We start from the raw sequence: 576,716 nt of genomic DNA, 5'->3' as shown, positions 1-576,716 counted from the left end.
ACAGATCATTTCAGTTCAAGTCGTTACTATATTTGGTTTACCTTTGTAAACTACTGAAGAAACAACGAATAACACAAAAAGTGAAATACTGATCTCATCTTTGTGCATCATTAATGAATCATAATGCATTTCATCTCAAAAAGCTACTACGTTTATTCATGATTTGTAGTTGAGTAGTAACAGATTTACTAAGGAACTGTATTGAAAAGTGTTACAAAAAAAAGCATCTGTTAAATGATTGTAAATGTAGTCAAACCCACTATGGACAGTATATACTGTAGTTCTCCATATTCATCTGTTTTTCAGCCATTTTGTCAAAAACAGGGGCTCTCTGACTGGGCGGAGGGCGTCGGCTGATGAATTGGCGATGTGGCTGTCGGTGCCTTGTGCTGCCGCTGTCTGCATCGGAACGGACAGGTGCGCACCAGCTTATAAATGTAAAACAGCTCCCTGTGAAGTAATGCCGGTGTTTAACAGCAAAGCTGCATAGATTCCGACATATGAATATTTAAAGAACTTCTGCCTCCACCGAGATCTGTTGTTCTTCACAATGAACATGCTTGATTCCCATCTTCTCAAGGTGTTAGAGGCACCATGCTTAGTGAATCAGGTGCCTCAGAATCCCCACATCACCCCCACTTTGGGAAATCCAAGCTGGTTGGTCCTTCCGGGGGGATGCAGGACTAAGCAGCAAATCGTGGATGAGCAGTGCCGTGTGAGTGAGCCAGAGCCGGACGTGGCGTGCTGCATTAATGAAGCGGCGTGTCTCCGAAGGAAGCATTTACTCATCCTTTTCGGGAGCTCGAAGGCCGGGCCAGCATCAACCGTGCTGCTGTCAGCTTTAATTTGAGAATCACACACAGCTTCACGGTGACGTGCTGAGCGTGGGACCCCCGCCGGACCATCCCACCCTTTGTTCACACACCCGTTGTGGCTAGGCCACGCCATCTCAGCCACTGAGCATCCAGGCCACGCCCTCCCAGCCACTGAATGCCCTGGCCACGCCCTCCGAGCCACTGAGCATCCAGGCCATGCCCTCTCAGCCACTGAGCATCCAGGCCACGCCCTCCCAGCCACTGAATGCCCTGGCCACGCCCTCCGAGCCACTGAGCATCCAGGCCATGCCCTCTCAGCCACTGAGCGCCCAGGCCACTGCGATCAGCAGTTTTCTTTCAGATCCAGACGTCTCACCTGGTCGCCAGTTGCCCGGCAACATTGCTCAATAAGTTGCCGTATGTATCATCACTGTAAGAACGTGTGTACTGATAGACAAAAGGCAAATACTGAATCCTGAATCTTGACATTGCCCGGGAGCATCGTCAGGGCTTATGCTGTGCTTTTCTGTGCCTGGCTAATTGAGAGATATGGAATTTATCTCATCAGATAAATCCTTTTTGATAGGGATGACTCTCGTGGTCTTTTTGAAATTCTTCACACCTTGATACATTTCCCTGTGGAGCTCTGCTCATTATCCTGGTGGTTCCGGTAACTCCATTCCTCTGGGACAGCACAAAAGTAGCCCGATTTCTGCTCACCTGCTATCTGGAAAGGAGTCCAGCTCCAGGGATAGGACTGAGCAACATCCCCATGGCTCACTTCTTCAAGACCTTGGTGATGCTGTGTAGGGTGGAGATGTCATGAAGGGAGATGCTGTGTAAGGATGTGCTGTATGGAGTGGTGCCATGTAGCGTGGTACTCTGTAGTGTGCTGCTGTGTAGGGAGGTGCTGTGTAGGTAGTTGCCGTGTTGTTGTTGGCTTCCCTTGGCTGGACTCCCTCACCCTGCCATCACTGCTCAGATTGTGGAGTACACCTCTGCCTGTGCTTCTTTGCCTGTGTTTGTCTGCCTGTGCTCCTCTGCCTGTTCTCCTCTTCCTGTTCTCCTCTGCCTGTACTCTTCTTCCTGTTCTCCTCTGCCTGTACTCTTCTTCCTGTTCTCCTCTGCCTGTGCTCTTCTTCCTGTTCTCCTCTGCCTGTACTCTTCTTCCTGTTCTCCTCCGCCTGTGTTCTTCTTCCTGTTCTCCTCTGCCTGTGCTCTTCTTCCTGTTCTCCTCTTCCTGTACTCTTCTTCCTGTTCTCCTCTGCCTGTACTCTTCTTCCTGTGCACCTCTGACTGTGCTCTTCTTCCTGTTATCCTCTGCCTGTACTCTTCTTCCTGTTCTCCTCTGCCTGTACTCTTTTTCCTGTTCTCATCCGCCTGTGTTCTTCTTATTGTTCTCCTCCGCCTGTACTCTTCTTCCTGTGCACCTCTGCCTGTGCTCATCTTCCTGTTCTCCTCTGTCTGTTTTCTTCTTGCTGTGCTCCTCTAGCCATGCCTGTAGCCAGCTGTTATCCAGGGATGCCATCGCACACTGGTCCCTCACATTTCTTTGATTCCTGGGTGCATGTATGGGAGGGCAGGCAGTCAGCCAATCCACACTCTAAGGCTAAGCTTTTAGCTTCTCAGTAATTCAGTTGCTCCACAGCCAAGGTTGTGGTGTCATCACTGGTGTTCCAGCTTGGAACCTAAATCAAGCTCCTTTGAGATCAGCTTCAGCTGTGGGCTAAAAAAAAAGAAGCCTCTTTCGGTGAGAGAGTGACATGGATATTGACATCATGCTCTCCTGAAAATCCTGAGTAACGGCACAGTAATTGGGTCCCAGAAAAGCAGAGCGGTGTCCCTGCATGACAGGCCGTTTCCTGTCATTAGAGGAGCTGCAGGAATGGCGGAGCACAGGGAGCGCGTGTTTCCGTGCTCAGCACAGCACTCTGATGTTTGACTGGCCAGGCCAACATCCCGCCTTGCCTTACATGAAACACGGCTGGCCGGATTAACTGCCAAGGTCTTCTGAAGGCACCTAAGCTGAAACATAAAAAGGGAGGCGAGAGTTAGCCCTCAGAGGTATCTCACTGATAAGGACTCTCCCGCTTTCCCTCTGCTGTGTGGGCTAACAAAAGCAGGTTATTTCCTCTCCATCTCAACATACTTGCTGTAGGATGCACTCGGGGGGAGCTAAGCAGGGGAGGAACGAGGCATTAACCCATGAAAAGGCTCCATCCTCCCAAGGACAGCTGCCTTTGTGGCTGCCATGGCGACAGGGCCAGGAAGTGAAGGACCAGAGGGTTAGAGCCTGAACGCAAGTGACATGCGCTGCAAAATCTCTGCAACAACTAGCCTGACTAGGTTATGGTTTGTAGGCAACTTAAAAAGTAGCCTGAACTAGTTATCAGCCTCTAAATTTGAAGGTGTTTGGTTCCCCAGTGTTTGCTTGAAGGTTCAACCCTCAGAATTTTGCGATGTCAGGTTTCCTGATGTTATCCTGAAGGATGGCCTCATGGGCATTATGGATAACATCGATCATAAGACATCTGGGGAACATCTGGGAAACATCTAACCCTAACCAACCCTGTGTGTACACACACAGCCATGGAATAAAGTAAGACATGACAGTACGTGTATATATATACACATAAAACACACACACACACATACATATACTTATATATATCATACATATCATACACATCGAGATCCACATTAGCATGCACCTTGCGATCCATGCAGTGGTGATCATCGCAATCCATGCCATTATACACATCGCATTCCACGCCATCATTCACATTGTGATCCACACCGGCATGCACGTCGCGATACACGCTAGGCCCTCTATGTTAGCAGTATCTCACACCTTCTCCCATTTCTCCGTGACATTTCTCCAAGCTCACAATCCTAAACCCAACATTTGTCTTCTCAGAGCAAATGAACACAGTCCATAGCAGGCTCTCCTGATTAAATATCACCAGCTGATGTCACAGCATTGTGATGCCCAGCATTGCTAAGAGGAGCTTGATATTAATGTAAACCGTGAGTCTGAGCTTCTAGGGATGGTTAGACCAGGATCCACGTGGCATTTTGGTTCTTCAGGATTTGAAATTCCAGACCCTTTGTTAAACTGAACTGAATCGACAGCACAAACAAGCATAAGTGTGCAGGAGCATCTCAAACGGCTGCAAAGGTGGACGCAGGTCACCAGAGACCCAGGCAGCAGAGCTACTGAGCAGCAGCAGAAGACTTCCGACAGCATGGATCACAGGAGATGCACAGGGGCCCCTGCAGAAAAGGTAAGGGGTCTGCGTGGGTCGGAGGGCTAAGCAGGGATGGGGACCATCTGACCCTCTGTCGCCATGAGCCTAGTTTGGAGTTACGTCCCAGGGAGCAAGACCTTAAAAAGGAGGCCATTAATGGGAGAGCGGTGACAGGGGTTCATATGCGGCATGGAAGGTAACGTCCCTCACTTCCTGTGTCCCAGTGTGCAGCATCGCTGATCAGGCCTCCAGCTGGCCGAGCTCTGACGCCATGTACTTACATTGTTTGTGAGAAATGGCATCTCAAAATCCCATAATAAAGAGCCTCTGTTTTCATGGAGCTTCCCTATTTTTAACAAGTCAGAGATGCCTTCCAGCTCTTGTATTACTGTCACTTCTCACAATACGTTTCCCCCACAAGTATCACTGCTCCATATCTTGTTTTGCATGTCATACACACGATGACGCCTCATGCTTGCGGCGGAAATCTCACCTCACTCTCTGACATCACGGCTAATCAGGTAAACACCAGTAAGGATGCTCATGTTCCAATAATACAGCAAACATCCCTCCTGTCATTCTGCCTGCTGCTTACAGACTATAGGCGATGCCCTGCTACACTCCTCCATCTACACATGAGCTATACAGGAGCGCAGTGGGGCTCAGCAGGATGGGATGCCGTGCTTGTTGTCAGAAGATTGCTGGTTCAGATCCCTCGGTCGGCACAGTGATTTTTGCCATTGGGCCCCTGAGCAGGGGGCCCATTTGGCCCTGGCATGTACGCCGCTTTGGATAAAAATGTCTGATAAATAAATGTAATGTAAATGCAGAAATACTAGCTGTCTCCTGCTGTTTAAATAGGTTACATTTGATTGTACAGTATGATATAGGGTTTCTACGATATTTCTCATACTTTAGGGGGGGATCCTTGGTCATCGGCGCTTTTCACGCAAATCTCTGGATGGCAAATCTCTCCTCTAGAAAGCTCTGCTTTGCTGTGTCACTTCAAATTTTTCCAAAAGACAAGGAAAAGGCAAGATCCTTTACTGTAATTGCAATTACAAAGGGGTTACCACCCTTCAGAAACACAGATTCCCGTTTTAAAAATCATTCAAACCCTGAACGACTAATGTGTCTGTCAGTCACGCCTCAGAACAAAGCCCGGCTTGGGACACCCTCCCCAAACGCGTAATTCTCCGCACTATGATAGCAGGTAGACCGTTAATCCATCATGTCCTGCCTGGAAACAGGCCCGAGCTATTTCCAGATGTAATGACACATCTCTGCCTAACTTCCTTAACCACAGATATTGAAACTTTGTTTGACTAGCTTGTCATACCATTGAAAACTAGCTTGTCAATGCACTGAAATATAATTAAATTACACTGAAAATGTGCTCTAAAATGTAGCTCTGTCATGCTTCTAACAATGACAAAAATGTCATTCCTTAATGAATTTTTTCTTAATTTTTTAGATTTTTTTGAGTAGTTTTCGGTTCAGCTTCCCTCAGCGTACGGCTGCATCCGAACTCTAGCCACACACGTTACAAACAGACCCCCACATTTTAGCACACAGCATGTTATAGCTGAACATATTACCTGGACCAGAAGTGGCACTACTGATTCTGCATGGACATTAATGGTAATTTCACTCGAAAAGGCTCGTCTCGAGGATGGTGTGGTCAGCATTGTGGCCTCCAGCATCCCTCCGTGTCTGTAAAACATCCCGCCCACTGGCCTTTAGTCCTGGGCACAGCTGCAGGATGTAATGGATAAACAGCCCAAAGATGGATGGATGTATGGATGGATGGATGGACCTACACGATTAACAGGTGCTACAATACAAACTTGTTGAGGAAATGCATGTGAACAAAGCCAGTTTGCTTGCAGTGTGGCTGATACAAGGTTACATGCCAATTTGCCCAGAAGAAAGAATGCAATCTAACAGCCCTTTGAAAGAATACCCCCCCTCTTAGTTTCTTCATAACAATGTCATGTAAGTTTGAAGTTTCATAGAGTTACAGTAATGGCCAAAACCTCAGACGTATGTTTCCCTTTCAGAGAAAATGTAGATAATGATCTCATTAATACTAATTGCAATCAATTGCCGTCATGGATCAAACGCCAGTAGCAGGTCTGTGTCCTCCTACTGCATGTGTTACCGGCAGTTAGATCCTGTCTGTGCACACAGACCTAATGGCAGAAAATGAAAAGTATCTTCAATCATGCTGTAATTGGGGAATGGGCTGGTTTGGAGGCCTGGAAGATGGTGCAGCCTTGAGGCTCCCATTTTTAAGGGCGTGAGAGGTCGGCTCCCTAATTGAAATATTTTTGCTACACTATGTCTGACACTGAGGCCAAAGTAATGAACAGCACTTAGTCTAATTAAGGCTGGAAACACATAATATCAGAACACCACCCTACACTGCAGTGCTAAGAGTTATGCCTGCTCCATGTTAATAGCCACTATTGCTTAGATTTGTTTGATGTTCTGCTAAATAAAAGGTGTGGGTTCATTCTGGAGTGTGATGGCAGTGGGCTTTGATTAATGTGGGTTTGGTTTTCCTTCTACCACACACACTTCTTTCTCAGTGTCTGCATTGATTCCATTGATTACTTCCATATATGTTGATGTTTGTAAGGTTCCTGATTGGCTGGTTAGGCCTTGGGGACAGAATATGTGATGACCTGTGCACTCAGCAATCTCCAGGGCATTAAAAAAACACTTCTGTTGGATAATGGACACACTGACGGAGATCGAGATGAATGCGATGGGCCATTGTCTACAACAGCTGTCATCACTCGCCCACAGCCCCACTGACTTTTGGGTGGGGGTTCTGTGAGGATGGAGCCGCATCCATGTCCTGGTATCAGCTCAGTACCTCATTACAAAGAGCCGATTGTTCATTGACGTTTGCTGATCCTTAGTTCCTGACCACATCTGAAGGTCGCTGGTCAGATCACGTACTCAATGTTCTGACCTTCAGAGCTTTGGGTCATGCAGTAGCGCAGCATAATGATGGGTTTTTTCCAGGTCAAACAGTCGGGCCTTTTTGTGTCCAAACACTTTGAAACATTTATTTGCATAAATATTTGTATATATATTTATTTAGTTGAATTTATTTCTTGTTTGTTTTCTACTGGACAAAGTCTGTTTGGAGCTGCGTTTTTGCCAGGTCTTGATGATGGTTCACACATTGTTTGCTCTTTGTCATGGAGCCTTGGGACTCATCACCAGCTGTAGATCTCACACACGTGGCTGTGAATTAATCGCTCTTGTGTGTTCATGTTCCTGGCCAGGCTTCCCATTATTAAACAGGGCATTTAAGGGTTAAGATTGCAGGGTTTGGTGCTAAAATTTGGCTGCAGTTCAGAAAGAAATGTTCTCTTTTATGGTCTCTGCACCTGCCACATGGCTTTTGTACTAGTTATCATAACATATCATATATGAGTTTTAATGTTTTTTGTTGTCTGTGAAAACATTTATCGCTGCCTATTGTCACCAGGTCTCACTTGCAAAATCTCAGTGGGACAAACCTGATGAAGGAAACGTTTAATAATAAACCAGAAGAAAGTCAAGGCCTCCTTCTTCACAGCCATGATGTTGCCGATAAAAATATTTTCATTAGGGTGCGAAATCCATACTATAGTTACTGAATAACTGTGATTTATTAAATTCTGAGTGGCTGACAACAAGCTAAATGTCACCATTCACACAGCTTTATTTAGCTTAGTGAAAGTGCAACAGCACTTGCGATTCATCTGGAGAACATTTCCATACGCCATGGTTTAAGGATGGCACTGGCTCTAACGCTCGTTGTGGCTGACCGTGTGAAGCCTTAGCACTTGGTCTTCTCCTTCCTGACCAGACAGGTGACTGATACGGGCGGCAGTGACTATGCGTACTCGCGGTCTGCACAGGCTTGACCATATTCCCATGAAGCTTTAACAGAGCAGCAGTTACAGAGAAAGCCCCCCCTTCAGTGTCTGTCCGCATGGCAGGCAGCCTCTCTCCTTCAGTTTCCAAGTCTCCTCCCTCATTTCCTGAATTATGGTGCTTGTGAAACTTCAAACAGTATGACACAGACTGAGTAACCAACAGGGGGCCCCCAAGCCTCAGGGGCCACATGCAAATGCGTGGTTTGGCTGGCGGCTCACACCGCTGCTGGTCCCAGACACAGTGAGCTGTTTTCCATTCCCTGCAGTTGCTCAGCGACCCCAGCGGTTTGAAGATCTTTCTCTGCACAGACCATATGAGCAGCTTCATTGTCACATCCTCAAGCCTCTGCCATATGGCTCACATCTCTTGATCACAGACGTGCTGCTTCTCTTTGTCCTACTGGACCAGCCACAGTCTCAGCCACAGCTGGGGCAGGAGCAGCCGTAGGAGACACGCTAAGTGACAGTGATCCAGGCCCCTCTGCCCACTGCAACGTGGCACAGAGGAAGCCATCACAGCTGCTATTCGGCTAGTATGAGACCTGCGGCTCCAAGCAGGAGTTCATGTTCACAAGACCTTCTGGACTTTGTATTTGCCTAAGAAATGCTACTTTTTTGAGATTTTTTTTTTGGGATGTTGATTTTCACATATATCAGCAGCACACAGGCAAATGATACAGAGGGATCCTGTATGGATTGCATGGTGCTTGGAGAGTGGAACGTACCAAACGAGGCCTTACAGAGGAATCCTGTATGGATTGCATTTCGTATGGAGAGTGGATCGTACCAAATGGGGCATTACAGAGGAATCCTGTATGGATTGCATTTCGTATGGAGAGTGGGTCGTACCAAATGGGGCCTTACAGAGGGCTCCTGTACAGGTCATGCTGTGTCTTATGGCAATTGCTGGCTCTTTTTGCCTGGTTAATTTTAGCCTCTCCTGGGCATGTTTATGCCAACCCCCAGCCCCCCTCTCCAGCAGGGCAGAGAGCTCTGTAAGCCAAACGTACACAAACACAGCAGCAGGTTTGCTAATGCTCTTTGTTCCTACGCCAGTAGGCATGTTACACTTTCAGGTTTCTTTCTGAGATGCTAACCGGGTCTCTGTTGCACATTCATGATTTCATCTTACTGTAGCACATCATCCCTGGAACAATGCCTGTAAGAAAAGGGATGCACGGCTGAGTCTCTTGTCAGGAGTGTACTTTTCCCTGAATATCAGTGATAATGTCACCCTCGTATCACATAGAATTAGTCGCTTTATTTTTTTGCCTTATTTCATATCACATGTTGTCATCTCTCATACGGTCTCTGCGTCATCCTAAACTCCCTAAAGCATCCGGTCCTGCAGATTCTGTGTGAAGCACATGAGATGTCAGCAAGCCCTGCCTTGCAGTGCTGCTCGATGCCCATGTGGCATCCTAGGCCAGCCTCACTGCCGACGCCCCCGGTGGGAGGCAAAGCCAAATTTGCTGGGTAAGTCGGTGCTCCCCCCCGAAGACGGTGTCCTAGGCTGTCGCCACATGAGTGGATTGGCATTGCTGTCCATGTAGCACCTGGTGGTTGCCCTGGTAACTAATATGTCACACTGCACTCTGGGATTCATGGTCATCATCCATTTGGCAGTAAGCGGTCGCCCTGGTAACTAACATCTGGCTCTGTGGGTTAGGAGTCTGTCCCAGTGGGGACTAGTTCATATCCAACCACTGACATGTAACTGAAGGACCATAAAGCCCAAAAATCACTCTCCATACGCCTGCATTCAGACCCCAAGCTTCACCCTCCCCTCTATATGCATGTGTCCCATAAGAACAGGAGGGGATATTCCCATGAAGCTGCACTAATGCTCCTGCAAAACATTACATTTATCTAGGAGACAATTTAATCCAATGGAACATACTTTGTTTTCTTTTGTTTTGTTCTTCTGAGAGAGCAAGGTCAGACAGTCCCTGGAAGATGTGGGGGTTAAGGGCCTCGCTCAGGGGCCCAACAGTGACATCACTCTGCTGACCCTGCAGTTTGAACCACCAACCTTCCATTCACATGCACAGCCTCTTAACCCAGACACCACAATCACTGGCAAATAAAATTAGTATTATCATCATCATCACCATCATCATCATCACCAGGATCATTCATCATCACCATCATCATCACCAGGATCATCATCATAATCGCCATCATCATCACCATCATCATCATTGTCATCACCAGCATCATCATCACCATCAGGATCATCATCATCATCAGGATCACCACCGTCATCATCACCATCATCATCATCGCCATCATCATTGTCGTCATCATCATCAGGATCATCATCATCATCATCAGGATCATCATCATCACCATCATCATCGTCATCATCATCACTATCAGCAGCATCATCATCATCATCACCATCATTATCACCATTATCACCAGCATCATCATCATCTTCATCATCATCACCATCATCATCACTATCACCAGCATCATCATCATCATCACCATCATTATCACCATTATCACCAGCATCATCATCATCGTCATCATCATCACCATCATCCCCTGGAGGCAGCTTACCCTGAGAGCCAGTGAATATGAACTGAACAGAATCACGTACAGACACGTACAGGTCTGGGGTTCGAGTAAAGGGTGAAAAACAGAGGCAGTTAATTGCTGAAATACAGTGAGTGACAGTGAAGCCCCCGCCTGTGTTTTAATACTGTGACTTTGTGCCAAAGCTTGTCACCTCTAGGAGTCCAGCGTCCTCTGACTGCTGACAGCTAATCAGGTCGTCTTTGCCTGTTGACACCGTAGAACTTCATTTCTGTCTTTTTTTTCCCCTTATTTGCCGGTTTAAAAAATAACTGACATATCTGACTTGAGAAATGCAGGTAAGTCTATGACATGGCAGCGCGTAGAACATCAGCCTAACCTGCACTCACTGCTGCCAAATGTTTGCCAAATGTGTGAAAGTAAAAGTGGAACGGCGCATTCCGGAAAACGGCCATTAATACTTAAATCTCGAATATTAACTTAACTGGAAAGGTCGTGAAAAATAAATTTCAATGTGATTTTGTCATGTTTCCTTTTCCATGTGTTATGTAGCAGTGAATCAGTAAGATGAAGGGAATGAGAATTGATACATACCCTTTATGGACACACTTAGTACTAATCAAGGGAGTGGAAAATGCAGGGGTGGTGAAGTGGGTAGCACTGTCCCTCATACCTCTGGGTTCAAATTTCCGGCAGGGATCCACGCATGGAGTTCGCATGGAGTTCGCGTGTCCTCCCTGTCTCCTCCCCGTGTCCTCCTCGTGTCCTCCCCGTGTCCTCCTCGTCTCCTCCCCATGTCCTCCTCATGTCCTCCCTGTCTCCTCGCTGTGTCCTCCTCGTGTCCTCCCTGTCTCCTCGCTGTGTCCTCCCCGTGTCCTCCTCGTGTCCTCCCCGTGTCCTCCCTGTCTCCTCCCCGTGTCCTCCCCATGTCCTCCCCGTGTTTTCCCCGTGTCCTCCCCATGTCCTCCCCGTGTCGTTGTGAGATTTGCTCTGGTTTCCTCCTGTATTCCAAAAACATGCTGAGGTTAACTGGTTTTCCCATATGTCTGCATGTGTCTGTGTATGGTGTATGAGTGGTGATGGGTTGGCCCCCCATGCTGGGTTCTTCCCTACCTTGTGCCTTCGAGTGTGTTTGCCTACGAGTGTGTTTGCCTGCGAGTGTGTGCATGTGCATTTTTGCAGTTATTACGTTATTACATGGAGACCAGATTTCCCCACAATGTGATAAAAACCATATTTTGATGCTGTGGGGACAAATGTTTGGTTCCCAAAAAGAGTAAAGACAGCCTCAATTTTCTGAAAATCTGTGAACGCAATAAAAAAAGAAACAAAAATGTCATAAGATTTGTATTTTCTTTGGTTATTTGTGTTGAAGGTCACGGCTGGAGGTTTGCAAAGTGCCGACAAACAAATATACAGTGTTAAACAAAAGAGGGCAAAGACACAAAGTACACTGTGCACAATCCTGAAAAACAATATCAATACAGATATAAATGAACAAGAAGTTAATGAAAGGCAATAAGAAAAAAAAATCTGGATTTTCTGGAAGGAGGACTGGTCATTTCTGCAGTTACCAGTACAGCCTAATGGGATACGTGTGTCGACTATGATACCTAGTCACTGGTCGTGGTCAGACTCACTGGGTGTTGAATCATATGCTATTATCTCAGTCTGCCTCATGGCCAGCTGATCACAGGCCATGTCACCCGTGGAAAATGGCTGATGAGAAACAGGATGGTGAATGACCTGTCCCAATACAAGCTGCTACCGCTTTCACAGAGAGCCTGGCAAATGCAGGTGAATTCTTTGCTACACGGCATTTGAGGCCATTTTAACAAGGCCTTCATCTCTACCAGAAGTTAAAAAGGAAGAAGATTAAGCACCCAAATTAAGATAAGATTTGCCCTTGGGGTTCGCGTCCAAGGTCTGAAGAGGGATCTCACTTTACCTGGGCGAACATCTGAACATTTAACTGTTAAAACTATAACAATCACCATCAATAACACCTTGCAGAATTCAAAGAGCACATTCCATTAGCTCTGCATTTCAAGAATACAATGCCCACTGTTCAATGTTCCGATAAATGATGGAATTTAATAAAATTTCATGTCACATTTTGAAAGGGTGACATTAATCCATCAAAGCACAGACACCCACCTCGTTTACTGTGTTTGGCTTTGTTTTGGAAAAAGCCGTCATCCTGCACATCCACTGCTTAATGCTCATGTATGCTGATGTTTTACCGCCGGCACACTGAGTGAATAATGTTCTCACTCGGCACAGCTGTACATTCAGAGCCCAACTATTACTCTATGTGTCACATATCCTGTCTGGGCCTTTGGGGGGAAGCTGACCCCCAGGGAGGAACGGAGCAGGTTCCTCCTCCCAACCTGAGGGAACTTAACCCCTTCCCTCCCAAATAGCAGGAACCGTGATCATGCTGCAGCCACTTAATTATACATGGGAATTTAAGCAAAATCCCTGAATGATTGGGAAGGCAGAAGAAGCTTCGCTCAGTGCCGTGAGTCAGGTTAACGTGGACACGCTCAGCACATCAGCAGACCAGACGGACGGTCCTGTGCAGACCACAGACTTCCAGGTGCATGTCAGCGATCCGCAGTTCATTTACTGTGGATAATCACGGAGAATTTGTGACACCAAGGGTAGAGCCCAATTAACAGGTAATTATCACCCATTGAGTCCATATTTACCATGTTGTGGATTACAAGTCTTTGTCCCACATATGGCAGGTGACACTTTGATTTGAACGTTGGGAATACGTCAGAGAGAGTTTGCGTGCATGTGTGTGTCCACCGCTCACACATTGACTTAATTAAGAGACATTTAATTAGGCCTCATCACAGGCTTTATAGCAGGTCGTGGCAGGAGAGGATTCTTCTCCACCAAAGCAGACAGGCTGTCAGAAAACTTTAGGAAGCCCCGTCCACATAGCCAACAGGGGGCAGTGTTTGCTGTGATAATCACTGGCAGAGATGCTGCTAAACAGCATCAATTTTTATGAGACTGTTAAGCAGTGGGCATAGGGACCTCCCAGCTCCTCTGACTGACAGCCACCATCTGGCCGCATAGGATGCATGAAAATAAAAGCATTCCTGCCCAAACTGTGTACTGTCTCCAGTAATGTGACAGGCAAAATCAAAATGCATATAGAAAGGTGGCTTTGCATTTTGTTGCCTGGTAACGGCAGGTTTGTTCACACGCACATCCGTCTGGCATGTGATCACGTCACGGGAATCTGTATTCTCCGCAGAATCACGACGAAGGTTCCAGATGAGGAATCCAGATGAGATATTTTGGCCTCATTGTTGACTGTTTGCAGATAATAGATGCATAATTGTAGCTCACAAACACATTTACATATTGCATTGTTTATACCAAGCATACTTTTATCTTTGAAAATTTCAGCGCTTATTTACATCTTTTCCCTCACGCTCTACTGTCCCAAATTAACAAACGAGAGCTTTTCTCACATCTCATTACTATTTAAAAACAGATGAATCCAATTAACACATGTTGGTGCTTTTTAATATGTCATTTGCTCAGAATGGTATGTGGTTCAGGTCGCAGGTTCGAATCCTGGGGCAAATGGAATGATGCTGCCATTGGGTCACTGAGTGAGGCCCCCACCCCCACCTACAGAGGTGCCGCACGCTGGCTAAGCCCACGCTGTGATGCCAAACTTACTCTCTCCTGCATGTCTGTCTCATGGGCCATCAAAAGTAACATCTCCAGAAGCTCTAAGGTACTGCAAATTTTTCAAATTCATCACCCTGTTTATTTGAAAGTTTGTTCTCTCTTCATAGGTGGTATTCAGGCATTGTACATCTCATACATCAGCGTACATTAAGCTTTGATCTCTTTCCCAGGACATATTTATGGCCTGAGATGACTGACCCAGGCAGAGGATGCTAATCATCCCCATGACTCTTGAGATACAGCTTTGATGTGAAGACCAGCATCAATGCTGCATGTGATTGGACAATTGTGAGGACGTGCATCAACGCTGCATGTGACCTCCAGCAGGCCACTACTGGTCTCCCTGCCATTTCTACCATGAAGGCTCCTCTGTCATGCACTGGAGGCATTTTATGGAGAAGATTGTTCTTCTTGCCAGAGAAGCTCCTCTAGGCCCTTTATCTGTAGATTCTGTATGTGACACTGAAGTACTGTAAAGCTGATTTGGGTCATTATACAAAAACATTTGGGTGTTCAAGGGCCTCGATATTTAGAGGGGATTCTGGGGGATAAACATGAAGAGAATTGTTTGAGAAGCCCAGATACAGTGCTCATGTCAGTGAGCAGATAGATTGTGAGGTAGTTCTCCTAGTGGACTTCAAAAGCTTTGTGCAGGCAGTTTTGAAGGTTCATGTATGATGGATGAAATGAAGAACCTGCTATTGTGCTGGGCTATGCAGTTCATGGCAACGGACAGCCCCACATGACGGCCATGCAGAGTGACAGCCAGGGTATATCTGCGGGGGGATATCCATTACAGTCGCTGCGCTATCCGTGATGGATATCCATTACAGTAACTGCGCTATCCGTGATGGATATCCATTACAGTCACTGCTCTTTCCAAGAGGGATATCCATTACAGTCACTGCGCTATCCATGAGGGATATCCATTACAGTCACTGCGCTATCTGTGAGGGACATCCATCACAGTCACTGCGCTATCTGTGAGGGACATCCATCACAGTCACTGCGCTATCTGTGGGGGATATCCATCACAGTCACTGCGCTATCTGTGGGGGATATCCGTTACAGTCACTGCGCTATCTGTGGGGGATTTACATTACAGTCACTGCGCTATATGTGGGGGATATCCATTACAGTCACTGCGCTATCCGTGAGGGATATCCGTTACAGTCACTGCGCTATCCGTGAGGGATATCCGTTACAGTCACTGCGCTATATGTGGGGGATTTACATTACAGTCACTGCGCTATCTGTGGGGGATTTACATTACAGTCACTGCGCTATCTGTGGGGGATTTACATTACAGTCACTGCGCTATCTGTGGGGGATATCCATTACAGTCACTGCGCTATCTGTGGGGGATATCCGTTACAGTCACGGCACTATCTATGAGGCATATCGATTACAGTCACTGCGCTATCTGTGGGGGATACCCAAACACAAGAGTTGCATTAAATTACAGGAGTGGCTATAGAAATGCAGATCAAATGAACTTAAGGGTGGTTACGAGACATTTCTGAAAAGGCACAGACGAGCTTGAGGCCACACAGCTTCTGTGTCTGGAATTGACTCAGCTACTTTTCATCTATCTTTTACATATATACCAGATGCTCAAAAGTTAAGTAGAGAGCAGGGTCACCCAGTTCTGTGAATCATTGGGAGTTTAGGGCCTTGCTCATGTGCCCAACAGTGATATGACTCTGCTGTCTCTGAGTATTGAGAATCTTATCCCACTGAGCCATACACCGAAATCTCACTGTGTTTAGGACATCATCTACGGCACCTTGAGACTCCTTTATGAGCTTCTTTACTCAACACCATCTTCTAAAATGATAGCAGAGGAGTTAGCTGCCAGCTCAGTGTGCAACCCCTGGGTATTACACCACCCTTGAGAACAGCACTCAACCTTTGATACAGATAAAATTCACGCGAGCGGGCCTCCTATTGCAACAAATTCAGCCATCAGACAGTGGGACATCAAGGCACTTGTACCCATATCAAATGGAGGTAACAGGCCCTAATAGAGACTCCCATTGTTTTAAGATTCAAGAGATTCGAGAGAGATTATGTTCATATGCACAATAAAGAGTCACACTCCACGATCTGTACGATTGTACAGGGAGACAATGTACCAGCACCTCCATGGGCTAAACAGCAAGGAGAAGCAATGTTGCTTTTGCCGATGTCCTCTTGTGGATCCAATTGATAACTGGGATATTCTCCAGCACTGCCAGCCAGCCGAATGCTCTTACTTACACCGCCAATGTGTGTCTAATGAATCCATTTGTACACAGTCCATATGGTCATATCAGACATATACTGTTTAGATCCTTCCCGCTCTTTTCAGAAGTCCCACGTAGATTTTCCCGAGTCCTTCAAATAATGTTTTCAAAGGAATGTCATCATTGACATTGTTCCATGGTCTTCGGGCTGAAGCCAAGAGTCGTCTCCATGGTGATGCTACACAGCGAGTCCGGAACTCTTTTGTTGTGGTGGCGTACGGACCCTGTGAAAAGAAGCCTGGTATCTCCTGGCAGCTGAAGTAATACAAAGATACTGAATTGCTTAAGATCACTGTATTGAAATCATCTATGCTGTACTGTTTGAAGGTCAAATCATAACTGACATAACTGATCATCAACATCCTATTGAGTTAATATACATAATAATAATAATAGTAATATTATTATAATAGCTATTATTATTCTTGTTGCTATTGTTACTACCATTAAGAATTTTCAACTCTCACTGGCATTGCTAAATAAAAATGACGACGCTGATGAGGGTCTAGCTTTGAATCTTCAAGGTTCCAGCAAGGCGGCTAGATGACAGCAGCAGCACAGAGAGACACGAGGCCAGGCCAGATAAGGCAGAGCTTCTCCTTCGTACGTGGAGCTCGCACGCCAAGACCCACAGAGAAGAGGGACTTGCTGCTCAAGATGGGACAAGCTGAGATAAGGAAAGCTGTTTGGATCCGGCTGATGAAGTGTACGGGATTATACCCTGCAGCAAGTGACGGCTGAAGGCTGCACAGCAGCAGTTCTTATCAAGCGGGGTCTGCCAGGTGAAAGTGAAGCAACATCAGCTAAAGGATGCATCAGCACTCTTAGAATCCAACAGGACTAGATGGTCCAAGGAAGAGGTATCACGAGGCCACCACAGCTAAGACTGAGCACTGTCACAGATACATAAATACTCCTGTTTGTTACGGCTGGGTGTGACATGGAAATACAGGCTTAAAAAATCAGCCGTTTTAATAATGAAATTCTGATTGGGAGAGGTCAGGCTGTGTTTACTGCTCAGGCTGTCCAGCAGTGACACAACGGCACGTACAGAGAGCACCCTGAGAGTACACTATCCCACAGTGCGTACTGCTACACAGAATAAAGTCAGTGTCTTTTCACTTTCATTACGTGTGGTGGGGGGGAAACTTTTAAATAAGTGGTAATTAACTGGTGGCACCAATCAATGCAAGAACCCACATGAGTTATTTGCACAAAATTCCCTGAGCTCACTTACGAGAAGAAAAAAAATCACATTTACCTCTGACACTTCCTGTAGTTTGCTTATTCGGGAAATGCTGAATTATACAGGAAGTATATTTTGAAAATAATTAAATGGAAAGTTGTTCGTGTACTGCCTTGAGGGTTCACTGTGCAAGACTGAAAATGGTGTGCTATTTATGGGAGCAGTCACAACGGAAAACAATCCTTCTATGCAGATAATTTACAAATAATGCACAGTAATACCAGCTACTGTGGGTGAAGGACATCCTACACGCTGCTTAGTCACTGCAGTTAGGACTCACACTGCAGAGTAATACCAGCCGCTGTGGGTGAAGGACATCCTACATGTTGTTTAGTCACTGCAGTTAGGACTCACACTGCAGAGTAATACCAGCTGCTGTGGGTGAGGGACATCCTGTATCCTGCTGAGTCACAGCAGTTAGGACTCACACTGGAGAGTAATACCAGCCGCTGTGGGTGAAGGACATCCTACATGTTGTTTAGTCACTGCAGTTAGGACTCACACTGCAGAGTAATACCAGCTGCTGTGGGTGAGGGACATCCTGTATCCTGCTGAGTCACAGCAGTTAGGACTCACACTGGAGAGTAATACCAGCCGCTGTGGGTGAGGGACATTCTGTATCCTATTGAGTCACTGCAGTCAGGACTCATACTGCAGAATACACTTTTTTACAGAGAAGTCATATTAAATAAGATAAAGTAAGAATATTTCTGATAAAAATATTTCTTTGTGAAAATAAGCAGACATATTCCTACTATATAGCTGTTTGTGTAACTGTTAGGTTTTTATTGGTCTGTTTGATGTTTGCATCTTATTTGATATCACTTTTCCTGAAAAAAGAGTTAGGTTATATTTTAAAATTGTTTCTTACAATCCAGAAATACAGAAAGGCAACTTATTTGATAAAAAAAATATTCATTTCTGAAATGCAGTTCAGGGGAAAATATTTGCTCAAAAAATCCCCTGATTGCCAGAACTTATCTGTTTCACCCTGCTTGGCATTCTGTTGGTACTGGGTTAAGAATCATTACTCGGTGAACGCAAAAACCCTGCAAAGATAAAAATGCAAATTTGTGCATGGCTATGGGGTGATGCCGTTTTTCATTTTAAATATGGACTCTTTTTTTTACTCCAGCGAGCCTGACAGCTGCCTTCAACAATGTGCATAGTATATATTTCATACACACCATTAAAATGTTACACTAATTGTTTCAGTAAGGCTGTCTCCGCTCTCCCTATAGACAGGAGCGTGTAACGGACAGAGCAGTTAAGATCATTTCAGTAATTGCTGTGAATGATGTATTGATCTAAATCCCCCTTTGCACTTATCATTCATCTATGAAGCAGACCTTCTGCTTTAGTGAGTTTAAAATAGCTTTCCATTTCATATTGCCATTTGCACAATAGATATTTGCACTGTTACCAGAGGGGTACGTTTTTGCACATTTATTTATTTACAATTTTAGCCCCTTTTACCGTCTTACCTTTGGATTGTTATCTCAAGCATGCAGACCACCCTCAGCATCAAGAATGGACTCATCTACTGGTGTCCTGCCAATCATCCAAAATGTTGGATGCCCCCCCCCCCACCCCATGAATATAAGGAATGCAATTTGCTCTTGTATGTCATGTGTACTCAAGGTGAGCCCTGTATTTAATTTACTATGGTAAGGACCATGCAGCAAAGGCCCATTCAGATGTAGCTGCAGGCAGGGCAATGTCAAACCACACATTTGTGTGGGGTCTCCAAGGTTAGTGGACCCTGCTGGTCACAAACAGTCATTACACTAGGGGGAAAGGGGCACCCAAAGTGAACATTTTGAGTGGGGACTTGCAAGCCTGCCCCTGGTTCCAGGCCATCAAATGATGAACCATCAAGGCACACAATTAAAACACGAAGTGTCTGATTTATCAAAGTGATGAACATTGAAGTCTTGAAGGCCAAATGTCTGCCTCTATTGACAAGCCATCAGGAAAAGCAGAGGCCCTGTTCAATTCCTGTATCTGTAGCTGAGGAATTAAGGCCGGGAATGGAGAACTGACCCTTTGCTTCCCAAAGGGCCAGACGTGCTTGTCAGAAGGTGCTCTACGACACTTCATTAAATTGGTAGATGGACAAGGTTTAAATACATGTTAATTATGTTTCCATAAGATCAAATGTATGAATTTTAAACTGGTGCTGATTTGCATGTGTGGCTTATCTGCTATTCCCAACCAAATCCAATAGAGCAGTAGTGTGATACGGTCTCATCGACCACAGCTTGTGTTATTGTCCAAATACAAACATCACTCTGGGATCTCAGTATAGCATGAAATACATCAAAGGCTTGACAGGCATTCATTTACTGATGCTTCTTAACTCATTCAGTCTCACAAAGCAGAAGAATCCATGATGACAATGCAGAGTGACTTATCATCTAACCGCAGCGACGCTCCGCCGTGTCTAAAGGGAGTGTCACCACGACTCGCTCGATGCTAATCACACATGTGGCATATTCACCTCGCTGCCAGGGCGCTCATTAAGCATGTGCGATGTTTTATGCATATTATCAGCTGAAAGGAAAGCCAGCTCTTCACTCTGTTACAAAGGGGATTGGCACTGGTGGGATTTTCAGCCTTCTGGCTGCTCTGGAGATAAAGTCACTGGACAGCAAGCCTCAGCAGGTTAGGGGTCCATCCCATGTCCTCAAAGTATGAAGCAACCCGAAAACAAGGGCCCACAAAGCTGTGTCCATCAGCCTGCCAGGCAGCTACGGAGCCACTCTTGTAAGCACATGAGAACCCGGCAGCCCGTCATGTGTCCTCTGATCTGCTGAAACTCGGAGCATCACTGCAGACTGTGCGATGCTCACAGTCGGGAGCCTCAAAATGACGCGTCACTGCAGACTGTGCGATGCTCACAGTCAGGAGCCTGAAAATGGCCGTGCCACTGCAGGCTGTGCAACACTCACAGTCAGAAGCCTGAAAATGACGTGTCACTGCAGGCTGTGCGATGCTCACAGTCGGGAGCCTGAAAATGACATGTCACTGCAGGCTGTGTGACGCTCACAGTCGGGAGCCTAAAAATGACTGTGTCACTGCAGATTATGCGATGCTCACAGTTGGGAGCCTGAAAATGACTGTGTCACTGCAGGCTGTGCGATGCTCACAGTCAGAAGACTGAAAATACGTTTGAATATGGCGAAAATTCTCAGACCACAACTTCTGCCGAAAACTGTTACATAAAAAAGAAAATTACCCTATTCCATAACCCAATTTCAAGAAATGTAAAAGGACTTGTATCTTCAGTGCAAAAGCACACGCTCTACAACCATCGTGACATCAGCAGCAGAAGGCTGCCTCCTCAGCACTGGAGAGAACAGGACAATTTTACAGATAAACAGTCTGACCAAACAGCCCAAGATGCTTCATGACAGCATATATTTACATTCATCTCCAGAACACTGAGTGGGTGGGAGACTCCTGGGCAAAGGATTCTTCTTTCAGCAGAAGGATGCTTCTGCCATTTTCAGATATGAAGAACATTTTCTCGTGCAGTGGCACAGATGCCAGTGGATGAACTTCATGCACAGTGTCAGGGAGGCCGGGCACACACTGGACAGAGATGGGTGACACTGAGCCCGGTAGGATCTACTCACTACAAAGCCACCGCAAACAAAATAAAAACCAAGTCTGACCCATGAAGGACTCACAAATGTCAGCTAGCATCGTAGGACATCACTGCTAATTAGCCAACCATCTTCACAAACCCAAGAGAGAGCAGTGGGTGAGGAGATGCAGGAGATAACAGAGGGTGAGGAAAGGCAGAAGAGAGCAGTGGGTGAGGAAAGGCAGAAGATTGAAGAGGGTCAGGAGATGCAGGAGACAGCAGTAGAGTCTATGGTCAGCCATCTCCAAAGTGCTTCCAGCATAAGGTTTTGCTTGAGATTCAGCCACCCCTCCATTGACTGTGTGACCATGGCACATTTCTGCTTAGTACTCAAACACATTTCCCACCACGTGCAAGCCGGGTTTAAGCAGGCAGAGCAGGTGGCAAGGCGGTCCAGCTGCATGAAACACACTGCATGCATAACACGCTCTCTGCCAGTGAAGAACATAGAAATCCCAGGTGCACGGGAGATTGTTTAAAGCACCATACTTCTGCTCTGAGGAAGCAGCTGAATGCCTGAGGCCGTTTGGTGATTCATCAGCTCGGGCACATTGTGACTGTGGCGGCCTGATGAGCTATAAGGGAGCTACGTGCTAACACCAAAGGAAATGGAATTCTAGGTAATATTCCCTTTCTTTTCCTGTGGTTCATCTGGTTCATTTGGTTGCCACCAGTATCATTTTGTTTGGGGGCAGAGAGACTCCCTCCCACTGCCCCCAAAATCCACACAATGTGACAGGAAGCTCCGGCAGTCACCCCAACAACACTGACCATCACGCTCTTCATGTGCAGGCCATCTGTAGGACGGAGCAGGTCCAGAACCTGGTTCTAAAGTTGTCCATGTCTGTTCATCATCAGAGCCTCAAGGGATTCTTCATTCCTCATATAATCATCATAGTTTCTTCTCACTTTGGAGAAGAGGGGGGGCTGGACTTCAGCCTACATATGGAAAAGGTATCGGCTATAAGAATCATGCATTCACCATCAGATATCACCCAGCTGACCTATAAGAATCATGCATTCACCATCAGATATCACCTGCTTGGCCTATAAGAAATCATGCATTTACCATCAGATATCCCTTGCCTGGCCTATATGAATTACAAAGGTCCAATGAAGATCCACTCTGCATCTCAGCATTTCAGAACTACAGCCCGTGGTTCCTGACTCCAACAGACAGTAAAACGGCAAATGTACAGCAGAACTTGCAAGCACAGCTACTGAGCTTCGGGGGAACATGGGATACACATAAGTGTGACTGTTCCCTACCTGTAGGTGCACTGTTTACATGGGATTACAAGGAACCCTAGAGGAGCCTCGGGGTGACCTTCTCCCTGCCGCCATCATGTGGCCAGCTGCACACTTGGACACATCCTGAGCTAAACACTGCAATTCATTGCTTTCAATTGAATTCCTCCAAAGTGATGCTAATTAGGAACTAAGGGGAGAGCAACGCCTCGCACCTCTGAGTGGGTGTCACCAGCACACGTAATAGATACAGCCCCTGCAAATCCGAAGCCTCCGTGCTTTGTACTGTTGTCGTCTTGCTGACTCACTCTCCCCAAGGGCTCGCTGCTTGCTTCAGAAACAGTTTGGAGGGCCTGGCCCACAGCCGTGAGGTCCATGCAGGATTACAGCGCAATCAAAACAACAGCATGTACTTCAGCTGCAGTATTTTATGAAATACCACAGTAAAGCTGAACGTGCTTCACAAACTCCTAAGACCTGCAGAATATTATTCAAGGTGAGTCATGTGACAGGCTATTTATGGATTAGCAACCTTAGCACTCCAAGGAGAGGAAAGGAAATTCCAATGGATTTAAGAAAAGAATTAACAGTAAATGCCGTCATGTGATCATAGCAGAGCGCCGAGGATAGCCGTGCATGCTGGGAAGACATGTGCCTTGGTGGTCTTCATGGCTCGAACCCGGTCCCGTCACAGGCAGCTGTTCTGGTCACACGGCTGTTACACACGCACGTGCCTGATGTACAATAGCCTCTATTACCACAGTACTGGATTCTCAGAATTGGAATAAATAAAAACTGCTGGGAAAATCAGCAAACACCTCAGGTGTGGGCCTTCATACCGCAGTAATCACATTGAAAACAAGCAGTGTGTCTGGCACAGCAAACGGGTGGGACTCTGCTTGGATAACTAGCAACCGAGAATATTTCCTCCTCATTCTAGGCTCAGGTTGACCCCCCTGCCCCAGCTGTAATGCTGAATAAGGTGACCTGATTTCCTCATTTATTAAAGACTAAAGGTTCAATGTTCCAGACTGAGGGCAACAACTCAAAATGTCACTGAAATGCAGGTTTAAATCTTGGAATCGGCCCCAGGAGCTGTTTGTGGCGTGGGGGGGAGGGATCAGCAGTGGATCAGAGGGCCGTTGGGCTGCGTGTTGTCAGGCCCTCACACACAAGCAAAGACACATGCTTAATAATAGTGCTTCTTAGCATTTCGGTGGCTGACAGTCGTCAGCAGGTCACTTTGCTCATCGCCATAAACATGACCATGCCAAAGCAGTGGCACTGGGCCAGTGTCTGTGTCTCTTGGTGCATGTGATTCATCACACATCGGTGCCCTCTGTGGGAAAGATTGAACTGCGCAGGCACTGTACACCCCGGTGTCCTCTATGGGAAAGACTGAACTGTGCAGGCACTGAACATACCAGTGCCCTCTATGGGAAAGACTGAACTGTGCAGGCACTGTACACCCCGGTGTTCTCTCTGGGAAAGACTGAACTGCGCAGGCACTGTACACCCCGGTGTCCTCTCTGGGAAAGACTGAACTGTGCAGGCACTGGACATACCAGTGCCCTCTATGGGAAAGACTGAACTGCACAGGCACTGTATACAGCAGTGCCCTCTCTAGGCATAAATGAACTACAAAGACGCTGGACACACCTGCAAGGTAAACAAAGTAGTAAATAGCAGCGTCTGTGCTTGCGGGCAGAACGTGGGACACAGTGGAGAGGTGGTGAGAATATGACAGGAGAGCATGTTTGTGAAATCCGGACCAGGCCGCCAGGTGGGGCGAGGGCTCAAGGGCCTCCTCGCAGAGGATGAGGGAGACCTCTGCTCTCTCCCATGGACACATAGCAGCTGCTCTTGCAGTCCCAACATTAACGACATCAAGACTTCAAAGACGGGGGTGAACATGGACACCATGGACACCACCCCAGCACGCCACCTGCTACATCGCCCTTTGTGGAGCCTCGGTCACTCTGCTCTGCATTATGCCCCATTCATACAGCCACATGGAGGTGTGCGAGTCGTCATACACCCCAGCACACTCTCCATATTGAGGTACCCACATGTAGAGGTGAAGGTAAATCTTGGAGTCAGACCATAGCTTACACCACTCATTTCTTGGAGAATTCTTCTTGGGGGGGGGGAGACCTTCCTCAGGGGATCAACAGAGATGTGGTTACTCTGCCAAGTACAGGAGAAAGAGAAAGCGTGAGAGTGAGAGCAAATGCATTACATTCTTCCATTCATCTATCCATCCGTGTATTTTCTGTACCTGCACAGCAGATTCGGGGTCATGGGGTTTGGAGCCTATCCCAGAGGCTACAGGCGCAAGACAAGGAACAACCCAGGGGGCGCCAAGCCATAGCAGGGCACATGCATATACCACTGACACCTACAGACAATTTGGCTAAATCACATTTTTAAAAACTCAAATTTATTGCCACGAGTACCTTCAGATAGGGCTGGCACAGACTGCACATTAAATACACAGTATCCACATTGGACAGCCTCAGAGAGCTCCTGCCCGCGCCTCTTTAATGGACTGAGACGCTAACGTCGTTAGCTGAAAATGTGTTTGCACTTAATTTCTGCTAAGACATTCCATGGGTGTGGTTGCCAGGTGCTCGAGTGGCGGCAGAGTTAGACCCCGCCCTGGCAGACATGCCGGGGAATTAGGAATTAAAAGCAACGTCCAGGAGAATAGACTTATATACTGTAGCCACGGACAGGACCAGACAGCCTGCTCCTGATCTGGGTCTCTGGATAAAATCCTCATTTTTTAACAGCTAACGTAAGTTTCTGAGAAAATGTGCAATCAGCTGCCAAAACCCAAGGTGCAAATTAAAACTATGATTTTAAATCCCAACAAAACCTGAGTAACTCCAAATCGACCCGTGGAACCCAGAATCTGCCCTGTGGATCCCTGAATGGGATCCCCCGAGCCAGACTGCCACGGCAGCCAGGTTATGCACGCAGAGGCCCCTGTCTCCTGCTGTCCAGAAAGGTCAGGCCACCACCTGTACAGATATACAATTTAAAATGCACATAATTCAAGCAATGGTACTGTAGCAGTATGAGATATAGGGCTTGCACAGCGGATGAGAACCCTTCGCCAAAAGTGTCCAGGAAGATTTCAGCTGTTCTACCTTTGAGAGTGTCAAAATTCCATTGTCTATGCCACGATACACTCCAATTAGCTCAATGAAGTAGTTTATTCTCAGGAATGTTGTTTACGTGTATATTCATTAACTGAGACAGTAAACTATGAATGCAGTCGCCACACTGTGAGATGGATCAATTAATCCTGACTGCACGCATTATAATTCTCTTAGGAGGACCCCAAGTGCACTGGTTACAGGCCCTTTGATTTAATAGCCTCACTGCTGCACTCAGATGCAGCTTGTGTGCCACTACACATCCCCCATTTACCTGAGGCACGTGTCATGTAAGGGCCCCCTGTCATACTCTCCATCTCTCTTACAGCAGGCTGACGTTTCAGAGAATTTATTATGATTTAAACGACACATTTTTCCGGTCAGGTGCTGTGTAATCCTCCCATGGTAAGAAGAGCCATGTACAAGCTGGATTCAGAAGGCTGAGGCACAACAGGAAGTGACATCACAGTAAATGAAGGGTATAATCACAGGACCAGCAGCTAAATATGGAGAAAGCAAAGGTTATAATCAAAGGACCAGCAGCTAAATATGGAGAAAGCAAAGGGTATAATCACAGGACCAGCAGCTAAATATGGAGAGAGCAAAGGGTATAATTACAGCAGCAGTAGCTAAATATTGAGAAAGCAAAGGTTATAATCACAGGACCAGCAGCTAAATGTGGAGAAAGCAAAGGTTATAATCACAGGACCGGCAGCTAAATGTTGAGAAAGCAAAGGGTATAAACACAGGACCAGCAGTTAAATGTGGAGAAAGCAAAGGTTATAATCACAGGACCAGCAGCTAAATGTTGAGAAAGCAAAGGGTATAATTACAGCAGCAGTAGCTAAATATGGAGAAAGCAAAGGGTATAATCACAGGACCAGCAGCTAAATATGGAGAGAGCAAAGGGTATAATTACAGCAGTAGTAGCTAAATATGGAGAAAGCAAAGTTTATAATCACAGGACCAGCAGCTAAATATTGAGAAAGCAAAGGGTATAAACACAGGACCAGCAGCTAAATGTGGAGAAAGCAAAGGTTATAATCACAGGACCAGCAGCTAAATGTTGAGAAAGCAAAGGGTATAAACACAGGACCAGCAGCTAAATGTAGAGAAAGCAAAGGCTAAAAACACAGGACCAGCAGCTAAATATGGAGAAAGCAAATGGTATAAACACAGGACCAGCAGCTAAATATCGAGAAAGCAAAGGTTATAATCAGAGGACCAGCAGTTAAATATGGAGAGAGCAAAGCATGTAATCACAGGAGCAGCAGCTAAATATGGAGAGAGCAAAGGGTATAATCACAGGACCAGCAGCTAAATATGGAGAAAGCAAAGCGTATAATCACAGGACCAGTAGCTAAATATGGAGAAAGCAAAGCATGTAATCACAGGACCAGCAGCTAAATATGGAGAAAGCAAAGCGTATAATCACAGGACCAGCAGCTAAATATGGAGAAAGCAAAGCGTATAATCACAAGACCAGTAGCTAAATATGGAGAGAGCAAAGCATGTAATCACTGGAGCAGCAGCTAAATATGGAGAGAGCAAAGTGTATAATCACAGGACCAGTAGCTAAATATGGAGAAAGCAAAGGGTATAATCACAGGACCAGCAGCTAAATATGGAGACAGCAAAGGGTATAATCACAGTACCAGCAGCTAAATGTGGAGAAAGCAAGGGGTATAATCACAGGACCAGCAGCTAAATATGGAGAAAGCAAAGCGTATAATCACAAGACCAGTAGCTAAATATGGAGAGAGCAAAGCATGTAATCACTGGAGAAGCAGCTAAATATGGAGAGAGCAAAGCATGTAATCACTGGAGCAGCAGCTAAATATGGAGAAAGCAAAGGGTATAATCACAGGACCAGCAGCTAAATATGGAGACAGCAAAGGGTATAATCACAGTACCAGCAGCTAAATGTGGAGAAAGCAAGGGGTATAATCACAGGACCAGCAGCTAAATGTGGAGAAAGCAAAGGGTATAATCACAGGACCAGCAGGTAAATATGGAGAAATCAAAGGTTATAATCAGAGGAGCAGCAGCTAGATATGGAGAGAGCAAAGGGTATAATCAGAGGAGCAGCAGCTAAATTTGGAGAAAGCAAAGGTTATAATCACAGGAGCAGCAGCTAAATGTGGAGAGAGCAAAGGGTATAATCACAGGACCAGCAGCTGAATATGGAGAAAGCAAAGGTTATAATCAGAGGAGCAGCAGCTAAATGTGGAGAAAGCAAAGGGTATAATCACAGGATCTGCAGCTAAATTGCACGTCAGTGGCGAAGATATAGACAGCTTTGGCTTCCTTGAAACAAAAATCAACAACAGAGGATGCAAGAGTTAAGAAGGACTGAAAAGTATCTACAAATGTACTGACTTTGGTTTTCTAACAACAGAGGTTACTTGACACGTGAAAGACCAGAGTAAAGTTACCCTAATTTAGTAATATTATACACAGACCACCCTGTGATGGGCTGGCCCCCCATCCTGGGTTGTTCCCTGCCTCGTGTCCATTGCCTCCAGGATAGGCTCCGGAGCCCCCGCGACCCAGTAGGATAAGCGGTTTGGAAAATGGATGGATGGATGGATTGATACGCAGACCATAATGCTCAAAGGAGTTAAAAGAGGAAGAGGATGACCAGCAAAAAGATGGATGGGCTCAGTCATCACAATGTCTCAGGCATATGGTACAAGCTGTACTATATAATAAATAAAATTATGCATAATTTGTGTGAGCTTTCAGATGAAAGGCCTCCCATCTGGGATGCTCACCTACTTATCATATGTGGGATCCTGGCATGTGTGTCTGTGTGTGTATTTCTGAGGTCATGCTTATATTACACTGTGGGGACCCAACAATGCCCCAACAATTTGATATAAACCAGATATTTTGACATTGATGGGACATCGCTGACTGCAAGAAAAAAAAATTAAAACCTAAAAATACTAAATGTCTTGTATTTTGTTTGGCCACAATGTATTAGAAACTTGTACCTTTTTACCTTCTGGGGAAACTTTTTCATCACCACAAGGATAACCTCCATATTATAAAAATCTGAGACTGCAATCAAAAAAGTTTTGGTTGGTCACTTATAGTTAAGGTTGGGGCTGATTGTCATTGTTGGGAAATGAATGGAGAATTTCCATAAAAATATGAATACATGGACTGTGTATGTGTGTTTCTGTCTGTCTGTGAGACCCTGTACTGAAAGATGGATGTTCAGAGAAATAAAATCATACTGGTATGATCCATCTTCCAGCACTTAGGAGAATCCTGGCAGAATAACTGCATATTGGACTCCTTCAGACTATAGGAGGAAAGGTACGGAAGCACAGAGTGAGCACAGGAACACCCACAGTGAGATAAGAGCAGCTTCAAAACGTCACTGGATCAGAGGCATTAGTGCAGTAAGATAAAAGCAGCTTCAATATGTCACTGAATCAGAGGCAATAGTTCACTGCATCATCAGAAGACAGTGACTGGTAAATATTGACAGCATAAATGCCAACACGAAAGTGAAAGCAAATGGCTGGATCTGTAAGTGATACAAAATACCTCTATGAGCACTAATGGGTCCAACGGGGTCAGTGCTTCAGTTGTTAAGTGACCCATTCATAAGGCAGAGATGACTGTTGAAGTCATACTTGTTAACAATCCCCTCGTCTGTAATTTGAACATAAACAGTGTCTGACTCAGGCGAATTAAAGCAGATCACCTGGCCCGACTTGAAACACTTAAGACATCAGACATATCGATTTTATATGAATGGAATAGAATAGAATAGAATAGAATAGAATAGAATAGAAATACCTTTTTTGTTGTTCTGTAATACAGTTTCAACACAGCTCTCAGGAACAGACCTGAGGGTGCTGGTGTGTGGATCAGTGGGTTAGGAGGCTGTGCCTGTGATCAAAAGGTTAATCTCTTTAAACTCCAGGGTCGGCGCAGTGTTTCCACATGAGGTCCCTGTTAAGGCCCCAAATGCTGCAGCAGACGTTAGGATCCTGTTTTCATAACTGAACATTTGGTAAAAGCATCTGCTAAATGAAGGCAAGGCCTGTGTTTCCCCTTAAGCAAATATAACGACAGATTAGGTCCACTGGCGCTGTGGTGCTGGTCAAGGGTGCGACAGGGAAAAGGCGCCCAATGGGAATGTCTCCACTAAGGGATTTGCATGATGTCACCTGGTAAGTGATTGAGTGTGAGAGGCTGCGAGGGTCACAGTAAACATGGGAATAGGACAGTACGTAGTGGCGTTACCTTGGCAACGTTTCCATCGTTTAAATTAAAAATTGCACTTTCTTCATGGCCAAGGCACATAAGGGACTAACTGCCTTATTTAAATGTGTCCCAAGCTCTTGCATTACAGAGTGAGTGACAGGTATTTGGAAAATAATCAATTCACTCATTTTTGTCAAAACAGCATCATTAAGTGAAAACTAAAAGAAATGGTTTGATTGCCATTTACACTTCTGGGCTTCCCTTTGTAACACTGTGTTTCACGACCTGTGAACTGTGGGTAATTCCCCCAGGCAAAATGTCTGCAGAAATGCAGACTCATGGATAGCGTGCATAAGGAGCTCAAAATGCCTGCATGCACTTGCCGATTAGACCGTGGAACAGCACTAAGCCCTCAAGGCCACTTAATCTGGTGGACATGAGTATTGGGCCACTCTCCCACTGGTGCATTTGTGGGCAGGTTGGGCTCCCCCATTCAGCCCTGAGTAAAGCAGCCTCCAGCTGGCAGAACGTGTGCAGATAGTGGGAGAACAGGAAAGCCCAGAGGCAGAGCTGAGGGCACTTTGAATGGTACAGTGTTCCTGTGCAAGCGGGAGCCCATCACTCATCCAGAACACGAGCTTTCACCATAATCCTGTGCATTTCACTTCTCTGTAAGTGACATTAAGCGTCTCCCACTTAAATGGGAGTTTATTTTTAAACCAGGTTCATACTGCAGCATTGCTCAATGGGGAAAATGCCATATTAAAGGCAGAGAATCGAAATGTAATTTATTGCAAATACTTCTGAAGCGAAATAAAATATCCTTCATATCACTGCACCCAGTATATTGAGCTTTCTGAAATTCGTATTGCAGAGGTTAAAATAGCTGCAACATAAAAGCACATATAAGTATAGGGGAAAGACAAGTGTCTGACCAGCAACAAATCGGCCCACGACGATGCAGAATAACCATGCCATTGTTTGTCTGAGAAATCCGCATCTGGCAACCCAGACAGTTTAGAATAATTCCCCACTGGTTGTCTGAGGCTGAGGCACAAACACATCTGGCAACCTAGACAGCACCAAAATATGCTGCAGAGACAACAAACACCCATGTTTATAGAAAAGGTGCTGAGAGCAAGAAAAAGGAGATGACGTAAATATAAGACAGATGACACACACACAATGAGTTTACATACAGTAGCAAGTCTCAGCAAGAGAATGGCTGGAAAAGGACTCGCAGGCCCTTAGATATTATTCAGAAATACACTCTTGTCTCTCATCGATTTAGGAGATTTCTGCTCCTCAGTATGAGGCTTTCAATGTGACTGAAGATATTTCCATGGAATGTAACTGCAAGTGATCCCACCCGGCCCATAATCTGATTCTCAGATTACAGCACATCTACAGTCCGCTGGAGATTACAAGACAGCAAATATCGGCCTATAACAGGCCTGATTCTCTGGGATTACAGCACATCCACAGTCCGCTGGCGATTACAAGACAGCAAATATCGGCCCATAACAGGCCTGATTCTCTGGGATTACAGCACATCCACAGTCCGCTGGTGATTACAAGACAGCAAATATCGACCCATAACAGGCCTGATTCTCTGGGATTACAGCACATCCACAGTCCGCTGGAGATTACAAGACAGCAAATATCGGCCCATAACAGGCCTGATTCTCTGGGATTACAGCACATCCACAGCCCACTGGCGATTACAAGACAGCAAATATCGGCCCATAAGAGGCCTGATTCTCTGCCCCATATTAGGTCTTCCTTTCTGTTTGAATCGAAGCTCATACGTGATTCATACTCTGCCCTTTATTAATGAAGTGGGCCCTTCATTGGGTGGATCTGGATCGATCTGTCGTTTATAAGCTAAACATGGAAAGAGTGGGGGTGGTCATGCAGGGGGCAGCGACCAGCCTTCTGTCACTGCTTGATTTACGGCTGCTGAAGAGACTGGCATCCGAATTGATGGGACCAGCAGAGTTTCCTCAGACAAGACTGAGGGCTGGAACCACATGGTTCACTATTCAATTCGAGACTGACTTGCCTATTCATTCATTAAGTTATTTTAGTAAATTACAGACTTACAATGCTGATGCTGAACTGACATCTGATGTTTAGCTCTATGCTCAGCTAAATCTTAGGTAAGCAGCCTGTTCTAACAGAAATAAACCCAGAGCAGAGCAACTCTGAACAACAGGATTATCCCCCCGGGGAGGGGCTCGTCTGAGTGTCTCCCCCTCCACAGGGGGCATTCACACCGGTCCTAGGGTTCCAGCCCAACTCATAATTAACTGGCCTTGATTAAGCCACTGATTGACTGAATCACCTAATTAAACTCACATTTCATCACAGTTTAGTTCAGAACTTACTCTTTTAATTTTATTCCAGTGTGTTAATCTGCATTTTTAGGCCCTGTTTTAAGAAAAGCAGCCTCTTTATTATTGTGTGTCTGTGTGTGTGCGTGTGTGTGTGTGTGTGTGTGTGTGTGAGAGAGAGAAATTCATTCCTGTCCTGCATTTACCTCTGCATTCACACACCCACGTGCACACACACAGATACAAACACACACTAACACACACAGTCTCTTTAACAAACAAATGGAATTTAACCCAAATCTATTCAGATTAATTTATTCAAAGGCTAAGAACAATGAGTATATAATCTTAGTGCTGGTTGAGTAAGTCAATAAACAACTTTTCATATTAGCATCTGTACTTGGTAGCATGGTTATGAAACAATGAAGAATGATAAGAGGATTGCCCCCCCCCTGGCAGCACCCCCAGCTTCTGGTCTGCTGGTGGCTGCTTTGACAGAGAGCAGAGCAGAGCACGCTCCTCTTCCTATTTAATTATCCCGATTCTCCATCTGGCAGCAGACACCTTGGCAGAGGTAAACACAGACATCAGCACACAAGCTAAACAGCGGACCCACATTCCGCCAGCGTTTCCAGCACACTCTCCTGAAAAAACGTGTTATCATTTTGCGATGCGATTATGTGGGCCAACTCTTTCAGTGCTCCTGTCCTGAGGTCCAAATGAACAATATCAATCACACCCTGTGATTTCACACTGAGGATAATTTCTGTTGACTGGCAAACTTTTTTTCAATCGCTGCTGGATTCTGGTTAGCAGGTGGTGGGGGGACGTGGTGGGGGGACGGGGCAGTGGGGGGGGGGGGGGTTGCCTGAACACCTGCCTGTTTTGCCAAAACTATGTAATGTGAAGTTCTGCATGAGGATTCTAGGTGCCACTTTTTAACCTTTGAGCAACTGCCCCTCAAAACGTCTCGGCACAGACATATATCTGACGATTACAGATTACAAAAGCTACAATAGGTACAGTATGGTGCTTTTCAATTCCAAAGCCGCCATGATGCTGTCGAGGCCTCTGAGGACTGTATGTTCCTGGATTACCTAGAACATTATGCCCAGATATACACAACATACCAGGGAGAGCACCCACACCCACACACTCCCCAGGGTGGAGTGGGACCCACAGCACTCTTCTGGTCATTCATATAAATTGTGGGAGAGCATAACAGATGCAAAGGGGAACCGGCTTGGACGGGATATTGAGAGTGCCTAACACAGCTGAGCAGATTCACCTTTCTGCGATATCGCGGCACGTTTGAGACAGCAAAGTGCGGCTTTTAATGCGCGGCTGAGTGGTTGGACACTCCGGCTGCTGAAGGTTGTCGGCAAACCAAATTCTAAGCCAAGATTGAACAAAATAACCTTTGTAAGAATTACCAGCATTTGTGAGGCATGAAAGCCGCAAGGTGAAAAAGGGAAGAAGAGGATTCTGGGAGGGGAGTGACTGGCGGCCTGGGCACATCGTACATGCTGCAGTCAAGGCTGGGCGGCTGTATTAGCACTGATGACATGCGGTAGGACGGCAGGGCGGAAGCATATTATCATCCCAGAAAGGTATATTCTGTAGGGCGGATAAGAAGCCTGTGTGAGTGTAGCGCCGCAGGGGCACCTCAAAGCACACTGTGGTAGGAGGCCAGCACCTCCTATTAAAGTCCAACAAACATATTACCTCAGAAACAGCATCAGTAAAACACTAACTGCACAGGAAAGACAGAATGTTTGGCAGTTTTAGGAAACAGTCTTTCTTGGTTAGGCATAAAACTGATTAACATTTTTCCTGTAGTTTTGCATTAAAGGCTAGATGTGCCACCCACTTATAAATTTACTACAACAAAGAGTCCCCAATTGCTGTGGAATATTGCTAATGAGGGAGTCAGACCGCAGGACATCATGCTAAACCTCTCGGAAACTAATGAGTACCTGGAGGGCAGACAGACAGCGTGCGGTATGGACATTGTCCCCGGTCAGACATCCGGCCCGGTGCTCTTCTGTCCAGCCACAGGGAGACACACGTTTGGCAAGATGCCATGGCTCTAGGGTGCGTTTCCGGATATCACCAGGAGGACATGCACCAGGTTTTGTGACTTTTCCACTGCATTGTTGCCGTCTGCCTGCCTGAAGCTGCAGATAACCTGTGTCTTTGTGGAGGCTGGAGTTACGTGAGGAAAACGACTATGGAGCAGATCGATAAGCCTGCAGACTCAGTTTCCATACTCAGTCAGTCTGCAGTAGCAGCCAAAAGACAGGCTGCAGATTATTGTGATCAATTGCAAAAATCCATCACATGTCCATTGGGCGGGGGCGGCATGGTGGTGCAATGGTTAGCACTGTTGCCTCACACCTCTGGGACCCGGGTTCGAGTCTCCGCCTGGGTCGCATGTGTGTGGAGTTTGCATGTTCTCCCCATGTCGTCGTGGGGTTTCCTCCGGGTACTCCGGTTTCCCCCCACAGTCCAAAAACATGCTGAGGCTAATTGGAGTTACTAAATTGCCCATAGGAGTGCATGTGTGAGTGATTGGTGTGTGAGTGTGCCCAGCGATGGGCTGGCCCCCCATCCTGGGTTGTTCCCTGCCTCGTGCCCATTGCTTCTGGGATAGGCTCCGGACCCCACGCGACCCAGTAGGATAAGCGGTTTGGAAAATGGATGGATGGATGGATAGATGTCCATTGGGCGAAAGGTTTCAACCAATCACAGCGTGCCGTCGAGGTGGCACATGCGCTGCCATCATACCTACAGCGCCTGACCTTACAGGAGTGTGTCACTGGATTATTGTTATTTCTCAGTTTTTCAGCATATTCTATCGATGTGCTGTGTGCTTTGTGTTTATTTATATGTATACATGTACGCACATACATAGACATAAATTATATTAGCTCTTAATGAATGATCCTGAAAAAAGGGAAATAGGTTTGAAATAAGAATCTCATGCCCATCCCAGATCACCCACGGAAATGGTTACAGCACCTCCTGTCCAGCTGTACCTGGAAATCTCCGGCTCCCAGCCTCCTGGGCCGTGGTGCGGGAGAAGCGACCAGGGCATGTCCCGTGGAATGGGCACTTAGGCTGCGCCAACTAGCAGCAGTTACCCCATACGGTCAACAGGGGGCAGGATGCTCCATGCGGCATTCTTGTCCGGGTCTCCCCAGGGCGGCCTGAGGACGTCTGTCTGTCCTGAAGGCACCTTAATGCCATTTTATATTTATCCATTTTCATGTATCTATCATCACATTAAGAAAGGTCTGCAGAAAACACTTGAAAACACAGGAGAATGACTATCGGTAAATAATTAAATGTGAGTCACCCTTCAGTAAAGGCGTAAATCAGATTAGAGATGATGCTACCTCAAACAGAAAGAGGCTTCTCTGCATTCAGGTCATCCATCCTGAATCACAGTTTTGGGACATAACGCAGTATCTAAATTCAGTGTTTCACTCCAAAAACTTTCTATACATTCCTCAGCCTATGGCACACATACTTATGTATTGCCTTCGGCTCTGTAAGATGAACTCAGTGCAGCTTTTTCAATAATACATATTCATATGTTCAGCTTGTACACGGACATAATTAAAATACTACTTTCCAAACAAGCGTAGCCTGATTCAAAGCATCTTAACCAGCTTTGTGAAAAATGTAATCAGTGTGGATCCTGCATGAAATGAAGTTTCATGTACATTATGGTGAAAGAACAAGACAGTTAAGGAGAGGATTTTTTTATTTATAAATATATATAAAAAACTCATACATACCAACCTCTAATATGCTCATGTTAACACAGCTGAATCCGTAAAGTGGGAAACAGGGATTCTTAGTTCAACTGCCATCATCTTAAATGGTAAAATAAAACCTATGAGGTGTGATTTAAGAGTAAACACAAAAAAAGGTGATGTGATGTGATGTGACCACGGCGACCTGCAGAGTCAATCCTGAGCCAGCACAAAGTAAAAGGTTTAATTTGTGAAGCAGGCACTCACACATGAGAGAGATTTACATTTAAAAAGGCCTTTGAACTTCAGTTGCTTTAAATAAGAAATAAACATTAATATGTGTGAAAACAGAGCTTCTTACCCACAAGTAGAGCAGCGGGAAACAGCCGACCTCTGATATCTGCTTAAATGTTTCAGGGTAGGATTAAGCAGAGAACGGAGGAAGAGTGTTGTTGGGAAAGGTCAGGGTTAGGGTCGGGCAGGGGTCAAAGTTAGGGTGAAGTAGTGGGTCGGGGTCAGGGTCAGACAGAGGTCAGGGTTAGGGTCGGACAGAGGTTAGGGTTAGGGTCGGGCAGGGGTCAGGGTTAAGGTCAGAATGAGGTCAGGGTCAGACAGAGGTCAGGGTTAGGGTCGTGCAGGGGTCAGGGTTAAGGTTCTGCGCACTGATGTCTCCGGTCCATGATATACTTCGAAGCTTATTCACAGCCTCTTCCTGCCAGATTGCTCTTCAGGTACCATTTGTTTCACAGTCAGGACAGTTCGCACAATTGTGTGCAGCCAAAAGAATTCACTGTGAAACAGTGAGGACATTTTCACTGTTAGATGCACTGAGCGATTAGTGTGTGGGCAGGCTCAAGTCGGTGTATGGCTCGCGGATGCCCAGCCCATCACAGATATAGGAATGTTATCCGGTGAGGGGCAGCTTTACACTGCAGCATGTAGTGGCAGTGTGGGATATTCCGTTGGCAAAGCACGCCGCCTACAGTACATTAGATGAGAAGCTCACGCTTGTCAAATGACCGTAATACACACAGTGCAGTTTACAAGTTTTAGGAGGGGGGGGAGGCAGACGGACACCGACAGGATTCATGGTGTTCATGTGTCTCTCTTAATGAGAGCAGTCAAAAGAATGCCGATACTTTTGCCTGCTTTTCAGGTGCTTGACGCCACATATTTTCCAACAGGCGCCCTCTGTCCGCTGGTGGGTGTGTGCTCACCTGCGTGTATGCATGGGGGCCATGTGCGATACAGAGAGCAGAGGAGAACTGTAAACGCATGACCGTGCAGAGACAAAAATGACAAGCTGTTGCGTAAATAAGATAAATAACATTAGGCTATTTAGTTTGTTTAATAAAAAGACAATGTATAGACCTGTTCTATAGGAAAGGTAACCTTAAATGATGTCTGTTGTGATCTGGCTCTATATAGAAAATAAACTTAAATACCATTAACTTGACCTTCAAGGGGGGGCGAGAGGTGCCGTTGGTGGGGCGGGGTGACCCCCCCTAATGTAATGGTAGGGGAAACACTACAGTGTCGCATGCCATGCCAGTGCAGGACATCAGTCTTTACCATGGTTACACTGCCCAAAGTTTATTTACCAAATGTGCAGCAGTACAGCACACAGCAGCAGATGCAGCCAATAAAATGAGTTTAACTGAGAAAACGTAAGAAAAATAAACGGACTGTGCTCGGCACTGTACATGCTAAGCAGCTCCGAGCTGCCGGAGGTCTCTGCCGCAGGTCTCTGGAGTCACTCATACTCCTTTACTGCGGCTTAATTTAGACCCTCAACAAGCTTTCAGAAAGCTACACACACTCAGGAACATTCGGCCGTTGCCACGGCGACCGGATATATCTGTCTGAATGAGAACACTTCATTTCATTCCTTGTTTCCTATTAAATTGGTTTGTTATTGAAAAGAAATTCAGACTGTCCCTTTTTCACATCCGTAAGCCGGCACTCGGGAAATGAATCAATAAAAGATTATCCTTCAGATAGTGAAGTGGGAATATCCGCCATTTTAAACGCCTCCCTTATTAAAGATGGGCTGCCCAGCAGCAGGGTTACTGCAGCGATGCTGTGGACCTGAGAGTAACCGTGCGCTTCTCCTGGGGAATGAAAACAAACAAAGCTGGCTTCATTTAAACCATGAAATGACCTCAGATGTAGAATTAATATGCTGGTTTTCCCTGCCCTGCGTTTCTTGCATGGCTTTCAAACTGCATTGAATTTCAAAAGCACATAAATCCAGAGAAAGAAAATCAAACTGAGAATAAACTACTTAACCCACCCGAAAAATGCTCCGAGACAAAATGCAAACGAAACACTGAGTTTTTGCCCCGTTTTGGTTTCGCCTCCACTGCACATCAGCACTGCTGCAACGGTCAGCTTGCTTCACTGGCCACACTCGTGCCAGTACCGTGTTGCAGTGCAGTCCACTCCATGCTGACTCCATGCCAAAGTGCGCAGTGGCTCCAGTGTGGGGTAGGAGATGTGATGCGGTGGCTGTAACGCGGCTGATGTGATGCAGCTGAGCAACTGATGTGATGTGGTGAAGCAGTTGCTGTGATGCAGCTTACATGATGATGGCTGATATAACATGGATATGAAATGTGGTTGCTGTAATGCAGCTGCTGACGCAGCTGACGCAACGTGGCTGATGTGAGGCGGTTACTGTAGCGTGGCTGATTTGACATGGCTGATGTGATGCGGTTGCTGTGATGCAGGTGATGTAGCACAGCTGATGTGATGTGGCCGATGTGATGCGGTTGCTGTGATGCAGCTGATGTAGCATGGCTGAGCAGCTGTGAGACCCTAACTGTACATATTATTAAAATGACATAACACTGACACACACATTAAAAGAAACAATAATTGCCTCGGCGGACTTAATTCGTCCAAGCTTATAATAAAGAACTTATAATAATTATTAATTAATGAGCCTGTTTACCTTATAAATTGGATGGAATATAGTATGATTCTCTCATTTCTGCTGTGTGAAAGGTTGAAAGAGACCCACTCAGGGAAATATTCAGCACTGACATTATTATTGTCCTTTTCCCCTCAGTCTGCCACGAAACCAGCCAGCTGAGTGACTGGCTCCCAAATCGGCTTGTCAGTAAAGAATTCATCGACCTGCTGCAGCACCAGATTCAGCATCTCCACTGCCTCGGATCACCTCGTTATGAGGAGATGTTTCCTCTGTTTCTTCCGTTTCCAGTTCACTGGCCGCGCTGAGACAGCAGAGTCACTGCAAACACTTAAATAAGTTCGCTTGGCAGCCCCTTCAGAAACCATATTAAGCAGCTTCTGAATGCCCCCCCCCCCACACACACACACACGTTCCTGTCATTAATTCCACACAGCCGCTCTGTTTTGCTATAAGAGGTACTTTATCTTGAGCAGAGCTTAACACCTTAATCAAATTAAAGTAAAGATAACGCCCCAGGGTAAGGGAATTCCTGTAACCAAAACCAAAACACATTTGGGGGGGAAAGTGGGGGGCACCAAAACAGAATCACTGTGTCGAAGCTGCAGGCGAGGAGACCGACTCGCAGTGAAGCATCAGGGGAAGGTGTTGCTTTATCAAGGCTCACCCTAACAAGTGTTCATAATGAGGCTGACATTTCCCACGGCTTCCTGGGACTTTAAGGCCTGATTGCTGAGCTGTCGAAGCTGCAGCAATGGAGACTGACTGTATCTGTGCCTTTAGCACTAACTCAGGCTGCCACGCTGCTTGACCTCCAGCGTATCCGCATGGGAACGGAACACCATCATGCCACATGATTTTATCATCCAGCTCAAGGTCACGTTCAGTCAGCCGGGTTTCTAGGAAACGGATCTCCGCTAATCGGCACAGACCAGGGCCCCGTGGCCCACCACTAACTGGCACCTCGCTGAAACAGTGGAAACGCGGGCCCGGTTACCATTAGAATGTCACAGGATGGAAATGCGCTTGTATGGGAGGAGGTGGAGATGAATATTTGGGTAGGATGAAGCTGAAACGAAACTATTAACGAAAACAATTTCTCTTGTGTTTGTCACATTGCAGCAAAATGAAAGAAGTGTAGCCATGACCTTGTTTCAAAGTCTCACTCATGGTTCGCGTTAAAGCAGAAATGACCCGGGGAGGGTATCCTAACTTTAACGAGCAGCACCCTCGCCTGGTCGTCTCCCCAGTCACCCAGAGATACACAAACGGCACTGTTTGCATAGGGCAGAGGCCAAGTACTTCACTGATACTCAAAGCGAACAGAAGAAGTAAGAGTTGGGCAGTAAAGTGGTTCATTTTTGTGTAAACTTTGATCGTCGTTTGATCTTGGCGTGCTACGCCTTTTTGGAAAGCTTTATGTCTAAGTGACAACATATTAAAACTTCAGCACTAGGTAGATGTTAGGGTCTCAGCCAAAAACTGAACTGAGACAAAAGTCTGACTTATTCGGCTAACTTTAGCTACTTTCATGGGATACCCCCTACTGTCTCTATTAGCTAGTTATTTATTTAGGTTTTGAAAGATCTGGGGGTCTCTCTGCTGGCTGGTTTCATGGAAAAGTGACCTCAGAAACAGCAAACCCACCCCTGGATCGTAATCTCGCAGGTCCAGCGTGACCATATGAGTGTAGCAATTGCTTACCACTGCAGAACCACCAACCGCACGCTTCGTATTTTCATTTCCATTTTAATCGGCATTTCTACCCCAAGCAAAACATCTGCTCATCTTCCAAATTTACGTCAATGAATCCACAACATCCATGAAATGCATGAAAAGTATCTTTTTTTCCCCAGAAATGTCACCCACACATACTGTAGCATCAACCCCAATAGCGGTGGTGTTTATTTACAATGCAGTTATCGTGAGGTCTCCTTTGCTCTAGGGCAGATACACTGAGATATGTAAAATCCAACGACTCCATTTTTAACTCAAGTAAACTTCCGGGGATGCTCTCTGTTCCTCCAGCCCGTTTGCGTTCGGAGGCAGCAGATCCATCAGGCGGATCCCACACAGGTTCTGGGAGTGCCGGTAGAGCACTGATGACTCTCTGGCATGCAGCTTCAGTGCAGCTACTGGCTTCAGAAAAGCGTGCCTGTACCTTCAGGGACACCCTGCTAGGAGACCAAAAATAGCCCCTGACTCCACGCCATGGGTGCATGCCGCCTGTACATACAGGTTGCCTTATATTTAACATGCTCCGAAGCCGCTGAGGGAGGCTGGCTCTTCATGGGTTATGACCATAACATCATGTCCCGGAAAATGGCAGGGTTACTGAGGGACTTTGCCAGCAGCAGAAGAAGAAAATGGACCTTGCACTTCAAATGAATAAACTTTATTGACCTCATTTCATAGAGCAGACACCTCTAATGGGGCTGGGATCCAGGATGAAGCAGGATGGGCCAACAGTGAACTGGGAACACTAGTTAAAAGCGAGGGGGACAGAACGAGTGCCAGTCTCACTTCGGCTGGGCACTGCAGTCATGCTCCTTGCGAATAAGCCCTTAATTATGGGATGGATTGCACTATCCCTGCGAGGAATAGACAGTGGCATTTTTAAAATGGAATACAGGGCCTCAGACACAGTAATGGGTGATGGCTCAGGCTCAGGTCAGGCTGAGACGCTGCTCTCGCAGACATTCATCTGGATGAGGTTTGCTATTACGACTGCGGGAAGACATTAGGGTGAGTACACCGAGAGGGCGGGAGCTGGGAGTGGCACACACACACACACACACACACACACCTTTTCATTATTCCCTATAATCATATTTTCTACAGGAAAGTCTACAGCAATCACGGAGGATAAATATACAAGCTATGTTAGGCTATAGTCGGGGCCCCGGGCAGACATCAGGGGCCCCGGGCAGACTTGAGGACCCCTCTTATCCTCAGGAAAAACAGAGCAGTTAGTTCAATGGGCAGCATCTAAGTGTCCCTGCTGATGTCAGCCTGAGGCTTCCAGGTAAGTTAATCCGCTGTTGACAGCCATGATTTCTTGAGAGACGTAGGAATCATCCATCTGTTATATCCTCATCGGATACTTTATTAGCTACCCCTGCATAGGGCCCATTCCTCTCTCCATTATCACGTCAAGGCTGGACGTCTGGAGATGTCTTTCTGCTCTTTTCGGATTTGGGTCCTTCCTGTCAGTTTCCTGCTAACAAACCGGACCATTCTCCTCTGATCTCTCTTTTTAAATGATTCTGGCTACAGAATTGAGACTGATTGATGTTTTCAGTTCATAACACCATTCTCTATAAACTCTAACCTAAGAGGCTACAGCAATCATACCAAGTTCAAAACCACTGAAATCATGTCTTAGTTGTTCTAATGTGCAGTTAAACAGCAATTGAATCCCTTGACCTTGTCTGAGTCACAGTCACATGATTGGCTGTCTGGAGAAGGAGGCTGATATGTAAATAGGCAGATGTGGCCCATACCTTTGAGCTGATGGAGTTCAGGTGAAAACCAGGGAGCAACGTAAGGCAGCAAGACAGTCCGTGTTCTAAGAGGAGCCAGAAAATTTATAGCAGAGGATAAGGAAGAATTATAATGTTCCACTAATTTTGCTGGCGGAAGGGAGACTAGGGTAAGACTCATTTAAACTAACCAAGATTTCTGAATGGACCTGCTTAATATTACAAAATCACATAATGCATGTTGAAGCTTTGAATTCCTGAGTGGAAGCCATGAGTCAAATAGCACAATTTAATGATGAGAAATAGGTAAATCAACAGACGTTAGACTGCAGGGTGAGACGACAGAATTTGTTATGAGTTCGGAAGTTCACATGTTGAGTCATATCACAATCTAGCACTGCATAAATGTGTTTGATATACCTACTAAAAAGCCTTACTAAAGTGTAAGTTGAAGTCTCCCGTTAGGGTGGATGAGAGTCCTTAGATGTACAATATAATAAAGCAACAATCGCAGGTCCACAGAGTCTGACAACAAGCAGCTCAAAGGAGTACTGATCAGCAAAAGAGAAGGGAGATGTTGGCGTTTGATAAATCAGCACAAGGCCGCATCCACGCCCCTCCCCCACCCCCCAGCGGAACGGCATGGTTTCATTGTCTTGCTACCAAGTTTCGGTGAAGCATAATAAGTGCAGCTGATAGTCTGAAATGAAATCGCTACGCAGTGGAGCTTTGTTAGTGACAGACCAAAAACCCAACGAGCAGCTGAGGCACATATACCCCACAGATTTCACCAGAGGGGTGAGTGAACTATGGCTGACATTGCGGTCAACAGTTACTGGGAGACAGCGATTTATAGACCGAATGGAGTGAAGAATCTTACTGTAACTGTTATCCATGCTGAAGTGGAAATTTCAGCAAGATCCACGAAGGATACAACGTGGACGCTGGAAAATTTCGCCGTGGAACAAGAGATCAGCAGGTGGCTCACAGTTTCCCCAGAGTCGATACTGTCTGTCTGGTAAGCAGATAAAGTGTGTCTGCTGAGCGCTTCAGCAGAGTAGGAGTAACGATAGGAGCCTGCACGGTGGACAGTGTAATCTAGGACAGCAGTCTAAAACTGATCACAATACACTCGCGTCAGTCTGTTTTAAGAGCTCAGACAAGAAGTAAAGCAAGATAAACCCACAAACAATGCAAAGCAGCAGCCTCAACACGTCAGAGTTCCCTCATTGGGACAAAGCCTTCAGCGTCCTTCCCCTGCACTCCTCATTGGGACAAAGCTCTGACTGACAGCAGTGTGGTTTTACTGGGGGGGTGACACCACAACTGGGAATTAAAAGGAGGTGGGTGTGGCCCTTATCAGTCTTCTCCGGACTCTACCACCTTAATAGGATGGGATGAATATTTAAATATGAGAACTCCATAGCTTGTCAGTTTTGTCTGAGAATGGTGTCGGTGGTGTTATCTTCAGATTCTTTCAGAGGAGGAGAGCGTGAGAGGCTGCAAACCCATTTGTGCTCTAGAGTGAGGGTTAGGAGAGCAGCGAGGAAACGTCAGCTGGCAGGGAAACGTTGGTCAGACACAACTCCGCGGCGTGCAGGAGCCTCTAAGGTGAGGGCCTCACTCTCAACACAGCTGGCTCCTCCTCCTCTTCCTCCTCCTCGCTCCGCCGCAGAGAAAGGCGGCACCATCGTCATCAGCAGTTTCTTTTTCTAAACCTCTGGTTGCTATGTTTGCTCAGAAGAAGCCGCGGCTATAAGCAGCAGTAGAAGAGGCAGGCTGAGCTGCACCCTCGTTATCTGGAGGATCCGGAGAGAGACAGATGGGCCAGTGGGCAGCTGTAGCTCTGTGAAGCAGCCGTCCGCCTGCTTACGGATGTGGCCTGACAGCCCCGAGCCTCAGCCACCGCCCTCCGCTATCGTCCAGCCTGTCCGAGGCCAAGTAAGGCCCCACATGGAGCTTCAGACGCCGGGTGACTGCCGAGGCTGCCTCGCTTGTAAGTGTCTGTAGGTAGCAGAGTGACGCTGCATTTCAGGGACAGCTGGCGTCAGGTAGAGGTCCCTATCCATACCCACAGGCCGCACTGTGATGGGGAGGAGTATAAGGGATACTACTGCGAGTAAGGTAGGTGTAACTGGTCCAGAGAAAAAAAGCAGACGATCGGGGTGGCGTAGAAGTCTCAGAGGAAGGGCAGTGTTTTGTACCCTGTGGGACTGAGGCCTTGGCCAGCCAAGCTGAACGCCAGCCCCCCACATGGTGTTGAGGTGGAAATGTGAGGATCTGGCCATTCAGCGTAATGAAGATCACTGCATTCTGATCACTCAGGCGGTATGTGACCCATGGCTCTCGGTCAGGCAGCCCAACATGACACAGAGAGCTGTGCGACGTTATGATCTGTGCCGCTAACGCCTGGGTTTTTAACTGCGATGTGCCAGTCCATTCAGCTGTAAACATTTGGATCTGCTCCCAGGCAAAGCTGGTAGGACTTCAAACAGAGCCGAATCAGGTACTCGGCACTCTTCCTCAGGGCCAAGTTGCTGTCAAGGTGAAGACAGCAGCCTGGAAGGTTCAAGGTTCTTGAGAGTGCAGCAGTATATGCCTGGACTGATAGGCGAGGTTTAAAAAAATATGTTTCAAAATTCCTGAAAATAGAGCAGTCTGTCGGTCTGTTTGGTGAGCTTTTAAAAACATTTTTCAAAGTGCTCCAGACTATAGCAGTCTTTTTCCTGTCTGCTCTGTCTAAAACGTGCATTTTTGCATGTTGCATAAATGCGCTTTGTTTCAGGTCAAACTCTGGTTTTCTTCAGCACTCATCATTAGTTAACAAAACGATCTTCTGAGACAAGAAGCCCTGATCATGGATATATAGAATATCTACCAACGACAGTTTGAAAAGGAGAGTCATGGCAGAAAACAAGCTTCTTCAAAACAGGGAGGAATTAAATATTTTCACTGCTGTCCTTCTTCTGCTCAGTTACACTCTGATAGCACCCAAGAAATAAGGCATCTATAAAAGTGACAGTCTGCAACGTTGGTATAATTAACTAAAATGAAAACAACATGATGTTTTAGCCGCAGGCTAAGGCTGATATTTCTGCATTTGCATTACATTTATTTAGCAGGGCTTTGCTCAATCTTCTGACCATGGCATTTGAACCAGCGACCCCATGATCACAGGCACAGCATCCATGGGGCTGGATCTTCCTGATCATTAATGAGCATCAGCAGTGCAAGATGCATGAAGTTCGTTCTGCCCAAAAAGGAAATTGCACAGTAGAAAAATGTGAACCGGGGCACGGCAGCATAAATATACAAGACACTGGCTTAAATGTGTGTGAGGTGACAAAGGCTGCATGCAGATCGTGGGCATTATGGATACAACAAAGCATCTGCAAAAATCACTAGAGGGCCGAGCAGAGGCTTATGGTTGGCTGTCCATCAGCATTAGAAAGGCAGTGAGACACAATCAATAGCAGTAATAGCATAAGCAGTAAGAGCAGACAGTGTAATCGGTCTGCAAACCTTTATACGATATCCATCTGGATAGGGCAGCTGGCCCCTCCCCACCTAGCACTGCTGCACGGAGACACAGGCGTCACGGAAGTGTGACGTCTGCATGGTCCCCTGTGGTGCTGCGAGTGACCATTGGGCTCTGGCATTAATGCACCGCGTTCGGGTCCTTTGTCACGTTCGGCTGAAGTTGCCTCCGCCTGGACATGAGTGGGACGAGGCAGAAGGTCGAAGGTCACCCCATGGACTTAATGAGCTCCTGTCACCTCGTTTATTCACAGTCACATGCCCGGGAATCACCTCGCAAAGCTTTGTAAGGATGACTGACGCAAGAGTAATTACATCTCTGCATTATTAAAGTATGAAGAAGCAAACCAGCTTCAGGCAAAAACGCCGCAGCCTTTCTCTGAGGGGTTTCCCTGCTGCACGCTGCCCCCTGCATATCCACGCCTGCCTCAGCACCTTCTGGGTGAGATGTTTGCTCCTCTGAAACGCTGCCAAGCAGCATCGCGCTTCTCAAACATCACCACATGGGGGGCGCTTGTGCGGCCAGGCCGGCTTGTCGGAGCATGGATGGGGGCCAGGTGTGGAGGGACCCTCACTCAGGGTCCTGTTAGACATGGGCTGAGCATGACCCTGCAAGGTCGCCCCCTACTGTCAATCACAAAAAACAGCCTGCAGTAACAGCAATCACCAGCAAGCAGACAGCAACTCATCCGACCACAAGTGTCCTTGTTAAGGCAGCAAGGCTCAGAACCACACAGCATTGGAGGAGGAAGAGGAGGCGCTATAGGAGGAAGCATTAGAAGAGGAAGAGAAGGTGCTACAGAGGCACCCAGCAATCAGTGTCAGTTCACCCACATGGCATCTGATGGGCAGCCACTTGGCAAGCTCGTTTCACGTAGTCTCACACAGGGGGTACCAGTGGTGAAGCATTCGACCAGTACTGCTGGCATCCCATCAAGGGCCCATCAAGGGGGGGGGGGGGGGATCCGGGTTCCTACCCAGACACCCTGACACCCTCCATCGGTGAGTCTGAGACACAGTTCCGGCACATATTAGCTCGCGCCTGGCTGAGGTGACAGGACTCACAGTGGGGATGCGTCGGTATGCTGTGCAGACAGGGCACGAGTGGCGAGGTCCTGCATGGGCACGGTCACTGGAGCACGACGCCAGCAGCCTCCGGGCAGAGCCTTCATGGTGACAGGGACGTAATGAGGCGGCACTGCAGGGAGCGGGCGGCACTGCAGGGAGCGGGCGGCACGGTCCAGTGCGCCGAGGTGACACCAGCTGCTGCAGCATGACAGCCGGGCCGCCTGCGTGCCAGGCCCCGCCTTCTCCAGCGCAAGCACACTGCAGTAGAAAAGTCAAAGCGGGAGAGTCCTGAAACAGCTCACCTCACAAGACTTTTCCTAACTTGTCTTCAAGCTTCTCATGATTTGTAGGTGCAACACGAATGGGAGCAGGAGAGAGACAGTGAGAGTCTCTGCAGGAGAGCAGACCGGCACGCACGCCCTCCAACCACAGAACCTGCATGAATCCTACCTTCAAATGTAATTAGCAGGTTTTATTCAAAGTAATGTGCATTTTTCTGAGAAAGTGGGGTCAGCCAGTCCCCAGAGCGATTGCGGGTTAAGGGATTTGCTCAGGGGGGCTCACAGTGATATCACTCAGCCAACCCTGGGATCTGAACCGACGACCTTCTGATCACAGGCAAAGCCCCCCAGCACACTGAGCAGCACACACATGCAGGCAGCCCCCGTGCTGGTGATCTGCATCCTGGTCACAGCTTACGGCTCCCGCAGCAGGGGTCTCATGTAGCAGGATGAGGATGAACGCGACAGGCGCTGGCAGTGACAGCAGGAGATGGGGCATAGCGACAGCACTGCAGCCCAGATCCTGCCCTGGAGCCGGCAGCACTGTGGACCAGCAGGGGGCACACAAGGGCAAAGGCAAGGAGTAAATAGGGTCTGTCTGCATGGCTTTAAGTGGCACCGATACCAGTATCAAATGTAAAGAATGTTGAATGCAAAGGCTGCTCTGTACATAAGCTAACGCATTTCACCAACTGATCAGGCGATCTTTACCTAAATGTGTTAGCATGCTGTACCTGTTATCACATGGTTGCCAGTCTAAATCCCCGGGTGGGAGAGTGATGTCACCCTTAACCCCAATCAACCCAGGGACCATCTGAACCTGCTTATCAGTACTTTGATATCTGCTAAATAAGCAAACATGTATACAAATGGCAGAATTAAGTATGCAAGTCCTTCAGAACGCTCTGCTGCCCTATACCCTAGATATATTTTCCTTTAATAAAGAAGAGAATCAAAGCTCCTTAAAATGCTGCGAGAAATGAAAGCAGCTGAGGCACAATGCAAGTCTAGACATCATTACTGGCAACTTGATTGTTTGGAAAAACAATTGCCACGCAAACACAACCTACAGTGAGTGTGAAACTGTATGGCTATCTAATCACATTTGGTGAACTTCAAAAAAAGTGTTAATATATCCTGCCAAAGGATTCATGAAGAACACTCAGCATAAGATTGCAAATGAGAATTTCTCATAAACAACCAATCAACACTTCATTGAGGGTGTGAAGATGCCGACGGCTGCACTTGGCATTCTCTAAGCGCTAAGACCCGTACAGCACATTGGCTGCAGCCATCCAAGCTGACTGCAATAACCATCTCATGTGGTTTCCCAGCATGTCACCAAAAAACACCTTTTTTTCGGTAAAATCGCCTTTCTGCTTCCAACACCGACCGCTTTGTTCCCACCAGCAATGCTTCTCCAGAAACATTTTTCATGTTACCATTATCATGCCATCTGGATCTCAAAATGACCATATCTGCCTGCACATGGTACCTAAAGCTTTGCTTGAAACATTGTCGACACTGCGATGGGTTGGCGTCCCATCCTGGATCGATCCCTGCCTTGCATCCATAGCTTTCAGGATGGGCTCCAGACCCCCCGTGACCCTCAATAAGCGGTTCCAGAAAAGGAATGGATAGATGGATGGATGGATGGATGGATGGATGGATGGATGGATGGATGGATGGATGGATGGATGGACATAGTCAACATACAAGCTTTTGTCCCTAGAGGACCAGAGGAAAAGGTTACCCTCATGCCTGAAGCACAGCTAATGCTGAGCTCCCTTCTCCATCAGACATAGCAGCTTTTGACACTACACTGAGAATTGGAGTGAATTTCATTCTAAGAGACATTAAACTGCCAAGCTATCTCATTGTAAGCATTGCATCATGGGATGCGGGTGCCGGCTCTCTTGGCCAACTAGATCGTAAATAAAAATGATTAACCGCAAGAAAAGAGAAGCGTCAGACTGATGTGGCTGGGGGAGGGAGGGTTTAGGGTGTTTACAGCAATCTGCTGCAAAGAGGTAAAGAGTGAGAAAGTGAGGAAATGCAGACGAGGTGATACACACACTATCCAGTGCATCTGCTGCACTTGGCTCCATGAAAACATCCGAACACAGCCGGGATGAGCTGGCGACTCCACAGCAGAAAGTGCGACCGGAAACAGGTCGCTAACTTCTGCCATGTGCACATTGCCCACAAACGAATGCCTGGCTCTGCACACAGGAAGCCGGTGCCATCCTACGCACCGTCAATACCTGGGCTCTCATTTATCAATGTGTGCGTAAAATGTGCGTGTGTGTGCAGCGGCAGGATTTATCACGCGTGCGTACCTGCAATATCAGTGCCTGACCTCACAAATGTTCTTCTGGATGACTGGGCAAAAACTCTTCCAAACACAGTCACATTTTGGACATCCTCCAAAATCCTGCGGAGAACCTCCCCAGATGAGTGGCAGCTGTTATAGCTGCAAAGGAGGGGGGGACTTCATATTGATGCCTGTGGATTTAGAATGGGATGTGATAAAAGGTCCTGAGGGTGTAATGACCAAGTGTCCCAATACCTTTGTTCATATACTTATATCCTTATTCTTGCTTGTAATATATTTTGTGCTATATGCGTGAGTTGTTATTTTACTGCTCTGCATTTCTATTAAGAAATACATTTTAACAAGTAACCGATGGGGGACAAACTAAACTTCACGGAAAATAAGGTGGGAGTTATAGAAAGAATACAAACAAACAAATAGGTACTGTTTGGCAACCAGTGGCTGGTCAAAGACAGAAGAGCCAGTATGGCGACAGGAGGGAGAGGGCAGGGGGGTATGACCCGCTGCCTTACCTCTGGTTGCCTGGCAATTGGAAGAAGACTCGGCTTCGGCATTGGCTTATCATCTTCCTTGCTCTCCAGTTATTTGCCAAATCTTATTGGGGACAATGTGACTTGGCCCATTTCTGGCACTTAACCATCTCTCTATTTGACTATCCCTGCCGGCCCCTGGAGGATGGGCTCCCCCTTTGAGTCTGGTCCCTCTCAAGGTTTCTTCCTTCTAGGGAGTTTTTCCTTGCCACTGTCGCCTATGGCTTACTCACTGGGGGCTTTGGGTGAGGATGCTGTAAAGCGCTTTGAGACAATGTAATGTTGTGATAATGCGCTATATAAAAATAAATTTGTTGTTGTTGTTGAGAGGGCATGGGACAGGGGACAGGGGACAGAGGGCAGGGGACAGGGGACAGAGGGTAGGGGGGAGAGGGCAGAGGGCAGGGGGGAGAGGACAGATACAGGCAAGCTGAAGGAAAGTCATAAACACAGTTACTTAGAATACGATTTTTCACTTTGTGGCCAATTCTCTTAGTGACCTGGGGGACGCTTCCCAAAAGCATTGTTGCTAACAATGTTTAACATACAATTAACACATTTACTGGGAAGTAACAACCACATTTCCATTTAGACCTTTCAAAATCACCTCCAGAGCCGTCTTTCCAGCAGACCCACCCATCGCCTGATGCCCAGAGCGCCCAGGTGACCGAGTGCGTGGCCGCAGTGGTGTTTTCCTGGGGGAGGGGCTTAGAAAAACATGATCATTCTGTAAATTCCCCATTATCCCCATGAGCAATATCTGGCTGCATGGCTGCATCATGAACAGAATCGATACGCTTGAAGTATCGCTTAAGCATTACTGAAGTGTCTCTGGCTCTTGCCGTGATGCTTGAGAAAACCGCTGCGAGTGAGAACTGGCCTCGGTGCTCATGCAACGTTTACCTCCAAGTGCACAGAGAGCCTGGCAGACACCTGGGAAGCAGGAAATGGTGGCAGAGTGAGGGCAGGTCAGAGCTCCCATCCCAGGTGTGGCCTGTTCCCGCGAGGCATCCCGCACGATGTGTGCCACAGCCGATCGGGCCCTCTGAGCACGCAGGCTCCCCGACACACAAACCTCAAAGGCTGTCAAAACGAAGCAGGTTACCCAGATAAAAGGAGGGTTTTAAAAGCTCCTCTCCAAATCCCTCCTCCTGAGCGACAAGCTTCACTATAACATGTGCCTCTGCCGTCTGCGTTTCCTGTGCTCCGCATTCACAGAGGGTGAGTGTCCAGCAGCATCCAGCCGGCTCTGCTCACCCCTCTCTCGGGTTTTAGACAAGTCTTCCACAAGTTTTTGAGCACTCCCCTCCCCCCCCTAATTCACTGCATTTTCAGGCAGCTCCAGGGTTTAACTCACAGACAAGGCCGCCACTGTCCATTGATGCATGCAGGGGATTACTGGAGTTAATTCTGATGTCTTACAGCGTGAAGACAGAAAGGATTCAGGCGGAATTACACCATCCTCCACTCAAAATATTTTAAAGGAGATTTCAGTCAGTAAATAGGTGCCTTTCTGAAATGCAGGGGATGGACAGGGTGTTTGTGTATGAAACTACTCAGTCTGCCAAACACCATTTGTCATGAAGGGGCTTTCCTGACAGTGCTACTTAGAATGAAAATTGATTTAACACTGAGAGAACATGCGAACTGCGCACAGAGAGTGGGGATCACAATCGAATCTGCAGCCCTGCACTGGCGCCACCCCAGTGAGTAATAGCTGCTTTTACACTGAGAGAACATGCGCACTGTGCACAGAGAGTGGGGATCACAATCGAATCTGCAGCCCTGCACTGGCGCCACCCCAGTGGCCAGCACCATTTATTTGCAACGAGATCATAGTTTAAACAAACACATATGGAAGAAAATGTGAGAAGGTTGCAGTGGTTTCTGCTTGAGTAGTATGGGAAGGTGAACTCTTCACCATGCATGTACCATCAGCATAGCTGCCATCTGCGGTCCCAGAAAAATGGAAGCAACACCAGGGCCGACGTACTGCCAGTGAGACTCTGCCAAGCTTCACTGTAACTGCCACAGGATGAGAACCCCAGCTACTCGCAGAGCAGCATCATGTAATCACTGCAAGCAGATGTACAGCTAATCAGCACGAGTGTGCATTATGCATGCGCAGGCTCCCAGTGAGGGTGGTGCACCGGCTGTGCTCACTGTCTCTCTGCAGACCCCTCGGTCCCTAACGGCAGGCACCCCACCTTCAGAAGGGGAGCCCTTCTCTGGATCTTTAACTAGATAAGGAGGGTCTGGCATTTTAAATGGATCGGTTTGTTTATGTTGCTGATCCTACATAAATTTCCTTCAGGGGCAGAAATAAGCTTGAAAAGTGAGACGTCTTAACTGGCTCACCATCATTCTTGCAATACTTCTGTCCTGAAAAAATTGACAACGCAGCCCCTGGGCCCACAGTACAGCAAGTACTCAGTCATGGCTATAAAAAGTTATGGGACATAGGAATTGCAGGAAATATATACAGAGAGGATACTGTAGGTCTCCTTAATTCAAAACTACCAGAAGGAAAACACAGGCACTGTTTCAAAGCACATGTGCATTTCATGTACTGTGACAAACGCCAGTGGCTTGTTAAGAGAAGTTTGCTCACTATAACATAATTTTACATGGCAGAAGACAGAGATGCTTTTGAACTAGAAAATACTCCATTGCAGGCGATAACTGTTGGTCTTTTACAAAGTGGATCCGTGGAGTGAATTACTTAGCAGGATGCTTTTTGTCCTTTACGTTAAATACTGTTGTTCACTTTAAAAAAAATACTACTAGTTTAATTTATGCCCAACAGTATCCCCATTTCCAAAGACAAAAAGATTTTAGTAAAATATGATTTTAAAGAAACCAAATCAGGTTGTTCCAGATGAGAAGCTCATGGTAACAAGTCGACTGGTTTCCCAGTTTTGGCAAAAAGCGAAGTTCTCTGCTTTGCAGTGACCCTGGATGCCTTTGTTCTCCCTGCCAGCCATCATGTCAGCATTTGATTCCCAATCAGCCTCACAGGGCAAGAACAGAGCTGCTGGGTCTGGAAGGAATCGACAGAAATGAGACGATGGCGTGCCGCTTCTGTGTGCCGGCCGACAGCCAGAATCATTACCCTCATTAGGACATTATTTACCACTTTGTAGACGATGCACTTGGAGAGTTGGCTTATTGCCCGAGCGTTCCACACTGTCCAAAATACAAGAACAAAAGTAAACAAAGGGATAATGCGCAGGCCTCTAGGAACCTCTATGGTGTCTCTTATCAGACATATACTACATACTACAGTGATCAGTGCCAACTGGGAGCAGATTGCCTGCAGTGGATCGAAAGCACTGTACACACTGGCTTTGTGTTTGTTATGAAGTAAAAGCCCAAAAAACTGGTTGAAAGATAATTAGAAATAGAAACACAATAACCAGACATGCATGGTGACTAAATTAGGTTGTTGTGGAGATGCATACGTTGTAATGTCATTATTATTATCGACGAGGCGCAATTGTATGCTTTGCCACTGTCAGGAGGCATTCCCATCATCATCATCATCATCATCATTATCCCTACTCTTCACCTTCACCTTCACTCGATATACACTAAGCCAACCATAAAGCATCCAGCACCTGGGACCATTACATAAAGAAAATTAAAAGCATGGAACCAAGTACACCTCCATATATCACAGCAGGGGAGCCCGCCTGAACCTTCTGACCCTCGGCGGATGGGGACGTACCCCCCCGAACCATCTGTCCCTCGGCGGATGGGGACGTACCCGCCCGGGCCTTCTGTCCCTCGGCGGATGGGGACGTACCCGCCCGGGCCTTCTGTCCCTCAGCGGATGGGGATGTACCCGCCCAGGCCTTCTGACCCTCGACGGATGGGGACGTACCCGCCCGGGCCTTCTGACCCTCGATGGATGGGGACGTACCCGCCCGGGCCTTCTGACCCTCGATGGATGGGGACGTACCTGCCCGGGCCTTCTGTCCCTCGGCGGATGGGGACGTACCCGCCCGGGCCTTCTGTCCCTCGGCGGATGGGGACGTACCCGCCCGGGCCTTCTGACCCTCGGCGGATGGGGACGTACCCGCCCGGGCCTTCTGACCCTCGACGGATGGGGACGTACCCGCCCGGGCCTTCTGTCCCTCGGCGGATGGGGACGTACCCGCCCGGGCCTTCTGACCCTCGGCGGATGGGGACGTACCCGCCCGGGCCTTCTGACCCTCGACGGATGGGGACGTACCCGCCCGGGCCTTCTGTCCCTCGGTAGATGGGGACGTACCCGCCCGGGCCTTCTGTCCCTCAATAGATCAGGACCTACCTGCATCGCTGCACTTCTGGCTCAGAGCACAGAGGCAAAAAAATCAATGCTGTCTACAGCTGAGATGGGACTCATTCAATGGCTAAATACCTCCTTCAGGCCGGCAGGAGTCTTTAGTGTGAACATTATAATCATCATTTGCATCATACCAGGTTTATTTAAACCAGAGCTGGGTACTTTGATTTGATCTGTAAGGATATAGTCCACATGAAATCAGGTTGAAGCGTGAGGCAAACTCAAGCATAATAATTTATGTTCATTAGCGCACAAATGGGTTGCCAAACTGAACAACATGTACACCACAGGGAGAGGGACAGAGAAAATCTTAGTTTGCTGTGTCCTAAAAAGTGCTTAGAAAGGTTACCATCCATCACACAGCAGCAATGAAACAATGAATCATTTGTTTCAGGTCGTATTTAGGCTGATAAATACAATACCACTCCGAGTTTGGAGGGCTTTGCGTGCCGTAATGATCCATAGAGCTACGTTGTATGGGGCTTCTCTTGGTGAACATGGCGGGATGACCAACTATGGTCCAACAACGACTCCTGATAAGAGGTGCCAAATGGAACAAACGTATACTAGCCAGAACAAGGCTACTTGGACCAAGCCCTGCGCCAGGCCTCAGGGTAGTATTCAAAGGCGAGTGCCTGAGGGTCAGGCCCATGTGACCCAGGTAAGCTGACCAACCACAAGACAAAAGGTGGGGGTTCAACTGGGCAGCAGACATCAGATGGGAGAACCCAGTGGCATTAAACCTTAGCTGACTCCTCTCGGAGGCTGACGACAGACTTTGGGAATCTTCTAAGGATTCCAGCTGGACAGCTGCCAGGGGAGCTGTGAAATAGACATGGCCTACTGAGCAGAGACTCCAGGGGCGATCCTGGACACACTGGAGGTGCAGTATTCCATCTCTGCTTAGGAATGTCTCTGAATCCTCCTGAGAAAAAGACGTTTGGGCTGAGCCGCTCGGTTGGCTGTCATGGTGACCCTCAACAGGAAAGTGATGATAAATACTATACCCAAATCAGACATTATATGGGGGACTAAAACCCCTGGATTATTCCACTGAAGAAAGATAAAAGACACTGCAATAAATTATTATTTCAAAAGAAGGAGCTACGGCAATCAAATAATAAATATTTAGAGTCACCTTGTCACTTTCTACATATTATTTATATTTTCCACAGTGATTTCTGTTCACATCAAAGAGGACTAAAAATCAGCTGCCAGTCATCACGGGAAAATCAAATCTGGACCGATATGCGCTCATTCAAGCTTTGAACGGGTGGAAAAAACAGCAGGGGGGCGAAAATGGGAAGCTTATTTAAGTCAGAGTCACCTCATTCTGGGGCGTGGTGGTCGGGGGCCCGCAGCTGCGACACAGAAGCATCACTAATGACTGATGCTGATATTTCTTGCCAATCAAAGAGCCACAATGAACTTTATCAGCCTTAAAATGAGCTGCTTCATTAAAAGCAGGAATGGCTTGGAGATCTGCACAGATGGTGCCTCAAGCAACGGCAGCGAGGTTCTCGAGGAGGATCCTGAGCAAGGCGCCTCCTAGAGGCAAAGACAAGGAATGCAGAAAGCAGGCTAGAGCTGCCTTCAGGCAGCTGATAATCCCAGACCTGCCAGGTGCCTTCTGAGAAATTCCTGCCATGCAGACAGTCAGCTTTCATCCCCCAAACAGAGATTTGGGGCTCATCTCAATGCATAAGGAACTTCATATATCACACCAAACCCTGGCTTTTGAAAAATGCCCTTTTCTGTGCTGAGAATCGCAGCTAAGGCACGAGACGACACATACCACTACTGGGGCTGTCACCTACTCTCCTTCAGTCAGCACTTTGCACGTCTGGCTTGGTCTGGAAATTCACAAACAGATGTCACTGTATCACATGCAGGAATCCATATATGCCATGGAGGGGCTGTCATCTTCTTCAAGCTAGTCTTTTGTGCATATACTGTATGTGCCACACGCCATGCTGGTCAAAATCATGTAGTCACTTTTGAACAGGGAAACTGCCATTCTCCCGTTCTCTGTTGTCACTACACAAGGGTTTCAAGCAACACCCAGGTCAAGAGCCAAGCTCATCTTCAGATTTGGACCGTTTCATTTATCACTCTCACGAGAAGTGGCCCTTTAAGTCGTGTTAGACCACGGAGTTGCCCGTCCTCAAATCCATTAGTGGCTGTCTGCAGTGCAAATGCATCCTTTATCTCAGGAAGTTGTCAAATATGCAACAACCCTGAAGTACTCAGTTAGAAATGATATGTGTAGCTCCCAAAAAAATCTTTTAAAAGGACTTTTTTGGTGCAATGAGAAATGCCCGAAATCTCCACATGGAGTAGCAGAATGCTGTCCTGCCCATACTGTGTCCTTAGCACATGACAATAATTTTTTAGCTATCTTGCTGCATTATCTGGCATCTTCATGGCGAACCGAGGGATCATTATGATCACGCTGCCATTTTCAACGCAAATTACAATAAATTTGTTTCTATACCAATACAGTATTTTAAGCTGTCACAGCTAACTGCACGATATTATGTCATTAACCTCTTTGAAGCTTAGCAGGCAGATACGACATACATAGACTCAGATCGTGCTGCATATGTGTGGCACAGAGGATTTGGGCGCCGTGCTTGTAATCAGAAGGTCACCGATTCAAATCCCAGAGTCAACAGTGTGAGCACTGTCACCATCAGAACCCTGAGCACAGCCCCTAAGCCCCAACTGCTCAAGGGTCTGGATCTCCCTGCTTTCTCAGCAAAAAAAAATACTTCACTTTTGATAAATAATTGAAAAAATGTTATCCGAACTTGTCATGAGTGGCCCTTCTGACCTATTTGCTGTAGGCGATGCCTTTGATACCTGGTGCCACGTTTTGTTAAAGCAGAGGGCACGCTTTTCCCACGCAGACGCAGCCCACAGCGTCGCAGAGTATGAAGAGGCCGCCTGGAATCTGCAAGAACCTTAACAAGGTCTGAAACATGAAGGCCACGGGGTTCCGGTTCCTTGGATCCTGGATGATATGTGGTCTGATGGCGGAGGATTCCTGGGCATTGAGCTTAAAGTCCCCCAGTGAGGTTACAGATGGATTTAAAGAGGACATGGACTTCTGCTCTCCGGCTGGTTCAGCAAACAGAGCAGGATGATGGTGTGCATTCCGCTTAAATCACAGACAGGAAAACACAAAGAGAAATGAGCAAGAACCCATCATGAACCGCACACACCAGAGCTGCATCAGCCCAAAGTGGGCTTTCCATTGGTGACCAGAAAGTGGGAGGGGCATGTAAGAGGGGAGCTGAACGCTTCCTGGATGCTGCACCGCTCTCTGCATGAGCCCATTCTGCCAGGGTGTTGGATGGGACCAGGATGGAGGAATCAATCAAGCAAAGAGAGGCTACGGGAGACCTGAGTGACAGGCTTCTGCAGACATTTCAAGTCATCAGAGACAATAGACCAAGATGAAGAACCCACTCACAGCGCCTTTCACAGGACCGGTTCTGTAACTACAGAGTCTCTGTTTAAGAAGGCGGCCAAACAGATAAGGCCCTCAGCACTTGCACACCCTGACACTGACCCACTATATGCACAAAAATAGTAAAGAGTGAATAATCTTCTAGGAAATTTTGATTATTTCTTGGCAAACTCCCCATATTACTTCATCTTGCAGTCCTGTGCAGTTGAGCTGGAAAGTTTAACTCTGCAATGAATCATATCCTTTTATGGATTTTCCTGTCAAAGCCAGATAAAACTAAATACTAATAGTTGCCTTTGAAAAACAGAATGCTGTTTTCTGTTGGGGGAAAACCAGCCTGTTGTTGACTGTGAGCTTCAGCATTGAACAGTGTCACTGGTACAAGCATGAGGGGGAAATGGCCCAGCACGAGCCACCTAATGGGAGAGCCAGCCGACAGCCAGATGCATTTATAGACAGATAAAGGACCCCCCCCCCCCAGCTGAGCGGCAGGTTGGTATCTCAGGCCTGCTCTGTGTACAGTCTGTTTTCTCAACATGCCATGACTTTATTCCAGCAGTCCAAAGACACACAGTCAGGCTGATTGCCGTCTCTGCCCTAAGTGCACGTGCCCCGCATTTGTAACAGCAAAACAACATCCCAAGGACAATTCAGATGTGATCTGTAGTGTTTTAACAATGCAGGTTCAGTTCAGTGTTGCACTGAAGCTACTGATAAAAGACACAAGGCATGTGCTGCAAGGTGACCCTGGTCTGGAAAAGCGTTGGAAATGGGTGGATGGATGGATGGATGGATGGATAGACGGACGGATGGATGGCTGTCCAGGCCAATGGGTTAACAAAGAAAGTTGAGTCTGTCAGTTTCCTCCTTTGTACTCGTTTCTGCAGAAAAGGGGCCTTGATACCATCAGAGCCAATTAATTTCACTGTGCTTTTCAAGGTACCGGGCGACACAATAGACTAGACAAATAGGTCTTTATTGTAGTCCTCATCACAAGCCGCCCTCAAATCCATCCCAGCTCCTAAATTGCAGCTTTAAAACGTGAAATTTACATCAATATTGCAGCAAATTTGAAGCACATGTAGAATTTATTCAATGTTTTTAATCAGCCCATGTTTAAAGCACAGATGTCGACATTAATGCCATCGCTGATGATATCAGTGAGCCGTCGTTCAGTAAGATAATTATAATCATCAAGTCCTCAGGGCAGGAGCACATAAGTGACTATTTAAATCTGGAAAAAGACACCTGTACTTTACTCGAAATTTATTAGCTTTATTTTAATACCAGATTAGATTTCTCTACCTGGCACAGCGATTTTCTTAGTTTTACCTTGTTCAGAACAATGTTTCCCTTCTACATTAATATACTACTTGTCCAGGACGATGTCATGGTGAGTCCAGAGCCCAACCCAAGCAGCCCTGAGCACTGGCACTGCCTGGTCAGGATGCCAGTCCATCACAGGGCACAGGGCAGGGGACACCCTGGTCAGAATGCCAGTCCATCACAGGGTACTGGGCAGGGGACACCCTGGTCAAGATGCCAGTCCATCACAGGACACAGGGTAGGAGAGATTTGATCCTTAGAAGGGCAGGGGTTACACTACTACCTGTCATGCTCCATCTCTGTCTGGCCAGCAGATGGAACTGTTGTGCCCTTTCACTGGTGTCTACCCAAACTGTTTTCAATCCATCCGTTTTCAACCTGCCCCTCATGTATTTACACAGCAGTGATTATATGTGCCCCTCCGTCCTGTGTTCACCAGTCCCGGCATTGTCGCTACTCACTAGTCCGTGCTCCTTGCAGATCCTCGTGAGGACCTACTCCTGTCTGAAGCTTGACTAATAGACCCCTTCGGAGGTATCTCTCACAATACTGCTGTCTCTGGGGTTTTTACTTCTCCCTGCCACGACGGACATGACATTACCCACGGAGCCACAAAGAAAATATTAATATTTAATAAAACTCCTTCATTCATTTGACATCGAATGAATTAGAGCATGTAAAGCAGGTTTGGATGACTGTGTCACCAGCTGGATCGTGGTGTGTCATTCAGCCATACTGCTTTATATCCAGTAACCCTATCTGCATCCAAATGGCCGAACTTGATGGTGAGGCTCAGCATTTGTCCTGTTGCCCAGCGGCCGGACTTGATGGTGAGGCTCAGCATTTGTCCTGTTGCCCAGCGGCCGGACTTGATGGTGAGGCTCAGCATTTTTCCTGTTACCCAGGGGCCGGACTTGATGGTGAGGCTCAGCATTTGTCCTGTTGCCCAGTGGCCGCACTTGATGGTGAGGCTCAGCATTTGTCCTGTTGCCCAGTGGCCGGACTTGATGGTGAGGCTCAGCATTTGTCCTGTTGCCCAGTGGCCGGACTTGATGGTGAGGCTCAGCATTTGTCCTGTTGCCCAGTGGCCGTCTGCCCGTTCTGCACCCCCAGTCTCCACCAATTTGATAACTCAAAGGCAAAATGCCAGCTAATCTTTAAAATATGCCCATTGATCCCAGCATCTTCCCATTACGTCACTTCACAGATATGGACTATGCTTTTCGATACGTATTACTTTATAAATCACCATCACGCGAGTGCAAACAGAGAAGTGAATGGACAGCACATTTATAAGCAGGGCTGCGTAAGCCATACAGAGCAGGGCCCGGTGCCGTCTATGACCCGTCACTCCTGTCATCATCACCAAAATGATCTACCATCTGCACCACAGCAGCCCTTCTGTTGGATTGTACCACACAGTACTCATCACACGATGAGTCTCAGTCCAACACCCTACCGGCGAATCATGGTTTTTCCCTCCTCAGACTAGCAGTCTATTGGTACCCCACATGACTTAATGTTTCACATTTCCTTATGTTCTTATATTTCAAAAAGCATTTCTTTACACAGCGTGTAGTTATGAGTAGAGTATGGAATAGTCTTCCTGCTAGTGTAGCGCAAGCTAAAACCCTGGGTTCCTTTAAATCAGAGCTAAATAAGATTTTAACAACTCTGAGCTATTAGTTAAGTTCTCCCGAAACAAGCCTGATGGGCGGAATGGCCTCCTCTCGTTTGTAAATTTCTTATGTTCTTATATTTGGGATCTGCCCTAAATATGACCGTAATTATTTGGCCCTTGGCACTCAGATACTTACTCACTGAACATGTCAACTCTGAGTACTAAATGCTAGGTTACCGTCTAATATATCCATGACTTTGACATGGGCTGTTTTTATGAGATATGCAACATTATGCGTAGAGCATGAATGAGGTCACACACACACATACACACACAAAAACACTGTCGTTCACCATAAGACACAGGGTTCACTGCGCAATTGTTTCACGAGGCATCCGGTCATAATATAGGAAAAGAGAAAAAGTGAACCAGCACCATCATTTAAATCAAAACGAGAATAAAAACAGTGACTCTCTTTGGGAGACTTTTCTGCATCAGGCATCTGGAGTCAGTCGAAAGCAGCAGATAGAGAGACTTATGTCACGTAAATCTGATGTTAGATCTGTCCTGTTTGCCTTACCCTCCCCACTACAGACTGAGTCGCATGCATTCAAGACAACAACAAACTGAATTATAAATGCCCTGGTCTTTCATTCCCACACTGTAAAGGCACCCCCCCCCCTATCCCCCTCCCCGCCCCCCCCCCTCCCCAAGCAAGTCCTTTGTGACAAAACGAGCAGCATTCAGAAGCAAATTGCTCATGGACCAAAGCATTAATGATGAACATGTGCTTCAGTATCAATCTAAACACGAATGTCTTCTTCTTAATGGGCGAAATCAGCAGCGCTTCACTGTAAATAGCTGCCATTCCAAGCTTGCAAACTTGAAAATCAAGTCATAAAGCGAAAGCTGTGAGCACGCTGATCTGTTCACTTACTCTTTGACTGACGGAATGAATGAATTTAATCAGCTCTGTGAAAAACAACACTAAATAAATCGTTAATACGACTCAAATGTTATTGGTTCCATTTGAGCTGAAGTATGAATGAACTGGAGCTTGTTTGATGAATAGAACAGGATGTACAGAGATGTGTGAATCTTTAGAAAAAGCGGCACAGCAACACATTGCTGCTAATGGACGGTCAGGTTCATGCATGTAAATCGGAGGCAAGTTTGAAGACCGACAGCCAGCCAGCGACCACAGCTCCATAATGAAGAAACACCAACAACAAGACAGCAGAGAGCAGTTTAGAGCTCAGCAAGTCAAACCTCTGTGCCTGTGATGAGAAGGTCACTGGTTCTGTGATCTCTGAATCTCTGAATCCTGTGCTGAGTACAGTATGACGTTTCCTCTGGGCCCTTAAAAGCAAGACCATCTGCCCCTGAAAAATGCCCTGTGCTCAGACTCCAAGCTTCTGTGTGCTTTAAAAATGACAAAAAAGACAGGATATATGACCCATCACCACGAAATGAGTCTTATGGGTGAAATTCTACCAGTGCGGCTTAAGACTCATTTCGTGGCGACGGGTCACATATGTGAAAACGAACACATTTAAATGCACCTGTACTCATATTTGTGCAAATGATTGCTTGTAACCAGCAACCTTCATGCTTTTTCTAGACACCTTCTACCCCTATGAGAAGCAGTGCAGACTAACGCTGTGTGGAGGGGTATCACTGAGCCCAGAAGGTAAGATAACACAGATAAAATAAGATGAACTTTATTGATCCCAGAGGGGGAATTCTGGCACGTACAGCAGCAAGGTGTTTAAAGTGCAGAAAAGCAAACATATAGGGCACAAAAAAGGCAGAGGGCAAAGACACAAAGAAAATACAGTACAAGCAAGTAAACATGGTGCTAACAAATGAAAAGGTACACAGTACACAAACAGAACATCCGGAGAAAGTCTGCTGTTACCAGTTTGAAAACTGAGGGCGAAAACTTCCCACATTTGTCTGGTAACCACTGAAGGTCACACGTGGGTGATGTGAGTTCTCTCCATACTGGGTATCTGTTGTAACTTAATCATCGCCTAGGTCCAAAACAGCACTTTATCTCTGACTAACAATGTAGTAAAAGTCACCACACGTGGAGCCACTCCTACGCTGCAGATCTGCATGCTTTGCTTAAGTATCTGTAATAACGTGATATACACTGTGTGCATTTAACTGAGCGCAAGCTGACACATCAGTTACAGCCCTGATGCAGACATGCCAGGTGATGAACATCTAGCTGATGCAAGTAAAATGCTGCACAACTGGTAGTGCAACGTCACCTTGCAAAGCCACTAGCCTACGGGCAAAATGCTGCACAGTTGGTAATGCAACGTCACCTTGCAAAGCCACTAGGCTGCGGACAAAATGCGAGTCAGCGTCATACGGAAGTAGTCCTGCCAACCGAAAGAGAAGAGAACACGTGCCATGCATTTACGCAGTGTCTAATGTACAAAGAAAATTATCATTTCCATAGCTAACAACCAGTATCCAATGTGCATTAATGGTCCAATAACTATTAACTTCACATTTACTTCTAATTTACAGCAAAAAACTAAATCCAACTTAAGTATTCATTCACCACCAGTTATGTAGCACTATACACCTGATAACTGACAAATATCAAAGTGCTATCTGAAGAGTAAATGTTAAAGTTTATAACTCATCTACCAAAGTCTGTGTTTAGGTTAGACCACAACACCAAGGAGCATGAAGTCAAAGGGCCTGCAAGGGACACCGAACACCATGGAGGATTGGAGGATTAACACAACTCCATGTATAACTCAACATTTCACATTCATATCAATGCATTTAGCTTACAAAAACACATCATAAGCACATTTATGTTACTGCACTAACTCTGAAATAACACTAGAATCTTTTTATCATCAGTCAGCTTCATCTACCTTTTCATTAGCTTGCAAAGTTGGCAAATTAGAATTTATGAAAGAACGAAAAATAATCATTTTGCAAAACGTAATACTTCCATAAAACTCTTCGCAGTTTTAACAGCATTTTGGGTGACCAAGACTCCTCGTGTGAAATGTGAATAAAGGCTGTTCTGTGTGGTAGAATCCAACAGACGGGCTGCAGTGCTGCAGATGGTAGATAATTCCATTGTATATTTCATGAGATTTTAAGAGTTTTACCCACCTGAAAGAGTCGTGTTAGATGTTCTGGAGCTTTCTTTATTTGCTTTGCCTTTTGACCTTTGCCAGAAGCAATGGCTTCCCTATCAATGCTGGCACTGCGCCCTCTGCAGGATGGCAGAAAAATCACATGGAATTAGCTCAAATCTCATTCAAATGGGTATTACTTTGTTGTAGAAGCAGTTTGAAATTTATAATTAAAAAAGTAAATTAGGCACCTGTTTGTTTTTATCCCTTCATATCTTTATATATATATATATATATATATATATATATATATATATATATATATATATATATATATATATATATATATATATATATAACTGTTTTTAAGTACAATTAACTGCAGTCTGCTAAACAAGCACATTTCAATTGTAATTCATAATTCATTACTTGTTCTTTCAGTAGTTCCACAAAGGTTTACAAAGGATTATAAAATTCACAGATACAGTAACAAACATAGTAACAGCTTAGAATGAAAGACGCATCATGATTCAATAATTATTAACAAACATGAGATTATTATGTTATTCATGACTTGTTCCTTCAGTAGTTCACAAGGTTTACAGAATTAATAGGTAGAGCATCACACTTTACTTAAGGGGACGTTACTTAGTTAGTGGTTAATTAATGCACTAAATGTTAGTTATTTACTGATTCATCATTAATCAGTCATGATGGTTCATGTATTCCATTCAGGAAGTATTAGTGAATCGTTCACCGGACAAAGCAGAAGCATCCGGAAATCTGTGCTCAAGCAGGTCTGTGCAAGGGATCATTCTCTGAGGAAGACGAGAGCCACCCATTACAGCACGGCGCTCACATCATTCTCACTTATGGCGGCAGGGAAGAACAGAGCGACAATAATTATTGTAAAGCCTAATGATGATTCATGATGGTGGGAGGCTTCATTAGAGCAGGAATGGCTGGGCTGGCCAGCAGAGGGCGAGAGACGCGTGCCGCAATGACTCTCTCTCTCTCTGGTGATTTCACACTGATTCCTGGCATAACATACAGTAGGAGAAGCATGAACCACGTGGCCAATGAGGAGCCACATACATGCACATGCTCTTTTTCATAATCAAATTAGCCAGTCCAGTACCACGGAGGAGCTCAGCAAGTCGCTGAGGGCTCCGGGGCCCTGGGCTTAGCCTTCGAGGCGGACGTGTGATCAAACCGTTTTCACAGACGGCAGAGCGTCATGGCGGCGGCGGGCAGGGCCCAAGTGCTCATCCGCTGGGGGAGGTGATTCTCGAATGCTGACCAAATCTTGACATTCCAAAGGTCTGTTTTAGCCAGAAGCGATCTGGGTGCTCAGCGTATCAGCATAAGCTAACCAATCGAATAGGAATGATACGAGCCATTCAGCCTCGCTTTGGTGGGAAAGCTCACTCAGGGTGTCATGTGTGGATGTGCCTAAAGAGGATCCCGAGACAAACACCCCTGTTCCTGGTCTCATGACAGGGTGCTACATCATCTGGTGGCCAGTGCATTGTGGGAGAAGTAAGGCAGTAAAATATCAACAATGATACTCGCAGACAGGAGGAGGAGAACATCCTGAAATGACCAACAGATACTGAGGGCGGGGGATGGAGGCAGCGGGCTGTAGGACCATGGAGCGACAAGCAGACCTGAGAGCTGGAGTAACATATTAAACTGGGTCACTTTAATGACAGGAAATTATTTTGTTCTAAATTCTGAAACGTTCTACTAATTCATCAGAGTCCATTTACCAGCCTTGAAAGCCAGTTACCACAACAGTAAATTAATCTAATAATAATTTTCCAAGTAAATACATTTTAATATTTGAATTATTGTTTCCACTTATAATTTAATTGGATTTATTGATTGAGTATGAGTGATATAGTGTGAAGTGCAAAAGTATCCATTAAACGTTTATATAATTTGCAGTAATTGACTCTGAATATGTACGAGATTGGTGATTCCCTGCATCCATCTATCCATCCATTTCCTGCACCCACTTGTCCTGGTCCAGTCACAGGGATCCAGAGCCCCTCCCAAACTGAAAGCTACAGGCACAAAGCAGGGAATAACCCGGGATGGGGTGCCAACCCATCACAGGGCACACATAGCATTCACACAAATTCACACCAGAAGAACATGTGAACTCCCTGCACATGGAGCCATGGCAGAGGCCGGAACACAGGCTACGGATGGGACACCCAGCAGGGTACAGGATACCTAGCACACCACCATCCAATATGAGCAAACTGCACGTGTTCGTACAGGCGGAGGAAACCGGAGGACCCGCGGGACTTGGGGAGAACGCACAAACCCCACGCCTCCTGCCTGGCCACTGTGCTGCCCATGTTTGCTAACCAAGACAGGCATGCACCGTGATGCTGTACTTGGGAGGGCTGGGGGGGGCTGAGCTGCGGAGTCAGGCCGCCTACATAGACAGACAATCACGGTCTGCCTCAGCACTCTGATAAAAAGCCTCTTTAATTCCCTACCTTTTCAGATTTATTTTAATGAAAACTGCACCAAAAAAATCATTCAAGCATTTGTCAGTGTAATTTTACAACACAATGACATGAATAAAAATGAGCTTATGATTTCCGACTGCCGACAGCTTCAAAATTAAATACATTTATAAAATGCTACATTAAAGAAAATATTTCCCTTTGTGCCACACAATAATCTTTAATGCTATTGGAAATGAAATGCTCCGAGAGATCGCCATTTCTGGAAAAACAGAATGGGACTCTTTTTACAAACTGTCTAAAGAAAAGTCTTATATGATTACCAGTAAACTGAATAAGTAAAACTAAGCCAGTTACATCTAGACCAGGGAAGGCCGATCTTATCTAGAAAGGGCCGGTGTGTTTGCGGGTTTTCGCTGCAACCCCCTAATTAGAATAGTAATTGGGACTGCATACACATTGACCCTTTGAGGATAAGACTGGCCACCCCTGATCTAGGCATTGAGCTGTTTTCTCATTAGAGAGTGTACCAGAGTGCCACATCCTCACTGCACCTACTGTACAGGTGGCACTGTGCTACAGACAGCACAATCCCCAGGCCAGAAACACAGCTCCTTAATGTACCTCCACGTCATAACCTCTCCCATCAGCATCTGGAAGGTTTTCCATCTTCAAGGACAATATATGGGAACAGTTACATTGGAATGTGTTAATTTTCACATTTCCCACCAATGAAGAGGGGGTCTGGAGTCTGAGCACAGGCTCAGCTGTCCATCCAGCTCCCCAGAGCATTTTATTTGTGGGGAGGGTCTTAAAGGCCTTGCTTAAGAGCCCAACACAGATGCGACTATTCCGCTGGAGACAGGATTCAAACCAGCGACCTTCTGATTACAGGCACAGAGCCCCGACCCACTGAACCACAAAACCAGACATCCAGAGCGTGATGAGGCCCCTGGCTTCTCTGTGCTTCTTGGTCATGTGACTTTCAGTTCAGAGAGCCATGAAGAGGTGGGACAGAGTAAGTTCCTCATCGGAGAATTTCCAACCAAGAAGTGTCATTATCTAGCTCAGCCTGACTGTCTTAAATGGTTATTTTTTTACATAGTATAAAAAATGTCACCATAACATTTACTGCAGTTTTAACAGGCAGTTTCTCTGTATAATACATGAAAAAGAATGTCAAAGTAGACAGATCTGTTTCATTACAGTTTGATGACCCAACACTCACTAAAGTTTCAAACTTAAGGATGAAAGCGGCCTTCTCAGGTTTCAGAAGATCTCTGGGGTCCCATGCAGGCTATGGCCTGGAGGTTCCCTCTGCTACAGTGGGGCTCAAACAAGCAAGTAGCACTTCGGAAAAAAATCAAAGCACCCATGTGCCATCTGGGCGTAGAAATCATGGTGAGCATGAATGTGCATGTGTGTATTCACACACACACAGAAACACGAACAGATATACACACGCACACACACACACGAGTTGTGATGAGTGTACCTAGCCTGCTCAATACTCCACTCAGGCAATTCCTGAGCTTTACTCTGCGCTAAAAGCTTACTGCACTCATCCCTGATATCTCAAAGTCAAGCCAAGTAGGCTCACCCCCTCACAGACACGACAAACGCTGTTCTGTTTCTCTGCACGTGTGTGCCTGTCTGTGCACGTCTTTGCACGTGTGTGTGTTTGTGTGTGCCTCTCTGTGCACATGTTTGCATGTGTGCGTGTTTGTGTCGTGCCTGACCAAATGGCCCCCACAATTTCATAAAAACCAGTTTTTTTTTTACGTTGTGGGGACCATTTTTTAGGTACCCACAAAGATTTCTGAATGCAATGAAGTAAAAATCCCAAAGGTTTTCGTATCAAAATGTCCACAAAGTGCAGCAAAACCTGAAACTTCCTTACTTTTGGGGACACTTCTTCAGGTCCCCATTTGGATAACCTCGGTTTTCTAAAAATCTATGAATGCAATCAAAAAAGTAAAAGTGCCAAAAGTCTTGTATTTTGGTTGGTTACTTATGGTTAAGGTTAGGGCTGAGTAGGGGTTAAGGGTGTCGTTATTGGGATTAGGGTTCTTCCCATTGAAATGAATGAACGGTCCCCATTTACATAGGAAGATCAACTTGTATGTGTGAGTGTGTGTGTGTGTGTGTGTGTGTGTGTGAGAGAGAGAGAGAGAGAGAGAGAGAGAGAGAGAGAGAGAGAGAGAGAAAATGAACAAGTGCCTGTACTGATGGACGAGCATATATAGAAATACAGCATCATTCATCACAGACTTCTGAAAGTAGTGTAACCATTGCAAGTTTTCTGGTTTCTGGGACAGCTTTCCTGTTTATTTTCAAGTGCTCCAAATACACAACCCAGTGAGGCCACGTGACACTATAATGACACGCTGCCCCTAGGCACTGTCACCAGGGACCCATTACAGTCAGCCTTATCTCTCCTGACTTTTCTCAGCTGAGGGGGGCTCTGTGCCGCATTGCAGCCATGTGACCAGGGATCAAAAGCAGAGAGGATGCTCTTATTCATCTCATTCATCTCCCAGACATTAATGTGTGACTGGTATTTTCGGCAGAGTCTTCAGCCAGCCACTAAAATACTCATGGTAACACACTCACAGTGACACTCTCTGTAACACTCATAGAAGTATGATCATGGTAACACGCTCATGGAAACACACTCACAGTAACACTCTCTGTAACATTCAAAGGTGTATGATCATAGTAACACGCTCATGGAAACACACTCACAGTAACACTCTCTGTAACATTCAAAGGTGTATGATCATAGTAACACGCTCATGGTAAAACACTCATAGTGACACACTCTGTAACACTCATAGAAGTATGATCATGGTAACACGCTCATGATAACACACTCACAGTAACACTCTCGTAACACTCATAGAGGTATGATCATGGTAACACACTCATGGTAACACACTCACAGTGACACTCTGTAACACTCATAGATGTATGATCATGGTAACACACTCAGAGTGACACTCTCTGTAACAGTCATAGAAGTATGATCATGGTAACACGCTCATGATAAACCACTCACAGTAACACTCTCTGTAACACTCATAGAAGTATGATTATAGTAACACGCTCATGGTAACACACTCACAGTGACACTCTCTGTAACACTTATGGAGGTATGATCATGGTAACACGCTCATGGTAACACACTCACAGTGACACTCTCTGTAACACTCATAGAGGTATGATCATGGTAACACACTCATGGTAACACACTCACAGTGACACTCTCTGTAACACTCATAGAAGTATGACCATGGTAACACGCTCATGATAAACCACTCACAGTAACACTCTCTGTAACACTCATAGAAGTATGATTATAGTAACACGCTCATGGTAACACACTCACAGTGACACTCTCTGTAACACTTATGGAGGTATGATCATGGTAACACGCTCATGGTAACACACTCACAGTGACACTCTCTGTAACACTCATAGAGGTATGATCATGGTAACACACTCATGGTAACACACTCACAGTGACACTCTCTGTAACACTCATAGAAGTATGACCATGGTAACACGCTCATGGTAACACACCCGCAATAAAACTCTCTATATATCATTCTCAGTGTAACACACTTAAGGTAACATGCTAACAATCTCTTGGTAACCTGGTACTTTGAGGCAAAAGGCATCAGAGCTCACCGAAATACAGTTTATGGCACTGTAAGGGGCACCTGCCCTGGCACTTTGAGGCAAACGCAATCAGAGCTCATAGAGATACAGCTTATGGCACTGTAAGGGGCACCCATCCTGGCACTTTGAGGCAAACGCAATCAGAGCTCACGGAGGTACAGTTAATGGCACTGTAAGGGGCACCTATCCTGGCACTTTGAGGCAAACGCAATCAGAGCTCACGGAGATACAGTTAATGGCACTGTAAGGGGCACCTATCCTGGCACTTACAGGAAAATGCAATCAGAGCTCACGGAGATACAGTTTATGGCACTGTAAGGGGCACCAATCCTGGCACTTTGAGGCAAACGCAATCAGGGATCACAGAGATACAGCTTATGGCACTGTAAGGGTCACCTATCCAGGCACTTTGAGGCAAATGCAATCAGAGCTCACTGAGATACAGCTTATGGCACTGTAAGGCCCACCTATCCTGGCACTTTCATGCAAACGCAATCAGAGCTCACGGAGGTACAGTTTATGGCACTGTAAGGGGCACCAATCCTGGCACTTTGATGCAAACGCAATCAGAGGTCACAGAGATACAGCTTTTGGCATTGTAAGGGGCACCTATCCTGGCACTTTGAGGCAAACGCAATCAGAGCTCATGGAGATTCAGTTTATGACACTGTAAGGGGCACCTATCCTGGCACTTTCATGCAAACGCAATCAGAGCTCATGGAGATTCAGTTTATGACACTGTAAGGGGCACCTATCCTGGCACTTTCATGCAAACGCAATCAGAGCTCACAGAGATACAGTTTATGGCACTGTAAGGGGCACCAATCCTGGCACTTTGAGGCAAACGCAATCAGAGCTCACAGAGATACAGCTTATGGCACTGTAAGGGGCACCAATCTTGGAACTTTGAGGCAAACGCAATCAGAACTCACAGAGATACAGCTTATGGCACTGTAAGGGGCACCAATCCTGGCATTCTGAGGAAATCTCAATCAGAGCTCACAGAGATACAGCTTATGGCACTGTAAGGGGCACCTATCCTGGCACTTTCAGGCAAACGCAATCAGAGCTCACAGAGATACAGCTTTTGGCACTATAAGGGGCACCTATCCTGGCACTTTCAGGCAAACGCAATCAGAGCTCACTGAGATACAGCTTTTGGCACTGTAAGGGGCACCTATCCTGGCACTTTCAGAAAAATGCAACCAGAGCTCACCGAGATACATCTTTTGGCACTATAAGGGGCACCTATCCTGGCACTTTCAGGCAAACGCAATCAGAGCTCACTGAGATACAGCTTTTGGCACTGTAAGGGGCACCTATCCTGGCACTTTCAGGCAAACGCAATCAGAGCTCACGGAGATACAGTTTATGGCACTGTAAGGGGCTCCTGTCCTGGCACTTTCAGGCAAACGCAATCAGAGCTCGCAGAGATACAGTTTATGGCACTGTAAAGGGCACCAATCATGGCACTTTGAGTCAAATGCAATCAGAGCTCACTGAGATACAGCTTTTGGCACTTTAAGGGGCACCTATCCTGGAACTTTGAGGCAAACGCAATCAGAGCTCACCGAGATACAGCTTATGGCACTGTAAGGCCCACCTATCCTGGCACTTTCATGCAAACGCAATCAGAGCTCACGGAGGCACAGTTTATGGCACTGTAAGGGGCACCAATCCTGGCACTTTGATGCAAACGCAATCAGAGCTCATGGAGATTCAGTTTATGACACTGTAAGGGGCACCTATTCTGGCACTTTCATGCAAACGCAATCAGAGCTCACAGAGATACAGTTTATGGCACTGTAAGGGGCACCAATCCTGGCACTTTGAGGCAAACGCAATCAGAGCTCACAGAGATACAGCTTATGGCACTGTAAGGGGCACCAATCTTGGAACTTTGAGGCAAACGCAATCAGAACTCACAGAGATACAGCTAATGGCACTGTAAGGGGCACCAATCCTGGCATTCTGAGGAAATCTCAATCAGAGCTCACAGAGATACAGCTTATGGCACTGTAAGGGGCACCTATCCTGGCACTTTCAGGCAAACGCAATCAGAGCTCACAGAGATACAGCTTTTGGCACTATAAGGGGCACCTATCCTGGCACTTTCAGGCAAACGCAATCAGAGCTCACTGAGATACAGCTTTTGGCACTGTAAGGGGCACCTATCCTGGCACTTTCAGAAAAATGCAACCAGAGCTCACCGAGATACAGCTTTTGGCACTATAAGGGGCACCTATCCTGGCACTTTCAGGCAAACGCAATCAGAGCTCACTGAGATACAGCTTTTGGCACTGTAAGGGGCACCTATCCTGGCACTTTGAGGCAAACGCAATCAGAGCTCATGGAGATTCAGTTTATGACACTGTAAGGGGCAGCTATCCTGGCACTTTCATGCAAACGCAATCAGAGCTCATGGAGATTCAGTGTATGACACTGTAAGGGGCACCTATCCTGGCACTTTCATGCAAACGCAATCAGAGCTCACAGAGATACAGTTTATGGCACTGGAAGGGGCACCAATCCTGGCACTTTGAGGCAAACGCAATCAGAGCTCACAGAGATACAGCTTATGGCACTGTAAGGGGCACCAATCCTGGCACTTTGAGGCAAACGCAATCAGAGCTCACAGAGATACAGCTTATGGCACTGTAAGGGGCACCAATCCTGGCATTTTGAGGAAAACTCAATCAGAGCTCACAGAGATACAGCTTATGGCACTGTAAGGGGCACCTTTCCTGGCACTTTCAGGCAAACGCAATCAGAGCTCACAGAGATACAGCTTTTGGCAATGTAAGGGGCACCTATCCTGGCACTTTCAGGCAAATGCAATAAGAGCTCACCGAGATACAGCTTTTGGCACTATAAGGGGCACCTATACTGGCACTTTCAGGCAAACGCAATCAGAGCTCGCAGAGATACAGCTTATGGCACTGTTGGGGGCACCTATCCTGGCACTTTGAGGCAAACGCAATCAGAGCTCACTGAGATACAGCTTTTGGCACTGTAAGGGGCACCTATCCTGGTAGTTTCAGGCATAAGCAATCAGAGCTCATGGAGATACAGTTTATGGCACTGTAAGGGGCTCCTATCCTGGCACTTTGAGGCAAACGCAATCAGAGCTCATGGAGATACAGTTTATAGCACTGTTAGGGGCAGCTATCTTGGCACCTTGAGGCAAACGCAATCAGAGCTCACTGAGATACAGCTTATGGCACTGTAAGGGTCACCTATCATCGCACTTTGAGGCAAGCGCAATCAGAGCTCACTGAGATACCGCTTATGGCACTGTAAGGGGCAGCTCTCATGGCACTTTCAGGCAAACGCAATCAGAGCTCACAGAGATACAGCTTTTGGCACTATAAGGGGCACCTATCCTTGCACTTTCAGGCAAACGCAATCAGAGCTCACTGAGATACAGCTTTTGGCACTGTAAGGGGCACCTATCCTGGCACTTTCAGAAAAATGCAACCAGAGCTCACCGAGATACAGCTTTTGGCACTATAAGGGGCACCTATCCTGGCACTTTCAGGCAAACGCAATCAGTGCTCACTGAGATACAGCTTTTGGCACTGTAAGGGGCACCTATCCTGGCACTTTCAGGCAAACGCAATCAGAGCTCACGGAGATACAGTTTATGGCACTGTAAGGGGCTCCTGTCCTGGCACTTTCAGGCAAACGCAATCAGAGCTCGCAGAGATACAGTTTATGGCACTGTAAAGGGCAGCTATCCTGGCACTTTGAGGCAAATGCAATCAGAGCTCACTGAGATACAGCTTTTGGCACTTTAAGGGGCACCTATCCTGGAACTTTGAGGCAAACGCAATCAGAGCTCACTGAGATACAGCTTTTGGCACTTTAAGGGGCACCTATCCTGGAACTTTGAGGCAAACGCAATCAGAGCTCACTGAGATACAGCTTTTGGCACTTTAAGGGGCACCTATCCTGGCACATTGAGGCAAACGCACTCAGACCTCACAGAGATACAGGTTATGGCACTGTAAGGGTCACCTATCCTGGCACTTTCAGGCAAACGCAATCAGAGCTCACGGAGATACAGTTTATGGCACTGTAAGGGGCTCCTATCCTGGCACTTTGAGGCAAACGCAATCAGAGCTCATGGAGATACAGTTTATAGCACTGTTAGGGGCAGCTATCTTGGCACCTTGAGGCAAACGCAATCAGAGCTCACTGAGATACAACTTATGGCACTGTAAGGGTCACCTATCATCGCACTTTGAGTCAAATGCAATCAAAGCTAACTGAGATACAGCTTTTGGCACTATAAGGGCACCAATCCTGGCACTTTGAGGCAAACGCAATCAGAGCTCACAGAGATACAGTTTATGGCACTGTAAGGGGCACCAATCCTGGCACTTTGAGGCAAACGCAATCAGAGCTCACAGAGATACAGCTTATGGCACTGTAAGGGGCACCAATCCTTGCACTTTGAGGAAAACTCAATCAGAGCTCACTGAGATACAGCTTTTGGCACTGTAAGGGGCACCTATCCTGGCAGTTTCAGGCATAAGCAATCAGAGCTCATGGAGATACAGTTTATGGCACTGTAAGGGGCTCCTATCCTGGCACTTTGAGGCAAACGCAATCAGAGCTCATGGAGATACAGTTTATAGCACTGTTAGGGGCAGCTATCTTGGCACCTTGAGGCAAACGCAATCAGAGCTCACTGAGATACAGCTTATGGCACTGTAAGGGTCACCTATTATCGCACTTTGAGGCAAACGCAATCAGAGCTCACTGAGATACAGCTTATGGCACTGTAAGGGTCACCTATCATCGCACTTTGAGGCAAACGCAATCAGAGCTCACTGAGATACAGCTTATGGCACTGTAAGGGGCAGCTGTCATGGCACTTTCAGGCAAACGCAATCAGAGCTCACAGAGATACAGCTTTTGGCACTATAAGGGGCACCTATCCTGGCACTTTCAGGCAAACGCAATCAGAGCTCACTGAGATACAGCTTTTGGCATTGTAAGGGGCACCTATCCTGGCACTTTCAGGAAAATGCAACCAGAGCTCACCGAGATACAGCTTTTGGCACTATAAGGGGCACCTATCCTGGCACTTTCAGGCAAACGCAATCAGAGCTCACAGAGATACAGCTTATGTCACTGTAAGGGGCACCAATCCTTGCACTTTGAGGAAAACTCAATCAGAGCTCACTGAGATACAGCTTTTGGCACTGTAAGGGGCACCTATCCTGGCAGTTTCAGGCATAAGCAATCAGAGCTCATGGAGATACAGTTTATGGCACTGTAAGGGGCTCCTATCCTGGCACTTTGAGGCAAACGCAATCAGAGCTCATGGAGATACAGTTTATAGCACTGTTAGGGGCAGCTATCTTGGCACCTTGAGGCAAACGCAATCAGAGCTCACTGAGATACAGCTTATGGCACTGTAAGGGTCACCTATCATCGCACTTTGAGGCAAACGCAATCAGAGCTCACTGAGATACAGCTTATGGCACTGTAAGGGTCACCTATCATCGCACTTTGAGGCAAACGCAATCAGAGCTCACTGAGATACAGCTTATGGCACTGTTAGGGGCAGCTATCTTGGCACCTTGAGGCAAACGCAATCAGAACTCACAGAGATACAGCTTATGGCACTGTAAGGGGCACCAATCCTGGCACTTTGAGGCAAACGCAATCAGAGCTCACAGAGATACAGCTTTTGGCACTGTAAGGGGCAGCTATCCTGGCACTTTCAGGCAAACGCAATCAGAGCTCACAGAGATACAGCTTTTGGCACTGTAAGGGGCAGCTATCCTGGCACTTTCAGGCAAACGCAATCAGAGCTCAGGGAGATCCAATTTATGGCACTGTAAGGGGCACCTATCCTGGCACTTTCAGGCAAACGCAATCAGAGCTCACCGAGATACAGCTTTTGGCACTATAAGGGGCACCTATCCTGGCACTTTCAGGCAAACGCAATCAGAGCTCACGGAGATACAGCTTCTGGCAATGTAAGGGGCACCTATCCTGGCTCTTTGAGGCAAACGCAATCAGAGCTCACTGAGATACAGCTTTTGGCACTGTAAGGGGCACCTATCCTGGCACTTTCAGGCAAACGCAATCAGAGCTCACGGAGATACAGTTTATGGCACTGTAAGGGGCTCCTATCCTGGCACTTTGAGGCAAACGCAATCAGAGCTCATGGAGATACAGTTTATAGCACTGTTAGGGGCAGCTATCTTGGCACCTTGAGGCAAACGCAATCAGAGCTCACTGAGATACAGCTTATGGCACTGTAAGGGTCACCTATCATCGCACTTTGAGTCAAATGCAATCAAAGCTCACTGAGATACAGCTTTTGGCACTGTAAGGGCACCAATCCTGGCACTTTGAGCCAAACGCAATCAGAGCTCACAAAGATACAGTTTATGGCACTGTAAGGGGCACCAATCCTGGCACTTTGAGGCAAACGCAATCAGAGCTCACAGAGATACAGCTTATGGCACTGTAAGGGGCACCAATCCTGGCACTTTCAGGCAAACGCAATCAGAGCTCACTGAGATACAGCTTATGGCACTGTAAGGGGCAGCTGTCCTGGCACTTTCAGGCAAACGCAATCAGAGCTCACTGAGATACAGCTCATGGCACTGTAAGGGGCACCTATCCTGGCACTTTCAGGCAAACGCAATCAGAGCTCACTGAGATACAGCTTATGGCACTGTAAGGGGCAGCTGTCCTGGCACTTTCAGGCAAACGCAATCAGAGCTCACCGAGATACAGCTTTTGGCACTGTAAGGGGCTCCTATCCTGCCACTTTCAGGCAAACGCAATCAGAGCTCACGGAGATACAGTTTATGGCACTGTATGGGGCTCCTATCCTGGCACTTTGAGGCAAACGCAATCATAGTTCATGGAGATACAGTTTATGGCTTTGTTAGGGGCACCTATCCTGGCACCTTGAGGCAAATGCAATCAGAGCTCACTGAGATGCAGCTTATGGCACTGTAAGGGGCACCTATCCTGGCACTTTGAGGCAAACGCAATCAGAGGTCACTGAGATACAGCTTTTGGCACTGTAAGGGGCACCTATCCTGGCACTTTGAGGCAAATGCAATCAGAGCTCACTGAGATACAGCTTTTGGCACTGTAATGGGCACCTATCCTGGCACTTTCAGGCAAACGCAATCAGAGGTCACCGAGATACAGCTTTTGGCACTGTAAGGGGCAGCTATCCTGGCACTTTCAGGCAAACGCAATCAGAGCTCACCGAGATACAGCTTTTGTCACTGTAAGGGGCAGCTATCCTGGCACTTTCAGCCAAACGTAATCAGAGCTCACAGAGATACAGCTTATGGCACTGTTAGGGGCACTTATCCTGGCACTTTCTGGCAAACGTAATCAGAGCTCACAGAGATACAGCTTATGGCACTGTTAGGGGCACTTATCCTGGCACTTTCTGGCAAACGTAATCAGAGCTCACAGAGATACAGCTTATGGCACTGTTAGGGGCACCTATCCTGGCACTTCCAGGGAAACGTAATCAGAGCTCACAGAGATAAAGTTTATGCAACTATAAGGGCACCTATCCTGGCACTTTGAGGCAAATGCAATCAGAGCTCACAGAGATACAGCTTATGGCACTGTAAGGGGCACCTATCCTGGCACTTTGAGACAAATGCAATCAGAGCTCACAGACATACAGTTTATGGCACTGTAAGGGGCACCTATCCTGGCACTTTGAGGCAAATGCAATCAGAGGTCACAGAGATACAGCTTATGGCACTTAAGGGGCACCTATCCTGGCACTTTCAGGCAAACGTAATCAGAGCTCACAGAGGTACAGCTTATGGTACTTAAGGGGCACCTATCATGGCACTTTGAGGCAAACGCAGTTAGAGCTCACAGAGGTACAGCTTATGGCACTTAAGGGGCACCTATCCTGGCACCTTGCCCTAACAGGGAGTAGACATTGACTGATTTTTGTGTAAAACTACCATGACTGTTATCATAGCAGTGAGAAGACTGAGATGCTATGTTTGGATGGGCTGGGGTCAGTTAACTTCGTATTTGCGAGAGTTTGTCTTTGTTAATGTCGGGAGAAGCCCCACCCCTCTTAAGGGTCTGAATGTGTCACATTAGTATTGACGTGGCTGATCAGCCCCAACATTTCACCCCTCATGCAAAGAACAGCTCCTTTTTACCTGCCAATATCCACAATAAACATTTGTTATGTCATTGGCAGTGGGATAGTTTTCAGTAATTGTGTGAATTGCTACAATTTGATATTACTTTCAAATGCAGACACATAGCAACCAGGCTGGAGCAATATCAGCATGTCCTCTGGAATCCTGCACAGACACACATGCCAAAAGGCATTGCATAAGAAGGCAGCACTCTAGCGGAAATGAATTGCAAATGGGTTGTGATTTATACCAAACAGAATTGGCTATGCGACAATCTTGTCATTTGCAAAACAAACCAGTTGTCTTCAGTAAAACTGGTATAAGAGGCACACATCAGCTTGCATTAGCCACACAGATGGAAATAAGACTGCAGACAGTGGCACTACGTTTCTCAGATGCTAAATGCTACCAACATTAGCTGAGCCACCATCGGAGATCAGCGAGCCTATTGGGTGATAAAGACATCTGCAATCCTGAAGTGTGTGATTTCTCTGATTCAGACACTTTCCATTTATTTTGTGGCAATATGGCAAATCAGCCATTAACTGCTCTCATCTGTTCATCTCCCTCTGCTGTTAAACTGTTGAGTCATCTAGATGAATCCAAATGAAAGGGCAGTTAAATGGTATCGTGTCTTTAAGAGATCTGTGACACCTACACAGTGTGAGGATGAAGGGATGTTCAGCGCAGCATCCACACGACTAGCTTATATTGCCTGAACTCTACAACCTGCACAGATGTCCCTCTTTGGCTCTGCTCGCCCGTGGTCTGCCGGCAGGGGCTCCAGGCACTCCTATCTCTGCCAGCCGCGGCTCTTTGTAAATCAGCCCTTCAAACGGCTGGTAAATGGAGCAGAGTGCATGAGCATCTCGCTGTCGCGGCTCGTTCCTACGCAGCACTCAGAGGCCAGAAAAGCCCCAGACCTGCATGCGTCCACATTCACATTCAACTCCTCTACTATCAAAAAAAGGATAAGCAACTGTACAAATTTCTTCTTCATTTAACAAGGGTAGTCATTTCTCTGAGGAAAAATGATTATGTAACTGACCGGGAAAAAATAATGAATTTCCTGCCTCAGCCAGTAATAGGCAGGTACTGTATGTAGATGAGGGGCAGGGCTATGACGGGAATGCTATAATGAATGAAAACGATACAGCAACATCTGTCGACACGCCGTCCGAACCTGCACCTTAAGGTAACATACAGTAGTAAGGGATCGTCTGCTGTGTTCTCCACAGCTGCTGACAGAAGTGGAAATTGACATTATTTCATAAAGAGAACAAGAGACATTAGGGCATGATAATAGAGTCTTTCAGCCCCGGTGTTTATGGTCCAGTGTAGGCAGAGGGGGTGGAGAAGGCAAAGTTCAATCATAAGTTTTTACAGCCTCCATTTCAATACAAAAGTTAATTTTTATATAGTGTCTTTCCCAGCAGGGCTGCCTAAAGCACCTAAAGTTTTGAAACAACATAACAAGTGTATCTGAAACAGATTAACAGCAACAGCCGACAGAGAGGGCGCTATAAGCCATAAATCCCATTGTGATAACAGTCAGCATTGTGTGAGCATCTTTGTAGGCCAACCTGAGGGCTTCTTCCTGACTCCCAGCCCAGGCAGAGAAGCCTGTGACACAAATCGAGTCAGCTACGTCACCGCACAAAAGCAAGCCTGTGATATTGGAGCGAGCCAGCCACGTCAACGCCCCGGAGTGAGCCTGTGACATGGGAACGAGTCAGCTACGTCACCGCCTGGGAGTGAGCCTGTGACATGGGAGCGAGTCAGCTACGTCACCGCACAAAAGCAAGCCTGTGACATTGGAGCGAGCCAGCCACGTCAACGCCCCGGAGTGAGCCTGTGACATGGGAACGAGTCAGCTACGTCACCGCCTGGGAGTGAGCCTGTGACATGGGAGCGAGTCAGCTACGTCACCGCACAAAAGCAAGCCTGTGACATTGGAGCGAGCCAGCCATGTCAACGCCCCGGAGTGAGCCTGTGACATGGGAACGAGTCAGCTACGTCACCGCCTGGGAGTGAGCCTGTGACATGGGAGCGAGTCAGCTACGTCACCGCACAAAAGCAAGCCTGTGACACAAATCGAGTCAGCTACGTCACCGCACAAAAGCAAGCCTGTGATATTGGAGCGAGCCAGCCACGTCAACGCCCCGGAGTGAGCCTGTGACATGGGAACGAGTCAGCTACGTCACCGCCCAGGAGTGAGCCTCTGACATGGGAGCAAGTCAGCTACGTCAACTCCCGGGAGCGAGCCTGTGACATGGGATCAAGTCAGCCACGTCAATGCCCAGAAGCGAGCCTGTGACATGGGATCAAGTCAGCCACGTCAATGCCCAGAAGCGAGCCTGTGACATGGGATCAAGTCAGCCACGTCAATGCCCAGAAGCGAGCCTCTGACATGGGAGCGAGTCAGCTACGTCACCGCCCGGGACTGAGCCTCTGACATGGGAGTGAGTCAGCTACGTCACCGCCCGGGAGTGAGCCTCTGACATGGGAGCGAGTCAGCTACGTCACCGCCCGGGAGTGAGCCTCTGACATGGGAGCGAGTCAGCTACGTCACCGCCTGGGAGCGAGCCTGTGACATGGGAGTGAGTCAGCTACGTCACCGCCCGTGAGTGAGCCTCTGATATGGGAGACAGTCAGCTACGTCACCGCCTGGGAGCGAGTCAGCTACGTCACCGCCTGGGAGCAAGCCTGTGACATGGGAGCGAGTCAGCTACGTCACCGCCTGGGAGCGAGTCAGCTACGTCACCGCCTGGGAGCGAGCCTGTGACATGGGAGTGAGTCAGCTACGTCACCGCCCGTGAGTGAGCCTCTGACCTGGGAGCGAGTCAGCTACGTCACCGCCCGGGAGTGAGCCTCTGACATGGGAGCGAGTCAGCTACGTCACCGTCTGGGAACGAGCCTGTGACATGGGAGCGAGTCAGCTACGACACCTCCCGGGAGTGAGCCTCTGACATGGGAACGAGTCAGCTACGTCACCGCCTGGGAGCGAGTCAGCTACGTCACCGCCTGGGAGCGAGCCTGTGGCATGGGAGTGAGTCAGCTACGTCACCGCACAGAAGCAAAACTGTGACATTGGAGCAAGCCAGCCACGTCAACACCCAGGAGTGAGCCTGTGACATTGGAGCGAGCCAGCTACGTCACCCAACAGTGACATCACTTTTTCAAATCTGGGATTTGAAACAGCAGCCTTCTGATCACAGGCACTGTATCCTAAACTGCTGAGATACATACCACCCCCATGTGCACCCACATTCAAAAGCTTCACTGCTGGGCTGTGCAGGGTTCCTCTTGTAATGGCTTAGGAACTGCTTGATCGTCCCCCAACCCAAAAACTCCCACAGAAAAGGAGAATAAGAGAGACAAGACACAGCAGCTGTTTCACGGGGACCTGCCCCCTGCCACATTAGCCTCCGTCAGTGGAGGGGGGCTGCAGATTACAGCTCCCCTCGCATCCAGCATGCGATTATTTCTGATTCATCCGGAGGAATTCATCTGTGCCAGTCAGTGGCACCAAACCCACTCGCCAGCTGGTTGTACCCTCTGGCTTACCTATGATACATGCTGGCACTCATGCAACAGTGGCAACTTCTGTACTAACTATAGTCAGCGCTAATAACCGATCAAGATGAACAAGGGGACAGAGCTCCTCGGGACAGAGCTCCTCGGGACAGAGCTCCCTGGGACAGAGCTCCTCGGGACAGAGCTCCCTGGGACAGAGCTCCTCGGGACAGAGCTCCCTGGGACAGAGCTCCTCGGGACAGAGCTCCTCGGGACAGAGCTCCCCGGGACAGAGCTCCCCGGGACAGAGCTCCCCGGGACAGAGCTCCTCGGGACAGAGCTCCTCGGGACAGAGCTCCTCGGGACAGAGCTCCCCAGGACAGAGCTCCTCGGGACAGAATGCCTCAGAACTAAATGCCTTGGGAAGGATGGAATGCCTTTAGACTGAATCCCAGAGGCCAGATGGAGCACTTTGGAACTGAATGCCTCAAGATGGTGGCACCACCTTTGGACTGAACTCCTTTGGAAGGATGGAGCACCTTTGGATGGATGAAGGTTCTCGGGACTGAATGTTCCAGGCCAGTAATTGTGGCTCAAGACAGATGGACTGAACACCTTTGTATGGATGGAGCACCTCGGGACTGAACGCCTCAGGCTGGGTGAAGCCTCAGGACAGATAGAATGCCTCAGGATGGATGAAGCGCCTTGGGACTGAACACCTCGGGACAGATGCAACGCCTTGGGACTTAATGCCTCGAGATGGATGGAGCGCCATTGAACTGAAAGCCTTGGGAAAGATGGAGCGCCTTGGTTTTGAACACCATGAGATGGATGGAAGCCCTCGGGACTGAATGCCTTGGGCCTGATGGAGCATCTCAGGACTGAACCCTTAGGGATGGATGGAGTGCCTCAGGGCAGACATTGTGTAATGAAACGAAAGCCCATGTTCCGTGACATATGAAAAGGCATCACAATCGTGTCTGCTATGTGTCTGCACTGGAAACTGATATCAACCCATTTACCTCAGAAACTGAAGAGCCATATCGTCAAACCAAAGACATACTCAGTCACACTGAAGTGTCAACTGGGAACATTTAACCCTCTGTTCAATGGAAGAATAAAGGAGATTCAGCCCTGGGGATTGAAACAAGCCTGATAGCATTATTTCGGGAGAAGGGAGAACGAATCATATGCATATGGGAGGCACAGTGCAGCTTCCCTCCCACAGTGGTCAGGCTGAGACACATGGAGATGTAGCTTGCTGCTGGATGACAGGTGACCCAGGAGAGTAGGTAGATGCAGCACTAAGCGCCTTGGCGCTGCAACTCGGGAAGACGGCAGAGCGGCTGGCATCGGGCACAGCGGCAGCCGGCCATTAAACATCAGTCCTTTACAGATGGAGCTGGGCCAAGGAGTAAATGGATTCCCCTCCAGCAGCTGAAAGGTGCATCGTTCTTATGCCTCCAGTCTAAACCTAGAATCCTAATCCTCAGTCGCAGACTCGGTGAGGAGCAGGAAAGAGTCACAGACCGAAGAGCAAAGTTCAGCAGCACATTTGCATTCATTCAGCAGATGTGTTTATCCAAAGCAACACACATCTTTAAGAAATCAGGGTCAGCCGGTCCTGGAGCGACTGGGGAATAAGAGCTTTGGTCAGCAGGTAAACAACGAAATCACTCAGTCAATGCTGGGAGCGAAACCGGCAACCTTCCCAGGCACAGGGGCCCACTGAGCCACGCAGCGGATATCCAGAGCCAAACCTACACCCAGCTGCGCATAAACAGGCCTGTTTCAAAGAGTGGGAATAATGTCGGTGCTGTTTTTGCACTATGGACATAACAACCCACTTTGGGGGTTAAAATATCACTTAATTCTACCTTAGTAAATAGGAGAGGCTGACTGAGGAAACAACACTGGCCAGCAGCAGCTAGTCGAGATCCAAGGAAACAGGCCAGCTTTAAATCCCCCAGGACGTTTTATATGGCCGTCCTGAAAGTCAACACCAGGGTGAGCAGGTCAGCATTCCGGTAAAAGAATCCCAACGAGTGCGGTACCTGCAACATACTTCTTATTGTGCAGCAAGTAACTTCATAGCGATGGTTTACACATCTGGTTAAATGAAAGATATTTACAGCTTACAGGGACTCTAATCATTACCTCTCATGCCATTAGTGAGTAATGTGTGCAAAAAGGACACCTTCCCTCCCATGATATTACATCCATTCCTAATTATCAGTACAATACAATTATAAATGTATTAGGGCATTAATTAAGCAGCAGGCGCCTTTAGGAGTGCAGCACATCACGCACACAAATGGGCAGCAACACGAGTGCTGAGGTGATGCCATGAAAAAATAAAAGACTTCTGCCTTTATAAAGACTCACAGCGGGCGGCTTTGCGGACAATGAAACAGATTCACGGCCTGTGGAAGAATGTGCTGCCCTGATGGACTCATGCAGTGGAGCTGCGTTTGATTTGAGGGCACTGGGAGTTGTTAACCTTCACTGAGGCAGGATAGGGAAGGGCAGGAGCACTGCACCGGCACACAGTGAGAAACGGCCTAGAGATCCCAGGAGATGATCACACTCACTCACCCCAAACACACGAGCTGCCATTGACGCCCCCTGGTGTTCTGTCATCGATACGGTGACTCAGCACTCCCAGGGCCCCCCAGCCCTGCTGTCACCCAGTGAAATCGACACGTACCACACGGGTATTTATATCAGTGAGAAGCTTCCAGAACGTGACTCAGCTGGTGTCGCCGGGTGCACAGGAACGGCCTTTCCGGGCAAACAGATTCACGGCCGGCACCATGGACTCCGTCAGACCAATGGACCCGCAAGTGGGAGTCGGGAAGAGAAATACGGCTATTAATTACATCCATGGCTGGACAGCAAGTCAATGCAGGAGTGATATCAGGGGTCTGGCAAACATCGGGCTGTAGCACACCTCCAACTTCAAGATCAGGAAGGAACAAGATGCCCAGCTCTAAGTAGCTTTTAAAGAAATAAAGCACGCAGTTTTATGCAAGCCAAGATGTCACCTGAGGCATCGGCCAGGAACAAACCAGATTCCAGTAACCACTTACAGTCGACACTGTTATTGCAGTGAAGGAAAAAGTACCTTCTGTAACGGATAAATGTATGTATAAAAAAGCCCTGAAAATTGTATAAATGTTTCAAGGCTGGATAGAGACCCACTTCATACGCAGCTGTGGTGAAGCAGTAATTCAGTAATACACTGAATACACAGTAATACATGGGGTTCAGTGAAACTCCTTTAGAGGGAAACAATGTAGTTTTAGTCCCCCAGCATGGGGCCTCTGAAGGCCGCAGTCAACTTTGAAGTTGATCTACCTGCAGTCTAAAATCCATGCTCCACCTGGATAAGGGTCTGCATCTGAAAAATGAGGAGGCCTTCACCGAAATACCTCCAGTGCTGAAAGGCCCACCCTCCATTCCACACTGGAGCACCCAGCCTGGGGTGTCACTGTGTGAGCCTGAAAGTGCCACTTATAGAAAGGCCCACCCTCCATTCCACACTGGAGCACCCAGCCTGGGGTGTCACTGTGTGAGCCTGACAGTGCCGCTTATAGAAAGGCCCACCCTCCATTCCACACCGGAGCACCCAGCCTGGGGTGTCACTGTGTGAGCCTGACAGTGCCGCTTATAGAAAGGCCCACCCTCCATTCCACACTGGAGCACCCAGCCTTGGGTGTCACTGTGTGAGCCTGACAGTGCCGCTTATAGAAAGGCCCACCCTCCATTCCACACTGGAGCACCCACCTGGGGTGTCACTGTGTGAGCCTGACAGTGCCGCTTATAGAAAGGCCCACCCTCCATTCCACACTGGAGCACCCAGCCTGGGGTGTCACTGTGTGAGCCTGACAGTGCCGCTTATAGAAAGGCCCACCCTCCATTCCACACCGGAGCACCCAGCCTGGGGTGTCACTGTGTGAGCCTGAAAGTGCCGCTTATAGAAAGGCCCACCCTCCATTCCACACTGGAGCACCCAGCCTGGGGTGTCACTGTGTGAGCCTGACAGTGCCGCTTATAGAAAAGCCCACCCTCCATTCCACACCGGAGCACCCAGCCTGGGGTGTCACTGTGTGAGCCTGACAGTGCCGCTTATAGAAAGGCCCACCCTCCATTCCACACCGGAGCACCCAGCCTGGGGTGTCACTGTGTGAGCCTGACAGTGCCGCTTATAGAAAGGCCCACCCTCCATTCCACACTGGAGCACCCAGCCTGGGGTGTCACTGTGTGAGCCTGACAGTGCCGCTTATAGAAAGGCCCACCCTCCATTCCACACTGGAGCACCCAGCCTGGGGTGTCACTGTGTGAACCTGACAGTGCCGCTTATAGAAAGGCCCACCCTGAAGGGCCGCCTCCAGCACATCAGCTCAGGGCTGTGAGGGAGCTGCTGGCACTGTGGCCAAGACCCGGAAAACACCCCGGGGAGGGGGAGCACTGACCTGGGCCCTTTCGGGGCCCCATCCAGCTGCCCCGAACTCCTAAGCCCACCTCCGATGAGGGCCAGAGTGACCAGCAGATGACCGAGCGTCTCTCTGCGCTCCACGGTTATGCCACGGCAGATCCCTCAAAGCAGCCTAAGTATGGCAGGGCTCCCTGCTGGATGCTCTGGACCCCAGAGAACCGACAGAAACAGTCCACAGGAGTGTGGCAGCACCCCCTGCTGGACACGCCAGACCCCACAGTGGCGCCGTGCCAGCTCCCTCTCATTGGGTTTCCCAGCCATTCCTGGACCCCCGTAGTGCGGCTCCCTCCCTGCTCAGTTTTCCACTTTCCTAGCCATTCCTCGACCTCCCACGGAGTTTTTCACAGTGACGATTGCATAATGCGACACTCGGAAAACAAAGAGCTTCTGAGAGCTACAGGGCAGCGAGGCTGGCAGGTGGGGCCCATCTGCAGCACATTACTGGGCCCCTGGCTTCGCACACACCACGGGGGGCCCGTGTGTGAGGTGCATGACGCGTATAACAGGCCTTCTTGCACTGGTGGATGCGGGGTCAGTCTGACCGGTATTCACCAACACAGGCTCTGTACTTTCTGGTTATTTGTTATTTATTTTACTCTCTATTACAGGGATGGGAAATGTGACCTCAAAGCAATATCACCATTAACTGAACATTTTACCTCAATTACCATTAATGGATGATTATTTTGTTTTTTTTTGCCTTCATATTTCATTGACAAGGTTTGTACTGTAAATATCCTCAACTATCAAAGCTGGGATATTTTTTCTAACGAAAGACTGCATATCTTATGTGTATGATATTAAAATAGTTGAAAGAAACACACAGATGAACCATTTATGGATATTCATTGCATATTTAAAACTGCAAATAACAGAAAACACTTGAAACGAAAACTTACACACATTTTAGTTTCAATGTAAAAAGCAAGTTCCCTAAAAAAGCTGCTTCAAACGCCTTTCAAATTACTGTACAGCAGAAATTAAATCACTGAACTGTGTATAATTCAAACACGCTATAATACAGTGCAGTACTTTACATTAAATTAAGCTTATTGTGGTTTCGCTGCTGCATCTCATTGACTCGTTTCTGGCAGTTTATCATAATCTTTGATGAGTCTGTCTGTTTCCCGTTGTGTTTTCAGTGAGCGCAGCATTAGCCTCAGGTAGCTATAGCCAGAAGCAGATGGGTTACCGCCTGGCAAAGTAGGAAAGTAAAAAGAAGCATTTTACAGAAATGATTTTGTCCCAAGCTGATTGATCCATATAAACAGTTAATGACTACTGTATAACCGTGATCAGTATAAGCGGTTTCCACAGTATTTTAAACCGACTGACGGTGTTACCTTTGGTCGTGGAAACTGTTTTACATCGGGGTGGGTGGGTTTGGGGCGTGGGGTTTGTCCCGGACGGGTGGTCACCCCATGTGCTGGGGTGGGCTGGTTTGGGGCGTGGGGTTTGTCCCGGGCGGGTGATCACCCCATGTGCGGTGGTGGGTGGGTTTGGGGCGTGGGGTTTGTCCCGGACGGGTGGTCACCCCATCTGCTGGGGCCTGACTGGCCTGGGCCCGGTCGCCTACTGGGGGCATGTCAGTATCTGCCGTTGGCGTTCCCGGCCTCGTGCCACTGTGGGGTGGTTGGGGGGGAGGGGGGGTGTTTCCAGGCTGCCTGTGGTGCCCTTGAACACCCCAGTTGGCCACCCCTGCTGTGCCATGGTGGGGCAGTGGTGGGCACTCCGGGGATTCTTGGGACGCTCTGGGCCCTTCTAGGCGAATTAGGGTAGTTGGGTTAGGTTTGGGCCAGGGGGGGGGGAGTCTGCCACTGTCTGCCACCTTCCCTACCAGACCAGGACCTTCAGATCCCACACCGAGATCAGGGTGCTGCCAGACACCAGCAGTCAGTGCTACTGGGTCACAATCACAGCGCAGGGTGGTAATCAAGTAAGGACTGAAATGAGGTCATGATTCCCCACATTTCTGTTGCTAATTCAAGCCAATCACTTCCGATGAGTCCAGATGACTGTGTGCTAAATGTGTGACTTGCAGCAATCAGGCCAGGGAAGAGAGATGAATGAGATGCTTTTTACATGGCAGGAAATGGCGGGATGGCACAGCCTGGGATCTGCTAAGCCAACATTTACAGAGTAAATAAGATTCAGCACAGAAAATGCTGTGTCAAGGAAAACCACGCAGACCAAAGATTTCCTGTTTCCAAGAGAAGAGACAGTGATGGGGAAGGCAGCCAAAAAGCTGGAACTGAGCCAGTTAATGAGGCAAGCAAAGGGCACTGGGAAACTCAGCAGAAGGATACTGTTGATACGCGTTTGTACATGCAAATATAACACAGATGTGCATGCATGGCTGTAGCTATGCGCATAATATGTATATGTTATATGTACATGCCTAGAGACAGTGTGTGGCTCAGTGGGTTTGGAAGTTGCACCTGCGATTAGAAGGTTGTTGGTTCAAATCCCAGAGTCAGCAAAGTGATGTCATCATTGGGCTCCTGAGCAAGGCCCTTAACCCCCATCACTGCAGGGACTGACTGGCATGTTGCCTTAAATAAAAGCATCTGATGAATAAATGAATACTTAAAAATATATACTGCTGTGTGTGTACACATCACAGACAGGCATGTGTGCACATCACAGACAGGCGTGTGTGCACATCACAGACAGGCCTGTCACTTGTTGGTCACCTGTTGGCTCCGCCCTTAGGACATATAGGGGGGCCATCACTTGCTGCAGTGCCCATCAAGGCTGGAGCACGTTGTCCTCTAGGGACAGTATTCATCAGCTCAACAGCACCCCCACCTGTGGCTGCTTTAATAGGTCATGTTGCAGATGACTCTATCCACGGCTCCACACTAATCCAAGCTGTCAGGTCTGTAGAATGATGCTGCATGATGTTCGGCTGCTCAGCCAGCAGCCAAGATCAAAGATCAGGCCCTCATCAACAGGAACTGGCTGACCTGCTTTCTCAAAAATCTACATGGCTTTGGATAAAAGGCTAAAGGTTAAATGTTAAAAAATAAATATAAATGTAAAATGATTCCATCCAAACGGGCCCCGAAGAGCAGTTATGGGGAGAGGAGCCCCCTACTTTCAGCTCCTCACAGTCCAGGAACCTAGAGAAACTTCCACAAACCTCTAATCACGCACTACAGAAGAAACGCTGCACTGGAGGCCACTGGGCAAAGAGAAAAACCTCGAGAAAATCTTGAAGAAGACTAAACAGTAAAATGTGATCCAAGGCAGGGAGGGACATCCATGCCAGCCGATTTCCCAACATGAAGCAGAGATGCTGGCAATCTGTTCAGCCCGGACCGGCCAGGATGCACCTCTTTATCCGAGGGCTCCAGCTCTCTGAGGGAAGGCACCTGCCTTATCAGGGAATCCCAGGAAAGCTGCAGCTACACCCACGCCCTGTGCTGCTCCGCCGCGGTTTATCAAATCAAATAGCAGCTCGCGCTGAAAGGCTGATGGACCATCACTGTCACCCACTCACTGAACCCGCAGTGACCTCAGCCGGAGGAACATTAGCCAGTTCCTACATGCATTACTTCACCCAAAGGACCTGCAGGGAAGCTTCCAGAAACGTCCTGGGAAAGATCGGGGAGACAGATAGGGTTAATGCGCAGGCATGGCCACTGTGTAATTTGAACCCTGGACATGAGGGTGCAGCATCTCCCTCTGGCAGCATCTCGAAATGCCACTGCGGCCCAGATCACAGCCAGTACGTGTTAATGGCTAAACATCTACAGCAAGCAGGAAGTGACACAATCCGAGAATGTAAACAGTTTACTGAAAAAGAACACACTGGCTGCATCCCACCAGAAAGCTTTCACCCAGGAAGGCGTGAAACACACATGACTACACGCATAGTGGCTTCACGCTTTCCTTACCTGCGATCCATCTTAATTTCAGTGGCTGGCCGCCATTTATTCACAAAGTGCCCTGAGTCTGACCTCATTCCTGCTGCACTTAGCTTTGAAAATGAAGCTCGTATTTTGTGTGAAATGACACCATCCGGAAGAGAGAGGACGGGCAGCCTTTGGGGACACGTGTGCCTGCTGAGCCGCAAGCCAACACGAGCCTTCGCGTCCTAATACACACGATCCAGAACAGAAACGGCCTACCTCTACCCGCAGGCCTGCTCGGGTGGGGGGACGGACGGACTCCCGGTTCAGCTCCACCCCCACAAACACCACAGTCCTGACCTCACTGTAGCAGCACATTTACTAAGATATGACTGATACGGAGAACATCAGCACAGCCCCCACGTAGCAAGCCTGGAGTCATCAAGGGGGTTCCTCCCCTGGACCTCCTCAGGGTCTCAGTCGACATCCCTCCCCAACTAGTGACACAAAAAACCTGAAAGCTCCTAAAATGGTCCACTGTAACATCCACCAGGGGTTTAGCTTCCCCCCCCAGAGAAAAGCCAGACACCACAGAGACTCCATGCTACACACCCTTAAGTGAGAAGGGGGATTGAGCAGCAGCTGGGTCCTTGGGCCAGGGGGCCGGACCCTCGGGAGGCGAGAGGCGGAGCACCCAGAAGACCCATAGAGAACATCCTTACAGGAAAAGGCACTTTTATCTTGGCCTCCAGTTTCAGCAGGACACAGGTAGGAAGTAGCTGTTTACTTTACTTATATATCTACATGTTTATTTTCCATCCATCCATCCATTTTCCAATCCGCTTATCCTACTGGGTCGCGGGGGGTCCGGAGCCTATCCCGGAATCAATGGGCACGAGGCAGGGAACAACCCAGGATGGGGGGCCAGCCCATCGCTGGGCACATTCACACACCAGTCACTCACGCATGCACACCTACAGGAAATTTAGCAACTCCAATTAGCCTCAGCATGTTTTTGGACTGTGGGGGGAAACCGGAGTACCCGGAGGAAACCCCACGATGACATGGGGAGAACATGCAAACTCCACACACATGTGACCCAGGCGGAGACTCGAACCTGGGTCCCAGAGGTGTGAGGCAACAGTGCTAACCACTGCACCACCATGCCGCCCCCACATGTTTATTTTTATAAATATATTTCCACCTTTTTATTCTATTTGTTGTCTTTTGTACTTTTCTCAACATGTTTAATTCTACACCTCATGCCACCAAATGCACCAGAACAAATTCCTTGTACTTTTTGTTCAGATTCTGTGGTCATTTTATTTGCTGCCATCATCCCGTAAACCAAGCTATGTTAAATCCCAGCAGGTGGGAGCGACAGTGGGGCATGAATCTGCAGCACTTCCTCACGTGGAGTGCAGACCATGCAGGGCAATAGCTAACACAGCCCATCAGTGTCAAAGGAGAGAGCAGCAGAGAGCAGCAGAGAGCCAGCAGCACACAGGAAGCTTCCTGCCACCGAGACCCAGCTTACTGATAAAGCGACTTGTCTGGCTATTCATGCTCGACATGTACAACCATCACAAACAACAACTCAAGGTCTCTTCGATGTGTAACCTTTGCAAAGTCATTAAAAGTGATGAATTAACATTATTACAATATATCACTAGTTTCCTCGACCTAGATGAGGGAAAAACAGCAAAACTGAATTCAAATAAGCCTCTTATCTTCAAAGGCTCTCTGTCAAAGCATCAGGATTCTTATCTGGGGCCCGGTGTGACCAGGCCTGTAATCACACCAAACCGCACACCCGCACTTTTGGGCAACATGAGCGGGGCAGGCCAGTACCTTCATCTCTCATCTCACAGCAGAAACAGCAGGAGGACACAACAAATACAGCCATGAACAGGGATCCTGACTGAGCAGGAGCCCTGTGGGCTTTGAAACAGAGGCGGGATCACGCCTAATCTCCGCATTGGCAAGGTAACGGGGGGTACAGCCACCATCTGCAAGCCTTTGTGCAGAAGTGCGATAGCAGAAGCCGTACGTAAAAGACAGAGCCACCTAAGGGAAGTATGGGAGCGAGAGAGAAGGAGACAGGAACTGGGGAGGCGGGTAAGGAGAGACCAGTCAGGATGGGACAGAGATCTAGGGGACAAAGTAGAGGAGAGGAGAAGAGAGGGGAGGGGAGGAGAAGAGAAGAGAGGGAAAGATGGGAAAGAGGAGGAGTGGAGAGGGGAGGAGAGGAGAGAGGGGGAAGAAGACAAGTGAAGAGGAGAACAGAGGAGAGGAAAAGAGTGAAGAGGAGAAGAGAAAAGAAGAGAAGGGAAGAGAGGAGGAGTGGAGAGGAGAGGAGAAGAGTGAAGAAGAGGGGAGGAGTGAAGAGGAGAAGAGGGGAGAGTGGAGGAGAGGAGGGGAGGAGAAAGGGGAGGTTAGTGTACAATGGGAAGCAACAGAGAATCCATCAGCCACAGACTGATGAGCTGCCAAGACTACTGAGCTTCAAGAAGTAAGTGACTCAGACACACAGCTCCAGTATTCGTACCTTTACACAGACCCTCCTTCCATTTCCAACTGCATGAACCTCATCCTAAGCAGGACAACCCAACCCCCTATGCAGCTCTAACCTTAACCAGAAGTTACCAGAGAAAATACAAGACACTTGGCTGTTTTACATTTTGGATTGCATTCACACATTTTTTTTTTATTTTGTTTTTCCTTTTCTTTATAATTAATTAGCTCTTCGGGGCTGGGGGGGGAGGGGTAGAGGGGTGCTGTGTCTGTGATTCCCCCCTGGTCTTTAAAGTCTAGACAAAGAGCAGCCATAACATTTTCCGCCAAATGAACAGTTGTTTGCATTATGAGTACTGCCTTCGCATTTTGGATTTCATAGTTTTGCCGAGTTATTTTCCTTTTCATTTGGTTGTTTTCCTCACACTCACTTTCCTCGCAGCCTTTCACATGTGTGCTGAACATCAGAAATGAAACCAGTCTTATCGCCAAGTACATATGCATGCACAGGGAATGCAGTGTGGAATGTCAGTGCAGTCATTTAAATAAGGGAAACATCACTAAAGAAGTAAACGATAATGACAGTGGATACAACAGAATCATCTAGAAATCTGGGTGATAAAGATTAAAAGTTAAACTGTGCAAAGTGCAATAAAGACTAAACAGTAAAGAGTGGAAAAATTTTATAGCTAATAAATAATAACTGGGACGTACAGAACCTGATGTTCTTCAGGAATTTTTAAAAATGACTGACTTTCTGCCCCCAGTGTCCCTGTGCAGCTGCTGAGAGCAGCACAGCGGCTGTCTGCGCCTGGAGTTCTTTAGGTAGCGTTTCTCCACGAAGCAGTTTCAATGGCCCTTTACGCTCACAGAGAATACATCTGCATCTCAGAACAGCTCCTTCACGGCAGCCGTTGACTGATAAACACACTCATCTGTCTCCTGCTCTTTGGAGAACTGACCAAAGAAGCTCCTGAATGTCATAATCTCGTGGTGAAAAAGCTGAAGGCTCAAGTGACAGCAAACAGCATCCTCTCCGACTCTCAGCACTCCTGCGCAGGCACTGCAGGACCGGTGCTGTCGGGAAACACACTGGTAAGTGTGCATCTCAGTGCCGACGCCATCTGCTCCGCGTGTGAGGGGTGAAGAGGACGGTCCGCCGGAGACGGAGAGGCGGCAGCTGTCCGCACAGTACCTCCAGAGCTCCACTAGATGGAGGCAGCTGTTAAAGATCAGTGCTTTTTCCTTTCACGGCACATGCATGCAAGCTGGTTATATTCAGTACAACGAAGGAAAAGACCAGCCTCTCCTTCCTACAGCTGGGGACCATACAGCAAATCTGCACGCACAGCAGTGCTGGAATGTGGTCTCTGCATGTGCACAGGGCCACCCAGCCTTCTTCCAGTAGAGCATTTGAAGAAACGGTCCGACCATTTCCATGTGTGACATAAAGAGTGATCTGCTTGTGACCTGCAGAGAAATTAGGCCGACTTTGCATATAAGTGTACAATACATAAAAAGGGGTTAGAGACAAGACTGCGACATCACCCGGGACAGTGACTGCATTGGGGGTTAAATGTCACCAATAGGGTTACAACAACTAATCGATAATGGTAATAAAAACAGTGGACAATGCACTTTATCATCTATTGATTGTATTTTTGCAGTTTGCTATATAAATTGCATATAATGGCATCACCCTCTAGCTAGATTAATATTTGTGCATTAAGCCAGTTCATTTCCCTTTTCCACATGGTCCGTGATATGCCACTAGACCAGGAGAGGGCAGTGTTGTCAGATTTGGTGGGTTCCCACCCACTTTAATTTTGTGGATTAAAATTGCTTTGGTCGGGTTTGCATGTGGGAACATTGAATGCACAGTGAGTTTTTTGCTTCTTGTGCAAAGACGTGAACAGACCATATCGTCATTGGAATAGTGTTAACTTATAGACTGTTTTATGCTGCAGTGAAGACTCACCCCATGGGGCAGAGGAAACGCCCCCTTGTATCTGAGACGTGTGTGAAGTGTTGGTGATAAAGGAAGCTTCCTTCCCAAAGATCACGTGACAGTGTGGCTGTAGGTGAGACTGTGTAGCATCGCTTACATGCGGAGCCGCGATTGGGCCTGGCGCAGCGTATCCCTGCTTTTAGTGGCACAATAAGTAATCATGGCAATTCAAATGCTGAACTATTGATCAAATATTTTGGGCAGTTTCATGCGTTTTACTGGTTTTTGGGCTGGAATCCATCAGTTATATCTGGTAACACTGAGAGAAGGCAGATGTATTGCGACAAACACAAATACATGCAGTGTAATGAAATGCATAAACCTTTTTATGAACAGTTTTAAGGTTGTTACTTGGGTGGGTGGTGTTACAGTAATACGACATACCGCAGCATTTTCACATCTTGGTGACAAAATTAGCTGGGACCCCCCTCCCACCCAGACTCTGCGAATTTTATTGCCAAGATTTCAAATGCTGCGATAGTGTTGATTTTGAAAATAGCATCACAGTACAGTATACCACAAATACAGTTGATAGAGAGCTAAATATGGTGGAGACAGTGGATCTTTGTTTCTATGTCACTTTATCACTTTATACAATATGAAACTAGGTGATATGTAGTAAGTGACTGAATTTGTGCAGTGATAGTGCAGTGATAGTGCAGTGATAGTGTAGTAAGGTGCGTATGACCATCCAGGGATAAGGGGGTGTTTTAAATGCAGATGGATCCGGGAAAGAATGTTCAAACATGTATACCAGTGATTCTCAAACTTGATCCTCGGGACCCACTGCCCTGCCTGTTCTCCAGCTATCCCTGCCCTACACACTGCCGATTACCTGGATCAGGTGTGTTTAGTCAATCAGAAGCTGAAAGGCAGCTGGGACTTGTGTGTGAGGCAGGGATAGCAGGAAAACAGGCAGGGCAGTGGGTCCCAAGGACCGAGTTTGAGAACCACTGATGTAGACTAACATCAAACTGCTGATGAAGATACCGGAGCAGGAAGACAAAAGGTCTTTCCTACGAAAACCCTCAGCAGTCTAATGCTGGATAGAATTCTGTTTTCTGCTGTCTACAGAGCAAGACCTCATGAAGCAAATGGACATATCTTAACACAGCATCACCTACAAGTGTACACCAGTGTCAGGGAAGTCAGTCACAAAAATAATCCATTAATGACAGGTGAATGGAACGGGCCCAGAAAGTACAAATCCAGACCAAGCTTTTGTTTGAACCAGCTGCAGTAGTTGAGTATAAAGGGAGAGTCACAGACTACGCAGCTGGTTGCATCTGTTATGAAAGTGGACAGACAAATCCGGTTAACATAAAGCTGACTAGCTATATGAATGAAATGCCACAGCAGCACCAGCCTGTGGAGGCCCCCAAACCTCAGGAAAAATAATTAGAGAACCATATATCGCTTTCAAGGTGGAAATGGTGAAAATGAAGCTCATGTTTAGACTGGCTTATGTCTCCCCATGTCAGTTTTTTTATAATTTCATTTTTTTATTAGACAGCAAAGCCCACTTCCTGTCCCGACCCCCCCCATGCATCGGGGAGGTGAAACACCTGTCTATTTCTTTTATCGAACAGCAACTTTGCTCAACATGACTTAAAACTCCATCCGTGAGCCTCAATTCTTGCTTTTTACACACTGACCAATCACACACAGGACAAGACATCAGCCTATAAGAATGGCTTATGGTTAGGCATCAGCCTATAGAAATGGGTTTGGGTTAGGCATCAGCCCATAGGAAAGGACTGTGAGCACATGGTGTATTGTTGTGAACGGCATTCAATACATTACCCTGAATAAAGACCTGCATGCAAGTAGCATGACCTCCTAGCTGTGCCAGTAGCCCCAAGTTGATTCTAGTTTTGAAAGTTGATCGTGAGCCATGTCACTGCTGTGTCCTGAGCAGGCCCTCATCCCCCAACTGCTCCATAGACCCCACACTCTGCTTTAGATTTAAAAGTCTGCAAAAACATTGACATGCATAGAGACACTTAACAGTAAATGTTTTAGCTGGAAGAGCCTTTCTGCCCCGTCCGCTGGGTTTAGTCAGGCCTGCCAGTCACCCACAGGCTAAGATGGTACAGCCTGTAGGTACGTTTTCTGAAGAGTGTCTGTAACATTGACATGGGCACTGGCAATATCACCACTGCCACCCATCATCTCTGCAGACACATTCAGCAATATTTCAGCTAATGCTGAAAGTCGGCCCCTTTTGTACGGTGAGAACCCAGGCAGCACTAAACAGACACTGTATCCAAAGTGACGTGCAGCTGGGAAGCAGGATTGGTCAATCCCTGGAATAAATGAAGAGAACATTTCCAAACTCATTTTATTCTTGTTTTTCAGATGAGACTGCCAGTGTCCCCCTTGGCACATTTTGCATCTGGTGGGAGGGGAGGGGCTTGGTATATTTTCCAAATCACAATCCACCAATCAGTTAGCTACCCATGAAATGCAACACTATCTGTCAATCATCTCCTGAGACCAACATGCGAACGGACGGATCTCGAGCACCTGAATACAAGCGATGACTCCCTGCCCTGGAGATAAACTATGAAAGGACGCATTGCGTGGATGCTTCTGGAAAGGCTCTCTCTGACAGCCCAAGGCCGGTCAGGAATGTGAAGATTTTACGCAAAAGTTGGCATCTTAACTGAAACCTTTAGCACTTCTCTCAGGTGGTCTCCTGCAACACTGTGTCATCAACTTGCTTGCAATAACATGGGCTGCTCAAGGTGAAGGTGCGTGGAATGTGAGACTTACCACAGGAGTTTAACCCCATTTATCTGAGATTTGTGATATCAGTGTATCCCCCTATTTCCCAAAGCAGGTCATCCACCTTTCACTTCATGCTCTGCATTGTGGACATCCATCCATCCATCCATCCATTTTCCAAACCGCTTATCCTACTGGGTCGCGGGGGGTCCGGAGCCTATCCCGGAAGCAATGGGCACAAGGCAGGGAACAACCCAGGATGGGGGGGCCAGCCCATCGCAGGGCACACTAACACACCATCCACTCACGCATGCACTCCAACGGGCAATTTAGCAACTCCAATTAGCCTCAGCATGTTTTTGGACTGTGGGGGGAAACCGGAGTACCCGGAGGAAACCCCACGATGATATGGGGAGAACATGCAAACTCCACACACATGTGACCCAGGCGGAGACTCGAACCCGGGTCCCAGAGGTTTGAGGCAAGAGTGCTAACCACTTCACCACCATGCCACGCATTGTGGACAGGGTTACCCCATTTCTTACACCATATTACATACTGCTGAGTAATGAATTTTTAATAATTCAAACGTTTGAAGATGGGATTTATTTTACGTAATACTATGGACAGGGGATAAGCATTCAAATAATTGCAGCACTTCTGGGACGGCACCTGCTACATGATTAATGTAAGAAGGATACAGTATATGAATGAATAAATGCATAAATGCACTGAATATGCTACGACTGCAATTTTAAGTCCAAAAGTCTAAGAATGTAAAATGTTCTGTTTCTACGCAAAACAAAATATCTGCGGTTTTATTTCATGTATTTATGTATAAATGAAAATCATTCAGAATCACATTATGAAATTCGCTGCTGGTCTCTGCCAACTTAAAAACTGCACTGGAGGGTGAAGGCGATGGAGGAAGAGAACAGCGCAGCGGAACGAAGCGGCGGATCTGCGCGGGGATGCCGGCGCTCCGGCACCGTCGCAGGATCTCCTGACAGCTCAGTTAGACGCTCGCTATTTTTAGCCAAGTGGCGCTGTTTCTCATCCTACAATATTCGTCTTACATGCAGCGCGGAATAAAACAACCCGAGAGCTGCCTCTCCTAAAATAAGCGCTTGTCGGTGAACGGTGTGCCCCCACCCTGTGCATTACGAAAAGGCATGCTGGATAGTGGAGCAGTGATGCAAACAGTCAGGGGGTTGGAGGTGAATTAATGTGTTGCCATTTTTGGACCCCCAGTGTTTCCAGGGGAAACCTAATGACGCAATGACGTCAATGCAGGTCAATAGCAGACTGGAGGAATTGAGCGCTTCCATTAGATTTTGCGGTATTTTCGGAAACCAAAAGAGAATGGACATTTGGATGTTTTTAATGCAACCTAAAAAAATTAAAACAACGCAATATTATTAGTATTATGGGGGCAAAAAAATTAACGTTCTGAAGGTGCGTGTTTTCTTGGTTCCTGGCGGATATGGTAAAACATCACAGCAAAATACACGCTGCATGGATCCACGGTGAGATGAAGCTGAACCGGCATGTCTTGCCCGGGAAGAGAGTCACTTCTACAGCTGATTTTCGCAGGTATGCTCTGTAGGACAAGCGCCCAGGCATTTAGTGGCAAAGCGTCAGCAGGAGGATCAGTGATAAGGGTCATATCTACTGGCTAAAAGGTAACGTCTCTGGCCGATATACTTTCGTCCGGATGTGAGCTGATGCTTAACCGACTAAAAATCGGCAAGACGCGCCGATTTATTTATTCCATGCTTTTTATGCTAGTGTGGTTAATGGAATAGCAAGGGATTTAGTGAAATTATGAAATATACCGTTTCAATGACTAAATTAACATGTAAATTAATAGTAAATTAACCAATTAAGTTGTGTTATGATCCTCTTCTTCAACTTTACGACGCCTTCGATGTCCGATATGTGTTTGTGTATGTGTGTATGTATATATAATCACACACTGTGTGCGTGTCTGTGTGTGACGTGTACGTGGGTGATACATACTTAGGTCCTTCTCCGTTTGTTGATATCAATCACGCACAGTTTCCCTCCGGATGGAGGCGCTTGTACGGTAACGTGAGCCAGTAGATGACATTATTAAAGTATTGCATGGAACATAAGAGGTTTTAGCTGATGCGCCGGTCCGGGGTCTGCACTCCTGCATCTAATTTATGGATCTCTGTAAAGGTCAGACAGGCGGTGCCATACTTACATTTGTATGTAATCACATGAATGCAATTAAAGCGATAATGGCCGGACAATGATTGCGTGTAAGTGTAGGGCGTTAACCACGGCGCGCCTTCAGCACCGCGGACAGCGTCGCTCGCAGACGCCCGTCTCTCCGTCTCTAACCAAAAATCCTACTTGGAGCCATCGTGGCTCACCTTAATTACTTTGCTTCAGCCTAAGATTGAAAGGAAGGCTGCGCTTTTCCAATATTTATTTAACTATTCTCTGGTCCATTTGCATTATTTTCCCAATTACATGTATTTATAAGGTATTATTAATAGTTGCGAATTTTGTTGCGCTGTTTTCTGCTGCACTGCCGTTTGTCCTGCTCTCCCCCCATATATCTGTCCTTTCCCCTGCAGCTGTGGCACAAGCATTTCGCTGTGTTCCGCTAAACATACGTCACAGTTAATGCCTGAAATATGAAGGTGGATGTAAAACATAAATGTCAGTTACGTTGCAATCGTGGAGCATAAACAATATGTCTGATATAAAATTAAACTTAAATAAAAGTAAATCAAAGGGCTGGTTTCTTTAAAAAAAATAGTATCTAACCATATACTGTGGGGAAGAACAGCAGGTGGAAACGACCTACAGGCCAGTCATGAATAACGAAGCAAGTGATGCTGCATTCATTCGGAATTACTGAACATTTACAGAGGTTTTTCACAAACTGTTTTTCTTTGAAAACACACGCTGTGATGGAAACGCTTATTCTCCGCCTTTCCTTTGAACACATCATGAGTATTTACAGGAATGGAGCGGCATTGCACGGTGTACATTTAGCCATGTCACTCCTTCAGTGTGAGTAAGTTACACAGATGTACTTCTGTGCAAAGGCAGGGGGCTGCTGTCCCTTTGCTCAGGGTCATAAATAAGCCTGTCACTCACATCTGAACATTCAGTACCCAAATTTTTACCAATGTTCACATTTTGTTCAAAAATGAACCAAAAGCTAAAGAGAGCATTATAAGCCCTAGCGGGTCCTCCCTGACCTCTCCCCTCACCTCCTCTCCTTCATATGACTTACATCCATCGCTGGTCACCGCTCCTCCCTGACCTCTCCCCTCACCTCCTCTCCTTCATATGACTTACATCCATCGCTGGTCACCGCTCCTCCCTGACCTCTCCCCTCACCTCCTCTCCTTCAAATGACTTTCAGCCATTGCCGGTCACAACTTCTCCCTGACCTGCCTCTCACCTCCTCTCTTTCATATTTTTTTTACCTTTCGCTGGTCACCATTCCTCCGTGACCTCTCCTCTCACCTCCTCTCCCTCATATGACTTTCAGCCGTTGCTAGTCAACTCTCCTCTTTCACCTCTCTCCTCTATTCTTCTGTGTAAAAGTGATACACAGAATTAATAACCATGTTGACATGTGTAAAACAGTGATTCAAAGAATTAATCTGTATGTTGACATAAGTACAACAGTATTACACAAAATTAATCACCATCTTGACCTGTGTTAAACAGTGATTCAAATAATGAATCTGTATGTTGATGTATGTAAAACAGTGATACAAAGAATTAACCTGTATGTCAACGTGTGTAAAAAAAGTGCTACACAGAAATAATCTGCATACTGATATGTGTAAAATAGTCATGCACAGAATTAATCAGTATGTTAACATGTGAAAAAACGATACACAAAATTAAACCGCAGGTCGCAGTTGTGAAACTGCATTTTAAAAAGTATGTTACATACCTGTGGGATTTCGATTGTGTGATTTACTCTTTCATTTATTACTGTCTTGATTTTCCTGGTGACAGATACGTTAATAATAATGCTTAATAATACTAATGATAGAAATAATAAATTTCGGCAACAAGGTTCTACTGTGGGTCGCAGCACAGGCCTCCAGAATGGGGGCTTAAACCCCAGGCCTGCTCTCTCTCAGTGATGGTGTGCTTTCCCTCCGGGAATGGGGGCTTAAATCCCAGGCCTGCTCTCTCTCAGTGATGGTGTGCTTTCCCTCCGGGAATGGGGGCTTAAATCCCAGGCCTGCTCTCTCTCGGTGATGGTGTGCTTTCCCTTCGGGAATGGGGGTTTAAATCCCAGGCCTGCTCTCTCTCAGTGATGGTGTGCTTTCCCTCTGGGAATGGGGGCTTAAATCCCAGGCCTGCTCTCTCTCGGTGATGGTGTGCTTTCCCTTCGGGAATGGGGGTTTAAATCCAAGGCCTGCTCTCTCTCAGTGATGGTGTGCTTTCCCTCTGGGAATGGGGACTTAAATCCCAGGCCTGCTCTCTCTCAGTGATGGTGTGCTTTCCCTCCGGGAATGGGGGCTTAAATCCCAGGCCTGCTCTCTCTCGGTGATGGTGTGCTTTCCCTCCAGGAATGGGGGCTTAAATCCCAGGCCTGCTCTCTCTCAGTGATGGTGTGCTTTCCCTCTGGGAATGGGGGCTTAAATCCCAGGCCTGCTCTCTCTCGGTGATGGTGTGCTTTCCCTCTGGGAATGGGGGTTTAAATCCCAGGCCTGCTCTCTCTCGGTGATGGTGTGCTTTCCCTCCGGGAATGGGGGTTTTAATCCCAGGCCTGCTCTCTCTCAGTGATGGCGTGCTTTCCCTCCGGGAATGGGGGCTTAAATCCCAGGCTTGCTCTCTCTCGGTGATGGCGTGCTTTCCCTCCGCGAATGGGGGCTTAAATCCCAGGCCTGCTCTCTCTCGGTGATGGTGTGCTTTCCCTCCGGGAATGGGGGCTTAAATCCCAGGCCTGCTCTCTCTCAGTAATGGTGTGCTTTCCCTCTGGGAGCACCAGGTTCCGCCTGCAGTCCAAAAACATAATGTTACTGACAGCTGATTCTAAATTCCCCACAGTTTGCCCTGTGATGGACTATGATGCTGTGCAGGGTTCCCCATAATAACAACAGAAACAAAAATAACAATAAATAGCTCTCAGCGGACTGATCCACAGATGCTGTACTCAGAATCAGATGACTTTTATCATTCTGCAGGAAGCCGTTCACATTCTGGAAACCACAACTTTATCTCCTGCGGACAGGATACTGGACAACAGTGCTGTAAGAATTCAGAGAAGGATATCAGAGTGAAGCCTATAGGAAAAACATGTTAAATGTTGCACATAAGTTTAAATGTTACTTGACTGTTTCCTCACAGATGACAAAGACAATCTTCTTGATGCCCTGCTGATCTCCTAGCAGACTAACCAGGATCTACTAACCAGGATCTGTAGGCAAACCAGTCTACAAGCACCTACTCGACAAGCCTGGAGTTCAGCAGGAGATGAGATGGAGTGGGAACTGCTGACAGCCAAAGCTGAAGCCGTGGTCCAGGTAAGTGGGACAGAGGTGCAGAGTTGCCCTGAAACCCCACTGCCTACACTGAGAACATCTCACGGTATTAATGGACGGTCACACTGATATCTTCAGTCTCAAATGGCCCCATAGGCATAAATGTCAGGGTAGAGGGGGGGCCAGGACCCCTCCTTCAGGAAGGCTGCGCACCCCAATATATCACTGAACCTAATTTTAAATAATACAGACGTTCCTCATTTAATGACCTACCTGTTTAGCAGCCACCTTAAGACCAGCCTCCGCCCTCCCCTGTATGACAACGTTGGCTGCAGCAGCATCTCATCTTACGTCTCAGTCTCGGTCTCAGTCTCAGTCTCGTTCCTGCAGTATTCACTGCACTAGCATCCACAATCTCCAAGACTACATATTTTTAGGGTCACTACCAGTCGAAAGTTGTTGCACACCAGAGATTTTTACCACTTTTCCATTTATTTCATAACCTGCAGATATTTCATTCTTGTTAACTATTGTAAAGTTGATCGAACGACTATAAATAAAAATATAAGTAATATAAAACAAGTTTCCATTATAACATGGACAGAGTGTGTAATCAGTCTGACATCCTATTCACTGGTTGTGAGGTGATGGCAGAGTCACTCTAGGCGGCCCTTTAACTTCAAATGCACTAGTTACCAGTTTCATCCCAGGAAACAGAGCAGTATTTAATGTCCCTTGTAGAAAGAATGCCTTGACTGTTCTCTGCTGTTATAACTGCTAGAGGAGGCTACTTTGATGTATGAACGACATAACATTCTCATGCTAATAAAGGTACTCAAATGGTGAACATACTGAAAATGTACTTATTAGCAAAGAATTTTGAGTGCATTTTTCGTAACATTTTTAGTTAAATGAGTAACATGTAGAACATGCAAATGTAGAAAATCTCAGTGTATACAAAAATGCTGACTGGCAGTTTACGTATCTCTGTATTTCGTAATATGCAAGAATTTTGCAAATTAAAACAAAGTTATCAAGTTTGAGTTTCCTTTGTTTCTTTATTCAGAATAAATAAAACCGATTATCTGTATTTACAGTAGGCAAACCTTAGTAACATATACAGTATCAGAGCTGGTTTTCTCCCCTCTGTTTATTACAGTATATAGTACACTATTGTATAAACATCTGTAAATATGCTAAAAATGTTATAAATTGGGCAAATGTAACATTAAACACTACCTAAAGATGGCTGACACAGACCCACTAGCAGTACAGCATACTTGAAATATGGGTTAGGGTTGGCTCCTCGCTTATCGACCAATTTGCTTAACGACCAAGTCATAGGAATGGAACTCGCTCATTAAGGGAGGAGGGCCTGTATAATAAGTGTACTGAACAATGTATTTCTCATTTCTTCCCGCCTCTCTCTCACAGAGGTTTAGTCCACTGCCTGATACCCCCGACCCCAGTACTGCACGTATCAGCCCAGTATGAGTCTCCGGCGGCTCAGTGGTAGCCGACCACCAGTAAGTCGCTACTTTGCAAATATTCACAACAAAAGTGTCAAACGTGTTTCTTTACTTTTACCTCTCAGTAGAGTAACACGCATTTACATTTGTAAACAGACTGCGTCTTGTTCCTTCTGTTACCTCGGGGGTGAATCTTCAGCTTTATTAGCTAATTAATGGGTGCTGCTTCTCTCCTGCTGTAAATAACCTGCATGCTGGATGTGTCATGTCAGCCAACCAAAACGACACAAAGTAAAATGGACATACTGCTGTTTTTCAGCATCCCAAAGTGCCAAACCCCCACTAACATCAAAGCAATATGATTAAAGGAAAACAATGAAATGCTTATGGAGACCGAGAGAGCAGAGCTGCCCTATATGTCCATATCCTGTTTTGGGAAACACTACAGTAAGTAAATCATTTAGAAGAATATTTGGATTGGTTTAGCATGGTCATTCACTGACGTATGTCTCCTGTTTTTAGAGCTGTACTTATTTTCAGCTTTATTTTGTAAAGCTGCTGACTCAGAGATTAGTCCAGTGATACTTATGCAATGACTGTATACTGTATTTAAAACATTTCAACTTGCTAACCTTAAGTTATTCACAGAGAAATTACGGAGCATATCACAGTAATAAGGGCTTCCTCTACACACATTTAATATAAGTGCAGCACTTTTGCTGCCATATTTGTGTCCACCTCAAGAATTGCTCTTAAGACATTTTTCTGTTTATTTCCCCTCCAACAGTAACACATTTCTACCCATAACCGGCACAAAAACATCACCCTTTTTTGGCACGCAAGGACGGAGATGCACAGGCGGACTCTCAGCACCCTCAGTTCCTGTCCTCCTCAGATCTTTTTGCGGTCTGGGCTTGCTGTTCCTCAAACCCATAGCCAGGAAGCCCTTACCCCAAAAAGCATCTGCGTGGGACACATTTCATCTGCCTTTTCTTCTCTCCTCCTGTCAGTTCTGGTGTGAACGTCGGCAAACGTGAGGTAAGTAGCCATACAGAAAAGTCATGGCAAAACAAGCTACAGTAAGCAATCAAGGAACGGGAAGCAAGACACTAAAGCAGAGGACAAGGCGAAAGCCGGAACAGACTGAAACAAACAGAATGTTACGGCCACGTGGCACATAGCCATGCTGAAAAGTCACAGCAAGACGAGTGTGGGTGATCAACAAACAGAAAACGACGCTAAAGAAGCGGACAAGGCGAAAGCCGGGACAAAGCCAAGGCCAAACAAAACATTCTGACCACAAGGTACATAGCCATGCTGAAAAGTCACAGCAAGACGAGTGTGGGCGATCAACAAACAGAAAACGACGCTAAAGAAGCAGACAAGGCGAAAGCCGGGACAGACAGAAGGTGTGACAGTGGCGAATGGTGACTTTAAAAAAGAGGGAGGTACAGTGTCGGCAGTTTGCAGTATAACTAAAAGTTGTTTTTTAATACTTATTTTAGCCAATCAGCTGCTTGTATGTAAATCTGTTCTCCCTTCTTTTTGTAAGAAATGATCTATTGTCCTGTCATACTAACATGGCTCATTCTCAAGTGATTTGACCATTCAGAGACATCTTAGTTTTTGAGATAACTACCAAAGTAGTCTACTAAATATAACTGAAATTTCACAGAAAATTAAACAAATTATCAAACTCAAAAACTCAACGAGATTATAATGTTATATTTATAATTGCCATAGTGGCACATGACATGCAAAACGATAAAGTGTGACTCTGGGTTGCAACAAAATTTGCCAATTTCTCTGATGAAACTCGCCAGTTGTGAGCATTAATATTATTTTACTTTATTCTGTCTTGTTAGAATATCACCCAATTACCATGCAGAGAAGCCTGTCTTCCAGGCGGGTCTAAAATATCTGACTGCAAGTCTATCTGTCTAGTCAATGTCACAGAACCAGAAGCTGTGAATCACGCCCTCACCGGGTGTTTCTCCATACCAAGAACGCAAGGATCACACTTGCGGTCTTGGCAAGACTGGTCTTGAAAACTTGCCTCGCACAGTGATGGGGACACTGCGCTGTAAAAACGGTGCTGCCCTTCAGACGAGGAGCAGAACCAAGATCCTGGCTCTCTGACGTCATAAACAATCTGGGCACCTTTCGAAAGAGTACAGCTGATGAACTGACCCTATCGAATCTGGCCTCCTACTCATCCCTTATAGCTAATTGGTGAATTCTCTCCTGCCCCTTCACCGCCTTAGCTACTGTGTGGTGAGTGTACTGGTGCAGAATGGCTGCTGTCACAGTGCCGGCAGTGGTGGTGAGTGAAGCGGCTTCCCATTGGTTCTGTAAAGTGCTCTGAGTGTCTTACAAAGCACTATATAAATGTAACATTCATTTACTCAACCTCAAACATTCAAAGGAAAGGAAAGGCACACGCCCCCTACACAGCAGCGTGTGCAGCACTAGTGGAAGCTGTATCTGGTCCTGACCCCCCTGAGGCTGCAGCTGGGGCAGGAAAGAGGAGGAGATTCCAATTCTCACTGTGTATGAGAGTATATCACTCAAAACATTCTCTCTCTTGCTAAATAATTACTGTTTGCATCTATCCTGTAAAAAACCTCATGCTGTAATACAAAACCATTGGTGTCCACTGATTAAATGCAGTCTTTCTGCACTGTGAAGAGGGAAAACCCAGATATTCACAAAGTTTGTGATGGATGACAGCTTGTTTCGTCATGCAAAATAGATTTGTGGTTCAAAATTCAATTATGCTGCTTTCCTTTGGGGGTTTAATTAAGGCATGTCATTTTTGACCATTAAGGCAATTGTAATATACAGAACGTTAATCTTTGGAGAGGGCTAGAGCTGTAATCACAGCCTTGGTGCTGAGAAGGCTGCAATTTGTTAGATAAACAAATTGGTAGAGCAAGGAGTTTGGAAGTTCGTGCAACTGAATATTAAGCAGAGCAGCATTTTAATGTCACAGCGCCGCATGCTTCAGTGCAGCTCCCACGCAGCTGGACAGAAAGCAGAGCAGCAGTTGGCCTGGACCGGTTCTGAGTGTTATGCAGGACTATAAAGGGGACCCAGTGCTGATGTCCACTGGGGGAAGTTACTGGAATTTGCTCAGTAAGGGATCAGACCTGCCATATAAATTATGATACTGTAAATCACCTTAGGCGTTCTGACAGTTAGTCTCTCTATCCATCAGAACTGATAATGGATTTTAAAAGCAACCTTAAGACAGTCAGGCATTAAAGATTTTGGCCAGACAAGGCAGGCTTCCGTCAGCCCACTGACGGAATAGAGAGCGCGGCGTAATCCAGTCCCCTGTAATGTCATTCTGACCCAAACACCACAAACAGATTAGTACAAATATTTAGCATAAATTATTCATAAGTGGGACGTCTGGCTGGCCCTCACAGGATACTTTGGTCCTACACACAGCTGTGAGAAACAGAGCATTTTCTCCTATGCCGCATGTGGTGATTTCTTGCAGGCTTGTGCAAGTAAATATCTGCACAGCAAAAGGGGCTGCTGGATCCGGGACGCAGAAAACGAAGGCCTGCCATGCGGGGGAAGGCCTGCTACAGGAGCGTCACGCTGACGTACATCTGCAGCAGCACTTTTCCAGATGTTGGCGACCCTCTTGTGTCACGAGATGTGGGGGGGGGGGGGTTTCTTTCCTGTATGTTTGCACAAGGCATTTTACGATGGTATGCATTTTATAAATCCATTAAGACAGTTATATAAGCACCTCCTGGAGGCTGGTGAAGCTCTGCTCACTCGGCATTTTGGCCTCCTAAACCGAACCCAGTGCTGCTAAGAGCGCCATCTTCTGGGGGGGTCGCAGATTTAGCAAAACTACCAGTTTCACTTTATCTCAGACTGTGTCTCAGATGCTCCACGTGCTTCATGCACGAGGAGGCGCTGCTGGGGAAGCTTGTCGGGGGGAGACACTGAAATTGGAGGGGGACTGATTTACACAAGGTACATCCTGGAACCCTTCAAGATGAAGATCCAGCTGTATGCGTGTGTAAAATGAGCAAAAACACAGGCTACACCAGGTAATGTGCTTTTGTTATGTTAATGCTCCCATTTTCCCGGGTAACTTATAATATCTGTTTGATTCACTCCACGGGGCTGTTTGTCAATACAGGTTTGGGATTATATATGTCATATTTGTAAAAAGATCCATGTATTTTTGAGCTGAACCATTTTACAAGGATTGCTAACAATTCTTACTGTTACACGACAGGAAATTGAAACCAGGATGGGGCGAATTTTCAAGGCATGTGTTTCGCATTTGGAGGCCTTGGCCCCCTGTGGGCCCCGTCGATGCTGTCGCTCTGAAGCAGGCTGCAAATCCTGGCCAGTCATAGGGGAGTGCGCTGCACACATCTCCCTTAGTCATGTTTTATCGCGCTGCTCACTTAATAAAGGAAAAAGGAAACGGCACCTCAAATGTGGCCGATGCCCTGCGCCTTCGGAGTGACAGAGTGAGCAGGAGTGACTCAGGCCTGAACGACAACAACCCAAACACACGGTGTGACTCACACCCCGGTGGCTGGCAGGACTGGCTTGGCCGCGAGTGGAGGCTGCCTGACAGCAGGGGGTGCTGTTGTGTGACTGGAACAGACTCACACACACACACACAAAAAATATCAGACCACGCTGGTTTGGACCAACTTGCCCACAGTCCACATGCAGCATGCAGCATCATGTGGTATGTCACAACCTGACTGATCACATTTGTGATAAGAGCTGGGCTACTTTCATTAGCTCAATATAGATAATGACCCTGAGACTGCAGAGCACCCAGGCACGTTCAAGCCAGCGATGGGGGAAAAATTCTGCTCATCCAGCAGAATTGTATTGGGATAGTTTTAGTGTCATTTGTCAAAAGTTACAAAGCACTTCCAGATTTTATGTGAAGTTAAGTTACTCTAACATATTCTGCACTGCTCCTCTCTTTAGTTTTCCCCATTGGAACACTATTGGTGATTAATAAAATGAAACCCAGATTGTTTTCCCGTATTCCCTCACCCCCCCCCCCCCCCCCCTCCAAAAAAAAAAAAAAAAAGAGGTATGAATTGTTCCAGCCCAGGAGGACTACTCTTCAGAGGTTTGTATGTTTAATGCTCCCAAAACAGTGAAGTAGAATTTTTCACCCAAACTTCGTGGGTCAACCTGTTTGGCAAAAAACTCAGTTCTGATTCTGTCAATTTTAAACATCAGTAGGTCATTATCTTATGCAAACATCTCAGAAATGATTATGAGCCAGGAAGGCTGAGCCTGCGGTGGCTTTGGGCAGACAGGCCTCATGTACCACCATTTTCCACACGACACACCCTTTCCATCACTACAAACTCAGACTCACAGGAAGGAAACGTTTTAGGTGGGTGTTGGTTCAGGCCTTCATCAAAATCTCCCATATACACTCCCATCTTCTTTAATTTCATATTTATTACATAAATGTATACTTCTGCATAATCTATGTTTATGATTTGTGAGCATCTTGTTTTGTGCTTTTTAATTCTGCTTAAGGAGGCAGTGAGTGTGATCACTGCCGTTATTCTTAAGGAGGCAGTGAGTGTGATCGCCTCCATTATTCTTAAGGAGACAGTGAGTGTGATCACCACCGTTATTCTTAAGGAGGCAGTGAGTGTGATTACCACCGTTATTCTTAAGGAGGCAGTGAGTGTGATCACCACGATTATTCTTAAGGAGGCAGTGAGTGTGATCACCACGATTATGCTTAAGGAGGCAGTGAGTGTGATCGCCGCCATTATTCTTAAGGAGGCAGTGAGTGTAATCGCCACCGTTATTCTTAAGGAGGCAGTGAGTGTGATCGCCACGATTATGCTTAAGGAGGCAGTGAGTGTGATCGCCACGATTATGCTTAAGGAGGCAGTGAGTGTGATCGCCACGATTATGCTTAAGGAGGTAGTGAGTGTGATCGCCACGATTATGCTTAAGGAGGCAGTGAGTGTGGTCACCACGATTATGCTTAAGGAGGCAGTGAGTGTGGTCACCGCCGTTATTCTTCAGGAGGCAGTGAGTGTGATCACCACCATTATACTTAAGGAGGCAGTGAGTGTGATCACCACCATTTTGCTTAAGGAGGCAGTGAGAGTGATCACCGCCATTATGCTTAAGGAAGCAGTGAGTGTGATCGCGGCCGTTATTCTTAAGGAGGCAGTGAGTGTGATCGCCGCCATTATTCTTAAGGAGGCAGTGAGTGTGATCACCGCCATTATGCTTAAGGAGGCAGTGAGTGTGATCACCACCATTATGCTTAAGGAGGCAGTGAGTGTGATCGCCGCTGTTATTCTTAAGGAGCCAGTGAGTGTGATCGCCGCCATTATTCTTAAGGAGGCAGTGAGTGTGATCACCACGATTATGCTTAAGGAGGCAGTGAGTGTGATCGCGGCCGTTATTCTTTAGGAGCCAGTGAGTGTGATCACCACCATTATGCTTAAGGAGGCAGTGAGTGTGATCACCACCATTATGCTTAAGGAGGCAGTGAGTGTGATCGCCGCTGTTATTCTTAAAGAGCCAGTGAGTGTGATCGCCGCCATTATTCTTAAGGAGGCAGTGAGTGTGATCACCACCATTATGCTTAAGGAGGCAGTGAGTGTGATCGCGGCCGTTATTCTTTAGGAGCCAGTGAGTGTGATCACCACCATTATGCTTAAGGAGGCAGTGAGTGTGATCACCACCATTATGCTTAAGGAGCCAGTGAGTGTGATCGCCGCCATTATTCTTAAGGAGGCAGTGAGTGTGATCGCCGCCATTATTCTTAAGGAGGCAGTGAGTGTGATCACCACCATTATGCTTAAGGAGGCAGTGAGTGTGATCGGCGCTGTTATTCTTAAGGAGCCAGTGAGTGTGATCGCCACCATTATTCTTAAGGAGGCAGTGAGTGTGATCACCACGATTATGCTTAAGGAGGCAGTGAGTGTGATCGCGGCCGTTATTCTTTAGGAGCCAGTGAGTGTGATCACCACCATTATGCTTAAGGAGGCAGTGAGTGTGATCACCACCATTATGCTTAAGGAGCCAGTGAGTGTGATCGCCGCCATTATTCTTAAGGAGGCAGTGAGTGTGATCACCACGATTATGCTTAAGGAGGCAGTGAGTGTGATCGCGGCCGTTATTCTTTAGGAGCCAGTGAGTGTGATCACCACCATTATGCTTAAGGAGGCAGTGAGTGTGATCACCACCATTATGCTTAAGGAGCCAGTGAGTGTGATCGCTGCCATTATTCTTAAGGAGGCAGTGAGTGTGATCACCACGATTATGCTTAAGGAGGCAGTGAGTGTGATCGCCGCCGTTATTCTTAAGGAGCCAGTGAGTGTGATCACCACCATTATGCTTAAGGAGGCAGTGAGTGTGATCACGACCATTATGCTTAAGGAGGCAGTGAGTGTGATCGCGGCCGTTATTCTTAAGGAGCCAGTGAGTGTGATCGCCGCCATTATTCTTAAGGAGGCAGTGAGTGTGATCACCACTATTATGCTTAAGGAGGCGGCAAGTGTGATTAGCGTTATTATGCTTAAATCTCTTTTGTCACCCTCAAAACAATTTCCAGATGGAGACAAGAGAGAATACAACTGCCTTTCCAACTCATAAAAAGCAAGAATTGGGTATGAAAGCAGAAAATCTGCGTGCACTCTCTGCACTGAGTCAGCAGAAGCAGACCTCCTGTGAGAGCGGCCCAGCCCACTTCCTTGCCCATAGCGGGGCCTTGGAAATCCGTGTCTGGTAACTGGTCAAAGCTGTTGCCGCACAAATGGCACTCCCTCTACACCTGTCATGTCAGCAGTGACAGCCGTGTCCCCAGCCATGGGGCGTCAGGTTAGGTATGAATATCATCAAAGGAGGGTTAACACGCTATCAGGACGAGCACGGCACACACTTCTGAGAGCCGAGTCTCATGCAGAACAATTTCAATGCCAAAGTCGGGAATTAAGTGAAACCAGAACATCTGTACACCAAGAATGAGTACAGTCTCTTATTTTTAATTAATATGACAGAACAGGGAGACATCACCTGTAAAACACTGATTTAAGTCAGATTTTCATGGGTATTTATATCTTAGAATGAATGAAAAATGAAACAAGAGGAGATACTATCTACCCCGCAACCCAGTAGGATAAGCGGTTTGGAAAATGGATGGATGGATGGAGATATTATCTACGCGCCAATGAAGGATTTGCATGGATATTTTTATGAAGGAACAATAGCAGGAAGATGCAATGACTGTTTCTCTCCACTTGATGCATATAATCTTAGTGACAAAACAAAAATGTGCATCTATAACATAACGGAATTTCCCATGATCACGGTATTTCCATAAAAAAGTTCCGTAAAAAGAGTTTTATTGCCAAAAAAGGGCTTAATGATGTAATATCCAGGGAAAATATGTGTCGTGTGAGTTTTGCCTTATCACCAAAACAAACTCTTTCAGGCATGTTTCCATCCAGAGCTGCACATGTATCGATGAAATGTAGGCATTCGACTTCTCTTATTTCCGCGTCCAAATAACAAGGCCGACCCCGGTTAGGAACATCTGACTGACGGACAACGTGTACATATGAACTGTCATAAAGCCTATTACATTCAAAATGTAAAATTAATGGTTTGTATGGATAGTTATATGAAGAACCAATAACAAACTGGGTTGAAGTATTAAAAGATTTACTGGAAGCAGATTCACAGGGCTTTTACTGTAACTGATGAAATCTGGCCACCGGCACGTCCGTTCCTAAAACAATATGTGGACACTTTGTCCAAAAGAGCAACAGGCCATAACAATTTGGTTGATTCAGCCCTTCCTCAGACGTCACTGATTGCCACCGTAGCGTGAATTTATACACAACAGTCCCAGAAGCCGGCCTTTTGTCTAGACTGCCAAAGTCAATTACAGTACACTGGCGGGGCTTGCAGGCGGTCCTGGATCTCCCTTCAGTGACGCGTGCCGGACAGACGTCAGGGTGCAACTGCAGTGTTTGTTTGGTTTCGCGGTGAGGAGGAGGAATGACATAAGGTAGAGAAGTGCTCGATGCATTGTCTCTCATTGGCCTTGCGAAGCGCTCCAATTAGCATGCGCCAGGAATCTGCAGTTACAACATTAATTTTGAACCAGCAGCCAGACGCAGCTCCGTCTGGTTCAAAACATGGGGATGCAGAAGTGAGGCCCTTTCAGCGCCATAAGCACCCAGTCTCAAAGTTTGTAAGAAAAGGCTTAACACTCAATTCTTTAGACTGGGGAAAGCTGCATTCCTGATCGAGACACAGGGGACAGCTGGACATGCTCCATGTCTTTAGGTTCATGATGCTGACTAACTGTGGAGGAAAACTTCCTCTCTGCAAAAGGAGAACCGAACTACTGTGATGTCCTTAAAGGATCTGACAAGGCGATACACATACACACCATGTGGGGTAGAATAGTGCTCCAGGATTTGGATGGTAACAAACCACATGAAAGAAAGTAACAAAACCAGCAGCCCCATAAAGCAGCCAAGACCAAACATGCTATTTACTAAGCACTAAGGACGGCGTCCTACAGAAAGCAGCCCTGAATGAGCATGCTATTTCCTAAGCACTAAGGACGGCGTCCTACAGAAAGCAGCCCTGAATGAGCATGCTATTTCCTAAGCACTAAGGACGGCGTCCTACAGAAAGCAGCCCAGAATGAGCATGCTATTTCCTAAGCACTAAGGACGACATCCTACAGAAAGCAGCCCAGAATGAGCATGCTATTTCCTAAGCACTAAGGACGGTGTCCTACAGAAAGCAGCCCAGAATGAGCATGCTATTTCCTAAGCAATAAGGACGGCGTCCTACAGAAAGCAGCCCAGAATGAGCATGCTATTTACTAAGCAATAAGGACGGCGTCCTACAGAAAGCAGCCCTGAATGAGCATGCTATTTCCTAAGCACTAAGGACGGCGTCCTACAGAAAGCAGCCCAGAATGAGCATGCTATTTCCTAAGCACTAAGGACGACATCCTACAGAAAGCAGCCCAGAATGAGCATGCTATTTCCTGGGCCTTGTGCTGCAGGCCAACGCCGTGTGACTCACCTTTATGAATATTGTTTTCATGCAGTCTTCTTAGTTTTATTGCTTTTCGTGTGATGAGGACTGATACCCATGACATAGAGAGTGATTTTGTGGGGCAGTAAAAGACAGGAAGGTCTGGGCTCTACCACCCACATTTTATTAATTACTTACAGTGATTCGGACATAGAGCCTTGATGTCCAAATAACAGCAACCACCAAAGAATTAGCTTATGACCCAAGTTAGCGTGACTAGGTAAAATCATGCTGCTTATGGACTGTAGTATAGGCTAGCTTTTTCGTAGGAATTCTTCATTACTTAAAATTTATACTTGGTGATAATAGCTAAAAGCTCATCGTAAAAGGAAGGGCTGTTAAGTGAATAGCATAAAGACTCTAATATGGAGCACAACGAATGAAAACAAAATGTTTAAAAAATGTTAGCATCATTCTGGCAATATCTGGAGGATTGGGACAGTAATTCTTTGTCTGGGGAAACACTTGGCTCAGTCAGGGAGATGCTTTTTTTCCTCACAATGGTCTATGAAGCCATCAGTGATAAACAGATTTGTCATTCCCTTTGACAGTGTTGGAGGGTACCTACCAACTGGGAAAACACTTTGTTCAAGTTTGGACTTTGGCATCAACTGGGAAGTTTTAATATACCTTTGTGTTGCAATGACTTTTATTCCCAACAGTATCAGCATCCTCAAAGAGCAGCCCCCACCCCCAATCTTAAGCAGCCCGGCCAGTCAATTCCAACACATCTCCTCGTAGGATGTTCTCTGCAGGCTTGCCGGCTGGATGTTCTCCCACCATGGTTCCTGAATTACTGAATGAGGTGAACTGTGTCTGCCACAAGGATTAACTTCCTGAACAAGAATGGAAGTGGAGATCTAAGCATGGCTGAACTATACATGCAGGAGAAAGGAGAGCTGAGCCCGGGGGCCTGCTGAACAGGAGAAAGGAGAGCTGAGCCCGGGGGCCTGCTGAACAGGAGAAAGGAGAGCTGAGCCCGGGGGCCTGCTGAACAGGAGAAAGGAGAGCTGAGCCCGGGGGCCTGCTGAACAGGAGAAAGGAGAGCTGAGCCCGGGGGCCTGCTGAACAGGAGAAAGGAGAGCTGAGCCCGGGGGCCTGCTGAACAGGAGAAAGGAGAGCTGAGCCCGGGGGCCTGCTGAACAGGAGAAAGGAGAGCTGAGCCCGGGGGCCTGCTGAACAGGAGAAAGGAGAGCTGAGCCCGGGGGCCTGCTGAACAGAACCGGGACCAGCAGGTGCGGACTGCAAGACTGATTTTCCTGATCCTGCAATGGTTTTCAAAATGCACAGGTGGTATTATTGAGATGGGCGAGAATGCAGAGGTGATGCTGGGTTCCTAAGGGCAGGCAGGATGGAAAGAGGAACCTTCTGCATCAGTCTCAGCACGACTAGGCTGGTTCTGGCTGCACTCGTCTCATTTGAAGAGGACATTATCCACCCCTCTAACATCCACCACATTGATTTGGCTTTTAAGCATGGTTCATATTTCTTGCAATATATGTCAGTGTTTTAGAAACTGCATAACTGAAAAGAGAATTCAAACAACATGTTACTTACTAGATAAGAAAAAATAGCAGAACTGCCTTTTTGGCTGACATCACAGAGCAACGATACCACGGACATCACATGACACCACATTCACATACCATCACAGAGCAACGATACCACGGACATCACATGACACCACATTCACATACCATCACAGAGCAACGATACCACGGACATCACATGACATCACATTCACATACCATCACAGAGCAACGATACCACGGACATCACATGACATCACATTCACATACCATCACAGAGCAACGATACCACGGACATCACATGACATCACATTCACATACCATCACAGAGCAACGATACCACGGACATCACATGACATCACATTCACATACCATCACAGAGCAACGATACCACGGACATCACATGACATCACATTCACATACCATCACAGAGCACTGACATCATCACATGACTTCAACGATGAGTCTATGCACTGCCAGAGGACACACTCAGAAAGCCACACAGGAAACATGCAAGGCACATGTAAAAAGCATGTGGAGCAAATGAATAGAGCACATGTGAAGAGCATGTGAAGAACATGCACACGGCAAACATCCAGACAGATTTAACCACGAAACAGTTAGATACTCCTTTGACATTCAGCAGTTTTCAGAGTAGTATTGTTTTTTATGACAATGAATGATGAATGATCTTAAATCACTAAAGTTTTACAATAAAGTGACTGATCAAAGTGAAATATGACTTTTTAAAATCTTTAGTCACATACTCTGGTATTAATTTCCTCACTAATGGCCACCCACCTTAGGTGTAACAGTGAGTCAGTGTGGGAAAGCAGTCTTAGAGACACTCGTATGTGAGACATTGTTGATCTTGGGTTTGGTGACGACATGATCTTCTGAAGGTCAGACACCAGCTTAATTAGCAAGGCCCTTAGAAGTAAGATCATGGCAGATTTAAACCCAAGAAGGGGACCCGCCATGATGCAGCAATGCTGCATCCCAGCATTGTGCTATAGTGTAAGTCCCAGACCCATCGAAAATCATCCACAGCGAAGGGTTTCCTGTTTCTGGGGGCCCACTGCACAAGTCACCCCTTTGGATGTTTTAAAGGCTAAATAAGTAGCCAGTGAGTAGAGTCAGAAGACCGTAGCTAGCTAGCTGTTTAGCAAGATATGGTAAATAAGGAGTTTCTTTAATATACAGTGTAGTGACTGTGGCCAACAGGGGCTCAATCAAATGAGTAGCCTGGTGGCAAATACTGGCACTCAGCACAGAACCCATGGCCAAGACCAGGAGGAGGGAGGCAACAGAACGGACGGCGCTGTAAAACCCATCACACACAGCCTGAAAACCTCCATCAACATCCCTGAAATTCACTCCGTACCGCGGCTTGTATTGGATGTTCGACACGGTGCTTCAGCACCTTCCCTAAAAATGAAAGATACCACATGCAAAACAAGGTAGCTCTCGTTTCACGGTACCGGCTGAAATGTGTTTTCCTCATTTCCAAAGGGCCTCGGGGGCCGGGAACTCGGCTTACGAGAAGCTTTCCAAAGGCCTTCTCGGAAGCTGTCACTTTTCCACACAAGTGAATTCACAACATGTGCAATTTGCCCTGAAGAAAAGTTCCTTGAATTCCTCTAATGTTTTTAAAGTGACGTTTAAGCTAAGCAACTCAAGGCAAGCGAGTACATATCATTTTACACTTTTCAGACTGGAGACAGAAATATCCATGTTATCAGCCTAAAACCACATGGTCTGTGACCTGGTCTCTATCAGTTTTTTATGGTTACAGGAAAATGAAACAAATGTTTATTTTAAATGCTTTAATATTGTATTGTATTGCGTTTCTCCATTTCTTTTTGCTCAAATCACAAACTGTACTAACTGCTATTTTTAGAGCTTATTATAAGCACACCAAGCGATCTTTAACGCTGACTTGCACTGCATTTCAGCCAGGGGACTAACCACAAACATTTCTCTGAAAATGAAGGGTCATTGAATTTCTGCATCAAGGGAAATCGTTTTCCAATATCCTATGAAAGTCCAAGTTTTGTAAAAATGCACATGACAAATTTCCAGGATTCTCCAGAATCCAGGCCAGCAGCTCATATTCTTTGGGTGAAGCAACACAGGCTGTGTCAGTGTTCCTGTCCTAACTGGTTTTACTGGTCATCAGAGGAGGAGAAGTTTGGCAAGAAGGTCTGGAGATAATTAAACTGGCAGGTCTCTACCATAGGATAGTACATTGCTCTCAAGAGTCAGAGAGACACGATACAGGAACACCTCCAACAGCTGAGTGAAAGATGCAGGTGACACAGCTGAATTCCTTGCTACACTTTAAAACTGATTAAATAAAAATGAATCACCCCCGCACTGCATGTTTATGAGCGATTTTATCGCATTTGTTGGTATAGATTGACTTATGTCAGACAGTAACCGGGAAATGGATTAGTGTGGTCATGCGGGTCTGTATGTTTTATTACTGAAAAGTACAGTCTGTGTTTGGCTTTGCTAAAACTACACTCTCCCACTTTTTGTCACAAGTAAAAGACAATAAAACATACTTGTGGTTGCAGATGTTCCTGTTAAAAATGATCTTACTTGGTGATCAAATATATGCATATGAATTTATGAATTATTAAATCAACACAGACTTTATCGTACTGGTGCTTTCTCCAGGTTCAATGACACAGCATTATCAGTATCGTCACAATACATCTCCGTTACAACTTTAAATAAGATTTTTACGCTGTAAATATTCAAAGCAGCCAGCAAGATAAACATGCCGATTGAGCCGATGGCGGCACGCAGATACTCAGCTGCAGGCGACAGACATGCACCATGGGGTGACTGTAGTAGAGAAGCGTAACAGGGCTGCCTGTCCGGGACGCCGTCCCACAGTGGGAGCTCAGCTAACAGGCGTACCTGGCTGAAGTCATGGCCTTGTTTTGCTGCTAGAGAAAGTCAGAACATGGGCCAATGTAGCAATGATTCACTGTCTGATGAGTCAACAGCCTCGGCTATAAAAAGGGCAACACTGATGGTTGTCTTAGGATGACATAGACCTTAAGCCTACAGAGGTAAGTTCCCCTCATTCTTTTACACTATTTACTACTGAGTCAGTCTCCAGCTTTTTAGCCAACAAATTATGATTCGTAGGTTTCTCATGAAATAAAAACAGCAAATTCCTGTGAATTGTCTTTGTATGGGTGCGCAATGAAACATATTTTGGCACACATTGCAGTTTTAAAATGTGTTTTGTGTGCGTGTGTGTTTCATAACTACAAAATAAAAATGTGTTTCATTTATGGAAACTGGAAGAAATGTTTTTTGTTTGGCATGCTGGATTTTCTTAGTATGTATTGAAGTATTTCCCACGTATGTAATTTACTCCTAAGAACTAACTTTTCTTTACAATAAGGAAGACATTATTTTAAGCATTTGAAGATGTCATGTACTAAAGTGAAAATATTATGTGAAAATAAATCTCAAATTTCAGCAAGATTTAATGTGGGGGGGGGGTATTGCACAGCAGTTTCTTTTCTTAAATGAACTATACTTGCATTATATATATATATATATATATATATATACATATACACACACACACACACACACACCATATAGTGTGTGCCTGACATTTGTGATTTTTTTTGAGTAGAGTTGGAAAAGTAAATTTATGCAAACCCAAATTCAGGCTGAAGTACATGCTGTTTGAAAATGTGGTATCTTAAAGCAGTCGTCATGATGGATTATAATTACCTTCATAATGCATTATAATGATCAATATCAGCTATTATAATGTATTATGAAGGTATCTATAGTGCATTATACATGAGAGCTTCACAGAGCATTCATAGTGGATAATAATCATGGCTATAATGTGTTATGCCTGTTTATAAATAGTTATACGTGTCTATAATACTTTATGAATGCATAATACATGGGTGCTTTAAGTAAAGTGTTACTGAAAATATCTTGCTGCAGATAGCACCTTACCTGTCTACACTCACTAGCACCTTACCTGTGTACACTCACTAGCACCTTGGCTATTCAATTCCATTCAATCTATTTTTTTAATGGATTCGCCCCCAAGGTGTTTTACGGGGGTGTATTGTGAAACATTACAACATCATTAAGATCAAATAACACAAAAAACTGGGAAACGGGAACAGCTATGTACTCTCACTGTCTCCTTACCTATGTATTCTTACACACACACCTTAGCTATGTACTTTGATAGTAATTAATGAACTAAAGGGTCTTTGTTCCAAGGGAGTATACAGACCTGGAGAATGAAATCCTCCATGACCCTCCTGTACTCCTCCATACTGATGCTACTTGCCACCAGTGTCAGCCGGCCACTGGCAGTGGACATTGTGAAGAACCAGGTCAAGTTCATGGCACAGACCACAGTGGTGAGGATACAGAGACTAACGGATGAGGTATGGATGGTCAGCATCCTTCAGTCCACAATTTGAGGGGGCCAGGAGGCCTTATCACTTATCAGATGAGGCTATATGCTAGTGGCTTTAGATGCATGCATCTGGGCATGCTTGGGTATGTGGGATCTTGCTGCTGTAGGGGATTCCTTAACAACGGACAGCTAACAATTAGGGCATAACCCAGACAGAGAATGAATACAAGACATGGGCTACACAGCAGACAGGAGTAAATGCAAAGCGAGTGATAGATAGAGAGGTTTGTGCAAATTCAAGTAGTGCAATGCAGAAAGTAGACAGGCAAAGTACAGGCTAGTTACTGCACACAGTACAGTAGACAACATACGTCTGTATATTTTCAAGGGGTATTTATAATTAAATGCAGAAAAATGCCTTAAATTGTTGCCTTTTTCAGTGGGCACTAGTGTTGTAGTACTTGAGACCGGTCTTGGTCTCCCGATTGGTCTAGAGACCACTTTTTGCGGTCTTGGTTTCATTTTGACCTTATTTTGACTTGTCTCAGATTCTTCGAGGCTTCGAGGTTTTATTTCAAGACTCAAACTGACAGTATTTATCAAAATGGCTTAATATTCATCTGCTTGTTATCCCAGAGAACCTGACAAACACTAAATGTGTGGATTTTCGTACCCATTAGTCTCTCAGGCTCACACATTTGCAGAGGTATAATGCAGACTTACACAGCTTTGTGTGCTAAAGTAGTAATCCTGTGCATAATGAGGCATATATTTTAAACATTTTCAATGAAAAAGCAGCCATAATAATCCATAAAAGATCGATATTATTCACATTAGACGGAAACCAAAGCACACATTTGCTTCCGCAATGATCCACACGCGACCCTTCTGGAAAAAAAATATTGGTAATTTACTTTAAGCAGTTATTATATCTTTGCACATATCTTCATAACATATTATAATACATTATAAATGTTTTATAAAGACAGCTATAACACATAGCTACATAATACATATATTCATAAAAAGGCATAACACATTATAGTCATGTGTATTATGCATTATTCATAATTCATTATTAATGAGACCTTCATACAGCAGTCAAAGCATGATAAACATGGTTATAATGCCTTTTTACCAATATTTACAGCCGTGTGTATATAATACTTTATGAATGTTACAATAAATTATAAGAACAATTATTAGTGTTTATGAATATGGGCTTCATGGAAAGTGTTACCAAAATATTTATTTCATAATTTATTTATTATAAGCTTATAAATGAATGTATAATAAAACACTCAAATTGCCTGGAGATATACTAGAAATTCCAAAAAATACAGCATTCTATTTTTTATGAAGACTACAACTTGATATTTTTGCAATATTTACTCACATAAGTTTTGTCTGTTTGATGGCATGCGGCTCAAAACAGGGCAAACAGGAAGGTGCTTTAAGAAATTTAAGAAAATTTTACATTTGTCCAAAAGCATTTATATTGAAATTAAGAAAAAATGTCCAAGGTGCAAATTATACTGTGACAGAAATTTTAGCCCATGTTGCTTAAGCCCCAAGACTGTGCCTATGCTTTATATTGTATAGTGTGTTGTTTTTTGCAGTCTGTTTCCGATCTTGACTTGGTCTTGACCCACCTTGGTCTTGGTCTTGTCTCAGTCACAATACACTCTGGTCTTGATAATGACTTTCTCGGTTCAGGTGGTCTTGACTACATCACTAGTGGGCACACACAAACATTTAAAATACATATTTGAATTCATACAAAATGCTGAAACTGACTTGCCATTTCATTTTACTTTTTTTGCTATTTATAAAATTTTAAATGTCACTGAGGCACGTGTAATTGCTGTAGATGTCACAGGATATTATGGTATGCTTTCCTAGGCTCTCTTTAAACAACAAGGAATAACTTTCTGTCTTTTGTTGAAACAGTTCAGAATATCTCCTAACATGGTGTTCAGCGATCTGGAGCTCATCCCCGACATGAGTCTTGATAAGCCGATTGAAGGTCTGGCCACCATCATGGACAGCCTGAACACCTTCCAGATAATTCTCCTCAACCTACAAATGGATGGAGTGAGCCAGGTCCACGCTGACCTTCTGAGTCTGCAGGGCATCGTCAGGTCTCTTGCGCCACCATTGAACTGCTCCTTGCCCAAGTTGAAAAGCAGCAAGCACCTGGATGCCTTCCTGAAGACCAATGCTGCCTTCCACGTCACCATTACCAATGTGGCTCTCGACAGACTGCAGAAGTTCCTCAAAAAGCTGATCCTAGACCTGGACCAGCTAAAGACATGCTGATAAGATGGGCTATTGCTTAAAATATATTTAACTTATTTTATATGGGTTTTTAACAACACCAAATGTCTCCCTAAATATTTAAGGTATTTATGAATTTAAATTCCTTTGTACTGTAATTTTAATACCTTCATTTTGCACACATGCACTGATGGGATTTTATGCAACCTGGTAATAGTTCTCAAGAAACGCAATGAGCAGCGAATGTAATTTGATACCTTTGTAGAAGCAGTATTTTACCTGTGCATTTTATACTTGGTGATGCTGCCAATCAGGACGCTGCTCTCTTTGGGCTCTGTAGCTCCTGTAGTCCTCCTTTGCTCCTCTGTGGGCATCATTTCCTGGCAGACAAATGCGCACAAGCACAGTGAAGTCAGATTGCTTTTAGGGGAATCTAAGTTTTGCAATGCAAGTACTGCAAACATAGTGCAGCTCTGAATAAATGATGATCTCCGTGATCTCTTGATGAAGTGGCCTTACATTACACCATTGCTAGAGGACAGCAGTCTCAGACAGCAGTCCATGTGTCGGTCTCTGCTATTGGATGGCCCTCTCACACAGAAGTCCATGTGTCGGTCTTTCCTATAGGACAGCCCCTTCAAACAGCAGTCCGTGTGTCAGTCTCTGCTATTGGACGGCCCTCTCAGACTGAAGTCTCTGTTACCTGATTTTCACACAACTATGTTACTCCTCTAGCAGCACGTTTGAGTATGTCTACAATGTGTATGAATGTTTATTTACTGACATTATTTCAGCTTTTTTCTATCAGGTCTTCTTTGTGTTTCAGTATAATGCAGTACATTCCTCGTGGTTATTTTCGATTCTTCCTCAGTAAATTCACTTTTAATAAACTCCCATTTGGCACATTGAAAGTGGATACATTCAGTTTTATATTGGCATTCAAACCCAAAAGATGGCTTTCAAATCTAGTGTTCCAATAAAGAAGGAAGCTAATACAGACATTTTTAAATAAAATTTGAAAATGTGTTTTACACCTACACTAAACCATGTTGTATTTAAGGACCCACCTGCTTTTTCTTCATTTCTGAATCTGTTACTCAAACACGCTGCCACTAATACAAAAGTACTAAAATTGATTTTTTTAAATAATGTTTTTGGCCAGCATTCATAAATGAAAAGAACGTCATTTTTGGTCACTTCTCAGCTGATCATGAAGTTTCTTCAATTGCATTTAATGCAACCCCAGTGAAACACTGAAATAACCTTTAAGGAACTTCTATGGAACATTCATGAATCTTGTTCATCTACCCATTTCCAAACCACTTTTCCAGTACAGGGTCGTGTTTAGGTCACCCTGGAAACTGTAGGACATGAGGCTGGCATCACAGTGCACACACTGCAGACACACTGATTCATCTCACCGCAAAATGCCCTGTTTTTGAACTGCCAGGGGAAAAGGAAACTGTTCACACAAAGAGCAGGGATGAGATTAAAACTGCCATGTAGGAACTGTGAGTTAAGTTTCAGCAGAGCCCCCAATGAAACACCCCCATAAAAGGTATCTGAAATTGCAGTCAACACTGAAACACCTGCAAAAATGCTATCTGAAATTAGTGTACACTGAAACGCCCCCATTAACGTTATCTGAAATTACAGTCAACACTGAAACATCCCCATAAAGGGAATACCTGGACCATCTGAGTCCAAGAACTTGCTGCATGATAGTTCCTCATCTCCAGCCGTATCAGCTACGCTACCCACCCCCCGGGCACTGTGAGGACAGAGTACCCACCCCCCGGGCACTGTGAGGACAGAGTACCCACCCCCCGGGCACTGTGAGGACAGAGTACCCACCCTCACCATAGCCCATTGAAACCCACTCCATTAGCAAGAAGCAACAGCAGCATGACATCCAGGAACACAAGATTACAGAACCGCCTCTAACCACAGACCATTAGGCTTGTCAGACGGACTATCGCCCACTGCCCCCCTGAACACTCCCCGCCCCCACCCCGCACGCTGAAACCTGGTACATAGGAATGGCCATTCTTCAGTATTCTGTCAATAGCAACTAAAGGCCATCATGTCTGATCTACAGTTAAATGCAGAACACGACGTAAACACTGCACGCCAGCAAACACCCTCCGGCACGCAAAAGTCTCCATTTCCTGTTGCATCACACTGAATGCCCAACAAACTGTGCTGCAAACACTGCACGCCACTGGAGCGCTACTTCTGAATCGGGAGAGGCGCTCAAACCCACCTGGTCTGTCTGCACAAAGCTGCCTGTGCTGGGCGAGAGAGAGCTACTGCCTGCTCTTCTGTGAGGTTACACTGCCCCCATGTGGTGGGTCTGTCATCAGCAGGGCAGCCTGAGCCGGGCTGCTTTGACAAGGAATTGCAGACGTGCCACAGTGAAGCTCACACAGCAAACGCGGTCACATAGCAGTCAGCCACGGTCACATGACACCCATGGTTGCAGATGAGCACAGTGACAGAGATGCCGGTCACTGCGGCAGTGGGGGCTGGTTTTGTCCAAACCTGGAAGTGGTTCAGAGCGTAGTGATGGAAAGTAAATCGCTATTCCTGAGAAACACGGCACTGCCTGTAAAACTGGAAAGTTATTTTTCAGAAGCCCGGCTTCTCAGACTTGTCAAAACAAATGCTTGGCACCATCGGCGAAGCAGAGAACGGCAAACCACAGGCATGTCAGAGGCCCACGCCGCCGTGTGCTGGATCACCCTCCGGCACGCAAAAGTCTCCATTTCCTGTTGCATCACACTGAATGCCCAACAAACTGTGCTGCAAACCTGGGTGGGTCTCCTGGCCAGCAGCGAGCATCAGGGCAGCAGACAGACTGTTCATGAGCAGTGACCCTCCCCCCCTTTAGAACCCTGCTCTCAGTTTCAGCGGAATAATGGAAACATCATGAGAATCTGGTTCAGCTGTTTAACTCTGTCGCTGTCAGAACCAGCGACCCAAGAAGTAAACCGCAGCATTATCAGTCCTGGCAGGACCTGCACCAAAGGTCACAAGAGTCCAGAGTACCGGCTACAAGCCAGACGTTTGAGTCAAAGAAGGAGTCAGGTGGACCAGTTGTGTTCCTCAGCTCTGTGTCTGGGGCGCAGATTGGCCTGGGAAAGGACCCCATCAGTCAGGTAGTAATAACTGATTTCTTTTTGTTCTTTTATCAGGCCCATAAGCCTGAATTGTTTTGTTTTTTTTTAAATGTAAGAGTTGGTAACAATCTTCCTGTTCTGACCAGTTGAGACTAAATTACCCAGAAATCCTTGGCTATGGTGATACTGACCCTAGGGCTGTGTAAAAACACGTCAGTGAACGTAAAAGTGGCCCCGAGTGCCACAGGCTGAAACATCTTTAAGGGTAGTATCACACTCCTGTGCTGTGAGGGGGCAGAAGACCATGCAGGGTCTGTGAGATGCACATCTCCAGCGGGGACAGAGGGCCGCGTAAGGAATGTGAGACAGACAGACATCTCCAGCCGAGGACAGAGGGCCGCGTAAGGAATGTGAGACGGACAGACGTCTTCAGCCGAGGACAGAGGGCCGCGTAAGGAATGTGAGACGGACAGACGTCTCCAGCGGGGACAGAGGGCCGCGTAAGGAATGTGAGACAGACAGACGTCTCCAGCCGAGCACAGAGGGCCGCGTAAGAAATGTGAGACGGACAGACATCTCCAGCCGAGGACAGAGGGCCGCGTAAGGAATTTGAGACAGACAGACGTCTCCAGCGGGGTCAGAAGACTGCGAAAGGCCTGTGAGACAGACAGACATCTCCAGCCGAGGACAGAGGACCGCGTAAGGCCTGTCAGACAGACAGACATCTCCAGCCGAGGACCGCGTAATAAATGTGAGACAGACAGACATCTCCAGCGGGGTCAGAGGACCGCGTAATAAATGTGAGACAGACAGACATCTCCAGCCGAGGACAGAGGACCGCGTAAGGAATGTGAGACAGACAGACATCTCCAGCGGGGTCAGAGGACCGCGTAAGGAATGTGAGACAGACAGACATCTCCAGCCGAGGACAGAGGACCGCGTAAGGAATGTGAGACAGACAGACATCTCCAGCGGGGACAGAAGAGTGTTGAGAAAAGTGGTGTGGCAGCCCTTAATGTACAGTGACTACACAAGCCCTTGCAATACACTAACGACTAAGAGTGCCAGAGCAAAGGGACCAATGTTCTAAGAAAGTGTACAGGTTTTAGAAAAATATAAAATTACAATCTTTATTAATCAATATTGTTTAATACAACTTGGTGGGTCACTAATTGAATATGTCACTACCTTAATGTTGGGGAAGGGACAACAAAAAGAAGGAGATGAAAGGAAAAAATAACACAAATCACCAAGGCACTTGGACAGAGCCACACTGCACCAAGGGAGGGTAGAGAAATGGCCATTTCTATCGCACAGTGGTGAAAAGCTCGGGCTCCTATACCACACGTGATGGTGCAACTACACTTATCCCAAGCTACACTGCAATACCCTTCAACCCTCACAAGGCTCTGGTACCTTAAGTGACAATGACAAGAGCTTCACACTATGTAGCACTGCAAGACTTTCAATGGTTAAAAAAAGAAGGCTGGGAACCCAGCTTTCCAGTGTAATTCCCCCTCCAACACATTAGGCTACTCTGTACAACCAGCACCCAGGTTGATTAACAATAAAAAGGAGGGGGGGACTAAAGGACTAGACAATAAGAATAATGATAAAGGAAAAGAAAAAAATACAAAACTAGCCTGTGGCGTGCACAGCGATCTCACATGGTGTGACGCTACACTTAAGTTACAGCACACAGGCTACAGGAAGACAAAATACCCAACAAGAAGCAGAAGGAAAAAAGAAAAATGAATAAGGTGTGAGCGGCACCACATTCACACAGTACAGAGAAGAGCAGCTAGCCATGCAACACAGCCATACGGACCCATAAATCAAACAGACAAACAAGTGCTTGTGTTCGACTGCCTGTTACACTATTAAGAACCATTAGCTAAAGGGCTAGTGAGCCACCAGCCAAGGCTAATATTTGGCAAGTCATAAAAAGGAAACTAGCATGCCTAGTTAGCAGCCTAATACATTTCACTTCATAACTAGCATGGAGGATCAGAGCTAAAAATAAGTCCAGGCTTTACTCCAGTATAGCCTGCACTCATTAGTTTATAGGTTATTTAACAGCTAGCTTATGAGTTGACATGTCTTAAAATACTAGTTTAACAGGAACCTACTAACAACAACAGACATATATTTATTAGCCGAGTGAATGCTAATTTATGAGACAGCACATGAACCAGCAGGCTGAATAAAGCAACACTTAACTCCCAATTGGGTGGTATATAAACAGTTTAAAACTGCCTGGACACCCAGCACATGCTTAGCCCACTACTTGCTAATTAAAGCAAACTATTAAGGAAATTCAGGACGTACCTGAAGGCGGAAACAGTCCAAACACTGCTACACCACAACCTGCATTCTCACCCCTATACCATCTGCCACAAGGGCCCCAAGGCCCTTTATATGTTCCTAACTGCATGGTATATGGGTGGCCTAATCAATGCCCGTCCTAATCCCCAATTAACGACACCAGCAGAGCAAGACTGCATATGTGAGCCCAAGTAGGGGGAAGAGAGAGAGAGAACCACAAAGGACACCAAAATAGCTGTCACTACAAGACCCCAATACAAACATGACCCACAGGCTACAGTGAAAATAGTGAGAATAACTAGAATATGAGTGAGAAGTTGTGACCATTGTGACGGCCATCTGAAGAAAGGCGAACGGGCAGAGTGTTAAGGTCAGTGCCCGTCTAGCCCGTCCTGAGTGCTTTTTCCCAACACCAGCAGTTCCCGCTGGCAGCTCGTGCCACCGTGCAGCTCGGAGGGCTGGCACCCTTTAGTTGTGTGTCTGAGGGCAGCCTCACTTGTTTTTTTAATTTATTCAAGTTTATTCTTTGTGTTTGGTCTTTGCTTTTGCATTTGGTTTACCGCACTCCTGCCACGTATGTTGGTTCCTGTCCTTTTCCTGGTGTCATTAGCCTCTGTGCATTAGCAGTGTTCCCTAGTTCCTGTGCCTGTTAACTGTGATGTATCCCACCTGTTGCTTGTTGCCCTACACTTTTTGTGATTAGTTGAGCCGTTGGCACCAAGTTTCACTCCAGGTCCCTGATTAGTATTTGTTTTCTTTGTGAGCATTTTAGTTTCTTCTTGTATTTGACCTCCTCATGGAACCTTATTTTCTGATTCCCCATCGTGTTTCAAATAAAATCTCTTTTCTCGACACTTTTCTTGATCGTCACCTTCTTTCTGCCTGCGCCAGTCCTGACCATAACATAGAGGTCAGAAGAAAGACTTCAGGCAGGGCTCCTCTGTGGCCTGGGGGGTAAAGAGGACTGCAGAGGGGCTGCTTCTGCACACGGAGGCCTTTGGTGCTCCTTAGTGTACCTGTGTAAATCATTTAGTTATCAGACAAGAGAATTTTACTACAAACTTAAACATACTGAAAAGCCACTTTTCATGCTATAGTAGTCATACAGTACCAACCATGTGCTACTGATACTCCAGACTACAGATCAGACTACAGCTCAGCCTATGACAGGTCAGTTATGATAGAGATCAGCGTATGACAGGCCAGTTATGATAGAGATCAGCGTATGACAGGCCAGTTATGATAGAGATCAGCCTATGACAGGCCAGTTATGATATGTTAGCCTATAACAGGCCAGTTGTGATAGAGATCAGCCTATAACAGGCCAGTTATGATAGATAAGCCTATGACATGCCAGTTATGATATGTCAGCCTATGACAGGCCAGTTATGATAAGTCAGCCTATGACATGCCAGTTATGATATGTCATCCTATGACAGGCCAGTTATGATAAGTCAGCCTATGACAGGCCAGTTATGATAAGTCAGCCTATGACATGCCAGTTATGATATGTCAGCCTATGACAGGCCAGTAATGATATGTCAGCCTATGACAGGCCAGTTATGATATGTCAGCCTATGACAGGCCAGTTATGATATGTCAGCCTATGACAGGCCAGTTATGATATGTCGGCCTATGACAGGCCAGTTATGATATGTCGGCCTATGACAGGCCAGTTATGATAAGTCAGCCTATGACAGGCCAGTTATGATATGTCAGCCTATGACAGGCCAGTTATGATATGTCAGCCTATGACAGGCCAGTTATGATATGTCGCCCTACGACAGGCCAGTAATTATAGGTCAGCCTATGACAGGCCAGTTATGATATGTCAGCCTATGACAGGCCAGTTATGATCTGTCAGCCTATGACATGCCAGTTATGATAGATCAGCTTGTGACAGGCCAGTTATGATAGGTCAGCTGATGAAGGCATTAGGGGTTGACACTTTCTTTGTGAGTGTGATTTTGCTGGTACTGGCAAACTCAGCCAGCTGCCGTTTGTATCAGTTTTGTTTTCTTAGAAAGAGGCCATTATAGAGTAAAAAGTGAAAGGTATAAATCTCCGCAGGCCTTTAGGAGTGGCACACCCCTTTCTGCTTTTAAATGAGCCTGGAAGTATTAAGCAATAAGCGGCATAAATACTCACTGGAATGAATCATTCCATATATTTTGGGGCAGATACCTACGCACGGCATATTAAGGCCGGACCAAGACAAACAGCACTTCTTGTTATTCTCAAGTGACGCAGTCTGGAAGTGCGAGGTTCTGATTTCTTGGAAATATCTGGTTGCTCAATACCACACATCCAAAACACCATGTTTCAACTACCACTCAGATTCCTCTGAAGGGATCTAACTGGGCAGCAATGAGTGAAGTGCACCACCAAAGAGCTGCTGTTCCCGGGCATGGACTGACAAAGATAGCAGGGAGACTCATTAATCAGGCTAGTGGTTTGACATCATTGCCCCCCACGCTAAAGGGTCAGCTAGCTTCTCCTCCAGACCTGGCTGGGCTCTGCACCCTGAGTAATGTCTAACTCGCCCCCACCGCCTGTCCAGCTCTGGGGTTTCCCCACACCACTCAGGGTTGGCCGGCTCCCCCTTTAAACCTGGCTGGGCTCTGCACCCTGAGTAACGTCTAACTCGCCCCCACCGCCTGTCCAGCTCTGGGGTTTCCCCACACCTTTCAGGGTTGGCCAGCTCCCCCTTTAAACCTGGCTGGGCTCCGCACCCTGAGTAACGTCTAACTCGCCCCCACCGCCTGTCCAGTTCTGGCGTTTCCCCACACCTTTCAGGGTTGGCCGGCTCCCCCTTTAAACCTGGCTGGGCTCCGCACCCTGAGTAACGTCTAACTCGCTCCCCCACCCCCTGTCCAGTTCTGGGGTTTCCCCACACCTTTCAGGGTTGGCCGGCTCCCCCTTTAAACCTGACTCGGCTCTGCAACCAACCTGAGTAACGTCTGACTGAGCAGGCTGGCTTTCCAGCTGTGGGGATCCCCTTCTGCACTCTTTCTGCTTCCTGATTGGAGGCTGTGGAATAACAACAAACAAACAAACAAATTGAATACTCCAGATAAACTGTATACAGATTATTGTGGCACCTTTTAACAGCTCACATAACTGCATATGTGTGTGTATGACCACACACTATGAAAAGGTTCCACAGTGAAGCAAACAGTTCACAGTTAACTCATTTTCACTATGCTGGTGCAAAAACACTGGCCCTGGGCCAGATGAAAATGCACCACAGAAAAGCTGTGCTCAGTATTTGGCAGCATAACGTGGGAGAAAGTGCGATGGATTATCGTATCCAAATCTTCTGCATAATCTACAAATTCAGTCCGTAACCAATATAGTTTAGTTTAATGACTCTGATGCTGGGCAGCAAAAGAAATCGCCAGCTTATTAGCGGAATAACGTTACATTGTTTTATAGTCTGTGAAAAAACGAAAGATCGATCTGCTGGCCAGATTTAATAATAGCGTATAAATATGTGGCAGGCTGAATAAATAAGATATTGTGGCGTTTGAGTGGCGAAGAGATCATGAGGCAGAGAGCAAAGTTCAGTGTTCAGCAGACTTTTTGGGCGATCCTTAAAAGGACTGCGGTAAAACACTGAGAATAAACTCATTTACACACACAGGTGGGGGAGAAATACTGCCTTTAATAAGGAGACAAAAGTGGATACAGACAATAGAGACAGGGCACGATGAGTCACACTCTGAAAACATTTTTTTTTTGGTTCAGCAGCTTATAAAAACTTAAAATCTAAACAGATCAAAAAAATCCAAAAAAGGAAGTTTACTTTAACTCCTGCCTACATAACATTTCTGTTCCGTTTGCTTGTTTAAACCCGTGGAAACATGGGTAGGTTCTCAATGCACCAAGCGAGAACCAGCACAGCACCAGCTGTTGGTGGATATAGGGTGTAGTAGAGATGACATATACTGGTTCATTTTCAGTAGATATATCATTTTGTTTATAGAAGACATACACAACTTTACTTTGTGTAGAGATGATATACACCAGTTCTCTTTGTGTAGCCGGAGTTCCTTAGGATATGAGCTTGTGAAACGCGTTCAGAGAAAAACTAAATTTCTGCAATATATTTGCTGCACATTCTGCCTCATCACTAACCACATCCGACAGCCCAAGCGATAAACATTAGCTCATGCTGCCTGAGAGCCAAATGCAGAAGTGGACGACAAGCTTCACTTTTGAAGCCATTATTTGACTTGTCAGGTCAGTGAGGGAAGAGAGATCCCAGGGAAAATGGTCTATATTTAATTTTTGATTCCAATATTGTTTTCATGTGGGTTTACTAAATCTTACAACAACCCATGCAGCCAGATTATGAACTACACATTGTAGATGCTTCCGACATCAGAATAGCAAGAATCAATCCTTACTATAGAGCAGCAGCTGCTTGTATTTGGATATAAAGAAGAGGGAAACAGGTGGAGGTTGGGGTGGTCATAGAGCAGCAGCAGCTTATATCTGGATATAAGGAAGAGGAAAACAGGTGGAGGTTGGGGTGGTCATAGAGCAGCAGCGGCGTATGTCTGGATATAAGGAAGAGGGAAATGGGTGGAGGTCGGGGTGGTCATAGAGCAGCAGCGGCTTATATCTGGATATAAGAAAGAGGGAAACGGGTTGGAGGTCAGGGTGGTCATAGAGCAGCAGCAGCTTATATCTGGATATAAGGAAGAGGGAAACGGTTGGAGGTCGGGATGGTCATAGAGCAGCAGCAGCTTATGTCTGGATATAAGGAAGAGGAAAACAGGTGGAGGTCGGGGTGGTCATAGAGCAGCAGCGGCTTATGTCTGGATATAAGGAAGAGGGAAACTGGTGGAGGTCGGGGTGGTCATAGAGCAGCAGCGGCTTATGTCTGGATATAAGGAAGAGGAAAACAGGTGGAGGTTGGGGTGGTCATAGAGCAGCAGCGGCTTATGTCTGGATATAAGGAAGAGGGAAACGGGTGGAGGTCGGTGTGGTCATAGAGCAGCAGCAGCTTATATCTGGATATAAGAAAGAGGGAAACGAGTTGGAGGTCAGGGTGGTCATAGAGCAGCAGCGGCTTATGTCTGGATATAAGGAAGAGGGAAACGGGTGGAGGTTGGGGTGGTCATAGAGCAGCAGCGGCTTATGTCTGGATATAAGGAAGAGGGAAACGGGTGGAGGTTGGGGTGGTCATAGAGCAGCAGCGGCTTATGTCTGGATATAAGGAAGAGGGAAACGGGCGGAGGTTGGGGTGGTCATAGAGCAGCAGTGGCTTATATCTGGATATAAGAAAGAGGGAAACGGGTGGAGGTTGGATTGATCATAGAGCAGCAGCTGCTATAAACAATGAATGTAGATAGTAAGTGGACCTTTACAAAGCATAGGCCTTTTTTACAGCTGAATGCATTTTAAGTTCAAATTAACCAGGTTAAAATTAACCTGATTAATTAGATTTTACAAATATACTTTTGGTTAAGCAAGTGATCAATTCATCCATAAACAGTAACACTGTTTTAATATAATCACATTATTAGGATCCATTAAAATAGCACGGTCTACTCTATGGAGCAAAGAGGTATATAGTGCCCTAATGTACACAATAGGCTCAGCCTCCACGCAGGGGCACAGGAGCACAGGAGTGCAAGCAGTCACACAGCCGCTGGCTCTGAAGGATATCACTGTGTAGATGAATGTAGGATCCATTAAAATGGCACGATCTATAGTACAGACCAAAGAGGAATACAGTACCCTAAAGAACACAACAGGCTTATCCACATTAATGTTACACATCAACACAGACCATAGGCTCAGCCTGAGTCCCGGGCAGCACGGTGCCCCTGGAGGAAGGCCTAGAGGCCCCGTGTCCGTGACAGGTTACTCCTAAGGCTGTCATCAGAATTAGCTGTGGTTTGTACCATAGGAGCCCTTCTGCACTGCGCTGGGCACTGCGTCACCAAAGTGCTGAAATTTAGATCATAAAAGAGGAAGTGTTTTTGTAGAGCTAATTGGAAGAAAGGAAGATAATGTGTTAATATTCACAGTGCTGAAAAGGCAAAGGAGGTGTTAAGTCATACTCTCACTCAAGATACATAAATACTATCAGCCATCTCAGAGCAGACTGTGAGTGATAAAGAGCTCAGAGCAGCAGAGATGGGAGCTGGAGACTCTCTGACCTTCTGGGGCCTGGCTGTGCTCGTCTTACCTGGTAAGAGCAACGACTATCCAGTATTTGTCAGAGTTTTTTGTTCAGAACCGAATCCTTCTTCATGCTGCAGTTACTGTTTAGTTGGTATAATTCCAGCCTCATAAGGGCTGATTTGAGGTGAGAGGGGATGTTTGCTGGAGAGGAATGTCCAGTGGGACCGTTTGGGGTCTAGCAGAGACATTTCTACCATTTTCTGTCTTTCTGTGGTTTAGAAATGTTCCTCATATGAGATAAAGACACACAGTGCATCTGAGTTATATTTAATCATTTAAGAAAAGCACACCAGTCACGGTAAGGCATGTCCTGCAGTGAGGTCGCTGCTTCAAACCTGCTGCCATTTATCATCAATTTGGCTCATTCCTCATCTTCTCATCTTCATCACGTTACTGCAGCATCTGTTGTGAGCAGGGGTGTAAAATGGAAGAGATGGCTGACAGAGCACACGTCTGGCGAGTCGGACATTAATCGTCTCTTTGGATTATAAATTCCTGCATTTCTGCTGTTTAATATGGGCCTGGTAGCTTCCGGTGTCCTGCAAGTTCATTATCAGATTAGTTTGGCTTCCAAACTAGTTCAAAAAAGGAATTTTTGGTTGTGTTTTGATGTGTGGTCCAAAGATTATGAGAGCATAAATGTAAATATATAAAAACCAAAACACATATTTCTGAAAAGCACTTCCAGTTCAGACATGGAAATAACTGCATTCAGTCATAAAGACAGACACTGCCTCTCTGAAAAGCACTTGCAGTTTAAGTATAATCAACATTTTAAGCATGATTCACAGTAAAGTATATTTCTGCTTCTTTTCTCTCAGTATGAAAATTCATTCTTTAAAAAAGGTGATCTGATTGTCCAGGGGCTCCTGCATTTATAACCATTAAAACAGGCTGGAGGGGGGCAGCGGATCCATTGGTGATTGTTTCAGATGTGAATTAAGAGTATATAAGCAAACCTCCAGCGTTCCTCGGCCGGTAGAATACTGACCACAGCCCGGGGGGTGAGAACCCCAACTCTAGGTCATGAATCCAGTCTGATTCCCTACGTTGGCATATCTAGTAAAGAAATGCTTTTCTCTCTGGTGGCCGGTCCCAATGTTCCCCATCTTAAAAACTGACACAGAGGTTATTTTTTATAATTGCTGTCTTCCAGGGGTCATGAGTCGTGACTGGAATGTACGGTACCCAGAGAAGCCAGTCTGTGCTGCGAGAGGATCTACTGTGGTCATTCCCTGTGGGTATGATTATCCAGAGGGTTACAAAGTGGAGACAATCATGTGGTGTCATAATAATAGTGACTGTAAAGACGCACCATATGTCTGTCACAGTAACGATATAAATGTCAATAGTCAGTACAGAAGCAGAGCAGAGTGTTTGGGGGACAAAGAGAATAACTGTACATTACGGATAAAGAACATTACAGACGCTGATGCTGGAGTGTATAGATTCAGGTTTATTACCAATGAGGAACGTGGAAAATGGACTGGTCCGGATGGAGTGACTCTAAAAGTTGATGGTAAGTGTCTATAAATATACTTCCAGCCAATGGTATCATCAAACATAACAATTTTGGCTCTGCAATATATTATTTTAGAAACACTGACAAAAACTCCTGCTTCTAAAGGGTCTGGTCTATAAGACTTGCTGTAGATGATAAATATAATAGATTATGAAGCACTTTGGATAAGTGGAACTTTTGTGTTTCTGTGAATTTGATGCAATTTACTCTAAATAAAAGAGTAGCAAAGAATCGGTGAATTACATAAATAAGTATGACTGTCTGTAGAATTAAAGGTCATAGCGACCACATCTAATAGAGATATAGGAGTAAGAGAAGGAGACATTGTGGATTTAACATGTGGCACAGAAAGCTGCTCTCACCCAATCAGAAACCACCTGGTTTAAGGACAACCAGCCAATCACAGAAACTCAGTCCATACTTCACTGTAATCCTGTCTCTAAGCATCACTCTGGAAATGAGTCCAATGCTTTAAAAGGCAGTAAAGTCTCCAAAAATTGATTTTATTATTCAAGTTAAATAGCAGCACAACAGCATTTTACTTAAAGCAGCAAACAACATTGATATAACTTTTCAATATGTTTTGTGGGTTCTAGGTGGTGCATGGTCTGTAAATTATACAGAGAGAACCCTGTGTGCAGTGAGAGGATCGACTGTGGTCATTCACTGTCGATTTAATCATCCAGAGTCATACAGAGTGGAGTCGAGGATGTGGAGCCATAATGCTGAGGACTGTGCTGGAAAATCATATGTCTGGCACAATAATAGTCATAAAATAAACATTAGTACTGAGTATAGAGACAGAGCAGAGGTCTTGGAGAACACGGAGAACAACTGTACATTAATGATAAAGAACATTACAGACGCTGATGCCGGACTGTATAGATTCAGTTTCACAGCTGGTAGGTGTGAACTGTGCGCTCAGCCTGGAGTAGAACTGCGAGTCGGTGGTGAGTCTGTACTGTCCTGCACTTTCACCTTATTTTTGTATCACACAGCATAACCAGATTGTTTGTATTCTATGCCTATTTTCATTTAGAAATCACTGAGTGAGATACTGCTGATGGGCTCATTAATGAACAGGAGAATACCAGCTCTGAGAAGAACATGTGTAGCAGCAAGCAGATTATAGCAGTGAGAAGCTAACTGGGATTCAGTGTATAACATGTGGCTCTGGACAATAATGCTGATTTACAGCTTTAGAATTTGCTATGTTAGAGCCTGTGACAGAAATACAGTACTGTGCAAAAGTCTTAGGCAGGCAAAGAAAATGATGTTTAGATTATCCTCGTGTTGGTGTAAAACTATGATATGATGCCTGTCAAAGTGTGTCAGCTTAGCCATTTCAGAACCTCTGCTAAAATCATCCTAGTATTTGCAGTGACCGTCCAGTGCAACCATGTATTTTTTGACTTGGCCACTAGCACACCTTATACAGCTAGTCAATCTGTCACTGACTTTTTAAACCAATACATTTAATTACTTAATTGAGCTGTTGGTGAAATTTAACGAAATCATGGGACGGCTGAGGTGCCCCTGAGGAGAAGTTTGGGAACTGAAGCGGTGTTCATCTAGCCATCCAACTAGATATCAGTAACTTTTTAGAAAACAGAAGAAATTATTACTAGTTTTTATTGTGTTACTCTTAATCTGCACATCTCCTAATGTTAAATTGTGGTTTTTGTTCTAAGCCAAAGTACACTTGCTACCCAGATAAACATCTTTAAACATTTCTTTGGACTGCCTAAGACTTTTGCATAGTACTGTACCTCACACAGCAATGCACTATTGCTTGTTCTTCTGGGTATGATTTCAGAATTAAAGGTGATGGTGACGTCATCTACAGGAAAAGGATTATTGATAGAAGGAGACTCTGTGAATCTGACATGTGGCTCAGAGAACTGCTCTCTCAGCCAATCAGAATTCACCTGGTTTAAGGACAATAAATCAATCACAGACACACTGTCCACAATTCACTTCAACCCTGTCTCCTATAATCACTCTGGAAACTACTCCTGTGCATTGAAGGGATACATAGGGACTGTGTCCAGTACCCTGATACTTAATATTCAATGTGAGTATGTAGTCTGATCCTGGTAATCAACAGCACAGTCTGATTCTCAAAATCTTGGTTGCAAAACGTTTTCCAAAAATGCTCAGAAATGCATAAAAATGCCCACAGAAACAGAATTAGGAGTAATAGTTACTTAGATTAAGGCAGAGGAATAAAATGTCCATGATTAAAATAAGTTGGCTTGATTAACATGCATGTTTTATTGATACAGCCTGTATTTACCCTGCATTCCCTCACTATAACCCGATGACAGTGATACTGGTGTGTTTGGGGATACTACTGCCTGTTTTAGCTGTAACAGTCTGCATAATGAGGTGAGTGTTTTATTATTCATTCGCTGTAAAATAATGTATGCTTTTTAAAACGCTGAGTATTTGTGATATTTGTTTATTGATTGATGTTACAGTTTATTCCGAGACTCGGGTAACTGGCTACCCATCATCTGCTCTGCAGTCATCATGCTCATCGACACAAGCACAAATATATCACCAAAGATTAACCCTAAATGAACATAATCAAAGGCAGTGTGCTGAGCAGAAACCCAGGGTGATGCCCTCAGCTGCCCCCCAGTCCCCCAAGAGCCCCCATTCTCTCTCCAGTCCCTGCTGTTTTCCCTTTCACTTTATCCTCACAGATGATCACCTCTAACTAGCTAGCCTAGCTGGGCCCCAGTTAGCTGGTTAGCAGAGCTCCCTCAGTGCTCAGCGTGACCCCTATGTCTCCATGGTAACCCCCCATCCCAGTCTCTGACGCTAGTGTCTGGGGGAACACTGCTGGGCTTTAGCTGTAACAAACCACGTGATTGGTTTAATTTATACTTTATTACACATTAATTTGATCTGATTTTTAAGCTTTTATGAGAAAATACTTGATTTTTTTTGCAGTTTATCCAATTTGCCAAAATATAGGGTGTGGTGAATGTAATTTGAAATAAAAAAATATTTTATTTCGGTCTATCTCATGTCTCTCAGAAGGAAGAGAAATTCACTGAATGAGCCAAATGACAGAGGGGGTGAAAAACAAGTATGTATAATGTGTTTATGAACCTGTTTTAAGGGTATGATTATGTTTTAAGGGTGTGGTAAGTTGATTGTGACGCCCGGCCCGTCCGCTCCTCGTGTGTGCCACGCCCCCTAATTACCCACATGTTCTTTCCTGATCGTACCCAGCTGTGTCTGATTATTTTCAATCAGTCCTGTGTATTTCAGTCCGTGTCTTACCTGAGTACGTTGTCTGTCATTGATGTTACCTAGTGTTAGTTGGCGTGAGATGTTTCCCAGTCCTCGTGTAACTAATAAATCCCCGTTCACCCTGCTTTTGCCGGCTCGACTGCCTCTCTGCCCGTCGCCCCGTCCGTGCGCTTCAACCGCAATCCACGAGCGTGACATTGATCATTTATCAGATTATTTTTATATACCCTGATCCCAGGGATCTGATGCACAATTGTGGATTTTTTTTTATTTTTTTACTTCAACGCCAATTAATTATAAAAACGCCTCATTTATTTGTATATTCAAATTTCCCTTTGTCTCTCTTCATCTACAGATCGCAGAAGATAACGAGTATGCAGACATTAGAGAGTCTGGCTCTCAGACCGGCAGCCAGAGGCAGGAAGCCCCATCTCAGGGGGAGGGGGAGGAAGTCTGCTATGCTTCCGTGCAGTTTAACACCAAACCTCCAGGCAGGCAGTAAGTGTGAATTCAGCTTATTTTACTTCATCTGTATGGGTCAGAATACAGAAATACCAAGAGCAAAGTTATGTTTTAGAATTGAAAGCGAAAGACGACTGTCAGACGGTAATAATTAAATGTTTACATTCAACCGCTGCAGGTGTGATGTCAGTAACGCGGAGAGCCCTGATGATGCAATCTTGTACGCTGCAGTCCGAAAACCAGCCATCTGCAGTTAAACCAGGTAAAATATCAGGACCATCATGTTCTTTATTGTTGGCGACACTGAAACTACAGAACATCACAGCAATATCTCCAACATACACCAAGCGCGATATATCGAATGAAGTACTGATGGCTCTTAATTTCTACGCCAGAATTCCTGTCTGACTCAGTCTATCCACCGAAAGTTCTCATTGGAATGGCTTTGTTGTGTTTACACACACAAACATAAAAGTGATTTTAAAAAATATTAAATTCATGCATTCATCTTTGGATAACTTTTGTAATATAGGATCTCTGAAACTTTTATTAAATTTATTAATGAAAAGTTAATTATTTATTTACAAGTGAAAGTAAAATGACATCTACTTATATCAGTAATCAACCATTTTAGGAGTCTTCCTCACTTGCGATTCCACTCCTCTGCTTCCTCCTGCTGGATCCTCCCCCCCTCCACAAGGATGCCTCGACAAGGACAGCAGTCTCTTCCAGAGCTGATTCCATAGAGCACACTGGAGCTGCAGTGAGCATCGTAATGCACACTGGAGCTGCAGTGACCATCATAAAGCACACTGAATCTGCAGTGACTATAAGGCACTCTGGAGCGGCCCTTTGGTAGAGAGACACTCTCAGGGAACTGAGTCAGTTTGTCAGTTTGTGCCTGGTGCCCTTTTCTGGACAAAGATTCAGTTTCAGATGTTTCAGAATATTTATTATCATTGTACAAATACAACGATATTGGGTGCAGTTCCAGTTGTATTTATGTATGTAATAATCTACAGCTCACACCCTTAGCTCTGAATCCTGCTTCTGCTTTGTGTGTGTAGGGCTCCCCCTTGTGGGCAGTCCAAAGATAGTCTGGTCTCCTGCCCAGAGTGAGCTGCTGCTTTGTGGCCTGTGCTGCCTGGCAAAGGCCTCCCCCACGACCCTGACCAGGAACAGCAGCTGGAAGATCATTTTTCATCATCCACTCTGCCCAGGAGATCATTTTTTGCATAAAATTGTGTGTGCACTGCTGGTTTGTATTCCTGGTGCATAATTACTTGCTGGTTTAACAAAGTTAGAGGGAGCAGAGTCTGCAAAGGCATCCTGGCACATTTAGGCCTTTGCACAGTGAATCCCAGCTGGTCAGGAATAGGGATGGGACAGGGATGGGATAGGAATGGGACAGGGATGGTATAAGAATGGGACAGGGATGGGACATGAAGAGCAGAGACAGACTTCCTGCGTGGAAACAGTATCATTGTAGACATTTGCAGTGCTTTCATAGGTTTACGGCTCAATTTAATGATTTTGGTCTCCATTTACTATAGTAGCCTTGCTGTGTGTAAACAGTATCACTGTATTGATATGGCTGTATTTTCATTGTTATATAGCTTAATTGTAGGATTTTCCTTAATTTTCGGTAGTAAAAGCCATTCATTTAAACTCTGTGGTCCTCTCTCACACACAATATTTCACAGATCCTACAAGCCCAAAGCATACAAAGCTAGAATGGAATGGAAAATGCACAAAATAACAGTGATTCTGAAATTTGCTTTGACTTTTATTTCATTGCAGACAGTATGAACCCAAGACAGCTCATGTTCACTTTTATGTTCATATAGTTCATGGTTTGTCTGACCATTATTATTATTATTAACCCAGGTTCATGTTTTTCTGGTCAACTTCATTTCCTTTGTTAATATACATCCATTCCTGTATTTCAGGCCTGCAACACATTCCTAAAAAAGTTGGGACAGGAGCAGTTTAGGGCTGGTAATGAGGTAGAAAAAAATATGTGATTTAAAGCAGGTGATGCCAACAGGGGATTGTAATTATGATTTGGTACAAAAGCAGTATCCACAAAAGGCTGGCAGCATGGGGGCAGTATGGTGTCGAAAGCTGGCAGTATAGGGGGAAAGCTGGCAGTATAGGGGTACCTACCCCACCATCACACCCACTCTCTGTTTTATGTTTATAATCACTATATATAAGTTTAAGCTTTAGCAGTTATGTAATGTTTACTGTGTGTCGATAAATGTCTTTTTGTTGAAACCAGTGGTTGTCTGTGGTCATTCAGTTACATCTGGCAGATTCAGGTTTGGGTAACATCTTACTTAGGCGACACAGGGCATCCCCACAAAAAAAGTTTGGTTGTGACATTTGTGTGTTGGGTTTTTATCGCTCATTTACACATCACATCAATGACATCATACCATCAATCGCAAGTTGGTAGTTGCAATTTGTTACAATTGAAATTTTTCATGAAATAAATGTTTCCAAGCTTCACCTGTAGCCCATACATAAAACCAGGAAGCACTGTGGTATCACACCTACAGACAGGCGTGTGTCTGTGTGGTCAGCATGTACTGCTTATACAATACAGGGCCCCACCGTATCATACATACAAAATAAACAAAATGCCATTCAAACAAACAAACAAACATCCACTTCAGAAAATAGTCTGAAAATAGTCCAGTTGTTCGCGTATCTTTATTGAGTGTAAACAAAATATGGGCCTTAGGACAAAACAGAACATTTTAGCATCGTTTCCCCTGTACTTATCAGTTACTACCTGAAGGGAAAAACGCAGGTTCAGTGTTTATTTTCAGCAGGTGGTCTCACATTTTGGCTTTGAGGGGAACCATGCTGAGAGAATGTATGAACTCCTGAAGCGTGGAGAGGTACTCCTGAGGGTGATCTCGCAGGTGTCCTGCATGGGTGGAGTCCTTCCTCAGAGCCTGCGAATCAGGCCGTCATACTGGCCGGGATTTCTGCAGATGTGGACCAGCAGCTGGCTGAAGGTGTAGCCCCCTCCTGAGAAAGCATGCACCAGCAGGGGGCGCCACACAAACCTATCACTCTGCAGCACCTCCAGGACCTTCAAGACATAGTCAAGGCCCCATTTCGGCCAAAGGAACTGGATGACCCGGCTCTCCACGATGAGCACATCAAAGCCATTACGCAGGTATATGTCACAGTATTTGGCCAAGCCCCGAGGCTGAGATCCCAGCCAGGGAAGCAGCATCAGCAAGGGTCTGGAGCCACCCTGTGGTGGCCTACTCAACACCATGGATTCATTCAATAAAAACGTGATGGTTTTGCTGATTTTGTGAGCGGTGACGCCGCTCAGGATGGCAGACATAGACATCATTGTGACAACCTGTGGAGGGGGGAAAAAGCACTAGGGGAGGCTCTGCCATTTTCAAAACATTTTATTAATGAATAAGCTGAAAGATGTTTAACATGCACAGAGTAACCGTAAAAGACAAAGTCATGTGCTGGTTACATAAACAGTGGCTTTAGTAGAAGCACATTTTATACAGCTAAACGTGTTTGTTTTTCGTAGTGGTCCATGTCAAGAATAACAGACAATGACATAAATATCTTGGAGAGGAAAGTGTTGCGAGATTACAGTACAACCCAAAGACAGACAATGTCTGACTGACATTTCCCACAATGTACACGGTTTCTCCCCCCAAGGCTTTACCTTCCTATCGGAGTTCCACTTCAGACTATTTCGCCAGGAGAAGGACCTGCCGTGACATGACATTCTCGGTAAAATAAATGCATGACCACAGTGCCTTGTCTACTTTCCCAAACCAGATCATTGTGACCGTCCCTTTAAAGCTGTTTCCATGGCTGGGGAAAGGGGCCCTATATAGTAAAATAGCTTAAACTATTGTGTATGGGCGTCCACATTCAGTTCATGTCCTTTTGTATGGTCTATGTTTCTAGTAAGAAAGGGCCCCAGACACATACAGGTTATACTATTGTCTATGGGCGTCCATGTTCAGTTCATGTCCTTTTGTATGGTCTATGTATCTAGTAAGAAAGGGCCCCAGACACAGGCAGCTTATACTATTGTCTATGGGCATCCACATTCAGTTCATGTCCTTTGTATGGTCTATGTTTCTAGTAAGCAGCCAGAGCTCATAATGCCCCATGAAGCCACCAAGACAGGCGAGAGCAGGACTAAGAGCCACAGGGGAAACTGTCACACAGCAGCAGGTTACTGGAAGTAACAGAGAGATACTGTCTCAGTAAATCACATCCACCTTTTCTGACATATTCATTGCTTTTCACAAGACATTCTGAGGTAACTGCATATTTTACCCAATTATATGAAAAAAAACGTTATGCTAGTTTTTGTTCTAAAAGAACCTACTGTTAACTGGTTTGTATTTACAGGACGAAATTGTTTAGCTTTAATATGTGAATAACTCATCCAATTCACACAAGTCATAATAGCATAGCATCCACATGTACACTGTAATCCCAAAAGTTATTTGCATTCAAATGGTTTAGCTATAATCACTGATGGTAATTAATTTTCTCTGTAAAACTAAAATCATATTACTGTGTCAGACAGAACTCATTGGTTGAAGCTTTTTGCACTTAACCTATATTGTTTTGCATGTGATGCACTAAAATGAATACATTTAACATGGTTCTTTCTATTTTAAGTTTATTCTAATAAATAGTTTAAGTTCAATTTTTATAAGAGAATAAGTTTTAAACTCAACAATCAAATAATAAAAGTAAATTTGATGTTTACTGATTATGTTTAGTTGAAAGTACTTTCACTATTTTTAAGTTTTTGTTGCCCCTCCCATATTTTTCCCGCTGGAACCGAAGAGACTTCTGGACTTGTTTGTCAGAAGAAATGAAGACAAGTCGTTTTTGGTGGTTTTGCCAGGGCTTGGACATGTTTGTTTCAGTCTTCAGTCGATAGGGAGTACTTTTCCTCAAACCTTCACGCAAACTGGTGAGTTAAATCTTTGTATTTCAACGTTAAGCAAAAATAGTTGCATGTTACATTACGCAAATGTGCACGCTAATTCAATCTACAGTGAACCCTCGTTTACCGCGTTACGTCCCAAAAACAACCCGCAATAAGTGAAATCCGCAAAGTAGTGAAAAGTATTTATTATGTAAGGAATAATTGACGACGGGCCGTTGATTATTAGAAAAATAATGCACACCCGAGGTGGTGATTCGCGTCGTGGCCGTTACACCTCGGGTGTGCATTATTTTTCTAATAATCAACGGCCCGGAGTCAATTATTCCGCTTATACTACGGTTGCCACACATCAAGACATCGATCAGATGATATATTTCAAGGGATTCGTCCGGTTTTTCTACTTAAATCGCTATTGTGAGTAGGATTATTTCTTCATCATCTTTATTTCAAATGTAAAATGCAGAGGACAAACTTCATTATACAGTTGTATAATGACAATAAGCCTTACAGATTCCCCAGATTTTCCGTTTTTTTTTTTTTTTTTTTTTTACAATTAACTTGTACTTAAATAATAAACAGCATTTATAGAAATACAATACTTTGACCTTTTATACTTGTGTTACTCTCCACCAACAGGTTAACTCACTGTTTTTCCCCCCTCTGTAGAATGCTGCTGATGGTGACCTTGAAATCCCAATAGGAATCATCTTCAATGGTGAAAACGGAAGTCCAGAGCAAGAACTGAACCCCTCCCAACTGGGGATCCTTCTAGAGGGCAATGTGGTTATGGATTCCATCTGCAGTCTTCCTTTGGCAATGTGTCTCCTGTTCGGACTGACTTATGCACTCCACTTGGAGTACCCAAAGTGCATGAAGAATACCTTCCTGTTTATCCAGCAGATTATGCTGAATCTGGGACGAAACGATCCTCCTCCAAAACTCCAAAGGCTAAAAAATGAGCTTTCAATGTGAGATACTGAGATATGTTCTTACCTTAGCTTTGAAGAGTTGATGCATACCAGTAACCCTAGTGCACTCTGAAGCATTGACTGAGTTACTGGGGGGATGAAGAAGTGCTCCTACAGTGTTATTACACCTTGTAATATAGTACCCCTTCTTATCGGCTTAGAAAATCCACACATTAAATTTAGTTAAACTAAACTTGGAAGAGTGTCACTTTGAGGCTTTGCTCCATTTGCATGACTGAGGGCACGCACAAAGACAAAACTGGTACACATCAACTCGTCAAAGCTAAGGTAAGAACATATCTTATGTAAAATCAGTGACCTATTCCTTTAATTTCATTGTCTCGCTGGGGCCATTCCTTATTCCATAGTTTTTATTTTTCCAAGTTAAAATATTTGTGGAAATAAGTTTTACTGTTACAACTTGTTACCCAGAGTGTCACACCAAAGTTCTTTACTTGTGATACACAGTTTTATCTGTTTAAAAGGATTGTTTTAAAGAAAATGTTTTATATGAAGTTCAATTGTGCACTTGTTTCACTTACTGTGAAAAAAAAACTACCTCAGAGACCACAAATAAGTTCTTGTCAAAAAGTGTCTTGGAATAACTGAAATATTGAAATAATGTTTCTGAAAGAAATGTTTTCTTAGAAGCGCCATGTGTAAAAATTGTAATACTGTTCAAAGGAAAACAAAAGTCTTGTTTTGTTATAAATAAAGTAAAAAAAAAAAACACTTTAGTGTTCTTTGGTTTTGAGTGTGTTTGCCTTGACATATTAAGTTTTAGTAATAATAATACATTTAATTAAAAGACGCTTTTAATTAAACAATATGCAAAAAAATGAGTTTTGTAATATTAGCACCACTTAAACAATTGAGTTTTTTCTATTAGTATTAAGTTAACTGTACTTAAACAAATTATTTTTTAAATATTGAATACTTAAACAGTTTAGGTAGTGATGACTCAATATAGTACATTGTGACAATTTTACTTTTAAGTTTACTCTACTAAATCAGTTGATTTTTGGTTTTGGGTTGATTACTCAAATCATTTGAAGGGAATCGGTTTCCTCAAACGATTTAAGTGGATTGAACTTATCCGGGTTTACAGTGTATAATTGCCATATCGACCAATTCAGTTTTTAATTAACAAAGCCTTCAGCTGAAATAGGTTTAAGAATATCTTTCTTTAATGAAATAATATATGTATAGAAATATTAAGCACTATTATTTTCAGTGTTCTCCAATGTGTTTTCAATAAGTTTAAAATATCCAATAAATGTATATAGTTCTATTGATTTTATACATTGACCATATGGGATAGCCTAAGTATGGCTTACTAGTAAGCCTAAACATATAATCTGATAGACACAATGAATTAAATGCTGGATATTAAATTGCTCATTAAAATGTCAATTAATTACAATGAGACAACTTGCCTCCATGGCTCTTGCATAATACAGCTCTCAAATTTCACAGCAAGCAGCGAAATTCAATTTTTCTATTGGTTCAGCCAACCCAAAAAAGTTTTAAAGAGTTTTAAACACAGACAGGTGCGTCCGAAACAGATTACTTACTACTTACATACCGCATTTGGTCAGAAGCGCATCAGTACGGAAGCCTGCTGGTTTGCATGCATGACAGCAGAAGCAATGCACTGGGACACACTGGGGTCACGTTCGTGGCCTTGTGGCACAATGTAGCCATGGGTTATGTACAGCAGAACTTCGGAGAATGTAATATGTCTTCCTGCCGTTCCATCGACCCTTCGGACCCCCACCTCACAGACCTACGTACCGCTCCCTCTTCATAGACCGCAGCAAACAAAAGCTGCAGTCATTTCGGACGCGCCCATGATCGTGGGCGGGTGAGCACTGGCTCACGCACGCGCAGCTTGTTGGCATAGGTCAGGACCCCCTTCATGAGAGTTATCCCCCCAAAATATATTTTTTTTAACCTAACTGTGTAATTGTAAGCATTATATTAATCTGTAATTAAAGCATTTTTAGTTTTTAAACATTCCTTTTCCACCCTCTCTCTCATGGTGGTTTAGTCCACCGCCTGACGTCCCCGGCCCCAGTACCACAAGCATCAACCGAATTTACATAAATGATATGGATACCAATATATACAGTATATATAAAATTTGCAGATGACACCAAGGTGGGTGGTGTAGCAGATACTGAATTAGCGGCTCAGCAGCTACAGCGGGATCTTGTTTTAATTAGTGACTGGGCCGATACCTGGCAGATGAAATTTAATGTCGATAAATGTAAGGTACTCCATCTAGGGAGCAGAAATATAAAGTACAGGTATTTCATGGGTGTCACTGAAATAAAGGTAGCTGATCATGAGAAAGACCTTGGTGTGTATGTTGATGCTTCCATGTCCCATTCTCGCCAGTGTGGGGAAGCAATAAAAAAGGCCAATAGGATGTTGGGGTATATCTCCAGGTGTGTGGAGTTTAAGTCAAGGGAGGTAATGCTAAGATTATACAATTCCTTGGTGAGACCTCACCTAGAATATTGTGTGCAGGTTTGGTCACCATATCTTAAAAAGGACATTGTGGCCTTAGAAAAGGTGCAGCGTAGGGCCACAAAAATGATTCCTGGTCTTAGAGGAATGTCATACGAGGAACGGTTACTTGAGCTAAATCTGTTCAGTCTCAAGCAAAGGAGACTGAGGGGGGACATGATCCAGGTATATAAGATTCTAACAGGTTTGGATGCTGTTCAACCAAATAGTTACTTTAGCATTAGTTTAAATACACGAACTCGTGGCCATAGGTGGAAATTAGCGGGAGAACATTTCAAGCTGGATTTAAGGAAGCACTTCTTTACACAGCGTGTAGTCAGAGTATGGAATAGCCTTCTTGATAATGTAGTGCAAGCTGAATCCTTGGGTTCCTTTAAATCAGAGCTAGATAAGATTTTAACGACTCTGAGCTATTAGTTTAGTTCTCCCCAAGCGAGCTTGATGGGCCGAATGGCCTCCTCTCATTTGTATAGTTCTTATGTTCTTATGTCCGTAGCTCAGTGCTGGTTCGCCACCAAAAAGGAGCCAATTTGCAGTTTTTCCATTGAAACAGCGGATGTGTCAGACGTATTTCTTTACTTCCACCACTTATCAATCTGGACGGATATCTTTTGCAGTGTAAACGCTAATGCGTCCTGGATGGGTCCCAGAGAAAGAGGTTACGATAACTGTGCGTGGGGCAGTAACGAAATCAGCTGGACACTCTGGAGAGGCATAATAGACACAAATCTTTCCCCTATCCGATTAACTTAATAATAATTAGTAACGTATAACTACGGCTGCCTAGACTGCATCAGTGTAACAGCTGGCAGTATTCTGTCAGGCGTCATTTTACTATTATTTTAATATAAAACAAACCACTACAATCTGCTGTAAAGCTTACCTGTCCTCCAGGAACTCCCGTGAGTTAGTGAGTCCAGTTCCTCCCTTTGTCTGGAAAACACGCATTAAGCCTGGCATGGTGTTCCACCTGACTAACCTGTCATCTAGCAGACAGCTCCTGCTCCTCAGGATAATAACCCTTCTTTTTCCACACATGAATCTCCCATCTCAAAAACGTCCAGCGCCAACAGCATTATATTTTAAATGGAGTGAAACTGCATATATCGTCTTTGTTTCTTGGGGTCCGAGGCAGTACATACAGCTTGTGTGCACACTTGATGGGATGATATTACATTGTACTTATGTTGTTTTTTTATTTATTTAAAATATAGTATAACATCATTGCACCTCCGACCAAAAGGGTTTTCACAGAACAGCAATCGATAACAAAAGAGTAGAGGAAGAACGGTTGTTGTTGTAGTTATGGTGAACAGAATTAAGACACAGACTAGATACTTTTCCTTGGGGAGGGGCTTATAGCGATAACCTTGCTGATTGGCTGAACACAAGCGCTGGCGGTCACATGGAAGTTACACGGAAGTTACACGGAAGTGCAGAAAAAGAGCAATAATAAAATAAAAGTGGAGCAATAGTGCGGATGGAATTATCTTTGTACCTCAGCTAAATTTTATGCATCACTGAATACCGTTTTGCTTGCGTCTTCATATTTCTGCATTCGAAAATCTGACTGATAGCCAATAAATAGTCTAATACTGCTGATGCCAGTGCTTATTAGTAAAATAAAATGACATAATGTTTTGTGTAAAATAAAAGATTGATATGCTGGCCAGATTTAATAAGAATTATAAACATGTCACGGTTTGGTTAAAAAGGAGACACCAGCTTAACGTGACTGCAGCTGAAGAAGTTTTAAAAGGGGAACTTTATTTTTTGTACAATATATAAGATTCAGTCTAAAGAAAGACAGGATATAAGTGGAGATAGGATATAGTGTAAAAAAGCATAAAAGCCGATCCACGATGCTGGGGGACATACAGACCTATACAGTGGACGCAGAAAAAGCGCGTGAGGCAGCAAGACGGTGGGTCTTAGGAGGGCTGTGGCTGCCGAGTCCCACACTGACACCCGCAGCGGGACCAGACTGCAGCCGGAGCCCTTAATTTCTCTCTTAAATATGATCTGACACACTGTAACTAAATGAAAAGATTGTACCATTGCTGACTCTGACTTCTGGTCGGGACAACAGAGACACAGACCCCGGTCGAGAGCAGAGCCCCCCGTGGGACACTCCTCCCCCTGCTCTTGGCCGCAAATATCAGAATATCTATCAGAAATGGGTAAAATAGTCATTCTGGGTAAAATCTTCCGTAACTTAATGCAAATACTAAGCAAAACCCTTTTATGTAACATTTTGTCTCCACAGAGACGTCCTCCCGATTTTCACAGTGACACTTACGCAGCTCTAGATGTGAAGAATCAGTCACCTGACTATGATACTCTGATGGTGAGTCTCTTATATGGAGCACAGGGAACTAAAGAGCGTTTTTAATACCGTGTGTCCACAAAATGTCTTGTGGTTCTTCTCCCAGATGCTGAAGCCTGCAGCCAGTGACAGACACCCTGCAGTTTAGGAGTCAGCTGAAGATCCAGTTTATAGAAATATGATGTATAGTGAAAAAGGATGATATCAGGGATCAAACCCAGTGGCCTAAAACCACCAACCAGGCATTTATGTAGAGTTATATGTATATGTGCACATTTTGCAGATATTTAAAGGTTTCAGTTTGCTTAGAACTTCCCAGGATTCCAGTTTTTGATCGGTTTTCTTGATTCCAAGTTCAGATTCTCCATCCTCCCCGTGCAGCTGGGCAGTGTGTCACCCCTCTGTTTTCCTTCAGCAGAAGCAGGACAGGAATCCTACAGCACGGTGTTGGCTCCGACGCACTGGTCTGGCTCTGACACACTGGTCTGACGCACTTCCTGGACTCGTGGCACTGACCAAAGTCTCTCTTCCACTCCTCACTCTGCTATTTGCCACTCGCTTCATTAACTGCTCATTTCTCTAATGTCTAGAATGATGAACATGTTTAGGTTTGGTTGTCACTGTGCTGCACTGTAACCCAAATAAAGCATCGCTCTGTAACTGGCGCAGGGGCCTTCAGGAAACTTCCACTGGGCATTAAAAACAAACTCCGTGTCAGCTGCTAATGGTCGACTTTGTGGCTGAGCAGGATAGACCTGGGTGCCTGAGGTCAGTGTTGGGCCCTTGGTCTGACCTCCTCAAAGATGTATGTTGCTTTGGATGAACATAAATATATAATAAATAAATGATCTGATAAATAAGAGAGAGCTGCTTCCTGTCTCTTCACTCTACATCCTCAACAGAAAATGCTGGCATTTCCACACACGCTCCCTCAGCCCAGCAGGGGGAGGTATGGAGACTCACCTGGCAACCCTTCTTCATCAGATGTCCACCTGGACTCTCCCCCTATCAAAAACTACAGCACTGTAATTATTCCGACATGTGTATAATCAATGTGAATGTGTCACATGCTTTAATGTTAAAATAAAGTTATTAGCGTAAGCCCTGTCTGCCCCTTGGCCTGCTTGAAGAGTCACAGTGCCGTTCTGTCGCCCCCTTGTGACCATCATCACTAACTACAACCCGTGTCTGACTCCTGTGACAAAAATCTAAGCAGGATAGGAATTTTACAGAAACATGTCAGTTAATGAATTGCCATCTGAGGAATCGAAGACCGCCAGCATTCAGCGCTATTCTCCTTCAGACATAGGTATTTCTCCAGATTCTATAACTCATTTAAAATCTTTTAATAAGATTATGCACTGCATTGGGTAAAATCAGTCAATTCTTTCTAATGGTGCATTAAAGTTAGATCATTGGTGCATTTTTATAATGAAGCTTTGGGCAAAGAGACAAGCTTCAGTTCTTCCTTCCTTGTAAATGACTCAACTTTTTGTCAGTTCTCCTTTTATACCAAAGCATGATATTGTCACCTCTTCAAAATGCTTTTTAAAAAATTCCAGAATGTTCAGCTCAGGCCTTCATTGGTCAGCAGCCACACTACCTGCAGCTGAGCCTAGATAATCCACCTGAAGCTAAGCAGGTTTGGCCAGTACTTGGAAGGGAGAAAGCTGGGTTGCTGCTGGTTGAGGTGTCGGAGTGGCTAAGAGGGAAGCCCATCGTGTGGTCACCGATCACCTCAGGAAGCATGGATGTCAAACATGTGCCAGTATTGAAAGCCAAATCGAAAAGAAACTAAAAACTAAAACTAAAAAATAACTAAAACCAAATACAAAAAAAGTACATGTGCAGTCTCCCTTATTTGACTCTCCCTGCCGGCCCCTGGAGGATGGGCTCCCCCTTTGAGTCTGGTCCCTCCCAAGGTTTCTTCCTTCTTGGGAGTTTTTCCTTGCCACTGTCGCCTTTGGCTTGCTCACTGGGGGCTTTGGGTGCGGATGCTGTAAAGCGCTTTGAGACGATGTAATGTTGTGATAATGTGCTATATAAAAATAAATTTGTTGTTCTTTGTTGTTCCTGTGAGGGGATGCATCTCTCTTTGTGAGAGTATTTAGCCTGTTAACCAGGAGCTGCTTCCTGTCCACTGAAACCACATCCTCCTCACAGAGAATTCTTCCATCTTCTTATAGCCTTTCATATGCCCTTAGCTGATACTGTTAGTGAAGCATTGTGCAGCTATGTTGCTACACTTGGCTGTTCACAGTGTCACACTCAATGGACATTAACAAAGCACAGGCCATGTTCACAGCTGAATGCAGGCTTCAATTAAATTTAAATTCATCTCACCTGTTATTCAGATTATACAAATGTACTTCTGGCCAAAAATACTTAAGCAAGTGGTCACTTCATGCATGTTGAATGCACAGTAACAGTGCTTTAATAGCATCATGTCTAATTTATCAGAAGGGTCCAACAAAATATCCAGTATTTTGGCAGGAAAAAATGTATGGAAACACATATACCACTAATAATCACAAACAATCTATCAGGCTATTACTAGTGTGGGTTGGTTTACCATAAAATACTCGTACTGCCATATCCTGCCTGCCACACTCCTCCTGCTCTTTCTCACTAACACGGCTTAACAAACCACACCTGGGGCCCTTTTAGTGTTACCTCCTGTTCCTACCCTCTGCTTAATCATTCACAGCTGCCCCCAGTTTGCTCCTTTGTTATATAAGAACCTTGCTCCCCCCACCCCACTTTTTGAGGTGAAAAAAAAAATAAAACTTTGTAAAGTAGCATCTCTAAATAGGGTGGATGCAGTGATGTTTTAACTCATCAGACTCTCAACCATTATAAACTACTGATAGCATGTGTTTCCAGCAGGTAGGTGTCCATTAACATGCACATCCCCATACCCGTACACACACACACAAGCTCATCCCCGTGCCTGTACACACACACACGCTCATCCACGTGCCTGTACACATACACAAGCTCATCCCCGTACCCATACAGACACGTGCACTCATCCCCGTGCCTGTACACCCACACAAGCTCATCCCCGTGCCTGTACACCCACACAAGCTCATCCCCGTGCCTGTACAGACATGCGCACTCATCCCCGTGCCTGTACACCCACACAAGCTCTTCCCCGTGCCTGTACACACACACGCAATCATCCCCGTGCCTGTACACAGACACACAAGCTCATCCCCATGCCTGTACACACACACGCACTCATCCCCGTGCCTGTACACACACACAAGCTCATCCCCGTGTCTGTACACACACACACAAGCTCTTCCCCGTGCCTGTACACCCACACATGCGCTCATCCCCGTGGCCATGCACATACTTGCGCTCATACCCGTGGAGTTTGGCTCATTCTTCATCGTCTCAAGTAAGTGATACCTTACTCCTAAGGCTGTCATCAGAATTAGCTGTGGTTTGTACCACAGGAGCCCTTCTGGACAGAAGTATGAGACACTGGGCTGGGCATTGCGTCACCAAACTGATGAAATTTAGATCATAAAAGAGGACGTGTTTTTTGTAGAGCTAATTGGAAGAAAGGAAGATAATGTGTTAATATTCACAGTGCTTAGAAGGCAAAGGGAGTGTTAAGTCTTATTCTCACTCAAGATACATAAGTACTATCTGCCATCTCCGAGCAAACTGTGAGTGATAAAGTGCTCAGAGCAGCAGAGATGGGAGCTGGAGACTCTCTGACCTTCTGGGGCCTGGCTGTGCTCGTCTTACCTGGTAAGAGCAACGACTATCCAGTATTTGTCAGAGTTTTTTGTTCAGAACCGAATCATTCTTCATGGTGCAGTTACTGTTTAGTTGGTATAATTCCAGCCTCATAAGGGCTGATATGAGGTGAGAGGGGATGTTTGCTGGAGAGGAATGTCCAGTGGGACTGTTTGGGGTCTAGCAGAGACATTTCTACCATTTTCTGTCTTTCTGTGGTTTAGAAATGTTCCTCATATGAGATAAAGACACACAGTGCATCTGAGTTATATTTAATCATTTAAGAAAAGCACACCAGTCACGGTAAGGCATGTCCTGCAGTGAGGTCACTGCTTCAAACCTGCTGCCATTTATCATCAGTTTGGCTCATTCCTCATCTTCTCATCTTCATCACGTTACTGCAGCATCTGCTGTGAGCAGGGGTGTAAAATGGAGGAGATGGCTGACAGAGCACACGTCTGGCGAGTCGGACATTAATCGTCTCTTTGGATTATAAATTCCTGCATTTCTGCTGTTTAATATGGGCCTGGTAGCTTCCGGTGTCCTGCATGTTCATTATCAGATTAGTTTGGCTTCCAAACTAGTTCAAAAAAGGAATTTTTGGTTGTGTTTTGATGTGTGGACCAAAGATTATGAGAGCATAAATGTAAATATATAAAATCAAAAAACTTATATTTATATGGAAATGGCATTCAGTTGTAAAGACAGACACTGCCTTTCTGAAAAGCAGTTCCAGTTCAGATATAATCAACATTTTAAGCGCGATTCACAGTAAAGTATATTTCATAGGTGATCTGATTATCTAGGGGCTCCTGCATTTATAACCATTAAAACAGGCTGGGGGGGGCAGCGGGTCCATTGGTGATTGTTTCAGATGTGAATTAAGAGTATATAAGCAAACCTCCAGCGTTCCTCGGCCGGTAGAATACTGACCACAGCCCGGGGGGTGAGAACCCCAACTCTAGGTCATGAATCCAGTCTGATTCTCTATGTTGGCATATCTAGCAAAGAAATGCTTTTCTCTCTGGTGGCCGGTCCCAATGTTCCCCATTTTAATAACTGACACAGAGGTTATTTTTTATAATTACTGTTCCAGGGGTCATGAGTCGCGACTGGAATGTACGGTACCCAGAGAATCCAGTCTGTGCTGCGAGAGGATCTACTGTGGTCATTCCCTGTCGGTATGATTATCCAGAGGCTTACAAAGTGGAGACAATCATGTGGTGTCATAATGATAGTGACTGTATAGACACACCATATGTCTGTCACAGTAATTCTGAACATATCAGTACTCAGTACAGAGGCAGAGCAGAGTGTTTGGGGGACAAAGAGAATAACTGTACATTACGGATAAAGCACATTACAGACGCTGATGCTGGAGTGTATAGATTCAGGTTTATTACCAATAAGGAAGATGGAATATGGACTGGTCCGGATGGAGTGACTCTAAAAGTTGATGGTAAGTGTTTATAAATATACTTCCAGCCAATGGTATCATCAAACATAACAATTTTAGTTTTGCAATGTATTATTTTGGAAACACTGACAAAGACTCCTGCTTCTAAAGGGTCTGGTCTATAAGACTTGCTGTAGATGAAATATAATAGATCGTGAAGTAGTTTGGATAAGTGGACTTTTGTGTTTCTGTGAATTTGATGCAATTCACTCTAAATAAAAGAGTAGCAAAGAATCGGTGAATTAGATAAATAAGTATGACTATCTGTAGAATTAAAGGTAATAGGAACCATATCTAATAGAGATATAGAAGTAAGAGAATGAGACATTGTGGATTTAACATGTGGTACAGAAAGCTGCTCTCACCCAATCAGAATCCACCTGGTTTAAGAACAACCAGCCAATCAAAGAAACGCAGTCCATACTTCACTGTAATCCTGTCTCTAAGCATCACTCTGGAAATGAGTCCAATGCTTTAAAAGGCAGTAAAGTCTCCAAAAATTGATTTTATTATTCAAGTGAAATAGCAGCACAACAGCATTTTTCTTAAAGCAGCAAACAACATTGATATAACTTTTCAATATGTTTTGTGGGTTCTAGGTGGTGCATGGTCTGTAGATTACACAGAGAGAACCCTGTGTGCAGTGAGAGGATCGACTGTGGTCATTCACTGTCAATTTAATCATCCAGAGTCATACAGAGTGGAGTCAAGGATGTGGAGCCATAATGCTGAGGACTGTGCTGGAAAATCAAATGTCTGGCACAATAATAGTCATAAAATAAACATTAGTACTGAGTACAGAGACAGAACAGAGGTCTTGGGGAACACGGAGAACAACTGTACATTAATGATAAAGAACATTACAGACGCTGGTGCCGGACTGTATAGATTCAGTTTCACAGCTGGTGGGTGTGAACTGTGCACTCAGCCTGGAGTAGAACTGCGAGTCGGTGGTGAGTCTGTACTGTCCTGCACTTTCACCTTATTTTTGTATCACACAGCATAACCAGATTGTTTGTATTCTATGTCTATTTTCATTTAGAAATCACTGAGTCAGATACTGCTGATGGGCTCATTAATGAACAGGAGAATACCAGCTCTGAGAAGAACATGTGTAGCAGCAAGCAGATTATAGCAGTGAGAAGCTAACAGGGATTCAGTGTATAACATGTGGCTCTGGACAATAATGCTGATTTACAGCTTTAGGGTTTCCCATGTTGGTAGAGCCTATAACACAAATACCTCACACAGTAATGCAGAAAAACCCTATTGCTTCTGGGTATGATTTCAGAATTAAAGGTGATGATGACATCATCTACAAGAAAAGGATTATTGATAGAAGGAGACTCTGTGAATCTGACATGTGGCTCAGAGAACTGCTCTCTCAGCCAATCAGAATTCACCTGGTTTAAGGACAACAAGCCAATCACAGACACACTGTCCACAAATCACTTCAACCCTGTCTCCTATAATCACTCTGGAAATTACTCCTGTGCATTGAAGGGTTACCTAGGGACTGTGTCCAGTACCCTAATATTTAATATTCAATGTGAGTATGTAGTCTGATCCTGGTAATCAACAGCACAGTCTGATTCTCAAAATCTTCTTTCCAAGACTTCAGAAATTTCCGAAAATGCTCAAAAATGCATTGAAATGCCCACAGAAACAGAATTAGTAGTAATAGTTACTTAAGGCAGAGGAATGAAATGTCCATGTTTAAAAATAAGTTGGCTTGATTAACATGCATGTTTTATTGATACAGCCTGTATTTACCCTGGATTCCCTCACTATAACCCGATGACAGTGATACTGGTGTGTTTGGGGATACTACTGCCTGTTTTAGCTGTAACAATCTGCATAATGAGGTGAGTGTTTTATTATTCATTCACTGTAAAATAATGTATGCTTTTTAAAACGCTGTGTATTTGTGATATTTGTTTATTGATTGATCTTACAGTTTATTCCGAGACTCGGGTAACTAGCTACCCATCATCCTCTCTTCAGTCATCATGCTCATTGACACAAACACACATATATCACCAAAGATTAACCCTAAATGAACATAATCAAAGACAGTGTGCCGACCAGAAACCCAGGGTGATGCCCTCAGCGGCCCCCCAGTCCCCCAAGAGCCCCCATTCTCTCTCCAGTCCCCGCTGTTTTCCCTTCCTTTTATCCTCACAGCTGATCACCTCTAACTAGCTAGCCTAGCTGGTCCCCAGTTAGCTGGTTAGCAGAGCTCCCTCAGTGTGACCCCTGTGTCTCCATAGTAACCCCTCATCCCAGTCTCTGACGCTAGTGGCTGTTGTAGCTGTAATAATTACCATTATTGTATTGGCTGCTTTTTGCACATTACTGGTTGGGCCACATCTATTACACATTACCTTGTCAGTGTACCATGTTCCTGCTGAAGGTCTTCCTGATACTGTGTCTGTTAGGAGGAAGACTGGTGTACTGAGTGAGGAAGGTCACAGGGGAGACGGAGCTCAGGTAAAATGACTGTAATGTAAGGTGTTCAGTGTAACAGCAAGAAGATCACATTTACAGAAGAACCAAACTGCTGATCTATTAACAGTCAGCTCCTTTGGTCGGAGTACATGTAAGACTACAAGCCCATAAATCCGAATCACCATGTACAGACCTCAATTCCAAAAGAGTTTTCAGCAGTATATAAAATTTTTGTAAAAAGGAAACCTGTGATTTATACATCCTTTATTACTTGTAGTCAATGACTTGTAGTCAAATACTTGTAGTAGTCAGAGACCTGTACTCAGTGACCTGTAGTTACTGATCTGTACTCAGTGACCTGTAGTATTCAGTCGTCAGGATCCCAGTGTAGCACCGATGAATGAGGAATTAAACCTGAATTTCTCCAGTTAAATATCAGAAATGGGTAAAATAGTTATTTTGGATGAAATCTTCCGTAACTTAATGCAAATACTAAGTAAAACCCTTTTATGTAACATTTTGTCTGCACAGAGACATCCTCCCGATTCTCACAGTGACACTTACGCAGCTCTAGATGTGAAGAATCAGTCACCTGACTATGATACTCTGATGGTGAGTCTCTTATATGGAGCGCAGGGAACTAAAGAGCGTTTTTCATACCGTGTGTCCACAAAATGTCTTGTGGTTCTTCTCCCAGATGCTGAAGCCTGCAGCCAGTGACAGACACCCTGCAGTTTTGGAGTCAGCTGAAGATCCAGTTTATGGAAATATTATGTATAGTGACGATATCAGGGATCAAACCCTGTGGCCTAAAACCACGAACCAGGCATTTATGTAGAGTTATATGTATATGTGCACATTTTGCAGATATTTAAAGGTTTCAGTTTGCTTAGAACTTCCCAGGATTCCAGTTTTTGATCGGTTTTCTTGCAGATCAGCAAATCTGCAGGAGTGCATTGTGTACAAGGCACTCTCTCAGCTGTCCCTGTTCACTGTGGTAGTGCGTACGTCTCTCCTCCACGGTGTTTGTGCCTGAGATGATCCCAAGTTCAGATTCTCCATCCTCCCCGTGCAGCTGGGCAGTGTGTCACCCCTCTGTTATCCTTCAGCAGAAGCAGGACAGGAATCCTACAGCACGGTGTTGGCTCCGACGCACTGGTCTGGCTCTGACACACTGATCTGACGCACTTCCTGGACTCGTGGCACTGACCAAAGTCTCTCTTCCACTCCTCACTCTACTATTTGCCACTCGCTTCATTAACTGCTCATTTCTCTAATGTCTTGAATGATGAACATGTTTAGGTTTGGTTGTCACTCTGCTGTACTGTAACCCAAATAAAGCACCGCTCTGTAACTGGTGCAGGGGCCTTCAGGAAACTTCCACTGGGCATTAAAAACAAACTCCGTGTCAGCAGCTAATGGTTGACTTTGTGGCTGAGCAGGATAGAACTAAATGCCTGAGGTCAGTGTTGGGCCCTTGGTCTGACCTGGCTGCCTCTAAGATGTATGTTGCTTTGGATGAAAACATCTGATAAATAAATGATCTGATAAATAAGTGAGAGCTGCTTCCTGTCTCTTCACTCTACGTCCTCCACAGAAAATGCTGGCATTTCCACACATGCTCCCTCAGCCCAGCAGGGGGAGGTATGGAGACTCACCTGGCAACCCTTCTTCATCAGATGTCCACCTGGACTCTGCCCCTATCAAAAAATACAGTACTGTAATTATTCAGACATGAGTATAATCAATGTGAGTGTGGCACATGCTTTAATGTTAAAATAAAGTTATTAGCGTGAACCCTGTCTGCCCCTTGGCCTGCTTGAAGAGTCACAGTGCCATTCTTGTCACCCCCTTGTGACCATCATCACTAACTACAACCCGTGTCTGACTCGTGTGACAAAAATCTAACCAGGATAGGAATTTTACAGAAACATGTCAGTTAATGAATTGCCATCAGAGGAATCTAAGACCGCCGGCATTCAGCGCTATTCTCCTTCAGACATAAGTATTTCTCCAGATTCTGTAACTCATTTCAAATCTTTTAATAAGATTATGCACCTGTGGCCTAGCGATCTACAATACCCCTTTTTTTTCCTATGAGTAGCCGACTACGCCACCCCAGGGACACTGCCCTGGGGACCCTAACACCCCAACCCTCAGAACAGCACACAGGTTCGAATCACCGGAAAGGGCCAGAGACGCGAGTCAGTAAAAGTTTTGTTTTATTACATTCAATGGAAAGGTTCAGTAGTCCACACCATAAATCTAAAACCCCATAGACGCCCAATCCCTGCCATCGACCCCGCACACGGCGTAATACACCAACACCGGTGACTTTACAGCACACGCACACGAGTGGCATCCACCATACACCAGGCGGGTGCTACGCAAGGCTACTAGCCCTGAAACACAGATGAGGGAACAAAACACCAGGTTAGTAGGGTACCGCCGCTTTCCATTACCCCGCTAGGCCTGCTTAACCGCCCACAAGATAATTTATTTTGATTGATTTTGTATTTAACAAACCAAGGCAAACACAAATAATTAATACATGCAATAAAATAAAGCATACCAAAACAACCAAAATACAAAATCTTGAGGCAGTATATGCATAGACTAGATGCCGCAATCGGCAGCGGAATAGCAGCACTCCGGGCAACTCCTGGCACCACAGTCCCGCTCTGGCCACCCCCACGAATCCACGTTCTCCACAGGATACACGGATGTCGATCACTGGTAACCGGACAGACAAAACAGCGGCGAGGTCCACGTTCCCCAGTAAACCTGCAATATATTAAAATACTTACAGGCCACGCTAACAACTAAATACCCCGCTAATCTCCCCGATATACCTACCACCAACCGGAAGACTTATACCACTGCTGGGGCTGCCTTCACCACCTCCCCAACAGCAACAGGACGCAACTCCCCAGCGGCATGCATTTCACCAACCATGCGATCAATATACCGCAACCAATGGCTAAGGGATGGTTACGGAAACCAATTAACCCCCTGCCCACTCACAGCACAGCTGCTACTTCCACCGCCAGCAACAGGAACTGCGTCAGCACCATACCTAACCGAATCCACCCTCTATATAGCGCTAAGCCCCACCCAAAACACAGGGGAACCAATAGGGCAAAGGGATCAATTTTCCCCACTTGGCTACACACCGCATTGGGTAAAACCAGTCAATTCTTTCTAATGGTGCATTAAAGTTAGATTATTGGTTTATTTTATCATGAAGCTTTGGGCAAAGAGACAAGCTTCAGTTCTTCCTTCCTCGTAAATAACTCAACTTTTTGTCAGTTTTCCTTTTATACCAAAGCATAATATTGTCACCTCTTCAAAATGCTTTTTAAAAAATTCCAGAATGTTCAGCTCAGGCCTTCATTGGTCAGCAGCCACACTACCTGCAGCTGAGCCTAGATAATCCACCTGAAGCTAAGCAGGTTTGGCCAGTACTTGGAAGGGAGAAAGCTGGGTTGCTGCTGGTTGAGGTGTCGGAGTGGCTAAGAGGGAAGCCCATCGTGTGGTCACCGATCACCTCAGGAAGCATGGATGTCAAACATGCGTCAGTATTGAAAGCCAAATGGAAAAGCAACTAAAAACTAAGCTAAAACTAAAAACTAAAACTAAAAAATAACTAAAACCAAATACAACAAAAGTATATGTGCAGTCTCCCTTATTTGACTCTCCCTGCTGGCCCCTGGAGGATGGGCTCCCCCTTTTGAGTCTGGTCCCTCCCAAGGTTTCTTCCTTCTTGGGAGTTTTTCCTTGCCACTGTCGCCTTTGGCTTGCTCACTGGGGGCTTTAGGTGCGGATGCTGTAAAGCGCTTTGAGACGATGTAATGTTTTGATAATGTGCTATATAAAAATAAATTTGTTGTTCCTGTGAGGGGATGCATCTGTCTTTGTGAGAGTATTTAGCCTGTTAACCAGGAGCTGCTTCCTGTCCACTGAAACCACATCCTCCTCACAGAGAATTCTTCCATCTTCTTATAGCCTTTCATATGCCCTTAGCTGATACTGTTAGTGAAGCATTGTGCAGCTATGTTGCTACACTTGGCTGTTCACAGTGTCACACTCAATGGACATTAACAAAGCACAGGCCATGTTTACAGCTGAATGCAGGCTTCAATTAAATTTAAATTTATCTCACCTGTTATTCAGATTATACAAATGTACTTCTGGCCAAAAATACTTAAGCAAGTGGTCACTTCATGCATGTTGAATGCACAGTAACAGTGCTTTAATAGCATCAATAGCATCATGTCTAATTTAACAGAAGGGTCCAACAAAATATCCAGTATTTTGGCAGGAAAAAATGTATGGAAACACATATACCACTAATAATCACAAACAATCTATCAGTCTATTACTAGTGTGGGTTGGTTTACCATAAAATACTCGTACTGTCATATCCTGCCTGCCACACTCCTCCTGCTCTTTCTCACTAACACGGCTTAACAAACCACACCTGGGGCCCTTTTAGTGTTACCTCCTGTTCCTGCCCTCTGCTTAATCATTCACAGTTGCCTCCTGTTTGCTCCTTTGTTATATAAGAACCCTGCTCCCCCCACCCCACTTGTTGAGGTGAAAAAAAAAAAAACTTTGCAAAGTAGCATCCCTCAATAGGGTGGATGCAGTGATGTTTGAACTCATCAGACTCTCAACCATTATAAACTACTGATAGCATGTGGTTCTGGCATGTTGGTGTCCATTAACATGCTCATCCCCATACCCTTATACTCACACGCTCTCATCTCCATACCCTTATACTCACACGCGCTCATCCCCATGCCTGAACACCCACACACGCGCTCATCCCCATACCCTTATACTCACACGCGCTCATCCCCATACCCTTATACTCACACGCGCTCATCCCCATGCCTGTACACCTACACACGCGCTCATCACCATACCCTTATACTCACACACGCTCATCCCCATACCCTTATACTCACACGCGCTCATCCCCATGCCTGTACACCTACACACGCGCTCATCACCATACCCTTATACTCACACGCGCTCATCCCCATACCCTTATACTCACACACGCTCATCCCCATGCCTGAACACCCACACACGCGCTCATCCCCATACCCTTATACTCACACGCGCTCATCCCCATGCCTGTACACCTACACACGCGCTCATCACCTTACCCTTATACTCACACGCGCTCATCCCCATGCCTGAACACCCACACACGCGCTCATCCCCATACCCTTATACTCACAAGCACTCATCCCCATACCCTTATACTCACACGCTCTCATCCCCATGCCTGTACACCTACACACGCGCTCATCACCATACCCTTATACTCACACGCGCTCATCCCCATACCCTTATACTCACACGCGCTCATCCCCATACCTGAACACCCACACACGCGCTCATCCCCATACCCTTATACTCACACGCGCTCATCCCCATGCCTGTACACCTACACACGCGCTCATTACCATACCCTTATACTCACACGCGCTCATCCCCATACCCTTATACTCACACGCGCTCATCCCCATGCCTGTACACCTACACAAGCGCTCATCCGCATACCCTTATACTCACACGCGCTCATCCCCATACCATTATACTCACACGTGCTCATGCCCATACCCTTATACTCACACGCGCTCATCCCCATACCCTTATACTCACACGCACTCATCCCCATACCCTTATACTCACACGCTCTCATCCCCATGCCTGTACACCCACACACGCGCTCATGCCCATACCCTTATACTCACACGCGCTCATCCCCATACCCTTATACTCACATGCGCTCATCCCCATACCCTTATACTTACACGCTCTCATCCCCATGCCTGTACACCAACACACGCGCTCATGCCCCTGCCCTTATACTCACACGCGCTCATCCCCATACCCTTTTTCTCACACGCGCTCATCCCCATACCCTTATACTCACACGCGCTCATCCCCATACCTGTATACTCACACGCGCTCATCCCCATACCCTTATACTCACACGCGCTCATCCCCATACCCTTATACTCACACGCTCTCATCCCCATGCCTGTACACCAACACACGCGCTCATGCCCCTACCCTTATACTCACACGCGCTCATCCCCATACCCTTTTTCTCACACGCGCTCATCCCCATACCCTTATACTCACACGCGCTCATCCCCATACCTGTATACTCACACACGCTCATCCCCATACCCTTATACTCACACGCGCTCATCCCCATACCCTTATACTCACACGCTCTCATCCCCATGCCTGTACACCCACACACGCGCTCATGCCCATACCCTTATACTCACACACGCTTATCCCCATACCCTTATACTCACACGCGCTCATCCCCATGCCCTTATACTCACACGCGCTCATCCCCATACCCTTATACTCACACGCACTCATCCCCATACCCTTATACTCACACGCGCTCATCCCCATGCCTGTACACCTACACACGCGCTCATCCCCATACCCTTATACTCACACGCGCTCATCCCCATACCCTTATACTCACACGCGCTCATCCCCATGCCTGTACACCTACACACGCACTCATCCCCATACCCTTATAATCACACGCGCTCATCCCCATGCCTGTACACCCACACACGCGCTCATCCCCGTGCCTGTACACACACGCAGGCTCATCCCTGTACCCATTCACTCACGCGCGCTCATCCCCATACCCTTATACTCACACTCGCTCATCCCCATGCCTGTACACACACACATGCGCTCATCCTCGTGGCCATGCACATACTTGTGCTCATACCCGTGGAGTTTGGCTCATTCTTCATCGTCTCATGTACGTGATACTCCTAAGGCTGTCATCAGAATTAGCTGTGGTTTGTACCACAGGAGCCCTTGTGCACTGCGCTGGGCACTGCGTCACCAAAGTGCTGAAATTTAGATCGTAAAAGAGGAACTGTTTTTGTAGAGCTAATTGGAAGAAAGGAAGATAATGTGTTAATATTCACATTGCTTAGAAGGCAAATGGAGTGTTAAGTCTTACTCTCACTCAAGATACATAAGTACTATCTGCCATCTCCGAGCAAACTGTGAGTGATAAAGAGCTCAGAGCAGCAGAGATGGGAGCTGGAGACTCTCTGACCTTCTGGGGCCTGGCTGTGCTCGTCTTACCTGGTAAGAGCAACGACTATCCAGTATTTGTCAGAGTTTTTTGTTCAGAACCGAATCCTTCTTCATGCTGCAGTTACTGTTTAGTTGGTATAATTCAAGCCTCATAATGGCTGATATGAGGTGAGAGGTGATGTTTGCTGGAGAGGAATGTCCAGTGGGACTGTTTGGGGTCCAGCAGAGGCATTTCTACCATTTTCTGTCTTTCTGTGGTTTAGAAATGTTCCTCATATGAGATAAAGACACACAGTGCATCTGAGTTGTATTTAATGCATGTTCATTATTAGATTAGTTTGGCTTCCAAACTAGTTCAAAAAAGGAATTTTTGGTTGTGTTTTGATGTGTGGACCAAAGATTATTAGAGCTTAAATGTAAACATATAAAACCAAAAAACTTATATTTACATGGAAATAACTGCATTTAGTTGTAAAGACAGACACTGCCTTTCTAAAAAGCACTTCCAGTTCAGATATAATCAACATTTTAAGCGCGATTCAAAGTATATTTCATTCTTTAAATAAGGTGATCTGATTATCTAGGGGCTCCTGCCTTTATAACCATTAAAACAGGCTGGGGGGGCAGCGGGTCCATTGGTGATTGTTTCAGATGTGAATTAAGAGTATATAAGCAAACCTCCAGCGTTCCTCGGCCGGTAGAATACTGACCACAGCCCGGGGGGTGAGATCCCCAACTCTAGGTCATGAATCCAGTCTGATTCTCTACGTTGGCATATCTAGCAAAGAAATGCTTTTCTCTCTGGTGGCCGGTCCCAATGTTCCCCATTTTAAAAACTGACACAGAGGATATTTTTTATAATTACTGTTTTCCAGGGGTCATGAGTCGCGACTGGAATGTACGGTACCCAGAGAATCCAGTCTGTGCTGTGAGAGGATCTACTGTGGTCATTCCCTGTGTGTATGATTATCCAGAGGGTTACAAAATGGGTAAATTCATGTGGTGTCATAATCATCATTACTGTACAGACACACCATATGTCTGTCACAATAACAATATAAATGTCAATACTCAGTACAGAGGCAGAGCAGAGTGTTTGGGGGACAAAGAGAATAACTGTACATTACGGATAAAGCATATTACAGACGCTGATGCTGGAGTGTATAGATTCAAGTTTATAACCAATGAGGAACGTGGAAAATGGACTGGTCCGGATGGAGTGACTCTAAAAGTTTATGGTAAGTCTTGTTGAAAATATTTCCAGCCAATGGTATCACCAAACATAACAATCTAGCCAATGGTAGACTAAGGGGGGGGAGCAGCCACCAGCCCCCTGGTGTTCCCATAATTGAAAAAACATATTAAAATACTAAAGTACCCTTTAGAGTGGCAACAACATGCTATTGGCTGCACTTCACAAGATTTAGTGCCACGTAGGGTGCCACTTTCATGTGAGATGATGTGCTCTATTAAGTAAGAGATTGTGATGAAGCATCTTTATGAGTGCTCATCTTGTGGAGGAAATGTATTGTAATGCCCAATAAGGTGCCCTTTCAATGGTCTAAACAGCCCCAATGGGTACCCCTCCAATGGAAAAAGGGGGGCATTATGAAGTGCCCTTCTATTGGAGGAAAATGATTCCCTCTGAGGTGCCCTTCCAAGTAAGAAAACATGCTGAAATGATCTTGTAATGGGAGGAAGATTACCTCTGAAGGGTGCCTTGCCAGTGAAGGAAATGAGATACCGTGCCCCACTACAAGATGGTAATTGTGAGAAAAGCAGAGGAAATAATGTACACTCTTGGTATCCCTATGTGTAAGAACATATGATTTCTGAACATATGAGACATTGTGGATTTAACATGTGGTACAGAGAGTTGCTCTTTCAGCCAATCAGAATCCACCTGGTTTAAGGACAACCAGCCAATCAAAGAAAGGCAGTCCATACTTCACTGTAATCCTGTCTCTAAGCATCACTCTGGAAATGAGTCCAATGCTTTAAAAGGCAGTAAAGTCTCCAAAAATTGATTTTATTATTCAAGTTAAATAGCAGCACAACAGCATTTTTCTTAAAGCAGCAAACAACGTTGATATAACTTTTCAATATGTTTTGTGGGTTCTTGGTGGTGCACCGTCTGTAGATTATGCAGAGAGAACCCTGTGTGCAGTGAGAGGATCGACTGTGATCATTCACTGTCGATTTAATCATCCAGAGTCATACAGAGTGGAGTCGATGATGTGGAGCCATAATATTGAGGACTGTGCTGGAAAATCAAATGTCTGGCACAATAATAGTCATAAAATAAACATTAGTACTGAGTACAGAGACAGAGCAGAGGTCTTGGGGAACACGGAGAACAACTGTACATTAATGATAAAGAACATTACAGAAGCTGATGCCGGACTGTATAGATTCAGTTTCACAGCCGGTGGGTGTGAACTGTGCGCTCAGCCTGGAGTAGAAGTCGGTGGTGAGTCTGTACTGTCCTGCACTTTCACCTTATTTTTGTATCACACAGCATAACCAGATTGTTTGTATTCTATGCCTATTTTCATTTAGAAATCACTGAGTGAGATACTGCTGATGGGCTCATTAATGAACAGGAGAATACCAGCTCTGAGAAGAACATGTGTAGCAGCAAACAGATTATAGCAGTGAGAAGCTAACTGGGATTCAGTGTATAACATGTGGCTCTGAACAATAATGCTGATTTACAGCTTTAGAATTTGCCATGTTAGAGCCTGTGACAGAAATACAGTACTGTGCAAAAGTCTTAGGCAGGCAAAGAAAATGATGTTTAGACTATCCTCATGTTGGTGCAAAACTATGATATTATACCTGTCAAAGTGTGTCAGCTTAGCCATTTCAGAACCTCTGCTAAAATCATCCTAGTATTTGCAGTGACCGGGCATTGCAGCCATGTATTTTTTGACTTGGCCACTAGCACACCTTATACAGCTAGTCAATCTGTCACTGACTTTTTAAAGCAATACATTTAATTACTTAATTTAGCTGTTGGTGAAATTTAACAAAATCATGGAACGGCTGAGGTGCCCCTGAGGAGAAGTTTGGGAACTGAAGCGGTGTTCATCTAGCCATCCAACTAGATATCAGTAAATTTTTAGAAAACAGAAGAAATTAATACTAGTTTTTATTATGTTACTCTTAATTTGCACATCTTCTAATTTTAAAATTGTGGTTTTTGTTCTAAGCCAAAGTACACTTGCTACCTAGATTAACATCTTTAAACATTTCTTTGGACTGCCTAAGACTTTTGCACAGTACTATACCTCACACAGTAATGCAGAAAAACCCTATTGCCTGTTCTTCTTGGTATGATTTCAGAATTAAAGGTGATGGTGACATCATCTACAGGAAAAGGATTATTGATAGAAGGAGATTCTGTGAATGTGACATGTGGCTCAGAGAACTGCTCTCTCAGCCAATCAGAATTCAGCTGGTTTAAGGACAACAAGCCAATCACAGACACACTGTCCACAATTTACTTCAACCATGTCTCCTATAATCACTCTGGAAATTACTCCTGTGCATTGAAGGGTTACATAGGGACTGTGTCCAGTACCCTAATATTTAATATTCAATGTGAGTATGTAGTCTGATCCTGGTAATCAACAGCACAGTCTGATTCTCAAAATCTTGGTTCCAAAACTTTTTCCGAAAATACTCAAAAATGCATAAAAATGCCCACAGAAACAGAATTAGGAGTAATAGTTACTTAGATAAAGGCAGAGGAATAAAATGTCCATGATTAAAATAAGTTGGCTTGATTAACATGCATGTTTTATTGATATAGCTCATATTTACCCTGGATTCCCTCACTGCAATGTGTTTGTGCCTTTTCAGCTGAAAGTAACCCGATGACAGTGATACTGGGGTGTTTGGGGATACTACTGCCTGTTTTAGCTGTAACAATCTGCATAATGAGGTGAGTGTTTTACTATTCATTCACTGTAAAATAATGTATGTTTTTTAAAACGCTGTGTATTTGTGATATTTGTTTATTGATTGATCTTACAGTTTATTCCGAGACTCGGTTAACTGGCTACCCATCATCCTCTCTTCAGTCATCATGCTCATTGACACAAACACACATATATCACCAAAGATTAACCCTAAATGAACATAATAAAAGGCAGTGTGCCGAGTAGAAACCCAGGGTGATGCCCTCAGCTGCCCCCAGTCCCCCAAGAGCCACCATTCTCTCTCCAGTTCCCGCTGTTTTCCCTTCCTCTTATCCTCACAGCTGATCACCTCTAACTAGCTAGCCTAGCTGGGCCCCAGTTAGCTGGTTAGCAGAGCTCCCTCAGTGTGACCCCTGTGTCTCCATAGTAACCCCTCATCCCAGTCTCTGATGCTAGTGGCTGTTGTAGCTGTAATAATTAGCATTATTGTATTGGCTGCTTTTTGCACATTACTGGTTGGGCCACATCTATTACACATTACCTTGTCAGTGTACCATGTTCCTGCTGAAGGTCTTCCTGATACTGTGTCTGTTAGGAGGAAGATTGGTGTACTGAGTGAGGAAGGTCACAGGGGAGATGGAGCTCAGGGAAAATGACTGTAATGTAAGGTGTTCAGTGTAACAGCAAGAAGACCACATTTACAGAAGAACCAAACTGCTGATCCATTAACAGTCAGCTCCTTTGGTCGGAGTACATGTAAGACTACAAGCCCATAAATCCGAATCACCATGTACAGACCTCAATTCCAAAAGAGTTTTCAGCAGTATATAAAATTTTAACAAAAAGGAAACCTGTGATTTATAGATCCTCTATTACTTGTAGTCAATGACTTGTAGTCAAATACTTGTAGTAGTCAGAGACCTGTACTCAGTGACCTGTAGTTACTGATCTGTCCTCGGTGACCTGTAGTTACTGATCTGTCCTCGGTGACCTGTAGTATTCAGTCGTCGGGGTCCCAGTGTAGCACCGATGAATGAGGAATTAAACCAGAATTTCTCCAGTTAAATATCAGAAATGGGTAAAATAGTTATTCTGGATAAAATCTTCCGTAACTTAATGCAAATACGAAGTAAAACCCTTTTATGTAACATTTTGTCTACACAGAGACGTCCTCCTGATTCTCACAGTGACACTTACGCAGCTCTAGATGTGAAGAATCAGTCACCTGACTATGATACTCTGATGGTGAGTCTCTTATAAGGAGCGCAGGGAACCAAAGACCTTTTTTAATACCGTGTGTCCACATAATGTCTTGTGGTTCTTCTCCCAGATACTGAAGCCTGCAGCCAGTGACAGACACCCTGCAGTTTAGGAGTCAGCAGTTTATGGAAATATGATGTATAGTGAAAAAGGACGATATCAGGGATCAAACCCTGTGGCCTAAAACCACCAACCAGGCATTTATGAAGAGTTATATGTATATGTGCACATTTTGCAGATGTTTAAAGGTTTCAGTTTGTTTATAACTTCCCAGGATTCCAGTTTTTGATCGGTTTTCTTGCAGATCAGCAAATTTGCAGGAGTGCATTGTGTACAAGGCACTCTCTCAGCTGTCCCTGTTCACTGTGGTAGTGCGTACGTCTCTCCTCCACGGTGTTTGTCCCGGAGATGATCCCAAGTTCAGATTCTCCATCCTCCCCGTGCAGCTGGGCAGTGTGTCACCCCTCTGTTATCCTTCAGCAGAAGCAGGACAGGAATCCTACAGCACGGTGTTGGCTCCGACGCACTGGTCTGGCTCTGACACACTGGTCTGACGCACTTCCTGGACTCGTGGCACTGACCAAAGTCTCTCTTCCACTCCTCACTCTGCTATTTGCCACTCGCTTCATTAACTGCTCATTTCTCTAATGTATTGAATAATGAACATGTTTAGGTTTGGTTGTCACTCTGCTGCACTGTAACGCAAATAAAGCACCACTCTGTAACTGGTGCAGGGGCCTTCAGGAAACTTCCACTGGGCATTAAAAACAAACTCCATGTCAGCAGCTAATGGGCGACTTTGTGGCTGAGCAGGATAGAACTGGATGTCTGAGGTCAGTGTTGGTCCCTTGGTCTGAGGATAGGAATTTTACAGAAACATGTCAGTTAATGAATTGCCATCTGAGGAATCGAAGACCGCCGGCATTCAGCGCTGTTCTCCTTCAGACATAAGTATTTCTCCAGATTCTGTAACTCATTTCAAATCTTTTAATAAGATTATGCACCGCATTGGGTAAAATCAGTCAATTCTTTCTAATGGTGCATTAAAGATAGATCATTGGTGTATTTTTATAATGAAGCTTTGGGCAAAGAGACAAGCTTCAGTTCTTCCTTCCTTGTAAATAATTCAACTTTTTGTCAGTTCTCCTTTTATACCAAAGCATGATATTGTCACCTCTTCAAAATGCTTTTTAAAAAATTCCAGAATGTTCAGCTCAGGGTTGCATTGGTCAGCAGCCACACTACCTGCAGCTGAGCCTAGATAATCAACCTGAAGCTAAGCAGGTTTGGCCAGTACTTGGAAGGAAGACAGCTGGGTTGCTGCTTGTTGAGGTGTCGGATTGGCTAAGAGGGAAGCCCATCGTGTGGTCTGTGCGGATCCCAGTGTCCCAGTGCAGTGATGGGGACACTGTGCTGTAAAACAGTTCTGTCCTTCAGATGACATGTAAAACTGAGGTTCTGACTGTACAAGTTCATGATCACAGGGGGGAGTACCAAGGGGCCCCTGCGGACGTGTGAATGACATATAGACATTCACACCCAGGTTTATATTACAACACATACACTTTATTTATGAAAGTTTATCTATTACTTATTTGTCTACTTATTTATATATATGTTCATTTTACTACTTGGAATGCCCGAGCCTCCAGAACCCCGCCCTGGGATGGATATAGCCGCTTCTATGGAATCTTCGCTTCTACAGCACCTTCGTGCTCCATCCCCCAGCCCAAAGAGGGCTGCTCTGCTCATGTTCCAGGCCCCTGGCCCCGAGAGGGCCTCTCCACCCAAGTTCTAGGCTTTCCTCTGGCTCTCCTGTCCCCTCTGGACCCTCCGGTTCTCCTGTCCGCTCTGCACCCTCCGGCTCTCCTGTCCCCTCTGCACCCTCCGGCTCTCCTGTCCCCTCTGCAACCTCCGGCTCTCCTGTCCGCTCTGCACCCTCCGGCTCTCCTGTCCCCTCTGCACCCTCCGGCTCTCCTGTCCGCTCTGCACCCTCCGGCTCTCCTGTCCCCTCTGCACCCTCCGGCTCTCCTGTCCCCTCTGCACCCTCCGGCTCTCCTGTCCCCTCTGCACCCTCCGGCTCTCCTGTCCCCTCTGCACCCTCCGGCTCTCCTGTCCGCTCTGCACCCTCCGGCTCTCCTGTCCCCTCTGCACCCTCCGGCTCTCCTGTCCCCTCTGCACCCTCCAGCTCTCCTGTCCGCTCTGCACCCTCCGGCTCTCCTGTCCCCTCTGCACCCTCCGGCTCTCCTGTCCGCTCTGCACCCTCCGGCTCTCCTGTCCGCTCTGCACCCTCCGGCTCTCCTGTCCCCTCTGCACCCTCCGGCTCTCCTGTCCGCTCTGCACCCTCCGGCTCTCCTGTCCCCTCTGCACCCTCCGGCTCTCCTGTCCCCTCTGCACCCTCCGGCTCTCCTGTCCGCTCTGCACCATCCGGCTCTCCTGTCCGCTCTGCACCCTCCGGCTCTCCTGTCCCCTCTGCACCCACCAGCTCTCCTGTCTGCTCTGCACCCTCCGGCTCTCCTGTCCCCTCTGCACCCTCCGGCTCTCCTGTCCGCTCTGCACCCTCCGGCTCTCCTGTCCCCTCTGCACCCACCAGCTCTCCTGTCTGCTCTGCACCCTCCGGCTCTCCTGTCCCCTCTGCACCCTCCTCTGTCCTGCACCCTTTCATGCCACTATTTGGCCTCAGTCTGCGTCCTCTGTTCAGCCTCCCATGTCTCCATTCCTGTCCTCTTTGTCCCTCCACCTGTCTGCCCTGTCCAGGTGTTGTGTTTCTGGTGTCTCCTGTTGTATTTTGTGTCCCTCGTCTTGCCCTTGCTGGTTCTGTGACCCTAGTTGTGCTGTGTGCCCTGTCCTGTGATTCTGCCCCTCTTGTCCTGTTCGGTGTCGTCTGACCCCTGTCTGGTGTGCCGTGTCTTTGGTCCTGTGAGTCCCATCCCAGTCATGGAGGTGTCTCCCATGCTCAGAGTGCACACCTTGGGCCAGGGGGCTCTGTCACAGCCAGTCCTGTCTATCTCCAGTTGCTGCTGGCCCTCCTGAACCCTCTTAATTCTTCCCAGTTATGTTCTGCTCATTATTCCCAACTATCAACACCTGAATCATGGCAGTCCCTCGTTAGTCTTGTATATCCGTGTCTCCCTTTCCTGTGTTCCCTGTTGTTTCTCCAGTTTCCACCAGGTCCACATAAGGACCTGTCCTATGTCTTATGTTATATAAATAAAGTCTCCTTCTGGGGTTCTTTCCACCTTCCCTCATCTTTGAAACTTTTTCTCACTATGCAGTTTTGCAGAAAAAAGACTTTGTAAGAAATTTGTACAACCGATCACCTCAGGAAGCATGGATGTCAAACATGCGCCAGTATCGAAAGCCAAATTCTCAAGTCAGCGGCACGTTACTCCTAAGGCTGTCACCTGAATTAGCTGTGGTTTGTACCATAGGAGCCCTTCTGCACTGCGCTGGGCACTGCGTCACCAAAGTGCTGAAATTTAGATCATAATAGAGGAAGTGTTTTTGTAGAGCTAATTGGAAGAAAGGAAGATAATGTGTTTATATTCACAGTGCTGAAAAGGCAAAGGAGGTGTTAAGTCTTATTCTCACTCAAGATACATAAGTACTATCTGCCATCTCCGAGCAAACTGTGAGTGATAAAGAGCTCAGAGCAGCACAGATGGGAGCTGGAGACTCTCTGACCTTCTGGGGCCTGGCTGTGCTCGTCTTACCTGGTAAGAGCAACGACTATCCAGTATTTGTCAGAGGTTTTGTTCAGAACCGAATCGTTCTTCATGCTGCAGTTACTGTTTAGTTGGTATAATTCAAGCCTCATAATGGCTGATATGAGGTGAGAGGGGATGTTTGCTGGAGAGGAATGTCCAGTGGGATTTTTTGGGGTCCAGCAGAGGCATTTCTACCATTTTCTGTATTTCTGTGGTTTAGAAATGTTCAGACACACAGTGCATCTGAGTTATATTTAATCATTTAAGAAAAGCACACCAGTCACGGTAAGGCATGTCCTGCAGTGAGGTCACTGCTTCAAACCTGCTGCCATTTATCATCAGTTTGGCTCATTCCTCATCTTCTCATCTTCATCACGTTACTGCAGCATCTGCTGTGAGCAGGGGTGTAAAATGGAGGAGATGGCTGACAGAGCACACGTCTGGCGAGTCGGACATTAGTCATCTCTTTGGATTAGAAATTCCTGCATTTCTGCTGTTTAATATGGGCCTGGTAGCTTCCGGTGTCCTGCATGTTCATTGTCAGATTAGTTTGGCTTCCAAACTAGTTCAAAAAAGGAATTTTTGGTTGTGTTTTGATGTGTGGACCAAAGATTATGAGAGCATAAATGTAAATATATAAAAACCAAAAAACTTATATTTACATGGAAATAACTGCATTCAGTCATAAAGACAGACACTGCCTTTCTGAAAAGCACTTCCAGTTCAGACATGGAAATAACTGCATTCAGTCATAAAGACAGACACTGCCTTTATGAAAAGCACTTGCAGTTTAAGTATAATCAACATTTTAAGCACGATTCACAGTAAAGTATATTTCTGCTTCTTTTCTCTCAGTATGAACATTCATTCTTTAAAAAAGGTGATCTGATTGTCAAGGGGCTCCTGCATTTATAACCATTAAAACAGGCTGGGGGGGGGCAGCGGATCCATTGGTGATTGTTTCAGATGTGAATTAAGAGTATATAAGCAAACCTCCAGGGTTCCTGGGCCGGTAGAATACTGACCACAGCCCGGGGGGTGAGAACCCCAACTCTAGGTCATGAATCCAGTCTGATTCTCTATGTTGGCATATCTAGCAAAGAAATGCTTTTCTCTCTGGTGGCCGGTCCCAATGTTCCCCGATTCAAAAACTGACACAGAGGTTATTTTTTATAATTCTTGTTTTCCAGGGGTCATGAGTCACAACTGGAATGTATGGTACCCAAAGAAGCCAGTCTGTGCTGCGAGAGGATCTACTGTGGTCATTCACTGTGGGTATGATTATCCAGAGGCTTACAAAGTGGAGACAATCATGTGGTGTCATAATCATAATGACTGTAGAGACACACTATATGTCTGTCACAGTAATTCTGAACATATCAGTAGTCAGTACAGAGGCAGAACAGAGTGTTTGGGGGACAAAGAGAATAACTGTACATTACGGATAAAGCACATTACAGACGCTGATGCTGGAGTGTATAGATTCAGGTTTATAACCAGCAAGGAAGATGGAAAACGGACTGGTCAGCCTGGAGTGACTCTAAAAGTCAATGGTAAGTCTCTATACTTCCAGCCAATGGTATCATCAAACATAATTTTAGCTCTGCGATGTATTATTTTGGAATCACTGACAAAAACTCCTGCTTCTAAAGGGTCTGGTCTATAAGACGTGCTGTAGATGACAAAGATAACAGATCATGAAGCACTTTGAATAAGTGGAACTTTTGTGTTTCTGTGAATTTGATGCAATTTACTCTGAATAAAAGAGAAGCAATGAATTGGGGAATTAGATAAATAAGTAAGACTGTCTGTAGAATTGAAGGTTATAGCGACCACATCTAATAGAGATATACGAGTAAGAGAAGGAGACATTATGGATTTAACATGTGGTACAGAGAGTTGCTCTTTCAGCCAATCAGAATCCACCTGGTTTAAGGACAACCAGCCAATCACAGAAACGCAGTCCATACTTCACTGTAATCCTGTCTCTAAGCATCACTCTAGAAATGAGTCCAATGCCTTAAAAGGCAGTAAAGTCTCCAAAAATGGATTTTATTATTCAAGTTAAATAGCAGCACAACTGCATGATTCTTCTTAATTAAAGCAGCAAACAACGTTGATATAACTTTTCAATATGTTTTGTGGGTTCTAGGTGGTGCATGGTCTGTAGATTATGCAGAGAGAACCCTGTGTGCAGTGAGAGGATCGACTGTGGTCATTCACTGTCAATTTAATCATCCAGAGTCATACAGAGTGGAGTCGATGATGTGGAGCCATAATATTGAGGACTGTGCTGGAAAATCAAATGTCTGGCACAATAATAGTCATAAAATAAACATTAGTACTGAGTACAGAGACAGAGCAGAGGTCTTGGGGAACACGGAGAACAACTGTACATTAATGATAAAGAACATTACAGAAGCTGATGCCGGACTGTATAGATTCAGTTTCACAGCCGGTGGGTGTGAACTGTGTGCTCAGCCTGGAGTAGAACTGCGAGTCGGTGGTGAGTCTGTACTGTCCTGCACTTTCACCTTATTTTTGTATCACACAGCATAACCAGATTGTTTGTATTCTATGCCTATTTTCATTTAGAAATCACTGAGTGAGATACTGCTGATGGGCTCATTAATGAACAGGAGAATACCAGCTCTGAGAAGAACATGTGTAGCAGCAAGCAAATTATAGCAGTGAGAAGCTAACTGGGATTCAGTGTATAACATATATAACAATATAATGCTGATTTACAGCTTTAGAATTTGCCATGTTGTTAGAGCCTATGACACCAAAACCTCACACAGTAATGCAAAAAATCCCTATAGCTTGTTCTTCTGGGTATGATTTCAAAAGTAAAGGTGATGGTGACGTCATCTACAGGAAAAGGATTATTGATAGAAGGAGATTCTGTGAATCTGACATGTGGCTCAGAGAACTGCTCTCTCAGCCAATCAGAATTCACCTGGTTTAAGGACAACAAGCCAATCACAGACACACTGTCCACAATTCACTTCAACCCTGTCTCCTATAATCACTCTGGAAATTACTCCTGTGCATTGAAGGGATACATAGGGACTGTGTCCAGTACCCTGATACTTAACCTTCAGTGTGAGTATGTAGTCTGATCCTGGTAATCAACAGCAGAGACTGATTCTCAAAATCTTGGTTCCAAAACCTTTTCCAAAAATGCTCAAAAATGCATAAAAATGCCCACAGAAACAGAATTAGGAGTAATAGTTACTTAGATTAAGGCAGAGGAATAAAATGTCCATGATTAAAATAAGTTGGCTTGATTAACCTTCCAATGAGCTCACCACCCATGGGAGGGGCCATAGGGGTCGGGTGCAATGTGATCTGGGCGGCGGCCAAAGGCAAGGACCTTGGCGGTCCGATCCTCGGCTACAGAAGCTAGCTCTAGGGACATGGAATATCACCTCTCTGATGGGGAAGGAGCCTGAACTGGTGCGCGAGGTTGTGAAGTTCCGGCTAGATATAGTCGGGTTCACCTCGACGCACGGCTTGGGCTCTGGAACCAGTCTCCTTGAGGGGGGTTGGACCCTTTTCCACTCTGGAGTTGCCCGCGGGGAGAGGCGCCGAGCGGGCGTGGGCATACTTATTGCCCCCTGGCTGGGTGCCTGTACATTGGGGTTTACCGCAGTAGACAAGAGGGTAGCCTCCCTTCGCCTTCGGGTGGGGGGACGGGTTCTGACTGTTGTTTGCGCTTATGCGCCAAACGGCAGTTCAGAATACCCACCCTTTTTGGAGTCCTTGGAAGGGGTGTTGGAGAGCGCTCCTCCTGGGGACTTTCTTGTTCTGCTGGGGGACTTCAATGCTCACGTGGGTAACGACAGTTAGACCTGGAGGGGCGTGATTGGGAGGAACGGCCCCCCCGATCTGAACCCGAGTGGTGTTTTGTTGTTGGACTTCTGTGCTCGTCACGGATTGTCCATAATGAACACCATGTTCAGGCATAAGGGTGTCCATATGTGCACTTGGCACCAGGACACCCTAGGCCGCAATTCGATGATCGACTTTGTAGTCGTGTCGTCGGACTTGTGGTGTCATGTCTTGGACACTCGGGTGAAGAGAGGGGCGGAGCTGTCAACTGATCACTACCTGGTGGTGGGTTGGCTCCGCTGGTGGGGGAGGAAGCCGGCCAGGACTGGCAGGCCCAAGCGTATAGTGAGGGTCTGCTGGGAACGTCTGGCAGAACCCCCTGTCAGAGAGAGTTTCGACTCCTACCTCCGGCAGAACTTCTCCCATATCCCGGGGGAGGCGGGGGACATTGAGTCCGAATGGGCCATGTTCCGTGCCTCCATTGTGGAGGCGGCTGACCGGAGCCGCGGCAGTAAGGTGGTCGGTGCCTGTCGTGGCGGCAATCTCCGAACCCGCTGGTGGACAGCGGTGGTAAGGGATGCCGTCAAGCTGAAGAAGGAGTCCTATCGGGCCTTTTTGGCCTGTGGGACTCCAGATGCAGCTGACAGCTACCGGCAGGCCAAGCGGGATGCGGCTTTGGCGGTTGCTGAGGCAAAAACTCGGGTGTGGGAGGAGTTTGGCGAGGTCATTGAGAACGACTTCTGGACGGCTTCAAGGAGATTCTGGTCCACCATCCGGCGGCTCCGGGCGGGAAAGCGGTGCAGCATCAACACTATTTATGGTGCGCTGCTGACCTCAGCTCGGGACGTCTTGGGTCGGTGGAAGGAATACTTCGAAGACCTCCTCAATCCCACCGACACGCCTTCCGATATGGAAGGAGAGTGTGGGGATTTGAGGGTGGATTTGCCTATTACTGGGGCGGAGGTCACTGAGGTGGTCAAAAAGCTCATCGGTGGCCGGGCCCCAGGGGTGGATGCGATTCGACCAGAGTTCCTCAAGGCTCTGGATGCTGTGGGGCTGTCCTGGCTGACACGCATCTGCGGCATCGCATGGACATCAGGGGCAGTGCCTCAGGACTGGCAGACCGGGGTGGTGGTCCCCCTCTTTAAGAAAGGGGACCGGAGGGTGTGCTCCAACTATAGGGGGATCACACTACTCAGCCTCCCTGGTAAGGTCTATTCGGGGGTCCTGGAGAGGAGGGTCCGCCGGATTGTCGAGCCTCGGATTCAGGAGGAGCAGTGTGGTTTTCGCCCTAGCCGTGGAACAGTGGACCAGCTCTATACTCTCAGCAGGGTTTTGGAGGGTTCATGGGAGTTTGCCCAACCAGTCTACATGTGTTTTGTGGACTTGGAGAGGGCATTCGACAGTGTCCTTCGGGGAGTCCTGTGGGGAGTGCTCCGGGAGTATGGGGTTCCAGGCCCCCTTTTAAGGGTGGTTCGGTCCCTGTATGACCGGTGCCAGAGCCTGGTCCGCATGGGCGGCAATAAGTCGGACTTGTTTCCGGTGAGGGTTGGACTCCGTCAGGGCTGCCCTTTGTCACCAATTCTGTTCATAGCTTTAATGGACAGAATTTCTAGGCGCAGCCAGGGCGTTGAGGGTGTCCGGTTCGGTGACCTCAGGATTAGGTCTCTGCTTTTTGCGGATGATGTGGTTCTGTTGGCCTCATCGGACCGTAACCTTCAGCTCTCACTGGGGCAGTTCGCAGCTGAGTGTGAAGCGGCTGAGATGAGAATCAGCACCTCCAAATCCGAGACCATGGTTCTCAGCCAGAAAAGGGTAGAATGCTCTCTCCGGGTTGGGGATGGGGTCCTCCCCCAAGTGGAGGAGTTTAAGTATCTCGGGATCTTGTTCACGAGTGAGGGAACGATGGAACGGGAGGTCGACAGGCGGATCGGTGCGGCGTCAGCAGTCATGCAGGCGCTGCATCGGTCTGTCATGGTGAAGAGAGAGCTGAGCCAAAAGGCGAAGCTCTCGATTTACCAGTCGATCTACGTTCCTACCCTCACCTATAGTCATGAGCTATGGGTAGTGACCGAAAGATCGAGATCGCGGGTGCAAGCGGCAGAAATGAGTTTCCTCCGCAGGGTGGTTGGGCTCTCCCTTAAAGATAGGGTGAGGAGTTCAGTCATTCGGGAGGGACTCAGAGTAGAGCCGCTGCTCCTCCGCATCGAAAGGAGCCAGATGAGGTGGCTCGGGCATCTGATTCGGATGCCTCCTGGACGCCTCCCTGGGGAAGTGTTCCGGGCATGTCCCACTGGGAGGAGACCCCGGGGAAGACACAGGACACGCTGGAGAGACTATGTCTCCCGGCTGGACTGGGAACGCCTCGGAATCCCCCCAGAGGAGCTAGATGAAGTGGCCGGGGAGAGGGAAGTCTGGGCTTCCCTGCTGAGACTGCTGCCCTCGCGACCCGACCCCAGATAAGCGGAAGATAATGGATGGATGGATGGATGGATGGATGGATGGATGGATGGATGGATGGATGGCTTGATTAACATGCATGTTTTATTGATATAGCCCATATTTACCCTGGATTCCCTCACTGCAATGTGTTTGTGCCTTTTCAGCTGAAAGTAACCCGATGACAGTGATACTGGTGTGTTTGGGGATACTACTGCCTGTTTTAGCTGTAACAGTCTGCATAATGAGGTGAGTGTTTTATTATTCATTCACTGTAAAATAATATATGCTTTTTAAAACGCTGTGTATTTGTGATATTTGTTTATTGATTGATCTTACAGTTTATTCCGAGACTCGGGTAACTGGCTACCCATCATCCTCTCTTCAGTCATCATGCTCATTGACACAAACACACATATATCACCAAAGATTAACCCTAAATAAACATAATCAAAGGCAGTGTGCCGAGCAGAAACCCAGGGTGATGCCCTCAGCGGCCCCCAGTCCCCCAAGAGCCCCCATTCTCTCTCCAGTCCCCGCTGTTTTCCCTTCCTTTTATCCTCACAGCTGATCATCTCTAATTAGCTAGCCTAACTGGGCCCCAGTTAGCTGGTTAGCAGAGCTCCCTCAGTGTGACCCCTGTGTCTCCATAGTAACCCCTCATCCTAGTCTCTGATGCTAGTGGCTGTTGTAGCTGTAATAATTAGCATTATTGTATTGGCTGCTTTTTGCACATTACTGGTTGGGCCACATCTATTACACATTACGTTGTCAGTGTTCCTGCTCAAGTCTCCCTGATACTGTGTCTGTTAGGAGGAAGACTGGTGTACTGAGTGAGGAAGGTCACAGGGGAGACGGAGCTCAGGTAAAATGACTGTAATGTAAGGTGTTCAGTGTAACAGCAAGAAGATCACATTTACAGAAGAACCAAACTGCTGATCTATTAACAGTCAGCTCCTTTGGTCGGAGTACATGTAAGACTACAAGCCCATAAATCCGAATCACCATGTACAGACCTCAATTCCAAAAGAGTTTTCAGCAGTATATAAAATTTTTGTAAAAAGGAAACCTGTGATTTATACATCCTCTATTACTTGTAGTCAATGACTTGTAGTGAAATACTTGTAGTAGTCAGAGACCTGTACTCAGTGACCTTTAGTTACTGATCTGTCCTCGGTGACCTGTAGTTACTGATCTGTCCTCGGTGACCTGTAGTACTCAGTCGTCGGGGTCCCAGTGTAGCACCGATGAATGAGGAATTAAACCTGAATTTCTCCAGTTAAATATCAGAAATGGGTAAAATACTCATTCTGGATAAAATCTTCCGTAACTTAATGCAAATACTAAGTAAAACCCTTTTATGTAACATTTTGTCTCCACAGAGACGTCCTCCCGATTCTCACAGTAACACTTATGCAGCTCTAGATGTGAAGAATCAGTCACCTGACTATGATACTCTGATGGTGAGTCTCTTATATGGAGCGCAGGGAACTAAAGAGCGTTTTTAATACCGTGTGTCCACATAATGTCTTGTGGTTCTTCTCCCAGATGCTGAAGCCTGCAGCCAGTGACAGACAGCCTGCAGTTTAGGAATCAGCTGAAGATCCAATTTATAAAAATATGATGTATAGTGAAAAAGGACGATATCAGGGATCAAACCCAGGGGCCTAAAACCACTAACCAGGCATTTATTTTGAGTTATATGTATATGTGCACATTTTGCAGATATTTAAAGGTTTCAATTTGCTTAAAACTTCCCAGGATTCCGGTTTTTGATCGGTTTTCTTGCAGATCAGCAAATTTGCAGGAGTGCATTGTGTACAAGGCACTCTCTCAGCTGTCCCTGTTCACTGTGGTAGTGCGTACGTCTCTCCTCCACAGTATTTGTGCCGGAGATGATCCCAAGTTCAGATTCTCCATCCTCCCCGTGCAGCTGGGCAGTGTGTCACCCCTCTGTTATCCTTCAGCAGAAGCAGGGCAGGAATCCTACAGCACGGTGTTGGCTCCGACGCATTGGTCTGGCTCTGACACACTGGACTGACGCACTTCCTGGACTCGTGGCACTGACCAAAGTCTCTCTTCCACTCCTCACTCTGTTATTTGCCACTCGCTTCATTAACTGCTCATTTCTCTAATGTATTGAATGATGAACATGTTTAGGTTTGATTGTCACTCTGCTGCACTGTAACCCAAATAAAGCACCGCTCTGTAACTGGCGCAGGGGCCTTCAGGAAACTTCCACTGGGCATTAAAAACAAACTCCGTGTTAGCAGCTAATGGTCGACTTTGTGGCTGAGTAGGATAGAACTAAATGCCTGAGGTCAGTGTTGGGCCCTTGGTCTGACCCGGCTTCCTCTAAGATGTATGTCGCTTTGGATGAAAACATCTGATAAATAAATGATCTGATAAATAAGTGAGAGCTGCTTCCTGTCTCCTTACTCTACGTCCTCCACAGAAAATGCTGGCATTTCCACACACGCTCCCTCAGCCCAGCAGGGGGAGGTATGGAGACTCACCTGGCAACCCTTCTTCATCAGATGTCCACCTGGACTCTCCTCCTATCAAAAACTACAGCATTGTAATTATTCAGACATGAGTATAATCAATGTGAATGTGTCACATGCTTTAATGTTAAAATAAAGTTATTAGCGCGAGCCCTGTCTGCCCCTTGGCCTGCTTGAAGAGTCACAGTGCCGTTCTGTCGCCCCCTTGTGACCATCATCACTAACTACAACCCGTGTCTGACTCGTGTGACAAAAATCTAACCAGGAAAGGAATTTTACAGAAACATGTCAGTTAATGAATATTTCTCCAGATTCTGTAACTCATTTAAAATCTTTTAATAAGATTATGCACCACATTGGGTAAAATCAGTCAATTCTTTCTAATGGTGCATTAAAGTTAGATCATTGGTGTATTTTTATAATGAAGCTTTGGGCAAAGAGACAAGCTTCAGTTCTTCCTTCCTTGTAAATGACTCAACTTTTTGTCAGTTCTCCTTTTATACCAAAGTATGATATTGTCAGCTGTTCAAAATGCTTTTTAAAAAATTCCAGAATCAGCTCAGCTCAGGGTTGCATTGGTCAGCAGCCACACTACCTGCAGCTGAGCCTAGATAATCCACCTGAAGCTAAGCAGGTTTGGCCAGTACTTGGAAGGGAGAAAGTTGGGTTGCTGCTGGTTGAGGTGTCGGAGTGCCTAAGAGGGAAGCCCATCGTGTGGTCTGTGCGGATCCCAGTGCCCCAGTGCAGTGACAGACACCCTGCAGTTTTGGAGTCAGCAGTTTATGGAAATATGATGTATAGTGAAAAAGGACGATATCAGGGATCAATCCCAGTGGCCTAAAACCACCAACCAGGCATTGTAGAGTTATATGTATATGTGCACATTTTTCAGATGCTTAAAGGTTTCAGTTTGCTTAGAACTTCCCAGGATTACAGTTTTTGATTGGTTTTGTTGCAGATCAGCAAATCTGCAGGAGTGCATTGTGTACAAGGCACTCTCTCAGCTGTCCCTGTTCACTGTGGTAGTGCGTACGTCTCTCCTCCACTGTGTTTGTGCAGGAGATGATTCCAAGTTCAGATTCTCCATCCTCCCCATGCAGCTGGGCAGTGTGTCACCCCTCTGTTATCCTTCAGCAGAAGCAGGACAGGAATCCTATAGCACGGTGTTGGCTCCGACGCACTGGTCTGGCTCTGACACACTGGTCTGACGCAATTCCTGGACTCGTGGCACTGACCAAAGTCTCTCTTCCACTCCTCATTCTGCTATTTGCCACTCGCTTCATGCCAACTGCTCATTTCTCTAATGTATTGAATGATGAACATGTTTAGGTTTGGTTATCAATCTGCTGCACTGTAACCCAAATAAAGCATCGCTCTGTAGCTGATGCAGGGGCCTTCAGGAAACTTCCACTGGGCATTAAAAATGAACTCCGTGTCAGCAGCTAATGGTCGACTTTGTGGCTGAGCAGGATAGAACTGGGTGCCTGAGGTCAGTGTTGGGCCCTTGGTCTGACCCGGCTTCCTCTATGATGTATGTCGCTTTGGATGAAAACATCTGATAAATAAATGATCTGATAAATTAATGAGAGCTGCTTCCTGTCTCTTCACTCTACGTCCTCCACAGAAAATGCTGGCATTTCCACACACGCTCCCTCAGTCCAGCAGGGGGAGGTATGGAGACTCACCTGGCAACCCTTCTTCATCAGATGTCCATCTGGACTCTCCCCCTATAAAAAACTACAGCACTGTAATTATTCAGACATGAGTATAATCAATGTGAATGTGTCACATGCTTTAATGTTAAAATAAAGTTATTGGCGTGAGCCCTGTCTGCCCCTTGACCTGCTTGAAGAGTCACAGTGCCGTTCTGTCGCCCCCTTGTGACCATCATCACTAACTACAACCCGTGTCTGACTCGTGTGACAAAAATCTAACCAGGATAGGAATTTTACAGAAACATGTCAGTTAATGAATTGCCATCTGAGGAATCGAAGACCGCCGGCATTCAGCGCTGTTCTCCTTCAGACATAGGTATTTCTCCAGATTCTGTAACTCATTTAAAATCTTTTAATAAGATTATGCACCGCATTGGGTAAAATCAGTCAATTCTTTCTAATGGTGCATTAAAGTTAGATCATTGGTGTATTTTTATAATGAAGCTTTGGGCAAAGAGACAAGCTTCAGTTCTTCCTTCCTTGTAAATAACTCAACTTTTTGTCAGTTCTCCTTTTATACTAAAGCATGATATTGTCACCTCTTCAAAATGCTTTTTAAAAAATTCCAGAATGTTCAGGTCAGGCCTGCATTGGTCAGCAGCCACACTACCTGCAGCTGAGCCTAGATAATCCACCTGAAGCTAAACAGGTTTGGCCAGTACTTGGAAGGGAGAAAGCTGGGTTGCTGCTGGTTGAGGTGTCGGAGTGGCTAAGAGGGAAGCCCATCGTGTGGTCACCGATCACCTCAGGAAGCATGGATGTCAAACATGCGCCAGTATTGAAAGCCAAATGGAAAAGCAACTAAAAACTAAGCTATAACTAAAAACTAAAACTAAAAAATAACTAAAACGAAATATAACAAAAGTATATGTACAGTCTCCCTTATTTGACTCTCCCTGCTGGCCCCTGGAGGATAGGCTCCCCCTTTGAGTCTGGTCCCTCCCAACGTTTCATCCTTCTTGGGAGTTTTTCCTTGCCACTGTCGCCTTTGGCTTGCTCACTGGGGGCTTTGGGTGCGGATGCTGTAAAGCGCTTTGAGACGATGTAATGTTGTGATAATGTGCTATATAAAAATAAATTTGTTGTTCTTTGTTGTTCCTGTGAGGGGATGCATCTTTCTTTGTAATAGTATTTAGCCTGTTAACCAAGAGCTGCTTCCTGTCCACTGAAACCACATCTTCCTCACAGAGAATTCTTCCATCTTCTTATAGTCTTTCACATGCCCTTAGCTGATACTGTTAGTGAAGCATTGTGCAGCTATGTTGCTACACTTGGCTGTTCACAGTGTCACACTCAATGGACATTAACAAAGCACAGGCCATGTTCACAGCTGAATGCAGGCTTCAATTAAATTAAAATTTATCTCACCTGTTATTCAGATTATACAAATGTACTTCTGGCCAAAAATACTTAAGCAAGTGGTCACTTCATGCATGTTGAATGCACAGTAACAGTGCTTTAATAGCATCATGTCTAATTTAACAGAAGGGTCCAACAAAATATCCAGTATTTTGGCAGGAAAAAATGTATGGAAACACATATACCACTAATAATCACAAACAATCTATCTGGCTATTACTAGTGTGGGTTGGTTTACCATAAAATACTCGTACTGTCATATCCTGCCTGCCACACTCCTCCTGCTCTTTCTCACTAACACGGCTTAACAAACCACACCTGAGGCCCTTTTAGTGTTACCTCCTGTTCCTGCCCTCTGCTTAATCATTCACAGCTGCCTCCTGTTTGCTCCTTTGTTATATAAGAACCTTGCTCCCCTCACCCCACTTTTTGAGGTGAAAAAAAAAATAAAACTTTGTAAAGTAGCATCGCTAAATAGGGTGGATGCAGTGATGTTTGAACTCATCAGACTCTCAACCATTATAAACTACTGATAGCATGTGTTTCCGGCATGTTGGTGTCCATTAACATGCACATCCCCATACCCGTACACCCACACACGCGCTCATCCCCATACCCTTATACTCACACGCGCTCATCCCCATGCCTGTACACACACACTCACGCTCACCCCCGTGGCCATGCACATACTTGCGCTCATACCCGTGGAGTTTGGCTCATTCTTCATCTTCTCATGTCCGTGACACGTTACTCCTAAGGCTGTCATCAGAATTAGCTGTGGTTTGTACCACAGGAGCCCTTCTGCACTATTTGGCTGGGCACTGTGTTACCAAACTGGTGAAATGTAGATCATAAAAGAGGAAATGTTTTTTGTAGAGCTAATTGGAAGAAAGGAAGATAATGTGTTAATATTCACAGTGCTTAGAAGGCAAAGGAGGTGTTAAGTCTTATTCTCACTCAAGATACATAAGTACTATCTGCCATCTCCGACCAGACTGTGAGTGATAAAGAGCTCAGAGCAGCAGAGATGGGAGCTGGAGACTCTCTGACCTTCTGGGGCCTGGCTGTGCTCGTCTTACCTGGTAAGAGCAACGACTATCCAGTATTTGTCAGAGTTTTTTGTTCAGAACCGAATCATTCTTCATGCTGCAGTTACTGTTTAGTTGGTATAATTCAAGCCTCATAATGGCTGATATGAGGTGAGAGGTGATGTTTGCTGGAGAGGAATGTCCAGTGGGACTGTTTGGGGTCCGGCAGAGGCATTTCTACCATTTTCTGTCTTTCTGTGGTTTAGAAATGTTCCTCATATGAGATAAAGACACACAGTGCTTCTGAGTTATATTTAATCATTTAAGAAAAGCACACCAGTCACGGTAAGGCATGTCCTGCAGTGAGGTCACTGCTTCAAACCTCCTGCCATTTATCATCAGTTTGGCTCATTCCTCATCTTCTCATCTTCATCACGTTACTGCAGCATCTGCTGTGAGCAGGGGTGTAAAATGGAGGAGATGGCTGACAGAGCACACGTCTGGCGAGTCGGACATTAATCGTCTCTTTGGATTATAAATTCCTGCATTTCTGCTGTTTAATATGGGCCTGGTAGCTTCCGGTGTCCTGCATGTTCATTATTAGATTAGTTTGGCTTCCAAACTAGTTCAAAAAAGGAATTTTTGGTTGTGTTTTGTGTGGACCAAAGATTATGAGAGCATAAATGTAAATATATAAAAACCAAAAAACTTATATTTACATGGAAATAACTGCATTCAGTTGTAAAGACAGACACTGCCTTTCTGAAAAGCAGTTCCAGTTCGGACATGGAAATAACTGCATTCAGTCATAAAGACAGACACTGCCTTTCTGAAAAGCAGTTCCAGTTCAGATATAATCAACATTTTAAGCGCGATTCACAGTAAAGTATATTTCATTCTTTAAATAAGGTGATCTGATTATCTAGGGGCTCCTGCCTTTATAACCATTAAAACTGGCTGGGGTGGGCAGCGGGTCCATTGGTGATTGTTTCAGATGTGAATTTAGAGTATATAAGTAAACCTCCAGCGTTCCTCAGCCCGGTAGAATACTGACCACAGCCCGGGGGGTGAGAATCCCAACTCTAGGTCATGAATCCAGTCTGATTCTCTACGTTGGTGTATCTAGCAAAGAAATGCTTTTCTCTCTGGTGGCCGGTCCCAATGTTCCCCATTTTAAAAACTGACACAGAGGTTATTTTTTATAATTACTGTTTTCCAGGGGTCATGAGTGGCGACTGGAATGTACGGTACCCAGAGAATCCAGTCTGTGCTGTGAGAGGATCTACTGCGGTCATTCCCTGTGGGTATAATTATCCAGAGGGTTACAAAGTGGAGACAATCATGTGGTGTCATAATCATAGTGACTGTATAAACACACCATATGTCTGTAACAGTAATAATATAAATGTCAGTAGTCAGTACAGAGGCAGAGCAGAGTGTTTGGGGGACAAAGAGAATAACTGTACATTACGGATAAAGAACATTACAGACGCTGATGCTGGAGTGTATGAATTCAGGTTTATTACCAATAAGGAAAATGGAAAATGGACTGGTCAGCCTGGAGTGACTCTAAAAGTCAATGGTAAGTCTCTATACTTCCAGCCAATGGTATCATCAAACATAATTTTAGCTCTGCGATGTATTATTTTGGAAACACTGACAAAAACTCCTGCTTCTAAAGGGTCTGGTCTATAAGACTTGCTGTAGATGATAAATATAATAGATCATGAAGCGCTTTGGATAAGTGGAACTTTTGTGTTTCTGTGAATTTGATGCAATTTACTCTAAATAAAAGAGAAATAGATAAATAAGTATGACTGTCTGTATAATTAAAGGTCATAGCGACCACATCTACTAGAGATATAGGAGTAAGAGAAGGAGACATTGTGGATTTAACATGTGGCACAGAAAGCTGCTCTCAGCCAATCAGAATCCACCTGGTTTAAGAACAACCAGCCAATCACAGAAACTCAATCCATACTTCACTGTAATCCTGTCTCTAAGCATCACTCTGGAAATGAGTCTAATGCTTTAAAAGGCAGTAAAGTCTCCAAAAATTTATTTTATTATTCAAGTTAAATAGCAGCACAACAGCATTTTTCTTAAAGCAGCAAACAACGTTGATATAACTTTTCAATATGTTTTCTGGGTTCTAGGTGGTGCATGGTCTGTAAATTACACAGAGAGAACCCTGTGTGCAGTGAGAGGATCGACTGTGGTCATTCACTGTCGATTTAATCATCCAAAGTCATACAGAGTGGAGTCGAGGATGTGGAGCCATAATGCTGAGGACTGTGCTGGAAAATCATATGTCTGGCACAATAATAATCATAAAATAAACATTAGTACTGAGTACAGAGACAGAACAGAGGTCTCGGGGAACACGGAGAACAACTGTACATTAATGATAAAGAACATTACAGACGCTGATGCCGGACTGTATAGATTCAGTTTCACAGCTGGTGGGTGTGAACTATGCGCTCAGCCTGGAGTAGAACTGCGAGTCGGTGGTGAGTCTGTACTGTCCTGCACTTTCACCTTATTTTTGTATCACACAGCATAACCAGATTGTTTGTATTCTATGCCTATTTTCATTTAGAAATCACTGAGTCAGATACTGCTGATGGGCTCATTAATGAATAGGAGAATACCAGCTCTGAGAAGAACATGTGTAGCAGCAAGCAGATTATAGAAGTGAGAAGCTAACTGGGATTCAGTGTATAACATGTGGCTCTGGACAATAATGCTGATTTACAGCTTTAGAATTTGCCATGTTGTTAGAGCCTGTGACACAAATACTTCACACAGTAATGCAGAAAAACCCTATTTCTTCTTCTTCTGGGTATAATTTCAGAATTAAAGGTGATGGTGACATCATCTACAGGAAAAGGATTATTGATAGAAGGAGATTCTGTGAATCTGACATGTGGCTCAATGAACTGCTCTCTCAGCCAATCAGAAATCACTTGGTTTAAGCACAACTAGCCAATCAGAGAAACGCAGGCCATACTTCACTGTAATCCTGTCTCTAAGCATCACTCTGGAAATGAGTCCAATGCTTTAAAAGGCAGTAAAGTCTCCAAAAATTGATTTTATTATTCAAGTTAAATAGCAGCACAACAGCATTTTTCTTAAAGCAGCAAACAACGTTGATATAACTTTTCAATATGTTTTGTGGGTTCTAGGTGGTGCACCATCTGTAGATTATGCAGAGAGAACCCTGTGTGCAGTGAGAGGATCAACTATGGTCATTCACTGTCAATTTAATCATCCAGAGTCATACAGAGTGGAGTCGAGGATGTGGAGCCATAATGCTGAGGACTGTGCTGGAAAATCAAATGTCTGGCAGAGTCATAAAATAAACATTAGTACTGAGTACAGGGACAGAGCAGAGGTCTTGGGGAACATGGAGAACAACTGTACATTAATGATAAAAAACATTACAGACGCTGATGCCGGACTGTATAGATTCAGTTTCACAGCTGGTGGGTGTGAACTGTGCGCTCAGCCTGGAGTAGAACTGCGAGTCGGTGGTGAGTCTGTACTGTCCTGCACTTTCACCTTATTTTTGTATCACTTAGGATAACCTGATTGTTTGTATTCTATGCTTATTTTCATTTAGAAATCACTGAGTGAGATACTGCTGATGGGCTCATTAATGAACAGGAGAATTCCAGCTCTGAGAAGAACATGTGTAGCAGAAAACAGATTATAGCAGTGAGAAGCTAACTGGGATTCAGTGTATAACATGTGGCTCTGGACAGTAATGCTGATTTACAGCTTTAGGGTTTGCCATGTTGTTAGAGCCTGTGACACAAATACCTCACACAGTAATGCAGAAAAACCCTATTTCTTGTTCTTCTTGGTATGATTTCAGAATTAAAGGTGATGAAGACATCATCTACAAGAAAAGGATTATTGATAGGAGACTCTGTGAATCTGACATGTGGCTCAGAGAACTGCTCTCTCAGCCAATCAGAATTCACCTGGTTTAAGGACAACAAGCCAATCACAGACACACTGTCCACAATTCACTTCAACCCTGTCTCCTATAATCACTCTGGAAATTACTCCTGTGCATTGAAGGGTTACATAGGGACTGTGTCCAGTACCCTAATATTTAATATTCAATGTGAGTATGTAGTCTGATCCTGGTAATCAACAGCACAGTCTGATTCTCAAAATCTTCTTTCCAAAACTTCAGAAATTTCCGAAAATGCTCAAAAATGCATTGAAATGCCCACAGAAACAGAATTAGGAGTAATAGTTACTTAAGGCAGAGGAATGAAATGTCCATGTTTAAAAATAAGTTAGCTTGATTAACATGTTTTATTGATACAGCCTGTATTTACCATGGATTCCCTCACTATAACCCGATGACAGTGATACTGGTGTGTTTGGGGATACTACTGCCTGTTTTAGCTGTAACAATCTGCATAATGAGGTGAGTGTTTTACTATTCATTCACTGTAAAATAATGGATGTTTTTTAAAACGCTGAGTATTTGTGATATTTGTTTATTGATTGATCTTACAGTTTATTCCGAGACTCTGGTAACTGGCTACCCATCATCCTCTCTTCAGTCTTCATGCTCATCGACACAAACACACATATATCACCAAAGATTAACCCTAAATGAACATAATCAAAGGCAGTGTGCTGAGCAGAAACCCAGGGTGATGCCCTCAGTGGCCCCCCAGTCCCCCAGAGCCCCCATTCTCTCTCCAGTCCCCGCTGTTTTCCCTTTCACTTTATCCTCACAGCTGATCACCTCTAACTAGCTAGCCTAGCTGGGCCCCAGTTAGCTGGTTAGCAGAGCTCCCTCAGTGTGACCCCTGTGTCTCCATGGTAACCCCCCATCCCAGTCTCTGACGCTAGTGTCTGGGGGATCACTGCTGGGCTTTAGCTGTAACAAACCACATCATTGGTTTGATTTATACTTTATTATAAATTAATTTGATCTGATTTTTAAAGTTTGATGTGAAAATACTTGATTTTTTGCAGTATAAACAGTACAGGCCAAAAGTTTGGACACACCTTCTCATTCAATGTGTTGTCTTTATTTTCATGACCATTTACATTGGTAGATTCTCACTGAAGGCATCAAAACTATGAATGAACACATGTGGAGTTACGTACTTAACAAAAAAAGGTGACATAACTGAAAATGTGTTTTATATTCTAGTTTCTTCAAAATAGCTACCCTTTGCTCTGATGCCTTCAGTGAGAATCTACCAATGTAAATCGTCAAATACATATATATATATATATAGGGTATGGTAAATGTAATTTGAAATAAAAAAATATTTTATTTCAGTCTATCTCATGTCTCTCAGAAAGAAGAGAAATTCACTGAATGAGCCAGAAGACAGAGGGGGGGAAAAACAAGTATGTATATTGTGTTTATGAGCCTATTTTAAGGGTATGGTTATATTTTTAAGGGTATGATAAGTTGATTATTTATCAGATTATTTTTATATACTCTAAAGTACTTTTTTATCCAAGGGATCTGATGCATAATTGTGGATTTTTTTTTATTTTTTACTTCAACACAATTGATTATAAAAATGCTTGATTTATTTGTCCCTTTGTCTCTCTCCATCTACAGATCGCAGAAGATATCGAGTATGCAGACATTAGAGAGTCTGGCTCTCAGACCGGCAGCCAGAGGCAGGAAGCCCCATCTCAGGGGGAGGAAGTCTGCTATGCTTCCGTGCAGTTTAACACCAACCCCCCAGGCAGGCAGTAAGTGTGAATTCAACTTATTTTACTTCATCTGTATGGGTCAGAATACAGAAATACCAAGAGCAATGTTTTATGTTTTAGAATTAAAAGCGAAAGACGACTGTCAGACTGCAAATAATTAAATATTTACATTCAACCGCTGCAGGTGTGATGTCAGTAACGCGGAGAGCCCTGATGATGCAATCTTGTACGCTGCAGTCCAAAAACCAGCCACCTGCAGTTAAACCAGGTAAAATATCAGGACCATCATGTTCTTTATTGTTGGCGACACTGAAACTACAGAACATCACTGCAATATCTCCAACATACACCAAGCGAGATACATCGAATGAAGTACTGATGGCTCTTAATTTCTACGCCAGAATTCCTGTCTGACTCAGTCTATCCACCGAAAGGTCTAATTGGAATGGCTTTGTTGTGTTTACACACATAAACATAAAAATGATTTTAAAAAATATTAAATTCATGCATTCATCTTTGGATAAGTTTTGTAATACAGGATCTCTGAAACTTTTATTAAATTTCTTAATGAAAAGTAAGTTTATTATTTATTTACAAGCGATACAGATAAAGTAAAATGACATCTACTAATATCAGTAATCAACCATTTTAGGAGTCTTCCTCAGCTGCGATTCCACTCCTCCACTTCCTCCTGCTGGATCCTCCCCCCCTCCACAAGGATGCCTCGACAAGGACAGCAGTCTCTTCCAGAGCTGATTCCATAGAGCACACTGGAGCTGCAGTGACCATACAGCACACTGGAGCTGCAATGACCATTGAGCACACTGGAGCTGCAGTGACCATCATAACACACACTGATGCTGCAGTAACCATCATAAAGCACACTGAAGCTGCAGTGACCATCATAAAGCACACTGAAGCTGCAGTGACCATCATAAAGCACACTGAAGCTGCAGTGACCATCATAAAGCACAATGAAGCTGCAGTGACCATCATAATTCACACTGACGCTGCAATGACCATCATAAAGCACACTGAAGCTGCAGTAACCATCATAAAGCACACTGAAGCTGCAGTGACCATCATAATGCACAGTGAAGCTGCAGTGACATCATAAAACACACTGAAGCTGCAGTGACATCATAAAGCACACTGAAGCTGCAGTGACCATCATAAAGCACACTGAAGCTGCAGTGACCATCATAAAGCACACTGAAGCTGCAGTGACTATAAGGCACTCTGGAGCGGCCCTTTGGTAGAGAGACACTCTCAGGGAACTGAGTCAGTTTGTCAGTTTGTGCCTGGTGCCCTTTTCTGGAAAAAGATTCAGTTTCAGATGTTTCCGAATCTTTATTATCATTGTACAAATACAACGATATTGGGTGCAGTTCCAGTTGTATTTATGTATATAATAATCTACAGCTCACACCCTTAGCTCTGAATCCTGCTTCTGCTTTGTGTGTGTAGGGCTCCCCCTTGTGGGCAGTCCAAAGATAGTCTGGTCTCCTGCCCAGAGTGAGCTGCTGCTTTGTGGCCTGTGCTGCCTGGCAAAGGCCTCCCCTACGACCCTGACCAGGAACAGCAGCTGGAAGATCATTTTTCATCATCCACTCTGCCCAGAAGATCATTTTTTGCATAAAATTGTGTGTGCACTGCTGGTTTGTATTCCTGGTGCATAATTACTTGCTGGTTTAACAAAGTCAGAGAAAAGCAGAGTCTGCAAAGGCATCCTGGCACATTTAGGCCTTTGCACAGTGAATCCCAGCTGGTCAGCAATAGGGATGGGACAGGGATGGGATAGGAATGAGACAGGGATGGGATAGGGATGGGATAGGGATGGGATAGGGATGGGATAGGAATGGGACAGGAAGAGCAGAGACAGACTTCCTGCGTGGAAACAGTATCATGGTAGACATTTGCAGTGCTTTCATAGGTTTACGGCTCAATTTAATGATTTTGGTCTCCTTCATTTACTAAAGTAGCCTTGCTGTGTGTAAACAGTATCACTGTATTGATTTGGCTGTATTTTCATTGTTTCATTCCTAAAAAAGTTGGGACTGGAGCAGTTTAGGGCTGGTAATGAGGTAGAAAAAAATATGTGATTTAAAGCAGGTGATGCCGGTAAAAGCAGGTAAATGTCCTTTTGTTGAAACCAGTGGGTGTCTGTGGTCATTCAGTTACATCTGGCAGATTCAGGTTTGGGTAACATCTTACTTAGGCGACACAGGGCATCCACACAAAAAAAGTTTGGTTGTGACGTTTGTGTGTTGGGTTTTTATCGCTCATTTACACATCACATCAATGACATCATACCATCAATCACAAGTTGATAGTTGCAATTTGTTACAATTGAAATTTTTCATGAAATAAATGTTTCCAAGCTTCACCTGTAGCCCATACATACAACAGGAAGCCCTGTGGTATCACACCTACAGACAGGCGTGTGTCTGTGTGGTCAGCATGTACTGCTTATACAATACAGGGCCCCACCGCATCATACTTACAAAATAAACAAAATGCCATTCAAACAAACAAACATACATCCACTTCAGAAAATAGTCGGAAAATAGTCCAGTTGTTCGCGTATCTTTTTTGAGTGTAAACAAAATATGGGCCATAGGACAAAACAGAACATTTTAGCATCGTTTCCCCTGTACTTATCAGTTACTACCTGAAGGGAAAAACGCAGGTTCAGTGTTTATTTTCAGCAGGTGGTCTCACATTTTGGCTTTGAGGGGAACCATGCTGAGAGAATGTATGAACTCCTGAAGCGTGGAGAGGTACTCCTGAGGGTGATCTCGCAGGTGTCCTGCATGGGTGGAGTCCTTCCACGCCTTGCAGTCCACCCTCACGCCTTGCTTTCGCCAGTCCTCAATCATCTCCTTCATCTTGAGATGGTCACACATTGGGTCATTCTCAGAGGAGAAGAAGAGAGCAGGTGCCTGAATGGGGCGGTGCCAGAAGATGTCGATGTTGGTGTTAAAGTAATCCACCGTGTGTCTCTTGAAAGCTCGAAAGTACAGCATGCTGGCCGCCCGCACAAGGCTCTCCCCCTGGGGAAGCAAACTCCTCCCCAGACCTACACAGAGGACAACATTATTAGCCACAACACAAAAAGCTGTCACATTTTCAAATGCTGCGTTTCACTGAATGACGTTAAAGCTGATAGTCTGACCGTAGATGAGCATGTCTATGCCAAGTTTCACCTACACTTAGCTTAAACATTTGACAGGCGTTACATACACCCCGTCTGATACTGGTGAAATGGATAAACAGTCATCCAACCCACATCATCAAAGCATACTGCAGAAAGCAAAAGCGGACGTGCAGGTATGAGGCTGTTCCACTGACCTACGGCCATGCGATCCAGGGAACCCATCACCAGGCTGTCGTAAACCTGCCCACGGAGCCTGCGAATCAGGCCGTCATACTGGCCGGGATTTCTGCAGATGTGGACCAGCAGCTGGCTGAAGGTGTAGCCCCCTACTGAGAAAGCATGCACCAGCAGGGGGCGCCACACAAACCTGTCGCTCTGCAGCACCTCCAGGACCTTCATGCCATAGTCAAGGCCCCATTTCGGCCAAAGGAACTGGCTGACCCGGCTCTCCACGTTGAGCACATCAAAGCCGTTACGCAGGTATATGTCACAGTATTTGGCCAAGCCCCGAGGCTGAGATCCCAGCCAGGGCAGCAGCAGCAGCAAGGGTTTGGAGCCACCCTGTGGTGGCCTACTCAACCCCACGAATTCATTCAATAAAAACGTGATGGTTTTGCTGATTTTGTGAGCGGTGACGCGGCTCAGGATGGCAGACATAGACATCATTGTGACAACCTGTGGAGGGGCGAAAAAAGCACTAGAGGAGGCTCTGCCATTTTCAAAACATTTTATTAATGAATAAGCTGAAAGATGTTTAACATGCACAGAGTAACCGTAAAGACAAGGTCATGTGCTGGTTACATAAACAGTGGCTTTAGTAGAAGCACATTTTATACAACTAAACATGTTTGTTTTTCGTAGTGGTCCATGTCAAGGATAACAGACAATGACATAAATATCTTGGAGAGGAAAGTGTAGCGAGATTACAGTACAACCCAAAGACTGACAATGTCTGACTGACATTTCTCACAATGTACACGGTTTCTCCCCCCAAGGCTTTACCTTCCTATCGGAGTTCCGCTTCAGACTATTTTCTGCTTGACATTCTCGGTAAAATAAATGCGTGACCACGGTGCCTTGTCTACTTTCCCAAACCAGATCATTGTGACCGTCCCTTTAAAGCTGTTTCCATGGCTGGGGAAAGGGGCCCTATATAGTATAATAGCTTATACTATTGTCTATGGGCGTCCACATTCAGTTCATGTCCTTTCGTATGGTCTATGTATCTAGTAAGAAAGGGCCCCAGACACAGACAGCTTATACTATTGTCTATGGGCGTCCATGTTCAGTTCATGTCCTTTGTATGGTCTATGTTTCTAGTAAGAAAGGGCCCCAGACACAGACAGCTTATACTATTGTCTATGGGCGTCCATGTTCAGTTCATGTCCTTTCGTATGGTCTATGTATCTAGTAAGAAAGGGCCCCAGACACAGACAGCTTATACTATTGTCTATGGGCGTCCATGTTCAGTTCATGTCCTTTGTATGGTCTATGTTTCTAGTAAGAAAGGGCCCCAGACACAGACAGCTTATACTATTGTCTATGGGCGTCCACATTCAGTTCATGTCCTTTGTATGGTCTATGTTTCTAGTAAGAAAGGGCCCCAGACACAGACAGCTTATACTATTGTCTACGGGCGTCCACATTCAGTTCATGTCCTTTCGTATGGTCTATGGATCTAGTAAGAAAGGGGCCCCAGACACAGACAGCTTATACTATTGTCTACGGGCGTCCATGTTCAGTTCATGTCCTTTCGTATGGTCTATGTATCTAGTAAGAAAGGGCCCCAGACACAGACAGCTTATACTATTGTCTATGGGCGTCCATGTTCAGTTCATGTCCTTTGTATGGTCTATGTTTCTAGTAAGAAAGGGCCCCAGACACAGACAGCTTATACTATTGTCTATGGGCGTCCACATTCAGTTCATGTCCTTTGTATGGTCTATGTTTCTAGTAAGAAAGGGCCCCAGACACAGACAGCTTATACTATTGTCTATGGGCGTCCACATTCAGTTCATGTCCTTTCGTATGGTCTATGTTTCTAGTAAGAAAGGGCCCCAGACACAGACAGCTTATACCATTGTCTACGGGCGTCCATGTTCAGTTCATGTCCTTTGTATGGTCTATGTTTCTAGTAAGAAAGGGCCCCAGACACAGACAGCTTATACTATTGTCTATGGGCGTCCACATTCAGTTCATGTCCTTTGTATGGTCTATGTTTCTAGTAAGAAAGGGCCCCAGACACAGACAGCTTATACTATTGTCTATGGGCGTCCACATTCAGTTCATGTCCTTTGTATGGTCTATGTTTCTAGTAAGAAAGGGCCCCAGACACAGACAGCTTATACTATTGTCTATGGGCGTCCACATTCAGTTCATGTCCTTTGTATGGTCTATGTTTCTAGTAAGAAAGGGCCCCAGACACAGACAGCTTATACTATTGTCTATGGGCATCCACATTCAGTTCATGTCCTTTGTATGGTCTATGTATCTAGTAAGCAGCCAGAGCTCATAATGCCCCTTGAAGCCACCAAGACAGGCGAGAGCAGGACTAAGAGCCACAGGGGCAAACTGTCACACAGCAGCAGGTTACCAGAAGTAACAGAGAGATTCTGTCCCAGTAAATCACATCCACCTTTTCTGACATATTCATTGCTTTTCACAAGACATTCTGAGGTAACTGCATATTTTATCCAATTATATGAAAAAAAACGTTATGCTAGTTTTTGTTCTAAAAGAACCTACTGTTAACTGGTTTGTATTTACAGGACGAAATTGTTTAGCTTTAATATGTGAATAACTCATCCAATTCACACAAGTCATAATAGCATAGCATCCACATGTATTATTGCCATATCGACCAATTCGCTTTTTAATTAACAAAGCCTTCAGCTGAAATAGGTTTAAGAATATCTTTCTTTAATGAAATAATATATGTATAGAAATATTAAGCACTATTGTTTTCAGTGTTCTCCAATGTGTTTTCAATAAGTTTAAAATATCCAATAAATGTATATAGTTCTATTGATTTTATACATTGAGCATATGGGATAGCTTAAGTATGGCTTACTAGTAAGCTTAAACATATAATCTGATAGACACAATGAATTAAATGCTGGATATTAAATTGCTCATTAAAATGTCAATTAATTACAATGAGACAACTTGCCTCCATGGCTCTTGCATAATACAGCTCTCAAATTTCACAGCGAGCAGCGAAATTCAATTTTTCTATTGGTTCAGCCAGCCCAAAAAAGTTTTAAAGAATTTTAAACACAGACAGGTGCGTCCGAAACAGATTACTTACTACTTACATACCGCATTTGGTCAGAAGCGCATCAGTACGCAGGCCTGCTGGTTTGCATGCATGACAGCAGAAGCAATGCACTGGGACACACTGGGGTCACGTTCGTGGCCTTGTGGCACAATGTAGCCATGGGTTATATACTGCAGAATTTCGGAGAATGTAATATGTCTTCCTGCCGTTCCATCGACCCTTCGGACCCCCACCTCACAGACCTACGTACCGCTCCCTCTTCATAGACCGCAGCAAACAAAAGCTGCAGTTATTTCGGACGCGCCCATGATCGTGGGCGGGTGCGCACTGGCTCACGCACGCGCAGCTTGTTGGCATAGGTCAGGACCCCCTTCATGAGAGTTATCCCCCCAAAATATATATTTTTTAACCTAACTGTGTAATTGTAAGTATTATATTAATCTGAAATTAAAGCATTTTTAGTTTTTAAACATTCCTTTTCCACCCTCTCTCTCACGGTGGTTTAGTCCATCGCCTGACGTCCCCGGCCCCATTACCGCGAGCATCAACCGAATGTCTGTAGCTCAGTGCTGGTTCGCCACCAAAAAGGAGCCAGTTTGCAGTTTTTCCATTGAAACAGCGGATGTGTCAGACGTATTTCTTTACTTTCACCACTTATCAATCTGGACGGATATCTTTTGCAGTGTAAACGCTAATGCGTCCTGGATGGGTCCCAGAGAAAGACGTTACGGTAACGTGCGTGGGGCAGTAACGAAATCAGCTGGACTCTGGAGAGGCATAATAGACACAAATCTTTCGCCTATCCGATTAACTTAATAATAATTAGTAACGTATAACTACGGCTGCCTAGACTGCATCAGTGTAACAGCTGGCAGTATTCTGTCAGGCGTCATTTTACTATTATTTTAATATAAAACAAACCACTACAATCTGCTGTAAAGCTTGCCAGTCCTCCAGGAACTCCCGTGAGTTAGTGAGTCCAGTTCCTCCCTTTGTCTGGAAAACACGCATTAAGCCTGGCATGGTGTTCCACCTGACTAACCTGTCATCTAGCAGACAGCTCCTGCTCCTCAGGATAATAACCCTTCTTTTTCCACACATGAATCTCCCATCTCAAAAACGTCCAGCGCCAACAGCATTATATTTTAAATGGAGTGAAACTGCATATATCGTCTTTGTTTCTTGGGGTCCGAGGCAGTACATACATCTTGTGTGCACACTTGATGGGATGATATTACATTGTGCATGTTATTTTTTTATTTAAAATGTAAAGGGCTTTCACAGAACAGCAATCGATAACAAAAGAGTAGAGGAAGAACGGTTGTTGTTGTTGTAGTTATGGTGAACAGAATTAAGACACAGACTAGATACTTTTCCTTGGGGAGGGGCTTATAGCGATAACCTTGTTGATTGGCTGAACACAAGCACCGGCGGTCACATGGAAGTTACACAGAAGCGCAGAAAAAGAGCAATAATAAAATAAAAGTGGAGCAATAGTGCGGATGGAATTATCTTTGTACCTCAGCTAAATTTTATGCATCACTGAATACCGTTTTACTTGCGTCTCCATATTTCTGCATTCGAAAATCTGACTGATAGCCAATAAATAGTCTAATACTGCTGATGCCAGTGCTTATTAGTAAAATAAAATGACATAATGTTTTGTGTAAAATAAAAGATTGATATGCTGGCCAGATTTAATAAGAATTATAAACATGTCACGGTTTGGTTAAAAAGGGGACACCAGCTTAACGTGACTGCAGCTGAAGAAGTTTTAAAAGGGGAACTTTATTTTTTGTACAATATATAAGATTCAGTCTAAAGAAAGACAGGATATAAGTGGAGATAGGATATAGTGTAAAAAAGCATAAAAGCCGATCCACGATGCTGGGAGACATACAGACCTATGCAGCGGACGCAGAAAAAGCGCGTGAGGCAGCAAGACGGTGGGTCTTAGGAGGGCTGTGGCTGCCGAGTCCCACACTGACACCCGCAGCGGGACCAGACTGCAGCCGGAGCCCTTAATTTCTCTCTTAAATGTGATCTGACACACTGTAACTAAATGAAAAAATTGTACCATTGCTGACTCTGACTTCTGGTCGGGACAACAGAGACACGTACAGACCCCGGTCGAGAGCAGAGCCCCCCGTGGGACACTCCTCCCCCTGCTGTTGGCCGCAAATATCAGAATATCTATCAGAAATGGGTAAAATAGTCATTCTAGATAAAATCTTCCGTAACTTAATGCAAGAACTAAGCAAAACCCTTTTATGTAACATTTTGTCTCCACAGAGACGTCCTCCCGATTCTCACAGTAACACTTATGCAGCTCTAGATGTGAAGAATCAGTCACCTGACTATGATACTCTGATGGTGAGTCTCTTATATGGAGCGCAGGGAACTAAAGAGCGTTTTTAATACCGTGTGTCCACATAATGTCTTGTGGTTCTTCTCCCAGATGCTGAAGCCTGCAGCCAGTGACAGACACCCTGCAGTTTAGGAGTCAGCTGAAAATCCAGTTTATAGAAATATGATGTATAGTGAAAAAGGACGATATCAGGGATCAAACCCAGTGGCCTAAAACCACCAACCAGGCATTTATGTAGAGTCATATGTATATGTGCACATTTTGCAGATATTTAAAGGTTTCAGTTTGCTTAGAACTTCCCAGGATTCCAGTTTTTGATTGGTTTTGTTGCAGATCAGCAAATCTGCAGGAGTGCATTGTGTACAAGGCACTCTCTCAGCTGTCCCTGTTCACTGTGGTAGTGCGTACGTCTCTCCTCCACGGTGTTTGTGCCGGAGATGATCCCAAGTTCAGATTCTCCATCCTCCCCATGCAGCTGGGCAGTGTGTCACCCCTCTGTTATCCTTCAGCAGAAGCAGGGCAGGAATCCTACAGCACGGTGTTGGCTCCGACGCACTGGTCTGGCTCTGACACACTGGTCTGACGCACTTCCTGGACTCGTGGCACTGACCAAAGTCTCTCTTCCACTCCTCACTCTGCTATTTGCCACTCGCTTCATTAACTGCTCATTTCTCTAATGTCTTGAATGATGAACATGTTTAGGTTTGGTTGTCACTCCGCTTCACTGTAACCCAAATAAAGCACCGCTCTGTAACTGGTGCAGGGGCCTCCAGGAAACTTCCACTGGGCATTAAAAACAAACTCTGTGTCAGCAGCTAATGGGCGACTTTGTGGCTGAGCAGGATAGAACTAAATGCCTGAGGTCAGTGTTGGGCCCTTGGTCTGACCCGGCTTCCTCTAAGATGTATGTTGCTTTGGATGAAAACATCTGATAAATAAATGATCTGATAAATAAGTGAGAGCTGCTTCCTGTCTCTTCACTCTACGTCCTCCACAGAAAATGCTGGCATTTCCACACATGCTCCCTCAGCCCAGCAGGGGGAGGTATGGAGACTCACCTGGCAACCCTTCTTCATCAGATGTCCACCTGGACTCTCCCCCTATCAAAAACTACAGCACTGTAATTATTCAGACATGAGTATAATCAATGTGAATGTGTCACATGTTTTAATGTTAAAATAAAGTTATTAGCGTGAGCCCTGTCTGCCCCTTGGCCTGCTTGAAGAGTCACAGTGCCGTTCTGTCACCCCCTTGTGACCATCATCACTAACTACAACCCGTGTCTGACTCGTGTGACAACCAGGATAGGAATTCTAGAGAAACATGTGAGTTAATGAATTGCCATTTGAGGAATCGAAGACCGCCGGCATTCAGCGCTGTTCTCCTTCAGACATAGATATTTCTCCAGATTCTGTAACTCATTTAAAATCTTTTAATATGATTATGAACCGCATTGGGTAAAATCAGTCAATTCTTTCTAATGGTGCATTAAAGTTAGATTATTGGTTTATTTTATCATGAAGCTTTGGGCAAAGAGACGAGCTTCAGTTCTTCCTTCATCGTAAATGACTCAAATTTTCATCAATTCTCTTTTTATACCAAAGCATGATATTGTCACCTGTTCAAAGTGCTTTTTAAAAAATTCCAGAATGTTCAGGTCAGGCCTGCATTGGTCAGCAGCCACACTACCTGCAGCTGAGCCTAGATAATCCACCTGAAGCTAAGCAGGTTTGGCCAGTACTTGGAAGGGAGAAAGCTGGGTTGCTGCTGGTTGAGGTGTCGGAGTGGCTAAGAGGGAAGCCCATCGTGTGGTCTGTGCGGATCCCAGTGTCCCAGTGCAGTGATGGGGACACAGTGCTGTACAACAGTTCTGTCCTTCAGATGACATGTAAAACTGAGGTTCTGACTCTACATGGTCATGATCACAGGGGGGAGTACCAAGGGGCCCCTGCGGACGTGTGAATGACATATAGACATTCACACCCAGGTATATATTACATCACATACACTTTATTTATGAAAGTTTATCTATTACTTATTTGTCTACTTATTTATATATATGTTCATTTTACTACTTGGAATGCCCGAGCCTCCAGAACCCCGCCCTGGGATGGATATAGCCGCTTCTATTGAATCTTCACTTCTACAGGACCCTCGTGCTCCATCCCTCAGCCCAGAGAGAGCTGCTCTGCTCATGTTCCAGGCCCCTGGCCCAGAGAGGGCCTCTCCACCCAAGTTCTAGGCTTTCCTCTGGCTCTCCTGTCCCCTCTGCAACCTCCGGCTCTCCTGTACGCTCTGCACCCTCCGGCTCTCCTGTCCCCTCTGCACCCTCCGGCTCTCCTGTCCCCTCTGCACCCTCCGGCTCTCCTGTACGCTCTGCACCCTCCGGCTCTCCTGTCCGCTCTGCACCCTCCGGCTCTCCTGTCCGCTCTGCACCCTCCGGTTCTCCTGTCCCCTCTGCACCCTCCGGCTCTCCTGTCCGCTCTGCACCCTCCGGCTCTCCTGTCCTCTCTGCACCCTCCGGCTCTCCTGTCCCCTCTGCACCCTCCGGCTCTCCTGTCCCCTCTGCACCCTCCGGCTCTCCTGTCCCCTCTGCACCCTCTGGCTCTCCTGTCCGCTCTGCACCCTCCGGCTCTCCTGTCCCCTCTGCACCCTCCGGCTCTCCTGTCCATTCTGCACCCTCCGGCTCTCCTGTCCCGTCGGTGTCCTCTGGCCCTGCTGTCCCCTCTGCACCCTCCGGCTCTCCTGTCCGCTCTGCACCCTCCTCTGTCCTGCATCCTTTCATGCCACTATTTGGCCTCAGTCCACGTCCTCTGTTCAGCCTCCCATGTCTCCATTCCTGTCCTCTTTGTCCTTCTGCCTGTCTGCCCTGTCCAGGTGTTGTGTTTCTGGTGTCTCCTGTTGTCGTTTGTGTCTCTCGTCCTGCCCTGGCTGGTTCTGTGCCCCTAGTTGTGCTGTGTGCCCTGTCCTGTGATTCTGCCCCTCTAGTCTTGTACGGTGACGTCTGACCCCTGTCTGGTGTGCCGTGTCTTTGGTCCTGTGAGTCCCATCCCAGTCATGGAGGTGTCTCCCATGCTCAGAGTGCACACCTTGGGCAAGGGGGCTCTGTCACAGCCAGTCCTGTCTATCTCCAGTTGCTGCTGGCCCTCCTGAACCCTCTTAATTCTTCCCAGTTATGTTCTGCTCATTATTCCCAACTATCAACACCTGAATCATGGCAGTCCCTCGTTAGTCTTGTATATCCGTGTCTCCCTTTCCTGTGTTCCCTGTTGTTTCTCCAGTTTCCACCAGGTCCACATAAGGACCTGTCCTATGTCTTATGTTATATAAATAAAGTCTCCTTCTGGGGTTCTTTCCACCTTCCCTCATCTTTGAAACTTTTTCTCACAATGCAGTTTTACATAAAAAAGACTGTACAACCGATCACCTCAGGAAGCATGGATGTCAAACATGTGCCAGTATCGAAAGCCAAATTCTCATGTCCGTGGCACGTTACACCTAAGGCTGTCATCAGAATTAGCTGTGGTTTGTACCACAGGAGCCCTTCTGCACTGCGCTGGGCACTGTGTCACCAAAGTGCTGAAATTTAGATCATAAAAGAGGAAGTGTTTTTGTAGAGCTAATTGGAAGAAAGGAAGATAATATGTTAATATTCACAGTGCTTAGAAGGCAAAGGGAGTGTTAAGTCTTATTCTCACTCAAGATACATAAGTACTATCTGCCATCTCCGAGCAAACTGTGAGTGATAAAGAGCTCAGAGCAGCAGAGATGGGAGCTGGAGACACTCTGACCTTCTGGGGCCTGGCTGTGCTCATCTTACCTGGTAAGAGCAACGACTATCCAGTATTTGTCAGAGTTTTTTGTTCAGAACCGAATCATTCTTCATGCTGCAGTTACTGCTTAGTTGGTATAATTCCAGCCTCATAAGGGCTGATATGAGGTGAGAGGGGATGTTTGCTGGAGAGGAATGTCCAGTGGGACCGTTTGGGGTCTAGCAGAGACATTTCTACCATTTTCTGTATTTCTGTGGTTTAGAAATGTTCCTCATATGAGATAAAGACACACAGTGCTTCTGAGTTATATTTAATCATTTAAGAAAAGCACACCAGTCACGGTAAGGCATGTCCTGCAGTGAAGTCACTGCTTCAAACCTGCTGTCATTTATCATCAGTTTGGCTCATTCCTCATCTTCTCATCTTCATCACGTTACTGCAGCATCTGCTGTGAGCATCGGTGTAAAATGGAGGAGATGGCTGACAGAGCACACGTCTGGCGAGTCGGACATTAATCGTCTCTTTGGATTATAAATTCCTGCATTTCTGCTGTTTAATATGGGCCTGGTAGCTTCCGGTGTCCTGCATGTTCATTGTCAGATTAGTTTGGTTTCCAAACTAGTTCAAAAAAGGAATTTTTGGTTGTGTTTTGATGTGTGGACCAAAGATTATGAGAGCATAAATGTAAATATATAAAAACCAAAAAACTTATATTTACATGGAAATAACTGCATTCAGTCATAAAGACAGACACTGCCTTTCTGAAAAGCACTTGCAGTTTAAGTATAATCAACATTTTAAGCACGATTCACAGTAAAGTATATTTCTGCTTCTTTTCTCTCAGTATGAAAATTCATTCTTTAAAAAAGGTGATCTGATTGTCCAGGGGCTCCTGCCTTTACAACCATTAAAACAGGCTGGGGGGGGGGGGCAGCGGATCCATTGGTGATTGTTTCAGATGTGAATTAAGATTATATAAGCAAACCTCCAGGGTTCCTCGGCCCGGTAGAATACTGACCACAGCCCGGGGGGTGAGAACCCCAACTCTAGGTCATGAATCCAGTCTGATTCTCTATGTTGGCATATCTGGCAAAGAAATGCTTTTCTCTCTGGTGGCCGGTCCCAATGTTCCCCATTTTAAAAACTGACACAGAGGTTATTTTTTATAATTACTGTTTTCCAGGGGTCATGAGTCGCGACTGGAATGTACGGTACCCAGAGAATCCAGTCTGTGCTGTGAGAGGATCTACTGTGGTCATTCCCTGTGGGTATGATTATCCAGAGGGTTACAAAGTGGATAAATTCATGTGGTGTCATAATCATAATGACTGTACAGACACATCACATGTCTGTCACAGTAATAATATAAATGTCAGTAGTCAGTACAGAGGCAGAGCAGAGTGTTTGGGGGACAAAGAGAATAACTGTACATTACGGATAAAGAACATTACAGACGCTGATGCTGGAGTGTCAGGTTTGTTACCAATGAGGAACGTGGAAAATGGACTGGTCCGGATGGAGTGACTCTAAAAGTTGATGGTAAGTCTTGTTGAAAATATTTCCAGCCAATGGTATCACCAAACATAACAATCTAGCCAATGGTAGACTAAGGGGGGGGGGGGAGCAGCCACCAGCCCCCTGGTGTCCCCATAATTGAAAAAACATATTAAAATACTAAAGTACCCTTTAGAGTGGCGACAACATGCTATTGGCTGCACTTCACAAGATTTAGTGCCACGTAGGGTGCCACTTTCATGTGAGATGATGTGCTCTATAAAGTAAGAGATTGTGATGAAGCATCTTTATGACTGCTCATCTTGTGGAGGAAATGTATTGTAATGCCCAATAAGGTGCCCTTTCAATGGTCTAAACAGCCCCAATGGGTACCCCTCCAATGGAATAGGGGGGCATTATGAAGTGCCCTTCTATTGGAGGAAAATGATTCCCTCTGAGGTGCCCTTCCAAGTAAGAAAACATGATGAAATGCTCTTGTAATGGGAGGAAGATTACCTCTGAAGGGTGCCTTGCCAGTGAAGGAAATGAGATACCGTTCCCCACTACAAGATGGTACTTGTGAGAAAAGCAGAGGAAATAATGTACACTCTTGGTATCCCTATGTGTAAGAACATATGATTTCTGAACATATGAGACATTGTGGATTTAACATGTGGTACAGAGAGTTGCTCTTTCAGCCAATCAGAATCCACCTGGTTTAAGGACAACCAGCCAATCAAAGAAAGGCAGTCCATACTTCACTGTAATCCTGTCTCTAAGCATCACTCTGGAAATGAGTCCAACGCTTTAAAAGGCAGTAAAGTCTCCAAAAATTGATTTTATTATTCAAGTTAAATAGCAGCACAACAGCATTTTTCTTAAAGCAGCAAACAACGTTGATATAACTTTTCAATATGTTTTGTGGGTTCTAGGTGGTGCACCGTCTGTAGATTATGCAGAGAGAACCCTGTGTGCAGTGAGAGGATCGACTGTGGTCATTCACTGTCAATTTAATCATCCAGAGTCATACAGAGTGGAGTCGAGGATGTGGAGCCATAATGCTGAGGACTGTGCTGGAAAATCATATGTCTGGCAGAGTCATAAAATAAACATTAGTACTGAGTACAGGGACAGAGCAGAGGTCTTGGGGAACACGGAGAACAACTGTACATTAATGATAAAGAACATTACAGACGCTGATGCCGGACTGTATAGATTCAGTTTCACAGCTGGTGGGTGTGAACTGTGCGCTCAGCCTGGAGTAGAACTGCGAGTCGGTGGTGAGTCTGTACTGTCCTGCACTTTCACCTTATTTTTGTATCACTAAGCATAACCAGATTGTTTGTATTCTATGCCTATTTTCATTTAAAAATCACTGAGTGAGATACTGCTGACGGGCTCATTAATGAACAGGAGAATACCAGCTCTGAGAAGAACATGCGTAGCAGCAAGCAGATTATAGCAGTGAGAAGCTAACTGGGATTCAGTGTATAACATGTGGCTCTGGACAATAATGCTGATTTACAGGTTTTGCCATATTGTTAGAGCCTGTGACAGAAATACCTCACACAGTAATGCAGAAAAACCCTATTTCTTCTTCTGGGTATGATTTCAGAATTAAAGGTGATGGTGACGTCATCTACAGGAAAAGGATTATTGATAGAAGGAGATTCTGTGAATCTGACATGTGGCTCAGAGAACTGCTCTCTCAGCCAATCAGAATTCACCTGGTTTAAGGACAACAAGCCAATCACAGACACACTGTCCACAATTCACTTCAACCCTGTCTCCTATAATCACTCTGGAAATTACTCCTGTGCATTGAAGGGATACATAGGGACTGTGTCCAGTACCCTGATACTTAATCTTCAGTGTGAGTATGTAGTCTGATCCTGGTAATCAACAGCACAGTCTGATTCTCAATATCTTGGTTCCAAAACCTTTTCCGAAAATGCTCAAAAATGCATAAAAATGCCGACAGAAACAGAATTAGGAGTAATAGTTACTTAGATTAAGGCAGAGGAATAAAATGTCCATGATTAAAATAAGTTGGCTTGATTAACCTTCCAATGGGCTCACCACCCATGGGACGGGCCATATGGGTCGGGTGCAATGTGATCTGGGCGCCGACCAAAGGCAGGGACCTTGGCGGTCCGATCCTCGGCTACAGAAGCTAGCTCTAGGGACATGGAATATCACCTCTGATAGGGAAGGAGCCTGAACTGGTGCGCGAGGTTGTGAAGTTCCGGCTAGATATAGTCGGGCTCACCTCGACGCACGGCTTGGGCTCAGGAACCAGTCTCCTTGAGGGGGGTTGGACCCTTTTCCACTCTGGAGTTGCCCACACAGTTGCCCGAGCGGGGGTGAGCATACTTATTGCCCCCAGGCTGGGTGCCTGTGCATTGGGGTTTACCGCAGTAGACGAGAGGGTAGCCTCCCTTCGCCTTCGGGTGGGGGGACGGGTTCTGACTGTTGTCTGCGCTTATGCGCCAAACGGCAGTTCAGAATACCCACCCTTTTTGGAGTCCTTGGAAGGGGTGTTGGAGAGCGCTCCTCCTGGGGACTCTCTTGTTCTGCTGGGGGACTTCAATGCTCACGTGGGTAACGACAGTTAGACCTGGAGGGGCGTGATTGGGAGGAACGGCCCCCTCGATCTGAACCCGAGCGGTGTTTTGTTGTTGGACTTCTGTGCTCGTCACGGATTGTCCATAATGAACACCATGTTCAGGCATAAGGCTGTCCATATGTGCACTTGGCACCAGGACACCCTAGGCCGCAGTTCGATGATCGACTTTGTAGTCGTGTCGTCGGACTTGTGGCCTCATGTCTTGGACACTCGGGTGAAGAGAGGGGCGGAGCTGTCAACTGATCACTACCTGGTGGTGGGTTGGCTCCGCTGGTGGGGGAGGAAGCCGGCCAGGACTGGCAGGCCCAAGCGTATAGTGAGGGTCTGCTGGGAACGTCTGGCAGAACCCCCTGTCAGAGAGAGTTTCGACTCCTACCTCCGGCAGAACTTCTCCCATATCCCGGGGGAGGCGGGGGACATTGAGTCCGAATGGGCCATGTTCCGTGCCTCCATTGTGGAGGCGGCTGACCGGAGCTGCGGCCATAAGGTGGTCGGTGCCTGTCGCGGCAGCAATATCCGAACCCGCTGGTGGACAGCGGTGGTAAGGGATGCCGTCAAGCTTAAGAAGGAGTCCTATCGGGCCTTTTTGGCCTGTGGGACTCCAGATGCAGCTGACAGCTACCGGCAGGCCAAGCGGGATGCGGCTTTGGCGGTTGCTGAGGCAAAAACTCGGGTGTGGGAGGAGTTTGGCGAGGCCATGGAGAACGACTTCCGGACGGCTTCGAGGAGATTCTGGTCCACCATCCGGCGGCTCCGGGCGGGAAAGCGGTGCAGCATCAACACTATTTATGGTGGGGATGGTGCGTTGCTGACCTCAACTCAGGACGTCTTGGGTCGGTGGAAGAAATACTTCGAAGACCTCCTCAATCCCACCGACACGCCTTCCGATATGGAAGCAGAGTGTGGGGACTTGGGGGTGGATTCGCCTATTACTGGGGCGGAGGTCACTGAGGTGGTCAAAAAGCTCCTCGGTGGCCGGGCCCCAGGGGAGGATGCGATTCGCCCGGAGTTCCTCAAGGCTCTGGATGCTGTGGGGCTGTCCTGGCTGACACGCATCTGCGGCATCGCGTGGACATCAGGGGCAGTGCCTCAGGACTGGCAGACCGGGGTGGTGGTCCCCCTCTTTAAGAAAGGGGACTGGAGGGTGTGCTCCAACTATAGGGGGATCACACTCCTCAGCCTCCCTGGTAAGGTCTATTCGGGGGTCCTGGAGAGGAGGGTCCGCCGGATTGTCGAGCCTCGGATTCAGGAGGAGCAGTGTGGTTTTCGCCCTAGCCGTGGAACAGTGGACCAGCTCTATACTCTCAGCAGGGTTTTGGAGGGTTCATGGGAGTTTGCCCAACCAGTCTACATGTGTTTTGTGGACTTGGAGAGGGCATTCGACCGTGTCCTTCGGGGAGTCCTGTGGGGAGTGCTCCGGGAGTATGGGGTTCCAGGCCCCCTTTTAAGGGTGGTTCGGTCCCTGTATGACCGGTGCCAGAGCCTGGTCCGCATGGGCGGCAATAAGTCGGACTTGTTTCCGGTGAGGGTTGGACTCCGTCAGGGCTGCCCTTTGTCACCAATTCTGTTCATAGCTTTAATGGACAGAATTTCTAGGTGCAGCCAGGGCGTTGAGGGTGTCCGGTTCGGTGACCTCAGGATTAGGTCTCTGCTTTTTGCGGATGATGTGGTTCTGTTGGCCTCATCGGACCGTGTCCTTCAGCTCTCACTGGGGCAGTTCGCAGCTGAGTGTGAAGCGGCTGAGATGAGAATCAGCACCTCCAAATCCGAGACCATGGTTCTCAGCCAGAAAAGGGTAGAATGCTCTCTCCGGGTTGGGGATGGGGTCCTCCCCCAAGTGGAGAAGTTTAAGTATCTCGGGATCTTGTTCACGAGTGAGGGAACGATGGAACGGGAGGTCGACAGGCGGATCGGTGCGGCGTCAGCAGTCATGCGGGCGCTGCATCGGTCTGTCATGGTGAAGAGAGAGCTGAGCCAAAAGGCGAAGCTCTCGATTTACCAGTCGATCTACGTTCCTACCCTCACCTATGGTCATGAGCTATGGGTAGTGACCAAAAGATCGAGATCGCGGGTGCAAGCGGCAGAAATGAGTCTCCTCCGCAGGGTGGCTGGGCTCTCCCTTAGAGATAGGGTGAGGAGTTCAGTCATTCGGGAGGGACTCAGAGTAGAGCCGCTGCTCCTCCGCATCGAGAGGAGCCAGATGAGGTGGCTCGGGCATCTGATTCGGATGCCTCCAGGACGCCTCCCTGGGGAAGTGTTCCGGGCATGTCCCACTGGGAGGAGACCCCGGGGAAGACACAGGACACGCTGGAGAGACTATGTCTCCCGGCTGGCCTGGGAACGCCTCGGGATCCCCCCAGAGGAGCTAGATGAAGTGGCCGGGGAGAGGGAAGTCTGGGCTTCCCTGCTGAGACTGCTGCCCCTGTGACCCGACCCCGGATAAGCGGAAGATAATGGATGGATGGATGGATGGATGGATGGATGGATGGATGGATGGCTTGATTAACATGCATGTTTTATTGATATAGCCCATATTTACCCTGGATTCCCTCACTGCAATGTGTTTGTGCCTTTTCAGCTGAAAGTAACCCGATGACAGTGATACTGGTGTGTTTGGGGACACTACTGCCTGTTTTAGCTGTAACAGTCTGCATAATGAGGTGAGTGTTTTATTATTCATTCACTGTAAAATAATATATGCTTTTTAAAACGCTGTGTATTTGTGATATTTGTTTATTGATTGATCTTACAATTTATTCCGAGACTCGGGTAACTGGCTACCCATCATCCTCTCTGCAGTCTTCATTCTCATTGACACAAACACACATATATCGCCAAAGATTAACCCTAAATGAACATAATCAAAGGCAGTGTGCCGAGCAGAAACCCAGGGTGATGCCCTCAGTGGCCCCCCAGTCCCCCAAGAGCCCCCATTCTCTCTCCAGTCCCCGCTGTTTTCCCTTCCTTTTATCCTCACAGCTGATCACCTCTAATTAGCTAGCCTAACTGGGCCCCAGTTAGCTGGTTAGCAGAGCTCCCTCAGTGTGACCCCTGTGTCTCCATAGTAACCCCTCATCCTAGTCTCTGACGCTAGTGGCTGTTGTAGCTGTAATAATTAGCATTATTGTATTGGCTGCTTTTTGCACATTACTGGTTGGGCCACATCTATTACACATTACCTTGTCAGTGTACCATGTTCCTGCTGAAGGTCTTCCTGATACTGTGTCTGTTAGGAGGAAGACTGGTGTACTGAGTGAGGAAGGTCACAGGGGAGACGGAGCTCAGGTAAAATGACTGTAATGTAAGGTGTTCAGTGTAACAGCAAGAAGACCACATTTACAGAAGAACCAAACTGCTGATCTATTAACAGTCAGCTCCTTTGGTCGGAGTACATGTAAGACTACAAGCCCATAAATCCGAATCACCATGTACAGACCTCAATTCCAAAAGAGTTTTCAGCAGTATATAAAATTTTAGTAAAAAGGAAACCTGTGATTTATACATCCTCTATTACTTGTAGTCAATGACTTGTAGTCAAATACTTGTAGTAGTCAGAGACCTGTACTCAGTGACCTGTAGTTACTGATCTGTCCTCGGTGACCTGTAGTTACTGATCTGTCCTCGGTGACCTGTCGTCGGGGTCCCAGTGTAGCACCGATGAATGAGGAATTAAACCTGAATTTCTCCAGTTAAATATCAAAAATGGGTAAAATACTTATTCTGGATAAAATCTTCCGTAACTTAATGCAAATACTAAGTAAAACCCTTTTATGTAACATTTTGACTCCACAGAGACGTCCTCCCGATTCTCACAGTGACACTTACGCAGCTCTAGATGTGAAGAATCAGTCACCTGACTATGATACTCTGATGGTGAGTCTCTTATATGGAGCGCAGGGAACTAAAGAGCGTTTTTAATACCGTGTGTCCACATAATGTCTTGTGGTTCTTCTCCCAGATGCTGAAGCCTGCAGCCAGTGACAGACACCCTGCAGTTTTGGAGTCAGCAGTTTATGGAAATATGATGTATAGTGAAAACGGACGATATCAGGGATCAATCCCAGTGGCCTAAAACCACCAACCAGGCATTTATGTAGAGTTATATGTATATGTGCACATTTTTCAGATGCTTAAAGGTTTCAGTTTGCTTAGAACTTCCCAGGATTCCAGTTTTTGATTGGTTTTGTTGCAGATCAGCAAATCTGCAGGAGTGCATTGTGTACAAGGCATTCTCTCAGCTGTCCCTGTTCACTGTGGTAGTGCGTACGTCTCTCCTCCACGGTGTTTGTGCCAGAGATGATTCCAAGTTCAGATTCTCCATCCTCCCCGTGCAGCTGGGCAGTGTGTCACCCCTCTGTTATCCTTCAGCAGAAGCAGGACAGGAATCCTATAGCACGGTGTTGGCTCCGACGCACTGGTCTGGCTCTGACACACTGGTCTGACGCAATTCCTGGACTCGTGGCACTGACCAAAGTCTCTCTTCCTCTCCTCACTCTGCTATTTGCCACTCGCTTGATGCTAACTGCTTATTTCTCTAATGTATTGAATGATGAACATGTTTAGGTTTGGTAATCAATCTGCTGCACTGTAACCCAAATAAAGCATCGCTCTGTAGCTGATGCAGGGGCCTTCAGGGAACTTCCACTGGGCATTAAAAACAAACTCCGTGTCAGCAGCTAATGGGCGACTTTGTGGCTGAGCAGGATAGACCTGGATGCCTGAGGTCAGTGTTGGGCCCTTGGTCTGACCCGGCCTCAGCTCTCACAAGATGTATGTCGCTTTGGATGAAAACATCTGATAAATAAATGATCTGATAAATAAGTGAGAGCTGCTTCCTGTCTCCTCACTCTACTTCCTCCACAGAAAATGCTGGCATTTCCAGACACGCTCCCTCAACCCAGCAGGGGGAGGTATGGAGACTCACCTGGCAAGCCTTCATCAGATGTCCATCTGGATTCTCCCCCTATAAAAAACTACAGCACTGTAATTATTCAGACATGAGTATAATCAATGTGAATGTGTCACATGCTTTAATGTTAAAATAAAGTTATTAGCGTGAGCCCTGTCTGCCCCTTGGCCTGCTTGAAGAGTCACAGTGCCGTTCTGTCGCCCCCTTGTGACCATCATCACTAACTACAACCCGTGTCTGACTCGTGTGACAAAAATCTAACCAGGATAGGAATTTTACAGAAACATGTCAGTTAATGAATTGCCATCTGAGGAATCGAAAACCGCTGGCATTCAGCGCTGTTCTCCTTCAGACATAGGTATTTCTCCAGATTCTGTAACTCATTTAAAATCTTTTAATAAGATTATGCACCACATTGGGTAAAATCAGTCAATTCTTTCTAATGGTGCATTAAGTTAGATCATTGGTGTATTTTTATAATGAAGCTTTGGGCAAAGAGACAAGCTTCAGTACTTCCTTCCTTGTAAATGACTCAACTTTTTGTCAGTTCTCCTTTTATACCAAAGCATGATATTGTCAGCTGTTCAAAATGCTTTTTAAAAAATTCCAGAATGTTCAGGTCAGGCCTGCATTGGTCAGCAGCCACACTACCTGCAGCTGAGCCTAGATAATCCACCTGAAGCTAAACAGGTTTGGCCAGTACTTGGAAGGGAGAAAGCTGGGTTGCTGCTGGTTGAGGTGTCGGAGTGGCTAAGAGGGAAGCCCATCGTGTGGTCACCGATCACCTCAGGAAGCATGGATGTCAAACATGCGCCAGTATTGAAAGCCAAATGGACAAGCAACTAAAAACTAAGCTAAAACTAAAAACTAAAACTAAAAAATAACTAAAACCAAATACAACAAAAGTATATGTGCAGTCTCCCTTATTTGACTCTCCCTGCTGGCCCCTGGAGGATAGGCTCCCCCTTTGAGTCTGGTCCCTCCCAACGTTTCATCCTTCTTGGGAGTTTTTCCTTGCCACTGTCGCCTTTGGCTTGCTCACTGGGGGCTTTGGGTGCGGATGCTGTAAAGCGCTTTGAGACGATGTAATGTTGTGATAATGTGCTATATAAAAATAAATTTGTTGTTCCTGTGAGGGGATGCATCTCTCTTTGTGAGAGTATTTAGCCTGTTAACCAGGAGCTGCTTCCTGTCCACTGAAACCACATCCTCCTCACAGAGAATTCTTCCATCTTCTTATAGCCTTTTATATGCCCTTAGCTGATACTGTTAGTGAAGCATTGTGCAGCTATGTTGCTACACTTGGCTGTTCACAGTGTCACACTCAATGGACATTAACAAAGCACAGGCCATGTTCACAGCTGAATGCAGGCTTCAATTAAATTTAAATTTATCTCACCTGTTATTCAGATTATACAAATGTACTTCTGGCCAAAAATACTTAAGCAAGTGGTCACTTCATGCATGTTGAATGCACAGTAACAGTGCTTTAATAGCATCATGTCTAATTTAACAGAAGGGTCCAACAAAATATTCAGTATTTTGGCAGGAAAAAATGTATGGAAACACATATACCACTAATAATCACAAACAATCTATCAGGCTATTACTAGTGTGGGTTGGTTTACCATAAAATACTCGTACTGTCATATCCTGCCTGCCACACTCCTCCTGCTCTTTCTCACTAACACGGCTTAACAAACCACACCTGGGGCCCTTTCAGTGTTACCTCCTGTTCCTGCCCTCTGCTTAGTCATTCACAGCTGCTTCCTGTTTGCTCCTTTGTTTTATAAGAACCCTGCTCCCCCCACCCCACTTTTTGAGGTGAAAAAAAAAAAATACTTTGTAAAGTAGCATCGCTAAATAGGGTGGATGCAGTGATGTTTGAACTCATCAGACTCTCAACCATTATAAACTACTGATAGCATATGTTTCCGGCAGGTAGGTGTCCATTAACATGCACATCCCCATACCCATACACACACACACACGCACATCCCTGTACCCATAAACTCACGCGCACTCATCCCTGTACCCATAAACTCACGTGCGTTCATCCCTGTGCCCATAAACTCACGCGCGCTCATCCCTGTGCCCATAAACTCACACACGCTCATCCCTGTACCCATAAACTCACGCACGCTCATCCCTATACCCATAAACTCACGCACGCTCATCCCTGTACCCATAAACTCACGCACGCTCATCCCTGTACCCAAAAACTCACGCACGCACATCCCTGTACCCATAAACTCATGCACGCTCATCCCTGTACCCATAAACTCACGCGCGCTCATCCCCGTTGCCATGCACATACTTGTGCTCATACCCGTGGAGTTTGGCTCATTCTACATGTTCTCATGTCCGTGATACGTTACTCCTAAGGCTGTCATCAGAATTAGCTGTGGTTTGTACCACAGGAGCCCTTCTGCACTGCGCTGGGCACTGCGTCACCAAAGTGCTGAAATTTAGATCATAAAAGAGGAAGTGTTTTTGCAGAGCTAATTGGAAGAAAGGAAGATAATGTGTTAATATTCACAGTGCTTAGAAGGCAAAGGGAGTGTTAAGTCTTACTCTCACTCAAGATACAAAAGTACTATCTGCCATCTCCGAGCAGACTGTGAGTGATAAAGAGCTCAGAGCAGCAGAGATGGGAGCTGGAGACTCTCTGACCTTCTGGGGCCTGGCTGTGCTCGTCTTACCTGGTAAGAGCAACGACTATCCAGTATTTGTCAGAGTTTTTTTTTCAGAACCGAATCCTTCTTCATGCTGCAGTTACTGTTTATTTTGTACAATTCTAGCCTCATATGGACTGATATGAGGTGAGAGGGGATGTTTGCTGGAGAGGAATGTCCAGTGGGACTGTTTGGGGTGCAGCAGAGGCATTTCTACCATTTTCTGTCTTTCTGTGGTTTAGAAATGTTCCTCATATGAGATAAAGACACACAGTGCATCTGAGTTATATTTAATCATTTAAGAAAAGCACACCAGTCACGGTAAGGCATGTCCTGCAGTGAGGTCACTGCTTCAAACCTGCTGCCATTAATCATCAGTTTGGCTCATTCCTCATCTTCTCATCTTCATCACGTTACTGCAGCATCTGCTGTGAGCAGGGGTGTAAAATGGAGGAGATGGCTGACAGAGCACACGTCTGGCGAGTCGGACATTAATTGTCTCTTTGGATTATAAATTCCTGCATTTCTGCTGTTTAATATGGGCCTGGTAGCTTCAGGTGTTCTGAATGTTCATTATTAGATTAGTTTGCCTTCCAAACTAGTTCAAAAAAGGAATTTTTGGTTGTGTTTTGATGTGTGGACCAAAGATTATGAGAGCATGAATATAAATATATAAAACCAAAAAACTTATATTTACATGGAAATAACTGCATTCAGTTGTAAAGACAGACACTGCCTTTCTGAAAAGCAGTTCCAGTTCAGATATAATCAACATTTTAAGCGCGATTCACAGTAAAGTATATTTCATTCTTTAAATAAGGTGATCTGATTATCTAGGGGCTCCTGCCTTTATAACCATTAAAACAGGCTGGGGGGGCAGCGGGTCCATTGGTGATTGTTTCAGATGTGAATTAAGAGTATATAAGCAAACCTCCAGCGTTCCTCGGCCGGCAGAATACTTACCACAGCCCGGGGGGTGAGAATCCCAACTCTAGGTCATGAATCCAGTCTGATTCTCTACGTTGGTGTATCTAGCAAAGAAATGCTTTTCTCTCTGGTGGCCGGTCCCAATGTTCCGCGATTCAAAAACTGACACAGAGGTTATTTTTTATAATTGCTGTCTTCCAGGGGTCATGAGTCGCGACTGGAATGTACGGTACCCAAAGAAGCCAGTCTGTGCTGCGAGAGGATCTACTGTGGTCATTCCCTGTGGGTATGATTATCAAGAGGGTAACAAAGTGGATAAATTCATGTGGTGTCATAATCAAAATTACTGTACAGACGCACCATATGTCTGTCACAGCAATAATATAAATGTCAGTAGTCAGTACAGTGGCAGAGCAGAGTGTTTGGGGGACAAAGAGAATAACTGTACATTACGGATAAAGAACATTACAGACGCTGATGCTGGAGTGTATAAATTCAGGTTTATTACCAATGAGGAACGTGGAAAATGGACTGGTCAGCCTGGAGTGACTCTAAAAGTTGATGGTAAGTGTCTGTAAATATACTTCCAGCCAATGGTATCATCAAACATAACAATATTAGCTCTGCAATGTATTATTTTGGAAACATTGACAAAAACTCCTGCTTCTAAAGGCTCTGGTCTATAAGACTTGCTGTAGATGATAAATATAATAGATCATGAAGCACTTTGGATAAGTGGAACTTTTGTGTTTCTGTGAATTTGATGCAATTTACTCTAAATAAAAGTGTAGCAAAGAATCGGTGAATTAGATAAATCTGTAGAATGAAAGGTAATAGGAACCATATCTAATAGAGATATAGGAGTAAGAGAAGGAGACATTGTGGATTTAACATGTGGCACAGAAAGCTGCTCTCAGCCAATCAGAATCCACCTGGTTTAAGAACAACCAGCCAATCAGAGAAACGCAGTCCATACTTCACTGTAATCCTGTCTCTAAGCATCACTCTGGAAATGAGTCCAATGCTTTAAAAGGAAGTAAAGTCTCCAAAAATTGATTTTATTATTCAAGTTAAATAGCAGCACAACAGCATTTTTCTTAAAGCAGCAAACAACGTTGATATAACTTTTCAATATGTTTTGTGGGTTCTAGGTGGTGCACCGTCTGTAGATTACGCAGAGAGAACCCTGTGTGCAGTGAGAGGATCGACTGTGGTCGTTCACTGTCGATTTAATCATCCAGAGTCATACAGAGTGGAGTCGAGAATGTGGAGCCATAATACTGAGGACTGTGCTGGAAAATCATATGTCTGGCAGAGTCATAAAAGAAACATTAGTACTGAGTACAGGGACAGAGCAGAGGTCTTGGGGAACACGGAGAACAAATGTACATTAATGATAAAGAACATTACAGACGCTGATGCCGGACTGTATAGATTCAGTTTCACAGCTGGTGGGTGTGAACTGTGCGCTCAGCCTGGAGTAGAACTGCAAGTCGGTGGTGAGTCTGTACTGTCCTGCACTTTCACCTTATTTTTGTATCACACAGCATAACCAGATTGTTTGTATTCTATGCCTATTTTCATTTAGAAATCACTGAGTCAGATACTGCTGATGGGCTCATTAATGAACAGGAGAATACCAGCTCTGAGAAGAACATGTGTAGCAGCAAGCAGATTATAGCAGTGAGAAGCTAACTGGGATTCAGTGTATAACATGTGGCTCTGGACAATAATGCTGATTTACAGCTTTAGAATTTGCCATGTTGGTAGAGCCTGTGACACAAATACCTCACACAGTAATGCAGAAAAACCCTATTGCTTGTTCTTCTGGGTATGATTTCAGAATTAAAGGTGATGGTGACGTCATCTACAGGAAAAGGATTATTGATAGAAGGAGATTCTGTGAATCTGACATGTGGCTCAGAGAACTGTTCTCTCAGCCAATCAGAATTCACCTGGTTTAAGGACAACAAGCCAATCACAGACACACTGTCCACAATTCACTTCAACCCTGTCTCCTATAATCACTCTGGAAATTACTCCTGTGCATTGAAGGGTTACATAGGGACTGTGTCCAGTACCCTAATATTTCATATTCAATGTGAGTATGTAGTCTGATTCTGGTAATCAACAGCACAGTCTGATTCTCAAAATCTTCTTTCCAAAACTTCTGAAACAGGCTGTATTTACCCTGGATTCCCTCACTATAACCCGATGACAGTGATACTGGTGTGTTTGGGGATACTACTGCCTGTTTTAGCTGTAACAATCTGCATAATGAGGTGAGTGTTTTACTATTCATTCGCTGTAAAATAATGTATGCTTTTTAAAACGCTGAGTATTTGTGATATTTGTTTATTGATTGATCTTACAGTTTATTCCGAGATTCGGGTAACTGGCTTCCCATCATCCTCTCTGCAGTCTTCATGCTCATTGACAGAAACACACATATATCGCCAAAGATTAACCCTAAATTAGCATAATCAAAGGCAGTGTGCCGAGCAGAAACCCAGGGTGATGCCCTCAGCGCCTCCCCCAGTCCCACAAGAGCCCCCATTCTCTCTCCAGTCTCTGCTGTTTTCCCTTTCACTTTATCCTCACAGCTGATCACCTCTAACTAGCTAGCCTAACTGGGCCCCAGTTAGCTGGTTAGCAGAGCTCCCTCTGTGTGACCCCTGTGTCTCCATGGTAACCCCTCATCCCAGTCTCTGACGCTAGTGGCTGTTGTAGCTGTAATAATTACCATTATTGTATTGGCTGCTTTTTGCACATTACTGGTTGGGCCACATCTATTACACATTACCTTGTCAGTGTTCCTGCTCAAGTCTCCCTGATACTGTGTCTGTTAGGAGGAAGACTGGTGTACTGAGTGAGGAAGGTCACAGGGGAGACGGAGCTCAGGTAAAATGACTGTAATGTAAGGTGTTCAGTGTAACAGCAAGAAGACCACATTTACAGAAGAACCAAACTGCTGATCCATTAACAGTTAACTCCTTTGGTCGGAGTACATGTAAGACTACAAGCCCATAAATCCGAATCACCATGTACAGACCTCAATTCCAAAAGAGTTTTCAGCAGTATATAAAATTTTAACAAAAAGGAAAGCTGTGATTTGTACATCCTCTATTACTTCTAGTCAGTGACTTGTAGTCAAATACTTGTAGTAGTCAGAGACCTATACTCAATGACCTGTAGTTACTGATCTGTACTCAGTGACCTGTAGTTACTGATCTGTACTCAGTGACCTGTAGTTACTGATATGTACTCAGTGACCTGTAGTTACTGATATGTACTCAGTGACCTGTAGTTACTGATCTGTACTTAGTAACCTCTAGTTACTGGTCTGTCCTCAGTGACCTGTAGTTACTGATATGTCCTCAGTGATCTGTAGTTACTGATCTGAAATTAGTAACCTGTAGTCACTGATCTGTCCTCAGTGACCTGTAGTTACAGATATTTCCTCAGTGACCTGTAGTAGTCAGTCGTCGGGGTCCCAGTGTAGCACCGATGAATGAGGAATTAAACCTGAATTTCTCCAGTTAAATATCAGAAATGGGTAAAAGTTATTCTGGATAAAATCTTCCGTAAATTAATGCAAATACTGAGTAATACCCTTTTACGTAACATTTTGTCTCCACAGAGATGTCCTCCCGATTCTCACAGTGACACTTACGCAGCTCTAGATGTGAAGAATCAGTCACCTGACTATGATACTCTGATGGTGAGTCTCTTACACGGAGCGCAGGGAACTAAAGAGCGTTTTTAATACCGTGTGTCCACATAATGTCTTGTGGTTCTTCTCCCAGATGCTGAAGCCTGCAGCCAGTGACAGACACCCTGCAGTTTAGGAGTCAGCAGTTTATGGAAATATGATGTATAGTGAAAAAGGACGATATCAGGGATCAAACCCTGTGGCCTAAAACCACCAACCAGGCATTTATGAAGAGTTATATGTATATGTGCACATTTTGCAGATGCTTAAAGGTTTCAGTTTGCTTAGAACTTCCCAGGATTCCAGTGTTTGATTGGTTTTGTTGCAGATCATCAAATCTGCATGAGTGCACTGTGTACAAGGCACTCTCTCAGCTGTCCCTGTTCACTGTGTTAGTGCGTACATCTCTCCTCCACGGTGTTTGTGCCTGAGATGATCCCAAGTTCAGATTCTCCATCCTCCCCGTGCAGCTGGGCAGTGTGTCACCCCTCTGTTATCCTTCAGCAGAAGCAGGACAGGAATCCTACAGCACGGTGTTGGCTCCAACGCACTGGTCTGGCTCTGACACACTGATCTGACGCACTTCCTGGACTCGTGGTACTGACCAAAGTCTCTCTTCCACTCCTCACTCTGCTATTTGCCACTCGCTTGATGCTAACTGCTTATTTCTCTAATGTATTGAATGATGAACATATTTAGGTTTGGTAATCAATCTGCTGCACTGTAACCCAAATAAAGCATCGCTCTGTAACTGGCGCGAGGGCCTTCAGGAAACTTCCACTGGGCATTAAAAACAAACTCCGTGTCAGCAGCTAATGGGCGACTTTGTGGCTGAGCAGGATAGACCTGGATGCCTGAGGTCAGTGTTGGGCCCTTGGTCTGACCCGGCTTCCTCTAAGATGTATGTTGCTTTGGATGAAAACATCTGATAAATAAATGATCTGATAAATAAGTGAGAGCTGCTTCCTGTCTCTTCACTCTACGTCCTCCACAGAAAATGCTGGCATTTCCACACACCCCCTCAGCCCAGCAGGGGGAGGTATGGAGACTCACCTGGCAACCCTTCTTCATCAGATGTCCACCTGGACTCTCCCCCTGTCAAAAACTACAGCACTGTAATTATTCCGACATGAGTATAATCAATGTGAATGTGTCACATGCTTTAATGTTAAAATAAAGTTATTAGCGTGAGCCCTGTCTGCCCCTTGGCCTGCTTGAAGAGTCACAGTGCCGTTCTGTCGCCCCCTTGTGACCATCATCACTAACTACAACCCGTGTCTGACTCGTGCGACAAAAATCTAACCAGGATAGGAATTTTACAGAAACATGTCAGTTAATGAATTGCCATCTGAGGAATCGAAGACCGCCGGCATTCAGCGCTGTTCTCCTTCAGACATAGGTATTTCTCCAGATTCTGTAACTCATTTAAAATCTTTTAATAAGATTATGCACCGCATTGGGTAAAATCAGTCAATTCTTTCTTATGGTGCATTAAAGTTAGATCATTGGTATATTTTTATAATGAAGCTTTGGGCAAAGAGACAAGCTTCAGTTCTTCCTTCCTTGTAAATGACTCAACTTTTTGTCAGTTCTCCTTTTATACCAAAGCATGACATTGTCACCTCTTCAAAATGCTTTTTAAAAAATTCCAGAATGTTCAGGTCAGGCCTGCATTGGTCAGCAGCCACACTACCTGCAGCTGAGCCTAGATAATCCACCTGAAGCTAAGCAGGTTTGGCCAGTACTTGGAAGGGAGAAAGCTGGGTTGCTGCTGGTTGAGGTGTCGGAGTGGCTAAGAGGGAAGCCCATCGTGTGGTCTGTGCGGATCCCAGTGCCCCAGTGCAGTGATGGGGACACTGTGGCTAAGAGGGAAGCCCATCGTGTGGTCTGTGCGGATCCCAGTGTCCAAGTGCAGTGATGAGGACACAGTGCTGAAAAACAGTTCTGTCCTTCAGATGACATGTAAAACTGAGGTTCTGACTCTACAAGTTCATGATCACAGGGGGGAGTACCAAGGGGCCCCTGCGGACGTGTGAATGACATATAGACATTCACACCCAGGTATACATTACAACACATACACTTTATTTATGAAAGTTTATCTATTACTTATTTGTCTATTTATTTATATATGTCCATTTTAATACTTGGAATGCCCGAGCCTCCAGAACCCCGCCCTGGGATGGCTATAGCCGCTTCTATGGAGTCTTCGCTTCTACAGCACCCTTGTGCTCCATCCCCCAGCCCAGAGAGGGCTGCTCTGCTCATGTTCCAGGCCTTTGGCCCAGAGAGGGCCTCTCCACCCAAGTTCTAGGCTTTCCTCTGGCTCTCCTGTCCGCTCTGCACCCTCCGGCTCTCCTGTCCGCTCTGCACCCTCCGGCTCTCCTGTCCGCTCTGCACCCTCCGGTTCTCCTGTCCCCTCTGCACCCTCCGGCTCTCCTGTCCCCTCTGCTCCCTCCGGCTCTCCTGTCCCCTCTGCACCCTCCGGTTCTCCTGTCCCCTCTGCACCCTCCGGCTCTCCTGTCCGCTCTGCACCCTCCGGCTCTCCTGTCCCCTCTGCACCCTCCGGCTCTCCTGTCCGCTCTGCACCCTCCGGCTCTCCTGTCCCCTCTGCACCCTCCGGCTCTCCTGTCCGCTCTGCACCCTCCGGCTCTCCTGTCCGCTCTGCACCCTCCGGCTCTCCTGTCCTCTCTGCACCCTCCGGCTCTTCTGTCCCCTCTGCACCCTCCGGCTCTCCTGTCCGCTCTGCACCCTCTGGCTCTCCTGTCCCCTCTGCACCCTCCGGCTCTCCTGTCCGCTCTGCACCCTCCGGCTCTCCTGTCCCCTCTGCACCCTCCGGCTCTCCTGTCCGCTCTGCACCCTCCGGCTCTCCTGTCCGCTCTGCACCCTCCGGCTCTCCTGTCCCCTCTGCACCCTCCGGCTCTCCTGTCCCCTCTGCTCCCTCCGGCTCTCCTGTCCCCTCTGCTCCCTCCGGCTCTTCTGTCCCCTCTGCACCCTCCGGCTCTCCTGTCCCCTCTGCACCCTCCGGCTCTCCTGTCCGCTCTGCACCCTCCGGCTCTCCTGTCCGCTCTGCACCCTCCGGCTCTCCTGTCCGCTCTGCACCCTCCGGCTCTCCTGTCCGCTCTGCACCCTCCGGCTCTCCTGTCCCCTCTGCTCCCTCCGGCTCTCCTGTCCGCTCTGCACCCTCCGGCTCTCCTGTCCCCTCTGCTCCCTCCGGCTCTCCTGTCCCCTCTGCTCCCTCCGGCTCTTCTGTCCCCTCTGCACCCTCCGGCTCTCCTGTCCGCTCTGCACCCTCCGGCTCTCCTGTCCCCTCTGCACCCTCCGGCTCTCCTGTCCGCTCTGCACCCTCCGGCTCTCCTGTCCGCTCTGCACCCTCCGGCTCTCCTGTCCGCTCTGCACCCTCCGGCTCTCCTGTCCCCTCTGCACCCTCCGGCTCTCCTGTCCGCTAGGCACCCTCCGGCTCTCCTGTCCGCTCTGCACCCTCCGGCTCTCCTGTCCGCTCTGCACCCTCCGGCTCTCCTGTCCGCTCTGCACCCTCCAGCTCTCCTGTCCGCTCTGCAGCCTCCGGCTCTCCTGTCCCCTCTGCACCCTCCGGCTCTCCTGTCCGCTAGGCACCCTCCGGCTCTCCTGTCCGCTCTGCACCCTCCGGTTCTCCTGTCCCCTCTGCACCCTCCGGCTCTCCTGTCCCCTCTGCTCCCTCCGGCTCTCCTGTCCCCTCTGCACCCTCCGGTTCTCCTGTCCCCTCTGCACCCTCCGGCTCTCCTGTCCGCTCTGCACCCTCTGGCTCTCCTGTCCCCTCTGCACCCTCTGGCTCTCCTGTCCCCTGTTAGGTTGAAGAAACTGTTAGTAATCATTTGTTATCATTTCTGTATAATCAGCAATGAGTGTAAATATGTATATGCATTATTTTGTTTTCCTTTACCTTCATACTTTAGATTATATTAGTTTACACATATCCTGAGCACGTGTTTAAATAGTTGTCCACCTGAGTAAAACCAGAACTTCTTCTTACTCTTACAGTCCTTTCTTTGTTCTCACTCCAAGACCCCTGCCCCCCATTGACTATAAATAAAGGTGCCAAACGGAACTACGCTTTGTAACACATTCCTTTATAGCCTAGCATGCAGAGAGTGTGGTTACTCTTGTGCAAGTAAAACTCTAAGTGTGTTGTCTCGTAATTAATGGTGTGTACAGAGTTGGAGTGGAAAGCCTGTCGCTTTCTCCAACATCCCCTCTGCACCCTCCGGCTCTCCTGTCCCCTCTGCACCCTCCGGCTCTCCTGTCCGCTCTGCACCCTCCGGCTCTCCTGTCCCCTCTGCACCCTCCGGCTCTCCTGTCCCCTCTGCACCCTCCGGCTCTCCTGTCCGCTCTGCACCCTCCGGCTCTCCTGTCCCCTCTGCACCCTCCGGCTCTCCTGTCCCCTCTGCACCCTCCGGCTCTCCTGTCCCCTCTGCACCCTCCGGCTCTCCTGTCCCCTCTGCACCCTCCGGCTCTCCTGTCCGCTCTGCACCCTCCGGCTCTCCTGTCCCCTCTGCACCCTCCGGCTCTCCTGTCCCCTCTGCACCCTCCGGCTCTCCTGTCCCCTCTGCACCCTCCGGATCTCCTGTCCGCTCTGCACCCTCCGGCTCTCCTGTCCCCTCTGCACCCTCCGGCTCTCCTGTCCCCTCTGCACCCTCCGGCTCTCCAGTCCCCTCTGCACCCTCCGGCTCTCCTGTCCTCTCTGCACCCTCCGGTTCTCCTGTCCCCTCTGCACCCTCCGGCTCTCCTGTCTGCTCTGCACCCTCCGGCTCTCCTGTCCGCTCTGCACCCTCCGGCTCTCCTGTCCGCTCTGCACCCTCCGGCTCTCCTGTCCCCTCTGCACCCTCCGGCTCTCCTGTCCCCTCTGCACCCTCCGGCTCTCCTGTCCCCTCTGCACCCTCCGGCTCTCCTGTCCCCTCTGCACCCTCCGGCTCTCCTGTCCGCTCTGCACCCTCCGGCTCTCCTGTCCCCTCTGCACCCTCCGGCTCTCCTGTCCCCTCTGCACCCTCCGGCTCTCCTGTCCCCTCTGCACCCTCCGGCTCTCCTGTCCGCTCTGCACCCTCCGGCTCTCCTGTCCCCTCTGCACCCTCCGGCTCTCCTGTCCGCTCTGCACCCTCCGGCTCTCCTGTCCCCTCTGCACCCTCCGGCTCTCCTGTCCGCTCTGCACCCTCCGGCTCTCCTGTCCCCTCTGCACCCTCCGGCTCTCCTGTCCGCTCTCCACCCTCCGGCTCTCCTGTCCCCTCTGCACCCTCCTCTGTCCTGCTCCCTTTCATGCCACTATTTGGCCTCAGTCTGCGTCCTCTGTTCAGCCTCCCATGTCTCCATTCCTGTCCTCTTTGTCCCTCTACCTGTCTGCCCTGTCCAGGTGTTGTGTTTTTGGTGTCTCCTGTTGATTTTTGTGTCCCTCGTCCTGCCCAGGCTGGTTCTGTGCCCCTAGCTGTGCTGTGTGCCCTGTCCTGTGATTCTGCCCCTCTAGTCCTGTGCGGTGTCGTCTGACCCCTGTCTGGTGTGCCATGTCTTTGGTCCTGTGAGTCCCATCCCAGTCATGGAGATGTCTCCCATGCTCAGAGTGCACACCTTGGGCCAGGGGGCTCTGTCACAGTCAGTCCTGTCTATCTCCAGTTGCTGCTGGCCCTCCTGAACCCTCTTAATTCTTCCCAGTTATGTTCTGCTCATTATTCCCAACTATCAACACCTGAATCATGGCAGTCCCTCGTTAATCTTGTATATCCGTGTCTTCCTTTCCTGTGTTCCCTGTTGTTTCTCCAGTTTCCACCAGGTCCACATGAGGACCTGTCCTATGTCTTATGTTATATAAATAAAGTCTCCTTCTGGGGTTCTTTCCACCTTCCCTCATCTTTGAAACTTTTTCTCACAATGCAGTTTTGCATAAAAAAGACAACCGATCACATCAGGAAGCATGGATGTCAAACATGCGGCAGTATTGAAAGTCAAATTCTAATGTCCGTGGCATGTTACTCCTAAGGCTGTCATCAGAATTAGCTGTGGTTTGTACCATAGGAGCCCTTCTGCACTGCGCTGGGCACTGCGTCACCAAAGTGCTGAAATTTAGATCATAAAAGAGGAAGTGTTTTTGTAGAGCTAATTGAAAGAAAGGAAGATAATGTGTTTATATTCACAGTGCTGAAAAGGCAAAGGAGGTGTTAAGTCTTACTCTCACTCAAGATACATAAATACTATCTGCCATCTCCGAGCAAACTGTGAGTGATAAAGAGCTCAGAGCAGCAGAGATGGGAGCTGGAGACTCTCTGACCTTCTGGGGCCTGGCTGTGCTCGTCTTACCTGGTAAGAGCAACGACTATCCAGTATTTGTCAGAGTTTTTTGTTCAGAACCGAATCCTTCTTCATGCTGCAGTTATTGTTTAGTTGGTATAATTCAAGCCTCATAAGGGCTGATATGAGGTGAGAGGGGATGTTTGCTGGAGAGGGATGTCCGGTGGGACCGTTTGGGGTCTAGCAGAGACATTTCTACCATTTTCTGTCTTTCTCTGGTTTAGAAATGCTCCTCATATGAGATAAAGACAGACAGTGCATCTGAGTTATATTTAATCATTTAAGAAAAGCACACCAGTCACGGTAAGGCATGTCCTGCAGTGAGGTCACTGCTTCAAACCTGCTGCCATTTATCATCAGTTTGGCTCATTCCTCATCTTCTCATCTTCATCACGTTACTGCAGCATCTGCTGTGAGCAGGGGTGTAAAATGGAGGAGATGGCTGACAGAGCACACGTCTGGCGAGTCGGATATTAATCGTCTCTTTGGATTATAAATTCATGCATTTCTGCTGTTTAATATGGGCCTGGTAGCTTCCGGTGTCCTGCATGTTCATTGTCAGATTAGTTTGGCTTCCAAACTAGTTCAAAAAAGGAATTTTTGGTTGTGTTTTGATGTGTGGACCAAAGATTATGAGAGCATAAATGTAAATATATAAAAACCAAAAAACTTATATTTACATGGAAATAACTGCATTCTGTCATAAAGACAGACACTCCTTATCTGAAAAGCACTTCCAGTTTACGTATAATCAAAATTTTAAGCACGATTCACAGTAAAGTATATTTCTGCTTCTTTTCTCTCAGTATGAAAATTCATTCTTTAAAAAAGGTGATCTGATTGTCCAGGGGCTCCTGCCTTTACAACCATTAAAACAGGCTGGGGGGGGCAGCGGATCCATAGGTGATTGTTTCAGATGTGAATTAAGATTATATAAGCAAACCTCCAGGGTTCCTCGGCCGGTATAATACTGACCACAGCCCGGGGGGTGAGAACCCCAACTCTAGGTCATGAATCCAGTCTGATTCTCTATGTTGGCATATCTGGCAAAGAAATGCTTTTCTCTCTGGTGGCCGGTCCCAATGTTCCCCATTTTAAAAACTGACACAGAGGTTATTTTTTATAATTGCTGTCTTCCAGGGGTCATGAGTCACAACTGGAATGTTTCGTACGCAAAGAAGCCAGTCTGTGCTGTGAGAGGATCTACTGTGGTCATTCCCTGTGGGTATGATTATCCAGAGGCTTACAAAGTGGAGACAATCATGTGGTGTCATAATGTTAGTGACTGTATAGACAAACCATATGTCTGTCACAATAACAATATAAATGTCAGTAGTCAGTACAAAGGCAGAGCAGAGTGTTTGGGGGACAAAGAGAATAACTGTACATTACGGATAAAGAACATTACAGACGATGATGCTGGAGTGTATAAATTCAGGTTTATAACCAGTAATAACAATGGAAAATGGACTGGTCAGCCTGGAGTGACTCTAAAAGTCAATGGTAAGTCTCTGTACTTCCAGCCAATGGTATCATCAAACATAATTTTAGCTCTGCGATGTATTATTTTGGAAACACTGACAAAAACTCCTGCTTCTAAAGGGTCTGGTCTATAAGACTTGCTGTAGATGATAAATATAATAGATCGTGAAGCACTTTGGATAAGTGGAACTTTTGTGTTTCTGTGAATTTGATGCAATTTCCTCTGAATAAAAGAGAAGCAATGAATTGGGGAATTAGATAAATAAGTAAGACTGTCTGTAGAATTGAAGGTTATATCGACCACATCTAATAGAGATATAGGAGTAAGAGAAGGAGACATTATGGATTTAACATGTGGTATAGAGAGTTGCTCTTTCAGCCAATCAGAATCCACCTGGTTTAAGGACAACCAGCCAATCACAGAAAAGCAGTCCATACTTCACTGTAATCCTGTCTCTAAGCATCACTCTAGAAATGAGTCCAATGCTTTAAAAGGCAGTAAAGTCTCCAAAAATGGATTTTATTATTCAAGTTAAATAGCAGCACAACTGCATGATTCTTCTTAATTAAAGCAGCAAACAATGTTGATATAACTTTTCAATATGTTTTGTGGGTTCTAGGTGGTGCATGGGCTGTAGATTATGCAGAGAGAACCCTGTGTGCAGTGAGAGGATTGACTGTGGTCATTCACTGTCGATTTAATCATCCAGAGTCATACAGAGTGGAGTCGATGATGTGGAACCATAAAACTGAGGACTGTGCTGGAAAATCATATGTCTGGCAAAATAATAGTCATAAAATAAACATTAGTACTGAGTACAGAGACAGAGCAAAGTTCTTGGGGAACACGGAGAACAACTGTACATTAATGATAAAGAACATTACAGATGCTGATGCCGGACTGTATAGATTCAGTTTCACAGCTGGTGGGTGTGAACTGTGCGCTCAGCCTGGGGTAGAACTGCAAGTCGGTGGTGAGTCTGTACTGTCCTGCACTTTCACCTTATTTTTGTATCACACAGCGTAACCAGATTGTTTGTATTCTATGCCTATTTTCTGTTAGAAATCACTGAGTGAGATACTGCTGATGGGCTCATTAATGAACAGGAGAATACCAGCTCTGAGAAGAACATGTGTAGCAGCAAGCAGATTATAGCAGTGAGAAGCTAACTGGGATTCAGTGTATAACATGTGGCTCTGAACAATAATGCTGATTTACAGCTTTAGAATTTGCCATGTTAGAGCCTGTGACAGAAATACAGTACTGTGCAAAAGTCTTAGGCAGGCAAAGAAAATGATGTTTAGATTATCCTCGTGTTGGTGTAAAACTATGATATGATGCCTGTCAAAGTGTGTCAGCTTAGCCATTTCAGAACCTCTGCTAAAATCATCCTAGTATTTGCAGTGACCGTCCAGTGCAACCATGTATTTTTTGACTTGGCCACTAGCACACCTCATACAGCTAGTCAATCTGTCACTGACTTTTTAAACCAATACATGTAATTACTTAATTGAGCTGTTTGTGAAATTTCACAAAATCATGGAACGGCTGAGGTGCCCCTGAGGAGAAGTTTGGGAACTGAAGCGGTGTTCATCTAGCCATCCAACTAGATATCAGTAACTTTTTAGAAAACAGAAGAAATTATTACTAGTTTTTATTGTGTTACTCTTAATTTGCACATCTTCTAATGTTAAATTGTGTTTTTTGTTCTAAGCCAAAGTACACTTGCTACCTAGATTAACATCTTTAAACATTTCTTTGGACTGCCTAAGACTTTTGCACAGTACTGTACCCCACACAGTAATGCAGAAAAACCCTATCGCTTGTTTTTCGAGGTATGATTTCAGAATTAAAGGTGATGGTGACGTCATCTACAGGAAAAGGATTATTGATATAAGGAGATTCTGTGAATCTGACATGTGGCTCAGTGAACTGCTCTCTCAGCCAATCAGAAATCACTTGGTTTAAGGACAACTAGCCAATCAGAGAAACGCAGGCCATACTTCACTGTAATCCTGTCTCTAAGCATCACTCTGAAAATGAGTCCAATGCTTTAAAAGCAGTAAAGTCTCCAAAAATTGATTTTATTATTCAAGTTAAATAGCAGCACAACAGCATTTTTCTTCTTAATTAAAGTACGTTGATATAACTTTTCAATATGTTTTGTGGGTTCTAGGTGGTGCACCGTCTGTAGATTATGCAGAGAGAACCCTGTGTGCAGTGAGAGGATCGACTGTGGTCATTCACTGTCGATTTTATCATCCAGAGTCATACAGAATGGAGTCGATGATGTGGAGCCATAATACTGAGGACTGTGCTGGAAAATCAAATGTCTGGCACAATAATAGTCATAAAATAAACATTACTACTGAGTACAGAGACAGAGCAGAGGTCTTGGGGAACACGGAGAACAACTGTACATTAATGATAAAGAACATTACAGATGCTGATGCCGGACTGTATAGATTCAGTTTCACAGCTGGTGAGTGTGAACTGTGCGCTCAGCCTGGAGTAGAACTGCGAGTTGGTGGTGAGTCTGTACTGTCCTGCACTTTCACCTTATTTTTGTATCACAAAGCATAACCAGATTGTTTGTATTCTATGCCTATTTTCATTTAAAAATCACTGAGTGAGATACTGCTGACGGGCTCATTAATGAACAGGAGAATACCAGCTCTGAGAAGAACATGTGTAGCAGCAAGCAGATTATAGCAGTGAGAAGCTAACTGGGATTCAGTGTATAACATGTGGCTCTGGACAATAATGCTGATTTACAGGTTTTGCCATATTGTTAGAGCCTGTGACACAAATACCTCACACAGTAATGCAGAAAAACCCTATTTCTTCTTCTGGGTATGATTTCAGAATTAAAGGTGATGGTGACGTCATCTACAGGAAAAGGATTATTGATAGATAGAGACTCTGTGAATCTGACATGTGGCTCAGAGAACTGCTCTCTCAGCCAATCAGAATTCACCTGGTTTAAGGACAACAAATCAATCACAGACACACTGTCGACAATTCACTTCAACCCTGTCTCCTATAATCACTCTGGAAACTACTCCTGTGCATTGAAGGGTTACATAGGGACTGTGTCCAGTACCCTGATCTTCAGTGTAAATATGTAGTCTGATCCTGGTAATCAACAGCACAGTCTGATTCTCAAAATCTGGGTTCCAAAACGTTTTCCAAAAATGCTCAAAAATGCATAAAGATGCCCACAGAAACAGAATTAGGAGTAATAGTTACTTAGATTAAGGCAGAGGAATAAAATGTCAATGATTAAAATAAGTTGGCTTGATTAACATGCATGTTTTATTGATATAGCCCATATTTACCCTGCATTCCCTCACTGCAATGTGTTTCTGCCTTTTCAGCTGAAAGTAACCCGATGACAGTGATACTGGTGTGTTTGGGGATACTACTGCCTGTTTTAGCTGTAACAATCTGCATAATGAGGTGAGTGTTTTATTATTCATTCGCTGTAAAATAATGTATGTTTTTTAAAACGCTGAGTATTTGTGATATTTGTTTATTGATTGATGTTACAGTTTATTCCGAGACTCGGGTAACTGGCTACCCATCATCTGCTCTGCAGTCATCATGCTCATCGACACAAACACACATATATCACCAAAGATTAGCCCTAAATTAGCATAATCAAAGGCAGTGTGCCGAGCAGAAACCCAGGGTGATGCCCTCAGCGGCCCCCCAGTCCCACAAAAGCCCCCATTCTCTCTCCAGTCCCCGCTGTTTTCCCTTTCACTTTATCCTCACAGCTGATCACCTCTAACTAGCTAGCCTAACTGGGCCCCAGTTAGCTGGTTAGCAGAGCTCCCTCAGTGTGACCCCTGTGTCTCCATGGTAACCCCCCATCCCAGTCTCTGACGCTAGTGTCTGTGGGAACACTGCTGGGCTTTAGCTGTAAGAAACCACGTGATTGGTTTAATTTATACTTTATTATACATTAATTTGATCTGATTTTTAAGGTTTTATGTGAAAATACTTGATTTTTTTGCAGTTTATCCAATTTATCAAAATATATGTAATTTGAATGTAATTTGAAATAAAAAAATATTTTATTTCGGTCTATCTCATGTCTCTCAGAAGGAAGAGCAATTCACTGAATGAGCCAAATGACAGAGGGGGTGAAAAACAAGTATGTATAATGTGTTTATGAACCTGTTTTAAGGGTATGATTATATTTTAAGGGTATGATTATGTTTTAAGGGTGTGGTAAGTTGATCATTTATCAGATTATTTTTATATACCCTGATCCCAGGGATCTGATGCATAATTGTGGATTTTTTTTTCTTTTTTACTTCAACACAATTAATTATAAAAATGCTTGATTTATTTGTCCCTTTATCTCTCTCCATCTACAGATCGCAGAAGATATCGAGTATGCAGACATTAGAGAGTGTGGCTCTCAGACCGGCAGCCAGAGGCAGGAAGCCCCATCTCAGGGGGAGGAAGTCTGCTATGCTTCCGTGCAGTTTAACACCAACCCCCCAGGCAGGCAGTAAGTGTGAATTCAGCTTATTTTACTTCATCTTTATGGGTCAGAATACAGAAATACCAAGAGCAATGTTATGTTTCAGAATTAAAAGCGAAAGACGACTGTCAGACTGTTAATAATTAAATATTTACATTCAACCGCTGCAGGTGTGATGTCAGTAACGCGGAGAGCCCTGATGATGCAATCTTGTACGCTGCAGTCCGAAAACCAGCCACCTGCAGTTAAACCAGGTAAAATATCAGGACCATCATGTTCTTTATTGTTGGCGACACTGAAACTACAGAACATCACAGCAATATCTCCAACATACACCAAGCGAGATACATCGAATGAAGTACTGATGGCTCTTAATTTCTACGCCAGAATTCCTGTCTGACTCAGTCTATCCACCGAAAGGTCTAATTAGAATGGCTTTGTTGTGTTTACACACATAAACATAAAAATGATTTTAAAAAATATTAAATTCATGCATTCATCTTTGGATAACTTTTGTAATACAAGATCTCTGAAACTTTTATTAAATTTATTAATGAAAAGTAAGTTGATTATTTATTTACAAGTGATACACATGAAGTAAAATGACATCTACTAATATCAGTAATCAACCATTTTAGGAGTCTTCCTCACCTGCGATTCCACTCCTCCACTTCCTCCTGCTGGATCCTCCCCCCCTCCACAAGGATGCCTCGACAGGGACAGCAGTCTCTTCCAGAGCTGATTCCATACAGCACACTGGAGCTGCAGTGACCATACAGCACACTGGAGCTGCAGTGACCATCATAAAGCACACTGGAGCTGCAGTGACCATCATAAAGCACACTGGAGGTGCAGTGACCATCATAAAGCACACTGGAGGTGCAGTGACCATCATAAAGCACACTGGAGGTGCAGTGACCATCATAAAGCACACTGGAGGTGCAGTGACCATCATAAAGCACACTGAAGCTGCAGTGACCATCATAAAGCACACTGAAGCTGCAGTGACCATCATGAAGCACAATGAAGTGACTATAAGGCACTCTGGAGCGGCCTTTTGGTAGAGAGACACTCTCAGGGAACTGAGTCAGTTTGTCAGTTTGTGCCTGGTGCCCTTTTCTGGACAAAGGTTTCAGATGTTTCAGAATCTTTATTATCATTGTACAAATACAACGATATTGGGTGCAGTTCCAGTTGTATTTATATATGTAATAATCTACAGCTCACACCCTCAGCGCTGAATCCTGCTTCTGCTTTGTTTGTGTAGGGCTCCCCCTTGTGGGCAGTCCAAAGATAGTCTGGTCTCCTGCCCAGAGTGAGCTGCTGCTTTGTGGACTGTGCTGCCTGGCAAGGGCCTCCCCCACGACCCTGACCAGGAACAGCAGCTGGAAGATCATTTTTCATCATCCACTCTGCCCAGGAGATCATTTTTTGCATAAAATTGTGTGTGCACTGCTGGTTTGTATTCCTGGTGCATAATTACTTGCTGGTTTAACAAAGTCAGAGGGAGCAGAGTCTGCAAAGGCATCCTGGCACATTTAGGCCTTTGCACAGTGAATCCCAGCTGGTCAGGAATAGGGATGGGACAGGGATGGGATAGGAATGGGACAGGGATGGTATAAGAATGGGACAGGGATGGGACATGAAGAGCAGAGACAGACTTCCTGCGTGGAAACAGTATCATTGTAGACATTTGCAGTGCTTTCATAGGTTTACGGCTCAATTTAATGATTTTGGTCTCCTTCATTTACTATAGTAGCCTTGCTGTGTGTAAACAGTATCACTGTATTGATTTGGCTGTATTTTCATTGTTATATAGCTTAATTGTAGGATTTTCCTTAATTTTCGGTAGTAAAAGCCATTCATTTAAACTCTGTGGTCCTCTCTCACACACAATATTTCACAGATCGTACAAGCCCAAAGCAGACAAAGCTAGAATGCAATGGAAAATGCACAAAATAACAGTGATTCTGAAATTTGCTTTGACTTTTATTTCATTGCAGACAGTATGAACCCAAGACAGTTCATGTTCACTTTTATATTCATATAGTTCATGGTTTGTCTGACCATTATTATTATTATTAACCCAGGTTCATGTTTTTCTGGTCAACTTCATTTCCTTTGTTAATATACATCCATTCCTGTATTTCAGGCCTGCAACACATTCCTAAAAAAGTTGGGACAGGAGCAGTTTAGGGCTGGTAATGAGGTAGAAAAAAATATGTGATTTAAAGCAGGTGATGCCAACAGGGGATTGTAATTATGATTTGGTACAAAAGCAGTATCCACAAAAGGCTGTCAGCATGGGGGCAGCAATGGTGTCGAAAGCTGGCAGTATAGGGGGAAAGCTAGCAGTATAGGGTGTCGAAAGCTGGCAGTATAGGGTGTCGAAAGCTGGCAGTATAGGGGGAAAGCTGGCAGTATAGGGTGTCGAAAGCTGGCAGTATAGGGGGAAAGCTGGCAGTATAGGATGTCGAAGGCTGGCAGTATAGGGGTGCCTACCTGGCAATATAGGGTGTCGAAGGCTGGCAGTATAGGGGTGCCTACCTGGCAGTATAGGGTGTCGAAGGCTGGCAGTATAGGGGTGCCTACCTGGCAGTATAGGGGGAAAGCTGGCAGTATAGGGGTACCTACCCCACCATCACACCCGCTCTGTCACCTGCTTTTTGTTTATAATCACTATATGACAGTTTAACCTTTAGCAGTTATGGAATGTTTACTGTGTGTTGATAAATGTCCTTTTGTTGAAACCAGTGGTTGTCTGTGGTCATTCAGTTACATCTGGCAGATTCAGGTTTGGGTAACATCTTACTTAGGCGACACAGGGCATCCACACAAAAAAAGTTTGGTTGTGACATTTGTGTGTTGGGTTTTTATCGCTCATTTACACATCACATCAATGACATCATACCATCAATCACAAGTTGGTAGTTGCAATTTGTTACAATTGAAATTTTTCATGAAGTAAATGTTTCCAAGCTTCACCTGTAGCCCATACATAAAACCAGGAAGCCCTGTGGTATCACACCTACAGACAGGCGTGTGTCTGTGTGGTCAGCATGTACTGCTTATACAATACAGGGCCCCACTGTATCATACATACAAAATAAACAAAATGCCATTCAAACAAACAAACATCCACTTCAGAAAATAATCTGAAAATAGTCCAGTTGTTCGCGTATCTTTATTGAGTGTAAACAAAATATGGGCCTTAGGACAAAACAGAACATTTTAGCATCGTTTCCCCTGTACTTATCATTTACTACCTGAAGGGAAAAACGCAGGTTCAGTGTTTATTTTCAGCAGGTGGTCTCACATTTTGGCTTTGAGGGGAACCATGCTGAGAGAATGTATGAACTCCTGAAGCGTGGAGAGGTACTCCTGAGGGTGATCTCGCAGGTGTCCTGCATGGGTGGAGTCCTTCCACGCCTTGCAGTCCACCCTCACGCCTTGCTTTCGCCAGTCCTCAATCATCTCCTTCATCTTGAGATGGTCACACATTGGGTCATTCTCAGAGGAGAAGAAGAGAGCAGGTGCCTGAATGGGGCGGTGCCAGAAGATGTCGATGTTGGTGTTAAAGTAATCCACCGTGTGTCTCTTGAAAGCTCGAAAGTACAGCATGCTGGCCGCCCGCACAAGGCTCTCCCCCTGAGGAAGCAAACTCCTCCCCAGACCTACACAGAGGACAACATTATTAGCCACAACACAAAAAGCTGTCACATTTTCAAATGCTGCGTTTCACTGAATGACGTTAAAGCTGATAGTCTGACCGTAGATGAGCATGTCTGTGCCAAGTTTGACCTACACTTATTACGTATTAGACTGTTCCACTGACCTACGGATATGCGATCCAGGGAACCCATCACCAGGCTGTCGTAAACCTGCCCTCGGAGCCTGCGAATCAGGCCGTCATACTGGCCGGGATTTCTGCAGATGTGGACCAGCAGCTGGCTGAAGGTGTAGCCCCCTACTGAGAAAGCATGCACCAGCAGGGGGCGCCACACAAACCTGTCGCTCTGCAGCACCTCCAGGACCTTCATGCCATAGTCAAGGCCCCATTTCGGCCAAAGGAACTGGCTGACCCGGCTCTCCACGATGAGCACATCAAAGCCGTTACGCAGGTATATGTCACAGTATTTGGCCAAGCCCCGAGGCTGAGACCCCAGCCAGAGCAGCAGCAGCAGCAAGGGTCTGGCGCCACCCTGTGGTGGCCTACTCAACACCAGTAATGGGATGGAAAAAAAAGAAAGAAAAAAAGCGGCTCTGACTCCGGCTCACAGGCAGGAGCCGGCTCCGATCGTTCACTTCGAAGAGCCGACTCCAAGCCGTTTCGTTCGCGACCGACACATCACTATAGCTCAGTGCTGTTTCGCCAACAAAAAGGAGCCAATTTGCAGTTTTTCCATTGAAACAGCTGGACACTCTGGAGAGGCATAATAGACACAAATCTTTCGCCTATCCGATTAACTTAATAATAATTAGTAACGTATAACTACGGCTGCCTAGACTGCATCAGTGTAACAGCTGGCAGTATTCTGTCAGGCGTCGTTTTACTATTATTTTAATATAAAACAAACCACTACAATCTGCTGTAAAGCTTACCTGTCCTCCAGGAACTCCCGTGAGTTAGTGAGTCCAGTTCCTCCCTTTGTCTGGAAAACACGCATTAAGCCTGGCATGGTGTTCCACCTGACTAACCTGTCATCTAGCAGACAGCTCCTGCTCCTCAGGATAATAACCCTTCTTTTTCCACACATGAATCTCCCATCTCAAAAACGTCCAGCGCCAACAGCATTATATTTTAAATGGAGTGAAACTGCATATATCGTCTTTGTTTCTTGGGGTCCGAGGCAGTACATACAGCTTGTGTGCACACTTGATGGGACGATATTACATTGTACTTATGTTGTTTTTTTTATTTAAAATGTAGTATAACATCATTGGACCTCCGACCAAAAGGGCTTCCACAGAACAGCAATCGATAATAAAAGAGTAGAGGAAGAACGGTTGTTGTTGTTGTTGTAGTTATGGTGAACAGAATTAAGACACAGACAATATACTTTTCCTTGGGGAGGGGCTTATAGCGATAACCTTGCTGATTGGCTGAACACAAGCACCGGCGGTCACATGGAAGTTACACGGAAGTTACACGGAAGTGCAGAAAAAGAGCAATAATAAAATAAAAGTGGAGCAATAGTGCGGATGGAATTATCTTTGTACCTCAGCTAAATTTTATGCATCACTGAATACCGTTTTGCTTGCGTCTCCATATTTCTGCATTCGAAAATCTGACTGATAGCCAATAAATAGTCTAATACTGCTGATGCCAGTGCTTATTAGAAAAATAAAATGACGTAATGTTTTGTGTAAAATAAAAGATTGATATGCTGGCCAGATTTAATAAGAATTATAAACATGTCACGGTTTGGTTAAAAAGGGGACACCAGCTTAACGTGACTGCAGCTGAAGAAGTTTTAAAAGGGGAACTTTATTTTTTGTACAATATTTAAGATTCAGTCTAAAGAAAGACAGGATATAAGTGGAGATAGGATATAGTGTAAAAAGCATAAAAGCCGATCCACGATGCTGGGGGACATACAGACCTATGCAGCGGACGCAGAAAAAGCGCGTGAGGCAGCAAGACGGTGGGTCATAGGAGGGCTGTGGCTGCCGAGTCCCACACTGACACCCGCAGCGGGACCAGACTGCAGCCGGAGCCCTTAATTTCTCTCTTAAATGTGATCTGACACACTGTAACTAAATGAAAAAATTGTACCATTGCTGACTCTGACTTCTGGTCGGGACAACAGAGACACAGACCCCGGTCGAGAGCAGAGCCCCCCGCGGGACACTCCTCCCTCTGCTGTTGGCCGCAAATATCAGAATATCTATCAGAAATGGGTAAAATAGTCATTCTGGATAAAATCTTCCGTAACTTAATGCAAATACTAAGCAAAACCCTTTTATGTAACATTTTGTCTCCACAGAGAGACGTCCTTCCGATTTTCACAGTGACACTTACGCAGCTCTAGATGTGAAGAATCAGTCACCTGACTATGATACTCTGATGGTGAGTCTCTTATAAGGAGCGCAGGGAACCAAAGACCTTTTTTAATACCGTGTGTCCACAAAATGTCTTGTGGTTCTTCTCCCAGATGCTGAAGCCTGCAGCCAGTGACAGACACCCTGCAGTTTTGGAGGCAGCAGTGTATGGAAATATGATGTATAGTGACGATATCAGGGATCAAACCCTGTGGCCTAAAACCACCAACCAGGCATTTATGTAGAGTTAAATGTATATGTGCACATTTTGCAGATATTTCAAGGTTTCAGTTTGCTTAGAACTTCCCAGGATTCCAGTCTTTGATTGGTTTTGTTGCAGATCAGCAAATCTGCAGGAGTGCATTGTGTACAAGGCACTCTCTCAGCTGTCCCTGTTCACTGTGGTAGTGTGTACGTCTCTCCTCCACGGTGTTTGTGCCAGAGATGATTCCAAGTTCAGATTCTCCATCCTCCCCATGCAGTTGGGCAGTGTGTCACCCCTCTGTTATCCTTCAGCAGAAGCAAGACAGAAATCCTACAGCACGGTGTTGGCTCCGACACACTGGTCTGGCTTTGACACACTGGTCTGACGCACTTCCTGGACTCGTGGCACTGACCAAAGTCTCTCTTCCACTCCTCACTCTACTATTTGCCACTCGCTTCATTAACTACTCATTTCTCTAATGTATCTAATGATGAACATGTTTAGGTTTCATTGTCACTGTGCTGCACTGTAACCCAAATAAAGCAACGCTCTGTAACTGGCGCAGGGGCCTTCAGGAAACTTCCACTGGGCATTAAAAACAAACTCCGTGTCAGCAGCTAATGGGCGACTTTGTGGCTGAGCAGGATAGACCTGGATGCCTGAGGTCAGTGTTGGGCCCTTGGTCTGACCCGGCTTCCTCTAAGATGTATGTTGCTTTGGATGAAAACATTTGATAAATAAATGATCTGATAAATAAGAGAGAGCTGCTTCCTGTCTCTTCACTCTACATCCTCCACAGAAAATGCTGGCATTTCCACACACGCTCCCTCAGCCCAGCAGGGGGAGGTATGGAGACTCACCTGGCAACCCTTCTTCATCAGATGTCCACCTGGACTCTCCCCCTATCAAAAACTACAGCACTGTAATTATTCAGACATGAGTATAATCAATGTGAATGTGTCACATGCTTTAATGTTAAAATAAAGTTATTAGCGTGAGCCCTGTCTGCCCCTTGGCCTGCTTTAAGAGTCACAGTGCCGTTCTGTCGCCCCCTTGTGACCATCATCACTAACTACAACCCGTGTCTGACTCGTGCGACAAAAATCTAACCAGGATAGGAATTTTACAGAAACATGTCAGTTAATGAATTGCCATCTGAGGAATCGAAGACCGCCGGCATTCAGCGCTGTTCTCCTTCAGACATAGGTATTTCTCCAGATTCTGTAACTCATTTAAAATCTTTTAATAAGATTATGCACCGCATTGTATAAAATCAGTCAATTCTTTCTAATGGTGCATTAAAGATAGATCATTGGTGTATTTTTATAATGAAGCTTTGGGCAAAGAGACAAGCTTCAGTTCTTCCTTCCTTGTAAATAACTCAACTTTTTGTCAGTTCTCCTTTTATACCAAAGCATGATATTGTCACCTCTTCAAAATGCTTTTTAAAAAATTCCAGAATGTTCAGGTCAGGCCTGCATTGGTCAGCAGCCACACTACCTGCAGCTGAGCCTAGATAATCCACCTGAAGCTAAACAGGTTTGGCCAGTACTTGGAAGGGAGAAAGCTGGGTTGCTGCTGGTTGAGGTGTCGGAGTGGCTAAGAGGGAAGCCCATCGTGTGGTCTGTGCGGATCCCAGTGCCCCACTGCAGTGATGGGGACACTGTGGCTAAGAGGGAAGCCCATCAGTGGTCTGTGCAGATCCCAGTGCCCCAGTGCAGTGATGGGGACACTGTGGCTAAGAGGGAAGCCCATCTGTGGTCTGTGCAGATCCCAGTGCCCCAGTGCAGTGATGGGGACACTGTGGCTAAGAGGGAAGCCCATCGTGTGGTCACCGCTCACCTCAGGAAGCATGGATGTCAAACATGCGCCAGTATTGAAAGCCAAATGGAAAAGCAACTAAAAACTAAGCTAAAACTAAAAACTAAAACTAAATAATAACTAAAACCAAATACAACAAAAGTATATGTGCAGTCTCCCTTATTTGACTCTCCCTGCCGGCCCCTGGAGGATGGGCTCCCCCTTTGAGTCTGGTCCCTCCCAAGGTTTCTTCTTTCTTGGGAGTTTTTACTTGCCACTGTCGCCTTTGGCTTGCTCACTGGGGGCTTTGGTGCGGATGCTGTAAAGCGCTTTGAAACGATGTAATGTTGTGATAATGTGCTATATAAAAATAAATTTGTTGTTCCTGTGAGGGGATGCATCTCTCTTTGTGAGAGTATTTAGCCTGTTAACCAGGAGCTGCTTCCTGTCCACTGAAACCACATCCTCCTCACAGAGAATTCTTCCATCTTCTTATAGCCTTTCATATGCCCTTAGCTGATACTGTTAGTGAAGCATTGTGCAGCTATGTTGCTACACTTGGCTGTTCACAGTGTCACACTCAATGGACATTAACAAAGCACAGGCCATGTTCACAGCTGAATGCAGGCTTCAATTAAGTTTAAATTTATCTCACCTGTTATTCAGATTATACAAATGTACTTCTGGGCAAAAATACTTAAGCAAGTGGTCACTTCATGCATGTTGAATGCACAGTAACAGTGCTTTAATAGCATCAATAGCATCATGTCTAATTTAACAGTAGGGTCCAACAAAATAACCAGTATTTTGGCAGGAAAAAATGTATGGAAACACATATACCACTAATAATCACAAACAATCTATCAGGCTATTACGAGTGTGGGTTGGTTTACCATAAAATACTCATACTGTCATATCCTGCCTGCCACACTCCTCCTGCTCTTTCTTACTAACACGGCTTAACAAACCACACCTGGGGCCCTTTTAGTGTTACCTCCTGTTCCTGCCCTCTGCTTAATCATTCACAGCTGCCTCCTGTTTGCTCCTTTGTTATATAAGAACCCTACTCCCCCCACCCCACGTTTTGAGGTGAAAAAAATAAAACTTTGTAAAGTAGCATCCCTAAATAGGGTGGATGCAGTGATGTTTGAACTCATCAGACTCTCAACCATTATAAACTACTGATAGCATGTGTTTCCGGCAGGTAGGTGTCCATTAACATGTTCATCCCCATACCCGTACACACACACACGCGCTCATCCCCATACCCGTACACACACACACACAAGCTCATCCCCGTACCCATACAGACATGCGCACTTATCCCCGTGCCCGTACACACACACATAAGCTCATCCCCATACCCGTACCCATACAGACACGCACACTCATCCCCGTGCCTGTATACCCACACATGCGCTCATCCCCGTGGAGTTTGGCTGATTCTTCATCGTCTCATGTACATGATACGTTACTCCTTAGGCTGTCATCAGAATTAGCTGTGGTTTGTACCACAGAAGCCCTTCTGCACAGAAGTATGAGACACTGGGCTGGGCATTGCGTCACCAAACTGGTGAAATTTAGATCATAAAAGAGGAAATGTTTTTTGTAGAGCTAATTGGAAGAAAGGAAGATAATGTGTTAATATTCACAGTGCTTAGAAGGCAAAGGGAGTGTTAATTCTTATTCTCACTCAAGATACATAAGTACTATCTGCCATCTCCGAGCAAACTGTGAGTGATAAAGAGCTCAGAGCAGCAGAGATGGGAGCTGGAGACTCTCTGACCTTCTGGGGCCTGGCTGTGCTCGTCTTACCTGGTAAGAGCAACGACTATCCAGTATTTGGGTTTGAGTTTTTTGTTCAGAACCGAATCCTTCTTCATGCTGCAGTTACTGTTTAGTTGGTATAATTCATGCCTCATAATGGCTGATATGAGGTGAGAGGGGATGTTTGCTGGAGAGGAATGTCCAGTGGGACTGTTTGGGGTCCAGCAGAGGCAATTCTACCATTTTCTGTATTTCTGTGGTTTAGAAATGTTCCTCATATGAGATAAAGACACACAGTGCATCTGAGTTATATTTAATCATTTAAGAAAAGCACACCAGTCACGGTAAGGCATGTACTGCAGTGAGGTCACTGCTTCAAACCTGCTGCCATTAATCATCAGTTTGGCTCATTCCTCATCTTCTCATCTTCATCACGTTACTGCAGCATCTGCTGTGAGCAGGGGTGTAAAATGGAGGAGATGGCTGACAGAGCACACGTCTGGCGAGTCGGACATTAATTGTCTCTGGATTATAAATTCCTGCATTTCTGCTGTTTAATATGGGCCTGGTAGCTTCAGGTGTTCTGAATGTTCATTATTAGATTAGTTTGGCTTCCAAACTAGTTCAAAAAAGGAATTTTTGGTTGTGTTTTGATGTGTGGACCAAAGATTATGAGAGCATAAATGTAAATATATAAAACCAAAACACTTATATTTACATGGAAATAACTGCATTCAGTTGTAAAGACAGACACTGCCTTTCTGAAAAGCACTTCCAGTTTAAGTATAATCAACATTTTAAGCACGATTCACAGTAAAGTATATTTCTGCTTCTTTTGTCTCAGTATGAAAATTCATTCTTTAAAAAAGGTGATCTAATTGTCCAGGGGCTCCTGCATTTATAACCATTAAAACAGGCTGGAGGGGGGGGCAGTGGATCCATTGGTGATTGTTTCAGATGTGAATTAAGATTATATAAGCAAACCTCCAGGGTTCCTCGGCCGGTAGAATACTGACCACAGCCCGGGGGGTGAGAACCCCAACTCTAGGTCATGAATCCAGTCTGATTCTCTATGTTGGCATATCTAGCAAAGAAATGCTTTTCTCTTTGGTGGACGGTCCCAATGTTCCCCGATTCAAAAACTGACACAAAGGTTATTTTTTATAATTCTTGTTTTCCAGGGGTCATGAGTCACAACTGGAATGTATGGTACCCAAAGAAGCCAGTCTGTGCTGTGAGAGGATCTACTGTGGTCATTCCCTGTGGGTATAATTATCCAGAGGCTTACAAAGTGGAGACAATCATGTGGTGTCATAATGTTAGTGACTGTATAGACAAACCATATGTCTGTCACAATAACAATATAAATGTCAGTAGTCAGTACAGAGGCAGAGCAGAGTGTTTGGGGGACAAAGAGAATAACTGTACATTACGGATAAAGAACATTACAGACGCTGATGCTGGAGTGTCAGGTTTGTTACCAATGAGGAACGTGGAAAATGGACTGGTCCGGATGGAGTGACTCTAAAAGTTGATGGTAAGTCTTGTTGAAAATATTTCCAGCCAATGGTATCACCAAACATGACAATCTAGCCAATGGTAGACTAAGGGGGGGGGAGCAGCCACCAGCCCCCTGGTGTCCCCATAACTGAAAAAACATATTAAAATACTAAAGTACCCTTTAGAGTGGCGACAACATGCTATTGGCTGCACTTCACAAGATTTAGTGCCACGTAGGGTGCCACTTTCATGTGAGATGATGTGCTCTATAAGGTAAGAGATTGTGATGAAGTATCTTTATAAGTGCCCATCTTGTGGAGGAAATTGGGTATTGTAATGCCCAATAAGGTGCCCTTTCAATGGTCTAAACAGCCCCGATGGGTACCCCTCCAATGGAAAAGGGGGGCATTATGAAGTGCCCTTCTATTGGAGGAAAATGATTCCCTCTGAGGTGCCCTTCCAAGTAAGAAAACATGATGAAATGCTCTTGTAATGGGAGGAAGATTACCTCTGAAGGGTGCCTTGCCAGTGAAGGAAATGAGATACCGTGCCCCACTACAAGATGGTACTTGTGAGAAAAGCAGAGGAAATATTGTACACTCTTGGTATCCCTATGTGTAAGAACATATGATTTCTGAACATATGAGACATTGTGGATTTAACATGTGGTACAGAGAGTTGCTCTTTCAGCCAATCAGAATCCACCTGGTTTAAGGACAACCAGCCAATCAAAGAAAGGCAGTCCATACTTCACTGTAATCCTGTCTCTAAGCATCACTCTGGAAATGAGTCCAACGCTTTAAAAGGCAGTAAAGTCTCCAAAAATTGATTTTATTATTCAAGTTAAATAGCAGCACAACAGCATTTTTCTTAAAGCAGCAAACAACGTTGATATAACTTTTCAATATGTTTTGTGGGTTCTAGGTGGTGCACCGTCTGTAGATTATGCAGAGAGAACCCTGTGTGCAGTGAGAGGATCGACTGTGGTCATTCACTGTCGATTTAATCATCCAGAGTCATACAGAGTGGAGTCGAGGATGTGGAGCCATAATACTGAGGACTGTGCTGGAAAATCATATGTCTGGCACAATAATAGTCATAAAATAAACATTAGTACTGAGTACAGAGACAGAGCAGAGGTCTTGGGGAACACGGAGAACAACTGTACATTAATGATAAAGAACATTACAGACGCTGATGCCGGACTGTATAGATTCAGTTTCACAGCTGGTGGGTGTGAACTGTGCGCTCAGCCTGGAGTAGAACTGCGAGTCGGTGGTGAGTCTGTACTGTCCTGCACTTTCACCTTATTTTTGTATCACTTAGCATAACCAGATTGTTTGTATTCTATGCCTATTTTCATTTAAAATTCACTGAGTGAGATACTGCTGACGGGCTCATTAATGAACAGGAGAATACCAGCTCTGAGAAGAACATGCGTAGCAGCAAGCAGATTATAGCAGTGAGAAGCTAACTGGGATTCAGTGTATAACATGTGGCTCTGGACAATAATGCTGATTTACAGGTTTTGCCATATTGTTAGAGCCTGTGACAGAAATACCTCACACAGTAATGCAGAAAAACCCTATTTCTTCTTCTGGGTATGATTTCAGAATTAAAGGTGATGGTGACGTCATCTACAGGAAAAGGATTATTGATAGAAGGAGATTCTGTGAATCTGACATGTGGCTCAGAGAACTGCTCTCTCAGCCAATCAGAATTCACCTGGTTTAAGGACAACAAGCCAATCACAGACACACTGTCCACAATTCACTTCAACCCTGTCTCCTATAATCACTCTGGAAATTACTCCTGTGCATTGAAGGGATACATAGGGACTGTGTCCAGTACCCTGATACTTAATCTTCAGTGTGAGTATGTAGTCTGATCCTGGTAATCAACAGCACAGTCTGATTCTCAATATCTTGGTTCCAAAACCTTTTCCGAAAATGCTCAAAAATGCATAAAAATGCCGACAGAAACAGAATTAGGAGTAATAGTTACTTAGATTAAGGCAGAGGAATAAAATGTCCATGATTAAAATAAGTTGGCTTGATTAACCTTCCAATGGGCTCACCACCCATGGGACGGGCCATATGGGTCGGGTGCAATGTGATCTGGGCGCCGACCAAAGGCAGGGACCTTGGCGGTCCGATCCTCGGCTACAGAAGCTAGCTCTAGGGACATGGAATATCACCTCTCTGATAGGGAAGGAGCCTGAACTGGTGCGCGAGGTTGTGAAGTTCCGGCTAGATATAGTCGGGCTCACCTCGACGCACGGCTTGGGCTCAGGAACCAGTCTCCTTGAGGGGGGTTGGACCCTTTTCCACTCTGGAGTTGCCCACACAGTTGCCCGAGCGGGGGTGAGCATACTTATTGCCCCCAGGCTGGGTGCCTGTGCATTGGGGTTTACCGCAGTAGACGAGAGGGTAGCCTCCCTTCGCCTTCGGGTGGGGGGACGGGTTCTGACTGTTGTCTGCGCTTATGCGCCAAACGGCAGTTCAGAATACCCACCCTTTTTGGAGTCCTTGGAAGGGGTGTTGGAGAGCGCTCCTCCTGGGGACTCTCTTGTTCTGCTGGGGGACTTCAATGCTCACGTGGGTAACGACAGTTAGACCTGGAGGGGCGTGATTGGGAGGAACGGCCCCCTCGATCTGAACCCGAGCGGTGTTTTGTTGTTGGACTTCTGTGCTCGTCACGGATTGTCCATAATGAACACCATGTTCAGGCATAAGGCTGTCCATATGTGCACTTGGCACCAGGACACCCTAGGCCGCAGTTCGATGATCGACTTTGTAGTCGTGTCGTCGGACTTGTGGCCTCATGTCTTGGACACTCGGGTGAAGAGAGGGGCGGAGCTGTCAACTGATCACTACCTGGTGGTGGGTTGGCTCCGCTGGTGGGGGAGGAAGCCGGCCAGGACTGGCAGGCCCAAGCGTATAGTGAGGGTCTGCTGGGAACGTCTGGCAGAACCCCCTGTCAGAGAGAGTTTCGACTCCTACCTCCGGCAGAACTTCTCCCATATCCCGGGGGAGGCGGGGGACATTGAGTCCGAATGGGCCATGTTCCGTGCCTCCATTGTGGAGGCGGCTGACCGGAGCTGCGGCCATAAGGTGGTCGGTGCCTGTCGCGGCGGCAATATCCGAACCCGCTGGTGGACAGCGGTGGTAAGGGATGCCGTCAAGCTTAAGAAGGAGTCCTATCGGGCCTTTTTGGCCTGTGGGACTCCAGATGCAGCTGACAGCTACCGGCAGGCCAAGCGGGATGCGGCTTTGGCGGTTGCTGAGGCAAAAACTCGGGTGTGGGAGGAGTTTGGCGAGGCCATGGAGAACGACTTCCGGACGGCTTCGAGGAGATTCTGGTCCACCATCCGGCGGCTCCGGGCGGGAAAGCGGTGCAGCATCAACACTATTTATGGTGGGGATGGTGCGTTGCTGACCTCAACTCAGGACGTCTTGGGTCGGTGGAAGAAATACTTCGAAGACCTCCTCAATCCCACCGACACGCCTTCCGATATGGAAGCAGAGTGTGGGGACTTGGGGGTGGATTCGCCTATTACTGGGGCGGAGGTCACTGAGGTGGTCAAAAAGCTCCTCGGTGGCCGGGCCCCAGGGGTGGATGCGATTCGCCCGGAGTTCCTCAAGGCTCTGGATGCTGTGGGGCTGTCCTGGCTGACACGCATCTGCGGCATCGCGTGGACATCAGGGGCAGTGCCTCAGGACTGGCAGACCGGGGTGGTGGTCCCCCTCTTTAAGAAAGGGGACCGGAGGGTGTGCTCCAACTATAGGGGGATCACACTCCTCAGCCTCCCTGGTAAGGTCTATTCGGGGGTCCTGGAGAGGAGGGTCCGCCGGATTGTCGAGCCTCGGATTCAGGAGGAGCAGTGTGGTTTTCGCCCTAGCCGTGGAACAGTGGACCAGCTCTATACTCTCAGCAGGGTTTTGGAGGGTTCATGGGAGTTTGCCCAACCAGTCTACATGTGTTTTGTGGACTTGGAGAGGGCATTCGACCGTGTCCTTCGGGGAGTCCTGTGGGGAGTGCTCCGGGAGTATGGGGTTCCAGGCCCTCTTTTAAGGGTGGTTCGGTCCCTGTATGACCGGTGCCAGAGCCTGGTCCGCATGGGCGGCAATAAGTCGGACTTGTTTCCGGTGAGGGTTGGACTCCGTCAGGGCTGCCCTTTGTCACCAATTCTGTTCATAGCTTTAATGGACAGAATTTCTAGGTGCAGCCAGGGCGTTGAGGGTGTCCGGTTCGGTGACCTCAGGATTAGGTCTCTGCTTTTTGCGGATGATGTGGTTCTGTTGGCCTCATCGGACCGTGTCCTTCAGCTCTCACTGGGGCAGTTCGCAGCTGAGTGTGAAGCGGCTGAGATGAGAATCAGCACCTCCAAATCCGAGACCATGGTTCTCAGCCAGAAAAGGGTAGAATGCTCTCTCCGGGTTGGGGATGGGGTCCTCCCCCAAGTGGAGAAGTTTAAGTATCTCGGGATCTTGTTCACGAGTGAGGGAACGATGGAACGGGAGGCTGACAGGCGGATCGGTGCGGCGTCAGCAGTCATGCGGGCGCTGCATCGGTCTGTCATGGTGAAGAGAGAGCTGAGCCAAAAGGCGAAGCTCTCGATTTACCAGTCGATCTACGTTCCTACCCTCACCTATGGTCATGAGCTATGGGTAGTGACCAAAAGATCGAGATCGCGGGTGCAAGCGGCAGAAATGAGTCTCCTCCGCAGGGTGGCTGGGCTCTCCCTTAGAGATAGGGTGAGGAGTTCAGTCATTCGGGAGGGACTCAGAGTAGAGCCGCTGCTCCTCCGCATCGAGAGGAGCCAGATGAGGTGGCTCGGGCATCTGATTCGGATGCCTCCAGGACGCCTCCCTGGGGAAGTGTTCCGGGCATGTCCCACTGGGAGGAGACCCCGGGGAAGACACAGGACACGCTGGAGAGACTATGTCTCCCGGCTGGCCTGGGAACGCCTCGGGATCCCCCCAGAGGAGCTAGATGAAGTGGCCGGGGAGAGGGAAGTCTGGGCTTCCCTGCTGAGACTGCTGCCCCTGTGACCCGACCCCGGATAAGCGGAAGATAATGGATGGATGGATGGATGGATGGATGGATGGATGGATGGATGGCTTGATTAACATGCATGTTTTATTGATATAGCCCATATTTACCCTGGATTCCCTCACTGCAATGTGTTTGTGCCTTTTCAGCTGAAAGTAACCCGATGACAGTGATACTGGTGTGTTTGGGGACACTACTGCCTGTTTTAGCTGTAACAGTCTGCATAATGAGGTGAGTGTTTTATTATTCATTCACTGTAAAATAATATATGCTTTTTAAAACGCTGTGTATTTGTGATATTTGTTTATTGATTGATCTTACAATTTATTCCGAGACTCGGGTAACTGGCTACCCATCATCCTCTCTGCAGTCTTCATTCTCATTGACACAAACACACATATATCGCCAAAGATTAACCCTAAATGAACATAATCAAAGGCAGTGTGCCGAGCAGAAACCCAGGGTGATGCCCTCAGTGGCCCCCCAGTCCCCCAAGAGCCCCCATTCTCTCTCCAGTCCCCGCTGTTTTCCCTTCCTTTTATCCTCACAGCTGATCACCTCTAATTAGCTAGCCTAACTGGGCCCCAGTTAGCTGGTTAGCAGAGCTCCCTCAGTGTGACCCCTGTGTCTCCATAGTAACCCCTCATCCTAGTCTCTGACGCTAGTGGCTGTTGTAGCTGTAATAATTAGCATTATTGTATTGGCTGCTTTTTGCACATTACTGGTTGGGCCACATCTATTACACATTACCTTGTCAGTGTACCATGTTCCTGCTGAAGGTCTTCCTGATACTGTGTCTGTTAGGAGGAAGACTGGTGTACTGAGTGAGGAAGGTCACAGGGGAGACGGAGCTCAGGTAAAATGACTGAAATGTAAGGTGTTCAGTGTAACAGCAAGAAGACCACATTTACAGAAGAACCAAACTGCTGATCTATTAACAGTCAGCTCCTTTGGTCGGAGTACATGTAAGACTACAAGCCCATAAATCCGAATCACCATGTACAGACCTCAATTCCAAAAGAGTTTTCAGCAGTATATAAAATTTTAGTAAAAAGGAAACCTGTGATTTATACATCCTCTATTACTTGTAGTCAATGACTTGTAGTCAAATACTTGTAGTAGTCAGAGACCTGTACTCAGTGACCTGTAGTTACTGATCTGTCCTCGGTGACCTGTAGTTACTGATCTGTCCTCGGTGACCTGTAGTACTCAGTCGTCGGGGTCCCAGTGTAGCACCGATGAATGAGGAATTAAACCTGAATTTCTCCAGTTAAATATCAGAAATGGGTAAAATACTTATTCTGGATAAAATCTTCCGTAACTTAATGCAAATACTAAGTAAAACCCTTTTATGTAACATTTTGACTCCACAGAGACGTCCTCCCGATTCTCACAGTGACACTTACGCAGCTCTAGATGTGAAGAATCAGTCACCTGACTATGATACTCTGATGGTGAGTCTCTTATATGGAGCGCAGGGAACTAAAGAGCGTTTTTAATACCGTGTGTCCACATAATGTCTTGTGGTTCGTCTCCCAGATGCTGAAGCCTGCAGCCAGTGACAGACACCCTGCAGTTTTGGAGTCAGCAGTTTATGGAAATATGATGTATAGTGAAAAAGGACGATATCAGGGATCAATCCCAGTGGTCTAAAACCACCAACCAGGCATTTATGTAGAGTTATATGTATATGTGCACATTTTTCAGATGCTTAAAGGTTTCAGTTTGCTTAGAACTTCCCAGGATTCCAGTTTTTGATTGGTTTTGTTGCAGATCAGTAAATCTACGTCTCTCCTCCACGGTGTTTGTGCCAGAGATGATTCCAAGTTCAGATTCTCCATCCTCCCCGTGCAGCTGGGCAGTGTGTCACCCCTCTGTTATCCTTCAGCAGAAGCAGGACAGGAATCCTATAGCACGGTGTTGGCTCCGACGCACTGGTCTGGCGCAATTCCTGGACTCGTGGCACTGACCAAAGTCTCTCTTCCACTCCTCATTCTGCTATTTGCCACTCGCTTCATGCCAACTGCTTATTTCTCTAATGTATTGAATGATGAACATGTTTAGGTTTGGTAATCAATCTGCTGCACTGTAACCCAAATAAAGCATCGCTCTGTAGCTGATGCAGGGGCCTTCAGGAAACTTCCACTGGGCATTAAAAACAAACTCAGTGTCAGCAGCTAATGGGCGACTTTGTGGCTGAGCAGGATAGACCTGGATGCCTGAGGTCAGTGTTGGGCCCTTGGTCTGACCCGGCCTCAGCTCTCACAAGATGTATGTCGCTTTGGATGAAAACATCTGATAAATAAATGATCTGATAAATAAGTGAAAGCTGCTTCCTGTCTCCTCACTCTACTTCCTCCACAGAAAATGCTGGCATTTCCACACACGCTCCCTCAACCCAGCAGGGGGAGGTATGGAGACTCACCTGGCAAGCCTTCATCAGATGTCCATCTGGACTCTCCCCCTATAAAAAACTACAGCACTGTAATTATTCAGACATGAGTATAATCAATGTGAATGTGTCACATGCTTTAATGTTAAAATAAAGTTATTAGCGTGAGCCCTGTCTGCCCCTTGGCCTGCTTGAAGAGTCACAGTGCCGTTCTGTCGCCCCCTTGTGACCATGATTACTAACTACAACCCGTGTCTGACTCGTGTGACAAAAATCTAAACAGGATAGGAATTTTACAGAAACATGTCAGTTAATGAATTGCCATCTGAGGAATCGAAAACCGCTGGCATTCAGCGCTGTTCTCCTTCAGACATAGGTATTTCTCCAGATTCTGTAACTCATTTAAAATCTTTTAATAAGATTATGCACCACATTGGGTAAAATCAGTCAATTCTTTCTAATGGTGCATTAAAGTTAGATCATTGGTGTATTTTTATAATGAAGCTTTGGGCAAAGAGACAAGTTTCAGTTCTTCCTTCCTTGTAAATGACTCAACTTTTTGTCAGTTCTCCTTTTATACCAAAGCATGATATTGTCACCTCTTCAAAATGCTTTTTAAAAAATTCCAGAATGTTCAGGTCAGGCCTGCATTGGTCAGCAGCCACACTACCTGCAGCTGAGCCTAGATAATCCACCTGAAGCTAAACAGGTTTGGCCAGTACTTGGAAGGGAGAAAGCTGGGTTGCTGCTGGTTGAGGTGTCGGAGTGGCTAAGAGGGAAGCCCATCGTGTGGTCACCGATCACCTCAGGAAGCATGGATGTCAAACATGCGCCAGTATTGAAAGCCAAATGGACAAGCAACTAAAAACTAAGCTAAAACTAAAAACTAAAACTAAAAAATAACTAAAACCAAATACAACAAAAGTATATGTGCAGTCTCCCTTATTTGACTATCTCTGCCGGCCCCTGGAGGATGGGCTCCCCCTTTGAGTCTGGTCCCTCCCAAGGTTTCTTCCTTCTTGGGAGTTTATCCTTGCCACTGTCGCCTTTGGCTTGCTCACTGGGGGCTTTGGGTGCGGATGCTGTAAAGCGCTTTGAGACGATGTAATGTTATGATAATGTGCTATATAAAAATAAATTTGTTGTTCCTGTGAGGGGATGCATCTCTCTTTGTGAGAGTATTTAGCCTGTTAACCAGGAGCTGCTTCCTGTCCACTGAAACCACATCCTCCTCACAGAGAATTCTTCCATCTTCTTATAGCCTTTTATATGCCCTTAGCTGATACTGTTAGTGAAGCATTGTGCAGCTATGTTGCTACACTTGGCTGTTCACAGTGTCACACTCAATGGACATTAACAAAGCACAGGCCATGTTCACAGCTGAATGCAGGCTTCAATTAAATTTAAATTTATCTCACCTGTTATTCAGATTATACAAATGTACTTCTGGCCAAAAATACTTAAGCAAGTGGTCACTTCATGCATGTTGAATGCACAGTAACAGTGCTTTAATAGCATCAATAGCATCATGTCTAATTTAACAGAAGGGTCCAACAAAATATTCAGTATTTTGGCAGGAAAAAATGTATGGAAACACATATACCACTAATAATCACAAACAATCTATCAGGCTATTACTAGTGTGGGTTGGTTTACCATAAAATACTCGTACTGTCATATCCTGCCTGCCACACTCCTCCTGCTCTTTCTCACTAACACGGCTTAACAAACCACACCTGGGGCCCTTTTAGTGTTACCTCCTGTTCCTGCCCTCTGCTTAATCATTCACAGTTGCCTCCTGTTTGCTCCTTTGTTTTATAAGAACCCTGCTCCCCCCACCCCACTTTTTGAGGTGAAAAAAAAAAAATACTTTGTAAAGTAGCATCGCTAAATAGGGTGGATGCAGTGATGTTTGAACTCATCAGACTCTCAACCATTATAAACTACTGATAGCATGTGTTTCCGGCAGGTAGGTGTCCATTAACATGCACATCCCCATACCCATACACACACGCTCATCCCAGTACCCATAAACTCACGCGCACTCATCCCTGTGCCCATAAACTCACGCGCGCTCATCCCTGTGCCCATAAACTCACACACGCTCATCCCTGTACCCATAAACTCACGCACGCTCATCCCTATACCCATAAACTCACGCACGCTCATCCCTGTACCCATAAACTCACGCACGCTCATCCCTGTGCCCATAAACTCACACACGCTCATCCCTGTACCCATAAACTCACGCACGCTCATCCCTATACCCATAAACTCACGCACGCTCATCCCTGTACCCATAAACTCACGCACGCACATCCCTGTACCCATAAACTCATGCACGCTCATCCCTGTACCCATAAACTCACGCGCGCTCATCCCCGTTGCCATGCACATACTTGCGCTCATACCCGTGGAGTTTGGCTCATTCTACATGTTCTCATGTCCGTGATACGTTACTCCTAAGGCTGTCATCAGAATTAGCTGTGGTTTGTACCACAGGAGCCCTTCTGCACTGCGCTGGGCACTGCGTCACCAAAGTGCTGAAATTTAGATCATAAAAGAGGAAGTGTTTTTGTAGAGCTAATTGGAAGAAAGGAAGATAATATGTTAATATTCACAGTGCTTAGAAGGCAAAGGGAGTGTTAAGTCTTATTCTCACTCAAGATACATAAGTACTATCTGCCATCTCCGAGCAAACTGTGAGTGATAAAGAGCTCAGAGCAGCAGAGATGGGAGCTGGAGACACTCTGACCTTGTGGGGCCTGGCTGTGCTCATCTTACCTGGTAAGAGCAACGACTATCCAGTATTTGTCAGAGTTTTTAGTTCAGAACCGAATCCTTCTTCATGCTGCAGTTACTGTTTAGTTGGTATAATTCATGCCTCATAATGGCTGATATGAGGTGAGAGGGGATGTTTGCTGGAGAGGAATGTCCAGTGGGATTGTTTGGGGTGCAGCAGAGGCATTTCTACCATTTTCTGTCTTTCTGTGGTTTAGAAATGTTCCTCATATGAGATAAAGACACACAGTGCATCTGAGTTAAATTTAATCATTTAAGAAAAGCACACCAGTCACGGTAAGGCATGTCCTGCAGTGAGGTCACTGCTTCAAACCGGCTGCCTATCATCAGTTTGGCTCATTCCTCATCTTCTCATCTTCATCACGTTACTGCAGCATCTCCTGTGAGTGGGGGGGCGGGGGGGGGGGGTGAGGGGTGAGTTGAACATTAATCGCCTCTTTGGATTTTTATAAATTCCTGCATTTTTGCTGCTTAATATGGGCCTGGTAGCTTCCGGTGTCCTGCATGTTCATTATTAGATTAGTTTGGCTTCCAAACTAGTTCAAAAAAGGAATTTTTGGTCGTGTTTTGATGTGTGGACCAAAGATTATGAGAGCATAAATGTAAATATATAAAACCAAAAATCTTATATTTACATGGAAATAACTGCATTCAGTTGTAAAGACAGACGCTGCCTTTCTGAAAAGCACTTCCAGTTCAGATATAATCAACATTTTAAGTGCGATTCACAGTAAAGTATATTTCATAGGTGATCTGATTATCTAGGGGCTCCTGCCTTTATAACCATTAAAACAGGCTGGGGGGGCAGCGGGTCCATTGGTGATTGTTTCAGATGTGAATTAAGAGTATATAAGCAAACCTCCAGCGTTCCTCGGCCGGCAGAATACTTACCACAGCCCGGGGGGTGAGAATCCCAACTCTAGGTCATGAATCCAGTCTGATTCTGTACGTTGGTGTATCTAGCAAAGAAATGCTTTTCTCTCTGGTGGCCGGTCCCAATGTTCCGCGATTCAAAAACTGACACAGAGGTTATTTTTTATAATTGCTGTCTTCCAGGGGTCATGAGTCGCGACTGGAATGTACGGTACCCAAAGAAGCCAGTCTGTGCTGCGAGAGGATCTACTGTGGTCATTCCCTGTGGGTATGATTATCAAGAGGGTAACAAAGTGGATAAATTCATGTGGTGTCATAATCAAAATTACTGTACAGACGCACCATATGTCTGTCACAGCAATAATATGAATGTCAGTAGTCAGTACAGTGGCAGAGCAGAGTGTTTGGGGGACAAAGAGAATAACTGTACATTACGGATAAAGAACATTACAGACGCTGATGCTGGAGTGTATAGATTCAGGTTTATTACCAATGAGGAACGTGGAAAATGGACTGGTCAGCCTGGAGTGACTCTAAAAGTTGATGGTAAGTGTCTGTAAATATACTTCCAGCCAATGGTATCATCAAACACAACAATATTAGCTCTGCAATGTATTATTTTGGAAACATTGACAAAAACTCCTGCTTCTAAAGGCTCTGGTCTATAAGACTTGCTGTAGATGATAAATATAATAGATCATGAAGCACTTTGGATAAGTGGAACTTTTGTGTTTCTGTGAATTTGATGCAATTTACTCTAAATAAAAGTGTAGCAAAGAATCGGTGAATTAGATAAATCTGTAGAATGAAAGGTAATAGGAACCATATCTAATAGAGATATAGGAGTAAGAGAAGGAGACATTGTGGATTTAACATGTGGCACAGAAAGCTGCTCTCAGCCAATCAGAATCCACCTGGTTTAAGAACAACCAGCCAATCAGAGAAACGCAGTACATACTTCACTGTAATCCTGTCTCTAAGCATCACTCTGGAAATGAGTCCAATGCTTTAAAAGGAAGTAAAGTCTCCAAAAATTGATTTTATTATTCAAGTTAAATAGCAGCACAACAGCATTTTTCTTAAAGCAGCAAACAACGTTGATATAACTTTTCAATATGTTTTGTGGGTTCTAGGTGGTGCACCGTCTGTAGATTACGCAGAGAGAACCCTGTGTGCAGTGAGAGGATCAACTGTGGTCGTTCACTGTCGATTTAATCATCCAGAGTCATACAGAGTGGAGTCGAGAATGTGGAGCCATAATACTGAGGACTGTGCTGGAAAATCATATGTCTGGCAGAGTCATAAAAGAAACATTAGTACTGAGTACAGGGACAGAGCAGAGGTCTTGGGGAACACGGAGAACAAATGTACATTAATGATAAAGAACATTACAGACGCTGATGCCGGACTGTATAGATTCAGTTTCACAGCTGGTGGGTGTGAACTGTGCGCTCAGCCTGGAGTAGAACTGCAAGTCGGTGGTGAGTCTGTACTGTCCTGCACTTTCACCTTATTTTTGTATCACACAGCATAACCAGATTGTTTGTATTCTATGCCTATTTTCATTTAGAAATCACTGAGTCAGATACTGCTGATGGGCTCATTAATGAACAGGAGAATACCAGCTCTGAGAAGAACATGTGTAGCAGCAAGCAGATTATAGCAGTGAGAAGCTAACTGGGATTCAGTGTATAACATGTGGCTCTGGACAATAATGCTGATTTACAGCTTTAGGATTTGCCATGTTGGTAGAGCCTGTGACACAAATACCTCACACAGTAATGCAGAAAAACCCTATTGCTTGTTCTTCTGGGTATGATTTCAGAATTAAAGGTGATGGTGACGTCATCTACAGGAAAAGGATTATTGATAGAAGGAGATTCTGTGAATCTGACATGTGGCTCAGAGAACTGTTCTCTCAGCCAATCAGAATTCACCTGGTTTAAGGACAACAAGCCAATCACAGACACACTGTCCACAATTCACTTCAACCCTGTCTCCTATAATCACTCTGGAAATTACTCCTGTGCATTGAAGGGTTACATAGGGACTGTGTCCAGTACCCTAATATTTCATATTCAATGTGAGTATGTAGTCTGATTCTGGTAATCAACAGCACAGTCTGATTCTCAAAATCTTCTTTCCAAAACTTCTGAAATTTCCGAAAATGCTCAAAAATGCATTGAAATGCCCACAGAAACAGAATTAAGAGTAATAGTTACTTAAGGCAGAGGAATAAAATGTCCATTATTAAAATAAGTTGGCTTGATTAACATGCATGTTTTATTGATACAGCCTGTATTTACCCTGGATTCCCTCACTATAACCCGATGACAGTGATACTGGTGTGTTTGGGGATACTACTGCCTGTTTTAGCTGTAACAATCTGCATAATGAGGTGAGTGTTTTACTATTCATTCACTGTAAAATAATGTATGCTTTTTAAAACGCTGAGTATTTGTGATATTTGTTTATTGATTGATCTTACAGTTTATTCCGAGACTCGGGTAACTGGCTTCCCATCATCCTCTCTGTAGTCATCATGCTCATTGACAGAAACACACATATATCACCAAAGATTAGCCCTAAATTAGCATAATCAAAGGCAGTGTGCCGAGCAGAAACCCAGGGTGATGCCCTCAGCGGCCCCCCAGTCCCACAAGAGCCCCCATTCTCTCTCCAGTCCCTGCTGTTTTCCCTTTCACTTTATCCTCATAGCTGATCACCTCTAACTAGCTAGCCTAGCTGGGCCCCAGTTAGCTGGTTAGCAGAGCTCCCTCAGCCTGACCCCTGTGTCTCCATGGTAACCCCCCATCCCAGTCTCTGACGCTAGTGTCTGTGGGAACACTGCTGGGCTTTTGCTGTAACAAACCACATCATTGGTTTGATTTATACTTTATTATGAATTAATTTGATCAGATTTTTAAGGCTTGATGTGAAAATACTTGATTTTTTGCAGTATATACAGTACAGGCCAAAAGTTTGGACACACCTCATTCAATGTGTTGTCTTTATTTTAATGACCATTTACATTGGTAGATTCTCACTGAAGGCATCAAAACTATAAATGAACACATGTGGAGTTACGTACTTAACAAAAAAAGGTGACAACTGAAAACGTGTTTTATATTCTAGTTTCTTCAAAATAGCTACCCTTTGCTCTGATGCCTTCAGTGAGAAACTACCAATGGTCATATACATATATATATATAGGGTGTGGTGAATGTAATTTGAAATAAAAAAAATATTTTATTTCGGTCTATCTCATGTCTCTCAGAAGGAAGAGAAATTCACTGAATGAGCCAGAAGACAGAGGGGGGGAAAAACAAGTATGTATATTGTGTTTATGAGCCTATTTTAAGGGTATGGTTATATTTTTAAGGGTATGATAAGTTGATTATTTATCAGATTATTTTCATATACTCTAAAGTACTTTTTTATCCAAGGGATCTGATGCATAATTGTGGATTTTTTTTCTTTTTTACTTCAACACAATTAATTATAAAAATGCTTGATTTATTTGTCCCTTTGTCTCTCTCCATCTACAGATCGCAGAAGATATCGAGTATGCAGACATTAGAGAGTCTGGCTCTCAGACCGGCAGCCAGAGGCAGGAAGCCCCATCTCAGGGGGAGGAAGTCTGCTATGCTTCCGTGCAGTTTAACACCAACCCCCCAGGCAGGCAGTAAGTGTGAATTCAGCTTATTTCACTTCATCTGTATGGGTCAGAATACAGAAATACCAAGAGCAATGTTATGTTTTAGAATTAAAAGCGAAAGACGACTGTCAGACTGTTAATAATTAAATATTTACATTCAACCGCTGCAGGTGTGATGTCAGTAACGCGGAGAGCCCTGATGATGCAATCTTGTACGCTGCAGTCCGAAAACCAGCCATCTGCAGTTAAACCAGGTAAAATATCAGGACCATCATGTTCTTTATTGTTGGCGACACTGAAACTACAGAACATCACAGCAATATCTCCAACATACACCAAGCGAGATACATCGAATGAAGTACTGATGGCTCTTAATTTCTACGCCAGAATTCCTGGCTGACTCAGTCTATCCACCGAAAGGTCTCATTTGAATGGCTTTGTTGTGTTTACACACATAAACATAAAAATGATTTAAAAAAATATTAAATTCATGCATTCATCTTTGGATAACTTTTGTAATACAGGATCTCTGAAACTTTTATTAAATTTATAAATGAAAAGTAAGTTGATTATTTATTTACAAGCGATACAGATAAAGTAAAATGACATCTACTAATATCAGTAATCAACCATTTTAGGAGTCTTCCTCACCTGCGATTCCACTCCTCCACTTCCTCCTGCTGGATCCTCCCCCCCTCCACAAGGATGCCTCGACAGGGACAGCAGTCTCTTCCAGAGCTGATTCCATACAGCACACTGGAGCTGCAGTGACCATACGGCACACTGGAGCTGCAATGACCATTGAGCACACTGGAGCTGCAGCGACCATCATAATGCACACTGAAGCTGCAGCGACCATCATAATGCACACTGAAGCTGCGATGACCATCATAAAGCACACTGAAGCTGCAGTGACCATCATAAAGCACACTGAAGCTGCAGTGACCATCATAATGCACAGTGAAGCTGCAGTGACCATCATAAAGCACACTGAAGCTGCAGTGACCATCATAAAGCACACTGAAGCTGCAGTGACCATCATAAAGCACACTGGAGCTGCAGTGACCATCATAATGCACAGTGAAGCTGCAGTGACCATCGTAAAACACACTGAAGCTGCAGTGACCATCATAAAGCACACTGAAGCTGCAGTGACCATCATAAAGCACACTGAAACTGAAGTGACTATAAGGCACTTTGGAGCGGCCCTTTGGTAGAGAAACACTCTCAGGGAACTGAGTCAGTTTGTCAGTTTGTGCCTGGTGCCCTTTTCTGGACAAAGATTCAGTTTCAGATGTTTCAGAATCTTTATCATCATTGTACAAATACAACGATATTGGGTCCAGTTCCAGTTGTATTTATGTATGTAATAATCTACAGCTCACACCCTTAGCTCTGAATCCTGCTTTTGCTTTGTGTGTGTAGGGCTCCCCCTTGTGGGCAATCCAAAGATAGTCTGGTCTCCTGCCCAGAGTGAGCTGCTGCTTTGTGGCCTGTGCTGCCTGGCAAAAGCTTCCCCCACGACCCTGACCAGGAACAGCAGCTGGAAGATCATTTTTCATCATCCACTCTGGCCAGCAGATCATTTTTTGCATAAAATTGTGTGTGCACTGCTGGTTTGTATTCCTGGTGCATAATTACTTGCTGGTTTAACAAAGTCAGAGGGAGCAGAGTCTGCAAAGGCATCCTGGCACATTTAGGCCTTTGCCCAGTGAATCCCAGCTGGTCAGGAATAGGGATGGGATAGGGATGCGACAGGAATGAGACAGGGATGGGAGAGGGATGGGATAGGAATGGGACAGGGATGGGACAGGGATGGTATAAGAATGGGACAGGGATGGGACATGAAGAGCAGAGACAGACTTCCTGCGTGGAAACAGTATCATTGTAGACATTTGCAGTGCTTTCATAGGTTTACGGCTCAATTTAATGATTTTGGTCTCCTTCATTTACTATAGTAGCCTTGCTGTGTATAAACAGTATCACTGTATTGATTTGGCTGTATTTTCATTGATATATTGCTTAATTGTAGGATTTTCCTTAATTTTCGGTAGTAAAAGCCATTCATTTAAACTCTGTGGTCCTCTCTCACAAACAATATTTCACAGATCCTACAAGCGCAAAGCAGACAAAGCTAGAATGGAATGGAAAATGCACAAAAAAACAGTGATTCTGAAATTTGCTTTGACTTTTATTTCATTGCAGACAATATGAACCCAAGACAGCTCATGTTCACTTTTATGTTCATATAGTTCATGGTTTGTCTGACCATTATTATAATTATTAACCCAGGTTCATGTTTTTCTGGTCAACTTCATTTCCTTTGTTAATATACATCCATTCCTGTATTTCAGGCCTGCAACACATTCCTAAAAAAGTTGGGACAGGAGCAATTTAGGGCTGGTAGTGAGGTAGAAAAAAATATGTGATTTAAAGCAGGTGATGCCGGTAAAAGCAGGTAAATGTCCTTTTGTTGAAACCAGTGGTTGTCTGTGGTCATTCAGTTACATCTGGCAGATTCAGGTTTGGGTAACATCTTACTTAGGCGACACAGGGCATCCACACAAAAAAAGTTTGGTTGTGACATTTGTGTGGGTTTTTATCGCTCATTTACACATCACATCAATGACATCATACCATCAATCACAAGTTGATAGTTGTAATTTGTTACAATTGAAATTTTTCATGAAGTAAATGTTTCCAAGCTTCACCTGTAGCCCATACATAAAACCAGGAAGCACTGTGGTATCACACCTACAGACAGGCGTGTGTCTGTGTGGTCAGCATGTACTGCTTATACAATACAGGGCCCCACCGAATCATACTTACAAAATAAACAAAATGCCATTCAAACAAACAAACAAACATCCACTTCAGAAAATAGTCTGAAAATAGTCCAGTTGTTCGCGTATCTTTATTGAGTGTAAACAAAATATGTGCCTTAGGACAAAACAGAACATTTTAGCATCGTTTCCCCTGTACTTATCAGTTACTACCTGAAGGAAAAAACGCAGGTTCAGTGTGTATTTTCAGCAGGTGGTCTTCACATTTTGGCTTTGAAGGGAACCATGCTGAGAGAATGTATGAACTCCTGAAGCGTGGAGAGGTACTCCTGAGGGTGATCTCGCAGGTGTCCTGCATGGGTGGAGTCCTTCCATGCCTTGCAGTCCACCCTCACGCCTTGCTTTCGCCAGTCCTCAATCATCTCCTTCATCTTGAGATGGTCACACATTGGGTCATTCTCAGAGGAGAAGAAGAGAGCAGGTGCCTGAATGGGGCAGTGCCAGAAGATGTCGATGTTGGTGTTAAAGTAATCCACCGTGTGTCTCTTGAAAGCTCGAAAGTACAGCATGCTGGCCGCCCGCACAAGGCTCTCCTCCTGGGGAAGCAAACTCCTCCCCAGACCTACACAGAGGACAACATTATTAACCACAACACAAAAAGCTGTCACATTTTCAAATGCTGCGTTTCACTGAATGACATTAAAGCTGATAGTCTGACCGTAGATGAGCATGTCTGTGCCAAGTTTCACCTACACTTCACTTAAACATTTGACAGGCGTTACATACACCCCTTCTGATACTGGTGAAATGGATAAACAGTCATCCAACCCACATCATGTTCCACTGACCTACCGCCATGCGATCCAGGGAACCCATCACCAGGCTGTCGTACACCTGCCCTCGGAGCCTGCAAATTAGGCCGTCATACTGGCCGGGATTTCTGCAGATGTGGACCAGCAGCTGGCTGAAGGTGTAGCCCCCTACTGAGAAAGCATGCACCAGCAGGGGGCGCCACACAAACCTGTCGCTCTGCAGCACTTCCAGGACCTTCATGCCATAGTCAAGGCCCCATTTCGGCCAAAGGAACTGGCTGACTCGGCTCTCCACATTGAGCACATCAAAGCCGTTAGGCAGGTATATGTCACAGTATTTGGCCAAGCCCCGAGGCTGAGATCCCAGCCAGGGCAGCAGCAGCAGCAAGGGTCTGGCGCCACCCTGTGGTGGCCTACTCAACACCATGGATTCATTCAATAAAAACGTGATGGTTTTGCTGATTTTGTGAGCGGTGACGCCGCTCAGGATGGCAGACATAGACTTCATTGTGACAACCTGTGGAGGGGGGAAAAAGCACTAGAGGAGGCTCTGCAATTTTCAAAACATTTTATTAATGAATAAGCTGAAAGATGTTTAACATGCACAGAGTAACCATAAAAGAGAAAGTCATGTGCTGGTTACATGAACAGTGGCTTTAGTAGAAGCACATTTTATACAGCTAAACGTGTTTGTGTTTCGTAGTGGTCCATGTCAAGGATAACAGACAATGACATAAATATCTCGGAGAGGAAAGTGTAGCGAGATTACAGTACAACCCAGACTGACAATGTCTGACTGACATTTCCCACAATGTACACGGTTTCTCCCCCCAAGGCTTTACCTTCCTATCGGAGTTCCGCTTCAGGCTATTTCGCCAGGAGAAGGACCTGCCGTGACTTGACATTCTCGGTAAAATAAATGCGTGACCACAGTGCCTTGTCTACTTTCCCAAACCAGATCATTGTGACCGTCCCTTTAAAGCTGTTTCCACGGCTGGGGAAAGGGGCCCTATATAGTATAATAGCTTATACCATTGTCTATGGGCGTCCACATTCAGTTCATGTCCTTTCGTATGGTCTATGTATCTAGTAAGAAAGGGCCCCAGACACAGACAGCTTATACTATTGTCTATGGGCATCCACATTCAGTACATGTCCTTTGTATGGTCTATGTATCTAGTAAGAAAGGGCCCCAGACACAGACAGCTTATACTATTGTCTATGGGCGTCTATGTTCAGTTCATGTCTTTTCGTATGGACTATGTATCTAGTAAGAAAGGGCCCCAGACACACACAGCTTATACTATTGTCTATGGGCGTCCATGTTCAGTTCATGTCCTTTCGTATGGTCTATGTATCTAGTAAGAAAGGGCCCCAGACACAGACAGCTTATACCATTGTCTATGGGCGTCCACATTCAGTACATGTCCTTTGTATGGTCTATGTTTCTAGTAAGCAGCCAGAGCTCATAATGCCCCATGAAGCCACCAAGACAGGCGAGAGCAGGACTAAGAGCCACAGGGGCAAACTGTCACACAGCAGCAGGTTACCAGAAGTAACAGAGAGATTCTGTCCCAGTAAATCACATCCACCTTTTCTGACATATTCATTGCTTTTCACAAGACATTCTGAGGTAACTGCATATTTTATCCAATTATATGAAAAAAAACGTTATGCTAGTTTTTGTTCTAAAAGAACCTACTGTTGACTGGTTTGTATTTACAGGACGAAATTCTTTAGCTTTAATATGTGAATAACTCATCCAATTCACACAAGTCATAATAGCATAGCATCCACATGTATTATTGCCATATCGACCAATTCGCTTTTTAATTAACAAAGCCTTCAGCTGAAATAGGTTTAGGAATATTTTTCTTTAATGAAATAATATATGTATAGAAATATTAAGCTCTATTCTTTTCAGTATTCTCCAATGTGTTTTCAATAAGTTTAAAATATCCAATAAATGTATATAGTTCTATTGATTTTGTACATTGAGTATATGGGATAGCCTAAGTATAAGCTTACTAGTAAGCCAAAAATATAATCTGATAGACACAATGAATAAAATGCTGGATATTAAATTGCTCATTAAAATGTCAATTAATTACAATGAGACAACTTGCCTCCATGGCTCTTGCATAATACAGCTCTCAAATTTCACAGCGAGCAGCGAAATTCAATTTTTCTATTGGTTCAGCCAGCCCAAAAAAGTTTTAAAGAGTTTTAAACACAGACAGGTGCGTCCGAAACAGATTACTTACTACTTACATACCGCATTTGGTCAGAAGCGCATCAGTACGCAGGCCTGCTGGTTTGCATACATGACAGCAGAAGCAATGCACTGGGACACACTGGGGTCACGTTCGTGGCCTTGTGGCACAATGTAGCCATGGGTTATATACTGCAGAATTTCAGAGAATGTAATATGTCTTCCTGCCGTTCCATCGACGCTTCGGACCCCCACCTCACAGACCTACGTACCGCTCCCTCTTCATAGACCGCAGCAAACAAAAGCTGCAGTCATTTCGGACGCGCCCATGTTCGTGGGCGGGTGCGCACTGGCTCACGCACGCGCAGCTTGTTGGCATAGGTCAGGACCCCCTTCATGAGAGTTATCCCCCAAAAAAATATTTTTTTTAACCTAACTGTGTAATTGTAAGCATTTTTTTAATCTGTAATTAAAGCATTTTTAGTTTTTAAACATTCCTTTTCCACCCTCTCTCTCACGGTGGTTTAGTCCACCGCCTGATGTCCCCGGCCCCAGTACCGCACGCATCAACCGAATGTCCGTAGCTCAGTAGTGATGGGAATTCCGGCTCTTTTGAGAGAGCCAGTTTTATGGCTCGGCTCACTTAAAAGAGCCGGCTCTTTCGGCTCCCAAGTGGCTCATCAGATTTTTTTTGTGCTTAAATGAATTTATTACCAGAAATAATGTAAAATTATTAGTGAAATTAATTACTATGGTTGGAAATCACATGCAATCATTTTGGCCAATTCCTCATCAGTTGTGTTCTGTTTGCACAAACTGTCTCATAGAGCTCTAGGTTGTAGGTCTAGGTGGTTGTGGTGCTGTACTGGATGACGGTGTAGACATCGACAAACTGGCACTTTCAACAGTTGCAGTAGACAAACTGTGACTTTCATTAGTAGCAGGTTCACTTGCTTGTCTTTTTTCTACCCACTGCACTGTTGGATGTACAGTTCTCATGTGCCAATGCAGGTTATTTGTAGAACCTGTTCAATATGAGATTTTAACTTCGCAAGCTCTACACTCTGCCTTAGTATTATCAATGCAATTGAAATTTATCCAAATTTTACTCCGTTTCCTGCAGTCACCCATTTTGTCGCGCACATCTCCTTCCTTCCCGTTTCTCTCTCTGTGGGTGTGATTACTGTATTTGTCTATGGGTGCGTTCCACTTCACACAGTCGATTTGCATTGCTGGAAAGCAGTGCATTCTACTCCCAACGCAATGCATGATGGTTAGATATTTCAGCCGGCGCTGCAAAACGTCACCATCCGTGACCATGTCACATGGTACAAAAACCTCACAAGAGCAATACGACTTAAGACTTAAAGCCCAAGTCGAACGCACCTCGTAACACCGCCCCCCCCCTGCTCAGAGCAGACACGCATCGTGTAGTTGACCAATCCTTGCGGATGGAAAAAAAAGAAAGAAAAAAAGCGGCTCCGAGTCCGGCTCACAGGCAGGAGCCGGCTCCGATCGTTCACTTCGAGGAGCCGACTCCAAGAGCCGTTTCGTTCGCGACCGACACATCACTATAGCTCAGTGCTGTTTCACCACCAAAAAGGAGCCAATTTGCAGTTTTTCCATTGAAACAGCGGATGTGTCAGACGTATTTCTTTACTTCCACCACTTATCAATCTGGACGGATATCTTTTGCAGTGTAAACGCTAATGCGTCCTGGATGGGTCCCAGAGAAAGAGGTTACGGTAACTGTGCGTGGGGCAGTAACGAAATCAGCTGGACACTCTGGAGAGGCATAATAGACACAAATCTTTCGCCTATCCGATTAACTTAATAATAATTAGTAACGTATAACTACGGCTGCCTAGACTGCATCAGGGTAACAGCTGGCAGTATTCTGTCAGGCGTCATTTTACTATTATTTTAATATAAAACAAACCACTACAATCTGCTGTAAAGCTTACCTGTCCTCCAGGAACTCCCGTGAGTTAGTGAGTCCAGTTCCTCCCTTTGTCTGGAAAACACGCATTAAGCCTGGCATGGTGTTCCACCTGACTAACCTGTCATCTAGCAGACAGCTCCTGCTCCTCAGGATAATAACCCTTCTTTTTTCACACATGAATCTCCCATCTCAAAAACGTCCAGCACCAACAACATTATATTTTAAATGGAGTGAAACTGCATATATCGTCTTTGTTTCTTGGGGTCCGAGGCAGTACCTATAGCTTGTGTGCACACTTGATGGGATGATATTACATTGTACATGTTATTTTTTTAATTAAAAATGTAAAGGGCTTTCTCAGAACAGCAATCGATAACAAAAGAGTAGAGGAAGAACAGTTGTTGTTGTTGTTGTAGTTATGGTGAACAGAATTAATACACAGACTAGATACTTTTCCTTGGGGAGGGGCTTATAGCGATAACCTTGCTAATTGGCTGAACACAAGCACCGGCGGTCACATGGAAGTTACACAGAAGCGCAGAAAAAGAGCAATAATAAAATAAAAGTGGAGCAATAGTGCGGATGGAATTATCTTTGTACCTCAGCTAAATTTTATGCATCACTGAATACCGTTTTGCTTGCGTCTCCATATTTCTGCATTCGAAAATCTGACTGATAGCCAATAAATAGTATAATACTGCTGATGCCAGTGCTTATTAGTAAAATAAAATGACATAATGTTTTGTGTAAAATAAAAGATTGATATGCTGGCCAGATTTAATAAGAATTATAAACATGTCACGGTTTGGTTAAAAAGGAGACACCAGCTTAACGTGACTGCAGCTGAAGAAGTTTTAAAAGGGGAACTTTATTTTTTGTACAATATATAAGATTCAGTCTAAAGAAAGACAGGATATAAGTGGAGATAGGATATAGTGTAAAAAGCATAAAAGCCGATCCACGATACTGGGGGACATACAGACCTATGCAGCGGACGCAGAAAAAGCGCGTGAGGCAACAAGACGGTGGGTCTTAGGAGGGCTGTAGCTGCCGAGTCCCATACTGACACCCGCAGCGGGACCAGACTGCAGCCGGAGCCCTTAATTTCTCTCTTAAATGTGATCTGACACACTGTAACTAAATGAAAAGATTGTACCATTGCTGACTCTGACTTCTGCTCGGGACAACAGAGACACGTATAGACCCCGGTCGAGAGCAGATACCCCCCGCGGGACACTCCTCCCCCTGCTGTTGGCCGCAAATATCAGAATATCTATCAGAAATGGGTAAAATAGTCATTCTGGATAAAATCTTCCGTAACTAAATGCAAATACTAAGCAAAACCCTTTTATGTAACATTTTGTCTCCACAGAGAGACGTCCTTCCGATTTTCACAGTGACACTTACACAGCTCTAGATGTGAAGAATCAGTCACCTGACTATGATACTCTGATGCTGAGTCTCTTATATGGAGCGCAGGGAACTAAAGAGCGTTTTTAATACCGTGTGTCCACATAATGTCTTGTGGTTCTTCTCCCAGATGCTGAAGCCTGCAGCCAGTGACAGACACCCTGCAGTTTAGGAGTCAGCAGTTTATGGAAATATGATGTATAGTGAAAAAGGACGATATCAGGGATCAAACCCAGTGGCCTAAAACCACCAACCAGGCATTTATGTAGAGTTATATGTATATGTGCACATTTTGCAGATATTTAAAGGTTTCAGTTTGCTTAGAACTTCCCAGGATTCCAGTTTTTGATTGGTTTTGTTGCAGATCATCAAATCTGCAGGAGTGCATTGTGTACAAGGCACTCTCTCAGCTGTCCCTGTTCACTGTGGTAGTGCGTACGTCTCTCCTCCACGGTGTTTGTGCCTGAGATGATTCCAAGTTCAGATTCTCCATCCTCCCCGTGCAGCTGGACAGTGTGTCACCCCTCTGTTATCCTTCAGCAGAAGCAAGACAGGAATCCTACAGCACGGTGTTGGCTCCGACGCACTGGTCTGGCTCTGACACACTGGTCTGACGCAATTCCTGGACTTGTGGCACTGACCAAAGTCTCTCTTCCACTCCTCACTCTGCTATTTGCCACTCGCTTCATTAACTGCTCATTTCTCTAATGTCTTGAATGATGAACATGTTTAGGTTTGGTTATCACTCTGCTGCACTGTAACCCAAATAAAGCAACGCTCTGTAGCTGATGCAGGGGCCTTCAGGAAACTTCCACTGGGCATTAAAAATAAACTCCGTGTCAGCAGCTAATGGGCGACTTTGTGGCTGAGCAGGATAGAACTGGATGCCTGAGGTCAGTGTTGGGCCCTTGGTCTGACCCGGCTTCCTCTAAGATGTATGTTGCTTTGGATGAAAACATCTGATAAATAAATGATCTGAGAAGTGAGAGCTGCTTCCTGTCTCCTCACTCTACTTCCTCCACAGAAAATGCTGGCATTTCCACACACGCTCCCTCAGCCCAGCAGGGGGAGGTATGGAGACTCACCTGGCAACCCTTCTTCATCAGATGTCCACCTGGACTCTCCCCCTATAAAAAACTACAGCACTGTAATTATTCAGACATGAGTATAATCAAGGTGAGTGTGTCACATGCTTTAATGTTAAAATAAAGTTATTAGCGTGAGCCCTGTCTGCCCCTTGGCCTGCTTGAAGAGTCACAGTGCCGTTCTGTCGCCCCCTTGTGACCATCATCACTAACTACAACCCGTGTCTGACTCGTGTGACAAAAATCTAACCAGGATAGGAATTTTACAGAAACATGTCAGTTAATGAATTGCCACCTGAGGAATCGAAGACCGCCGGCATTCAGCGCTGTTCTCCTTCAGACATAGGTATTTCTCCAGATTCTGTAACTCATTTAAAATCTTTTATTAAGATTATTATATATTATACATATATATAATATATTATTATTATATTATTATTATCTATTATATATAATATATATAATATCATACATATAATATGATTATTTTATATATATATATATATATATATATATATATATATATATATATATATATATATATATATATATATAAAAAAAATATATATATATATATATATGGCTGGATAGTGTAGTGGTAAGATCACACGGGAGACCGGGGTTCGAATCCCGGTTGTGGCCTACCTCCAGTAGGGGTCCTTAGGCAAGACCTCCTCACGCTATACTGTGCCTACCTCAAATATGAGAGACAAACATACGAATAGAGTCATGCCGGCTCAGACGTCGCCCGGATTAACAAGGTCTGCGCCAGATGTTGAGGAACCAGGACAATCTGATGATAAGTGGGCTACTGGAACAAGAACAAGACATGCATGGACAAGAGATGAGAACAAGGGACTGTTGGAATGCTACTATACAAGTAACCCCAGTGAAAGAGGTTACATGAAGCGGATGTGGGACCTATGGATTCTTCGACACCCCACATCAAGACTAACACCAAAACAACTAGTAGCTCAATGTTCCAACATCCGCAAGAAACAACTGCTATCACAACTAGAGATTGATGAGGTACAACACGAATGCTACGACAAGGGGGAGCCAGGACGACAGGTCAGGGGGGAGATATCATCATCATCATCCCCACATTCCGAGATTGGGTACCAAGCCCCAAGAACTACAAGCCCTAGTAGGCTGAATACAAGAGCAGCTGACCTGAGAAATAAGATTCCAGCTAAGCTGGAAACCTGGACCCTCCGACACCGATTACCAAGAATGCGTGAAGTACCCTCAGAAGGTCTACTAGAAGATGTGAATGCAGCACTACGGACAATCCCTACTACAACCATCACTGACAGTGATCTACACCACAGCAACAGTGATCCTTGAGGTGCTTGGCTATAAGATGAACAACAGCCGCAAGGAGCAGTATCCCCCATGGAAGAGAAGGTTAGAGGCTAAAATCAAGGCAGCACGGAGGGAAGTTAGCCAGCTATCGGAATTACAGAAAGGTGTGATGAAAAAAGAGGTACCTAGGCGTTATAAGCTGGCCAAAGGAGGAGATGGAAGCCACTGACATCAAGACAAGGAAGCTCCTCACAATGCATGGTGGGTTTCACCCCAAATCCAGCACACTGAGACTATACACTAAGCGGAAAGAAGGAGGCAGAGGACTAGTGAGCGTCAAAGCCACTATCCAGGATGAAACATCGAAGATCCATGATTACATCAGGAAGATGGCCCCGACTGATGACGTGCTCAGTGAATACCTCAGGCAACAGAAACCCAAGAAGGAAGAGGAGCAAGAACAGGAACCATCATGGAAAGATAAACCCCTGCACGGCATGTACCACCGGCAGATAGAGGAAGTGGCTGACATTGAAAAATCCTACCAGTGGCTGGACAAAGCTGGACTGAAAGACAGCACAGAGGCATTAATCATGGCAGCACAGGAACAAGCTCTAAGTACAAGATCAATAGAGGCTGGGGTCTACCACACCAGGCAGGACCCCAGGTGCAGGCTGTGCAAAGATGCCCCCGAGACGATCCAGCACATAACAGCAGGGTGCAAGATGCTAGCAGGCAAGGCGTACATGGAACGCCATAACCAAGTGGCTGGCATAGTGTACAGGAACATCTGCGGGGAGTATGGGCTGGAAGTCCCAGGGTCAAGATGGGAGACACCTCCAAAGGTGGCTGAGAATGATAAGGCTAAGATCCTGTGGGACTTCCAGATACAGACTGACAAACTGGTAATGGCTAACCAACCGGACATAGTAGTGGTGGACAAGCAGAGGAAGAAGGCCGTAGTGATAGACGTAGCAATCCCAAGCGATGGTAACATCAGGAAGAAGGAACATGAGAAGCTCGAAAAATACCAAGGCCTGAGAGAAGAGCTAGAAAAGATGTGGAAGGTGAAGGTAACAGTGGTCCCAGTGGTAATTGGAACACTCGGGGCAGTAACGCCCAAACTGGGAGAGTGGCTCCAACAGATTCCAGGAATGACATCTGAGATCTCTGTCCAGAAGAGCGCAATCCTAGGAACAGCTAAGATACTGCGCAGGACCCTCAAGCTCCCAGGCCTCTGGTAGAGGACCCGAGCTTGAAGGACAAAGACCGCCCACAGGAGGGCGAGTGGGGATCTCTATATATATATAATAAGATGCGCATTGGGTAAAATCAGTCAATTCTTTCTAATGGTGTATTAAAGTTAGATCATTGGTGTATTTTTATAATGAAGCTTTGGGCAAAGAGACAAGCTTCAGTTCTTCCTTCCTTGTAAATAACTCAACTTTTTGCCAGTTCTCCTTTTATACCAAAGCATGATATTGTCAGCTGTTCAAAATGCTTTTTAAAAAATTCCAGAATGTTCAGGTCAGGCCTGCATTGGTCAGCAGCCACACTACCTGCAGTTGAGCCTAGATAATCCACCTGAAACTAAACAGGTTTGGCCAGTACTTGGAAGGGAGAAAGCTGGGTTGCTGCTGGTTGACGTGTCGGAGTGGCTAAGAGGGAAGCCCATCGTGTGGTCACCGATCACCTCAGGAAGCATGGATGTCAAACATGCGCCAGTATTGAAAGCCAAATGGAAAAGCAACTAAAAACTAAAACTAAAAAATAACTAAAACCAAATACAACAAAAGCTGTAAAGCGCTTTGAGACGATGTAATGTTGTGATAATGTGCTATATAAAAATAAATGTGTTATTCTTTGTTGTTCCTGTGAGGGGATGCATCTTTCTTTGTGAGAGTATTTAGCCTGTTAACCAGGAGCTGCTTCCTGTCCACTGAAACCACATCTTCCTCACAGAGAATTCTTCCATCTTCTTATAGCCTTTCATATGCCCTTAGCTGATACTGTTAGTGAAGCATTGTGCAGCTATGTTGCTACACTTGGCTGTTCACAGTGTCACACTCAATGGAGATTAACAAAGCACAGGCCATGTTCACAGCTGAATTCAGGCTTCAATTAAATTTAAATTTATCTCACCTGTTATTCAGATTATACAAATGTACTTCTGGCCAAAAATACTTAAGCAAGTGGTCACTTCATGCATGTTGAATGCACAGTAACAGTGCTTTAATAGCATCAATAGCATCATGTCTAATTTAACAGAAGGGTCCAAAAAAACATCCAGTATTTTGGCAGGAAAAAAATGTATGGAAACACATATACCACTAATAATCACAAACAATCTATCAGGCTATTACTAGTGTGGGTTGGTTTACCATAAAATACTCGTACTGTCATATCCTGCCTGCCACACTCCTCCTGCTCTTTCTCACTAACACGGCTTAACAAACCACACCTGGGGCCCTTTTAGTTTTACCTCCTGTTCCTGCCCTCTGCTTAATCATTCACAGCTGCCTCCTGTTTGCTCCTTTGTTTTATAAGAACCCTGCTCCCCCCACCCCACTTTTTGATAATTGTATTTCTAATTGGAAGAAAGGAAGATAATATGTTAATATTCACAGTGCTTAGAAGGCAAAGGAGGTGTTAAGTCTTATTCTCACTCAAGATACATAAGTACTATCTGCCATCTCCGACCAGACTGTGAGTGATAAAGAGCTCAGAGCAGCAGAGATGGGAGCTGGAGACTCTCTGACCTTCTGGGGCCTGGCTGTGCTCGTCTTACCTGGTAAGAGCAACGACTATCCAGTATTTGTCAGAGTTTTTTGTTCAGAACCGAATCCTTCTTCATGCTGCAGTTACTGTTTAGTTGGTATAATTCCAGCCTCATAATGGGTGATATGAGGTGAGAGGGGATGTTTGCTGGAGAGGAATGTCCAGTGGGACTGTTTGGGGTCCAGCAGAGGCATTTCTACCATTTTCTGTCTTTCTGTGGTTTAGAAATGTTCTTCATATGAGAGAAAGACACACAGTGCATCTGAGTTGTATTTAATGCATGTTCATTATTAGATTAGTTTGGCTTCGAAACTAGTTCAAAAAAGGAATTTTTTGTTGTGTTTTGATGTGTGGACCAAAGATTATGAGAGCTTAAATGTAAATATATAAAACCAAAAAACTTATATTTACATGGAAATAACTGCATTCAGTTGTAAAGACAGACACTGCCTTTCTGAGAAGCAGTTCCAGTTCAGATATAATCAACATTTTAAGCGCGATTCACAGTAAAGTATATTTACTTCTTTAAATAAGGTGATCTGATTATCTAGGGGCTCCTGCCTTTATAACCATTAAAACAGGCTGGGGGGGCAGCGGGTCCATTGGTGATTGTTTCAGATGTGAATTAAGAGTATATAAGCAAACCTCCAGCGTTCCTGGGCCGGTAGAATACTGACCACAGCCGGGGGGTGAGAACCCCAACTCTAGGTCATGAATCCAGTCTGATTCTCTACGTTGGCATATCTAGCAAAGAAATGCTTTTCTCTCTGGTGGCCGGTCCCAATGTTCCCCATTTTAAAAACTGACACAGAGGTTATTTTTTATAATTACTGTTTTCCAGGGGTCATGAGTCGCGAATGGAATGTATGGTACCCAAAGAATCCAGTCTGTGCTGCGAGAGGATCTACTGTGGTCATTCCCTGTGGGTATGATTATCCAGAGAGTTACAAAGTGGATAAATTCATGTGGTGTCATAATCGTAGTGACTGTAGAGACGCACCATATGTCTGTCACAGTAATAATATAAATGTCAGTAGTCAGTACAGAGGCAGAGCAGAGTGTTTGGGGGACAAAGAGAATAACTGTACATTACGGATAAAGAACATTGCAGACGCTGATGCTGGAGTGTATAAATTCAGGTTTATTACCAATAAGGAAAATGGAAAATGGACTGGTCAGACTGGAGTGACTCTAAAAGTCAATGGTAAGTCTCTATACTTCCAGCCAATGGTATCATCAAACATAATTTTAGCTCTGCGATGTATTATTTTGGAAACACTGACAAAAACTCCTGCTTTTAAAGGGTCTGGTCTATAAGACTTGCTGTAGATGATAAATATAATAGATCATGAAGCGCTTTGGATAAGTGGAACTTTTCTGTTTCTGTGAATTTGATGCAATTTACTCTAAATAAAAGAGAATTAGATAAATAAGTATGACTGTCTGTAAAATTAAAGGTCATAGCGACCACATCTAATAGAGATATAGGAGTAAGAGAAGGAGACATTGTGGATTTACAATGTGGCACAGAAAGCTGCTCTCAGCCAATCAGTATCCACCTGGTTTAAGAACAACCAGCCAATCACAGAAACTCAATCCATACTTCACTGTAATCCTGTCTCTAAGCATCACTCTGGAAATGAGTCTAATGCTTTAAAAGGCAGTAAAGTCTCCAAAAATTTATTTTATTATTCAAGTTAAATAGCAGCACAACAGCATTTTTCTTAAAGCAGCAAACAAGTGTTTGGGGGACAAAGGGAATAACTGTACATTACGGATAAAGCACATTACAGACGCTGATGCTGGAGTGTATAGATTCAGGTTTATTACCAATAAGGAAGATGTAAAATGGACTGGTCAGCCTGGAGTGACTCTAAAAGTTGATGGTAAGTCTTGTTGAAAATATTTCCAGCCAATGGTATCACCAAACATGACAATCTAGCCAATGGTAGACTAAGGGGGGGGGGAGCAGCCACCAGCCCCCTGGTGTCCCCATAACTGAAAAAACATATTAAAATACTAAAGTACCCTTTAGAGTGGCGACAACATGCTATTGGCTGCACTTCACAAGATTTATTGCCACGTAGGGTGCCACTTTCATGTGAGATGATGTGCTCTATTAAGTAAGAGATTGTGATGAAGTATCTTTATGAGTGCCCATCTTGTGGAGGAAATGTATTGTAATGCCCAATAAGGTGCCCTTTCAATGTTCTAAACAGCCCCAATGGGTACCCCTCCAATGGAATAGGGGGGCATTATGAAGTGCCCTTCTATTGGAGGAAAATGATTCCCTCTGAGGTGCCCTTCCAAGTAAGAAAACATGATGAAATGCTCTTGTAATGGGAGGAAGATTACCTCTGAAGGGTGCCTTGCCAGTGAAGGAAATGAGATACCGTGCCCCACTACAAGATGTTACTTGTGAGAAAAGGGTTGTTACTTGTGGATTTAACATGTGGCTCAGTGAACTGCTCTCTCAGCCAATCAGAAATCACTTGGTTTAAGGACAACTAGCCAATCAGAGAAACGCAGTCCATACTTCACTGTAATCCTGTCTCTAAGCATCACTCTGGAAATGAGTCCAATGCTTTAAAAGGCAGTAAAGTCTCCAAAAATTGATTTTATTATTCAAGCTAAACAGCAGCACAACAGCATTATTCTTAAAGCAGCAAACGTTGATATAACTTTTCAATATGTTTTGTGGGTTCTAGGTGGTGCACCGTCTGTAGATTACACAGAGAGAACCCTGTGTGCAGTGAGAGGATCGACTGTGGTCATTCACTGTCGATTTAATCATCCAGAGTCATACAGAGTGGAGTCGAGGATGTGGAGCCATAATGCTGAGGACTGTGCTGGAAAATCATATGTCTGGCAGAGTCATAAAATAAACATTAGTACTGAGTACAGAGACAGAGCAGAGGTCTTGGGGAACACGGAGAACAACTGTACATTAATGATAAAGAACATTAGACGCTGATGCCGGACTGTATAGATTCAGTTTCACAGCTGGTGGGTGTGAACTGTGCACTCAGCCTGGAGTAGAACTGCGAGTCGGTGGTGAGTCTGTACTGTCCTGCACTTTCACCTTATTTTTGTATCACACAGCATAACCAGATTGTTTGTATTCTATGCCTATTTTCATTTAGAAATCACTGAGTGAGATACTGCTGACGGGCTCATTAATGAACAGGAGAATACCAGCTCTGAGAAGAACATGTGTAGCAGCAAGCAGATTATAGCAGTGAGAAGCTAACTAGGATTCAGTGTATAACATGTGGCTCTGGACAATAATGCTGATTTACAGCTTTAGAATATGCCATGTTAGAGCCTGTGACACAAATACCTCACACAGTAATGCAGAAAAACCCTATTGCTTGTTCTTCTGGGTATGATTTCAGAATTAAAAGTGATGATGATATCATCTACAGGAAAAGGATTATTGATAGAAAGAGATTCTGTGAATCCGACATGTGGCTCAGAGAACTGCTCTCTCAGCCAATCAGAATTCACCTGGTTTAAGGACAACAAGCCAATCACAGACACACTGTCCTCAATTCACTTCAACCCTGTCTCCTATAATCACTCTGGAAATTACTCTTGTGCATTGAAGGGTTACATAGGGACTGTGTCCAGTACCCTAATATTTAATATTCAATGTGAGTATGTAGTCTGATCCTGGTAATTAACAGCACAGTCTGATTCTCAAAATCTTCTTTCCAAAACTTCAGAACTTTCCAAAAATGCTCAAAAATGCATTGAAATGCCCACAGAAACAGAATTAGGAGTAATAGTTACTTAAGGCAGAGGAATGAAATGTCCATGTTTAAAAATAAGTTGGCTTTATTAACATGCATGTTTTATTGATACAGCCTGTATTTACCCTGGATTCCCTCACTATAACCCGATGACAGTGATACTGGTGTGTTTGGGGATACTACTGCCTGTTTTAGCTGTAACAATCTGCATAATGAGGTGAGTGTTTTATTATTCATTCGCTGTAAAATAATGTATGTTTTTTAAAACGCTGAGTATTTGTGATATTTGTTTATTGATTGATCTTACAGTTTATTCCGAGACTCGGGTAACTGGCTTCCCATCAATCCTCTCTGCAGTCATCATGCTCATTGACACAAACACACATATATCACCAAAGATTAACCCTAAATGAACATAATCAAAGGCAGTGTGCTGAGCAGAAACCCAGGGTGATGCCCTCAGCGGCCCCCCAGTCCCCCAAGAGCCCCCATTCTCTCTCCAGTCCCTGCTGTTTTCCCTTTCACTTTATCCTCATAGCTGATCACCTCTAACTAGCTAGCCTAGCTGGGCCCCAGTTAGCTGGTTAGCAGAGCTCCCTCAGCCTGACCCCTGTGTCTCCATGGTAACCCCCCATCCCAGTCTCTGACGCTAGTGTCTGTGGGAACACTGCTGGGCTTTTGCTGTAACAAACCACATCATTGGTTTGATTTATACTTTATTATGAATTAATTTGATCAGATTTTTAAGGCTTGATGTGAAAATACTTGATTTTTTGCAGTATATACAGTACAGGCCAAAAGTTTGGACACACCTCATTCAATGTGTTGTCTTTATTTTAATGACCATTTACATTGGTAGATTCTCACTGAAGGCATCAAAACTATAAATGAACACATGTGGAGTTACGTACTTAACAAAAAAAGGTGACAACTGAAAACGTGTTTTATATTCTAGTTTCTTCAAAATAGCTACCCTTTGCTCTGATGCCTTCAGTGAGAATCTACCAATGTAAATGGTCATTTACATATATATATATATATAGGTGTCATGCCCAGCTCGTCCGCTCCTCGTGTGTGCCACGCCCCCTGATTACCCACGTGTACTTCCCCGATTGTACCCAGCTGTGTCTAGTTACTTTGATTAGTCCTGTGTATTTAAGTCCTGGTCTCCCCGGTTTCCCTTGTCCGTCATTGATGTTTGTATGCGTGAGATGTTTCCCAGTCCGCGCTTCCTGATTAAACTCCCGTTTTGCCCCGTATTTGCCTGTCCGCTTGCTCCTTGCACGCCTTACCCGCACGATCGCCTGCTTTGCCAGCAAGATCGTGACAATAGGGTGTGGTGAATGTAATTTGAAATAAAAAAAATATATTTTTTTTCGGTCTCATGTCTCTCAGAAGGAAGAGAAATTCACTGAATGAGCCAGAAGACAGAGGAGGGGAAAAACAAGTATGTATATTGTGTTTATGAGCCTATTTTAAGGGTATGGTTATATTTTTAAGGGTATGATAAGTTGATTATTTATCAGATTATTTTTATATACTCTAAAGTACTTTTTTATCCGAGGGATCTGATGCATAATTGTGGATTTTTTTTTCTTTTTTACTTCAACACAATTAATTATAAAAATGCTTGATTTATTTGTCCCTTTGTCTCTCTCCATCTACAGATCGCAGAAGATATCGAGTATGCAGACATTAGAGAGTCTGGCTCTCAGACCGGCAGCCAGAGGCAGGAAGCCCCATCTCAGGGGGAGGAAGTCTGCTATGCTTCCGTGCAGTTTAACACCAACCCCCCAGGCAGGCAGTAAGTGTGAATTCAGCTTATTTTACTTCATCTTTATGGGTCACAATACAGAAATACCAAGAGCAATGTTATGTTTTAGAATTAAAAGCGAAAGACGACTGTCAGACTGTTAATAATTAAATATTTACATTCAACCGCTGCAGGTGTGATGTCAGTAACGCGGAGAGCCCTGATGATGCAATCTTGTACGCTGCAGTCCGAAAACCAGCCATCTGCAGTTAAACCAGGTAAAATATCAGGACCATCATGTTCTTTATTGTTGGCGACACTGAAACTACAGAACATCACAGCAATATCTCCAACATACACCAAGCGAGATACATCGAATGAAGTACTGATTGCTCTTAATTTCTACGCCAGAATTCCTGTCTGACTCAGTCTATCCACCGAAAGGTCTCATTTGAATGGCTTTGTTGTGTTTACACACATAAACATAAAAATGATTTAAAAAAATATTAAATTCATGCATTGATCTTTGGATAACGTTTGTAATATAGGATCTCTGAAACTTTTATTAAATTTATTAATGAAAAGTAAGTTGATTATTTATTTTTATACTACGGGACCGTTGAATGCTTGAATCTGATTGGCTGACGAACGTTCTGAGGTGTGCAATTATTTTCAGATAACCGCACGGCGAACGTAGTTCCAGGCAGCTCTCTTGACCGCATTACAGTTCCATATCACTTCGCATAGTTAACTGTAATAACGGAAATTAGCATACAGTACCTATACAGCACACAGGACTAACAAAAACAACAACATGACAGACGATTTTCCGAAAGTAAATTTTAATAATTACGGTGAATATGAAACTTTCAACAACTGGTCTGCAGCAGTATTAGTTAGCCTAGTGTACCAACTTAAAGGCTACACATGACATTTCTCGCTAGCGAGGTAATAACAGCGCTGCATCTTAAAGCAGACTTACAGTTTAGAGACGGTGCTTCAGAACACTGTTGAGGGACACACAGAGGTAGCCTAATTCATACAAGCTCTCTGTTTCTCTTTCTCTGTCTCTCTCGCTCTCTTTCTAATAACTTCATTATTAACTGCATTAGTCTGCTATCAACGGCTCAAGCCTCCATTGCCATCTTTAAAATGACGTTTTGGAACTAGCAAAAGAGTCGTTGGATAAGACGCGGAAGAAATAATCCTACTCACAATAGCGATTTAAGTAGAAAAACCGGACGAATCCCTTGAAATATATCATCTGATCGATGTCTTGAGGTGTGGCAACCGTAGTATAAGCGGAATAATTGACTCCGGACCGTTGAATTATTAGAAAATAATGCACACCCGAGGTGTAACGGCCACTCCGCTTCGCGTCGTGGCCGCATTACCACCTCGGGTGTGCATTATTTTCTAATAATTCAACGGCCCGTCGTCAATTATTCCTTACATAAAGTAAAATGACATCTACTAATATCAGTAATCAACCATTTTAGGAGTCTTCCTCAGCTGCGATTCCACTCCTCCGCTTCCTCCTGCTGGATCCTCCCCCCCTCCACAAGGATGCCTCGACAAGGACAGCAGTCTCTTCCAGAGCTGATTCCATAGAGCACACTGGAGCTGCAGTGACCATTGAGCACACTGGAGCTGCAGTGACCATCATAAAGCACACTGGAGCTGCAGTGACCATCATAAAGCACACTGGAGCTGCAGTGACTATAAGGCACTCTGGAGCAGCCCTTTGGTAGAGAGACACTCTCAGGGAACTGAGTCAGTTTGTGCCTGGTGCCCTTTTCTGGACAAAGATTCAGTTTCAGATGTTTCAGAATCTTTATTATCATTGTACAAATACAACGATATTGGGTGCAGTTCCAGTTGTATTTATGTATGAAATAATCTACAGCTCACACCCTCAGCGCTGAATCCTGCTTCTGCTTTGTGTGTGTAGGGCTCCCCCTTGTGGGCAGTCCAAAGATAGTCTGGTCTCCTGCCCAGAGTGAGCTGCTGCTTTGTGGCCTGTGCTGCCTGGCAAAGGCCTCCCCCACGACCCTGACCAGGAACAGCAGCTGGAAGATCATTTTTCATCATCCACTCTGCCCAGGAGATCATTTTTTGCATAAAATTGTGTGTGCACTGCTGGTTTGTATTCCTGGTGCATAATTACTTGCTGGTTTAACAAAGTCAGAGGGAGCAGAGTCTGCAAAGGCATCCTGGCACATTTAGGCCTTTGCACAGAGAATCCCAGCTGGTCAGGAATAGGGACGGGACTGGGACGAGATAGGGACAAGACAGGGATGGGACAGGAAGAGCAGAGACAGACTTCCTGTGTGGAAACAGTATCATTGTAGACATTTGCAGTGCTTTCATAGGTTTACGGCTCAATTTAATGATTTTGGTCTCCATTTACTATAGTAGCCTTGCTGTGTATAAACAGTATCACTGTATTGATTTGGCTGTATTTTCATTGTTATATTGCTTAATTGTAGGATTTTCCTTAATTTTCGGTAGTAAAAGCCATTCATTTAAACTCTGTGGTCCTCTCTCACAAACAATATTTCACAGATCCTACAAGCGCAAAGCAGACAAAGCTAGAATGGAATGGAAAATGCACAAAAAAACAGTGATTCGGAAATTTGCTTTGACTTTTATTTCATTGCAGACAGTATGAACCCAAGACAGCTCATGTTCACTTTTATGTTCATATAGTTCATGGTTTGTCTGACCATTATTATAATTATTAACCCAGGTTCATGTTTTTCTGGTCAACTTCATTTCCTTTGTTAATATACATCCATTCCTGTATTCCTGTATTTCAAGCAGGTAAATGTCCTTTTGTTGAAACCAGTGGTTGTCTGTGGTCATTCAGTTACATCTGGCAGATTCAGGTTTGGGTAACATCTTACTTAGGCGACACAGGGCATCCACACAAAAAAAGTTTGGTTGTGACATTTGTGTGTTGGGTTTTTATCACTCATTTACACATCACATCAATGACATCATACCATCAATCACAAGTTGATAGTTGCAATTTGTTACAATTGAAATTTTTCATGAAGTAAATGTTTCCAAGCTTCACCTGTAGCCCATACATAAAACCAGGAAGCCCTGTGGTATCACACCTACAGACAGGCGTGTGTCTGTGTGGTCAGCATGTACTGCTTATACAATACAGGGCCCCACCGAATCATACTTACAAAATAAACAAAATGCCATTCAAACAAACAAACAAACATCCACTTCAGAAAATAGTCTGAAAATAGTCCAGTTGTTCGCGTATCTTTATTGAGTGTAAACAAAATATGGGCCTTAGGACAAAACAGAACATTTTAGCATCGTTTCCCCTGTACTTATCAGTTACTACCTGAAGGAAAAAACGCAGGTTCAGTGTGTATTTTCAGCAGGTGGTCTCACATTTTGGCTTTGAAAGGAACCATGCTGAGAGAATGAACTCCTGAAGCGTGGGATTTCTGCAGATGTGGACCAGCAGCTGGCTGAAGGTGTAGCCCCCTACTGAGAAAGCATGCACCAGCAGGGGGCGCCACACAAACCTGTCGCTCTGCAGCACCTCCAGGACCTTCATGCCATAGTCAAGGCCCCATTTCGCCAAAGGAACTGGCTGACCCGGCTGTCCACGTTGAGCACATCAAAGCCATTAGGCAGGTATTTGTCACAGTATTTGGCCAAGCCCCGAGGCTGAGATCCCAGCCAGGGCAGCAGCAGCAGCAAGGGTCTGGCGCCACCCTGTGGTGGCCTACTCAACACCACGGATTCATTCAATAAAAACGTGATGGTTTTGCTGATTTTGTGAGCGGTCACGCCGCTCAGGATGGCAGACATAGACTTCATTGTGACAACCTGTGGAGGGGGAAAAAAGCACTAGAGGAGGCTCTGCCATTTTCAAAACATTTTATTAATGAATAAGCTGAAAGATGTTTAACATGCACAGAGTAACCATAAAAGAGAAAGTCATGTGCTGGTTACATAAACAGTGGCTTTAGTAGAGGAACATTTTATACAGCTAAACGTGTTTGTTTTTCGTAGTGGTCCATGTCAAGGATAACAGACAATGACATAAATATCTCGGAGAGGAAAGTGTAGCGAGATTACAGTACAACCCAAAGACTGACAATGTCTAACTGACATTTCCCACAATGTACACGGTTTCTCCCCCCAAGGCTTTACCTTCCTATCAGAGTTCCGCTTCAGGCTATTTCGCCAGGAGAAGGACCTGCCGTGACATGACATTCTCGGTAAAATAAATGCGTGACCACAGTGCCTTGTCTACTTTCCCAAACCAGATCATTGTGACCGTCCCTTTAAAGCTGTTTCCATGGCTGGGGAAAGGGGCCCTATATAGTATAATAGCTTATACTATTGTCTATGGGCATCCACATTCAGTACATGTCCTTTGTATGGTCTATGTATCTAGTAAGAAAGGGCCCCAGACACAGACAGCTTATACTATTGTCTATGGGCGTCTATGTTCAGTTCATGTCTTTTCGTATGGACTATGTATCTAGTAAGAAAGGGCCCCAGACACACACAGCTTATACTATTGTCTATGGGCGTCCATGTTCAGTTCATGTCCTTTCGTATGGTCTATGTATCTAGTAAGAAAGGGCCCCACACACAGACAGCTTATACTATTGTCTATGGGCGTCCACATTCAGTACATGTCCTTTGTATGGTCTATGTTTCTAGTAAGCAGCCAGAGCTCATAATGCCCCATGAAGCCACCAAGACAGGCGAGAGCAGGACTAAGAGCCACAGGGGCAAACTGTCACACAGCAGCAGGTTACCGGAAGTAACAGAGAGATACTGTCCCAGTAAATCACATCCACCTTTTCTGACATATTCATTGCTTTTCACAAGACATTCTGAGGTAACTGCATATTTTATCATTTTGACTAATTATATGAAAAAAACGTTACGCTAGTTTTTGTTCTAAAAGAACCTACTGTTAACTGCTTTGTATTTACAGGACGAAATTGTTTAGCTTTAATATGTGAATAACTCATCCAATTCACACAAGTCATAATAGCATAGCATCCACATGTATTATTGCCATATCGACCAATTCGCTTTTTAATTAACAAAGCCTTCAGCTGAAATAGGTTTAAGAATATCTTTCTTTAATGAAATAATATATGTATAGAAATATTAAGCTCTATTCTTTTCAGTGTTCTCCAATGTGTTTTCAATAAGTTTAAAATATCCAATAAATGTATATAGTTCTATTGATTTTATACATTGAGTATATGGGATAGCCTAAGTATAAGCTTACTAGTAAGCTTAAACATATAATCTGATAGACACAATGAATAAAATGCTGGATATTAGATTCCTCATTAAAATGTCAATTCATTACAGTGAGACAACTTGCCTCCATGGCTCTTGCATAATACAGCTCTCAAATTTCACAGCGAGCAGCGAAATTCTATTTTTCTATTGGTTCAGCCAGCCCAAAAAAGTTTTAAAGAGTTTTAAACACAGACAGGTGCGTCCGAAACAGATTACTTACTACTTACATACCGCATTTGGTCTTGGGGTCCGAGGCAGTACATACATCTTGTGTGCACACTTGATGGGATGATATTACATTGTGCATGTTATTTTTTTATTTAAAATGTAAAGGGCTTTCACAGAACAGCAATCGATAACAAAAGAGTAGAGGAAGAACGGTTGTTGTTGTTGTAGTTATGGTGAACAGAATTAATACACAGACTAGATACTTTTCCTTGGGGAGGGGCTTATAGCGATAACCTTGTTGATTGGCTGAACACAAGCACCGGCGGTCACATGGAAGTTACACAGAAGCGCAGAAAAAGAGCAATAATAAAATAAAAGTGGAGCAATAGTGCGGATGGAATTATCTTTGCACCTCAGCTAAATTTTATGCATCACTGAATACCGTTTTGCTTGCGTCTCCATATTTCTGCATTCGAAAATCTGACTGATAGCCAATAAATAGTCTAATACTGCTGATGCCAGTGCTTATTAGTAAAATAAAATGACATAATGTTTTGTGTAAAATAAAAGATTGATATGCTGGCCAGATTTAATAAGAATTATAAACATGTCACGGTTTGGTTAAAAAGGAGACACCAGCTTAACGTGACTGCAGCTGAAGAAGTTTTAAAAGGGGAACTTTATTTTTTGTACAATATATAAGATTCAGTCTAAAGAAAGACAGGATATAAGTGGAGATAGGATATAGTGTAAAAAAGCATAAAAGCCGATCCACGATGCTGGGGGACATACAGACCTATACAGTGGACGCAGAAAAAGCGCGTGAGGCAGCAAGACGGTGGGTCTTAGGAGGGCTGTGGCTGCCGAGTCCCACACTGACACCCGCAGCGGGACCAGACTGCAGCCGGAGCCCTTAATTTCTCTCTTAAATATGATCTGACACACTGTAACTAAATGAAAAGATTGTACCATTGCTGACTCTGACTTCTGGTCGGGACAACAGAGACACAGACCCCGGTCGAGAGCAGAGCCCCCCGTGGGACACTCCTCCCCCTGCTGTTGGCCGCAAATATCAGAATATCTATCAGAAATGGGTAAAATAGTCATTCTGGGTAAAATCTTCCGTAACTTAATGCAAATACTAAGCAAAACCCTTTTATGTAACATTTTGTCTCCACAGAGACGTCCTCCCGATTTTCACAGTGACACTTACGCAGCTCTAGATGTGAAGAATCAGTCACCTGACTATGATACTCTGATGGTGAGTCTCTTATATGGAGCGCAGGGAACTAAAGAGCGTCTTTAATACCGTGTGTCCACATAATGTCTTGTGGTTCTTCTCCCAGATGCTGAAGCCTGCAGCCAGTGACAGACACCCTGCAGTTTAGGAGTCAGCAGTTTATGGAAATATGATGTATAGTGAAAAAGGACAATATCAGGGATCAAACCCTGTGGCCTAAAATCACCAACCAGGCATTTATGTAGAGTTATATGTATATGTGCACATTTTGCAGATATTTAAAGGTTTCAGTTTGCTTAGAACTTCCCAGGATTCCAGTTTTTGATTGGTTTTGTTGCAGATCAGCAAATCTGCAGGAGTGCATTGTGTACAAGGCACTCTCTCAGCTGTCCCTGTTCACTGTGGTAGTGCGTACGTCTCTCCTCCACGGTGTTTGTGCCGGAGATGATCCCAAGTTCAGATTCTCCATCCTCCCCATGCAGCTGGGTAGTGTGTCACCCCTCTGTTATCCTTCAGCAGAAGCAGGACAGGAATCCTACAGCACGGTGTTGGCTCCGACGCACTGGTCTGGCTCTGACACACTGGTCTGACGCACTTCCTGGACTCGTGGCGCTGACCAAAGTCTCTCTTCCACTCCTCACTCTACTATTTGCCACTCGCTTCATTAACTGCTCATTTCTCTAATGTCTTGAATGATGAACATGTTTAGGTTTGATTTTCACTCTGCTGCACTGTAACCCAAATAAAGCATCGCTCTGTAACTGGCGCAGGGGCCTTCAGGAAACTTCCACTGGGCATTAAAAACAAACTCCGTGTCAGCAGCTAATGGGCGACTTTGTGGCTGAGCAGGATAGACCTGGATGCCTGAGGTCAGTGTTGGGCCCTTGGTCTGACCCGGCTTCCTCTAAGATGTATGTTGCTTTGGATGAAATCATCTGATAAATAAATGATCTGATAAATAAGTGAGAGCCGCTTCCTGTCTCTACACTCTACGTCCTCCACAGAAAATGCTGGCATTTCCACACACGCTCCCTCAGCCCAGCAGGGGGAGGTCTGGAGACTCACCTGGCAACCCTTCTTCATCAGATGTCCACCTGGACTCTCCCCTTATCAAATCCTACAGCACTGAAATTATTCAGACATGAGTATAATCAATGTGAATGTGTCACATGTTTTAATGTTAAAATAAAGTTATTAGCGTGAGCCCTGTCTGCCCCTTGGCCTGCTTGAAGAATCACAGTGCCGTTCTGTCGCCCCCTTGTGACCATCATCACTAACTACAACCCGTGTCTGACTCCTGTGACAAAAATCTAACCAAGATAGGAATTCTAGAGAAACATGTGAGTTAATGAATTGCCATCTGAGGAATCGAAGACCGCCGTCATTCAGCGCTGTTCTCCTTCAGACATAGATATTTCTCCAGATTCTGTAACTCATTTAAAATCTTTTAATCAGATTATGCGCCACATTGGGTAAAATCAGTCAATTCTTTCTAATGGTGCATTAAAGTTAGATTATTGGTGTATTTTTGTAATGAAGCTTTGGGCAAAGAGACAAGCTTCAGTTCCTCCTTCCTTGTAAATAACAACTTTTTGTCAGTTCTCCTTTTATACCAAAGCATGATATTGTCAGCTGTTCAAAATGCTTTTTAAAAAATTCCAGAATGTTTAGCTCAGGCCTGCATTGGTCAGCAGCCACACTACCTGCAGCTGAGCCTAGATAATCCACCTGAAGCTAAGCAGGTTTGGCCAGTACTTGGAAGGGAGAAAGCTGGGTTGCTGCTGGTTGAGGTGTCGGAGTGGCTAAGAGGGAAGCCCATCGTGTGGTCTGTGCGGATCCCAGTGCCCCAGTGCAGTGATGGGGACACTGTGGCTAACAGGGAAGACCATCCTGTGGACTTTGCGGATCCCAGTGTCCCAGTGCAGTGATGGGGACACAGTGCTGTACAACAGTTCTGTCCTTCAGATGACATGTAAAACTGAGGTTCTGACTCTACATGGTCATGATCACAGGGGGGAGTACCAAGGGGCCCCTGCGGACGTGTGAATGACATATAGACATTCACACCCAGGTATACATTACAACACATACACTTTATTTATGAAAGTTTATCTATTACTTATTTGTCTACTTATGTATATATATGTTCATTTTACTACTTGGAATGCCCAGCCTCCAGAACCCCGCCCTGGGATGGCTATAGCCGCTTCTACGGAATCTTCACTTCTACAGGACCCTCGTGCTCCATCCCCCAGCCCAGAGAGGGCTGCTCTGCTCATGTTCCAGGCCCCTGGCCCCGAGAGGGCCTCTCCACCCAAGTTCTAGGCTTTCCTCCGGCTCTCCTGTCCACTCTGCACCCTCCGGCTCTCCTGTCCACTCTGCACCCTCCGACTCTCCTGTCCCCTCTGCACCCTCCGGCTCTCCTGTCCCCTCTGCACCCTCCGGTTCTCCTGTCCCCTCTGCACCCTCCGGCTCTCCTGTCCACTCTGCACCCTCCGACTCTCCTGTCCCCTCTGCACCCTCCGGCTCTCCTGTCCCCTCTGCACCCTCCGGTTCTCCTGTCCCCTCTGCACCCTCCGGCTCTCCTGTCCCCTCTGCACCCTCCAACTCTCCTGTCCGCTCTGCACCCTCCGGCTCTCCTGTCCCCTCTGCACCCTCCGGCTCTCCTGTCTGCTCTGCACCCTCCGGCTCTCCTGTCCGCTCTGCACCCTCCGGCTCTCCTGTCCGCTCTGCACCCTCCGGCTCTCCTGTCCCCTCTGCACCCTCCGGCTCTCCTGTCCGCTCTGCACCCTCCGGCTCTCCTGTCCGCTCTGCACCCTCCGGTTCTCATGTCCCCTCTGCACCCTCCGGTTCTCCTGTCCCCTCTGCACCCTCCGGCTCTCCTGTCCACTCTGCACCCTCCGACTCTCCTGTCCCCTCTGCACCCTCCGGCTCTCCTGTCCCCTCTGCACCCTCCGGTTCTCCTGTCCCCTCTGCACCCTCCGGCTCTCCTGTCCCCTCTGCACCCTCCAACTCTCCTGTCCACTCTGCACCCTCCGGCTCTCCTGTCCCCTCTGCACCCTCCGGCTCTCCTGTCTGCTCTGCACCCTCCGGCTCTCCTGTCCGCTCTGCACCCTCCGGCTCTCCTGTCCCCTCTGCACCCTCCGGCTCTCCTGTCCGCTCTGCACCCTCCGGCTCTCCTGTCCGCTCTGCACCCTCCGGTTCTCCTGTCCGCTCTGCACCCTCCGGCTCTCCTGTCCCCTCTGCACCCTCCGGCTCTCCTGTCCGCTCTGCACCCTCCGGCTCTCCTGTCCGCTCTGCACCCTCCGGCTCTCCTGTCCGCTCTGCACCCTCCGGCTCTCCTGTCCCCTCTGCACCCTCCGGCTCTCCTGTCCGCTCTGCACCCTCCGGCTCTCCTGTCTGCTCTGCACCCTCCGGCTCTCCTGTCCCCTCTGCACCCTCCTCTGTCCTGTACCCTTTCATGCCACTATTTGGCCTCAGTCTGCGTCCTCTGTTCAGCCTCCCATGTCTCCATTCCTGTCCTCTTTGTCCCTCTACCTGTCTGCCCTGTCCAGGTGTTGTGTTTTTGGTGTCTCCTGTTGTCTTTTGTGTCCCTCGTCCTGCCCTGGCTGGTTCTGTGCGCCTAGTTGTGCTGTGTGCCCTGTCCTGTGATTCTGCCCCTCTAGTCCTGTACGGTGTCATCTGACCCCTGTCTGGTGTGCCGTGTCTTTGGTCCTGTGAGTCCCATCTCAGTCATGGAGGTTTCTCCCATGCTCAGAGTGCACACCTTGGGCCAGGGGGCTCTGTCACAGTCAGTCCTGTCTATCTCCAGTTGCTGCTGGTCCTCTTGAACCCTCTTAATTCTGTCCCAGTTATGTTCTGCTCATTATTCCCAACTATCAACACCTGAATCATGGCAGTCCCTCGTTAGTCTTGTATATCCGTGTCTCCCTTTCCTGTGTTCCCTGTTGTTTCTCCAGTTTCCACCAGGTCCACATAAGGACCTGTCCTATGTCTATTGTTATATAAATAAAGTCTCCATTTGGGGTTCTTTCCACCTTCCCTCATCTTTGAAACTTTTTCTCACAATGCAGTTTTGCAGAAAAAAGACTTTGTAAGAAATTTGTACAACCGATCACCTCAGGAAGCATGGATGTCAAACATGCGCCAGTATTGAAAGCCAAATGGAAAAGCAACTAAAAACTAAGCTATAACTAAAAACTAAAACTAAAAAATAACTAAAACGAAATATAACAAAAGTATATGTACAGTCTCCCTTATTTGACTGTCCCTGCCGGCCCCAGGAGGATGGGCTCCCGCTTTGAGTCTGGTCCCTCCCAAGGTTTCTTCCTTCTAGGTAGTTTTTCCTTGCCACTGTCACCTATGGCTTACTCACTGGGAGCTTTAGGGGAGTGGGTGCTGTAAAGCGCTTTGAGATGATGTGATGTTCTGATAATGTGCTATATTAAAATAAAATTATTGTTCTTTGTTGTTCCTGTGAGGGGATGCACCTGTCTTTGTGAGAGTATTTAGCCTGTTAACCAGGAGCTGCTTCCTGTCCACTGAAACCACATCTTCCTCACAGAGAATTCTTCCATCTTCTTCTAGCCTTTCATATGCCCTTAGCTGATACTGTTAGTGAAGCATGGTGCCCATACACTCACACGCGCTCATCCCCAGACCCGTACACTCACGCACGCTCATTCCTGTACCCATAAACTCACGCACGCTCATCCCTGTACCCATAAACTCACGCGCACTCATCCCAGTACCCATAAACTCACGCGCGCTCATCCCTGTGCCCATAAACTGACGCACGCTCATCCCTGTGGCCATGCACATACTTGCGCTCATACCGGTGGAGTTTGGCTCATTCTTCATCTTCTCATGTCCGTGGCACGTTACTCCTAAGGCTGTCATCTGAATTAGCTGTGGTTTGTACCACAGGAGCCCTTCTGCACTGCGCTAGGCACTGCGTCACCAAAGTGCTGAAATTTAGATCATAAAAGAGGAAGTGTTTTTGTAGAGCTAATTGAAAGAAAGGAAGATAATGTGTTTATATTCACACCGCTGAAAAGGCAAAGGAGGTGTTAAGTCTTATTCTCACTCATGACACATAAGTACTATCTGCCATCTCAGAGCAGACTGTGAGTGATAAAGAGCTCAGAGCAGCAGAGATGGGAGCTGGAGACTCTCTGACCTTCTGGGGCCTGGCTGTGCTCGTCTTACCTGGTAAGAGCAACGACTATCCAGTATTTGTCAGAGTTTTTTGTTCAGAACCGAATCGTTCTTCATGCTGCAGTTACTGTTTAGTTGGTATAATTCAAGCCTCATAAAGGCTGATATGAGGTGAGAGGGGATGTTTGCTGGAGAGGAATGTCCAGTGGGACTGTTTGGGCTCCAGCAGAGGCATTTCTACCATTTTCTGTCTTTCTGTGGTTTAGAAATGTTCCTCATATGAGATAAAGACACACAGTGCATCTGAGTTATATTTAATCATTTAAGAAAAGCACACCAGTCACGGTAAGGCATGTCCTGCAGTGAGGTCACTGCTTCAAACCTGCTGCCATTTATCACCAGTTTGGCTCATTCCTCATCTTCTCATCTTCATCACGTTACTGCAGCATCTGCTGTGAGCGGGGGTGTAAAATGGAGAAGATGGCTGACAGAGCACACGTCTGGCGAGTCGGACATTAATCGTCTCTTTGGATTAAAAATTCCTGCATTTCTGCTGTTTAATATGGGCCTGGTAGCTTCCGGTGTCCTGCATGTTCATTATTAGATTAGTTTGGCTTCCAAACTAGTTCAAAAAAGGAATTTTTGGTTGTGTTTTGATGTGTGGACCAAAGATTATGAGAGCATAAATGTAAATATATAAAAACCAAAAAACTTATATTTACATGGAAATAACTGCATTCAGTTGTAAAGACAGACACTGCCTTTCTGAAAAGCAGTTCCAGTTCAGATATAATCAACATTTTAAGCGCGATTCACAGTAAAGTATATTTCATTCTTTAAAAAAGTTGATCTGGTTGTCCAGGGGCTCCTGCCTTTATAACCATTAAAACAGGCTGGGGGGGCAGCGGGTCCATTGGTGATTGTTTCAGATGTGAATTAAGAGTATATAAGCAAACCTCCAGGGTTCCTCGGCCGGTAGAATACTGACCACGGCCCGGGGGGTGAGAACCCCAACTCTAGGTCATGAATCCAGTCTGATTCTCTATGTTTGCATATCTGGCAAAGAAATGCTTTTCTCTCTGGTGGCCGGTCCCAATGTTCCCCGATTCAAAAACTGACACAGAGGTTATTTTTTATAATTGCTGTTTTCCAGGGGTCATGAGTCGCAACTGGAATGTTTCGTACCCAAAGAAGCCATTCTGTGCTGCGAGAGGGTCTACTGTGGTCATCCCCTTTGGGTATGATTATCCAGAGGGTAACAAAGTGGATAAATTCATGTGGTGTCATAATGATAGTGACTGTAGAGACACACCATATGTCTGTCACAGTAATAATATAAATGTCAGTAGTCAGTACAGAGGCAGAGCAGAGTGTTTGAGGGACAAAGAGAATAACTGTACATTACGGATAAAGCACATTACAGACGCTGATGCTGGAGTGTATAGATTCAGGTTTATAACCAGTAATGAAAATGGAAAATGGACTGGTCAGCCTGGAGTGACTCTAAAAGTCTATGGTAAGTCTCTATACTTCCAGCCAATGGTATCATCAAACATAACAATTTTAGCTCTGCAATGTATTATTTTGGAAACACTGACAAAAGCTCCTGCTTCTAAAGGGTCTGGTCTATAAGACTTGCTGTAGATGATAAATATAATAGATCATGAAGCACTTTGGATAAGTGGAACTTTTGTGTTTCTGTGAATTTGATGCAATTTACTCTGAATAAAAGAGAAGCAATGAATTGGGGAATTAGATAAATAAGTAAGACTGTCTGTAGAATTGAAGGTTATAGCGACCACATCTAATAGAGATATAGGAGTAAGAGAAGGAGACATTATGGATTTAACATGTGGTATAGAGAGTTGCTCTTTCAGCCAATCAGAATCCACCTGGTTTAAGGACAACCAGCCAATCACAGAAACGCAGTCCACTTCACTGTAATCCTGTCTCTAAGCATCACTCTAGAAATGAATCCAATGCTTTAAAAGGCAGTAAAGTCTCCAAAAATGGAGGATTTTATTATTCAAGTTAAATAGCAGCACAAATGCATGATTCTTCTTAATTAAAGCAGCAAACAACGTTGATATAACTTTTCAATATGTTTTGTGGGTTCTAGGTGGTGCATGGGCTGTAGATTATGCAGAGAGAACCCTGTGTGCAGTGAGAGGATTGACTGTGATTCACTGTCGATTTAATCATCCAGAGTCATACAGAGTGGAGTCGATGATGTGGAACCATAAAACTGAAGACTGTGCTGGAAAATCATATGTCTGGCAAAATAATAGTCATAAAATAAACATTAGTACTGAGTACAGAGACAGAGCAGAGTTCTTGGGGAACACGGAGAACAACTGTACATTAATGATAAAGAACATTACAGACGCTGATGCCGGACTGTATAGATTCAGTTTCACAGCTGGTGGGTGTGAACTGTGCGCTCAGCCTGGAGTAGAACTGCGAGTCGGTGGTGAGTCTGTACTGTCCTGCACTTTCACCTTATTTTTGTATCACACAGCATAACCAGATTGTTTGTATTCTATGCCTATTTTCATTTAGAAATCACTGAGTGAGATACTGCTGATAGGCTCATTAATGAACAGGAGAATACCAGCTCTGAGAAGAACATGTGTAGCAGCAAGCAGATTATAGCAGTGAGAAGCTAACTGGGATTCAGTGTATAACATATGGCTCTGGACAATAATGCTGATTTACAGCTTTAGAATTTGCCATGTTAGAGCCTGTGACAGAAATACAGTACTGTGCAAAAGTCTTAGGCAGGCAAAGAAAATGATGTTTAGATTATCCTCGTGTTGGTGTAAAACTATGATATTATGCCTGTCAAAGTGTGTCAGCTTTGCCATTTCAGAACCTCTGCTAAAATCATCCTAGTATTTGCAGTGACCGTCCAGTGCAACCATGTATTTTTTGACTTGGCCACTAGCACACCTCATACAGCTAGTCAACCTGTCACTGACTTTTTAAACCAATACATTTAATTACTTAATTGAGCTGTTGGTGAAATTTAACAAAATCATGGAACGGCTGAGGTGCCCCTGAGGAGAAGTTTGGGAACTGAAGCGGTGTTCATCTAGCCATCCAACTAGATATCAGTAACTTTTTAGAAAACAGAAGAAATTATTACTAGTCTTTATTGTGTTACTCTTAATTTGCACATCTTCTAATGTTAAATTGTGTTTTTTGTTCTAAGCCAAAGTACACTTGCTACCTAGATTAACATCTTTAAACATTTCTTTGGACTGCCTAAGACTTTTGCACAGTACTGTACCTCACACAGTAATGCAGAAAAACCCTATCGCTTGTTCTTCTGGGTATGATTTCAGAATTAAAGGTGATGGTGACATCATCTACAGGAAAAGGATTATTGATAGAAGGAGATTCTGTGAATCTGACATGTGGCTCAGAGAACTGCTCTCTCAGCCAATCAGAATTCACCTGGTTTAAGGACAACAAGCCAATCACAGACACACTGTCCACAATTCACTTCAACCCTGTCTCCTATAATCACTCTGGAAACTACTCCTGTGCATTGAAGGGTTACATAGGGACTGTGTCCAGTACCCTAATATTTAATATTCAATGTGAGTATGTAGTCTGATCCTGGTAATCAACAGCACAGTCTGATTCTCAAAATCTTAGTTCCAAAACTTTTTCCGAAAATGCTCAAAAATGCTTAAAAATACCCACAGAAGCAGAATTAGAAGTAATAGTTAATTAAATTAAGGCAGTGGGATAAAATGTCAATGATTATAAATAATTTGGCTTGATTAACATGCATGTTTTATTGATACAGCCTGTATTTACCCTGGATTCCCTCACTATAACCCGATGACAGTGATACTGGTGTGTTTGGGGATACTACTGCCTGTTTTAGCTGTAACAATCTGCATAATGAGGTGAGTGTTTTATTATTCATTCGCTGTAAAATAATGTATGCTTTTTAAAACGCTGAGTATTTGTGATATTTGTTTATTGATTGATCTTACAGTTTATTCCGAGACTCGGGTAACTGACTACCCATCATCCTCTCTTCAGTCATCATGCTCATTGACACAAACACACATATATCACCAAAGATTAACCCTAAATGAACATAATCAAAGGCAGTGTGCTGAGCAGAAACCCAGGGCGATGCCCTCAGCAGCCCCCCAGTCCCCCAAGAGCCCCCGTTCTCTCTACAGTCCCCACTGTTTTCCCTTTCCTTTATCCTCACAGCTGATCACCTCTAACCAGCTAGCCTAACTGGGCCCCAGTTAGCTGGTTAGCAGAGCTCCCTCAGTGTGACCCCTGTGTTTCCATGGTAACCCCTCATCCCAGTCTCTGATGCTAGTGGCTGTTGTAGCTGTAATAATTAGCATTATTGTATTGGCTGGTTTTTGCACATTACTGGTTGGGCCACATCTATTACACATTACCTTGTCAGTGTTCCTGTTCAAGTCTCCCTGATACTGTGTCTGTTAGGAGGAAGACTTGTATACGGAGTGTGGAAGATCACAGTGGAGATGGAGCTCAGGTAAATTGACTGTAATGTAGGGAGTTCAGTGTAACAGCAAGAAGACCACATTTACAGGAGACCCAAACTGCTGGTCTATTAATAGTCAGCTCCTTTGCTCGGAGTATATGTAAGACTACAAGCCCATAAATCTGAATCACCATGTACAGACCTCAGTTCCAAAAGAGTTTTCAGCAGTATATAAAATTTTAACAAAAAAAAAGGAAAGCTGTGATTTATACATCCTCTATTACTTGTAGTCAAGGACTTGTAGTCAAATACCTGTAGTAGTCAGAGACCTGTACTCAATGACCTGTAGTTACTGATATGTCCTCAGTGACCTGTAGTTACTGATCTGTCCTCATTGACCTGTAGTTACTGATATGTCCTCTGTGACCTGCAGTTACTGATATGTCCTCAGTGACCTGTAGTTACTGATCTGTACTTAGTAACCTGTAGTTACTGATCTGTACTTAGTAACCTGTAGTTACTGATCTGTCCTCAGTGACCTGTAGTTACTGATATGTCCTCTGTGACCTGTAGTTAATGATCTGTCCTCAGTGACCTGTAGTTACTGATATGTCCTCTGTGACCTGTAGTTACTGATCTGTACTCAGTGACCTGTAGTTACTGATCTGTCCTCAGTGACCTGTAGTATTCAGTCGTCGGGGTCCCAGTGTAGCACCGATGAATGAGTAATTAAACCTGAATTTCTCCAGTTAAATATCAGAAATGGGTAAAATAGTCATTCTGGATAAAATCTTAAGTAACTTAATGCAAATACTAAGTAAAACCCTTTTATGTAACATTTTGTCTCCACAGAGACGTCCTCCCGATTCTCACAGTGACACTTACGCAGCTCTAGATGTGAAGAATCAGTCACCTGACTATGATACTCTGATGGTGAGTCTCTTATATGGAGCGCAGGGAACTAAAGAGCGTTTTTAATACCGTGTGTCCACATAATGTCTTGTGGTTCTTCTCCCAGATGCTGAAGCCTGCAGCCAGTGACAGACACCCTGCAGTTTAGGAGTCAGCAGTTTATGGAAATATGATGTATAGTGAAAAAGGACAATATCAGGGATCAAACCATGTGGCCTAAAATCACCAACCAGGCATTTATGTAGAGTTATATGTATATGTGCACATTTTGCAGATATTTAAAGGTTTCAGTTTGCTTAGAACTTCCCAGGATTCCAGTTTTTGATTGGTTTTGTTGCAGATCAGCAAATCTGCAGGAGTGCATTGTGTACAAGGCACTCTCTCAGCTGTCCCTGTTCACTGTGGTAGTGCGTACGTCTCTCCTCCACGGTGTTTGTGCCGGAGATGATCCCAAGTTCAGATTCTCCATCCTCCCCATGCAGCTGGGTAGTGTGTCACCCCTCTGTTATCCTTCAGCAGAAGCAGGACAGAAATCCTACAGCACGGTGTTGGCTCCGACGCACTGGTCTGGCTCTGACACACTGGTCTGACGCACTTCCTGGACTCGTGGCGCTGACCAAAGTCTCTCTTCCACTCCTCACTCTACTATTTGCCACTCGCTTCATTAACTGCTCATTTCTCTAATGTCTTGAATGATGAACATGTTTAGGTTTGATTTTCACTCTGCTGCACTGTAACCCAAATAAAGCATCGCTCTGTAACTGGCGCAGGGGCCTTCAGGAAACTTCCACTGGGCATTAAAAACAAACTCCGTGTCAGCAGCTAATGGGCGACTTTGTGGCTGAGCAGGATAGACCTGGATGCCTGAGGTCAGTGTTGGGCCCTTGGTCTGACCCGGCTTCCTCTAAGATGTATGTTGCTTTGGATGAAATCATCTGATAAATAAATGATCTGATAAATAAGTGAGAGCCGCTTCCTGTCTCTACACTCTACGTCCTCCACAGAAAATGCTGGCATTTCCACACACGCTCCCTCAGCCCAGCAGGGGGAGGTCTGGAGACTCACCTGGCAACCCTTCTTCATCAGATGTCCACCTGGACTCTCCCCTTATCAAATCCTACAGCACTGAAATTATTCAGACATGAGTATAATCAATGTGAATGTGTCACATGTTTTAATGTTAAAATAAAGTTATTAGCGTGAGCCCTGTCTGCCCCTTGGCCTGCTTGAAGAGTCACAGTGCCGTTCTGTCGCCCCCTTGTGACCATCATCACTAACTACAACCCGTGTCTGACTCCTGTGACAAAAATCTAACCAAGATAGGAATTCTAGAGAAACATGTGAGTTAATGAATTGCCATCTGAGGAATCGAAGACCGCCGTCATTCAGCGCTGTTCTCCTTCAGACATAGATATTTCTCCAGATTCTGTAACTCATTTAAAATCTTTTAATCAGATTATGCGCCACATTGGGTAAAATCAGTCAATTCTTTCTAATGGTGCATTAAAGTTAGATTATTGGTGTATTTTTGTAATGAAGCTTTGGGCAAAGAGACAAGCTTCAGTTCCTCCTTCCTTGTAAATAACAACTTTTTGTCAGTTCTCCTTTTATACCAAAGCATGATATTGTCAGCTGTTCAAAATGCTTTTTAAAAAATTCCAGAATGTTTAGCTCAGGCCTGCATTGGTCAGCAGCCACACTACCTGCAGCTGAGCCTAGATAATCCACCTGAAGCTAAGCAGGTTTGGCCAGTACTTGGAAGGGAGAAAGCTGGGTTGCTGCTGGTTGAGGTGTCGGAGTGGCTAAGAGGGAAGCCCATCGTGTGGTCTGTGCGGATCCCAGTGCCCCAGTGCAGTGATGGGGACACTGTGGCTAACAGGGAAGACCATCCTGTGGACTTTGCGGATCCCAGTGTCCCAGTGCAGTGATGGGGACACAGTGCTGTAAAACAGTTCTGTCCTTCAGATGACATGTAAAACTGAGGTTCTGACTCTACATGGTCATGATCACAGGGGGGAGTACCAAGGGGCCCCTGCGGACGTGTGAATGACATATAGACATTCACACCCAGGTATACATTACAACACATACACTTTATTTATGAAAGTTTATCTATTACTTATTTGTCTACTTATGTATATATATGTTCATTTTACTACTTGGAATGCCCGAGCCTCCAGAACCCCGCCCTGGGATGGCTATAGCCGCTTCTACGGAATCTTCACTTCTACAGGACCCTCGTGCTCCATCCCCCAGCCCAGAGAGGGCTGCTCTGCTCATGTTCCAGGCCCCTGGCCCCGAGAGGGCCTCTCCACCCAAGTTCTAGGCTTTCCTCCGGTTCTCCTGTCCGCTCTGCACCCTCCGGCTCTCCTGTCCGCTCTGCACCCTCCGGCTCTCCTGTCCCCTCTGCACCCTCCGGCTCTCCTGTCCCCTCTGCACCCTCCGGCTCTCCTGTCCCCTCTTCACCCTCCGGCTCTCCTGTCCCCTCTGCACCCTCCGGCTCTCCTGTCCCCTCTGCACCCTCCAACTCTCCTGTCCGCTCTGCACCCTCCGGCTCTCCTGTCCCCTCTGCACCCTCCGGCTCTCCTGTCCCCTCTGCACGCTCCGGCTCTCCTGTCCCCTCTGCACCCTCCGGCTCTCCTGTCCCCTCTTCACCCTCCGGCTCTCCTGTCCCCTCTGCACCCTCCAACTCTCCTGTCCGCTCTGCACCCTCCGGCTCTCCTGTCCCCTCTGCACCCTCCGGCTCTCCTGTCCGCTCTGCACCCTCCGGCTCTCCTGTCCCCTCTGCACCCTCCGGCTCTCCTGTCTGCTCTGCACCCTCCGGCTCTCCTGTCCCCTCTGCACCCTCCTCTGTCCTGTACCCTTTCATGCCACTATTTGGCCTCAGTCTGCGTCCTCTGTTCAGCCTCCCATGTCTCCATTCCTGTCCTCTTTGTCCCTCTACCTGTCTGCCCTGTCCAGGTGTTGTGTTTTTGGTGTCTCCTGTTGTCTTTTGTGTCCCTCGTCCTGCCCTGGCTGGTTCTGTGCGCCTAGTTGTGCTGTGTGCCCTGTCCTGTGATTCTGCCCCTCTAGTCCTGTACGGTGTCATCTGACCCCTGTCTGGTGTGCCGTGTCTTTGGTCCTGTGAGTCCCATCTCAGTCATGGAGGTTTCTCCCATGCTCAGAGTGCACACCTTGGGCCAGGGGGCTCTGTCACAGTCAGTCCTGTCTATCTCCAGTTGCTGCTGGTCCTCTTGAACCCTCTTAATTCTGTCCCAGTTATGTTCTGCTCATTATTCCCAACTATCAACACCTGAATCATGGCAATCCCTCGTTAGTCTTGTATATCCGTGTCTCCCTTTCCTGTGTTCCCTGTTGTTTCTCCAGTTTCCACCAGGTCCACATAAGGACCTGTCCTATGTCTATTGTTATATAAATAAAGTCTCCATTTGGGGTTCTTTCCACCTTCCCTCATCTTTGAAACTTTTTCTCACAATGCAGTTTTGCAGAAAAAAGACTTTGTAAGAAATTTGTACAACCGATCACCTCAGGAAGCATGGATGTCAAACATGCGCCAGTATTGAAAGCCAAATGGAAAAGCAACTAAAAACTAAGCTATAACTAAAAACTAAAACTAAAAAATAACTAAAACGAAATATAACAAAAGTATATGTACAGTCTCCCTTATTTGACTGTCCCTGCCGGCCCCAGGAGGATGGGCTCCCGCTTTGAGTCTGGTCCCTCCCAAGGTTTCTTCCTTCTAGGTAGTTTTTCCTTGCCACTGTCACCTATGGCTTACTCACTGGGAGCTTTAGGGGAGTGGGTGCTGTAAAGCGCTTTGAGATGATGTGATGTTCTGATAATGTGCTATATTAAAATAAAATTATTGTTCTTTGTTGTTCCTGTGAGGGGATGCACCTGTCTTTGTGAGAGTATTTAGCCTGTTAACCAGGAGCTGCTTCCTGTCCACTGAAACCACATCTTCCTCACAGAGAATTCTTCCATCTTCTTCTAGCCTTTCATATGCCCTTAGCTGATACTGTTAGTGAAGCATGGTGCCCATACACTCACACGCGCTCATCCCCAGACCCGTACACTCACGCACGCTCATTCCTGTACCCATAAACTCACGCACGCTCATCCCTGTACCCATAAACTCACGCGCACTCATCCCAGTACCCATAAACTCACGCGCGCTCATCCCTGTGCCCATAAACTGACGCACGCTCATCCCTGTGGCCATGCACATACTTGCGCTCATACCGGTGGAGTTTGGCTCATTCTTCATCTTCTCATGTCCGTGGCACGTTACTCCTAAGGCTGTCATCTGAATTAGCTGTGGTTTGTATCACAGGAGCCCTTCTGCACTGCGCTAGGCACTGCGTCACCAAAGTGCTGAAATTTAGATCATAAAAGAGGAAGTGTTTTTGTAGAGCTAATTGAAAGAAAGGAAGATAATGTGTTTATATTCACACCGCTGAAAAGGCAAAGGAGGTGTTAAGTCTTATTCTCACTCATGACACATAAGTACTATCTGCCATCTCAGAGCAGACTGTGAGTGATAAAGAGCTCAGAGCAGCAGAGATGGGAGCTGGAGACTCTCTGACCTTCTGGGGCCTGGCTGTGCTCGTCTTACCTGGTAAGAGCAACGACTATCCAGTATTTGTCAGAGTTTTTTGTTCAGAACCGAATCGTTCTTCATGCTGCAGTTACTGTTTAGTTGGTATAATTCAAGCCTCATAAAGGCTGATATGAGGTGAGAGGGGATGTTTGCTGGAGAGGAATGTCCAGTGGGACTGTTTGGGCTCCAGCAGAGGCATTTCTACCATTTTCTGTCTTTCTGTGGTTTAGAAATGTTCCTCATATGAGATAAAGACACACAGTGCATCTGAGTTATATTTAATCATTTAAGAAAAGCACACCAGTCACGGTAAGGCATGTCCTGCAGTGAGGTCACTGCTTCAAACCTGCTGCCATTTATCATCAGTTTGGCTCATTCCTCATCTTCTCATCTTCATCACGTTACTGCAGCATCTGCTGTGAGCGGGGGTGTAAAATGGAGAAGATGGCTGACAGAGCACACGTCTGGCGAGTCGGACATTAATCGTTTCTTTGGATTAAAAATTCCTGCATTTCTGCTGTTTAATATGGGCCTGGTAGCTTCCGGTGTCCTGCATGTTCATTATTAGATTAGTTTGGCTTCCAAACTAGTTCAAAAAAGGAATTTTTGGTTGTGTTTTGATGTGTGGACCAAAGATTATGAGAGCATAAATGTAAATATATAAAAACCAAAAAACTTATATTTACATGGAAATAACTGCATTCAGTTGTAAAGACAGACACTGCCTTTCTGAAAAGCAGTTCCAGTTCAGATATAATCAACATTTTAAGCGCGATTCACAGTAAAGTATATTTCATTCTTTAAAAAAGTTGATCTGGTTGTCCAGGGGCTCCTGCCTTTATAACCATTAAAACAGGCTGGGGGGGGCAGCGGGTCCATTGGTGATTGTTTCAGATGTGAATTAAGAGTATATAAGCAAACCTCCAGGGTTCCTCGGCCGGTAGAATACTGACCACGGCCCGGGGGGTGAGAACCCCAACTCTAGGTCATGAATCCAGTCTGATTCTCTATGTTGGCATATCTAGCAAAGAAATGCTTTTCTCTTTGGTGGACGGTCCCAATGTTCCCCGATTCAAAAACTGACACAAAAGTTATTTTTTATAATTCTTGTTTTCCAGGGGTCATGAGTCACAACTGGAATGTATGGTACCCAAAGAATCCAGTCTGTGCTGTGAGAGGATCTACTGTGGTCATTCCCTGTGGGTATAATTATCCAGAGGCTTACAAAGTGGAGACAATCATGTGGTGTCATAATGTTAGTGACTGTATAGACAAACCATATGTCTGTCACAATAACAATATAAATGTCAGTAGTCAGTACAGAGGCAGAGCAGAGTGTTTGCGGGACAAAGAGAATAACTGTACATTACGGATAAAGCACATTACAGACGCTGATGCTGGAGTGTATAGATTCAGGTTTATTACCAATAAGGAAGATGGAAAATGGACTGGTCAGCCTGGAGTGACTCTAAAAGTCAATGGTAAGTCTCTATACTTCCAGCCAATGGTATCATCAAACATAATTTTAGCTCTGCGATGTATTATTTTGGAAACACTGACAAAAACTCCTGCTTCTAAAGGGTCTGGTCTATAAGACTTGCTGTAGATGATAAATATAATAGATCATGAAGCACTTTGGATAAGTGGAATGTTTGTGTTTCTGTGAATTTGATGCAATTTACTCTAAATAAAAGAGTAGCAAAGAATCGGTGAATTAGATAAATAAGTATGACTGTCTGTACAATTAAAGGTCATAGCAACCACATCTAATAGAGATATAGGAGTAAGAGAAGGAGACATTGTGGATTTAACATGTGGAACAGAAAGCTGCTCTCAGCCAATCAGAATCCACCTGGTTTAAGAACAACCAGCCAATCAGAGAAACGCAGTCCATACTTCACTGTACTCCTGTCTCTAAGCATCACTCTGGAAATGAGTCCAATGCTTTAAAAGGAAGTAAAGTCTCCAAAAATTGATTTTATTATTCAAGTTAAATAGCAGCACAACAGCATTTTTCTTCTTAATTAATGTACATTGATATAACTTTTTAATATGTTTTGTGAGTTCTAGGTGGTGCATGGTCTGTATATTATACAGAGAGAACCCTGTGTGCAGTGAGAGGATCGACTGTGGTCATTCACTGTCAATTTAATGATCCAGAGTCATACAGAGTGGAGTCGATGATGTGGAGCCATAATGCTGAGGACTGTGCTGGAAAATCATATGTCTGGCAGAGTCATAAAATAAACATTAGTACTGAGTACAGAGACAGAGCAGAGTTCTTGGGGAACACAGAGAACAACTGTACATAAATGATAAAGAACATTACAGACGCTGATGCCGGACTGTATAGATTCAGTTTCACAGCTGGTGGGTGTGAACTGTGCGCTCAGCCTGGAGTAGACCTGCGAGTCAGTGGTGAGTCTGTACTGTCCTGCACTTTCACCTTATTTTTGTATCACTTAGCATAACCAGATTGTTTGTATTCTATGCCTATTTTCATTTAGAAACCACTGAGTGAGATACTGCTGACGGGCTCATTAATGAACAGGAGAATACCAGCTCTGAGAAGAACATGTGTAGCAGCAAGCAGATTATAGCAGTGAGAAGCTAACTGGGATTCAGTGTATAACATGTGGCTCTGGACAATAATGCTGATTTACAGCTTTAGGGTTTGCCATGTTGGTAGAGCCTGTGACACAAATACCTCACACAGTAATGCAGAAAAACCCTATTGCTTGTTCTTCTTGGTATGATTTCAGAATTAAAGGTGATGATGACATCATGTACAAGAAAAGGATTATTGATAGAAGGAGACTCTGTGAATCTGACATGTGGCTCAGAGAACTGCTCTCTCAGCCAATCAGAATTCACCTGTTTTAAGCACAACAAGCCAATCACAGACACACTGTCCACAATTCACTTCAACCCTGTCTCCTATAATCACTTTGGAAATTATTCCTGTGCATTGAAGGGTTACATAGGGACTGTGTCCAGTACCCTAATATTTAATATTCAATGTGAGTATGTAGTCTGATCCTGGTAATCAACAGCACAGTCTGATTCTCAAAATCTTCTTTCCAAAACTTCTGAAATTTCCGAAAATGCTCAAAAATGCATTGAAATGCCCACAGACACAGAATTAGGAGTAATAGTTACTTAAGGCAGAGGAATGAAATGTCCATGATTAAAAATAAGTTGGCTTGATTAACATACATGTTTTAATGATACAGCCTGTATTTACCCTGGATTCCCTCACTATAACCCGATGACAGTGATACTGGTGTGTTTGGGGATACTACTGCCTGTTTTAGCTGTAACAATCTGCATAATGAGGTGAGTGTTTTATTATTCATTCACTGTAAAATAATGTATGCTTTTTAAAACGCTGAGTATTTGTGACATTTGTTTATTGATTGATCTTACAGTTTATTCCAAGACTCGGGTAACTGGCTACCCATCATCCTCTCTTCAGTCATCATGCTCATTGACACAAACACACATATATCACCAAAGATTAACCCTAAATGAACATAATCAAAGGCAGTGTGCCGAGCAGAAACCCAGGGTGATGCCCTCAGTGGCTCCCCAGTCCCCCAAGAGCCCCCATTCTCTCTCCAGTCCCCACTGTTTTCCCTTCCTTTTATCCTCATAGCTGATCACCTCTAACTAGCTAGCCTAGCTGGGCCCCAGTTAGCTGGTTAGCAGAGCTCCCTCAGCGTGACCCCTGTGTCTCCATGGTAACCCCCCATCCCAGTCTCTGACGCTAGTGTCTGTGGGAACACTGCTGGGCTTTAGCTGTAACAAACCACATCATTGGTTTGATTTATACTTTATTATAAATTAATTTGATCAGATTTTTAAGGTTTGATGTGAAAATACTTGATTTTTTGCAGTATATACAGTACAGGCCAAAAGTTTGGACACACCTCATTCAATGTGTTTTCTTTATTTTCATGACCATTTACATTGGTAGATTCTCACTGAAGGCATCAAAACTATGAATGAACACATGTGGAGTTACGTACTTAACAAAAAAAGGTGACATAACTGAAAACGTGTTTTATATTCTAGTTTCTTCAAAATAGCTACCCTTTGCTCTGATGCCTTCAGTGAGATTCTACCAATATATATATAGGTGTCATGCCCAGCTCGTCTGCTCCTCGTGTGTGCCACGCCCTCTGATTACCCACGTGTACTTCCCCGATTGTACCCAGCTGTGTCTAGTTACTTTGATTAGTCCTGTGTATTTAAGTCCTGGTCTCCCCGGTTTCCCTTGTCCGTCATTGATGTTTGTATGCGTGAGATGTTTCCCCTTCTGCGCTTCCTAATTAAACTCCCGTTTTGCCCCGTATTTGCCTGTCCGCTTGCTCCTTGCACGCCTTACCCGCACGATCGCCTGCTTTGCCAGCAAGATCATGACAGAATGACGGAACCTAAGAAGAAGTGGAGGAGGAGGAGAGCGCAGCCGGAGGAGCTGACAATTCGCCTGGGGGCGTGTTCTCTCGCAGGGCTGAGACTCCCGACTGAGTACGAGGAGGAGGAACTCCTCCAACTCCGGGAACCCGAACCGGCCACTAGAGAGCTACCGTCACCCCCGGAGCGATGTTCCTTCTGGCCAGAGCAGCTGGCCAATAGGGGGGCCAGAGCGGTGCGGGAAGCTATCCCGCGGGTTCCCCGCTTTCTTAAAGGGCCCACGCCCGTTTCGCCCGCGGTCCTCGCTGACCGATACTTCACCCTCCAGGGACTTTATTGGAGGGTGATGGGAGAACCGGCCCCACAGGCCCCCCCGGAGGGGGAAAGGCTCGCCGCGCAGCTGGGGCAGGATTTCGCCTCATTCTCTCCAGAATCCCCTCACTCCGATCTGGAGAGAATGGCTGAGGACCTCCTGAGGCTAATCCAGCTCCGGAGAGCACCGGCCCCAGCTTCACCTCCCGAGCAGCCGCCATTACCGGCGGACCCCGCTCCCGTGCAGCCGCCCCCTCCGCCTGCAGCAGCTCCAGAGGCGCCCCCTCTGCCTGTGACTCCTATGTCCTCACCCCGGCGCCGTCGACCCCGACCAGGGGTCGGCTTGTCTGTGTCCCGCAAGGGGAGGGGGCACAGACGCAGGGCTGGGGTCCCGCCCGCCCTGCCCCCTGGCTCGCCCTGCCTCGCCTGCGCTGGGGCTCGGTTGGCACCCGCGGGTCCTGGCCCTCCGGGTCGGCTGTCGCCTGCGGGTTCCCCTCCGCGGCCTCGTCACCCGGCCTCGCTCCCCCCTCCGGTGCCTGGTCGGTCGCCTGCAGGCTCCCCGACGGCGGCTCCTCGGTCGCCTGCGGGTCCTCCCGCTCGTGCGCGGCGGACGTCGCTGCCTGCGGCGGCTCCCCTCTTCTCCTTACCCTCGCCTGGGTCCCCTCCAGCTCCCTCGTCCCCTTCCCCGGTTCTCCCTCCTGCTCCTGCCTTGGCCCCTCCGTTGGTCCCTCGCCCTGCCTCCTCTGCCCCTCCACGGTCCCCTCCTGCTCCGGCCTCCCGGCCGCCTGCGGCCCCTCCGGCTGCCCCCCGTCGCCCGCTGGGTCTCCCTCGGGCTCCCCTTAGTTCCCCCTCCTTGTCTCCCTACGCCCCTGCCTTTGTTCCGCCTGTCTCTGCCCCTTCGTTTTCTGCTCGCCCTTTCGTTCCTTGTGCCCCGGTGTCCCCGCCTTGCACTCCTGGCCCCTTGTTCCGCCCGTTCCTTCTGTGTCTCCCTTCCTGGTTTGCCTGTCGGCCTTCCCGACCCTCTGTCAGGTTTTGTCTTTTGTCTTGTCCCTCGCTCTGTTCTGTGCCTCGGTCTTGTTTCCCGTCCTGCGTTGATTTTGTTTTTCAGGTCCTGTTTTGCCTCGTCCCGTCCGTCGCCCCCTTCCTTGGCGCGCCCGGAGAAGCGCACCTTTGGGGGGGGGTTCTGTCATGCCCGGCTCGTCCGCTCCGCGTGTGTGCCACGCCCCCTGATTATCCACGTGTACTTCCCCGATTGTACCCAGCTGTGTCTAGTTACTTTGATTAGTCCTGTGTATTTAAGTCCTGGTCTCCTCGGTTTCCCTTGTCCGTCATTGATGTTTGTATGCGTGAGATGTTTCCCCGTCCGCCCCTAATTAAACTCCCGTTTTGCCCCGTGTTTGCCTGTCCGCTTGCTCCTTGCACGCCTTACCCGCACAAACGCCTGCTTTGCCAGCAAGATCGTGACAATAGGGTGTGGTGAATGTAATTTGAAATAAAAAAATATTTTATTTCGGTCTATCTCATGAGCCTATTTTAAGGGTATGGTTATATTTTTAAGGGTATGATAAGTTGATTATTTATCAGATTATTTTTATATACTCTAAAGTACTGTTTTATCCAAGGGATCTGATGCATAATTGTGGATTTTTTTTTCTTTTTTACTTCAACACAATTAATTATAAAAATGCTTGATTTATTTGTCCCTTTGTCTCTCTCCATCTACAGATCGCAGAAGATAACGAGTATGCAGACATTAGAGAGTGTGGCTCTCAGACCGGCAGCCAGAGGCAGGAAGCCCCATCTCAGGGGGAGGAAGTCTGCTATGCTTCCGTGCAGTTTAACACCAACCCCCCAGGCAGGCAGTAAGTGTGAATTCAGCTTATTTTACTTCATCTTTATGGGTCAGAATACAGAAATACAAAGAGCAAAGTTATGTTTTAGAATTAAAAGCGAAAGACGACTGTCAGACTGTTAATAATTAAATATTTACATTCAACCGCTGCAGGTGTGATGTCAGTAACGCAGAGAGCCCTGATGATGCAATCTTGTACGATGCAGTCCGAAAACCAGCCATCTGCAGTTAAACCAGGTAAAATATCAGGACCATCATGTTCTTTATTGTTGGCGACACTGAAACTACAGAACATCACTGCAATATCTCCAACATACACCAAGCGAGATACATCGAATGAAGTACTGATGGCTCTTAATTTCTACGCCAGAATTCCTGTCTGACTCAGTCTATCCACCGAAAGGTCTCATTGGAATGGCTTTGTTGTGTTTACACACATAAACATAAAAATGATTTTAAAAAATATTAAATTCATGCATTTGTCATGCCCGGCTCGTCCGCTCCTCGTGTGTGCCACGCCCCCTGATTACCCACATGCACTACCCTGATCGTTTCCTGCTGTGTCTGCTTCCTTTGATTAGTCTTTGTGTATTTAAGTCCTGGTCTGACCTGTTCCCCTTGTCCGTCATTGTAGTTAGCTGTGGTCCCATGTTTCCCGCTCCCTGTTTATATAATAAATCCCCAGTATTTCCCGTATTCGCCTGTCTGCCTGCTCCTTGCTCGCTTTACCCGCACGATCGCAGCGTATCTCCGGCGTGATCGTGACAGAATGACGGACCTCAAAAAGAAGCGGAGGAGAAGGAAGAAGCTCCCTGACGAGCCGATCTGTCTGGGCGCCTGCTCGCTCTCCAGCCCCTGGCTCCCTCAGGAGGAGGAGGAGCTCGTCCTGGGTCCCGACCTGGGACCATACGGTCTGGGACCCTGCTCCCTGGCGAGGCTCTGGGCTCCGAGCGACGATGAAGAGGACAAGCCCTTCGTCTTCCCGGAACTAGAGCCCCTCCCCGCGGAACAGCTGCCACCCCCCAAGAGGTGCGATAACCAGCCCGAGCGGCTGACAACGTGGGGAGGAAGTAGAGCAGTGAGGGACGCCATCCCGCGGGTTCCCCGCCCTCTTAAAGGGGCCACGCCCGTTTCGCCCGCGGCCCTCGCTGACAGGTACTTCACCCTCCAGGGACTGTATTGGAGGGTGATGGGAGAACCGGCCCCACAGGGCCCCCCGGAGGGGGAAAGGCTTGCTACACAGCTGGGGCAGGACTTCGCCGCCTTCTCTCCAGACTCCCCGTATTCCGACCTGGAGAGAATGGCTGAGGACCTCCGGAGCCTAATCCAACTCCGGAGAGCGCCTGCAGCACCCGGGCAGGTGCCCCCACTGCAGCCGCCTTCGCAGCTGCCTGCGCAGCTATCGCCTGCGCAGCTCCCCCTGCCTGCAGCTCCAGGGCAGGCGCCCCCACTGCAGCAGCCTGCAGCTCCAGGGCAGGCGCCCCCACTGCAGCAGCCTGCAGCTCCAGGGCAGGCGCCCCCACTGCAGCAGCCTGCAGCTCCAGGGCAGGCGCCCCCACTGCAGCAGCCTGCAGCTTCCGGGCAGGCGCCCCCACAGCCTCCAGTCCCTGACCGCGTTCCAGTCCCTGACCGCGTTCCAGTCCCTGACCGCGTTCCAGTCCCTGACCGCGTTCCAGTCCCTGACCGCCCTGCCGCAGCTCCAGAGGCGCCCCCTCCGCCTGCCGCAGCTCCAGAGGCGCCCCCTCCGCCTGCCGCAGCTCCAGAGGCGCCCCCTCCGCCTGCCGCAGCTCCAGAGGCGCCCCCTCCGCCTGCCGCAGCTCCAGAGGCGCCCCCTCCGCCTGCCGCAGCTCCAGAGGCGCCCCCTCCGCCTGCAGCAGCTCCAGCTCCTGTCCCTTCTCCCCCAGTGACTTTTTCTCCTTCGCCCCGGCGAACTCGACCCCGACCTGGGGTCATCATGTCTGTGTCCCGTAAAGGGAGGGGACACAGACGCAGGGCTGGGGTCCCGCCCGCCCTGCCCCCTGGCTCGCCCTGCCTCGCCTGCGCTGGGGCTCGGTTGGCGCCTGCGGGTCCTGGCCCTCTGGGTCGGCTGTCGCCTGCGGGTCCCTCTCCGATGCCTCGTCGCCCTGCCTCGCTCCCCCCTCCGGTGCCTGGTCGGTCGCCTGCGGGGCCCCTACCTTCGGCCCGTCGGAGGACGTCGCCGCCTGCGGCGGCTCCCCCCTCGCCTTGCCTTCGCCCTGGCCCCTTCCAGCTCCCTCGTCCCCTTCCCTGGTGCTCCCTCCTGCTCCCTCCCTGGCCCCTCCGTGGGTCCCTCGCCCTGTCTCCTCTGCCCCTCCGTGGTCCCCTCCAGCTCCGGCCTCCCGGCCGTCTGCGGCCCCTCCGGCTGCCGCCCGTCGCCCGCTGGGTCTCCCTCGGGCTCCCCTTAGTTCCCCCTCCTTGTCTCCCTACGCCCCTGCCTTTGTCCCGCCTGTCTCTGCCCCTTCGTTTTTTGCTCCCCCTTGCTTTGTTCCTCCCGTCTCGGCTCCTCGTCCTCCTCTGTTCCCTTCGTTCACTCCTGGTCCTTTTGTTCCTCCTGTTCCCGCTGTGTCCCCTTTCCTGGTTTGTCTGTCTGCTTTCCTGGCCCTCTGTCAGGTTTTGTCCTTTGTCCTGTCCCTCGCTGTGTTCTGAGCCTCTGTCTTGTTCCCGGTCCCATGTTGATTTCTGGTTTTGTTTTTCAGGTCCTGTTTGGCCTCGTCCCGTCCGTCGCCCCCTTCCTTGGCGCGCCCGGAGAAGCGCGCCTTTGGGGGGGGGTTCTGTCATGCCCGGCTCGTCCGCTCCTCGTGTGTGCCACGCCCCCTGATTACCCACGTGCACTACCCTGATCGTTTCCTGCTGTGTCTGCTTCCTTTGATTAGTCTTTGTGTATTTAAGTCCTGGTCTGACCTGTTCCCCTTGTCCGTCATTGTAGTTAGCTGTGGTCCCATGTTTCCCGCTCCCTGTTTATATAATAAATCCCAAGTATTTCCCGTATTCGCCTGTCTGCCTGCTCCTTGCTCGCTTTACCCGCACGATCGCAGCGTATCTCCGGCGTGATCGTGACAGCATTCATCTTTGGATAACTTTTGTAATACAGGATCTCTGAAACTTTTATTGAATTTATTAATGAAAAGTAAGTTGATTATTTACAAGCGATACAGATAAAGTAAAATGACATCTACTAATATCAGTAATCAACCATTTTAGGAGTCTTCCTCACCTGCGATTCCACTCCTCCGCTTCCTCCTGCTGGATCCTCCCCCCCTCCACAAGGATGCCTCGACAGGGACAGCAGTCTCTTCCAGAGCTGATTACATAGAGCACACTGGAGCTGCAATGACCATACAGCACACTGGAGCTGCAGTGACCATTGAGCACACTGGAGCTGCAATGACCATTGAGCACACTGGAGCTGCAGTGACCATCATAAAGCACACTGAAGCTGCAGTGACCATCATAAAGCACACTGAAGCTGCAGTGACCATCATAAAGCACACTGACGCTGCAGTGACATTCATAATGCACACTGACGCTGCAATGACCATCATAAAGCACACTGAAGCTGCAGTGACCATCATAAAACACACTGAAGCTGCAGTGACCATCATAAAGCAGACTGAAGCTGCAGTGACCATCATAAAGCACACTGAAGCTGCAGTGACCATCATAAAGCAGACTGAAGCTGCAGTGACTATAAGGCACTCTGGAGCGGCCCTTTGGTAGAGAGACACTCTCAGGGAACTGAGTCAGTTTGTCAGTTTGTGCCTGGTGCCCTTTTCTGGAAAAAGATTCAGTTTCAGATGTTTCAGAATCTTTATTATCATTGTACAAATACAACGATATTGGGTGCAGTTCCAGTTGTATTTATGTATGTAATAATCTACAGCTCACACCCTTAGCTCTGAATCCTGCTTCTCCTTTGTGTGTGTAGGGCTCCCCCTTGTGGGCAGTCCAAAGATAGTCTGGTATCCTGCCCAGAGTGAGCTGCTGCTTTGTGGCCTGTGCTGCCTGGCAAAGGCCTCCCCCACGACCCTGACCAGGAACAGCAGCTGGAAGATGATTTTTCATCATCCACTCTGCCCAGGAGATCATTTTTTGCATAAAATTGTGTGTGCACTGCTGGTTTGTATTCCTGGTGCATAATTACTTGCTGGTTTAACAAAGTCAGAGGGAGCAGAGTCTGCAAAGGCATCCTGGCACATTTAGGCCTTTGCACAGTGAATCCCAGCTGGTCAGGAATAGGGATGGGACAGGGATGGGATAGGGATGGGATAGGAATGGGACAGGGATGGGATAGGGATGGGACAGAGGTGGGATAGGGATGGGACAGGGATGGGATAGGGTTGGGATAGGAATGGAACAGGGATGGGATAGGGATGGGATAGGGATGGGATAGGAATGGGACAGGGATGGGATAGGGATGGGATAGAGATGGGATAGGAATGGGACAGGAAGAGCAGTGACAGACTTCCTGCGTGGAAACAGTATCATGGTAGACATTTGCAGTGCTTTCATAGGTTTACGGCTCAATTTAATGATTTTGGTCTCCTTCATTTACTATAGTAGCCTTGCTGTGTGTAAACAGTATCACTGTATTGATTTGGCTGTATTTTCATCGTTATATTGCTTAATTGTAGGATTTTCCTTAATTTTCGGTAGTAAAAGCCATTCATTTAAACTCTGTGGTCCTCTCTCACACACAATATTTCACAGATCCTACAAGCCCAAAGCAGACAAAGCTAGAATGGAAAGGAAAATGCACAAAAAAAACAGTGATTCTGAAATTTGCTTTGACTTTTATTTCATTGCAGACAGTATGAACCCAAGACAGCTCATGTTCACTTTTATGTTCATATAGTTCATGGTTTATCTGACCATTATTATTATTAACCCAGCTTCATGTTTTTCTGGTCAACTTCATTTCCTTTGTTAATATACATCCATTCCTATATTTCAGGCCTGCAACACATTCCTAAAAAAGTTGGGACAGGAGCAGTTTAGGGCTGGTAATGAGGTAGAAAAAAATATGTGATTTAAAGCAGGTGATGCCAACAGGGGATTGTAATTATGATTTGGTACAAAAGCAGTATCCACAAAAGGCTGGCAGCATGGGGGCAGTATGGTGTCGAAAGCTGGCAGTATAGGGGTGCCTACCTGGCAGTATAGGGGGAAAGCTGGCAGTATAGGGGGAAAGCTGGCAGTATAGGGGGAAAGCTGGCAGTATAGGGGCGCCTACCTGGCAGTATAGGGGTACCTACCCCACCATCACACCCGCTCTCTGTTTTATGTTTATAATCACTATATGACAGTTTAAGCTTTAGCAGTTACGGAATGTTTACTGTGTGTCGATAAATGTCCTTTTGTTGAAACCAGTGGTTGTCTGTGGTCATTCAGTTACATCTGGCAGATTCAGGTTTGGGTAACATCTTATTTAGGCGACACAGGGCATCCACAAAAGAAAAGTTTGGTTGTGACATTTGTGTGTTGGGTTTTTATCGCTCATTTACACATCATATCAATGACATCATACCATCAATCACAAGTTGATAGTTGCAATTTGTTACAATTGAAATTTTTCATGAAGTAAATATTTCCAAGCTTCACCTGTAGCCCATACATAAAACAGGAAGCACTGTGGTATCACACCTACAGACAGGCGTGTGTCTGTGTGGTCAGCATGTACTGCTTATACAATACAGGGCCCCACCGTATCATACTTACAAAATAAACAAAATGCCATTCAAACAAACAAACAAACATCCACTTCAGAAAATAGTCTGAAAATAGTCCAGTTGTTCGCGTATCTTTATTGAGTGTAAACAAAATATGGGCCTTAGGACAAAACAGAACATTTTAGCATCGTTTCCCCTGTACTTATCAGTTACTACCTGAAGGAAAAAATGCAGGTTCAGTGTATATTTTCAGCAGGTGGTCTCACATTTTGGCTTTGAAGGGATCCATGCTGAGAGAATGTATGAACTCCTGAAGCGTGGAGAGGTACTCCTGAGGGTGATCTCGCAGGTGTCCTGCATGGGTGGAGTCCTTCCATGCCTTGCAGTCCACCCTCATGCCTTGCTTTCGCCAGTCCTCAATCATCTCCTTCATCTTGAGATGGTCACACATTGGGTCATTCTCAGAGGAGAAGAAGAGAGCAGGTGCCTGAATGAGGCGGTGCCAGAAGATGTCGATGTTGGTGTTAAAGTAATCCACCGTGTGTCTCTTGAAAGCTCGAAAGTACAGCATGCTGGCCGCCCGCACAAGGCTCTCCCCCTGGGGAAGCAAACTCCTCCCCAGACCTACACAGAAGACAACATTATTAGCCACAACACAAAAAGCTGTCACATTTTCAAATGCTGCGTTTCATTGAATGACGTTAAAGCTGATAGTCTGACCGTAGATGAGCATGTCTGTGCCAAGTTTCACCTACACTTAGCTTAAACATTTGACAGGCGTTACATACACCCCTTCTGATACTTGTGAAATGGATAAACAGTCATCCAACCCACATCATCAAAGCAGACTGCAGAAAGCAAAAGCGGATGTGCAGGAATGAGGCTGTTCCACTGACCTACGGCCATGCGATCCAGGGAACCCATCACCAGGCTGTCGTAAACCTGCCCTCGGAGCCTGCGAATCATGCCGTCATACTGGCCGGGATTTCTGCAGATGTGGACCAGCAGCTGGCTGAAGGTGTAGCCCCCTACTGAGAAAGCATGCACCAGCAGGGGGCGCCACACAAACCTGTCGCTCTGCAGCACCTCCAGGACCTTCATGCCATAGTCAAGGCCCCATTTCGGCCAAAGGAACTGGCTGACCCGGCTCTCCACGATGAGCACATCAAAGCCGTTAGGCAGGTATATGTCACAGTATTTGGCCAAGCCCCAAGGCTGAGATCCCAGCCAGGGAAGCAGCAGCAGCAAGGGTCTGGCGCCACCCTGTGGTGGTCTACTCAACACCACGGATTCATTCAATAAAAACGTGATGGTTTTGCTGATTTTGTGAGCGGTGACGCCGCTCAGGATGGCAGACATAGACATCATTGTGACAACCTGTGGAGGGGGGAAAAAAGCACTAGAGGAGGCTCTGCCATTTTCAAAACATTTTATTAATGAATAAGCTGAAAGATGTTTAACATGCACAGAGTAACCGTAAAAGACAAGGTCATGTGCTGGTTACATAAACTGTATTGGAACTGTTGGTATGGTTATTTCTCCAGGCCTATAGGGGGCGCAGGTTTGCACAGTTTGCTATGTTGAGCCAATTAGTTACTAGAAGAAGTGTGATAGGAAGTGTTGCTCATGGGTGAAGCAAGACATGGTGTGTTTCTTCCGATCCAAAGCCATCCACTCCGTTAAATCCCTTTGAGTGGCAATATGAGTAAGTTTATTAATTATGTTTACTTTTAAGACAAGGTATATGACATTTTTTGAAGTGATTTGGAAACGTTTGATGTGTTTTATATGTCCACATAAGTTCAACCAAAGCTAATGTTTATGTGACATTGCTGTATTCTGTATCATTTCAGTTTCACACTTTTTTGCATTAAATCCTGTCCAAATACAACACGTGCCTGTTCCTTGGAGGAAGTGATGCAAGAGAGAGTTTAGCTGGCTGTGAATCTCAATATAGGACACTGGGTCACATTGGGTGCAACAGTACAGTGAAATCATAGCACTCTGCGAGGGACGTCGAGTGACAGCTCTACTCTAACATGGAGAAATCAGAGGCTGAAGGTCAAAACGACGAGGAAACAAGGTCCACTCGCTCAAGAAGGTCCTCAAAGTCTTCAGGAAGACTGACTGTTAGATCATCTGCAGCATGTTCAAGCAGGTCATCAGCATCAACCCGAGCCAGTATGGCAGCAGCGCGGGCTCAAGCAGAAGCTCAAGCAGCAAAAGCCAGATTAGCTTACGCTGAGAAGGAGATGAACATTAAAGTAGAAAAGGCCCGCCTAGAAGCAACTCTAGATGTAATCAACCTCCAAAAGGAAGCGGATGCAGCCTTGGCCAAAGCAGAGGTAATGGAGTCAGCAGCAGCTCAATTTGACAAAGCTGAATCAGGGGAAGAGTGGCCATTGTCACCTCTACAAGTAACCCCAGAACAAAAAGTGAATGAATACATAAATAAATACAGCCACACTGACCTGACTCCAGACATTACATCCCACCATGACGACAGTAAATATCAGATTGAACAATCAAAACAATCAGTAATGTACACACCTCTTTACCCTAAACAAGAACCAGTGCAGTACTCATTCACGCCACAAGATGGAGCAGAGAGACGACTACAAAGAGACGTAAGTCCGCAGACTCTCCACGATGCATTACAACAGCAGCACGGATTAAGCTCAAATAATAATGCAGACACCATAGCAAGTGACCTCGCCAGATTCTTAGCCAAGAGTCAGCTAATAACTGGAGGGCTGTCTAAATTTGACGACAAGCCAGAAAATTACCTTAGTTGGAAGGCCACATTTCAGAGCACCATTAGGGACCTTTGTCTAACAGCCACTGAAGAAATCAACCTACTCATTAAGTGGCTAGGCCCAGAGTCTTCTGAACATGCCAAGAGATTAAAAGCAGTCAACATAAAGCATCCACCTGCCGGTCTGAACATGATATGGTTGAGACTAGAGGAATGTTACGGCTCACCAGAAGCAATAGAAAACTCCCTGTTTGCCCGAATACGAGACTTTCCAAAGCTCTCCAGCAAAGAACCACACAAGCTTCGCGACCTATCAGATCTGCTGTGTGAACTCCAAGCTGCAAAGCTAGATGGTTATTTGCCTGGTTTAAGTTACCTCGACACAGCTAGGGGAGTACATCCCATTGTGGAGAAGCTGCCCTTCCATCTTCAAGAGAAGTGGACAATGGTAGGGTCAAAGTTTAAAGAAGACCACAATGTTAGCTTCCCACCATTCTCATTCTTTGTTGAATTTGTGAAACGTCAAGCAAAAGCAAGGAATGATCCTTGCTTCACCACACCTTTCAACACAACTCTTTCCTATGTCAGCCACATGTCCAGCTACAGAAAAGAAAAACCGTTAAGCAACCACAACCAAAGGTCATCAGTTACAGTGCACAAGACGGACATATCATCAGAGGGATCAAAATCAAAAAAAGCAGACGAAGACATTGAAAGACAGTGCCCCATACATCACAAACCCCACCCACTCAAAAGATGCAGGGGCTTTAGAGCTATGCTGCTTGAACAGAGGAAGAGGTTCCTCAGAGACAATAGCATTTGCTATCGCTGCCTTGCTTCCACCGGCCACCAAGCCAAAGACTGTACAGTCACGATTAAGTGTGAAGAGTGTAATAGTGAGAAACACTTGGCAGCTCTTCATCCTGCCCCAACACTGCAAATGCCCAAGCCTCCTTCATCTCCTGAAGTTCACGGCGGGGAGCAAGCAAATCCACAAGACCCGGATGTTACTGCCACATGTACAGAGGTATGTGGAAATGAAACCACAGGGAGATCCTGTTCTAAGGTTTGCTTAGTACAAGTCTATCCCAAAGGTCAGCGAGACAACGCCAGAAGGATGTATGCAATAATTGACGATCAAAGCAACCAGTCACTTGCAAAGACAGAGTTTTTTGACATATTTAACATACAAGCCACACCTGAACCATACATGCTGAAAACCTGTAGTGGTGTAACACACACGACTGGTAGAAGAGCATTTGGCTACATGGTTGAGTCATTAGATGGAAAAATGGTTTTCCCTCTCCCCACGCTCGTAGAGTGCAATGCCATCCCTAACAACAGGGAAGAGGTACCAACTGCAGAAGCTGCTTTACACCACCCACACCTGAAAGCAATAGCTGCTGAAATACCACCTCTCGACCCAAGTGCAGACATTCTGTTGCTGATAGGACGCAACCTTCTGAGAGTTCACAAAGTGAGGGAGCAAATCAACGGCAGAGATAATGACCCGTTTGCACAGAAGCTTGACCTGGGCTGGGTTATCATTGGAGATGTGTGTCTTGGCAATGCCCACAAGCCAAGTAAAGTGAATGTTCTGAAAACCTATGTATTGGACAATGGACGCCCAAGCTATCTCTCTCCCTGTGACAGTCACCTTAGTGTAAAGGAGGACTTCAGTCTGAGCCAAACCAAACCCATCTCCAGTCAACTGCCATCTGCTCACTCACACCAAAGGTCCACAGCTGAGAATTTGGGAGACTCTGTGTTTTGTCACACCAGTAATGACAACCACCTTGCTCATTCAGCTGAAGATGTAATCTTTTTGAAAAAGATGGCAGGCTTCTTTAAGGACAATACAAACAGCTGGGTTGCACCACTCCCGTTCCGAACCCCCAGACGCAAACTCCCGGATAACCGGTCCTACGCCTACCAACGGCTCATGTCGTTACGATGTACGCTCGACAAGAAACCAGAAATGAAAACACATTTTGTGGAATTCATGCAGAAAATGCTAGATAACCAACACGCAGAACTCGCACCACCTCCCAATAAAGACAAAGAGTACTGGTATCTCCCGATATTTGGCGTGTACCATCCTCAAAAGCCAGGGAAGATACGTGTGGTGTTTGATTCGAGTGCGCAGTTTGATGGAGTGTCCCTCAATGAAGTGTTGCTGTCCGGCCCGGACCTGAACAACACGCTTTTGGGTGTGCTGCTTCGCTTCAGGAAAGAACCCGTCGCAGTCACAGCTGACATCGAACATATGTTCTACTGTTTTGTAGTCCAAGAAGATCACAGAGACTACCTTCGCTTTCTTTGGTACAAAGACAACGACCTTGGCAAAGACGTAGTAGACTACAGAATGAGGGTGCATGTTTTTGGTAACAGTCCTTCCCCGGCAGTGGCAATTTACGGGCTGAGATTGGCAGCAAGGGAAGCAGAAAGTGAGTACGGAACTGACGCCCGAGACTTCGTAGAGCACAACTTCTATGTCGATGACGCATTAAAGTCTTTCCCAACTGCAGCTGAGGCTGTTGATGTCCTACAGAGAACTCAGAAAATGCTTGCCCTCTCAAATCTACGTCTCCACAAGATTGCTTCCAATAAAGTGGAAGTGGTGAGTGCTTTCCCCCCTGAGGATAGGGCCAAAGATATCAAAGATCTCGATTTAACAACAGATGAGCTTCCAGTCCAGCGCAGCTTAGGGGTAAGTTGGAACCCCACAACAGACACGTTCACATTCCATGTTCCACAAGAGCAAAAACCCTTCACTCGCCGGGGCGTACTCTCAACAGTGAACAGCTTGTTTGACCCTCTTGGTTTGCTTGCACCCGTAACCATCAAAGGAAGACTTCTTCTCAGAGAGCTCTCCAGTAGCAACCTTGAGTGGGACAGTTCCTTACCCCAAGACATGTACGATGGCTGGAGAAGGTGGCATGACTCGCTACGAAGTCTCACAAATCTGCACATTCCCCGCCCCTACGTCACGTTCTCCATCTCACAAGCCACCTTCATTGAACTTTGTGTGTTCTCAGACGCTTCGGTGAAAGCCATCGCTGCGGTAGCTTACCTGAAGGTCACACATGAAGACAGGCACAGTGAGGTTGGATTTGTTATGGGTAAGGCCAAACTAGCTCCTGTACCAGAACCGACCATTCCTCGATTAGAGCTGTGCGCTGCAGTGCTTGCTGTGGAGATGTCAGAGCTTCTCACAGTAGAACTAAACGCAAAGATTGACAAGACAACATTCTACACTGACAGTAAAGTGGTGTTAGGATACATTAACAATCAAAGCAGAAGATTCCATGTATATGTGAACAATCGTGTACAGAGAATCAAGCAGTCTTCCCTACCAGATCAATGGAGATACGTCCCATCAGAGCACAATCCTGCTGATCATGGCTCTCGGTCTGTACCAGCAGAAAAACTCTCTGGTACTTCATGGTTGTACGGCCCAGCACTTCTTCTCAATCACGAGACTCTCTCCCCAGAAAAGGGTCCATATGAACTTGTCGATCCAGAGTCGGACATTGAAATTCGACATAAAGTCAATGTACTTGTGACCACAACTGCTCCAGGTGCCTTGGGTTCATCACGCTTTGAAAGATTCTCAAAATGGACTTCCCTTGTCCAAGCGGTGGCCTACCTTCGCCACATCTCTCACAGTTTCAAGTATAAAGATGGTGATGTCTGTAGCGGCTGGCATCTTTGTAAGGCTAGTCTCACAGATGGAGCGTTATCTGAAGCAGAGCACACGATCATCAGGTGTGTCCAGCGTGAAGTCTATGCAGAAGAAATAAAATGCATCATGGCAAAACGAGACTTGCCTCGCAACAGTGCTCTTCACAAACTCCATCCCATCATCGATGGCCAAAACTTACTGCGAGTAGGAGGTCGACTTGCAGAGTCTGGCTTGCCGAGTCATCAAGCTAACCCTCTTCTGATACCAGGGAAGCATCACATTGCAACACTGCTCATTCGACATCACCATGAAGCCACCCAGCACCAAGGAAGACACTTCACTGAAGGGGCTGTGAGAGCAAGTGGCTTATGGGTAGTTGGTTCTAAGAGGTCTATCAGCAGTGTAATCCACAAATGTGTCACCTGCAGAAAGCTTCGAGGTAGAACAGAGCAGCAAATCATGTCTGACTTACCTGCCGAACGTCTTCAGACGGACCCCCCGTTCTCTTATGTTGGCCTCGATGTATTTGGACCGTGGGAGGTTTCAACACGCCGCACCAAAGGTGGTCAAGCAAACAGTAAGAGATGGGCAGTCTTGTTCACTTGCATGTCTACACGGGCTGTTCATATTGAAGTGATTGAAACTCTCAGCTCTTCCAGTTTCATCAATGCTCTTCGCAGGTTCTTTGCGATCAGAGGCCCGGCTAAGCAGTTGAGGTCAGATTGCGGAACCAATTTTATTGGTGCCTCCAAGGACCTAAAGTTGTATTCCCCAAAGCCTGGTGAGACAAGTGTGGATGACTACCTACGCAAGCAGAGGTGTTCCTGGGTGTTTAATGCGCCTCACTCCTCTCACATGGGTGGCGCCTGGGAGCGTATGATAGGCATCTCACGACGCATCCTAGACTCGATGCTCCTACAAGCAGGAAACCCTACACTAACTCACGAGGTCCTGACAACGTTAATGGCGGAAGTCACGGCTATTATCAACGCAAGGCCCTTGGTACCCGTTTCCTCGGATCCAGACGCTCCCTTAATCCTGACCCCTTCAGCTCTGCTCACCCAGAAGGTCGATCCGATCCCAACTCCACCTGTGGATTTTACCAAAGCCGACATATATACACGTCAGTGGAAGAGAGTTCAAGCCCTTGCCGACACATTCTGGGCCAGGTGGCAGAGGGAGTACCTTCACATGCTCCAAGGTCGTCAGAAATGGCAGCGCAGCAGACCAAACTTGAAGGAAGGAGATGTTGTTCTTCTGAAGGACAAGCAACTAAAAAGAAATGAGTGGCCTATGGGTGTCATCGTGAAGACACTTCCAAGCAGAGATGGAGTTGTCAGAAAGATGGAAGTGAAGGTGACACGTGACAAGATTGCGAAGATATTCTGTAGACCCATTTCGGACTGTATCCTTCTTCTGAGAGATTGGTCTAACATCTAATCTAAATAGTGGCATACTTAAAATAATGCCAGGCGGGGAGTGTATTGGAACTGTTGGTATGGTTATTTCTCCAGGCCTATAGGGGGCGCAGGTTTGCACAGTTTGCTATGTTGAGCCAATTAGTTACTAGAAGAAGTGTGATAGGAAGTGTTGCTCATGGGTGAAGCAAGACATGGTGTGTTTCTTCCGATCCAAAGCCATCCACTCCGTTAAATCCCTTTGAGTGGCAATATGAGTAAGTTTATTAATTATATTTACTTTTAAGACAAGGTATATGACATTTTTTGAAGTGATTTGGAAACGTTTGATGTGTTTTATATGTCCACATAAGTTCAACCAAAGCTAATGTTTATGTGACATTGCTGTATTCTGTATCATTTCAGTTTCACACTTTTTTGCATTAAATCCTGTCCAAATACAACACGTGCCTGTTCCTTGGAGGAAGTGATGCAAGAGAGAGTTTAGCTGGCTGTGAATCTCAATATAGGACACTGGGTCACATTGGGTGCAACAGTACATAAACAGTGGCTTTAGTAGAGGGACATTTTATACAGCTAAACGTGTTTGTTTTTCCTAGTGGTCCATGTCAAGAATAACAGACAATGACATAAATATCTTGGAGAGGAAAGTGTAGCGAGATTACAGTACAACCCAAAGACTGACAATGTCTGACTGACATTTCCCACAATGTACACGGTTTCTCCCCCCAAGGCTTTACCTTCCTATCGGAGTTCCACTTCAGACTATTTCGCCAGAAGGACCTGCCGCGACATGACATTCTCGGTAAAATAAATGCGTGACCACAGTGCCTTGTCTACTTTCCCAAACCAGATCATTGTGACCGTCCCTTTAAAGCTGTTTCCATGGCTGGGGAAAGGGGCCCTATATAGTATAATAGCTTATACCATTGTCTATGGGCGTCCACATTCAGTTCATGTCCTTTCGTATGGTCTATGTTTCTAGTAAGAAAGGGCCCCAGACACAGACAGCTTATACCATTGTCTATGGGCGTCCATGTTCAGTTCATGTCCTTTCGTATGGTCTATGTTTCTAGTAAGAAAGGGGCCCCAGACACAGACAGCTTATACTATTGTCTATGGGCGTCCACATTCAGTTCATGTCCTTTCGTATGGTCTATGTTTCTAGTAAGAAAGGGCCCCAGACACAGACAGCTTATACCATTGTCTATGGGCGTCCATGTTCAGTTCATGTCCTTTCGTATGGTCTATGTTTCTAGTAAGAAAGGGGCCCCAGACACAGACAGCTTATACTATTGTCTATGGGCGTCCACATTCAGTTCATGTCCTTTCGTATGGTCTATGTTTCTAGTAAGAAAGGGCCCCAGACACAGACAGCTTATACTATTGTCTATGGGCATCCATGTTCAGTTCATGTCCTTTCGTATGGTCTATGTTTCTAGTAAGAAAGGGCCCCAGACACAGACAGCTTATACCATTGTCTATGGGCGTCCATGTTCAGTTCATGTCCTTTCGTATGGTCTATGTTTCTAGTAAGAAAGGGGCCCCAGACACAGACAGCTTATACTATTGTCTATGGGCGTCCACATTCAGTTCATGTCCTTTCGTATGGTCTATGTTTCTAGTAAGAAAGGGCCCCAGACACAGACAGCTTATACTATTGTCTATGGGCATCCATGTTCAGTTCATGTCCTTTCGTATGGTCTATGTATCTAGTAAGAAAGGCCCCCAGACACAGACAGCTTATACTATTGTCTATGGGCGTCCACATTCAGTTCATGTCCTTTGTATGGTCTATGTTTCTAGTAAGCAGCCAGAGCTCATAATGCCCCATGAAGCCACCAAGACAGGCGAGAGCAGGACTAAGAGCCACAGGGGCAAACTGTCACACAGCAGCAGGTTACTGGAAGTAACAGAGAGATACTGTCCCAGTAAATCACATCCACCTTTTCTGACATATTCATTGCTTTTCACAAGACATTCTGAGGTAACTGCATATTTTATCCAATTATATGAAAAGAAAATATGCTAGTTTTTGTTCTAAAAGAACCTACTGTTAACTGGTTTGTATTTACAGGACGAAATTGTTTAGCTTTAATATGTGAATAACTCATCCAATTCACACAAGTCATAATAGCATAGCATCCACATGTATTATTGCCATATCGAACAATTCGCTTTTTAATTAACAAAGCCTTCAGCTGAAATAGGTTTAAGAATATCTTTCTTTAATGAAATAATATATGTATAGAAATATTAAGCTCTATTCTTTTCAGTGTTCTCCAATGTGTTTTCAATAAGTTTAAAATATCCAATAAATGTATATAGTTCTATTGATTTTATACATTGACCATATGGGATAGCCTAAGTATGGCTTACTAGTAAGCTTAAACATATAATCTGATAGACACAATGAATAAAATGCTGGATATTAAATTGCTCATTAAAATGTCAATTAATTACAATGAGACAACTTGCCTCCATGGCTCTTGCATAATACAGCTCTCAAATTTCACAGCGAGCAGCGAAATTCAATTTTTCTATTGGTTCAGCCAGCCCAAAAAAGTTTTAAAGAATTTTAAACACAGACAGGTGCGTCCGAAACAGATTACTTACTACTTACATACCGCATTTGGTCAGAAGCACATCAGTACGGAAGCCTGCTGGTTTGCATGCATGACAGCAGAAGCAATACACTGGGGTCACGTTCGTGGCCTTGTGGCACAATGTAGCCATGGGTTATATACTGCAGAATTTCGGAGAATGTAATATGTCTTCCTGCCGTTCCATCGACCCTTCGGACCCCCACCTCACAGATCTACGTACCGCTCCCTCCTCATAGACAGCAGCAAACAAAAGCTGCAGTCATTTCGGACGCGCCCATGATCGTGGGCGGGTGCGCACTGGCTCACGCACGCGCAGCTTGTTGGCATAAGTCAGGACCCCCTTCATCAGAGTTATCCCCCCAAAATATATATTTTTTAACCTAACTGTGTAATTGTAAGCATCATATTAATCTGTAATTAAAGCATTTTTAGTTTTTAAACATTCCTTTTCCACCCTCTCTCTCACGGTGGTTTAGTCCACCGCCTGACGTCCCCGGCCCCAGTACCACGAGCATCAACCGAATTTACATAAATGATATGGATACCAATATATACAGTAAACTGGTGAAATTTGCAGATGACACCAAGGTGGGTGGTGTAGCAGATACTGAATTAGCGGCTCAGCAGCTACAGCGGGATCTTGATTTAATTAGTGACTGGGCCGATACCTGGCAGATGAAATTTAATGTCGATAAATGTAAGGTACTCCACCTAGGGAGCAGAAATATAAAGTACAGGTATTTCATGGGTGTCACTGAAATAAAGGTAGCTGATCATGAGAAAGACCTTGGTGTGTATGTTGATGCTTCCATATCCCATTCTCGCCAGTGTGGGGAAGCAATAAAAAAGGCCAATAGGATGTTAGGGTATATCTCCAGCTGTGTGGAGTTTAAGTCAAGGGAGGTAATGCTAAGATTATACAATTCCTTGGTGAGACCTCACCTAGAATATTGTGTGCAGGTTTGGTCACCATATCTTAAAAAGGACATTGTGGCCTTAGAAAAGGTGCACCGTAGGGCCACAAAAATGATTCCTGGTCTTAGAGGAATGTCATACGAGGAACAGTTACTTGAGCTAAATCTGTTCAGTCTCAAGCAAAGGAGACTGAGGGGGGACATGATCCAGGTATATAAGATTCTAACAGGTTTGGATGCTGTTCGACCAAATAGTTACTTCAGCATTAGTTTAAATACACGAACTCGTGGCCATAGCTTTAAATTAGCGGGAGAACATTTCAAGCTGGATTTAAGGAAGCACTTCTTTACACAGCGTGTAGTCAGAGTATGGAATAGCCTTCCTGATAATGTAGTGCAAGCTGAATCCTTGGGTTCCTTTAAATCAGAGCTAGATAAGATTTTAACGACTCTGAGCTATTAGTTTAGTTCTCCCCAAGCGAGCTTGATGGGCCGAATGGCCTCCTCTCGTTTGTATAGTTCTTATGTTCTTATGTCTTATGTAGCTCAGTGCTGGTTCGCCACCAAAAAGGAGCCAATTTGCAGTTTTTCCATTGAAACAGCGGATGTGTCAGACGTATTTCTTTACTTCCACCACTTATCAATCTGGACGGATATCTTTTGCAGTGTAGACGCTAATGCGTCCTGGATGGGTCCCAGAGAAAGAGGTTACGGTAACTGTGCGTGGGGCAGTAACGAAATCAGCTGGACACTCAGGAGAGGCATAATAGACACAAATCTTTCGCCTATCCGATTAACTTAATAATAATTAGTAACGTATAACTACGGCTGCCTAGACTGCATCAGTGTAACAGCTGGCAGTATTCTGTCAGGCGTCATTTTACTATTATTTTAATATAAAACAAACCACTACAATCTGCTGTAAAGCTTACCTGTCCTCCAGGAACTCCCGTGAGTTAGTGAGTCCAGTTCCTCCCTTTGTCTGGAAAACACGCATTAAGCCTGGCATGGTGTTCCACCTGACTAACCTGTCATCTAGCAGACAGCTCCTGCTCCTCAGGATAATAACCCTTCTTTTTCCACACATGAATCTCCCATCTCAAAAACGTCCAGCGCCAATAGCATTATATTTTAAATGGAGTGAAACTGCATATATCGTCTTTGTTTCTTGGGGTCCGAGGCAGTACATACAGCTTGTGTGCACACTTGATGGGATGATATTACATTGTACATGTTGTTTTTTTTTATTTTAAATGTAGTATAACATTATTGGACCTCCGACCAAAAGGGCTTTCACAGAACAGAAATCGATAACAAAAGAGTAGAGGAAGAACGGTTGTTGTTGTTGTAGTTATGGTGAACAGAATTAATACACAGACTAGATACTTTTCCTTGGGGAGGGGCTTATAGCGATAACCTTGCTGATTGGCTGAACACAAGCACCGGCGGTCACATGGAAGTTACATGGAAGTTACACGGAAGTGCAGAAAAAGAGCAATAATAAAATAAAAGTGGAGCAATAGTGCGGATGGAATTTTCTTTGTACCTCAGCTAAATTTTATGCATCACTGAATACCGTTTTGCTTGCGTCTCCATTTTTCTGCATTCGAAAATCTGATTGATAGCCAATAAATAGTCTAATACTGCTGATGCCAGTGCTTATTAGTAAAATAAAATAACAATTTTTTGTGTGAAATAAACGATATGCTAGCCAGATTTAATAAGAATTATAAACATGTCACGGTTTGGTTAAAAAGGAGACACCAGCTTAACGTGACTGCAGCTGAAGAAGTTTTAAAAGGGGAACTTTATTTTTTGTACAATATATAAGATTCAGTCTAAAGAAAGACAGGATATAAGTGGAGATAGGATATAGTGTAAAAAAGCATAAAAGCCGATCCACGATGCTGGGGGACATACAGACCTATGCAGCGGACGCATAAAAAGCGCGTGAGGCAGCAAGACGGTGGGTCTTAGGAGGGCTGCAGCCAGTGACAGACACCCTGCAGTTCAGGAGTCAGCAGTTTATGGAAATATGATGTATAGTGAAAAAGGACGATATCAGGGATCAAACCCTGTGGCCTAAAATCACCAACCAGGCATTTATGTAGAGTTATATGTACATGTGCACATTTTGCAGATGCTTAAAGGTTTCAGTTTGCTTAGAACTTCCTAGGATTCCAGTTTTTGATCGGTTTTCTTGCAGATCAGCAAATTTGCAGGAGTGCATTGTATACAAGGCACTCTCTCAGCTGTCCCTGTTCACTGTGTTAGTGCGTACGTCTCTCCTCCACGGTGTTTGTGCCGGAGATGATCCCAAGTTCAGATTCTCCATCCTCCCCGTGCAGCTGGGCAGTGTGTCACCCCTCTGTTATCCTTCAGCAGAAGCAGGGCAGGAATCCTACAGCACGGTGTTGGCTCCGACGCACTGGTCTGGCTCTGACACACTGGTCTGACGCACTTCCTGGACTCGTGGCACTGACCAAAGTCACTCTTCCACTCCTCACTCTACTATTTGCCACTCGCTTCATTAACTGCTCATTTCTCTAATGTATTGAATGATGAACATGTTTAGGTTTGGTTGTCACTCTGCTGCACTGTAACCCAAATAAAGCACCGCTCTGTAACTGGCGCAGGGGCCTTCAGGAAACTTCCACTGGGCATTAAAAACAAACTCTGTGTCAGCAGCTAATGATCGACTTTGTGGCTGAGCAGGATAGAACTAAATGCCTGAGGTCAGTGTTGGGCCCTTGGTCTGACCCGGCTTCCTCTAAGATGTATGTCGCTTTGGATGAAAACATCTGATAAATAAATGATCTGATAAATAAGTGAGAGTTGCTTCCTGTCTCTGCACTCTACATCCTCAACAGAAAATGCTGGCATTTCCACACACGCTCCCTCAGCCCAGCAGGGGGAGGTATGGAGACTCACCTGGCAACCCTTCTTCATCAGATGTCCACCTGGACTCTCCCCCTATCAAAACCTACAGCACTGTAATTATTCAGACATGAGTATAATGAATGTGAATGTGTCACATGCTTTAATGTTAAAATAAAGTTATTAGCGTGAGCCCTGTCTGCCCCTTGGCCTGCTTGAAGGGTCACAGTGCTGCACCCTCCGGCACTCCTGTACCCTCTGCATCCTCCGGCTCTCCTGTCCCATCGGTGTCCTCTGGCCCTACTGGCCCCTCAGCAGCCTCTGCGTCTTTAGCACCCTCCCCTGTCCTGCTAAGTGCCCCCTGGTGCTGCTGTTCCGCCTCACTCATGACCAAGCCCTCAGCCCTTCAGCCTTTGTCGTCCACCTACCCAAGATGCAGGGGACTCCCTGGAGGATCCCCCCAGTCCCACCTGATCCCCTGTCCTGCACCCTTTCATGCCACTATTTGGCCTCAGTCTGCGTCCTCTGTTCAGCCTCCCATGTCTCCATTCCTGTCCTCTTTGTCCCTCTACCTGTCTGCCCTGTCCAGGTGTTGTGTTTCTGTTGTCTCCTGTTGTCTTTTGTGTCCCTCGTCCTGCCCTGGCTGGTTCTGTGCCCCTAGCTGTGCTGTGTGCCCTGTCCTGTGATTCTGCCCCTCTAGTCCTGTTCGGTGTCGTCTGACCCCTGTCTGGTGTGCCGTGTCTTTGGTCCTGTGAGTCCTATCCCAGTCATGGAGGTGTCTCCCATGCTCAGAGTGCACACTTTGGTCCAGGGGGCTCTGTCACAGCCAGTCCTGTCTATCTCCAGTTGCTGGTGGCCCTCCTGAACCCTCTTAATTCTTCCCAGTTATGTTCTGCTCATTATTCCCAACTATCAACACCTGAATCATGGCAGTCCCTCGTTAGTCTTGTATATCCGTGTCTGCCTTTCCTGTGTTCCCTGTTGTTTCTCCAGTTTCCACCAGGTCCACATGAGGACCTGTCCTATGTCTTATGTTATACAAATAAAGTCTCCTTCTGGGGTTCTTTCCACCTTCCCTCATCTTTGAAACTTTTTCTCACAATGCAGTTTTGCAGAAAAAAGACTTTGTAAGAAATTTGTACAACCGATCACCTCAGGAAGCATGGATGTCAAACATGCGCCATTATTGAAAGCCAAATGGAAAAGCAACTAAAAACTAAGCTATAACTAAAAACTAAAACTAAAAAATAACTAAAACCAAACACAACAAAAGTATATGTACAGTCTCCCTTATTTGACTATCTCTGCCGGCCCCTGGAGGATGGGCTCCCCCTTTGAGTCTGGTCCCTCCCAAGGTTTCTTCCTTCTAGGTAGTTTTTCCTTGCCACTGTCACCTATGGCTTACTCACTGGGAGCTTTGGGGGAGTGGGTGCTGTAAAGCGCTTTGAGACGATGTGATGTTCTGATAATGTGCTATATTAAAATAAAATTATTGTTCTTTGTTGTTCCTGTGAGGGGATGCATCTGTCTTTGTGAGAGTATTTAGCCTGTTAACCAGGAGCTGCTTCCTGTCCACTGAAACCACATCCTACTCACAGAGATTTCTTCCATCTTCTTCTAGCCTTTCATATGCCCTTAGCTGATACTGTTAGTGAAGCATGGTGCCCATGTTACCATAGGGCACCAGGACCCTCCAATTTGGTTCCAACTGGTTGTGCTGGTATGAGTTGCTCCACAGACACCCAAACACCCAAGGGTTGGTATTTTACCAATTTATTTTACAAAAAGAGTAAAAACACACTTTAAAACGCCAAGGCTAGCCGATGGCATACAAAAACGTCATAAAAATTTTGTCCGTTCAGGGCCCACTATCGGATCAGCGGGGCCAGGCGATGTCCGTGCAAAAGATGATCCCCACAAGCCCGGTTCCGTCCGCCCCAACCTATAAGGGTGACACAAACACAAGGCGAGCAAACAGATTCTACCACAGCACGACCCACAATCGCCGTATAGGGATACCGAGAGTATTGCGACAAAGGCACACTACCGCACACTTATCACCCCCACAGGGCACCGCAATAATCACACACACACAAATCGAAACACCCGTACACACCCACTACAAACGACACCATATCACGGTATCCACTACAGGGAGGATTGATAACCTGGTTTCGAACACCCGCCACTACATCAGCCTAAACCAAACCCCAGATCCGACGCCGACCCGATATTTGGCTCTGTCCAAGCGAACAGAGTTTTCACTTAACTTGCTGCGGGGGGGAATGCCCAGTTACTCTCCCCCGCTCCGGCGTCCCAGCGACTCCTTCCCCGACAGAGCGTCTCGAGACGCGATCGCCACTCGGGGTGCCCCGCTCTCCAGTATCGGCTCCCCTGTCCACTCTCCGGTGCGTCTTCTCCCGACGCCTCGTCCGGTGTCTCTTCTGTCCACTCCCTGGTGCGCCTTTTTCCGGTGTCTCCTCCGGGTTCCCTGTCCTAACTTCCAGGGTGCCTTTTCTGTAATGCGATCCTCCCCCTTCACTTTCCCCAACCAATCCCAACCATTGTTCCAGCGCTGCAATTGTCAAGGCAATTAATTAGTCCCGCGATCCCGGCTGACGTACCAAAGGCACAAGGATATAAACAAAACCCACATGCCCATAATACCCACGTGACACTCCTCCCTACTTTTTCATAGGCACGTCCTCGAGCCTGCTCCCAGTGGTACATTAAAATTTCCCCCCAAAAAAAAACACACCATGCATCATACACCATAGCATGCCTTCAGGTATACCGCACTGGTTTCTTTCCAAAATTAGCCCGCTGTGACCTGCGTACTGTTTCCACACCCCCACCAACACTACTTCCTGGTCCTTGGGAGTACTCCCACCGATGCCCAGGAGCTGGCCCTTTGGGCAAATACGGGGCACCCCAACAGGGCCACCCCATCCACCTGGGTCCCTCCTGAGAACGTGGTGGCTCAACCTGAGGCTCCACCACTGGCTTCGGAGTAAACTTACAGGTACGTAATCGGTTCCTATGCACTGTCCTTAAAGGCCCATCTCTGCCTTCCGGCCTCACCTGGTAGACTGGAATCCCAGACGGTAACTGCCCTACCACCACACAAGGGGTTCTTTCCCACCGATTAGCAAGTTTACCCAGCCCCGCCTTCCTAAAGGTACGTATCAGCACCCTTTCCCCAGGTAAGAGGGGCTCCCCCTGCACCTTCTTGGAATGAAACTGTACCTGGTGATCACTGGCCCTGGCAGAATGCTCAATCACTTTCTGATAGGCCCTGGCCAACCGCTGGTGATGCTGCTGTACCCACCCCTCTACAGACACCTGCTCCTGCCCGGTCCACGTTCCTAACACTAAATCCAACGGGAGCCGCGCCTGGGTGCCAAACATGACATAATGAGGGGTGAAACCTGTGGATGCATGGACAGTAGTGTTATAAGCCTTCACCAACTCTGGCAGAGCTTCCACCCACCTGCTCTGTCGCTCTTCATTTAGCGTACCCAACAGGTTTAAAAGAGTCTGGTTAAAACGTTCGCAGGTCCCATTACCCTGAGGGTGATAAGGACTAGTCCTACTCTTCCTACATCCATAATACCTGCACAACTCTGCCACCAATTTAGACTCGAAATTGGCCCCCTGATCAGAATGGAAGCGCTGTGGGCAACTGAATGGCTGTATGACAGTATGCCAAAGGGCTTGTGCAACAGTGCGTGCAGTCTGGTCCTTGGTGGGAATCGCCCACGCAAATCTGGAAAACAGGTCAGTCACAACCAGCAGGTTCTGGTAATCATCACAGGGTCGACCCAATGTTAAAAAATCCATACCCACCACCTCCAAGGGAGCAGAGGTCACAATTGGGACCAGGGGGGCCTTGCCTTCAGTCCGGGACTTGCGGACGACACACCTCTCACACGCAGCAATCCAATCTCTATTGTCCGTTTCCATGTTCAGCCAAAAGAATCGTCTGCGGAGGACTGAAAGGGTCTTCTCTCCTCCCAAATGGCCTACCTGGACATGGACCTCCTCCCATACTGCCTTCCTCTCAGAGAGGGGAACCAGTATCTGCCCATGAACCTCCAGAGTGGCGGAGTCCTGGATTCTCCTCATCAATACCCCTTCCCTCAATGACAAGCGGGGCCAGTGTCTCAATAGCTTACGCACCACCTCACCTGCCCGCTTCCTCTCAGTCCCATCAGGAAGATGTCCTCTGGACACATACTCTGCCAACTGCCTCAGAGCCACATCTTGACTTGAGCTTTTCCCATCGTGCGGGGTCCCATCCCCAGCTTGGCTCCTCCTCCACCTGTATACTTCTCTGCTGGACTTGGACTCTTGGCATTGGAGGAATCGCTCCATCATCTTCCACTGCATCCGGCCTCCGGGACAGCACATCTGCATTAACATTCTCCTTCCCCGGCCGATACTTGAGGTCAAAGGTGTAATTCTCCAACTGGGCCATCCAACGTTGTTCCGTCGCCCCTAATCGAGCCGTTCTCAGGTGTGCCAAAGGATTATTGTCAGTGTACACAGTAAACTGAGCCCCCCATAGATAGTCCTTAAACTTCTCCGTCACAGCCCATTTCAGGGCCAGGAGCTCCAGTTTAAACGAACTATAATTTGAGTCCTTCTTCTCGGCCGGGTGCAAGCTACGGCTAGCATACGCTATAACGTGCTCTTGTCCATCCTGGACTTGGGCCAATACCGCCCCTAGGCCTTCAAGGCTCGCATCGGTGTACAGCCGGAAAGGTAATGAAAAATCTGCGAAGGCCAGCACAGGCGCTTGGGTCAACCTCTCCTTCAAACTAACGAAGGCCTGACTGCACTCCTCAGTCCACACAACGGGTGCCTGCCCCTTTTTTGCCATTCCAACTAACAATGCGTGCAGGGGTCGAGCAATCTTTGCAAACCCCTTGATAAACCTTCGATAGTACCCCACAAAGCCCAGGAAAGACCTCACCTCCCGCACCGTCTTTGGGGGTTGCCACTCTGTCACGGCCCTGATCTTCTCTGGATCCGGATGGACCCCAGCCTCGTCCACCACATGGCCTAGGAACTGGACCTGGTGCTGAAACAGCTTACACTTCTGCGGCTTCAACTTTAGCCCATAGCCACCAAGCCGGCTCAACACCTTCTCTAAAAGTTCCAGGTGTTCCTTGAACGTGGCAGAAAATATTATCACATCAAGGTATACCAACACTTTATCAGTCCCCAGGTCCCCCAAACATCGCTGCATGAGTCGCTGAAAGGTTGCCGGGGCATTACACAAGCCAAAGGCCATCTTCTCAAATTCGAACAGACCCATAGGGGTGGCAAACGCAGTCTTCTCCCGGTCCCCTTGGTCCATTGCTACTTGCCAATAGCCGCTGGCTAAATCCAAGGTCGAGAAGTACTTTGCCTGCTTAAGGTTGGTGAGGGCCTCCTCGATTCGGGGCAGGGGATAAGCATCCTTGTGAGTGATTGCATTTAGCTTCCTATAATCGACACAGAAGCGCAGTGCACCATCCTTCTTACGGACCAGGACTACGGGTGCTGCCCACGGGCTGCTGCTCTCTCGAATCACACCTGTGGATAACATGCCCTGCAACAGCTGGTTCATTTCCTGATACAGGGTAGGTGGAACTGGACGATATCTTTCCCGAACAGGGGCGGCATTACCTGTGGGAATCGTGTGCCATACTGCATCTGTACTACCCAGGTCGTGGTCTCCTAAGGAGAACACACCTGCCCACATAGTCGCAAGCCCTTGTACTTGTTCCCGTTCTTCCTCCGTCAATCCCTCGCACCGATCAATCAATTCCTGAAACAAAGGCATCATCCCCGCCGGCTCCACACTCGCTGCCCTTACACCTACCTCAATCACACCTCCCTCTACCTCTCGCAGGGTGACCACTGGGTCAACAATATCTGCAGGTCTCAGCTGGGTCACTCGCGCCAACTTCTGATGCCTGTGAAGATGTACTGGAGCCGGGTGCAGGTTCCTTACCTGGAGGAGGACCCTACCGCCTTCGATCTTAACTACACTCCGGGCAACATCCACTGATCCCCCTCCCTCCAATGGCTCCACCAGCCCATACACCCCAGTTTGCACCCTAGGCCCAAACACTCGGGCTGCTAGAACCATCTCGCTCTGGCCGGGCACGATCACACCCTTGCGCTGTCCTATCCGTACATGCCCTGGCTGGATGTCCTCTGCCTCCGCTACCACCCTCTTACAATGTGCCAAGGCCTTGGCCCACCCGTGGTGACTTTGGAAGTCCACTTGTCCTGAAAGGAAATCAGACTGAGAGAGGGATTTCGCCAACAGTTCCTTCCAGCATGCCCCAATGATATTCATCCCCAAAATGGGCTGCTGGCATGATTTTAAATCCTTTACTACTACCACTCCCTTCTTGGGCAGCAATAATCCACCCACCTTCACATCTACAAGGGCATAGCCCACATAAGGGATCTCTAACCCATTCGCGGCCCGTAAAGTCAACCATGTAGCCGCCCCCACAACCCTCTCATCTCTCCCTGGAAGTTTGTCAAAGACATTCTCAGGCAATAAACTCACCTCTGACCCTGTATCCAATAAACATTCTACCTCCATCCCATTAAAACCAACCGTCACCAAAGGGCAGGTCCCAACTAAAACCTCTGAAGACTGACTGAGGCCCTGCAACTCCACTCCAGACACCTGGCCCCTGGTGTCTGGACAATCTAGTTTAAAGCTGGGGAGGTGGCACCACAATTCCGTGCAATATGCCCTGCCTGTTTACAACGGCCACAAATGGGACGTCCCTGCTCATCCCATTGAAATCGATGACGTGGTAGCTGGGTCCTGGGGTTCTGGGCTGCTGTTCGAGGGGCCAGCACCTGTGTGGGTTGAGCATGCCCAATACGATCCTGGGCACCACTTGGCCGTCCTGGTAACATCCCTTGGGGCATTGGCTCAATCCCCTGCATCCTAGAGTCCGCTCCGGCCCTTAGGTCCCGCAGCTCCGACATCACTTTGTTCTGCAGTTCTTCAAACTGCCCACGAACTTCCTGTAGCAGCTCCTCCTGCAACTTTGCCTTCCAATCATCTTCTCTCCCATCCAGAGCCCTGTTAGCTGAAACCTGTGCACAAGCCGGTGGCTGCCAAACCATGGCCTGACGATCCTCCTCTGCCCAGAGAACCTCAGTTCGCACCTGATCAAACGTCTTAAGTTCCCTCCGGCGGATCAAGCGGTTCAAATTCTGCCTTAAATCTGCATCCTGCAACCCTGTCACAAACTGGTCCCTCAGCACTTGATCTGCATTCCCCATCATAACCGGGTCCCGCTGCTGTAAGCGCTGATGTAATTCCCGCAGCCGCAAGGCAAAGGCCCTCCCCGTCTCACCAGCTTTCTGCCTACAATCAAAAAACATACCCCTCAAATGGGCCACAGGCACACGATCACCATAGAGCTCATCCAGGTAGGCAAATATCCCTTCGGGGGTATTCCTTAAAGGCTCCTCCAACACTACTACCTCTCTCCTGGCACCACCTTCTAAAGCCCCCACTATAAAATCACTTTGCTGCTGCAGATCCCAGGACTCATTCCTCAACATTGCCTTAATTCTATTCTTCCATTCCCCATATGAGACCGCTGACTACTACCCCCAAATCTAGGCACCCAAGGCGACCCAATAAAAAAAGGCGACATCGCTACTACATTACTCCCCGAGTAAGGGCCCTGAGCAGCTCCTGAACGCGGTTGGCCAGAGGCCTCCATCATAGGTGTGGGGTATATGGACTCCACTCACCCAGCACGAACCAGTAATATCCTGCCGACTACGCCACCTGATGTTACCATAGGGCACCAGGACCCTCCAATTTGGTTCCAACTGGTTGTGCTGGTATGAGTTGCTCCACAGACACCCAAACACCCAAGGGTTGGTATTTTACCAATTTATTTTACAAAAAGAGTAAAAACACACTTTAAAACGCCAAGGCTAGCCGATGGCATACAAAAACGTCATAAAAATTTAGTCCGTTCAGGGCCCACTATCGGATCAGCGGGGCCAGGCGATGTCCGTGCAAAAGATGATCCCCACAAGCCCGGTTCCGTCCGCCCCAGCCTATAAGGGTGACACAAACACAAGGCGAGCAAACAGATTCTACCACAGCACGACTCACAATCGCCGTATAGGGATACCGAGAGTATCGCGACAAAGGCACACTACCGCACACTTATCACCCCCACAGGGCACCGCAATAATCACACACACAAATCGAAACACCCGTACACACCCACTACAAACGACACCATATCACGGTATCCACTACAGGGAGGATTGATAACCTGGTTTCGAACACCCGCCACTACATCAGCCTAAACCAGACCCCAGATCCGACGCCGACCCGATATTTGGCTCTGTCCAAGCGAGCAGAGTTTTCACTTAACTCGCTGCGGGGGGGAATGCCCAGTTACTCTCCCCCGCTCCGGCGTCCCAGCGACTCCTTCCCCGACAGAGCGTCTCGAGACGCGATCGCCACTCGGGGTGTTCCGCTCTCCAGTATCGGCTCCCCTGTCCACTCTCCGGTGCGTCTTCTCCCGACGCCTCGTCCGGTGTCTCTTCTGTCCACTCCCTGGTGCGCCTTTCTCCGGTGTCTCCTCTGGGTTCCCTGTCCTAACTTCCAGGGTGCCTTTTCTCTAATGCGATCCTCCCCCTTCACTTTCCCCAACCAATCCCAACCATTGTTCCAGCGCCGCAATTGTCAAGGCAATTAATTAGTCCCGCGATCCCGGCTGACGTACCAAAGGCACAAGGATATAAACAAAACCCACATGCCCATAATACCCACGTGACACCCATACACTCACACGCGCTCATCCCTGTGCCTGTACACTCACACGCGCTCATCCCTGTGCCTGTACACACACACGCGCTCATCCCTGTGCCTGTACACACACACGCGCTCATCCCTGTGCCTGTACACTCACACGCGCTCATCCCTGTGCCTGTACACACACACGCGCTCATCCCTGTGCCTGTACACACACACGCGCTCATCCCTGTGCCTGTACACTCACACGCGCTCATCCCTGTGCCTGTACACACACACGCGCTCATCCCTGTGCCTGTACACTCACACGCGCTCATCCCTGTGCCTGTACACACACACGCGCTCATCCCCGAGGCCATGCACACTCACGCTCATCCCCATACCGGTACACACACGCACGGCCATCCCTGTACCCATACACACACGCGTTCTCATCCCTGTGGCCATACACATACTTACGCTCATACGCGTGGAGTTTGGCACATTCTTCATCTTCTCATGTCCGTGATACGTTACTCCTAAGGCTGTCATCAGAATTAGCTGTGGATTGTACCAAAGGAGCCCTTCTGCACAGAAGTACGAGACTCTGGGCTGGGCATTGCGTCACCAAACTGGTGAAATGTAGATCATAAAAGAGGAAATGTTTTTTGTAGAGCTAATTGGAAGAAAGGAAGATAATGTGTTAATATTCACAGTGCTTTGAAGGCAAAGGGAGTGTTAAGTCTTATTCTCACTCAATAAATACTATCTGCCATCTCCGAGCAAACTGTGAGTGATAAAGAGCTCAGAGCAGCAGAGATGGGAGCTGGAGACTCTCTGACCTTCTGGGGCCTGGCTGTGCTCGTCTTACCTGGTAAGAGCAACGACTGTCCAGTATTTGTCAGAGTTTTTTGTTCCTGAATCCTTCTTCATGCTGAAGTTACTGTTTAGTTGGTATAATTCCAGCCTCATAAGGGCTGATATGAGGTGAGAGGGGATGTTTGCTAGAGAGGAATGTCCAGTGGGACCGTTTGGGGTCTAGCAGAGACATTTCTACCATTTTCTGTCTTTCTGTGGTTTAGAAATGTTCCTCATATGAGATAAAGACTCACAGTGCATCTGAGTTATATTTAATCATTTAAGAAAAGCACACCAGTCACGGTAAGGCATGTCCTGCAGTGAGGTCACTGCTTCAAACCTGCTGCCATTCATCATCAGTTTGGCTCATTCCTCATCTTCTCATCTTCATCACGTTACTGCAGTATCTGCTGTGAGCGGGGGGGGGGGGGGGGGGGGGGGGGGTTTGACATTAATTGCCTCTTTGGATTTTTATAAATTCCTGCATTTCTGCTGTTTAATATGGGCCTGGTAGCTTCCGGTGTCCTGTATGTTCATTATTAGATTAGTTTGGCTTCCAAACTAGTTCAAAAAAGGAATTTTTGGTTGTGTTTTGATGTGTGGACCAAAGATTATGAGAGCATAAATGTAAATATATAAAACCAAAAAACTTATATTTACATGGAAATAACTGCATTCAGTCATAGAGACAGACACTGCCTTTCTGAAAAGCACTTCCAGTTCAGATATAATCAACATTTTAAGCGCGATTCACAGTAAAGTGTATTTTCATTCAGTACTCAACACAATTATAGATCCAGAGGGTAGATTTATAATTATTAAATTATCTATACTTAACAAAAAGTTATGTATTGTTAGTATATATGGTCTAAATGTTGATAACCCCTCATTCTTCTACGTTTTTTTTACCGCACTCTCTGAACACCTAGATTGCGCACTTGTTCTGGGGGGCGACCTCAACTTTGGACTAGATAAAGAAATGGACAGGCTCAGTGCAGCTGCTCAGCGCAATTGGGAATCCATAAATATAGTTAAACAGTACATGAGCGACTACGGACTTTGCGATGCATGGCGTTCTCTTCACCCCACCCGTAGGGAATATACTTTCTTCTCACATGTCCATCACTCTTACTCTCGTCTGGATTATTTCCTAGTCAGTAGCTCACTGCTGAGTGACATTTCAGACACAGAGATACACCCTATAGCTGTCAGTGATCATGCTCCTGTTTCTTTAACCCTAATAAATAGGAAGGCCACTCCACCAAGTAGAAACTGGAGATTTAATGCATCATTGCTTAAAGATGGAGACTTTATTAACTATTTAAAAAAAGAGTGGGCTTTATATTTAGACTATAATGACCTGCCTGGAACATCAGCATCTGTTCTCTGGGAAGCAGGCAAAGCTGTGATGAGAGGTAAAATAATCTCATTCTCATCTTATAAAAAGAAAAGAGAAAACAAGTGTATTCAAGAATTAGAAGAAACTATCAAATCCTTAGAAGAAGCCTACGTTTCATCCCAGGAACAGGAAATGCTGAATAAAATACGTAAAGCAAAACTAGAATTAAATGAAATTATTAACAAAAAAACTCAATTCTTAGCACAAAGGCTTCGCTGGCAAAATTATGAACATGGTAATAAATCAGGTCAATTTTTAGCTAATCAGTTAAAAATAAACAAGGAAAAAACAACTATATGTGCTGTTAAAGACTCAAATGGGGAAATAGTATATGATCCTGACAGAATCAATAATATTTTCAGGGACTTTTACAAATCTTTATATTCACCACAGATAAACCCATCTAAAGACAAAATTGATCAGTTTCTTGATAGTATAACCCTTCCGAAATTATCAGACAAGCGATGGCACTGGACTCTCCGCTGACTCCAAGTGAACTCCAGGAATCCCTGAACGGTATGCCCAATAAAAAGGCGCCAGGTCCAGATGGATTTCCAGCAGAATTCTATAAAGAATTCTGGACAATTCTGGCACCAACATTTTACAGAATGTTGCAAGAAACCAAGGAAAATGGTAGGCTACCACCAAATATGAATTCTGCTTGCAAACATTAGTCTCTTGCTAAAACCAGGCAAAGACCCTACATTGCCTACCAGCTATCGTCCAATATCCCTTATTAACGTTGACCTTAAAATAATCTGCAAAGCTCTCTCAAAAAGAATAGAGAAGATAACCCCTCTCATAATTCATCCTGACCAGACTGGTTTCATAAAAGGGAGGCACTCATCAACAAATACACGAAGATTACTTAACCTGATAGACTATTCATGCAATAAAAACCTTCAAATTACAATATTGTCTCTAGATGCAGAAAAAGCATTTGATAGAGTTAACTGGAATTTTTTACTTGCAGCTTTACGCAAATTTGGTTTCGGAAACTCTTTCATGAACTTTTTAAAAATATTATATAGTTCCCCAACAGCATATGTCAGGACGAATGACCAAACAACCTCCAGTTTCTGTCTCAAGAGGGGCACCAGGCAGGGATGCCCTCTCTCCCCCTCAATATTTGCAATTTTTATTGAACCACTAGCAGCAGCAATTAGACAGGCTATAGTGATCAAAGGCATTAAATGCAGGAATATAGAACATAAGGTAAGTCTTTATGTGGATGATGTGTTACTTTTTCTCCAGCATTTACAAACCACTCTTTCTGAGGTAATTACATTAATAAACTCTTTCTCAAGAGTCTCAGATTATTCGATAAATTGGTTAAAATCTACAGTTCTTCCAATTAATTGCTCCTTCCAGAATAATTCTCCCACTCCACTGCAGTCTGGAGATATTAAATATTTAGGTATTAACGTTTCACCTAGGCTGGCAGATTTAACTAAACTAAACCATACCCCACTTTTAAAAAAAGTAGAGGATGATCTGGTTAGGTGGAAGTCCCTACCCATATCACTTATGGGAAGGGTCGCCTCAATAAAAATGATCGTTTTGCCAAGAATTAATTATTTATTTGCAATGATCCCAAGCAAACCACCACCTGACTGGTTTAGATCTCTGGACTCCGCCATCTCTAAATTCCTCTGGAAAGATAAACCCCCACGTATTAGCTTAAAAACACTGCAAAGGACTAAGGACAAAGGAGGACTAGATCTGCCTAACTTTCACCACAATTTCTTAGCCAACAGGCTCCAAAACATCTCAGGGTGGTTAAAACATACCCTCTTAGATGAGCCTTGGCTAGACGTAGAACAAGCACTATGCAATAATATAAAGATTTCGGATCTACCATTCATTAGCTCAAACATTAAAAGACACGAATGCTTCAAAAGCATCAGTATCAGCTCTTCTCTGACAGCATGGTGGGAGTGTCTAAAAGCAACTGAGTCTTCATTAATCCCATGCAAACGTACTCCCATCTGGAACAACCCTGATGTACTACTAAATAATAATATGATAAACTTCCCAGATTGGAGTTGTAAAGGTATTAAATACTTGGAACATATATTCGAAAGAATAGACTTTATTCCCTTTGACATATTAGTTAAACGATATGGGATTAACAAGAACAAATTTTTAGAATATCAACAAGTAAAATCTATAGTAAAAAAGAAATTAGGGTTTAATCAAATCAAATTACAAATACCACCAAGTGTGGCAGAATTCCTTAATCTTAAAACCCTCAAATTACTGTCTAAAATATACAGGACACTTTCTAAAATGGATGAATCAATATCCCTTCCCATTGCAAAACGGGAGGCAGATCTATCAGTCAGCTGGGACCACAATTTCTGGTCTAAGATATGTTTAAAAACCTTTCAACTGATTAGAAATCCCAGTTTACAGTTAATACAATACAAAATCCTGCATAGAGTGCACTATACAGGGTGTTCAGGATGGGTTTTACGTCTTCTAACAACTGCTCACACTGTCAAGGCGACACACCTGACAGTTACAGCCATGCTTTTTGGTTCTGTCCACCTACTCAGATGTTCTGGCTCAGGATCTGTGAAGACTTATCAAAGTGTCTGAAATGTACCATTCCAGCATCCCCTTCAGTCTGCTTGTTGGGCGACCTAGATGGTGTCACTACAGATTTTAACACAACCCACATGGCTTTCACCGCCTTATGCATTGCTAAGACGACTGTCCTTATGAACTGGAAGAATAAAAATAACCTTAATATCAACCAATATAGAGACAGTTTGTTGAACCATATTAGTCTTGATACAGCTTCTGCTGCCACACTAGATCAATCTCTCTGGGCTCCTTTGATCAGCTCCATCACCTAGTGGGGGTGGGGGGTCAGGGGTTTGTCCTGCTTTGGTCAGTGTCGGTGGCATGGGGGGGGGGCATATTGGCTCGGGGCGTCTGGGGGTTCCCTGGGGGTGGGTTGCTGGGGGGGTTCGGCGCTGGGACTGCGGTCCTGGCCTGGATGGGGCTTTGGTGGCTCTTGGGTGGGGTCCTTCTGGCGGCTGCAGGCGGCGCTGCTGGGGGAGCCTGTGCCAGCGGACGTAGGTGGCCGTGCTGCTCCTGGGTAGATCCGGGGCGGGCTTGGGGTTCTGGGGGCGCTCTGCCTCCGGGCCGGGGTTCCGGCTGGGCTGGGGGGGCTTGGGTCCAGGTGGGTATGCCGCCGGGGTGTGGGTCAGTGCGTGCATGGGGGCTCAGCCCCAGTGCGGGGGCCTTCAGCGCGTCGGTGGAGCTGGGGGCCTCTTCGGCTGGCGGGGAGGTTCTTACCATCTGTCCGCGGGGGGTCCCTGCTTTTGGGGTATCCACTCTGCGGGGGGGGGGGGGGGGGGGGGAATCCAATAGAAGAGGAGGAGGGACTCAACCTGGATGTTACTTGTCTTATGCAGTATGGGAGTTGACTGAATGCTGGGGCGGGGGTAGCTTTTCCTCTGGGGTGGGGTCCGGTGGGGTGCCTTGGGCTCTGTGGAGCCGGGTGGTGCCGCTGCCTTGGGCCCCGGTCTGGATGGGCCTGGGCCCCCCGCCCTGGGTGGATTTCGGGGAACGGGGGGTGCATATGGGGGTCAGCGGGGGAGCTGGCTCCAGAGGGGGGGAGGGGAACTTGCCCCCCCCCATTCTTTTCCTCCCCATCCCGAAGTGCCTCCCTCCTCCCGCTCCATCACACCACCACACACGTAGGGCTTTGAGGTGCAGGTGCGTTGCTGGGATACGGGGGAGGTATTCCTCCTCTGTCCCCTCGCGGCCACCTGTATCTCAATCATACATTACAACTTAGACACTCTCATTACTGACTCTCTCATGACACATACATTTAGGGCCTTGGGGGTGGGCACACAGTATGGCATCCAGAGGGCGGTCTGTTCATTCAGCCTTACCTCTGGTGCCAGGGCCCACATCTCAATTTTAATCACACATAGACATTGAGGGTTCTGGTGAGGGGCCGAGCTAACATCAACTGTTGGTCGGCAGGGGGTGGTTAGCATCATGCCCTTCACTTGTTTTAAAAGCACTTTAGAACAATACGCACCAACACCACATGGGGGCATGGGGTCTTTTCACACCCCCGTTCTCCGTTCACCATTTGGGGCTGGGGGCTGAGAGAGGAAGAGCTGGCCGTCTGGTCGGGGTCTGGGCTGGTGGGCTTCTCGGCTGCTGCGGGGTCCGGGGTGGTCTTCTGGTCTCCTCGCCAGAGGAAAAAATGGGGTCCACATAGAGTATATATGGGGAGTGAGAGTATGTGTACAGCGTTCATTTCTGTGTGTCTCTATGTTGGGTGAATGTGTAAATATTTGTTTATGTGTGCATGAGGGTGGGAATGTATGCTTGTATATGTGTATGCCTGTTTGTCTATACGCATGTGTCAGGTTGGGTCCTAGACTCCACCCGAAATAACATCTCGGGCTCTATTCCCCCCCGCCACACTCCCTGCCGGTGGATGGGGCCCCCGGCTGCTGGTACGTTGGTGGTTCTCGTTGTCCGGGGCTGGGTGCTCGGGTGGGTGCTGGCTCACCCTCGGCGGTTGCCTGGCGGGATCTGGCCCTCCTGGCTCTGTCGGGCCCTTGCTGGGGGGTGGGGGGGGCCCTTGGATCTCTGGGCCCAGGGCCTGGTCTGCCCTGGTGGGGCCGGCCGCCGGCGGAGCCTGCGGGCTCGCCGCCACGGCCCCCTGGGGCTCCTGCACTGTGGCTGCCGGATGGCCTCCCTCCGGAGCTCTCCTCTGCCCTTTTCTGGGTGAGGGGCTGCTATTCTCCCTGCGGCGGTCCTCCAGGGGCTCCCATGCCCTGGGGGGCCTCTGGATGTCTGGGGTCCGGGCCTCCTCCGTGTCTGCTTCATGTCCTGAGGGATGGGGCTGTGGCTCCCCACACACACTACTAGACATTTACATGGAGAAACCTTTTGAACACCAGCACGCTCACAGACACAGGTGTGCACACAGGGGTACAAACAGGTTCTCACAGACACAAACAGGAGTACAAACAGGTTCTCACAGATACACGCAGGTGTACAAACAGGTTCTCACAGACACAAACAGGAGTACAAACAGGTTCTCACAGACACACACTGTCTTGATCGGCTGTTGCTCCTTAACATGCTCATTGTGACTCTTACAGATGTTGGTTGTTTTCTCTCATCAGCAGGTATTGAAGCAGATTATCTGTGGTTTTCTTTCTTCTTCTTTTTTTTTCTCTTTTCCCTCCCTCTCTATCTATTTCCCTTCTTCTCCGTTTTCGTCCTTCTGTCCCCCTCTCTCTCCCTCTCCCTCTCTTGAGGAAATAAATAAAAATGAATAAATAAACAGAAATAAAGTAGTCCTCCGCAGAGGGGGGGTGGTAGAGGGAATATTTAAAAAAAAAAAAAAAAGTATATTTCATTCTTTAAATAAGGTGATCTGATTATCTAGGGCCTCCTGCCTTTATAACCATTAAAACAGGCTGGGGGGCAGCGGGTCCATTGGTGATTTTTTTCAGATGTGAATTAAGAGTATATAAGCAAACCTCCAGCGTTCCTCAGCCGGTAGAATACTGACCACAGCCCGGGGGGTGAGAACCCCAACTCTAGGTCATGAATCCAGGCTGATTCTCTATGTTGGCATATCTAGCAAAGAAATGCTTTTCTCTCTGGTGGCCGGTCCCAATGTTCCCCATTTTAAAAACTGACACAGAGGTTATTTTTTATGATTGCTGTTTTCCAGGGGTCATGAGTCACAACTGGAATGTACGGTACCCAGAGAATCCAGTCTGTGCTGCGAGAGGATCTACTGTGGTCATTCCCTGTGGGTATGATTATCCAGAGGGTAACAAAGTGGAGACAATCATGTGGTGTCATAATGATAGTGACTGTAGAGACGCACCATATGTCTGTCACAATAACAATATAAATGTCAGTAGTCAGTACAGAGGCAGAGCAGAGTGTTTGGGGGACAAAGAGAATAACTGTACATTACGGATAAAGAACATTACAGACGCTGATGCTGGAGTGTATAGATTCAGGTTTATTACCAATGAGGAAGATGGAAAATGGACTGGTCCGGATGGAGTGACTCTAAAAGTCGATGGTAAGTCTCTATAAATAAATTTCCAGCCAATGGTATCATCAAACATGACAATTTTAGCACTGCAATGTATTACTCTGGAAATACTGACAAAAACTCCTGCTTCTAAAGGGTCTGGTCTATAAAACTTGCTGTAGATGATAAAGATAACAGATCATGAAGCACTTTGGATAAGTGGAACTTTTGTGTGTCTGTGAATTTGATGCAATTTCTTCTGAATAAAAGAGAAGCAATTAATCGGGGAATTAGATAAATAAGTATGACTGTCTGTATAATTAAAGGTCATAGTGACCACATCTAATAGAGATATAGGAGTAAGAGAAGGAGACATTGTGGATTTAACATGTGGCACTGAAAGCTGCTCTCAGCAAATCAGAATCCACCTGGTTTAAGAACAATCAGCCAATCAGAGAAACACAGTCCTTACTTCACTGTAATGCTGTCTCTAAGCATCTTCTCTGGAAATGAGTCCAATGCTTTAAAAGGCAGTAAAGTTTCCAAAAATGGATTTTATTATTCAAGTTAAATAGCAGCACAACAGCATCTTTCTTCTTAATTAAAGAATGTTGATATAACTTTTCAATATGTTTTGTGGGTTCTAGGTGGTGCATGGTCTGTAAATTATGGAGAGAGAACCCTGTGTGCAGTGAGAGGATCGACTGTGGTCATTCACTGTCAATTTAATCATCCAGAGTCATACAGAGTGGAGTCGAGGATATGGAGCCATAATGCTGAGAACTGTGCTGGAAAATCATATGTCTGGCACAATAATAGTCATAAAATAAACATTAGTACTGAGTACAGAGACAGAGCAGAGTTCTTGGGGAACACAGAGAACAACTGTACATTAATGATAAAGAACATTACAGTCGCTGATGCCGGACTGTATAGATTCAGTTTCACAGCTGGTGGGTGTGAACTGTGCGCTCAGCCTAGGGTAGAACTGCGAGTCGGTGGTGAGTCTGTACTGTCCTGCACTTTCACCTTATTTTTGTATCACACAGCATAACCAGATTGTTTGTATTCTATGCTTATTTTCATTTAGAAATCACTGAGTGAGATACTGCTGACGGGCTCATTAATGAACAGGAGAATACCAGCTCTGAGAAGAACATGTTTAGCAGCAAGCAGATTATAGCAGTGAGAAGCTAACTGGGATTCAGTGTATAACATGTGGCTCCGAACAATAATGCTGATTTACAGCTTTAGAATTTGCCATGTTAGAGCCTGTGACACAAATTCCTCACACAGTAATGCAGAAGAACCCTATTGCTTCTTCTTCTGGGTATGATTTTACAATTAAAGGTGTAGGGAGCCGCCCACTGGCCCAATGGCGGAATCCAATGGCGCAGCCGAAGGCTGTGAATGCGTGTTGGTCCTTCCAAGCGCTCCTGGGAATTACTTACCCTTTTTAATATACAAGACATTCTTTTAAACATATATCTGACTCCATTTTATTAATGACCTTATTTCAGTATATTGTAGTCATGACGTTTATGTTGTTCGGATTACTTCGGGACTCTCCTTTAGATTACCAACTCTAGTTTACCCCTGACGAAGGAGTCCGCCAGATTCGCCTCGGCCGACAGGGCGATCCGTGGGCTCGTTCCACAGGGTTTGTCTTAGAGGTACGGAAACCGCCACCATTTAAGACAATGTCAGCCTCTGATTATTCGGGTCCCTCGACCTATATAATTCCCCAAAGGCTCAGTGTCTGCCAATTACTGAGCATGTGGGTGCCTCGGAGATTAAGCCGATGTTTACCCAAACCTCACGTACGTCCACCTCAGAGGCTCAGCCGGGGGCAGCCCATATCATAACATGTGTCAACCTCAGCGGCTGTGACGGCGCACCTTTTGTTGCAGTAGTTTGTACGAGGTTTTACTTTGGGCTCGTCTCAGGGACTCCGCCGATGCCGCCCATTGTCTTACCATGTGAGCGTCTCAGGGACTATGCCCGGTGCCTAGGAACATAGTGTGTACGCCCCTCAGAGGGTAGACCGGTACCTTTCATCAGCATGTGTTGACCTCAGAGGTTAAGTCGGCCCGTAACTGAGCGTGTGCGAACTCCAGAGGTGCAGTTTTGGTATCCACCTAACTTAACTTGGGCAGTCGAGTTTGGGACCCGGATAAAGGGGATTTAACCCAGAGGCTGCAAGATAGTATTTACCACTTTAGTCCTAATCAGGATAGAAGTCCAATCTGGAAAGTTTATAAAAGGTTAGCAAATCAGACAGTCATGAAGTAATCAAGACAACATTTATTAAACATATTACAATATCCAATCATTGACATGTGGCCACATACTTGTAAATACATTTGGACAAATACAATATTAAACAATCACATTCCTCAGCTGAGAGTGCACAAAGTTCTGCGGAAAGTATCTGACTACAGATGGACTTTCACGCAGTTCTCTGTGGGAGCTCTGATTACAGAGTGACTCCCCGAATCCTTCTGAGGCCCTTCCTTAAGTATCCAAATCAGGTGATGGCATGTCTCTGAAGACTGACCAATTTCAGTCAATGGTTAATTTTAGGGGCATTGTTGGCCTTGGTTCTCAAGTCCCCAGCCAATCAGATCATTTTAGGGGGTGGTCGTAATTCCCTTGTTCTGCCATGTGAGAGGCTCTCTCAGTTTGGTGGGTTTAGCCGAAGTTTCTATAGTTCTCTTAGGGAAAACTGTACTGCCTTAAATCTGAGTGTATAACACTCGCCGTCTCATGCCTATTCAAACGAGACCAAACATGCGTGTATTTGTCCCTAACATCTATGTGTGGTGAGTTATCCTATTTCTAGTGGAAAAGGTGTCTGTGTCTGGGGACTGACAGCTGTTGTTCTGTGGATTGACTGTGGAACTCTGGCCACGCCAGGGGGTGAAAGGTCTTGCTTTTTCTGTATTGCTCCAGTTATTCTCAGGAGCCGGCAGGGCTTTGCCTTCCTTAAAATGGATGGTTTGATGCGTGGAGTCCAATCTTGCCTGGGCCAGTGGATCCTTTTCTTGGAGTTCTGAAATAGACTGATGCAGGCTGATCAGAGTTGGGGCCTGCAGGACCTATAAGTTTTATGTCCTTACAAAGGTGATGGTGACGTCATATACAGGAAAAGGATTATTGATAGAAGGAGGTTCTGTGAATCTGACATGTGGCTCAGAGAACTGCTCTCTCAGCCAATCAGAATTCACCTGGTTTAAGGACAACAAGCCAATCACAGACACACTGTCCACAATTCACTTCAACCCTGTCTCCTATAATCATTCTGGAAATTACTCCTGTGCATTGAAGGGTTACATAGGGACTGTGTCCAGTACCCTAATATTTAATATTCAATGTGAATATGTAGTCTGATCCTGGTAATCAACAGCACAGTCTGATTCTCAAAATCTTCTTTCCAAAACTTTTTCCAAAAATACTCAAAAATGCATAAAAATACCCACAGAAACAGAATTAGGAGTAATAGTTACTTAGATCAAGGCAGAGGAATAAAATGTCCATGTTTAAAAATAAGTTGGCTTGATTAACATGCATGTTTTATTGATACAGCTTGTATTTACCCTGGATTCCTTCACTATAACCCGATGACAGTGATACTGGTGTGTTTGGGGATACTACTGCCTGTTTTAGCTGTAACAATCTGCATAATGAGGTGAGTGTTTTATTATTCATTCGTTGTAAAATAATGTATGCTTTTTAAAACGCTGACTATTTGTTACATTTGTTTATTGATTGATCTTACAATTTATTCCGAGACTCGGGTAACTGGCTTCCCATCATCCTCTCTGCAGTCATCATGCTCATCGATACAATCACACATATTTCACCAAAGATTAACCCAAAATGAACATAATCAAAGGCAGTGTGCCGAGCTGAAACCCAGGGTGATGCCCTCAGCGCCCCCCCAGTCCCCCAAGAGCCCCCATTCTCTCTCCAGTCCCCGCTGTTTTCCCTTCCCTTTATCCTCACAGCTGATCACCTCTAACCAGCTAGCATAGCTGGGCCCCAGTTAGCTGGTTAGCAGAGCTCCCTCAGTGTGACCCCTGTGTCTCCATAGTAACCCCTCATCCCAGTCTCTGACGCTAGTGGCTGTTGTAGCTGCAATAATTAGCATTATTGTATTGGCTGCTTTTTGCACATTACTGGTTGGGACACATCTATTACTCATTACCTTGTCAGTGTACCATGTTCCTGCTCAAGGGCTCTCTGATACTGTGTCTGTTAGGAGGAAGACTGGTATACTGAGTGAGGAAGATCACAGGGGAGACGGAGCTCAGGTAAAATGACTGTAATGTAGGATGTTCAGTGTAACAGCAAGAAGACCACGTTTAAAGAAGAACCAAACTGCTGGTCAATTAACAGTCAGCTCCTTTGGTCGGAGTACATGTAAGACTACAAGCCCATAAATCCGAATCACCATGTACAGACTTCAATTCCAAAAGATTTTCAGCAGTATATAAAATTTTAACAAAAAGGAAACCTGTGATTTATACATCCTCTATTACTTGTAGTCAGTGACTTGTAGTCAAATACTTGTAGTAGTCAGAGACCTATACTCAGTGACCTGTAGTTACTGATCTGTACTCAGTGACCTGTAGTTACTGATCTGTAATCAGTGACCTGTAGTATTCAGTAGTCGGGGTCCCAATATAGCACCGATGAATGAGGAATTAAACCTGAATTTCTCCAGTTAAATATCAGAAATGGGTAAAATAGTCATTCTGGATAAAATCTTCAGTAACTTAATGCAAATACTAAGTAAAACCCTTTTATGTGACATTTTGTCTCCACAGAGACGTCCTCCGGATTCTCACAGTGACACTTACGCAGCTCTAGATATGAAGAATCAGTCACCTGACTATGATACTCTGATGGTGAGTCTCTTATATGGAGCGCAGGGAACTAAAGAGCGTTTTTAATACCGTGTGTCCACATAATGTCTTGTGGTTCTTCTCCCAGATGCTGAAGCCTGCAGCCAGTGACAGACAGCCTGCAGTTTAGGAATCAGCTGAAGATCCAATTTATAAAAATATGATGTATAGTGAAAAAGGACGATATCAGGGATCAAACCCAGGGGCCTAAAACCACTAACCAGGCATTTATTTTGAGTTATATGTATATGTGCACATTTTGCAGATATTTAAAGGTTTCAATTTGCTTAAAACTTCCCAGGATTCCGGTTTTTGATCGGTTTTCTTGCAGATCAGCAAATTTGCAGGAGTGCATTGTGTACAAGGCACTCTCTCAGCTGTCCCTGTTCACTGTGGTAGTGCGTACGTCTCTCCTCCACAGTATTTGTGCCGGAGATGATCCCAAGTTCAGATTCTCCATCCTCCCCGTGCAGCTGGGCAGTGTGTCACCCCTCTGTTATCCTTCAGCAGAAGCAGGGCAGGAATCCTACAGCACGGTGTTGGCTCCGACGCATTGGTCTGGCTCTGACACACTGGACTGACGCACTTCCTGGACTCGTGGCACTGACCAAAGTCTCTCTTCCACTCCTCACTCTGTTATTTGCCACTCGCTTCATTAACTGCTCATTTCTCTAATGTATTGAATGATGAACATGTTTAGGTTTGATTGTCACTCTGCTGCACTGTAACCCAAATAAAGCACCGCTCTGTAACTGGCGCAGGGGCCTTCAGGAAACTTCCACTGGGCATTAAAAACAAACTCCGTGTTAGCAGCTAATGGTCGACTTTGTGGCTGAGTAGGATAGAACTAAATGCCTGAGGTCAGTGTTGGGCCCTTGGTCTGACCCGGCTTCCTCTAAGATGTATGTCGCTTTGGATGAAAACATCTGATAAATAAATGATCTGATAAATAAGTGAGAGCTGCTTCCTGTCTCCTTACTCTACGTCCTCCACAGAAAATGCTGGCATTTCCACACACGCTCCCTCAGCCCAGCAGGGGGAGGTATGGAGACTCACCTGGCAACCCTTCTTCATCAGATGTCCACCTGGACTCTCCTCCTATCAAAAACTACAGCATTGTAATTATTCAGACATGAGTATAATCAATGTGAATGTGTCACATGCTTTAATGTTAAAATAAAGTTATTAGCGCGAGCCCTGTCTGCCCCTTGGCCTGCTTGAAGAGTCACAGTGCCGTTCTGTCGCCCCCTTGTGACCATCATCACTAACTACAACCCGTGTCTGACTCGTGTGACAAAAATCTAACCAGGAAAGGAATTTTACAGAAACATGTCAGTTAATGAATATTTCTCCAGATTCTGTAACTCATTTAAAATCTTTTAATAAGATTATGCACCACATTGGGTAAAATCAGTCAATTCTTTCTAATGGTGCATTAAAGTTAGATCATTGGTGTATTTTTATAATGAAGCTTTGGGCAAAGAGACAAGCTTCAGTTCTTCCTTCCTTGTAAATGACTCAACTTTTTGTCAGTTCTCCTTTTATACCAAAGTATGATATTGTCAGCTGTTCAAAATGCTTTTTAAAAAATTCCAGAATCAGCTCAGCTCAGGGTTGCATTGGTCAGCAGCCACACTACCTGCAGCTGAGCCTAGATAATCCACCTGAAGCTAAGCAGGTTTGGCCAGTACTTGGAAGGGAGAAAGTTGGGTTGCTGCTGGTTGAGGTGTCGGAGTGCCTAAGAGGGAAGCCCATCGTGTGGTCTGTGCGGATCCCAGTGCCCCAGTGCAGTGATGGGGACACTGTGGCTAAGAGGGAAGCCCATCGTGTGGTCTATGCAGATCCCAGTGCCCCAGTGCAGTGATGGGTACACTGTGGCTAAGAGGGAAGCCCATCGTGTGGTCACCGATCACCTCAGGAAGCATGGATGTCAAACATGCGCCAGTATTGAAAGCCAAATGGAAAAGCAACTAAAAACTAAGCTAAAACTAAAAACTAAAACTAAAAAATAACTAAAACCAAATACAACAAAATTATATGTGCAGTCTCCCTTATTTGACTATCTTTGCCGGCCCCTGGAGGATGGGCTCCCCCTTTGAGTCTGGTCCCTCCCAAGGTTTCTTCTTCCCTGGGAGTTTTTCCTTGCCACTGTCTCCTTTGGCTTGCTCACTGGGGGCTTTGGGTGCGGATGCTGTAAAGCTCTTTGAGACGATGTAATGTTGTGATAATGTGCTATATAAAAATAAATTTGTTGTTCCTGTGAGGGGATGCATCTGTCTTTGTGAGAGTATTTAGCCTGTTAACCAGGAGCTGCTTCCTGTCCACTGAAACCACATCCTCCTCACAGAGAATTCTTCAATCTTCTTATAGCCTTTCATATGCCCTTAGCTGATACTGTTAGTGAAGCATTGTGCAGCTATGTTGCTACACTTGGCTGTTCACAGTGTCACACTCAATGGACATTAACAAAGCACAGGCCATGTTCACAGCTGAATGCAGGCTTCAATTAAATTTAAATTTATCTCACCTGTTATTCAGATTATACAAATGTACTTCTGGCCAAAAATACTTAAGCAAGTGGTCACTTCATGCATGTTGAATGCACAGTAACAGTGCTTTAATAGCATCAATAGCATCATGTCTAATTTAACAGAAGGGTCCAACAAAATATCCAGTATTCAGGCAGGAAAAAATGTATGGAAACACATATACCACTAATAATCACAAACAATCTATCAGGCTATTACTAGTGTGGGTTGGTTTACCATAAAATACTCGTACTGTCATATCCTTCCTGCCACACTCCTCCTGCTCTTTCTCACTAACACGGATTAACAAACCACACCTGGGGCCCTTTTAGTGTTACCTCCTGTTCCTGCCCTCTGCTTAGTCATTCACAGCTGCCTCCTGTTTGCTCCTTTGTTATATAAGAACCCTGCTCCCCCCACCCCACTTTTTCAGGTGAAAAAAAGAAAAAACTTTGTGAAGTAGCATCGCTAAATAGGGTGGATGCAGTGATGTTTGAACTCATCAGACTCTCAACCATTATAAACTATTGATAGCATGTGTTCCCGGCAGGTAGGTGTCCATTAACATGCACATCCCCATACCCGTACACACACACACGCTCATTCCCTTACCCATACTGACACGCACACTCATCCCCGTGCCCGTACACACACACAAGCTCATCCCTGTACCCATAGACTCACACACAAGCTCATCCCCCTGCCCGTACAGACAGGCACACTCCTCCCCGTGCCCGTACAGACAGGCGCACTCCTCCCCGGGCCCGTACACACACAAAAACTCATCCCCGTGCCCGTACAGACATGCGCACTCATCCCCATGCCCGTACACACACACAAGCTCATCCCCGTGCCTATACACCCACACACAAGCTCATCCCTGTGCCCGTACACACACACAAGCTCATCCCTGTGCCCGTACATCCACACACGCGCTCATCCCCGTGCCCGTACACACACACATGCACTTATCCCCGTGCCCGTACACACACACACAATCTCATCCCCGTGCCTGTACACCCACACACGCGCTCATCCCCATACCCGTATACCCACACACAAGCTCATCCCTGTGCCTGTACAAACACACGCCCTCATCCCCGTGCCCGTACACACACACAAGCTCATCCCTGTGCCCGTACACCCACACACAAGCTCATCCCCGTGCCCGTACAGACATGCGCACTCATCCCCATGCCCGTACACACACACAAGTTCATCCACGTGCCTGTACACCCACATACAAGCTCATCCCCATACCTGTACACCCACACACGCTCATCCCCGTGCCTGTACACCCACACACGCTCATCCCCGTGCCTATACACACACACAAGCTCATCCCCGTGCCTGTACACCCACAAACAAGCTCCTCCCCGTGCCCCTACACACACACAGGCTCATCCCCGTGCCCGTACACACACACGCGCTCATCCCCATGCCTGTACACCCACACACGCGCTCAAGCGCATACCCTTATACTCACACGCGCTCATCCCCATACACTTATACTCACACGCGCTCATCCCCATACCCGTACACACACGCACGGTCATCCCCGTGCCTGTACACTCACACATAAGCTCATCCCCGTGCCCGTACAGACATGCGCACTCATCCCCGTTCCCGTACACACACACACGCTCATCCCCCTGCCCGTACAGACACGCACACTCATCCCCGTGCCCATACACACACACACACAAACAAGCTCATCCCCCTGCCCGCACAGACATGCGCACTCATCCCCGTACTCGTACACACACACACAAGCTCATCCCCATGCCCGTACACCCACACACGCGCTCATCCCCGTGCCCGTACACACACACAAGCTGATCCCTGTGCCTGTACACCCACACACAAGCTCATCCCCGTGCCTGTACACACACACACAAGCTCATCCCGTACCTATACAGACATGCGCACTCATCCCCGTGCCTGTACACACACACGCGCTCATCCCCGTTCCTGTACACCAACACACGCGCTCATCCCCATGCTTGTACACCCACACACGCGCTCATCTCCATACCCTTATACTCACACGCGCTCATCCCCATACCCGTACACACACGCGCGCTCATCTCCATGCCCATACAGACATGCTTACTCATCCCCGTGCCCGTACACACACAAGCTCATCCCCGTGCCCGTACAGACATGCGTACTCATCCCTGTGCCCGTACACACACACACGCTCATCCCCGTGCACGTACACACACACAAGCTCATCCCCGTCCCTGTACACCCACATGCGCTCTTCCCCGTGCCTGTACACACACACACGCTCATCCCCGTGCACGTACACACACACAAGCTCATCCCCGTGCCTGTACACCCACACACGCGCTCATCCCCTTACCCGTACACTCACGCGCGCGCATCTCCGTGCCCGTACAGACATGCTTACTCATCCCCGTGCCCGTACACACACAAGCTCATTCCCGTGCACGTACACACACACAAGCTCATCCCCGTGCCCGTACAGACATGCGTACTCATCCCTGTGCCCGTACACACACACACACGCTCATCCCCGTGCACGTAAACACACACAAGCTCATCCCCGTGCCTGTACACCCACACGCGCTCTTCCCCGTGCCTGTACACACACACACGCTCATCCCCGTGCACGTACACACACACAAGCTCATCCCCGTGCCTGTACACCCACACGCGCTCTTCCCTGTGCCCGTACACACACACGCGCTCATCCCCGTGCCTGTACACCCACACGCGCTCATCCCCATGCCTGTACACCCACACACGCGCTCATCTCCATACCCATATACTCACACGCGCTCATCCCCATACCCGTACACACACGCGCGCTCATCTCCGTGCCCGTACAGACATGCTTACTCATCCCCGTGCCCGTACACACACACGCTCATCCCCGTGCACGTACACACACACAAGCTCATCCCTGTGCCTGTACACCCACACGCGCTCTTCCCCGTGCCTGTACACACACACACGCTCATCCCCGTGCACGTACACACACACAAGCTCATCCCCGTGCCTGTACACCCCCACACGCTCTTCCCCGTGCCTGTACACACACAAAAGCTCATCCCCGTACCTGTACAGACATGCGCACTCATCCCCGTGGAGTTTGGCTCATTCTTCATCTTCTCATGTCCGTGATATGTTACTCCTAAGGCTGTCATCAGAATGAGCTGTGGTTTGTACCACAGGAGCCCTTCTGCACAGAAGTATGAGACACTGGGCTGGGCATTGCGTCACCAAACTGGTAAAATTTAGATCATAAAAGAGGAAGTGTTTTTTGTAGAGCTAATTGGAAGAAAGGAAGATAATGTGTTAATATTCACAGTGCTTAGAAGGCAAAGGGAGTGTTAAGTCTTATTCTCACTCAAGATACATAAGTACTATCTGCCATCTCCGAGCAGACTGTGAGTGATAAAGAGCTCAGAGCAGCAGAGATGGGAGCTGGAGACTCTCTGACCTTCTGGGGCCTGGCTGTGCTCGTCTTACCTGGTAAGAGCAACGACTATCCAGTATTTGTCAGAGTTTTTTGTTCAGAACCGAATCGTTCTTCATGGTGCAGTTACTGTTTAGTTGGTATAATTCCAGCCTCATAAGGGCTGATATGTGGTGAGAGGGGATGTTTGCTGGAGAGGAATGTCCAGTGAGACCGTTTGGGGTCTAGCAGAGACATTTCTACCATTTTCTGTCTTTCTGTGGTTTAGAAATGTTCCTCACATGAGATAAAGACACACAGTGCATCTGAGTTATATTTAATCATTTACGAAAAGCACACCAGTCAGGGTAAGGCATGTCCTGCAGTGAGGTCACTGCTTCACGTTACTGCAGCATCTGCTGTGAGCGGGGGTGTAAAATGGAGGAGATGGCTGACAGAGCACACGTCTGGCGAGTCGGACATTAATCGTCTCTTTGGATTATAAATTCCTGCATTTCTGCTGTTTAATATGGGCCTGGTAGCTTCCGGTGTCCTGCATGTTCATTGTCAGATTAGTTTGGCTTCCAAACTAGTTCAAAAAAGGAATTTTTGGTTGTGTTTTGATGTGTGGACCAAAGATTATGAGAGCATAAATGTAAATATATAAAACCAAAAAACTTATATTTACATGGAAATAACTGCATTCAGTTGTAAAGACAGACACTGCCTTTCTGAAAAGCAGTTCCAGTTCAGATATAATCAACATTTTAAGCGCGATTCACAGTAAAGTATATTTAATTCTTTAAATAAGGTGATCTGACTGTCCAGGGGCTCCTGCCTTTATAACCATTAAAACAGGCTGGGGGGGGCAGCGGGTCCATTGGTGATTGTTTCAGTTGTGAATTAAGAGTATATAAGCAAACCTCCAGCGTTCCTCTGCCGGTAGAATACTTACCACAGCCCGGGGGGTGAGAACCCCAACTCTAGGTCATGAATCCAGTCTGATTCTCTACGTTGGCATATCTAGCAAAGAAATGCTTTTCTCTCTGGTGGCCGGTCCCAATGTTCCGCATTTTAAAAACTGACAGAGAGGTTATTTTTTATAATTACTGTTTTCCAGGAGTCATGAGTCGTGACTGGAATGTATGGTACCCAGAGAATCCAGTCTGTGCTGTGAGAGGATCTACTGTGGTCATTCCCTGTGGGTATGATTATCCAGAGGCTTACAAAGTGGAGACAATCATGTGGTGTCATAATGATAGTGACTGTAGAGACGCACCATATGTCTGTAACAGTAATACTGAACATATCAGTACTCAGTACAGAAGCAGAGCAGAGTGTTTGGGGGACAAAGAGAATAACTGTACATTACGGATAAAGAACATTACAGACGCTTATGCTGGAGTGTATAGATTCAGGTTTATAACCAGTAATGAAAATGGAAAATGGACTGGTCAGCCTGGAGTGACTCTAAAAGTCAATGGTAAGTCTCTATACTTCCAGCCAATGGTATCATCAAACATAACAATTTTAGCTCTGCAATGTATTATTTTCGAAACACTGACAAAAACTCCTGCTTCTAAAGGGTCTGGTCTATAAGACTTGCTGTAGATGATAAATATAATAGATAATGAAGCACTTGGGATAAGTGGAACTTTTGTGTTTCTGTGAATTTGATGCAATTTACTCTAAATAAAAAAGTAGCAAAGAATCGGTGAATTAGATAAATAAGTATGACTGTCTGTAGAATTAAAGGTCATAGCGACCACATCTAATAGAGATTTAGGAGTAAGAGAAGGAGACATTGTGGATTTAACATGTGGCACAGAAAGCTGCTCTCAGCCAATCAGAAACCACCTGGTTTAAGAACAACCAGCCAATCACAGAAACTCAGTCCATACTTCACTGTAATCCTGTCTCTAAGCATCACTCTGGAAATGAGTCCAATGCTTTAAAAGGCAGTAAACTCTCCAAAAATTGATTTTATTATTCAAGTTAAATAGCAGCACAACAGCATTTTTCATAAAGCAGCAAACAACGTTGATATAACTTTTCAATATCTTTTGTGGGTTCTAGGTGGTGCATGGTCTGTAGATTACACAGAGAGAACCCTGTGTGCAGTGAGAGGATCGACTGTGGTCATTCAATGTCGATTTAATCATCCAGAGTCATACAGAGTGGAGTCGAGGATGTGGAGCCATAATACTGAGGACTGTGCTGGAAAATCATATGTCTGGCAGAGTCATAAAATAAACATTAGTACTGAGTACAGAGACAGAGCAGAGGTCTTGGGGAACACGGAGAACAACTGTACATTAATGATAAAGAACATTACAGACGCTGATGCCGGACTGTATAGATTCAGTTTCACAGCTGGTGGGTGTGAACTGTGCGCTCAGCCTGGAGTAGAACTGCGAGTCGGTGGTGAGTCTGTACTGTCCTGCACTTTCACCTTATTTTTGTATCACACAGCATAACCAGATTGTTTGTATTCTATGCCTATTTTCATTTAGAAATCACTGAGTCAGATACTGCTGATGGGCTCATTAATGAACAGGAGAATACCAGCTCTGAGAAGAACATGTGTAGCAGCAAGCAGATTATAGCAGTGAGAAGCTAAGGGGATTCAGTGTATAACATGTGGCTCTGGACAATAATGCTGATTTACAGCTTTAGAATTTGCCATGTTGGTAGAGCCTGTGACACAAATACCTCACACAGTAATGCAGAAAACCCCTATTGCTTGTTCTTCTGGGTATGATTTCAGAATTAAAAGTGATGATGACATCATCTACAGGAAAAGGATTACAGATAGAAAGAGACTCTGTGAATCTGACATGTGGCAGAGAGAACTGCTCTCTCAGCCAATCAGAATTCACCTGGTTTAAGGACAACAAGCCAATCACAGACACACTGTCCACAATTCACTTCAACCCTGTCTCCTATAATCACTCTGGAAATTACTCCTGTGCATTGAAGGGTTACACAGGGGCTGTGTCCAGTACCCTAATATTTAATATTCAATGTGAGTATGTAGTCTGATCCTGGTAATCAACAGCACAGTCTGATTCTCAAAATCTTCTTTCCAAAACTTTTTCCAAAAATACTCAAAAATGCATAAAAATACCCACAGAAACAGAATTAGGAGTAATAGTTACTTAGATCAAGGCAGAGGAATAAAATGTCCATGTTTAAAAATAAGTTGGCTTGATTAACATGCATGTTTTATTGATACAGCCTGTATTTACCCTGGATTCCCTCACTATAACCCGATGACAGTGATACTGGTGTGTTTGGGGATACTACTGCCTGTTTTAGCTGTAACAATCTGCATAATGAGGTGAGTGTTTTATTATTCATTCACTGTAAAATAATGGATATTTTTTAAAACGCTGAGTATTTGTGATATTTGTTTATTGATTGATCTTACAGTTTATTCCGAGACTCGGGTAACTGGCTACCCATCATCCTCGCTTCAGTCATCATGCTCATCGAAACAAACACACATATATCACCAAAGATTAACCCAAAATGAACATAATCAAAGGCAGTGTGCCGAGCAGAAACCCAGGGTGATGCCCTCAGCGCCCCCCCAGTCCCCCAAGAGCCCCCATTCTCTCTCCAGTCCCCGCTGTTTTCCCTTCCTTTTATCCTCACAGCTGATCACCTCTAACTAGCTAGCCTAGCTGGGCCCCAGTTAGCTGGTTAGCAGAGCTCCCTCAGTGTGACCCCTGTGTCTCCATGGTAACCCCCCATCCCAGTCTCTGACGCTAGTGTCTGGGGGAACACTGCTGGGCTTTAGCTGTAACAAACCACATAATTGGTTTGATTTATACTTTATTATAAATTAATTTGATCTGATTTTTAAGGTTTGATGTGACAATACTTGATTTTTTGCAGTATATACAGTACAGGCCAAAAGTTTGGACACACCTTCTCATTCAATGTGTTGTCTTTATTTTCATGACCATTTACATTGGTAGATTCTCACTGAAGGCATCAAAACTATGAATGAACACATGTGGAGTTACGTACTTAACAAAAAAAGGTGACATAACTGAAAACATGTTTTATATTATAGTTTCTTCAAAATAGCTACCCTTTGCTCTGATGCCTTCAGTGAGAATCTACCAATGTAAATGGTCATTTACATATATATATATAGGGTGTGGTGAATGTAATTTGAAATAAAAAAATATTTTATTTCGGTCTATCTCATGTTTCTCAGAAGGAAGAGAAATTCACTGAATGAGCCAGAAGACAGAGGGGGGGAAAAACAAGTATGTATATTGTGTTTATGAGCCTACTTTAAGGGTATGGTTATATTTTTAAGGGTATGATAAGTTGATTATTTATCAGATTATTTTTATATACTCTAAAGTACTTTTTTATCCAAGGGATCTGATGAATAATTGTGGATTTTTTTTTCTTTTTTACTTCAACACAATTAATTATAAAAATGCTTGATTTATTTGTCCCTTTGTCTCTCTCCATCTACAGATCGCAGAAGATATCGAGTATGCAGACATTAGAGAGTGTGGCTCTCAGACCGGCAGCCAGAGGCAGGAAGCCCCATCTCAGGGGGAGGAAGTCTGCTATGCTTCCGTGCAGTTTAACACCAAACCTCCAGGCAGGCAGTAAGTGTGAATTCAGCTTATTTTACTTCATCTGTATGGGTCAGAATACAGAAATACCAAGAGCAAAGTTATGTTTTAGAATTAAAAGCGAAAGACGACTGTCAGACTGTTAATAATTAAATATTTACATTCAACCGCTGCAGGTGTGATGTCAGTAACGCGGAGAGCCCCTTGTAGCAATCTTGTACGCTGCAGTCCGAAAACCAGCCATCTGCAGTTAAACCAGGTAAAATATCAGGACCATCATGTTCTTTATTGTTGGCGACACTGAAACTACAGAACATCACTGCAATATCTCCAACATACACCAAGCGAGATACATCGAATGAAGTACTGATGGCTCTTAATTTCTACGCCAGAATTCCTGTCTGACTCAGTCTATCCACCGAAAGGTCGCATTGGAATGGCTTTGTTGTGTTTACACACATAAACATAAAAATGATTTAAAAAAATATTAAATTCGTGCATTCATCTTTGGATAACTTTTGTAATACAGGATCTCTGAAACTTTTATTAAATTTATTAATGAAAAGTAAGTTGATTATTTATTTACAAGTGATACACATGAAGTAAAATGACATCTACTAATATCAGTAATCAACCATTTTAGGAGTCTTCCTCACCTGCGATTCCACTCCTCTGCTTCCTCCTGCTGGATCCTCCCCCCCTCCACAAGGATGCCTCGACAGGGACAGCAGTCTCTTCCAGAGCTGATTCCATAGAGCACACTGGAGCTGCAGTGACCATACAGCACACTGGAGCTGCAGTGACCATACAGCACACTGGAGCTGCAGTGACCATACAGAACACTGGAGCTGCAGTGACCATTGAGCACACTGGAGCTGCAATTACCATTGAGCACATTGGAGCTGCAGTGACCACTGAGCACACTGGAGCTGCAGTGACCATCATAATGCACACTGAAGCTGCAGTGACCATCATAAAGCACACTGAAGCTGCAGTGACCATCATAAAGCACACTGAAGCTGCAGTGACCATCATAAAGCACAATGAAGCTGCAGTGACCATCATAATGCACACTGACGCTGCAATGACCATCATAAAGCACACTGAAGCTGCAGTGACCATCATAAAACACACTGAAGCTGCAGTGACCATCATAAAGCACACTGAAGCTGCAGTGACTATAAGGCACTCTGGAGCGGCCCTTTGGTAGAGAGACACTCTCAGGGAACTGAGTCAGTTTGTCAGTTTGTGCCTGGTGCCCTTTTCTGGACAAAGGTTTCAGATGTTTCAGAATCTTTATTATCATTGTAGAAACACAACAATATTGGGTGCAGTTCCAGTTGTATTTATGTATGTAATAATCTACAGCTCACACCCTTAGCTCTGAATCCTGCTTCTGATTTGTGTGATTGGAGGATTTTGGGCAGTCCAAAGATAGTCTGGTCTCCTGCCCAGAGTGAGCTGCTGCTTTGTGGCCTGTGCTGCCTGGCAAAGGCCTCCCCCACGACCCTGACCAGGAACAGCAGCTGGAAGATCATTTTTCATCATCCACTCTGCCCAGGAGATCATTTTTTGCATAAAATTGTGTGTGCACTGCTGGTTTGTATTCCTGGTGCATAATTACTTGCTGGTTTAACAAAGTCAGAGGGAGCAGAGTCTGCAAAGGCATCCTGGCACATTTAGGCCTTTGCCCAGTGAATCCCAGCTGGTCAGGAATAGGGATGGGATAGGAATGGGATAGGAATGGGACAGGGATGGGATAGGGATGGGATAGGGATGGGATAGGCACGAGATAGGGACGGGATAGGAAGAGCAGAGACAGACTTCCTGCGTGGAAACAGTATCATTGTAGACATTTGCAGTGCTTTCATAGGTTTACGGCTCAATTTAATGATTTTGGTCTCCTTCATTTACTATAGTAGCCTTGCTGTGTATAAACAGTATCACTGTATTGATTTGGCTGTATTTTCATTATTATATTGCTTAATTGTAGGATTTTCCTTAATTTTCGGTAGTAAAAGCCATTCATTTAAACTCTGTGGTCCTCTCTCACAGACAATATTTCACAGATCCTACAAGCGCAAAGCAGGCAAAGCTAGAATGGAATGGAAAATGCACAAAAAAACAGTGATTCTAAAATTTACTTTGACTTTTATTTCATTGCAGACAGTATGAACCCAAGACAACTCATGTTCACTTTTATGTTCATATAGTTCATGGTTTGTCTGACTATTATTATTATTATTAACCCAGGTTCATGTTTTTCTGGTCAACTTCATTTCCTTTGTTAATATACATCCGTTCCTGTATTTCAGGCCTGCAACACATTCCTATAAAAGTTGGGACAGGAGCAGTTTAGGGCTGGTAATGAGGTAGAAAAAAATATGTGATTTAAAGCAGGTGATGCCGGTAAAAGCAGGTAAATGTCCTTTTGTTGAAACCAGTGGTTGTCTGTGGTCATTCAGTTACATCTGGCAGATTCAGGTTTGGGTAACATCTTACTTAGGCGACACAGGGCATCCACAAAAAAAAAGTTTGGTTGTGACATTTGTGTGTTGGGTTTTTATCGCTCATTTACACATCACATCAATGACATCATACCATCAATCACAAGTTGATAGTTGCAATTTGTTACAATTGAAATTTTTCATGAAGTAAATGTTTCCAAGCTTCACCTGTAGCCCATACATAAAACCAGGAAGCACTGTGGTATCACAACTACAGACAGGCGTGTGTCTGTGTGGTCAGCATGTACTGCTTATACAATACAGGGCCCCACCGTATCATACTTACAAAATAAACAAAATGCCATTCAAACAAACAAACAAACATCCACTTCAGAAAATAGTCTGAAAATAGTCCAGTTGTTCGTGTATCTTTATTGAGTGTAAACAAAATATGGGCCTTAGGACAAAACAGAACATTTTAGCATCGTTTCCCCTGTACTTATCAGTTACTACCTGAAGGAAAAAACGCAGGTTCAGTGTGTATTTTCAGCAGGTGGTCTCACATTTTGGCTTTGAGGGGAACCATGCTGAGAGAATGTATGAACTCCTGAAGCGTGGAGAGGTACTCCTGAGGGTGATCTCGCAGGTGTCCTGCATGGGTGGAGTCCTTCCACGCCTTGCAGTCCACCCTCATGCCTTGCTTTCGCCAGTCCTCAATCATCTCCTTCATCGTGAGATGGTCACACATTGGGTCATTCTCAGAGGAGAAGAAGAGAGCAGGTGCCTGAATGGGGCGGTGCCAGAAGATGTCGATGTTGGTGTTAAAGTAATCTACCGTGTGTCTCTTGAAAGCTCGAAAGTACAGCATGCTGGCCGCCCGCACAAGGCTCTCCCCCTGGGGAAGCAAACTCCTCCCCAGACCTACACAGAGGACAAAATTATTAGCCACAACACAAAAAGCTGTCACATTTTCAAATGCTGCGTTTCATTGAATGACGTTAAAGCTGATAGTCTGACCGTAGATGAGCATGTCTGTGCCAAGTTTCACCTACACTTCGCTTAAACATTTGACAGGCGTTACATACACCCCTTCTGATACTGGTGAAATGGATAAAGTCATCCAACCCACATCATCAAAGCAGACTGCGGAAAGCAAAATCGGATGTGCAGGTATGAGACTGTTCCACTGACCTACGGCCATGCGATCCAGGGAACCCATCACCAGGCTGTCGTAAACCTGCCCTCGGAGCCTGCGAATCAGGCCGTCATACTGGCCGGGATTTCTGCAGATGTGGACCAGCAGCTGGCTGAAGATGTAGCCCCCTACTGAGAAAGCATGCACCAGCAGGGGGCGCCACACAAACCTGTCGCTCTGCAGCACCTCCAGGACCTTCATGCCATAGTCAAGGCCCCATTTCGGCCAAAGGAACTGGCTGACCCGGCTCTCCACGATGAGCACATCAAAGCCGTTACGCAGGTATATGTCACAGTATTTGGCCAACCCCCGAGGCTGAGATCCCAGCCAGGGCAGCAGCAGCAAGGGTCTGGCGCCACCCTGTGGTGGCCTACTCAACACCACGGATTCATTCAATAAAAACGTGATGGTTTTGCTGATTTTGTGAGCGGTGACGCCGATCAGGATGGCAGACATAGACATCATTGTGACAACCTGTGAAGGGGGGAAAAAAGCACTAGAGGAGACTCTGCCATTTTCAAATCATTTTATTAATGAATAAGCTGAAAGATGTTTAACATGCACAGAGTAACCATAAAAGACAAGGTCATGTGCTGGTTACATAAACAGTGGCTTTAGTAGAGGGACATTTTATACAGCTAAACGTGTTTGTTTTTCGTAGTGGTCCATGTCAAGGATAACAGACAATGACATAAATATCTTGGAGAGGAAAGTGTAGCGAGATTACAGTACAACCCAAAGACTGACAATGTCTGACTGACATTTCCCACAATGTACACGGTTTCTCCCCCCAAGGATTTACCTTCCTATCGGAGTTCCGCTTCAGACTATTTTCTGCTTGACATTCTCGGTAAAATAAATGCGTGACCACGGTGCCTTGTCTACTTTCCCAAACCAGATCATTGTGACCGTCCCTTTAAAGCTGTTTCTACGGCTGGTGAAAGGGGCCATATATAGTAAAATAGCTTATACTATTGTCTATGGGCGTCCACATTCAGTTCATGTCCTTTCGTATGGTCTATGTTTCTAGTAAGAAAGGGGCCCCAGACACAGACAGCTTATACTATTGTCTATGGGCGTCCATGTTCAGTTCATGTCCTTTCGTATGGTCTATGTTTCTAGTAAGAAAGGGCCCCAGACACAGACAGCTTATACTATTGTCTATGGGCGTCCATGTTCAGTTCATGTCCTTTCGTATGGTCTATGTATCTAGTAAGAAAGGGCCCCAGACACAGACAGCTTATACTATTGTCTATGGGCGTCCATGTTCAGTTCATGTCCTTTCGTATGGTCTATGTATCTAGTAAGAAAGGGCCCCAGACACAGACAGCTTATACTATTGTCTATGGGCGTCCATGTTCAGTTCATGTCCTTTCGTATGGTCTATGTATCTAGTAAGAAAGGGCCCCAGACACAGACAGCTTATACTATTGTCTATGGGCGTCCATGTTCAGTTCATGTCCTTTCGTATGGTCTATGTATCTAGTAAGAAAGGGCCCCAGACACAGACAGCTTATACTATTGTCTATGGGCGTCCATGTTCAGTTCATGTCCTTTCGTATGGTCTATGTATCTAGTAAGAAAGGGCCCCAGACACAGACAGCTTATACTATTGTCTATGGGCGTCCATGTTCAGTTCATGTCCTTTCGTATGGTCTATGTATCTAGTAAGAAAGGGCCCCAGACACACACAGCTTATACTATTGTCTATGGGCATCCATGTTCAGTTCATGTCCTTTCGTATGGTCTATGTATCTAGTAAGAAAGGCCCCCAGACACAGACAGCTTATACTATTGTCTATGGGCGTCCTCATTCAGTTCATGTCCTTTCGTATGGTCTATGGATCTAGTAAGCAGCCAGAGCTCATAATGCCCCATGAAGCCACCAAGACAGGCGAGAGCAGGACAAAGAGCCACAGGGGCAAACTGTCACACAGCAGCAGGTTACCGGAAGTAATAGAGAGATTCTGTCCCAGTAAATCACATCCACCTTTTCTGACATATTCATTGCTTTTCACAAGACATTCTGAGGTAACTGCATATTTTATCATTTTGACTAATTATATGATAAAAACGTTATGCTAGTTTTTGTTCTAAAAGAACCTACTGTTAACTGGTTTGTATTTACTGGACGAAATTGTTTAGCTTTAATATGTGAATAACTCATCCAATTCACACAAGTCATAATAGCATAGCATCCACATGTATTATTGCCATATCGACCAATTCGCTTTTTAATTAACAAAGCCTTCAGCTGAAATAGGTTTAAGAATAATTTTCTTTAATGAAATAATATATGTATAGAAATATTAAGCACTATTGTTTTCAGTGTTCTCCAATGTGTTTTCAATAAGTTTAAAATATCCAATAAATGTATATAGTTCTATTGATTTTATACATTGAGCATATGGGATAGCCTAAGTATGGCTTACTAGTAAGCTTAAACATATAATCTGATAGACACAATGAATAAAATGCTGGATATTACATTGCTCATTAAAATGTCAATTAATTACAATGAGACAACTTGCCTCCATGGCTCTTGCATAATACAGCTCTCAAATTTCACAGCGAGCAGCGAAATTCAATTTTTCTATTGGTTCAGCCAGCCCAAAAAAGTTTTAAAGAGTTTTAAACACAGACAGGTGCGTCCGAAACAAACTACTTACTACTTACATACCGCATTTGGTCAGAAACGCATGACTGAAACTGATGCTTGTTTGCATGCATGACAGCAGAAGCAATGCACTAGGACACACTGGGGTCACGTTCGTGGCCTTGTGGCACAATGTAGCCATGGGTTATATACTGCAGAATTTCGGAGAATGTAATATGTCTTCCTGCCGTTCCATCGACGCTTCGGACCCCCACCTCACAGACCAACGTACCGCTCCCTCCTCATAGACAGCAGCAAACAAAAGCTGTTGTCGTTTTGGACGCGCCCATGTTCGTGGGCGGGTGCACACTGGCTCACGCACGCACAGCTTATTGGCATAGGTCAGGACCCCCTTCATGAGAGTTATCCCCCAAAAATATATATTTTTTAACCTAACTGTGTAATTGTAAGCATTTTATTAATCTGTAATTAAAGCATTTTTAGTTTTTAAACATTCCTTTTTCACCCTCTCTCTCACGGTGGTTTAGTCCGCCTGATGTCCCCGGCCCCAGTACCGCGCGCATCAACCGAATGTCCGTAGCTCAGTGCTGGTTCGCCACCAAAAAGGAGCCAATTTGCAGTTTTTCCATTGAAACAGCGGATGTGTCAGACGTATTTCTTTACTTCCACCACTTATCAATCTGGACGGATATCTTTTGCAGTGTAAACGCTAATGCGTCCTGGATGGGTCCCACAGAAAGAGGTTACGGTAACTGTGCGTGGGGCAGTAACGAAATCAGCTGGACACTCTGGAGAGGCATAATAGACACAAATCTTTCGCCTGAACGATTAACTTAATAATAATTAGTAACGTATAACTACCGCTGCTGCGATGGGCTGGCCCCCCATCCTTGGTTGTTCCCTGCCTCGTGCCCGGATAGGCTCCGGACCCCCCGCAACCAAGTAGGATAAGCGGTTTGGAAAATGGATGGATGGATGGATGGATGGAGCAATAGTGCGGATGGAATTATCTTTGTACCTCAGCTAAATTTTATGCATCACTGAATACCGTTTTGCTTGCGTCTCCATATTTCTGCATTCGAAAATCTGACTGATAGCCAATAAATAGTCTAATACTGCTGATGCCAGTGCTTATTAGAAAAATAAAATGACGTAATGTTTTGTGTAAAATAAAAGATTGATATGCTGGCCAGATTTAATAAGAATTATAAACATGTCACGGTTTGGTTAAAAAGGGGACACCAGCTTAACGTGACTGCAGCTGAAGAAGTTTTAAAAGGGGAACTTTATTTTTTGTACAATATATAAGATTCAGTCTAAAGAAAGACAGGATATAAGTGGAGATAGGATATAGTGTAATAAGCATAAAAGCCGATCTACGATGCTGGGGGACAAACAGACCTATGCAGCGGACGCAGAAAAAGCGCGTGAGGCAGCAAGACGGTGGGTCTTAGGAGGGCTGTGGCTGCCGAGTCCCACACTGACACCCGCAGCGGGACCAGACTGCAGCCGGAGCCCTTAATTTCTCTCTTAAATGTGATCTGACACACTGTAACTAAATAAAAGATTGTACCATTGCTGACTCTGACTTCTGGTCGGGACAACAGAGACACAGACCCCGGTCGAGAGCAGAGCCCCACGCGGGACACTCCTCCCCCTGCTGTTGGCCGCAAATATCAGAATATCTATCAGAAATGGGTAAAATAGTCATTCTGGATAAAATCTTCCGTAACTTGATGCAAATACTAAGCAAAACCCTTTTATGTAACATTTTGTCTTCACAGAGACGTCCTCCCGATTTTCACATTGACACTTACGCAGCTCTAGATGTGAAGAATCAGTCACCTGACTATGATACTCTGATGGTGAGTCTCTTATATGGAGCGCAGGGAACTAAAGATCGTTTTTAATACCGTGTGTCCACAAAATGTCTTGTGGTTCTTCTCCCAGATGCTGATGCCCGCAGCCAGTGACAGACAACCTGCAGTTTAGGAGTCAGCTGAAGATCCAGTTTATAGAAATATGATGTATAGTGAAAAAGGACGATACCAGGGATCAAACCCAGTGGCCTAAAACCACCAACCAGGCATTTATGTAGAGTTATATGTATATGTGCACATTTTGCAGATGCTTAAAGGTTTCAGTTTGCTTAGAACTTCCCAGGATTCCAGTTTTTGATCGGTTTTCTTGCAGATCAGAAAATCTGCAGGAGTGCATTGTGTACTAGGCACTCTCTCAGCTGTCCCTGTTCACTGTGGTAGTGCGTACGTCTCTCCTCCACGGTGTTTGTGCCGGAGATGATCCCAAGTTCAGATTCTCCATCCTCCCCGTGCAGCTGGGCAGTGTGTCACCCCTCTGTTATCCTTCAGCAGAAGCAGGGCAGGAATCCTACAGCAGGGTGTTGGCTCCGACGCACTGGTCTGGCTCTGACACACTGGTCTGACGCACTTCCTGGACTCGTGGCACTGACCAAAGTCTCTCTTCCACTCCTCACTCTGCTATTTGCCAGTCGCTTCATTAACTGCTCATTTCTCTAATGTCTTGAATGATGAACATGTTTAGGTTTGGTTGTCACTTTGCTGCACTGTAACAGAAATAAAGCACTGCTCTGTAGCTGGTGCAGGGGCCTTCAGGAAACTTCCACTGGGCAGTAAAAACAGACTCCATGTCAGCAGCTAATGGTCAATTTTGTGGCTGAGCAGGATAGACCTGGATGCCTGAGGTCAGTGTTGGGCCCTTGGTCTGACCCGGCTTCCTCTAAGATGTATGTCGCTTTGGATGGAAACATCTGATAAATAAATGATCTGATAAATAAGTGAGAGCTGCTTCCTGTCTCCTCACTCTACGTCCTCCACAGAAAATGCTGGCATTTTGCACACACACCCTCTCAGCCCAGCAGGGGGAGGTATGGAGAGTCACCTGGCAACCCTTCTTCATCAGATGTCCACCTGGACTCTCCCCCTATCAAAAACTACAGCACTGTAATTATTCCGACATGAGTATAATTAATGTGAATGTGTCACATGCTTTAATGTTAAAATAAAGATATTAGCATGAGCCCTGTCTGCCCCTTGACCTGCTTGAAGAGTCACAGTGCCGTTCTGTCGCCCCCTTGTGACCATCATCACTAACTACAACCCGTGTCTGACTCGTGTGACAAAAATCTAACCAGGATAGGAATTTTACAGAAACATGTCAGTTAATGAATTGCCATCTGAGGAATCGAAGACCGCCGGCATTCAGCGCTGTTCTCCTTCAGACATAGGTATTTCTCCAGATTCTGTAACTCATTTAAAATCTTTTAATAAGATTATGCACCGCATTGGGTAAAATCAGTCAATTCTTTCTAATGGTGCATTAAAGTTAGATTATTGGTGTATTTTTATAATGAAGCTTTGGGCAAAGAGACTAGCTTCAGTTCTTCCTTCCTTGTAAATGACTCAACTTTTTGTCAGTTCTCCTTTTATACCAAAGTATGATATTGTCACCTCATCAAAATGCTTTTTAAAAAATTCCAGAATGTTCAGCTCAGAACATTACACTAAAAAACACTAAAAACTTAGCCAAAACTAAAAACTAAAACAAAAAAATAACTAAAACCAAATACATCAAAAGTATATGTGCAGTCTCCCTTATTTGACTATCTCTGCCGGGCCCTGGAGGATGGGCTCCCCCTTTGAGTCTGGTCCCTCCCAAGGTTTCTTCTTTCTTGGGAGTTTTTCCTTGCCACTGTCGCCTTTGGCTTGCTCACTGGGGAGCTTTGGTGCGGATGCTGTAAAGCGCTTTGAGACGATGTAATGTTGTGATAATGTGCTATATAAAAATAAATTTGTTGTTCCTGTGAGGGGATGCATCTGTCTTTGTGAGAGTATTTAGCCTGTTAACCAGGAGCTGCTTCCTGTCCACTGAAACCACATCCTCCTCACAGAGAAGTCTTCCCTCTTCTTATAGCCTTTCATATGCCCTTAGCTGATACTGTTAGTGAAGCATTGTGCAGCTATGTTGCTACACTTGGCTGTTCACAGTGTCACACTCAATGGACATTAACAAAGCACAGGCCATGTTCACAGCTGAATGCAGGCTTCAATTGAATTAAAATTTATCTCACCTGTTATTCAGATTATACAAATGTACTTCTGGCCAAAAATACTTAAGCAAGTGGTCACTTCATGCATGTTGAATGCACAGTAACAGTGCTTTAATAGCATCAATAGCATCATGTCTAATTTAACAGAAGGGTCCAACAAAATATCCAGTATTCTGGCAGGAAAAAATGTATGGAAACACATATACCACTAATAATCACAAACAATCTATCAGGCTATTACTAGTGTGGGTTGGTTTACCATAAAATAATCGTACTGTCATATCCTGCCTGCCACACTCCTCTTGCTCTTTCTCACTAACACGGCTTAACAAACCACACCTGGGGCCCTTTCAGTGTTACCTCCTGTTCCTGCCCTCTGCTTAATCATTCACAGCTGCCTCCTGTTTGCTCCTTTGTTATATAAGAACCCTGATCCCCCCACCCCACTTTTTGAGGTGAAAAAAAATTTAAAATTTGTAAAGTAGCATCGCTAAATAGGGTGGATGCAGTGATGTTTGAACTCATCAGACTCTCAACCATTATAAACAACTGATAGCAGGTAGGTGTCCATTAACATGCACATCCCCATACCCGTACACACACACACACGCTCATCCCCGTACCCATACAGACACGCGCACTCATCCCCGTGCCTGTACACCCACACACGCACTCATCCCCGTGCCTGTACACCCACACACGCGCTCATCCCCGTGCCCGTACGCACACACGCACTCCTGGCCGTGCCTGTACACCCACACACAAGCTCATCCCCATGCCTGTACACCCACAAACGCGCTCATCCCCATGCCTGTACACCCACACACAAGCACATCCCCGTGCCCATACAGACATGTGCACTCATCCCCATGCCCGTACACACACACGCACTCATCGCCGTACCTGTACATCCACACACAAGCTCATCCCCGTGCCTGTACACCCACACACGCGCTCATCCCCCATGCCTGTAGACCCACACACGTGCTCATCCCCATGCCTGTACACCCACACACGCGCTCATCCCCATGCCTGTACACCCGCACACGTGCTCATCCCCGTGCCTGTACACCCACACACGTGCTCATCCCCATGCCTGTACACCCACACACGCGCTCATCCCCGTGCCTGTACACCCACACACGCGCTCATCCCCATGCCTGTACACCCACACACGCGCTCATCCCCGTGCCTGTACACCCACACACGCGCTCATCCCCGTGCCTGTACACCCACACACGCGCTCATCCCCATGCCTGTACACCCACACACGTGCACATCCCCGTGCCTGTACACCCACACACGTGCTCATCCCCATGCCTGTACACCCACACACGCACTCATCCCCATGCCTGTACACCCACACACGCGCTCATCCCCATGCCTGTACATCCACACACGCGCTCATCCCCATGCCTGTACACCCACACACGTGCTCATCCCCGTGCCTGTACACCCACACACGTGCTCATCCCCATGCCTGTACACCCACACACGCGCTCATCCCCATGCCTGTACACCCACACACGCGCTCATCCCCGTGCCTGTACACCCACACACGCGCTCATCCCCATGCCTGTACACCCACACACGCGCTCATCCCCGTGCCTGTACACCCACACTCGCGCTCATCCCCATGCCTGTACACCCACACACGCGCATCCCCGTGCCTGTACACCCACACACGCGCTCATCCCCGTGCCTGTACACCCACACACGCGCTCATCCCCATGCCTGTACACCCACACACGCGCTCATCCCCGTGCCTGTACACCCACACACGCGCTCATCCCATGCCTGTACACCCACACACGCGCTCATCCCCATGCCTGTACACCCACACACGCGCTCATCCCCATGCCTGTACACCCACACACGTGCTCATCCCCGTGCCTGTACACCCACACACGTCCTCATCCCCGTGGCTGTACACCCACACACAAGCTCATCCCCGTGCCCGTACACACACACGCGCTCATCCCCATGCCTGTACACCAACACACACGCACTCATCGCCATGCCTGTACACCCACACACAAGCTCATCCCCGTGCCCGTACACCCACACATGCGTTCATCCCCGTGGCCATGCACATACTTGCGCTCATACCCGTGGAGTTTGGCTCATTCTTCATCGTCTCATGTCCGTGATACGTTACTCCTAAAGCTGTCATCAGAATTAGCTGTGGTTTGTACCACAGGAGCCCTTCTTCTCAGAAGTACGAGACTCTGGGCTGGGCATTGCGTCACCAAACTGGTGAAATGTAGATCATAAAAGAGGAAATGTTTTTTGTAGAGCTAATTGGAAGAAAGGAAGATAATGTGTTAATATTCACACTGCTTAGAAGGCAAAGGGAGTGTTAGGTCTTATTCTCACTCAAGATACATAAGTACTATCTGCCATCTCAGAGCAGACTGTGAGTGATAAAGAGCTCAGAGCAGCAGAGATGGGAGCTGGAGACTCTCTGACCTTCTGGGGCCTGGCTGTGCTCATCTTACCTGGTAAGAGCAACGACTATCCAGTATTTGTCAGAGGTTTTTGTTCAGAACCGAATCTTTCTTCATGCTGCAGTTACTGTTTAGTTTGTACAATTCTAGCCTCATAAGGACTCATATGAGGTGAGAGGGGATGTTTGCTGGAGAGGAATGTCCAGTGGGACTGTTTGTTGTCCAGCAGAGGCATTTCTACCATTTTCTGTCTTTCTGTGGTTTATAAATGTTCCTCACATGAGATAAAGACACACAGTGCATCTGAGTTATATTTAATCATTTAAGAAAAGCACACCAGTCACGGTAAGGCATGTCCTGCAGTCTGGTCGCTGCTTCAAACCTCCTGCCATTTATCATCAGTTTGGTTCATTCCTCATCTTCTCATCTTCATCACGTTACTGCAGCATCTGCTGTGAGCGGGGGCGTAAAATGGAGGAGATGGCTGACAGAGCACACGTCTGGCGAGTCGGACATTAATCGTCTCTTTGGATTATAAATTCCTGCATTTCTGCTGTTTAATATGGGCCTGGTAGCTTCCGGTGTCCTGCATGTTCATTGTCAGATTAGTTTGGCTTCCAAACTAGTTCAAAAAAGGAATTTTTGGTTGTGTTTTGATGTGTGGACCAAAGATTATGAGAGCATAAATGTAAATATTTAAAAAACAAAAAACTTATATTTACATGGAAATAACTGCATTCAGTCATAAAGACAGACACTGCCTTTCTGAAAAGCAGTTCCAGTTCAGACATGGAAATAACTACATTCAGTCATAAAGACAGACACTGCCTTTCTGAAAAGCACTTCCAGTTTAAGTATAATCAACATTTTAAGCACGATTCACAGTAAAGTATATTTCTGCTTCTTCTCTCAGTATGAAAATTCATTCTTTAAAAAAGGTGATCTGATTGTCCAGGGGCTCCTGCATTTATAACCATTAAAACAGGCTTGGGGGGGCAGTGGGTCCATTGGGGATTGTTTCAGATGTGAATTAAGAGTATATAAGCAAACCTCCAGCGTTCCTCGGCCGGTAGAATACTGACCACAGACCGGGGGGTGAGAACCCCAACTCTAGGTGATGAATCCAGTCTGATTCTCTACGTTGGCATATCTAGTAAAGAAATGCTTTTCTCTCTGGTGGCCGGTCCCAATGTTCCCCATTTTAAAAACCGACACAGAGGTTATTTTTTATAATTGCTGTCTTCCAGGGGTCATGAGTCACAACTGGAATGTATGGTACCCAAAGAAGCCAGTCTGTGCTGTGAGAGGATCTACTGTGGTCATTCCCTGTGGGTATGATAATCCAGAGGCTTACAAAGTGGAGACAATCATGTGGTGTCGTAATGATAGTGACTGTATAGACAAACCATATGTCTGTAACAGTAATAATATAAATGTCAGTAGTCAGTACAGAAGCAGAGCAGAGTGTTTGGGGGACAAAGAGAATAACTGTACATTACGGATAAAGCACATTACAGACGCTGATGCTGGAGTGTATAGATTCAGGTTTATAACGAGTAAGGAAGATGGAAAATGGACTGGTCAGCCTGGAGTGACTATAAAAGTTGATGGTAAGTCTCTATAAATAAATTTCCAGCCAATGGTATCATCAAACATAACAATTGAGCTCTGCAATGTATTATTTTGGAAACACTGACAAAAACTCCTGCTTCTAAAGGGTCTGGTCTATAAGACTTGCTGTAGATGGTAAATATAATAGATCGTGAAGTAGTTTGGATAAGTGGACTTTTGTGTTTCTGTGAATTTGATGCAATTTACTCTAAATAAAAGAGTAGCAAAGAATCGGTGAATTAGATAAATAAGTATGACTGTCTGTACAATTAAAGGTCATAGCAACCACATCTAATAGAGATATAGGAGTAAGAGAAGGAGACATTGTGGATTTAACATGTGGCACAGAAAGCTGCTCTCAGCCAATCAGAATCCACCTGGTTTAAGAACAACCAGCCAATCAGAGAAACGCAATCCATACTTCACTGTAATCCTGTCTCTAAGCATCACTCTGGAAATGAGTCCAATGCTTTAAAAGGCAGTAAAGTCTCCAAAAATTGATTTTATTATTCAAGTTAAATAGCAGCACAACAGCATTTTTCTTAAAGCAGCAAACAACTTTGATATAACTTTTCAATATGTTTTGTGGGTTCTAGGTGGTGCATGGTCTGTAAATTACACAGAGAGAACCCTGTGTGCAGTGAGAGGATCGACTGTGGTCATTCACTGTCAATTTAATCATCCAGAGTCATACAGAATGGAGTCGAGGATGTGGAGCCATAATGCTGAGGACTGTGCTGGAAAATCATATGTCTGGCACAGTCATAAAATAAACATTAGTACTGAGTACAGAGACAGAACAGAGGTCTTGGGGAACACGGAGAACAACTGTACATTAATGATAAAGAACATTACAGACGCTGATGCCGGACTGTATAGATTCAGTTTCACAGCTGGTGGGTGTGAACTGTGCGCTCAGCCTGGAGTAGAACTGCGAGTCGGTGGTGAGTCTGTACTGTCCTGCACTTTCACCTTATTTTTGTATCACACAGCATAACCAGATTGTTTGTATTCTATGCCTATTTTCATTTAGAAATCACTGAGTCAGATACTGCTGATGGGCTCATTAATGAACAGGAGAATACCAGCTCTGAGAAGAACATGTGTAGCAGCAAGCAGATTATAGCAGTGAGAAGCTAACTGGGATTCAGTGTATAACATGTGGCTCTGGACAATAATGCTGATTTACAGCTTTAGAATTTGCCATGTTGTTATAGCCTATGACACAAATACCTCACACAGTAATGCAGAAGAACCCTATTGCTTCTGGGTATGATTTCAGAATTAAAGGTGATGCTGACGTCATCTACAGGAAAAGGATTATTGATAGAAGGAGATTCTGTGAATCTGACATGTGGCTCAGAGAACTGCTCTCTCAGCCAATCAGAATTCACCTGGTTTAAGGACAACAAGCCAATCACAGACACACTCTCCACAATTCACTTCAACCCTGTCTCCTATAATCACTCTGGAAATTACTCCTGTGCATTGAAGGGTTACATAGGGACTGTGTCCAGTACCCTAATATTTAATATTCAATGTGAGTATGTAGTCTGATCCTGGTAATCAACAGCACAGTCTGATTCTCAAAATCTTCTTTCCAAAACTTCAGAAATTTCCGAAAATGCTCAAAAATGCATTGAAATGCCCACAGAAACAGAATTAGGAGTAATAGTTACTTAAGGCAGAGGAATGAAATGTCCATGTTTAAAAATAAGTTTCATAATCAGAATCAGAATCAGAATGGACTTCATTGCCAAATGTTGAGCAGGTTTACAACATCAGGAAATTGCTGCGGTGTTCAGTGCGATATTATGCAATACTTAAACAGAGGGAGACAGTCAGTTAGATAAATAAATAAACTCAAGTGCAATATTATGGGCAGTACTTAAATAAACATAGAGTAAAAAAGTTCCTTTGCTGAGCAGATTGATATATTTACAAGAGTGCAGGTGAAGTGGAACCGGAGCGACGAACACGAAACAGGGTCATGTGTTTGGCTTAGAGAGAGTGGTGGCAACAGACTTGTGCATATTGTTCATGAGACCAACAGCAGAGGGGAAGAAACTGTTCCTATGGCGAGAGGTTCTGGTCCGAATGGACTGGAGCCTCCTGCCTGAGGGGAGTAGGTCAAACAGCTTGTGTCCAGGGTGAGAAGGGTCGGCTGTGATGCGAGCTGCACGCCCCAGTGTCCTGGAGGTGTACAGGTCCTGCAGAGATGTGAGTTTGCAGCCAATCACCTTCTCAGCAGAGCGCACAACACGCTGCAGTCTCTGTTTGTCCTTGGTGGTGGCCCCAGCGTACCACACAGTGATGGAGGAGGTGAGGATGGACTCAATGATTGCAGTGTAGAACAATGATTGTAGTGTTGAATTTCTCCAGCTGCCTCAGGAAGTACATCCTCTGCTGGGCCTTCTTTATGACGGAGGTGATGGTGGGCTCCCACTTGAGGTCCTGGGTGATGGTGGTCCCCAGGAAGCGGAATGAGTCCACAGTGGTGATGGGGGTGTCAGACAGGATGATGGGGGGGAGAGGGGCTGTGTGCTTCCTAAAGTCCGCAATAATCTCCACTGTCTTCTGGCCGTTCAGCACCAGGTTGTTGCGGCTGCACCAGGACACCAGACGTTCAACCTCCGTCCTGTAGGCAGACTCATCACCGTCCGAGATGAGACCGATTACAGTGGTGTCATCTGCAAACTTAATTAGCTTGACAGACTGGTGGTTGGAGGTGCAGCAGTTCGTGTACAGGGAGAAGAGCAGAGGAGAAAGAACACAGCCCTGAGGGGTGCCAGTGCTGATGGTCCGGGAGTCCGAGACATTCTTCCCCAGCCTCACATGCTGCTTTCTATCTGTCAGGAAGTCAGTGATCCACCAGCAGATAGGATCAGGCACATTCATCTGGGAAAGCTTGTCTTGGAGAAGGTCTGGAAGGATGGTATTGAAGGCAGAGCTGAAGTCCACAAACAGGATCCTGGCGTAGGTTCCCGGGGAGTCCAGGTGCTGCAGGATGAGGTGTAGGGCCATGTTGATTGCATCATCTACAGACCTTTTGGCTCTGTAAGCAAACTGCAGGGGGTCCAGGAGGGGGGCCGTGAGGGATTTGAGGTAGGGGAGGACAAGACGCTCAAAAGACTTCATGACCACAGATGTCAGAGCCACAGGTCTGTAGTCATTTAGTCCAGTGATCCTTGGCTTCTTGGGGACAGGGACTATGGTGGAGGACTTGAAGCAGGCAGGCACGTGACATGCCTGCAGTGAGGAGTTGAAAATGTCAGAAAACACTGGGGCCAGCTCGTTTGCACAGTGTCTGAGAGTGGCAGGAGACACACCGTCTGGGCCAGGAGCTTTCTGACCATTCAGTCTCTTAAACTGCCTCCTCACATCTGCTTCATGAATATGAAGGGTTGTGGTGGGAGAAGGTGGTGTGAGGTCCTCACAGGTGTGGGGTGAGGAGGGGGGTGCTGTGGGTGATGTCTTTGATGGAGGTGATAGCTCTGTGGTGGGGGGAGCGGGGAAGGTGGGGTGATGGGTGACCATAGTGTCTCTATTTGCTTGATTAACATGCATGTTTTATTGATACAGCCTGTATTTACCCTGGATTCCCTCACTATAATCCAATGACAGTGATACTAGTGTGTTTGGGGATACTACTGCCTGTTTTAGCTGTAACAATCTGCATAATGAGGTGAGTGTTTTATTATTCATTGACTGTAAAATAATGTATGCTTTTTAAAACGCTGAGCATTTGTGATATTTGCTTATTGATTGATCTTATAGTTTATTCAGAGACTCGGGTAACTAGCTTCCCATCATTTGCTCTGCAGTCATCATGCTCATCGACACAAACACACATATATCACCAAAGATTAACCCTAAATGAACATAATCAAAGGCAGTGTGCTGAGCAGAAACCCAGGGTGATGCCCTCAGCGGCCCCCCAGTCCCCCAAGAGCCCCCATTCTCTCTCCAGTTCCCGCTGTTTTCCCTTTCACTTTATCCTCATAGCTGATTACCTCTAACCAGCTAGCCTAGCTAGGCCCCAGTAAGCTGGTTAGCAGAGCTCCCTCAGTGTGACCCCTGTGTCTCCATGGTAACCCCCCATCCCAGTCTCTGACGCTAGTGTCTGGGGGAACACTGCTGGGCTTTAGCTGTAACAAAGCACATCATTGGTTTGATTTATACTTTATTATAAATTAATTTGATCAGATTTTTAAGGTTTGATGTGAAAATACTTGATTTTTTGCAGTATATACAGTACAGGCCAAAAGTTTGGACACACCTTCTCATTCAATGTGTTGTCTTTATTTTCATGACCATTTACATTGGTAGATTCTCACTGAAGGCATCAAAACTATGAATGAACACACGTGGAGTTACGTACTTAACAAAAAAAGGTGACATAACTGAAAATGTGTTTTATATTCTAGTTTCTTCAAAATAGCTACCCTTTGCTCTGATGCCTTCAGTGAGAATCTACCAATGTAAATGGTCATATACATATATATATATATATATATAGGGTGTGGTGAATGTAATTTGAAATAAAAAAATATTTTATTTCGGTCTATCTCATGTCTCTCAGAAGGAAGAGAAATTCACTGAATGAGCCAGAAGACAGAGGGGGGGAAAAACAAGTATGTATATTGTGTTTATGAGCCTATTTTAAGGGTATGGTTATATTTTTAAGGGTATGATAAGTTGATTATTTATCAGATTATTTTTATATACTCTAAAGTACTTTTTCATCCAAGGGATCTGATGCATAATTGTGGATTTTTTTTCTTTTTTACTTCAACACAATTAATTATAAAAATGCTTGATTTATTTGTCCCTTTGTCTCTCTCCATCTACAGATCGCAGAAGATATCGAGTATGCAGACATTAGAGAGTCTGGCTCTCAGACCGGCAGCCAGAGGCAGGAAGCCCCATCTCAGGGGGAGGAAGTCTGCTATGCTTCCGTGCAGTTTAACACCAAACCTCCAGGCAGGCAGTAAGTGTGAATTCAGCTTATTTTACTTCATCTGTATGGGTCAGAATACAGAAATACCAAGAGCAAAGTTATGTTTTAGAATTAAAAGCGAAAGACGACTGTCAGACTGTTAATAATTAAATATTTACATTCAACCGCTGCAGGTGTGATGTCAGTAACGCGGAGAGCCCTGATGATGCAATCTTGTACGCTGCAGTCCGAAAACCAGCCATCTGCAGTTAAACCAGGTAAAATATCAGGACCATCATGTTCTTTATTGTTGGCGACACTGAAACTACAGAACATCACTGCAATATCTCCAACATACACCAAGCGAGATACATCGAATGAAGTACTGATGGCTCTTAATTTCTATGCCAGAATTCCTGTCTGACTCAGTCTATCCACCGAAAGGTCTCATTGGAATGGCTTTGTTGTGTTTACACACATGAACATAAAAATGATTAAAAAAAATATTAAATTCAAGCATTCATCTTTGGAAAACTTTTGTAATACAGGATCTCTGAAACGGGGCGGCATGGTGGTGCAGTGGTTAGCACTGTTGCCTCACACCTCTGGGACCCGGGTTCGAATCTCCGCCTGGGTCACATGTGTGTGGAGTTTGCATGTTCTCCCCATGTCGTCGTGGGGTTTCCTCCGGGTACTCCGGTTTCCCCCCACAGTCCAAAAACATGCTGAGGCTGATTGTAGTTACTAAAATTGCCCGTAGGTGTGCATGTGTGAGTGAATGGTGTGTGAGTGTGCCCTGCGATGGGCTGGCCCCCCATCCTGGGTTGTTCCCTGCCTCGTGCCCATTGCTTCCGGGATAGGCTCCGGACCCCCTGCGACCCAGTAGGATAAGCGGTTTGGAGGATGGATGGATCTCTGAAACTTTTATAAAATTTATTAATGAAAAGTAAGTTGATTATTTATTTACAAGTGATACACATGAAGTAAAATGACATCTACTAATATCAGTAATCAACCATTTTAGGAGTCTTCCTCACCTGCGATTCCACTCCTCTGCTTCCTCCTGCTGGATCCTCCCCCCCTCCACAAGGATGCCTCAACAGGGACAGCAGTCTCTTCCAGAGCTGATTCCATAGAGCACACTGGAGCTGCAGTGACCATACAGCACACTGGAGCTACAGTGACCATTGAGCACACTGGAGCTGCAATGACCATTGAGCACACTGGAGCTGCAGTGACCATCATAATGCACACTGAAGCTGCAGTAACCATCATAAAGCACACTGAAGCTGCAGTGACCATCATAAAGCACACTGAAGCTGCAGTGACTATAAGGCACTCTGAAGCGGCCCTTTGGTAGAGAGACACTCTCAGGGAACTGAGTCAGTTTGTCAGTTTGTGCCTGGTGCCCTTTTCTGGACAAAGATTCAGTTTCAGATGTTTCAGAATCTTTATTATCATTGTACAAATACAACGATATTGGGTGCAGTTCCAGTTGTATTTATGTATGTAATAATCTACAGCTCACACCCTTAGCTCTGAATCCTGCTTCTCCTTTGTGTGTGTAGGGCTCATCCCTTGTGGGCAGTCCAAAGATAGTCTGGTCTCCTGCCCAGAGTGAGCTGCTGCTTTGTGGCCTGTGCTGCCTGGCAAAGGCCTCCCCCACGACCCTGACCAGGAACAGCAGCTGGAAGATGATTTTTCATCATCCACTTTGCCCAGGAGATCATTTTTTGCATAAAATTGTGTGTGCACTTCTGGTTTGTATTCCTGGTGCATAATTACTTGCTGGTTTAACAAAGTCAGAGGGAGCAGAGTCTGCAAAGGCATCCTGGCACATTTAGGCCTTTGCACAGTGAATCCCAGCTGGTCAGGAATAGGGATGGGACAGGGATGGGATAGGCACGAGATAGGGATGGGATAAGAAGAGCAGAGACAGACTTCCTGCGTGGAAACAGTATCATTGTAGACATTTGCAGTGCTTTCATAGGTTTACGGCTCAATTTAATGATTTTGGTCTCCTTCATTTACTATAGTAGCCTTGCTGTGTGTAAACAGTATCACTGTATTGATTTGGCTGTATTTTTATTGTTATATTGCTTAATTGTAGGGTTTTCCTTAATTTTCGGTAGTAAAAGCCATTCATTTAAACTCTGTGGTCCTCTCTCACACACAATATTTCACAGATCCTACAAGCCCAAAGCAGACAAAGCTAGAATGGAAAGGAAAATGCACAAAAAAAACAGTGATTCTGAAATTTGCTTTGACTTTTATTTCATTGCAGACAGTATGAACCCAAGACAGCTCATGTTCACTTTTATGTTCATATAGTTCATGGTTTGTCTGACCATTATTATTATTATTAACCCAGGTTCATGTTTTTCTGGTCAACTTCATTTCCTTTGTTAATATACATCCAATCCTGTATTTCAGGCCTGCAACACATTCCTAAAAAAGTTGGGACAGGAGCAGTTTAGGGCTGGTGATGAGGTAGAAAAAAATATGTGATTTAAAGCAGGTGATGCCGGTAAAAGCAGGTAAAACCAGTGGTTGTCTGTGGTCATTCAGTTACATCTGGCAGATTCAGGTTTGGGTAACATCTTATTTAGGCGACACAGGGCATCCACACAAAAAAAGTTTGGTTGTGACATTTGTGTGTTGGGTTTTTATCGCTCATTTACACATCACATCAATGACATCATACCAGCAATCACAAGTTGATAGTTGCAATTTGTTACAATTGAAATTTTTCATGAAATAAATGTTTCCAAGCTTCACCTGTAGCCCATACATAAAACAGGAAGCACTGTGGTATCACACCTACAGACAGGCGTGTGTCTGTGTGGTCAGCATGTACTGCTTATACAATACAGGGCCCCACCGTATCATACTTACAAAATAAACAAAATGCCATTCAAACAAACAAACATCCACTTCAGAAAATAGTCTGAAAATAGTCCAGTTGTTCGCGTATCTTTATTGAGTGTAAACAAAATATGGGCCTTAGGACAAAACAGAACATTTTAGCATCGTTTCCCCTGTACTTATTAGTTACTACCTGAAGGAAAAAACGCAGGTTCAGTGTTCATTTTCAGCAGGTGGTCTTCACATTTTGGCTTTGAATGGAACCATGCAGAGAGAATGTATGAACTCCTGAAGCGTGGAGAGGTACTCCTGAGGGTGATCTCACAGGTGTCCTGCATGGGTGGAGTCCTTCCACGCCTTGCAGTCCACCCTCACGCCTTGCTTTCGCCAGTCCTCAATCATCTCCTTCATCTTGAGATGGTCACACATTGGGTCATTCTCAGAGGAGAAGAAGAGAGCAGGTGCCTGAATGGGGCGGTGCCAGAAGATGTCGATGTTGGTGTTAAAGTAATCCACCGTGTGTCTCTTGAAAGCTCGAAAGTACAACATGCTCGCACAAGGATCTCCCCCTGGGGAATCAAACTCCTCCCCAGACCTACACAGAGGACAACATTATTAGCCACAACACAAAAAGCTGTCACATTTTAAATGCTGCGTTTCACTGAATGACGTTAAAGCTGATAGTCTGACCGTAGATGAGCATGTCTGTGCCAAGTTTCACCTACACTTCGCTTAAACATTTGACAGGCGTTACATACACCCCTTCTGATACTGGTGAAATGGATAAACAGTCATCCAACCCACATCATCAAAGCAGACTGCAGAAAGCAAAAGCGGATATGCAGGTATGAGGCTGTTCCACTGACCTACGGCCATGCGATCCAGGGAACCCATCACCAGGCTGTCGTAAACCTGCCCTCGGAGCCTGCGAATCAGGCCGTCATACTGGCCGGGATTTCTGCAGATGTGGACCAGCAGCTGGCTGAAGGTGTAGCCCCCTACTGAGAAAGCATGCACCAGCAGGGGGCGCCACACAAACCTGTCGCTCTGCAGCACCTCCAGGACCTTCATGCCATAGTCAAGGCCCCATTTCAGCCAAAGGAACTGGCTGACCCAGCTCTCCACGATGAGCACATCAAAGCCGTTACGCAGCTATATGTCACAGTATTTGGCCAAGCCCCGAGGCTGAGATCCCAGCCAGAGCAGCAGCAGCAGCAAGGGTCTGGCGCCACCCTGTGGTGGCCTACTCAACACCAGTAATGGGATGGAAAAAAAAGAAAGAAAAAAAGCGGCTCTGACTCCGGCTCACAGGCAGGAGCCGGCTCCGATCGTTCACTTCGAAGAGCCGACTCCAAGAGCCGTTTCGTTCGCGACCAACACATCACTATAGCTCAGTGCTGTTTCGCCACCAAAAAGGAGCCAATTTGCAGTTTTTCCATTGAAACAGCGGATGTGTCAGACGTATTTCTTTACTTCCACCACTTATCAATCTGGACGGATATCTTTTGCAGTGTAGACGCTAATGCGTCCTGGATGGGTCCCAGAGAAAGAGGTTACGGTAACTGTGCGTGGGGCAGTAACGAAATCAGCTGGACACTCAGGAGAGGCATAATAGACACAAATCTTTCGCCTATCCGATTAACTTAATAATAATTAGTAACGTATAACTACGGCTGCCTAGACTGCATCAGTGTAACAGCTGGCAGTATTCTGTCAGGCGTCATTTTACTGTTATTTTAATATAAAACAAACCACTACAATCTGCTGTAAAGCTTACCTGTCCTCCAGGAACTCCCGTGAGTTAGTGAGTCCAGTTCCTCCCTTTGTCTGGAAAACACGCATTAAGCCTGGCATGGTGTTCCACCTGACTAACCTGTCATCTAGCAGACAGCTCCTGCTCCTCAGGATAATAACCCTTCTTTTTCCACACATGAATCTCCCATCTCAAAAACGTCCAGCGCCAACAGCATTATATTTTAAATGGAGTGAAACTGCATATATCGTCTTTGTTTCTTGGGGTCCGAGGCACTACCTATAGCTTGTGTGCACACTTGATGGGATGATATTACATTGTACTTATGTTGTTTTTTTATTTAAAATGTAGTATAACATCATTGCACCTCCGACCAAAAGGGCTTTCACAGAACAGCAATCGATAATAAAAGAGTAGAGGAGGAACGGTTGTTGTTGTTGTAGTTATGGTGAACAGAATTAAGACACAGACTAGATACTTTTCCTTGGGGAGGGGCTTATAGCGATATCCTTGCTGATTGGCTGAACACAAGCACCGGCGGTCACATGGAAGTTACACGGAAGTGCAGAAAAAGCAATAATAAAATAAAAGTGGAGCAATAGTGCGGATGGAATTATCTTTGTACCTCAGCTAAATTTTATGCATCACTGAATACCGTTTTGCTTGCGTTTCCATATTTTTGCATTCGAAAATCTGACTGATAGCCAATAAATAGTCTAATACTGCTGATGCCAGTGCTTATTAGAAAAATAAAATGACGTAATGTTTTGTGTAAAATAAAAGATTGATATGCTGGCCAGATTTAATAAGAATTATAAACATGTCACGGTTTGGTTAAAAAACGGACACCAGCTTAACGTGACTGCAGCTGAAGAAGTTTTAAAAGGGGAACTTTATTTTTTGTACAATATATAAGATTCAGTCTAAAGAAAGACAGGATATAAGTGGAGATAGGATATAGTGTAATAAGCATAAAAGCCGATCTACGATGCTGGGGGACATACAGACCTATGCAGCGGACGCAGAAAAAGCGCGTGAGGCAGCAAGACGGTGGGTCTTAGGAGGGCTGTGGCTGCCGAGTCCCACACTGACACCCGCAGCGGGACCAGACTGCAGCCGGAGCCCTTAATTTCTCTCTTAAATGTGATCTGACACACTGTAACTAAATAAAAGATTGTACCATTGCTGACTCTGACTTCTGGTCGGGACAACAGAGACACAGACCCCGGTCGAGAGCAGAGCCCCATGCGGGACACTCCTCCCCCTGCTGTTGGCCGCAAATATAAGAATATCTATCAGAAATGGGTAAAATAGTCATTCTGGATAAAATCTTCCGTAACTTAATGCAAATACTAAGCAAAACCCTTTTATGTAACATTTTGTCTCCACAGAGATGTCCTCCCGATTCTCACAGTGACACTTACACAGCTCAAGATGTGAAGAATCAGTCACCTGACTATGATACTCTGATGGTGAGTCTCTTCTAAGGACCGCAGGGAACCAAAGACCTTTTTTAATACCGTGTGTCCACATAATGTCTTGTGGTTCTTCTCCCAGATGCTGAAGCCTGCAGCCCGTGACAGACACCCTGCAGTTCAGGAGTCAGCAGAAGATCCAGTTTATAGAAATATGATGTATAGTGAAAAAGGACGATATCAGGGATCAAACCCAGTGGCCTAAAACCACCAACCAGGCATTTATTTAGAGTTATATGTATATGTGCACATTTTGCAGATATTTAAAGATTTCAGTTTGCTTAGAACTTCCCAGGATTCCAGTCTTTGATTGGTTTTGTTGCAGATCAGCAAATCTGCAGGAGTGCATTGTGTACAAGGCACTCTCTCAGCTGTCCCTGTTCACTGTGGTAGTGCGTACGTCTCTCCTCCACGGTGTTTGTGCCGGAGATGATCCCAAGTTCAGATTCTCCATCCTCCCCGTGCAGCTGGGCAGTGTGTCACCCCTCTGTTATCCTTCAGCAGAAGCAAGACAGGAATCCTACAGCACGGTGTTGGCTCCGACGCACTGGTCTGGCTCTGACACACTGGTCTGACGCACTTCCTGGACTCGTGGCACTGACCAAAGTCTCTCTTCCACTCCTCACTCTGCTATTTGCCACTCGCTTCATTAACTGCTCATTTCTCTAATGTCTTGAATGATGAACATGTTATGTTTGGTTATCACTCTGCTGCACTGTAACCCAAATAAAGCACCGCTCTGTAACTGGCGCAGGGGCCTTCAGGAAACTTCCACTGGGCATTAAAAACAAACTCCGTGTCAGCAGCTAATGGTCGACTTTGTGGCTGAGCAGGATAGAACTGGGTGCCTGAGGTCAGTGTTGGGCCCTTGGTCTGACCCGGCTTCCTCTAAGATGTATGTTGCTTTGGATGAAAACATCTGATAAATAAATGATCTGATAAATAAGAGAGAGCTGCTTCCTGTCTCTTCACTGTACTTCCTCCACAGAAAATGCTGGCATTTCCACACACGCTCCCTCAGCCCAGCAGGGGGAGGTATGGAGACTCACCTGGCAACCCTTCTTCATCAGATGTCCACCTGGACTCTCCCCCTATCAAAAACTACAGCACTGTAATTATTCAGACATGAGTATAATCAATGTGAATGTGTCACATGCTTTAATGTTAAAATAAAGTTATTAGCGTGAGCCCTGTCTGCCCCTTGGCCTGCTTGAAGAGTCACAGTGCCGTTCTGTCGCCCCCTTGTGACCATCATCACTAACTACAACCCGTGTCTGACTCCTGTGACAAAAATCTAACCAGGATAGGAATTTTACAGAAACATGTCAGTTAATGAATTGCCATCTGAGGAATCGAAGACCGCCGGCATTCAGCGCTGTTCTCCTTCAGACATAGGTATTTCTCCAGATTCTGTAACTCATTTAAAATCTTTTAATAAGATTATGCACCGCATTGGGTAAAATCAGTCAATTCTTTCTAATGATGCATTAAAGTTAGATCATTGGTGTATTTTTATAATGAAGCTTTGGGCAAAGAGACAAGCTTCAGTTCTTCCTTCCTTGTAAATGACTCAACTTTTTGTCAGTTCTCCTTTTATACCAAAGCATGACATTGTCACCTCTTCAAAATGCTTTTAAAAAAATTCCAGAATGTTCAGCTCAGGCCTGCATTGGTCAGCAGCCACACTACCTGCAGCTGAGCCTAGATAATCCACCTGAAGCTAAGCAGGTTTGGCCAGTACTTGGAAGGGAGAAAGCTGGGTTGCTGCTGGTTGAGGTGTCGGAGTGGCTAAGAGAGAAGCCCATCGTGTGGTCACCGATCACCTCAGGAAGCATGGATGTCAAACATGCGCCAGTATTGAAAGCCAAATGGAAAAGCAACTAAAAACTAAGCTAAAACTAAAAACTAAAAAATAACTAAAACCAAATACAACAAAAGTATATGTGCAGTCTCCCTTATTTGACTATCTCTGCCGGCCCCTGGAGGATGGGCTCCCCCTTTGAGTCTGGTCCCTCCCAAGGTTTCTTCTTTCTTGGGAGTTTTTCCTTGCCACTGTCGCCTTTGGCTTGCTCACTGGGGGCTTTGGGTGCGGATGCTGTAAAGCGCTTTGAGACGATGTAATGTTGTGATAATGTGCTATATTAAAAATAAATTTGTTGTTCTTTGTTGTTCCTGTGAGGGGATGCATCTGTCTTTGTGAGAGTATTTAGCCTGTTAACCAGGAGCTGCTTCCTGTCCACTGGAACCACATCTTCCTCACAGAGAATTCTTCCATCTTCTTATAGCCTTTCATATGCCCTTAGCTGATACTGTTAGTGAAGCATTGTGCAGCTATGTTGCTACACTTGGCTGTTCACAGTGTCACACTCAATGGACATTAACAAAGCACAGGCCATGTTCACAGCTGAATGCAGGCTTCAATAAAATTTAAATTTATCTCACCTGTTATTCAGATTATACAAATGTACTTCTGGCCAAAAATACTTAAGCAAGTGGTCACTTCATGCATGTTGAATGCACAGTAACAGTGCTTTAATAGCATCAATAGCATCATGTCTAATTTAACAGAAGGGTCCAACAAAATATCCAGTATTTTGGCAGGAAAAAATGTATGGAAACACATATACCACTAATAATCACAAACAATCTATCAGACTATTACTAGTGTGGGTTGTTTACCATAAAATACTCGTACTGTCATATCCTGCCTGCCACACTCCTCCTGCTCTTTCTCACTAACACGGCTTAACAAACCACACCTGGGGCCCTTTTAGTGTTACCTCCTGTTCCTGCCCTCTGCTTAATCATTCACAGCTGCCTCCTGTTTGCTCCTTTGTTATATAAGAACCCTGCTCCCCCCACCCCACTTTTTGAGGTGAAAAAAAAATAAAGCTTTGTAAAGTAGCATCACTAAATAGGGTGGATGCAGTGATGTTTGAACTCATCAGACTCTCAACCATTATAAACTACTGATAGCATGTGTTTCCAGCAGGTAGGTGTCCATTAACATGCACATCCCCATACCTGTACACACACACACGCTCATCCCCATACCCATACAGACACGTGCACTCATCCCCATACCCGTACACACACACACGCGCTCATCCCCATACCCTTATACTCACACGCGCTCTTCCCCATACCCTTATACTCACACGCGCTCATCCCTATACCCTTATACTCACACGCGCTCATCCCCATACCCTTATACTCACACGCGCTCATCCCCATACCCTTATACTCACACGCGCTCATCCCCATACCCTTATACTCACTCGCGCTCATCCCCATACACACACGCGCGCTCATCCCCGTGGCCATGCCCATACTTACGCTCATACCCGTGGAGTTTGGCTCATTCTTCATCTTCTCATGTCCGTGAGACACGTTACTCCTAAGGCTGTCATCAGAATTAGCTGTGGTTTGTACCACAGGAGCCCTTCTGCACCACTGGGCTGGGCGCTGTGTTACCAAATTGGTGAAATGTAGATCATAAAAGAGGAAATGTTTTTTGTAGAGCTAATTGGAAGAAAGGAAGATAATGTGTTTATATTCACAGTGCTGAAAAGGCAAAGGGAGTGTTAAGTCTTATTCTCACTCAAGATACATAAGTACTATCTGCCATCTCCGAGCAAACTGTGAGTGATAAAGAGCTCAGAGCAGCAGAGATGGGAGCTGGAGACTCTCTGACCTTCTGGGGCCTGGCTGTGCTCGTCTTACCTGGTAAGAGCAACGACTATCCAGTATTTGTCAGAGTTTTTTGTTCAGAACCGAATCGTTCTTCATGGTGCAGTTACTGTTTAGTTGGTATAATTCCAGCCTCATAAGGGCTGATATGAGGTGAGAGGGGATGTTTGCTGGAGAGGAATGTCCAGTGGGACTGTTTGGGGTCCAGCAGAGGCATTTCTACCATTTTCTGTCTTTCTGTGGTTTAGAAATGTTCCTCATATGAGACAAAGACACACAGTGCATTTGAGTTATATTTAATCATTTACGAAAAGCACACCAGTCACGGTAAGGCATGTCCTGCAGTGAGGTCGCTGCTTCAAACGTCCTGCCATTTATCATCAGTTTGGCTCATTCCTCATCTTCTCATCTTCATCACGTTACTGCAGCATCTGCTGTCAGCAGGGGTATAAAATGGAGGAGATGGCTGACAGAGCACACGTCTGGCGAGTCGGACATTAATCGTCTCTTTGGATTATAAATTCCTGCATGTATGCTGTTTAATATGGGCCTGGTAACTTCCGGTGTCCTGCATGTTCAATATTAGATTAGTTTGGCTTCCAAACTAGTTCAAAAAAGGAATTTTTGGTTGTGTTTTAATGTGTGGACCAAAGATTATGAGAGCATAAATGTAAATATATAAAACCAAAAAACTTATATTTACATGGAAATAACTGCATTCAGTCGTAAAGACAGATACTGCCTTTCGGAAAAGCACTTCCAGTTCAGACATGGAAATAACTGCATTCAGTCATAAAGACAGACACTGCCTTTCTGAAAAGCACTTCCAGTTCAGACATGGAAATATCTGCATTCAGTCATAAAGACAGACACTGCCTTTTTGAAAAGCACTTCCAGTTCAGACATGGAAATAACTGCATTCAGTCATAAAGACAGACACTGCCTTTTTGAAAAGCACTTCCAGTTCAGACATGGAAATAACTACATTCAGTCATAAAGACAGACACTGCCTTTCTGAAAAGCACTTCCAGTTTAAGTATAATCAACATTTTAAGCACGATTCACACTAAAGTATATTTCTGCTTCTTTTCTCTCAGTATGAAAATTCATTCTTTAAAAAAGGTGATCTGATTGTCCAGGGGCTCCTGCATTTATAACCATTAAAACAGGCTGGAGGGGGGGCAGTGGATCCATTGGTGATTGTTTCAGATGTGAATTAAGAGTATATAAGCAAACCTCCAGCGTTCCTCGGCCGGTAGAATACTGACCACAGCCCGGGGGGTGAGAACCCCAACTCTAGGTCATGAATCCAGTCTGATTCTCTACGTTGGCATATCTAGCAAAGAAATGCTTTTCTCTCTGGTGGCCTGTCCCAATGTTCCCCATTTTAAAAACTGACACAGAGGTTATTTTTTATAATTGCTGTTTTCCAGGGGTCATGAGTCGCGACTGGAATGTACGGTACCCAGAGAAGCCAGTCTGTGCTGCGAGAGGATCTACTGTGGTCATTCCCTGTGTGTATGATTATCCAGAGGGTTACAACGTGGATAAATTCATGTGGTGTCATAATCATCATTACTGTACAGATGCACCATATATCTGTCACAATAACAATATAAATGTCAGTAATCAGTACAGAGGCAGAGCAGAGTGTTTGGGGGACAAAGAGAATAACTGTACATTACAGATAAAACACATTATAGACGCTGATGCTGGAGTGTATAGATTCAGGTTTATTACCAATGAGGAACGTGGAAAATGGACTGGTCCGGATGGAGTGACTCTAAAAGTTGATGGTAAGTGTCTATAAATATACTTCCAGCCAATGGTATCATCAAACATAACAATTTTAGCTCTGCACTGGATTATTTTGGAAACACTGACAAAAACTCCTGCTTCTAAAAGGTCTGGTCTATAAGACTTACTGTAGATGATAAATATAATAGATCACGAAGCACTTTGGATAAGTGGAACTTTTGTGTTTCTGTGAATTTGATGCAATTTACTCTAAATAAAAGAGTAGCAAAGAATCGGTGAATTAGATAAATAAGTATGACTGTCTGTAAAATTAAAGGTCATAGCGACCACATCAAATAGAGATATAGGAGTAAGAGAAGGAGACATTGTGGATTTAACATGTGGCACAGAAAGCTGCTATCAGCCAATCAGAATCCACCTGGTTTAAGAACAACCAGCCAATCACAGAAACGCAGTCCATACTTCACTGTAATCCTGTCTATAAGCATCACTCTGGAAATGAGTCCAATGCTTTAAAAGGAAGTAAAGTCTCCAAAAATTGATTTTATTATTCAAGTTAAATAGCAGCACAACAGCATTATTCTTAAAGCAGCAAACAACGTTGATATAACTTTTCAATATGTTTTGTGGGTTCTAGGTGGTGCACCGTCTGTAGATTATGCAGAGAGAACCCTGTGTGCAGTGAGAGGACTGACTGTGGTCATTCACTGTCAATTTAATCATCCAGAGTCATACAGAGTGGAGTCGATGATGTGGAGCCATAATGCTGAGGACTGTGCTGGAAAATCATATGTCTGGCACAATAATAATCATACAATAAACATTAGTACTGAGTACAGAGACAGAGCAGAGTTCTTGGGGAACACAGAGAACAACTGTACATTAATGATAAAGAACATTACAGTCGCTGATGCCGGACTGTATAGATTCAGTTTCACAGCTGGTGGGTGTGAACTGTGCGCTCAGCCTGGAGTAGAACTGCGAGTCGGTGGTGAGTCTGTACTGTCCTGCACTTTCACCTTATTTATGTATCACACAGCATAACCAGATTGTTTGTATTCTATGCCTATTTTCATTTAGAAATCACTGAGTCAGATACTGCTGATGGGCTCATTAATGAACAGGAGAATACCAGCTATGAGAAGAACATGTGTAGCAGCAAGCAGATTATAGCAGTGAGAAGCTAACTGGGATTCAGTGTATAACATGTGGCTCTGGACAATAATGCTGATTTACAGCTTTAGAATTTGCCATGTTAGAGCCTGTGAAAGAAATACAGTACTGTGCAAAAGTCTTAGGAAGGCAAAGAAAATGATGTTTAGATTATCCTCGTGTTGGTGTAAAACTATGATATTATGCCTTTCAAAGTGTGTCAGCTTAGCCATTTCAGAACCTCTGCTAAATTCATCCTAGTATTTGCAGTGACCGTCCAGTGCAACCATGTATTTTTTGACTTGGCCACTAGCACACCTCTTACAGCTAGTCAATCTGTCACTGACTTTTTAAACCAATACATTTAATTACTTAATTGAGCTGTTGGTGAAATTTAACAAAATCATGAAACGGCTGAGGTGCCCCTGAGGAGAAGTTTGGGAACTGAAGCGGTGTTCATCTAGCCGTCCAACTAGATATCAGTAACTTTTTAGAAAACAGAAGAAATTATTACTAGTTTTTATTGTGTTACTCTTAATTTGTACATCTTCTAATGTTAAATTGTGATTTTTGTTCTAAGCCAAAGTACACTTGCTACCTAGATTAAGATCTTTAAACATTTCTTTGGACTGCCTAAGACTTTTGCATAGTACTGTACCTCACACTACTGTACTGCACTATCGCTTGTTCTTCTGGGTATGATTTCAGAATTAAAGGTGATGATGACATCATCTACAGGAAAAGGATTATTGATAGAAGGAGACTCTGTGAATCTGACATGTGTCTCAGAGAACTGCTCTCTCAGCCAATCAGAATTCACCTGGTTTAAGGACAACAAGCCAATCACAGACACACTGTCCACAATTCACTTCAACCCTGTCTCCTATAATCACTCTGGAAACTACTCCTGTGCATTGAAAGGATACACAGGGACTGTGTCCAGTGCCCTGATACTTAATATTCAATGTGAGTATGTAGTCTGATCCTGGTAATCAACAGCACAGTCTGATTCTCAAAATCTTGGTTCCAAAACGTTTTCCAAAAATGCTGAAAAATGCGTAAAAATGCCCACAGAAACAGAATTAGGAGTAATAGTTACTTAGATTAAGGCAGAGGAATAAAATGTCCATGATTAAAATAAGTTGGCTTGATTAACATGCATGTTTTATTGATATAGCCCATATTTACCCTGCATCCCCTCACTGCAATGTGTTTGTGCCTTTTCAGCTGAAAGTAACCCGATGACAGTGATACTGGTGTGTTTGGGGATACTACTGCCTGTTTTAGCTGTAACAATCTGCATAATGAGGTGAGTGTTTTACTATTCATTCGCTGTAAAATAATGTATGTTTTTTAAAACGCTGAGTATTTGTGATATTTGCTTATTGATTGATCTTATACTTTATTCAGAGACTCGGGTAACTGGCTTCCCATCATCTGCTCTGCAGTCATCATGCTCATCGACACAAACACACATATATCACCAAAGATTAACCCTAAATGAACATAATCAAAGGCAGTGTGCTGAGCAGAAACCCAGGGTGATGCCCTCAGCGGCCCCCCAGTCCCACAAGAGCCCCAATTCTCTCTCCAGTCCCCACTGTTTTCCCTTTCACTTTATCCTCACAGCTGATCACCTCTAACTAGCTAGCCTAGTTGGGCCCCAGTTAGCTGGTTAGCAGAGCTCCCTCAGCCTGACCCCTGTGTCTCCATGGTAACCCCCCATCCCAGTCTCTGACGCTAGTGTCTGGGGGAACACTGCTGGGCTTTAGCTGTAACAAACCACATGATTGGTTTAATTTATACTTTATTACACATTAATTTGATCTGATTTTTAAGGTTTTATGTGAAAATACTTCATTTTTTTTGCAGTTTATCCAATTTGCCAAAATATAGGGTGTGGTGAATGTAATTTGAAATAAAAAAATATTTTATTTCGGTCTATCTCATGTCTCTCAGAAGGAAGAGAAATTCACTGAATGAGCCAAATGACAGAGGGGGTGAAAAACAAGTATGTATAATGTGTTTATGAAGCTGTTTTAAGGGTATGATTATGTTTTAAGGGTATGATTATGTTTTAAGGGTGAGGTAAGTTGATTGTGACGCCCGGCCCGTCCGCTCCTCGTGTGTGCCACGCCCCCTAATTACCCACGTGTTCTTTCCCGATCGTACCCAGCTGTGTCTGATTATTTTCAATTTCAACGCCAATTAATTATAAAAACGCCTCATTTATTTGTATATTCAAATTTCCCTTTGTCTCTCTCCATCTACAGATCGCAGAAGATATCGAGTATGCAGACATTAGAGAGTCTGGCTCTCAGACTGGCAGCCAGAGGCAGGAAGCCCCATCTCAGGGGGAGGAAGTCTGCTATGCTTCCGTGCAGTTTAACACCAAACCTCCAGGCAGGCAGTAAGTGTGAATTCAGCTTATTTTACTTCATCTGTATGGGTCAGAATACAGAAATACCAAGAGCAAAGTTATGTTTTAGAATTAAAAGCGAAAGACGACTGTCAGACTGTTAATAATTAAATATTTACATTCAACCGCTGCAGGTGTGATGTCAGTAACGCGGAGAGCCCTGATGATGTAATCTTGTACGCTGCAGTCTGAAAACCAGCCATCTGCAGTTAAACCAGGTAAAATATCAGGACCATCATGTTCTTTATTGTTGGCGACACTGAAACTACAGAACATCACTGCAATATCTCCAACATACACCAAGCGAGATATATCGAATGAAGTACTGATGGCTCTTAATTTCTACGCCAGAATTCCTGTCTGACTCAGTCTATCCACCGAAAGGTCTCATTGGAATGGCTTTGTTGTGTTTACACACATAAACATAAAAATGATTTAAAAAAATATTAAATTCGTGCATTCATCTTTGGATAACTTTTGTAATATAGGATCTCTGAAACTTTTATTAAATTTATTAATGAAAAGTAAGTTGATTATTTATTTACAAGTGATACAGATAAAGTAAAATGACATCTACTAATATCAGTAATCAACCATTTTAGGAGTCTTCCTCACCTGCGATTCCACTCCTCCACTTCCTCCTGCTGGATCCTCCCCCCCTCCACAAGGATGCCTCGACAGGGACAGCAGTCTCTTCCAGAGCTGATTCCATAGAGCACACTGGAGCTGCAGTGACCATTGAGCACACTGGAGCTGCAGTGACCATTGAGCACACTGGAGCTGCAGTGACCATCATAGAGCACACTGGAGCTGCAGTGACCATCATAGAGCACACTGGAGCTGCAGTGACCATCATAGAGCACACTAGAGCTGCAGTGACCATCATAGAGCACACTGGAGCTGCAGTGACCATCATAGAGCACACTGGAGCTGCAGTGACCATCATAGAGCACACTGGAGCTGCAGTTACCATCATAGAGCACACTGGAGCTGCAGTGACCATCATAGAGCACACTGGAGCTGCAGTGACCATCATAAAGCACACTGGAGCTGCAGTGACCATCATAAAGCACACTGGAGCTGCAGTGACCATCATAAAGCACACTGGAGCTGCAGTGACCATCATAAAGCACACTGAAGCTGCAGTGACCATCATAAAGCACACTGAAGCTGCAGTGACCATCATAAAGCACACTGAAGCTGCAGTGACCATCATAAAGCACACTGAAGCTGCAGTGACATTCATAATGCACACTGAAGCTGCAGTGACCATCATAAAGCACACTGAAGCTGCAGTGACCATCATAAAACACACTGAAGCTGCAGTGACCATCATAAAGCACACTGAAGCTGCAGTGACTATAAGGCACTCTGGAGTGGCCCTTTGGTAGAGAGACACTCTCAGGGAACTGAGTCAGTTTGTCAGTTTGTGCCTGGTGCCCTTTTCTGGAAAAAGATTCAGTTTCAGATGTTTCAGAATCTTTATTATCATTGTAGAAACACAACAATATTGGGTGCAGTTCCAGTTGTATTTATGTATGTAATAATCTACAGCTCACACCCTTAGCTCTGAATCCTGCTTCTGATTTGTGTGATTGGAGGATTTTGGGCAGTCCAAAGATAGTCTGGTCTCCTGCCCAGAGTGAGCTGCTGCTTTGTGGCCTGTGCTGCCTGGCAAAGGCCTCCCCCACGACCCTGACCAGGAACAGCAGCTGGAAGATCATTTTTCGTCATCCACTCTGCCCAGGAGATCATTTTTTGCATAAAATTGTGTGTGCACTGCTGGTTTGTATTCCTGGTGCATAATTACTTGCTGGTTTAACAAAGTCAGAGGGAGCAGAGTCTGCAAAGGCATCCTGGCACATTTAGGCCTTTGCCCAGTGAATCCCAGCTGGTCAGGGATAGGGATGGGATAGGGATGGGACAGGGATGGGACTGGAATGGGATAGGGACGAGATAGGAATGAGACAGGGATGGGATAGGAATGAGACAGGGACGGGATAGGAATGAGACAGGGACGAGATAGGGACGGGATAGGAAGAGCAGAGACAGATTTCCTGCCTGGAAACAGTATCATTGTAGACATTTGCAGTGCTTTCATAGGTTTACGGCTCAATTTAATGATTTTGGTCTCCTTCATTTACTATAGTAGCCTTGCTGTGTGTAAACAGTATCACTGCATTGATTTGGCTGTATTTTCATTGTTATATTGCTTAATTGTAGGATTTTCCTTAATTTTCGGTAGTAAAAGCCATTCATTTAAACTCTGTGGTCCTCTCTCACACACAATATTTCACAGATCCTACAAGCCCAAAGCAGACAAAGCTAGAATGGAATGGAAAATGCACAAAAAAACAGTGATTCTGAAATTTGCTTTGACTTTTGTTGGGGAAAGCTCCCGGCGTTTCCACCCCAACTCCACCTTTTATTGAGACAACACACTTTATAGTTTTTACTTGCAAGGGTACCCACACTCTCTGCAATGCAAACTACAGCAGAATGTGTTACAAAGGGTGGTTCCCCTTGACTCCTTTATTTATAGTCAGTGGGAGGCGCAAGAGTAATAGGGAGGTGAGAGAAAGTTCTGGTTTTGCTAAGGTGGGAATGCTATTATTAATATAATCTAAAGTATGAGGCTAGGGGAAAACAAAATAATATATATACATATTTACATTCATTGCTGATCATACAGGAGTGATAACAAAATGATTAATAACAGTTTCTTCAACCTAACAGTCCCTCCTGTTTATCATGACAGTATGATCAAAAACATCAGTATTGTACAAGTTGCAAAAGCATTTCCAGTACAACTGTCATTTAGATCACATCATCATCATCCTAACTGTGGAGTACAGAAAACCATCAGGAGTCGTTCCTCCTGTTTATCATAGAAAAACATCTAATTCCGTTACTTCAGGTCCGAGCCCTGCACGGGTGCTTTCGGCTCAGCCGTCATAATGAATTACATGTCTTCTTCATCGCTATCGCTGGAAACAGGCTCTGTCTCCATATTCTGAGTAAGGGAGAGAAACATTGTACTGTGTGTCCGAAAAGCAGCATTAAGAGCTTGATTAATAAACATTTTCAAACATGGTATAACAGTTATAAAACAACAGAAAAACAAAATAAAAAACAAAACAAAAGGTAGGCACATTTTCATCAGTATGGACCACCATGTTCCTGTAACAAACCAGTCCAGCCAGGAGGACTGCGGTTGACTGTCCATGGTCATCACTTTTTGTAAGTCACGGAGGCGGTCGAGGGCAATTGTCATATTAGGTGAGTGCACGTTGTCAGGAATGTAAGTGCAGCACGTTTGATTCAGGAGGACATATTCATGGGTTTTCCATATACAGTGGGTCCTTCACTATGAGTAGGCATCACAGAACAAACATAGCAATTCGTCACATTTTTTGCTGTTACAGTGTCATGTACATATCGATACCAGTAGTTCTTCATGAACGGGTGTGAATGGTCAGCAGGCAACGGGCGCAGATGGAAGTCGTCATGGGTCCATCGCCGTAGGTGTTGCAATGGAGCTAGTGGGAGCAAGGACAACCATACAAGTCCAACAACAAGAATGACCCCTAGAGTCACCTTACCACATCCCCACCCCGTCAGAGCCATCCTAATAGAGTGCAGTTCAGTTGTTTTCTTCACCGGGTTGAGACAGCAGCACCCTATTGGTTACTGTGCCTTTGTAGCGGACTTCCACTGCTACTCTGTCGCTGAGGCCTCTGATAAGGGCTTGATGGGTTTACAGTGACTTTTGTGTATCCAGGAAGGTCGTTCTGCTATTTTCACAGCTGTTGGTGTTGTGAGGAGGACTTGATAAGGACCGTTCCACCGGGGTGTGCTCCACTCCTTCCGCAACAGGACCTTGACCAGGATCCAATCCCCTGGCTGCAAGTTATCCTGTTGGTTAGAAACAGAATTTACTGGCAGACTACTGGGGCTATGTTTTTGTTGTGATGATAGCAACTTTCGCATCCAATTAGCCAATGTATTTTCTCTGTCCGCTTTCCCTATATCACTCATTTCGGTTGCTAGATGAAACGGCCTTCCGTACACTATCTCAAAAGGTGTTAATCCTGCAGGAATGGGAGTTATTCTCATCCACAATTTTACTAGAGACAAACATTCTGGCCACGGCCTTTTTGTCTCTTCCATTGTTTTTCTGAGCCTTGTTTTAATAGTGCCGTTAGTTCTCTCCACTAAGCCTGCACTCTGAGGGTGATAAGCACAATGATTCTTAAGCGTAAAACCTAATGCTTGTGAACAAAGGGACATGGTCTGATTTACAAAATGAGTCCCATTGTCTGATCTTATAATATGAGGTATGCCATAAGTAGGGAAATAATGGCCTACCAAACATTTTGCAACAGTCATTACATCACAGTGCTTTACAGGGTATATTTCTACCCACTTAGAAAAGGTGTCTATAATGACTAGACAGTACTTCTTCCCTTGTGACCAAGATAATTCAATAAAATCCATATGTACAACTTGAAACGGGTACTCAGCTACAGGGAACTGGCCACGTTTTGGTCTCATGTTACCCTGTGCATTATGTTTACAGCAAATTAAGCATGTTCTACAAAATTGCTTTGCATAATCAGAAAAATTTATAGCATAAAAGTATTGCTGGATAATATGTACCATCCCTCCTGTTGAGACATGAGTATTTCCATGGCTCACTAAGGCAGCTGTTTTGTATAAGTTTTTTGGTAGGATGGGCTTGTCATTCATATAGTAAACTTTCCCTTGCTGTATTGCTCCTCTCTTGATCCAACTCTGTATTTCTGTTTTAGGAGCATGAATCTGTGCATCACACAGCACATCACTATCTATGAAAAGAATGTCTGCCACTGATAAGGTGGGCTGTTTCAGGGCCGCTTCTTTGGCAGTTTTATCTGCAAAGTTGTTTCCTTTAGCTATTGTGGAAGCATCGGTTTGGTGTGCTTTACATTTGCACAGTGCAAGGCGAGTCGGTAATTGTACAACATCTAATAATCTAAGTAGTAAGTTTGTGTGAGTTAGAGACGTTCCCTGCGATGTTTTAAAACCTCTATTTTTCCACACTCTTGCATGGTGATGAACAGCTCCAAACACATATTGACTATCAGTGTATATAGTAAGTGACTTATTTTTGAATAGCTCGCATGCCCTAATTACAGCATAGAGTTCAGCCGCTTGTGCTGAACAAGCAGGTGGGAGTGCATTGGCTTCTAACACTTCAGTGGACGTAACTACAGCATACCCGACCTTATTTTTTCCCATATCATTTTTTGATGCTGATCCATCTACATAAACAACCATTGAATCTGATATTGGGGTCTGTAAAATATCTGCTCTGGGTTTTGTTTGCTCTTCCACAACTGCTTTGCACGAATGTGGCTCTCCATCTTCCGTTGTCGGAAGAAGGGTGCTAGGGTTAAGAGGACCACATCGCTGTATAGTAATGTTTGACTGTGAAAGCAGGAGTGAGACTAAGGTCAGATGTCTAGCATGTGTGAGGAACGGAAGCGGCGTCTGCAGTAAAACTAATGAAACTGAATGTGGCACCTTCAGGGTGAGTGGGTGACACAACACTAATTCTGCTGATAATTTTACTGCTTCTGCAGCAGCTGCACATGCTTGCAAACATTGTGGAAAACCAGCTGCTACTGCATCTAATCGTTTAGAATAGAATGCTAGTGGTCTTTCCTTTGTCCCGAACGGCTGTGTTAATACCGCTTTCATATAACCTTGATTAGCATCAACACATAAGGTAAATGGTTGTTGATAATCTGGTAAGGCAAGTATCACATTTGTTTGTAGCATCATTTTTAAGTTTGTGAATGCCAATTCTCCTTCTTTTGTCCACTGAATTTTATCTTTTAAAGCCATGTCTTTCCCATAAATTAAGGTTTGCAGAGGTTGAACGAGTGCGGCATAATCAGGTAGCCATTCTCTGCAATAATTACAAAGTCCTAAGAAGGACATCATTTGCTGTTTAGTCTTTGGCTTTGGTGCCTCTTGTATTGCCTGTTTTCTAGTTTCTAATAATGATCGACCTTGTTGGGAGAGTTTATGTCCAAGATATATAACTTCCTCCCTGCAATATTGTAATTTTTGTTTTGATGCTTTATGTCCTGTATCATATAAATGCTGTAACACCAACAGTGTGGCTTCCTTACAATGCTGTTTTGTATCTGAAGCAATTAATATATCATCTACATACAGTAGCACTTGACTATGGGATGGTATTTTACAGGTACTCATAGAATATCTAAGGGCCATGGTATATACATGTGGACTTTCTGAAAACCCTTGAGGGAGTCTAGTATATGTGTATTTTTTTCCCTTATAGGTGAAACCAAATAAATGTTGAGAATCAGAGTGTAATGGTACTGAGAAAAATGCATTACTGAGATCAACTACTGAGAAGTAACTTTTATCAGGGGTTAATGAGTTGAGCAATAAGTGTGGGTTGGGCACGTCTGGTGCTGCGTGTTGCACTATGTTATTAACTGGTCTTAAATCCTGCACCATGCGCCATTTCCCTGTATGTCCCTTCTGGACAGGGAAGATAGGAGTATTGCAAGTGGCCTCAGGAGCCTCTCGCAATATTCCTGATGCCAACATATCCTGCACTACAGGGGCTATACCTTTCTCTGCCTCAGGTTTTAACGGGTATTGTCTAACTACCGGGCGGTGTTTTGATTTCACAATTACTTTGTATGGTGGGAACCCCTTTACCAGTCCTACATCAGTGGGGGAGGACGACCACAACCCTTCCGGGAGGCGATCTAGATCTGGACATGATCCCCCCTCCAGAACAGAAAAAATTTGTCAGGTTGGGTCCTGCAAGTGTGTGGTGAGAGTGGTTTGAACTCTCCATCCCAAAGGAAACCGCCACACATTGTGTTTTTTGTCATAGCTCCAACAGGAGCCAGGTACGGGTTGGTAGTCATTGTAACTGTGCATGGAATCTCGTAAGAACATCTCTACATCCCTCCACTGCATCTGAGGTGGTTTTGATAGAGATACGTGTGGTGTTTCCCCTCTGAACACAGCCTGTTGTTTATTAGATAAGATGACTGAGGCAGCAGAAAAGCCAGTAGTGGAGTTAACATACAAATGTTGTAAGGTAATACAAGTGTCTTGGAGGGCATGAAACGTTTTGTCATAGGCATAATCTGGTCCTGGGGTGCCTTTGTACCACATAGTGACGTGTAAGGCATCGTCAGGCATGAACTGGGTTTGTTTAGGGGACTGCTTTTCTCTAGTTTTTCGCAACAATTCTCGTGTCTGTGCAGTTCCCCCTAGGTCCAGTGACCAGTAATATTGTGGTGCTCCGGTTCCTTGCACAACATAGGCTTCCTCATTTATGATTGCTTTCATGCCAGAGTTTGTGGCAACTACACTAATGCCCATCTGTACCATAAGGTCACGGCCTAACAGATTGACAGGGCAAGAAGGGCTTATTAACACCTGTGCTTGACATTCAATCCCAGTTTCCTTATCTTTTACTGCAACTGGGTTTGTTAGCTGATGACTGTCTGTTTGGCCTCCTGCTGTTTTTATATTTATGACAGATGAGGAGTATGTGACTTCAGGAGGACTGGAGGTTAGGACAGTCCTACAGGCTCCAGTATCACACAGGCATTCGTATACTTTGCCATTTATGATTAATTTCCGACTTGGCAAAGTTCCCCACTGCCTTTCTGCTAATAGCTGACATACTGCTTGCAAATCTATTTCCTCATCCAGGAGGTCTTGTAAGGTAACCTCCGTTTCTTCCCTTAAAATGACCTCTGTTTCACCTCGGATAGTGTCGGCAACAGGGGTCTCCGAGGAGGGTCATTGGTCATTTTCGGTGGAGTTTGGATTAAATGGTCGCTTCCCTGACCTGCAGTCCCTGCTTAAATGTCCAGGTTTCCCGCATGTCCAACACTCTGTTTCCTGTGAAAACCCTCCTGTTTGTTTATTTCTAAATCTTCCTCGGCCTCTAAATCTTCCTCTTCCTCTACCTCTGAATCCCCCGCGTCCCCGAGGGTTCGTTTGCACTAGCGCTACCACGTCAGAGGCGCTGAATATTGTATCTGTCTTTTGCTGTTTCTGCGCTTTCTGTGCGTGTTGGGCATATTCTAAGGCTTGTTGGACTGAGCCAGTATTCTGATGTACCCAATGTTTGTCGAGATATTTTCGCAATTCAGGCTTTAGGCCTGCGACAAAAGCTCGTTTTAATTGTTGCTGATACACTCCTCCGTCTTCCTCGTCGTGAGGAATTCCTGAATTTCCCCTGAACACCACTCGCATCCTATCCATAAAATCCTCAGGTTCCTCTCCATATTTTTGTTTGCACTGCGCTATTCGCCCATAATCTGCACGTCTCACGAAGACTGTGTCTATCCTCTCTCGCAGGTGTTGTAATGCTTGTATGAGTTCCTGTGAGTTATGTGCTAAGGGCTGATTATTGGCACCGTGTCCAGTGAAGTCGCCTGCCACACGTCCCCATTTATGGGTAAACAATTGTCTTAGGCATCGGTACATTTCCCTGCTGTTCAAATGAAAACTACTTTGTAATTCTAGGATGGCAGTCCAAAACTCGGGTACCCCTTCTTCAACCGGGGGTATTCCTTTTAAAGCCGCTGTTCTATCCTCAGCGGTCCAGGGTCTATATACTAACATAGTTTCGGGTCCTGCATTATTTGGCCCTCGATTTGGGTTTGCCACTTCTACGAGGGGACACTGCCATTCTACCTCCTCTTGTTCTGTGTTATTTTTTGGATGCCATTGTACTTTAGCTGTGGCCAAATCTTTTACAGGATATAGAGAGGGATCAGACCCTCGAGTTAACATGCGAGATGGTTCCACCCCCCCCCCCTTGCTTCTTGTCTATCTGTGGCTGGAACTAGCGCCGGTGCAGGCACCGGAATTTGTGGGGGCGGTGGAGGAGCTGGAGGGGCAGAAGGTCTTGCTGCCGTTTCTTCGTCTAGTGTGATTAAAGCCACCTGCAGTTTTTTCTCCTTATTTCCCTTTTTCTGTTGTCTCTTATTATCTCTTAGTTTACTCTGTTCTAACCATGCATCAGAGAAAACGTATTCCTTTTTTCTATCTTGGCCTTTTTTATTATTGGTAGTCTGTAACATCTCCAGTTTTAAGTTTCCCTGTAACTTTAATATGTCTGGAGTATGGAGTTTTCCTTCAAACCCATGTTTTTTCCTCCATCTTTGACTACTTATTTGTCCTGATCCTGGTTTATATCCTTCCATAAACTTCTCATCTCCCTCTAGTTTGATTTGTTTACTCAGATTTTTTCCCATTGTTACCTTTTATTGAATACAATACAAAACATAAAAAATCCTAAAAGCAAGTCCCTGGCATGAGACCTCAGGAGGACACCAACACGGCCTTCTACTGCTCACTATTAGAGCAGCGGTGTTAGTTTTCAGGGATGAAACCCGTCCTTTATCCTTCAGTCACCAGTATGTTGTTGCTTTTAGGGTGGATCGTGTAGGTTAGTCTAAAACCTGTAAGGACACATCCACATAGAACGCCGTACACTCTCTCCCACAACGCCTACTTTCGCTCCCGCTTAATTTCGGCTAAGCTTAACCACATGCATGCCTTGGCCACCTACTCACTTAGGTGCCGTATGTCTCACTTGGCCACCTATTCACTTAGGCGCCGTGTTTCTCACCTATGTAGTGTGCTCTCTGTTCCGTCACCGAGGTCCTTCAGACATCACCAGACGTCGAGCGCAGTTCTAACCACCGGCCTGATGACGAATTCACATCACAGGTCTTTCTTGCACCCGTCTTCGAGTGACTGCCGGCAGTTTTCGGTGTCGCTTCTCTCGGCGTACTGGAGACGTCTTCGGGGTTCCTCGGATCCGGCTCGAAGGACCAAATTCTATGTTGGGGAAAGCGCCCGGCGTTTCCACCCCAACTCCACCTTTTATTGAGACAACACACTTTATAGTTTTTACTTGCAAGGGTACCCACACTCTCTGCAATGCAAACTACAGCAGAATGTGTTACAAAGGGTGGTTCCCCTTGACTCCTTTATTTATAGTCAGTGGGAGGCGCAAGAGTAATAGGGAGGTGAGAGAAAGTTCTGGTTTTGCTAAGGTGGGAATGCTATTATTAATATAATCTAAAGTATGAGGCTAGGGGAAAACAAAATAATATATATACATATTTACATTCATTGCTGATCATACAGGAGTGATAACAAAATGATTAATAACAGTTTCTTCAACCTAACAACTTTTATTTCATTGCAGACAGTATGAACCCAAGACAGCTCATGTTCACTTTTATGTTCATATAGTTAATGGTTTGTCTGACCATTATTATTATTATTAACCCAGGTTCATGTTTTTCTGGTCAACTTCATTTCCTTTGTTAATATACATCCATTCCTGTATTTCAGGCCTGCAACACATTCCTAAAAAAGTTGGGACAGGAGCAGTTTAGGGCTGGTAATGAGGTAGAAAAAAATATGTGATTTAAAGCAGGTGATGCCAACAGGGGATTGTAATTATGATTTGGTACAAAAGCAGTATCCACAAAAGGCTGGCAGCATGGGGGCAGCATGGTGTCGAAAGCTGGCAGTATAGGGGGAAAGCTGGCAGTATAGGGTGTCGAAGGCTGGCAGTATAGGGGTACCTACCCCACCATCACACCTGCTCTCTCACCTGCTTTATGTTTATAATCACTATATGACAGTTTAACCTTTAGCAGTTACGGAATGTTTACTGTGTGTCGATAAATGTCCTTTTGTTGAAACCAGTGGTTGTCTGTGGTCATTCAGTTACATCTGGCAGATTCAGGTTTGGGTAACATCTTACTTGGGCGACACAGGGCATCCACACAAAAAAAGTTTGGTTGTGACATTTGTGTGTTGGGTTTTTATCGCTCATTTACACATCACATCAATGACATCATACCATCAATCACAAGTTGGTAGTTGCAATTTGTTACAATTGAAATTTTTCATGAAATAAATGTTTCCAAGCTTCACCTGTAGCCCATACATAAAACCAGGAAGCACTTTGGTATCACAACTACAGACAGGCGTGTGTCTGTGTGGTCAGCATGTACTGCTTATACAATACAGGGCCCCACCGTATCATACTTACAAAATAAACAAAATGCCATTCAAACAAACAAACATCCACTTCAGAAAATAGTCTGAAAATAGTCCAGTTGTTCGCGTATCTTTATTGAGTGTAAACAAAATATGGGCCTTAGGACAAAACAGAACATTTTAGCATCGTTTCCCCTGTACTTATCAGTTACTACCTGAAGGGAAAAACGCAGGTTCAGTGTGTATTTTCAGCAGGTGGTCTCACATTTTGGCTTTGAGGGGAACCATGCTGAGAGAATGTATGAACTCCTGAAGCGTGGAGAGGTACTCCTGAGGGTGATCTCGCAGGTGTCCTGCATGGGTGGAGTCCTTCCACGCCTTGCAGTCCACCCTCACGCCTTGCTTTCGCCAGTCCTCAATCATCTCCTTCATCTTGAGATGGTCACACATTGGGTCATTCTCAGAGGAGAAGAAGAGAGCAGGTGCCTGAATGGGGCGGTGCCAGAAGATGTCGATGTTGGTGTTAAAGTAATCCACCGTGTGTCTCTTGAAAGCTCGAAAGTACAGCATGCTGGCCGCCAGCACAAGGCTCTCACCCTGGGGAAGCAAATTCCTCCCCAGACCTACACAGAGGACAACATTATTAGCCACAACACAAAAACCTGTCACATTTTCAAATGCTGCGTTTCACTGAATGACGTTAAAGCTGATAGTCTGACCGTAGATGAGCATGTCTGTGCCAAGTTTCACCTACACTTAGCTTAAACATTTGACAGGCATTACATACACCCCTTCTGATACTGGTGGTCATCCAACCCACATCATCAAAGCAGACTGCAGAAAGCAAAAGTGGATGTGCAGGTATGAGGCTGTTCCACTGACCTACGGTCATGCGATCCAGGGAACCCATCACCAGGCTGTCGTAAACCTGCCCTCGGAGCCTGCGAATCAGGCCGTCATACTGGCCGGGATTTCTGCAGATGTGGACCAGCAGCTGGCTGAAGGTGTAGCCCCCTACTGAGAAAGCATGCACCAGCAGGGGGCGCCACACAAACCTGTCGCTCTGCAGCACCTCCAGGACCTTCATGCCATAGTCAAGGCCCCATTTCGGCCAAAGGAACTGGCTGACCCGGCTCTCCACGATGAGCACATCAAAGCCGTTACGCAGGTATATGTCACAGTATTTGGCCAAGCCCTGAGGCTGAGATCCCAGCCAGGGCAGCAGCAGCAAGGGTCTGGCGCCACAAAGATAACAAAATTTATCTTTTTCGTAGTGGCCCATGTCAAGGATAACAGACAATGACATAAATATCTTGGAGAGGAAAGTATAGCGAGATTACAGTACAACCCAAAGACTGACAATGTCTGACTGACATATCCCACAATGTACACGGTTTCTCCCCCCAAGGCTTTACCTTCCTATCAGAGTTCCGCATCAGACTATTTCGCCAGGAGAAGGACCTGCCGCGACATGACATTCTCGCTAAAATAAATGCGTGACCACGGTGCCTTGCCTACTTTCCCAAACGAGATCATTGTGACCGTCCCTTTAAAGCTGTTTCCACGGCTGGGGAAAGGGGCCCTATATAGTATAATAGCTTATACCATTGTCTATGGGCGTCCACATTCAGTTCATGTCCTTTCGTATGGTCTATGTTTCTAGTAAGAAAGGGCCCCAGACACAGACAGCTTATACTATTGTCTACGGGCGTCCATGTTCAGTTCATGTCCTTTCGTATGGTCTATGTTTCTAGTAAGAAAGGGCCCCAGACACAGACAGCTTATACTATTGTCTATGGGCGTCCATGTTCAGTTCATGTCCTTTCGTATGGTCTATGTTTCTAGTAAGAAAGGGGCCCCAGACACAGACAGCTTATACTATTGTCTATGGGCGTCCATGTTCAGTTCATGTCCTTTCGTATGGTCTATGTATCTAGTAAGAAAGGGCCCCAGACACAGACAGCTTATACTATTGTCTATGGGCGTCCATGTTCAGTTCATGTCCTTTCGTATGGTCTATGTTTCTAGTAAGAAAGGGGCCCCAGACACAGACAGCTTATACTATTGTCTACGGGCGTCCATGTTCAGTTCATGTCCTTTCGTATGGTCTATGTTTCTAGTAAGAAAGGGCCCCAGACACAGACAGCTTATACCATTGTCTATGGGCGTCCATGTTCAGTTCATGTCCTTTCGTATGGTCTATGTTTCTAGTAAGAAAGGGCCCCAGACACAGACAGCTTATACTATTGTCTATGGGCATCCATGTTCAGTTCATGTCCTTTCGTATGGTCTATGTATCTAGTAAGAAAGGACCCCAGACACAGACAGCTTATACTATTTTCTATGGGCATCCATGTTCAGTTCATGTCCTTTCATATGGTCTATGTTTCTAGTAAGAAAGGGCCCCAGACACAGACAGCTTATACTATTGTCTATGGGCGTCCACATTCAGTTCATGTCCTTTCATATGGTCTATGTTTCTAGTAAGAAAGGACCCCAGACACAGACAGCTTATACTATTTTCTATGGGCATCCATGTTCAGTTCATGTCCTTTCATATGGTCTATGTATCTAGTAAGAAAGGACCCCAGACACAGACAGCTTATACTATTTTCTATGGGCATCCATGTTCAGTTCATGTCCTTTCATATGGTCTATGTATCTAGTAAGAAAGGGCCCCAGACACAGACAGCTTATACTATTTTCTATGGGCGTCCACATTCAGTTCATGTCCTTTCATATGGTCTATGTATCTAGTAAGAAAGGGCCCCAGACACAGACAGCTTATACTATTTTCTATGGGCGTCAACGTTCAGTTCATGTCCTTTCGTATGGTCTATGTATCTAGTAAGCAGCCAGAGCTCATAATGCCCCTTGAAGCCACCAAGACAGGCGAGAGCAGGACTTAGAGCCACAGGGGCAAATTGTCACACAGCATCAGGTTACCGGAAGTAACAGAGAGATACTGTCCCAGTAAATCACATCCACCTTTTCTGACATATTCATTGCTTTTCACAAGACATTCTGAAGTAACTGCATATTTTATCATTTTGACTAATTATATGAAAAAAACGTTATGCAAGTTTTTGTTGTAAAAGAACCTACTGTTAACTGGTTTGTATTTACAGGACGAAATTGTTTAGCTTTAATATGTGAATAACTCATCCAATTCACACAAGTCATAATAGCATAGCATCCACATGTATTATTGCCATATCGACCAATTCGCTTTTTAATTAACAAAGCCTTCAGCTGAAATAGGTTTAAGAATAATTTTCTTTAATGAAATAATATATGTATAGAAATATTAAGCACTATTGTTTTCAGTGTTCTCCAATGTGTTTTCAATAAGTTTAAAATATCCAATAAATGTATATAGTTCTATTGATTTTATACAGGGGGTGGCATGGTGGTGCAGTGGTTAGCACTGTTGCCTCACACCTCTGGGATCCGGGTTCGAATCTCCGCCTGGGTCACATGTGTGTGGAGTTTGCATGTTCTCCCCATGTCGTCGTGGGGTTTCCTCCGGGTACTCCGGTTTCCCCCCACAGTCCAAAAACATGCTGAGGCTAATTGGACTTGCTAAATTGCCCGTAGGAATGCATGTGAGAGTGAATGGTGTGTGAGTGTGCCCTGCGATGGGCTGGCCCCCCATCCTGGGTTGTTCCCTGCCTCGTGCCCATTGCTTCTGGGATGGGCTCCGGACCCCCCGCGACCCAGTAGGATAAGCGGTCTGGAAATTGGATGGATGGATGGATGATTTTATACATTGAGCATATGGGATAGCCTAAGTATGGCTTACTAGTAAGCTTAAACATATAATCTGATAGACACAATGAATAAAATGCTGGATATTAAATTGCTCATTAAAATGTCAATTAATTACAATGAGACAACTTGCCTCCATGGCTCTTGCATAATACAGCTCTCAAATTTCACAGCGAGCAGCAAAATTCTATTTTTCTATTGGTTCAGCCAGCCCAAAAAAGTTTTAAAGAGTTTTAAACACAGACAGGTGCGTCCGAAACAGATTACTTACTACTTACATACCGCATTTGGTCAGAAGCGCATCAGTACGGAAGCCTGCTGGTTTGCATGCATGACAGCAGAAGCAATACACTGGGGTCACGTTCATGGCCTTGTGGCACAATGTAGCCATGGGTTATATACTGCAGAATTTTGGAGAATGTAATATGTCTTCCTGCCGTTCCATCGACGCTTCGGACCCCCACCTCACAGACCTACATACTGCTCCCTCCTCATAGACCGCAGCAAACAAAAGCTGCAGTCATTTCGGACGCGCCCATGTTCGTGGGCGGGTGTGCACTGGCTCACGCACGCGCAGCTTGTTGGCATAGGTCAGGACCCCCTTCATGAGAGTTATCCCCCAAAAATATATATTTTTTAACCTAACTGTGTAATTGTAAGCATTATATTAATCTGTAATTAAAGCATTTTTAGTTTTTAAACATTCATTTTCCACCCTCTCTCTCACGGTGGTTTAGTCCACCGCCTGACGTCCCCAGCCCCAGTACCGCGCGCATCAACCGAATGTCCGTAGCTCAGTAGTGATGGGAATTCCGGCTCTTTTGAGAGAGCCCGTTCTTATGGCTCGGCTCACTTAAAACAGCTGGCTCTTTCGGCTCCCAAGTGGCTCATCAGATTTTTTTGGTGCTTAAATGAATTTATTACCAGAAATAATGTAAAATTATTAGTGAAATGAATTACTATGGTTGGAAATCACATGCAATCATTTTGGCCAATTCCTCATCAGTTGTGTTCTGTTTGCACAAACTGTCTCATAGAGCTCTAGGTTGTAGGTCTAGGTGGTTGTGGTGCTGTACTGGATGACGGTGTAGACATTGACAAACTGGCACTTTCAACAGTTGCAGTAGACAAACTGTGACTTTCATTAGTAGCAGGTTCACTTGCTTGTCTTTTTTCTTCCCACTGCACTGTTGGATGTACAGTTCTCATGTGCCAATGCAGGTTATTTGTAGAACCTGTTCAATATGAGATTTTAACCTTGCAAGCTCTACACTCTGCCTTAGTATTATCAATGCAATTGAAATTTATCCAAATTTTACTCCGTTTCCTGCAGTCACCCATTTTGTCGCGCACATCTCCTTCCTTCCCGTTTCTCTCTCTGTGGGTGTGATTACTGTATTTGTCTATGGGTGCGTTCCACTTCACCCAGTCGATTTGCATTGCTGGAAAGCAGTGCATTCTAGTCCCAACGCAATGCATGATGGTTAGATATTTTTTGTCCGACTTCAGCCAGCGCTGCAAAACGTCACCATCCGTGACCATGTCACATGGTACGAAAACCTCACAAGATCAACACGACTTAAGACTTATAGCCCAAGTCGAACTCACCTCGTAGCACCGTCCGCCCTGCTCAGAGCAGACACGCATCGTGTAGTTGACCAATCCTTGCGGATGGAAAAAAAGAAAGAAAAAAGCGGCTCTGACTCCGGCTCACAGGCAGGAGCCAGCTCCGATCGTTCACTTCGAAGAGCCGACTCCAAGAGCCGTTTCGTTCGCGACCGACACATCACTATAGCTCAGTGCTGTTTCGCCACCAAAAAGGAGCCAATTTGCAGTTTTTCCATTGAAACAGCGGATGTGTCAGACGTATTTCTTTACTTACACCACTTATCAATCTGGACGGATATCTTTTGCAGTGTAAACGCTAATGCGTCCCGGATGGGTCCCAGAGAAAGAGGTTACGGTAACTGTGCGTGGGGCAGTAACGAAATCAGCTGGACACTCTGGAGAGGCATAATAGACACAAATCTTTCGCCTATCCGATTAACTTAATAATAATTAGTAACGTATAACTACGGCTGCCTAGACTGCATCAGTGTAACAGCTGGCAGTATGCTGTCAGGCGTCATTTTACTATTATTTTAATATAAAACAAACCACTACAATCTGCTGTAAAGCTTACCTGTCCTCCAGGAACTCCCGTGAGTTAGTGAGTCCAGTTCCTCCCTTTGTCTGGAAAACACGCATTAAGCCTGGCATGGTGTTCCACCTGACTAACCTGTCATCTAGCAGACAGCTCCTGCTCCTCAGGATAATAACCCTTCTTTTTCCACACATGAATCTCCCATCTCAAAAACGTCCAGCGCCAACAGCATTATATTTTAAATGGAGTGAAACTGCATATATCGTCTTTGTTTCTTGGGGTCCGAGGCAGTACATACAGCTTGTGTGCACACTTGATGGGATGATATTACATTGTACATGTTATTTTTTATTTAAAATGTAAAGGGCTTTCACAGAACAGCAATCGATAACAAAAGCGTAGAGGAAGAACGGTTGTTGTTGTTGTAGTTATGGTGAACAGAATTAATACACAGACTAGATACTTTTCCTTGGGGAGGGGCTTATAGCGATAACCTTGCTGATTGGCTGAACACAAGCACCGGCGGTCACATGGAAGTTACACAGAAGCGCAGAAAAAGAGCAATAATAAAATAAAAGTGGAGCAATAGTGCGGATGGAATTATATTTGTACCTCAGCTAAATTTTATGCATCACTGAATACCGTTTTGCTTGCGTCTCCATATTTCTGCATTCGAAAATCTGACTGATACCCAATAAATAGTATAATACTGCTGATGCCAGTGCTTATTAGTAAAATAAAATGACATAATGTTTTGTGTAAAATAAAAGATTGATATGCTGGCCAGATTTAATAAGAATTATAAACATGTCACGGTTTGGTTAAAAAGGAGACACCAGCTAAACGTGACTGCAGCTGAAGAAGTTTTAAAAGGGGAACTTTATTTTTTGTACAATATATAAGATTCAGTCTAAAGAAAGACAGGATATAAGTGGAGATAGGATATAGTGTAAAAAGCATAAAAGCCGATCCACGATGCTGGGGGACATACAGACCTATGCAGCGGACGCAGAAAAAGCGCATGAGGCAGCAAGACGGTGGGTCTTAGGAGGGCTGTAGCTGCCGAGTCCCACACTAACACACGCAGCGGGACCAGACTGCAGCCGGAGCCCTTAATTTCTTTCTTAAATGTGATCTGACACACTGTAATTAAATGAAAAGATTGTACCATTGCTGACTCTGACTTCTGCTCGGGACAACAGAGACACAGACCCCGGTCGAGAGCAGAGCCCCACGCGGGACACTCCTCCCCCTGCTGTTGGCCGCAAATATCAGAATATCTATCAGAAATGGGTAAAATAGTCATTCTGGATAAAATCTTCCGTAACTTAATGCAAATACTAAGCAAAACCCTTTTATGTAACATTTTGTCTCCACAGAGACGTCCTCCCGATTCTCACAGTGACACTTACGCAGCTCTAGATGTGAAGAATCAGTCACCTGACTATGATACTCTGATGGTGAGTCTCTTATAAGGAGTGCAGGGAACCAAAGACCTTTTTTAATACCGTGTGTCCACATAATGTCTTGTGGTTCTTCTCCCAGATGCTGAAGCCTGCAGCCAGTGACAGACACCCTGCAGTTCAGGAGTCAGCAGTTTATGGAAATATGATGTATAGTGAAAAAGGACGATATCAGGGATCAAACCCTGTGGCCTAAAATCACCAGCACATTTTGCAGATATTTAAAGGTTTCAAGTTCAGATTCTCCATCCTCCCCGTGCAGCTGGGCAGTGTGTCACCCCTCTGTTATCCTTCAGCAGAAGCAGGGCAGGAATCCTACAGAACGGTGTTGGCTCCGACACACTGGTCTGGCTCTGACACACTGGTCTGACGCACTTCCTGGACTCGTGGCACTGACCAAAGTCTCTCTTCCACTCCTCACTCTGCTATTTGCCAGTCGCTTCATTAACTGCTCATTTCTCTAATGTCTTGAATGATGAACATGTTTAGGTTTGGTTGTCACTCTGCTGCACTGTAACCCAAATAAAGCACCGCTCTGTAACTGGCGCAGGGGCCTTCAGGAAACTTCCACTGGGCATTAAAAACAAACTCCGTGTCAGCAGCTAATGGGCGACTTTGTGGCTGAGCAGGATAGAACTAAATGCCTGAGGTCAGTGTTGGGCCCTTGGTCTGACCCGGCTTCCTCTAAGATGTATGTTGCTTTGGATGAAAACATCTGATAAATAAATTATCTGATAAATAAGTGAGAGCTGCTTCCTGTCTCTTCACTCTACGTCCTCCACAGAAAATGCTGGCACTTCCACACACGCTCCCTCAGCCCAGCAGGGGGAGGTATGGAGACTCACCTGGCAACCCTTCTTCATCAGATGTCCACCTGGACTCTCCCCCTATCAAAACCTACAGCACTGTAATTATTCAGACATGAGTATAATCAATGTGAATGTGTCACATGCTTTAATGTTAAAATAAAGTTATTAGCGTGAGCCCTGTCTGCCCCTTGGCCTGCTTGAAGGGTCACAGTACTGCACCCTCCGGCACTCCTGTACCCTCTGCATCCTCCGGCTCTCCTGTCCCATCGGTGTCCTCTGGCCCTGCTGGCCCCTCAACAGCCTCTGCGCCTTTGGCACCCTCCAGTCCTGCTAAGTGCCCCCTGGTGCTGCTGTTCCGCCTCACTCATGACCAAACCCTCAGCCCTTCAGCCTTTGTCGTCCACCTACCCAAGATGCAGGGGACTCCCTGGAGGATCCCCCCAGTCCCACCTGATCCCCTGTCCTGCACCCTTTCATGCCACTATTTGACCTCAGTCTGCGTCCTCTGTTCAGCCTCCCATGTCTCCTTTCCTGTCCTCTTTGTCCCTCTACCTGTCTGCCCTGTCCAGGTGTTGTGTTTCTGGTGTCTTCTGTTGTCTTTTGTGTCCCTCGTCCTGCCCTGGCTGGTTCTGTGCCCCTAGTTGTGCTGTGTGCCCTGTCCTGTGATTCTGCCCCTCTAGTCCTGTTCGGTGTCGTCTGACCCCTGTCTGGTGTGCCGTGTCTTTGGTCCTGTGAGTCCCATCCCAGTCATGGAGGTGTCTCCCATGCTCAGAGTGCACACCTTGGGCCAGGGGGCTCTGTCACAGCCAGTCCTGTCTATCTCCAGTTGCTGCTGGCCCTCCTGAACCCTCTTAATTCTTCCCAGTTATGTTCTGCTCATTATTCCCAACTATCAACACCTGAATCATGGCAGTCCCTCGTTAATCTTGTATATCCGTGTCTCCCTTTCCTGTGTTCCCTGTTGTTTCTCCAGTTTCCACCAGGTCCACATAAGGACCTGTCCTATGTCTTATGTTATATAAATAAAGTCTCCTTCTGGGGTTCTTTCCACCTTCCCTCATATTATTCTCACAATGCAGTTTTGCATAAAGAAGACTATCTGTACAACCGATCACCTCAGGAAGCATGGATGTCAAACATGCGCCAGTATCGAAAGCCAAATTCTCATGTCCGCGGCACGTTACTCCTAAGACTGTCATCAGAATTAGCTGTGGTTTGTACCACAGGAGCCCTTCTGCACTGCGCTGGGCACTGCGTCACCAAAGTGCTGAAATTTAGATCATAAAAGAGGAAGTGTTTTTGTAGAGCTAATTGGAAGAAAGGAAGATAATGTGTTAATATTCACAGTGCTGAAAAGGCAAAGGAGGTGTTAAGTCTTATTCTCACTCAAGATACATAAGTACTATCCGCCATCTCCGAGCAGACTGTGAGTGATAAAGAGCTCAGAGCAGCAGAGATGGGAGCTGGAGACTCTCTGACCTTCTGGGGCCTGGCTGTGCTCGTCTTACCTGGTAAGAGCAATGACTATCCAGTATTTGTCAGAGTTTTTTGTTCAGAACCGAATCCTTCTTCATGCTGCAGTTACTGTTTAGTTGGTATAATTCCAGCCTCATAATGGCTGATTTGAGGTGAGAGGGGATGTTTGCTGGAGAGGAATGTCCAGTGGGACTGTTTGGGGTCCAGCAGAGGCATTTCTACCATTTTCTGTCTTTCTGTGGTTTAGAAATGTTTCTCATATGAGATAAAGACACACAGTGCATCTGAGTTATATTTAATTTAAGAAAAGCACACCAGTCACGGTAAGGCATGTCCTGCAGTGAGGTCACTGCTTCAAACCTCCTGCCATTTATCATCAGCATTTATAACCATTAAAACAGGCTGGAGGGGGGGCAGTGGATCCATTGGTGATTGTTTCAGATGTGAATTAAGAGTATATAAGCAAACCTCCAGGGTTCCTCGGCCGGTAGAATACTGACCACAGCCCGGGGGGTGAGAACCCCAACTCTAGGTCATGAATCCAGTCTGATTCTCTATGTTGGCATATCTGGCAAAGAAATGCTTTTCTCTTTGGTGACCGGTCACAATGTTCCCCATTTTAAAAACTGACACAGAGGTTATTTTTTATAATTGCTGTTTTCCAGGGGTCATGAGTCGCGACTGGAATGTACGGTACCCAGAGAAGCCAGTCTGTGCTGCGAGAGGATCTACTGTGGTCATTCCCTGTGGGTATGATTATCCAGAGGGTTACAAAGTGGAGACAATCATGTGGTGTCATAATGATAGTGACTGTATAGACACACCATATGTCTGTCACAGTAGTAATATATATGTCAGTAGTCAGTACAGAGGCAGAGCAGAGTGTTTGGGGGACAAAGAGAATAACTGTACATTACGGATAAAGCACATTACAGACGCTGATGCTGGAGTGTATAGATTCAAGTTTATTACCAATGAGGAACGTGGAAAATGGACTGGTCCGGATGGAGTGACTCTAAAAGTTGATGGTAAGTCTTGTTGAAAATATTTCCAGCCAATGGTATCACCAAACATAACAATCTAGCCAATGGTAGACTAAGGGGGGGGGAGCAGCCACCAGCCCCCTGGTGTCCCCATAACTGAAAAAACATATTAAAATTCTAATGTACCCTTTAGAGCGGCGACAACATGCTACTGGCTGCACTTCACAAGATTTAGTGCCACGTAGGGTGCCACTTTCATGTGAGATGATGTGCTCTATTAAGTAAGAGATTGTGATGAAGTATCTTTATGAGTGCCCATCTTGTGGAGGAAATGTATTGTAATGCCCAATAAGGTGCCCTTTCAATGGTCTAAACAGCCCCGATGGGTACCCCTCCAATGGAAAAGGGAGGCATTATGAAGTGCCCTTCTATTGGAGGAAAATGATTCCCTCTGAGGTGCCCTTCCAAGTAAGAAAACATGATGAAATACTCTTGTAATGGGAGGAAGATTACCTCTGAAGGGTGCCTTGCCAGTGAAGGAAATGCGATACCGTGCCCCACTACAAGATGGTACTTGTGAGAAAAGCAGAGGAAATAATGTACACTCTTGGTATCCCTATGTGTAAGAACATATGATTTCTGAACATATGAGACATTGTGGATTTAACATGTGGTACAGAGAGTTGCTCTTTCAGCCAATCAGAATCCACCTGGTTTAAGAACATCCAGCCAATCAGAGAAACGCAGTCCATACTTCACTGTAATCCTGTCTCTAAGCATCACTCTGGAAATGAGTCCAACACTTTAAAAGGCAGTAAAGTCTCCAAAAATTGATTTTATTATTCAAGTTAAATAGCAGCACAACAGCATTTTTCTTAAAGCAGCAAACAACGTTGATATAACTTTTCAATATGTTTTGTGGGTTCTAGGTGGTGCATGGTCTGTATATTATACAGAGAGAACCCTGTGTGCAGTGAGAGGATCGACTGTGGTCATTTACTGTCAATTTAATGATCCAGAGTCATACAGAGTGGAGTCGATGATGTGGAGCCATAATGCTGAGGACTGTGCTGGAAAATCATATGTCTGGCAGAGTCATAAAATAAATATTAGTACTGAGTATAGAGACAGAGCAGAGGTCTTGGGGAACATGGAGAACAACTGTACATTAATGATAAAGAACATTACAGACGCTGATGCCGGACTGTATAGATTCAGTTTCACAGCTGGTGGGTGTGAACTGTGCGCTCAGCCTGGAGTAGAACTGCGAGTCGGTGGTGAGTCTGTACTGTCCTGCACTTTCACCTTATTTTTGTATCACACAGCATAACCAGATTGTTTGTATTCTATGCCTATTTTCATTTAGAAATCACTGAGTGAGATAGTGCTGATGGGCTCATTAATGAACAGGAGAATACCAGCTCTGAGAAGAACATGTGTAACAGCAAGCAGATTATAGCAATGAGAAGCTAACTGGGATTCAGTGTATAACATGTGGCTCTGGACAATAATGCTGATTTACAGCTTTAGGTTTTGCCATATTGTTAGAGCCTGTGACACAAATACCTCACCCTTTCTTCTTCTGGGTATGATTTCAGAATTAAAGGTGATGGTGACGTCATCTACAGGAAAAGGATTATTGATAGAAGGAGATTCTGTGAATCTGACATGTGGCTCAGAGAACTGCTCTCTCAGCCAATCAGAATTCACCTGGTTTAAGGACAACAAGCCAATCACAGACACACTGTCCACTATTCACTTCAACCCTGTCTCCTATAATCACTCTGGAAATTACTCCTGTGCATTGAAGGGATACATAGGGACTGTGTCCAGTACCCTGATACTTAATCTTCAGTGTGAGTATGTAGTCTGATCCTGGTAATCAACAGCACAGTCTGATTCTCAAAATCTTGGTTCCAAAACTTTTCCAAAACTGTATAAAAATGCCCACAGAAACAGAATTAAGAGTAATAGTTACTTAGATTAAGGCAGAGGAATAAAATGTCCATGATTAAAATAAGTTAGCTTGATTAACCTTCCAATGGGCTCACCTCCCATGGGAGGGGCCATAGGGGTCGGGTGCAATGTGATCTGGGCGGCGGCCAAAGGCAGGGACCTTGGCGGTCCGATCCTCGGCTACAGAAGCTAGCTCTAGGGACATGGAATATCACCTCTCTGATGGGGAAGGAGCCTGAACTGGTGCGCGAGGTTGTGAAGTTCCGGCTAGATATAGTCGGGCTCACCTCGACGCACGGCTTGGGCTCAGGAACCAGTCTCCTTGAGGGGGGTTGGACCCTTTTCCACTCTGGAGTTGCCCGCGGGGAAAGGCGCCGAGCGGGCGTGGGCATACTTATTGCCCCCAGGCTGGGTGCCTGTACATTGGGGTTTACCGCAGTAGACGAGAGGGTAGCCTCCCTTCGCCTTCGGGTGGGGGGACGGGTTCTGACTGTTGTTTGCGCTTATGCGCCAAACGGCAGTTCAGAATACCCACCCTTTTTGGAGTCCTTGGAAGGGGTGTTGGAGAGCGCTCCTCCTGGGGACTCTCTTGTTCTGCTGGGGGACTTCAATGCTCACGTGGGCAACGACAGTGAGACCTGGAGGGGCATGATTGGGAGGAACGGCCCCCGCGATCTGAACCCGAGCGGTGTTTTGTTGTTGGACTTCTGTGCTCGTCACGGATTATCCATAATGAACACCATGTTCAGGCATAAGGGTGTCCATATGTGTACTTGGCACCAGGACACCCTAGGCCGCAGTTCGATGATCGACTTTGTAGTCGTGTCGTCGGACTTGCGGCCGCATGTCTTGGACACTCGGGTGAAGAGAGGGGCGGAGCTGTCAACTGATCACTACCTGGTGGTGGGTTGGCTTCGCTGGTGGGGGAGGAAGCCGGCCAGGACTGGCAGGCCCAAGCGTATAGTGTGGGTCTGCTGGGAACGTCTGGCAGAACCCCCTGTCAGGGAGAGTTTCAACTCCTACCTCCGGCAGAACTTCTCCCATATCCCGGGGGAGGCGGGGGACATTGAGTCCGAATGGGCCATGTTCCGTGCCTCCATTGTTGAGGCGGCTGACCGGAGCTGCGGCCGTAAGGTGGTCGGTGCCTGTCGCGGCGGCAATCCCCGAACCCGCTGGTGGACAGCGGTGGTAAGGGATGCCGTCAAGCTGAAGGAGGAGTCCTATTGGGCCTTTCTGGCCTGTGGGACTCCAGACGCAGCTGACGGCTACCGGCAGGCTAAGCGGGATGCGGCTTTGGCGGTTGCTGAGGCAAAAACTCGGGTGTGGGAGGAGTTTGGCGAGGCCATGGAGAACGACTTCCGGACGGCTTCGAGGAGATTCTGGTCCACCATCCGGCGGCTCCGGGCGGGAAAGCAGTGCAGCATCAACACTATTTATGGTGGGGATGGTGCGCTGCTGACCTCAACTCGGGACGTCTTGGGTCGGTGGAAGGAATACTTCGAAGACCTCCTCAATCCCACCGACACGCCTTCCGATATGGATGCAGAGTGTGGGGACTTGGGGGTGGACTCGCCTATTTCTGGGGCGGAGGTCACTGAGGTGGTCAAAAAGCTCCTCGGTGGCCAGGCCCCGGGGGTGGATGCGATTCGCCCGGAGTTCCTCAAGGCTCTGGATGCTGTGGGGCTGTCCTGGCTGACACGCATCTGCGGCATCGCGTGGACATCGGGGGCAGTGCCTCAGGACTGGCAGACCGGGGTGGTGGTCCCCCTCTTTAAAGAAGGGGGACCGGAGGGTGTGCTCCAACTATAGGGGGATCACACTCCTCAGCCTCCCTGGTAAGGTCTATTCGGGGATCCTGGAGAGGAGGGTCCGCCGGATTGTCGAGCCTCGGATTCAGGAGGAGCAGTGTGGTTTTCGCCCTGGCCGTGGAACAGTGGACCAGCTCTATACTCTCAGCAGGGTTTTGGAGGGTTCATGGGAGTTTGCCCAACCAGTCTACATGTGTTTTGTGGACTTGGAAAGGGCATTCGACCGTGTCCCTCGGGGAGTCCTGTGGGGAGTGCTCTGGGAGTATGGGGTTCCGGGCCCCCTTTTAAGGGCGGTTCGGTCCCTGTATGACCGGTGCCAGAGCCTGGTCCGCATGGGCGGCAATAAGTCGGACTTGTTTCCGGTGAGGGTTGGACTCCGTCAGGGCTGCCCTTTGTCACCGATTCTGTTCATAGCTTTAATGGACAGAATTTCTAGGCGCAGCCAGGGCGTTGAGGGTGTCCGGTTCGGTGACCTCAGGATTAGGTCTCTGCTTTTTGCGGATGATGTGGTTCTGTTGGCCTCATTGGACCGTGACCTTCAGCTCTCACTGGGGCAGTTCGCAGCCGAGTGTGAAGCGGCTGGGATGAGAATCAGCACCTCCAAATCCGAGACCATGGTTCTCAGCCGGAAAAGGGTAGAATGCTCTCTCTGGGTTGGGGATGGGGTCCTCCCCTAAGTGGAGGAGTTTAAGTATCTCGGGATCTTGTTCACGAGTGGGGGAACGATGGAACGGGAGGTCGACAGGCGGATCGGTGCGGCGTCAGCAGTCATGCGGGCGCTGCATTGGTCTGTCATGGTGAAGAGAGAGCTGAGCCAAAAGGCAAAGCTCTCAATTTACCAGTCGATCTACGTTCCTACCCTCACCTATGGTCATGAGCTATGGGTAGTGACCGAAAGAACGAGGTCGCGGGTGCAAGCGGCCGAAATGAGTTTCCTCCGCAGGGTGGCTGGGCTCTCCCTTAGAGATAGGGTGAGGAGTTCAGTCATTCGGGAGGGACTCAGAGTAGAGCCGCTGCTCCTCCGCATCGAGAGGAGCCAGATGAGGTGGCTCGGGCATCTGATTCGGATGCCTCCGGGACGCCTCCCTGGGGAGGTGTTCCGGGCATGTCCCACTTGGAGGAGACCCCGGGGAAGACCCAGGACACGCTGGAGAGACTAAGTCTCCCGGCTGGGCTGGGAACGCCTCGGGATCCCCCCAGAGGAGTTAGATGAAGTGGCCGGGGAGAGGGAAGTCTGGGTTTCCCTGCTGAGACTGCTGCCCCCATGACCCGACCCTGGATAAGCGGAAGATAATGGATGGATGGATGGATGGATGGATGGATGGATGGATGGCTTGATTAACATGCATGTTTTATTGATATAGCCCATATTTACCCTGGATTCCCTCACTGCAATGTGTTTGTGCCTTAGATTAAGGCAGAGGAACGAAATGTCCATGTTTAAAAATAAGTTGGCTTGATTAACATGCATGTTTTATTGATACAGCCTGTATTTACCCTGGATTCCCTCACTATAACCCGATGACAGTGATACTGGTGTGTTTGGGGATACTACTGCCTGTTTTAGCTGTAACAATCTGCATAATGAGGTGAGTGTTTTATTATTCATTCACTGTAAAATAATGTATGCTTTTTAAAACGCTGTGTATTTGTGATATTTGTTTATTGATTGATCTTACAGTTTATTCCGAGACTCTGGTAACTGGCTACCCATCACTGGCTACCTCTCTTCAGTCATCATGCTCATTGACACAAACACACATATATCACCAAAGATTAACCCTAAATGAACATAATCAAAGGCAGTGTGCCGAGCAGAAACCCAGGGTGATGCCCTCAGCGCCTCCCCCAGTCCCCCAAGAGCCCCCATTCTCTCTCCAGTTCCCGCTGTTTTCCCTTTCACTTTATCCTCACAGCTGATCACCTCTTACCAGCTAACCTAACTGGGCCCCAGTTAGCTGGTTAGCAGATCTCCCTCAGTGTGACCCCTGTGTCTCCATAGTAACCCCTCATCCCAGTCTCTGACGCTAGTGGCTGTTGTAGCTGTAATAATTAGCATTATTGTATTGGCTGCTTTTTGCACATTACTGGTTGGGCCACATCTATTACACATTACCTTGTCAGTGTACCATGTTCCTGCTGAAGGTCTTCCTGATACTGTGTCTGTTAGGAGGAAGACTGGTGTACTGAGTGAGGAAGGTCACAGGGGAGACGGAGCTCAGGTAAAATGACTGTAATGTAAGGTGTTCAGTGTAACAGCAAGAAGACCACATTTACAGAAGAACCAAACTGCTGGTCTATTAACAGTCAGCTCCTTTGGTCGGAGTACATGTAAGACTACAAGCCCATAAATCCGAATCACCATGTACAGAACTCAATTCCAAAAGAGTTTTCAGCAGTATATAAAATTTTAACAAAAAGGAAACCTGTGATTTATACATCCTCTATTACTTGTAGTCAATGACTTGTAGTCAAATACTTGTAGTAGTCAGAGACCTGTACTCAGTGACCTGTAGTTACTGATCTGTACTCAGTGACCTGTAGTTACTGATCTGTCCTCCCTCGTCGGGGTCCCAGTGTAGCACCGATGAATGAGGAATTAAACCTGAATTTCTCCAGTTAAATATCAGAAATGGGTAAAATAGTCATTCTAGATAAAATCTTCCGTAACTTAATGCAAATACTAAGCAAAACCCTTATAAGTAACATTTTGTCTCCACAGAGACATCCTCCCGATTCTCACAGTGACACTTACGCAGCTCTAGATGTGAAGAATCAGTCACCGGACTATGATACTCTGATGGTGAGTCGCTTATAAGGAGCGCAGGGAACCAAAGACCTTTTTTAATACCGTGTGTCCACATAATGTCTTGTGGTTCTTCTCCCAGATGCTGAAGCCTGCAGCCAGTGACAGACACCCTGCAGTTTTTGAGTCAGCAGTTTATGGAAATATGATGTATAGTGAAAAATGACGATATCAGGGATCAAACCCAGTGGCCTAAAACCACCAACCAGGCATTTATGTAGAGTTATGTGTATATGTGCACATTTTGCAGATATTTAAAGGTTTCAGTTTGCTTAGAACTTCCCAGGATTCCAGTTTTTGATTGGTTTTGTTGCAGATCATCAAATCTGCAGGAGTGCATTGTGCACAAAGCACTCTCTCAGCTGTCCCTGTTCACTGTGGTAGTGTGTACGTCTCTCCTCCACGGTGTTTGTGCCAGGGATGATTCCAAGTTCAGATTCTCCATCCTCCCCGTGCAGCTGGGCATTGTGTCACCCCTCTGTTATCCTTCAGCAGAAGCAGGACAGGAATCCTATAGCACGGTGTTGGCTCCGCCGCACTGGTCTGACTCTGACACACTGGTCTGACGCACTTCCTGGACTCGTGGCACTGACCAAAGTCTCTCTTCCACTCCTCACTCTGCTATTTGCCACTCGCTTCATTAACTGCTCATTTCTCTAATGTCTTGAATGATGAACATGTTTAGGTTTGATTGTCACTCTGCTGCACTGTAACCCAAATAAAGCACCGCTCTGTAACTGGTGCAGGGGCCTTCAGGAAACTTCCACTGGGCATTAAAAACAAACTCTGTGTCAGCAGCTAATGGGCGACTTTGTGGCTGAGCAGGATAGAACTGGGTGCCTGAGGTCAGTGTTGGGCCCTTGGTCTGACCCGGCTTCCTCTAAGATGTATGTTGCTTTGGATGAAAACATCTGATAAATAAATGATCTGATAAATAAGTGAGAGCTGCTTCCTGTCTCTTCACTGTACTTCCTCCACAGAAAATGCTGGCATATCCACACACGCTCCCTCAGCCCAGCAGGGGGAGGTATGGAGACTCACCTGGCAACCCTTCTTCATCAGATGTCCACCTGGACTCTCCCCCTATAAAAAACTACAGCACTGAAATTATTCCGACATGAGTATAATCAATGTGAATGTGTCACATGCTTTAATGTTAAAATAAAGTTGTTATCGTGAGCCCTGTCTGCCCCGTGGCCTGCTTGAAGAGTCACAGTGCCGTTCTGTCGCCCCCTTGTGACCATGATCACTAACTACAACCCGTGCCTCACTCCTGTGACAAAAATCTAACCAGGAAAGGAATTTTACAGAAACATGTCAGTTAATGAATTGCCATCTGAGGAATCGAAAAACGCCGGCATTCAGCGCTGTTCTTCTTCAGACATAGGTATTTCTCCAGATTCTGTAACTCATTTAAAATCTTTTAATAAGATTATGCACCGCATTGGGTAAAATCAGTCAATTCTTTCTAATGGTGCATTAAAGTTAGATCATTGGTGTATTTTTATAATGAAGCTTTGGGCAAAGAGACAAGCTTCAGTTCTTCCTTCCTTGTAAATAACTCAACTTTTTGTCAGTTCTCCTTTTATACCAAAGCATGACATTGTCACCTCTTCAAAATGCTTTTAAAAAAATTCCAGAATGTTCAGCTCAGGCCTGCATTGGTCAGCAGCCACACTACCTGCAGCTGAGCCTAGATAATCCACCTGAAGCTAAGCAGGTTTGGCCAGTACTTGGAAGGGAGAAAGCTGGGTTGCTGCTGGTTGAGGTGTCGGAGTGGCTAAGAGGGAAGCCCATCGTGTGGTCTGTGCGGATCCCAGTGCCCCAGTGCAGTGATGGGGACACTGTGGCTGAGAGGGAAGCCCATCGTGTGGTCTGTGCAGATCCCAGTGCCCCAGTGCAGTGATGGGTACACTGTGGCTAAGAGGGAAGCCCATCGTGTGGTCACCGATCACCTCAGGAAGCATGGATGTCAAACATGCGCCAGTATTGAAAGCCAAATGGAAAAGCAACTAAAAACTAAGCTAAAACTAAAAACTAAAAAATAACTAAAACCAAACACAAAAAAAGTATATGTGCAGTCTCCTTTATTTGACTCTCCCTGCCCACCCCTGGAGGATGGGCTCCCCCTTTGAGTCTGGTCCCTCCCAAGGTTTCTTCCTTCTTTGGAGTTTTTCCTTGCCACTGTCACCTTTGGCTTGCTCACTGGGGGCTTTGGGTGCGGATGCTGTAAAGCGCTTTGAGACGATGTAATGTTGTGATAATGGGCTATATAAAAATAAATTTGGTGTTCCTTGTTGTTCCTGTGAGGGGATGCATCTTTCTTTGTGAGAGTATTTAGCCTGTTAACCAGGAGCTGCTTCCTGTCCACTGAAACCACATCTTCCTCACAGAGAAGTCTTCCATCTTCTTATAGTCTTTCATATGCCCTTAGCTGATACTGTTAGTGAAGCATTGTGCAGCTATGTTGCTACACTTGGCTGTTCACAGTGTCACACTCAATGGACATTAACAAAGCACAGGCCATGTTCACAGCTGAATGCAGGCTTCAATAAAATTTAAATTTATCTCACCTGTTATTCAGATTATACAAATGTACTTCTGGCCAAAAATACTTAAGCAAGTGGTCACTTCATGCATGTTGAATGCACAGTAACAGTGCTTTAATAGCATCAATAGCATCATGTCTAATTTAACAGAAGGGTCCAACAAAATATCCAGTATTTTGGCAGGAAAAAATGTATGGAAACACATATACCACTAATAATCACAAACAATCTATCAGACTATTACTAGTGTGGGTTGTTTACCATAAAATACTCGTACTGTCATATCCTGCCTGCCACACTCCTCCTGCTCTTTCTCACTAACACGGCTTAACAAACCACACCTGGGGCCCTTTTAGTGTTACCTCCTGTTCCTGCCCTCTGCTTAATCATTCACAGCTGCCTCCTGTTTGCTCCTTTGTTATATAAGAACCCTGATCCCCCCACCCCACTTTTTGAGGTGAAAAAAAAAAATTTGTAAAGTAGCATCGCTAAATAGAGTGGATGCAGTGATGTTTGAACTCATCAGACTCTCAAACATTATAAACTACTGATAGCATGTGATTCCAGCAGGTAGGTGTCCAATAACATGCACATCCCCAAACCCGTACACACACACAGGCTCATCTCCGTACCCATGCAGACACGTGCACTCATCCCCGTGTCTGTATACCCACACACAAGCACATCCCCGTGCCTCTATACACGCACGCTCATCCCCGTGCCTGTACACCCACAAACGCGCTCATCCCCGTGCCCATACACACACGCGCGCTCATCCCCGTGCCTGTACACCCACACACGCACTCATCCCCGTGCCTGTACACCCACACACGTGCTCATGCCCATACCCTTATACTCACACGCGGTCAACCCCATGCCTATACACCCACAGACGCGCTCATGCACATACCCCTATACTCACACGCGCTCATCCCCATGCCTGTTCACCCACACAAGCTCATCCCCGTGCCTGTACAGACATGCGCACTCATCTCCGTGCCTGTACACACACAAGCTCATCCCTGTGCCTGTACACCCACACACGCGCTCATCCCCGTGCCCGTACACCCACACACGCGCTCATCCCCGTGCCTGTACACCCACACATGCGCTCATCCCCGTTCCTGTACACACACACACGCGCTCATCCCCGTGCCTATACACCCACACACGCGCTCATGCCCATACCCCTATACTCACACGCGCACATCCCCATGCCTGTACACCCACACAAGCTCATCCCAGTGCCTATACAGACATGCGCACTCATCCCCGTGCCTGTACACACACAAGCTCATCCCCGTGCCTGTACACCCACACACGTGCTCATGCCCATACCCTGATACTCACACGCGCTCATCCCCGTGCCTGTACACCCACACAAGCTCATCCCCGTGCCTATACAGACATGCGCACTCATCCCCGTGCCTGTACACACACAAGCTCATCCCCGTGCCTGTACACCCACACACGCGCTCATCCCCGTGCCTGTACACCCACACACGCAGTCATCCCCGTGCCTGTACACCCCACACACGTGCTCATGCCCATACCCAGATACTCACACGCGCTCATCCCCGTGCCTGTACACCCACACACGCGCTCATCCCTGTGCCTGTACACCCACACACGCGCTCATCCCCGTGCCCGTACACCCACACACGCGCTCATCCCCGTGCCTGTACACCCACACATGCGCTCATCCCCGTTCCTGTACACACACACACGCGCTCATCCCCGTGCCTATACATCCACACACGCGCTCATGCCCATACCTCTATACTCACACGCGCACATCCCCATGCCTGTACACCCACACAAGCTCATCCCAGTGCCTATACAGACATGCGCACTCATCCCCGTGCCTGTACACACACAAGCTCATCCCCGTGCCTGTACACCCACACACGCGCTCATCCCCGTGCCTGTACACCCACACACGCACTCATCCCCGTGCCTGTACACCCACACACGTGCTCAAGCCCATACCCTGATACTCACACGCGCTCATCCCCATGCCTGTACACCCACACAAGCTCATCCCTGTGCCTGTACAGACATGCGCACTCATCCCCGTGCCTGTACACCCACACATGCGCTCATCCCCGTGCCCGTACACACACGCTCTCATCCCCGTGCCTGTACACCCACACACACAAGCTCATCCCCATGCCTGTACACCCACACAAGCTCATCCCTGTGCCTGTACAGACATGCGCACTCATCCCCGTGCCTGTACACCCACACATGCGCTCATCCCCGTGCCCGTACACACACGCTCTCATCCCCGTGCCTGTACACCCACACACACAAGCTCATCCCCATGCCTGTACACACACGCGCGCTCATCCCCGTGCCTGTACACCCACACACGCGCTCATCCCCGTGCCTGTACACCAACACACGCGCTCATCCCCGTGCCCGTACACACTCACAAGCTCATCCCCGTGCCTGTACACACACACAAGCTAATCCCCGTGCCCGTACAGACATGCGCACTCATCCCCGTGCCCGTACCTACACACGCGCTCATCCCCGTGTCTGTACACCCACACACGCACTCATACTCGTACCCATACACACTCACAAGCTCATCCCCTTGCCTGTACACACACACAAGCTCATCCCCGCGCCCGTTCACACACACAAGCTCATCTCCGTGCCTGTACACCCACACACGCGCTCATGCCCATACACTTATACTCACAGGCGGTCATCCCCATGCCTATACACCCACACACGCGCTCATGCCCATACCCTTATACTCACACGCGCTCATCCCCATGCCTGTACACCCACACAAGCTCATCCCCGTGCCTGTACAGACATGCGCACTCATCCCCGTGCCTGTACACACACAAGCTCATCCCCATGCCTGTACACCCACACACACGCTCATCCCCGTGCCTGTACACCAACACGCGCGCTCATCCCCGTGCCCGTACACCCACACACGCGCTCATCCCCGTGCCTGTACTCCCACACACGCGCTCATCCCCGTACCTCTACACACACACAAGCTCATCCCCGTGCCTGTACACCCACACATGCGCTCATCCCCGTGCCCGTATACACACCCCCGCTCATCCCCGTGCCTGTACACCCACACACACGAGCTCATCCCCATGCCTGTACACACACGCGCGCTCATCCCCGTGCCTGTACACCCACACACGGTCTCATCCCCGTACCCGTACACACACACGCGCTCATCCCCATGCCTGTACACCCACACACGCGCTCATCCCCTTGCCTGTACACCCACACACGCGCTCATCCTTGTGCCTGTACACCCACACACACGCTCATCCCCGTGCCTGTACACCCACACACGCGCTCATCTCCGTGCCTTTACACCCATACACGCGCTCATCCCCATGCACGTACAGACACGCGCACTCATCCCTGTGCCTGTACACCCACACACACGCTCATCCCCGTGCCTGTACACCCACACACGCGCTCATCCCTGTGCCTGTACACCCACACGCGCGCTCATCCCCGTGCCCGTACACCCACACACGCGCTCATCCCCGTGCCTGTACTCCCACACACGCGCTCATCCCCGTACCTCTACACACACGCGCGCTCATCCCCGTGCCTATACACCCACACACGCGCTCATGCCCATACCCTTATACTCACACGCGCTCATCCCCATGCCTGTACACCCACACAAGCTCATCCCCGTGCCTGTACAGACATGCGCACTCATCCCCGTGCCTGTACACACACAAGCTCATCCCCATGCCTGTACACCCACACACACGCTCATCCCCGTGCCTGTACACCAACACGCGCGCTCATCCCCGTGCCCGTACACCCACACACGCGCTCATCCCCGTGCCTGTACTCCCACACACGCGCTCATCCCCGTACCTCTACACACACACAAGCTCATCCCCGTGCCTGTACACCCACACATGCGCTCATCCCCGTGCCCGTATACACACCCCCGCTCATCCCCGTGCCTGTACACCCACACACACGAGCTCATCCCCATGCCTGTACACACACGCGCGCTCATCCCCGTGCCTGTACACCCACACACGGTCTCATCCCCGTACCCGTACACAAACACGCGCTCATCCCCATGCCTGTACACCCACACACGCGCTCATCCCCTTGCCTGTACACCCACACACGCGCTCATCCTTGTGCCTGTACACCCACACACACGCTCATCCCCGTGCCTGTACACCCACACACGCGCTCATCTCCGTGCCTTTACACCCATACACGCGCTCATCCCCATGCACGTACAGACACGCGCACTCATCCCTGTGCCTGTACACCCACACACACGCTCATCCCCGTGCCTGTACACCCACACACGCGCTCATCCCTGTGCCTGTACACCCACACGCGCGCTCATCCCCGTGCCCGTACACCCACACACGCGCTCATCCCCGTGCCTGTACTCCCACACACGCGCTCATCCCCGTACCTCTACACACACGCGCGCTCATCCCCGTGCCTATACACCCACACACGCGCTCATGCCCATACCCCTATACTCACACGCGCACATCCCCATGCCTGTACACCCACACAAGCTCATCCCAGTGCCTATACAGACATGCGCACTCATCCCCGTGCCTGTACACACACAAGCTCATCCCCGTGCCTGTACACCCACACACGCGCTCATCCCCGTGCCTGTACACCCACACACGCACTCATCCCCGTGCCTGTACACCCACACACGTGCTCATGCCCATACCCTGATACTCACACGCGCTCATCCCCATGCCTGTACACCCACACAAGCTCATCCCTGTGCCTGTACAGACATGCGCACTCATCCCCGTGCCTGTACACCCACACATGCGCTCATCCCCGTGCCCGTACACACACGCTCTCATCCCCGTGCCTGTACACCCACACACACAAGCTCATCCCCATGCCTGTACACCCACACAAGCTCATCCCTGTGCCTGTACAGACATGCGCACTCATCCCCGTGCCTGTACACCAACACACGCGCTCATCCCCGTGCCCGTACACACTCACAAGCTCATCCCCGTGCCTGTACACACACACAAGCTAATCCCCGTGCCCGTACAGACATGCGCACTCATCCCCGTGCCCGTACCTACACACGCGCTCATCCCCGTGTCTGTACACCCACACACGCACTCATACTCGTACCCATACACACTCACAAGCTCATCCCCTTGCCTGTACACACACACAAGCTCATCCCCGCGCCCGTTCACACACACAAGCTCATCTCCGTGCCTGTACACCCACACACGCGCTTATGCCCATACACTTATACTCACACGCGGTCATCCCCATGCCTATACACCCACACACGCGCTCATGCCCATACCCTTATACTCACACGCGCTCATCCCCATGCCTGTACACCCACACAAGCTCATCCCCGTGCCTGTACAGACATGCGCACTCATCCCCGTGCCTGTACACACACAAGCTCATCCCCATGCCTGTACACCCACACACACGCTCATCCCCGTGCCTGTACACCAACACGCGCGCTCATCCCCGTGCCCGTACACCCACACACGCGCTCATCCCCGTGCCTGTACTCCCACACACGCGCTCATCCCCGTACCTCTACACACACACAAGCTCATCCCCGTGCCTGTACACCCACACATGCGCTCATCCCCGTGCCCGTATACACACCCCCGCTCATCCCCGTGCCTGTACACCCACACACACGAGCTCATCCCCATGCCTGTACACACACGCGCGCTCATCCCCGTGCCTGTACACCCACACACGGTCTCATCCCCGTACCCGTACACACACACGCGCTCATCCCCATGCCTGTACACCCACACACGCGCTCATCCCCTTGCCTGTACACCCACACACGCGCTCATCCTTGTGCCTGTACACCCACACACACGCTCATCCCCGTGCCTGTACACCTACACACGCGCTCATCCCCGTGCCTTTACACCCATACACGCGCTCATCCCCATGCACGTACAGACACGCGCACTCATCCCTGTGCCTGTACACCCACACACACGCTCATCCCCGTGCCTGTACACCCACACACGCGCTCATCCCTGTGCCTGTACACCCACACGCGCGCTCATCCCCGTGCCCGTACACCCACACACGCGCTCATCCCCGTGCCTGTACTCCCACACACGCGCTCATCCCCGTACCTCTACACACACGCGCGCTCATCCCCGTGCCTGTACACCCACACATGCGCTCATCCCCGTGCCCGTATACACACCCTCGCTCATCCCCGTGCCTGTACACCCACACACACGAGCTCATCCCCATGCCTGTACACACACGCGCGCTCATCCCCGTGCCTGTACACCCACACACGGTCTCATCCCCGTACCCGTACACACACACGCGCTCATCCCCATGCCTGTACACCCACACACGCGCTCATCCCCTTGCCTGTACACCCACACACGCGCTCATCCTTGTGCCTGTACACCCACACACACGCTCATCCCCGTGCCTGTACACCCACACACGCGCTCATCCCCGTGCCTTTACACCCATACACGCGCTCATCCCCATGCACGTACAGACACGCGCACTCATCCCTGTGCCTGTACACCCACACACACGCTCATCCCCGTGCCTGTACACCCACACACGCGCTCATCCCTGTGCCTGTACACCCACACGCGCGCTCATCCCCGTGCCCGTACACCCACACACGCGCTCATCCCCGTGCCTGTACTCCCACACACGCGCTCATCCCCGTACCTCTACACACACGCGCGCTCATCCCCGTGCCTGTACACCCACACACACGAGCTCATCCCCATGCCTGTACAACACACGCGCGCTCATCCCCGTGCCTGTACACCCACACACGAGCTCATCCACGTACCAATACACACACACTCGCTCATTCCCATGCCAGTACACCCACACACGCGCTCATCCCCGTGCCAGTACACCCACACACGCGCTCATGCCCGTGCCTGTACACCCACACACGCGCTCATGCCCATACCCTTATACTCACACGCGCTCATCCCCATACCTGTACACCCACACAAGCTCATCCCAGTGCCTGTACAGACATGCACACTCATCCCCGTGCCTGTACACCCATACACGCGCTCATCCCCGTGCACGTACAGACACGCGCACTCATCCCAGTGCCTGTACACACACACACGTGCTCATGCCCATACCCTTATACTCACACGCGGTCATCCCCATGCCTATACACCCACACACGCGCTCATGCCCATACCCTTATACTCACACGCGCTCATCCCCATGCCTGTACACCCACACAAGCTCATCCCGTGCCTGTACAGACATGCGCACTCATCCCCGTGCCTGTACACACACACAAGCTCATCCCCGTGCCTGTACACCCACACACGCGCTCATGCCCATACCCTTATACTCACACACGGTCATCCCCATGCCTATACACCCACACACGCGCTCATGCCCATACCCTTATACTCACAAGCGCTCATCCCCATGCCTGTACACCCACACAAGCTCATCCCTGTGCCTGTACAGACATGCGCACTCATCCCCGTGCCTGTACACCCACACATGCGCTCATCCCCGTGCCCGTACACACACGCTCTCATCCCCGTGCCTGTACACCCACACACACAAGCTCATCCCCATGCCTGTACACCCACACAAGCTCATCCCTGTTCCTGTACAGACATGCGCACTCATCCCCGTGCCTGTACACCCACACATGCGCTCATCCCCGTGCCCGTACACACACGCTCTCATCCCCGTGCCTGTACACCCACACACACAAGCTCATCCCCATGCCTGTACACACACGCGCGCTCATCCCCGTGCCTGTACACCCACACACGCGCTCATCCCCGTGCCTGTACACCAACACACGCGCTCATCCCCGTGCCCGTACACACTCACAAGCTCATCCCCGTGCCTGTACACACACACAAGCTAATCCCCGTGCCCGTACAGACATGCGCACTCATCCCCGTGCCCGTACCTACACACGCGCTCATCCCCGTGTCTGTACACCCACACACGCACTCATACTCGTACCCATACACACTCACAAGCTCATCCCCTTGCCTGTACACACACACAAGCTCATCCCCGTGCCCGTTCACACACACAAGCTCATCTCCGTGCCTGTACACCCTCACACGCGCTCATGCCCATACACTTATACTCACACGCGGTCATCCCCATGCCTATACACCCACACACGCGCTCATGCCCATACCCTTATACTCACACGCGTTCATCCCCATGCCTGTACACCCACACAAGCTCATCCCCGTGCCTGTACAGACATGCGCACTCATCCCCGTGCCTGTACACACACAAGCTCATCCCCATGCCTGTACACCCACACACACGCTCATCCCTGTGCCTGTACACCAACACGCGCGCTCATCCCCGTGCCCGTACACCCACACACGCGCTCATCCCCGTGCCTGTACTCCCACACACGCGCTCATCCCCGTACCTCTACACACACACAAGCTCATCCTCGTGCCTGTACACCCACACATGCGCTCATCCCCGTGCCCGTATACACACCCCCGCTCATCCCCGTGCCTGTACACCCACACACACGAGCTCATCCCCATGCCTGTACACACACGCGCGCTCATCCCCGTGCCTGTACACCCACACACGGTCTCATCCCCGTACCCGTACACACACACGCGCTCATCCCCATGCCTGTACACCCACACACGCGCTCATCCCCTTGCCTGTACACCCACACACGCGCTCATCCTTGTGCCTGTACACCCACACACACGCTCATCCCCGTGCCTGTACACCCACACACGCGCTCATCCCCGTGCCTTTACACCCATACACGCGCTCATCCCCATGCACGTACAGACACGCGCACTCATCCCTGTGCCTGTACACCCACACACACGCTCATCCCCGTGCCTGTACACCCACACACGCGCTCATCCCTGTGCCTGTACACCCACACGCGCGCTCATCCCCGTGCCCGTACACCCACACACGCGCTCATCCCCGTGCCTGTACTCCCACACACGCGCTCATCCCCGTACCTCTACACACACGCGCGCTCATCCCCGTGCCTGTACACCCACACACACGAGCTCATCCCCATGCCTGTACAACACACGCGCGCTCATCCCCGTGCCTGTACACCCACACACGAGCTCATCCACGTACCAATACACACACACTCGCTCATTCCCATGCCTGTACACCCACACACGCGCTCATCCCCGTGCCAGTACACCCACACACGCGCTCATGCCCGTGCCTGTACACGCACACACGCGCTCATGCCCATACCCTTATACTCACACGCGCTCATCCCCATACCTGTACACCCACACAAGCTCATCCCAGTGCCTGTACAGACATGCACACTCATCCCCGTGCCTGTACACACACACACGTGCTCATGCCCATACCCTTATACTCACACGCGGTCATCCCCATGCCTATACACCCACACACGCGCTCATGCCCATACCCTTATACTCACACGCGCTCATCCCCATGCCTGTACACCCACACAAGCTCATCCCGTGCCTGTACAGACATGCGCACTCATCCCCGTGCCTGTACACACACACAAGCTCATCCCCGTGCCTGTACACCCACACACGCGCTCATGCCCATACCCTTATACTCACAAGCGCTCATCCCCATGCCTGTACACCCACACAAGCTCATCCCTGTGCCTGTACAGACATGCGCACTCATCCCCGTGCCTGTACACCCACACATGCGCTCATCCCCGTGCCCGTACACACACGCTCTCATCCCCGTGCCTGTACACCCACACACACAAGCTCATCCCCATGCCTGTACACCCTCACAAGCTCATCCCTGTGCCTGTACAGACATGCGCACTCATCCCCGTGCCTGTACACCCACACATGCGCTCATCCCCGTGCCCGTACACACACGCTCTCATCCCCGTGCCTGTACACCCACACACACAAGCTCATCCCCATGCCTGTACACACACGCGCGCTCATCCCCGTGCCTGTACACCCACACACGCGCTCATCCCCGTGCCTGTACACCAACACACGCGCTCATCCCCGTGCCCGTACACACTCACAAGCTCATCCCCGTGCCTGTACACACACACAAGCTAATCCCCGTGCCCGTACAGACATGCGCACTCATCCCCGTGCCCGTACCTACACACGCGCTCATCCCCGTGTCTGTACACCCACACACGCACTCATACTCGTACCCATACACACTCACAAGCTCATCCCCTTGCCTGTACACACACACAAGCTCATCCCCGTGCCCGTTCACACACACAAGCTCATCCCCCGTGCCTGTACACCCACACACACGCTCATGCCCATAACCTTATACTCACACGCGCTCATCCCCATGCCTGTACACCCACACAAGCTCATCCCCGTGCCTGTACAGACATGCGCACTCATCCCCGTGCCTGTACACACACAAGCTCATCCCCGTGCCTGTACACCCACACACACGCTCATCCCCGTGCCTGTACACCCATACGCGCGCGCATCCCCGTGCCCTTACACCCAGACACGCACTCATCCCCATACCTGTACACACAAACAAGCTCATCCCCGTGCCTCTACACACACACAAGCTCATCCCCGTGCCTGTACACCCATACGCGCGCTCATCTCCGTGCCCGTACACCCACACACAAGCTCATCCCCTTGCCTGTACACCCACACACCAGCGCTCATCCCCGTGCCTCTACACACACACAAGCTCATCCCCGTGCCTGTACACCCACACACGCGCTCATCCCCGTGCCTCTACACACACACGCGCTCATCCCCCGTGCCTGTACACCCACACACACGCTCATCCCCCGTGCCTGTACACCCACACACACGCTCATCCCCGTGCCTGTACACCCACACGCGCGCTTATCCCCGTGCCCGTACACACACACACGCGCTCATCCCCGTGGCTGTACACCCACACACGCGCTCATCCCCGTACCTCTACACACACACAAGCTCATCCCCATGCCTGTACACCCACACACGCGCTCATCCCCGTGCCCGTATACACACGCCCGCTCATCCCCATGCCCGTACACACACACACGCGCTCATCCCCATGCCTGTACACACACGCGCGCTCATCCCCATGCCTGTACACCCACACACGCGCTCATCCCCATGCCTGTACACACACGTGCCGCTCATCCCCGTGCCTGTACACCCACACATGCGCTCATCTCCGTGCCTATACACCCACACACGCGCTCATGCCCATACCCTTATACTCACACGTGGTCATCCCCATGCCTATACACCCACACACGCGCTCATGCCCATACCCTTATACTCACAAGCGCTCATCCCCATGCCTGTACACCCACACAAGCTCATCCCTGTGCCTGTACAGACATGCGCACTCATCCCCGTGCCTGTACACCCACACATGCGCTCATCCCCGTGCCCGTACACACACGCGCGCTCATCCCCGTGCCTGTACACACACAGCGCGCTCATCCCCGTGCCTGTACACCCACACACGCGCTCATCCACGTACCCATACACACACACGCGCTCATCCCCGTGCCTGTACACCCACACACGCGCTCATCCCCATGCCCGTACACACTCACAAGCTCATCCCCGTGCCTGTACACACAAACAAGCTCATCCCCGAGCCCGTACAGACATGCGCACTCATCCCCGTGCCCGTACCTACACACGCGCTCATCCCCGTGTCTGTACACCCACACACGCACTCATACTCGTACCCATACACACTCACAAGCTCATCCCCTTGCCTGTACACACACACAAGCTCATCCCCGTGCCCGTACACACACACAAGCTCATCCCCGTGCCTGTACACCCACACACGCGCTCATCCCCGTGCCCGTACACACACACAAGCTCTTCCCCGTGCCCGTACAGACATGCGCACTCATCCCCCGTGCCTGTACACCCACACACACGCGTTCTCATCCCTGTGCCTGTACACCCACACACGCGCTCATGCCCATACCCTTATACTCACACGCACTCATCTCCATACCGTTATACACACACGCGCTCATCCCCGTGCCCCGTACACACACACCATGCGCTCATCCCCCGTGCCTGTACACACACACAAGCTCATCCCCATGCCCGTACACACACACGCATGCGCTCATCACCGTGCCTGTACACCCACACAAGCGCTCATCTCTGTGCCTGTACACACACACATGCGCTCATCCCCGTGCCTGTACACACACACAAGGCTTATCACCATGCCCGTACACACACGCATGCGCTCATCCCCGTGCCTGTACACCCCACACACGCACTCATCCTCGTGCCCGAACACACACGCATGCACTCATCCCCGTGCCCGTACACACACACATGCGCTCATCCCCGTGCCTGTACACCCACACATGCGCTCATCCCCATGCCTGTACACCCACACATGCGCTCATCCCCGTGCATGTACACCCACACACACGCTCATCCCCGTGTCCGTACACACGCACAAGCTCATCCCCGTGGCTGTACACCTACACAGAAGCTCATCCCCGTGCCCGTACAGACATACGCACTCATCCCCGTGCCCGTACAGACATGCGCACTCATCCCCGTGCCTGTACACCCACACAGACGCTCATCCCCGTGCCTGTACACCCACACATGCGCTCATCCCCGTGCCTGTACACCTACGCACGTGCACATCTCCGTGCCCGTACACACACACAAGCTTATCCCCGTGCCTGTACACCCACACACAAGCTCATCCCTGTGCCCGTACAGACATGCGCACTCATCCCCGTGCCTGTACACCCACACACACGCATACGCTCATCCCCCGTGCCTGTACACCCACACATGCGCTCATCCCCGTGCCTGTACACCCACACACGCACTAATCGCCGTGCCCGTACAGACATGCGCACTCATCCCCGTGCCTGTACACACACCACAAGCTCATCCCCGTGCCGTACAGACATGCGCCCTCATCCCCGTGCCCATACACACACACGCATGCGCTCATCACCGTGCCTGTACACCCACACACAAGCTCATCCCCGTGCCCGTACAGACATGCTCACTCATCCCCGTGCCTGTACACCCACACACACGCATGCGCTCATCCCCATGCCTGAACACCCACACATGCGCTCATCCCCGTGCCTGTACACCCACACACGCGCTCATCGCCGTGCTCGTACAGACATGCGTACTCATCCCCGTGCCTGTACACGCACACAAGCTCATCCCCGTGCCCGTACAGACATGCGCCCTCATCCCCGTGCCCGTACACACACACGCATGCGCTCATCACCGTGCCTGTACACCCACACAAGCGCTCATCTCTGTGCCTGTACACCCCACACACGCGCCCATGCCCATACCCTTATACTCACACGCGCTCATCTCCATACCGTTATACACACACACGCTCATCCCCGTGCCCGTACACCCACCCACGCGCTCATCGCCGTGCCCGTACAGACATGCGCCCTCATCCCCGTGCCCGTACACACACACGCATGCGCTCATCACCGTGCCTGTACACCCACACAAGCGCTCATCTCTGTGCCTGTACACCCACACGACGCGCTCATGCCCATACCCTTATACTCACACGTGCTCATCCCCATACCCGTACACACACGCACGGTCATCCCTGTGCCGTGCACACACACGCGCGCTCATCCCCGTGCCTGTACAGCCACACATGGGCTCAACCCCGTGACCCTGCCACACACTTGCGCTCATAACCGTGGAGTTTGGCTCATTCTTCATCTTCTCATGTCCGTGATACGTTATTCCTAAGGCTGTCATCAGAATTAGTTGTGTTTGTACCACAGGAGCCCTTCTGGACAGAAGTATGAGACACTGGGCTGGGCATTTCATCACCAAACTGGTGAAATTTAGATCATAAAAGAGGAAATGTTTTTTGTAGAGCTAATTGGAAGAAAGGAAGATATTGTGTTAATATTCACAGTGCTTAGAAGGCAAAGGGAGTGTTAAGTCTTATTCTCACTCAAGATACATAAGTACTATCTGCCATCTCAGAGCAGACAGTGAGTGATAAAGAGCTCAGAGCAGCAGAGATGGGAGCTGGAGACTCTCTGACCTTCTGGGGCCTGGCTGTACTCGTCTTACCTGGTAACAGCAACGACTATCCAGTATTTGTCAGAGTTTTTTGTTCAGAACCGAATCGTTCTTCATGCTGCAGTTACTGTTTAGTTGGTATAATTCCAGCCTCATAAGGGCTGATATGAGGTGAGAGGGGATGTTTGCTGGAGAGGAATGTCCAGTGGGACTGTTTGGGGTCCAGCAGAGGCATTTCTACCATTTTCTGTCTTTCTGTGGTTTAGAAATGTTCCTCATATGAGATAAAGACGCACAGTGCATCTGAGTTATATTTAATCATTTACGAAATGCACACCAGTCACGGTAAGGCATGTCCTGCAGTGAGGTCACTGCTTCAAACCTCCTGCCATTTATCATCAGTTTGGCTCATTCCTCATCTTCTCATCTTCATCACGTTACTGCAGCATCTGCTGTGAGCAGGGGTGTAAAATGGAGGAGATGGCTGACAGAGCACACGTCTGGCGAGTCGGACATTAATCGTCTCTTTGGATTATAAATTCCTGCATTTCTGCTGTTTAATATGGGCCTGGTAGCTTCCGGTGTCCTGCATGTTCATTATTAGATTAGTTTGGCTTCCAAACTAGTTCAAAAAAGGAATTTTTGGTTGTGTTTTGATGTGTGGACCAAAGATTATGAGAGCATAAATGTAAATATATAAAACCAAAAAACTTATATTTACATGGAAATAACTGCATTCAGTTGTAAAGACAGACACTGCCATTCTGAAAAGCAGTTCCAGTTTAGATATAAATCAACATTTTAAGCGCGATTCACAGTAAAGTATATTTCATTCTTTAAATAAGGTGATCTGATAATCTGGGGGCTCCTGCCTTTATAACCATTAAAACAGGCTGGGGGGGGCAGCGGGTCCATTGGTGATTGTTTCAGATGTGAATTAAGAGTATATAAGCAAACCTCCAGCGTTCCTCGGCCGGTAGAATACTGACCACAGCCCGGGGGTGAGAAGCCCAACTCTAGGTCATGAATCCAGTCTGATTCTCTATGTTGGCATATCTGGCAAAGAAATGCTTTTCTCTCTGGTGGCCGGTCCCAATGTTCCCCATTTTAAAAACTGACACAGAGGTTATTTTTTATAATTGCTGTCTTCCAGGGTCATGAGTCACAACTGGAATGTTTCGTACCCAAAGAAGCCAGTCTGTGCTGCGAGAGGATCTACTGTGGTCATTCCCTGTGGGTATGATTATCCAGAGGGGTACAAAGTGGATAAATTCATGTGGTGTCATAATCATAATGACTGTAGAGACACACTATATGTCTGTCACAGTAATAATATAAATGTCAGTAGTCAGTACAGAGACAGAGCAGAGTGTTTGGGGGACAAAGAGAATAACTGTACATTACGGATAAAGCACATTACAGACGCTGATGCTGGAGTGTATAGATTCAAGTTTATTACAATAAGGAAGATGGAAAATGGACTGGTCAGCCTGGAGTGACTCTAAAAGTCAATGGTAAGTCTCTATACTTCAGCCAATGGTATCATCAAACATAATTTTAGCTCTGCGATGTATTATTTTGGAAACAATGACAAAAACTCCTGCTTCTAAAGGGTCTGGTCTATAAGACTTGCTGTAGATTATAAATATAATAGATCATGAAGCACTTTGGATAAGTGGAACTTTTGTGTTTCTGTGAATTTCATGCAATTTACTCTAAATAAAAGAGTAGCAAAGAATCGGTGAATTAGATAAATAAGTATGACAGTCTGTAAAATTAAAGGTCATAGCGACCACATCTAATAGAGATATAGGAGTAAGAGAAGGAGACATTGTGGATTTAACATGTGGCACAGAAAGCTGCTCTCACCCAATCAGAATCCACCTGGTTTAAGAACAACCAGCCAATCAGAGAAACGCAGTCCATACTTCACTGTAATCCTGTCTCTAAGCATCACTCTGGAAATGAGTCCAATGCTTTAAAAGGCAGTAAAGTCTCCAAAAATTGATTTTATTATTCAAGTTAAATAGCAGCACAACAGCATTTTTCTTAAAGCAGCAAACAACGTTGATATAACTTTTCAATATGTTTTGTGGGTTCTAGGTGGTGCACAGTCTGTAGATTACACAGAGAGAACCCTGTGTGCAGTGAGAGGATCGACTGTGGTCATTCACTGCCGATTTAATCATCAAGAGTCATACAGAGTGGAGTCGAGGATGTGGAGCCATAATACTGAGGACTGTGCTGGAAAATCATATGTCTGGCACAATAATAGTCATAAAATAAACATTAGTACTGAGTACAGAGACAGAACAGAGGTCTTGGGGAACACGGAGAACAACTGTACATTAATGATAAAGAACATTACAGACGCTGATGCCGGACTGTATAGATTCAATTTCACAGCTGGTGGGTGTGAACTGTGCGCTCAGCCTGGAGTAGAACTGCGAGTCGGTGGTGAGTCTGAACTGTCCTGCACTTTCACCTTATTTATGTATCACACAGCATAACCAGATTGTTTGTATTCTATGCCTATTTTCATTTAGAAATCACTGAGTCAGATACTGCTGATGGGCTCATTAATGAACAGGAGAATACCAGCTCTGAGAAGAACATGTGTAGCAGCAAGCAGATTATAGCAGTGAGAAGCTAACTGGGATTCAGTGTATAACATGTGGCTCTGGACAATAATGCTGATTTACAGCTTTAGGGTTTGCCATGTTGGTAGAGCCTGTGACACAAATACCTCATACAGTAATGCAGAAAAACCCTATTGCTTCTGGGTATGATTTCAGAATTAAAGGTGATGATGACATCATCTACAAGAAAAGGATTATTGATAGAAGGAGACTCTGTGAATCTGACATGTGGCTCAGGGAACTGCTCTCTCAGCCAATCAGAATTCACCTGGTTTAAGGACAACAAGCCAATCACAGACACACTGTCCACAATTCACTTCAACCCTGTCTCCTATAATCACTCTGGAAATTACTCCTGTGCATTGAAGGGTTACATAGGGACTGTGTCCAGTACCCTAATATTTAATATTCAATGTGAGTATGTAGTCGGATCCTGGTAATCAACAGCACAGTCTGATTCTCAAAATCTTCTTTCTAAAACTTCAGAAATTTCCGAAAATGCTCAAAAATGCATTGAAATGCCCACAGAAACAGAATTAGGAGTAATAGTTACTTAAGGCAGAGGAATGAAATGTTCATGTTTAAAAATAAGTTGGCTTGATTAACATGCATGTTTTATTGATACAGCATGTATTTACCCTGGATTCCCTCACTATAACCCGATGACAGTGATACTGGTGTGTTTGGGGATACTACTGCCTGTTTTAGCTGTAACAATCTGCATAATGAGGTGAGTGTTTTACTATTCATTCACTGTAAAATAATGTATGCTTTTTAAAACACTGAGTATTTGTGATATTTGTTTATTGATTGATCTTACAGTTTATTCCGAGACTCGAGTAACTGGCTTCCCATAATCCTCTCTGCAGTCTTCATGCTCATCGAAACAAACACACATATATCACCAAAGATTAACCCAAAATGAACATAATCAAAGGCAGTGTGCTGAGCAGAAACCCAGGGTGATGCCCTCAGCGCCCCCCCAGTCCCCCAAGAGGTGGGATTCTCTCTCCAGTCCCCGCTGTTTTCCCTTCCTTTTATCCTCACAGCTGATCACCTCTAACTAGCTAGCCTAGCTGGGCCCCAGTTAGCTGGTTAGCAGAGCTCCCTCAGCGTGACCCCTGTGTCTCCATGGTAACCCCCCATCCCAGTCTCTGACGCTAGTGTCTGTGGGAACACTGCTGGGCTTTAGCTGTAACAAACCACATCATTGGTTTGATTTATACTTTATTATACATTAATTTGATCTGATTTTTAAGGTTTGATGTGAAAATACTTGATTTTTTTCGAGATATACAGTACAGGCCAAAAGTTTGGACACAACTTCTCATTCAATGTGTTGTCTTTATTTTCATGACCATTTACATTGATAGATTCTCACTGAAGGCATCAAAACTATGAATGAACACACGTGGAGTTACGTACTTAACAAAAAAAGGTGACATAACTGAAAACGTGTTTTATATTCTAGTTTCTTCAAAATAGCTACCCTTTGCTCTGATGCCTTCAGTGAGAATCTACCAATGTAAATGGTCATATACATATATATATATATATATATAGGGTGTGGTGAATGTAATTTGAAATAAAAAAATATTTTATTTCGGTCTATCTCATGTCTCTCAGAAGGAAGAGAAATTCACTGAATGAGCAAGAAGACAGAGGGGGGGGGGGGGGGGAAACAAGTATGTATATTGTGTTTATGAGCCTATTTTAAGGGTATTGTTATATTTTTAAGGGTATGATAAGTTCATTATTTATCAGATTATTTTTATATACTCTAATGTACTTTTTTATCCAAGGGATCTGATGCATAATTGTGGATTTTTTTTCTTTTTTACTTCAACACAATTAATTATAAAAATGCTTGATTTATTTGTCCCTTTGTCTCTCTCCATCTACAGATCGCAGAAGATATCGAGTATGCAGACATTAGAGAGTCTGGCTCTCAGACTGGCAGCCAGAGGCAGGAAGCCCCATCTCAGGGGGAGGAAGTCTGCTATGCTTCCGTGCAGTTTAACACCAAACCTCCAGGCAGGCAGTAAGTGTGAATTCAGCTTATTTTACTTCATCTGTATGGGTCAGAATACAGAAATACCAAGAGCAATGTTATGTTTTAGAATTAAAAGCAAAAGACGACTGTCAGACTGTTAATAATTAAATATTTACATTCAACCGCTGCAGGTGTGATGTCAGTAACGCGGAGAGCCCTGATGATGTAATCTTGTACGCTGCAGTCCGAAAACCAGCCATCTGCAGTTAAACCAGGTAAAATATCAGGACCATCATGTTCTTTATTGTTGGCGACACTGAAACTACAGAACATCACAGCAATATCTCCAACATACACCAAGCGAGATACATCGAATGAAGTACTGATGGCTCTTAATTTCTACGCCAGAATTCCTGTCTGACTCAGTCTATCCACCGAAAGGTCTCATTGGAATGGCTTTGTTGTGTTTACACACATAAACATAAAAATGATTTAAAAAAAATATTAAATTCATGCATTCATCTTTGGATAACTTTTGTAATACAGGATCTCTGAAACTTTTATTAAATTTATTAATGAAAAGTAAGTTGATTATTTATTTACAAGTGATACACATGAAGTAAAATGACATCTACTAATATCAGTAATCAACCATTTTAGGAGTCTTCCTCACCTGCGATTCCACTCCTCCACTTCCTCCTGCTGGATCCTCCCCCCCTCCACAAGGATGCCTCGACAGGGACAGCAGTCTCTTCCAGAGCTGATTCCATAGAGCACACTGGAGCTGCAGTGACCATACAGCACACTGGAGCTGCAGTGACCATCATAATGCACACTGAAGCTGCAGTGACCATCATAAAGCACACTGAAGCTGCAGTGACCATCATAATGCACACTGAAGCTGCAGTGACATTCATAATGCACACTGACGCTGCAATGACCATCATAAAGCACACTGAAGCTGCAGTGACTATAAGGCACTCTGGAGCGGCCCTTTGGTAGAGAGACACTCTCAGGGAACTGAGTCAGTTTGTCTGCAGTGACATTCATAATGCACACTGACTAAAAAAGTTGGGACAGGAGCAGTTTAGGGCTGGTAATGAGGTAGAAAAAAAATATGTGATTTAAAGCAGGTGATGCCGGTAAAAGCAGGTAAATGTCCTTTTGTTGAAACCAGTGGTTGTCTGTGGTCATTCAGTTACATCTGGCAGATTCAGGTTTGGGTAACATCTTACTTAGGCGACACAGGGCATCCACACAAAAAAAGTTTGGTTGTGACATTTGTGTGTTGGGTTTTTATCGCTCATTTACACATCACATCAATGACATCATACCATCAATCACAAGTTGATAGTTGCAATTTGTTACAATTGAAATTTTTCATGAAGTAAATGTTTCCAAGCTTCACCTGTAGCCCATACATAAAACCAGGAAGCACTGTGGTATCACACCTACAGACAGGCGTGTGTCTGTGTGGTCAGCATGTACTGCTTATACAATACAGGGCCCCACCGTATCATACTTACAAAATAAACAAAATGCCATTCAAACAAACAAACAAACATCCACTTCAGAAAATAGTCTGAAAATAGTCCAGTTGTTCGCGTATCTTTATTGAGTGTAAACAAAATATGTGCCTTAGGACAAAACAGAACATTTTAGCATCGTTTCCCCTGTACTTATCAGTTACTACCTGAAGGAAAAAATGCAGGTTCAGTGTGAATTTTCAGCAGGTGGTCTCACATTTTGGCTTTGAGGGGAACCATGCTGAGAGAATGTATGAACTCCTGAAGCGTGGAGAGGTACTCCTGAGGGTGATCTCGCAGGTGTCCTGCATGGGTGGAGTCCTTCCACGCCTTGCAGTCCACCCTCACGCCTTGCTTTCGCCAGTCCTCAATCATCTCCTTCATCTTGAGATGGTCACACATTGGGTCATTCTCAGAGGAGAAGAAGAGAGCAGGTGCCTGAATGGGGCGGTGCCAGAAGATGTCGATGTTGGTGTTAAAGTAATCCACCGTGTGTCTCTTGAAAGCTCGAAAGTACAGCATGCTGGCCGCCCGCACAAGGCTCTCCCCCTGGGGAAGCAAACTCCTCCCCAGACCTACACAGAGGACAACATTATTAGCCACAACACAACAAGCTGTCCCATTTTCAAATGCTGCGTTTCACTGAATGACGTTAAAGCTGATAGTCTGACCGTAGATGAGCATGTCTGTGCCATGTTTCACCTACACTTAGCTTAAACATTTGACAGGCGTTACATACACCCCTTCTGATACTGGTGAAATGGATAAACAGTCATCCAACCCACATCATCAAATCAGACTGCAGAAAGCAAAAGCGGATGTGCAGGTATGAGACTGTTCCACTGACCTACGGCCATGCGATCCAGGGAACCCATCACCAGGCTGTCGTAAACCTGCCCTCGGAGCCTGCGAATCAGGCCGTCATACTGGCCGGGATTTCTGCAGATGTGGACCAGCAGCTGGCTGAAGGTGTAGCCCCCTACTGAGAAAGCATGCACCAGCAGGGGGCGCCACACAAACCTGTCGCTCTGCAGCACCTCCAGGACCTTCATGCCATAGTCAAGGCCCCATTTCGGCCAAAGGAACTGGCTGACCCGGCTCTCCACGATGAGCACATCAAAGCCGTTACGCAGGTATATGTCACAGTATTTGGCCAAGCCCCGAGGCTGAGATCCCAGCCAGGGCAGCAGCAGCAGCAAGGGTCTGGCGCCACCCTGTGGTGGCCTACTCAACACCACGAATTCATTCGATAAAAACGTGATGGTTTTGCTGATTTTGTGAGCGGTGACGCCGCTCAGGATGGCAGACATAGACATCATTGTGACAACCTGTGGAGGGGGGAAAAAAGCACTAGGGGAGGCTCTGCCATTTTCAAAACATTTTATTAATGAATAAGCTGAAAGATGTTTAACATGCACAGAGTAACCGTAAAAGACAAGGTCATGTGCTGGTTACATAAACAGTGTCTTTAGTAGAAGCACATTTTATACAACTAAATGTGTTTGTTTTTCGTAGTGGTCCATGTCAAGAATAACAGATAATGACATAAATATCTTGGAGAGGAAAGTGACAATGTCTGACTGACATATCCCACAATGTACACGGTTTCTCCCCCCAAGGCTTTACCTTCCTATCGGAGTTCCACTTCAGACTATTTCGCCAGGAGAAGGACCTGCCGCGACATGACATTCTCGGTAAAATAAATGCGTGACCACGGTGCCTTGTCTACTTTCCCAAACCAGATCATTGTGACCGTCCCTTTAAAGCTGTTTCCATGGCTGGGGGAAAGGGGCCATATATAGTAAAATAGCTTATACTATTGTCTATGGGCGTCCACATTCAGTTCATGTCCTTTCGTATGGTCTATGTTTCTAGTAAGAAAGGGCCCCAGACACAGACAGCTTATACCATTGTCTATGGGCGTCCACATTCAGTTCATGTCCTTTCGTATGGTCTATGTTTCTAGTAAGAAAGGGCCCCAGACACAGACAGCTTATACCATTGTCTATGGGCGTCCATGTTCAGTTCATGTCCTTTCGTATGGTCTATGTTTCTAGTAAGAAAGGGCCCCAGACACAGACAGCTTATACTATTGTCTATGGGTGTCCACATTCAGTTCATGTCCTTTCGTATGGTCTATGTTTCTAGTAAGAAAGGGCCCCAGACACAGACAGCTTATACTATTGTCTATGGGTGTCCATGTTCTGTTCATGTCCTTTCGTATGGTCTATGTATCTAGTAAGAAAGGGCCCCAGACACAGACAGCTTATACCATTGTCTATGGGCGTCCATGTTCTGTTTATGTCCTTTCGTATGGTCTATGGATCTAGTAAGCAGCCAGAGCTCATAATTCCCCATGAAGCCACCAAGACAGGCGAGAGCAGGACTAAGAGCCACAGGGGCAAACTGTCACACAGCAGCAGGTTACCGGAAGTTACAGAGAGATTCTGTCCCAGTAAATCACATCCACCTTTTCTGACATATTCATTGCTTTTCACAAGACATTCTGAGGTAACTGCATATTTTATCATTTTGACCATCCATCCATCCATCCATTTTCCAAACCGCTTATCCAATTGGGTCGCGGGGGGTCCGGAGCCTATCCCGGAAGCAATGGGCACGAGGCAGGGAACAACCCAGGATGGGGGGCCAGCCCATCGCAGGGCACACTCACACACCATTCACTCACACATGCACACCTATGGGCAATTTAGCAACTCCAATTAGCCTCAGCATGTTTTTGGACTGTGGGGGGAAACCGGAGTACCCGGAGGAAACCCCACGATGACATGGGGAGAACATGCAAACTCCACACACATGTGACCCAGGCGGAGACTCGAACCCGGGTCCCAGAGGTGTGAGGCAACAGTGCTAACCACTGCACCACCATGCCGCCCCCTCATTTTGACCAATTATATGAAAAAAACGTTATGCTAGTTTTTGTTCTAAAAGAACCTACTGTTAATTGGTTTGTATTTACAGGACGAAATTGTTTAGCTTTAATATGTGAATAACTCATCCAATTCACACAAGTCATAACAGCATAGCATCCACATGTATTATTGCCATATCGACCAATTCGCTTTTTAATTAACAAAGCCTTCAGCTGAAATAAGTTTAAGAATATCTTTCTTTAATGAAATAATGTATGTATAGAAATATTAAGCACTATTGTTTTCAGTGTTCTCCAATGTGTTTTCAATAAGTTTAAAATATCCAATAAATGTATATAGTTCTATTGATTTTATACATTGAGCATATGGGATAGCCTAAGTATGGCTTACTAGTAAGCTTAAACATATAATCTGATAGACACAATGAATAAAATGCTGGATATTAAATTGCTCATTAAAATGTCAATTAATTACAATGAGACAACTTGCCTCCATTGCTCTTGCATAATACAGCTCTCAAATTTCACAGCGAGCAGCGAAATTCAATTTTTCTATTGGTTCAGCCAGCCCAAAAAAAGTTTTTAAGAGTTTTAAACACAGACACGTGCGTCCGAAACAGATTACTTACTACTTACATACTAGATGCCGCATTTGGTCAGAAGCGCATCAGTACGCAGGCCTGCTGGTTTGCATGCATGACAGCAGAAGCAATGCACTGGGACACACTGGGGTCACCTTCATGCACGGTACCTTACCCATATGTTTACCAATGACGTAGATTTATACCCGCGAAATGTAAAAACTAATAAATACTTTGAATGAAAAAAATTCATATTCGATCGAGTGAAGGTAAGGAACCGGGTATTACTTTCTACTGACAGTCGGCACTTCCTCCTCCACCTTCACACAAATTTCTGGCAAGCGACGATCCCCGTCTGTGTCCGCAGCTGCCGTGGCCTTGTGGCACAACGTAGCCATGGGTTATGTACAGCAGAACTTCGGAGAATGTAATATGTCTTCCTGCCGTTCCATCGACGCTTCGGACCCCCACCTCACAGACCTACGTACCGCTCCCTCCTCATAGACCGCAGCAAACAAAAGCTGCAGTCATTTCGGACGCGCCCATGTCCGTGGGCGGGTGTGCACTGGCTCACGCACGCGCAGCTTGTTGGCATAGGTCAGGACCCCCTCCATAAGAGTTATCCCCCAAAAATATATATTTTTTAACCTAACTGTGTAATTGTAAGCATTATATTAATCTGTAATTAAAGCATGTTTAGTTTTTAAACATTCCTTTTCCACCCTCTCTCTCACGGTGGTTTAGTCCACCGCCTGACGTCCCCGGTCCCAGTACCTCGCGCATCAACCTAATTTCCGTAGCTCCGTGCTGGTTCGCCACCAAAAAGGAGCCAATTTGCAGTTTTTCCATTGAAACAGCGGATGTGTCAGACGTATTTCTTTACTTCCACCACTTATCAATCTGGACGGATATCTTTTGCAGTGTAAACGCTAATGCGTCCTGGATGGGTCCCAGAGAAAGAGGTTACGGTAACTGTGCGTGGGGCAGTAACGAAATCAGCTGGACACTCTGGAGAGGCATAATAGACACAAATCTTTCGCCTATCCGATAAACTTAATAATAATTAGTAACGTATAACTACGGCTGCCTGGACTGCATCAGTGTAACAGCTGGCAGTATTCTGTCAGGCGTCATTTTACTATTATTTTAATATAAAACAAACCACTACAATCTGCTGTAAAGCTTACCTGTCCTCCAGGAACTCCCGTGAGTTAGTGAGTCCAATTCCTCCCTTTGTCTGGAAAACACGCATTAAGCCTGGCATGGTGTTCCACCTGACTAACCTGTCATCTAGCAGACAGCTCCTGCACCTCAGGATAATAACCCTTCTTTTTCCACACATGAATCTCCCATCTCAAAAACGTCCAGCGCCAATAGCATTATATTTTAAATGGAGTGAAACTGCATATATCGTCTTTGTTTCTTGGGGTCCGAGGCAGTACATACAGCTTGTGTGCACACTTGATGGGATGATATTACATTGTACTTATGTTGTTTTTTTTATTATTATTTAAAATGTAGTATAACATCATTGGACCTCCGACCAAAAGGGCTTTCACAGAACAGCAATCGATAACAAAAGAGTAGAGGAAGAACGGTTGTTGTTGTTGTAGTTATGGTGAACAGAATTAAGACACAGACTAGATACTTTTCCTTGGGGAGGGGCTTATAGCGATAACCTTGGTGATTGGCTGAACACAAGCACCGGTGGTCACACGGAAGTTACACGGAAGTGCAGAAAAAGAGAAATAATAAAATAAAAGTGGATCAATAGTGCGGATGGAATTATCTTTGTACCTCAGCTAAATTTTATGCATCACTGAATACCGTTTTGCTTGCGTCTCCATATTTCTGCATTCGAAAATCTGACTGATAGCCAATAAATAGTCTAATACTGCTGATGCCAGTGCTTATTAGTAAAATAAAATGACATAATTTTTTGTGTAAAATAAAAGATTGATATGCTGGCCAGATTTAATAATTATAAACATGTCACGGTTTGTTTAAAAAGGAGACACCAGCTTAACGTGACTGCAGCTGAAGAAGTTTTAAAAGGGGAACTTTATTTTTTGTACAATATATAAGATTCAGTCTAAAGAAAGACAGGATATAAGTGGAGATATTATATAGTGTAAAAAAGCATAAAAGCCGATCCACGATGCTGGGGGACATACAGACCTATGCAGCGGACGCAGAAAAAGCGCGTGAGGCAGCAAGACAGTGGGTCTTAGGAGGGCTGTGGCTGCCGAGTCCCACACTGACACCCGCAGCGGGACCAGACTGCAGCCGGAGCCCTTAATTTCTCTCTTAAATGTGATCTGACACACTGTAACTAAATGAAAAGATTGTACCATTGCTGACTCTGACTTCTGGTCGGGACAACAGAGACACAGACCCCGGTCGAGAGCAGAGCCCCCCGCGGGACACTCCTCCCCCTGCTGTTGGCCGCAAATAGTCTACGGCAGGCGCCAGCAAAGTGGCAACGCGGTCAGATAAAACCACCGAAAAATGAAACGTCACGTTCTGTTTAAACTGCTAAACAGAGAATCTCCACAACAACCCTAACGTGATGATGGAGCCTAGCGATGCTCTCTGCTCGTGGCTGTGATTTACGTCGTGCCACAACCACCAACATGACACACATAATAACAGGGAACTGAAAATAAATTTTATAATATAATCATTTGAAACACCACGATTGGAGCGTTCGGTTAGCGCCCTGTCACTCCTGACCCCCCAGGAACATCCAGGCGACATGGCTCCTCCCAAACCTGGAAGATGAAACACAGAATGTAGACTTGGACAAATCTGTGATGTGTGCATGTTTAACTTTGATTCCTTTTTGTACCATGAAGTACAATGTCGAAGAGTCATTCAAATTAAATCCCCATAGAAAAGTCAAGAAAATGGGGGGGGGGGGGGGGGGGGTGAGCCTTTATAGTGGAGGAGATCGCAGATCTGTTAATGAAAAAGCTCCTTCAAACGGGTAGAAGGGGGCTCGGTATGGGGGGGGGCTGGGGGACAATGTGAGCAAACATTCTCAGTTTCTTCACCCGTAATCGCAATGAAGTCCAGAGCATGGCACCAAGGCCCAGGATGACATCACCAGGTAGAAGGTGACATCACGGACAAAGCAGGGGAGGTAGGGCCAAGTTCTGATGGGCCAGGAAACGTGAGGTGTCGGTATGCGCAGTGCAGCTATGCGCGGTGTCGGTATGCGCAGTGTAGCTATGAGCGGTGTCGGTATGCGCAGTGTAGCCATGCGCGGTGTCGGTATGCGCAGTGTAGCTATGCGCAGTGTCGGTATGCGCAGTGTAGCTATGCGCGGTGTCGGTATGCGCAGTGCAGCTATGCGCGGTGTCGGTATGCGCAGTGTAGCTATGCGCGGTGTCGGTATGCGCAGTGTAGCTATGCGCGGTGTCGGTATGCGCAGTGTAGCTATGCGTGGTGTCACTATGCAGAAGCCAGAAGGCCTGATCCTCAGCGACACGGCCGGCACGGCACCTGTCTGCAGTGGGGCTCAGAGGAAGGATCCAGAAGGCGTGGAAAGCTTAGCTGTACTTCAGGAAGCCAGGGAGAGGACGTCTGTATCTGGGCTGGGGCAGTCGAGAGCCCACCAGCCACGAGGCAGTGTTCAGCTGTCGCACAGCATCATGGGAAATGCAGCCACGCACCATGTAGCATAAGCCACTAACAAAAGGGGGTTGCCAGGATTCAGGGTGTGGCATCGTTGTTTTGGTGGCTAATTATTGTGGCGTTTCCTTTGGGTAAAGCTTAACGTGTGTCTCAGGGGTGACACCGGAGGGGTAAGGGAGGGGCGTCTCAGCCCTGATTGTCCGCAGGTCGCAGATTGTCTGTAGTGAAATGCTGTTCAGAGGTGTCCGTTCTGTCTGGGCACAGTTGTGGTTGTGGCCCCAGCGGCGGCCCTTGTCAGTGCATTCTCTCCGCTTTCAGTACAGCCGTTTCTCGTAACTGTGGGGGAAGCGTCAAATAAATAAGGTCAGGAGGGGTCACAGTTATGGCGACAGCAACAGCGAGCAGAAACCACGCTGTTAGCTGCATTAGAAAAAGGTCTTCAAAGGGATCAAAGTGGCAGAAAGCCCATGTTAAAATGGCTGCAGAAAGGCCCGTAAACCGCTATGGGAACAACCCAGCAATGATCTTCACAGAGCACAGACACCAAAGAGCACTTAGCGGTTAGCGCCAGACAGGCTCGCACTCTCCCCCGTTTACCCGAACCCGAGCCGGCTCTCACACAAGCCAAGTGTTACGTCCTTAAACACATTACCGGAGCTCACACTGGAGCACAGAGGTGGGATTTGTGCTCCAACTGCGGGGAAGGAACACAAGGCATGGAATTTCAGGAAGAATGCTGCATATGTGGGTGCAGACAAACGCATGATCGACAGCTCGGTTTCTGGCTGCATAGCTGCAAAGCTCAACAGGGAGGGAGGGGATTGGCCAGGACGGTCGGAGAGAGCGTCAAGATCGAGGGAAAAAAAAAACTCTGCCTCGGGTCTCTCACCCGGAGATCGGAAACCTTCCCCGGATCCCGGATCCCCCTCGGCCCGAAGAGCACATCAGCACACCAGAAACGGCACTGTGATCATGTGTCAGAGGCTGACGCTGAGATACTCACATGGAACATAGGTATACCTACAGTGAGTGCATGAGGCAGGGGGAAGAAGGAAGACACAGTCATGTGATGCCCATGTGACACGGCATTCCAAACACAATCAGCACCGGGCCATCGCGTGTGGACTGAGGGGGAGGCATGGTCATGGTCATGGTCATGGTCATGGTCATGGTCATGGTCATGGTCATGGAGGGGAGACTTACGAGTGCAAGCCGTGCACGCCCCCCTCCACCTGCGCAGACATAGTCCTCTTTTCAAACTTCAGCTCCCCGGAGTACATCATTGACCTACAAACCAAGAGCTTTATTCACCACTCAGAATCAACCAGAACTTGGCCCCCCACCAACGAGCATCTCCATCAGCATGGCTCACCGCAGGATAGACAGGCTCTTGGCCCCGATGTCCTGGCAGCCATGTTGGATCCCAGCGATCAGGTAGGGGACAAACTTGTGGATGGATCCCTTGTCCTGAACGGAGCCGGACACCCCCTGGGCCACCTTTACCTTGTCTCCCTCGCTGTTTGGGGCGCAAAGGTAGAGTGGAGTTAAGAAACAGTGGGCAGCGCGGCCAGCAGAGGGCGCTCTGGAGCCGCAGGCTGCCCCCAAGCCTGACCTGTAGTAGCGCTTCTGGCTGCTGCTGTTCTTCTCCATGGCATCCAGTGAGCCCATGCCGCGATACTTCTTCAGGCGAACGCCGTCCGAGAAGAAATATTCGCCGGGGGCCTCAGTGGTGGCAGCCAGCAGGGAGCCCATCATCACTGGGGGGAGAAGTAAAGAGCTCAGGAGTCCATGTGACCAAACGGGCGGTGCCCATCCCCTGGCATCGTCCAGCGTACCGGTCGACGCCCCCAGGGCGAGCGCCTTGACCACATGGCCCACGGTCTGGATGCCGCCGTCAGCGATGACAGGCACCCCGAAGCGCCGCGCATACTCCGCCACCTTGTAGACCGAGGTGCCCTGCGGCCGACCACATGCCATCACTGTGGGAGACAGGGGACAGGATGCTGAGCCACTGGGGACACTCCAGCGACACGGGCCAGCTCTCTCAGGGCCCCCCCCCACCCCGACCTTCCTGCGTGATGCAGATGGAACCGCAGCCCATCCCCACCCTAAGGGCGTCCACACCGGCATCGATCAGGTTCTTGGCCTGCGCTGCTGTCACCACTAGAGACACAAGGGGACACCATCAGCAGGGGACGTCACCTCCCAGCACCGAACGGAGAGGACGTGTCCCCTAGGCTGTGACCCACCGTTGCCCCCGACGACCTGGAGCTCGGGCGATTTCTGCTTAATGTAGTTGATCATGCTGATCTGATAAACGGAGTTGCCTTGCGAGGAGTCCTGTCCGGTGGGGGAAGAAAATCACAGAGGTCTATAACTGTGTTTTTAGTCTTTATCAGAATCAGAAAAGTACAAGGAGCTGTTGTGGTGCTGGTGGTGGCATGGAGTGTAGAATTAAACACCACGAGAAAAGTACAAAAAACAATAAATGGAATAAAAAGTAAAATGAAGATAGAAAAAGTAAAAGAAACTAAGATGTGTGAATAATAAGTGAACATAAGTAAAGAGCTGTATGTGAACATAAGTAAAGAGCTGTATGTGAACATAAGTAAAGAGCTGTATGTGAACATAAGTAAACATAATTCCATACATGAGGTGCAGGTTTCTGAAGGCTGCACTAAGGACCAGCGTCATGCAGGTTCATGCATTATCATGCAGGTCGTTATACTACCAAAAGTGTCAGAAAATCCAGAGCTGTGCATTACAAAACGTTTAAGCTACATCCAGTTTAGTTCTTGACAGTTCCCACACATAGAATCCTATCTAGTAAACAGCCAATCGCCTTCATGAAGGGGTCGTCATGGAGATATATAAGTAAAAAAAATCAGTCATGAAGCAGACATCTGAGAGAATTCAAGCAAACAGCAAGAGAGAAGCGTTAGCAGGCTGCACTTATGAAGAAAGGTATGGATGCAACAACACTAGCACTCAGAGAAGGGCCCGAACCCACCAGAACCACCACATCCACACCGGCCTGCATGAGCAGGTCCAGTCGGTACTTGTCGTCCTCCCGGGTCCCAATGGCAGCGCCACACAGCAGCTGCTTACGCGAGTCCTTGGAGGCCAGCGGGTAATCTCGATTCTTTTTCAGGTCCGTGCGAGCGATGATGGCCACCAGCTCATCACTGTCATTCACAATGGGCAGCTTCCCTGATCCAAGACAGACCATGTAAGAACTTCACAGAACTTTCACAGCAGATCCGTCATGAGCATGTGCTTGGCCCCCCAAGGACTGACTGGTGACCCCGTTACTCACCTTTTTTACTGCGCTGCAGAATGTCATTGGCCTCCTTCAGGGTAACCCCCGCAGGTGCAACGACCAGATCTTCCCTCTTGGTCATGGCCTGCAGGACAATGGACCATGAGCAGAGCAGTGAATCATTGCTGCATAAATTATTAAAATTCTAACTAAAAAAAAAACACAAGTCATTCACAGAGCAGGAGCTCCCAGGGATTGGGGGGGTTGTTCAATTTCCAAACATAAACTTTATATTTTCGTGCCTTTTTTACAAGCTCAGTCCTGCCAGTTGACAGTCATACTGGTCTGTAAAATATTTGCCAAATGTAAAGACCGCAGTCATCAAAAGGTTAGGAACCTATACACTAGGTGATAAATCTCTAGCAATCCCGGCTGACTAGCTCAGCACCCAACAAACAGACACCGAAACCCCCATCCCTGCCCCCCACCGCCACACACCTCCTCCAGGGCGCGGCCATAGTCCTTCTCGGACAGGAAGTCGATGTCGCGCGAGGTTACGATGCCCACTAGCTTGCTGCCCATCTTGCCCGTCTCGGTGACAGGGATCCCGGAGAAGCCGTGCCGCACTTTGGCCTCAAAGACGTCACCGACGGTGTGACGCGGACTCATGACCACGGGATCTGTGATGAAGCCCTGCTCGAATTTCTGCAGCGCGATGGACAAGACGGCGTCCTGAGGTGTCCCGCTTGTGTGCCTGATGCCCCATTGTGGCCCCATCGCTCCCCCCCCCCCACCTTACCTTGACCTTCCGCACCTCGTTGGCTTGGAATTCGGGTGTGCAGTTGTGGTGGATGATGCCGATGCCTCCCATGAGCTGGGAACACAGATAGTGGGGGGTGGAGGCCGGAGTTGGGCAATTCAGGTCCAGAGAGTAAAAGTCCAGACTAAGACTTTGGACTTTGGTTCAACCATCCAGTACATAAAGTGTCACAGTCACAGAGTAACTCCACTGGAGTAACTCCACTGGTTGAAACAAAATCCCGGTCTGGTCTTTTACTCTCTGGACCTGATTTGCCCAGCTCTGGTGGAGGCCAGGATCACTGCACGGCTTGTTGGTACAGGTGAGGGGGGCACACTACTTACCGCCATGGCAATGGCCATAGACGACTCTGTCACAGTGTCCATGGGTGAGGAGATCAGTGGAGTCTTCAAAGAGATTTTCCTGGTCAGAGCAGAGGTCAAGTCCTGGAAGGTAGATATTCAAAATAAACACCTTCGGTTTCACATTAATGGGCACCTATTTAGGGGTTACCCCGCAGAGTAGACACACTGCTTTAGTGTGAAACTTATCCCTGTAGAACTCCTTACATGTATCTACCAGGTAGCTGTAATTCAAATGCAAATTATTTCAGATTGACATCATATTCCAAGGCACACTTCAAGTGTGCGAAACCACAAGAAGAATCTTCTCTGTCCGCATGTGATTTTCTCAAAAGACCCTCATTTTATTCACAGAAGACATACTTCCTTACTCACAGGAAACAGTGTGGGAATCTCCCCCTCGAGTGTTTCCCATTAACGACAGAATGAGGTAGCGGCCTGGGATGCCACTCAACTACCTCACAGAATACAGTAGGAATCCTGTGTTTCCTACTCCCCAGAGAATAAGACCTGACACAGAGCTGCCAAGAGGAGCTGACTGAAAAATAGTAACAGAGTTCACAGACAGACACCATTCTGGGCAGCCATGACTATTCATCAGTAACACAATCTGTGCATGTAATCATCTCTGCTGCTGGGATTCTGAGCTACACAACTGCCAACATCCAGGTGTTAGATGGAACAGGAGCGTTAATGTTGATATGCAGGCACCTTCCCGTGGAGGAGCGGCAGAGGAAGGGCACTGCATAGTGAATAAATGGCCGTAAGGAGATGGCCTGAAGAATGAAAGCTGGAAAAATAAATCACAGCAACAGCACTCCGCCCGAAAAGCAGAAATGGTCCTAAAAATCACGGCAAATGGAAAAGCTCTGCGGCAAACAGGAGGATGCAGAACTGACCCTGGTATCTCGAAGTACTGATCCAAGCTCGGCTAAGAGGCTCAGCTGCAATACAAACAGCAGTATACAGTGTGTGTGGCTGCTGTCCAGTAAGGGCCCTCCAGGACCCTCAGGAGACATGTTTACACATGAGGCCTGTGTGGACTGGCAAGGCTCAGATGAAAAGGTTGCCTCTGGCTGTCCATAGGTGAGAAGGAGTTCAGGGGCGAGGTGGAGGTCACCTCCCTGCACCCTGCACCATGCTCCAGCCCCCCCCCCCCCCAGCTTTTCAGGGCTTCAAGGCTTCCCTACTGGCTGAGAGCCAATCAAAACAGGGCCTCCAGATGTTTCCAGTAGAAACCTCCCCATGACTCACCGTGTAAATAGACAAAGTTAGATGTGAAAATGCCTGTAAATGATTTTAAAGCAACATCTTTCCATATTTTGCATATGTAAACACAGTCTGTTCTGCTGACATCATCAAGGACAGATCAGTCTCATCCAATCAGTGAAGCTTGAGGGAGAGATGGGATTCCCAACAGCCTGCAGGGGGTGCAAGTGGGCGGGACTTACCACTTCATCAGACGTGAAGTCGATGAAACCTGGTAGAATGAGGAAATCACTAGAGTGAGGGACAGAGAGAGAAAAGTCAGATGATCACACACACAGGTAAAACACACCATTACTGGTGGGCAGAGATCACCACCCGAGTCACGCATTTGCATGGGGCCCCAGTGATTTTGGGGCCCGCTGTTGGCCACAAACAGTCACTACATTAAGTACTGAAATGCAGGGGCCCCAAGAATAACAAATGGGCCCCCTGCACATGGCAGATGGCATGACTGTACAGAGACCCGGATCTGAAGCGTGCAGGAAAAGCTCTGGAGCCTTAAGAACCTTCCAGTACAATGGAGATTCTCTGGCAGCATGAGCCCCAGTTAGTACGCTCCCAGTACTACCAGAAAGCGCACAGCTGCGCACTGCAAAGGTAGAGGGGCCGAGCAGTCACAGCACACGCAGGGAGACCCTGAAAAAGAGCGCCCCCTGCTGTCATCTTCTGTACTGCATCTGTAACCAGGGACAGTTGCAGACCGACTCATCACTGAGCGACACTCAGCCCCCACAGACAGACAGCTGCCCTGAAGCGAGCAACAGAGCTGACTCCCCTTTGGGCAGAGCCTGGTCACCTGCGCACCGTAAAACACACATGTCCAGGGTTCGGTGTCCATTTGGCCGAAGACTGGGAGTTATACACTATGGGTCAGTCACTCTTTTGTAGGTGACCCCATCGGTTCTGCTTTGGCCCAAACCGTGTCCCCCACAGCGGACCAGAAGGGACTTACTTGTACGTGAGGCCATCTCCGATGGAGAAGAGCTGCTGGGCAGTGAGCCCATCCTCTGGGACGTAGCCAGTGCCTCCGCTGATCAAGTAATCCGCCATGCTGCCAGGAAAAGAGAGAGACACTGTCAGGAAATCAGGATGTGAGGGGCTGGAGCGGTCACCACTGCGGTCACCCTCCCCCAACCGTGTGCGTTCCAGAAGGACTGTCAGGGAGTCAGGATGTGAGGGTCTGGAACAGGCACCACTGCGGTCACCCCCCTCCTGACCGTGTGCGGTCCAGAGGGACTGCCAGGGAGTCAGAATGTGGGGCTGGATCGGTCACCGCTGTGGTCACCCCCCTCCTGACCGTGTGCGGTCCAGAGGGACTGTCAGGGAGTCAGGATGTGGGGCTGGATTGGTCACCGCTGTGGTCACCCCCCTCCTGACCGTGTGCGGTCCAGAGGGACTGTCAGGGAGTCAGGTTGTGAGGGGCTGGAGCGGGCACCGCTGCGGTCATCCCCCTCCCGACCGTGTGCGGTCCAGAGGGACTGCCAGGGAGTCAGAATGTGGGGCTGGATCGGTCACCGCTGTGGTCACCCCCCTCCTGACCGTGTGCGGTCCAGAGGGACTGTCAGGGAGTCAGGATGTGGGGCTGGATTGGTCACCGCTGTGGTCACCCCCCTCCTGACCGTGTGCGGTCCAGAGGGACTGTCAGGGAGTCAGTATGTGAGAGGCTGGACTGCTGCAGTCACCCCCCTCATGACCCTGTGTGGTCCAGTGGTCATGGGGCAAAGATGTCACAGCAAACTTATTAAAGCCCCAACACTGACTCCATTGTGGCTTATATAGGAGACCCAGCAGGAGATTGCGGGTCACGGAATTGCTGGTTCAAGTACTTTTATGGATACTTTCTGGATCTAAATCAGTGACATCATGATCCAGTTGGTCTCATTTCAGTCAGATCAAACACATCGGCGGGAAACACGAACCAAGCCACATCTTGCAGTCTGAACCCAAGAATTGATCCGTTTGATTCAGCTCACACGAGCCGAATCGGGCATCCCCGGGCTAGTCAGTCCACTCCGCGATCGTCTCCATCATATCATTCTCCGGATTAGCCAGCCTAGCAGGCTAGCATCCCCAACACCGAGGATCATGCTTATGATGACGGGCTTCGATGCGACCTGTGGAGCAGAGTGGCACCGCGCATAATCCCGTCCGATTCCGGTCCGAACGCCGGCAGACACCGTCCAGAGCCCGGAATATCTCGGTCTTAATCCAAGGTTGGCGTTAGGAAACGAAGAGAGAGATACTCTACCTGGAGTGCGCGACGGCTACCCGTCAGCACCGGCTCCCCGAGGTGTGCGCGGGATCAGCGGACTGCCTGGTTCTGGTTACGAGGCGCCGAGCGCACCGAGTGGGCGTAACGATCCGAGTCGATCCGATTATGTCCAGAGTTTAGCCGATCAGATCCGATCATAGGCGAGCCTATCCGATTGGACTACGTCACGTGCTTTACACGTGGTAGCGAGACTCGCAGGATTCCGAGTATCCCGATTGCCTTTAAGCAGTCCGTAAATGTTTCTGTAAATGTACATGTAATGATAAGGCTCCTTCATTCTTTTAGGGTTAATACATTTGGAAGATCTTGGTATGTATGAATGCGGTGTATTACGTACGGATCGGAAGCCCGACGTGCACCAGCTGTCGCTTCCCTTACTCTTTCTGTACATTTAAATTCGTGCAACATTTATTCCGCATGAGCTGCTTCATTGCCGGAGACTTATCGGGAGTGTAGAGCCTGTTCAACAGAGTAGCCCCGAATGTTACACGCTTCAAAATTAAAGAGGTTTTACCTTTTGTACATAGGAATTCTTGTTCACAATATCCAGTCAGTAACAAATCTAACAGAATACAAAACATCAAAGTAGACATACGCCTGGGTACTGCAGAGGTACGTATTTATGGAATTTAAAATAAATGGAAGTGGGCGAAATAAATATAAATTAAAAAATGACTCAAAGAGGAATTACGACAACGTTCAGAGCTCAGTAAAGTGAAGTTGTGTTAAATCTGAACCAATTAACACTGATAACTGATAAATATAAAAAGGTTAAACGCATGCAACGGTTTGTTCCTGCTTCTGAGACCATGTGACTCATCCAAACGTCCTCTGATGGCAGATTGCCCCATTTTACAGAGACCCTTAATTTGTGGCATACCCTGACATGGGCGTGGATATGAGATTATCTCGTCAGTGAGGCTCCAGGCTGAGCCCTTATCCTAGCAAGCATGCAGAACTGTACACAGAGATATTGGACTGATTAGGAATGTTCAGGGCCTGCTGACGTCCCAGAGCAAACATGCAGGTGCATCAGGCCGGGATCATAATTTATTGAATGTTACTCTTTCAGGCACCTGTTACTCTAGAAAATTCAGCTCTGGCTGTTGTTTTGAGCATCGTATATCCATTAAGACCAGCATGTCACAAAATCAGAATGGTTTCTTTCCTGTGGCAGACTCACTTAACGGTTCAGACCTCCATGCGACACACACACTAACTCACCCAGCATCGCCCAGATTATTATTTTTAGTTATTTCACTCTCTTTTGTCTTGACCAACCATCTCTTGGCCTGTCCAGCGTCAGCTGAAATTCTGCTTTAACACTTGCCTCAGATCAGAACATGGTTCTGTTAACTGAGGTCGTTCATCTCCTTTTCCTGCAGATTTTCTCTTCTTATCCTCAGAATCACCTCATTTTCATTTCATATTTCCCTATGATATATTCAGTATGGTGGGGCGGCATGGTGGTGCAGTGGTTAGCACTGTTGCCTCGCACCTCTGGGACCCGGGTTCGAGTCTCAGCCTGGGTTACATCTGTGTGGACTTTGCATGTTCTCCCCATGTCATCGTGGGGTTTCCTCCAGGTACTCCGGTTTCCCCCCACAGTCCAAAAACATGCTGAGGCTAATTGGACTTGCTGAATTGCCCATAGGTGTGCATGTGAGAGTGAATGGTGTGTGAGTGTGCCCTGCGATGGGCTGGCCCCCCATCCTGGGTTGTTCCCTGCCTCGTGCCCATTGCTTCCGGGATAGGCTCCGGACCCCCCGCGACCCAGTAGGATATGTTACTCAGTATGTTACTCCAAGCAGACTCTATTCCAGTGATGATATAATCTTCCAATATGACTGTGTATTTAGACTTTTGTGGATTATTTAGGGAAGGAGAATTTGGAAAGAACGCTTTCACTAAACATGGCTCAAGGTCATCTGAGGAATGTCTGCGTGCAGGAATGAAAATTCACAGCTGTACAAGAGCAGAGATTGTCTGGGGATGTCCTGTGACTGTATATATAAGTACTACTGGACCAGAACTGGATCAGAACCAGCCAGAGGCATTCACATCCCTAGCTGAAGACCGAACTCTGATCCTCTGAGAGCCGCTACATATCACACTGCGTCACCAGCTTGCATGTTCTCCTGCATGAAGCGGTGCACTGCACCACCAGCTTGCATGTTCTCCTGCATGAAGCGATGTACTGCATCACCAGCTTGCATGTTCTCCTGCATGAAGCGATGTACTGCATCACCAGCTTGCATGTTCTCCTGCATGAAGCGATGCACTGCACCACCAGCTTGCATGTTCTCCTGCATGAAGCGATGCACTGCATCACCAGCTTGCATGTTCTCCTGCATGAAGCGATGCACTGCATCACCAGCTTGCATGTTCTCCTGCATGAAGCGATGAGCTCAGCTGCCTGTGGTCCACTTGGTTTTTGTTGTTTTTCATTGACATTTACCTCATGTGCAAACCCGATTGTGGCCAGCTGTATCCTGTTATTTCGATTTGTCCTGTGTATTTACGTCCACGTTCAGTCATTCTCCCTAGATCCGTCATTGACGTCTTACTGTGCAGTGTTGCTGTGCGTTGCCTGTTTCATGTCCCTACTCCCATTTACCATTAAATCCCATATTCCCCAAACCTACGCCTCCTTCTCCTGCTTCTCCAGTGGTCTCACACGCCACTACTGATCGTGACAATTATTCAAATAACAACCCGAAATTACAAACTGACTGGCTGAGTACAGTTTTGAAAAACCTTTATTTCCCATATGTGATTTTTAAAATTTGAATAATGAAAAATGATCTTTTAAATGAAAAATATTTACACTATCATGGTGTGATGAATATTATAATGATCCTGAAAATAATATGTGGTTATAGTAGATGGATGGATGGATGGATGGACGGATGGATGGAGGTGCGTTAACTCATCAGGTAGCTCATCAGTAAGCTCTGGTGGTTCCAATCCCTGTATGTGTGAAGAGTTTGCACAGCTTTCTTCCGGCAGTCTAAAATCGTGCAACTATGCAAAATCCCTATCACATGCGCCCTGCGGTGAATCGGGTGGTTTCCCTGCGTTGGGTCTCCTGCGATAGATTCACTGCAGCCTTTTACTGGGTAAATGGTGTGAAATATGGATGACCAGGCATTTTGAAAAGTTTTTCAGATGCACAGGAAATGTACAGACATTGACTGCATGCCTCGAGTCACTCTGGTGTTATGTGAAATGTAGATGAACAAGGTGTAGCTGATATATTAAAACAGCTATATTGCTCCTGATAAATATGATGTTTATGTCTGCTTATCTGTCCATTAGCACCCAGTTCCCTGGAAGACATTAACACATTCTGTGCTGTCCTCTTAAATGTTCCTTGGACTCTTGAAAGCCTGGCAAAGAAAGTTAAGACTTAAGGGATGATTCAGAGTTTTTAAAATCTAGGAAGTACGAGATATTCTATGAGGAAATTTGGAAAAATACAAATCTTACTGTGGGACAGGAGTTCTGCAGGGTGTGAAGTGTCAGTTTTGCACAGCTGCTTGTCTCAGAGCTTGCGGAAAAGCCAGTACTGTTTACCGACAAACACAGCTAACTCCTCTGTGAAAGCCCCCCCCCCGGGACTTCTCAGCAGCATGTTTTCAAATGCGCTGGGAAGGAACACCTGCGAGCCAAGCTGAGAGCAGGCACAGGGATCTCGCCTGCAATTCCCAGGGTGCCTGCTTTCTGTGCAATCACATGTCCATGTGAGTGCAAATTATCACCCAGGTCCATTTTCCCAGCAGGCCTGCTGCTCTGGAACGGATCGGCGGCTATGAGGACATTGACACTGGTGTCAGGCTGATATAATCGGATTGTCACTAATGCATAGCACAGGAGTCTTTGTGCAGTGCCATTTCACTGGGAGATTAATTCACAAGATTAATAATTGGACAGGGTTTCATAGTAACAAGACACAAGACAGGCAGTGATTAAATCCCCCTGTAAATGTACAGCAACAAGCAATCTCATAAATATACAGGCACACGCAATTAAAATTATTACAACATCTCCTAAATATATGGATACACAAGAATTAAACTGTTAAATTACCCTGAAAATATACAGGTACATGTATGTGTAATGATTAAATCATCCTGTCAATACAGGGGTTAGACAGGTAAGGATAATTCACCCAGGTATGGTCTGCTACCCTCCTGTCAGTCTTACTGGAAGCACTGGCCAGGAGATCACGCAAAATTAACCAATATTTTTACATTTTATATCGTGAGGAAACAACATTTTGTCCTTTATTAATTTTATTACATCAATACATATTTTTTAAATGTGTGTGACTGAGCTTCCTCATACAATCCTCTAGCACTTTTACAACTTCTGGTTAGTTACTATATCTGGTTAAATACCATATCAGACAACATGCATAAGAACCAGCCTAGGGGCCCCTCTCTGGGTCTCTGCCTGATATCAGACAGTATACATAGTGGCCAGTGTGAGGACCCCTTACTGAGTATCTGCACCAGACAGCATGCATAGGATCCAGCCTAGGGGCCCCTCACTGAGTATCTGCATCAGGCAGCATGCATAGGATCCAGCCTAGGGGCCCCTCACTGAGTATCTGCATCAGGCAGCATGCATAGGATCCAGCCTAGGGGCCCCTCACTGAGTCTCTGCCTGATATCAGACAGTATACATAGTGGCCAGTGTGAGGACCCCTTACTGAGTATCTGCACCAGACAGCATGCATAGGATCCAGCCTAGGGGCCCCTCACTGAGTCTCTGCATCAGACAGCATGCATAGGATCCAGCCTAGGGGCCCCTCATTGAGTATCTGCATCAGACAGCATGCATAGGATCCAGCCTAGGGGCCCCTCACTGAGTCTCTGCATCAGACAGCATGCATAGGATCCAGCCTAGGGGCCCCTCACTGAGTCTCTGCATCAGACAGCATGCATAGGATCCAGCCTAGGGGCCCCTCACTGAGTATCTGCATCAGACAGCATGCATAGGATCCAGCCTAGGGGCCCCTTACTGAGTCTCTGCATCAGACAGCATGCATAGGATCCAGCCTAGGGGCCCCTCACTGAGTATCTGCATCAGACAGCATGCATAGGATCCAGCCTAGGGGCCCCTCACTGAGTCTCTGCATCAGACAGCATGCATAGGATCCAGCCTAGGGGCCCCTCACTGAGTATCTGCATCAGACAGCATGCATAGGATCCAGCCTAGGGGCCCCTCACTGAGTCTCTGCATCAGACAGCATGCAGTATTTCCATAAGCAAATTCCCAGCCCCGCAGTCATGCTTGGGTGGCTCACCTCTCTGGCTCGTAGCCGGCCTGGATGCGGGTGGCGCTGTAGCGCTGGGCTGCCGTCTCGTGCCTGTGCCCGTGTGGGTTGGCATGGAAGGGCAGCGTGTGCAGGGGGTGTTCGCCCTCCCTGGGTGAGTCCCGGGACCAGGTTGGCTCTGTGTCCCCCACGATCCTCCGGTAGTCGATTTGGTAGGTGTCCCACTCGCCATCGTACCCGTGTGCCTCCATGCCCAGGAAATGCGGGTGGGGGCGTGCTGCAGCCACCTGTTCGCTTCCTCTTCTGCACGGCACTGTGTTGTGCCCGCTGCCCTTGCCCACACAACGCAAGTCCACTCAGATCTCTGTCTGAACAGAGGCAGCGCTCACAGCCTTATCAACAGGCAGCATGTATTTTCATTCCTGCGCAGGAATCGCACACTGCACCCAGCCTTGTTTAGGTCTTGCCTCCCTGCAGCCTCCTACTTTCCCAGGGCACCATGGCATCCCTTGTTTATCTGGTTATCTTAGCCGGGCCTGGAGGAGAGAAGCTCAGTTTGCTGGAGGTGGTCTGTCTGCTGGAGGAGGTCTGTCTGCTGGAGGTGGTCTGTCTGCTGGAGGAGGTCGGGCTGCTGGAGGTGGTCTGTCTGCTGGAGAGGGTCTGTCTGCTGGAGGTGGTCTGTCTGCTGGAGAGGGTCTGTCTGCTGGAGGAGGTCGGGCTGCTGGAGGAGATCTGTCTGCTGGAGGAGGTCGGGCTGCTGGATAAAGTGGGTACTGAGCCTTCAGCTGATGCCTGAAGGAAGCACTGAGGTGTAAGAAGCTCCGTCCTGGTTGGACAGGTAGCAGATGAGCCAGTCAGGTGGCTCCAGCCTTTGGCCTGTTGGTTTGGTTGAGCGGGACCCAAGCAGAACCCCCAGAGCACGGAGCTGTTCAGACCTGCTGGCTGAGCTACACCTCGCCCAGGAGCTTAACCCCTTTTCTGACACCAGCAGACGTCACTCTCGCAAATAGGATTGGAGGCTTAGAAAAGGGGGCGGGATACTATGGGGGGTGGGGGGGGGGGGGGGGAGGTGCTGTTCAGCCTCCCCGTCTCTGAGGGCGAGGTCATGTGTGCATTTTCAGGTGTGTCTCTGTGACTGGGAGACCTTGCGCTGGTGGAGAAAAACAAATGCAAATTCTCAGGGTGGCTCCTCCAGTAAGGAGCTAGTCGCCACCCAGGGCTGTGTGTACAGTGCAGAGCAGAGAGCTGAGTCAGCACGATGCCTGTGAGCCAGGGAGCGCAGTTACAAGCTGTGTGGACCCATGCCCCCCCCCCCCAGCCCCCCACTGTGGAGGAACCTTTGGCTTGTTATAGGTCGGACATGCAGGACATTCTTTTTTGACTTGAAATCTTTCCACATGTGAATGTAGCAAAGAGACATCGACCTGCTTTATAATCAGAACATTTTTCCATGGACGTTTCAGTCCAGTTCATCACTTGAGACTGCGGCCGCTGACTGATGGGCCAGTGGTTTAGCACACTGCAGTGTCCCCAGATGAATGAAATGTCAAAAAGGAAAAAGATGGTCTGGTTCTGTCCTACCCAGTGGCAGTTCTAGTTTGGATGGTGCCCTGGGAAACCTTCACCCATCAAACCCTCCCCCCACCCCCCACCAGTTAAATGACACTTAGTGCCAGTTTTTTGTTAGCAGGGGGGCAGGAGGAGATGGACGCACAATCTTTGAGACCAGGGGGGGATGGTGGAAGTGGTGGCTGAAGAGGGGGTCCACCCCGGACACCACACAAGCTACAACGAACACTGTGTCTGGGAAGCTCATTTGCATCTCCCATCATGCTTTGGGGTATTGTATACAGCCCCTTCATGTTATCTGTTGTAAATACATGTGTTGTGTTCCTGATTGTCACTCTGTACTTACTTTTGTTATACTGGATCCCTCTCTGCTTGTCTCTGCTGCCTTTGTAAATACCAACCGTGTGTGTGACCTCATTTTTGTAGTTTGACTTCCCTTCCATTTAAACTCAGCGTCTGTGTAGTGAAGCTTCTTATTGTATAAACAGATTTCATCTAGTTTAATTATGAGGACGGTTATTTTAACAGCTAAAACTTTATATATTAACGTTGTTTGCAAGTCACTGTGACTGCAATGTCTGTGTTTTCCTAAAACCACATTATTCACAGTATTATGAGTGAATCATGGTAATTTATTAATCCCTTTTTATCCCATTTTGCTGTCCATGATACACAGACATTTCACAGCATGACTGATTTCACTAATCTCATAAGTACTGCACAAAATTCAAGACACGCTGTTTGACAGACTCCCCCGCTCCCCCTACCTTGGGCTTCCTGTAGGGCGAGCTGAAGTCAGCCCTGCCCCTCCCTGTCTCCTACTTCTGAGTGGTAGCCAATACACCTCACACACTAGAATCAGGGGACCCACTTCGACATGGTTAATTGGTGATATCATCGATGTGATGTGCAAATGGGCGATAGAAAACCGGTGGTCCAACAGCTTAGTGCCCCCGCCCCCTCAGTCAGGGGGCCTCCCAAGTTAAGGACTCGACTGAGAGCAGAGTCACAGCCAGGGCAACAATGGAGGCTGCGCTTCTACAGTAATGGTGGGGGGGGGGGGGGGGGGGGGGGTCTCTCAATGACTTCTGCAGGTGACTGACTGCTTGTGACAGTTTCCAAGCGACTGACCTCTAAAAGCCTCTTAGGAGCCTTCCAGAGTCTCGCTGCATCCCAGAATGCAGGAGAAAAGCGGCATTCACGGGGGGGTGACCGTACACCTGATCCTGTCCTGCTCTCAGTGACACCAACAGCTGACACGTTGTTCTTTGCATGGTCGTCCCCAGTTTATGAAAAAACTATAAATAAATATTTCAATAAGATCCTAGTCTTTGACCAAGTCCACTGTGGGTCAGACTGATTTGGGAATTGATGGAATCAATTCTGCAGTGCTTTGACTGCAAAACACAAATATTTTATTCTTCATAAATATGTATTCCAGACCTGGGGTAGGATCTGCGGTGTGCTGAGTAATAAATGATCATACACCCACCTCAGTCCAAACTACCCTCTCAGTTCAAGCATGGTCTATGGACAAAAAAATCTGGCTATATAATTTACCTTAAGGAAACCAAATTGTACCCCAAGTGAATTGTTTATACTGTTCTTGATGTAACTATTGCAGATGTTCTTGCAAGTGTGTCCTGGTAACACTTTTACAGAAAAGCTACCACAGGCGTGTTTGCCTGTCGGAGTGGCTGTGTGTTTGCCTGTCAGATTGACTGCGTGTTTGCCTGTCGGAGTGGCTGCGTGTTTCCCTGTCAGATTGACTGCGTGTTTGTCTGTCAGAGTGGCTGCGTGTTTGCCTGTCGGAGTGGCTGCGTGTTTGCCTGTCGGATTGACTGTGTGTTTGCCTGTCAGATTGACTGCGTGTTTGCCTGTCAGAGTGGCTGTGTGTTTGCCTGTCAGAGTGGCTGTGTGTTTGCCTGTCAGAATGGCTGCGTGTTTGCCTGTCGGAGTGGCTGCGTGTTTGCCTGTCGGAGTGGCTGCGTGTTTGCCTGTCAGAGTGACTGTGTGTTTGCCTGTCAGAGTGGCTGTGTGTTTGCCTGTCGGAGTGGCTGCGTGTTTGCCTGTCGGAGTGGCTGCGTGTTTGCCTGTCGGAGTGGCTGCGTGTTTGCCTGTCAGAGTGACTGCGTGTTTGCCTGTCGGAGTGGCTGTGTGTTTGCCTGTCAGATTGACTGTGTGTTTGCCTGTCAGAGTGGCTGCGTGTTTGCCTGTCGGATTGACTGTGTGTTTGCCTGTCAGATTGACTGTGTGTTTGCCTGTCAGAGTGGCTGCGTGTTTGCCTGTCGGATTGACTGCGTGTTTGCCTGTCAGAGTGACTGCGTGTTTGCCTGTCGGAGTGGCTGCGTGTTTGCCTGTCGGAGTGGCTGTGTGTTTGCCTGTCGGAGTGGCTATAATTTACCTTAAGGAAACCAAATTGTACCCCAAGTGAATTGTTTATACTGTTCTTGATGTAACTATTGCAGATGTTCTTGCAAGTGTGTCCTGGTAACACTTTTACAGAAAAGCTACCACAGGCGTGTTTGCCTGTCGGAGTGGCTGTGTGTTTGCCTGTCAGATTGACTGCGTGTTTGCCTGTCAGATTGACTGTGTGTTTGCCTGTTGGAGTGGCTGCGTGTTTGCCTGTCAGATTGACTGCGTGTTTGCCTGTCGGAGTGGCTGCGTGTTTGCCTGTCAGATTGACTGCGTGTTTGCCTGTCAGAGTGGCTGCGTGTTTGCCTGTCGGAGTGGCTGCGTGTTTGCCTGTCGGATTGACTGCGTGTTTGCCTGTCAGATTGACTGTGTGTTTGCCTGTCAGAGTGGCTGCGTGTTTGACTGTCGGATTGACTGCGTGTTTGCCTGTCAGAGTGACTGCGTGTTTGCCTGTCGGAGTGGCTGCGTGTTTGCCTGTCGGAGTGGCTGCGTGTTTGCCTGTCAGAGTGACTGCGTGTTTGCCTGTCGGAGTGGCTGCGTGTTTGCCTGTCGGAGTGGCTGCGTGTTTGCCTGTCGGAGTGACTGCGTGTTTGCCTGTCGGAGTGGCTGTGTGTTTGCCTGTCGGAGTGACTGCGTGTTTGCCTGTCGGAGTGGCTGTGTGTTTGCCTGTCAGATTGACTGTGTGTTTGCCTGTCAGAGTGGCTGCGTGTTTGCCTGTCGGATTGACTGCGTGTTTGCCTGTCAGAGTGGCTGTGTGTTTGCCTGTCGGAGTGGCTGCGTGTTTGCCTGTCAGAGTGGGGTTCATTGTTCTACCTGTCAGGTCTTTGTGTGCCACACCCCTTACAATTTAATTTTGGTCAAGTGAGTGCAACACATTGTCCGCTCAATGTACAGATGCCCAACGTCCTGAATGGCTACTTTCTGTCATTCACTCTTTTCTCTGCTCTGCGAAGAGTTTGTGATTCTTTTTCCACAGAGTGTTGTCTGACACTGCCACCTGATGGTCAAATAATGCATAATTGTGTTTAATCTGACGACTTTTCCATCTCTCATGCACAGGCCCTACAGTCTTTTCCAGGAGAGGAGTTGGTGGGGCCGGGGAGGCAGGGCGCCCACAGCAAAATTTACCAAGGAGGACCCCCCACCATCGGCAGACATTTTTTCTTAAATATTTTTATTTATTTTTCATTATACACATGACAATAACATTATGCAGTATATTGCACTGCAATATTCCCAAGAAATACACTCAGTGACAAAAAATGTTAAGCACCCAGGAGTAATGGTCTGATTTGGATGTAATTTGGTACACGTGCAGACCAGCAATGGGTATGTACATGTATCACTTTGCAAGCAGCTGGCATGTCTAGTCACCAGACACAGAGGATACCTCATAGATACATTAGACATATTAGTATTACCAGCACTTGACAGAGTTTGATAGGGGTCGCGTAACACACCGGTGTTACTCCAGGCATCATGGTGTGGGGAGCCGAAGGGTATGACATCATGGTGTGGGGAGCCATAGGGTATGACATCATGGTGTGGGGAGCCGAAGGGTATGACATTATGGTGTGGGGAGCCATAGGGTATCACATCATGGTGTGGGGAGCCTTAGGGTATGACATCATGGTGTGCGGAGCCATAGGGTATGACATCATTATGTGGAGAGACATAGGGTATGACATCATGGTGTGGGGAGCCATAGGGTATGACTTCATGGTGTTGGGGGCCATAGGGTATGACTTCATCTCTGATAGTGATTCAGGGGACCCTGACAGCATAGCGCTATGTCAGTGACATCTTGTGTCCGCATGCCTTATCCCTCCTGAGACAGCACCCTAGTACAGTCTTTCAACAAGACAACGCCAAACCACACACAGCACATGTGTCTATAGACTGCCTACGTCATGATGAGATCCTCCTGTGGCCAGCCAGGTCCCTCGATCTTTCCCCAATCGAACATTTGAAGGATCAGCTCGGATGTCAACTCAGACACAGTGCTAATCTGTAGGATCTCGAGGGCCAATTACAATAGCTGTGGGCCAACTTACCACAGAAGAAGATGCAGCAACTGTAGGATTCCCTTCTGCACCGGATTGCCGTATGTATCCAGGCCTGGGGTATCACACCCTACTGACATGGGACCAGCAGTGTGCCCATACTGCCAATTCTGTTGTCCGTTTGATCTGATATTATAATCATTGTGATACAGTCACATGACCTTTCATCACATGTAGATTAATTTCATTTCCACCACTCTGTCTGGGTGCTTCACTTTTATTTGTCACTTAGTGTACAACACCCCCCCCAACACCCATCCATATCCTTTCTCTTAATTGTCCTTTAAGTAGACATGAGGGCTGGAACAAGAGGTAAGACGAATGAGCAGTAGGCCACTCCAGTGAGGAACACGAGGATCAAGCAGGACAGAACATGACACCCATAGGAAGATTAATTTGCATTTTTTGTATTTTTTTTTTTACTGATGTAACTTTTCTATAATGGTTAAATGGAACTGGCTAGTACAGTATGTGGCAGATGGTGAAGATTGTTTTTCTCTATTTCTGTCTATTGTTCTAACCAATGTCTGATTTGCAAACTTTGAATGACATGAAGATCTGCATCCATATACGGTATCGTGATCAGTAACTGGAGGCCGCTGTCTAATATCGTTCTTCCATCTATGTCGCTATCACTGTCAGCAGGCTGCAAGGTGCCAGTGCAGTGATGACGCTCTCATAAGATCACTCGTTGGATTACTCAATACACACATTCTCCCTGCTCAATATGTAGCTGGCCCTAATGTGGGGCAGTCCAGGGGCCCAAATTTTAACATAACACCCCACACTGGTACATTTATGTGTGGGACCCAGGGTGGCGTCTTGGCAGAAGTGGCACCAGGCACCCACAAAAGAAAAAAGCGGAACGGTGACATTTGTGTAATCGATTTTCTCTCGCCCGTTTGCATGACACATAAATGATATCGTGTCACTGCATGGGTCAATTAACTGTCAGAGTGGGTCCCCTGATTCTAGTGTGTGAGGTGTACAGGAGTGGGAGATGGGGAGAGGGAGGGGGAGGGACAGGGCTGTCTTCAGCTCAACCCACAGGAAGGCCAGGGAAGGGGGAGCCGAGGAATCTGTAAAACATCACGTCTCGAATTTTGTGCAGTACTAGGATGCAATTACAAAAATCAGTTAAACTATAAAATGCAACCAAATAAACCACGATTAATCTATAATAATACTATTGTTGCATTCATAAGACATACTGTTTCACTGATTTGTGCAAAATCATTAATAATAATATAAAGTCAGTCTGCCATTGAGGCGAATTTGTTAGGTTTTGACTCTTGGTTTACAGTGGGGGGGGTGGGTAATGTATTAGCCCCCAAATTAACACATCCATCCATTTTCCAAACCGCTTATCCTACTTGGTCGTGGGGGGTCCCAGAAGCAATGGGCATGAGGCAGGGAACAACCCAGGATGGGGGGCCAGCCCATCGCAGGGCACACTCACACACCATTCACTCACACATGCACTCCTACAGGTAATTTAGCATCTCCAATTAGCCTCAGCATATTTTTGGACTGTGGGGGGAAACCGGAGTATCCGGAGGAAACCCCATGACGACATGGGGAGAACATGCAAACTCCACACACGTGTAACCCAGGCGGAGACTCGAACCCGGGTCCCAGAGGTGTGAGGCAACAGTGCTAACCACTGCACCACCCCCAAATTAACACACATGGATTAGAAAAGGTCTGAGCCATCACGTGCTCAGTTTATAAAAGAAGAGGAAGGAGGAAGAGGAGAAACGTCAGTATCTTCGTGAGTATAATATGCATGTAATGAAACACTGCTATGGTTGTTAGCCAATAGGATAATAGTGTGATAATTCGATTCTCATTTTAAATATTTGTATACAGCGGTACAATCAATGGCGTCGATGGAGTTTGATATTGGGGGGACTAAATCTGGACCGGCGGGCCAGTGGGTGGGGATCGGGATTGGGGGCGATGTATATATCGTGAAATCGCAAGGGCCATACATATATAGAACAGTCACATTGTGAAAGGATGTGATGTAAGAAATATTTTAAGATATTTTAAAAGAAAAAAAGATTTCGTCATTTGAAATAAGTCTTAACACTGTTTAGGGTACAGTTTCACCACTAAACATAACTAAAAATAACTGGTCCGTGTGGTAAAATGATTTTGTCTGATACAGAGGTAATTAAAGTCTTTGTTAATCACATGTTTCTTCCTCGAGCTCTGCATGCGCAGCGAATTTACCAAAGTCAATTCACAACAAAAATAAAATAAATAAATAAAAGATAGACGGATGCAGAATATTTGTTGGCGGGGGCTATATAGTTATTAGCAGGGACTCATTGTGATTAAAAGGCCAGTCGTTTACTTAGTTTAACCGGGGAGTGAAATTAGTTTGGGGAATTACATTTAGGCCTATTTAAGTTTAATTTCGCTATATTTTCAAGTAGCCGACCAAAACTGCAGATTCAGCATTCAGATCTGCGCATTCTCAGTTCCCACTAGTTCGATTACTTTGATTGCATTTTTTCGAGTGGGACTTTGGAAAGATGTGCTAGCATATTTGTTTGCCGCGGAAATAGGAGATCCTGCTCCATGTAATAAGCAGTAGGATGAAGGATTTACTGTAGAAACAATTAATTAAGCTTATACCACGGCTGTAACTTTTATTCTTTATTAAATCGCACACAAAGTGAAACAGAGTGAGAAGTGAGAAATCATCAAAAATTATCCCAGCTGATCACGGATATTCTGAAGACTGCTATACTGTACACATTTAAAAGTTCGTCACATGAGTATATTAAAGAATTTGTCCAGTGATTGATGAGTGAGCACATTTGCAGGCGTCCGGACGCATAGACACCCGGGTCCCCGTCACGATCCAACACCCTTGAGCCGTAAACAAGTCTTTGGGGGGGGTTTCTTGGTCCAGTTGTTGTCCATATCTAGTCCTTGAACATACATTAGGCCTCCCACGGAGTCAACCAAGCCGATGATCGCGGCCGCCAGCGACAGCACTGTGCCAATAGCATACAGCTTCAGTAACGTAGCCATTTCTTGTGAGGACGCCGTCATCCGCGGACACAAAGAGAGAAGAAACCTGATTAATAGAAAGAAAAATCGTTCATTAATTAGTCGTATGAAATGGCACTTACGCATAAAAATCAACAGCTATCACGCAGTGTACCCCAAAAATCAGGAGAGAGCCCCCTTAGCAGAGACAGACCTTTAAAGCTGCCGCCCGCTGCTCTCAGATGCAGTGAAAGCTGCCGCCCGCCTGCTCTCCGATCCTCCGATTTAGCAGGACTATAATCGCCGCGTCCTTTACAGGAATTTCCCAGCAGTTGAAAGGAAGTGACTGTTTTCTAATGCGTAGTCTACATTAGTCATCCGTTCTGCATAAACCAAACCTGTCAAGACAGATGACACGGGTTACTTTGAAATATAAACTGCCAGGCTGTGTTAATTATTTAAATAAACTCGGCAACCAGAATTTTCTTCAGAAATTAGGAATACTTAATGCTTGCCCAATATACACATTAAATGCTTTTCAGTGTCATTTTACAAACAGGTTAGACAATCTACCTTAAAAATTATATTATAAAATATAACGAACTCATGTCATATCTCAAGCTGTTTCCTTTAATGCAACCCACTGAACAGCACATTAACTCGGGAATTTCCAGACATGAGTGGGAAGCTCCCTGGATGTGACTGTAAGACGAAGCTCATGAATATCCGGGATTTCCACCATCAGTATGGATTCCCCGTCAAGATTCAAATTCTTTATTTGACTTTTGTACATCAATACATAAAGATTGTTACTCGCAGTGTCCAGTCAATAATCGGCAATACCTATACAGTATTGGACAGCACAGATCAAGGCACAGGCGCTCGCAGAACATCAAAACAGCCACATAGATATAGGTGCCTCATAGCTATATATATTTTTGAGAAACAAATAAATCAAAAGAAATGGCTGGAACAGAGCACATGGCTAACTAAATGTATTGAGATATATACAGATAAGAGAACAGCTGAAATAGGAAATCTGGCAAAGTGCAAAGCGTTGCCTTGTCCAGTACAGTTTACTGCATTGTGCTTTTATGAGGCTGGAATAATTACACTATGTAACAAATATTTATTTTTATTTTGTTACTGGGTACAAAGTGTGTTTACCTAACCCGTTATGCCTAAAACAAACAGAAAATATATAGCTATTGTTCCACAAAAACTGTGATCAGGATAATGATATTTTGAAATTCGTCTATTTTCGAGAAAATTCTCGATTCGCATTCAATGCTGAGTGGTCTTCTAGAATATTCTTGACCTGCTAGAATTGTCCAGAAGTTTCTAGAAATATCTAGAACTTTCAAGAAACTTTTAGAACTTTCTAGAACGTTCTCGGACTGTCCAATGGTAGTCATACAAGTATAAAAGCACAGGTGACTCGAACCAACATTTCGGTTCATGTTATTTCTGAGTAAGAGAATAACGAATCGTAGTTAAAGAGCAATTATTATTTGATTTAGATGGCATCAAGAGGTTGTTTGCACCCAGCAGATGCATTTTACTACGTGTGTGGACAATTTATAAAGACAAGAGCGAGAAAGTATTCCGTGAAAGCATGTCGTAAGATGTGCAACGCCTACAAGGCAGGTTGGAGATCAAGACAAGTCCTGGGCACCTCATTTCACATGCGAATATTGCAAGAAAACTCTTGAAGGTAAGGTGAACATTTGCTGCTCGCTTATATGGCAAGGAATCAGCAGCTTTCAAGTACCTCCAAGATCTTTGTCCAAAGCTGTCCGAGGCAAAGGTCAAGGCTGGTATCTTCGTCGGACCGCAGATAAAGAAGATCATATAGAATGTGACGAGTTCGCCAAGCTGCTGAACAGGACGGAGAAAACGGCTTAGAACAGTTTCGTTGCATGCAGTTATTCATAGCTTACTGGGTAATCACAAGGCTGAGAAGTATGTGCAGTTGGTTCAGGCTCTCATAAAGAATTACGCCAAAATGGGATGCAGAATGTCTCTCAAACTCCATATCCTTGACTCTCATCTCGACAAATTCAATGAGAACAATGGAGCTTACTCAGAGGAGCAAGGTGAGCGCTTTCATCAAGATGTATTGGAGTTTGAACGTCGTTACTAAGGACAGTATAACGAAAACATGATGGGGGACTACATTTGGGGGCTTCTTCGAGAAAGCGAATTGCAGTACACTCGCAAATCTAGAAAACCTACTAATTTCTAAACCTTTTTGATTTTTGACTGTCTTTGTCTATTTATCATGCAAGTGTTTTTTTTATCAGACCGCATGAATGAAAATTTCCTTGTTTTGTCACAATAAATACGACATTTTTCTCGGATGTGGTCATAAAATCAAAATTTGTGCTGAATGTAGTCGTTTTTCCATAGGCTTTAGACATAAGCAGTTGAAATATAACACTTGGAAGCAGGGGCGCCGCTAAGGGGGGGAAAGTTGGGACAATTCTAAGGGCCCACGCCCTTTAGGGGCCCCCAGAGATCTGAATGGGTGTGGTAGGGGGGCCCAACCTCATATTTTGTCATAGGGCCCAAAATTGCTAGCGGCGCCCCTGCTTGGAAGCCAGGAACAAAAATTGTGTTACATTTTGTTATCGATTTGTCTGATAAGGATCTGACTGCAAGGTGAGCCGCAGAAATTTTACAACAGCAGTTTCATACTAGTGGGTACTGAACACATGCACGGTAGAATACTGTGTGAACCTGTGAGCTCACGTAATTATGTCATGTAGATTAGTGATGTGTCGGTCGCGAACGAAACGGTTCTTGGAGTCCGCTCTTTGAAGTGAACGATCGGAGCCGGTTCCAGACTGTGAGTCGGAGTCAGAGCCGCTTTTTTTCTTTCTTTTTTTTCCACCCGCAAGGATTGGTCAACTACACGATGCGTGTCTGCTCTGAGCAGTGCTACGAGGTGCGTTCGACTTGGGCTTTAAGTCTTAAGTCGTCTTGCTCTCGTGAGGTTTTTGTACCATGTGACATGGTCACGGATGGTGACGTTTTGCAGCGCCGGCTGAAGTCGGACAAAAAATATCTAACCATCATGCATTGCGTTGGGACTAGAATGCACTGCTTTCCAGCGATGCAAATCGACTGTGTGAAGTCGATGGCACCCATAGACAAATACAGTAATCACACCCACGGAGAGAGAAACGGGAAGGAAGGAGATGTGCGCGACAAAATGGGTGACTGCAGGAAACGGAGTAAAATTTGGATAAATTTCAATTGCATTGATAATACTAAGGCAGAGTGTAAAGCTTGCAAGGTTAAAATCTCATATTGAACAGGTTCTACAAATAACCTGCATTGGCACATGAGAACTGTACACCCATCAGTGCAGTGGGAAGAAAAAAGACAAGCAAGTGAACCTGCTATTAATGAAAGTGACATTTTGTGTACTGCAACTGTTGAAAGTGCCAGTTTGTCAATGTCTACACCATCATACAGTACAGCACCACAACCACCTAGACCTACAACCTAGAGTTCTATGAGACAGTTTGTGCAAACAGAACACAACTGATGAGGAATTGGCTAAAATGATTGCATGTGATTTCCAACCACAGTAATTCATTTCACTAATAATTTTACATTATTTCTGGTAATAAATTCATTTAAGCACCAAAAAAAAATCTGAAGAGCCACTTGGGAGCCGAAAGAGCCGGCTCTTTTAAGTGAGCCGAGCCATAAGATGTGCTATGCTGGTTTGTGTCATCATGCATACTAGCGTTGAGGAAGGCAAATTGTTGCCAATATGAGCTGTTGTGATCCGTGTTAGGCAAGCAGGCAGGGATCGCGGAGTCAGATAGGCGGTGTTCCATGTCACAGGGATTCATTTGGGGGAAACACACTGGACATACGTCAATGCCAGACCTAGGGAAACATACTTGAACGCGGACTATAAATACATAAGACTAACGGCAGGAAACGCGGAACAGTTGATGAACGTAGGAATTCCACACTGGGTTAATGAGGGGGCGTGGCACATAGGAGGATCGTACGAGCAGATTATTACATGAACAATGTCCCTACCGATTTAAGTGTGACTCTGGACACCAGCAGCTGACCAGTATATCTAATATTCAGTTATTTTTTTGTATATAGTGCCTTTCATCAGTTGCCACAATGTGCTTTGCATGGCTGTGTTGTGATAAAATACAACATTACCTACCAGGCTTATATTCAAGCATATCAAATATATTATTTAGGACTAAACTATTCAGCGATTTTGTAGACCACAAGTAGTAATTTGAAATCAATACTGTAGGAGACGGGGAACCAGTGCAAGGACGTGAGAACTGGAGTAATGTACCCTCTCTTCTTGGTGTTAGTTAGGAAACAGGGGGCCAGTGAAAGGATCTGAGAACTGAATAATGTGCTCTCTAGAGTAATGTGCTCTGAGAACTAGAGTAATGTGGGACTTTTATGGGATCATTAAGAAAGTAACAAAGAACAATCGTGGAAAAAATACTCCAAAACATTTTAAAGCAAACCGATAGAAATTTATTTTAAAAGCTTGAATCATATCCGTGATTTTTTAAAACAAAAATGTGACTTGCTTAGGCGAGGTGGACGATCTATGGTTAATTTGGGGACGTGGCGGTTCTTACCCAATCAAGCGGTCTATTTTCAATGAAGTGGACCAATGATAAACCAATGATGGGGCGGGTTCTTAAACGCGTATAGACCAAAATACCTGATCCGATTGGATGAATCTACCGGAAGCGGAGGGCGGGATAGCTTCCGACAGTGTTTAGGAGTTGCGGCGAGTTGAGCGCAGGTAGGGTGATTGGAGTCTTTTGCGTTCTTTTATTTGTTTGTACGGGCGGCTTATTCTATTAATTTTTGCTCATTTTGTTTTATGTTGTGGTTGGATTACCGGTGCACCTATTCAGTGTGTCGAAGTTTTGTGTCCGTTTTGTGAAATCAAATTTTAATTACACTTTTTAAAAAAGTTTGGATTTTTCTCACTAGCTAACAGAAGAACCATTTTTCGTTTAATTAGCTGGTGCTTTCCCTGAATAATTACCTGCCGCACTGCACGGTACCCTGATTGTTTACTTTACGCTGAATGCTGACACCCGCATTGTTAGTGACTCCACTTTATTATTCAATTACTCTTACTAATATTATTATTATTAATGTATACATTAGTTGTTCACATTTAACGTTGTGGAGTGTATTTCTCTCACATTTTACACTGATCTGAAAAGTTTATAGTTTTTGATGGAGACATTCCTCCATGATGTGCCATGTATCTAGCAGCAGAACGTAGCCAATTGACATGAGATTAATGCTTACGTGTTATCAGTGGATGCCGTGCAACTTTGGGATATTTTTTCAGGTTCTAATAAAACTTTGCTTAGTTCACTGGAAACAACTATACTGGGGTTAGCCTCAAAGCTGCCCCGTGTTCTCATACGGTAGATGATTTTGATCTGATGAGTTTTAGGGGCATCTGCTCTCTACTTCCAGATCCTGAGAAACATCTGGAAAGCCTTTCCCATGCCTCAGAGAGTGCCCTTTCTTAGTGCGTGTTTGGTGGTGGTGGTGATTCTGCAGGTCACCTCCATGGTTGGGGGTTCCGTGTCTCCTGGTAGCTGCTCTTCCTCCTTCCCGTTTCCTGGTGCCTGGTGGTCATTAGACCTTCATGCTCTGAAATCCTTCAGCAGGGCAGCTCTCTGTCAGTTTTTGGTTAGTCTTTTTACAAATTCTGTCTCCAAAGTCACACTTGGCCTCAGTGGCTTAAGGCTCTGTGCCTGTGATCAGAAGGTTGCGGGGTCAGATCCTGTCCTGGGCAGAATAGTCATATGTCAGGTAGGGCCTTGAGCAAGGCATCTGAAAAATCTCCAGGGGTGTTGGATAAATGACTGACCCTGCGCTCCGTCCAACAGTTTCACTCTCACCTCTATATGTGTGTCTCTCTATTATAAAGGAGAGCAGAATGGGATATGTGACACCAAACATACTCCGATGCGTCTGTACTTGTACCAGTGGCAGATAAAGCTTCATTTAATTAATTTAAGACGGTTTATCACTTTAGTGAGATGGAGATTTACAGACTGTGTGTGTTTTTCTTTACCCTTAAACTCCCTTCAGCGGTTATCTTGCTTGAGGATGGAGTTCCGGGCACTGGTGGTGTGTCTCGCGCTCTGTGTGGTGTACACCACCAGCAAGCCCACGGAGAGGAAGGACCGTGTTCATCACGACCCGCAGCTGAGCGACAAGGAACACGATGACCAGCAGAACTTCGACTATGATCATGACGCCTTCCTGGGACAGGAAGAGGCCAAGACCTTTGATCAGCTCTCTCCTGAGGAGAGCAAGGAGAGGCTGGGGTAAGGTGGCAAATGGCGGAAGTTATTTAAGCTACAGGAGAAAATCGGATTGCCTGACCAGTATTTGAACATCTGTAGAAATTTGCACATTGGCAGCCACCAAGCCAGGTTATCCAAAATGCTTCTCTGACTTATCATAACTTTGGTAGCTCCTGCACACATAACCCCCCCCTCCTATGTAGAACAGACACAGACAAATGGGTTTGCAACAGATGAGGTGAAATCTGTGATGCGGAGGTGGGGAGGTGATGATGTATGACCATGGGGGGGTCTTGTGAGTCCATTGGCTGCCCCAGCATGAACCTCACTGTCTCCAACTCTTACAGAATGATTGTGGACAAGATCGATGCTGATAAGGATGGCTTTGTCACAGAGGATGAGCTGAAGGCCTGGATCAAAAAGTCTCAAAAGCGGTACATCTACGAAAATGTGGACCGCCAGTGGAAAGACTTCGACCTGAACAGTGATGCTCTGATCTCCTGGGAAGAGTACCGCAATGTCACGTATGGCAGCTACCTGGGTGAGGCGCTGTTTGACTCAGGGGGGCAAAGTACCTTCATCACACTTAAGAAGAATTGGTTTGTGTCATTGCACTGAGGTTGACTGGGTTCTTCCTGGGAGGGCTAGGGGTTGGGATGTTCTCATTGGCCATTGCGTAACATTCCAGGTGAGAGTTCTCGCAAAGTGACGCATTTCCATGCACTCAACAGATGATCCTGACCCTGAGGATGGGTTCAACTACAAGCAGATGATGTCAAGAGATGAGAGGCGCTTTAAGATGGCGGACAAAGACGGAAACCTCATTGCCGATAAGGATGAGTTCACGGCATTCCTACATCCCGAGGAGTATGAGTACATGAAGGACATCGTTGTGCTGGTACGCCTGTTGTTTTTTCCCCCCCACTGTTTTTCCTCCTCTCTGGCCACAGATATGATTTTCCACTTCTGTGTTTATCCCTGTTTTTCCAAAGGAAACCATGGAGGACATTGACAAGAATGGGGATGGTTTCATTGACCTGGAGGAGTACATTGGTATGTTACTATGGGGTCATGTTGTGTGGGAGTGGTTACAAGTAGACATTGTTTTCTAATTGTTCTTAATTTTACCGGAATTACATTCAATGAATGAATGAATTTAGCCAATTTTTCTGCCTCTCTGCTTCTCATTGGCTTATCCCTCACCGGTTTCCGTGGTAACCTACCTATGTCCAGGGGACATGTACAACCATGAGGCTGACGCCACGGAGCCGGAGTGGGTGAAGACAGAGCGTGAGCAGTTTGCAGAGTTCAGAGACAAGAACAAGGATGGGAAGATGGACAAGGAGGAGACCAAAGACTGGATCTTGCCCTCGGATTACGATCACGCAGAAGCGGAAACCAAACACCTGGTGTACGAGTCAGACACAGATAAGGTGAGGCCCTTTGCAGTCCCGATATCGTCCCCAGTTCAGTGAGGGCCAGTGCTGCTGTCAGAGTGCCTGGTTGGGGATGTGGGGCTGTTCTGAGCCCAGGTTAAATGTTTCTCTCATGGCTCATCTATCTGCTTTGTTACAGGACGGTCTCCTGACCAAAGAGGAGATCATCCAGAAGTATGACCTGTTTGTTGGAAGTCAAGTAACTGATTTTGGAGAGGCCCTGGTGCGACATGATGAGTTCTAAATCACCTCTGACAAGAAGGGATTTTAATGCAATTTGATATACCCTAATTTATTTTTATGACTTGCATATGTTTAATTATTTTTCTCCAGTGAGACTGTTGCAAAGACCTCCAGTATTTATCTCCTTGGTTGTTTGCTAGTTAGCTTTTTTTGTTGGGTCCTTGGCGCATTTCAATCAATGTCACTCACCTGTGTGGCCTGTGGCTGGGCAGGTCGTCATGGAAATCATAAAATCCAAAGCATAAACCATCTCTGAGAGCCTATATGGATCTGAGCCGGCCTGCAGTGCGAGCATAAACCATCTCTGAGAGCCTATATGGATCTGAGCCGGCCTGCAGTGCGAGCATAAAGCAGCTCTGAGAAGCTAGATGGACCTGAGCCGGCCTGCAGTGCGAGCATAAAGCAGCTCTGAGAAGCTAGATGGATCTAAGCCGGCCTGCAGTGCGAGCATAAAGCAGCTCTGAGAGCCTATATGGATCTGAGCCGGCCTGCAGTGCGAGCATAAAGCAGCTCTGAGAGCCTATATGGATCTGAGCCGGCCTACAGTGCGAGCATAAAGCAGCTCTGAGAGCCTATATGGATCTGAGCCGGCCTGCAGTGCGAGCATAAAGCAGCTCTGAGAGCCTATATGGATCTGAGCCGGCCTGCAGTATGGCTGCCCGGTGGTGTGAGCCTACCTGCGTCTGCTGCTCTGAACCCAATTCCGCTACACTTTGCTTGCATTGAAACATCTCACTGTTTTGTAATCCTTTAACAGTTAATTCGCTCACACTACATAAAGTACACCGACACTCCTGTTGCAGATCACCGTTAGTGTGTTTGCTCCTGTTTGTTCTCATTTTGTTTTTATTGTAAATACATGAGAAGCACTATTTGTAAACCAGTATACTATGACTTTCTGGATTTTTCACAATAAAATGATTTACAAAGAAAGCGTCATCTACTCTTTGGTAATGGAGCTGCCATTTAAGGTCCTTTATAATGGGCAAACATCTCAGCACTGTACTCATTGAGTGACATATGTACAGATCCTTTGGTACTTCAGTCCTCAGAGGAGGTTCTTGGTGCTGTGGAGTAATTAGAATCTACTTTTTTGTGTATTCATCCTGTTCAAAGTGTGTTGTTATCACCGCGCTTCCTTGCAGCTGGCATGCTGAGATCCCTCTCTGCCTGGGGAGTGGTTGGAGCCCCCAGGAGCTCCCACACTCCTCAGCCATCATCAGCGTCTTGGGTAGAGTTCCAGGAGACTAGCAAGAGAATCTGAAAGCTGCTTTGACAATGGAAACAACAAATCCACTGTCAATCAGGGTGCGACCACAGACCCCACCAATGGCACAGAACAGGAAGGGGCACTTCCAAGAGAACATTTGTAAAGTCAGGCACTGATGCTGGATGTGAAGGCCTGGCTCACAATCTCCATTGTAGTTCATCTTAAAGGTGTTCAATGGGGTTGAGGTCTGGGCTCTGTAGGCCAGTCAAGTTTTTGCACACCAATCTCACCCGACTATGTTTTTACGGTCCTCACCTTATATCAGTTAAATCTCGGGTAATATGGGGCTAAATCATGCACTTTACGTTAAAAAAGAATTAACTTTATAGCCACTCAATTTTGTAAAATAATAAAAACAACCAAGAAAGTTATAGTTTGGTTTGGTTTGGGTGTTCCAGAACGCCACTGTAAGAAGGTGATGCCAAATATATATATTGGAAGCTTCCAAATATATGCAAATAACACATTTCTTGACCCTCCCCTCCAAAGCCCTCCCACTTCCATGCTAAACCAGAGACAGTAAGTTGGCATCAAAAAAAGACTAAACGAATGGGAGGCCGACTTCACAGTGGTGACCTTTATGTCTCAGTGCTAAAGCAGCACTAATGCACAAATATTTTTTGGTAAGATGTATTTTAACAGCCAAAATCTTGGCTATTAAACAATGGGCCAACCTCCCAGTGACTCATTTTTTTCTTAAATAGCATTTTTTGCAGCCGAGGGCTTGAATTTTGTGAACTCCACCAGGCATATACTACATTTGTAATTTAGTTTACAATATAAAACATGAAGAAAAACTTGTTTTTTGGTTGTATTAAATACAAGATACACTAATTGGCTGTATCATAAGAAAGTGTGTTATCTTTTTATTTAAGAAATAAAAACCATTATAATGTTTGTTATAAACAACATGGTTTACAACACAAAGAACATGCATTAGGGGTACCATTGAAACTTTTTATTGACATAAACTCATTTTATAAATCATTCTGAACAAATATTTAATGGATATAACAGAAAAAAAATCCATCTGACGGAGGTATACGACAGATTTGCAGACCACCACAGAAGGCAGTCATTGTCCTAGATGTGCCCTCAGGGTCTGGCGGTGGACCTTCTTCCATTTCCACCATAAGTTGTGCTAATGGCTACAGAACATCTCTGGCTAGTCATGCCGCTTTGCTCAGTGCTTAAAGCAAAACAAACTGGACTGAACCAGTGACACATTCCTGGTTCTCTGCAGAAACATAGTCATTCTGTGCACCAGAGTATCTTTTCATCGGGGATGACCTGGTGAATCTTTCTGGTTGCAGGGAATGGTTTCAGGGTGAGAGGATGGGCTTTGTTCGAACTTCTCAATTTTGTGTTCATCAGTGAGATAGAGCATTATATTGTTAATGCTGTTGGAAACTGCCTGGCACTGACAATGTCAGTTAGCGACATGACTGTGACTCCAAGGAACAGATTCGGAAGTGCATGCTGCCTCCGTTCCTCTGTAAATAGAATGAGGGTCGCTAGACCAAAGATGATGTGTCACTCGCTCACAGGATCCCTTTAACAAATGCCTCTTTACTTGTAGTAAGGGCCTTCCCTGTCTGGAAGAACGAAGAAAAGTATTTAAAACATTTAACTTTAGCTTTATTCACATATACTAGCCTGAGTCATATGATGAAAGCAAAAGGTAGGAACTTACGCAGAACATTCAATAAAAACATTAATCAAGTGTGCTGAGAGGGTGTTTGAATGGATTTAAGAGGCCATATTGATATAGATATTAAAGTAATATGTATGAAAACAATAATCATGAAAAACTGCTGCCTCAGCATTATACAAGTGAAAGTCCAAGTACCTTTTATTGTCAATTTCAGATCTAAGACATATATGGGTTATACACTGGGGTTATGGCCATACACACCACCGAGGTCCCCGAGGTGGAGCTTTTCGTCAAAGTCGGGAAATGCCTTATAAATGGCTCTACTTTAGTTAGTAAAGATTTTGTAACGAAAGCAAAAAATACCATATTCGACTTAAGCGTCTGATGACTCTGAAACACATTATCGCGTTTTCACTACAAAATCTCTACGTTACTCCATGGGTTCGTTGCCAAGGCTACCACAATAAACAATTATCTGTTCGGGAGCCACGTGACTGGCCTTGTTTATTCGCCATACTTAAAGGAATAAGTGGTCAGTTCGTCGCGCACTTCAGTCTGGTAGATTTCTTGCAGTAAACACTCAAAATCAATAGATATCAGCATATCAACAAAGGAACTGTCATGCACTACATTTCATTGATGCATTAATAAGCACTAATACAACTGAGAAATCGTCAAAGGAAGAACACCAGTACCGGCCACTATGTCCAGGATTGCAGAGTGCCCCAGTGCTGTTCACTGCAATCAAAAACGAACCGGAACTAAGGCAATTGTTATCATTACCAAATAGATTTTGTTCTTTGGTGATTAACATGGGAATTGGGGGTTCAATTTAATGACAAGACAAACAGTCTAAAGAAATCTAACTGTAGAGTAATAATACACTGTGTTGCTTATTTATTAAATGCAGCTATAATCTTCTGCTCCTGTAACACATAACTCATCCACTTCAGGGATTCGTGATCAGAGATACCCCTTTTGCCCACTGCGGGAGGAACCCCCATTATTGAGATCTTGAAATTACACATAAATTAATTGTTAAATGTCCTAATATTAAAGAAACAGAAATTTCCAGAATATCTCACGAGTATTTTAGCCTTTATATTCCACGGTGGTGGTCAGCGGTGTTAGGGGTAGTTGGGGGTGTTAAATTGGACCTCAGTAGTACTGTAAGTCTGCGTCTGGCCCTGACTCAGGTAAAATATCGTTCTTGTTGATTATAGTGCCAATGAAAAGTAATGAATAGCATATAAAGATCGAGACGTATAAACATGATATAAACATCACATTTTAAGACGTGGATATTAAAACATTAAGACAAATGAAAATAGACGTATTTATGCATACTCACATGTGCATATACTGTATATATATGCTTTAATTATGTTTCACACTTTATATTCTTTTACATTTTCAAGTCCCAACCATCCTTCCTCTGAATTCCACACGGGGGCGCTTATCGGACATACGGCGAACCTGTCCGTCTGACATGGCGCTCCGAGAAGCGCACCGTCCACCTAAATAAATATTAACTGGCGGACTGCTTACACTTTTTGCACAGTATCCGGAGATATTTTACTTGAACTAGTTTCCCTGAAACATAAAGGTGCCATGGAGGGCAACAAGCCATCCCTTGCGCTGGTCTACCGGGCCGTCCAGGCGCTGTACCACGACCCGGATCCTGCCGGCAAAGAGCGAGCCTCCGTGTGGCTCGGGGAGCTGCAGAGATCGGTAAGTGGGCTAGTAAAGTTCGAGGCTTCGGCGCGGCCTACCAGGAAGCTTCCGGGTAGGCTGTGACCGGGCGGAATCTGTCCGTGGATATTCTGGGTGCGTCGTACGCAGTGGTCGGGCAGACATGAAACTGCGAGCACTGGTATTGGGAAAGCAGGTTTAGGAGAAGTATATTGAGAGACATAGTGAGTGTGGCTGAATGTGTGGAGAGGCACCTGCCCTTGCCCATCCGCTTCGCATTCCCTTTTCCTGGTCTAGGTATATTCTGTGTAACTTCCAAGTGGACTGAATGACAGGGCAAACCGGGCAGGACTTGGCTGGGAGGCGCTGCCCAGCCAGTACGGTCGCATTTTGTGACTTGGCATGGTCATGATCGTTGTGTGACACGACTGTCACCTGGGTTCGCATGTAATGGTTTGTTCATAGTCACAGTTAGGGTTATTGTCTTGGTTATTTGACCGTTATTTAAGTGCACTGTCATGCACTCCTGCACTTTTTATACATCATCATCGTCATCATCATCATCATTTATCAACCACACATACACATTGTAGATATCTGCTGCACTGTATGTGGCCACTGTCCTGACCTGACTGTGTATGTATTTACTGTATGTATGAGAGCCACAGACAGGCTCCCCGTGTGTGAATATACTCGGCCAATAAAGCTGATACTGATTTGCTTGTGTGACTACGTCAGCAACTTCTCCTACCACACCCTGGACACCTGCCAGTGTCTGCTTTTTAAAAAGGAGAGTATTAGCAGGTGGATGTCCTTTTTCTAAGTGGAGGTGTTTTAGTTGGGAGGGAGAATGAGGCATGCTTCGAGTCCTCCTGCTGTTTGACAGGTATAGAGTTAATTAATTCACGTGACTGTGGTGCTCAGTCTGATTTTGCTGAAGGTCCAGTGATGGTGTCAGACCTGTAGGCGGAATCCTCAGTTGCTCCTGGGGGCGGCCAGCGGACCCTTTGGGGGCTAGGGTCAGCTGGCGGTGCTGGCTGCGGAAATAGGCTGGCCCTGCTATATATTAGGTTTTAACACTCCTGACAACGTAGCTGTGTAAGTGGTAATTTAGTAATAAATGAGAGAGGGTACTTATTTGGTGGATTACGGAGATTTTCTAGATTTCATTATAATATAATCAAATTACTCCCACATTGGAACAGTAATCTTCACACAGGGATGCATCCTTTCCTGATCTGGACAAAAAGTGCTGACTCTGTATAGATGGCTCCTTCCTATCCTTAAAAAGCTTGTGATGTTTGTGTTTACTGAGAGATGCTGACTAGAGCTGTCTCCACAGTGAGCTGCTCCACTGTTTTCCCTGCTGTGCTGACACGTGTCCCGTCTCTCCTGTAGATGTACGCCTGGGAGATCTCTGACCAGCTTCTGCAGCTGCAGCAGGACGTGGAGTCCTGTTACTTTGCCGCCCAGACCATGAAGATGAAAATACAGACCTCATTCTATGAACTTCCAGCCGAAACCTACACGGCCCTCCGGGACTCGCTGCTGTCTCATATACAGAGGCTCAGAGACCTCTCCCCCGTCATCGTCACTCAGGTCAGTGTGTGTCAGTCTGCAGTCTTGATTTATAGAAACAGTGATCGGGTTCAGACCCGCTTGGCTTATGTTCACCTTTCCACTGCACCAGGTACTGTACTTCTGCTACTGAAATTTGGTGCTTTCCCTTTTCCATTGATTTCCAGTCATGTGCCACTGTCAAAAGTACCAAACCAGCTGGGGAACTTTTTCGGTACCTCGGTACTTGAGGGTGGGGTTTGCAAACGTGTTTAATGTTGAGTTATTATACAAATAACCTTCCTGGCAAAAACAAAATACATCTGCTATCCTGAAAAAAACCTAGTTAGAAACTCTGAGGTAAAGCGAAGTAAAAAACAACAGCAATAAAACTGGATGCGTGGACATATGAAGAGACGAAAGCTTTAATTGTGATCGGGTCGGAATAACATGTTCAACGAGATGTGGATGGCATCAGAAGAAATGAAGAGGCATCTGCTATAATATACTAGGGCTGCGATACATTTCTCACAGTCATTCAGAAATTATTTGAATGGCAAAAATGAAAATGATTACGGCATGCACAGCTCATGCTGAAGCGGCGGCGGTGAACTTTAAACTTACTTTTTAAACATATACTAGTTCATCTTGAAAAGGAACAATCATTAAAATAGCAAAGCTTGGTAAGTTTTATTTCCTATGATAGAGTAAAATAGTTTCAGCAAAACCATGCGGTATAATGTCCTTGCAGTGTGAGAAATGCCTACGCATAACATGTAGTCTTGGTATTAATATTGCACATCAGCTACATACTATAGCCGAAATCAGTAAAAAGACCCCACCTTGCATTTTTATGATGTCATTCAGTGCTGCTACCAGTTTTTACATTGGTGGAAAACCAACACAAGACGTTCTGACCTTTCGGTACTTTATTAAAGTGCCCTTTGGGCACTTTTCCAGCTGTGGGCCAACTTGCCGCAGGAAAGGATACAACGGCTGGGGGGGGCAGTTCCACACCCTACTGACTGACATGGGACCAGCAGTGTCCCCAGACTGCCAAGTCTGTTGTCTGTCTGATCTGATATTATAGTCATGGCAATAGTCACATGACGTTTCACCACTTGCAGATTTATTTCATTTCCACCACTCTGTCTGGGTGCTTCACTTTTCTTTGTCACTGAGTTTACTTTTTAAATATCTTGTCATGCCACCCTGATCTTTTTTTGGATCTGTTCTTCTGACCAGATCGCTATTAATTTATTTTTACTTAATTTGTCATCGTTTCCTGAGTTTGTGACCGTTTTCAAGGCAGCATTTACATTGTGTTTCAGCCGCAGCCTTTTTCTATAACCATTCGACAAAGAAAGAATTTCAAGTCCCACCCCAAAGTACCAAATTACCAAGGAAGTACCCCAACTGGTTTGGTGCTTTTGGTACTGGTACTCGATCGGGAGTCAATGGAAAAGCGAAAATACCAAAAGTACGGTACTTGGTGCGGTGGATAAGCGCCCTCAGGATGTTTCCGTGCTAGGCCTGCATCCTTCTGTGTTTCCAACAGTGGGAGCATAATTAGGCAATACTAGATGATATTTTATTAAGGTAGCATCCAATCAATGCTTGTAATATATTTGCAGACAAATCCAGTGAGAAGTCTTGACCAATAGAGTTGAATCCCATTTACTTGTGCATGGGATGGTGTGTCTTTCAGTCTCTTTGGAAGCATCTACCTGCTCCTGATGCTCCTGTTCTCTCCCAGCTTGCTCTAGCGATTGCAGATTTAGCCCTTCAGATGACTTCTTGGAAGGGCTGTGTCCAGACTCTCATAGAAAAGTAAGGATGTTCACCATGCTGTAATTGAGTACTTAACCCTTTGTTGTTTTCAGTGATGGCATGCAATACCTCCTAACCTTACCCGGATCACTCTGCACTTCCTTATCCTCCCGGTCCTCCCACAGGTACAGCAGTGACGTCTCCTCCATGCCCTTCCTGATAGAGATCCTGACCGTGCTGCCCGAGGAGGTACACAGCCGCTCCCTGCGCATCGGAACCAATCGTCGGACGGAGATCACCGAGGATTTAAACTTGTACTCCAACTCTGTCGTCACTCTGCTGGTGAGAATTGTGCAGCCCTCCCAGCGTCCTACTTCCTGGCCTCTCAGTCGACCTTAATTTGGGGACATTTACCCTAACTGCTCCCTTCCTCCTCAGGTATCATGTGTCGAGAAAACCGGCAATAATGAGAAGATGTTGATGAAGGTCTTCCGGTGCTTGAGCAGCTGGTTTAACCTGGGCGTCCTGGACCACAACTTCATGGCCAGCAACCAGCTCCTCGTCATCCTCTTCCAAGTGCTAGTGGGTGTCACCCCGATCTGTGGCCATTGCTCTTTATTCCTCTTTCAGAATCCCTTGCGTGTTCATGGTCACAACGCTCACCTCCAGGGGCATCACAGATGGTCTCTATGGTGCCCTTAAGCTGTCTGTTAGACATACATTGAAAATTAAGGTCTTTTTGCCATTTGTACAAGTATGGGTACAAGTACAGTGGAGTGGATCAGTTTTCTTGTGTCCCATCTTGCTGTCCTTTTCAAGACGCACCCTCAGATACAGAAGACAATGATACCCGAGGGCTGTGCGTGACTCTTGCCATCTTGTTCCTTGCAGCAGCGGGACGAGACGGCCACCAATCTGCATGAGGCAGCCTCAGACTGCGTCTGCTCGGCGCTGTACGCCATCGAGAATGTGGACAGCCACGTGCCGCTTGCCCTGCAGCTCTTCCAGGGCGTGCTCACGCTGGAAACCGCTTACCACATGTCGGTGGCCCGTGAGGACCTGGACAAGTGAGCCTTCCGTCCGTCCCTCACGTCAAGATCCCACTGATCCCACCATCCATGCACATGGGAACGGGACACCTCGCTGTCTTTCAGTCTGTCGTTCCCAACCCCTGGTTGTGCCGCTGACCCGCAAAACACACATATTGTTAAATCACACCTTTTTATGATTTTTACGCTTTGACTGCATTGTACAAAAAATGGAAACGGATCAATAAAATCTGTCCCACTGACCAATCTGGTGGACAGATTTTTCCGTAAGCACACCCCGCCCCTTGGTCTGTAAAATTGTGCAGTGCACACTGGTCTGTGGTCATCAAAAGATTGTGAACCCCTAGTGTTCAAGATGTAAACAAACAGAGCTCCGGTGGCTGTGGTGACATGAGCACTTCTCACACACAGGGTGCTTAATTACTGTCGCATCTTCACGGAGCTGTGTGAGACCTTCCTGGAGGCGATGGTGCGTAGCCCAGGACAGGGCATGGGGAACCTCCGATCCCTGGAGCTGCTTCTCATCTGCACGGGACACCCCCAGTACGAGGTGAGACCCCCTCTCGAATTTCTACTGGAGCCAAAGGAGCGTCACCATCGAGCCATAGAGAGGTTCCCTGGCCAATGAACTGTCTCTCGATGTCAGGTGGTGGAGATCTCCTTTAATTTCTGGTACCGCCTGGGCGAGCACCTGTACAAGACCAGTGATGTCATGCTGCATGGAATCTTCCGGCCCTACATCCAGAGGCTACTGCACGGGCTGGCCCATCACTGCCAGCTGGACCCCGACCATGTGAGGCTCCTTGTCAGCTCCTGCTTTTCCTCGGCACCTGCTCTGGATCGCGTCAAGGAATCTGTGATCGTCTTTGTTTTGTACATTTCTGTTCTGGCCGGCATTATAATCTGGTCTGTCAGGTGTGATGGCCCAGATGCTGCTTTTCATTTCGCTGTGACGTCACAAACACACACCGTTTCATTTTATGCCTGTGTTTACAGGAGGGCATCCCTGAAGATACCGATGATTTTGGGGAGTTTCGGATGAGAGTGTCAGATTTGGTGAAGGACATTGTCTTCCTGGTTGGGTCTGTGGAGTGCTTTTCCCAGGTATGTCACATGATCCTGGATGTGCTGTGTGTGGGACAAAGTGCGTTGTGGTTTAGGTCCATAGCAGAGTGTAGCTGCGTAGCACGTCCTTGGCTTACAGTAGAGTGTAGTAGTGTAATATGACCCTGGATACAGTAGAGTGTAGCTGCGTAGTGTAAAGTAGCTTTAGCTTATAGTTGAGTGTAGCAGTGTAGGGTGACTTAGCCCACAAAGGACTGTAGCAGTGTTGCATAGTGTGGTGTAGAGTAGTCTTAGCTCACAGTAGAGCAGCCTAGAGTGGCTTTAGCCAAGAATGAAGTGTAGCAATATCGTCAAGCACAGGCTGAAGATGGAGCTCTGCTTGGTCTGTCAGCAGCTCACCCAGCTGGGACGCCTTTCTCTTACAGCTGTATGCCACCCTGAAAGAGGGGAACCCCCCCTGGGAGGTGACAGAGGCCGTGCTCTTCATTATGGCCGCCATCGCCAGGAGTGTCAGTCCGTGAGTCCGAAAGTGCACCCCTGAAGTGCAGCACCCGCTATGTCCAGGAAAGGCGTGTGCTTTTGCTTACCTTATCCAGCTCATGGATGATGTGTGTGACGCGTCAACCCCTCTCCCCTGGGCAGCGAGAACAATCCAACCCTGCTGGAGGTCCTGGAGCAGGTGGTGCTGCTACCCCAGACCATCCACATTGCTGTGCGCTACACCAGCATCGACCTGGTGGGGGAGATGGGTGAAGTGATTGACCATAACCCCCGCTTCTTAGGTGTGTGCTGGAAAGGGAACGTGGACTTGCTACCTTTCATAATGTGCCCTGCCTGGCGGGTGGGGAATAGACGTGCACTTTGGGCTCCTCTAACTGTGTGTGTGTGGGAACAGATCCTGTGCTGAATTACCTCATGAAGGGATTACGGGAGAAGGCCCTCTCTTCAGTCTCGGCCAAAGCCATCCACAACATGTGCTCTACATGCAGCGACCTCATGATCCAGCACTTCCAGGCCCTGCTGGACATTGCCCATGCCCTCGACTCCTTCTTCCTGTCCTCGGAAGCTGCTGTTGGCCTCCTCAAAGGTACTTCCCGGAAGTGGGATGGGCAAAAGGCATGATGGCCCCATTCTTTAACAGCCCGGCCCTGACTTAGGATGCCTACACAAGAAGTTACACATCTTACACGCTCAAATGCAAACTATTGTGGAGGCGTTTGGAGTGACAGCTTGATGACTGGTTGACCACAAACACCTGCGCTTATTTGGAAGTTATCTGGAAGTGCAAAGAAAGATAGAAGTAGTGGAGTAAAAACTGAGCAGATGTAATTTAGGTACAGAAATAATTCCATGTAATTATTCCATGTAACCAGTTATTCGTTTTTTTTTTTTTTTGCTTGTTCCATATTTCTGCATCAGAAAATTTTATCAATAACCAGTGTACTTTTGTCTAATATCGACCGGTGCTTGCGGAGAAACTCGTCAGCGCTTATTAGCAGGATAATGTTACGTCATTTTTTTATTCTGTAGAAAATGAATGATCGATCTGCTGGCCAGATTTAATAAGAATTACACACATGTAGCGGGTCATATAAATTGAACTAGAAGGCTGCATTCCAGTTTGATTGCAGTTGATAAGTAGCAAAGTGGCTTTTTTATCCTCCATTGTTTTGCCGTGTTAGTTTTGTATGAAACTGTGCGTGAAGCTTAACCTACGAGCTTTTGCATCTTCCATTATCATTTAGTATAAAGTTCCCAGGTCCTGTTGTGCGATGTGAAAGCGACACACCAAAGTGGCCAGGAGCTACAAAAGTTCATATTCAACAAAGCCCAGGGTTTCCGGACCTTCAGTGTGAAAGTGTCTACTAACAATGAAGAACAATAGATGTCTAACAACAAAATAGTGACAAGAATAACAAACATACAGCATATACAATATATATGCAATATGCAGTAATATATGCAATGAAATCTTTGGTATGTGTAAAGAAAAGGCAGTCCAGAGGCAGTGTCCCCAATGTCCATGTGATGGTGGAGAGGCGAGTCCGCCAAGGCAGCCCAACAGCATCAGGGGCTTTCAGGAGTCAGAGGCGGATCTCATCCACCACCGGAGCCGTACCACCATCAAGTTATTTTCACTGCTTCAGTGACCTCAGCCCTGAAGATGGGTGTATCCTCCCCTAATTCTTCCAGCCCTACTTCTTCCAAGGAAGGTGTATCAGTCCTCAGAGTTCTCCTTTCACCGCTTGTTTGGCAAAAATTTCAGAGGGCCGTGGTTTCAAAACTATTAGAGATAGAGACGGAATTTGGGGTTTCTGCAGAAGTTTGGTACTGGAGCACCTGTGATTTTTTTCAGGGGAATCTGAAGACAAACAGGGAAATTTTTCCTCAAGCTGTGTGTTTTTGATATGGAGTGACTCACGTCAAAGATATTTCTGTTAAGGTTAAATCTTTGGCAGTTCTTTGGAGTTTTATAACTGTTAATTATTTCTCTCACTGTATATAACTTAACTTTTGCCATGAATGTAAGCCTGGCTGCTTCTGTGGCATAAAATCTTAACTCGTTTAATCTGTTTACAATGTCATTGTATGATGTTCTGGGTCAGGCGGCCTTGCTATACCGCTGAACATGTCCACTTCAGGTGGATGGTCATGCTGTCCTTCTGAAAGCCATTTTCTGCTCGTCTTGCAGGAACAGCCTTGGTTTTAGCCAGGCTTCCACTGGAGAAGATTGCCGAGTGTATGAGTGACCTGTGCTCATTGCAGGTCATGGTCCTCAAAAAGGTCAGTGCTCCTTTTTTGTCATGGTGGGTTGAACTCTGATGCTGAGCTGCTCATTCTTGGGGCAGGATGCCAAGGTCTAGCTGCTCATCTCTCTTTGTTACCCCAGCTGCTTGCTCAGCAGACCAGCAACGGGAAATCTGCCGACCCCACGGTTTGGCTGGACAGGCTAGCGGTGATCTTCAGGTATGTCCTTACCACTCTTTGTTTGCAGGCTAGCTTGTACATTTTTGGTGTTCGGAGTCTGTTTTACATTTATTTTTTCCTTACTTGAATGTCCTGCTTTTCCAGAAACACGAATCCCACAGTAGAGAATGGGCAGACGCATCCCTGTCAAAAAGTCATTCAAGATGTAAGCCTTTTTTTTTTTAAATCCTGTTTAGCACGACATTGACTCTGGTGTAACCGAGTGTCACTTAGCATAGCTAGTCTGCTGTGGCTTTAACCCACAGTAGAGTACAGCAATGTACACATGGCCTCAGTGCACCGTAGAGTGTATCGGTGTAGCAGGCCCTTGGTCTACAGTACAGTGTAGCAGCATAGGGGCCCCTTGGTCTACAGTACAGTGTAGCAGCATAGCGGGCCCTTGGTCTACAGTACAATGTAGCAGCATAGCGGGCCCTTGGTCTACAGTACAATGTAGCAGCATAGCGGGCCCTTGGTCTACAGTACAATGTAGCAGCATAGCGGGCCCTTGGTCTACAGTACAGTGTAGCAGCATAGGGGCCCCTTGGTCTACAGTACAGTGTAGCAGCATAGGGGCCCCTTGGTCTACAGTACAGTGTAGCAGCATAGGGGCCCCTTGGTCTACAGTACAGTGTAGCAGCATAGGGGCCCCTTGGTCTACAGTACAGTGTAGCAGCATAGCGTGCCCTTGGTCTACAGTACAGTGTAGCAGCATAGGGGGCCCTTGGTCTACAGTACAGTGTAGCAGCATAGGGGCCCCTTGGTCTACAGTACAGTATAGCAGCATAGGGGCCCCTTGGTCTACAGTACAATGTAGCAGCATAGGGGCCCCTTGGTCTACAGTACAGTGTAGCAGCATAGGGGCCCCTTGGTCTACAGTACAGTGTAGCAGCATAGCGGGCCCTTGGTCTACAGTACAATGTAGCAGCATAGCGGGCCCTTGGTCTACAGTACAATGTAGCAGCATAGCGGGCCCTTGGTCTACAGTACAATGTAGCAGCATAGCGGGCCCTTGGTCTACAGTACAATGTAGCAGCATAGCGGGCCCTTGGTCTACAGTACAGTGTAGCAGCATAGGGGCCCCTTGGTCTACAGTACAGTGTAGCAGCATAGGGGCCCCTTGGTCTACAGTACAGTGTAGCAGCATAGGGGCCCCTTGGTCTACAGTACAGTGTAGCAGCATAGGGGCCCCTTGGTCTACAGTACAGTGTAGCAGCATAGCGTGCCCTTGGTCTACAGTACAGTGTAGCAGCATAGGGGGCCCTTGGTCTACAGTACAGTGTAGCAGCATAGGGGCCCCTTGGTCTACAGTACAGTATAGCAGCATAGGGGCCCCTTGGTCTACAGTACAATGTAGCAGCATAGGGGCCCCTTGGTCTACAGTACAGTGTAGCAGCATAGGGGCCCCTTGGTCTACAGTACAGTGTAGCAGCATAGCGGGCCCTTGGTCTACAGTACAATGTAGCAGCATAGCGGGCCCTTGGTCTACAGTACAATGTAGCAGCATAGCGGGCCCTTGGTCTACAGTACAATGTAGCAGCATAGCGGGCCCTTGCTCTACAGTACAATGTAGCAGCATAGCGGGCCCTTGGTCTACAGTACAGTGTAGCAGCATAGGGGCCCCTTGGTCTACAGTACAATGTAGCAGCATAGGGGCCCCTTGGTCTACAGTACAATGTAGCAGCATAGGGGCCCCTTGGTCTACAGTACAGTGTAGCAGCATAGGGGCCCCTTGGTCTACAGTACAGTGTAGCAGCATAGGGGCCCCTTGGTCTACAGTACAGTGTAGCAGCATAGGGGCCCCTTGGTCTACAGTACAGTGTAGCAGCATAGCGTGCCCTTGGTCTACAGTACAGTGTAGCAGCATAGGGGGCCCTTGGTCTACAGTACAGTGTAGCAGCATAGGGGCCCCTTGGTCTACAGTACAGTGTAGCAGCATAGGGGCCCCTTGGTCTACAGTACAATGTAGCAGCATAGGGGCCCCTTGGTCTACAGTACAGTGTAGCAGCATAGGGGCCCCTTGGTCTACAGTACAATGTAGCAGCATAGCGGGCCCTTGGTCTACAGTACAGTGTAGCAGCATAGGGGCCCCTTGGTCTACAGTACAGTGTAGCAGCATAGCGTGCCCTTGGTCTACAGTACAGTGTAGCAGCATAGGGGGCCCTTGGTCTACAGTACAGTGTAGCAGCATAGGGGCCCCTTGGTCTACAGTACAGTATAGCAGCATAGGGGCCCCTTGGTCTACAGTACAATGTAGCAGCATAGGGGCCCCTTGGTCTACAGTACAATGTAGCAGCATAGGGGCCCCTTGGTCTACAGTACAATGTAGCAGCATAGGGGCCCCTTGGTCTACAGTACAATGTAGCAGCATAGGGGCCCCTTGGTCTACAGTACAATGTAGCAGCACAGCGTGACCTGTGACCAGTAGTGCGACCAGCATACAGGATTGGTAATGCTAACCATCTGTACTTTCTTCAGATTTGGCCCGTGCTGTCAGAGACACTGAACAAGTACCAGGCCGACAATCGCATTGTGGAGCGGTGCTGCCGCTGTCTGCGCTTCGCAGTGCGCTGCGTGGGCAAGGGTTCTGCCTCGCTGCTGCAGCCGCTGGTCACACAGGTAGGGTTCCGCCTCGCTGCTGCAGCCGCTGGTCACACAGGTAGGGCTCCGCCTCGCTGCTGCAGCCGCTGGTCACACAGGTAGGGCTCCGCCTCGCTGCTGCAGCCGCTGGTCACACAGGTAGGGCTCCGCCTCGCTGCTGCAGCCGCTGGTCACACAGGTAGGGCTCCGCCTCGCTGCTGCAGCCGCTGGTCACACAGGTAGGGCTCCGCCTCGCTGCTGCAGCTGCTGGTCACACAGGTAGGGCTCCGCCTCGCTGCTGCAGCCGCTGGTCACACAGGTAGGGCTCCGCCTCGCTGCTGCAGCCGCTGGTCACGCAGGTAGGGCTCCGCCTCGCTGCTGCAGCCGCTGGTCACGCAGGTAGGGCCCGCCCACTGTTCTTCCATCTGAGCCTTAGCCCTGAGTGCACACAGCACAATGACCGCCTCTTTTGATGTGCCCCTCATAGATGGTCGGCGTGTACCAGCAGTATCCCCACTCCTGTTTCCTCTACCTGGGCAGCATCCTGGTAGACGAGTACGGCATGGAGGATGGCTGTCGCCAAGGACTGCTGGACATGTTACAGGTAGTTGGGGTGTGTGGGGTCACAAACCCATGACCTGCTGGACATGTAACAGGTAGCTGTGGTATGTGGGGTCACGCCCCCAGGGCCTGTTGAACATATGATGGGTAGCTGTGGTATGTGGGGTCACGCCCCCAGGGCCTGTTGAACATATGATGGGTAGCTGGGGTATGTGGGGTCATGCCCCCAGGGCTTCCTGGACATGTTACAGGTAGTTGGGCTGTGTGGGATCACGCCCCCAGTGCCTACTGGACCTATCACAGGTAGATGGGGAGTGTGGGGTCACACGCCCAGGGCCTGCCGGATATGTGACGGGTAGCTGGGGTGTGTGTGGTCACGCCCCCAGGGCCTGTTATACATGTTACAGGTAGGTGTTGCGTTTGGGGTCACGCCCCTAGGGCCTGCTGGACATGTTACAAGTAGGTGTTGTGCATGGGTCACGCATACTGGGCCATTGGTCCTGGGTGGGGGGGCAGTGTAATTAATCTCCAGACTGTCCCACCTGCAGGCATTATGTGTGCCGACTTTCCAACTACTGGAACAGCCCAATGGCCTCCGTAATCACCCAGACACCGTGGATGACCTTTTCCGGCTGGTGACGAGGTGTGTGGCCCCCAGCCCCCTCCGACCTTATGTAGAGGCTGTCTGGTGTGCTCAGGTGCTCAGTCCCCCTGGTCCCCCCCCCACCAGGTTTATCCAAAGGAGTCCCATCACTTTGATGAACAGCCTGATCATCGTCCACATCATCCAGTGCGCCATCGCCGCTTCCATGCTGGACCACCGTGATGCCAACTGCAGCGTCATGAAGTTCATTAGGGACCTCATTCACTCAGGCGTCAGCAGTGGCGTGAGTTCCCCGCCCTGCCCCGGGTCGTCCGAGGCTGTGAGCCACAGTCGGTGTAATCCCTGGCTCCTGTCCTCCCCAGCACGAGGAGGGCTTCCACGTTAGGAAGGAGTTCATCTCGCAGGCTTTGGCACAACACGGCCAGCAGCTGGTCACACAGCTTCTACACTCCTGCTGCTTCTGCCTGCCCTCCTACACCCTGCCAGACGTCGCCGAGGTCTACTTTGAGATGATGCTGTTTGAGCGGGAGGTCAGTCTGCATCTCTTTTGGGGGCGGGGGGGGGGGCTGTATGTGCTATGAGGAAGCCAGTAAAGCAGACAGTCGGTGTTTGTCCACACAACCAGCCATGAGGCTTCGGTGTTCAAGCTCACTGGAGGCTTAAAAGTGGCATAATTCTCAGTAACAAATCTTGGGTCCGTCTCTATCCTGCTAGATTTAAGTTATCCACTGCAGGCCATAAGAGGGAAGCGTATCTGTGGAGCTGAAACCTGCTTAAATGTGGTTTGAGGCTGTGCAGAGATGCACGCGAGGTCAGTGTGGTTATTTCAGGTGATGATCCAGCAGATTCACGGCAGTGCCAGTTCTGTAGCCCTGCACCGCCTGCTCTGCCGTGTTTTGCTGTGGTGTTTGACTCGCAGCATGTCACGTTTGCAGGCATTCTGCCGCTGGCTGGAGAACACACTGAAAGGACTCCCCAAGGAGACTGCAGGGGGCGCCGTGACCGTCACACACAAGCAGCTGACGGACTTCCACAAGCAGGTCACCAGGTCCGAGCCCCGGGTCAGCCCGAGCCGCAGTGTTCCTCAGTGACATTCGTCGCCGACGTCTTGGCTGTACATTTGATGGTGACGCTGGGTCGTTTTGTCCCATTGTAGTGCTGAAGAATGCAAGCAAGTTTGCTGGGCGATCAGAGACTTCACCAGGCTGTACCGGTAGCCACAACACCAGGTGAGGCGACTCAGCTGGGCAGAACCTCGGCCGTCTGATAGGAGTAGGGGGCACGGGGCCAGGGGACCTGTGTTCCAGGTTCCAGCTTTTAGGTAGGCCCCACCTCATTCAGCTTTGTGTAGGGGGATAATGTGTGAATCAGGGGGTTAGGACACAGTGCCTGTGATCGGAAGGTCGCCGGTTCAAGTCCCTGAGCAAGTGCCTTAACCCCCAATTGTTCCAGGGACTGACGGAACCATTCTCCCGAAAATGAACGTTGTTTTGGAAGAAAACACCTGCTAAATATAATGTAAATAGCATTTTGGGCTAGTGACAGGTCACTGACCAGCCTGGTCATTCAGGGTTCTGTTTATGAAGCATGTGATTCTTACAGCAAACATGTTTCAATACTTCATTTTCACTAAATGTCAAGTATTGCTATAGTGACCCTGTGCCCAAATTTCAGGACAAACTTTTGTTGGCGACGTTGAGATGAGAGCAGTGAAGCGGAAGAGTACCAATGAAATGGGGGGCTACTCACCAGGAGGACGTGCATCAGCCCTGCGGGGGCCACACCAGTAGGAGGCCCCCAGGGCTCCAGCTGGGGGAATCACCGCAAGGGGCACCGTGCTTTTCCTGGGGGGGCCGCTTAAGAGAATTCGGACCGTGACGATGCCAATAAGTCTGCATCCAGCCAGCCGGGGACGTAACGGGACAAAACGTGGATGTGCCTGGTAGGAGAAGCTGTAAGAGATGTCTAACGTGTGGGGGGGAAGGTGAACGAGCGGCATTGGTTTGCCGTCTGTGCCATAAAAATTCAACACACAGCAAACAGCAGCCCCAGCCTCGAGGACAGAGGCAGGGGATATGGAGACAGAGGTCTGCAGGTTAGGCCCCTTACAGCCACGGATGGACTTTTACAGTTTTGATTGCCAGGCTAAACTGTAACTATCAAGTGAACTCTGGCGTGGTTTATTTTAATTTAGTTTGTTCTTTTTCTCCTCTTAAAATCATGAACCGGGTAGCTGACAAAAGACAGAGGGGGGTGTTCCAGCATTCTGCTCCATCTGATGTAGCATCTCATGAACAATAAAACTGAAATGAGGGCATCACGGTTCTGGGCATTCTTTGACTTGTACCTCACGGGCGGCTGTGTGGTGTCGAGCTGCAGATGGACCTCCGCCGCCTGCATGGGCAATCCTGCACCGTGTACCTCACATGGGCAATCCTGCACCATATACCTCACACGGGCAATCCTGCACCGTATACCTCACATAGGCAATCCTGCACCGTGTACCTCACACGGGCAATCCTGCACCGTGTACCTCACACGGGCAATCCTGCACCGTGTACCTCACACGGGCAATCCTGCACCGTGTACCTCACACGGGCAATAGTGCACCGTATACCTCACACGGGCAATCCTGCACCGTGTACCTCACACGGGCAATCCTGCACCGTGTACCTCACACGGGCAATAGTGCACCGTATACCTCACACGGGCAATCCTGCACCGTGTACCTCACACGGGCAATCCTGCACCGTATACCTCACATTTCATACGTCACTTGGCACCGAATAAGCCAGTAACTGACAGTTTACAAATAGAAGAACTGGTACATCATCAACAAACTTAAAACATGGTTTTGTAGAAATAAATGCAGCACAGTAAATGCTGAATGCTTCAACAATATAAAGATTAAATGTGTTTTAAAGATTTACATCAGATCAGTTCACCATTTTACTACAGTTTTATCAAATGTGGCTTTTCCTGCATCAAAGCTGGGTCACACAGACTAACATGGTAAGGCAGTAAATATTGCGACAAACGTGATGTAATTCTCCTTATGGAAAGTTTTATTGTATAAATTTAAAGTTAAACTATGAATCTATGTCGTTCATATATTTACCTTCTAGAGCAAGATGTGGCAAAATATGAAAGTAGCAATAATTATAAAAATGTACAGAATGTATGAAAAGTGTAGACCTTTTCCACATTGTTTACAATTTTACAAACAGATTCATAATTGCTGAAGATGTGTATTGTTTAGATCAGTATTGATAACCTTGACTGCTATTGGAATAAGAATTGTTTCGATACTGTTCTGGCTTTCCTTCTTAATCAGCCTTAATGAGAAATCGCAGCCTCCTGGGTGCGCTGCACCATCTGAGTGTTCGGGACTGGTTATTGATGGCTGCTGCATCTTCAAGATTCGGGGCAGCCCTCCCTGTCCATGTCCCTGTCCCCCTGCTGGTCATGCTTGTGACTGTAGAAGTTTTCAGTTTCCCCAGGCTTCCCCTCTTCCTTGACAGGATACACTACCTTGTACAGATTCTTGGCTTCCCTCTCGTCATCAGATCGATCTCCCTCTTCGGTTTCGCACGGCTCCTGCGGGATCTCGCCTAAAAATATCGATTCTACCGTCTGAACCTCCAGACTCCTGTTCCTTGGATTTTCTGCCGTCCTTATTTCCCTCAGTGTGACATCGTCCACAAATGACACCGATTTGCTCAGCCTGTCTGCTGCTTTCCCGTTGGACATGATTGATGGAGGCACATGTATGGGTAATGGTTCTGCTGTCATACACAGGGACTGACTGTCTCTTAGGAGGTCGGTGCTGTCGCTGTGGTTCCTCTGGGTCTTTCTGCGCAGGATGCCAGGCTTTTTCCCGTGGAGACCGCGTCCCAGCGAGCCTGAGGTTTCACAGTCCTCGTACGCTTCGTTGCAGAAAGAGATTTCCTCTATGTGAGGTGTCGGCCTTCCGGAGTTTACCTTTTAATGAAAAAGTGTTAGACTCTCAGACAGCATTTCCCATGATACCTTTCACTTTACACTGAAGAACGATACCTAAAAGCATCCTCAGCAGGTGTAGGAGGGAGCTGACACAAACCTAGCCTGGCGGAAATAACTCACAATGTCACAACAGCAATGCAGAGCAATTGTACTGTCCATCTGATCCAGATTCGCGTTTCTACTAATGGTCTAGGCTAATTTAAGCCAACAAATTTGTTTTTTTTTGTCACGACTAAATCATGTCATCTGTTACCTTTTCTGCATTTTCCATCAGGGATGGTAAGATTCACCGCCATGCATCGGTGCCCCGGCATAAAAGTACATAATGCAGTTGCCCCAATTAAAAACGTGTGCACCAGATACAGATGAGATGAGACGAGCTTGGGATGCATTGTTTCTAATACCTTTGCATCTGCAAAATCCAATTTAATAATATATAATTATTATTGTATTTATTTAATGATTTTCTGTCTGCTTGAGAAGCGCCAAACGGATAAAAACAAAATATCTGCACCGTATTGAATTGCATAGCATCATATTATTTTGCATCACATCGTATTGCATTGAATCGCATTGTGTTGACTTAAAAAATCTTGTCAAATTGCACTTCATCGCAATAGGGGAGAATCACGTGTCCCATTAATAGTTGCTTTTAATGTACTGGATCGTTGGCAATGCATCGAGATGTGTATTGCATCACCTCAGTGATGGAGATGCACATCCCCGTTTTCCATAAACCTTGATTGATGGTTTATTATGACCAGTATATTGCATGACTAATAATATCACCAGTAAAACATTAGCTCCTTGGCAGATTATGAGCCACAAACTCACCAGCTGGAACCACCTTAAGCTCTAAATGGAGAGAGGAATGGAAAAGCCGTTAGTGAGGATTCGAAGCTCACGTCGGTCCTCTTTGTATTGAACAGCTTGTAATGACTTTAAATCTGAGTAAGTTTTTTATCTATGCCGGGGTGGCCAGTCTTACCCAGAAATGGCTGCTGTGTGTTTGCGGGTTTTCGCTGCAACTCCCTAATTAGATTACTAATTAGGACTGACTGGCTGAAGAGTCCTCACATCTGGGTCTGAACAGCTGACCTAAAGGTTATCCCAAAAACCCGCATACACACCATGTATGTGGATAAGATTGGACACCCCTGATATACTCATATGCAGTGACTGTTTAGAAGGAAGCAGGACTGGGTGTTGGTGCTGAGCAGCCCGTTGTAATGTGCCTGTCGTAAAAATGTGTGGGGCATCGCAGCTCTCTTACCACGTTAGGGTGCTTCCCCTGTGCCACGGAGGCTTTGGCAGCCACCTCCTGTTGCTGCCTCCAACGCCTCACCAGCCAGAGCAGCAGAAACATCACTGTTACCAGCAGTAACAGCAGCACCACTGCCACGATCCCGCCAGCCAGCACCACGTCCACATGCAGAATGTAACGCTTCTGCCCCCCAAAGAGGCTCCACGGCGCTGGCGACCACAGACACGGGTGTTAGGTGCTGGTGATCACAGACACGGCGTTAGGTGCTGGTGATCACAGACACGGCGTTAGGTGCTGGTGATCACAGACACGGCGTTAGGTGCTGGTGATCACAGACACGGGCGTTAGGTGCTGGTGATCACAGAAACGGCGTTAGGTGCTGGTGATCACAGACACGGCGCTAGGTGCTGGTGATCACAGACACGGCGTTAGGTGCTGGTGATCACAGACACGGCGCTAGGTGCTGGTGATCACAGACACGGCGCTAGGTGCTGGTGATCACAGACACGGCGTTAGGTGCTGGTGATCACAGACACGGCGCTAGGTGCTGGTGATCACAGAAACGGTGTTAGGTGCTGGTGATCACAGACACGGCGCTAGGTGCTGGTGATCACAGACACGGCGTTAGGTGCTGGAGATCACAGAAACGGCGCTAGGTGTTGGTGATCACAGACACGGTGCTAGGTGCTGGTGATCACAGACACGGCGTTAGGTGCTGGAGATCACAGACACATCGTTAGGTGCTGGTGATCACAGACACGGCGCTAGGTGCTGGTGATCACAGAAACGGCGTTAGGTGCTGGTGATCACAGACACGGCGCTAGGTGCTGGTGATCACAGACACGGCGTTAGGTGCTGGAGATCACAGAAACGGCGCTAGGTGTTGGTGATCACAGACACGGCGCTAGGTGCTGGTGATCACAGACACGGCGTTAGGTGCTGGAGATCACAGAAACGGCGCTAGGTGTTGGTGATCACAGACACGGCGCTAGGTGCTGGTGATCACAGACACGGCGTTAAGTGCTGGTGATCACAGACACATCGTTAGGTGCTGGTGATCACAGACACGGCGCTAGGTGCTGGTGATCACAGACACGGGGTTAGGTGCTGCTGATTACAGACGAGGTCTACGGTGTTGGCAACCACAGACGCGATTAGGTGTCAGACTACAGTTAGGTATGGTTGGACTCCGTAGAGCAGGGGTGTCAAACTCCAGTCCTGGGGGGCCAGAGCCCTGCACATTGTTGGGTTTCCACTCATTTAACACACCTGATTCAACTCCTTGTGCTAATTACCACACAGTTCTTGAGCTGAATCATTTGTGGTGGAACAGGGAAAGAACTACGCTACACAGTGTTCTGGCCCCCGGGGACTGGAGTTTGACACCCCTGCTGTAGAGTCTCCAGAATAAGAGTCTCAGAGATGCCCTATTCTGCGACTGGCCCATGCTGGCATTTTGCCCTCAGTGAAGCCACTTGGGGACTACAAACATGGCGCTGATTACCCAGATCTAGGAAGGAGGATCTCAGCTCTTTATTGGTCTATAGCTCTGTCAATCAGAACCCAGAACATTCAAAGGGGGGCCGGTATCATGAAGCAGGATTTCCTGCTTAGCTGGATAACTTGTCAGATTTAAAGGGAGTCTGAGCTAAATGTAAGTGAACAAAGATGAAGTCCATTTAAACTAGGGTGCCTTAAATCTGACAAGTTATCTGGGTAAGCAAGAAATCCACCTTTGTGATACAGGCCCCAGTTCTCCACTCAGGGGTGCTAACTGGAGCCTTACCTCGCTCACCTCTCTGGATAGCCACAATCTCCACTGTTGCCCTAGCAACCTCCCCCGACTCCTGGTCTCTGGCGATCACCTGGAAGGCACCACCATTATTTGCTTGTCTGTTTGTGAGGTGCGAGAGACCGCCTTCCTCTTCGAAAGAGGAGCGATAGAATGTTTCATACTAATTTCACTAACCTAGTTTGGCTTTCACCTTTCTTACCTCGAGGAAATCTTTCTCCGAAGCTGGGAGTAGGCTGCGCTTGGCGATGACGTAGCCTTCCTGTGTCATATGATACAATCTTGTGTTGTTTGACTTTGGCCACAAAGAATAGTGAACCTTGGGATTTATTCCCTGAAGATTAAATTAACATACAGTTGAGTTTCTGAAACACTTGCCGTTATTAAGGTTTCACATTGTATAACGATGAGAGTTTCTTTAGTTATTTCCAGCAGTTTTTTCATGTACACTTATACGATGCAGGTCCCAGCTATCCCAGAAAGCATAAGGCAAGTCTGTCACAGGTTTATGGGGACATTTGGTAACAGTTCTGAGACATTGATTGACTGACACAACATACGTTTGGACCACATTTTAGGATCTATAGGAACCAGACGGGGAGGGTGAATTTGGAGCAATGTGTGATGTGTTTTGCTGGGGTGTGTGTTCACATGGTGACCATATGCTTTAGTTGTTCTGGTGTGAAGAGGAGAGTAATGGGACCAGAGCATGCTGTTGTTGGCTTTGGCTTATTCAGCTCTCTATTAAAACCAGCTTGGATATAAATGGGTAGACTGACCATGCTACAGCCCTACCCATCAGGAGATGAACACTCAGGGCCGGTCACCTGACACTGCAGAATCGGAGAAATCCGTTTCCAGTTTACGAATGGACCTCCTTGACCGGTTTTCCATCAAGACCAGTGTGATACATCATAATCTGCTGCTAGGACAGAAAGATGGAGATTTCCCACAACGCACATCTTGGAAGTCATGATCGGTGGCTTGGAGCAGCAATGCCTGGTTTCCGTGGGTGGAGATGAGCACGGACGATTCACTGCTGTTTGGGACGAAGCCGAAGTAGGTGCTGCTGTTGAACTGCGGGGCAAAGTGGTTCTGGGCCAAAACGCGGACCACTGCGGAGGTGATGGCGTACTTCCTGGGATCATCGACCTGAGAGGCCTGCGGATGGAGACTGTGGATACTGTTACCATATCAACAAAGGTGTCACTGTGATGCTACCTCAGATTGTACCTAGTCCGGCAAACTCAGATTGCTGTGTTATTTTGACCCGTATACATCTCCTGATATGTATTATCAGTCATCTCAGAGCCTTGATCCGCTGTGCTGATGATGTAACTGGAATGTGTTGCCCTCACCATGATCTGAAGCTGGAACGTTGGCACCAGGAGTCCTTGCTCTGCCGGTCTAGACATGGTTACTTCTCCACTTTGTTTATCAATGTGAAAGCGGCCATCGTCAGCACCTAAAAATAAATGTTGTACAAAATAATGGAAACACCTACATTAATATACATAAGAAAGAACAGGGCCACCGTCTTTCAAGAAGAAAAACCTCCAGTTCTTTGAGAATTAAAGGAGCTACCAATTTCCTCTGTGTTCCAGACCTTCCCATAATGGCTCAATGGCATTTAGATTGAGAGAACACATCTGAATCTATTTAATAATAGTGATGCTTTATTGATCTCATGGGGAAGTTACCATTTCACATCTCCATGAGATATACAGACAGGTGAGAGCAAGCTTGGGGTAACAGTGCAGGGTCAGTCAGTGTGCAGCACCACTGAAACAAACAAGGCTAAGGGCCTTGCTCAGGGGTCCAACAGTGGCATCAATCTGCAGACCCCAGGATTTGAACCAATCACCTTCTGATCACGAACACAAGTGCCATCCCACTGGCCCTTGCCCTGTTGCAATAGGGCACCCGGTAGAGTGACCTCATTATAAGGCCGAGCAGAGCAATCAATGGGCATCAAGGTGGCTGCCAATACCACCAGTCAGGACGTCAGGCAGTAAGTCTGCAGAGTGCAGCTCACACATCGATGGGCTGCTCCTCCAGCCTTCCTCAGCCAACACGAGCCACTAATGAGCATTTGGTGTGGCTTACTGGTGCAGCCCTGTTTGTAATGCCGCTTTTGTTGCATTTTCATGTCAGTTTTCCATCCTTTCGTCCATCCCCTTGATAAACACACACAAATTCTAATGCTGTGATAAAATATATTGCCGATTAATAAAGAATTTCAACAGCAATGAAATGATCCTCATTATGCAGTGTAGCCTTGTGTTGCTAATTATTTACAACAGGTAAATGTGCTCAGAAGGTAAAAATTCTGGTGCTGCATTTTATGCTACCTGACAGAATTGTGTACAGCAGGGGGGCATCCAGTCCTCTGTCTCCATCCACAGCACAAATTCGACCAGGAGCAAACGGCAGCGTGATGTTCTGCCGGAGATACAGCAAATGAGATCCTGTTGCTTCTTGATGCTCACCATCTGCTCACCAAGTTGTGATATTTCACGTTCCAAGAATCGGGTACCTGATGTGCCTCCGTCACGTTAGCAGTGTAGATGGGGTTGGTGCAGATGGGGTGCACAGTGTCCTGGGTTAGGGGTACACATGGCTGGAATTGTGGGTACTGGTCATCTCCATCCAGCACATCGATCATGATGGTCGCTGAAGTGTTATACATTTCTGGGGTGTTCATCTCCTTCATGTGATAAAAATAAGAGCAAGCTGACAGTACAGAGCATGCGGGATGTACAGAAAGCCGACAGTACCAGCACTTTCACCATGTTTGGGACATACGGTGTCACATGAACCCCATATGTGGAGGCATACCACAGCGTAAATGGCCAATTGCATCTGGGTCTTGGTCTCGTAGTCCAGGGGCTTGGATAAGATCACGTCACCACTGTTGGGGAGGTCTATCCTAAAGTAGCTGGAGTCTGGCTATTCAGAGATAAAGTCAAATTTAGACTGTGACACAAAGGGATTGTGTGGTACTAATGACCAGTAGGGGGAGACACATACCAGAGACCTGTCAATGACATATACGATGGTGTCCTCGTCTGCATCCACTGCCTTTACAACAAACACCACAGAGTTCACCGCAGCCAGCTGAAAAAAGAGCAGGTCACATCAAACCCCAAAACTGCAAGGTGATGCTCTCATCCTCATAGGGGTGGAAAATTTCACCTGAACTTTCTTGATGACCCTAGACCACCCACACGAGATCTCACCTCGCTGATGGTCACAGGCTGGACAGTCTCTTCCATGAATACTGGCTTGTTGTCATTTTCATTGAGGATCTCCACCATGATCCTGTATTCACTCTACAAAAAAAATTATACATTTAATAAATATATTTATTTATTTAATACATATAATGAAACTAACTGGAAAACTGTGTAAAAGGTGGTGAGGAGAACTATAACGAAATATATTATGCTAATTATGTTTAAAGGTATAGAATAGCTTTTGCTGCTTTAAGACATACCTGTATGGTTTCTCCTTCATAGCAGGACAAAACCGCCATTAAAACTGATCCATGAACCTTTGGTGAGATCATAGTGGTCACTAGGTGGGAAACACGCTTGAATGTACACTTATACTTTGAAGATGTCGGGCTACCTCTCGATCCAGAGCCCTCGAGACAGATGCGTTGAGCCTGATGCTATTCTCCTCCAGGTAGAACCAGTCGGCACTGTCTCCGCTGAGGGCCAAACGCATGCCGTTTGGCCTGGGCTCACCAGCGATGCTGAGATTGGCTATGAACTGTCCATCAGGGCTGTTTTCCCTAACCGCAGCGAAGATATCCTCGCCTCCGAGACATGAGCTGCCTGCTGTCGAAATCAATACATATGACATTTAAAACATTTGTAGAGAATCATATAAAATTCAGTATATTTAAATTCACAGTATATGTGATCTGTCCGGTTTTATGTTACGTGTGATACTGCATTAGTTGAGGTACATAAGAAGTTATAATTAAGACATTTAAATTCATCATGCATAAATAAAAACTGGCCTCATGGTGTGATTGCAGAGATGACGTTTGGAAGTTTGGTGGCTGATCACCTGACTTAACAAGCTAAAATATGAATGTTAAGACATGTATGGTCGCAGAGGCCCAGTATGTTGTGGTGTGACCTCGGAGGTCACCTTTCACTGCTTGCTGGTTGATTTTCATCACCATCTGGCACAGAAGGATCTGGCAGAAACTCTGCAGAATCAGTGTCCATGGACGGGCATCCCGCTTCATGGCGACCCCTTACACACAGACAGGTCAGTTGAATAACAGCACCTCGGATAGCTTAGCTTCGTTTACACGCTCACTGCCACCCACCTTGGTCTGTACCTAAGCTCTTTAAATGCATTAGCCTGTGTTAGTTCGCTATTAATATGCTTGGGTCAGGGTGTGGGCTTTGGTGTGAGCTGAAGATGCAGAGGACACACCCTCAGCCTGAGCCTGAGCTTCTGCTAAAGCTCATAAATCCACATGGAACCTTTCTCATTTTAGGTAACCCAGCAAACAAGAGAAAACCGTGCATGTAATGTGAAATGAACTGGATTTATAGATTCTGTGTCCTTTTGTTTTATGTGAGGATTTCATCTATTATTATTTCATGATTATTCCGAAGTGTAAGGCGTACAGAGCCCCAAAAAATGATATTGTGACGTGGGTGCCCGACATGGCAGTAGGTGTGATGGATGACGCAGAGTCGTAGTGCTTCACCTACTCACACGCCCCACTGTGGTCACACACACAACACTGTTTACAGCTATGATCATTTCCAGGACCGGAAATTTTTTAATGTAGACTGCAGTGAAACGAGAGGGAATCGGCTGGTGAATGATGTGCACACAGACTTTGGCAAGGATTAGGGGTTAATCTCGTGCTAATTTTGACAGTAGATCGAGGTGTGCGATTAAAGGATTATTTTGTATACAAAATGACATACGTGACGTTTTCCTGTGTGTTCTTGCATTTTACAGCCTCGGACGGATTGTCTGTCTGTATGTGTGTGTATCCTGCATGTATTAAGCTGTGTTTGTGTCTCATAGCTAAAATGGCCAATGCTGTTTCCTCGCTTATTACCGCCTGAATAAATCAGAGTGATGCCCTGAATAGGTCCAGCAGCAACAAGAAAGCATTTGTCCTGGTCAGAATTCCTGAGCTATTAACCCACAAAGGACCCGGTTAGTGCTGATTACTCCCCTTATGCAGGTTGTACAGAATGGTGGAATTCTGCGCTATGAAGCACCAGGTTGTTGTGACAGCGTCAGAATTCATTTGATAGCATTAACTGAAAGAAGTGATACTTCAGTGCTCCCAAACACCAGCATCTGTCCCACTTGGAGACGCTCCCCCATGTGTGACAGCTGTTAATCCAGAACAAACTCATCATAAAGAAAATGTGAAGCCCCCGGAACGTCGAATTCCGTTTTTAGGTGTGTTTCTCAGGAAGAAATCAAAGACAGGCGACTAGCCGGCTGCACGGAGACAGACCGACAGCGCAGCGTTACTTACGGGACCACGGCAGTCAGCGGAGGTGGGTTAGGTTCCCCTCGGCGGCTGGGCGGGGGTCCTGCAGCATGTGGCTGTCCTGGGAGAGAGCTGGCGGGCTTCCTTCTAATCATTAAGATCGCCAGGGACAGAGGGGGCTTAGGAGGCATTTCCAGGAGGAGGTAACTAGCAGCTTCTGGGCGAGGTTACACCGAAAGAGCTGGGGGGGGGGGGGGGGGGGGGGGGAGTCTCAGGGAAGCCGCTGATTGCAGGAACTATATGCTCGTACCATGTTCTGGCATAAACTTTCATAGGGGCATTAACACACTGCACATTAACACTGCCAGTATGCATTACGGTATTATTGGCACTTAATTACACCTGTACAGGTTTATGTACACCTGTTCGATGCTTTGAAAAAATATTTAAAACACACAGTCAGAAAAGCTATTAACAGGGAATCTCGCTTATTTTTACATTTTTAAACCTCGGAATCGTAGCCGCACCACTTCTCTGTCCGATCTTTACCCGCCGAGAAAGAGCTCTCATGCCGTTATATCACTTAACCACCAGATGGCAGCACATAGCTCCCTTTCTGAAGGTAACTTGTTTTGTAGACGCAGTGGTATCTGGACCCACGCCTTCTTCATTTGGAGACTCTAGGCAGGCATAGTTTGAAGATGCTTGAGTTCACGGATCTTAACATACATAGCAGGCTGTGAGTGCGACTCTCTATTCTGAAGTACATAAATCTATATCTTTCAAATGGAGCCTCAGTCTTGTACAGTGTTTCTAGATGCTTTTACAGACTAGTTGAATTCTTTTCTGACCAGAACATACATCTGCTGAGAGGACATTTACACCAGTAATAAGGGAACAACCCAGGATGGGGGGGGGGGGGGGGGACCACATCGAAGGGAAAGCATTTTCTTCTGGAAATTATATGTGGTAAATGTGAAATACTTCTTAAATTAAATGAGAGAAATGGAAGTATCACGCTGGGTAGAGTAAATCGGGCTGACCGGAGAGTTGAAGCAGGGTAAGTCGTTATATCGAACTTATCGTACAGCCACGCATTGCATAGATCCCAGCCTTAGAGTCTAAAAATCTTTATCATATAAACTAGCCGGGGTCGTCTTACATATATATACATTCCCTGCGATGACTTGCACCCGTTGCCTCTAGCATAGGCTCTGGACCCCCCCGTCACCCTGAATGGGATGAGCGGTTTCAGAAGATGGATGGATGGATGGATGGATGGATGGATGGATGGATGGATTTTATTCTCTTTGACTTATATTGACCAAAGGCAAAGTATGTTTGGTTATATATGCATATATAAAATTATTATTATATTTGTGTCCCTGTGTGCTTCCTGAACCATCCTACACAATATAAAGATAAATTAAAATAATATGAAATAACAATAGGCCGATTATTATGGATTTACCCTATACAGATACATAGTGAACATATTCTTTGCAGCAGCATTAAACGTAACATTATCAGCAGTTTTACTGTTAAAAATTAGCAATGAAGTGACTTTGCTTATACGAAATGTGCTTAAACTAGCAATAATCACGAAATGAAGATTGAAGAGAATAAGCAAGAGTGGCATATTTTGAGGCTCTTAAAAACTCTCTAACTGCACTTGGCGCCATTCCAGTCCGGCACTCCGATCCGTGTTTTATGGCAGATAATCTGGAGGGGGGTCGCCGAGCAGAAGTTCTGCAGGAGCCGGAGGAGCTGGGATCTGTGGGCATCTCGGCAGGATGCAGGAAATTCCATGCGACTCCAGAAAAGGAGACAAAAACGCTTCAGCTCCGTGATCAGCCGCGGTTAAAAGGCGAGTTAGATGGGCGCAGAGTGGCCGCCAGACGCTCCGTGTTGTTAAAGATCTTAAAGTGACCAGTCTTAGTCTCGCTGTTACATTCCAGCTGCCCGTGCTTCTCTTCGCAAAGTGAAAGTAATTAGAGACTCATCACTGAGTATTGCTGAGCAGCCCCATCCGCGGCGGAGAACATGTCCCCCCCTGGCAGGAGAAGTGCGCTCGCCACCCTGCTGGTCATTCTCTTCGTGTTAATGCGAGCTCGGGAAAGCGCCCTGCTACACCAAGACGACGAAGAAAACGGTAAGGCATCTTCACTTGGGACGACTGCAAACAAAAATAATTAGTTTATTTGTTTTCTGCTGTATGGAATATAAGGAATCATGATGTTCGCTATTATTATTATTATTATTATTATTATTATTTATAAATATTATCCATTAACAGGGATGTTAATCTAATTGTTTTGTCGGAAAGGTTACTGATACAGTAATGGTTTTGTGTGGTTTTATCATCTGGCATAATTTGTGCATTAGGCATAATGACTAAGCCTGAGGGTCACCGGTTTGCTGTCTCTGTAAGTCATACCCGTGTCTTTATAGAGATAATCACTTCAGCGGTACTGTACAGAGACCAGGTCACAGAACCAACACCCCCCCCCCCACCCAGCTGTGCGCACCCCCCACACTCTGAAACATTATTAGCTGCAGATTGTGAGGGAATCTGCCCTGCTCTTCCATGCTGTTCCACGCCGCGTGAGATCTTACTGCTTCACCAAAGCCTTCACCTCTTTGGATTCACCAATTCATTGAATGTTTCTTATTTGTTTTTTGTGTGTTTCTGCCCTGTTGCATGGAAACCAAAATAAATGACGCCTTAATTCCCACAAGAGGAGACTTCCTCTGTGAGATCGTGAAACCCACACTCATCCCAGCTGTTTCTGGCCCCCGCTTTACGCCCGGGGCCCCTTTGCCGCTGTCTTTCCGGCGCCGATGCTGCGATCCCTCTGTTATGTATCAAATACAGTTTCCTTGGGTCCGGCTGTTGCCTCATTGCAGATTTTCCATCCTCCTGACTGATGAATAATTGAAGTTCAAATGAAGCTTTATTTCTTATTTTTTGCACAGCTTATCACACACATATACAGACAGACATAGAGGTGGGAGTGAAGCTTGGGGTCTGAGCACAGGGCCACCCGTCTATCCATTTTCAGGGGGTTAAGGCTCTACGTGAAGGGCCCAACCGAGGCATGGTACAAGCGTGAGATTTAAACCAGCAACCTTCCCATCACAGTTACACTCCCCCCCCATGTCCAGTCTGCACAGCGCAGCTGATCTTTCCCTATCGCCGCACGCCGGCCCTTACGCCGTTTTCGTTTTGAGGAGCTCACCAGCTCTGGTGCCTTTTGTTACAGTAATCGACCTCCTGGAAGCCCTGAACATGACCCGCTCCATCAGGGGTGTGACGAGGGCCAAGGCGCTGGATCTCGGGGTCCTGGCCTGGAAGCTGCACCAGCGGGCCCCGCCCCTCACCCTGCCCCAGGATTTCTCTCGCTACTTCCTCAGCTCTGTGAAGGGCGCCATCGGCTTCCACTTCATCGCCCAGCAGGCCAAGAGCTCGGATGGAACGCTGATCTCGCTGGTCTCACCCGCCGCTGTGAAGCAGGATGGCCACCCACTGATCAGGCTCCTCTCCAGCACCCGCACCAACCAGCTGCAGCTGGACTACCGCACCGCAGCCGCCCTGCGGCCTGCCAGCCTCCGCTTCCCCGGGGGCACACCCTTCGCCAGCGGCCACTGGGCCCGCGTGGCACTTAGCCTGGAGACACACAGGGTGACGCTCTTCATCGACTGCAAGGAGGCCGTCGTGTTGGAGAAGAGCCAGAGCGAGGAGCTTCTCAGCCTGCTGCTGCCACTGGACCTGGAGATCACCTTGGCCAGCATGCCGGGCAAGAAGACCAGCAAGTTCCTGGTGAGGCGGCCGTGCCAGCGATTGTAATCTTCAGGCTCTGTGGGCTAGGGTGTCGAGCGTGTGCTCAGTAGGGCGCTGGGTCAGATCTCAGACTCGGTAGAATGATGTCACTGCTAGGCCATTGAGCAAGCCCCTCATCCTGCAACAACCCCAGGGAGACTGACTGGCTGACCCTCCCTGCTTGTACATCATGTTTGACACAAGTGTCTGCTAAAACAGACTAAAAAATGTACATTAGTCATTCGGCATTGGGGTCGCTGTGATGGCCCTTTTCGGGTCTTGGCTGTGAGAATGACTTGTGCCTGATTGGGCTCCGTGCAGACAGCTTGTTAATGCTCTGCTTTGATGTGGGAAGCTTACTTGGGGCTCTTGGAGGGGGTGTGAATCACCCCCCTCCAGCAGGAAATGCCCAACGCAGGTCATCTGAGGCAGTGCAGAAGCCACACTCTCGCTCTAGCATTTTCCACCATTTTACACTGGTGTGTTGCGTAGTGTTTCACTGCTGGGGGCCACATCTCTGCAGAATTACATCCAGCAAAGTGTCCTATAAATCGACTTATTATGGAAAATGCTCGAGCGAGCATTAGACACAGTCACGGGTGAGATGAGCAGCCAGGATTACCTGCGCAATGTCACATTGTTCATATTTTAGTTATATGTGGTAAATACATTCCCATGTGTATAATTCATTTATCATGCATGACGTCACCCGGAACATCAAAGGTGTAACTGATTTTTATGGGGTTTTTCAGGGACACTTGCAGAGAGCAGAAGTCTCCATGTCAGGATACCAGAGACGACCCTGGCGCTGTGAGAATGTATCAGGTAAAGTGCGGTACAGGACCGCAACAGCCTGGGCTCTCCTGTGGGTTTGGTTGGTGAGTCACCCTGGCACACAGGGGAGCTGTTGGGCGGGGGGGGGCAGCTTCCCCTTATCCCTTCTTGTGAAGGGCTCCTGACCCCATCAGTGGGGGGTTCCTCACCTCGCAGCTGGGATCCTGATGTTCTGTTTGCCGTGGCTCGGAAGTCATTGCCATCCCACCCCCCGCGGCCCAATAAACAGTGTCTCACTGTGGATTATCCTCGTGCGGACGTGAACATGCACACATGTGCGCCTTCCCGCTTGGGCCCCATCCTCTCTCGGCCCCCTTCTGTCACTCTTTTGTGCTTTTCGTCAGCTCCAGCCATATGTGTGTCCCCCTCATTCCTCATTGTCTATCACCAGGTGCCCAGGATCTGACTCTCTCACCAGTATGGTATTCTTGGGGTGCAGTATGTGACTCATTGGGTTAGACCTTTGTAATCAGAAGATTGTTAGTTCAAATCTCATTCTTAGAAGAATAGCCACATCTCTCTTGGGCCCTTGAGCAAGGCGCTAAACCCCGCTGCCCACCCCTGCAAATCACCCCCCTTGGGTGCTGGATAGACTGCTAACTCTGTGCTCAGACCACCAGCTTCACGTTCACCTCTGAAAAGCAGGACATTGGAGAACTAAAGAAGCAGGTCTGTGTGTTCATATCGGGAATGAAGCATTTCCTGTTTTTCTGTTTCTCCATTCTGCTCTGCAGACCCTAACCCTCCCTCCATGCTGAGTCGGAGATCTGTGCAGACAAACCTTGATGGTCCCCACCAAGACATCTTCAGCCTGCACTGGGAACCGCAGTCAGACATGGTGCGAGATCAGCCTCAGCGCACTCCTCTGGGACCTCCAGGGTTACCACATGGATCGAGGGCATCTCCCAGTGGCCAGGAAGAGAGGCTGCAGAGGCTGGAGCAGCAGGTGGAAACACTCCGTGTCATGGTGGACATGCTTAAAGCCCAGGTGAAGCATCAGTGAATGTGTGAAGACATCATTAGATGTTTGCTGCGGGTGTCTATGGCCGTACAGGGTGTTCCACTTACCAGACACCACCTACCAAGCGTGTGTCTGGTGGCTGAAGCGTGCTTGTGCTGTGTGCAGAACACAAAGTTGCAGACTCGGGTGGAAGATCTTGAATCGTGCGAGTGCCGAAGGCCCACCTGCTTGTGGGATGGGCAGGAGGTGCAGGATGGCGCACGATGGGAGATGAACGGGAAGGAGGTGTGTGTCTGCACTGGGGGCAAGGTGCAGTGTGCTGTCTCTGATGGTGAGTCCTGCCCCCCGCTTCTGTGCCGCCTGTAACCCTGAGCAGGATAAGCAGGTGGAAGATTGATGGATGCGTGGGTGGATGGATGGATGTATTTTGTTTTTTTTGGCCTTTATTGACCAAGAGGCAACGTATGCTTGGAACCCCTGTCATTCTGCTTTCCCATGCTCTGCTATGTTATGCTATGCCATACTATGCTGTGCTTTCCTGTGCTATGCTGTGTTATGCTATGCCATGCTATTCTATGCTAAGCCATGCTGTCCCATGCTCTGCTCTGTTATGCTGTGCCATACAATACTGTGTTATGGAATCCTATGCCATGTTATGCTGTGTCATGCTGTTACACTGCCATGCTATGCTATGCTGTGTGATGATATTCTGTCTATGTAATGAATTGAGCTATGGGTGATTCAAGACAGTTGGATACATAAGACATCAATGTTCTGAAAGTCTACAAAGTGTACATGTGTGTCGCAGAGCATCTGTCATCATGTCTGTCGTTCATGAAGTGACAGTGACTCCTCAGCTGATAGCCCAGCTGAGCGATGCTGCCCTGCTTCTCCGCTTCGGCCTGACCTCCCTGTCTCACTCCAAGGCTGCTCTGTCGGAGGTCAGAGGTACCGTAACGGAGAGGGATTCCGCCCGGACGCCTGCTCCAGCTGTGTGTGTCAGGTAGACTGTGCTGCTCCGCGGAGGCTCAGACGTGGGCTTTGACGAGAGCTTCGTTCATTCATAAGCCCCCCTGACCCTGACCCTGACCTAACCCTCAGTGCTATGTAAGCTTTGTGTGTTTTTTTGCCTGCACTTCACTTACCGTGCTGCTTTATGCCCCAGAACCTCCCCCCGCAATCGATACTTTTGATCTTACGTCTTACTTTTTGCATATACTGCTGATTAACTAATAGGCAACGACTGAAAAGGTTTTGGGAGCTGCAGCCTGATGCTGATCACCTGCAGTCAGTGTGGCCTGGAGCAGGTGGTGAAGGTCATGGGCATTAATCCGGCATGATGCTCTGCTCCTCAGAGCGGCGCAGTACAGTGTCAGAAGGTGCAGTGCCGCCCCCTTTCCTGCCTGAAGCAGGACCTGTCCCCTGGGGAATGCTGTCCCGTCTGCCTCACAGGTCAGGCTGCACTGGCTGCGGGCCCCGGGGCCGAGGCTGAAGGGCCCTTGCGCCAAATGGTGCCGATATCAGTAAATTCCCTGAAAGAATTCCTTTTCTTGCCAAGGCTGCGAGTATGAAGAGGAAGTCTACGAAAATGGTGCCGTGTTTGTGTCTCAGAGTAACCCCTGCATGAACTGCTCGTGCTCCGTAAGTCCCTGATTTTTTGCTCAGGCACTGACATCATGATAGATCTTCTCTTCTGCTGATGTATATGCTTCTGGAAGGACACCTGACACACTGGAATGCTCTCTTGTCTCAGGAGGGCCTGGTGAGATGTTCCCCGGTACAGTGTCTCCGCCCCCAGTGCTCGAACCCAGTCCAGATACGTGGCCAGTGCTGCCCTACGTGTTCAGGTGCACAGAGATACAGATGTTGATGTGGAATGTCTCTGGTCAGGCCTGCAGTTACTCTGACGCTGCCATGGAGCACGTTGCTGTCACCACACATACAGCAGGCCGCTGAATGAGTGAATGTCTCTCTGCAGCGTGTGATCTGGATGGGCGACCAGCCCGAGACCCCTTCACCACCGCCGATGGCTGTCAGACCTGTAGCTGCCAGGTCGGTACACCCACGCTCTTCACAGGCTTAAAAAGTGTGTAGGCTGAGAAATGCATACGAGAGGTGTTCTGTAAGGGGGGGGTTTGCTCTGCACACATTACTGTTTTACAACTTGCTTGGTAACTTAATTAGGCTAATAAGACTGTGTGTGTGTGTGTGCGTGTGTTAGAGAGAGAGAGAGAGAGAGAGAGAGAGAGAGGCGGAGAGAGAGAGAGAGAGAGAGAGAGAGGGAGAGAGAGAGTGGGCATGTGTCCTGTGTACTTTCAGTAACACACCCCTGGTTTTGCACCCTGCTGAAATGCACTGTATAGATCTGTGCAGGGTTGTCATTGCTGAAAGCATCTCTTTCCCTCCAGGGAGGTAATCTATCCTGTGTTGATGTTCACCACTGCCCTCGAACCTGCAGCCATGGGCTGAGGCCCCCCCTGGGCCCCTGCTGCCCGGACTGCTCCCGCTGTGTCTACCGAGGCCGCGTCTTCCTGGATGGGGTGTCCTTCCTGGACGAGCAGGAAGTGTGCAGACACTGCACTTGCACAGTCAGTGACACCCCTCTGCAGGGCTTGGGGGGCAGTGCTTTGTGCTGGGATCTGTCGGGATGTATGGCTCACTGCTCTCTCTCTCTCTCTCTCTCTCTTACTCCCCCCTGCCCCCCCCCCCACTTTGGGCTCCACACACAAGGTTGGGAATGTGATGTGTACCACCCTACGCTGTCCTGTTCTGCAGTGTGTAGCTGTTGAGACTGTTGACGGGGAATGCTGCCCCCGGTGTAAAGGTGTGTCCCCCTCTTTAGGTAGGCTACAGGCTGGGCCGCCCATCCCCCCATTTAGGCCTGAATCTGATACAGAATCTGTTTATTCACCAATGTTTCTGTACTTCATGCCAGACAGAGCCATGCAGTAACCTTATCTTTTAGTGAGGGTTTGTTCAGTGATGCTTCAGTGTCCCCCTGCAGGCTGCCAGGATGGCGCAGACCTCCATGAACATGGAGCAACCTGGCGGCACCAGGACAGACTGTGTTCCGTTTGCACGTGTTCGGTAGGATGGCTATGCCCTGTGCTGTGCCTCTGACATCGCAAGTTACTATACTCACCAGAGTAATATCTAAGAGAGGCTTTTGGGGTGTCTGGTATACTCGCCCGAGTAATATCTGAGAGACGATTTCAGGGCATCCTCTATACTCACCAGAGTAATATCTAAGAGAGGCTTTTGGGGTGTCCGGTATACTCACCCGAGTAATATCCATCCATCCATCCATTTTCCAAACCGCTTATCCTACTGGGTCGCGGGGGGTCCGGAGCCTATCCCGGAAGCAATGGGCACGAGGCAGGGAACAACCCAGGATGGGGGGCCAGCCCATCGCAGGGCACACTCACACACCATTCACACACATGCACACCTATGGACAATTTAGCGACTCCAATTAGCCTCAGCATGTTTTTGGACTGTGGGGGGAAACCGGAGTACCCGGAGGAAACCCCACGACGACATGGGGAGAACATGCAAACTCCACACACATGTGACCTAGGCGGAGACTCGAACCTGGGTCTCAGAGGTGTGAGGCAACAGTGCTAACCACTGCACCACCAAGCCGCCCCCACCCGAGTAATATCTGAGAGACAATTTCAGGGCATCTTCTATACTCACCAGAGTAATATTTGAGAGAAGACTTCAGGACATCTTCTATACTCACCAGAGTAATATCTAAGACAGGCTTTTGGGGTGTCTGGTATACTCGCCCCAGTAATTTCTGAGAGATGATTACAGGGCATCCTCTATACTCACCAGAGTAATATCTAAGAGAGGCTTTTGGGGTGTCCGGTATACTCGCCCGAGTAATATCTGAGAGACGATTTCAGGGCATCCTCTATACTCACCAGAGTGATATTTGAGAGAAGACTTCAGGGCATCCTCTATACTCACCAGAGTAATATCTGAGAAAGGGGAATTGAGTCACAGTACCTCACAGTCCCTCACTGTCACTCTCCCTGGCTTCTTGTCAGGAGGGCCAGATTCAGTGTGTGGAGGAACAGTGTAACATCCACTGCAAGAACCCTGCAAGCCCTCTGCCAGGGTCTTGCTGTCCCGTCTGTGATGGTGAGCTTTTTCGGGGTGGGGGAGCACTGATACCTAACATCCTTCTATGTAGTATGTGCACCTGTACTGAGCACTGCCTCTGCTCCAGGTTGTAGTGTGAATGGTCTGGAATTTCTGTCTGGGGATCACATTCCTACTGCGGATCGCTGCCAGGAGTGCATGTGTGTGGTAAGTCAGTCACACTCTGGAACTTTCTATATTTTCAGACTTGATCATCTGTTAATCTCTCTTTTCTTTCTGTCTCATCTGCAGAGAGGAGACCTCCGCTGTGCCCCTGTCCCATGCTCTTTGACACCCTGCCGGAACCCGGTACACCGACCCGGAGAGTGCTGCCCACGGTACCGGCACCCTCAGGCAGCTCAGGCTTTTAGCCGGAGAGCTCTGCACCTCGCAGCGGATGTGTCATGCATTACTGTGTAGTTTTGTATGTAAGCATGGTCTAGAGTGTGTGTGTCGGAGAACAAGGGTAATACTACTGAACTATGCCACTTATCCTTCTGAGTCGCGGGGAGTCCGAAGCCTATCCCAGAAGGGATAATTTAGCAACTACGGGCAATTTAGTAACTCCAACTAGCCTCAGCATGTTTTTGGATTGTGGGGGGAAACCGGAGTACCCGGAGGAAACCCTACGACGACATGGGGAGAACATACAAACTTCACATACTAACCACTGCACCACCATGCCGCCCCACACCGCACTGTTCTGTAAATAATGCACTGTACTTATATTAGTAAAATGGCCGTGAGTGTGTCCCACTGTGTCTCTATGTTTGTCTCACTTTCTCTCTCCATCACTTTTTTGACTCCCATAGCTGCGATGGCTGTGAGTATGACTCTCAGCTCTACGCTGACGGGCAGATCTTTGTCTCCTCCCTGGACCCCTGCGTGAGCTGCCACTGCCTGGTGTGTCTTCATGGCCTGCTTTGATGTGGAGGGTGGTTCCATAAATCACTGTGCTCAAAGCCATGCACAATTTTTAAGATATTGTGAATTGTGACTCCCGATCCTCTCTGATGTAGCTGATGGATGATATTCTGGTTCTGGTAGAAACACAGAGGTAAAAATTTGTTATGATCATACAGTAATCATCATATGAGCCTCACAATTCACCTCTTACTTGTCTGACCAGCAGGGGGTGTTAAAATGATATAATCAGGATTCAAGAATGTGCTGGAAATGTTCCATGATCTGTGTCTTGCTGCACAGGCTGGCCTGGTGTCCTGTGAGCGCCTGGATTCAAACTGCGCCCCCCCACCCTGCAGCCATCCTGCCAGAAGCCAGGGGCAATGCTGCCCTTCCTGTGACAGTAAGTCTGATCTCAGCAGTGCAACAAGTGCTCAGTATTCATACTTAAGGAGAAGTCGGTTATAAGGAACTGACTAAAACCCTCATCCTCAGCTATGGAGAATGGCTACCTACTCAATGCAGTCGTCATTGTTCCAGCAGTGGCTATGGTGCTGCTAACTTTGAATACTGATAAAGATTAAATATCAGATGTTTTCGGTTTTCGGTCAAGTGATATATCGTGCACCTTCACGTATCGTTTGTACCATCTTCAGGATAGTATGTGATGCAAAATAATAAGAATAACAATGAATCTGGGTATCTGATGGTGAGTCTAGGCTCTGTGACTGAATTTGCCTGTAAAGGTGAGTCTGAGCTCCGTGATTGAATATGCATTTGATGGAGAGTCTAGGGCTTGTGACTGAATTTGCCTGTGATGGTAGTCTGGGCTCTGTGAACAAAGGTATACATTAAGGGTGTGTCTCATTTGGCATTAATCACTATACTCACCAGAATAATACCTGAGAAAGGCTTTCATAGTGTATGGTGTACTCTTCAGAATAGTATCTGAGAGAGACTTCTGGAGTAATTCTCCAGATGAAAGCATTCCTGACCAGAGCCACTGTGATTCTTCCTTCCTAGCATGTGAGTATGAGGGAAGGGTCTACACCAACGGCAAGACCTTCACCCCCCCGGGGATCGACCCCTGTCTGCAGTGTACTTGCCAGGTAAGTCCCTGCTGCCTGCAAGCACATCTCAGGATAGTGTTGTTTCACTGAGGCATATGTCCCTCGCAGGATGGCAGTGTGAGCTGCCACCAGCAGCAGTGTCCTGCAGTCCAGTGCCCTAGCCCAGCGCTCGACCCCCAGCTATGTTGTCCTTTCTGTAAAGGTACCTTTTTGCTGTCCTGTTCTCCACTGCCATCTGTAGAGAAACCTGTTGGCTGTGTCTTTATCTAGAGAGAAACCTCTCAGTGATGTTTCATTCTGTAGAGAACTCTCAGCTGTGTGGCAGTCTGTAGAGAAATCTCTCGGCTGTTTTCCTATCTGTAGAGAAACCCCTCAACTGCTTTGGATCTTTGTAACTCTTGTTGGTTTGATACACTTTCCTGGAAACTCCATGCATACTATTACTCTTAATCTTCTTATGTGGCTGTTTATAATGACTTTGTCTCTTTGCCCTGCAGTAATTGCTCTGACCATTTGAGAGTTTGACCCACCTGACTGCCCAAACTGTCGGTTTCAGCTTGTGTTAAATATCTCAAATTTACAAGCCAATACGCCAGCCTTGTTTGTCAGCCTGTTTCCTTGTTCTCTTTGCTTGTGAAATCAATCACTGGTGTCCTGCACTAAATCCAGCCTCGCTTGCAGCTGCTTAGCCACTCCTGGCACTCGCATAGCCTGTCTCCTCACAGTCCATTTCCTGTGGGTGGTTTTTCCCGGAGTTTTGGAAAGCTGCAATCGGTTTGCCAGTTTGAGCTCTTGACTGAGTCTGTGGTACCAGTGTCGAGGAACCGGCTGAGAGGAACCGGAGCTTGGAGCTGATGACTGCTCCAGCTGCATCACTAAGTCATGGAGATGATTATCATCCAGTTCGGCTTCAGCCCTGCCTCTGTGTTTGCAGTATGTGTGGTGGACGGGATGGAGTTTGAGGAGGGCACACAGTGGCAGCCGGACGAGCAGCCCTGCAACAGCTGTACATGTATCGATGGGGAGCCTGTTTGTCAGGAGTCAGCATGCCCCCCTGCATCCTGCCTGCATCCCAGCCGACTCAGTGGTGAGTGCAACTTGTTTGGGGGGTGGTGGGGGGGGGGGGGGGGGGGGGTCAGGACGTGTAATAACCTCGGTCTCCTGCAGGCAGCTGCTGTGCTACGTGTGACCGCTGCACATACAACCAGCGTCTCTATGACAGTGGACAGGAGTTCACTCATCCCGACGACACCTGTCAGCGGTGTACATGTCAGGTGAATGATGGGTGGGGCAGAGGGAGTGCTGGGCGGGGCTGGAGAGTGACGGGCAGGCTGAGGAGTAATGGGCGGGCCTGGGTAATGAGGGTGGGACAGGGGAGTGGTGGGCGGGGCTGGAGAGTGACAGGCTGGCTGAGGAGTGATGGGCGGGCCTGAGTAATGAGGGCGGGGCAGGGGAGTGGTGGGCGGGGCTGGAGAGTGACAGGCTGGCTGAGGAGTGATGGGCGGGCCTGAGTAATGAGGGTGGGACAGGGGAGTGGTGGGCGGGGCAGGGGAGTGGCCTCAACATTCCTTTTATCACTAGTCAGTATTGTCTCATCATTTTGGTTGCCTCTCCTGTTTTAAATTTAAAGGGAGTGTCTTTAATAGATGTGTCATTGGTGAATGTGTAAGTGAAGAGAATGATCTGGGTCACAGGTGTGATAAGTTCAGTTTGTTCACAGAGTGATTTTTCATTCACTCTGTTTACTGGGTGATTCTTCATTCTCTTTGTTTACTCTGCTGCCTCTTGTGGTTGAATATGAAAGTGGCCACTGAAGGGATCTCTGAAGATGAAGGTTAATTTGCAACCCCTCCCGCCCTCCTCCTCCAGGATGGTACAGTACAGTGCGTGATGGTCCAGTGCCCACGTGTGTCCTGCCCCAGCCCTCTGACTCCCCCAGGGCAGTGCTGCCCCCGGTGCCCAGGTACCCTCTCTGCATCCCCTGTGCCAACCCGCCCATCATTAACTTAAACCAGGCTGACCTGCACTGCTTCAGAGAATTGGCTCAGTGCCGTGAATGAAGCTCCAGTGTCCCACACTGCAAACCTTCATCCATTTCCTGTTAACTGTGAGCAGAGAAAGTGAATCTGTAATTCTGTCAGAAGTGCAGCAGAACAGTTTGTGTTTTAAGGTTTGTGTTTTTCTGTCTTTAAGGCAGGAAATGTGTAGAACTCAAGGTATTGATTCCAAGTTACTGTCAATCACTTTGGCCTGTGTGTCTTAGTTTATGACAACAACATGCCTCCTCTCACCACAAGGGGGTGCTGTAGAGCAGGTGGGAGCCCCAGGCTGAAGCAGGCATAGACTCCAAAGTAACAAACATCTAATCTCATGACTGTCATATTTAGTCCTTATAAGTATATAAATATATGGCCTATTAATAAGCTCTTGTAGCGCAGCCCTGTGGTTACAAACCATCCTGCGTCACCTGGCTGGGTGAAGGCAGTAATCACCCCGGAGTTACGGTCAGATGGGGGTGTCCCCCGCAGTTACGGTCAGACGGGGGCGTCCCCCGCAGTTACGGTCAGACGGGGGCGTCCCCCAGAGTTATGGTCAGACGGGGGCGTCCCCCAGAGTTACGGTCAGACGGGGGCGTCCCCCAGAGTTACGGTCAGACAGGGGCGTCCCCCTGAGATACTGTCAGATGGGGGCGTCCCTCGCTCAGACCCCATAGGGATTTAATTCTATGTTGTGAGGTTTGTTTCCCTGTGACATAAGATTTATCAGTTTAGTGATATTTTTCAGTATTTTATATCATTTGCATGTTCAGTATGTCCTTTAGAGCAGGATAGGGGGCTTTGTCTTCTGATGAAGGGACGCCATAACAGAAAATGTTTTCCTGGCTTTTTCTTTCTCAGATCTTACTGTGCCACTTGCTTTGCTCTGTAATGGCTGTGGGAGCTGTTAGCTTCCTTAAATACGTGCTGTCATACCTGCTTTCTTTGTGTGCATGTGGTAGGCTGTGCCTTTGAGAACCACATGTTTATGGATGGAGAGCGGTTCCCCAGTCCTGTGAACCCATGTCAGGAGTGCGTGTGTCATGGGGGGCGCCTGGACTGCGTGGACACCCCCTGCCCACGGCCGGGCTGCAGCTCCCCGCTGCCTGGAACATGCTGCCAGAACAACTGTAACGGTACAGCCGCGGCACACACTCATGCACACGCATGTACCTCGTCTGGCCTTACATCACAGATCTGACCCACGAATCGCTACTCGAAACCGAATCATGTTAAATTCTGCCTCTGGATTCTCTGTTTTCTGTGGCAGACCTTTTCTGCACAGATCTTGCTAACACAGTTGTTACACAGTCCAGACCCAGAATAATGTCACCTCTGACTTTCAGGTTGCAGCTATGCGGGAAAGGAATACCCCAATGGAATGGAGTTTCCTCACCCTACGGACCACTGCCGCAGCTGCCACTGTCTCGTGAGTAATCAGTCAGAGAGAATCACAGACAGGCAGGCAGACAGACAGACAGGCAAACAGATCAGCAGGCAGGCAGACTGAGGGCGAGGCAAAAACACAGGCTGGTAGGAAAACAGACAGATAGGCAAGCAGGCAGACATTCAGAGAGGCAAACAGACAGGCAGGCAGACAGACAGACAGGCAAACAGACGGGCAGGCAGACAGACAGACAGGCAAACAGACCAGCAGGCAGGCAGACAGACAGTTAGGCAAACAAACAGACAGGCAGGCAGACAGACAGGCAGGCAGACAGACAGGCAAACAGACGGGCAGGCAGACAGACAGACAGGCAAACAGATGGGCAGGCAGACAGCTAGGCAAACAGACCAGCAGGCAGGCAGACAGACAGTTAGGCAAACAAACAGACAGGTAGGTAGACAGATATTTATTATCATTGCACAGGTACAAATGTTCAGTTTGGCATCTTATTCAAAAGTGCAAAAAAGTGCCAAAGTGTAAAAATGCTGAAATGAAGGGCTCCTGACCAAAACACAATGTAATTTAGATTGCGTGATCGACCCTCTCCTTCGTTGGCCTGATTTGAGACTGAGTTCCCCTAGTATAGATGGTATACATGGTATGGTATAAACACTTGGTATATACAGCACCATATAGTAAAGGAGATCTGGTTGTGTTTGGGAATCTCTGTATCAATGAAACAGCAGTTTATTCCTGAATTTCACAGATGGGTGATAATGTTAATTCTGACTGTCACTGAAATGGCCAGCGGGACCATTAGTGGTAATCCGTACCTTGGACACAGACCAGGTTGTGTTTCTGCAGAACGGTAATGTCCAGTGCTTGATGAAGAGGTGTGCCCCACAGCAGTGCAGCAACCCCTACATGACCCCTGGAGAGTGCTGCCCCAAGTGTCCAGGTGTGGAACTGCACGCATCAGGGAGTTTTGTTTATTTGCAGCATGAAGTTAAAATGATGAGACATACAGACAGACAGACACAAAGGGGGTGTGACTGTCATTACGAGCTCTCTGTCCTGTGCCTGACCGTGTATGTTGCTGTGTGACTTACTCTGTGTGTCAGTGAGTGACTGACGGTGTGTGATAGTAAAAGTGTATGTGAGTTCCCGTGTGTCTTAACTGATCGTGTGTGTGTGTGTGTGTGTGTGTGTGTATGTGTGTGTGTGATAGCGAATGTGTGTTATTGACCATGTGTTATGTTGACCATATGTGTCTGCCCATCTGTGTGAGGGACCATGTGTGTTACTGACCGTGTATGAGTAACTATGTGTATGAGTGACCGTATGTGAGTGACCATGTGTGTTACTGACTGTGTCTGCGAGTGACTGTGTGTTACTGACTGTATCTGTGAGTCACCCCGTGTCTGTGAGTGACTGTGTGTAACTGACTGTGTCTGTGAATGACTGTGTGTAACTGACTGTGTCTGTGAGTGACTGTGTGTTACTGACCGTGTCTGTGAGTGACTGTGTGTAACTGACTGTGTCTGTGAATGACTGTGTGTAACTGACTGTGTCTGTGAGTGACTGTGTGTTACTGACCGTGTCTGTGAGTCACCGTGTCTGTGAGTGACTGTATCTGTGAGTCACCGTGTCTGTGAGTGACTGTGTGTAACTGACCGTGTCTGTGAGTGACTGTGTGTTACTGACTGTGTCTGTGAGTGACTATGTGTTACTGACTGTATCTGTGAGTCACCGTGTCTGTGAGTGACTGTGTGTAACTGACTGTGTCTGTGAGTGACTGTGTGTTACTGACTGTATCTGTGAGTCACCGTGCCTGTGAGTGACTGTGTGTTACTGACTGTGTCTGTGAGTGACTGTGTGTTACTGACTGTATCTGTGAGTCACCGTGCCTGTGAGTGACTGTGTGTTACTGACTGTGTCTGTAAGTGACTGTGTGTTACTGACTGTGTCTGCGAGTGACTGTGTGTTACTGACTGTATCTGTGAGTCACCCCATGTCTGTGAGTGACTGTGTGTAACTGACTGTGTCTGTGAATGACTGTGTGTAACTGACTGTGTCTGTGAGTGACTGTGTGTTACTGACCGTGTCTGTGAGTGACTGTGTGTAACTGACTGTGTCTGTGAATGACTGTGTGTAACTGACTGTGTCTGTGAGTGACTGTGTGTTACTGACCGTGTCTGTGAGTGACTGTGTGTTACTGACTGTATCTGTGAGTGACTGTGTGTTACTGACTGTATCTGTGAGTCACCGTGTCTGTGAGTGACTGTGTGTAACTGACTGTGCCTGTGAATGACTGTGTGTAACTGACTGTGTCTGTGAGTGGCTGTGTGTTACTGACCGTGTCTGTGAGTGACTGTGTGTAACTGACTGTGTCTGTGAATGACTGTGTGTAACTGACTGTGTCTGTGAGTGACTGTGTGTAACTGACCGTGTCTGTGAGTGACTGTGTGTTACTGACTGTGTCTGTGAGTGACTGTGTGTAACTGACTGTATCTGTGAGTCACCGTGTCTGTGAGTGACTGTGTGTAACTGACCATGTCTGTGAGTGACTGTGTGTTACTGACTGTATCTGTGAGTCACCGTGCCTGTGAGTGACTGTGTGTTACTGACTGTGTCTGTGAGTGACTGTGTGTTACTGACCATGTCTGTGAGTGACTGTGTGTTACTGACTGTGTCTGTGAGTGACTGTGTGTTACTGACTGTATCTGTGAATCACCGTGTCTGTGAGTGACTGTGTGTAACTGACTGTGTCTGTGAGTGACTGTGTGTTACTGACTGTATCTGTGAATCACCGTGCCTGTGAGTGACTGTGTGTAACTGACTGTGTCTGTGAGTGACTGTGTGTTACTGACTGTATCTGTGAGTCACCGTGCCTGTGAGTGACTGTGTGCCCTCTTTTCATGCCCTCAGAGCTACCGCCCCCCTGCCAGCACTCAGGGCGCTCTCACCTGCACGGTGAGCGCTTCTACGACCCGGCTGACGCATGCCGCATCTGTATCTGCACCAATGGCTACGTCAGCTGCCGTCACAAGCCCTGTAGCCCCGCCCACTGCAGCCATCCTATCCTGCAGGACTGCTGTCCCACATGCGATGGTACGGAGCGGGAGACAAATGAGCTATTTAAACACTGTGCAGTTAAGACCCTGCACATGTCGGGTTGTCCCAGTGCATGCTGGGCTGTCTTCACAGCATGCTTTAAAAGCTCCACACGGCTGTGTCCTCCCAGCGCTTTTAACTGGCTATCAGGTTTATTTCCAATGCAGCCATTATAACAAGCACAGAAAGGCACATCCTCTTCCTGCTTTTATTTATACACACATCTCCCTTTATACATTATTCATGAGCTGCTTATCGACTAGCCATCTTGGAAAACTGAATTGTAAGTTTTAGATGTTTCAATGATCTGAATGTCTTGGCAGCCCAAGGAGACCCAGTGAAACAGAGACTGTCTGAAGTTCAACATTTTACTGTTCACCCCCCCCCCTTTTGCTTTTTCACTCAAACCCCTCCATCACCTTCAGGCTGCTCCTTCGGTGGGGTGGAGCTCTCCAACGGTGAGGTGTTCCCTGATGCCTCGGACCCGTGCCGAGACTGCGTGTGTCGTGAGGGAACGGTGACCTGTGAGTCCCGGCGCTGCCCCCCCGTGGCCTGCCCCTACCCCGTGGGGGGGCACTGCTGCCAAGCTTGTGATGGTGAGCCCACCCCCAATCCTAAGGATCCTAAGGGGGTTTAGTCACTGGGGAGTTGGGGGTAGATCCTTTGACCTTTCCGCCTCTGGGTGACCCCCTTCTCCCCAGGATGCAACTACATTGGGACAGAGTACCTTGACGGACAGGAATTCCCTGACCCCCGCGATCCTTGCAGCCGTTGCATGTGCGCCGGGGGTCATGTGACCTGCAGCCCCAAACCGTGTTACAGTGCCAGCTGTGCCCACCCCGTGACCCCACAGGGGGCGTGCTGTCCCACGTGCGAGGGTACGTCCGCAACTCGCTAGCTTCCCTTTGCTCTTCTGGGCATCAAGCATGTTGGTCGGGGAGACCCTGAGCCGGTGTCTTTCCCTGATAGGCTGCCTCTATGGGGGTGTGACGTTCACTGATGGACAGTCGTTCCCAGATCCTGGACAGCAGTGCTCTGAGTGTGTTTGCAGGGTGAGTGCATTACAACCTGGATCGGTTGTGATTGGTGTTACAGCAAGGACCAATCAGCATTGCCGGCTCTCCTCAGCTGAGCCCCTGAGAACCTTTTCCCCACAGGCTGGGACAGTGCAGTGTGCGAGGAGGGCGTGTCCACCAGCCCCGTGCCCCCACCCTGCCCCTGCGTCATGTGACTGCCCTGTCTGTGACGGTATGGTCTTATGGTGCCTCTGTCTTGTGTCCTCTTGAGGTCATGTCTGGGGACTTCCAGGCTCACGGGTTCGTTTTAATGCTACTTGATGTAAGTTGGCTCTTTTGCAGGATGCTTTTTCCAGGGTCGTACCCTTTTGGATGGTGAAAGCTTCCCTGGGCCAAAAAGTGACTGTGAGGAGTGTAGATGTTCAGTGAGTCATGTCTCTGCCTGTCCACCTCTGCGTCCCTGTCTGACTCTGCCTGTCTGTCTCTGCCTGTCCACCTCTGCGTCCCTGTCTGTCTCTGCCTGTCTGTCTCTGCCTGTCCACCTCTGCGTCCCTGTCTGTCTCTGCCTGTCTGTCTCTGCCTGTCCACCTCTGCGTCCCTGTCTGTCTCTGCCTGTCTGTCTCTGCCTGTCCACCTCTGCGTCCCCGCCTGTCTCTGCCTGTCTGTCTCCGCCTGACCACCTCTGCATCCCTGTCTGTCTCTGCCTGTCTGTCTCTGCCTGTCCACCTCTCCCTCCCTGTCTGTTTCTGCCCGTCTGTCTCTGCCTGTCCACCTCTGCATCCTTGTGTGTCTCTGCCTGTCTGTCTCTGCGTCCCTGTCTGTCTCTGCCTGTCTGTCTCTGCCTGTCCACCTCTGCATCCCTGTCTGTCTCTGCCTGTCTGTCTCTGCCTGTCCACCTCTGCCTCCCTTTCTGTCTCTGCCTGTCCACCTCTGCGTCCCTGTCTGTCTCTGCCTGTCCACCTCTGCGTACCTGTCTGTCTCTTCCTGTCTGTCTCTGCCTGTCCACCTCTGGGTCCCTGTCTGTCTCTTCCTGTCTGTCTCTGCCTGTCCACCTCTGGGTCCCTGTCTGTCTCTGCCTGTCCACCTCTGTGTCCCTGTCTGTCTCTGCCTGTCCACCTCTGCATCCCTGTCTGTCTCTGCCTGTCTGTTTCTGCCTGTCCACCTCTGCCTCCCTTTCTGTCTCTGCCTGTCCACCTCTGCGTCCCTGTCTGTCTCTGCCTGTCCACCTCTGCGTACCTGTCTGTCTCTTCCTGTCTGTCTCTGCCTGTCCACCTCTGGGTCCCTGTCTGTCTCTTCCTGTCTGTCTCTGCCTGTCCACCTCTGGGTCCCTGTCTGTCTCTGCCTGTCCACCTCTGTGTCCCTGTCTGTCTCTGCCTGTCCACCTCTGCATCCCTGTCTGTCTCTGCCTGTCTGTTTCTGCCTGTCCACCTCTGCGTCCCTGTCTGTCTCTGCCTGTCTGTTTCTGCCTGTCCACCTCTGCGTCCCTGTCTGGGCTGTCCTCCCTGTGACTGTGTCCTTGTGTGTCCTCCACTCTCTGTGAAATAAGCATGAATCAGTCCTGCTTGTTCCGTACAGACAATTATTGGTAGCAGATGCATTAATTATAGAAGAAGCTTCTGGACTCGGTTGGGATTTGATGTGTGTGTGTGTGTGTGTGTGTGTGTGTGTGTGTGTGTGTGTGTGTGTGCTCCAGAAAGGTGAGGTGACCTGCGGTTGGAGACGGTGCCCCAAGGCGAACTGCCCTCACCCCGAAACAGGCCCCTGCTCCTGCCCCCTTTGTGGGGGCTGCAGTTTTCATGGCCGCTCCTGCTCCAATGGTGAACGATTCCCACACCCTGAGGACAAGTGCCAGCTATGTGTCTGTCTGGTAGGCATTTGTTCCTGTGATTCATCTGCTCATCCTGTCAGCTCATGAGTACGTTTACTGTAAAATGCATTTCCTCTGATAACAATGTAATAGTTTTGAGGTATTTTTTGCAAAGCACACTGTACAACGAGCAGGGGGTAGAGCAGCTAAAAGCAGATCCTCTTCTGACCCTTGTTCTGTGGCTATGGTTTTCAGAATGGTGGTGTCTCTTGTGTGCCGGTGTCCTGCCCCCCCGTGCCCTGCCGCGACGTGGCTCCCCCGCCCCCCGGTGAGTGCTGCCCGGTCTGCCCGGGCTCCTGCCTCCACCTGGGCCATCTGTATGAAAGCGGCTCCTCCTTCGAGTCCCCTGCTGACGGCTGCTCCACCTGCACCTGCCTGGTCAGTCTGGCCACCAGGGGTCACCTTGCACCCTAAAGAGCAAATCCCTACCTGTCTGTCTGTGTCTGTTTGCAGTGTTGGCATTCCAGGGTCCAGAAGCTACAAATCCAGACCAAGATTTTATTTCTACCAACCAGCTCAGTACTCTGTCACTGTGACTCTTTATACTCAATTGGTTGGTAGAAATAACATCTTGGTCTGGATTTGTAGCTCCCAGACCAGAAATGCCCAACACTGTCTTTCTGTATCGGTGTCTATCTGTCTGTGTCTGTTCAGGCCTGTCTGTTCTGGCCTGTGCCTGTCCGTGTGTCTGTCTGTGCCAGTCCGTGCCTGTCCATGTGTGTTTGTTCATTCCAGTGCCTGTCTGTTCTGGCCTGTACCCATCTGTCTGTGCCTGTCTGTTTATGCCCATGCCAGTCTGCGTCTGTCTGTACTCGTCTGCCTGTGTCTGTCTGTTCTGGCCTGTGCCTGTCTGTGCTCGTTTGTGTGTGTCTGCATGTGCCTGTCTGTCTGTTCACGCCTGTCTGTGTCTGTCTGTGCCTGCTGGTTCAGACCTGCCTGTCTGCTAAGACCCTCGCTGCCCTCCCCATCCCCTGTTCAGAACAAGGTGGTGACGTGCCTCCGGAGGCCCTGCCCCCGCCAGTGCTCCCACCCAGTGCCCTCTGCTAGCTGCTGCCCATCCTGCGACTCCTGTCAATATGAGGGCGTGATCCACGCCCACCTTGCGACTTTCAGCCCGGTCTCCAGTCCATGCCAGCGCTGCAGCTGTACGCTGGGCAGTGTGAGCTGCATCCCTGTGGTGTGCACCCCCCTACCATGCCCCAACCCCATCACCGTGCCTGGAGAGTGCTGCCCCAAATGCCCAGGTGTGTCTCCTAATTGGAAAAGTGACCCCTGTGTACAGTGTACAGTGGTAATGCAGTGCAGTGCTCAGCGCGGGTAGTGCATGATGTCACCTCGCTGATTAACTTAATGGGAGATTAGTGGTTGGGGGGGCATGGGTATTCTGTTTTTGATGATCTGAATGCACTTCCCCTCCCCCCCATCACAGTGTGCACCCATCAGGGGGCAGAGTACAGAGAGGCAGCTCGCTGGCTGTCGAAGGCAGACTGCCAGGATTGTGTCTGTGTGGTAAGACTCTCCTTCCTGTTAGACAGCTAAGAAGCTAGAGTGAGGGCTGGGGTCACAACCACTGCCTTTGTGCCTGTCTGTGTGAGTCTGTGCAAGTCTGTGCCTTTCTGTATGAGTATGTGCCCATCTGTGCATGCCTGTGCCCGTCTGTGTGATTCTGTTCCTGTCTGTTCCTGTCTGTGTGAGCCTGTGCCCAGCTGTGTGAGTCTGTGCCTGTCTGTTCCTGTCTGTGTGAGCCTGTGCCCAGCTGTGTGAGTCTGTGCCTGTCTGTTCCTGTCTGTGTGAGTCTGTGCCTGTCTGTTCCTGTCTATGTGAGCCTGTGCAAGTCTATGCATTTCCATATGAGTTGGTGCCTGTCTGTGCAAATCTGTGCCTGTCTGGTTCCTAGATGACTTTTCAAGTGGCCAAAGACAGACAGCAGAGGGAAGCAGAGAGCAGGAGTGCCCCTGTGTACAGGATGAATCGGACAGAGTGTTAAGACCTGTACTCCTCTGTCTGTGTCAGGCCCTGCTGAGAATCAGCTGTTCTGCCTGTTTTCCAGGGTGGCAAGGTGCAGTGTGCACCCCCCTCATGCCCCCAGCTGACTTGTGTGCACCAGGTGATGGATGAAGGATCCTGCTGCCCGCGCTGTCGAGGTACAATGGCACAGCTCCAGCTGTCACAGGGCTTTAAAATAAAGCGTCAAGCATCTTGTTTTGCTCAGTACAGTAATAAATGAGAGATGCTTTCAGTTAAGAGGCCTTCCCTGACCATCCTTACACACTTCATTGTGATATGCTGGCTGCCGTTGGGTCGCCCCCTGCAGGTTGTGTCTATAACGGAGAGACGCACGCGGATGGCAGCACCTGGTTGGCCTCTAGTGCTCCCTGCATGTCCTGCATGTGCCTGGATGGCGTGACCACATGCTCCGAGGTGCGCTGCGTGTCCCCCTGCGTGACGCAGGTGCTCGTCCCCGGGGAGTGCTGTCCCCTGTGCGCAGGTGTGTCACAGTGCCCCCTACCTCTGAAACACTCATCATTGACAGAAACAAACAAACAGATACCAGCTTTACTGTCACACATGAGGCAGCAGGAGTCATGTGTACAGTAGTAAAAAAGGCATGCTGGGATTCTCTGCCCTTATCAAAGAACAGACTTTATTTTAATCACTGCAGTTTGATTCCACAGGTGATAATATCCAGGCCTCCAGAGGAGGGCCAGCTCAGAGCCTCTCTGCTTAGGGAAAAATTTAATCCCCGCTCTGCTTCCCATAGACTGTGTCTACGACGGCCGCACGTACAGTCCAGGAGAGAGCTTCCATCTGACTGAGGACCCCTGTCAGATCTGTACTTGCGAGGTGGGTCTCACACACAGGTTTTAGTGGTAAGAGCACATAAGGGCCTTGCTCCAAGGTCCAGTGGTGACATCACTCTGCCAAGGCTGGGATTTGAACCTGCGACCCTTTGGCAAAAGGCACAGTGTCCCCACTTGCTGTGCTCTCCAAACCCCCAGGGGTGTTAGCTGCTCTTCTGCTGTGCTCTGACCTGAAAGCCATTTCAGATCATCTCTTACTCTGACGTGGATCCTTTTATCTGAGGTTGAGGGAGGTTGGAGGAACATCATCATTTATGTTGGGGAGATGGCAGAGCTCCTATGGGACAAAGGCTTGTGCTTCAAGATGGTCCCTCTTTCCACAGTCGATGGAGATTTGGAGCCTCCTCTGGCCATCCTGTCTGTCTTTCTCCAGCTTGTTGAGCATGTTTGAGAGGGTTTGAGAGTTCAGACGATGGCCTGAGGAGGCGCAGAGTCCTGATGATATCACGTTTTACTAAAATGCTTCCAGCTCTGGCCGTCCTGCTCCTAAAGAATCATGTCTTAATGTTTTTAGATGAAAAGAACATCCATTATGCAGATCCTATGTGTGAGAAAGTCCATCAGTCAGGATAACAGATTAATACAAAAGTTTATAAGGACTGTGTCTTTGGGTGCAGGTCTTGCCCGATGGAATGCAGCACCTGCACTGTTACAGAAAGCTCTGTCCCAGCCTGGTGGACTGTCCCAAGAGCAACATACTCTTCTCCGGCCCAGATCTCTGCTGTCCTGTCTGCGCCCGTTAGTACTGTGCTTCTTCTGTTGCATACAGTCCTTTGGCCATTCACCCTCTGTCAGAGCCCCTGAGTAACTGTGCCCTCTGTCAGAGCCCCTGAGTAACTGTGCCCTCTCTCAGGGTGACTGAGTAACTGTGCCCTCTGTCAGAGCCCCTGAGTAACTGTGCCCTCTGTCAGAGCCCCCGAGTAACTGTGCCCTCTCTCTGGGTGACTGAGTAACTGTGCCCTCTGTCAGAGCCCCCGAGTAACTGTGCCCTCTCTCAGAGCCCTCGAGTAACCGTGCCCTCTGTCTGAGCCCCTGAGTAACTGTGCCCTCTGTCAGAGAGACTGAGTAACTGTGCCCTCTATCAGAGCCCCCGAGTAACTGTGCCCTCTGTCAGAGTGACTGAGTAACTGTGCCCTCTGTCAGAGCCCCCGAGTAACTGCCCTTTGTCAGAGCAACTGAGTAACTGTGCCCTCTGTCAGAGCCCCTGAGTAACTGCACCATCAGCCTGGGGGGCAGTGAGGTCCATGCCACCGATGACCCTTGCTACAGCTGCCATTGTAAGGTAAGGGACCCTGCCCACGCCCCACCCAATGTGCCCCCTATAGGTTTGATTCAAGTTTGCCATTATCTTGTCGAGCAGGATCTTGGTCGGTCACTTATCGGAAAGAGCGCTGCTGTCCCCGATGAGTCTGATCTGGCTGCCTCTTGCCAGGCGGGCTTTGCTGTCTCCGATTGGCCTGGCTGCCTCTTGCCAAGCAGGCTTTGCTGTCTCCGATTGGCCTGGCTGCCTCTTGCCAAGCAGGCTTTGCTGTCTCCGATTGGCCTGGCTGCCTCTTGCCAGATAGGCTTTGCTGTCTCTGATTGGCCTGGCTGCCTCTTGCCAAGCAGGCTTTGCTGTCTCTGATTGGCCTGGCTGCCTCTTGCGAAGCAGGCTTTGCTGTCTCCGATTGGCCTGGCTGCCTCTTGCCAGGTAGGCTTTGCTGTCTCTAATTGGTCTGGCTGCCTCTTGCCAAGCAGGCTTTGCTGTCTCTGATTGGCCTGGCTGCCTCTTGCCAGGCGGGCTCTGCTGTCTCTGATTGGCCTGGCTGCCTCTTGCCAAGCAGGCTTTGCTGTCTCTGATTGGCCTGGCTGCCTCTTGCCAGGCGGGCTCTGCTGTCTCTGATTGGCTTGGCTGACTCTTGTCTTCCCCTGGAAGGACCTGACCTGGACTTGCACCCACCGGGGCTGCCTGCCCCTTAGCTGCCCCCCCACGGAGCAGTTCACCCCTCATGACGCCTGCTGCCCTGTCTGCCAGGGTAAGGAGCATGTCCGTATACAGAGAGAACGTTCTAGAGGCTACCTGAGAGAGACAGAGATGAATGGTTCGAGCCGGACGGGGGGACCACCCCCCCTTATCAAATGACGATGTATCCGTGTCTTGCAGAGTGTGTCATCGAGAGTGAGAACCGGCGAGTTGCAAGTGGAGTGAGATGGACAGACAACGCGGACGAGTGTGTCACATGCACCTGTAGTGTGAGTGGCGGTCAGAGACCCCCCCCCCCAACTGTCATATGACCCACCCCACCATGTACCAATGACTATCTGGCTGCTTAATCATCACATTCCCGCCTCCCGGCCCCTGCAGCTGGGATACATCGAGTGCAGCATCGAGGAATGTGCATCCGCCATCTGCCAGGATGGATTTGTCAAGGTGAAGACTGCTGGCAAGTGCTGCTATGAATGCCAAGGTACGCGCACGTCCGCTGGGGTGTGGTGACCCTGCGTGACATGGGCAGGTGAAGGCTTTAAACAGGTCTCCCATGCGGAAAGCCAGGATCTCTCAGTGCAAATGGTCTCCTCACATATAAAAACAATAAGTTGTAAATTCCCAAAACACGAGAATTGAGCTTTTGTACAAGCTCAGGTGTGAGATTGTGAAAGATTTTATAACTGATTTTATATCTGTCTGTGTTCACGTCTGTGATTGTCAATGTGTCTGTGTGTCTGTGCCTGTCTGTATGTGCCTTTCTGCACCTGTCTATGTCTGTCTGTGTCAGACCCCAACGTCTCCTGCACCTACCAGGGCACCATCTTCCTGTCCAATGAGCACTGGCAGGTGGACGAGTGCACAAGCTGCACCTGCGTGTCAGGGGAGGTGCACTGCCGGACGGAGCGCTGCCCGCCTACACCCTGTGCCGCAGTGCGTTGCCCGCTGTCTACCATAACCCACACAGTACCATTCCTGTAAAGGGTCCTACATCACTGGCATCAGGACTGTAACCCATCCTAGCCTGAATGTGGCTCTGGGCATTTTGGGCAAACAGCCAGAGGAAGGAGTCGCTTTTGCGTAGACTTGTCTCCTCCTCAGCCTCCTCTTCCTCCTGCTTAACGAGTGTCTGTCTGACACTGGGGGGAGAAAGTCCCGAGGGATGGAAAAGAGCAAAGAGGTGAACAGGGTCTCTATGATGGTGGGTGGGGGGGGGTTGCAATGGCTGACATTCCATGCTGACACACCCCACAAGCGACACAGTGCATTTGCCGCCCCCTTCGCCCTCGGGTCTCCTCTGGCTGATCTAGTCTCTTCTCCTCCCTGCACACCAGGACGAAACCCCGGCTCTCATCCCCGGAATGTGCTGCCCACACTGCATTCCAAGGCCAGCGACCTGCGTAGCATTTGGGGATCCCCACTACCGCACTTTTGATGGAAAGATGGTCAATTTCCAGGGATCATGCACCTATGTGCTGGCAGAGGACTGTGAGGGAGGAGACTTCAGGTGAGGAGGTATCTTAATTCTGTATCTCCATCCTCTCTGTCCATCCTCTACCTCCATCCTGTAACTCCATCCTCTGCCTCTGTCCACTACCTCCATCCTGTATTCCATTCTCTATCCCCATCCTCTGCTTCCATCCTGTACTTCCATCCTGTATCTCCATCTTCTACCTTCATTTTGTACGGCATCCTCTGCCTACATCATATATCTCCATCTTGTACCTCCATCCTCTGCTTCCTCTCTGTTCTTCGGTCCTCATACAGTAGGTAAACTGTGAAAACATGGATGCACTTCCTTCTCAGCATGTGAAAGCTGCTTCCTGCGAGGAGTTTCCTGCATTATTCCTAAGCTGCCCAGGGTTTGAGTCCAATCCTTCCTGGATGTACATTTTGGATTTACTGGTCACTCCCTGTTTCATGAGGCCTGTGTAATTTCCCTCCAGAGGAGAGGAGGACAGGGGTTTCCTCCTTAATTGTAGGTTCTCCTGTAGTGAATTCTGGGCATGTCTTGTTATATAACTGCCACTTCAGATCAGAGTAGAGAGCAGATCTTAATCCCCTTTGGGGGTCCACAGCATTCACGTCACCAATGAGGACCGGGGCCGCACAGGAGTGTCCTGGACTAAAGAGGTCACAGTCTTCATCGCTGATGTCGTGGTCCAGCTTCTGCAGAACTGGGTTGTCATGGTAATGCCCTCGCTGACCCCGAAGCCTCGTTCTCTGCCAGCTGCTGTATGCCAGAAATGAATCCATCTGAAGCCTTTATCTTCCACAGGTCGATGATCAGACCGTGACCTTGCCATTCCTCAGGGAGCCCTATGTCTACGTGGAACGCAAGACCAGTACCATCTTGCTGAACACTAACATCGGAATGAAGGTGCCCTTGTAGTTTCGCAGACCCACTGTTATCAGGGTGTGGACAGTCTCTCCTCATTTTCTTCTACAGTTTCCCTTACCCTGGGGAGGGGGGTTCTCTCTCTCAGGTGTTGTGGAACAGTAGAGGGCACATAGAGGTCAGTGTCCCAGGAACATACAAGAGCAACATGTGCGGCCTGTGCGGAAACTTCAACAACTACCCCCAGGATGACATGCGGCTCCCGAGTGGGCAAATGGCAGCGAGCGAGGCAGGATTTGGGAACAGCTGGAAGGTGAGGGGGAAGAGGGGGTTCTCAGGTGGAACAGGCAGGAAACCCCGGGATGCTCCGGGAATCTTGGAGCAGTCTGAGGTAGGAAGGTTGGGAGACCCCAGGATGCTCCGGGGATTGTGGAGAAGTCTGAGGCTGAAAGGGCAGGAAGCCCCGGAATGCGTTTGATTACCTGAGACAATATTAACACTGAAATGCATCTAGTGCCTGAGGACCTGCAAACATTTCCTCTGATGTTAATGGACATCCCACCTGACAGGTCCTCAGCAGTAATGGCACAGTGACTCAGTGCCATGATGGGCAGGACATGGACCCTTGCAAGGAGGCCGGCTATGCAGCACGCAAGGTGGCCAACGCACGCTGTGGTGTGCTCAAGTCAGCCGTGTTTGAGCGCTGCCACCGGCTGGTACCGCCTCAGATCTTCTACGCCGCCTGCGTGTACGACCTGTGCGCCTGCGGGCCCAACGTGGAGGAGTGCCTGTGTGACGTGTTGGGGGCGTATGCCGCTGAATGCCGGCAAGCTGGCGTGCTCCTGCATTGGAGGTCCCCCACACTGTGTGGTAGGCTCAACACTGTCCTCTCCTGTTACATGTGGGGGGGAGGGATCAGGCTCTGCTTGGTGAGGTCACCCAGTGTTCTGTCATTCAAAGTCAAGGCAAGTCGAAGTATTTATTATTGTCATCTGCAACTGTATGAGGCATGGGTTACACACTGAGATCGTTCATAATAGTCCATCCATCCATTCTCTAAAACCACTTATTCTGGTCAGGGTCACGGGGAGTCTGGAAATCTTGAATTGGGTCCAGTTAGAAGCAGAGCCATCGACAGGCTTGGAGTCAGGGGCTTTATGATTGAAGGCCGTTAAACATATTCAGTGAGGTCACCTGATTGGCTGGTAATTTTGAGCGACTGAGTCATGAGCCTGTACCATGTCTTCCCCAGCTGTGGGCTGCCCTCTGGACCGCGGCTTTGTCTTTGACGAGTGTGGCCCCCCCTGCCCGAAGACCTGCTTCAATAAGGACGTGCCCCTGGGGGTTATCGAGTCGCACTGCTTCAAGCCATGTGTACCAGGATGCCAGTGTCCCGCCGGGCTCTTGGAGCATGAGTCGCACTGCATCACTCCTGAGGCATGTCCCAAGATCATCTACGGCAACTCATGAGTGACAAACTGAGCAGCGCAGAGCACAACTGCTGTGCTCAGTGTGTACGTTTTGGAACAGTTTTTAAGTATTACCCACAAGTAATCGATGTGCCTTTATCTTAATGTCTTATAAGCATTTTTGGACAAGCATACATGTCTCTCCTGGGAGTGTTCCTGCTCTCCCAGCAGGTTGTGTGAGCCAGGATTCAGAGTTGGGATCTTTCCGGAGAGTGTGATCGCCGGGACTTTCAGAACGACCACCCCTGAAGTGTGGAAAGGAAACACCATAGCAGAACCACAATACCAGCACAAAAGCACAGCTTCCTGGCTCATGCAGAAGAGCACAGTTTCCTGGCTCATGCTCTGTGCCCATTTGTGTTTAATGACGTGTTCTGGGAATAAAATGTGAGTTCTCTGAAAGCAGAGGTGGACGGGACCATAGTCGGAGCAGCTCAGGGCGAGCGGCTGTGAGGGTTTGTGTGAGCTTTGGAGCGAAAGCTGATCGTGCTGGAGGGGATAGGCGAGGCCCTCAGCTGTTTGAGACGTATGCAAAGTACGCCAGGAGTGGTGTTAATGAGGGCATCGTGCTCGCAGTGTGCTGTGGGAACGGTGTATGAGGTAATCTCCCCTGTGATCAGCATGTACAAATCTGTATTTATTTTCATGATGTTAAGTTTGTTATGCATTCTAGAATATTCTGTTTGGTGCCGGCCGAGGAACGTTGGTGGTTTGAAGATGCTTTTCTTGTTTAGTCTGAGATGAGATGCAGCTGAAGATGGGAGGCAGAGAGCCCAGTCTTTGATGGCACCATTAAGGTCCTGGTGACTGGTGGGAGTGTGCTATCCGGGAATAGCAGCAGATGGTTGAGTATAACATGGTATGAGTGAGTATAACATGGTATGAGTGAGTATAACAAGACGTAAGTGAGGATAACAGCATAATTTGTTAATGACCACTGAAGATACCCTGTTCCATCCAGAGGGTGGTGACATGCAGCCGTGTCACTTTGGAAGCAGGTCACCACTGCCATGAGAACAGGGAACACCTTATTCACAGACGTACAAGGCTTTGCCCTTTCACTCATGCATATCTGTTTTATTGTTGACTATAGATATATATTTGTATATTTGTGTAATTTTTACTTGGATCAATAAATCTTTCCCTCTTAATATCCTGCAACCGCAGTATTTCACTTAGTGTGATAAAAATTAGTTTGCATCTGAATTTACACCAAAAATCTTGTTTTTCTGTAATTGTGCCATCATTTATGGGGTATCTTTACATTTATGACCAGATTTCCCCACAATGTGATAAAAACCTGTAACTTTTTACCTTCTGGGGAATTTTTTTTCGATCCCCGAAAACATAACCTCAGTTTTATAAAAAAAAAAAAAAAAAAAAAAAAACGTATGTCTGTGTGTACAAGACCTATAAGGTTTTTTTTTTTTCAAACGAGTTTTCTTGAATAAATCTATTGCTGGTCCATCTATATGCAGTTTAATTTGACATGATAGCCATCCGCTAAACCATGGGGGCATAGGGAGTGGGGGTGTGTGTGCATGTAACCCCCAATACTTAATTTGACTTCATTAATCCCCTCCCGATAAATATACCTTTGTATTTTAATTATTTTGTCCCACCCGATATCGCATGTATTCATACGTCCTACACCTGCTGTCGGAGTTCCCGAAAGCCCTCTGTCGTGACCCTTTTCTCCGGAATTACGAGTAAATGGGCCAAACAGCTAAGTTTAGCTGGGCAGCTAATCGCCTGTCAAGTAGGCGCGGGCGGTACGCCAGTGTCATAGTCACGCTATGGATTTGCACTACACAGTTACATGGCGATATGTCGACAGTCTAATTATACAACGCCCTATTGATAAAAAATAAAGCATTTTATTTTCTTCAAATCTTCAGTGGTAATCTGAATGCTTGTCCTTAGGTAGTATATGTAACCGTTTATCTGCTTTGTGTGGATTTTCTATTAAACACTCCTACGACAAGTCGTGATGAAAAAAATAATTTCAATCTGATGTAATTATACACATAAAATAGAAATAACCTGGTTACATATATAATGGCAAATCAGCATATATATATATATATATATATATATATATATATATATATATATATATATATATATATATATATATATATATATATATATATATATATATATATATATATATATATATATATATGGTGGTGCAGTGGTTAGCACTGTTGCCTCACACCTCTGGGACCCAGGTTCGAATCTCCGCCTGGGTCACATGTGTGTGGAGTTTGCATGTTCTCCCCATGTCATCGTGGGGTTTTCTCCGGGTACTCCGGTTTCCCCCCACAATCCAAAAACATGCTGAGGCTAATTGGAGTTACTAAATTGCCCGTAGGAGTGAATGGTGTGTGAGTGTGCCCTGTGATGGGCTGGCCCCCCATCCTGGGTTGTTCCCTGCCTCGTGCCCATTGCCTCCGGGATAGGCTCCGGACCCCCCGCGACCCAGTAGGATAAGCGGTTTGGAAAATGGATGGATGGATGGATATATATATATGCACGGCTGCCTTCATGTAAGGTGCGTGGTAAAAGGTACAACCGCCCAATTTAAACCAGAACCACCCCTTTGCCACACCAGTGAACAGCAAACTCCTGAAACTCCTGAAACGTACTTCGGCGTTTGCAGCCCTTTTGTTTGTGCTAATGTGACGTTAGTGTTAATAACAGCAGAGAGTCTAACACCTGAAGTCGTACAGTCGGCAAGTTTTCAAACGCAGTATGTATTTTATAAAATGTTGGTTAAATAGACATAGCTTATTGGTGATTTTATGTTCGTTAAGGTTTACGCTTTTAAACAACTGTATAAAGTAGTGTTATTTTTATACAGAACAATTAAAAAACGTGCGTTTTCAGGGTTGCCAGCTCTCGCGCACCTGGTGTGATGGTAAATTACATTATTCCATTATAAACCTAACACTGGTTACATCAAAAGTGTTGGGGCAGTTTGCAAACGCTACAAACTGTTTACAAGGCAATATAACTATTACATAGACATCTAAATGCGTGTGCATGTGTTTGCAGATTTAACCCCCCTGTTGGTTTAATTAGTTTTCAAGAGTTTCAAGAAATAATGAGTTTAAATTTTCAGAAAATACTAAGGCTGTTAAATCTATGTGAATCTTTTAATATAGATTATTTTGTGCCCGTAATGCTCCTTTGTATTTTCCTTTGTCTTGCGCCCATTGGGTATTGCTAATAGGTTGTATTTACTCTTCTGTTCAATGGTTCAAAAAAAAAAAATTATAAAAAATACACTGCCAGAAGTCTGGGCTAAATGTAAGTGAATGAAGATGAAGTCCATTTAAATTGGAGTGGCTTAAACCCGACAAGACATCTGGCTAAGCATGAAATCCGGCTTTGAGAATCGTGATTCCGGCCGTTTCAAAACGTTTCCAAATATTGGTCGTTTCAAATGTATGGAAACTATTTTGATGATTCGAAATTACCATCTATAGATATTTTAGACTGGCTGGTATGTCACGTGGTATGTTACCTTAACCCCCTGCCACATACACACTCTCTCTCTCTCTCTCTCTCTCTCTCACTTTATGATCTGATACCGATTCATTGATGTGTTATACTGTCACTTACATGCCGTGTAATAATCGTCATTCATATGCTTAAATGCTACAGTGTGTCTGGAAACAGCCACTGCATATATTCCGAATGAAATGGCCAGCTTGCATGCAGAGTCACTGCCTTTATTCATCATTGGCAGTAACTATTAGCTTAGATTCACACAAGCAGTGATTTTCTCAAAGCTACTTAAAAAAATCTCAATGCATAATAAACCCAACATATTTATGGGGAAAATGTTGTACAAGATTACAACTATTGCAATTTAAAGTCACACACAAGAAAAAGTATGATTGGAATAAACTCCAGGTTTCACTAGTATGTTGTTTAAATATTTCTGTGAAGATTCAACAGTTCATCACACTGCACGGAAGAACAGAGTATCCTATATAATATATAAATATATTCCAGATGTTACAAATTGTGACATAAAACAGAATTCTGTTGCTTGATTAAACTAAAATACTCCACTGATACATGTATGTATTTTTAATCGCAGGAAACGCACATGCTTCCTCAAAACATTTCCATCCCTGAAGCACGGCCAGTCTAGTCACATGACTCACAATTCTACAGTTAAGTAGCATTAATTCTCGCTGACTTTCAAGTTCAGGATTTCCAGATACTCAAACATTTTAATTACAGCCTGACTGCAGTGCGTTTACTGCTTTCCATATTCAGCTCCTTTTAATGCAGCAGGAAAAAAGTACCACGAATGTCACACGTGTAAGATGGGGTCCCATATCCCATAATGCCACTTGGGGTTTTGCAACTGTGCAAAATTTACTGACTGCCAAGTGTATAACATTCCCCTTGAGTGTCCCTGTGAAAGTGAGGTGACATTAAATACAATTATACACATAAATATATCTGTGAATGTGACCAGGTCTCCCCTAACATTACACCTACAAACACAGTGGCTAAAAACATGCTAACTGTAGAACAGCCACACAAACCACACATCTGACTGTGAATAGCTGTCTGCAAAACAAGGTCTCCCATCTTTCCCAACATGAAATGACACCCTGAAAACCAAAACACAGAATCAAATGGCTATCCTGGAATCGGGGGCAGAGGAAACCTGCTGCAGCCTGCGAAGCAGCAGCCCTATCGGAAGTCCTCTGCCGAGAACATGCCCTTGGCCCTGCGCAGGATGGAGTCCTTGGAGGCGTCGTAGGGGTGCTCTTTGGACGGGATCTCCAGGACGGCGGGGATGGACAGCATGTGGCCATCTATCGCATGGCGGATCATCTCAGCTATGAACTGGTTGATGAGGATGATGCCAATGTCGTCGCGGGCCAGGAAACTCCTGGGGAGGGGCGACACAGACACAATGCAATTTTCTGAATGTATTAGCTTCTCAGAAACATGAAATGAGCAGGTATCACACGCTGGACTCGATTTGCCATAACAAACTGCAATTACGGTAGCTCATAATACACATTTCTTCCCTCTGAAAATCGCATGTCAATACAATTAATTTAACATTCAGGTTATTTATCCCCAAGTGGAATTGTTATGTTACAGTAGCAATTCACATAAATGAAAGAAGCACACAGACATGAAGTAAGCATAAAGGTAGACATAACAAAAAATCACAAATTACAAAAATATATGTACAAATATGCAAAACTACTCTGCTCGATTTATAAAACTTTATAATATATACCTTTATTGTGCAAAACAAACATAAATGTGCATTGCGCTCTGTGTATTGGCTCCGAGGAGACACAGAGAGGAGACGTTGCAGTCGTTACCGACATTGCAGCAATAAAGAACAGTTTATAACTCCAATTATGGTGGCTCGCAATGCTCACACTACACAACTGGTACCGCACGTTAAATACGCCAGTTAATGTAGCTGGAGGATCGTTTTCTTTTCGCACTCACTTGAAGGTCTCCTCTATCTCGGTGATGCTGGTGTCCTTCTCCACCACCAGGAAGTTGGGCTTGCGGTTCTTATTCAGCTCCCCAACGCCCCCTAATAAAAACCCCGTACATGTGTCCTCATCGCCGATAACGGCGATTAATTTACCCCGTCCGGCCATACTACGTTTCGAACAATATCTACTCACTCCACCAACACAAACTGAATCAGCAGCAAGATGACAGCGGCGCTGGGTGTCAGCTGACTCGCCGTGGCTGCTTCCGGTCACATGATTCCCCGCGCTTGCTTCTGGTCACATGACTCGCTGTTACTGTTTCTGGTCATAAGACCTCGCGTCACCAAAGCCGGCTCCCAAATCTTTATTTTATCCATTAAGACAGCCCAAGCATGCAGTTATAATTCTCTTATTCATTTGGTACGATAGATATAATGGATTTGTTTTGGTTCAGATGGCGGCATGACGTATATAAGGGTTTGTCCGCCTATACTTTTATCAGATATTCGGTGTTCTTGATTGTTTCTTTAAGGTGTGCTGAATCTGACCTGTGCTTTGTCTCCATCACTGGCTGCTGAAGGGACACATTTACATGTATGTAACAGTTTTATTACCGTGCAAATAGTCTATAGGATTTGCAACTGCGTCAAAGCTAATTTTGGATTTATGATGGAATAATATAGATTCGTCATAAGATTTCTTGCATGGATATGACGGTCTGAAGGTGTGAGTGCCACGCCAGATGTGTCAGAGCTGGTGACCTTGCTGCAGGAAAGAGGCTGTTCTTCAGGCTGCTGGTGTGAGAGTGGAGGCTTCGGCACCTCTTTCCATACTGGAGCAAGGTACACAGTCTGTGGTTCCGGTGGGAGGAGTCTCCAGTGATGTTGCATGCACTTTTCAGGCATATTTTACGCTGGAGGTTCTCCATGGAGGGGAGCTGGGTCCTGATGATGTACTGGGCAGTTTTTCTTATCTGATCTGAGATCTAAATGGGTTCCGTTGAAAAGTAATTTTCCTCCAACTCATGTACATTATTTCTTATGGTGAATTTTCTTTAATGCATCTTCCAAAATGTCTAATATCTTTTGGCAAATGACCTAAAACAGGCAAGGTAATGTTTGATAGGCTTTTGCTTTTTAGCAGTTTATTTTAGGAAAAATAAGGATAATGGATGTAATCTTAAAGCTGAACACACCTAGAATTCTATTCAGGGTTTTTCTGTGAGTTTGATACAAATGTAAAGAATGGTACAGTCAGAGTTTGATATGGGGGGGAGGCAAGTTAATTCAAATAAAAATGTCTACTTTTTTTCTATCTATCTACGCATATCTGCGTTTTCACGCATCTCTTTTTAAATTTGTGGCGTTATTGATCACTTTAATATTTGCATAATAAAACATGTTTTATGTAATTTTCGTGTGTGGTATTCATTGTTTTCTAATATAAAACTGGATAGCACAGCTACCTAGGTAACAGCGTAGGACTCTGAAATCACAGCACATAGCTTTTTTTTGCATGCTGTTCACACTATTTTGTGTCAGTTGGCCGTAAGGTTGCATAGTTTTAGTACCGAGCTTTATGTAGCGCTGGGTGGACCGAGGCATAGCGACCGTAACGAAGGACAAGGAGACTTGCTTGCCGAAGAGAACATGCTTGCAGTCCTTAACAAGCACTGAACCGAACACAGTAGGAAAATGCTGGACCGTCAGGTGGGTCATTTACACAATGCCAAATTTCTGGAACGGCACACATGACATGACATGATTTGAACCCGGGTCCCAGAGGTCCCTAACCACTGCACCACCATGCCTCCTCCTCCCCCCCATCATATAAAATGCTGGGCCATATATATCAGTGAGAGGTGATTTTAGCGTTAAGCTGTGACAATGCGAAGTGAAGTAAATCATAAAATGTGACCACTAGAGGTCAGTGTTTATTGGCCACTTTTCTCAATTTTTCCCCATTTACTTTGCGCAGAATTAAAACTAAAATTAAAACAAAAAATTGTTGCTACATTATTTCTTTAAAAGAACTGCAGATGAAATTAAAAGAAGCTTTACTGCTATCTGTTCAAGGACAGGTACACTGGAGCATTTTTGAAAGCCGAGGAGCTTGCTGAATGTCTTCAGAAAATGCAGAATACAATAAAAGCAAGAAAACAACCTCTACATTATCTTTTTTTCTTAAAAAGGATCTCTAACGACAAATCTGCCAGGGTTTCATGGCAAGATGTGCTAAAGGATGTGGCAGTAACGCACAATTAATCATTTAGATTTAAGGATTTCACATTACGAACATTTATAATACACGCATCAATTTCACGTTTTAAAGTCTTATTGTCACACGTTTTCATTGACACATTGGTATTATAATGCCACAGTGGCAGGGTGGGGGCCATCCGCATCATGGGACAATAGGACAGACAGCACTGAAATATTACAACAAGGGGACAATATATATGAAGCAACTGAGAACTACATGCATGCGTGCAAATGTTACCTTGCTGTCGCTTCAGATAGCAGCCAATTATATAGCAGTTATATAGCATATATATATATATAGCAATTAATGAAGAATGGTTAATGAAATGGATGGTGTTTGGGACCAGACGAAGATGCGGTTCTGATCTCGGGTTTCCGGCAGACCGTCGGGGCTCGGCGTGTGAACAGTTAAAACGGCGGCCGTCCCCTTCTCCTCTCCTCCTCCTCTTCCCCCCCCTGCCCTCCCCTAGTCCCCGACCTGATCTTTCCTGCATTCCCGCACCGCCGCAGTGCGAAGATGGCGTCGCCTGGAGCGGCCGGGGCGCAGTCGCCGCTTCACATGTTGACCACCGCGGTGCACGGAAGCGTCCGGCCGGTAAGGAGCCACCAGAGTCCGGTTCCGGTCCGGGTTGTCGGTGGCTCGGATCAGTCAGGTTACAGATACCGCGCAGTGATTTCGCTAGAGACCTTCCTCCGTGAATTGCATATGAAATACTGTGGCGACTTTGAAGGGGTTACTTATAAACATTATCGGAATTATACAGAGAAGCCGGTGCTTTTTGCTTTGGATCGGCGTTAAATTCACATCTCCGATCACGCCCCTGCGCCGACAGTTTGTCCGGAGGCTGATGCTGCGAAGTGTGGCTGCTGTTTTTCGGGGTTCGGCTGATGCTTGCGGGGCTGCTGTTTTTTTTCAGGGGGAGGGGGGGAATCGACTGCTGTTTTTTTCGAGGGGGGGGATGGTTGGTGTTTTTCTTGTGACCGACTGCTGTTTGGCAGGTTGATTTGCGGGGGTCTGCTGATGTTTTTACGTGTGTCGGCTGTTTTTTTTTTTTTTTTTTTGGGGGGGGGGGGGGGTGGTCGGGTGATGTTTTTCGGGGATCCGCTGCTTTTCTTTCAATTAAACCTCTATTGATATCACGCAGGTTTATGGACGGCCGCTTTAAACGTTTCCTTTTCCTTCCAGAACACGGTGATCGTATTTATGAGGGCAATTAATGGCCGGAGTATCCCCGATAGTTGGTGCGGTTAGGGTGCCTGTACTTCAGTATAGTAAAAACCTTTTTTTCCTATCAGTATGGCGTTATCAATATGCGTACTGTTTCCTTTGAGGCCGTAACCGTACGTCATTTGAGTCCCGACAGCACACTTACATCTGTTATCGCTTTTTAAAGACAACGAAGACACTTTGGAACAGGTTTACAATGAAATTCGTCAAGTTAAACTTGTGAAAAAGTGAAGGTTCATCAGAAAAAGCAAATTTTGCATGCATTGTAATAAAGATACATCACGGCCTAGTCCTAATCCGCAATCATTCCTACTCCTTCATATGTCAGGAAGCTCAGTCTTTCAAAGATTTTAAGTCTTCCTCAGAGTTATTTGTTCACCTGACAGCATGGGATGGGTGTAGGCTCAGGATGTGCTGGATCATTCTCATCTTCCTCTCAGTCTTCTGACTACTTGCCGTTCACTACACTGCACGTTTACACTACACTGCTACACTTCACGTTTACACTACACTGCTACACTGCACGTTTACACTACACTGCACGTTTACACTACACTGCTACACTGCACGTTTACACAGTTGTTTTCATGACTGAATTCCTAGAGCTCAAGGCCTTATTTGAAATCTGTTAGTCTGCCAGTCCCCTTGCCGGCAAGCAAACTGGGGTATTACTAGGTGTCTGTGAAAAGCAGGTCTCATTTGCTGCTGGGGTATTAAAACACATGAACCTTCTAGATGGATGAAACATATGTGGGGCTGAGGATCCTGGGAGGGGGGGTCTTGGTGCCATCCCTGACCATGGACATAGGGGTCGGGCACCCCATAACTGGATAGGTTTCTTATTTCACCCTAATATCAGTGAGTCAGTGTTTGGCTTGGCTTGCTGTTATTCATCCGAGCTGCGAAACAGAGTTCTTCACATTACAGAAGCTGCCAGCTTTCACACTCAAACTGATATTCTCCAGTTACATGCCACCTTGGCCCCATCTCCATGTCACTTACACTTGGTGGACAGACCAGCAATCGTCTGCCCAACACATCCTCACATGGTACTTTCATATGCTGTCACTCTATTCCAGAAAGTTCCTTGGCGAGAAGTGTAAAGTGCTGTTCTAGGTGCAAGGTTTAATAAGGTGTGACAGGGGTGCTGCTTTCAATCAAATTATTTATGCAAGGCTTACAGGAGAATTATGTACTGGGCTCCTGATCTGAATGTTGTCTAAATGTTTGTGTTTTACTCTGTCGTTGTAAGTGAGGGCGACTGTAAGGAGGGTGTTACACCGCCGTCTGCAATAACAGTAAGGGGGGGGGTGTTAGTCTGGCGTCTGCGATGACAGTAAGAGGGGGTGTAGCATCTCCGTTGGGCCCTTGAGCAGAATAGCCAGCATCTCCGTTGGGCCCTTGAACAAGGCCCTTAACCCCCTGAAAAATTCTCCAGGGATGCCAGGCTGACCCTGTGCTCAGACCCCAAGCTTCACGCTCATCTGTGTGTGTGTCTTAAAAAAGGAGACAAGATGGGATATATGAAAAGTAGCCTAGTCCTGTGTAGCTGTACTTGTATTTAAGATTAATGGACTTCATTGATCCCAGGGGGACATTCTGGCGCATAATGTATTTGTACAAATGGCAACATAAAGCTTCATCATCTACTGTATTTGTAGTGCAGTGCTTAGTGCTGCTGTGTCTGATAACCCTGTAATAAGCGTCCTGTGGTCCAGGGATTGTTGCTATCTGTACACAAACTTGTCGGTGGCAAGACTTATCTGATTCTGAGGAAAAAGATATTATGTAAGACAACCATGACTGTGGTTATGTTTGCATTTTGGTGAAAGTGCCCATGAGAATCGGCCATGGTGTTGAGCCCTGCTTTTGGACCACTGGACGACTTTAATCAGGTCCTCAGTGTCACTGTCTCTGGCTGTATTTCAGAAATGCGACTTTAATATGGAGAACCTGAGCCGACCGGAGTTGCTGACGCTGCTGAGCGTCCTGGAGGGGGAGCTGGAGGCACGCGACTTGGTCATCGAGACCCTGAGGGTGAGCGCCTGACCGCACGCTGACCGCACGCTGACCGTGACATGACCACCACCATCTTTCAGAATTACAGTATTTAATGACAGTTGCATTCAGCCAAATCAGCACTGATGTGCATAATGTTTTTATACTGGGTAACACAATTAACATGGTCAGAAAGTTTCCTCTGTCGTAGTTTGATTTGAGTGACTAGTTAGGGGCCGTTAAGATGCTAACCAATCGGAGGGTTTAGCTGGAGCAGACTCACGCATACGGGCTCTGCTGTAGCCAAAGCCGGTGGCGGATTCTGCTCCCAGTCCCTCCGTAGCCGTTAGTGGCCCCCCCAGCATCAGGCTTCAGGCTGGGATCTAACCGCTGGGCCTGGATGTGATTGGTGCTCTGACCCAAAGTGGAAGGTTCTGACAAATCTCAGGCTTTACGTTACAGCTTGCCGAAGGCTGTAGCCGGGGGGTGGATTTGTCATTCCTGAGGCCCCACTTAAAAAGTGACATGGCCCCCTACCCCCAGTGCGGTCTGAGTGATGGTGAACGGTGTCGGGCTTTTGCTCGCAGGTTAATCTGTATGTTGGGAAGCTTTTGGCCAAAGTATTATAAAAGAAACCGAGAAAAAAGATTGCAAACCGGGATATGTCCAAGCTCGTTCAGCGTAACACACATGATGACCAGGCCCCCTCCCTGCAAGATGTGAGAGACCCATCATCGCATGATCTAAATATGACTAGTAGCCGAGGGCACTTCTCCACCGCACCAGATACCGTAATTCTGGTACTTTCGCTTTTCGATCAATTTTCAGTTCTGTACCAGTACCAAAATATCCAGATGGCATGACAAGAAATTGTGGGGCAGCTTGTGATTTAAAGGCAAGGATGAAAATGATTACGATTGGATATTGCTCATGCGAAAGCAACAGAAATAACCCAGGGGTGGCCAGTCTTACCCAGAAAGGGCCGGTGTCTATGCAGGTTTTTGCTGCGACTCCCTAATTAGGTCACTAATTAGAGGACTGATTGGCTGAAGAGTCCTCACACCTGGGTCTGAACTTCTGACCTAAAGGTTACCCCAAAAACCTGCACGCACACCTTTGCGGATAAGATTGGCCACTCCTGCTTTAAACTAATTTTTTTAAAACATATAAGAATGTATAAAACGAATAATTAAAATTGCAAAGATTGCTAAGTTTTTTTTTTTTTTTTTTTTTTTTTTTTCTTCCTGTGACAGAGTAACAGAGCAACATATTTTGGCAAAACTTTAACCCCCAGCGCTATAATGTCCGTACAGAATTGAAAGTAAGAAAAAGTCAAAACCTAGCTGACTAGCTATGTAAGAATCAGATGTGCGTAACATGTGATGTTGGTACTAATATTGCACATCGTCCAGTCCTATAATACACTGCAGCCATTTTTTGGAATTCGGTACAAAATAACTCGCCTCGCACTGTGATGTCATTTGGCTCCTGTACCAGTGTTTACGCCAGTGAAAATCAACATCTTGAAGTTCCATACTTTCAGTACTTTCTCCGAATACCTGGTGCAGTTGTTTTTTTTCTTATTTTTTTTAATGAAATTACCATTAATATTTCTAAAACACTTCAGTTCATTATAACAAATGTTTTCCTTTAATACCACTACGTAATTATGGGCGTAGTTCAAATTATCACTAAATAAAAAGATGGTTTTACACTGTGCGAAGTTCGATAGCACACTACACAGGCATCACCTGAAGAAACGGCTGCTATTGGAGACCACCAGAATAGGCGAAACCCTCCGTGCGTGTTGTCTATTTATGTTTATTAAATTACCCTTTTTTAATATCTTCCATCCCTGTAGCTGCTAAATACACTCATTATTAAAGCCATGAAGTTGTCTGCCTGCCACCTTAGAATCTCCATTAAATCAGTGTTGGAGAATTCAGACAAAAATCTGGGCTTATTCTATGTGGATTGACGGTGCCAGTATGTGTGTTTGTGCGCATTGGGCTTGTTGGGACCAGAGTCCTTATCGTAAAGCAAAACTGAAACTAAATAATTTGTGTACTGAAATCCATCCATCTATCACCGTAGCTGCTTAATCCCAACTGGGGTCACGGGTGCCTGTCCCTGGAACAAAGGGCACAGGCAGGAACCAACCCTGGGAAGTCGCCAACACACCGCAGGGCGCACACACTCACACAATTAGGAGGCCAACTAAGAGTCACCAATCACCCTATCCTGCACACTTTAGAACTGTGGGAGGAAACCAGAGTCCCTGGCAGAAACCCACGTGAACGCGGGGAGAGCGTGCGAACTCCACGCAGGAAGATCCTACACCCGATCCGGGGATCTTCTTGCTGTGAGGCAGCAGCGCTAACCACAGCACCACCGTGCCGCCCTGTACTGAAATATAAATGAAAACTATATTTACCTTTAATCAGCAGAAAGCAGCTCCACTCCACCAACATCATCTTACCTTATTTACCCGCAATGTCCCCTCTTACTGTCCCTTTTTCGACTTCAGTGCTTATCGCTTCCATGATTTACCAAAACAGTCGCATGTGGCGTGCTCCGCCGACTGAATTTACACCGAATATATACAGAATACTTCTGGGCATCGCAGCACACATCTCAGTAATATTTTAGATATACTACTGATTTTCTTAACAAATCGTGGGTGAAAATAATGTGCGTATAGTGCTGAAAAACCAGCGTCCATTATCTAAAGGCCTGCAGTGAAATGGAGTTTGTTGTTGTCAAAAACAGACTTAAATTAAACAGTCTGATTTTTCCGGAGGAAAATGAATCGTTTGGATTAATCGACCAGTAGTCAGTAGATTAATCCTTATAAAAATAGCCATCAGTGTCAGCTCTAGTCCCATCGAGAGGAAATTTCCTGTTGAAATAATATTTGGAGATTGAAGCCTGCTTTTTCCCATGCTGGAGTCTATAGTGTTTCTTCTTGGCAACAATTTAGTTGAGCATGGTTGGTCTGTGTGGTCTTAGAACGATTGCGTCTCTAATATGTAACTCTGACTTTATTGCCGTGGTAATGATAGCAGTAATTAATATGCTGCGGCAGAGGAGCATAGCAAGTCCCCAGGGTCATGTAAGGTGCTGAAGACTACTCATGGTCACTGGATGTCACTGGAACATGGTTATGGACCCTTTTCTAACCGTGTTTCTCTGCGAATATGAGCATCTTAATCTGGATGGTGTTCAAAGTACTGGCCGGTGGCATAAGACGCGATTCCACTGTTGTACAGGAACTGAGCCGTACCTGAGCCCTACGGCAAAGAGAGACTAATCACAGCGCGGTTCCAGCCCGCTTTGGTTTTCCACTGTAGACAGATCGGCTCGGTGAAGACGTTGCCTGACGTTTGGAGAGTGACAGTGATGTAAAATCGAGGAGACGCTTAGTTACTCTTCACACGATGTACATCATCATGACTTATGTGCTAATATTGCTTGTCTATGAGAATCGCCATCTTGCGTTAGACTTAGCATATTATCAATTTATTCTGTTCAGCTGTTATATAGTACAATTTTCGTTATGTTGTTGAACATTTTCAGGTTTCAGGTTCAGCATCAGTACATCGAGAAGTGTGATGCTACTAACAATAAATATGTGTTTTTTTCCTTCAGATAATCCATGCATGTTGACCCAGAACATGGGCGTCTCCATGTGTTTCGACCAATCAGATGATAGTGATGCAATCAGCTTGGTTTGGTCACGCTTTCAGCTCTGCTAGTAAGCAGGGCCATGATCGATATTGTTACGTATGAAAATAATCATGGTAAAATATTTCGCCATATCAGGCAGCCCTAACATCAGCCCTTTTGCACATGAGGATTCAGTCCATCTTTGCTGTTTGCACAGGGGATCCTGCTGTTGGTTGTGATGATTGAACATGTTCCCTTGATCTCTGCTTTCTTAATCTCCTTGGCTGTTGCTTGTTGGGTGCCTGTATATTTAGTCCCCCTTCTTTTTTCCTGCTCCTCCATAAACCCTTCAACCCCCCAGACACCCATGGCGACTATTTAGGGTCCCGATGTCATGGTGGGGGCATTCTTGCCCCGAGGGCCGCATGCTCTCATTGGCTACCGGCATCCTCGCGACCTTTGCCTCATGCGCTCATGGGGTTTAGGGTGACCGTCGTCCCGAGGACATGAATTTGACCGACGTGTGATATTTGATCAACACCATGGCGTGTGAGCTTGAAATAGCCACTCGCAAGATTGCATGACAACAGTGTTGAAACAGGAAGTGGCAATAAATTGAGATTTGTGCTGGTGTTCGTTAGCGCCGGATCCTCCACACCTGCAAGACCAGGCTGCCCCACGGCTCACAAGCGCCAGCCAAGCCGGTTAGCCTGGTGACGCTTTGCCGGTGCTGATGTAAACGAGGGCTTTCCAACACACCCGGGTGTGTCTGTGTTATTTTCGAGCACTGTCAGCCCACACCCTCAGATCAGATGTTCCACAGCCCTGATGCTCCTGGTGAGGAGCTGCTCACTTACTCGCATTCCTGTCCTAACAAGTACAGTCTTGACAAAGTTCATCAGAAGGTTTCGTGTTCACAGCCCTTCTGGCACAAACGCAGCAGTTACCTGTGACTTTGGAGACCAGGAGAAATCAGGAGGCGGCTCGTTCTGCAGAGCGCAGGCATCCTTCAGCGGCTGTGCCGTTACGACACAGGCAAAACCAGAGAGACCGCAGATAGCTAACGAGCAGCATTGCGTCGGTACATTGCGTCAGTACATTGCGTCGGTCCATTCTGCGTGACTAAAGGAGCTAAGAGCAGTGGCTCATTGATGGACTCTATGACCACAGTTTACACCCAGATTTTATTAAATCAGGCTCATTTTATGTGTATTCTGCAAGCACCTGTTACTGTTAACATCAGTGCTTGATTTGTAAATCAGAAGGTCCCTGAATGTGTACAAAACTGCTAAAAACATACTATTTACTTAAAAAAAATCTAAACTAATATACTTACTGTTTTATGTTGTTTGTTTGTTTGTTTATTTTTTTACCTGAATGCTGCAGAAACGGAAAGGCCCCAGAATGAGTTCTGTCAGGATCTGCTCAAATGAAACACAGGTTATATGTAACAAATATGTGCTGGAACTGCACAAAGGAAGCACAGGTTAGCATGTCCGGGGGGGGGGGGGGGTCAGCCAGTCCACTTGGGACCCCCCAGAGGTTTTGTTTGATCTTCTCTGTTGTCTTCTGACTTTGTCTTTGACTTTTTTCTTTCTGTCTTCCATCTTCTGTGTTTCATGTATCATTCTGCATAAATGATGTAGCAATGTGCCAATACACACCCATTTGAGGTGCCTTAGGGCGACACTGTTCTGAATGGTGCCATATAGAAACATACTGAATTGACTTGAATGCTGGTGAGAATCTGTACATGGAAAACATGATTAAGCTGCTCTAGTTTGTTCTAGTTTAGCTGGGTTTCTGGCTGCTGTGACAGACTGTATACAATGAGGTGTCTGTCCCGGGGTTGGAAATGCTCTCCTTTTCTCCAGTATTGAGTTGTGAACCTGTCAGTGATAAATCTTACTTTCCGGTTGTCTTTGTGGCTTCAAAGTGTAGCTCTAGATCTGTGAGACTCAGTCTTGATGTGCATAATTCCCAGCAGCTGTCAGCCCTGAGAGATGGACCTGACTAGCGTGAGGAGTGGGGGAGGCCTGGCCCTCCAGCTGGTAGCTCGTTCTCCTGCACCTTGGACTGTGTGGGACAGCAGGGACAGGGTCGGAGCAGGGGGCATGGCTTACGGTAAGGAGTCACGGTTAGTGTGGAGTCCGATCCAGAGTCCGTGACTTGATGATCATTTCAGGGAACAGAGCAGTGCCCCCTCTGGTTCTGGTTCGTGAGCCTGGCGGCGTGTCTCGTGGACGGCCGAGCCGAACCCTGCCTGATGGTGCCGTGAGCCTGGCGGCGTGAGCCTGGCGGCGTGTCTTGGGGACGGCCGAGCCGAACCCCCCAGTGCTGTTGGGTCATGCGTCACACACGTGTGTCTGTGGCTTTGAAATCTCCAAATGCTGACTCTGAATGTCCCAAGGGCTTTGGCGATGCTCTGCGTGGGTGCAGTTACCATATGGCTGGCCCCTCCTACGAAGATCAACTGTTCAATCGTCATTTAAGCATGAATATTGGGGGGAGGCTTTGTACCCCAGGTGGTGCGGGGGCAGCAGGCTGGGTGACAGCCAGGGCTACTGGAGTTAGGTAATGGTAGCGAATCTAAAGAGTGGCTGCTTGTTACAGAAGTAAGGAGAAGCTTCTTGCTGATGGGCTCCTGCGAGTTCTGCTTACTCCCCATTTCTGCCATTTCACCACCAGATAATCTCATTCCCTTCGTTACTGTCATGCCTCGTGAGTTTGACTCATGGTTCCAGCCCGTGCTGCTCAGCTTCTAACATCACCACCTTCATATACATCGACATTGGGTAGTGCCCCGGCACTGTGGCTGCCCCCCTCACTCTTTGTGATTGGCTCAGACACATGCCCGTTAAGTCGATTTGACAAAAGAGACTAATCCCAGGGCTGACGCCCGAGACCGTGTGCAGTGGGGCCGGTCCCCGTCCAGGCCGCATGCCCCGCTCTGCTATACTGTTGTGTCTGATAAGCCACAAGCTATCTGCTGTATACAAACCCAGCTCTGCAAAACCACGCATTTGAAGTATCTCATGTAGGCACATCTCAGTGTGTTCCTCTTGGTAACCCCTGTCTGACTCGGATGTATCAGGGTAACCCCAAGTTACGTCTGACTCGGAGCTACCAGGGTAACCCCTGTCTGACTCTGATGTACCAGGGTAACCCCCGTCTGACTCGGATGTACCAGGGTAACCCCCGTCTGACTCGGATGTTCCAGGGTAACCCCCGTCTGACTCGGATGTACCAGGGTAACCCCCGTCTGACTCGGATGTACCAGGGTAACCCCCGTCTGACTCGGATGTACCATCCACACCGCCTTTCTGCCTCCTTTACCTGTTCCTCCCATGCTATGCACGTGCTAGGGGCTCTGCCGTCTGTCTGTAAGCCGGTTCTGGGCCTGGTTCTGAGCTGCTCCCTTCCCCCCAAACAGGCCCGCAGGAAGGAGGTGTTCATCCAGGAGCAGTACGGCTGCGTGAGCCTGACGGATCCCTTCCTAGCTCTGCAGCGGGATGAGGATGCACGGGGAGGAGCCCAGACGGAGCGACCAGCGCTGTGTCTCAGTCCCATGGCTGTGCTGGAGAGCCTGATGGGTCAGTGCCGTCGCATGCGGGAGAGCATGGGGGCCCAGCTGGCTGCTGCCGAGAGCCGCGAGAGGAAGGTAGGGAGCCCCAGGAGAGAGCTTGTTTGCCCCCGACCTGTAGGGCGGCGCCGTCATTTGTGGTGACTGACGGGGGTGTGTGGCAGAGAGGTGGTGCCTCCCCTTTGGGTGGAGTAGCCAGCTTCTATTAATGCACTTGCAAGATGTGAGCTGTTTGAACATAAATACTTGTGGTTAGTGAGAGAGAAATGCAGCAATGTGGGGTCACTGATCCAACTTGTAACTGTGTTTGTCTGGCTCTGAATCAGTTACTCCCACAGGGGGAAATAATTAAGCTCATGCACTGTTGTCACTGGCCGGATTCAATATGCGGCTACGGCCATCAGTAATGGCTCACACCGTCGTCATGGCGACAGTCCTGCCATGTGGTGTTTGTCATGGTCATCTTAACATGAACATTTATAGCAGTACTAGCGGCCGTTATTGTTAATAGGGTTAATAACCACCGTTTCAGTTCCGTTTAATGCTGACCTTACTAGGTTAGTTAAGTTGGCCTTCGCCTCGTCGTCCCCACATGGATCTGGGTGAATCCCGGAGAGCATGTAGGCGCAGAGCTGTGGATGTTACTGACACTGCCGTCTGTCTGCTTTTCAGCTGCAGGAGGAGAAGCAGCAGCTGCAGAGCCTAGAGCAGGAGCACAGAAAGCTGTCTGCGCAGCTGAAGGAGGAGCGTGAGAAGAACAAGCTGGTGGTCCTGACACTGGTGCGCGAGTACCGACATCTGGCCGCCCGCGCTTCCGAGGAGGCCCATCGCCATGACGACACGTCCACCTGCCTCCAGGAGGAGCTCAGCGCCGAGCGGCTCAAGGTGCAGCGGATGGAGGCCAGGATGGAGGAGCAGCTCTCGGAGATGGACACGGAGCGTGGACAGCTGCAGGCACGGCTGGCCAGGGAGGAGGAGCATAACGCCCAGCTCCGCGCGGAGAATAGTGCTCTCAGCAGACAGCTGGAGCATCTGGGCGTGGGCAGGGAGGCCAAGGTCTACGCCTCTGTTGCTGTGGGAACAGACGCGGTGGGCCGCCAGGCCGCCTCTTGCCAGACGGAGCCAGTGCCGGCAGAAGCGAGCATGGCAGCATCCAAGACTGCCCCCTTAGCCATAGTCGCCAAGCCTCCTGTTTCAGGCTATGCGGGCCTGAGTCTTCCGAAGTCACATGGCACACAGCGCCCCCTGCTGGCTGAGAACGGCCCATGCGGGAGCGATGCCCAGTCCAGCTCACCCCCCACGCCGCCCGTGGGTGTCGGCTCCCGCATTCAGGCCACCCGCTATAAGTTCCAGGCGTCCCCATTGGAGCCAGACCAAAATGGCGCCACCCCAGGCAGCCCCCCATCCCGGGACCTGTCCCCCAGCAGCCGGGACAGTCTTGCCGCCAAGCAGCAGGCCCGAAACACCGTCACCCAGGTTCTGTCCCGGTTCACTAGCCCCCCCACCACCAGTGCCGTGCGGCCTGGCCTGCCCCACTCCACCTCGGAGGGGGGGCCCTTCCCAAGCCGGCTGGGCCACCTCCACATTGGCACTAAGACCCCCCGGGGGACCCCACCCCCCCATCCCCCCTAAAAAGCCAGGCCTGTCTCAGACCCCCTCACCCACCCAGCCGTGTGTTAAGCTGGTGTCCGAGGCCAGCCGATCCCCCGCTATGGGAGGCCCCCTCAGAGCCGCCACACCACAGCTGGCCCCTAAGCCCGCTCTTGAGCTGGGGGGCCCCGTTCCAGCCCTGACCACGTCTCAGGTGGGTGCCTGCCCCCCCCAGCCACGGGGGCCGCACCAGGGAGCATGTGCAGAGTGTCCCCCCGTCGGCGCGGTGGCTCCCAGTAGCTCCTCCTCCATAAAGCCCATTAGTGCCTCATCCTGTAGACCGTGTGAGACAGAGCGCCCCCTGGCAGCAGCCTCAGGTAAAGCTCTTACACTGGCTCTCATAGCTGGCTATGTTGCAGGGAGACATGGGCAGGTGTCGGATGCTGTTAGGGTGTCACACATAGGTGCCGATTTTCCTCCTTTCCTCCTTTCGCTCTCGGAGGCTTTTGCTCCTCCTGCTCTGCTGTTAGCCGAGGGATGTTAAGCGAATGCCAGTGTAGTGATGGGTTTGGCAGTCCAGCCTGGGCCCACACATGGGTTCCGGGTCCTTCAGAACCTGACCACGCTCTGATGCTGGTGCCAGAAGCTGCTCTGTCCCTCCTGCCCCCTCCTGTCGCATGCTGTCCCCAACTTCCGGAACATTCTGTCTGCCCCCCACGCCTTCTGGGGGCTGATAGTTGATTGTCTTTGTTGTGGTTCACTTGTTGTTTCATCACATGCACACGTGGGTCACCTTATACATGAGGCATGTGAAACTCCTAATGCTGCGTGAGCTGTTAATAGCAGTTAATTTCGCCTTTAAAAATCAGTAACAAAATGCTATTTTTTATTAGTCACATATTCGGTACAGGGTACGGTGAAATGCTTGGTTTCCCAGCTACACAACTGCGTATAAACAGTTATTAGACATTAAATAATGAGCATAAATACCCATAAATATTATGCAGTTGGCAGTAATGTGACAGGGGGTCATACTGGAGTCTAAAGAATAAATAAGCCTGTATTTACACATGTAAGCTGCACATGTATGTGCTGAGTAGGCTGCACATTAGTCATGCACAGGTCTTGTACGCTGGGACCATTCCACAGCCTAACAGCTTTGACTGATTCAGCAGAGTGGCCACCCGCCTGCGGTATCTAACTGGCTTTGCACCCTCTATCAGGCACTTTGATGTGACCTTAAAATGGCTGAAATACTTGAGGTGACGTCAAGCACCAGGTGACAGTGACACACTTTGACTCCTCCCTCCTTCCTCACACACTGTTGGGTCGATATGAATCCACGGTCCTCCTCGCCTTCATCCTGACCACTGCATGCTACATGCTAACACAGTCGCTTCTCTCCCTTCTGCTGTCCCACGTGAGCCTCTACTCTCGGGCTGATTCTGCATGTCTCTCCACACGTTTCGCCTCGCCTCCTCGCTGCTTCTTGCCCGTTCTACCCCTTTAATAACTATATCCTTCTGTTTATCCTCTGCTCCTTATCCATACATCATACTCTGTCCGGAACAATGTATAGTATAACCAGATGCAATTTTCTATACAAAAAAATGTTCATTGTTCATTGACTTACATTTATGTAAAGAGATTATTTTCCACTTCCATGCAACTCATGAGTAATGCTGGCATCTCATGGCTCAGTGTGCTGTTTGTGTTTGGCTGTCTCCCAAACGCGGCCTCCCTGCTCTTCCCACATTCTTCAGCCAGAACAGGTCCCTTAACACTTGCAAGGTTTATTTTGTCCTGACGCCATTCATGGAATAGTTCAAATATATCGCAGGAACAACATACGGGTGTCACAAATTAAATTCACTGGTTTGTCCAGCATTTCTGCTCAGAAGCAGCTTTAGTTAAGGTCCTGGCAGGACACTGCTTTGACCTGCTGATGTGCAGGTCATAATGTATCTGCGAGCTTCTGCACCAGGCACCTAGTTCATTGGACACACTGGTCACGTCTGACACCTCTGGCTGGAGAGTAGCAGCAGGCCTGTTGGGGTGGGGATCCCGCTCACGCCTCACACTCTTTCTGCATTGCAGGCTGGCATCTCCCCGTAGCCCCTCTGCCGACTTATGGTGGCCCCTCACCCCTGGACAATGGGCTCACCCTTCTTCTGCAAGCTGCTATCCAGGGAAATGTCACTCTACTGTCAACACTGCTAAACCAAGACCCAAACGATGAAGACGGGAGATCTGCCTTGTTCTCTGCTGCCCAAAGCGGTCATGCTGGTACGTGACCGAAACATCCCACGCTCTGCCGTCAAGCTGCTGTAGAACACTCCGAGCCAGCTCCACTTTCCACGCGTCATGATCTTGACCGTTTGCAACACGAGTAAGCTCACCCAAACAGCTAAACTCCGTTATATAACACAAAAGACAAAACAATACAGTTTGAAATGTGGCGTGGTGTGTTCTAAGGGTCTAGGATTCTGCAAATGAGATGTATACTAGAGATGCACAGATCCAATATTCGGATGGGTATCGTCGCCGATCCAGACCTTTTTGACTGATCGATCCACATCCTTTATTTATTTAGTTTTTGGCAGTCTCTAAAATGATAGAAGCTATTAAAATCTATTTAAATTGTGTTCATTTATTTAAATCATTTTGTTCTTTCCCATTTGTGTGTGACGATTGTATTTTGCGGCAAGGTGAATGCTAACACTGCCTCTTAGTGGGTGTGAGTGCAGTGACTTCTGCCTGCTGTGCAAACCCATCGCAGTAGGCAAGTGAAAGAACATCAGATTAGAGTGTGATGGTCTACAAGTATTTTACACTGGGAGTAGCGTTTAGTGGAAAATCCCAGTAAAATCGCATTGTGAGAGACAAAGCGAGTAACATGAAAAAAGCAGTGGATGATTTGGGATTCGCTAGCTTGGACTGTTTGGCGCACTGGCTGCAGCACACTGGCTGCAGCGTACGAGGCACTGCTATCATAACGAAGTGTAAGTGACGCTGTTGCCAGGGGGAGAAAAATTTTAAGCATCTGCCACTTGCGTATCCCCGCTTGAAGGATAACTGCAAATACCTGGAACGCTTAAAACAAGATGTACAAACGAGGTGGAACAGAAGGTTATGTTTCTAGCAGCCTAATTAAAGATTTTTGGCATACAATTTTAAAGTATAAATATATATTCATTATATTGAAATAAAAAGTATCTGTGTCGATATTGGCAGTTGTGTATCGGAATGGGATCGGAGCTGTAAAAATGTGGATGGGCCCGTCATTAAAATTCACCCCTGGGAATTTGATGTTACTCTGCCAGAATGTGTTTATTCTCACTGAGTTCTGCTAAAGCCTCCACATCAGTGCATTAAACCATCTCACCTCTGTTCTCTCATTATATAGTCTCACATCGGTCTGCTGAGTTACCTCCAAATGAATATCTCTATGTGGTGTCTGGATAAAGCAGTAAAGCATGAATGTCTTATAAAATGGCTGCATCATGCTGTGGCTCACCATTGTCTCCACCCCCTCTCAGACTGTGTTGATGTGCTGCTCAAAGCAGGAGTCCCTGCAGATGTTCCCCATAAGAACGGATTTACCCCATTACACGCGGCCGCCTCCAATGGCCAGACCAGGTGGGTGTTATGTTTGGTACCCCCTGTTCTGGGATTGAGGGCCTAGCCTCGCACTGGACTCGTGCAGCTTTGCTCCCCACCATCTTGCCTGAAGGCATCCAGCTGTTTCATGTAATGATAATTGAATTGGTGCTTCATTCTGAACCTCGTCACAGACTTTGCTTAAAGCTAAACATACATTGAGCTTGTATGAGACGTTCTCTGACGTCTTATGCTGCCGATGTTCTCCTCCTCCATGTGTCCAGGTGCGTGGAGCTGCTGGTTCCCCATGTTGACGTGAACCAGGCCGCAGCAAGTGGGCAGACACCCCTCTTTCTGGCCTGCAGAGCTGGAAATGGTGCTTGTGTGCAGGTTCTGCTGGATGCCGGAGCCGACTATACGGCAGTGACTGAGGTGCGTTCTGGGCACGCCCAGCACCCCCTGAAAGCCCTTACAGCACATTTTCATCTCACGCCTTCTGTGGGCCCACAGTACACTCTTGGCTTGGCATCAGATTAGTGTTCATTTGGTCATGGTATCATAAAGTGGCTCTGTGTTTCCAGAAGGGGTCCGGAAAAGTTTCGGAGATCATTTTCCATGACAAAGCATAGCTTCTGGCAGTAAAGTACCTCCACATCTGTACCATACAGGATGGCTGCACCATGCTGCATGCGGCAGTCAGCTTGGGGCATGTGGGCGTCCTGCAGCTCCTGATGCAGCACCCAGCGCCTGGCACTGCCCCGCCTGCTGCCCTGCTCAACCACACGGACCGGGACAGCTGGACCGCGGCCCACATCGCTGCATCCAAAGGTTTCAAGGTGCGCAGCTGTGTTGAGAGTCAAGACGCCAGTGCCTCTTTAGCTGCAGGTGTTCTGAGCTCGAGAGTCGGGATGCCGGCACCTCTGTAGCTGCAGGTGTTCTGAGCTCGAGAGTCGGGATGCCGGCACCTCTGTAGCTGCAGGTGTTCTGAGCTCGAGAGTCGGGATGCCGGCAGCTCTGTAGCTGCAGGTGTTCTGAGCTCGAGAGTCGGGATGCCGGCAGCTCTGTAGCTGCAGGTGTTCTGAACTCCTTAGCCAAGCGTAAGCAGCTGTAAGCTGTAAGAACTCTGTAAGTAAACTAGCACAGAATGTTGTAGCGTGGACCTGGATCAGAGGAGGACTGAGCATAGATAGCTCTGTGTGTTTTGCAGGACTGCCTTGAGGTACTGTGCAGCCATAGTGAGCAGGACATCACAAAGCGGGACCGCTGCTGCCGGACTGTCCATGACGTGGCCACTGATGACTGCAAGGAGCTGCTGGAGAATCTGGGTTAGTAAAGAGATGGTGCAGAGAGAGAGGCTATGAATGATACATCTATGCTGTCGGTGTCAGCTGTCTGTACCCGTGATAATGATTCCTCTGTCTGCTATAGATGATGACTCTGTACTGTGTGTGATGACCATATTCATGCCCCTGATCTTTGTGCTAAGTGTGATGACCGGAACCATGCCCCTGATGACTGATTTTACCAGTCAGGGCCATGACCCACTCCAGACTCCTGCTCCCGTCTACAGGGTCTTACAAAGTCCTGGTTCAGGTCCAGCAGGGCTGGGAAGAGCAGCTCTGCGTGCTAGAGGATGCCGACAGTGGCCCCACACTGGGCATCCTCACGGTGAACCGGCACACAAGCTGGGTGGAATTCTCAGGAAGTCTAACGCGGACCGTGATGGCACACCTACGTGTGCTGTGCGGCGGCTGGGAGCTGGCGGAGGAAGTTAGCAGTGCAGAGAGCGCCCTGGGCCTTGGCTTGGACAGCATCCACTCGGTGCTTATAGGTGAGAGAGCCTGAAAGTCCTACGTATACAAGGATTACAAGACAACAAGTTGTGCAGGTTGAACAATACAGTGATCTGATGACCTTGAAAGTCAAGTAGTGCAAGCTTAGCATTACGGCTGCAGTAGCTTCCCACATCGTCTGATGATTGTGTGTCAGAATGTACGTTTCTGCCCTGGCATGCACTTGTGATGTGTCCAGAGTGTATGCATACCTAGGATCAGGATATGCACTTAGGGGATGGATGGATGGACAAATGGATGTTCCTGCTGTTGTGAAGCACTGGAATTTATCGGTATTAGAAATCTTGTGAAGAACATGGACAATGGGAGTGTTAGTGAAGATAAAACCTAGAATTGTCACTGAAGATCACTGCCACGTCTCTGGTTCTCCTGTCTGAAGGTGAAGCTGTCTGGTTCCTGGGTCAGGAGCTCCCTCAGTCTCCCTGGGACCTGGTCCGAAAGCCACACAGTCAGCGAGCCACCATCAGATGGAAAGGTGAGATCTCTAACCATTTGTGGGATATCTGACCTGTCATGCATGCTCTGATGTGTGGTAGGATCTCTGGTAGACCATATGTCTCTGAGCAAATGAGCAAAACCAAAGCTCTATGTATTTTTATTTTATTACTGTACTGATTTCTGACACTGCCCTTGCTGTCGATTCCTGGTGAGCGGTGTAGGCTTGTGTCTGTGTCGTGTGTGTTCCTCATGTGGAGGGATCCTCGTGTACCTGTTATCCCCGTCAGCTCCTTTCCCTCGCTTTCCCGCTGCCATCACAGGGCTCTCAGAGTCGTGTCTGGACGAGCTGACATACGAGTCGCTGATCCCCCAGAACCTGCTGCAGAACTTTGTCAGGCTGGTAAGGGTTGAATCTCTTTGCTTTCTTTTGAATGATGCTACACTCTGAATCATCATGTCAAACTGCTCAGTGACTCATCTTTGACTGTAATGTCTTCATAACTTCAGTATTTCATGTGGCAGTGACAATCAGTAATTTGAACTTGGAATCATCTTGCTCTGCCTCTGGTGGCTGCCTTTATACCTGCATCCTGTAACACAGTAGAACTGGGCCTTTTGGTTTAGTGGTATTTTTATGCATATGCTAGCTTGCTCTCGGGTTATCCGAAAATGCACAGACCGTGTCCCTGATGTATAAAAGCGAGGCTCCATGTTGATGCATAGCCCTTGGTGTGTGCCCTCGATGCCTGTGCCCTCGATGCCTGTGCCCTCGATGCCTGTGCCCTCAATGCCTGTGCCCTGGCTTAGTGCTCAGACTGCTCCTTCCCCGTTCCCCAGGTGGAGCAATACGGGACCGTCATCTTCCACGGGTCCGAGGGCAGCTGTCAGGACTACGTGGCCCAACTGGTTGCCCTCTGTGTGAAGGTAAAGGGGGTAGGGCAGCCTGTCTGGATGCTCGGCCACTATCCTGTACATGCTGGCACCACTCACCCTGACCCCCCCACCCCCGGCAGAGCAAGCAGGAGGCAGCAGGGATGACCTGCAGCCTTGTCCCAGTGCACGTGGACCAGAATCTGACCAGGGAGCAGCTTCTGCAGACCTTCCTCAGTTGTGGTGAGCGCCCAACCTTGCAGTCCTCATGATGCATCAGTGCTGCCAGTTCCTTTAAGGGACAGTGGTACAGTTACCTAGAAAACATTACAACTGGCTTTGACAAACTGCAGTTTTGTATAGAGGGTGGAACAAAGCCATGCACTATATGCACGATCAATGAACATTATGATTATGAAGACATTTGGGCTAAATGGTTTTTAAGAGATTGCTTACAACAGCTCAGTCTCTCCAAGTAATTACCCATCAGTGTGTAGTAAAAATTAAGGTTAAAACTGAAGTTAATGCACAATAACAAAGAAGGACTTTCTACATGAGAATGGAACCAGTGCAGAAGTGGTGATCACATGTCACTGCTTTTCACCACGGTCATCACAGGCTTCCTGGTCCCGAACGGCGAACCTGGCCCTGGCCACTGCATTCTGGTTCTGCTGGAGGGTCTGGAGCGGGCTGGTTCTTTGTGGGAACTACTGGGTGACTTATGTGAAGGCCTGGAGAACCGGGGACATGCCTACTCTCTGACCCTGTCTCATGGTGAGGCCTGAACACCGGCACATCAACGCTCATTAATTACTCCTGTGTCTTCTTAAGCACTGTAAGGTGTGGGTTATGATTACTGAACACTCCCCACTATGAGGCCTGAGCACTGGCACATCAGCGCTCATTAGCTACTCCTGTGTCTTCTTAAGCACTGTAAGATGAGTCTCAGTATTTACATTCTCTTTACTTCCTCCCACCCCCAGCTCCAGATGGCCAGTACCACTTCCTGGAAGGAAGCTTCCTGATTGGAACGCTGTCTAAGCCCCGCCTCCACGGACCTGAGTTGCTCCTGCAGCAGCACTTCCGCTGGGTGCAGTTGCGCTGGGACTCTGAGCCGCTCTGCGGCCTTCTGGGCCGTCACCTGCGCAGGAAGCTCCTGCACAAGGTCAGCATCCCACCACCGGGGGGGAGCTCTGAGCAGGGCTGCAGTGCCATCGCACCTCATACAGTGCTGCTGTCCTCTCCAGCTGCAGGGCAGTGTTCTGCCACCGTCCGACCCATTGTGGAGGAGTCTGGCCTGGATCTGCTCCGTGTGGCAGCAGCTGAATGGCTGTCTGGCCCGGCTGGGGACCCCCGAGGCTCTCATAGGGCCACACATGTTCTTCTCCTGTCCAGTGGTGCCAAAGGAAACATCTGCCATCATCGGGTGAGCCATAGATGGGAGGAGAAAACGGAGCCCGAATAAAATCATGTGAATTTAGAATTCAGTGATCAGTGTTGACACACCACAGCACAGCACAACAACAAAATGCATCCTCTGCATTTAACCTATATGTGACATCGTGGCAGGGGTAGATAATTCAGCGCCCAGGTAGCAGTGCTTGGGGGCGGCACCTTGCTCAGGGTACCTCAGTGGTGTCTTGCTGGTCGGGGATTTGAACCTGCAATTTTTCAATTACAAGTGCGCTTCCCTAACCAATAAGCCGCCACCGCCCACGAGCTTTAGCCAATCATTCTGAAATACGGGTCGCCTGTCCCAGGTGGTTGTCCAGGCTGTGGAACATGGTCATCGTCCCCCGTGTGGAAGACACCATCATCTCCAGGGTGACTGTGAGCAGATCCCCACAGCGCCACCTGCCACGTAGTCCAAAGCTGAGTCCAGGCCAGCAGGCTGTGGTCAAGGCTGCCCTCAGCATCTTGGTCAACAAGGCCGTCCTCCAGTCCTGCCCCCTGCCCAGGACAGGTACGCCCCCTGCTGGTAGCTCCGTGCTTCTAGTAGTCATGGTGCCCTTAGATCAACAGTAAGTACATTAGGAGTATAAGAAGGTTCTGGTGTGATTCCTCATCCCCTCAGAAATAGATAAGTACTTGCCTGCCTTCCACGGGGGGGATGGAGTCTCACTGCTGCTGCCACACAGCCCCCTCAGCGGCAGGGCACGCAGGGACCCAGATGGCCCAGCCTGGAGGAAGGTCCGCACTGGCCCACGTAGAAGAGGAGGATCCTGGAGGAGCAACACGACTCTTCGAGATGGTGAGGGGCATGGCGAGACCGCCTCCTGAGTTCATGTGTGTCTGTGTTCCACTGCGGAATGGGGTTCATTTGTGTCTGCTGCCCCGCAGGTCCTATGTGTGGCTCAGACATCTGCTTGGGCAGGATGAGCAGGTAAGGTGGTGAACTAAGGCTCTTCAGTATCATCATTTGGCCACTAGGTGGCAGCAAAGGCCTCATCTATAAGGTCGACGTACCTCAGCAGGCCACTAGAGGGCAGCAAAGGCATCATCTGCGAGGACGACATGCCTGACCACTTGTTGATGTGAATGTGTCTCCACAGGGGCTTGGATGGGCCGGTACTGCTTTGCATGGATTCTGACGATGAGTCTGACCTGATGCAGGAGCTGCGCTCTCTGTGCTCCAGCCGGTCTGAGCCAGACATTCGCAAGGTGATGTCATTTCCGGTATCATCTGCAGCTTCATGCTGCACGCGCTAGACATGGCAGTTGTGGTTTGTGTAGGCCATCTGAGACGGGCCTGTAGGGTTCTGCTCAGGTCTGGCTGATTAAAAATACAGCCACTTCATAATAATAATAATAATAATAATAAACCGTACAGTAAAATGAAGAGCCTGATGCCATGGAAACTGTTTCAGATAACTCGCTCCAGAGATGATTTCATCATGTTTCCTGTTGGACAAATGAAAAAGGAGAAAGCCATCCAGACTCAGAGCCAGCGGGTGAGGAGAACAAGACCCCAGACACTAAAACCCAAACCTCACAGCGTGTTTGTCTTAAATATTGCTGATGCCTACATCCATCCATCCTTCTGCACTAATGCCAAAGATCCATCCTATTGTACTGTCTACTGACCTAAAGTGTAGGACAGTCTCTAATTTTATGTCCTGTACACATAGTTAGGCTGAAGCTTGAACAGAAATGCTTCCATTTTCACTCTCTGACAGGCTGGCAGGTCTCACCCAGACAGAAGCACCTCCAGCAAACCTGCCTCCAGTGAGAGTCGCATGACGAGGCCCAAATCCCAGCTGCCCGTTCCCGGCAGCAGGGGCACACAGCGGACACAGGGCGTCCCCAGGACGCAGGGCGTCCCCAGGGCGCAGGGCGTCCCCAGGACACAGGGCGTCCCCAGGACGCAGGGTGTCCCCCGAGCCAGCAGCAGAATGAGGCAGATACCAACCAGCGATGACAATGACCGATCAAATGAGGAGATTTGGATCCTACATGAAAACGCCAACAGTGGCACTTAGACCCCCAGTGTGTTTAGCGTGTGCAGAAGCACAGCTGTGCTGTCTCTGTGCTATAACTATCATTGTACAGTATTCTTGCTTTTTGTACTCTGGGACCATAACTCGCTTAAACGTGAGGGCTTTTGTGAATGAAACACTTTGGCCGTTTGGGTAAAATGCTTTCCGGTGATACCAGAGTGGCCTTTAAATCATGTTTCACTGTTCCAGTGTGATTAGCTAATGAGATCAATGGGGCAGGGTTTCACCGACTATAGCCAAATTAGCAAATAGGGACTTTTTACTATAGTGTTCGTGGTATTATTTGTACAGGAAAAAAAAATCATAATTTTGTAAATTCACTTGTTTCAAAGTGAAAAGGATGTGACAAAACATGCAAATACAGGAACACTTTCAGCAGTGAGCCTTTTGTAAAAGAAAAACTAAAATATTCACATTGAGATTTACACTTTGCCTGAGCGAATAGGAAATATATCTGACTGGGGCATATTGCATTGAAGTGTATTTTATATATGGAAATTTTAGCCTTTTTTGGCTTGTATTGTGTTGAAATTTTGTCACCTAAAATGTAAATTAATGTGCTGGTAAAGTGTAACAGCTGAAATCTAACTACCGTCTTGACCCATTTTTGTGAGTACAAAATAAAATCAAACTACTCAATAGCATATTTCCTTTTTGCTAAAACATGTAGAAAGAGCCCTATACCATGGGTGGCTGTACTTTGTGTGAGTGAATAATCAGAGATGTTATGTGTACATTGGGTAGAGCTTAATTTGGCTCAGCTTCTGACGTCATAAGAGGGAGGGGCGAATCCCTTATTCAGATTGGTCGAGGGGTCGTCCGGCCGTAGCCACGTGTTGTTAGTAGGCACAAGCGCCACGGAGTATTTTAAAAGAAAGCACCAAAATGTATTAAAGAAGAAAACCTTTAGCGGTATTTACCAGTGTTTTATTTCGTTGTTAGGTTGAAGAAAGCATTTAACCAGCAAGCTTTTAGAATGAATAACCTTTAAGTCCGACGGTAACTAAAAGGCGAAATGAGCGAGTCCTGCAGCTCTGGTAAGTGCAACCGACCTGTTTGAACAACGCGGCTGAAATGATTGTCCGAGACTGCCCCGATCTTGCGCGTGCGCACTCATGCAGACATAATGGGGACTCATGTTGCCCTTTTATTTCAAATAAAACCCCTTAACCATAACGTTTTTTAAAGTAATAAAATAAGTATAAAATGTGTTATAAAGCATATAGCCAAGGATAAAAAATAAGCATAATATCCCACACGCACCCCGGCCTATAGCTGCTGGAGATGGCGATATCCTGCGGCCTACAAGATAAAAGCATATGCCACTAAAATGGAATCAGTAGTCTTTAAAAGAAAAAAATACATTACATTAATTTATTAATGCAATTTTTAAAGTATGTTTTAAGGCATAATAAAACAATTTTAACGGGGTCACCGGACGCGTCGAGTTTTTCTAGCTAGAGAAGAAGAGTCTGGCAGTTTTGAATGGTAAAAGCAGTAGTTGTGTATTGTTAACGGGTTATTTTTTAACAAATGTCCTATCTTATATTGGTAAAAACACAGCAATCCTGTTTTAGGGGGGGTTTATGCATGTTGCATGTCTAGACATGATGGTCAGCTAATGTCCGCGGAAGTGGGAAATAGTATATAAATAAATATTTGTTAATAGTATAAAATAATATATTTCTAATTTAAATAAAAGTCGATCTCTAACACCACAGCGCTGGGGCTCTGGCATAGGCCCGGATGCCCCACTGCGGGCCTGGGGGTTGGATGAAGTATCTAGCTACAATTGTTTAATCAGCGGTAACTTAAACGGTTGTACGACAAGCCCTGTCATCATGTTTTAGGTGCAAAATTATATGGTCTAGCATTATATGGACTAGCAACTGTCTCTGGGGGAGCACCCCCAGGTAGGAACTATTAAGCAGCATTTAGTGACATGCATCAAAACACATTTTTAAAAACTTTGACAGAATAAAGCCTTAGTTATTTTAATAAATAATTGTTTTTTTAGTAAATGTTTATTCACGCTCATGCGCACAAACACACACACCCCGGAGGTCAGGGGGCTTTAGAGTTTAACTTTAGGTTGGTGATCGCGATGTGTGACCATACCCCAAAGCACCATAAACTTAGTCGTTTACTAACTTATCTCGAAAAAACAGACAGAAATAGACTTTTAAATTTTAAAGAAAAGATATTAACGGCTTTTGGTAACGTTTAAAGGTATACAAACGTTAGATGTATCGAACATGCGCACAACCAAGGGTTGGCCTTTAGAGTTTTATAATCAAACTCAGTCACAAAACACCAGACATATATAGTTTACATTTTTTATTAAAATGTATAAGGATTCTTTTGTTATAGCGAAATTTTAAATTAGTATGAGTGTAATATAAATCATGTATGCAAAAAGAATTGAGGAAGAACCTAAATAGCAGCTAGAAATGATTGACCAGGTGGACAGAAGTCTGCTTTTCTTATCTCACAAGCCATGGAAGGGTGGGATGGGGGACACATAAGTGTGGGGTAGGAACTGTGGAATCAGACATGGGTGTAAGAATTTAGGATATAGTCTTGTTGTTTTAAAGAAGGTGTACATGATTATTTAATCACATTTAATAGGAACTAGTAAGCTGCATATAGCACCATGCAGCAAATACACATTAAAAACTTTAAAGAATAATGCCTTAGTTATTTTAATAAAGAACTCAGATAATCGAGGGGCAGAGCCAAAATAGTTCTATCTCCTAATCCTCTAACTTATTATTAAAGTCGCTTTAAAATTATATGGTTAGATGTTCTTTCCTTACCATTAGTTACCCACATTGTGAGAACAGTTCCCATAACACACTCCTAAACCTTGTGAACAGCCTTCCCAGAAGAGTTGAAGCTGTTATATCTGCAAAGCTTGGGCCAACTCCATATTAAAGCCTATGTATTAAGAATGGGATGTCATTAAAGTTCATGTGTGTGTAAAGGCAGGTGTCCCAATTCTGAGGGGCCACATAGCAAGTTGAGTGTGAACCGGATCTGGGTGAAAAGTTGTTCAGAAATCACCACAGATCTGTAAACTGGATCTGTTCTGACTCGTGTTTGAAAGTAAAAATTACGAAAAGATCAGCTCCAAATGGGACTGGTGAGTGGCTTGGTGGCTAGTCGCTGTGCTTGTGATTGGAAAGCTGAGGTTGGTGGCTCAAGCCCACCCTCGGCAGGATGGTTACAGGGTGGGTCCTTAAATGCACTGAGTGACCCTGCAATGTGGTGTGTGTGTGTGTGTGAGAGAGGAGAGAGAGAGAGCAGAGAGCAGGATCATTCAGTGTGCATGAGGGCATGCCCTGTAACTATTCTGCTGTGGGCAGGCTTGAGCACACTGACCTGATCACAAGCACAGAGGTTAGCCACTCACCACCCCTTTTTTGAAAAAAAATTACAAATAAAAGATTCACACACATGTACCACCTGTCTCTGTGGCCCTTTCTCCTCTAGGGTCTGCGCTGTGACTATTCTGCCAAGGCTGAATAACAGATACTACTCTGCCTAAGGCTTGAACCAGAGACCTCCTCAACCGCAGACATGGTCCCTCAGTGTGTCGCGCCACCCTCCGACCAGGCAACCCTTAATGGTTCAAGATAATGATCTGCCGGGTGACGTGACGCAATAAGATACTGCTCTGCCTGAGGCTTGAACCAGCGACCTCCTCGATTGCTGTAGAATAC

At 46.5% G+C, this 576,716-nt stretch overlaps 17 protein-coding genes and 8 long non-coding RNA genes across 90 annotated transcripts; 15 read left to right on the top strand and 10 right to left on the bottom strand.

Moving 5' to 3' along the window:
* Positions 1-119,197: 119,197 nt before the first annotated feature.
* Positions 119,198-123,835, top strand: LOC125738877 (leptin-B-like). The gene is made up of 3 exons (XM_049008368.1): positions 119,198-119,310; positions 120,506-120,675; positions 122,598-123,835. Exons 2-3 carry the CDS (start codon positions 120,526-120,528, stop codon positions 122,964-122,966), a joined length of 519 nt encoding a protein of 172 aa, XP_048864325.1. The 5' UTR covers positions 119,198-119,310; positions 120,506-120,525; the 3' UTR covers positions 122,967-123,835.
* LOC125738878 (uncharacterized) lies at positions 121,403-128,423 on the bottom strand. Its single transcript, XR_007396927.1, has 4 exons — positions 128,372-128,423; positions 123,204-123,304; positions 122,763-122,951; positions 121,403-122,381 (listed from the first exon to the last, which is right to left on the bottom strand). It is a non-coding gene; the product is annotated as an uncharacterized LOC125738878 (long non-coding RNA).
* A 5,960-nt stretch (positions 128,424-134,383) lies between these two features.
* On the top strand, positions 134,384-381,673 carry LOC125739110 (sialoadhesin-like). 10 transcript variants are annotated; one of them, XM_049008874.1, is made up of 9 exons: positions 134,384-134,573; positions 135,723-136,085; positions 136,685-137,038; positions 137,905-138,162; positions 138,374-138,476; positions 139,134-139,185; positions 139,708-139,850; positions 139,993-140,076; positions 140,449-142,091. In XM_049008874.1, the coding sequence occupies exons 1-8, from the start codon at positions 134,519-134,521 to the stop codon at positions 140,069-140,071; spliced, it is 1,407 nt and encodes a 468-aa protein (XP_048864831.1). In that variant the 5' UTR covers positions 134,384-134,518; the 3' UTR covers positions 140,072-140,076; positions 140,449-142,091. The 10 variants fall into 10 exon arrangements, 9 of the variants coding, with proteins under 9 accessions (XP_048864831.1, XP_048864832.1, XP_048864835.1 ...); XM_049008875.1 differs by lacking the exon at positions 137,905-138,162; XM_049008877.1 differs by lacking the exons at positions 134,384-134,573; positions 135,723-136,085; positions 136,685-137,038; ... (4 more) ...; positions 139,993-140,076; positions 140,449-142,091 and adding exons at positions 373,568-373,751; positions 374,945-375,307; positions 375,905-376,252; ... (3 more) ...; positions 380,442-380,525; positions 381,272-381,673.
* LOC125739113 (transmembrane protein 53-like) lies at positions 141,727-365,475 on the bottom strand. Of its 23 annotated transcripts, none has more exons than XM_049008900.1 (5): positions 326,412-326,566; positions 264,579-264,624; positions 196,191-196,671; positions 195,269-195,918; positions 141,727-142,369 (listed from the first exon to the last, which is right to left on the bottom strand). In XM_049008900.1, exons 1-4 carry the CDS (start codon positions 326,564-326,566, stop codon positions 195,557-195,559), a joined length of 1,044 nt encoding a protein of 347 aa, XP_048864857.1. In that variant the 3' UTR covers positions 141,727-142,369; positions 195,269-195,556. The 23 variants fall into 23 exon arrangements, with proteins under 23 accessions (XP_048864857.1, XP_048864858.1, XP_048864877.1 ...); XM_049008901.1 differs by lacking the exon at positions 326,412-326,566 and adding an exon at positions 322,743-323,970; XM_049008920.1 differs by lacking the exons at positions 264,579-264,624; positions 326,412-326,566 and adding exons at positions 237,929-238,168; positions 283,637-283,958 and having other exon boundaries at positions 196,191-196,236.
* On the bottom strand, positions 142,515-149,666 carry LOC125739117 (transmembrane protein 53-like). Its single transcript, XM_049008922.1, has 3 exons — positions 149,164-149,666; positions 143,527-143,572; positions 142,515-143,199 (listed from the first exon to the last, which is right to left on the bottom strand). The coding sequence occupies exons 1-3, from the start codon at positions 149,316-149,318 to the stop codon at positions 142,771-142,773; spliced, it is 630 nt and encodes a 209-aa protein (XP_048864879.1). The 5' UTR covers positions 149,319-149,666; the 3' UTR covers positions 142,515-142,770.
* On the top strand, positions 144,307-146,480 carry LOC125739118 (uncharacterized). The gene is made up of 2 exons (XR_007397057.1): positions 144,307-144,804; positions 145,447-146,480. It is a non-coding gene; the product is annotated as an uncharacterized LOC125739118 (long non-coding RNA).
* LOC125739109 (uncharacterized) lies at positions 216,841-381,722 on the top strand. The gene is made up of 9 exons (XM_049008872.1): positions 216,841-217,148; positions 229,210-229,572; positions 230,172-230,525; positions 231,729-232,082; positions 232,930-233,011; positions 233,938-234,074; positions 280,168-280,251; positions 361,548-362,179; positions 381,673-381,722. Exons 1-8 carry the CDS (start codon positions 217,094-217,096, stop codon positions 361,649-361,651), a joined length of 1,533 nt encoding a protein of 510 aa, XP_048864829.1. The 5' UTR covers positions 216,841-217,093; the 3' UTR covers positions 361,652-362,179; positions 381,673-381,722.
* LOC125739111 (sialoadhesin-like) lies at positions 255,450-259,175 on the top strand. The gene is made up of 5 exons (XM_049008885.1): positions 255,450-255,595; positions 256,667-257,029; positions 257,617-257,964; positions 258,309-258,566; positions 258,779-259,175. The coding sequence occupies exons 1-5, from the start codon at positions 255,541-255,543 to the stop codon at positions 258,883-258,885; spliced, it is 1,131 nt and encodes a 376-aa protein (XP_048864842.1). The 5' UTR covers positions 255,450-255,540; the 3' UTR covers positions 258,886-259,175.
* On the bottom strand, positions 263,037-451,500 carry LOC125739112 (transmembrane protein 53-like). Of its 15 annotated transcripts, none has more exons than XR_007397051.1 (6): positions 451,049-451,351; positions 448,014-448,059; positions 447,235-447,715; positions 407,101-407,320; positions 383,708-383,746; positions 314,601-314,725 (listed from the first exon to the last, which is right to left on the bottom strand). XR_007397051.1 is itself a non-coding variant. In XM_049008892.1 (5 exons), the coding sequence occupies exons 3-4, from the start codon at positions 315,467-315,469 to the stop codon at positions 314,364-314,366; spliced, it is 834 nt and encodes a 277-aa protein (XP_048864849.1). In that variant the 5' UTR covers positions 315,470-315,478; positions 384,890-385,232; positions 451,399-451,500; the 3' UTR covers positions 263,037-263,177; positions 314,358-314,363. The 15 variants fall into 15 exon arrangements, 11 of the variants coding, with proteins under 11 accessions (XP_048864849.1, XP_048864846.1, XP_048864854.1 ...); XR_007397052.1 differs by lacking the exon at positions 314,601-314,725 and adding an exon at positions 364,185-364,272; XM_049008892.1 differs by lacking the exons at positions 383,708-383,746; positions 407,101-407,320; positions 447,235-447,715; positions 448,014-448,059; positions 451,049-451,351 and adding exons at positions 263,037-263,177; positions 314,998-315,478; positions 384,890-385,232; positions 451,399-451,500 and having other exon boundaries at positions 314,358-314,725.
* Positions 285,862-298,197, top strand: LOC125739119 (uncharacterized). Its single transcript, XR_007397058.1, has 3 exons — positions 285,862-286,283; positions 286,626-286,706; positions 297,344-298,197. It is a non-coding gene; the product is annotated as an uncharacterized LOC125739119 (long non-coding RNA).
* Positions 315,611-322,493, top strand: LOC125739106 (uncharacterized). Its single transcript, XM_049008863.1, has 2 exons — positions 315,611-315,806; positions 315,955-322,493. Exon 2 carries the CDS (start codon positions 316,141-316,143, stop codon positions 321,979-321,981), a length of 5,841 nt encoding a protein of 1,946 aa, XP_048864820.1. The 5' UTR covers positions 315,611-315,806; positions 315,955-316,140; the 3' UTR covers positions 321,982-322,493.
* LOC125739561 (transmembrane protein 53-like) lies at positions 383,032-384,494 on the bottom strand. The gene is given in 4 exon segments (XM_049009792.1): positions 383,032-383,660; positions 383,663-383,707; positions 383,979-384,403; positions 384,487-384,494. Coding segments are annotated over 4 exon segments (786 nt in total). The 3' UTR covers positions 383,032-383,352.
* On the top strand, positions 385,381-387,290 carry LOC125739123 (uncharacterized). Its single transcript, XR_007397061.1, has 2 exons — positions 385,381-386,337; positions 386,423-387,290. It is a non-coding gene; the product is annotated as an uncharacterized LOC125739123 (long non-coding RNA).
* LOC125739121 (uncharacterized) lies at positions 394,851-445,979 on the top strand. The gene is made up of 4 exons (XR_007397060.1): positions 394,851-394,951; positions 444,773-444,909; positions 445,053-445,136; positions 445,522-445,979. It is a non-coding gene; the product is annotated as an uncharacterized LOC125739121 (long non-coding RNA).
* LOC125739116 (uncharacterized) lies at positions 406,553-407,771 on the bottom strand. Its single transcript, XM_049008921.1, has 2 exons — positions 407,321-407,771; positions 406,553-407,061 (listed from the first exon to the last, which is right to left on the bottom strand). The coding sequence occupies exons 1-2, from the start codon at positions 407,742-407,744 to the stop codon at positions 406,700-406,702; spliced, it is 786 nt and encodes a 261-aa protein (XP_048864878.1). The 5' UTR covers positions 407,745-407,771; the 3' UTR covers positions 406,553-406,699.
* Positions 413,232-467,451, bottom strand: LOC125739107 (inosine-5'-monophosphate dehydrogenase 1b). 8 transcript variants are annotated; one of them, XM_049008865.1, is made up of 19 exons: positions 466,770-467,451; positions 460,139-460,237; positions 459,369-459,417; positions 457,900-458,001; positions 457,556-457,630; positions 457,255-457,461; positions 456,814-456,901; positions 456,508-456,707; positions 455,747-455,837; positions 455,565-455,660; positions 455,333-455,476; positions 455,110-455,254; positions 454,870-455,013; positions 454,701-454,784; positions 454,501-454,517; positions 454,150-454,191; positions 453,366-453,833; positions 452,040-452,632; positions 413,232-413,344 (listed from the first exon to the last, which is right to left on the bottom strand). In XM_049008865.1, the coding sequence occupies exons 1-17, from the start codon at positions 466,988-466,990 to the stop codon at positions 453,733-453,735; spliced, it is 1,905 nt and encodes a 634-aa protein (XP_048864822.1). In that variant the 5' UTR covers positions 466,991-467,451; the 3' UTR covers positions 413,232-413,344; positions 452,040-452,632; positions 453,366-453,732. The 8 variants fall into 8 exon arrangements, with proteins under 8 accessions (XP_048864822.1, XP_048864827.1, XP_048864821.1 ...); XM_049008870.1 differs by lacking the exons at positions 413,232-413,344; positions 466,770-467,451 and adding exons at positions 461,106-461,300; positions 461,435-462,036 and having other exon boundaries at positions 451,894-452,632; XM_049008864.1 differs by lacking the exon at positions 413,232-413,344 and having other exon boundaries at positions 451,894-452,632.
* LOC125739120 (uncharacterized) lies at positions 414,131-424,592 on the top strand. Its single transcript, XR_007397059.1, has 2 exons — positions 414,131-414,301; positions 424,336-424,592. It is a non-coding gene; the product is annotated as an uncharacterized LOC125739120 (long non-coding RNA).
* Positions 467,452-475,417: 7,966 nt separating the features above from the next.
* Positions 475,418-476,463, bottom strand: LOC125738836 (uncharacterized). Its single transcript, XR_007396922.1, has 3 exons — positions 476,363-476,463; positions 476,004-476,187; positions 475,418-475,877 (listed from the first exon to the last, which is right to left on the bottom strand). It is a non-coding gene; the product is annotated as an uncharacterized LOC125738836 (long non-coding RNA).
* A 4,024-nt stretch (positions 476,464-480,487) lies between these two features.
* Positions 480,488-484,748, top strand: LOC125739073 (calumenin-A-like). Of its 2 annotated transcripts, none has more exons than XM_049008802.1 (7): positions 480,488-480,599; positions 481,919-482,157; positions 482,484-482,677; positions 482,868-483,034; positions 483,129-483,189; positions 483,370-483,569; positions 483,712-484,748. In XM_049008802.1, the coding sequence occupies exons 2-7, from the start codon at positions 481,937-481,939 to the stop codon at positions 483,814-483,816; spliced, it is 948 nt and encodes a 315-aa protein (XP_048864759.1). In that variant the 5' UTR covers positions 480,488-480,599; positions 481,919-481,936; the 3' UTR covers positions 483,817-484,748. The 2 variants fall into 2 exon arrangements, with proteins under 2 accessions (XP_048864759.1, XP_048864760.1); XM_049008803.1 differs by lacking the exon at positions 480,488-480,599 and adding an exon at positions 480,626-480,863.
* A 3,454-nt stretch (positions 484,749-488,202) lies between these two features.
* On the top strand, positions 488,203-502,904 carry LOC125738860 (transportin-3-like). Of its 8 annotated transcripts, none has more exons than XR_007396926.1 (23): positions 488,205-488,470; positions 489,830-490,030; positions 491,745-491,818; positions 491,944-492,100; positions 492,197-492,340; positions 492,650-492,825; positions 493,219-493,357; positions 493,454-493,600; positions 493,804-493,911; positions 494,298-494,389; positions 494,515-494,654; positions 494,768-494,959; positions 496,565-496,656; positions 496,763-496,839; positions 496,945-497,005; positions 499,318-499,458; positions 499,907-500,023; positions 500,529-500,623; positions 500,711-500,867; positions 500,947-501,114; positions 501,520-501,645; positions 501,741-501,813; positions 502,259-502,904. XR_007396926.1 is itself a non-coding variant. In XM_049008318.1 (23 exons), the coding sequence occupies exons 1-22, from the start codon at positions 488,351-488,353 to the stop codon at positions 501,799-501,801; spliced, it is 2,772 nt and encodes a 923-aa protein (XP_048864275.1). In that variant the 5' UTR covers positions 488,206-488,350; the 3' UTR covers positions 501,802-501,813; positions 502,259-502,904. The 8 variants fall into 8 exon arrangements, 7 of the variants coding, with proteins under 7 accessions (XP_048864278.1, XP_048864277.1, XP_048864276.1 ...); XM_049008318.1 differs by having other exon boundaries at positions 488,206-488,470; positions 501,520-501,632; XM_049008324.1 differs by lacking the exons at positions 500,947-501,114; positions 501,520-501,645; positions 501,741-501,813; positions 502,259-502,904 and adding an exon at positions 499,539-499,578 and having other exon boundaries at positions 488,204-488,470; positions 500,711-500,849.
* A 617-nt stretch (positions 502,905-503,521) lies between these two features.
* On the bottom strand, positions 503,522-513,318 carry LOC125738862 (cadherin-related family member 5-like). 4 transcript variants are annotated; one of them, XM_049008325.1, is made up of 15 exons: positions 513,173-513,318; positions 511,804-511,911; positions 511,273-511,484; positions 511,139-511,195; positions 510,882-510,974; positions 510,673-510,759; positions 510,481-510,591; positions 510,179-510,349; positions 509,994-510,084; positions 509,001-509,107; positions 508,603-508,803; positions 507,845-507,976; positions 507,637-507,715; positions 505,860-506,059; positions 503,522-504,565 (listed from the first exon to the last, which is right to left on the bottom strand). In XM_049008325.1, exons 2-15 carry the CDS (start codon positions 511,901-511,903, stop codon positions 503,999-504,001), a joined length of 2,208 nt encoding a protein of 735 aa, XP_048864282.1. In that variant the 5' UTR covers positions 511,904-511,911; positions 513,173-513,318; the 3' UTR covers positions 503,522-503,998. The 4 variants fall into 4 exon arrangements, with proteins under 4 accessions (XP_048864282.1, XP_048864285.1, XP_048864283.1 ...); XM_049008328.1 differs by having other exon boundaries at positions 507,845-507,904; XM_049008326.1 differs by having other exon boundaries at positions 511,273-511,481.
* Positions 513,319-514,865: 1,547 nt separating this feature from the next.
* Positions 514,866-544,066, top strand: LOC125739432 (kielin cysteine rich BMP regulator). 3 transcript variants are annotated; one of them, XM_049009549.1, is made up of 51 exons: positions 514,866-515,279; positions 516,391-516,947; positions 517,700-517,772; positions 518,516-518,769; positions 518,908-519,073; positions 519,669-519,745; positions 520,098-520,194; positions 520,301-520,383; positions 520,496-520,589; positions 520,721-520,794; positions 521,151-521,330; positions 521,473-521,584; positions 521,747-521,829; positions 522,795-522,888; positions 522,977-523,056; positions 523,141-523,226; positions 523,701-523,791; positions 524,095-524,194; positions 524,815-524,900; positions 524,970-525,063; positions 525,796-525,948; positions 526,029-526,135; positions 526,731-526,824; positions 527,860-528,033; positions 528,244-528,326; positions 529,149-529,242; positions 531,213-531,395; positions 531,824-531,994; positions 532,100-532,276; positions 532,368-532,450; positions 532,556-532,646; positions 532,757-532,839; positions 534,108-534,281; positions 534,477-534,659; positions 535,261-535,525; positions 535,711-535,790; positions 536,332-536,425; positions 536,596-536,769; positions 537,043-537,125; positions 537,760-537,880; positions 538,342-538,424; positions 539,058-539,157; positions 539,286-539,374; positions 539,487-539,589; positions 539,899-540,041; positions 540,443-540,615; positions 541,187-541,298; positions 541,387-541,488; positions 541,595-541,759; positions 542,016-542,316; positions 542,699-544,066. In XM_049009549.1, the coding sequence occupies exons 1-51, from the start codon at positions 515,171-515,173 to the stop codon at positions 542,914-542,916; spliced, it is 6,846 nt and encodes a 2,281-aa protein (XP_048865506.1). In that variant the 5' UTR covers positions 514,866-515,170; the 3' UTR covers positions 542,917-544,066. The 3 variants fall into 3 exon arrangements, with proteins under 3 accessions (XP_048865506.1, XP_048865507.1, XP_048865508.1); XM_049009550.1 differs by having other exon boundaries at positions 514,867-515,279; positions 521,473-521,566; XM_049009551.1 differs by lacking the exons at positions 514,866-515,279; positions 516,391-516,947; positions 517,700-517,772 and having other exon boundaries at positions 518,633-518,769; positions 518,908-519,027.
* A 2,565-nt stretch (positions 544,067-546,631) lies between these two features.
* Positions 546,632-548,686, bottom strand: atp6v1f (ATPase H+ transporting V1 subunit F). Its single transcript, XM_049009114.1, has 2 exons — positions 548,418-548,686; positions 546,632-547,836 (listed from the first exon to the last, which is right to left on the bottom strand). Exons 1-2 carry the CDS (start codon positions 548,573-548,575, stop codon positions 547,635-547,637), a joined length of 360 nt encoding a protein of 119 aa, XP_048865071.1. The 5' UTR covers positions 548,576-548,686; the 3' UTR covers positions 546,632-547,634.
* Positions 548,687-548,706: 20 nt separating this feature from the next.
* LOC125739232 (uncharacterized) lies at positions 548,707-549,821 on the top strand. Its single transcript, XR_007397100.1, has 2 exons — positions 548,707-549,004; positions 549,094-549,821. It is a non-coding gene; the product is annotated as an uncharacterized LOC125739232 (long non-coding RNA).
* A 1,286-nt stretch (positions 549,822-551,107) lies between these two features.
* On the top strand, positions 551,108-573,635 carry LOC125738813 (cortactin-binding protein 2-like). The gene is given in 24 exon segments (XM_049008205.1): positions 551,108-551,266; positions 553,829-553,936; positions 560,997-561,224; positions 561,819-562,760; positions 562,762-563,113; positions 564,834-565,022; positions 566,276-566,375; positions 566,621-566,768; positions 567,005-567,172; positions 567,544-567,661; positions 567,907-568,167; positions 568,569-568,664; positions 568,948-569,027; positions 569,465-569,551; positions 569,641-569,740; positions 570,116-570,271; positions 570,481-570,662; positions 570,745-570,923; positions 571,258-571,460; positions 571,572-571,748; positions 571,838-571,880; positions 572,050-572,158; positions 572,365-572,448; positions 572,674-573,635. Coding segments are annotated over 24 exon segments (4,491 nt in total). The 5' UTR covers positions 551,108-551,188; the 3' UTR covers positions 572,977-573,635.
* The last annotated feature ends 3,081 nt before the right edge of the window (positions 573,636-576,716 follow it).

The sequence above is a fragment of the Brienomyrus brachyistius genome, chromosome 3, assembly GCF_023856365.1.
Source record: "Brienomyrus brachyistius isolate T26 chromosome 3, BBRACH_0.4, whole genome shotgun sequence".
In the NCBI taxonomy this organism is placed as follows: domain Eukaryota; kingdom Metazoa; phylum Chordata; class Actinopteri; order Osteoglossiformes; family Mormyridae; genus Brienomyrus; species Brienomyrus brachyistius.
Note: the sequence above shows the minus strand (reverse complement) of the source record. Positions and strands in the feature narration are given on the sequence as shown.

Excerpts from the sequence above, each read along its gene's own strand:
- LOC125738877 (XM_049008368.1), top strand. The coding sequence starts at position 120,526 with ATGAAATCCTCCATGACCCTCCTGTACTCCTCCATACTGATGCTACTT. Across the intron at positions 120,676-122,597 it reads TACAGAGACTAACGGATGAG|TTCAGAATATCTCCTAACAT; the intron begins GTATGGATGGTC and ends TTGTTGAAACAG.
- LOC125739110 (XM_049008874.1), top strand. The coding sequence starts at position 134,519 with ATGGGAGCTGGAGACTCTCTGACCTTCTGGGGCCTGGCTGTGCTCGTC. Across the intron at positions 137,039-137,904 it reads AGTAGAACTGCGAGTCGGTG|AATTAAAGGTGATGGTGACG; the intron begins GTGAGTCTGTAC and ends GTATGATTTCAG. Across the intron at positions 139,186-139,707 it reads ACAGAGGGGGTGAAAAACAA|ATCGCAGAAGATAACGAGTA; the intron begins GTATGTATAATG and ends CTTCATCTACAG.
- LOC125739117 (XM_049008922.1), bottom strand. The coding sequence starts at position 149,318 with ATGTGTGGAAAAAGAAGGGTTATTATCCTGAGGAGCAGGAGCTGTCTG. Across the intron at positions 143,573-149,163 it reads CGGGAGTTCCTGGAGGACAG|GTCCTTCTCCTGGCGAAATA; the intron begins GTAAGCTTTACA and ends ATGTCACGGCAG. Across the intron at positions 143,200-143,526 it reads AGTGGAACTCCGATAGGAAG|GTTGTCACAATGATGTCTAT; the intron begins GTAAAGCCTTGG and ends CCCCCTCCACAG.
- LOC125739109 (XM_049008872.1), top strand. The coding sequence starts at position 217,094 with ATGGGAGCTGGAGACTCTCTGACCTTCTGGGGCCTGGCTGTGCTCGTC. Across the intron at positions 233,012-233,937 it reads GTAACAATCTGCATAATGAG|ATCGCAGAAGATATCGAGTA; the intron begins GTGAGTGTTTTA and ends CTCCATCTACAG. Across the intron at positions 280,252-361,547 it reads GCCATCTGCAGTTAAACCAG|GAGTCTTCCTCACCTGCGAT; the intron begins GTAAAATATCAG and ends CAACCATTTTAG.
- LOC125739111 (XM_049008885.1), top strand. The coding sequence starts at position 255,541 with ATGGGAGCTGGAGACACTCTGACCTTGTGGGGCCTGGCTGTGCTCATC. Across the intron at positions 255,596-256,666 it reads GGCTGTGCTCATCTTACCTG|GGGTCATGAGTCGCGACTGG; the intron begins GTAAGAGCAACG and ends GCTGTCTTCCAG. Across the intron at positions 258,567-258,778 it reads CCTAATATTTCATATTCAAT|CCTGTATTTACCCTGGATTC; the intron begins GTGAGTATGTAG and ends TTATTGATACAG.
- LOC125739106 (XM_049008863.1), top strand. The coding sequence starts at position 316,141 with ATGGAGAAATCAGAGGCTGAAGGTCAAAACGACGAGGAAACAAGGTCC.
- LOC125739113 (XM_049008900.1), bottom strand. The coding sequence starts at position 326,566 with ATGTGTGGAAAAAGAAGGGTTATTATCCTGAGGAGCAGGAGCTGTCTG. Across the intron at positions 264,625-326,411 it reads CGGGAGTTCCTGGAGGACAG|GTCCTTCTCCTGGCGAAATA; the intron begins GTAAGCTTTACA and ends AAGTCACGGCAG. Across the intron at positions 195,919-196,190 it reads CCTGGATCGCATGGCCGTAG|GTCTGGGGAGGAGTTTGCTT; the intron begins GTCAGTGGAACA and ends TCCTCTGTGTAG.
- LOC125739116 (XM_049008921.1), bottom strand. The coding sequence starts at position 407,744 with ATGTCATTGTCTGTTATCCTTGACATGGGCCACTACGAAAAAGATAAA. Across the intron at positions 407,062-407,320 it reads CCTGGATCGCATGACCGTAG|GTCTGGGGAGGAATTTGCTT; the intron begins GTCAGTGGAACA and ends TCCTCTGTGTAG.
- LOC125739112 (XM_049008886.1), bottom strand. The coding sequence starts at position 451,203 with ATGTGTGGAAAAAGAAGGGTTATTATCCTGAGGTGCAGGAGCTGTCTG. Across the intron at positions 447,716-448,013 it reads AGTGGAACTCCGATAGGAAG|GTTGTCACAATGATGTCTAT; the intron begins GTAAAGCCTTGG and ends CCCCCTCCACAG. Across the intron at positions 446,963-447,234 it reads CCTGGATCGCATGGCCGTAG|GTCTGGGGAGGAGTTTGCTT; the intron begins GTCAGTGGAACA and ends TCCTCTGTGTAG.
- LOC125739107 (XM_049008865.1), bottom strand. The coding sequence starts at position 466,990 with ATGGAGGCACACGGGTACGATGGCGAGTGGGACACCTACCAAATCGAC. Across the intron at positions 460,238-466,769 it reads GCCGGCTACGAGCCAGAGAG|CATGGCGGATTACTTGATCA; the intron begins GTGAGCCACCCA and ends TTTTCCTGGCAG. Across the intron at positions 455,477-455,564 it reads CATCTGCATCACGCAGGAAG|TGATGGCATGTGGTCGGCCG; the intron begins GTCGGGGTGGGG and ends TGTCTCCCACAG.
- LOC125739073 (XM_049008802.1), top strand. The coding sequence starts at position 481,937 with ATGGAGTTCCGGGCACTGGTGGTGTGTCTCGCGCTCTGTGTGGTGTAC. Across the intron at positions 482,678-482,867 it reads CACGTATGGCAGCTACCTGG|ATGATCCTGACCCTGAGGAT; the intron begins GTGAGGCGCTGT and ends TGCACTCAACAG. Across the intron at positions 483,570-483,711 it reads ACGAGTCAGACACAGATAAG|GACGGTCTCCTGACCAAAGA; the intron begins GTGAGGCCCTTT and ends GCTTTGTTACAG.
- LOC125738860 (XM_049008318.1), top strand. The coding sequence starts at position 488,351 with ATGGAGGGCAACAAGCCATCCCTTGCGCTGGTCTACCGGGCCGTCCAG. Across the intron at positions 496,840-496,944 it reads AGGCTAGCGGTGATCTTCAG|AAACACGAATCCCACAGTAG; the intron begins GTATGTCCTTAC and ends CTGCTTTTCCAG. Across the intron at positions 497,006-499,317 it reads GTCAAAAAGTCATTCAAGAT|ATTTGGCCCGTGCTGTCAGA; the intron begins GTAAGCCTTTTT and ends TACTTTCTTCAG.
- LOC125738862 (XM_049008325.1), bottom strand. The coding sequence starts at position 511,903 with ATGAAGCGGGATGCCCGTCCATGGACACTGATTCTGCAGAGTTTCTGC. Across the intron at positions 511,196-511,272 it reads CGAGGGCTCTGGATCGAGAG|GTTCATGGATCAGTTTTAAT; the intron begins GTAGCCCGACAT and ends ATCTCACCAAAG. Across the intron at positions 510,975-511,138 it reads ATGAAGGAGAAACCATACAG|AGTGAATACAGGATCATGGT; the intron begins GTATGTCTTAAA and ends TTTTTTTTGTAG.
- LOC125739432 (XM_049009549.1), top strand. The coding sequence starts at position 515,171 with ATGTCCCCCCCTGGCAGGAGAAGTGCGCTCGCCACCCTGCTGGTCATT. Across the intron at positions 528,327-529,148 it reads GCCGCAGCTGCCACTGTCTC|AACGGTAATGTCCAGTGCTT; the intron begins GTGAGTAATCAG and ends GTGTTTCTGCAG. Across the intron at positions 532,451-532,555 it reads GCTCTGAGTGTGTTTGCAGG|GCTGGGACAGTGCAGTGTGC; the intron begins GTGAGTGCATTA and ends TTTTCCCCACAG.
- atp6v1f (XM_049009114.1), bottom strand. The coding sequence starts at position 548,575 with ATGGCCGGACGGGGTAAATTAATCGCCGTTATCGGCGATGAGGACACA. Across the intron at positions 547,837-548,417 it reads GAGATAGAGGAGACCTTCAA|GAGTTTCCTGGCCCGCGACG; the intron begins GTGAGTGCGAAA and ends GCCCCTCCCCAG.